General features: G+C 29.1%; 8 protein-coding genes and 4 long non-coding RNA genes across 27 annotated transcripts; 8 read left to right on the top strand and 4 right to left on the bottom strand.

Annotated features, from left to right (window-relative positions):
* The first annotated feature begins 682 nt into the window (after positions 1 to 682).
* Positions 683 to 32,429, top strand: LOC127279896 (uncharacterized). Of its 8 annotated transcripts, none has more exons than XR_007842738.1 (8): positions 21,893 to 22,238; positions 23,850 to 24,109; positions 24,814 to 24,978; positions 26,424 to 26,650; positions 27,012 to 27,177; positions 31,339 to 31,438; positions 31,520 to 31,708; positions 31,826 to 32,427. XR_007842738.1 is itself a non-coding variant. In XM_051302553.1 (7 exons), exons 3-7 carry the CDS (start codon positions 24,828 to 24,830, stop codon positions 31,590 to 31,592), a joined length of 717 nt encoding a protein of 238 aa, XP_051158510.1. In that variant the 5' UTR covers positions 21,894 to 22,238; positions 23,850 to 24,109; positions 24,810 to 24,827; the 3' UTR covers positions 31,593 to 32,429. The 8 variants fall into 8 exon arrangements, 1 of the variants encoding a protein (XP_051158510.1); XR_007842737.1 differs by having other exon boundaries at positions 21,895 to 22,238; positions 24,810 to 24,978; positions 31,826 to 32,426; XR_007842740.1 differs by lacking the exon at positions 21,893 to 22,238 and adding an exon at positions 22,644 to 22,983 and having other exon boundaries at positions 24,810 to 24,978; positions 31,826 to 32,426.
* On the top strand, positions 4,785 to 8,007 carry LOC127279901 (uncharacterized). The gene is made up of 2 exons (XM_051302560.1): positions 4,785 to 5,821; positions 7,393 to 8,007. Exons 1-2 carry the CDS (start codon positions 5,750 to 5,752, stop codon positions 8,005 to 8,007), a joined length of 687 nt encoding a protein of 228 aa, XP_051158517.1. The 5' UTR covers positions 4,785 to 5,749.
* On the top strand, positions 7,001 to 9,168 carry LOC127279903 (uncharacterized). Its single transcript, XM_051302562.1, has 2 exons — positions 7,001 to 8,538; positions 8,622 to 9,168. Exons 1-2 carry the CDS (start codon positions 8,139 to 8,141, stop codon positions 8,846 to 8,848), a joined length of 627 nt encoding a protein of 208 aa, XP_051158519.1. The 5' UTR covers positions 7,001 to 8,138; the 3' UTR covers positions 8,849 to 9,168.
* Positions 10,037 to 13,593, bottom strand: LOC127279907 (uncharacterized). The gene is made up of 3 exons (XM_051302566.1): positions 13,226 to 13,593; positions 12,493 to 12,769; positions 10,037 to 11,243 (listed from the first exon to the last, which is right to left on the bottom strand). The coding sequence occupies exons 1-2, from the start codon at positions 13,529 to 13,531 to the stop codon at positions 12,569 to 12,571; spliced, it is 507 nt and encodes a 168-aa protein (XP_051158523.1). The 5' UTR covers positions 13,532 to 13,593; the 3' UTR covers positions 10,037 to 11,243; positions 12,493 to 12,568.
* A 20,473-nt stretch (positions 32,430 to 52,902) lies between the features above and the next one.
* LOC127279894 (succinate--CoA ligase [ADP-forming] subunit beta, mitochondrial) lies at positions 52,903 to 140,822 on the bottom strand. Of its 2 annotated transcripts, none has more exons than XM_051302550.1 (7): positions 140,586 to 140,822; positions 109,952 to 110,211; positions 88,242 to 88,404; positions 55,449 to 55,713; positions 55,059 to 55,363; positions 54,015 to 54,134; positions 52,903 to 53,724 (listed from the first exon to the last, which is right to left on the bottom strand). In XM_051302550.1, exons 1-7 carry the CDS (start codon positions 140,649 to 140,651, stop codon positions 53,554 to 53,556), a joined length of 1,350 nt encoding a protein of 449 aa, XP_051158507.1. In that variant the 5' UTR covers positions 140,652 to 140,822; the 3' UTR covers positions 52,903 to 53,553. The 2 variants fall into 2 exon arrangements, with proteins under 2 accessions (XP_051158507.1, XP_051158508.1); XM_051302551.1 differs by lacking the exon at positions 140,586 to 140,822 and adding an exon at positions 140,358 to 140,417.
* Positions 73,004 to 76,384, bottom strand: LOC127279895 (uncharacterized). The gene is made up of 2 exons (XM_051302552.1): positions 74,677 to 76,384; positions 73,004 to 74,570 (listed from the first exon to the last, which is right to left on the bottom strand). Exons 1-2 carry the CDS (start codon positions 75,689 to 75,691, stop codon positions 74,266 to 74,268), a joined length of 1,320 nt encoding a protein of 439 aa, XP_051158509.1. The 5' UTR covers positions 75,692 to 76,384; the 3' UTR covers positions 73,004 to 74,265.
* A 5,847-nt stretch (positions 140,823 to 146,669) lies between the features above and the next one.
* LOC127279892 (UTP--glucose-1-phosphate uridylyltransferase) lies at positions 146,670 to 384,591 on the top strand. 5 transcript variants are annotated; one of them, XM_051302548.1, is made up of 10 exons: positions 146,670 to 146,702; positions 225,283 to 225,519; positions 226,446 to 226,628; positions 226,726 to 226,931; positions 238,724 to 238,799; positions 263,766 to 263,912; positions 302,363 to 302,501; positions 329,739 to 329,876; positions 331,949 to 332,115; positions 384,009 to 384,591. In XM_051302548.1, exons 3-10 carry the CDS (start codon positions 226,548 to 226,550, stop codon positions 384,219 to 384,221), a joined length of 1,167 nt encoding a protein of 388 aa, XP_051158505.1. In that variant the 5' UTR covers positions 146,670 to 146,702; positions 225,283 to 225,519; positions 226,446 to 226,547; the 3' UTR covers positions 384,222 to 384,591. The 5 variants fall into 5 exon arrangements, with proteins under 5 accessions (XP_051158505.1, XP_051158500.1, XP_051158502.1 ...); XM_051302543.1 differs by lacking the exon at positions 146,670 to 146,702 and adding an exon at positions 146,709 to 146,860; XM_051302544.1 differs by lacking the exon at positions 146,670 to 146,702 and adding an exon at positions 184,165 to 184,382.
* Positions 166,679 to 184,036, bottom strand: LOC127279920 (uncharacterized). Its single transcript, XR_007842749.1, has 3 exons — positions 183,880 to 184,036; positions 167,593 to 168,046; positions 166,679 to 166,932 (listed from the first exon to the last, which is right to left on the bottom strand). It is a non-coding gene; the product is annotated as an uncharacterized LOC127279920 (long non-coding RNA).
* Positions 233,811 to 235,539, top strand: LOC127279922 (uncharacterized). Its single transcript, XR_007842751.1, has 2 exons — positions 233,811 to 234,902; positions 235,457 to 235,539. It is a non-coding gene; the product is annotated as an uncharacterized LOC127279922 (long non-coding RNA).
* Positions 384,592 to 396,705: 12,114 nt separating the features above from the next.
* On the top strand, positions 396,706 to 431,060 carry LOC127279917 (uncharacterized). Of its 2 annotated transcripts, XR_007842743.1 has the most exons (7): positions 396,706 to 397,359; positions 398,462 to 398,681; positions 399,665 to 400,009; positions 428,922 to 429,123; positions 430,015 to 430,180; positions 430,537 to 430,636; positions 430,736 to 431,060. It is a non-coding gene; the product is annotated as an uncharacterized LOC127279917 (long non-coding RNA). The 2 variants fall into 2 exon arrangements; XR_007842744.1 differs by lacking the exon at positions 399,665 to 400,009 and having other exon boundaries at positions 396,707 to 397,359.
* A 52,953-nt stretch (positions 431,061 to 484,013) lies between these two features.
* On the top strand, positions 484,014 to 499,093 carry LOC127279857 (uncharacterized). 2 transcript variants are annotated; one of them, XR_007842716.1, is made up of 3 exons: positions 484,014 to 484,100; positions 498,750 to 498,845; positions 498,944 to 499,093. It is a non-coding gene; the product is annotated as an uncharacterized LOC127279857 (long non-coding RNA). The 2 variants fall into 2 exon arrangements; XR_007842715.1 differs by having other exon boundaries at positions 498,750 to 498,841.
* Positions 499,094 to 501,738: 2,645 nt separating this feature from the next.
* Positions 501,739 to 504,800, top strand: LOC127279856 (uncharacterized). 2 transcript variants are annotated; one of them, XM_051302486.1, is made up of 3 exons: positions 501,739 to 501,833; positions 503,962 to 504,227; positions 504,655 to 504,800. In XM_051302486.1, the coding sequence occupies exons 1-3, from the start codon at positions 501,759 to 501,761 to the stop codon at positions 504,656 to 504,658; spliced, it is 345 nt and encodes a 114-aa protein (XP_051158443.1). In that variant the 5' UTR covers positions 501,739 to 501,758; the 3' UTR covers positions 504,659 to 504,800. The 2 variants fall into 2 exon arrangements, with proteins under 2 accessions (XP_051158443.1, XP_051158442.1); XM_051302485.1 differs by lacking the exon at positions 504,655 to 504,800 and having other exon boundaries at positions 503,962 to 504,367.
* Positions 504,801 to 563,044: the final 58,244 nt, after the last annotated feature.

The following is a 563,044-nucleotide window of genomic DNA, read 5'->3' on the forward strand; positions in this document are numbered from 1 at the left end:
AAACTGGGTATAGTAGCCAAAGACGGAAATGACCCATGCAATATTATGAGGAAACTAAAATATGATCCCTTATATGCTGGGAGCATTCAAGACATTGGAGTTGACAAATTTTTTTTAATTTATCTTTTACCAGAGCAGATTTTTATTTATAAAGAGTATTGTAGACTTTTTAAAGATTTTGTTACATTATGCATTGACAGTACTGGAAGCCTTGTTCTTCCTTTACAAGTTACAGAGAACATTAAATCGCCCCACATATTTCTTTATGAAATAGTAATTAATTTTTTAAACATTACTTTGTCAGTGGGTCAACTTTTGTCTGCGTCACAAACCACTAATAAGATTCTATATTTTTTAAATGAGTGGTTGACATCAGTCGAAATTAAACCGAAAGAAGTCGTGTGCGATTACTCAAGAGCACTTTTGGGTGCAATATCGAGAGCATTTAATCATATGTCGATACAGGAATATATACAGGATTGTTTCTTTGTATTGCAAAACGAAAATGATAAAACTTTGGTTGATGTGAGCTTCATTAGAATTGATGTAGCACATCTTGTAGCAATTCTTTGTAGACAAAAATATTTTACTTCACGAAATAAAGCAGTAAAAGATTTTTTAATTCGATGCGTAGCGCTAATGATATCTTGTGAAAACTTGGACGAATTTCATGAAATATTATTGTTAACGTTAACAATTGCTATTCATCAATATGGCGGGAATCAAACTCTTGACAATTCTGCTATTTCGCCAGCTGAAGAAGCAAGAGTAAAATTATTAAATTTCATGAGCAATGCAAAGCACAATGCCATCGACGATATTGTTCCTGATGAGGATAGTCCGGAATTTCAATTGTTAATCGAGAAACTTTCATCCAGTGGATTTGATCCCAATAATCAGGATTTATTCCTCAATCAAGAACCACAATCAGCAGAACGCATCAAGAACTGGGTACATAAAATTAAAGATGAAGCTGAAAAGGGTAAAAAAAACAGTACATGACCGGCCTAATCCGTATTATCTTCCTGGGTTTTTTAAACAACTGATTAACTTAAGTGCGGAATTTCCTATTTGGACAGCAGTTATGAAGAAAAACTTTAATTCCAAATATATCAGGGCCTCATCTTGTCATGTCGAAGGAGACTTTAATCAATTAAAAAACAATATTCTCAAACACGTTCGCGGTGCTTTGCGAGTTGATAAATTCTTTAAAATTCATCACGAAGCATTAAAGGCTCAATGTTTACTGGGATCAGCTAAAATTACCGAAGCTCGAATGCTACCACCGAATATTGTTACGAACCCTCGATAAAAACTGCACAAATATGAACAAACTGAACAGGAGCAACAACATCAGCAGTTTTATTCAAATTCATGTGACGATCTTCCTTCTTTTAATGAAAATGATCATCACTCACCAAATATGCAGAGCAGTAAACTTTCTACATTTTCTAATGTAGACCGCACGAACGAAACTCATGAAAAGTCAAATTTAAACGACAAAACTATTGTAAAATCTCCAGTTGAAGAAAGTGTATTTACTGAAATGAATTTGGTAAAAGCTGATTTATATGAAACGAAAAATTGGAGGAATAAAGTAAAAAAAGATGACTTTATCGTTTCTTCCTCTCCGCAAAATGGATTTGAAAATGATTTGAAAAAAGAAGGAAATACAAAGAAACGGCCACTTAAAGTCGAAGACAGGAAATCTTCAAAATATTTTAAACAATTTCCGGAAATTAAATTGCATCACAACATTGCCTCGACAGTGAATACGAAATTTACAAGCTCGTCAAAATATTGGCTACTTATCAATGGTAACCGTTTTTCAAAACCATTAGTAATTGGTTATCAAAAATATATGATCAGAAATACATGTCAATACGATGCATACGTTCAAATTTTATTGACAGGAGCAATAGAAAATCCAGAGTACTTAATGTATATTAAAACTTCGAAGAACAGTACTTGTAAATTTATTGAACAATTGCTTACCTCAGGATCAGACGTAATTAAAAATCCATCCATTTACAAAGAAAGATGTTTAATTTTAAAAGATTTTCCTAGACGTTATAATAAGGAAAATAATAATGACGATATCGAATCACCTAAAATTTTAAAAGTGATTGATGTTTACTCTAATGTAGCGGATATGTGGGAGTATACAATGAAAGGTGAGCCAAGTGCATTTAGGATGAGGAATTGCAAGTGTGGATTTTCCAACATAGAGGAAGTGTCGTACTTTTATTTAAATCCGAAAGAAATTTCTACAAATGGATTTAGAGGACTTCAGGAAGCCGTTACTGATAAATGGGGAAACGCAAATGTGCAAAGTTGTGAATGTGGTCAAAAGCCCTTTGAAACCTTAAAACTTAATGCGCACATATTTATAGACGGAGATGTGAGAACAATTGACGGAAAAGCAACACCTCAGAAATGCAAACCTTCAGATGTTCCTCGCTACATTACATTATACGGCGACAAATTAACGTTAGTATTTAATATTATTATTTTCTATTCTAAGTAGTATATAGTAAATTACTAATTCATATTTAACATAAAATAAATTTTTTAAATAATAATATTCTATAAAATTTTCTCATTACAATTTAGTCGCAATTTTTTTTTAAATTTACATATAATATGTTTTAAGACATTACAAACATAAATAAAAGAAATAAATGCAGAAAATCTTACTAGATTTATATATATATATATATATATATATATTTACTTCCTTAGATTAGCAGGCATCGTACTATACAACGGAACAAATCATTACACTGCTCTTTGCACTAGAAAAACAACAAAATGGGAAATCTATGATGACTTGTCGACAAAGGTCATTTCTGCACATAATCAAGAGATACAACCAGGAGGAATTATTTACCTGAAAGTGAATTAATAAAATATATTATGCTATAAACGTAAGTTACTAAAAAAGTATAATAAATATACCTATAATTATGTAGAAAGAGTTTAATTATGTTACAAAAAGGTATTATAATCATTAAAAAAGACTTTAATGTTTAAGAAATTTTAATATTTGGTTGTATAGTAGAATTTTATAATTTAACTGTGATGAGAATCAGCCGCAGTATTCACAGTCCAAAAAATGTGTTTAGAAACTTATTTGTGATAAAGAAATAAAATGTTATTAAATAATAATGTATACAGGGTATAAGGTAGATACGAATATTGAAACTTCTATTTGATATCTTCAGCGATTTTATACACCTTCAAAAGTAAATAATAAGACAGAAATTTTGTCAAAAAGATTTGTTAATATCGTTGATAAATCTTAAATGCTTACGAGATTTTAATATTATACACGGAGAGAAAAATCTGCCTTTTATAGTATGAAATAGATTGCTGCTATTTTTCTTTAAACTTTTCATACTAATAGAGCAAAGATTTGAGAATTTTTAGGATAGTATTTATCCGTACTAAAAAAGCATAGTATATATGCTTCTATAGTACAAAACATGTAGTTTAATAGCAACAACGCCATGCGAAGATCGCACATAACATCATCCTACTATGTTTGCATAAGTTCTATGCTTTTTCGGGGATAGACTCTTGCAACTGGCGATTAGGCCACGCCCACCTTTACTGAATTGGAACTGCCCTAATCGCCAGTTGCAAGAGTCTATCCCCGAAAAAGCATAGCACTTATGCAAACATAGTAGGATGATGTTATGTGCGATCTTCGCATGGCGCCGTTGGATTAAAAGTATAATAAGTATGTAATAAGAGGCTATATGACAAACTTTATTAGCATAGACAAGTTTCATGCTAAAAAGACATACGATTGTACTATAATTACTCAAATTTCATGTCTATATAGCATAGAAAATTTCTGTGCATTAAATGTAAACCTTTCTATACTATAAAAGGCAGATTTTTCTCTCCGTGTAGGTTCTAATAAAATTTTATGGTTTAATTGTGATGAGCATCATAGACAGTATTCACAATCCAAAAAAGTATGTTTGGAAATTTTTATTGTGATAAAAAAGTAAAAACTAAAACAACAAAAATAAGTGGAATTAATATTGCAAGGGATATAACGTATAATTATACTAATTACGTGCATCGTTATAGTATAGTTTATATTAATCAAAAAATAACGTATATTATTCATATTATTATCATTATTAATAAAAACGAATTCATACAAAATATATTGCATAATTACATTGTTATTGACTATTAATATTAGATATTAAATAAACATTAACATTCCAATAATTGAACCCGGCAATATTATCAATATTGTAATATTTAAAAAAATTAAAAGTATTTTTTTCAACATCTTTTGAAGATTTAATTAGGCATTTACTTTAATTCAGATTTTCAATAAAATTCTGAAATTAAAATCGTCAAAAACTTTCAATGCCTATTTAAAAAAAAATCTCTTAAAAACTTGTTTTTTGACAAATTATTAAATCAAATACATAAAATAATTTTTGAGTCAGAAAAATTTTCAAAATTTAAAATCACGAAATTTTTGAAAATAAGTTGAACTCAAGAATACATTTTTAAAAATTATTTAAAACTATTTTTTGATTTGAATGAGAAATTAAATTTTTAATTAATTATCTACAGTCTGGAAACTTGAATTTTTAACTGTTTGGAATTTTGAATAATTGACTTTTTAATTTGTTCAAATGTAGAAGAATTAATTGAGGGTTTTAAATAAGTAAGACTTACAATAATTAAAATTTGGAATGATTGATTTATTATTAATTAAAATGTGCAATTGAATTTTTAATTAAAAAAAGAAGAAGCATTCAGAAAATATTTTTATTTTTGGACAATATTAAAAAAGTTGCCTGACTTTTTCCTGACATATTCATGACTTCCCTGATCACTGGACACCCAGAAAATGATATATTTAAATTTACGCGCTGAAATTCTCTTTCACCTTTATGTCCTTTGACAGAAGCACACCATAAATAAATATAGTGCAAAAAATTTACAATTACATTATTTATTTTATTTTTTATTCATTTCACGTATTTTTCTCATATTCACATAATATTCGCATTAAATATTATAAAATACTCTTAACTAAATAAGTTTAAAAGCTAAATTATAGATAATAAATTTTAGGGGAGGATGGAAATTGAGCAATCCAGTGTGACGTCACAACGCGTCGGTAAAAGCAATATCTGTACGTAGTTAACACGCGTGGGGCATGTTTACATTGCTTTTAATAGCAACTTGTCAGAATTTGCTATTATAATTAAAAAATTAATATAAAATGCCTGCCACTTGTCTTGTGCTTGACTGCAAAAGTCGTAGTGGAGTTGATTCCGTGAAATTTTTTCGAATTCCAGTGGCTAGGAAATTAAAATCGGAAGATTTGTGTAAATTGGTACATGACCGGCGAGAAAAATGGTTACGTGTTTTGAAACGAGGTGAATTAACTGAAACCCAACTAAAAAATGGACGAATTTGTTCTAAACATTTCATTACAGGTATGTATTAATTAAATTTTATAATTTGAAGAAATATATGTACATATTATACATGTTATTGTATTGTATATATAGTACATATATATTACATAACCTATATATAGCTATGGAATACACGCATCTATGTTTATATATTGAATGACCAGAATTATCAGAAAAATAATTAATATTATACACAATTATATATGTATGTATTATAATAATTCTTTTAAGGTAAACCAGCTGCATTTTATGAAAGTCATGATCCCGATTGGGTGCCGAATCAACACATGGGATACAGTGTAGGTGTTATGTTAAAGAAGCCCTCGGATGTAGAAAGATACGAGAGGACAAAAAGAAGAGTAAATATCCAACAATTTAGATTTATTAAGAGTCTGAAAAAAGTTCATAAAAATTTATTCTTTTTACAATTGCATATCTTATCCATGCTAAACAGGGTTGCCACATGTCAGGGAAGTCAGGAAAATGTCAGAGGAGAAGTTTTTTGTCAGGGAAGATTTTGAAATTGGATGAAATTAAACATGAAAAATATAATTTAAATTTTCAAAAAATTGAACAAAATTTTATAAAGTAAAATACCGATAAAATGAATTTGGAAATGTCTTTTAAGCTTTATAACATTCAGGGTTACCATGGCTCAGGGAAATCAGGGAAACGTCGGGGAATTTTGTCAAAAGTACTGGAAAATATAAAAGTTGTATAAATGCTACAAAAATTACGTTTTTTAAAAATTTTAATTCAAATTTTAAGTTTTAAAAATATTTGTTTAATTTTTTTATAGTTGAAAATCTCTTCAAACTTTTGCATTTGGGTCAGGGAAAAACAAAATAAAATTTTAGTGACAAATCTGATCACTCTAAATTTTAATGAATTAAAAATTCAATTATTCCAAGTTCAAATCAATTAAAAATTCAATTATTTCAAATTTTAATCAGTTAATAATTTAATTACTCCAAATTTTAATCAACTGTAATTTTTCTTGATGAAAACGTTCACTGATAGAAATAATGTAAATTTAATTATTCAAAATTTTAAACATTAAAAGTTGAAGTATTTTTAACTTTTATGAATTTAAAATTAAATGATTACAAATAATTTTTAATAATTGAATTTCATTGGAATTAAACTCAAAATGTTTGTCAATTTAAATTATTGAAGATTTGTTTACATACTTCAGACAATAATTGAATTTTTGAGAATTTTTAAATTCAAAAATTTTTTAAACAATTGAATTTTGGAAAGAGCTACAAAGATTTTATTAAATAATTCAATTTCAAGATATTTGAACTTGAAATTTTTGTAAATTTGAACTGAACAATTTTTACAAATTTTTCACAATAATTGAATTTTAGAAAATTTTTAATTGAAAAATGTTTTAAATAATTGAATTCAGAAAGATTTGCACTTTAGATTGTTAAAAATAATTGAATTTTGAATAATTTATTGTTTATGTTGTTAAAAATAATTGAATTTCCGGAAATTTTAAATTAAAAAGTTAAAAATTTCTATCAAAAATACTAAAAAAAATATTAAAATTTTAAAAATGCACCGATAATTCCATTTTTTTAAAATTTTAATTAAAATTTTTGCGTGTAAAAATTGTTGACTAATTTTTTAAAAAGGACAACCTTTTGAAAATTTTTCATTTGGGTCAGAGAAAAATTCGAAATTCCGTTGGGAAATCAAGGAAAAGTCAAGGAAAAACGAAATGAAATTTTGGTGGTAACCTTGACATTAAATTTTGGTAAAATTTTTTATCTGTACTAAAAATTTTCTGTCAGGAAAAATTTTTTAATGTCAGGGAAAAGTCAGAGAAATTAAAAAATGAATTCTTGTGGCAATCCTGTCTATAAAGTATTGTTATGTATTTTATGTGAATATTTTAACTCGATTAAACTAAACAATTTTTTAGGCTTACCAGAAACTTTCAATTTTAATTGAAAAAAGCATCCCACATGTTGAAGGAGCAGATTCACCGACCGAGGTTTCATTTCCGAATCTAGTGATAGAAACCAATGAAATCGTTTCATTGCCAAAGGAAAACGAAGCAGTTTCTGATGAGCCTCTGCCTAAGATGTTAAATGCAGGCATTCAAACTGATTTAACATCATGTTTGTTGGAACTTAATTTCGATGATATGTGTATATCAGATTCTCTTATTCGTGACCTTAAAAAGAGGCTTAGAAAGTTTGGTTTGCACGAGGAAGCGTTTAAAGAGAATGACACAAGGACTAAGTATTTAACTGGTTTAGAGAATTCGAAAATCCTATTCCTTATCCATGAAACAATTGCTCCTTATCTTCCTATGAATAATACTAAATTGTCCACTTTTCAACAACTAGTTTTAACTTTGATGAAACTTAGGTTAAATTTGGATTTTAAGTACTTGGCTGATAGGTATAGCGGTTTGCGTTTATACATAGTTGTGTATTTGTATATATCAGGGTTACCACGGTGTCGGGGGGGTTTGTTAAAATTCATTATCTGTACTAAAAATTTTCTGTCAGGGAAAAGTCAGGGAAATTGAAAAATGGATTCTTGTGGTAACCCTGTACATATATTGTAATATTAACTAGTCTTTTCTGAGTTTATAGGTTCAACGTGTGCCAAACAACAGCTTCAAATATCTTTCACTGATGTTTAAATGTGCTGTACGATATGTTCCATGGACTGGTGTATTGGCCAAGCAGAGACGAACTACATGCAACAATGCCGACTTGTTTTCAGGAGAGTTTTGGTGATAGTATAGCTATTATAATTGATTGCTTTGAAATTTTTACTGAAACACCTTCTAATTTGTTGACAGCTGCTCAGTGTTGGTCGCATTACAAGCATCACGAAACAGTTAAAGTGCTGATTGGAATCACACCTCAAGGAACCATTTCATTTATATCAGAAGCTTTTGGAGGACGAATAAGCGACAAACAAATAACAAAAGATTCAGGAATATTGGACCATTTGATACCTCAAGATGTTGTTCTGGCTGATCGCGGTTTCTTAATTGAAGACTTGCTGACACCAATGCTAGTTACTTTAAAAATGCCAGCTTTCACGAAAGGTAAAAAATATCTTTCAATTAAAAAATTTATGCAATACAAAAAAATATATCTTATAAAAATAGTGAAACATTAAATTCTTTAGGTAAATCACAGCTTCACCCTTTGGAATTAGAAGAAACTCGGAAAATTGCTCACGTTCGCATCCATGTTGAACGTGTCATCGGAGCTTTGAGACAAAAATTTGGAATCTTACATGATACATTAACCATTGCTATGCTAGCGACAACAGAGGGAAATGTAAGCCAATTAGATAAAATTATTCGTGTTTGCGCTGCGTTGTATAATTTAAATACTTCTATCATATCTTAAGCATGCAATTTAAACTTTTTATTTGTTCGGTGGAAATTTAATTTTGGGTGATTCATCATCTTGAAAATCTAGTAATTCTATAATAGTATTTTTCATGTTTTTATTGTACAATTTCAAAACTAAAAATTTTACTTAATATTCTTAATGATAAACGAAATTTGTTAGATGATAAATCATTTAAAAGTAAATTTAAAAGCGATTAATCAAGGTTTGTACTCAAACGGGGCTTAATGTACAGTGAAACTTGATCTGATTGCATTTAAGACATGATTGGGATTTTTTAATTTCTTTCTAATTTTTGGCTGGTGTGCAATTTATTTTAAAAATATTGTTCTATTTGTAAGTGTTGAAAAATAATTTAAGGTTTCTAAAATTGTTTTATGTTATAATTTTAATTAAATTAAAATTATAACTAATTATAATTATTATAACTAATTATAATTATATAACATTTTTATAAAATGTTATGAAGTTAAAATTCACGAAAATAATTAGTTGTGCTAATTAATTAATTAGTTAATAATTTCCGTTAAATTACCAAATTTTCATTTGTTTTGAAGATGATTTAATTTGTTTAACATTGTTATTACTGATAAATTAATCGCACATTAAAAAGAAATAAAATCTGTTTTACAATCTAATTGTAAGGTTAAAGTTTATTATATTAAAGTAGAACAACTCGTGAAAAAACTGCACAAAAAACACTACAACAAAATTTTTAGACACCCTGAATTTGCTTTTCAAATGATTTCATCTTGTCAAGTTAACAGAATACCTATATCTTTGCACTGCTTTTATTTATCATTTATGTTTTGGTTTATTTAAATATTTTAAATGGTGTAATTTTTCACAATTTGACTAACTCCATATATTAAAAATCGCATGATTTAAAAATTTTATTTTACAAATATCTTAATTATTTCATTGAAATAAAAGTAAGTATAGAAACTCAATTGTAAGTATTCACAGAATTTAGTATGAATGTTCGACATTTTTTTATTTGGTGTTGGCAAAATTTACAGCTTTTTTTATGGTGTGCTAAAATATTTGTAAAAAGAGTGTTATTGGAATAAGTGTTAATGTATTACTGTTCACATTTTCAATATATTTTATAAAATATTTATAAATATTTGTTATATTATTTTAATGTATATCTGACGAACATGAAAAATAAAACAATTGTTTTGTAAATTTGTTATTTTATTTACTTTTATAAAAAGTGTATAATTTTTTTTAAAGATAAAACCCTTATTGCTACAACACATTCAAATTTATTACTCCAAAAAGAGTAGAACTGCATGTCTTACAAAACCAATAAAGTGTAGGGACGGCAGCAAAACTTAAGCATTTCAAATGAAACCATTGAATAGGACAATCGGCATTGGCACATCTTAACATTTCCTGACCATCTTGTTGAGGTTGTTGACAATCGCACCACAATGGTTCGCTATGAGATGCATGATTATTTTGCTGCGTGTAACACCTTCCCAATAATTCAGGCATAATGACCATTTTATGAAAATGAACAGCTCTTTGAACAATATCTTCACAAAAATCGTGATCGATAAAAATTCTTTTAATAAACAAAAATCCCTTACACCATATGACGAAATCGCAGTAATGCAATTTGGAAACGTACATTTGTAATTGGATTTGGTAATAATAGCTATGTGTTTTAATTAACGTATATTCCGAGTCATCATCCTTGCATAAACAGGAACCTTTCATGTCACAAAATTGTTCAACGTCAAAATTACCATCCTTTAATACATATGGACACTTTATTTCCAGACAACCAGAACCACAGCAGTCGCATGACACAAGTCCATCAGGGGTTGCTCCTATCTGTGGATTCTCGAGACAGATTATGAATCCTGTTTTTTCTAATTGAAAATTTTCATGATTTTTTACTGAAAAAGCTTGATATTCACATATAGCAATTTCTTCGTGTTGGATTCCGTATTTGATTTGCTTTGGTTGAAACAAGATCTTTTGCGGATAACAAATTGATTTAATTAATGACACAGATGGTTTGTCGAGTGATGTCCTGCAAACGCCCTTGATGTTGGAGGCCGTTATTCTCCCAGATTTTACTTTATACCACTTATCGTTTTTATTCTGCAGAACAGTCTCTTTTTGGATGTAATCTAGCTCTTATTTGTAACTCCAAAATCGACATCAACATTTTGCAAATCTTCAAGACTGAATTTCTCAAAACTTTCATTGTATAAATTTAGTAAAATTAATGGCGTCTTGTCTTCACGTGTAATCTTTCGAGCAAAAGCAAATGGTCCTATAACACTTAAAAGAGCAGATGTAGGGTTTGCATCTTCGACCTTTTTTAGGAAGTCGTAGAGAGATCCTCCTTGCAATCTTGGAACATCTTTATCAGAGCCTACAATAATTGAATAAGTTAGTGAAAATTGTAACCTTGAAGAACCAGAAAAATTGTCAGGAATTTGCAAAAAATCTCAGATTGTACAACTTTCGATTTTTTCGACTGTTTTTTTTCGAAAATATGATATTTCTGTAATTTGTTGCGAAGTCAATTATTTCAATAATTTTAATAAAGTTCAAAAAGGTTTGTCTTTAAATTCTCCAAAAATAAATAATTTAATATATTAGGTATTTATAATTATTAGTCAAATCAGGTTTGCCAAAAAATCCATTTTTCAGTTTCCCTGACTTTTCTTTGACATTAAAATAATTTTCCCTGGCACAAAATTTTTATCACAGATAACGAATTTTAACAAAAATTGAATGTTAAGGTTGTCAACAAAATTTGATTTTGGTTTTCCCTGACTTTTCCCTAATTTCCAGACAGAATTTTGAATTTTTCCTTGACACAAATGAAAACTTTTCAAGAGGTTCTCCAATATAAAAAATAAGAACAATTTTTAAAGAATAAAATTTTCGCTGCATTTTTAAGAATTTAATATTTTTTAAGTACTTTTGATAAAATTCCTTAACTTTTCAATTTAAAATCTGAAATTTAATTATTTTTAAGAATATAAACAACGAATATTTCAAAATAGAATTATTTTTAACAATCTAAACTGCAAATCATCCAGAATACAATTATTTGAAACATTTTTCAATTAAAAATTCTCTAAAGTTCAATTATTATGAAAAATTCGTAAAAAGTTTTCAGCAGTTCAAATTTACAAAAATTTCAAGTTCAAATATCTTGAAATTAAATTATTTAATATAGTTCAATCAGTAGCTCTTCCAAAATTGAATTCTTTAAAAAAATTTCGAATTTAAAAATTCTCTAAAATTTAATTTCCTGTAGTAATAAGTAAACAAATCTTCAGCTATTCTAATTGACAACAATTCCAATGAAATTAAATTATTAAAAAAAATTGAAGTGTTTCTAAATTTAGAATAATTATATTTACATTATTTCTATTAGTGAATGTTTTCATCAAGAAAATTTAAAATTTCAAAATTTTCCCTGACAAAAAACTTTTTCCCCTGACATTTCCCTGACTTTTCTGACAAAAAAATTTTTCCTGGCATTTCCTTGACTTTCCTAACACGTGGCAATCATACCAAATTAATTATTTTCATAATTTTTTAGCAAATTCAAATTTTCTATTGAATTTTCACCGCTCAATACGTAGTACAATAAATTTATGTTTTACCTTTTTTAATAATATTCTTTCCCCAATTCATGTTTGCTACTTTTGCTGGTTCCACTTTGGTTACTTTCGGTATTTTTCATAAAGCCAATTTACCAGTACAAGATGTTTCATCGGTTAGCAGACCTAATTCTAGAGCAAATAAAATAGCTGCAACATGACTGCAAACCTCTCCCAGTCCAGCCATACAGGTACAATGTGCAGTCGAAATTGTTCCACTAGAAAAAATTTTTATCCATACTTGCAAATTGGAAGCATTCATTCTTTGGGAATGTTTTACCTATAAAAGAAGAAAAAATTAGAAACTCATATATAATCATAATAACTCAGCGGTTGACAGTCGTGAGAAAAATAAAGAATTTCTTTGATAATGGAATTAATTTTAAAAATTTCTGCTGAGCCATAAATAAATATTATAATTTTCTGACACCTAATATTAAAAAGATAATAATTATAAAAATAACAATACTACATAAAATTTCCTGATATAAATTTTAAAAAATTCAATTTTTAGTAATTGCTGCAGCTAATGTAATATTTAATTAGTTTGTCTTTTGCTTAATATTTCACTACCTAAAACAATGGAAATAACTATTAATTTGTAAGTTTATGAATTAAAGAGAAATCATAGATTTCTTTCATTTTTAATTTATAACTTAATACTATATATAAATGTGTCTCAACGCAGTTAATGTATTTACTATTTACTATTACATAAAAATTCGTATATACATACCTCACCACGCACGACATACTTGTCGTTTATTTTTATAAAAAGAATCTTTTGTACAAATCCAGCGACAAGAAATTTAAAAGCTTCCAAGCTTTTAAAAGCTTTTACTTCATCTTCAGTGTAGCAACTACGTGTTGAAAGTAAATATCTATATAAATCAACCACTTCAATTGGCACTAGTTCTTTGAGGTTAGCACTCAAATCACTTTCTTTAATCGCATAAGGATCACAATTGTTAATATCCTTTATTTTTTCTAAATACCGACGCTTCACATCTCCTTGAAGAGTATGAAAATACTTGCTAAACATTTTTACTTTTTGTTTAAATTAATTTATTTCACCGGCATTCACATAATCTCTATGCAACTGAATGTAAACATGCACCACGCGTGTTAACTACGTACAGATATTGCTTTTACCGACGCGTTGTGACGTCACACTGGATTGCTCAATACTGAGTAGCTGCACTAGGCGGGAATTATGACTCCAAGTATTGTGAGACTACAAGGCTTTCAACATGCCTTTCAGAAGGATTAAAATAAGTGCTAATTAAGTCAGGTTAAATAAACACTGGACACTTATGTCGGGAATATATAAATTGGTATATTTTTTCTATTGTTATATATAATATCACAGATAAATAACGATATGTCGAATAGCAGCAACACTCTCTCACGTTCGGGGATTCTCTACCTAGCGTCACTCAAGAGGTACGCGGGAGAAGTCCTTAAGACGGTATCACAAGTTTGCTACTAGTTTACAATATTTACGACGACCTAAAGGCGGACTCCCACACACTCCCCCCCAAGTGACAACGAGATTTCTCGAGGAAGGAACGATTAATCAATATTGAGTTTTTGAATTTATGAATCAAACTTGTCATTGAAAAGTATTTTACAAACTTGTCTTTTTTTTTTACTGTAACCTTGTAGGTTCGCACTTTATTAAACAAGATTATTTTTTTTTTTATTTTATTTATTTGGATTCATGTTCCTACGTAAAATTGCTGGTATGAATTTAGTGCGTTTTTGACTTTGTGCCTCATTATTGGGCTTTTTGACAATATCCGCGAAAGTGTTCCTTTCTCGGACATTTGCAGTACTTTGACTAGATTTTTGAGAATTTTTATTTAAACTTATTTGATTATCTTGGACAAACCTCACGCGTTTCTCGATCCGCTCGTTTGGAATTATCACAGTTTTGTTTACTTTAGTCGAAATTTTAACCTTAATATCGCGATTCGAAGTGCTTGGTTCGTCTGGGTTTTCAAAGTTACCTAAATTTAAATTTATTTGTTCTGGTTGCTGAATCACGTTTCTTTGAGCCGAATTATCCGAATTGTTCGAGTTATTCCCGATATGCGTTGCATATCTTTCGATGTTAAATATTGGGTTTCCGGTAAGCGCTGGACCGATTTTGTTCGATATTTTTACATTGGTTCTTTCGTTGACCGTTTTTTTGTTATCGTTACCGCGTATCATTATCCACTCTTCTTGTGGAATAAAGTGAGCCGGTTTGACATTTTCTATCGAAACGCTTTTGCTTTTCCCGTTTACATCTATTTCATAAACTCTTTCGGAAACTCGTTTGATTATTTTATGCGGACCTGAATACGGGCATTGAAGTGACCTTTTGTTTGGGGGTGCACGCAAGAATACATGAGTGCAGTCTTTCAGTTCTTTATGAACGAAAACTTTTCTCCTGTCGTGGCGCTCCACCGGCACTGCACGCACTTGATGCATATGGCGACGGAACTCAGAAAGGAAATGGTTGGGGTCAGCTGACTCGTTCTCGGGGACAATTAGTTCGCCCGGTATGCGTAAAGTCGTACCGTACACATATTCGGCCGGTGATGCTCCGTTGTCCGTAACGTAAATTCGCATGCCCAGAAGCACTGTTGAAATGACGTGAATCCAGTCGTTTTCCGCGTGGCACATTATTGCGGCTTTCAATGTCCTGTGTGACCTTTCCACAAGACCATTCGATGCGGGGTGATAAGACGTTGTTCGAATTCTGTCGCAGCCAATCACGCGCCTGAGTTCTGAGAATAATCTAGCTTCAAATTGTGTGCCCTGATCGGTTGTCAATGTTTCTGGGCTCCCGAAGCGTGTGATCCAGTTGTCCACAAACGCACGACAAACTGTCTGGGCGCTGATGTTTTTTAGGGGGATTGCCTCGGGCCATCGCGAAAACCTGTCAATAAGAGTGAGACAGTAGCGGTATCCTTCGCAATCGGGCAGTGGTCCTATTATGTCCATGTGTATGTGCTTAAAACGACCTGAGGGGAGTGCAAAATTTGCGGGTTGCATGTGAACGTGTCTCCCCGTTTTGGCACGCTGACACTGTAGACAGCCTCTTGCCCACGATTTGAGATCTTTATTGATAGACGGCCATGTGTATTTCCGCTTGATTAGGCGAGTTGTTGCCCTGGAACTGGGATGAGATGGATTATGGAACAACTGAAACACCTGGAATCTTAAATTTTTTGGGATGATTGGTCGAATATTTTCTTCGGATGTGTCACACCAGATTTCCGCGTTTTCGTCGCCTAAACTTATTTTCCGCAACTTTAGAGATGAACTACCCGATTTGAGGATACGTTTCAAGTCATTATCGTTACGTTGTTCATTCGCGATTTGTTCAAATGTTATTGCAGTGGGCATGTTGATTGTATCTACGCGAGACAACGCGTCTGCGACCACATTCTCTTCACCTGATATATGCTGGATTCTATTTGTGAACTGAGAGATTGTGCTGATCTGATGTTGTTGTCTCTTCGAAATTTTGTCGGCTTTTTGAGTTAACGCGTAGATGTGGGGTTTGTGGTCTGTTACCACAGTAAATTCCCTGAACTGCAATGAATGTTTAAAGTTAATTATCGCTTCGTAAATCGCGGTTAATTCGCGGTCGTACGTGCTGTAACGTTGTTGCGTGGGTGTGAATTTTCTTGAGAAGAATCCCAGCGGTTCCCAGTGATCTTTTGTCTTTTGCTCCAATGCGGCTCCCATTCCGGTGTCCGATGCGTCCGTAACTAGGCGCAATTCGGCATCGCTGCATGGGTAAGCCAATTTGACCACTGAAGCTAAATCATGTTTGATTTTTTCGAATGCGATTTCCGATTCTTCGTTCCACGCGACTTTTCGTTTGTCATTTTTCCGTATGTCGCGAAGATGTTCGTGAAGAGGTGCTTGCCATCTCGCGGCATGTGGTAAACTTCTCCGATAAAAGTTTACCAGTCCGAGCCAACGTCTGAGATCATTGTTCGTAACCGGTTTGGGCCACTTTGTAATCGCTTCGATTTTTTCCGGAGTTGGTTTGGATCCCTCGCTGTTTATCACGAAACCTAGAAACTCAATTTCGGGTTGTCCAAATTGACATTTTGATGGGTTTAAACGTAGACCGAATTTTTTTAAACGACTGAAAACCTCTCTCAAATGTTTTTTGTGTTCTTCCGGATCCTTTGATGCTATCAGGATGTCATCGATGTATGCATAAACATAGTCTAGATCGCCCAAAGCTTGGTATATATATCGCTGAAAAGTTTGTCCGGCATTGCGCAATCCAAAGGTCATTCGGGTGTATTCGAACAGTCCGAAGGGTGTTATAACCGCAGTTTTCGGGATGTCTTCCTCCGCGACTGGAATTTGGTGATAAGCTTTATACATGTCGAGCTTCGTAAAGAGTTTTTTACCATGTAAATTTGCTGTGAAATCTTGTAGATAAGGGACTGGGAATTTGTCCGGTTCCGTTACCGCATTAATGCGTCTGAAATCTCCGCATATCCTCCAGGTTCCATCTTTTTTTAATTTCATTAAAATGGGTGAAGCCCAAGAACCACTGGATGGTCTGCAAATTTTTGCCTCAATCATTTGTTGAAATTGCGTTTTCGCAATATTTAGTTTTTCTGGGTCTAGTCGCCGTGCACGTTGTGCTATTGGATATCCGGTTGTTATTATGTGGTGCACCGTGCTGCAGTTCGATATATTTGTCGAGTCTTGAAGCTTGGTGATTTCCGGAAATTCGTCCAATATTTTTGCGTACTCTGAAGAGCGATCTATGAGGCTGACATTGCGAAAATTTGCATGTTTGAGAGTTGCGTTAATTTGCAAATTTGTACATGAGTCTGTTATTTTTCGGGCGCGTAGATCCACAAGGAGTCCATAATGGGCTAACATGTCTGCACCAATAATGGGGTATGGAACATCCGCTACACAAAATTCCCATGCGAAGTCACGACGTAATCCGAGATTGAGATTCAGGCGTTTAGTACCGTATGTTGGAATGCGAGAGTTGTTTGCCGCGAAAAGAGTTAGTTCCGCCGGGGTGACATTTAAATTTCCGATACGTGGAATAATAGAAATATCGGACCCCGTGTCGATTAAAAACTTTAAACGCAAGTTTTTATCAAAAACGTGAAGAGGCTTCGAGCCTTTTGGGTCACCAATTGCGTCGATTCGGTGAGGCTTGTTTATTTTCCCGAGTCCTGTTTCTTTGCCCAGTTGCATGGTGCTGTGCATTTATTTGGAAGGCATTTGTCCTCAAATTTCCAATGATACCAGCACACGTCCTGCGAGTTATCGTAACGGGGTCGATTTCGATATTTCTCACGACGTGAATTTGATCGCGACCGATTTTATGATTTATTACGTTTTTCTCCTCGGAATTGGTTCCGTCCTCTATTCGTGTTGTTAATTTTTTTATGTAAATTCGCTAATTCTGCGGTGATCGCGTCGATTCTCGTTAAAATCTCGGGGGTGGAATTTTCTATCGCAGCGACACTGGTAGGTTGCTCGTTTTTTCCTTGTCCTTGCATTTCTTCCGTAATTTTATCTGCCATTTTCGCGAGTTTCGCTAAATCCTTTGTAGAACTTAGAGTTAAAATTTGTCGGTGTAACGTTGGTAAATGTTCCATAAATAGGGAACGTAATACTTCCTCGCTGCACTGACCGTTCGCGGTATTACGCATTTGACTAAGAATAAACGAAGGTTTGCCGTTTAGAACTTCCCCTTTTAATAATTGTCGCAGGCGATGTTCGTTACTCGTGCCGAAATTCTCGAGAATACCTTTTTTAATTTGCGAATAAACATTCTCGGGTGGAGGGTCTAGTAAAACTATGCATCGAACACAAGTTAAAATTTCTGAGTCGATCGCGGCCACTAAAACGTCGGCTTTATCCTTTTCTACTTCGACCTTATGTCTATTTAAAAGTCTTTCAACCTGATTAAACCATAAATCTGGATCGTTTTTATTAAATGGGGGTAACCGAATAACCGAATTGCGATTGAATTGTCCTTCATCTTGAGACATAGTGACCAGCGGGGGTAGGTGACTCGTTTGTGACACAGGAGTTAATGTTACTGGTGGGGTGTCACTTCTTTCACTTGATGTCGCGGAGTTAGATACACTTGTTCCACTCCCGTGAATGGTATATTCGTTAAACGTGTCAAGCAAGCTTGGTTGTGAGTTCCCCTCAAGATTGTCCTGCGAGCGCGGTTCTGGGGTTGGTAATTTTTTGGGTGGGGTGCGTACGGTTTTGTTTGATCTGCGTAACGGTTCGGTATTCGAGGGGTCGTATTCGGCAGAAATTTCTTCCGGGCTTTCCCCACTTGTTGATTGAGAGTCGCTCGTTGGATTTGCTGTTGATGGGAATCCTTTAAACTCGTTTCCTTTTTCTTGACCGCGGGTAACTACCATTACTCACGCGACGTAACCGCCGGGGAAACACCACCACAAGATTATTGTTTTCGGGTTATTTTAAGATTATTTTTTAAACTCAGAAATTGATAAAACGTAAAATAGAGAAAATTTTTTCACTTCAATGACCGTACCCGGAATGACACAAGATGCAGCTTTAAATTATTTAAAATTCATTTCTTAAAATAATTGTTTTATTACAGAAGAAAAATATTTTATTGTTATTAAATTGCATAAGCAAGTACTGCAAATGTTATCTCAAAGATATGTGTCATAATCTGATTCATAATATGGGACATACACAGACAAGTATACATACACATACAATACATGACATTTCTGTTTTCGATGCTAACTTATTTATGATTTACGAGATGTTAATTTTGTTTAATTTAAATGATGTTGACAGTTTAATCTCAAATGTTGAATCAATTGTATAAACTCTTGTTTATTTTAGAATTTAATATTTTCCAAAATTTTTTTTTTATTTTTTGTTTGAGTTCATTTTGAAACTGAAGAAAAATTTCTTTTTTATTTCTAAATTCGGTGATTCATATTTAAAATTTGTTGATTCAGCATTCGAGATTTCTTTTTATATATATATGCGTATCGAAATTATAATCAGGGTAAATAATCGAACAATTTTGTCAATAATTTTTTATGGTCGTAGTTCAACTCGATGATTGGCTTCTCCTGAAACAAACGTACAAAACGCAAAAACACGAACTGTCTAAACAGCTGTCAACATCACTGAACTCGCGCGAATTAAAAGTTGTTTGTTAAAAAAAAATATTTTGAAATTTAAATTCGTATACATCAGTAATCTATTTAACGCGATTAAAATTTGAATCTTTCTTTTTCATTTTATCTTTAAGATCAATTTGACACATTGAGAAAATAAAATTTTGAATTTGATAGTTTTATTTTATTACCGCAAAGAAATCAAAGAAATTTTCACGTTAGAAAAATATTATTCCCGTTAAAATGATTTGTTTTTAATTGTCTATTATTTACTTCAAATTTCATGAAGAGACGACACAAACATAATTTTTTACTCAGACTTACATACAATTATTTTCTGGTCGTTGGAGAATTTCTGGACGTTGAGTTGCTTGTTTCTCTCGTCCTTTGCCGGCAACCAGCCAGCTGTGCGGGGGGTGAGATGAATGTTGCGCTCCTGCGCGCTATCAGTTGATCTCTTCGTAGAGCGGTATTTGGTGGGCAACCAGCCCGCTGTACTGAAGATGGGTTGATTGACACGCACCTGCGCGTTGTTGCTGTATCTGTTTCACCTCTCGTTATATTGGGCAACCAGCCCGCTGAGTGGGTGTCGAGTTGAGCTGCGCACTGTCCTCTGCTACCTACTTGGCACTGCGGTGGGGGTTGTTAAAATCCAATATGGCGAGCACTGAATTTTTGCTGCTGAGCTCCGCACACAGATGTTTGGTGGGGGTGTGATGCTGTTTTTGGCGGGATCTGGAATTTTCCGCTTGCTTTCACACACTTTTCCCAACACTTGAATTGCTGATTTTTCCCCTTATTTCCGGCAGGTTCACTGGCTGCTCCTCGACTTCCTACTCGTTGATGACTGAATGGTTTTTGGCAATCTTTTTATTTGAGGTGCAATAGTGAAACACCTCAAATTGTTTCCCAACGGAGAGATATCGAACTTGATGAGATATAACGTGGGACGTACACTAATCGATATGGCGTCGTTTAGTGACCGACGCTTTCCGGCCTTTTTGGTGTAGTGAAAGTTCACGTTTTTACTGAGGAATTTCACTTTTTCACTGTGATACTTTTTATCCCGGTTTTTATTTAGCACTTTTTGCGTAGTTTCGGGGTCACCAGTGTGGAAATACTGAGTAGCTGCACTAGGTGGGAATTATGACTCCAAGTATTGTGAGACTACAAGGCTTCCAACATGCCTTTCAGAAGGATTAAAATAAGTGCTAATTAGGTCAGGTTAAATAAACACTGGACACTTATGTCGGGAATATATAAATTGGTATATTTTTTCTATTGTTATATATAATATCACAGATAAATAACGATATGTCGAATAGCAACAAATAAGTACGTCCGCACTCTCTCACGTTCGGGGATTCTCTACCTAGCGTCACTCAAGAGGTACGCGGGAGAAGTCCTTAAGACGGTATCACAAGTTTGCTACTAGTTTACAATATTTACGACGACCTAAAGGCGGACTCCCCACAGTTGTGAATTTAAATTTAAACTTTCGCGCCATGTGATTAGGTGCGCGCACCTTCTTGCGAACCTCCAAGAAAACTTTTAGAAATTGATTATCTTTTATAATTTAAACCACCAAACGTCCAAAGTGGACTACCAAACACCACCAAACAATACCAAAAGGAATTTTTGAAAAATATACAAATTTGCAGTGTTGCCGTGAAATTAGCACTCCAAACTTGAAATACTTATAACTTTTTTAATTTAGACCACCAAACGTTCAAAGTAGATTACCAAACACCACCAAACGACCACCAAACGATTCCATACAACAAAATCTGTTTTCCTTATACTTGGTGTGCCAACTTCACGTAGCTGTATTAGACGATAAAAGAAACTTTTTGTTTCACAAATGCGCGCGCGTATACTAAATTGCTGTCATTTTATAGTGTTCCTTGTGAAATTTTTTATTGCAAACATGCAAACAAATTTTTTATAACAATTGGTGTAAAATTAACTGCATTTATTACTAAAGTAATTAAAAGAATTGTTTTATAATTTTTTCGAACAAAAGAATAACTCAATTCAAAGACACAAAGAGCATGCGCGGTTACGGGCCGGCCGGCGTCTAGAAAATGTGCACCTCTAACAATCTAGAATTAATCTGCGGCGTGGTTTGAGAAGCAATCAAAAAGTGTTTGTGTAATTCTTGATAAAACTAAAATTTGCTAGAGAAGTATTGGGATCTGACATTCGTACACATGCCATCTGGTGTTGAAAAATGTAACTAGTTTTGGATAACTGTTTGTGTCACTTGCAATTGTAGTTCCGCTGTCATTGTTAATTATTTTATCATTATGAATGAAGCTACATTTTTACCGCGTGAGAAATCTTCCTGCAGAATTAAGTGTTCTCTGAGAGGCTGTGGCAGTACTGTAGCGAAAAATTTAAGCGTAATTTTCCATAAACCGAAACCAAAACAACGAGTAGTGGATGTGAAATATACGTTCGATAATTTTGAAAAAGTCGATCAATTAAAGGCCTGGAAAAATGCTTTAAAAATAAACAGTATAAAGCCTTCTATGAGAGTATGTTCTCTGCCTTTCAAAAGAAGTGATTACATTTTGCCATGTAAGTTTAAGATTTTTAAATTTGGAGGTTATATAATCTTTCATATTACCCGTGCATGTGAACATTTTGAAAGTTAATTTATCACTGTAAAAACGGATAAATAAATTTTTTTTTTCACTTCTTGTTAACAGACTTTTACAATGAAAAATGAAATACATACATTTATAAATTTTCATATAATTACATGAAATATAAAGGAAAATACTATACTTTTCTTGCACATGTATCGCTGGATTTGAGAAAATAATTTGTATAAAAATAAGATTTCTTTTATATTTTTATTCATGTTTGTAAATAGGAATGTAAATAATAATTTTGTATTAAAAAAATTCACTTATACATTTATTAAATTAAGCAATATTTTTTAAACGATTTTTAAACATGCATCCCATGTTATTCCCATGTAAATTCACTAAAAGTGTTACCCAATTTACGCCATATTGCTTTAGGCCCCGCCCCCATGTCAGATCCCAATATTATTTCAATTACTTAGTCATTGCCAGCATTATCTTCATTTCCTATATGTCTTTGGTTATGTTTTAATTTTCTTTGCAAGCACGTGGTCAGTTTCAATTTTAATTTCGAAAAAGTGTTTTTCTGAATTCACTCATTGAATAATTTAAATTATTTATTAATTTCATCAAAAAAATTGCGTGTCGTAGTAGACTATAATTGATATATGTCAAGTGATTTTGTAAATAGTTTTAAATCAAAATATTATGGGTTGTCGAAAAAATCGTGACAAGTAATTCAACAAGTTACATATAACTTTTATAATAAGGATAAATTCTTTTATGCACGAGCTAGTAGTATTACATAGGGTGAAATGTGATTGAATAAAACTTTGAATATGTTATTTATTCTTTTTTCCGTACAAATATAAATTAAGTTTAAAAAAACATAAAATAAATGCCAACAGTCTAATTGTAATTGTAAAGTATTACATTTATTTTACTGTCAATAAATTTTGTTTAATTATTTTTTTTAGATATCATTAAAAATAATATTGATTAAATTATCTTTAACTCATATCGGACAGCTGTTCGACTATGTCTACAAAGTTCTGAAAGTTCAAATGAACAAAAAAATTTTCCCTTTAAATATTTTTCTAAAGTTATTGTTCTCTGAGGAGTAATAAAAAATAAATTCAACATTTAGTAAGTAAATAATTAATTTTATAAGTAGCTAAATAATATTTTGTAACAAAATTAAAACTTAGAAAAAAAGAAAAAAAAATTATTCATTTAAACGTTCAAAACTTTAGGAACTTCTTCGACTAGTTGAACACCCCGATTTTAAATACACTTTCAAATGTAAATGGTATAATTTATGCAATTGATTAATAATTCTGCCTTTTTAAAAATTAAAAAATTAACTAAAAAGTAAAATTTAGGTAAAAAAGATGCATTCAGAGAGTTATGTAACATACACTATTAGTTTATCAATAATGTGCAAACTAGTGTTTGATTAGTCGAACAATCGGATCTGCCCGATCAGGGTTAATTTAAGTTAAAGAACATTAATACTGGTAATATAAAAAAATAATATTAATAATAAGAGTTCTACTTTTTTTTATTTTAAAAGTTGAAAATTTAAAAGAAATACTTTCAGTAAATTCAAAATGGGTTCGCTCGAAAATATGCCAACATATGCTGTCCTACAGTTTGAGGATGGGTTAGAAGTCATTCGAACTCAATGGGGAATTTTTGAGAACAACAAAATAGTGGCCTCTTATTTTCCACCTACACAATCAGCTAGAGAAATCGGGGACTATTTACAAATGGACTTTAATATTGACTGTTTTGATAAATTTTCCTGGTCCAATGAAAATGGTTAACCATGGACTATCATAAAGTTTTATTTTTATGCAAGTAAGTGTTAATTACTGCCTTTAAAATTATCTTATTTAAAAATTGTAATTAAATTTTAATAAAGATTCTTCATTCAAACTTGTTTTGTCATTATCCATTGTTCCAGCAAAATATTGCTTTCTATAAAATATGAAAAAAATATATTTATTTAAATTAAAAGTTGTAATTTGTTAAATATATTTCTTTACTTTTTAATTTTATATTAATTTTAGAAAAAGATAACATGAAGTATTGTGTATATAATCAAATGACATCGATAGTACTTAAAGTTGTTATTTCTTAAATTAAATATTATATTACAATACCTTTTTCGGTATATATAATATATATCATCAGCTTTATAAAAGTATATAAAAATATATGTTTTTTATCTGAAAGAAAAATTATGATTCTATAGTTTTTAAATTTATTTTTAAATTTGCAAATATGTAATATTTGAAGACCTCGACGGAATAAGGATCTATGGAACAGTTGAAAAATTTGACAGATGGAATAAAAAACGTTATTTTTATTAAATTAGTAATATTACTTCTTAGAAATTAACTTTTTTTCATAGCTCCTGTCAAATTTTTTAATTGGTTCATAAATTGTTATTTCGTCGAGGTTTCTATTTAATTAATAAATTGTTGGCTATTACAGCTATATACGGTAATAGGGCGTGTACTAGTACGGATAATACTTACAAATTTCTTGTTTGTAGAAAGCATGATCTATAAGAATGAAGAGGAATCAATGGATCCTAATAATGATGTTTCAATGGATCCTAATAATGATGTTTTACCAGCTGCAGAAACATTATTTGAAGAACAGGCAATCGCAGGAAACAATCCCAGAAGTTCTGCACATGCTTCTAATGAACATGCTTCTACGTATGTTTATGCATAAAAACCTTTGTAACTTTCTTATTTCTGCACCGATTTCAAAATTTTTTTTTCATTTTGAAGCTGAGAAACAGAGCTTTTTAGCCCATATTCGATATTTTTGTTTAAATTAATATTTATATGAGAAAAATTACAAAAATGTTTAGAAGTTGTCATTTTTCTCGCAATTTTTCAACTTTAACTGATGTTTTCATCGTTAATTTTAATTTAAATATTTTTTCACTTCTAGCGCTATTAAAGCGTATTAAATTCTGCATCCAACGAGCCCTATTTGAATAGATTTTGTAAAAAATTAACTGAATTATTGTAGTTTTTCTCTTTACAGGTCTTGTACAAGAAAAAACATTTAATATTAGTATACAAAAAAATGTACATGTTCTTCTACATATTCTTATGCAGGTTCATGTACATGTACTCACACATGAAACCGTTCATGTCCTTGTACAATTTCATTTGAAAAAAACTTTTTTTAAAAAAAATTTGAAATTTTATTAATTTAGAACCATTAAAACTCTTTACTTATGTATGCTAAGAATTATTGCACAGCTGTAAAGTTGTAAGAAAACTACTGCGCAGTCTATAAGGTTTTTCATTTTTATTAAACGAAGACATAAATGAACATGTACAAGAAGATAATTAAAAAAAAATAAAATAATAAAAAATAAAAATTAGTAAAACCTTCATAACTTGGAGTATTTTTATCCAATCGTGATCGTTTACAGTTCATTTGTAAAATTAATATTTGTTGAAAAAACTTATTGTTAGCATGACCAACATGAAATAAAAACTGTCAGAACTTAACAAATACTATACATAAACAATTAAGAAAGAATAAGAAAAGAAAACTATAATGTTCTTGAATCAGCTACTAGACCTGTAAAGAGAAAAACTACAATAATTCAGTTAATTTTTTACAAAATCTATTCAAATAGGGCTCGTTGGATGCAGAATTTAATACGCTTTAATAGCGCTAGAAGTGAAAAAATGTTTAAATTAAAATTAACGATGAAAACATCAGTTAAAGTTGAAAAATTGTGAGAAAAATGACAACTTCTGAACGTTTTTGTAATTTTTCTCATATAAATATTAATTTAAACAAAAATATCGAATATGGGCTAAAAAGCTCTGTTTCTCAGCTTCAAAATGAAAAAAAAAATTTTGAAATCGGTGCAGAAATAAGAAAGTTACAAAGGTTTTTATGCATAAACATACGTAAAAATGGTTTTCTGGCTCTAAAATGAAAATTTAGGGGTGTTTGGAGAATTTTATATACACCATTCTTCTTAGTTTCTTGTGATCTACAACCCCCAATATGTTTTATAAGAAGTATATCAAAAAAAAATAAATTTTTGTAGCACCGTGTTATTTCTGATATGCTTGTCTTTTGCAAAATGATTAACTATTATAATATTCACAAATGATTTTTGTTGTAGATAAAAAGGTCGCTACTATTATTGTGAAAAAACTCAATAAAGTTGAAATGATTCTACAAAATAATAGTAAAAACCCAAATCCTCAGGCTTCTACTTCTCAACTTTCGACATCACAACCAAATTTTGACAATAAGGATGATGATTTGAGGCTATTTCCAGCTCAGAATTACAATGATATTGAAATAATTGAAAACAAATTACGCAACAGTAACTTCTACTCAAAAGTGGTAAGATTTGTTTATTTATTAAAAAATAACACATTTTTCGTCTCATGGTAATTAGAATGCATACTATTTAAAGTAAATTGTTACCCAAAACTTCAACAAATTTCTAATTTGTAATTATATATGTACGTATGATAAAATTTTTAATTCTGCTAACTGTAATTTAATAATATTTAATTTAATTTTTATTATTTCAACAAATAAATATCATCACAAAACAAAATTTATTAAAGAAAAATGCTTTTTCATTTTGGTAAATAAATTTAAATCAAATTAAATGAATTTAAATCAATTTACAATTTAAGATATTTCAATTTTCTGTACATGTTGCATTTTTCAATTTAATTTAATTATTGTACAACAGTTATTTGCACTATGTCATCTGGGAAAGTGCAGAAATCCAAATTTAACAGGAATTGAAATGATGGGTCAACTGTTAACAAATAAATGTGGACAATGTCTTACCCCGACCGGTAGATCAGATAAAAAACCGGCATTCGAAAAACTAAAATTATATAACCTATTATCACGTAAGTAATCTTCAGAAAATAAAATATTAATAAAATAATAAAATAAAATTTATTTATTTAAAAAAAAAATTAAATAAAAAAAATAAAATTTATTTATTTATTTAATAAAAAATAAAATATTAATAAAATTACATATAATAATCGTGAATAAGATTACCGGTAAACTCCGCGAAGTAGCTCCGCGGAATTTCTGCTCTTTTTCCGCGAAATTTCCGCAAATGTTTTTTTTGCATAATAATATATTTATGTTAATATTTAAAATAATATAAAATTAAATTGTGTATATTCTACTTAAAATTACTTTTTAATTTTTAGTTAACAAGTGAGAGAAGACTTTGACACTAATTTTGTTAACAAAAAATTGAAAACTATAAAAATAGGTTCACGGTTATAGCCGGTAAAGATGTATGTATTTTTCTTTTCTACTTAAAAAAGTAATCCCAAAATTGATATCAGATTATTGCATTAAAGAGAGTTAAATATATAATAGATTAAATAGTTTTTTACTTGTATTTATCCTTTTTATAAGACAATAATAAAATTCATTTCATATAAAAATTTTATTAATAAAAAAATAAAAATGCATTTGCCATATGATACTGATTTCTATTTATTTAATAAAATTTATTTCACTCATTATATATTTTAATTTTTAGTAGGGTTAAATTAGGTTACAATTAAAACTTTCAGAAAATAACTTTATAATCTAAATACAGGTTATAAGCTTTTAAAAGGTTTGGAAAAAGAAATGATTTCCCGGTCGTTACCGTTACTTATTGATGGCTTCGTAATATGAAAATTTTATACGACATGTTTAATTTCCCCAAAAAATTGTATTCTTGCTGCTGCCTAGTTCTTGAGTGACATCGATTTGTTATTCTTCTAATGCTTCGTATTTTCATCATGTCTTGAAATGTTAAAATCCTTAAAAAATCCTTACTGATTGTAACCACGAAACTATCCTAAAGGTTATCAATATTTTTTTTCAAAAAATTGACGTGTCTAACAGTAAATCTTATCTCAGTTGTTAACTAAAGTATAAAACGTAATTTAAATAGAATGTATTAAATTAAATATTATATTACTTTAAATAATAACATAAATATATTATTATGCAAAAAAAAAAAATTTGCGGAAATTTCGCGGAAAATCCGCGGACCTGCTCTGCGGAAATTCCGCGGAGCTACTTCGCGGAGTTTACCGGTAATCTTTTCACGTGGGTATCTTTCGTTCATTCTGTCCACACCTGAAGTTAGTATTTGTTATAGGTCTTTTGTTTTTTTTAAATGTGTTGTTTGACATTATTTTGTGTTGGTTAAAATTTTTCAATGTTTTTTTGACATTGTCATTTGTGCGGTCGTATTTTCGTGATTTTAATTATTAAAAATTATAAAATTATTAGATTCGTGCAAATAATAAAATAATAAATTAAATATTAAATACCTAATGAAAAATAAAATTAAAATAAATTATATAATAAAAAATAAAATTAAAAATAAAATAACAAATTTAAAAAATTATAAAAATTCTTTTTAAATCATTCTTTGTAATAAAAATACAAAAAAATAATAATTATTTAATAATATTATTTAGAATTTATCACTCATCAGCATTAAATAATAAACATGATGATATATCGATCACTCCGAGTCAGAATTAAAATGAATAAAAAAAAAACTATTCTTTATGTTTAAACGACACAGTCGTCCTTTTCAGAAACTGAAATTTTTATTATAAATATAAGATACAAAATTAAAAAAATTTTATTTCATAAACAATTATTAAATAAATTTTACCTAAAGATAGTTAACATATTTTTTTTTTTAGAAAATGTAAACTAAGTAATTAAAAAAAATTGAGAAATGATAAAATGTTTAAAGAACGTCATTGAATTGACGTCTAATAATTATTTAAATTTTAAATTCGACGAAATTTAAAAAAAAAATTGTAAAATAAAAATTTATTTAATTAACAATTTTCTATGATAGAAATTCGATTAATTGGATTTTTTTTTAAATAATAATTCAGAAAATTAGAAATTCGTCTGAAGAAAGTCTTCAAATAATCAAATAATTATTATTTGAATCGATTAAATGGTATTTATTTTAAATACAGAAATTATTTGGTTCAAATACAATGTATATAATTCAAATAAAAATTATTTGGCTCAAATAAATATTTATTTGATAATAGTTAAGTAATCGAGTGTTTAAAAAAAAATACTAAAATATTAAATAAAATAAAAATAATAATATTAAAATAATAATAATAAAAATAATAATAATAAATACCTATTTAATTCAAATAAAAATAATTTGGTTCAAATAAATATATATTTTTGTCAAAGTTGTGTTTCCAAATTTCGGAATAAGTTTCTTTAAAATTCCGAATTCAAAAATTCAATTCACGAAGCTGAAGTACACAACGTTTAGAAATGAATTTTTTTTTTTAAAGTTGTATATTGATTGAAAAATTGTATACAAATACAAAAAATTTTATGATGAGAAAAAAGATGCGCCAGGAAATTTCGTACAAGATAGTAATTTGACAAAATTTATTTTTATAAATTTATTTTTAAGGTACCAGGAGCCAATGAATACCTATTAAATATTAATTATAAAAACACAGGCCTTGGATCAACTTAAAGACACAAAAAAAAATCGTTTTAGTCGATTTATATTCCGAAAAAAAGTAGATTTTTTTTATTTTAACAAAAATATTTTACAGATTTTTAAATAAAAAATTTTTTTTTTAAATAATACTTTTCGAAGGGTTAAAGTTGAAATTTTTAGAAATAATTAAATTTCAAAAGATATTGTTAATTTTCAAACAATAATTAAATTTTACAGAACTAAAAATAATTTATCAAACAATTTTTGGAAAGCATTTTTTAAATTTAATTGAATTTTCATTGATTTTGAATTGAAATTTTGGGAAATAATTGAATTTTGATTGAAATTTTCGATAATAATTTAATTTAAGTTCATTTTTAATTGAAAATTTCGATTATTCATTTTGAATAGAAATTTTAAAAAATAATTGAATTTTATTTTATTTTAAATTAAAAACTTGGTAAATAATTGAATTTTAAATTAAAAATTTGAAAATAATTTAATTTTAGTTGTTTGTTAATTGAAAATTTGAAAATAATTAATTTTAGTTGATTGAAAATTTTGATAATAATTAATTTTGACTCGAAATTTTGGAAAATAATTGAATGTTAATTGAAATTTGAGATAATAATTTAATTTAAGTTGATGTTGAATTAAAATTTCGGGTAATAATTAAATTTTATTTGATTTTAAATTGAAAATTTGGAAAATAATTGAATTTTAAAAGATTTTGAATTGAAATTTTGGGAAAAAATTGAATTTTCTTTGATTTTGAATTTGAAATTTTGTATAATAATTGAATTTTATTTAATTTTAAATTGAAAACTTGGTAAATAATTGAATTTTAAATTGAAAATTTGGAAAATAATTCAATTTTATATATAATTTAATAACATATAATAATAATTTTCATTATTATCGTTTAATATGAAATAATATTCTAATAAATTTAAATTATTATTGATAATATTAATCTTTAATTTCTTTATAACAAACAATTAAATACTCAATTTGGCGCGCTTGCGCGCGTTTAATATTGCTAGTAAAATATTAATACTAATGAACAATTTATGAAGGTTAAACTAACTGATTAAAGTATGTCTTGAGTTAATTTGTTCATTGGAAATTTTTAAAGTAAATTTTAATTTTAGAATATTTTTTCTTAAAATCTATCCAACAACATCATGTTATCATTGTTTAAAATATATATGTGTTTTAATTTTATTTTGATTTAATTATTTATAAATTTTTAATTTTATTTTTTTTAATTTTTTTACTATTACATGAAAATACATTTCATGAAGTATTTCGTAAGAAAAAAAGTTTTGCAAATTTTCAAAATAATGTTTAATTTCTATATGTTACATAACTTATTCTCATTTAATACATAAAACTTAAATTTTTTTAATTAATGAAATTGATGTTTTTTTGTATATCGAGTGATTTTAACTTAAACAAAAACAAGTTCAATAAAATTTTTTAAATTAGTAGTGTACCGATTTTTTCCTCTTTACTTAAAAAAATATACTTATTATATTGAATTTTTTAGAGGCTATGCAAAATCTGCATTCAGAAATTACAATGAAAGAGATTAAAACTATTCTGAGAAATTGGATGTATCAGTGCAAAAATCGACAAAACCGATACGAGTAAATATAAGATTTCTAAAAAATTCTTTAAAACTTAATTAAAAATATTGAACTACAATAAATAACATTACAATATTGCAGACAGGACCAGCAAAGGCGCATACAACAAGAAAAAGCCATGATGACGCCATCAATCGAAGACAATGAAGATTAAAAATTGTTTTTATATTAAAAAAAAGTTGTCATAACTCGTAAAACAAGATATTTGCATTTCGATTGCGGATAAAACATATATTTTATTTCTCGTGCATTCGAAAAATGCACGCAAAGGTGAGATTAACCACACATTATGATACCCTTAATTCACAAAAATGACTATGATGTCTAAAAACATTATTATCTAATTACAGTAACTTTTATTAATTTTCACATTATTTCTAATTTCAGGTACCGTTGACGGTGTTACATTGACTTGTAAATGAAGCTTGTCAATTATTATTCATTTTAAATCTTACAAGTTTTCAGAAAAATAATAATCATACACTAAATATATATCTTCTTTCATGTAGTTTCAAGTCCACGTTTCAGAAAAATTACATTTCATTTTTTAGAAACATGTACTTTATTCCTTATCATAAAAGTTTTTTAAAAACATAAAATAATGTTAAATTACTTACTTTGTCATTAAATATATGCAATTTTTTCAAAATTTAGTTTTCTGTGACAAATTTAAGAAAACAACTTGCCACAAATTTGCGAAGAAATTTTTCGGCAAATTTGCAATGAAAACTTGCTACAAATTTGCAGAGAAAACTTTCTGCAAGTTTGCGCTGCAAAATTGCCACCCAACGACATTTTGCTATTTGCCGCAAATTTGCTGCAAACTTGCCGTGAAAACATGCGAATTTTTCACCGCAAATTTTCTGAAAAATGCCGTGCTATCTGGGTGAAGTTCTTATAAGATCTATTCAAAAATTGCGTGTTTTTCATGATATAAAACATTTCTAAAAAATTTCTTTTATACCAATTTGATTCAGAATCTAAAATTTTTGTATTATTAAAGTTGAACGGGTGATCTAAATCATGGGAGTGTCGAACCAGCGCTGTTACATGTGTATCTTTAGCACAATCTCATTTGTGTTCATAAATTCTCTTTTTTAATTTTCTACCAGTCTGACCAATATATACACCATCACAACTACCACATGGTATTTCGTATATGACAAATAATGTTGACATCTTCCGATCCATGAAGGATCCGACACCGCTTCTCGACAAATCTAATGTCATATACGAAATACCATGTGGTAGTTGTGATGGTGTATATATTGGTCAGACTGGTAGAAAATTAAAAAAGAGAATTTATGAACATAAATGAGATTGTGCTAAAGATACACATGTAACAGCGCTGGTTCGCCACTCCCATGATTTAGATCACCCGTTCAACTTTAATAATACAAAAATTTTAGATTCTGAATCAAATTGGTATAAAAGAAATTTTTTAGAAATGTTTTATATCATGAAAAACTCTAATTCCATTAATATTAAAACAGACACGCAATTTTTGAATAGATCTTATAAGAACTTCATTATTAATACTAAAAAACATTAACTTATAACATAGAAATAAAAACAAACCAACGAACTGTGATCTGTACTTTAAGTCTACGTAGACTATGTATAACACTTTAGCTCCCCCCACCATAATCAATGTGTTTATAAGCTCCTTTAGTGACGTCTGCTGTTTGTACGCTTGACACTTTTGTTATTTTTCTCTAATTTGAATGGAAGTATGGAGTTACCTTCGAGCCGTTAGCATCGGCGTAGAAAGTTTAAATAAGAACTACTCCAAGTAGACAATCTAACCTTAATGTTACCATCGTACAATATTTTCCATATCTTTTGTAAGTTTGTAATGCAATATTGCAGAAATAATTTTAAATTCACAAAAATAACAACTAATCCATTGTTAATCATTGATATTTTAGTGTTACTGAAGATGATCAACGTGTTGTGATCGAAAAGCTTATAATTAAGAAGAATATATATTTTATACATTGACTTGACATGAAACTTATAAAATTTACACCTATACCTATAATTTTAAATTTTGCTTTCTTTAAAGGTATTTTTCTTAGCTTCAAAAATCGTTCTTTCAAAATTTCAACATCTTCTGCAGTATCATCTTTCGGCATCATTCCAATAGTTTGATGTTTAGTGTTATTATAATTGGAAATAAGATTAGGTAATATATCATAACATTTATACATTTTTCGTTTTAGAGTTCGATTAAATCGTTCAACAATAGATGCTTTCAAAATACTGAGTAGAAATTGAGTAGAAATTAATTTTATACTTTTTCATTAAGGCTTCAAACTGAGAATTATAGAATTCTTTACCTTTATCAGAATGTAGATTTTTTGGAATACGTCCTTCTATGAATATGGATTTCATAGCGTTAGTGACATCTTTTCCATTTTGACCTTTTAGAGGAACAGCCCAAGCGTATTTGGAAAATATATCTATAACTGTTAGTAAATACTTAAAACCGTTATTTACTTTAGAATACTGCAACATTTCTACTAAATCTGCTTGCCAAGTCTCATCAATATCACGCATGTCGACTCGGCGGCGATGATAATTCCTCCTTGCCTGACTATGAAGTTCAGTCATTATTGTTTTCTTCTTGTCGTTCATTTTCTAGAGTACTCAAACGAGCATCCAATTAACTGATAATTTCAGCGTTTCGATATGATAAATCAGTATTTATTTCTCTTTCCAAGACTTTTAAGTTTTCGTTTATAGAGTCTTTAAGAATTTTTAATAATATATAGTTATTGTCAATTTCTTTTCGCAGTGAAGAGGTTACTTGATATATTAGTCTTAACTCGTTTTCGACTAAACGTTGTGCAAGTTGTAAATTAACTACGTCAGTTTTTTCTTTTGTATCAGCAACATTGAAAATTTATCTACCCTGTAAGTCGAAGTCTGACTAAATGAAACAATAATTTTCAATATATAATTTGCGCTTCATGTAATTCTTCTATGATTGACATAATTTCATTATTGTGACTCAGATTCCCAGCTGCTTGAGATGCCATGAGCAATCGAAGACGGTCAACCAATTCGTTAGGATCATCCCAATAGTCCCAGTCTGGTTGAAAACTTTTTTTTGCAATAATAAAATGTGGTAGTGAAGTGCCAGTTTTCGATCGTCTTTTTGGTGTTTCATTATAAGGAAAAAGTTTTAAAAAAATATTGTCATATTTAAAAGTTTTACTTGTACGTATAGGTTCAGAAGAACTATAATTTTTTCTGTGAGCATTGGAGATGATGAGAATTTGTTTATAATTATTCATATCATCATCGCTAATGTATGACATTTCAGGTTTATTTTTAAATAACAGTTCCAATAAACCGGAGAAATATTAAAACGTTTATCACCAACATTTATAAAGTGATCTTTAAAACTTATTGGCGCATCACCAATCTTAAGAGAACCATTTTTAACCTTATATACTCCGTACAACATATCAAAACATTGCTTTCTATTATGATCTAGCAAGTACCCTACCGGAAGGGTGGTACTGGATTGGTACTGGGAAATTGGAACTGAGATCTCAGTACCAACTCAGTACTAATTTGGTGCATTTTGGTACTGAAATGGAACTGGGAAATTTACCTGCGAAAAGGGTCGAGTTACCGTTAATACCCTCATAAAAGTAAAAAGCGACTAGCTTTTTCAATATGTTTAAACTAAAACTTTATATTTATTTCAATATTATATTTGTTTTTCATGGATTTATATTATTTTCATACACTATTATGCATATGATATTTCCTTTGGCAGCTAAATTCAAAAATGATGTCCATTTTTTTATCAAACTTAAGGTATACGAGATAAATTATAACTTTTTTAAATGTAATTATTTTATGATAAATTTTAGATATTCATAATCTGGAAATATTAACGAATCTGAATATATATTTTTTAAAGTTGAGTTATTAAAATTACAAATTTTTTAAGCAATAAAACTCGGGTTAAAATTTTAATCCTTCAACAAAGGACCTAGGGGTCTATTGTTCAAGGAGGGATTGCAATATAATTTTCAAACTTAACAGAAATTTTCTACAAACTATTATGTTTTTTTTTGCTGTTTTACACGTATATCGTGAGAGACGGTTTGTTGATCTTATATACCTTTAAAACTATTGTTAAAGTACTTTAAAAATGTCTTCTTATGGGTTATCAGGTAGTGGTACTGAAGTGGAACTCAAGCCACGTCCAATTCAGTACCATTCCAGTACCACTCTTTCGGTAGGGTATATATATTTATTAACTACTTTATCATATTCAAAGCCTGGTATAGAATTTCACAGAAAAACTGGTGTAAGCTATATAAACGAGCTACCATGTCAAAAAGCAATCAGTCTTCAATCAGTTCGCAAGAGGCTAACACCTCAGAACATACTTCTCCTAAAACAGCTGGGTCTACGAGTTTATCAAGAAAACAAACGAAGAAAAAAAAACTAATCATTAAAATATTTTTCATTTGCTGTTATTTCTATAAAAGAAATGGAAGATATTCTAAACATTCTTAGACCAGTTAAATTTGATGATTCTCTAGCACACTACGAGATTCATTCTCACCAACCCTACAATTCATCAGCATTTAATAATAGTGATGAAATTCGAATTCCAGTTCAAACCCAGATAACAAAGGTCTCCGGCCCGCCCAGCACGCTGCGGCCGAGACACCGAGTGTAAGCTGTGACGCTGCGATTTAATTAGCACTTGCTGGCGCACTTGTTGTAGATCAAGCGGGCTAGCAATGGGCTAGAGAATTCGCTTACACATTATCTAGACCGTGAGCTCGCTGAGAGCCAGCAAATGGCTAGATTTTATTAATCCCAATTTATTAATTAAATTATATGTACTTACAAATAAAATAAATATATAATAGGAAATAAAGTTAAAATAATAAAATTTCAATGTTCACATAAAAATGCGTTAGTTAAAGAAATGTTTTGTATTTGTTCTAGAATTTTTATTATAAAAGAATTTTTTTCGTTATGAAACACACTATACAAAAATAATTATTGTTTAAAAAATTTTTTGCTTTTAATAATTTTTCAAATTGATTATTTATAAAATGTTAATATAAAATTATATTCCTTATGTCCCATCAACAATTAAAAATTTGTTTTATATTTCACGTACATTTTTAAGTATAAAACACCCAAGAAAAAATCTCACTGAATAAGAAATAGATTATTATTAACAAAAATTATTTATCTCTAAAATTTTATAATTATTATTAATATTAATAAGTACGCAAATTAGAGGTTTAAGGTTAAACGCTATAATTATGCACAATTTTAAAAAATAAAATTAATGATTATTTTATATTCAAATGTTATTGTATATAATTAATAAATTTATATTGCTATTAAATTTCTTTCTTATTCAGTGGAATTTTTTTTCTCAACGGTTTTATACTTAGAAATGTATGTGAAATATAAAACATTTTTTAAATTTTTGATTGGACATAAAAAACAAATTTTTTTAGTAACATTTTATGAATATAATTTCAAAAATTATTAGAAATAAAAAAATGTTAAAACAAATATTATTTTTGTAAAGTACGTTTTAAGACCAAGAAATTTTTTTTTATTTTCAAATTGATCAACTGGGTTTTGAAATTTTTTTTATTTACGACTGCTAAAAAATTTAAATTGTTATAATAACTTTAATAAAAAAAAATTTTTGGTTCAAAAATTTCAGAAATTTATTCTAATCGCAATATAGGATTAAAAAAAGATTTGACGTTGAAAATTAAAGTATTTTTTTAGGTTATATCCATATTTGAGAAATTTTGATTCAAGAAAAATAAAAATTGAAATCATGCTGATGGATCGGCCCATCATAGCATTATAATGTCAGTGATTGTCAGGAACTCCCGAAAACGTCCTACAGATAACTGAAAATAAGTCTGTTTTTAAATGGAATTTTTGAAAATTCATAACTCGAAAGTATGAGCACTCGCACAGAAATAAAAGAAAAAAAGGAAAACGAATGCATGAAAATGTACGTTGCTAATATAAACATAAACATTTTATAAAAATTAAATTGCTAATCGTTCTCAGTTTTTCGAATGTATTGTGCGTTAACCTTAGGAAGCTCGATCAGGTGAAACGCGACCATTGACCAATATAATTGATTGTATCCATTGCTTGCAATGAATGTTTTTGGCCTCGTGGTGGAGTAAAGGTGATAAATATGTGTGTGGATGTGTGTGTGTGTGTGTGTGTGTATGTCACCAATTCCTTGTTATCAAAATATCTCAAACACGTTTTGAGGGATCAGCCTGAAATTTTGTAGGGTTATTGCACTCACCAATATCTAAAATCAGACACAAGGATTTCCAAAAATATCCATGCAATTTCTTTTTATGCCTTTTTTTCGAAAATCGAAAAATAAATTTTTTTGAAAAAAATTTTTTTCTTTTGTGCAATCAATTTTTTTTACTGAAAAACGTATTCCTTGCATTGAAACGAATTGATTAACTTATAAAAAGTCCATATTTTATTTTTAATAAATAATTTTTTTTAATTTTTGAAAAAAATCATTTTTCATATTTTTAAAAATAACTTCTTTCTCGATTAAAATTTTAAGAAATTTTTGTGAAAACGAATCGATTCATGTATATAAAGTATGTATTTTATCAGAATTTATGAAATTATTTGCTACTTTAATTTTTTAAAAAAATCGTTTTTCTTATTTTTTGGAATAACTTTTTCTTTATAAAATTTTTAATATAATGTTGTCAGAATTGTATTTCTTGCATGAAGTAAAAAATTTTCATGAAATGAACATAATTTTCTGCTTTTTTAATTTTTGAAATAAATTATTTTCGTATTTTTCAAAATATTTCTATTGAGATTATTATTTCCATTCATGAATAACGAATTTACGACTGATCAGTGTTTTCTTTGAAAAAGAAATAAATTCTTTTGATTACAGATGATAAATATTATTTTTTTCTCATTTTACCTATTTTCATTTAAAAGAATTATATTTTAATACGTTCGAATAATGTCGACATCAAGGATGTGCAGCCTGCCGGCACGCGGGTGCCTGTCACACGGGGCGAGCCATATGGCTGACAATGGCGCGCACAAAACGTTGCGTTTTGGCCTACACCCCGGTCCTATCAATCGGACCCCGGGCTAAAGCAGGGCTAGGCATTAGCCTTACATTTTGTTATCTGGGAAATCAAGATCAATACATTCTACCCTCAAAAAGTACATTACACGTAACAGGAAGATTAGTAAAAGCTAATAATACTAATGTGACTAACACAATGTTAATTAGTAATAGCATTAGTTTTTTATTCAACGAGATTCGTTATGAATTGAGTGGAGTGGAAATTGATCGCTGTAAAAATGTTGGTCTCACAACCACTATGAAAGCCTATGTTGTATCCTTCGATTACAAATAAATCGAAAAGATCATCTTGGAAGATATACAAATATTTTTGATAGCTGTAATCTCATAAATGTAAAACTTTTCTTAAATTCACAATACTATCCTTATAGTAATTTGAATTTTAATCAAAATCAATTTTCAATTCTCCATGAGATGTATTGTAATTTTCAATCACCATACTATGGTAAAGATCCTGAGCCTTTACTGTCCAGGAATGAATTTAAAGATTATGCACCATTATCTGTCATAGATTATTCCAAGCAAAATGAATTTCTCAAACAAGCTTCTGTGGATGTGAAACTAGAATTTGAATCTAGTGAAAATTTCCCGGGAAATACAGAAGCTTATTGTTTAATTATGCATGATCGAATTATTCAATATACACCCATCAGTAATGTTGTGAAGAAAGTATCGTAAAGGGTGGGGGTAAAAATGAGTAGTGGAGATAATGGTAAAAAAGTGGGGATAAGAGTATAAATAGAGGCTTAAAGTCATTAGAGGCTAAAGTCATTCATCTGTTATAGATACCATGACGTACGTCGTAGATTTTCAGTGCTTCAAAAGACCTTATAACGAGTTTATCATAAAAGAGCTAGCAATCATCCCACTTCAAGAAGATGCTCATCCATTGGTGTTCCTCTTCGAGCCGCTATATACCGAGAAGATACAAGAGTCAAAATCGTTGGACTGCATTTAATTATCATGGTTTTGATTGGAATGCTGGTGACATACCTTATGAAGATTTCCAACCAATTGAATAGCTGCGTGCAATAACTCGCCGAGCGCTTGGCCGATCACTCTAACGCCAGTCAAACGTTCAAAAACGTGAAAAAAATGAAAAATCAAAATTTTCATTTTTGAAAAGTGCAATCTTGTAGGACATAAAATGGCGCATCTTTTTTTCCTTTGAGTTTTTTTTGTAGATCAATAAATTGAGTTAACCCCCACAGCAGCCAACCTTTACTAAAAATTTCGTAAAGATTTCCTTGAAATCTTGGGGATATTTAATTGCAAAGTTTAATAAAAATTGCATAAAGATTTAAATGTCCCACTAAAATAAATATTTAGCGTAAAAGTTGACTAAAAATTTAAATGAAATTTTCAGGAAATGTTCGTCGCGAAAATTGAGTAAAAATTTAAATGAAATTTTTATGAAATGTTTGTCGTAAAAATTGAGTAAAAGTTTCAATGAAATTTTCAGGAAATGTTCGTCGCGAAAATTGAGTAAAGATTTAAATGAAATTTTCAGGAAATGTTGGACGGAAATATCTGTAAAAAATACAAAAATAATATTAATAATAATAATAATAAATAGATAGATAGATCTTTATTATTATTATCAATAAAAAAATTTAATATCTGTGAATAAAAATAAAATAAATAATATACAAACATTGTTGCTCTGCTTTAATGCTTTGTTTCATATTGAATCAAGCACTGCATACTTGATTGAGCAAGAACTTTTGAAAACAAATTTTGGGGTGCTGGGAATTGAACTTACGTTCGCTGCGGGCTATCTAAAGACCCTAACCACTACACTACAGATATCTGGCAGAAAAAAAAATCTTCCACAGGCTCTACAACTTGCTGATAGACAATTAATCCTACTTATCGACCCAAAAGGGCGGGCTCATTTGAAAATGTTTTTCACGGAGATATTTGAATATTCTGAATATTCACATTGCAGGTGAATATAAAAATTAAAAGTGTATCGAAATAATGCTGTAAAACCATGACTGAAGGTCATGTGAAAAGGTTATAATAAAATTAATTATTTTTTTAAATATTATCTATTAATTAAAAATTCACAAATTTGCGAAAATTAATTTAAAAATTTTTTATTTATTAATAAACAATTATATTAGTTTGTTTTTTTGGTGATGACCGTATTAAAAATTAAAATTTCGGAAATGAAAAGGCCTAGATACGGTTTGTAAAGATATATATATCTTCAAGGATTCCAACTAGTTTCGAACATTATAGTTCCTCTTCAGGGGATAAGTAATAGTTTGGGTTTTTTTTATACAAACATTGTCCTTTAGTTGGACAGGTTATAAGAAGATTTCAAGAAGGATAATAAAAAATTTTTTTATTAGAAATCTGAAAAAGGATGAAAAATGAGATTAAGATATTTTAAGGTTATGTTTTAAGGTTGATCAGTTTTAGGAGTAAAGAAAAATTTTCTTACCTCTTGAGAAATAAAATATTAATTTCAAAATTAATTTTTCCTTTTTTGGAAAAAATTTTTTATGAATTATTATCAAATAATTAGTTATATATATAAATTTTGTGGAAGCACATTTTTCGATAGAAATGTGCTTCTCTTGACAGAAAGGTTAATTAAAAAGGTTGGGTTGCGTAGTTGATTGCAGGTAGTGTTGGTAAAGAAGGAATTTACATTATTAAAAATTTTTTAAAAAGTTATTTATAAATGATTATTTTTTTATAAGATTTAATTAAATTATAGTATATTTTACTTAAGTTATCAATGTCTGTTCTATAATTAATACTTTTAATATTATTTTTTATATAGAACATTTCTAAATTCTTTCTTTTCCAATCATTAATTTCAGTGTGCAAAACTTTGGTATTATTAAAATCGAAAAAATGATTTCCGTCAGTGTGTTTTTTATCAAAAGTATGGTTAGTTTAAGCGCTTTTATTTTGATTAAGTCTTATATATCGATCGTGTTCTTTTATTCGTGTTATAAGATGTCTAAATGTTTCTCCGATGTAATAGCTTTCACACTTTGTGCATTTAATTTCATATACGCATCCAATTTTTTGAAACTTTTCTATTGGGTCTTTAAATTTTGGAAAAATTGAGTTTTTTAAATTATTTGAGTTTGTGAAAACTAATTTAAAATTAAATTGTTTGAAAATATAAAATAGAATTTCATCGAAATTTTGAATATATGGCAAAGAGATAATTTTTGGTGAATTTATTTTATCATTATGTTTTCTGATGTTCATATTTTTTGTTAAATTATTATACCTCTGTGAAATCTTCCTATTTAACAGATCGACTGGAAATCCATTAAGTAGTTACGTATTTTTAACAAATTCAAGATTTTCAAGATGAAATTTTTGATCTGACAATTTTATTGCCCTATCAACTAGAGTATATATAGTTCCAATTTTGTAACATAATGGATGATGTGAATGAAAGTTCATATATCTTCCTGTCCATATAGACTTTCGATACCAGTTAGTTAATCTTCTTATAACCTGTCCAACTATATGACAATGTTTGTATAAAAAAAACTCAAACTATTATTTATCCCCTGAAGAGGAACTATAATGTTCGAAACTAGTTGGGATCCTTGAATATATATATATATCTTTACAAACCGTATCTAAGCCTTTTCATTTCCGAAATTTTAATTATATTAGTATTGTTAAAGACAAGAAAAAACGTTTTAAAAATAATTAAGAAAATAATTTCAATATATTAAAATAAGAAATGAAAGTGAACACAAAAATTCTATTTTTTAAACATTTAAAGCAAAATTATTATTCAAAAATTATTTATTATAATTAAAAATGTATTAATTAATGAAAAATTAATTTTTAAATATTTTATTTTTTGTAAAAGATTGTGGCCTTTACAAAATGGTTTTTAATGTTGAAATAAAATTTGTTTAAAATTAATATTTCGATTCGAAATAAAATTGACTAAATAGACAGAAAAAAATGCTTGTAATATATTTATTTGTGACAATTTGTAAAATTTAATTATTTTCAAAATGTTGAATTACAATTCTTTAAAAATTCGTTTTTTTTAAATTTTACTAAAATTAATTAAAAATTAATTATTTTTGAAAATTCAATTATTTTGAAAAGAATTGAATTAAAATATTTTTTAAAATCTAATTTTTTTAAATACCCACTTTAAATAAAAAAATTTTAAATACATACAAAAAAATTATATTAATTAGAAATAGGATAAGTAAATTAAACAATTAATATAAACACATTTATTAGAATTTTGTACATATGATAAAAATAAAAAAAATGGCTGACTTTTTTCATTTTTGATATTTTTTAAAAATATGTATTTAGTGCTAAAAAAAGTAGACAATTATTTCTTAACATTTCGTCTACTTTTTTAACTATAAATATTTTTAAAAAATGTCAAAAATGAAAAGTCAGACATTTTTTTTTATTTTTATCCTATGTACAAAATTCTAGCCAATATCAATAAAGACAAGCTTATTTTTTAATAATCTGGTCGAATTTTATTCTTCTGGTGACCTGAACTTGAGATATCATTTATTTCTGTCAAACAGAATTTTATTATATGTTTTTGTGTTTACTTAAATTTTGTAATAAATGTGTTTATATTAATTGTTTAATTTACTTATCCTATTTCTAATTAATATAATTTTTTTGTATGTATTTAAAATTTTTTTATTTAAAGTGGGTATTTAAAAAAATTAGATTTTAAAAAATATTTTAATTCAATTCTTTTCAAAATAATTGAATTTTCAAAAATAATTAATTTTTAATTAATTTTAGTAAAATTTAAAAAAAACGAATTTTTAAAGAATTGTAATTCAACATTTCGAAAATAATTAAATTTTACAAATTGTCACAAATAAATATATTACAAGCATTTTTTTCTGTCTATTTAGTCAATTTTATTTCGAATCGAAATATTAATTTTAAAAAAATTTTATTTCAACATTAAAAACCATTTTGTAAAGGCCACAATCTTTTACAAAAAATAAAATATTTAAAAATTAATTTTTCATTAATTAATACATTTTTAATTATAATAAATAATTTTTGAATAATAATTTTGCTTTAAATGTTTAAAAAATAGAATTTTTGTGTTCACTTTCATTTCTTATTTTAATATATTGAAATTATTTTCTTAATTATTTTTAAAACGTTTTTTCTTGTCTTTAACAATACTAATATAATTGTTTATTAATAAATAAAAAATTTTTAAATTAATTTTCGCAAATTTGTGAATTTTTAATTAATAGATAATATTTAAAAAAATAATTAATTTTATTATAACCTTTTCACATGACCTTCAGTCATGGTTTTACAGCATTATTTCGATACACTTTTAATTTTTATATTCACCTGCAATGTGAATATTCAGAATATTCAAATATCTCCGTGAAAAACATTTTCAAATGAGCCCGCCCTTTTGGGTCGATAAGTAGGATTAATTGTCTATCAGCAAGTTGTAGAGTCTGTGGAAGATTTTTTTTTCTGCCAGATATCTGTAGTGTAGTGGTTAGGGTCTTTAGCTAGCGCGCAGCGAACGTAAGTTCAATCCCCAGCACCCCAAAATTTGTTTTCAAAAGTTCTTGCTCAATCAAGTATGCAGTGCTTGATTCAATATGAAACAAAGCATTAAAGCAGAGCAACAATGTTTGTATATTATTTATTTTATTTTTATTCACAGATAGTAAATTTTTTTTATTGATAATAATAATAAAGATCTATCTATCTATTTATTATTATTATTAATATTATTTTTGTATTTTTTACAGATATTTCCGTCCAACATTTCCTGAAAATTTCATTTCAATTTTTGCGACGAACATTTCCTGAAAATTTCATTTAAATCTTTACTCAATTTTCGCGACGAACATTTACTGAAAATTTCATTGAAACTTTTACTCAATTTTTGCGACAAACATTTCATAAAAATTTCATTTAAATTTTTACTCAATTTTCGCGACGAACATTTCCTGAAAATTTCATTTAAATTTTTAGTCAACTTTTACGCTAAATATTTATTTTGGTGGGACATTTAAATCTTTATGCAATTTTCATTAAACTTCTTAATTAAATATTCCCAGGATTTCAAGGAAATCTTTACGAAATTTTTAGTAAAGATTGGCTGCTGTGGGGGAATATATGCAAAACACTTAAAAATTTTATTTCACAGATTTCGATCAATTTTTAAACATAAATCATAATATCTTTGACAAATTTCAATGAATCTAATTGAAAATTAATATACATACGTATTTAGGTCCATAGAAGACGACAACATAATCAAAAATATTAAAATCATCAATTGTTTATTTATAATTAATTGTAAATGAAGACTTGTCAATTATAATGTTTACTTACCTTTGTCGACATAAAGTGTGTGGGGAACTTCAGAGTTGAAGAGACTTCCAGTGAGACATTTGTTTATCATAATGTAAGGAAGTTTTTTGTAAAATTGAAAAACAATTTATCAACAACTTCAGAAAATATAGAACGTTTAAGAAAACAAGCGCGACGCGCTAGCGAGTCTCCGCGCGGAGAATTGCACACAAGAGTTGTAGAGGACCGAAAATACAGAAACAGATATTGGTACTACATTCTTAGAAATGTTTTTCAAATAAAATATGTGTTAATTTTATGAAAATGCAAATTAAATTTGAACAACTGATTTTTTAATATTTACTAAATAATCAATAGTTTTAAAATATTTTGGTGCTTGTATGTACTGTTTGTGCAGTTTGCAAATAAGTTTTTTAATAATTAATATTAAGGTATATCTTTATTTTCTGTTTCGCGCATTTTTTCTTAAACGTTCTATATTTTCTAAAGTTGTTGATAAATTGTTTTTAAATTTTACAAAAAACTTCCTTACATTATGATAAACAAATGTCTCACTGGAAGTTTCTTCAACTCTGAAGTTCCCCACACACTTTATGTCGACAAAGGTAAGTAAACATTATAAATGACAAGTCTTCATTTACAATTAATTATAAATAAACAATTGATGATTTTAATATTTTTGATTATGTTGTCATCTTCTATGGACCTAAATACGTATGTATATTAATTTTCAATTAGATTCATTGAAATTTGTCAAAGATATTATGATTTATGTTTAAAAATTTAATGAAATTTGTGAAATAAAATTTTTAAGTGTTTTGCATATATTAACTCAATTTATTGATCTACAAAAAAAATTAAAGGAAAAAAAGATGCGCCATTTTATGTCCTACAAGATTGCACTTTCAAAAATCAAAATTTTGATTTTTCATTTTTTTCACGTTTTTGAACGTTTGACTGGCGTTAGAGCGATCGGCCAAGCGCTCGGCGAGTTATTGCACGCAGCTACTCAATTCTGAAAGAAATATTAATAGGTACCCCAACAGTTTATGTAAAAGGATTAAAGAAACAAAAATGGCTAGAAAGCTATACACAAAATTTATTAAATTTAGATTATTTGAATTGTCCGTCGTTGAAAAAATTAGCCTTAGATCAATATACTCCATGTAGAAATAAATCCAATAATTTCTATTGTTCTCTAAAAAATGTATATAATATTCGAAAATGGTTACTACAACCATCTAATGTACCGACAAATATTCCTTTAGGTCACGATGAAGTTGATAATAATTCAACATTACAAGATTTTTATAACAATTGTGACCACTTTTTATTAAGTCAATAAATGTATATTGTTATTGTAAATAAATGTTTTTTTAAAATAATTAAAATTGTTTATATTTATTTATAAAAAAAACCTAAAAATTGAACAAAATTTTTCATTTACACACGTCTGGACATGTTTAAACTTGTTTAGACATGTATTTGTGACGTCAGAGAATCAAAATTAAAGACGCATGCATACTATGAAAGTGGGCGTGGTTCAATTCAAATGATCATGCGCAATTAGATAGAATAGGGTGGGGGCTTTAAGCAACTGCGCATGCGCGAGTAAAATTTTAGGTATAAATTTAGCGTGCATGAGCAGTTTTTCTCATTCTGTTTCTATTTTCTCAGATATAGTCTAGTCTTTAAAGATGGATCTAAGTAAAATAAATCCTGTTGGTCGTATGGAGGGTTTCCTGCCCACGAAACCGCTTTGAGAGTTGACTCCTGAACATAAGTATCCTATTACAAAAATCTAGTTTGTCAACACAAAATATGGAGAAAAGGTAGTCGTTGAAGTGGATGGAAAATTTAATACTTTCTTATCTTCCCGATTTGTACCTATGTTCGCTGACAACTCCATATGCTTCGATCAAATGCAAAAAGCTATTGATGCTGGACAATTACGCCTCCAGTATATTGGTGGTTCATATAATCATATTGAATTTAAATTAAAACAAGTTTAATTTTGTATAAATTTATGTAAAAAAAATATTTCGATAAAATAATCTAATAATAAATAATCTAATATCTCTGTTATTCTTTTAGGTTAGGTCTAGATTTAAGATTTACTTTAGTTTGTAATTCAAGATTAACTATAAAGTTAAGACTAATTGTAATTTTAGATTTGAGGTTAGGTTACAATTAATTTCAAAAAACATTTTATGATTAGGTTAAGTTGATATTTAAGAATATATATATTTTAAAGAAATAAATAAAAACAACTGATTTTAAACATTTTTTATAAAAAAAATTAATTTAAAAATACAACATCAGCTTTAAATAAAAAACTTGTAACTTATATTATAATGACGTGAGCACCATGTATTAGGTGGTTAGTGAACTATCTTTAATGTTCGGTCAGTTAAACAGTTTCCTACATATACACTGGAAACTCCCAAGAGCGGTCTTCCCGAGAGCGGACGAACTATCAGAGCGGTGTGGTAAAGAGTGAGAAGGGAAGAGATGGGCGGGATCAGAACCAAAAAACATAAAGCAGGAGCGTCTGCTTTGAGTGATGCTTTGAGTGTACCATTACTTTACAAGCAGTTTTATTGGCTTATTAATTCCTAAATTTTGAAAAAAATATTATTTATAAAATGACAACTTTCAATACTTTATTATAAAAACAAAATTCATTAATATTTATAATAATGTGGACAATGTATTCTGCTAAAAGCACTAGTAATTCATTGTACGGCCCTTATATATTTATATAATATATCACATATACATAATGTAATATATAAATAATATATATAAATAATATATAATATAATAATTAATATTACATTAATTATACCTAATAATAATAATCACTATAAGTAAAAAAAGATATTTTTTAAAATATTGTCTGTAAAAAGTACATAGTTATTGTTATATCCCCATAATCTGAAAAATTGTATCTTTTAAATGTTTTCAAGACTAGAAAAAATAAAATGTACTTTTCACAGCCAATATTTCTCTAAAATAATTTTTAGAAGTTATGCTATTTTCATTAAATAATATATTCAATTTCACAAACCGCATGCAACTTCAATTAGTCTTCAAAGAGAAGAAAACGCGCCACAAACTCTACCTCCAGGATAGTGAGGAAACGGGTTTAATAATATATACACTAAAAAAATTTATTTTTTTCAAATAATCACTTACTTGTCTATTATTAAATATATACTTATTTATTTAAACAAAATAATTATTGTTAGAATAAAATAAATTGTATTTGAGCCGATAATCCACGTATTTGAAAGAAATACAATTTAATTCGCTAAAATAATATTTATTATTCAATACAAATAAACACTTTCATTATAATAAACAAGTAATTAATTATTTGAAACAATAAATTTGTTTTTTTAGTGTACTTTAATTATATGTTTAAATGTTAAAAAATAAATTTTTATTATTACTTTTATAAAAAAAGTTAAAAATTTTTCAGTTACTAATAATAATAACAATCGTCTATTTACTACATTATTATAATCTTATGATTTTAAAAAATATCTTTTTTTACTTATACACGGAGAGAAATCTGCTGCGATTTGCGCATGAGCAAGTTCATAGGAATATAGCATGGACACTTCCAAGCAAAAACCATAAGATTCCATCTGAATATCAGGTGAGACTCATACAATAATACCTCGCTCACTTAGGATTTTTGCTTGAAAGCGTCTGTTACTATATTCCTAAGGACATGCTCATGCGTAAATCGCACCAGATTTCTCTCCGTGTAGTGATTATAATTAAGTATAATTAATGAAATATTAATTATCATCACTATTAATTTTATTATTCAGTACTATTTATATATTACATTACGTATATGAGAGATTCTTTTTCAATCGCCCCAGCCCAAAAAATCAATGTTCTGGGATTGGCTTCATACTTTGGTAAATTGTTGTCCTATATGATAGTAACAAATCCCTAAAATATAAACTCATTAAAAAAATATTTGTAGAAAGTAGAGGGGGTTGAAGTTTTGACGTTAAAGGTAACATTGTCATTTTCAAATCCGTATAACTATAACAAAAGTTAATGGATTTTAATTTATCTATAATGAATTTTAATGCATTTTTCACGTACTTTTCAAAAATGTATACAAAATTAAAAAAAAAAAATTTTTACCCCTTTTTTCAAAATCAACCCTTATTTTTCGATTTTCACCATCGGGTATTTTTTTTTTTTTTTTATTTTCATTGGAAAGCTGAGGTTTTTTCCCATGCGCTATGTAAATACGAAAGTGGGACAACAATAATTATGTGCGAAACATAATATTAAATTATGCGGTGCCTCGCGCGGTGCCTACCTAAATCTTCGAAGATGATCTCCACCCTGTTGAAAATTCCTATGTGAGAACACATATGGGATCCCATCCAGGATCTCTTGTGAGTTCTTATGTGGGTTCCCATACAGGTTCACACATAAGATCCTGTATGAAAAGGTTCCTGGGATGAACTTGCGTGAGAGCTCGCGCATGATCTTATGTCTCTGTAAAAGCAATAACACAGGATGAGGTGTTATTGCTTTTACAGAGACATAAGATCATGCGCGAGCTCTCACGCAAGTTCATCCCAGGAACCTTTTCATACAGGATCTTATGTGTGAACCTGTATGGGAACCCACATAAGAACTCACAAGAGATCCTGGATGGGATCCCATATGTGTTCTCACATAGGAATTTTCAACAGGGCAGGTATACCCGTTATCGGCACCGCCTACTTTAATATTCTGTTTCTCACAAAATTATTGTTGTCCCACTTTCATATTTACATAGCTCATGGGAAAAAACCTCAGCTTTCCAATGAAAATAAAAAAAAGAAATAAAAAAATTCCCGAAGGGGTGAAAATCGAAAAATAAGGGTTGATTTTGAAAAAAGGGGTGAAATCTTTTTTTTTTAATTTTGTAAACATTTTTGAAAAGTACGTGAAAAATGCATTAAAATTCATAATAGATAAATTAAAATCCATTATCTTTTGCCATAGTTATACGGATTTGAAAATGACAATGTTACCCTTAACGTCAAAACTTCAACCCCCTCTACTTTCTACAAATATTTTTTTAATGAGTTTATATTTTAGGGATTTGTTACTATCACATAGGACAACAATTTACCAAAGTGTGAAGCCAATCCTAGAACATTGATTTTTTGGGCTGGGGCGATTGAAAAAGAATCTCTCATATGTAATATATTATATTTATAATATAGTATATATATAGTATATTTATTAATTATTCATTAATAAATATCTATAAAAAGATTAATAAAAGTATATTCATATTATAAAGAATTCAAAAGTTCGCGCGTGAAATTAACCGGCTGTCGGTAAAAACAGGCATAATGGCTCAGCTGAAGCGGGCGAATATGAGGAAAACGAAAAATAGGCACACCTACAAGAGTAAGAGCACGGTTTATACTTGTGTGTGGCCGTATGGAGGGAGGCGCAAGGGCGGCATGGTGGGAGTGGAATTGGTGTGCAGCCTGGCATCACTGCTTGTATCACTCTCGTTGCTCATCTAGAACAGATTATATGAATCCACGAGAGCAGTCCGACTCTTAAAGGCAGTACCTCACCACTACCGCAGGCACGGAGCGGCGCGCGCCGCCGTCGGGTGGGGGTACTACTCGCGGATGTCGGGAAATCAAATTCGGTAAGAAATGTTAAAAACACAGACTGAAGTGAGCGCCATCTATTGGATGGCGGGTAAACTAATTCGGTAAAAAAGTTTAAAACCACAAACTGAAGTGAGCGGTGGCTGGTAAACTAATTCGGTAAAAAAGTTTAAAACCAGGCTGAAGTAAGCGCCATCTATTGGGTGGTCGGTAAACTAATTCGGTTAAAAGTTTAAAACCATAGACTGAAGTGAGCGCCATCTATTGGGTGGTCGGTAAACTAACTTCAAAGTTTAGTAAAACAGTTTGAGAATAACTTTATTTTTAATTAAAAGGTAAATCAAAGTCGGTAACACACTCTGAAGTGAGCGCCATCTATTGGGTGGTCGGTAAACTTCAATGTTCGGTCGGTAAAACAGTTTCCTATATTATCGGTCGAGTTGAAATTTTTGTCAGATTCCTACCTTGCCGACTGCTGATAAAGTAAAAATCTGCATTACCGACCGAGCAGTTACCGACTGCAGGTATTAAGCTGATATCAGAACCTGGGCCAAAACCGGCCTTGCTATACTACACATTTGATTATTTTCGTACAATTTTCGAACTAATCCGGACTAATCTGTCCAAATTTAATTCGGAATTTGTGTAAAATTTTAACTAAGGATGCAAAGTAATTATATTTGCACTCTCATACAAAAATTTCGCTGTAGATATTCGAAAATATTCGCTAATTATTTCATAGCATTGTCTTACATGATAAATTAATTGAGGACTAGAATATATATGAAGTTCTGAGCAAATGTCAAGATGTATATGGCTATGTTTGTGTGTATGTCACAAAATATTATGTACAAGTTATCTCAGAAACGTTTGAACGGAATGTCCTGAAATTTTGTATGCCTATTGTAATCATTAATACCTAAAATCTGACACAAGGATTTCCAAATATATTCACAAAATTTTTTTAAACAATTTTGTCACAATATTTTTTTTGTGTAAATTCAATTTTATTTGGTAAAAAAACTTATTTCTTGGATTAAAACGAATCCATCAACCTATATAAAGTTCATATTTTACTCAAATCTATAGATTAAATAATTGTTTTGAATTTTTGAAAAAAATTGTTTTTTGTATTTTTTAAAATTATTTTTTCTTATATGAAAATTTTAATTAATTCTTGTCAAAATTGTATTCCTGGCATGAAAACGAATCGATTGTTGTATATAAAATTTACATTTTACCAATAATTATAAAATTGATCGCTATTTAAGTTGTAATCCTTTTTTTAATCTTGAATATGTATAAGTGTATGAGGAAGCTAAATGATCATGAAATGAACACCTAATTTAGCTACAATTTTGCTGCAGTTTGATTTATTTATTTTTACACGGAGAGAAAAATCATACTATATTCACATGAGCCACTGTTGCTTTTTTCACATAACACTATTTCATGTAAAAATCGTTCATCACGCAAGATATTTTTTCATGAAATCTTGTGTTTATTGCATGAATAAACGTTGTGTGAAATTAGAAAGACATGTATACTAATTCTGATTGATCTGTAAACTATAAACGCTTAAGAAACATGATAAAATTGCCTTCCTTCTCTGTATATAAAATTTGCTTGAAATCCATGCGCTTTTCGGATGGATTTCTTACAACGGAGATAGAAATGCTAGTGCGCATGCGTGACTCCCGTTCACGTGTCTAGTCATATATATATAGTCACGCATGCGCACTATCATTTCTATTTTCGTTGCAAGAAATCCATCCGAAAAGCGCATGGATTTCAAGCAAATTTCGCATTGAGTGGAGGGGAGTATTTACGACATGGACTTGAAGCAAATATAGTACATGTTCCAAACTTTTCTTGCATAGAAATCTACGACCCAATAAACACATGAATTTTGTGTAAAAAAAGCACGTCACAGGTGATGTGAATAATGAGTGACACAACCCATGTGAATATAGTATGATTTTTCTCTCCGTGTATGATTAAAATTAAGAATGATACAATTAAAGGAATAAAAGAGCATAGATTTGTTAAAGTGAATATATTAAAAACTCTGCTTGTAATTAAAATTTTGTACAGTTATTTAGTGCCAGGAAAGATATGAATTTACAAAAATAAATCATAAAGAATGCCCTATTTTTAATCTTAAATAAATTGTTTTCTGTGGGGAAAATTCTTTACTTTGTATTCATAAAATGAACTTACTTTGACAACATAAAATAAAAATTCGCTAAACTATTATTAAGAAAAATGTTTCACTGAAATGAAAACAAATAAAAACGAAGTAAAAATATATAAAATAATTTATGTACGTCTCAATATTTAACATAATGCAACAAATAGAAATTTCGAAGTGCAAATTAATAATTTAGAGAAAACGTTTACTGTTAAAAGTTGAGTCATCAGATTTACATTTGTTGTAGTTGACAGACACTCATTTTAGAGACGAAAAAGAAAGCATAGTTTTGATTTATTGATTTGCTTTACTAAATACGTTTTATGTCTAACAGTAACAAAGGACGCCGAAAATAATTTAATTTTTAATACTGAACTACTTTGTTTATACACTTAAAATAAACAATATATTGATACAAAACGTATTACCAATATAATGTGAATAAAATTCTTATTACTGAAGATCACTTACACAATTAGCTAATAAACAGTTTAATTCAACCTTCATGTATATTGCTGGCATTTTAATATTAAACGAATATTTGTATTTGACGAAGCTTGCTTTAACAAAAAAATTAAGCAAAAATGTATCATACAAACTTTTAGTACGTTCTCAAGTGTAACATAAACACTAGTGCATTTGAATAGTAGTTTTTCTTTTCTAAGTAATTGATACATTTTGTTCGGATTAATTGTCTAATTCAATAGGTTTATTTTAAACGTAGTAAAATGTAAATCACGTTTTACAATTGAATCTAGATTTATGAAATTGAATGTAATTCAAAATTAACGCCTACTTTTGCGGAAGCAGCTATTTTCACGATAGTTGATAATTTCACAGCTACTCTTGCAGCCTCATCAAGGTCATCAACTGGAACAATTTTTAGTCCAGCATTGGCTATGAGAGCTTTAGCTTCATCGACATTAGTTCCCTGTTAAATGGTAAATATTTTTAATGAAATATTTAATAATTCAAAGGTAGCATCACTCTAAAATTTTGAAAAATTTATAACATTGTTCGTTTTTTCAAAACAATACTTTTCGAAACCTAACCTTCTAACTCAACCCATTCTCAATTGACTTGAAATTTGAAAACAATATGGAACTAAATTATCTATTGATATTTTCATTAGCATTTATTATTTAAACAAATTCTAAAAGTATATTCTAGAGTGGTGTTATCCTTTAAACCAGAGCGTAAGATATAAAAATAAAAATATACCTGCAGTCTAACTACAACTGGAATTCTGAGATCAAGTTCTTTGGTCGCTGCAATAATACCTTCAGCAATAACATCACATCTCATGATTCCACCAAAGATATTAACTAAAAGAGCATCAACCTATTGAATTAAGAACAACAAAAGGTTATTAATCTTAATACCAGATTTTTAAAAGTGTTATTTTTTTTAAATGTGATTTTTTTAATAAAGTTTTAGTTTCTGAAGAGGAGGCTGTGCCGTTGAAACGTAAAAAGAGTAGTCTTTTATTCAATTCAAAAGTAAAGCAAGTGCACCAATTGTCAATGATTTAAAACAAGATCTGAAGTGAGAAATTAATTAAAAATTGTGCATCAACTAAAAAATTGACAGCACCAATTCTCGAGTCATTTCCTCAAAAAATGGAGATGTCATAAAATATGATAGCAGATACCGATGATTTGCTTTTAACAAAAATATTTGTATACAATCGAATCAATTTGTATAACACTATAAAAAGTAGTTGGAAATATTCTTAATTTGAGATTTTAAAATTATATTCCGGTCAACCGGAAATATTAAAAAAATTACGAATTGTGTTTTATGTACTGAATTATAATTAAAGCGACTACAGTAGAACCTACATACATCTGACTCGCATAAATCGGATCCCGCCTATAACGGATATTTTTTCCGATCTTTTGGATTTAAATATCCGATATATTTAAATATCCGGAGTCCCATTTTCTTCGGGTATTTTTTCTGGTCCCTTAAAATTCGATGTATGTTTGATTTATTGTAATTATTTTAGTACAGTTGAAAAGAATTTTGATTGAATAAGTATGCAGTTGGAAATATAAAGGTTATTCAGAAATTATTCTTGTTTTTAAATTATTTACAATATACTATATACATATATTAAGAAGAAAATTATAAACCTCAACAATTGGGTACCCTCGGTAATTGGTGCACTTACCTTATAGAGTGGCTGAAAATGCCTTTTTAAACAACTATATTGTACGTCGAAATGTAACGTCATTAAACTATTCTTATTTTTTTAGTTCTTACTCTCGGATCTGATGTGATTATTTTAAACGCTTCTTTAACAGCAGAAGCTGTTGCGCCACCACCAACATCTAAGAAATTTGCAGGTTCTCCTCCATGCAGTTTTATGATGTCCATAGTAGCCATAGCTAGCCCGGCTCCATTAACCATACAACCAATGTTACCATCTAGTGCAATGTAATTCAAATCAAATTTTGCTGCTTCAACTTCTTTAGGGTCCTCTTGAGACCAATCTCGTAAACCGAATAGATTTTTTTGTCTAAATTCAGCATTATCGTCAAATCTACACTTGCAATCCAAAGCAAAATCTGAAATCAGCACAAGAATAAAATGTCATATATAACCATAAATTTATCAATTTTTACATCAATAAATAAAGAATCATTTTATTACATTCTCCATTGATATCTTCTGCGAGAGGATTAACTTCAAGTAAAAGAGCATCTTTTTTAAGAAACATTTCATAAAGGTTCATTATCATCTTAGAAATTGAATCCTTAACATTATCAAGGCCTAATTTAGTAACAATTTTATCTGCTTGTTCTTTTGTAATTCCCTTTTCTATATCAATAGGTTCATACATTATGGCGTCCGGGTTTGTGGCAGCAACTTCCTCGATATTAACTCCTCCTTGACTTGATGCAATTATAACTGGACCCTATTATCATACAGTAAAATTAAAATCTTTTAAGTGAATTGGTAAGCAAAGAATCGAGATTTAATCCGAGCCATGCGAATTCTTGTGAAGTTAATCGAATTTTCACAATTTGCACATCTCTATTTAATTTCAAATTTCGCTTATGAGATATTCCAGTTAAGATTAAAGAATATTTTTAGAATTATAAATATTTTTCTGATTAGTTTTAAAATTATTTATTAAAACAATCAACTTTATTAACGTTCTTTAATTTCTAAATTTATAAAATTTCGCAAATACATTATTTTTTATTAAAAAAAAATGTTTCATCAAGATAAGAATAAAATTCGTCAAATATTCCTCCTGTAATCGACATTTTATGAGAGTTATTGTTAAATAGGGTCAGTTGGGGTAAATCGAAACAGTAGTTATTTCAGTTAAATAAAAAAATTTTTAAATAAATACGGCCTTAAACCTTGAACCTTAGATCACCCACAACAGGTTCTAAGTATTCTCCCATTTTCCGTTTGTCAATTAGCAGCAGTCGAGGGGGAATTTACTCTGGTAGTCAAGTGTACACTTGCCTGTTAATACTCGGTAATACCTGTAATATCTGTAATATTTTGTAATGTCTTGTAATAATAAGTATTATTGTGTAATATCATTTAATACTGTGTAATACTTGTAATATTGTGGTATTATGGTGTAATACCTTAAAAAATTTAAAGAAAATCAAAACAAAAAATGTTAAAAGAAGTAAACATTTTAAACACTAATTCAAATGTAGCGCGGGAGTTGATGCTGAAGTATAACAACTTTGCCATAGGTGGCGGTATCGAATGTTTACAGAATCGAATCAGAAGATGGTTCTTTAGTAATTGGCCGAATTTTAGCTTTTAGCTACCTTACTGGAATAAGTAGAAAAAATCGAGTACAGTAAGATATCTGCTTCTGTAATTATACCGAAACAAAATGCACGAGGCTTAGGTAGTTTGTGTTCGTGGTTTAAGATAGCAAAAAACCAAATATTAAACGTTATAAACATGGATGCTCACGGATATTATAATATAGAAAATTATATTTGTTCAGTTCCTCGTCCAAAAATAAAAACAAATAAGTTATATTTATCGTGTTCTTTAAAAGAAATTTCAAAACATTTGAAATAATAGTTATTTACGTTTTAAAAAAGAGAAATTTATTATTTTTTTTTATAAGTAGGGTAAATGCACTAATTGCGGCGCGATTCGAGTCAAAACACCTTTGATCAATTTAAGACTTATTAAACTCAAAGGTTATGTTATTTAGATGTTAAAAAGTGTTTAACTTTATAAAAATCGATTATTTAAACAAATATGAGAAATTAAAAATAATACCGTAATTTTCTATTGCGGCGCGTTTGTATATCAATTTCGGAGACCAAAATTACGTGTATTTTGAAAATACTTTACCCGACGAAATTAGAGCCAATGGAAACATTAAACAAGGAGGGGGTCCTTTATGTTTATTTCATAAACATGTTGCTTCCTCATTGAGTGAAGCAAAAAATTTTCTTCCTCGTGGAGGAAGCTATATAAATTTCTCCGATCCAATTGATTGATTTAAAAAATTTTGAGTTGAAAACTTTTTCAAATCAATTAAATTTTTTGAAAAATTAAGAAAATTTTAATTCATTTTGGGTGTAACATATACTTTATATATACGAATCGATTCGTTTCAATGCAAGGAATACAATTATTTTATGTATTAACTTGAATTTACAAAAACACAAAATTTTTTAGTTTCAATATAAATTTTCGATTTTTATTAATTCTTAAAATTTAAATCAAATCTATACTTTATATATATCAACCAATTCGTTTCAATGCAGAGAATAAAATTATTTTATATAAGTATAAACATGAATTTAAGAAGCATCCCTACCGAAAGAGTGGTACTGGAATGGTACTGAATTGGACTTGGCTTGAGTTCCACTTCAGTACCACTACCTGATAACCCATAAGAAGACATTTTTAAAGTACTTTAACAATAGTTTTAAAGGTATATAAGATCAACAAACCGTCTCTCACGATATACGTGTAAAACAGCAAAAAAAAAACATAATAGTTTGTAGAAAATTTCTGTTAAGTTTGGAAATTATATTGCAATCCCTCCTTGAACAATAGACATTCAGATTCGTTAATATTTCCAGATTATGAATATCTAAAATTTATCATAAAATAATTACATTTAAAAAAGTTATAATTTATCTCGTATACCTTAAGTTTGATAAAAAAATGGACATCATTTTTGAATTTAGCTGACAAAGGAAATATCATATGCATAATAATGTATGAAAATAATATAAATCCATGAAAAACAAATATAATATTGAAATAAATATAAAGTTTTAGTTTAAACATATTGAAAAAGCTAGTCGCTTTTCACTTTTATGAGGGTATTAACGGTAACTCGACCCTTTTCATAGGTAAATTTCCCAGTTCCATTTCAGTACCAAAATGCACCAAATTAGTACTGAGTTGGTACTGAGATCTCAGTTCCAATTTCCCAGTACCAATCCAGTACCACCCTTCGGGTAGGGATAACATTTTTTAGCTAAAATGTGAATTTCTGATTTTTTAACTTACATTAATTCTATTAATTTCAATTAAATCTATAATTTATATATACCAATCGATTCGCCTTGACGTAAGGAAGACGATTATATTATATTTATTACCTTAAATTTTTCTAATTAAAATTTTTTTGAATTAAAAAAAATTTGGAAAAGACGATTTTTGGGGGTATTTTTAAAAATCCTCTCGTCATTTTTGAGAGATAAATGTGATAAATAAGCAAACTAAATTTTACCCAAATCCATTAAAACCACTTAAAGATATCGTGTTCACAAAAATGATCCACACACACATACATACATCCGGACAATTGATCAGGATCTCATATAACATGTTTCTATATAGAGGAAAATTTGTTTTCACCATTTCTACGCGGAGAGAAAAATCATACTATATTCACAAGAGTCACTGTTGTTTTTTTCACATAACACTATTTCATGTAAAAATCGTTTATCACGCAAGATATTTTTTCATGAAATCTTGTGTTTATTACGTGAATAAACGTTGTGTAAAATTATAAAGACATGTATACTAATTCTGATTGATCTGTAAACCATAAACGCTTAAGAAATATGATAAAATTGCCTTCCTTCTCTCTATATAAAATTTGCTTGAAATCTATGCGCTTTTCGGATGGATTTCTTACAAATGGGACTGGACCCTTCGACCGACACGTGAACGGAAGTTACGCATGCGCACTATCATTTCTATCTCCGTTGCAAGAAATCCATCCGAAAAGCGCATGGATTTCAAGCAAATTTCGCATTGGGTGTTTTCGGCATTCACTCAGAGTTAACTCTAGAGTTAACAGTGGTGCTCAATGATATTATCTTTGAAAATTTATTTACCTAAATAAAATAATTGATTTTCTATTTTCATCACCCTGAGTTTGAAGTTAGTTGTTCTTGTTTGCTTACTTTTTTTTAATTTATACGTATTTTTTGTTTTTCATTTAAAAATGGAACATATTTTTGCTACCCATAAACGTGTTATTTTTTTAAAGTTTATAATTTTCAAATTTTTCATTATTTCCCTAACTTTAATTAATCTGAATTGTTTTAGAAACTAGATTATTTATTTTAATTAAAGTTGTTTTTTATAAATAAAAAGTTAAAATAATTTTTAATAAAAATAAATTATTATGTTTCAATTTACACTTTTCAAAACAAACAATCCGTTCACAAATTTTGTAAAGGTTAGGACTGACCCTTTTTCTTTACTCTCGCAAGAAAACAGAGTTAACTCTGGGTCATCTAATAATAAATTTTTGGGGACTTTTATGAAATCTAAAAACAAAAAATTTTATTTTAACATTACATTACTAGAATAAAAGGCCCGTTTCACATGTTGTTACAATTGCAAACCCTGCGCCAATCAAAATGAATCGTCTATGCCAAATTGCCAATCAACAACGTTCACAACCAACAGACGAACTGAAAATCAAAATTTACATTTGAGCACCACTGCTAACTCTAGAGTTAACTCTGAGTGAATGCCGAAAACACCCATTGAGTGGAGGAGAGTATTTACGACATGGACTTGAAGCAAATATAGTACATGTTCCAAACTTTTCTTGCATAGAAATCTACGACCCTATAAACTTATGAATTTTGTCTAAAAAAAGCACGTCACGGGTGATGTGAATAATGAGTGACACAACCCATGTGAATATAGTATGATTTTTCTCTCCGTGTAAAAATTTTATAAACGAAAGGACTACAAAGCCTCCTCCACGAGGAAGAAAAATGTTTCAATTACGGCAAGGGAAAAAATTTGATCTCAAATAATTTACTTAATAATTGTTTAAATATGCATCTTCATTAGTAATTGTATCAAAAAAAGATTAAAATAATTTTTTTTAATCATTTTGCAACAGTTTATATTAAATATAATAGTAATAATAGTCATTTTTTATGAACGCGCCGTAATTGATGCACTTACCCTAATATGTAAAAATATTTAATTATTTATTTCTCTATTTCTTATTTTAAAGTTTTGCTCTCAAATAATAATTTTATTGAAAGTTCTACGTATGAGAAAGTGCTATTTGACGTGTAATATTTTTTGTAATAAAGGGTAATACTCAGTAATACATGTGTAATACAGTAATATTTTGGTAGTAGTATGTAATACTTGTAAAAAGTGTAATCATAAGGTAATAATGGTAATATGTGTAGTTGTTGTAAAGTGTATACAATTTTTACTAGTGAATTCCCCCTCGGCAGCAGTATAAACAAAGATATTTCCTATTGCATAAAAAATTGAAAATCAAAGATTATTTGACTTGCATAAAAAATTGAAAATCAAAGATTATTTGACTCGCATTTGAAAAAAATAAACTAAAAATTCATATTATTATTTATAATTATCTTTTATTAATACTACAACAAAAATTAACTTTGATTTTTTCATTTTGCAGAATTCAATTAAAAACAGAAATTCAAACAATACACCCAGACAGCACCGTTTTTCGCAGGGAGTTCGCGGGGAGTTCCCCGTGTTAAGTTCGTGTTAAGTATAAGTTCGGAAACTAAGTTGGGGAGCTTCCGGGGGAGTTCAGGCGAGCTCTATATGTCCTCGGTTTTATAAATCGCGGTGCGAAGTTCAGGATAGTTATCCGATTAAGTTTGCCGAAAAATTGTGGATAAAAGTTTAGGAAATATTAAATTTTGAGTTTTACAGAAATTTACTTTGTGAATTTCTTTAAAACTATCTCCGGAAAGTACTCTAAAGATATATAGACAAATTTCCTGTAAAATTAAAATGCAAGTTTTCAGTGAATTTTATAAGGTAAGTTTATTATAAATGTTTTATAATATTTATTAAATAAAAGTAAAATTAAAAAAATTTATTTTTCCCTTATTGCGCTTTATTTTATTTTTCCCCAACATTAACGGCGCAATTTTCGGAAATAAATTTGGAGGAGCTGGGGATTGAACCCGGACGCGCAACACAACAGCCAAGAACCCTAACTACTAACCTAACCAACGACCTGAAGGTGGGTAACTTTCGGGTCTTTATAAGCTGCAAGCCTTGTCGTCATCAGTTGACACGAATGGCGGGAAAATTTAAAAATGTTTTCAACGAAATATTTTTAAATTCTATTATTAAATTAGTGTCATAATTAAAAGGGCATTGAAATAATATTGCAATGTTAATATTAATATTATTTGTGAAACTAGCAGCTATATAAAACGATTTAAGGTAATTCTTTAAAAATGAAATTTATTAAATACTGAATCTCGTTATAAAAAATTCTGGACTTGTCAAATTTTTATTAAATTATTATTCAATTAAAAGTAACATAATTAGAAAAACTTTTTGAACATTTATCAACGTATGTTTATGGCTTTTATCATTAATTAATACATTATTTTTCATGTGCGGTATTAAAGCTTCAAAACTAAGGACAATTTGATCTTTAAACCAATTTATTTAGTGTTGCTAAAAAAAAGTGACTTTTTTTCATTATTTATTGTTGTATTTTCTAAATAAATAATTGTTTTTATTTAAAAAGTAATTATTTTGGACCTTTATATTAATAAATATTATAAAAAAAATGTTTAATTTAATTTGGAAAGGTTACTCCGAAAAGTGCTAAAGAACTCATGGAATGGCATATATATAAATATATATATATATATATATACTAGGGGGGCTCCGCCCCCCTGCGCGCTTCGCGCGCCAACCCCCTGTTTTAATCATTTTTTTTTAAATTTTCCATTGATCTTATTTTTCCAAATGAACCACCTATTTCAAAGAATTATTATTACAAATTCATTGAAATCTGAATAAATATTATTAAAATTAAAACTATTAAATTTTAATTAATAAATTAATTAAATTAATAACAAATAAATAATTAAATAAATTAAAATCGACATTAAGAAATTATTTTTAAAAATAATTTCAATGAAATTATTTTCATTTTTTCATTTTATTGCCTAAAACCCAATAAATTCTTAAAAAGTCTTGAAACGAACATAACCTTTAAATTCAAGTCATTTTTGGCGGGAACTCCACCTCCACTTGCGGCTATATTAAAAGTCTTGAAATTTTCATAACCTCAAAATTTATGTCATTTTTGGCGGGAAATACGGAGACAGATGAAGTAAGGGGGAAGGACTTGCGGGTATATTCAGAGACTTGAAGCGAACATAACCTCAAAATTTAGGACATTTTGGCGGAGGAGGGGAAATGAGAGAAAGGAGGGGGGACTTGCGGCTATATTCAGAGCCTCGAAACGAACATAACCTCAAAATTTAGGTCATTTCTGGCGGGGGAGAGGAGGGGACTTGCGGCTATATTCAGAGACTTGAAGCGAACATAACCTCAAAATTTAGGCCATTTTGGCGGAGGAGGGGAAATGAGAGAAAGGAGGGGGGACTTGCGGCTATATTCAGAGCCTCGAAACGAACATAACCTCAAAATTTAGGTCATTTCTGGCGGGGGAGAGGAGGGGACTTGCGGCTATATTCAGAGACTTGAAGCGAACATAACCTCAAAATTTAGGCCATTTTGGCGGAGGAGGGGAAATGAGAGAAAGGAGGGGGGACTTGCGGCTATATTCAGAGCCTCGAAACGAACATAACCTCAAAATTTAGGTCATTTCTGGCGGGGGAGAGGAGGGGACTTGCGGCTATATTCAGAGACTTGAAGCGAACATAACCTCAAAATTTAGGCCATTTTGGCGGAGGAGGGGAAATGAGAGACAGGAGGGGGGACTTCGGCTATATTCAGAGCCTTGAAACGAACATAACCTCAAAATTTAGGTTATTTCTGGCGGGGGAGAAGAGGGGACTTGCGGCTATATTCAGAGACTTGAAACGAACATAACCTTAAAATTTAGGCCATTTTGGCGGAGGAGGGGAAATGAGAGGAGGGAGGGGGGACTTGCGGCTATATTCAGAGCCTCGAAACGAACATAACCTCAAAATTAGGTCATTTCTGGCGGGGGAGGGGAAAGGAGGGGGGACTCCCCCCTCCTAGGTCAAAATTTGCTGAAACAGCGGCGGCGGCGAAATCTTTTTATAATATAGAAAGATATAGGGTGTCCCAGTCATGGGTGTAAATATTAAAGGTACATATTCTACAGAAAAAATAAGACAAAAAGTCTTCTACAGTTTTTCAAAAGTTTCTATAGTTTTTGCGTAAATTGCAATTGAAAATTTGAAAATTACGCTTGGTGATTGGTCGCGCGAGCTCAGTGGGCCGGTGGGCGGGGAATAGCGCGCCAGAACTTTCCTGATTTTCCAGGCGTCAAGAAGACGGGAGAGTTGCAATTGATAGGAGAGTCAAGTAATGGGGTGGGGATGAAGTAGAAATAGAAGACCGCTTGGGCAGCATCTCGTAATCTAGCCTGCGCTTAGTGGAATTTTAGAAATTTCGTGCAACATGTGACACGTGCAATTTACAAGTGTATATAAACTGAGTTTAAAATTTCACAATAACATTCTACAACACTTCAAATGTATTTTCACTGTTGTGAAACATTTTCAAAAATGTTTATTTTTCATGGGGGGATCGATTCCGAGATTTTTACAACAGATAGAGACATAAAATAAAAAACATTTTCTTCGTTAGATATTGGAAAATGTATTTTTCCCTTTTTTCTGTAACAGAAATTCTGAATAAAAACATGTGTTTTTTCAAGTTTTGGGAAAAATATCTAACGAAGAAAATGTTTTTTATTTTATGTCTCTATCCGTTGTAAAAATCTCGGAATCGATCCCCCCATGAAAAATGAACATTTTTGAAAATGTTGTACATCGTCGCCATCATGGACTACAAGTGAAAAAAATTTTTTTCATATTCTTTAATAAGTTATTTATAACATGTAAACAGAAATTTCTAAATAAATGTCATGGTTTTTTTAGAAATACATCGTAAAAAAGCCTTCTTTTCCCATCTAGAACTGGAATGTGCACTTAATATTTTACACCAAGAAAAAAAATTTCTTTGACAAATTTTTCTTTGATTAAAAAAAATTTATTTGTTTCAAACAAATTATCTTTGATTCAAAAAAAATTATCTTCGTTTTAAAGAAATTTGTTATTTAATTCAAATAAATGTTTCTTTGAGCCTATATCAATGTTAGAATTTCTTCGATTTAATGCACAAATTTCTTTCATTCAGAGAAAAATTTCTTTGAAACTATGAAGCTTTTTTTGTATTAAAGAAAATTTTATATTGAATGAAAGAAAACATGTCAAAGAAACCAATCCAAGAAATCTATTCTCTGGGTGTATGATGATAAATATTAGAGATCGAGAATATCACGATACCTTAAGCATAATTAAAAAATATATATCAACAAATAATACTGAAATGCTTAGCATCTTTAAAGGTACAAGGATGTAAATAGTGATTTTAGCCACTAGTTTAAATCAGAAATTATGGGAAATGTATCCTCTTCTTCAAGAACAGGTACAAAATTTTGCTCTGTTTCATCATTTTCTGCAGAACATTCTATTATAGGTACCAGTAAATCAGGCGTCGGTGAATTAGAACTCACTGAATCCACTTCGTATAATGCCTCATTTTTCCGCTTCGCAATTATTTTTTTTACTTTTTGCTTAGGAATTAGTTTAAACTCATTGTGCATAAATTGGGCGTGGGAAAGCTTTTGATTTTTAGAAGCAAAGTAAAGTCATTCTGACGTTACTAAATGAAAGTTGATAAAGTTCTGCATCCAACGAGCCCTATATGAAGTACTTTATATTAGTGGATTGTTAATAACATTGTCTAACATTGCAATTGTTTATAAAAATTCCTCTAATCCAAAATAGTTCATATATGGCTCGTTGGATGCGGAATTACATCAGCATTCAATTGGTAGTTTTAGAATTGCAATAACTTTATTTATTTGTGAAATAATAATTGAAAATAACAAAAAAGGACATCGCAATATTTTTTGTCGTGAAAATACACAATTTAAGCTTTCAAAACATAAATAAAAAAAAGACCGAACTTAAAAAAAGTCAAAAAATTTTTTGATTTCTGAAAAAGGGTCAAATTTTGAATTATTTGAAATTTTTTTTGCATAATTCGAAAGAGCAGGAAAAAACATTTCGAAAATATACAGGTCAATTTTTTTTTCATCTTTCTGTTTAAAAGTTACAAGTCTTCAAAAATTCACTGTTTAAATTTTAAAAAAAAATTCAACCCCCTCTCTCTCCGACAGTTTTTGAAAAAACCTAACAATACTTCGTGGTTAAAGTACTCACCCCTAAGGCCCGGCGCACATTAGCCGATTTGTGTCGACCGACAAAAAGTCGGCCGATTTTCTGTCGGCGAAGCTGGCAACGCACACTAGACGATTTTTGTCGGCCGACCTGTAGTTAAGCGTGTACATTCAATTACGTATATTAATTTTAATTTATTAAGTAATTAATTAACAAATTAAATAATAGTTATATATGATAACTTACTCTCTAAATCTGAATAAGTCATATTTTACTGATTAGCAGTAGAAATCTACTAATTGCCATAGCCAGAATTGAGCAACTGACAATTAGTAGAAATTTACTGATTCAATAAGTAAAATATCAATTACTGATTGAATCAGTAATATAAATATATGACGGCGGCCACAAAATCTACTGATTTAATAGTTAATTTTAAAGGTTATGTAATATACAAATTACTGATTTACATAAGTTATTTTCTATTGCTTGAATATTCACTAATTATATTAGTAAATTTCAAGATATAACTGAAACTTCAGTTAAAATGAAAAGTACTGACTGAATTAGTAAAATTTCTACTGATTCAGATTTAAAGAGTATCGTGAGTAACAATTTTACTAATAATTAGTTATTTTTAACTAATTCAAATTTAGAGAGTAAATTTTATTTTCAATATTTTTATTTATTAATTAATCACCAAATTAATTGACAGTTATTTAATAATAACTATTATTATTATTATTATCATACATCATATATATATATATATATATATATATATATATATATATATATATAGCTATTAATTAATTCTATTATTACTTATATAACCATAATTTTTAAATTATTTTATTAATAAAATCAACTTGATATAAATTAATATTATTGTTTAAATATAATCCAATTTAAAAAGGATTATTATTAAACTATAATTGTTATAGTTTATAAGTAAATCGCATAAGTACGTTCAGTTAAAGAAAATGAATCCCGGTACAGAGAAAATCTACCTGAAACCTAGATAAACGGCCGACAAATTGTCGGCTAGTGTGCGCTCATACATTGGTTTCCATAAGCGACTGCTTCGCCGACAGTCGGTTGTCGAGTCGATTTCGCCGACAGCACGCCGACACTTTTGTCGTGTCGGTGGAAAATCGTCTAGTGTGCGCTCGCCTATGCTTTTCTTCAGTCGACGGGGGCAATTTTGTCGACCGACTTTTTGTCGGTCGACACAAATCGGCTAGTGTGCGCCGGGCCTAAGGCTAAACTATGTGCAAGTTACAGCCCGATCCGATCAACTTTTTTTCACTAAGTACGCTACAGAAATTTTACCCTATATCAAGATTCGCGGTAGAGAATCGACTCCAAGTAAAAAAAAAATTTTCCGGGAATATATTTTCTTAAAATATTGGCATTTTTCGACCAAAATTGGATATCTCGAAAAGGTCTTTACCGATTTCGTTCAAACCTTTTTTGCCGGGTAAAAAATGTAAAAAAAATAATTTCTGTGGTGAAAATGGGAGGATTCCTAAAGAATTATGAAAATTAGGCTTAAAAAACTGAAAAATTTATGATTTTTAGCCACGCCTGTAGCCTATACAGTTTAAAAGATTTGCATGAAACTTACAAACAATATTAGGTTATAATCTCGATATACATTTCAGGAAATTTCAATGCACTTAAAAATTTTTTCAATTTTTTATGAAAAATTTTTTTTTGCTTGATTCGTAGGTAGACTTGGGTCTCATAATTCATTACCGATTTCCATAAAACTTACCAATAATATCAATTATGTTAAAATCTCGATATGTAATTGTGGATATTTAAAAACACTCAAAAAAATTTTTAATTTTAATTTTTTTATAATAAAAAATCTATTTTTTGTTATTAGACACATTTGGAGTCCATAATTCTTGACCGATTCGCATGAAGCTTACCAATACTATCAGTTCGGTTAAAATCTCGATATATAATTGTGGATATTTGAATAGAGTCAAAAAATTTTGAAATTATGCTTCCTCGTGAAGGAACATTTGTAGTTCTTTCGTTTATAAAATTTTTAAAAATGGTGAAAACAAATTTTCCTCTATATAGAAACATGTTACAAGAGATCCTGCTCAATTGTCCGGATGTATGTATGTGTGTGTGGATCTTTTTTGTGAACACGATATTTTTAAAAGGTTTTATTGGATTTGGGTAAAATTTTGTAGGCTTATTTATAACATTAATCTCTCAAAAATGACAAAAGGATTTTTAAAAATACCCCAAAAAAAATTTTATCGTCTTTTTTCAAAAAATTTTTTTTAACTTTTATGGGGCTGACGAGGTACCCGGGTACCTTCTGCATTTTCAAATTGTTTTTTTTCGTAATTTTTAAAATCGTACCGACCTAAGGTTCTTTGAAATCTTAAATTTATCCATATAAACTGTTTTAATATTATTTATAATGTACCTTTTTTATTTTGTAATTCGGAAATAGTAAAAAAAGTTTCTTCACCCTTAAAAGGCGGACAAGGTACCCGGGTACCTCTGTACATTTTATGCAGATAAATGTAGAAATTTCTTTTAAAAAAATATGAAAAATTACATTAAACAATTTTTATAAATTTTTATAGTAATGCACATAATTTGTTTTATAAAATATGTAATTTAGTTACTATAGTTAAATAATAATATTCATAAAAAATCGTCAGTTTTTAACAAATATTATATATACGGATACTATTCAATGAAAGATCAATGTTATTGTGAATATATACAAAATACTTAGGTAATATGTAATGGACAGTTTTCTAATAATCAACTAAAAATGATAATTTTTTATTAGCAAAAAAAAATCTTATTTAAAGATGAGTCTTAAAATCAGTGCTAGTAGTTGTAATAGAAATTGCATTGCGTAAATTTAGCAAAGTTGCCTTAAAAATGTTGCATCTTAAGGGGGGCGCACACTTTATAGAAAGTCAAAAAGTGTGTAAATTTCAGGAATTTTTTTCTCAAACGCATTGAAATAAATTGATACGAGTTTTTGTGGATGTTTTCTTATATATTTAAACCTTCGAAATATAATTTTTTTATTGAAAAAAAATAAAATTTAATAATAAAATAAACGTCATATACTCGCTGCTGAAATTTTCTCATTGCGTTCAATCTAGGGTCCACAATTCTTATCAAAAACAAAAAAACAAAATTTTTGCTTCAATCGTACATTAGTGCCTTCTGTATGAATAAATTTTTTTTTTAGTCGAATTTAACGTTTTGGTTTAAGAAAAAGTTAAGTTTTTTTTTGACGAAAATTAAAATTTTTTTTTAAAGTCATGTAAAATTTTTAATGTTCACATTCTATCGAAATCTTTTAATTCATATTATAAAAGATAATAGTGTACGATCGAAAAAAAATTTTTGTTTTTGATAAGAATTGTGGACCCTAGATTGGGAAAATGCAATTAAAAAATTTCAGCAGCAAGGAGTTATATATATATATATATATATATATATATATATATATATATGACATTTTTTTTAATATTAAATTATATTTTTTTAATGAAAAAATTTTTACTTTTACATACCTTTTACATAAAGGTTAATTTTAAAAAATTTTAAATAGAAAAATTTAAGGTGATATATAATAAAATCGTCTTCCTTACGTCAAGACGAATCGATTGGTATATAAATAAAGTATAGATTTGATTTAAATTTTAAGAATTAATGGAAATTGAAAAATCAAGAATTCATATTTTAGCTAAAAATTTTGTGTTTATTTAAATTTAAGTTAATACATAAAATAATTGTATTCCTTGCATTGAAACGAATCGATTCGTAACATTTAGAGTATATGTTTTGTATACTATTGTATATCATTTTGTTTTCTTTACTAACTTATTAAAATGTTATACGCGGGACCTGATCCGACTGTTTAAATCTGAAATTCATAAAAATATAGATCCGATAGATACATGCTTCTTAGCTGATTCATCACTGAATCATGACATTAAATGATACTTACAAAAAGTTTTAAAGTCCCAACAAAAACATCTTTGATGCAAAAAGATACGCGAAGCAAAAATTATCTTAACCATCGAAATAATACGTGAAATGAATGTTAGTCAAGTAAATTTCAGGATTCTGTTAAGTTTTAATTAATGTTTTAATATAACTAATTACATTTAAAAATGGGAAATTATACAAATTATAATTTTAAAATATGTGTGCTACGTAGAAAAAAAGAATAGTTCTGATCTAAATATGAAGTAGAGTTAATAATTATCAAAATAATTAATTGAAATCAATTTTTTGGTTAAGAAAAATTTCTATCGTACGCGCAGTTATGAAAACTTGGCGTGAATTATTTTTAAGTATTTAATAATAATATTTATTATCAAACGCGACTCAATTTAAAAAAGGGAAAATTATTCGTTCTTTTTATCGATTTTAAAAGTGCCTTTCCTTCAATCAATCACAGATTATTGTGGGATAAATTGTATAAATTGGGCACTGGTTCTAAGTTTTTAAATATTTTAATAAATTTGTATAATAAAGCCAATATGTTTGTGAAGGGTAGAAGGAGCACTACAAATCCTATAGAAGTTACGAAGGGAGTTTTACAAGGAGAAGTTTTAAGCCCGATTCTGTTTACTTTGTTCATTAGCGATCTCGAGGAATTCATGATTAAAGAAGGAATAAGAGGGGTATCGATCAATCACTTAGTTGAAATACTTTTGTTGGCATATGCAGATGATTTAGTCATCTTTGCAGAGAATCAAGTGCATATGAGAAGAATATTAAAATGTTTATATAAATATTGTCAATTAAATAATTTAGAGGTGAATATTAAAAAAACAAAGATTGTAATTTTTAGGAAGGGAGGATACGGTCATAATAATAAATACAATCCTTTTATGTATGGAAGTGATGAAATAGAAATTGTTAATAATTGTTTGTACCTAGGAATCCCATTTTCTGAATCGGCGGTTTTTGTTGGAGCAATGAACAATGCATATAGTAAAGCTAATATTGCACAGGGTAATGTGGTGGCGCTAATAAATAGATTGAAATTGAGTGATTGGGGATCGATTAAAAAACTCTTTAAAAGCTTGAACACGAGTGTTTTGTTATATGCATCGGAGGTGTGGAGTCTTCGATATTTAGAAGAAATAGAAAGAATTCAAACAAATTTTTTTGAAAAAATCTTGAAGGCTCCACTCAACACTCCTGCGTATGCATGTCGTTTGGAAATGGGATCTTATAAATTGGCCTCTGTTGTATTCAAAAGAATTTTAAATTATATAGAGAAAATTTTAAATATGGAGGAGGATAGATACCCAAAAATATATTTTTTTAAATTAAAAATTTTAGCGGAAAGTAATCCTTCGAGCAAATGGTGGAACTCAAAACTATTTATTATTGAATATTCCCATGAATCAAAAAAGAGTGGTATCACAATTAAGATTAATAAATAGATATCAAACTAGAGTTTTAGTAAATGGGAAAGTTTTTAAATTTGATGAAGTCACAATTTCAAGTCGAAGCCATTAATTGGCCGTTTGATGGAAATTTTTTTCCATAATATTGAAACTTACTGACAAGGAAGGTACTCGAGGCGTGTATCGCCGATTTGCTTAAACTTGATATATGTTGAGACGGAATAATTTGTTATTAAGAGAAAATATAATAAAATAAGAATAAATGATCAAAGTTAGAATGATAAAATTATTCCTCACCCAGCGCGACCGGGTTCAGAGTTGCTGGGGCTCTATTTAACGATATAAAATAAAATAATAATTTTAGTTGCACGCGGACGACAGTTAATTTATTAATTAAAATTAACAAACGACTTAGATCACAGGGAGGGAAGTTGGTGAACCCAAATACAAAATATAAAAATAAAATATTAAGCGACTTCCAGGAATATAAAATTTATTATAAAAGATCAAATAAAATATACATTAATCACTTACTTGAAGATCAATAATGATCAAATATCGACTCTTTTCCTTAATTTCTTTCAATAATACAATAATAATTATGGATAATGTCGATCTCAAGGTTCCATATAATTTTAATATTTAATTGATCCAATAAGGCAATATAATCAGATATACAGTTCACACAAGGAGATATACTCCCAACACACAATAAGACGTACGGACAAAGAGAGAGGAACGGACCCGACGATTTTCGGCAATGCGCCAATATATTGAACTATTGGCGCTTAGATCGATGTAAGGTCACAGGGGCGAGTTATTGACCTTTTTTCCCTAACCCTTATCCTAGATATTTGATCATTTATTTCTCAAAATAATGCCAAGAAATATTTTCCCATCACAATGTTGTAGATGACTAAAAACTAATAGACACGTATTTTTTTTATATGTGCCCATAAGGCGATATAAGAAGTGAAACAACCTCTTGAAGATTTTTCTAGTTAATATAGAGGGGCATATTTTTTTGAAATAAAATTGGTTCAGGGGGTAAACCACCCCCTAAAAAATTTAAAAATTGACATTAAACCATACAAATATTCATTAATTCGCACGAAAAAATATATGTTAACCACAAGATCAAAATAAAACATGTCTTCGAGTTTTTAATAAAAAAATGTTAAGGGGGTAAACTACCACTAAAATACATTTTTCTTTTTTAGGGTTCCGTACTCGGTTCGGAACCCTATTAATATCGGTTTTTTTGAAATCGTGTACCCCCCTCTAGCGGCCACACGAATTTATCTAGAGGGCTGAAATTTGGCACACATATGTATTTTTACGTGTAGATTACAAAAAAATATAGCGAGCATGATTGGAGTTGATTATCATAGCGTTGTCAAGGAAAAACCATGAATTTTTACGAAAAATACCTAAAAATGACTATGTACCCCCCCCCCTAGCAGCCACATCTTTTGACATAAAGAGCTCAAATTTGGTACACTTGCGTATTTTTACGTGAAAATTACAGGAAAAATATAAGGAACTTGATTCGGATCAATTTACATAGCGTTGTCAAGGAAAAATCAAAAATTTCGAAAAAAATAATTTATTCTCCCTAGCGCACATAATATTTAACCCTAACTGTTCATATTTGCTGCAAAACTGTATTTTTGCGTGAAAAATACAGGGAAAAAATGTAAGCGCGATTGGAGTTGATGATCAATTTTTATCAAATTTTTGAAGAAAAATGATAAATTTAATAAAAATTGTATTTTTCCGTAAAAAACGAAAAAAATCGCAGGGTGAAATCGAGGGTTCCGTACTCGAAGCGAACTTATTTGGTATAAAAACAAATGTTTAAAAAATGTGTTGTATGTTAAATAATATATGTGATACAAAAAGAAACAATTTAAAACAAAAAATTTAAGAAAATTGTTCAAAAAGGAACAATTTTGTAAAATTTAAGAAAATTGTTCAAAAAGGAACAATTTTGTAAAATTTAAGAAAATTGTTCCTCTTCGTATCACTTATATTATTTGAAATACAACACATATTTAAATTTTTTTTGTTTTTATACCAAAGGAGGAACAATTTTCTTAAATTTTTTTTTAAAAATTATTTCTTTTTGTAGGGTAACACGGGGCGGGACGGGCATAGTTATTTTTTTTGCGATATAGCATGAAATGTGTTATAGATTACGCAAAAGTTTTATGCGATTTATATTCGGAAACTAATATTCTTTTTAAATTCCGTTAAATTTGTGCCTTTAAATTAAATTACAAATTAATACAAATAAATATATCAAAGAGGAGCCTTTGACCCGTTGAGCCCCAAGCCAAGGGCGGGACGGGTCGCATGCAGGGGCGCGACGGGTCAATACGCAATAAACTCGTTTTTTTTATTAATAAATGACGTTTTTATGTTAATTACATAATTATTTAATGTAAGAAGGCTTTTTGAATATTTAATAGTAAAAAAATGGACATTTGTAGGTATTCTTTCAAAATTTTATTGAAAAATTCGCGACTATGAAACGTGTTATGAAAGATACAAGATTTACATAAAATTAATAATCTTTTTTGAATAAACATTACATTAAATCAACATTTTTATATAAATTAATAATCTTTTTTAAATAAACATTACATTAAATCAACATTTTTATATTACCTTTTACAAGATTATTAATTTAAAACAGGTCGAACTGTTAACTGAGATGATACTGCTGATGTAGCGGTTTGCACTAGATTTTAATTTTGAACAGGTCGAATTGTTAAAGAGGATATTATATTTGGTTTAACGCGTTGTGCTTCTTTTGGGCTGTATACTGGTCGAATTGTAAGTGAAGAAGAGGGTACAATTGATTGAACCCTTGGAGTAAACATTCGTGTTACTGGCTGAACTTGTAGTGGCAATGAAGGTCTGGTCGAAATATTTGGATTTCTTTGATTTAGTGCATTTGACAATATTGGCACTTTTTGTGGAAAAAGCGTACATGCAGGCGTATTTGACATCGAATTTTCATTAATTTGAAATTCAGGACGTGATTGAAAGGGCATTGGCAACATACACTGAACAAATTGCACTGGAACTTGCACATTTACTGTATTTTTGGCTAAAGCGACTGGTTGACTAGCATTCTCATTTTTCTTTGGTTTCTTAGGTTGCTTCTTAGCTTTACTTAATAAAAGAGTTTCTTTATACTCTGGTGAACTTATTATAGTAGTATATCCAGTTCTTTTTGACTTAGGCTTAGCACTTTTCGGATTTGCTGGAATATTTTGATCCACGCTACTTAGAACTCTGATTGGTACTGAATTAATGCTATCAGCGTTCGTGACAGGTAAACTCAATTCAATTGAATTCTGAGAGTCCGATAAAATATTCTGCAAAATATAAAAACATATAATTGTCTTTTAAAAACTTTATTAAAATTTTCTTCACTACTTCCAAAATGAGATCTGAGCTACTAGTTTGAAACGATTCCAACTCATCTTGTGCGAGGCGTACGTTTTGAGACTCATGAACAAGACTGTTACTCTCGTAGGTATCGGCATTTAAGATTTCTCTAGTTTGGTTTTGTGTTTTATCTGGAGTTATTCTAACATCGATTTCGTGATGAGATTGTTGAATTAATTTTCGAAATGATCTGCTGTCTTCTAAAATCATAAGAATATAATTAAAATTACACTGGAATTATAATAAAAAAGATTTTTCTACTTGAAACTTTATAGATGAGAAAATAAGTTTTTTTATATTTCTTACCATCAGGAACATTGATGAATGAACTGCCACTACTTTCAACATCTGTCGTGTCAACTTGAGAAGGTGCAAAATCTGCATCAGTGAATAGATTCCTGTTGAAAGGCCAAATGCCGGTTTTTTCGAAACCATTTTTGGCAGTACCTAATGTTGCAGCTGCTTCAAATGCTTTTCCAAATATTGAAAAAATTTCAAACATCGATACTACTCGGTTTGGATGGATTCTAAGCCATTTTTGCACTTCTTTAGCATAATTAAGACTTAGTGGTTTCATAAAAGAAACATCTAGAGGTTGGAGACGGTGAGTACAATGAGGAGGCAAGCATAAAATTATTACACCATTTTCCTGCGCTAAATCAATGACATTTAGGTTTTTGACATGAGACGCATGCCCATCCAAAATGAGCAAGACTGGGGATTTTTCGGTGCATTTAGTAAATTTTATAAATTCCTTAAACCATCTGGTAAAGATGCCAGAATCGATCCAACCATTATCATTAAACTCCGCCCAAGCACCTTCTGGTTTCCCATTTAAACACTTTTGTTTATCTCGTTTTCGAGGAAAAATTAACATTGGAGGCATGTATTGTCCGTCAGCCGAAAAACACACTTCTGCAGTGACTAATTGGCCTCGTTTAGCAGATTTTCGAGAAGCGACCTGATGTTTTCCTTTTAAAGCCACTATTTTGGACACGCATTTTGGTACAACACTTGTTCCAAATTCATCAACATTGAACATTCTTTTTGCCGTTAATTTGTGTTTTAAAATAATTTCTTCGAGAAGATCATAGAATTTCGTTACATCGGCTTTATTAAACCCTGAAGCTCGTGCAGCTGACGTTGGTTCAGGTTTACGCAAGGATAACTTAGGGTGTCGTTTCATAAAATTCTGAAACCAATCTGGTCCTGCGATTTCTTTGTCAGAATTAAATGGGTGCTTTATTTTGGATTTGACTGACAACTGAAACGCCAGTTTACGAATTTCCTCCGCAGTTAATCCATACATCCTTTCTTCCATGTATAAAATATAATCACATAAATCAGATTCTTGCTTTTCATTGAAAACTATTGAATATCCTAATCCTATAAAAAAAAAGAATTAAAAGCCATAAAACAAGAATAATTAAATTTGTAAATTATGTATAATTTTAAAATTTAACTTAACACGAATCGTTTCAGCGCAAGCTTTACATACGAAAACTGACAAAACATATAATAATGATTAATATATACCTTAATTACCTTTTTTACAGACACTATTAATATTCACTTCTTTTTCACGGCATTTTATAATTCTTTTTCTTAAACTTTCTCGAGGGACAGTGTATTTCTCAGCTGCTTGTCGACAACTAAAATTTTCCTTTAATACTGCTTCGACAGCAGAAATCATATTTTCCTCTGTCCAACTTTGTCGATTAGACTTAGATTTAAAATTTCGCACCATAATTATATTAATATCACAGTGTGTTACATTAATTACATACTAATTTAAGTTCTAAACACTTAACCTACGCTACAGGTAACTCACATGTTTACATGTACATAACCTCAAACTCAACGACATGCCCTCGACCCATCGGGCCCCAGTTTCGTGACCTGTACCGCCCCATATTGCATTTCACAAAGAAAGTGAAAATTTAAACATTTACGTTAAGAATTTAATACAAATATATTAAAAAATTAAAGTAGAGTAAATAACACAGGCACACAAAAAAAAAGTTGTCTGTTTCTTGAACTAGACATATATTTCCTATAGTATTTTGGACCGCTGAAACCGAATCTGAGCTCAGAATTGCTCCATCACCCTCAGTTTTTTTTTAAATCGACCAAAACCACCCTTAAACGGACAAATTCACACTTCGGAGATAAAAAAAAATCAACTAATTTTTTAAAAAAACCGAATTTTACATCTACGAAACTTTGCTCCACTAACTCAAAAACAAAGCCAGCATTGATCCAGCACCCCCTAAATTTTTTTAATTGAAAAAACTACCCCTAATCTAAAGAATCAAATTCAGGAGATAAAACAATAAAATATCTGATTGACAAATTTTATAACCAGAAATTTTTACTCCAGCAATGCAGAAACAAAGCCAGAAATGCTCCCTCACCCCCTAAATTTTTTTTAAATCGAAATACCACCCTTAAATAGTAAAATTCAAATTTAAGAAGTAAAAAAATATTATATTACCGGCTTTTTTTAAATACAGAATCTTACATGTATGTAGTTTTGCTCTACTAACTCAAAAAATAAAGCCAGCATTGATCCATTACCCTCTGAATTTTTTTAAATGGAAAAAACTACCCCTAAAATCTGAAGAATCAAATTCAGGAGGTAAAACAATAAAATAACTGATTAAAAAATTTTATAATTAGGTATTTTTACTCGAGCAAGGCAGAAACAAAGCCAGAAATACTCAAAAAAAGCCAGCATTGATGCATCACACTCTGAATTTTTTTAATAAAAAAAACTACCCTTAATCTGAAGAATCAAACTGAGGAGGTAAAACAATAAAATAACTGATTAAAAAAGTTTATAACCAGGAATTTTTACTCCAGCAATGAGCATTTCTGGCTTTGTTTCCGCATTGGTGGAGTAAAAATACCTGGTTATAAACTTTTTTAATCAGTTATTTTATTGTTTTACCTCCTGAATTTGATTCTTCAGATTAGGGGTAGTTTTTTCCATTTAAAAAAATTCAGAGGGTGATGGATCAATGCTGGCTTTATTTTTTGAGTTAGTAGAGCAAAACTACATACATGTAAGGTTCTGTATTTAAAAAAAGCCGGTAATATAATATTTTTTTACTTCTTAAATTTGAATTTTACTATTTAAGGGTGGTTTTTCGATTTAAAAAAAATTTAGAGGGTGAGGGAGTATTTCTGGCTTTGTTTCTGCCTTGCTGGAGTAAAAATTTCTGGTTATAAAATTTGTCAATCAGTTATTTTATTGTTTTATCTCCTGAATTTTATTCTTCAGATTAGGGGTAGTTTTTTCAATTAAAAAAATTCAGGGGGTGCTGGATCAATGCTGGCTTTGTTTTTCAGTTAGTGGAGCAAAGTTTCGTAGATGTAAAATTCGGTTTTCTTAAAATATAAGTTGATTTATTTTTTATCTCCGAAGTGTGAATTTGTCCGTTTAAGGGTGGTTTTGGTCGATTTAAAAAAAAACTGAGGGTGATGGAGCAATTCTGAGCTCAGATTCGGTTTCAGCGGCCCAAAATACTATAGGAAATATATGTCTAGTTCAAGAAACAGACAACTTTTTTTTTTGTGTGCCTGTGTAATTTAATTCTATGACCAAACGAATCTAATTTTGAATATTTCTTTACGTAATTACTTATCTCTTTCAAAAGTCCTAAATTAACTAAACTACTACTACTAAAATTGAATACTCGTCTATTTTGCATTCGTCGTGTAAAAAAAATAATTTTTGGAAGAAGGTTTTCAGAAGCGTTTCTTTATTCATAATTAAAATTTCTTTCAATAAAAAGAAGTATATTTTCAAAGAAAATCCCGTGACACGTTCGACCCCGTAGACCCGTCCCGCCCCGTGTTACCCTATCACATATATTATTTAACATACAACACATTTTTTAAACATTTATTTTTATACCAAATAAGTTCGCTTCGAGTACGGAACTTTCGATTTCAGTGCGAGTGTAACTCGCACTTGTCCGATTTTTTATACTTTAACAAAGGTACTCTATTGGTAAAATCTTTTTATTAATTGGTGCTAAAAAAATATACAACACAATTTTTTAAAACAGACCGCAATCAACTTTCTCACTGGAAGTTTGTTGCTGCTGAAAATTTGTCGAATTTCCCCGTATTGAGAAAATTGCACTTCACGAATTTCGCAATGTTTCAATAAAAAATTAATAACTTTTTTATTTTTAATCAAAACAACTTTTTTCTTTTTTAGTCACTCGTAGGGTATAACAACACGTATTTTCGTTTTTGTTTCATTGAGAAATTCGTAAAATTGTCTGAGGTGTCGCGAGTTGAAGTCAAAAAAACAATGAAAATTTTATTTTTTTAAAAAACAGTTTTCCTCTTATATTTTGAAAACGGAAAAAGATGGAAAACTTCTTATTAAGAAAAAAAGATGCGCAATCGAATTCTGTATAAGAATATGCTGGAAAAATATTAAAATTCGAAAAATGAATTTTGAGTGTCTAGAGGTCTTCGTTTTCCAGCAGATAAAATTTACGTGCCCTTCTAGAATCTAGCGGCTCAATTGTTTAAAAAATTATTTTAAAAAGTTGTAAATTCAGATGTTCATTACATGAACATTTTGCTTCCTCTTTACGATCAGCAAAAAAATTTGCTTTCTCGTGGAGAAAGCAAAATTTTATTGCCAAAATGTCAATTTTTGATTTTTTAACTTTTATTAATTCTTTAAATTTACTTCAAATGTATACTTTATATATATCGATCGATTCGTCTTGACGTAAGGGATACAATTATTTCATATATAAACTTCAATTTAAAAAATCACAAAATTTTATAGCCTAAATGTGAAATTTTGATTTTTTTACTTTCATTAATTCTTTAAATTTACCTTAAATGTATACTTTATATATATCGATCGATTCGTCTTGACGTAAGGAAAACGATTTTATTATATATAACCTTAAATTTTTCTATTTAAAAATTTTTTCGATTAAAAAAAAATTTTTGGAAAAAAGACGATAAAATTTTTTTTTTTGGATATTTTTCAAAATCCTTTGGTCAGATTTGAGATATTAATATGATAAATGAGCCTACCAAATTTTATCTAAATCCATTAAAACCTGTTAAAGTTATCTTCTAAACAAAAAAGGGATCCACACACACACACACATACACACACACATACATACATCCGGACAATTGATCAGGATCTCATATAACATGTTTCTATAAAGAAAAAAATTTGTTTCCGCCACTTTGAAAAGTTTTATAAATGAAAGGACTACAAAGCTTCCTCCACGAGGAAGCAAAAATTGTAAATACTTAAGGAGAAACTAAACATAATTCTTTACAACTGAGAAAAAATTATTTTAGGGTTAACCATCCTTATTGCAAAACTGACATCTACAAAAGAAATGGCAAAATTAAAATTATTTTTTAAATAAAAATCGAAATAATGTTTAACAGTTATATGTGATTAAATAGTAAAATTAAATTAACAGCTGTTATAATTCAGGCAATATTTCTATATACAGGAATTGTTATTTTTAAAATAAGGGTGAAAAACTATCAAACGTGTTAATGGAAAACCCGTCATTATTTTTTATTTTATATGTTGTGTTTGATAGTGTACGCACTATAAGTATATATTCCGATGTCATACTCCGATATTTATAAATATGTATCAGTGCGATATTTTTCCTGAACTCTAAATTTTTGTTTAACCATTACTCACAACTTCACAAGAAAAACAAATGGTGTTAAAATGACATGCAACAAATTTTACATCAGTTTTTTCTCTGATCTTTGAACTTTGTATAAACTATTCTTTTTCTTGTTATAACTTTAATTTACAATTTTTAAAAATTATTTGTAGTTATTATGTACCCATATTATTAAAAATTACAATGAATAGTTTTGAAAAATTGTAATTACATTATGACATGAAAATTAAATATTTACAATTTTGGTAACTAATTTTTAAAATTTCTTATCCATTATATATTTTAATTAATAACATTTAATCCACTATTATCATTTTTTATACATGATTCGACATTTCAGTTTGTATATTTCTGAATTCCAAAACTAAAAACTATTACCTAAAAAATTATATATATTCTAACTTCAATATTAATTTCATAATTGTAGAAAATTTAAAAAAAAATTTTTGATTTGTTTTTCTAAAATTTCAAAAGTGGATATAACAATTTTAATTGTTTAAAGAATTCACCTTTTTCATTTCTTTCCTTACCAAGAATCAAAAAAGTTGAACATTTATCAGTTAAAATGTGATTAAACGGTTTCAAAAATTTAGTCTAAAATAGTTTAACGTCAATCTACTAATCAATTAAAAGTTTTTGGATCTGTTGAATGCATTGAAAAGTGTCATTTCTTTTATTTAATTATTATTAAAATCAATAAGTTTTATGCATTTTAAGATGCTTTTTGTTATGTAATTATAAAAATGTAATGTTTTTATTAATTTCAATCTATTACAGTTTATTATCAACATTTGTCAATAAAATCAATACAGCCGCGCTTTTTAGCAGGTAGGTGAAAGCACTCATTTTTTCTTTTCTTTAAATTTTTTTTTATTTTTTTATTAAAAGCAAAACTCTTATTTATTAAACGGAAATATTGGTAAAAAAATATTATTTTATCAAAAAAATTAATAATTTAATAAAAAATATTGGTGAAAAAAATGTATTATTTTGTCAAAAAAATTAATATATTAATTCAAAATATTGGTAAAAAAAGTGAAATTTCTTATCAAAAAAAAAGTTGAAAAAAATCATTTTAAACAGAAGTAATGGGGAAAAAAATGTATTATTTTGTCAAAAATATTGATGAAAATTTATTTTTTTTATCAAAAATATTGGTGAAAAGAATAAAAAATTTTTATTAAGAAAAAGTTGAAAAAAATTAATATTAAACGGAATTATTGGTAAAAAAATGTATAAGAGAGATTCTTTTTCAATCGCCCCAGCCCAAAAAGTCAATGTTCTGGGATTGGCTTCATACTTTGGTAAATTGTTGTCCTATATGATAGTAATAAATTCCTAAAATATAAACTCATTAAAAAAATATTTGTAGAAAGTAGAGGGGGTTGAAGTTTTGACGTTAAAGGTAACATTGTCATTTTCAAATCCGTATAACTATAACAAAAGTTAATGGATTTTAATTTATCTATAATGAATTTTAATGCATTTTTCACGTACTTTTCAAAAATGTATACAAAATTTAAAAAAAAAATTTTTTACCCCTTTTTTTCAAAATCAACCCTTATTTTTCGATTTTCACCATCGGGTATTTTTTTTTTTTTTTTTATTTTCATTGGAAAGCCAAGGTTTTTCCCATGAGCTATGTAAATATGAAAATGGGACAACAATAATTTTGTGAGAAACAGAATATTAAAGTAGGCGGTGCCTACCTAAATCCTCGAAGATGATCTTTAGGTATACCAGTTATCGGCACCGCCTACATTAATATTCTGTTTCTCACAAAATTATTGTTGTCCCATTTTCATATTTACATAGCTCATGGGAAAAAACCTCAGCTTTCCAATGAAAATAAAAAAAATAAAAAAAAAAAATTCCCGAAGGGGTGAAAATCGAAAAATAAGGGTTGATTGTGAAAAAAAGGGGTGAAAATTTTTTTTTTTTAATTTTGTATACATTTTTGAAAAGTAAATGAAAAATGCATTAAAATTCATTATAGATAAATTAAAATCCATTAACTTTTGTTATAGTTATACGGATTTGAAAATGACAATGTTACCTTTAACGTCAAAACTTCAACCTCCTCTGCTTTCTACAAATATTTTTTTTATGAGTTTATATATTAGGAATTTATTACTATCATATAGGACAACAATTTACCAAAGTATGAAGCCAATCCTAGAACATTGACTTTTTGGGCTGGGGCGATTGAAAAAGAATCTCTCATAATTTTATCAAAACTATTGGTGAAAATGATTAATTTTTCAATCAAAAATATTTGTGAAAGACATTAATTTTTTCAACAAAAAAAGGTGAAAAATGGTAATTTTTAACTTTAATATCAGTACAAAAATTTATTACTTAAATCAACATATGTACTTGTGAGAAATTTATTTTTTTTTTTAAAAAAGTTTAAAAATTTAATTATTTTTTCAAAAATACGGCTAAAGAAACATTAAGGGGGGTGCCTACTTCATAGAAAGTAAAAAAATGTGTAAATTTCAAAAATTTATTTCTCAAACGCATTTCATAACTGCAACATATTCAGGTTTGACAGGTGTTCTCTTTCTAGTATATTTAAACGTGGTGGTAGTGTACTGATTGCTACGAGTTTTCCCTTACGAGCTTGATCGAATCCGAAGTAAATTCAATTGAACATTTACTAGTAAAATCTCACATAAATTCCGATATTTATATTTTTTGTGCCTTTTATATACCTCCAAATTCTGACATAAATATTTATATTACAGTTAAAAAATTTTTAGAAAATGTTGCATTGTTATATCCACATGCCGTATTATGTATCTTGGGTGATTTCAACATGATTTCAACACACCTTTTATATGTTGGGATTATAACCTAAATCTTAATTTGGCTAATAGTTGTTTGCCGAGTATTTCACTATCTCAAAGGAAAATTGCAGATATTATTTTTGAGTTATTAAACTATTTAAATTTGAGTCAATTAAACACTTTTACTAATAGTTGTAATTTGATCTTAGATCTTATATTTTACAATTCGTTCAACTATACGCTTACTTTGGCGAACGATATAATTGTTTCAATCGATGTATTACATCCTCCCATTTTGTTTACGATTAATACTGATTATGCGCACTTATTTACTGCTTCGAACTCTCGCTTATATAAGTATGACTTTAAAAATGCGAATTATGCTCGATTTATGTCTTTTTTTGGTAATATTGATTAGGGTACTTGTCTAAATAACACTGATGTTAATTTGGCTTTAAATATTTTTTATGAATACGTTTATACAGCATTTGAATTTTTTGTTCCAATTAAAGTAATTTTTCATAATAAATATCCGTCTTGGTTTAGCCAAGACTTAAAGCGTATTACTTGTTTTAAAAAAATTGCGCATAGGAGGTATAAACAAAATAGTAGGGGAGGATGGGGCAAGGATAGTTAGGTAAGATATTTTTGGATCTAGCCGTGAAATTTAAACTGGCATCGGAAAAAGAATAGTATCGTTGGAAAGCCTGTTTATTTAGCTACAATTTTGCTATACATTGTTTTCTTGTAGATTGCAATGCCTTCGAGATAATATTGGAAAAGTAAAAAAAAATTGTTAACTATCCTTGCCCCACTAGTGGGGCAAAGATAGTTGAAAATTTTTTTTACTAAGAATGATACAAAAAATCATGAAATTTGATTTTCCATTGTTTCAAGGTATCGAATTATATTTGTCAAGAAATAACAATAAAAATTATTGTTCTAATTAAATCGAATCATGTTTAATACAACTTAGCAGTTAAGGATGATCATTTTTATCAAAAAAAACATGTTTTTTGTGAATTTCTCGAAAAACAAAAAAATTATTAAATCGCGATCCATAAAAAGCAATTAGCATTTCGTTTGCAATTAAAAAATTGTGTTAGCCAGACATTACCTTGTCATAAGTATTACAACAAGGCACTAACTAGTTTTGCCCCGTGAGCGCTTTTTTCGAATTATCACAAATTTTTAGTACAAAAAAATTTTTTTTTAAAAAAACGAATATGATATTCGTTTTCAGCACAAAATTTTACACCAGAAAACATTTACGCAACCAAATATATTTAATAAATTATATCCGCAAAAATAAGATTGAATAATAAAAATAAGGTGAAAATATTTTAGCAAAACTGAGATGTAACACAAATGGGCACGTAGCTTCTACAAATAGTGTCCCCGCAAGCTCAAATTTTTACTGTCATCTTTTGGTGTTAAGACGAGTGTACATGATAAATGACCCGTTTTTTTGACGAGCCGTTTCTGTATTAGAGCCACTAACTATCCTTGCCCCTTAACTATCCTTGCCCCTTAACTATCCTTGCCCCATCCTCCCCTACTAAATACAATTATAATACTTTCTCAAGCTTAAGGTCAGAGTGTAAAAAATTGTCAAAATTTTGCTACGATTTTTATATTGCGAACATTGAAAAATCATTGCTGATGATATCCCCCCTTCTTTCTTAAAATCTTGTCATGAGTTCTTTATTGAGCCACTTTATGTACTATTTAATATGTCACTAAAGTCGTGAATTTTTCCCTCTGAATGGACAAAAGGTGTTCTTGTTCCAGTTTATAAATCTGGTAACAAAAACGATATATCGAATTACAGACATGGCTTTATGAAGAAACGTTCAAGAATTACAAATCTAACATGTTTAACTAAATTTTTATTTGAAAACGTTGGGAATGGCAAACAAGTTGATGTAATATACACTGATTTCTCTAAGGCATTTAATAAAGTTGATCATTGCATACTACTAGATATACTAGACACATTTGGATTCACTCGCGGGTTTATATTGTGATTCGGTAATTATCTTAAAGATCGTTACTTGTCTGTACGTGTAAATAACGAATACGCATTACCATTTATAGCTACTTCTGGTGTTCCTCAAGGATCTCACCTGGGACCTCTTCTCTTTTTGTTATACATTAATAATGTAGATAAGTCAATGTTACATTACAATTACTCATTATTTGCGGATGATATAAAAATCTATAAAGTTATTATGTGTAATGATGATTGTTCTGATGTACAAAATGATCTTAACAATCTTGTGAGATGGTCTGCCGATATAAGGCTTACTCTTAATGTTAAAAAATGTAGTGTAATATCTTTCTTTAGACATGAAAATCCAATTTTGTATAACTATGCTGTAGGCAGTGAACAATTGATTAGGGTTTTCAACCTGAGTGACTTGGGGGTCACTTTTTCATCTAATTTAAGGTTTGATACCCATATTGCTAATACTGTTAACGCGACACTTAAAGTGTTTGGCTCAATCCGAAGAAATGCGTGTCATTTTAAGAACATAGTGGTCTTAAAGTCATTATTTTTTGCGTTAGCCAGATCAAAATTAAAATTTGCAATAGCAATATGGGTTCTATACCAAGACTACCAATTGTTAAAACTAGAGCGTGTACAAAATAAATTTCTCCGTTTTGCAGCAAGACAAGTTGGTGTATATTACAACATACTAAGTCATGATTATACAGATTTAAGGAAAACACTAATGGTTCCAAAATTCTACTCCAGAATTATTTTTTTGGACCTATTACTATTGTTCAAAATAATTAACGGATTAATCGATTGTCCATCGATATTGTCAAGCATAAATTTTATTGTTCCTTCAAAAGGTTTAAGAAATCAAAAACTGTTCAGAGTTAAATTTAACAAATCTAATAACTATTTAGACAACAGAGTTATTAACAGAATTTGTACTAGGGGTAACAAGTACTATCACGCGTTAGACTTGTTTGGTATATCTTTAGGCAAATTCACAAACGACCTACGAAAATGAATTTTGTATTAGTCTATCTGTCACCTACATGATTTTGTCATTCTGTGATTACATTCATTATATCTCCTTATACTATTAAGTGCTTTTGCACTAAAGGGCATTTTTAACTTTTTTATTTGTAAGCCCGTACATTGTAATTAAATAATTAAAAATAAATAAATAAATATTTTTGATAAAATAATACATTATTTTACCAATAATTCCTTTTAAAATTAATTTTTTCAACTTTTTTTGATAAAAAAATTTCTTTTTTTTCACCAATATTTTTTTTAACAATATTTTTCAAAAAAAATAAATTTTTGTCACCAATATTATTGATAAAAAAATAAATTCTTATCAATTTTTGATTAAATAATAAATTGTTTTTACCAATATTTTTAATTAATATATTAATTTTTTTGACAAAATAATACATTTTTTCACCATTATTTCTGTTTAAAATAATACTTTTCAACTTTTTTTTTTATAAAAAATTTCATTCTTTTCACCAATATTTTTTATTAAAACATTAATTTTTTTGATAAAATAATATTTTTTTACCAATATTTCTGTTTAACAAATAAGAGTTTTGCTTTTAATAAAAAAATAAACAAAGAATTTAAAGAAAAGATAAATGAGTGCTTTCACCTACCTTCTAAAAAGCGCGGCTGTATTCATTTTATCGACAAAGATTGATAATAAACTGTAATAGATTGAAATTAATAAAAACATTAAATTTTTATAATTATGTAACATAAATCATCTTAAAATGCATAAAACTTATTGATTTTAATAATTATATCAATTTCATTATTTTTTATACATTTTAGACAGAATTTCAATCACAATCTCGTGTTCCACGAATGCTACGAATGCTTCGCGAATTTCGTGGAGCATTCGCATCATTCAATCCGCCAGGGTATGTTCAATAATTAATATTAATTAACAAAATTTCATTAATAGCATTTTAATACTGTGTCTAATGTAGTGGACTGCGTTAGAGCGCTGACCGAAGTGAAGCCGAGGTCTTTGCTGATTGAAGTGGGCATCAAAAAAATTTGCAAAAGATAAAAAACATGCAAAAAAAAAGAAAAAGTAATAATCATATGTGAAAAATGTCGTCTTTCTGACAAAGGATCTAACCACCTGTGTACATTTGTCCTATTAACCTCCAAGAAGTATTGTTTATTAAAGTTATACAGTTGACAAAAGGAAAGAAGTTATTTAGTTGAAAAATTAAAAATAGAGAAAAAACACTTCTTTAACTGCATTCTATTTATACATAAATTTGAAAAATAATTTAGTTATAAGGTTATTCATAGCCCATGTCATAACAAAAACCTTGAAATAAGCGTTGCTATGTGGTTGCTAAGCTAGCTGGCCACGAAATGTCCAGATTAATGTACGTGTATTATGTGAAGCATGTTTATCGGTTCCCAACCATTTTACTTTTGCGAGTCGTATATATGAATATTACAGTATGTACATTTAATGTTCTTTTAATTTATATTCCTTCTTTTTAAAAACAATTTAAAGTAATTTTTAAAAACTTTAAATAAACTATTCCTTTATAGTCCGAGAGCTAGCGACCAAATAGACCTTCTCATTTCATATCGGCTAAAAATTGGACTATAGTTTAATAAAAACATGTAAATGATAGAAACGCACCTTTGGCAGCCCGCCCTTGGGGCACGGGGTGGCGATACAGGGGTGAAAAGGTGAAAATTAACGTAACTTTTCCTCATTACATACCGATTAAAACCTATAGAAATCGAAAGTTTACAGCTAAACAAAGGTAAAAATGCACGTCTGTCAGTCTTGGGGTCTATAATCAGATATATGATTTTTCTCGCAGTGTTTATATTTTATGTTTATTTTTGTTGTAATACTGTACTCAATACTTTTCATAAAAAACAAAAAATTTTAATTTTCAACCTAAAAAGCCGATTTTCTAAAAAGCAGCTCGTTGAAATATGTATTATAATTTTTTTGCAAAATACTCAAAAAATTGCCCAGACAAATATTTTGTAAACACGTGTAAGCATCATAATAGCTCAGTGCAATTCCACTAGAAGAACTGCACCGAGCCGTAACTCCAGTCTTTAAAAGTGCTTAGGAAATGTTGAAAACAATTGTAATTCCATTTTTTCATTCAAGTACAAAATTTTCAATTTAAATTTTGTGGAAAATATTGACAATTTTTAATTAAATCTTTGCATAGTGAAAAACATTTCGTTTAAATAAATTTCATGTTGAATGTCAATTGTCAACATTGTAATGTTTGATCAGAAAACATAAAAAAAAAATTTAAGCGTGATCATTTAACTTGAAATGAAATATCTCATATGCAAATGGAAATAAATGCTTGTTCAACTAACACCAAATGCTCTTTCCATCATAACAGCTAAATAGTATTCTTTACGAGGAAACTTTCGTTGCGTAATCATCACAGAGTTGCAAATTCTACCAGCTTCTCCAGTTTGCTTCGTTATTAATAACTTCCCTAACATACTCTTGGCTAGGACTCTGGCTTCTTCTGGTCTGAAGCAAAAATTAAAAATAAAGACATAAAAATTTCAATATAATAATATTATTTAAAATTATAATTTTCAAATCATCAATATTAAAACTATCTAGAAAGATTGTTAAAAAGGTTTAAAAATGTACATTTTTATATATCATGGTGAGTAAGTATATAATTTAAATACATATATCTAAAGTTTGATAAATAAAGAGAATTAAAAAGTGTAAAATTTAAAAATTAGTTGTTACCCAGCAAACATGTTCTATAAATGTTCTATAACAGTGAAGTCACAATTTTACACAACATTTTTGTTACAAGCTGGTTTTGAATTATTGTAATAAAATTCAATTCTATAAGAAAATATAATGTTTAAAAATCAAGTAAATAGATCTTCTTAAACTTCTTTGATTTATTTAAGTAAATTTAAGATTTACACATTTTACTGATCATTTAAATATTAATCATAATTATTTTTACTTTTTTTGAGCCAACATTCACGGTTTGCATACGCTAGGGAAGAATGTAGACATAAATTGTTTTAAATAATTTAAATTGTAAAATAAAATACCATTCCAATGAGCCCAAGAACGTTAAAAAATATTAATTTTTTCCAGAGACATAAAAAATATAGTAAAAACATTGAAAATTTTGTTTTTTCTTAGATATCTAATTGAAAAATTAACATATTCTCTTTATCAAGGTGTCATTTCTTTCAGAATTATATTAGCTTTCAGAAAATAAAAAAGAAAAATTTTTAGTTTTAATATTTTTGAAGATTTAAATCGTTTTATAGTCATCAAAAAAGCAGAAACATTTAAAAAAATTAATTTTTGTCATTGTAAATTTAACTTTGTTTGGTAAAAAACATATTTTTTGCATAAAAACAAATCGATTAACATACATAAAGTTCATAATTTACTGAAATCTATAGATTAAATCATTTTTTTGAGTTTTTGAAAAAAATCGTTTTGTGTATTTTTTGAAATAACTTTTTTGTTTCTAGAAATTTTAATTAATGCTTGTCAAGATTGTATTCCTGGCATAAAAAAAATCGATTGATGTATATGAGGCAAAATTTCTCAACTGTTCCCATCTCAAAAATTAATTTCTCATGATTGAGTTGATACTTGGCTGAAGTATACTCCTGGTGGACCTACATTCAACCACATGTAAAAAAGAAGTTAAAAAAAAGTTAGGTAGGCAGGTTCGAATCCCGCGGAAGCGTATTCCGAATTTTAATAACGACAAAATAAAATCAGCGGCGGTAAACTGCGCCAAGAAATTTTTACCTACTTAATTTAATAAAATTTTTCCGTTTTTATACCAACCTGTAAATTGCGCCGTAGCTTTTTTTGAGAGACTTGCGTTGTCAAAATTAAAAAATTAAAATAAATTCACCTATCATTGAATAAAAAAGCCTTGCGTTAAACAAAAAATATAAAAAAATGTCACTTGGAACAATAAATCAATGTATATATAATTCATCGATTTTATCACATTTAATTAGTATTGTTATTTTCTGCAATCACTGAATATAAGTTGAAGTTAATAAATATCATATTATTTCTATATCTGTATTGCCCTACGTTTATTTTAAAAGGAATTCAGTGGAATAACGATTTGAAAAATAATTCGAACTTTCTTTATATATTTATCCTGAACGCAAGTGACAACCGCGGCGCAATTTACATGTTAGATTATATACTCATCTGATAAAGTTTGGTAAAATTCGGGTCAACCCGGTGCAGTTTACATACGACCGATAAAATTGTGTATGCTATGTGTTAGTGCGTATATAAGATAGTAATAGGTACAGGTAAGGGGAGTTTACGGTGATTTTGAGGTTTTTTTCAAAGATTTTTTTTGTAGTAAAATAAATAGGGTAACTGCACCAGTGGTGGATCATGCACCAGTGGTGGATCAACTGCGAGAAAAATGGTCATTTGTGTTTACACGTTTGTAAGTAAATGAACCGCAAGTGTCGGTAATTGTTAAGAAAGTTATACAGATCAATATTACAATTTAAAAAAAATTTTAAATTCATCGCGAAGAAAGCAGGACAACAATTACTAAAGTGGTGACAGAAAACAAGAGTTTTCCTTAGCATGTAAGTTAAGAGTATATTTTGGAATAGAAAGCTTTGGAGCCATTTTAGGACAATTTTTAATTCTTTTCACAATAGGAGGCATTTCGTTTCATCCCCATAGAGCCCTGAGAACAATATTTACGTCTGTAAGTAGCGCGTGTCCATTGTTTTGGGGTGATCCACGACTGGAACCAAAAAAGTAACAAAATCTAGTGGTGGATCAGTCCTACTTTTCGCCTGTTGACGCATTGTGGACGCTCCACTTAACATGAAGTCGATTAGGTTATTCAATTTGGGTGGGGGAAATTCAAGATGGACGTTTGCCGAAAGACAAACAAACATTAGAAATGTATGGGACGAAATCGAATTTTATTAATATCTCGCTTAAATGATATTTTGTAATATAAGTTTATTAGGATTTTAGTTTCTATTTTTAATAGACTATTTAATAATAATTTTCTTCGAAAATTATTAACATAAAATTAAATTTTGTTTAATTGAAAATTTTATGAATTAAATTTTCTTCTAAAATTTTTAACATAAATTCAAATTTTAGTTTTGTTTAATTAAAAAATTTGTGAATTTAATTTTTTTTTTAAATTTTTAAGGTTAATTTAACTTTTAGTTTTGTTTTATTGAAAATTTTATGAGTTAAATTTTAGTTAACACTAATTCAAATGTTTATTAATTGTTAACACCTGATTTCAAATTGTTAAATTTTTGTTGAATTAAAATACCCAGAATTAATAAATGTTATTTATCATTGAAACTGAAGCTTTAAGAGTTTCTATTTATTTATTCCCAAAAATTCTAATAAAAAGATGATTAATTAACATTTATTCACATTATACCTATAGAAATGAAAGAGGAGGGGATATGGATAGGAAAGTGAATTTGAAAATCTGTCCGTAAAGCCTTATAAAAGTTGCAAAACGTCTCAGTCTCGTAATTTTGAAATGCAATGTTTTTTAGTATGATTTTTTAAGTGATCCACCACTGGAGCAATCTATAACCATGACTGGTGCAAACAGTGATCCAGAATAGGATCATTGACAAATTATCTTTGATGGAGCAATAAAGTAAACGTAGGTGTCAAAATCAAGTCTAACCTTGAAGGAAATGTCTATTGGAACTATCTGGTCCATAATTCTATAAAGAATAACCTCGAATTTGTCTAAAAGCAACCTATACAGAACTTCAAAGTCAAAATAAGAAAGTTAAGAGGCTTAACTGATCCACCACTGGTGCAGTTACCCTATTTATCACTTACAATTTTTCTATAATAAAATACATGTCTGAAAGGTTTGAAAACAATTTTTTTATTTTTTAATAAACTACCGAAAAATATTTATTGAAAAAAACGAATGTCAGACTTTTGAATTTTCGACAAAAATTTTCCAACATAAATAGTCTATAACTTTTTAAAACAATTATGGAATTTAAAAATCCTAGTTCACACGAAAACTACACATTTAAAGAACATACTGTCCAAATTTAAAGTTAATTGGTTGAATAGTTTTAAAATAAAAGTGTGACAAAGTTGAAAATATGCAGTTTCTAAAAAAACGCGTTGAAAGTTTTTTTAACAAGAAATTGAACAAAAATGTGATTCTTACTCAATCGGCGATTTCGGCTCCGTACATAGTTCCTTCTTCGGCTTGTATAAGATCATTTTCGAGTGATCTAATGCCAGTCAAGTAGCAGTGAGTGCCTCTTGGCCATTTACTGCTACCCGACTAGTATAAACGCGTCCCAGATAGCACCGAAGTTTGCAGGAAGTTAACGGCCGTAAGTTCGGAAGTTAACTTCCCAGAAGTTTTAAATGTCCTCAGAGTTTAAGTTAACACTGTTAACTTGCTGGAATTTATAAAGCTAAATTTGCCTCAAGTTTTTTTTATAAGTTTGCATAAATTCTTCAAGAAGTTTTTTCTGATAAATTAAAAAATTAAAAAAAAATATTTTTTTCAATATGTATGTAGGAGAGAGTGACAAACAGTGGGATACTTTTTTTCAGACATATTAATATGTCAATTTTATATATTTTTCAACACTTTTTGGTATTACCATAAAGTTTGAACTCTTTTCTACACAATGCACACATTCTATTAAGATTATATTGCGATTAAACAGAAAAATTTGAAGTTTTTAGAATTTGATACATTTTTCTTGTTTTGAAGGTTTGTGTTCAACAGTGGGACACCTATTATTAAATACCGAATAATTATTTCAAGAATAATATTCTGCTTCATACTTTGTAAATATATATTTTTTGCATTAAATAACGTTAACAAATGTTGCAAAACACTTATAATTTAATAATATTTTACATTTTTATAATAGGATGCAGTGGCGGATTAGGACACTTTGCCGCCCTAGGCAGCTGTCAAAATGACGCCCTTTTTACTTACCTTAAGTTTTTGAATTTACATAACTAATGCGCATATGGATACAAATGGCAGGGTTGCGGAATAAAACCAACTATATTCAAATCTTCTTCAATATTCTAACTATTTGAATTGTGTGAGAGAATCTTCTGATAAAACCTTGAATAATAGAGGAAAATATATTGTAAATAATTTTGAAAATAATGAACTGATACTTTTGAAGGGTATAACGATGAGTGATACACCAGCAAAGTATACGTTTTAAAGCACAATAGGAGCATGCGTGGTAAATTTGGGATGGTTTTCGATGGGTGCCCTGTCACTAGTCACAGACCGAAAAGTTAATCAGATAGCCACCTGCTCAGATCATTTCCCGGTTTCCTTATATTCAGCAGGCTCAATCCAAAATAAAATAAATAATTATGTCTCTAAATTTAAATTTGATATAGAAAAAGCTGCAGTATTTTTTAATAATATGGTATGGAGAGAAAAGATGGACGTTTTTTTGTGGTTTTAAACTTTCTCTGAAATAAAAAATGATTTCGGGTTAAAATTTTGGAGCAATGATTTTGTTTGGTACAAGGAATCTCCCTGTTCTACTCATTTAAAATAACTTAACGCAAAAATAATGTGTTGGATGAGGAATGTTTGAATGCGAAGAAGCGAGTCTTGGATGCTCTAAGGATCTGCAGAGCTGAGAAGTTTTCCTACTCGAATATAAATCAATATTATAAAGAAAAGAGACTATACTTAAAAACATTAAAAATAAAGAGAAACAATTTCAAATCAGCTCGAATAGACGCAATCAATAACAGTAGGAATTCTGCTCAGTATTCGAAGACGATTAACGCGTGCCGCCCGCGTATTTATCCACAACCAATCTTAGATGTCAATGCTTGGTAGGAATTCATTGTTAGTTCTCTTTCGAAAACAAGTATAGATATAGATCCCCCTGCGCAACAGTTTAATATTTTCAAACAATTTAATTTTAAATTAGTTTTCACAAACTCAAATAATTTAAAAAACTCAATTTTTCCGAAATTTAAAGACCCAATAGAAAGGTTTCAAAGAATTGGATGCGTATATGAAATTAAATGCACAAAGTGTGAAAGCTATTACATCGGAGAAACATTAAGACATCTTATAACACGAATAAAAGAACACCATCGATATATAAGACTTAATCAAAATAAAAACGCTTTAACTAACCATACTTTTGATAAAAAACACACTGACGGAAATCATTATTTCGATTTTAATAATACCAAAGTTTTACACACTGAAATTAATGATTGGAAAAGAAAGAATTTAGAAATGTTCTATATAAAAAATAATACTAAAAGTATTAATTATAGAACAGACATTGATAACTTAAGTAAAATATACTATAATTTAATTAAATCTTATAAAAAATAATCATTTATAAATAACTTTTTAAAAAAATTTTTAATAATGTAAATTCCTTCTTTACCAACACAACCTGCAATCAACTACGCAACCCAACCTTTTTAATTAACCTTTCTGTCAAGAGAAGCACATTTCCATCGAAAAATGTGCTTCCACAAAATTTATATATATAACTAATTATTTGATAATAATTTATAAAAAAATTTTTTCCAAAAAAGGAAAAATTAATTTTGAAATTAATATTTTATTTCTCAAGAGGTAAGAAAATTTTCTTACTCCTAAAACTGATCAACCTTAAAACATAACCTTAAAATATCTTAATTTCATTTTTCATCCTTTTTCAGATTTCTAATAAAAATTTTTATTATCCATCTTGAAATCTTCTTATAACCTGTCCAACTAAAGGACAATGTTTGTATAAAAAACTCAAACTATTATTTATCCCCTGAAGAGGAACTATAATGTTCGAAACTAGTTGGGATCTTTGAAAATATATATATATCTTTACAAACCGTATCTAGGCATTTTCATTTCCGAAATTTTAATTATTATTATTATTTACTACTTATAGCATTTATGTTAAACGAGTAAATGTATTGATTGTTTTTTTAATTGTATTGGCGGAACTTCCTGCGCCAAAAATTATAATTTTTATGTAGCAGAAATATTTTAAAAAAACTATTATTAATTAGTTGATCATTCTCACTGTTGGCAACAATTGCCAAAGACTTCAAGCCAAAGACGCGAAAATTAATGAGACGCCTACTTTTTCCTCAATTTTTAAATAACCGAATTTTTAATTAACATAATTTAAAATTACAAAAGTGTTAATAAACCGAATTTAAATATTTCAGAATTTTTAAAAAACCGAATTTTTATAGTTCCAAATTTTCAGTTTACACAATAAAAAAATAATCGAAATACCATTGGTTATAATTTTTATGTTCTCGAATATTAAAATTACAGAAAATGAAAAGAGCAGAAGTTTCACTTGACAGACTTTCTGTTCAACCTAATTGCGATTGGACAAAATTTTAAGAGAACAGAAATATCAGTTAACATAATTTCAATTTTGCAGAATTTTTAGTTAACATAATTTAAAATAAACAGAAATGTCATTTGACATAATTTTTATGTTCTCGAATTTTAACTTTTCCGAAAATAAAAATAACAGAAATTTAACTTGACAGACTTTCTGTTCAACCGAATTGTGATTGGACAGAAATTTAAGAAAACAGAAATATCATTTGTCATAATTTTAATTTTGCCGAATTTTTAATTTACAGAATTGAAAAACAACCGAAACACCATTTGTCAGAATTTTTATGGTCACAAATCTCAGATTAACCGAAAATGAAAACAGCAGAAGTTTCACTTGACATACCAAATCCATTGTGTATTCATTGTTTAAACAATCATCAACAATGGATTTATTCTATCAAATGAAAGTTCTGCTGTTTTTATTTTCGGTTAATTTGAGATTCGAGAACATAAAAATTATGACAAATGACATTTATGTTTATTTTTAATTATGTAAACTAAAAATTCTGCAAAATTGAAATTATGTTAACTGATATTTCCGTTATCTAAAAATTCTGTCCAATCGCAATTAGGTTGAATAGAAAGTCTGTCAAGTTAAATTTCTGTTATTTTTATTTTCGGAAAAGTTAAAATTCGAGAACATAAAAATTATGTCAAATGACATTTCTGTTTATTTTAAATTATGTTAACTAAAAATTCTGCAAAATTGAAATTATGTTAACTGATATTTCTGTTCTCTTAAAATTTTGTCCGATCGCAATTAGGTTGAACAGAAAGTCTGTCAAGTGAAACTTCTGCTCTTTTCATTTTCTGTAATTTTAATATTCGAGAACATAAAAATTATAACCAATGGTATTTCGATTATTTTTTTATTGTGTAAACTGAAAATTTGGAACTATAAAAATTAGGTTTTTTAAAAATTCTGAAATATTTAAATTCGGTTTATTAACACTTTTGTAATTTTAAATTATGTTAATTAAAAATTCGGTTATTTAAAAATTGAGGAAAAAGTAGGCGTCTCAAATTAATATTGGAGAATCTCCTTTAAACTGACACAATGTGTCTGCACCTTGACATATTTGGAAACACTAACTGGTGGTCAATTTCAGAAATATTGTTTCAGTTAATACAAGATTGTACGTTTCTAGTTTTTAATGAAAAGCATCCGTAAATATTTATGATAAACAGATAAAATTATAAATGGAGTAACAGATTTTATGAAAGTGTATTCCACAAACATATTAGTAAGTATAGCATAAATTTATTTCTTCAATTTTTTAATTTAATTTATTTAGTAGAAATATATGTTTCATAATACGTTTTTATTTTAAGTAACTTTTGAACATTTTCAATTAATTCTATTAACTTTAATTGTTTCAATTCGTATTTCCAAAGATTTTTTTTAACAACATTATTACACAGGCACACAAAAAAAAAAGTTGTCTGTTTCTTGAACTAGACATATATTTCCTATAGTATTTTGGGCCGCTGAAACCGAATCTGAGCTCAGAATTGCACCATCACCCTCAGTTTTTTTTAAATCGACCAAAACCACCCTTAAACGGACAAATTCACACTTCGGAGATAAAAAATAAATCAACTTATATTTTAAGAAAATCGAATTTTACATCTACGAAACTTTGCTCCACTAACTCAAAAACAAAGCCAGCATTGATCCAGCACCCCCTGAATTTTTTTAATTGAAAAAACTACCCCTAATCTGAAGAATAAAATTCAGGAGATAAAACAATAAAATAACTGATTGACAAATTTTTTAACCAGAAATTTTTACTCCAGCAATGCGGAAACAAAGCCAGAAATGCTCATTGCTGGAGTAAAAATACCTGGTTATAAACTTTTTTAATCAGTTATTTTATTGTTTTACCTCCTAAGTTTGATTCTTCAGATTAAGGGTAGTTTTTTTTATTAAAAAAATTCAGAGTGTGATGGATCAATGCTGGCTTTTTTTTGAGTATTCATGGCTTTGTTTCTGCCTTGCTGGAGTAAAAATACCTAATTATAAAATTTTTTAATCAGTTATTTTATTGTTTTACCTCCTGAATTTAATTCTTCAGATTTTAGGGGTAGTTTTTTCCATTTAAAAAAATTCAGAGGGTGATGGATCAATGCTGGCTTTATTTTTTGCGTTAGTAGAGCAAAACTACATACATGTAAGGTCCTGTATTTAAAAAAAGCCGGTAATATAATATTTTTTTACTTCTTAAATTTGAATTTTACTATTTAAGGGTGGTATTTCGATTTAAAAAAAATTTAGGGGGTGAGGGAGCATTTCTGGCTTTGTTTCTGCATTGCTGGAGTAAAAATTTCTGGTTATAAAATTTGTCAATCAGATATTTTATTGTTTTATCTCCTGAATTTGATTCTTTAGATTAGGGGTAGTTTTTTCAATTAAAAAAATTTAGGGGGTGCTGGATCAATGCTGGCTTTGTTTTTGAGTTAGTGGAGCAAAGTTTCGTAGATGTAAAATTCGGTTTTTTAAAAAAATAAGTTGATTTATTTTTTATCTCCGAAGTGTGAATTTGTCCGTTTAAGGGTGGTTTTGGTCGATTTAAAAAAAAACTGAGGGTGATGGAGCAATTCTGAGCTCAGATTCGGTTTCAGCGGTCCAAAATACTATAGGAAATATATGTCTAGTTCAAGAAACAGACAACTTTTTTTTTTTGTGTGCCTGTGTTATTATTCATTTTATAGAATGAACTTAAAAATCTGAGAGATCCTAATACGAACTTAGTTGATGTTAACCAACTGGAAAGAATCTTACAAGAAACGTACGATCTGGCAGTGGTATTTGAACCAATTAAATCTAAATGGTATTTAGATAAATTTATAATTAACGAGCTATCAATGGTTTGCGCAGAACCTTTGTCACTTGGTGTTTCCTTAAAGTGGAAAAAAATCAAGAAATACCACATTTAATAGAAGTTAAGGAAAAAACTTTCATTGTTCCGTTTTTAAAAAATCTAAAAAATTTATTGTTAAATAAAGAAATTCGGGACAATATTAATGAAAGGATCTTCATAAATGAAGGTGTTCTTAGAACAGTTTTGGATGGAACCTATTATAGAGAAAACGAAGTTTTTCGACAAATGGAAAATCCTCTAGCCGTGATATTATATTATGATAAAAAAGGGATTGGTAGTCATTTGACGACCCAGAAACTAGGGATGTTTTATTGGACTTTAGCAAACATAGAACCGAAAATTATTCGATCGAGTCAAAATTCAATATTTTTATTGGCAACAGTTAAGGCAAAGTAGATAAAAGAATACGGACTTGAAAAGTTACAGAAGCCATTCATTGATGACATAAAAATATTACGAACGAGAGGTATTTCTATTACAGTTGACGGCGAAGAATTAAATTTCAAAGGTTCATTACTATTCTGTGCTGGGGATACTCCTGCTTCTGCTTTTTTAGGTGGTTTTAAAGAATTAGTGTCATCAATTCGACTTTGCAGAACATGTTTATTATGAAAAGAAGAATGGAAATTAAATTTTGAGGATGACTTCATTCATTTAAATGCAGAATCTCATCGACAGCACCCAAAGCCTAGGTAACCCATAGTCTATAGAAAACAACAGTGAAGATTTAGAGCATATTTTACTTCATGTAAGTATGTTACAAATTGTAAATCTTTGCTTCGCATATGAAATTCATATCAATACGACGTACGTATTAGAGAGAATGATAGAAATATCTGCTTTAAGATTCAAATGTTTCTATTCCGAATGGCTTGTACCGTAGTTTCATTTTATTACGCACTTGCCTCAATATATACGAATGTTTGGTCCTGCTCGTCAGCAGTGGTGCTTCAGACTTGAAAGAGAACACGAATATTTCAAGCAGTTAGTGCCGGTAGTTAGAAATTTTAAAAACATGTCGTTAACTTTGTGCTATTGAAATCAAGCGCGATTTTGTTCGCAACTCGCTACATACGTTGGAAGTAAATCAAAAAAATTTTTATATCAGATCGATGAAATAATTTTCGGTCAAAGAGTTCTATTGAGAAATTTGCCGCATATGGAATTACTTCTCAACTTCGTTCTACAAGATGAAATAGAAACTTTTAATATTTCTCGCTGTCTTCAAGTGAAATTACATGGAACAGAATACAAAGAAGAATCAATTATTTTGTTGGAATGCGACCAAAATTCACTCCCCATATTTGGAGTAATCAAAAAATTTTTGTTATGGGCGACAATATGTTTTTTTTACATTAAATTAGTTACAATACACTACGAGAAAACTTTAAATATTTACAAAATTAATAAACTTTGTGTTATCTCTCAAAATGTAATTAGGCTGAAAGACCAAATATTTCCACATCCGATCCCTCAGTTTGAATTTGAAAAAAACAAATAAGTCATTTTACTTGATCACGAACGTACAGAATTTTACGGATGAGATACTTATATTGTATATTAAGTGAAAAGCATAAATTGTACATATTTTATAAGGAAAATTAATATTGTTTAGAGCAATAACATGTACTTCAACCACTAACATTACTTTAAAAAATATTTTTATTCCTCAAAATTCATAAAATGTTTTCTTGAAATATATTGTAAAACTTTCAATTAGTACCTTGAATGTTATATTAAAATTTAATTTTTCAATTAGTAAGATAAAACTTCCAGAAAGATTAGCAAATTTTTTTTAACTAAGCTCTCTTCAACCAATGAAATTTAAAAACGTGTGTAATTTTTCTATCTTGTTAATATTAAATGTAGATAATTAAGTCGTAAAAACCGTTTTATTGACATTAATGTGTTTATTTAATTTAAAAAAGATGTAAATTTATACCTTCAATTTATTGAAATAACAAATAATAATTAATTATGGTTTTGTATTTTAATCAAAAGAACAGAATGTAAGATTTGTTTATCTAATTGAAAATGGATGTAAATTTATAAATTTAATTTATTAAAATAACAATTAATTATGGTTTTATAATTAAATTAAAAGAACAGAGTGTAAGATAAAAAAAATTCTTATCAGATAAGTTAATTACATATTTTATTTGTTATGTGGATAATAAGCCAATATAAAGAGGTCGCAGGATCAATATAAACAATAATAATTTTAAATTACATAATTTCAATTGACTTTTAGACTTTCACCAATAATGGCAACATTTTAGAAAAGTATGGATTAAATTCGATAACTTTTAATTTTTTGTTTTGACATTTCAGGAATTTTGCCTCATATATGTGTGGAATATGTGTATAAAGCGATTTATTGATCCGAAGAATATTTTATTTTCTACAGCGCGTCTTAAACTCATCGACATTCCGAAGCTGAGTACCGCTTAGGTCGTAAGTCATCTGCTATTTTGAATTTTGAAAATCTGACATCATATTCGTAATCAGCGACCCCAAAAACCCCAGAGTAACAAATTTCAAGCAAATTGAATCGATTTTTTAGAGTAGCCAAATATTACACATAAAACTTTAAAATGTTCCCAAAACTTTAAACGCGTTTTTCTCGAAACAAGATTTTTCAAACTGGTGGGTATCGTAGCGTCAAAACTGTTTGACCAATCAACTTCGGGTTGGCAGCTAATTAAAGGTAACTAAATTCTGCTGGGGTTATACCTTTAAACTGATACAATTGTTAACAATAAAGATTTTTTACAAGAGGTTAAACATGAAAAAATAAGGCAAAAAACGCAGTGTTTTAAGAAAGTGAGTGACATTTTATCATTCGTTTAACTTTTTAACTATTTTATAGGTATAACCTATTCTTTAGGATGTCACCTTTCTAAAAAATTTAAGTTTTTGTTTTAGACTAAAAATTTCGCAGTGTAGAATGCTCACCGTGTTCCCTATTTAAAAAAACATTGTTCACTAGGTGCTCCATAATGCTCGCCATTTTGAAATTTTTTGAAAATGAAATATATGTTTTAAAAGTTTAAGGATGTACCTTTTTTTTAAAAAAAAACCTACATCACTAACTCATAACCGTTACCCGCAAAAAATTGTCAAAATTTGTGTTGTTTTTGGCCTCCGCAATGGGAACATCCCCTTAATATTTTATTCAATTTTTCAATTAAAAATTTTTTTTTTATTTTACATTTGTACAATTAGTATATTGCAGCTGTTTAAAAATTTTCATTGAGCAGATTAGATTTTTAATTAAATTTTAAAAGACATTTTTTTAATAAAAAGGTAAATATTTTATTTTGACAAATTTATTAAAATAAATAATATAGAAAATTAGATATTTTTATATTTTTTGAACAAAATTGGGCCATTTAAAACCAGGTAATGTAAAATTAAAAAACAATTTTTTGAATTTTGCGTAAAAAACACAAAAAGTGGAATTAAAAAAAAGCGCACGGGGGATTTTATTTATATTTATGGAGAATGGTGAGTGAATGACCCTGAACAAGTTTCAATAGGAATTTTCCAAGGGATGCAACTTTAGAGTTAAAATGTTTGCCAGCCAACAGTGTAAGATTAACTTGGACTAACATAGATTAACTTTGGAATAACATAGCTTCTGTGTCTGAGAGAATGTGCCAACCAATATCAATTAAGTGTGCCAAAGAAACTTCGAAGCTTACTTTGGAACAAAAAAGTTTAATAGAAAAGGAAATCGTAAATTTAGAATGTGCAAACACGTACTATCTGTCATGCTACACCAAAGCAATAAATTCAATGATCTTAGGAAAAAAACCAAGTGTACGTTATAACCAAATAAAGAGAGTCTTCAATTTGGAATAAGTCCTCTTCATGCCTGGATTAGATTTCTTGGATGATGCTTGAACTTATCCCACTGACTAAATATAAAGAAATGGCAAATAAGATCGTCGGCAGATAAAGCGTAATACACAAGTCAAAAAGCCTCCAAAGGAGGTGGTAGTGTTACTACTAGCGCTTGTAACACTGCACGTCAAGCATTTAAAGATCCAGATATTCTTGCTGAGTGTCTGGGACATGACAAACAATTAATTCGTAATTTTAAAACTATTTTAATTGCATTTTCTTTCCATTTACCAATCGATCCATTACGTTTTGACGATCTATGCTCTTCAACCGCTGATATATATGTAAAATATAACAGTTGGTTTTATATGCCTTCGACCTTGCAGAAAATTCTGTTTCATGGATCTGAGATTATTAGTACTAGCATATTCCCTGTAGGAATGTTAGGCGAAGAAGAAGCATCAGAAGCACGCAATATGAACATGGAAAAAAATAAAATTTGAAAATTATCAATACAATCCTAGTAATTGAGGACCCCGATTCTATAAGGAGACTTACGCTTGAAGCAGCCACCATGCAACCAGTCAGGTGGTACAAAAATGGAAAAAATTAAAATTTTTTAAAAACGCTATCCTGTAGGAAATGAAAATCCGCACCTTTTTTTCCTTTGAGATTTTTTTATAAAACGAATATTAAAATTAATAGAGGTAAAAAAGTAGAAAATTTTTTTACGATAATTTAATGGACTTTTAAAACATAACTCGTCGTAATTTTGACAAATATTAATGGATTTTTTTGAAATTTGGTGCATTTTATTCAGTTTATACTATTAAAGACGACAATCATAAAAAAATCAAGAAAATTGTTATTATTTAATATTAAATAATAATAAAGTTTTAATTTTGAAAATATGTGTTTTTCAACCTTCTACTGAAAAAGTTATCGAGGGAATTTTCATTCTGGAAAAACTTCTCGCGATAAAGTTTTTCCTTACATATTAAAGAAATTTTTCCAAAAGTTTGGAATTAATTCTATAAAAAATAAAGAAGTTATAAGGAAAATAGTGAAAAACTATTTTTCCTTATACTGCAGCAGTAGCCGTGACACCTCACGGCTTAGTTTCTTCAGGGGCGTTCTTATTATATAATTCGCCCTACACTCGATCATGCTAAATAATTTGGGATACAAATTTTTGATTTTACTAATAATGAAATATTTTTTGTATTCTATTTCTGTTAATAAACAAAAATAAATCCAAAATACATATTAAGAATTATAATTATATTTGAAATCAGTATTTATACATTTTGAATAGGAAAAATAATAATTTTCTGATACAAAATGAAATAATAATTTATTATTTAATTTAAGAATAGTATATTGTGCATCTAGGGAGGAAAATAGTTGAAATCATTTTCCTCCCGAGTTGCACATACTATTTTTTCTAACACACATACCGAAAGTACATAGATTAAAAATAAAGAATGTTAATTTTTCTAAAAACGGTATTTTATTATTAAATATTAGCGAAAAATATAACTTTTATAGTAAGTCGACTACATTAAGATTAAATTATGTTTTTGGTTTAAATTATAACTAATTTAAAAAATTACATTGAATTAAGGCTCAAAATTTCTGAAGTGGGCCACTAATTTTTCGATGGCGAGATTTTTATAAGTCATATCAATAATTTTATAGTATTTTCGAATCAAAATAAGATCCTAAAGTTATATTGCAAAATTTTAATTTTTTTAAGAGTTATTGTTTAAACAATTTTTAAGCAGCCAATTAGTAAAAAAAGCTTTTCTACGGTTCCATTTGATGGATTTTGCTGAAATTTGGTATGAGTAATGTACAATAACCATGCTTTCAAATAAAAAAAATTTGTTTCATTTTGTTCATAATTTGTTGAAAATAGCAACAATTATTATAAACAAATGAAAATTTAATAACCTTCTGCGCCTAATTTCGTATTTTTTCTTGTCAATTATGATTCCCTATTTTATCACGAGTATTTAAAAAAAAAGTCAGTATATTGCATTAGGTCAAAAGTTATTAATATATTTGTGATCGCGGTCCGAGAACTAAGTGGAACGCCGCGCCGGACGAATACGCTGAAACACGTTAGAACACGAGCGCGCTCTTGGACCTTGCTGTTCTTTTGAGTGCATGTGTATAATTTAATTTTTAAATTCATATTTATTTGTAATTTCCCTTACTATTAAAAAATTATATCTGCATAATATTTAATAATTTTTCTATTTGTACAGAATATTTTGTATACGTAAGTATTTTAAATGCCTATTCGTTCACGAGTATTTTAAAGTTTATTGTTTATGAAAATTATAACCTTATATCACAAATATTTTTCACACTCTGCTTCTATTTCTCATGAAAAATAAAAATGCCGTCACCAAATGTATGCTGCAACCCCTTGTTAAAGAAAAATCATAGACGTGTGATGAAAAACCTTAATTTAGTGACTGAAAAATTTGATAAAAAATTTACTAATCTTGTCGGGAAGTATATTTGCACGTCATGTAAATCCGTGATATATAAATATATCACGGATTTACATGACGTGCAAATTTATTAATAATAATAATAATAATAATAATAATAATAATAATAATAATAATAATAATAATAATACAAATTTAAAACCTTAATTTAGTGACTGAAAAATTTGATAAAAAATTTACTAATCTTGTCGGGAAGTATATTTGCACGTCATGTAAATCCGTGATATATTTATATATCAAATTTTTCAGTCACTAAATTAAGGTTTTAAATTTGTATTATTATTATTATTATTATTATTATTATTATTATTATTAATAAATTTGCACGTCATGTAAATCCGTGATATATTTATATATCACGGATTTACATGACGTGCAAATATACTTCCCGACAAGATTAGTAAATTTTTTATCAAATTTTTCAATTTTTCAATTTTTTTTTTTTTTTTTTTTTTTTTTTAAATTAAGGTTTTTCATCACACGTCTATGATTTTTCTTTAACAAGGGGTTGCAGCATACATTTGGTGACGGCATTTTTATTTTTCATGAGAAATAGAAGCAGAGTGTGAAATATATTTGTGATATAAGGTTATAATTTTCATAAACAATAAACTTTAAAATACTCGTGAACGAATAGGCATTTAAAATACTTACGTATACAAAATATTCTGTACAAATAGAAAAATTATTAAATATTATGCAAATATAATTTTTTAATAGTAAGGGAAATTACAAATAAATATGAATTTAAAAATTAAATTATACACATGCACTCAAAAGAACAGCAAGGTCCAAGAGCGCGCTCGTGTTCTAACGTGTTTCAGCGTATTCGTCCGGCGCGGAGTTCCACTTAGTTCTCGGACCGCGATCACAAATATATTAATAACTTTTGACCTAATGCAATATACTGACTTTTTTTTTTTAAATACTCGTGATAAAATAGGGAATCATAATTGACAAGAAAAAATACGAAATTAGGCGCAGAAGGTTATTAAATTTTCATTTGTTTATAATAATTGTTGCTATTTTCAACAAATTATGAACAAAATGAAACAAATTTTTTTTATTTGAAAGCATGGTTATTGTACATTACTCATACCAAATTTCAGCAAAATCCATCAAATGGAACCGTAGAAAAGCTTTTTTTACTAATTGGCTGCTTAAAAATTGTTTAAACAATAACTCTTAAAAAAATTAAAATTTTGCAATATAACTTTAGGATCTTATTTTGATTCGAAAATACTATAAAATTATTGATATGACTTATAAAAATCTCGCCATCGAAAAATTAGTGGCCCACTTCAGAAATTTTGAGCCTTAATTAAAATCTGATTTGATTGATTTTGTTGGCAATAAATTTGTCACAACACTTGACGCCGCATCAGTAACGTCTGGTGGTGTTCCAGAAAACTCTAAATCGCTGTTGTCCATTTTTTTATTTAATCAATTACACAATGAACACGCACACGAAAAAGCCGATAAAAAAATTACTGATCAACAGAATTGACAGAGACAACAAGCGGAGAAAGTGTACACTATTGTTTACGTGATTATCGATTTTAAATTTGATTCGATATATCGAAATATCAACATTCAACTTAAACTCCATATTTCGAATCGATAGTTTGACAGTAAATTCAATAATATACTGTTCTTGTTCTTCTTAATATTCTATAAACAACAGAAATAAAAATTGACGTTACGGGGAGGGAAAGTAATATTCCCTCCCTGCTAGTGACGTCACAGGGAGAAAAAGAACTTTTTCTCACTGTCAGTGACGTCAGCGGGAGGGAAAGTAACTTTCCCTCCCGCTCGCTGGGAACGACATACTTTTCTCCCCCTTTACAGGTAAGAAATGGTGTACTTTCGGTGCGTGTGTTAGAAAAAAATATTTTTTATAACCAATAAATAATTATTTTTTGATGATCGAGTGTAGGGCGAATTATATAATAAGAACGCCCCTGAAGAAACTAAGCCGTGAGGTGTCACGGCTACTGCTGCAGTATAAGGAAAAATAGTTTTTCACTATTTTCCTTATAACTTCTTTATTTTTTATAGAATTAATTCCAAACTTTTGGAAAAATTTCTTTAATATGTAAGGAAAAACTTTATCGCGAGAAGTTTTTCCAGAATGAAAATTCCCTCGATAACTTTTTCAGTAGAAGGTTGAAAAACACATATTTTCAAAATTAAAACTTTATTATTATTTAATATTAAATAATAACAATTTTCTTGATTTTTTTATGATTGTCGTCTTTAATAGTATAAACTGAATAAAATGCACCAAATTTCAAAAAAATCCATTAATATTTGTCAAAATTACGACGAGTTATCTTTTAAAAGTCCATTAAATTATCGTAAAAAAATTTTCTACTTTTCTACCTCTATTAATTTTAATATTCGTTTTATAAAAAAATCTCAAAGGAAAAAAAGGTGCGGATTTTCATTTCCTACAGGATAGCGTTTTTAAAAAATTTTAATTTTGAATTTTACTTTTTTTTCATTTTTGAACCACCTGACTGATCGCAAGGCGGCTGCTTCAAGCGTAAGTCTCCTTATAGAATCGGGGCCCTCAATTGAGGAATGCAAATCCACGATGAATTTTATAAGAAGAGTCTTAAAGTTTTATAATTAGAATTAGAAATTAAGAACGTTAACCAGTAGCGTTAGACTTAATAACAAAAAATTATGAACGTAAACAAATATCCATTAAACTGTTTCGAAAACTTTTGGACTGAATCCCAAACAGTTTTAGAATACTTGATCAAATTTGATCCTGGATTCGCATTGGTAGATTTTTAGGACTCGATACAAAATCCTAGTACTAAAAATTTAAATTTTAATATAGAATCCTAAAAATAAATTATTCGTCTTAAAATATCTAGTGTTCAGTACTATTTCTGAAAATTCGTTTTTTCTCCATGAACTATAAACATTTTAAACAATTTCACTGCAGAAAATTTTCTACTGAAGCTACATTATAAGATCTTTTTTATAGATCTTATACAGATATTATAGATACAGTTATGTCAACTGTCGGTCTTATTTCTCGTTTAAACAAAAAAAAGTTACCTCTTCCTCGTGAGGTTATTGATTCACTCGCAATTCTCGAAAATGAAAACGTTTTGACTGACGATGAACACGAACAAGATGATGCTGATGAAGATACAAGTAACAGTGATGAAACTGGAATATTAACAACTTTTGAGCTGTTACATAGTGTATGGCTTGAAAGCGAGGAGATTGATTAGATTTTGAATAAATGTGTACGTGTAAATATATTATTCTTATAAGTGTTTAAAAATTTTTAAATAAAAATTAGAAAATATAAAAAAAAATTTTTAAATGTTAAAAAATTAAAATTTTAAAAAGTAAAAAAATGAAAAAATGGGGTTCTTGAATACCTATAACCTCCACGCAGTGGATGCCGGAAACTACATGTTAGAATTACATTTATAGGCAAATAATAGGTACACACATATAATTTTTTGAAAACTAATAGTAGATTCGTAATCAACGACCTCAAAACAACCAAATAAAAAATTTTCAAAATTTTCAAGCGATTTTGTTCATTGTTAAATTTTTTCGTACGCCATATTGGATCCGACACTTTGAATTTTGCAAAACAAATGTAAAATTCGTAATCAGTGATCCCAAAAACCCCCGAGTAACAAATTTCAAGCGATTTTGTTCATTATTAAATTTTGTCCGCCATTTTGAATTTTTAAAAACTGACATCGAATTCGTAATCAGCGACCCCGAAAACAGAAAAGTACGTAGTTCTGTTGCAATAAAAAATTGTTTTATAATTTTGGACACTTTTTGTCGATTCTGGCTCACTGTGCAGTGTTCCAATACTGAAACAGCAGTTTTCTGTTGGCAGTGTAACTCATGACAAAATAGCATGGCTTTACGGCTAGAACGGCAGCTTTTTTCTCTCAGTGCACATCATATTTCCTGAATATTTCATTAAAAGATTTAAAATATTTCAGTGCAAGGTTCATGAAATGATGATGAAAACAGGAAAATATCCATCTATTGAGAAATTTTGCCATGCAATTTTGCTGAAATATTACGCTTAATATTCCTGCAATATTACATATGAAGACTCTGCAATATTCAGGAAATATTTTAAAGAAAATTTTGAATCATGAATCAATCGGTATTTTCTTACATATCACCTTCCATAGGTTTCTAAAAAATTAAAAAATACTGCACAGCTGTACATGCTATAGAAATTGAGATCAACCAGTGAGCATCATTTAAGTTGAAAATTTTCAAACTATTGGAATGAAATATTTATCCAATGAACGCTAAAATATTACCTCATATGCGGACATTTTCTTGTTTTCAGCAATATTTTGAGAACTTCGCATTGTGATATCGACAAAAGAAAATTTTTTTATGACGGATTCTTATAGTTTAAGGTCCTAAAAATACTTTAAACGCGTTTTTCTCGAAAAGATGATTTTGGTTGATATGACCGTTTTCTCAGACCCGGTCACATATAGAAGTGTCTAGCATGTCAGGTTAAGAAAAAAATAATTAAAACCCTAAAAAACACGGTTTTTGGAGACTTTACCCCCCACTTTACTCAAAATCCTGACGTGAGACGCAATTTTGGAACTCTGGATCGCGGTCAGCACACAAAAATACATTTTAAACCACTCCTAAAAACGAGAAAATATTAATTTTAAAAAACATACAAATTACCGTGCACATTTCTACTGAAAACCTCAGAGGTGATGAGTTTATGCATTCGCGTTTTGTGATGCTAATATTTTCGACATAAAAGGAAACGTCACGTATCACTTTGATGGTTTCAAAGAACTTCATACACGTAAAAGTTTTTATGAAGGAAATCTCGTAAGAACTTATAAAGGATCTCGACCTAGAATCGTTTGTGTGTTCCTTCACAGAAATTAATGGGGTTACTTATAAGTGATATAATAATTTCTTAAGAAGTTACAAACCTTTATACCCGAAAAATTTTCAAATTTAATAATGGAAATTAATATTTGTATGATCATTTTAAGGAGTGATTTATGTTATAAATATTGTGATAGAATTATTATTATTATTTATGTGATTTATAATTAGAAGATGAAAACAGAAGAACTTGTTATTGAAAGAATTTTTATAATTACGAATTTATATTTACTAGAAATTTTGTTTAATAGAAATTGTATCTAAAAAAATTGTTATTTAACATGATTATTATTTGAAATCGATTTTTATTTAATAGAATTTGAATTTAGCCGAATTTATTTTTTATGAAACTTTCAATTACCCGAATTTTTATGTTACTTGTTACAAGTTCATCCAAACATATCGTGTTAATAATTTGTTACACATAAAATAGATAACAATATAATTTTATGATTTAAAAAACTTACGTTTCGCACATCTTCACGCCACTAACGTTGGTACCTTTGAAATGGCCTTTGCCACGTCCTCCAGCAAGGACCTGAGCTTTTAAAACTATATCTTTAGTTTGTAGGTTGGCAGCAATTTTTGATGCTTCTTCTGGAGATTTGGCCACTCCAAATTTAGGTGTAGGAATTCCAGCTTCATTCAAAAGACTGTAGCTAATATGTTCGTGCACATTCAAATTTCTTTTCTGCTGCTTCGATACATCAGTTGTGCAGGCTAAAATCTAAGAATTAATAATTTAGATAACTAAAATATATCCCTATATTAGAGTACAATGTAGGTTTTGACCTAATTTGGGTACGCTGTAAAACTACCACGTAACGAGTTTTAAGTGAATTCGACGAATTGTTAGAAATTCATTTACCATATTAAATTTGAAATTCTTGAAACTGACTTAAGGATTCCTAAACAGCGTGTTTTTCCTATCGGAATCGCCAAAAAAGAACATCAATTTTATGAACCTTGTATTCCTTTTAGTAAACGAGGTTCAATATTTTGAAATGTATGCGAGGGCCTCATAAAGCAATGGAATTCGAACGATTTTTTTTTAAATCCGTCATATTGGTCCGCCATTTTGAATTTAAAACAACTGACACTGAATTCGAAATCAGAGACCCCGAAAACCCCAGTGTAGACAATTTAAATCGAATTCGAACGATTTTTGAAAAAAAGTCCGCCATATTGGATCCGACATTTTGAGTTTTGAAAAATTGACACCGGATTCGTAATCAGCGAGCCTAAAAACCCCCCGAGTAGCTAGCTTCAAGTCAAGTTTATTTTTTTTGATTAGAAAAATTTATTTTGATAATGGGCAAAAAATACAAAATGGCGATAATTTAAAAAATTTGACCCGATCTTGAAAAACGGCTAACGCTATCGAATTCAGCGTACCCAAATTAAGTTAATACACTATATGCCCAGTTTGTTCATTTTTTGAACTATGTAGCACAGTGTTATCGACTTTCCTCATACAACTGAGGAGTAAGTTAACAAAATCTAATAAATATGTGACGTGATCGGAAGAAAGGGACCTTAGAAGAAAAAAATTATAGGTTACGTTTTGAAATTTTAAAGTGAAAATATACAAAGACGTTCAACTCGAAATTCAAACTAATGATTAATGTAAATATTTTATTATAAAAGAGTAGGTACATAATTGTAATTAATACCTATCTTCTTTATATTAGTTTAATGTTTTTAAATTAAATTAAATTTTAAAAACGAACTAGATAATACTGGAAAAAAGAAATCACGGTTTCGATATACGGATAAAATGAAAGATTTCGCTTTAACGATTTATTTTTATTCTCTAAAAGCTTATAATTTTTTACGAAAAAATTACATTTGCCAGATGCCAAATTTTGCGCCTGGTTTTCTATAATGGATTTTCTATTTATTATGCATCAAAATAAAGGAAAAATATACATATTCTTTTTAAAGTTTGCTTTTGCAGTAGTTATACTAATAAGACTAGATTTTTTAATATTTATAGTTAGAATAATTCGATTACATGTATTAAAAATTTTAAACTAAGCGCGAGAAAAGGAAAAGTATTTTTATATTCACACGGTACCTACAGATGACTCTTGAGTCGCAGATAACGCATATTATTGTGTGCAATTCTGTCAAGGAGGTTAAATCGATTAAAATGTCACCAAGAGAGTGTAAACATGATGCTCATGGAAAATAGACTAGGTACAGGAGACCAATCTCCCATGATGTATTTCACTAAAGTGGTGCCAAGATTTGTCGGTTGTTCTTGAAAAGTACAAGTCCTCATACACGGAGAGAAAAATCAAGCGTTCGTAGTATGGGAGCCCTCTATGTTAATTTTGTATGGACGTTCCTGCTAAAGAGGCGTTGCCTTATACTATCCCTGTTGAAAATTCCGACCTCGTTTACGACGTCCTATTCTAAGTAGTTTGCGACGTAGTAAACGACGTAGAAAACGACATTGGGTGTTTTCGGCATTCACTCAGAGTTAACTCTAGAGTTAACAGTGGTGCTCAATGATATTATCTTTGAAAATTTATTTACCTAAATAAAATAATTGATTTTCTATTTTCATCACCCTGAGTTTGAAGTTAGTTGTCCTTGTTTGCTTACTTTTTTTAATTTATACGTATTTTTTGTTTTTCATTTAAAAATGGAACATATTTTTGCTACCCATAAACGTGTTATTTTTTTAAAGTTTATAGTTTTCAAATTTTTCATTATTTCCCTAACTTTAATTAATCTGAATTGTTTAAGGAACTAGATTATTTATTTTAATTAAAGTTGTTTTTTATAAATAAAAAGTTAAAATAATTTTTAATAAAAATAAATTATTATGTTTCAATTTACACTTTTCAAAACAAACAATCCGTTCACAAATTTTGTCGGCCATTAAAGGTTAGGACTGACCCTTTTTCTTTACTCTCGCAAGAAAACAGAGTTAACTCTGGGTCATCTTGTAATAAATTTTTGGGGACTTTTATGAAATCTAGAAACAAAAAATTTTATTTTAACATTGCATTACTAGAATAAAAGGCCCGTTTCACATGTTGTTACAATTGCAAACCCTGCGCCAATCAAAATGAATCGTCTATGCCAAATTGCCAATCAACAACGTTCACAACCAACAGACGAACTGAAAATCAAAATTTACATTTGAGCACCACTGCTAACTCTAGAGTTAACTCTGAGTGAATGCCGAAAACACCCATAGTAAACGACATAGTAAATGAAAGCGGAATTTGGGATAGCAAATGACTTCGTTTACTACGTCGTTTACGATGTCGTATACGATGTTGCAATAATTATTTTAATATTACTTATTTAGTAATTTAGTAAGTACCCAATGGGAAAAATACCATAGGCGAATTAATGGCAACCATCATTTTATTATTTTTAATAGTTATTATTATTATTTTATTTTTAATAATTACATTAAAATAAAAAAATGGTCATCAAAGTATTAGGGAAATCATTTCTTCCAAAAAAGAATTTGTCTCAAATCCAAAAAATAGGAGAGACATCGGGCAGAAAAAAATTTCGACAAGAAAAAAATTTTCGATCACTGCTTATATACCAATCTAATGGCACCTCAACTGAGAGAAACAGTTATGATGTTCGCCCTCCCTGTGGCATTGAGCGAACTAAAGTCCAGAGCTGAGCCATCAGAACATTTGAAAAATTTGATTTTATTAGATATTTTATTTTATTTTAAATATGACAAATAATTAACTTAATAAATAATTAATGTCATAAATAACTATTAATAACATAATGTCATACTTAATAATTCGTTAATTACTTATTTTTAACGAAAATTTGACAAAAAAAAAATTTGTGGCCAAAAAAAATATTACGATAAAGAATTTTTTTGTTAAATTTTCGTAGTAAAAAATTAATTAACTAATTATTAAGCTAATTATTTGGGGCGGTTCAAGTTCTACACATTTAGATTCTACACCGTATAAATTCTACACGTTAAATTCTACAATGTTGTATTTTACACTAGTTTAATTTTGCACAATTTATTTGTTAAATTCTACAGAGTTAAATTGCACACCGACAAACTCTACACACATTCATATTTAAAAATAAAAATTAATTCGTTAAATTCAACACAGTTAAATTGTACACCGTTAAAAGTCGACACACGTTTATATTTAAAAATAAAAATAATTTTGTTAAATTCTACACAGTAAAATTGAACACCGTTAAACTCTGCACAAATTTGTTTAAAAAAATGATAATTATTACTATAAAATTCTACACAGTTAAATTCTACAAAATAAATTTCTTCGCATCAGTTTATTAGTTGTGTTAAATTCTGCACTGTTAAATTCTACACACGTTTATATAATAAAAAATATTAATTTTGTTAAATTCTACACAGTTAAATTAAACACCGTTAAATTCTGCACAAATTTATTTTAAAAAATTGTTATGTTTCAACAATATCCACGGAACATACAAAAAAATAACCACGAAATGTAAAAATTTAAGATTTTCAATTTGAATCATAAATTTTAATTATAGCAATTCCAGAATATTTGGCTGAATACCAGGCAATTTTGCAATTAAATATATTACATTCAAAACTTTTTATTTATTTGTCCTAAATATAAAATATATTTGTAGCAAATAAAAATTTATTTGTCTCAAATTTAAATATAAAAATTTATTTGAGACAAAGAAAACTTTAGTAGGCTCTGAGACAAATATCCATTTTTATTTAAGTCAAATATATTTGATTTAATTCAAATAAAACATTTCTCTGGGTGTACAAGAATTTAATTGTAATATGTTTTGTAAAAAAGTTTTTTGAAAAAATGGAATAGAATTTAAGTTATGAAGTGAAATATTATAGTACGTAATAAATCGCTGAACTAGTTTTAAAAAGGGAATAAACATTAAAAAATGTAACCTGTAGAAAACTACAATAGTAAAAGAGTAGGAAAAAACTAACTAAAAAATAGTAAAAATATAATTGTTTGTTATAAAATAATCCTATTATTTGTTCTATAAAGATCAATATAAACTATGAATTCTTATTAAAATTTTAAAAAAATGTTTCATTATGAGAACAGGAGAAAAATATGTGAAAAAAACACATGTGATAAAAAAATTGTTTGAAAAAATTGAACTTTTTAAATTTTCAATTTTAATAAGAATTCATAATTTATATTAATCCTTAGAGAACAAATAGTAGCCCACATAGCACGACTTCTTGCTGTGAGGTTACTGTAAGGATATCTGTAGGGTTTGTAAGGTTACCGTGTAAGCCTGCAGTAAACTTGAGGTCATCTTAAAACTTCCGCCTTACAGTAAGCTTACACAGTAAAGCTAAGGTAAGCTTACACAGTAATGTCGTGGTAAGTTTACATGGTAAGGTTGTGGTAAGCTTACACGGTAAGGTAGTTGTAAGCTTCCTTTAAGGCTACTGTAAGGTTGATGTAAGGTTACTGTAAACATAGAATGTTGTTAGTAAATAAAATTTATTAATATTTATGCGCAGTAGTTTTCTATGGCACATACGGCTGCGCAGTAACTTTTATTTGACAGACCCTATTGGGGTTCATAAAGTACTTTACCAAATATATCATTTTTTATACAAAAAAATTTATAATATAATATATATTATAATATAATTATTTTTAATATATTTTCATATTACTTTATATTAACAGTAACCTTACATCAACACTGAGAAAAATAATTTCGTAATAATAAGAAAATAATTTAGTTGAGCTTTTTTAGTTGGCGTTACTAAAATATGGTTGTCACAACAGAATAGAAAGTGGCAATAAATCGGGAAGTTTAGTTGGCTCTACCAAAAAATATATTTGAAGCTTTCATGTTTACGAACTAAATAGTTTGGTTCCCAGTACTAAATAGCTGACATGCTGTATTGCGCACGCGCTCTTCTCGTAAATATGGCGTCGCTTCCCATTCACGGGATGTCAACATTAACCATATGTCGTTCGCGTCGTGAAGTTTCAGTGTTGAAGTTTTTATGTTTTTCAGACATTTTTTAAAAAAAAAAGTTTGTGTAGTGAAAATAAATAAATAAAACTTGTTACAAGAACGAAAGTTTTTTTCCAGCTTTTATACATTGTGAAAATGATTTAATCTCAAATTGTTAGTAGGATTCGTAGAGTAGTGGTCAGCGTTCTCGACTAGCGTTGCGTAGTCTGAGGGTTCGAGCCCCAGCAGTGTTAGGTTTTTTCCGCGATAGAAATTAATTTAAGTAGGCATAGGTAGGTTATATAAAGAGAAAAGGGTGAAACAAAAAAATAAGTTGGTTGAGAAAACAAAAAAAAAATTTTCATTTAACTAAATTTTTTGTTTGCTTAAAAACAATAAGTTAGTTGTGCAAAACAAAAAATTTGGTAGATCGAACAAAATGATTCAACGAAAAAATTTAGTAGCCCGAACCAAACGGATTAGTTGCACATATATCAAATAAAAAATTTGGTAGAGAGAACCAAACTTTGGTAGATGATACTAAACATTTTTCTCAGTGAACCTTACAGTAACCTTAAAGGAAGCTTACAACTACCTTACCGTGTAAGCTTACCACAACCTTACCATGTAAACTTACCATGACCTTACTGTGTAAGCTTACCTTAGCTTTACTGTGTAAGCTTACTGTAAGGCGGAAGTTTTAAGATGACCTCAAGTTTACTGCAGGCTTACACAGTAACCTTACAAACCCTACAGATATCCTTACAGTAACCTCACAGCAAGAAGTCGTGCTATGTGGGAGGATAATTTTGTAACAAACAATTATATTTTTTATTTAGTTTTTTTCCTCCTTTTTCCTGTTGTTGTTTTCTACATGTTACTTCCTTTAATGATTATTACAATTTTTAAGACTAGTTCAACGATTTATTACGTATGTACAATAAAATTTCACTTCTTAAATTAAATTCTATTCCATTTTTTCAAAAATTTATTTACAAAACATATTATATTTAAATTCTTGTATAACTTTAGTTTTTTATAATTTTTTTAAATTCGTATAGGTAGATGAACATCTGAGAAAGGTTTACATTTGGGCCGAAACGTTTGCTATAATTAAGCATTAATTATTTGGATTCTTAAGCCTATTCAACAAAATCCTACTATTTAATTTTTTTACCACATGAGGCACAATCTTTTTTCTTATTCTCATCATGAGAACATTTATTTCGAAAGCTCATATTGAGCAAAAGTCTACTTGATTGGCCAACTATAGATTCTAGGAAAAATTGTTATTTCAATGTAAGTTGTGACTTTGCTTAGAAGTATAGTACACGGAAAAAAATAGTTCGCGAAACTTTCGTAAACTAGTTTTTCACTTTTGGACGGGGCCAAAGTTTGGAAATCTTTCATTAACTTTTTTCAAGATTCCATAAACTTTTTTTTGTGCGCGTGCGCAGACATTGATTGTCATGAAGAGAGTGATGAACGTTTGTGAAATCTTGGAAAAAGTTAATGAAAGATTTTCAAACTTTGGGCCAGTGCAAAAGTGAACAACTAGTTTACGAAAGTTTCACGGACTATTTTTTTCCGTGTAGGGAGACGCGTCAATGACAAACCTACTACTTATAAAGTATCAAGAAGAAGACAAGAAATTGAACGAAGAGTGAAATAGAGCTAATAATATATCCTTAAAGTTTTGATTTACTTGATAAAACCAGATTTACATTTAAAACACAAAAGTGTTGATTTCTCGAAAAAGGGAGCAGCTAGGATTTCAAATTTTCCATATTCTGAACATACAAACGATCTAAAAAAACCCCCTACAACCCGATTTTGGATTCATTTTCATTGCATTTCTTTTTCCTTCAAGACCACCGTAAAATCTACCAGATAACAGTCTGTAAAATTAATTACGTGAGGGGAAAGTTGCGTGGAAGGAATGGCTTGAGAGTTAGATAATCGAGTCGGCAAAAACAAAAATAACTCTCAAGCCATCGCTCCCACGCACATTTCCCCTCACTGGAAAGTATCTCCGTTCCTCGCCTACCCGAACCGCCCCTCATTTTTCGTTCAAAATTTCGCAGTTTTGACATTTTTTTTTACATATTTAGAAGGGGTATTTCGGTCTGGGTTTTTATGGTGACATGTACATGAGGCAAAATTCCTGAAATGTCCGAACAAAAAATTAAAAGTTCTCGAATTTAATCCATACTTTTCTAAAATGTTGTTATTGTTGGTGAAAGTCTAAAAATCAATTATTATTGAATTTAATAAAATAGTTTTTGAATTACAACGTTTTTAATTTTTGACTTTTGAAAAAAAAATTTTTTCAATGTACAATATTTATAAGTAGAATGCATAAAAGTTAACATATATATAATGATTTTTAAAGCTTTTTTGACGGGCTACACGCTGTTAATAAATTTTTTTTTTTAAATAACATTTGACCTTGAAACTCAAGGTCAAAATGTTAATTTACGTTTATCTCAAAATCGGATTTTTTAAAATTATTTTTAACTATCTCAATGGAAAGCTTGACTAATTTCCTACAAAACATGTAATTTTCAGAGTGGGATCTTTTAAAGTTTTTGAGATATTAATTAATTAATTATTAATTATATTATAATAATCTTTGTATTCATTCCTTCATTCATTCACACTTTCTTAGCACTTAAAATTTCTCGTTATTATTAGATTATGTATTGGGATCTGACATGGGGGCGGGGCCTAAAGCAATATGGCGTAAATTGGGTAACACTTTTAGTGAATTTACATGGGAATAACATGGGATGCATGTTTAAAAATCGTTTAAAAAATATTGCTTAATTTAATAAATGTATAAGTGAATTTTTTTAATACAAAATTATTATTTACATTCCTATTTACAAACATGAATAAAAATATAAAAGAAATCTTATTTTTATACAAATTATTTTCTCAAATCCAGCGATACATGTGCAAGAAAAGTATAGTATTTTCCTTTATATTTCATGTAATTATATGAAAATTTATAAATGTATGTATTTCATTTTTCATTGTAAAAGTCTGTTAACAAGAAGTGAAAAAAAAATTTATTTATCCGTTTTTACAGTGATAAATTAACTTTCAAAATGTTCACATGCACGGGTAATATGAAAGATTATATAACCTCCAAATTTAAAAATCTTAAACTTACATGGCAAAATGTAATCACTTCTTTTGAAAGGCAGAGAACATACTCTCATAGAAGGCTTTATACTGTTTATTTTTAAAGCATTTTTCCAGGCCTTTAATTGATCGACTTTTTCAAAATTATCGAACGTATATTTCACATCCACTACTCGTTGTTTTGGTTTCGGTTTATGGAAAATTACGCTTAAATTTTTCGCTACAGTACTGCCACAGCCTCTCAGAGAACACTTAATTCTGCAGGAAGATTTCTCACGCGGTAAAAATGTAGCTTCATTCATAATGATAAAATAATTAACAATGACAGCGGAACTAGAATTGCAAGTGACACAAACAGTTATCCAAAACTAGTTACATTTTTCAACACCAGATGGCATGTGTACGAATGTCAGATCCCAATATATACAATATATCTTTGCTTTGATAATGAGGGTTCTCGAGGGTTTCTACCTGCAATTTGTTTCGTCAAAAACAGCCTGCGGTTGAGGGTTTATTTTCTATTATTGTTTATATAAGATGGTCGATGATCGTTTAATTACTGTCCTGTAAAGGGAAGTGGTGTCCCTCATCTTACCAGCCGCGCCCGAGTTATAACCATGTGCTTATACTGGAGAATTAAAATGAAGTAGAAAATCTTTGGTTTTGAAAGAAAACTTTTGAATAGCACCTTTGGGTTAAATTGGTTTAAAACACATCGTATAGGTTTATTGTACCAAAATTATAAAACTTTTAAATATTAACATTTATATTTGGAACAACATATGCTCATAATCGTGAAATTCTGCGAAATATGTCAAAAGAAAATAAAAAAGGTTTATATTTAAAAACTTGGATGAAAAACTCATTGAGCGTTATAAAATAATATTGTCATTAAGCCTGAGAACGCCACATAGGCCCCCGCTGTAATTGACTTACTTGAGGTCCAAGCTCAGGTCAAGCCTGAAGAGCAGGAGTACACCAGTTCCCTTTACAGGACGCAATCCGTGATCGCCCGTTTTATCCACACAGCCTTGGGTTGAGGGAAATTTGTTTTCTATTATTGTATACGTGAAATAGGTGATGACAGTTTAATTCCCGGGAGTGGAAGTGGTGAACCCATACTTTATTTACCAATGGCTATGCCCGATAACGCCACTCAGGCCTGCCGCAATGTCTGCCTTATGCGAGGTCCTAAAATAGGCCCAGTCCGGTAGAGTATAGGGGTATAACACTTTTGATTTACCGACAATTTTAACATGTGAGTAATACTCATATGATAAATTTATCATATGAACACTACACACTTGATAAAATTGTCAGAGGATCTGTCACACTTCGCTTTTATTTCTTTTTAAAAAATTATATATTTCTTAGTCCAAATCGGCTTTTTTACACTTCGAAACATTTACTCTATTTATTTATAATGCAAACTCAAATAAACAAACGTCAAATCAAATGTTCAACAAAAAAGAATTCACGGTAAGAAAAAAATAATTCACCGTAACGTTCCAATTCAGTTTTTTCGCCAAACCGAATTCAGCTTAAGTTACCACCAATTCTTTTCGCTAACTCCCAATTTTTTTTACTGTGTTGGACAACATTGGCAATAAGGATATTTGGATTTTGAGGATAAAATTGATATTGGAAAAAAATATTAATTATTTGATAATAGTGGAAGCTAGATTTTGGAAAAATTTGTTGGTATTGGATAACATTGGCATTAAAGATATTTGAATTTTGAGGATAAAATTGGTATTGCATAGGGGAATAGTGTCAGGGTTGGACACTTGTCAGGGTTGGACACTTGGCTTTTTTTAAATAAGAACACTAGCGCCACCTGTGTGCGTACATGACGAATCTTCTAGTAGTGTAACCTAACTTTTTGTGGCATTGCATTTTTGGAGAATTAAAGTAGCGTCTCCTGTGACTTCAGTGCAATCGAAGAGACAAAAAAAGTTTTGTTTGACTTGTGAATAAACCTAAAAAATGTGTAAAAAAAAGCAAGAATTCGGCAAGGTAAGCTTATTGAATGTATTGTGGAGTACATAATTTAAGAAGAAAAAAAGTGAAAAATCGAATCGCGACACATGTCTGGTTATGGTTAGCACAATTCGAAAATAATGCTTCTAGTTAGGGTTGGACACCCATCTTAATTATGAATTTGACACAATTTATAAATAAATATACAAATAAATTTTATTTTATTGATATTTCAGTGCAAAATTGTGCCAAAGATATTAGAAAAATAATACTTAAATTGTATAAATTTTGTTCATCATTTAATTGAGTTATTTGGAACAATAAAGCGTTATTTTTTGTAATTTGAGTTCATTCCTTTTTTAAACCCATGAAGCTTTACAATTTGTAAACAATAAGTAAAGATAAACATGAAAAAATAAGAATAAAAAACATTACAAATGTTATTTTACGTTTTTACCAATAATGCGTTTCGATTTTCAAAAAGTGTCCAACCCTGACTGAAAAGTCCAACCCTGACTAGATTTTTTTTTTTAAATGTTTATAACTTTTTTAATTTTGGACCAATTAATTTACGGTCCACAGCAAAAGTGTTCCTCTTTTGTAGATCTTTCCACCCATACACCACAATTGACTGAATTTATCTAAACAAAATATTTATAAACAAAAAACCAAAACTGTGTCCAACCCTGACACTATTCCCCTATATTTTGATAAAAGAAAAAAATATTATATGTTTGATGTTAGTGGAAGCTGGCTTTTTGAAAATTAATTACATAGAAAGCGGGTTAAAAATTGTTTTACGGGTGAAATAATAGTTTGTGAGCTGAATATTGATTTGAATATCAATTGTTAATTTTATAGACAAAGAGATTTAAAGACATTAGAAAACTTTATATTTTTGAAAGTCTTAATGCAGTGTGTTTGAATGTTCTTCCAAGTAGAATATTTAATTAGATTGTTCCCTTTTTAACCAACAGTAGTTTTTGAAGCTCTTGATCAACAACCGATTGATACAGTTAAGTGTGAAGTATATGAATTAGCATTTGCAACATCTGTATTGGTTAACAGTGTAAATTAAAAGATTAATTTATGAAACTGACAATGAAAAGAAAATACCCAAAGAAAAAAAATTGTCATGTAAGATAAAGAAATTATCTACAGAAATTGAGGAGGGATTTACATGTTCATGTAAATTCAGTATGCACAACAGAAAATAATGAGAAATTAATTTCTAGTCTTATTGTTAGTGAAAATTTTGATCCCATGACATATCCAACAATGTTTCCTTATGGTGATCCTGGATGGACTGTTAACCTTAACCATACTCAAGGTACTTGTAATTTTATTCATTTACAATTTTATATGCATCGTCTTTCATAGAGAAGAAAACAGCGGGGATTGCCACATGTGCGTTTAATTATATTTTTACGTACACAAATTTGCGATTCAGAAACTTTAAATAAAATGATATGTGCTGAAATCTTAGACGAAATAAAGAATCCAGAACTTTTTAACATTGTAAAGCGATTTTAAGTTCATGGGCCTTGTGGTAAACAAAATAGGAATTCACCCTGCATGGATACTGAGATGGGTGAATTAAATATATTGCTAACAATTCGATTATCGTAGCATATAATCTTTATTTGAGTACAAAATTTAAAGGTCACATTTACTGTGCAATAATAGGTATTACATTATTATAACACCATAATGTTGAAACAGTAATACAGTAACGATTTCAAAAATAACATTATTAATTTTGTGAGCTTAAAATTCCGATAACTTTTCGTCAAATAAAAATAAATTTTTAATTTTTCATAAAAAACTATAGATACCACGCGCGTTTACGCGCGTTTCTTTTAGCTAGTTAATTAATTAATGTTTATAACAAATCAAATATTTTACAAACGAATAAAGTTACCGTAATTCTGAAGTTAGTAATTGAAAGTTAACGTAATTCCGCATCCAACGAGCCCTATATGAAGTATTTTGGATAAGTAGATTGTTAATAAACAATTAGTTAACATTGCAATTGTTTATTAACAATCTACTTATCCAAAATACTTCATATAGGGCTCGTTGGATGCGGAATTACTTACGTTAACTTTCAATTAATAACTTCAGAATTACGGTAACTTTATTCGTTTGTAAAATATTTGATTTGTTATAAACATTAATTAATTAATTAATTAATTAATATCTCAAAAACTTTAAAAGATCCCACTCTAAAAATTACATGTTTTGTAGGAAATTAGTCAAGCTTTCCATTGAGATAGTTAAAAATAATTTTAAAAAATCCGATTTTGAGATAAACGTAAATTAACATTTTGACCTTGAATTTCAAGGTCAAATGTTATTAAAAAAAAAATTTTATTAACAGCGTGTAGCCCGTCAAAAAAGCTTTAAAAATCATTATATATATATGTTAACTTTTATGCATTCTACTTATAAATATTGTACATTGAAAAAAAATTTTTTTTTTCAAAAGTCAAAAATTGAAAACGTTGTAATTCAAAAACTATTTTATTAAATTCAATAATAATTGATTTTTAGACTTTCACCAACAATAACAACATTTTAGAAAAGTATGGATTAAATTCGAGAACTTTTAATTTTTTGTTCGGACATTTCAGGAATTTTGACTCACATATGGAATACTACCTATTAAAAAAGCTAAACTCATAAAAGACGCTGAAAATTTCCCAATTTTTTACTAATATACAACGAGTCTGCATTAAATAACTTTTCCACTTTTTTAACTGTCTCATATGTGAAAACGCATGGGATGCGTGCAGCCAGACTTGGATTTTTATAGAGAGGGGTGTAGTTGGTAGCACCTATCCTCCAATTATTGGCCTTATAAAAAACCCTTCACCAAAACTGTCGCTTGTTCTTCGTCTATACAGTCTGTTAGTGTGTTGGTAGCAACAAAATGGTGTGTCATTTTACAATGTACTTTCATATGATACAAGGAAAAACATATAAAATAATTAGGCTTGATAAAATAACGTAAATTTTTTTAATTTTTAATAATTTTGTTTACAACAGACGTAAATGAACAACATTTGTCGCCCACGGGGGTCGGAAAGCCGGAAAGTTCCGACCAAAAATGACGAGCAAATCGGCAAACGGGGATGTTTTAGGTAAGTTTGGACATTACAAATCCGTTTGAATTAAAATCCTAAATGATTGTTTAAGGACGTTTATCCACGGAAATGCAGACATCCAGAAAAAAATAATTAATTACCATTTAATTAATTAAAATAATATTATTAATTTACTTTCTGAAAGAAGAAATATCAATTTTCAAGAAAAAAATTTATTTGTTTATACAATTTGCATAGGATAAAAATTTTCAGTCACGTCGCTTCTACAGATTTTTTTAAAAATGATTGTATTTCAATGTAGGGTCAGTTGGGGTAAATGGGGACAAAATCGCTATTTTTCACAAATCACGTAAGTTTCTTCCTTTAAAAGGTAATATTTGCGGGTTTATATTTTTTTAAGTTGTTATTTACGTTCCCAGGATTAATTTTATGCAGCAGAAAAAAATTTAGATAAGCTTTAAACGCATGAAACTGACTGTCCCCATTTACGCCAAAATTTGAAAACTCAGGGTAAATGGGGACAGCTTGTCATTATGAACCAAATTGATAAAAATGAAAATTTCAAATGAATTTCTGTTATAGGAGTCATAAGGAATAAGAAAAAAAAATTTGTATGATTTTTAAATCTGTTTTCTTTGAAATGCGAGACAAAATACTGAAACAGTTTGACTTTGATTTTCAAGTTTTTATGTATTGAGCGATAATAATTGGAATTATCTTGCTGCCAATTGTCAAGATAAAAGCTTGGAAATACTCAAAACCTCTTGCAGGTGATCTGAGGTTAAAAAATTGACGTTGAACTTAATTTTAAAACTGTAAATTAAGCTCCAAAACCTCTTGTCCCCATTTACCCCAACTAACCCTAATATGGCTTATTTTCTTCAGAAAATGATTCTCTACAACTTCACCGTGGGGATTTTCTAACAAGCAAGCCGTTTAGAAAATATGACTATTTGTTAAGATTTAAATTTTTTTCTTCAAAATTGATATTTATTCTTTTAGAAAGTACAATTAATAATATTATTTTAACTATTCAAATGTTAATTAATTATTTTTTTCTAGAGGTCTGCATTTCCGTGGATAAACGTCCTTAAGCGAGATATCATGAAATCAGTCCCAAATGTTGAAATTTAGAGTTTAATTTTTTAGCAAATGCAACTTAACACAAAATATTGGTATAAATATTAGTATATACATACATTTAAATGTAGAAATATGCACACTTAAACATATTTGTGTATATAGGGTGTTCCAAAAGTATGGAAACTTTCAAATATCTCGAAAAGTACGAATTTTTGTAAAAAATGTTCAAGACAAAAGTTGTTCCAAACAAAAAGATGTACATCTTTGAAACAAAAAAATTGGGCCCGGAGCCCAATGTTGGACCCTACAATGAAAAAAGTGGTTTTCTTAAATGAGACCACTAATCTTCAGTATCAAATTCGTAATCCCCATGAAATTCTGCGTTCAAACATGTGGTATAAGTGCCGAAAATATTGGGCCCAATCCAAGATATTGGGTCCAAAATTTATCAAAAGATAAATAAATTTTAGAAAATCGCATCTTGGAGGGATTTTGAGATCATAGGATTAGAAATTGAGTATAGAGCCCGATGTAAGATTCTGCAGCCCAATGTGAGGGCCCAATATTTTTGGCTTTTGTACTACAAGTCTAAACCCAGAATTTCATAACGATTATGAAATGGATAGTGAAAATTAGTGGGTTTTATTTAACCTTTAGAGGGCCGGAATTTTTTAATTGAAAATCACCATGTTATAAATTGAAAATTTGACTACTTATGAAGTCAATATAAGGTAGAAAAAACCTGACACCGGAACTGGCCACTATAGTGGCCACCCCGGCCCTCTAGAGGTTAAACAACTAATTTTTTTTAATGTGGGCCTCACATTGGGCCGCGGAATCTTACATTGGGCTTTGTGTACAATTTGAAAATTAGCTTCGAATTTCTAATCATGTGACACCAAAACCCCTAAAGATGCGATTTTTTAAATTTATTTATTTAACCAAAAATGTTGGGCCTAATCCGAGACATTGGCCCGAATATTTTTGTCATTTTTACTACAAGTCTAAACCTAGATATTCATGGGGATTACGAATTGGATACTGAAAATTAATAGGTTTTATTTAAGACAACTAATTTTTTTTACTGTGGGCCTCACATTGGGCCGCGGAATCTTACATTGGGCTTTGTGTACAATTTGAAAATTAACTTCGAATTTCTAATCATGTGACACCAAAACCCCTAAAGATGCGATTTTTTAAATTTATTTATTTAACCAAAAATGTTGGGCCTAATCCGAGACATTGGCCCGAATATTTTTGTCATTTTTACTACAAGTCTAAACCTAGATATTCATGGGGATTACGAATTGGATACTGAAAATTAATAGGTTTTATTTAAGACAACTAATTTTTTTTACTGTGGGCCTCACATTGGGCCGCGGAATCTTACATTGGGCTCTATGCCCAATTTGAAAATTAGCTTCCAATTTCTAATCCTGTGATCTCAAAATCCCTCCAAGATGCGATTTTTTAAAATTTATTTATCCGTTGATAAATTTTGGAACCAATATCTTAGATTGGGCCCAATATTTTGGGCACTTATAACACATGTCTGAACGCAGAATTTCATGGGGATTAGGAATTTGATACTGAAAATAAGTGGTCTCATTTAAGAAAACCACTTTTTTCTTTGTAGGGCCCAACATTGGGCTCCGGGCCCAATTTTTTTGTTTCAAAGATGTACATCTTTTTGTTTGGAACAACTTTTGTCTTGAACATTTTTTACAAAAATTCGTACTTTTCGAGATATTTGAAAGTTTTCATACTTTTGGAACACCCTGTATATAGCTTTATACTTACGTACATTGATATATTATATTATAAATATCTGGCTCATTTTATTTAAATTGTCATATTCGTGTCCCTTGCCAAATAAAATTATTTGATATAACCTTAGTTGAAATTAATTTATTTATATAGTAAAATGCAATAATTTTCAATAATTTTTCTACTTACAAGGACATAAAAGTGATTTTTATAATATTGGCAAAATGCTCGTTTGTCATGGAGGCAGAAAAAGCCGAAACACTTTCGTAATTGAATTTCTGTCAACAGTGTAACGCCTTTAAAATGGTAAGTTAATACTTTGAATTTTATATCGATATGAAATATAATGTATTTTTGAATTTTCTTTCGAATGAGACCAACTCCGTCGATATAAGTATAACCGTTTTCATTTTATAAGCAAAAAACGAACAAAAAGTCAACAGTGTAATAGTCATAAGTGTAATGCAAATTTGTATATATGGCTTCAGTAAACGTAATAAATCATTGAGACCTACAAAATAAAACTTTTTTCTTTTATTTTGACATTTGTCAAAATTGACATTTTTCTGATGTATTTTTGGGCGCTGAACACGATCCCGGGTCTTAAAATTGCCTACCATGTCAGGATTTTGAAAAAAGTGGGAATAATAACCCCCAAAAAACGTGTTTTTATGTCTTCAATTAAAGCTTAAATCGTGTACTACATGACCCGTACACACAACCCTCCCCCCTAATTTTTTCAATAAAATGAGGTTATACCCCCCCCCAATTTTTTTTGAAAATTTTTTTGGCGAAATAAATAGACATTTATTTGTTTCATGTTTATAATGTTTAAGGACATACATTTTGCATTTTGCCTATATAATTTTTAACCTCTTAGCAGTCCAGTTAAAAATCACTGATAGCTTTTCTACTGCTGATTAACTTCTTCTTAGCATCTATCCTAACGCTTTAATTAGGCTTTTCACTCAACTTCATATAGAGTAAGATTTTCGACTGGGAAGTTGTTAATTTATTAGTAAACATCCTGTTTTAGGATATACACACATAAAAATATTACAATAACAATATCCATAATGTGATAAGTCTTGGAAGAGTACTTACTTTTGAATAAATAATGCATTTTGAAGTTCGAAATTAATATAAAGGAATTTCATCTGTAACGTTTAATGTCAAAGTTTTAATAATTATATCAATGTACGTAAGTTAAAAAGCTCTATATACAGAAATGTGTATAAGTGTATATATTTATACATTTAAATGCATGTACTAATACTAATACTAATATTTATACCAATCTTTTGTGTTAAGATGCATTTTCTACAAAATTAAACTCCAATTTCAACATTTGGGACTGATTTCACGGTATCTCGCTTAAGGTATCACATCGGCACTAATCGGAGTCAAAAGTTTGTAGCTCGCATTACTACTTCCCGCACTATACTTTCGCCCTCAACTCCCTATACTTTCAGCCCATACTGTACCTACTTCTACAAATACACTCGTACACGTATACCCCACACTAGCAGCGATAGGAAGGAGTAGGAGGTTTGACAACGTCGCTATAAGTCTCGCTTTGACTACTGTGGATTTTCTGAAAGTTTGAATTCTCAATCGATCATTTTGCATAATTTGTACAAAATGTCTGTACAATTTCGCAGAAGTAATGGAAAATTTACAAAAAAAAAATTGTAGTAAGGGAGTTAAAATGTGTGGCATCAATGTTAAAAGCAAATAATGCAAACAAATTGAAAGATTGCACTGAAAAAATTGCAAAAGTTGACCAAAATCGCTTTGTCAATCTTAGTGTACTCAGTGAAAATTACTGTATAATTGTTAAGTTTAAGCAATGTTATACACATACGCAACTACATTTCGTGTTATTTGTTGCTTTTTAATATTTGATGATGTGCAAAAAACATCAGCGATTGCATTCCATGTGATAAATAAAAATTTTGTCATAATGTTATAAATTCATTATGTTTTTATTATAATTTCTGAGTTTAAAAAAGGGTGTACTTCCGAAAAGGTCCCCCCTTTAAATTTAATAAAACACGGGTATTCCTACGTATTTTGGTGCATAGATTACGAAAATGATAGTGAAAATTGGCGCAAATTTGATTATCATGGTAAAAACCATAAAAAAACACCATAAAAAAATTGTTTTTTTGCGATTATCTCGTAAAAAACGCAAAATTTCGAAAAAAGTTTTAGACAAAAGTTGTAGATCTCAAAAAAACACACATTTTATGTGGTATACATTTTTTCTCAAAAGTGATTATTTTTCGAGAAAAATCCCAAAAACCAAAAACACCATGATAATGAAAACATATACAACAGTCATGATTAGACATATTATTTGACTCGTATATAGTATCATATTCACCATTACTCAGCATCCAACGAATTCCGCAAAATACTTTCGGCCATATCCACCCCCTCTCGCCAAGGTTTTTTTAAAAAGAAAAGCGAGCAGCACCTTACGCGGCCGAAGGCCGTGTTTACTATTCTGCGTTTACCGCTGCTGTATAGACTCCACCCCACAATTTCCGCAAATTACTTTCGGACCATTTTTCTCGAAAAATAATGACTTTTGTTAAAAAATTCATAAAACATAAAATGTGTGTTTTTTTGAGATCTACAAATAAGCATGATCAAAGCTTCCGTGAGATACAGATACGGAGCTCGCTACGAAGCACACTACGAGGCACGCACGAGTGGGTCGATTCAATCGTGCCTCGTAACAGCAGTTCCACATGTATACGAAATCGCAGAGTCGTTGCGAGCCGCGTAACCCCACTGCGCCATCTACCAAATGATTTCCCCTTCTGACGTCACGGAGGGGAGTGCATTGAGTAGATGGCGCAGTGGGGTTACGCGGATCGCAACGACTCTGCGATTTCGTATACATGTGGAACCGCTGTAACGCGAGTGAGTGCTTAGTGGTGGCGCATAGAAGCTTCCGTAGATGAAGGCCAAAGCAGAATAGATTTTTGAACGGGAACGCAATCGTAAACGGAAACGTAAGAATGAGTGAAAAAAGAATAAAGATATTTGCTATCCTTCTCTTACTCATTCTTACGTTCCGTTTACGATTGCGTTCTTGTTTAAGAATGTATTCTGTTTAGGCCTTTATAGCCCCACATGGGCCCAGGCATCCCCAAGGACTCGGACCTTCTTCTTTTAAAGGCCATGAACAACGCTGGCACTTTAGACATGAGGAACTGTAAGAGCGGATAAGCTTGATTTTAAGCATTAAAAATCGGACCGAAATCGAGTGTTCCGTACTCGAAGCGAACTTATTTGGTATAAAAACAAATGTTTAAAAAATATGTGTTATATGACAGATAATATAAGTGATACAAAAAGGAACAATTTTGAAAAAACTTTAAGAAAATTGTTCCTTCTTTGGTATAAAAACAAATTTTTAAAAAATATGTGTCGTATGTCAAATAATATAAGTGATACGAAGAGAAACAATTTTCTTACATTTGTCGCACTTGTCCGATTTTATTTTCAATTAAAATAAACATTTTCTTTAAAAAAAATGTGAAAAGAATATCGAATTAAAGAAGGAAGAATAGGAGGAAGAGAAAAAAATAAATAGAACAGAGAAACGAATAAAAAACTTATGGGAAAAGTCCACTTTTTTAAAAAAAAATTTCTTTTTCGAAAAAAACTTAATTAAAACAACTTCTTATCATGTTTTTTTAAATTATTTCTATAATATACACACAAATATGCATAAAATTAAATAAATTTTAAGCCCTTTAGATAAAATTTTCTTCGTTTTAGAAAGAAAATTCATGATTTTTTCTATTATTATCCTGACAGCACCAGGACCATCAACTCTAATCGTCCTCGCTATATTTCTCTTGTAATCTACACGTAAAAATATATAAATTTGAATTACTTTAGATAAAATTTTCTTAGTTTTTGGTCGAAAAATACATTTATACACCAAATATGAACTGTCTGGGTTGAATATTGTGTGCGCTAGGGGGATTAAACGCTTTTTTTTGAAATTTTCGATTTTTCCTTGACAACGGTATGTAAATCAATCCCAATCAAGTTCGCCATATTTTTCCTGTAATTTTCACGTAAGAATACATAAGTGTACTAAATTTGAGCTTTCTATGTCAAAAGATGTGGCTGCTAGGGGGGGGGTGGTACATAGTCATTTTTCATAAAAATTCATGTTTTTTCCTTGACAACGCTATGTAGCTTTACTTTTAAATAAGTATACCAAAAATCAGAAAGTTTTATTAATTAGATTAATATAAAAACAACTTTTTGTAAGTTTATACAAAAAAAAGTTTTAACAACAACTTGTATAAAAAAAAAAATTTCGCAAAACTTTTCAAGTTGCATTTTTTATTTATTCTTTTGAATAGAAAAATGTGAATTTAATAAATAAATTTTTACCTCTATGGAAATTTCGGTACACTTCAAAAATTTTTACTCACGTGAGATATACCTATGACCTTCTAAATTCGTTTAAATATATTTTTTCTTGTTCTTTGTAGAAAAACATGAAATACGTATTTTTTTGTTTTTGTATTATTGGCCAAATTTTTTAGTTACGAATTTTCGAAATTTTGGTTTTACGTAAGTAGACCTTTTTTTAATGGCTTATATCTCTGAAAATATTGAATTTGGTAAAATCTTGTCAAATAATAAAAGTTTTGGTTATTCTTCAACTTTTAAGAAAAAGAAAAAATTGTTTTTTTTAATTTTTAATGAAAAAAAATTAATTTTTTATAAACAAATTAATTTTTTTTTAATTTGAACCCTATTAAATTGGTTTTTTATTATTTATTCATACCTGAAAATATACAGAAGATTTTGCAAAAAGACCTAAAATAGGCCGGATGAGTTAAATAAGTTTAAATGAAATTTCAAAAATTTCTTGCAAGCTTCACGCAACCCTACGCTACACAGTGCACAGTGGGACGAAAAACACGGTCTTGGACATATTAACATACAGCCCATTTTCAACCGATTTTGACGTTCTTGGTCTTAGTTTAAAGATGATAAAATTTTTATAAACAATTTTAATGATTTCAGTTCCTAATTACGAAATTAATGACATTGAGCGAAATGTACAATATTATCAGTCAAGGTAAATGACTAATACTTATTTTAATTATTTTTTATACATAGCATTGTTTAAACATCCCTTAATTAACAAATACAGTTTCAGATTCGGTTTTTTTAAGTTTCTTTAAATATGATGTATTTTTATAATATTTAACAAAATCAATCATTAATTATGTTACGGACGGAATTCCGTAAATTTTTAATTTTTTTTTGTTAAATATTATTTATTAAAAATAATATTTGTTAATTAATACTACAAAAATGTTGTGAATTATTCGTCAACAACATACACAACACACACACACATATAAATTTTCTAATATTAAATATTCAATTATTATTTCAAATTAATTTAATAACTATTTATAATTTTATTTTTCATTTATTTTTAATTTTGAAATCAATTGTTATTTCGCAAATGAATTGAGATTATTGAACTTCATATTGCGAAATAACACGAACTAAATTGTGAATCGATTTCGCTAATTGTGGGACTTACAATGTATAGAAGTTGCCACATTATAGTCTGGAAAATTATGAAATATATATAAATCATAAAGGTAAATCAGGTGGTTGAACCGATCACGCCATTAATAAAATGCAAGTTCGCTAAAACTTGCATGGAAACAACGAGGTGTCGATTGCAAAATCAACCCTCCCACTACTTAAAATTACATACAAACAGGGTGTGATCGTTGCCACCGAATTATTCTTCAAAAAGTCTTAATTTGTTTTTCCTGCAGAGTGGATGTGTTCCCCGCAAAAAGGCGGATGATTTTAAAGTTTTACTCCCACTGAGAGTGGTTGAGATTATTGTTTATTCCCCGCAGTAAGGGTTAAAATTGTTGAATTTACCTATTAAATACAAGTAAATATTCCACGATTAGTGAAATCTATTGAGTTATAAAAGTTCGTTAAAAAAGGAAAATTAATTATACAAGTATAAAGAGTCACAAATGCTAAAGTGCAAGATCCCGTTGAAATTTAAAAGTGTTTTGTTTAATATCACAATTATTTATATCTCAAATTAAAAAATTAATTAATTAAAAAAACAATTTTTTCTTTTTCTTAAAAGTTGAAGAATAACCAAAACTTTTATTATTTGACAAGATTTTACCAAATTCAATATTTTCAGAGATATAAGCCATTAAAAAAAGGTCTACTTACGTAAAACCAAAATTTCGAAAATTCGTAACTAAAAAATTTGGCCAATAATACAAAAACAAAAAAATACGTATTTCATGTTTTTCTACAAAGAACAAGAAAAAATATATTTAAACGAATTTAGGCCATAGGAAAATCTCACGTGGAATCGCCCATATGCAGTTTCTTAAATTTAAGTACTTTATGTATATTAAAACTACGAATATTTTTAACAGTGTAAATTTTAAAATATAAATTGTCGCCTTATACACAACAGTCAATCCCTCAAAATTCCTTTTCATTATAATTTTTGGATGTGTTGTGAGTATTTTAATGAAGATTTTAAAATCGTTTCACGTAGTCGATTTAAAAAAATTGATTTGAAACGAAAAAATAGTGTTTTTTTGGTATTATAATGTTATTTTATGCATGAATGTAATGTTCAATGCAAAATAAATTACTTTTATACTCTGAAGTAAACATATTTTATTATCACTTCAGCATATATTTGACATTGTCGTAGAAAGGACCAATTTAATTAATCTTTTTTCTTCATGAAAAGACTTTTAAGGGGAGAGACCGGTAAAATTTCAAATCATCGAAATTAATATTGTTAAGGGGTGTCAATTTTTTTTAAAAAAATTGAATTTTTTCAAAATCCATACGATTGATTGTTCAGAATCATAAAAAAAGTCTATAAAAAAATTAGCAATGGAAAATAATAAAAATTGCGACAGAAGTTTAAATTTTTCATTTATATACCCAATAAACGAAAAAAAATACAAATTTCATGACTTTTGTATGTTTTCCACCATAAAAATCAAATTTGTGGGTATTGTCACTATGATTTTCGTAATCAGCACAAAAATGTACGTAGTATAAAAAAAATCGGATGTATTTTAAGGGGGAGTGACACCTTTCAGGTCTCTTTTCAACCTATTTTTCATAAATTTTTTTAAGTCACAGGTATAAAGTAAATAAAATTTAGTTTCGAGGACTTTATTTGTTAACTTTTTGAGTTTACGAAAATATATTTATACTTAAAAAAAGTTTCAATTTGTTGACTATAGAAGCCGCTAAAGTTGATCTCGTTTCTCTGCAGGGCAAATCGGTGGGCAAGATTCCGGTTAGACCGTTTAATATAAAACAAAAATTTAAATTTTTTCTGAATCTGTGATAGATTTAGTTTTAGAGTAGGTAGGATATTTTAAAAATATTAATTTTTATGGATTTGACAGCTATTTGAAGGAAAAAGTCGATTTTTAGGGCTAAATTTTTTCAAAAACTCTATTGCTAAAAAAAACAAACAAACCAATAAAAAATCCGCTACCTACTCTAAAGCATTAGTAAATGACTATCAAAAAAAAATTTGGCCGAAGTCAATCCGATCAAAACTGTTCAAGCTAGACTGCCCACCGTTTTGAAAAATGTCATTTCGAGAAAAACGCGTTTAAAGTTTTGACATATGAAAACTTATAAAAAAAATGAAATCAACGTTAATCTGCGATGCCTGCACCGTATAATTGGCCTTCTACATTAATATTGGCTTCATCTTCAGCCGATAACGCTATCAAGCACTCGAAGCGCTCTTGGACACCTTCTTCAGACTTCGATTTTTTTCACATAAAATAACTTCAAAAGCGGTGTTGCTGATTTAATTTCTATTCTACACATCATAAAGTATCGTTTAAGAAAACAAAAAAAAATCGATTTTTTTTCGAATCAAAGGTGTCACTCTCCCTTAACCCTCCCCTAGTAGAAATTTGTCCCAGTAATTGTCGTGGCACAGGACAGTTGCGCTAGAAGCTGTCTAGTAACTTAACACTGCAACTGGCTAATTACTCGAATGGAATGTCACGCTTTTTTCGTCTAGTTATTGTCTAGCCCAACTTGATAAATTCTGATCAACGGTCCGTTAGAAAAACTAGACAAATTATTTCTTTTAAATATTCTAAAAATTTGTCTAATGTAAGAATGTAATGTAATGTAAGAAACAAATTATACAATAATAAATTATATAATTACATTAATTTTTTTAAATTATAATCTAAATTATTTGAAGAAAATATAATGTATAGTAAATTGTTAAAAGCATAATATTTGTCAATACTGTTTAATTTTTAATTTTAAAAAAAAATTTTACTTGTGTAAAAGGATCACAAATATTTTCTGGTACACTAAAACATCCACTTTTTGATTGCACTGTAATGACGACTGAAACAAATATTTTTGTATTAGTAATTTATTAAACAATTATTATTATCAACTTTTAAACACGAAGAGAACGCAATTTCAACGAAAAATCTCGGGGGTAACGGGGAGCTAACACGGGTCTGCTGGGCGCGAGGTACGCACGCTACGCAATCTGCTATACTAACGATATCCATCAAACGAAAAATATAACAGATATATTTTAGTTCAGTGCTGTAGCTAGAAATTGCATGCTTTATATAAATATTTTTACTATTATCTGCCAAAATACATATTTTAGAATTTAATTTCTTATAATTTACTGAAAAATAAATTTACATTTGAAATAACAATTTTAATCAGCACAAATTTCATTAAACCATTATTGTATTAAACAACAGATATTTTAAATTTTCTAAAAATTTAAATTTAATTTTTTACAACTTAATTTTAATATTTTATAATTTAAAAATTTTTTTAATTTAGCTATTTATCCACCTATTATTAAAATTATATATTTTATTTAAAAATATTTTAAAAATTTAAGGCATAAAAACATTTTAATTTAAAAAAATAAAAAGAGAAATGAAATATAACCTATCTGTAACAAGGCATATTTTTATTATTGCATTTTGACATTTTTTAAAAATAATTACTATTAAAATTATTATTTATTGTTTTCTAAGTGAAAAACTCAACGAAAACAGTAATTTTTATTGTTTTTTAATATCAAAAGATAGAATTTATAGGTTAGGTTTTCTAAATTACACATTTTTTTCAATATCAATTGAGAATAAACTTTCTTAATAAAAAAATATATGATATATAAATGGAACAATAAATAAAATGCCAATAATAGATAATAGAATAATTTAATTTATAAAAAAGAAAAACATACTAAATATTATAAAACTTCAAATGAAGAGCTCCACGGAATAACGATCTATGGCACAATTGAAAAGCTTGGTTATGAGCTTTCAAAAAATATAAAAATTTTATAAATTAATAGCTGTAAGCGAATTATTGTAACTAATAGAATTAATAATAGTTACCAAAAGTGTAATAAATAACAATTTACATATACATACTTATTACAAATTTCATGAAAATTTACGTTTTTTGAAAGCTCATAACCAAACTTTTCAATTGTGCCAAAGATCGTTATTCCGTGGAGCTCTTCAAATACTAATATATTCAGAAAACATGTGAATATAGATTTTATTTATTTATTATATTAAAATAATAAATTATGTTTATTTATATTTACCTGAATTAATTACAATTTTATTATTTAAGAAAATAATGAAATAATATAATAGTTACATGAACACAGATTTCTAGCACTTTTTTGTCTAGTTATTAGACATGTACTGCAGCGCTGCTGCCACGAAAGAAGACGAAAGTATAATTTCTAGAGACACTAGACAGTGCCATTCAAGCAACTGGACAAAAGTTGAATCTAGCCAATTTCAAGTTCAACTTGAATGTTTTCTAAGACTGTTGGTCAAGTAACTTTACAGTAATTGTCTAGTTTGTCTAGAATCAGCGTCCACGAGAAAAACTGGCCTGTTACTAGAGTATTTCTAGTGCTTCCATGACAAATTTCTACTAGGGACTAGGTACGGGTGGGACTTGGGCGTCCCATAGATTTAACAATTTTTTTTAACAATTTTACTGGAGAAACAAATATCTAATACTTACAGTAGGTTTTAGTAGGTAAAGAAGAGTGTTTCTGTACCATCGAAAATCGTTATTCAATTGTTTAAACATTAAAAATATTATAATTGTCAATAAATTTCAAGATTAAGTGAATTGTTCAAGTATGATGCGATAATTTTTTAAAAGAAAATAAGTGTTAATAGTTTTTATGGTAAAATAATTACATATATATTATATTGATAATATTTCAAATTAAATTTGTGTTCAGTAACTTATGTTTGATTTTATTTTAAATGATTTATATAATATATAAAGTCCTGATGGCATTTTGAAGTCCAATAACAAAAAACAGTGAATTTACCGTTTTTTTCAATTTCAACAATTTTCCTCCAAATCCGAAGCATAAATTAGATAAACTAAAGCCTTGAAAAAATTTTATGATAACTTCTAAACACCCTCGGCATTAGAGGGTTAAAAAAATTCAAAATTTCGATACAAAATTCCGAAAGTATTGAAAAAATCGTTTGCAAACGACCGAACCAGGCATACAATTTTTGTAAAAGAAAGTCGTTTTCTTAAATTTAAAAAAAATTTATTTCTACCTACCATTTTTAAAAAAATTTAATTTTTAAATTGCAAAAAATATATTTTTTCCTGAAAATAAAATAAGTAATCTTTTAACATGTTTTTATGTATATCTAGGACAATAAAAAATTTAAAGTATGATATTAAAAAATATAAATATTTTCCTTCTATAAGCGCACTTTAAACTTGCATTGAAATTTGGCTACCATCATAACTCAAAAAACGATTGATCGATTTTAAAAATTCTTAGAGGTCGACTCTACTTTGCTGAAAGTCACATATTTCTGTCAAAATTGATCGAATCAGTCTGAAATTTTTAGGAAATACTTCCGAAATGGTCTACTTTCAGAAAATGATGAAAACCCAAAATCAGTTTTTTTGAATAATTTCAACTCGCATACCCCCTTAAATATTATTTCAAATGTTTTAATTTTTTAAATTTGTTCTTTCGTAATGTTCTTTTTATAAATTGTTTATACTTTACCGTGATCGCATGGACAATTTTAAAGACTTTTATATTTCAATAATTACACTGTGCAACAACTTTTAGGTCATCGTTTCTTTCCCGAATCGGTCAGTCTTAATTTAAACTTAATATATAGACAAATTAAACCCCACAAAGGATTTCGAAAAGTTAGCTCGATTTTTATTTTTATGGGCTTTGGAAGTTGCAACTACGATTTGTTTAATTTTTTAATTTTTGTGATATTTAGTTTTAAAAATTGGATCAAATTATGATTTTAAAAAATTGTATTGCACATTTTAAGTCTTAAAAAATTAATGAAAAATCAAAATATGTGTATTTATTTGCGTTATGGTTATAAGAAATCTCCTTTTATCGCAATTTTCTGAATCTTATCACAATTTGTTTTTAATTTCATTAAAAGTTTTGTAATGTAATTTTATTCTGATGTATTCTTGTTACAAACAATTTTTTTTCAATGTAAATAAGAAAAATAGAATAAAGCGAACATCAATTAGTATTTTTTTTTAAATTTGTATTACATTGCAAAACTTAGCAGCAAAAACAATGAAATTTGTTGAAAAAATGCCGAAAATTTAATTAAATAATTTTTATGATTACTATAAACCAAATACATTTAATATTTTCAAATTTTCAAACCTAAAATATTTAATACTTTATTGATCTATCCAATAATTAATCGATAAATACTAAAAATATTACAAAAATATTTTTACTAAATTTGTGTATAAAATTATAGTCTTTTATAAGGTGTAATAATTACGGGGCGTTTAAATAATACTTTCGTTTCATATTGATAATTCCATTCTGAGATGTTTATAAAATATAACTAGAAGACATGAAGAAGCCCACTTTATGGAGAATCATTTTAATTTATTTTTTATATTGTTTTAATTACCATTAACCCCTTCGCTGTGAGGAGCAAAATCCTAAATGTGGGTCCAAAATGTTAACAAACTTTTTTACTTGAAACAAATTACTTGGGGATTTTTAAGGTCGCTGATTACGAGTCTAAAATTAGTTTTTCATAATTCCAAGTGGCTGATCCAAATTTACGGACATATTTTCTAAATTTGGTTTCTCTGTTCAATCAAAACAAATAGCTTTCAATGAATTTTAAAAATATATTAGTTTTTAAAATTTACAAAAGTGTAGTATATAATTATGAAACTATTTTATGGAAAAGTGGATTGATGTAAAATATAGGAATAAGAGACGAGCGCTTAGATGACAAAGACACTGTTTCTCGGTCCAATCAAAGCTGAAGTATGTAACGATTATGACAAACGATTTTTAAAGAAATAATTTTTTGCCCAAAAAATTTTTCTTATAGTTTTCATTAATCAACAAATTCTAAAAAAATATTTTTTAGGCAAAAAATTATAGAATTTTTCATTTTAAAAAATTATTTTTTTAAAAAATCGTTTATCATAAACGTTGCGTACTTCAGCTACGTTCCAATCAAAACAAATGATGGTTTATAAGTAGCTCTTCATAATGGATCAGCCATTTTGAATGTTGAAAAACTAACATCAGATTCGAATTCAGTGGCCCCGAAAACATTTTGATATAATTGTGTGAGATATTAGTTTAATAAGATAATGTATGCTGCCTGAGATTTAATGTAATAAAAGTATCCTTCAAAATAGTCTATTTCAAAATTTCACTTTAAATTCGGATTCTACGTCGAAAATACCATAAATAACGTATGTGTCATGTACCCTCACACTCAAGGGGTTAAGTAGTTTTACAATTTATAGTAAGATTATATGCGGTGTTTGACAAACATAAATAAAAAAGTTGTGGAATAATGAAAAATGATTTCAATTACTTCCTATTAATTTTTTGATTTTTTTGTGTAACTTTTATTCAAGCCTTTTTTTAAATCTAAATGCATTGTTCAAGAAAATCTGGTTTCTCAAATTTTTAAATCAAACATGGTCAAAACCTTATCACTTATTTAACATTATGACATTGATTCTTTCTAAAACTTGACGTAGATAGTTACGTAATCCGCGTGAAAAGGTCTTTCTCAAAAGATAAGAATTAATACGCGGTCAGAAAAAATGTTCGTTTTTATCAGACAGTGTAATATGTATTAATATTTATACGCATGTTGTCAACAAAGCAAACTAAAGTTATACTAAACATAAAGTCGAAAGGTCAACTTCCTAAGCTATACTATATTCTTGCTTCAAAAATGCGAAAAGATCAAAAATGTTTATTTTTTTATTTAAAAATCAATATGGCCACATCTATTTTCAAGTCAGTCTGATAAAAATCTGTAATTCTCAAAAAAAAAAAATTAAAAAAATGTAATATGCTTATTGTCTGCCAGTTTAAAGTTATCAGATGAATGAGAAATTCATATTTATAACTGAAAAGATAAAAATAAGTGACTGAGTAATAACAAAGGAATATCAGCTGTTAAACGTCACGATCATCTGTTGATGTTTAAATATTTGTACATTCGTTGTCAAAAATTAATAAAATAAAAACCCTATATTTATATAGGAGTGAATAAGAAGTAGGTTTTTGTATTTTAAATTTGCTTCTTGCTTAAATTAACTGTTCTATAATCACTGTTCACTAAAGCAGTGCAAAAAATTTCAGAGGATCAAAACAACATTCAGGAAAACTTCAATTGTAAATGAGAAAGAAAACAATTACTTTTTCAGAAAATTCTATTAGTATACTATTGTTTCGTATAAGCATCCTTGGCTTCGAATCACTTGACCCTGGTGCTTAATTTAGATGACTACAGAATATGTATAAAAATAACAATAAATCTTCATCAATCTGTTAATTGAAAGTGTTTGATTTTAAATTAATTGATCATTGAACATGAAAAACAGAATTTGTTAAAGGAAATGTGAAACTGCGTAAATTTTGACAAACCTTGGTTCCATTATATCGAGTAATACTCTCTGCTAATGAAATCGTTCGAGACAACATGGTAGCCATATTTTTTTTTTTACTACAAAATAGTGACCAACAATGAATGAAGTTTATCTAACTCTGTATACAAATGTTGTAAATAGGCGAGGTTGACTGTCAAGTGCAAGATGTATTCGTGTCGTGGCCTTGTGTCCCCACCACACAACAAATAAATGAGCTATCTAAAGGTCTGAGCACAAGTGTAACGCTTCTACACACTGAACTATAGGGCCGTTTCGAATTAGGATTTTTATACGGAAGCGTACGGAAGCACCTATTAGGTTGTTCAAGTTGGGTGGGGGGAAAACCAAAATGGCGATAAAATATAATAATAAAATATATATTTTAAGTGGGAATTATCGCAGCAGTAAAAGATTTCAAGTTAGTAAACAAACACCCCTAACCTCAAAATTTATATTTTATCACGAATTCAGAGAATCTATAAATGCAATTGAATCAAATATATAACAAAATTAATTATCAACACACATTTTAATTTTATTATATGTCAACATTTTATTATATGTTTTCCATGTTTAAAGTATGAATAAAATTGATGAAAGTGGAAACTAATTTTCTTCCCCATAAGAATAACATTGTGTCGTCTGTTTGTTATACCCACTGAACTCTATATATCTATGGAATACTGTCTGACATTGATGGTCGCGAACCGAGAGAGAGGTCTGATTCTTGTATCCCTCTCCTTCTCTTGCTAAACTGCGCAGGCGTAGTACAATACGTTCCAAAAGTTTACTGTTAACTGTGTTATGTCATGTTCACGTATACATACTGTTAAATATTTTCCAATGGACCTGTACAGCATTTCAGATATATAGGCCTTTCTCCAATAGGAACCTAAACTTTTGCGTTGCGTGACTGACGCGTTGATTTTAGCATTGGTTGCCAATAGCAACCGACGCAATGCATACGCAACGCAAGAGTTTAGGATCCTATTGGAGAAAGGCCTTATAGAGTTCAGTGGTTGTCCCTCCAGGCCTATGACGTCATATCTTGAACTCAAATTATCTCGATGAACTGACACAGCCTAATGAAATTTTGGAACGTAATTGTATTAGGATTTTAGTTTCTATTTTTAATTACCTATTTAATGCAATAATAAAATTTATTAAAAAAAATAAAATCGTTTTTTATTATTGTATTAAATAGGTAATTAAAAATAGAAACTGAAATTCTAATACACTTAGGTTCCAAAATTTCATTTAAGCGAGACATGTATTAAAAAAATTCAACTTCATCCCGTACATTTCTTATGTTTGTTTGTGCACCGCTTCATTGCCATTTTGGATTTCCCCCACCCAACTTGAACAACCTAATACACTACCCTAATGCATGAAGCAAGAAGATTAGAGACAGGCAGGAGTAACTCTGGTGATGAGGATGTCGTCGAAAGTGAGGGCAATGAAGGAAGATTCTCTCTGCATAAGTAGTTCGTGCGGTAACCAAAAATGGTTTACTGTGCAAGTATATATAAGGACAGAGATATATTTGTATTCTTTTCTATCTCGTTCACGAACGCGCCCCTGGCGGATTGGTTCAAGCGTATTTTGAGCGATTTCGCTTAGAAATGTATTTTTTTTTATCAAAAACAAAACTCTTATTTTTTTAAACGGAAATATTAGTAAAAAAAATTCAATTTTTTCATAAAATATATTAGTGAAAAAAACGAATTTTTTTATCAAAAATGTTGTTAAAAAAAATTAATTTTAAAAGGGAATACACTGGAACGCCGGTTATTAGGACAGCTCGGGTGTGTGTCCGAATAATCTGGAAAAGTCACCTTGACGAAAAAGCATAAACATACAGGCACGTGAGAAGTTTTGTTTTTTGCCTTCGATTGAAATTCATAACCAAAGTTTGACAGTTGAAAAACAATTTTGAGGTTAGGCGCATGAAACGTGAGAAAAGAAAATATTAATTAAGTGAGAAATATTAATTGTTTTTTAGAAATAAATCAAATTTTACTTAGCAAAATTGTCACACAGCTTATTAATTTTAATCATATTCATATAACACCAATAAATAATTGCAAAATAATACATTAAATCAAGGCGGGGAACGGACTCTTTAATAGATGCGCTACTGCGTGCAGAGATAATTCCCTTTTCTCCTCATCCCGTTTTAGTGCCTAAGCATTCTAAATAATCCAGTGTCCTAATAACAGGCGTTCCAGTGTATTAGAGAAAAAAAATGTATTATTTAATCAAAAATATTGATGAAAATTTAAATATTTTTTATCAAAAATATGAGTGACAAAAATATTGGAGAAAAAAATTAATTTTAAACGGAAATAATGGTGAAAAATGTATTATTATATCCAAAAAAATATTATTTTTGATAACACCATTTTTTTCATGAATATTTCCTTTAAAAAATAATGTTTTTTCAGACATATTTTTGAAAACATAATTCATTTTTCCTAACAATATTTTTGATAAATAAATTAATTTCTCACCAATATGTTTGTTTAAATAATACAATTTTTTGTCAAATATTTCCGTTTAAAATTAATATCTGTAACCATTTTTTGGATAAAAAAATTTTTTTGATAAAAAAAATTAATTGTTTCAACAATATTTTTGATAAAATCATTCCTTTTTTAACAATATTTTTTTATAGAAATAACTAATTCTTTCAACCTTTAAAATGCTTTCATTCCTTTACAACTTAATTTTTTTCTGACATTTTTGATAAAACAATTTTTTTTTCATGAATATGTCCTTTAAAAATTAATCTTTCTTTAGCCATATTTTTGAAAATAAATTTGATAAAATAGTATATTATGCATCTAGGGAGGAAAATGGTTGATTTCCGCGAGAGTAGTTTGCAGTTCGAGACGTAGTGTACGGAAGCCTGCACGGCTCACGAGCGTCTCGGACGCAAGTGGCGGTGTTTCGTACCACAAGTGGCACCAAGTCCGTCCAACTTGTGGCAAGTTCGTTAGTTTGTGCCACTTGTGGAAAGTGGATTTTTTGAAGGGTCATTCACAAATATGAAAATTCCGTTGGATCCTGTTGCTATCTATTTCGTCAGTGCTTTTCATTTCAATTTCATGTGAAGAAGAAGAAATGAATTTTATAAGATATTAGTAATATTAGCATATTAGTAAATGTCATCGAACAAACTTTTTATAGTTCACACATAAATACTCCTTCCAAACGTAAATATACATATTAATAAACTAAGGATTCCACTAAGAATTAAGCGGAAGTTTTTTCTTAGTTTTTTTTAATTTTTCTTAGTTTAGAATAAAAATAAGATTTTTTGGTTATGTTGTCATTTTTTAATTTAAAATACATGAAGAGGATTTTATTTTTTAAAATCAAAAGTATATTTTTATGAATATTTAAGATTAATAAAGATGTCAATATCATTTTTTTACACTAAAATGTAATCTTTTACATGTATTTTCAAATAAAAAATAACAACATTTTTTAAAATCAAAAGTATATTTTTATGAATATTTAAGATTAATAAAGATGTCAATATCATTTGTTTACACTGAAATGTAATCTTTTACATGTATTTTCAATTTAAAAATAACAAATTCATTTTTATTCAAAAACATTAAACGGACTTGCTCGGATGAAATTATACTTGAAATGAAAAGCACTGACGAAATAGACGGCAACAGGATCCAACGGAATTGTCATATTTGTGAATGACCCTTCAAAAAACAAGTGGCACGAACTAACGAACTTGCCACAAGTTGGACGGACTTGGTGCCACTTATGGTACGAAACACCGCCACTTGCGTCCGAGACGCTCGTGAGCCGTACAGTACAGGCTTCCGTAGTTACGGAAGCTTCTATGCGCCACCACTAAGCACTCATTCGCTTTACGAGGGACGATTGAAGGTACGGTCACACGACTTTTGGAAAAACCATTCTTGTCTTTCTCTCTCCTAAGACAGAGACATAAGATTGTCTCACTCTGCATTTTCTTACATTTCCCAAAGACGGAAAATGCAGAGTGAGACAAACTTATGCGTCTGTCTTAGGAGAGAGATAGACAAGAATGGTTTTTCCAAAAGTCGTGTGACCGTACCCTGAATCGACCCACTCGTGCGTGCCTCGTAGTGTGCTTCGTAGCGGGCTCCGTATCCGTATCTCACGGAAGCTTTGATGATGCTTATTTGTTTTGATTGCAAACCCAGTATAATTATTTTATTGTTATTACCGTATTTTAATAAATGAAATGACATCAAATGTAACAAAACAGTTTAATAAAAATTAATTTATAAGCATCAATAGATTTTTATAGGTACTGGTTAACATTATCGATAGAATATTATTTATAGTGATTAAATAATAATGAATGCAAAAATGTTTACGTTTATCTATTTGTTTAAATCTTAAAATTTTAATTCGTTTCTACATAAATTACAAGTTAAAAATCAAATAATAATTTCATTTCTTCATGTTTAAATGTTGTTAAATATACATATATTGTTATTATTTATTTAACGTATTAAAAGTCAACTTTATCTTGAAACCTTTTTATCAGTAACATATTTCTCTATTTTTTAATATTTTCTTTGTAAATAATTTATATCAGCAGATATATGTATATAATATGACAGAATAAATATAAAATTTTCAGAAATATTTTTTCTATTTTGTTTTTAACAAAACGATCATACATTAACCTTAAACTAATAAAATTAAGCACATTTAAAATTCAACTGTTTAATAAAATCTATCAAGAATATGAATATTTTTGATTAAGTATATCAGATAATTTTACATTTGATGACATTTCATAGAAGCTTCAGTACGTATCCGACTCAGTTGTGCTTAGGCCTAATGAGCGCACAGTGAGCATAAAAAAGGTTCTCAACTTGTTTATAAAAGTAGCTTAGTTTCAAGGATTGTGATTGGTTAAAACGTTGCAATTAAGAGGTGCACTTAAAATGGGCTACATTTTCTCATGTTTTCGACCAAAACAGGTGTGCTTGTTCTATTGTTTTTTAGGAACTTGTTTTGTTTACAAACTTTGTACTGAGCAAACGACTTTATTCATACGGCTAAGGGAGCGGTCATAGCTCGCCTGCAAGTGCAGTTGCCAATGGCAACCGTGTAAGTCTAAGAGAGACAGAAAATCTTCTTTCTCTCTTACTCTTATACGGTTGCCATTGGCAACTGCACATGAAGGCGAGCTGTGACCGCAACCTAAGGCCGTTCCCGAATTGGGATTTTTGTCGCACTTTTGATAAAGAGTATACTCGGGAAGTATGCAGTGTCCTTGTTTTTCCGTGTGAAAAAAAGGACACTGCATCAAAAGTGCGCTAAAGGTCTGAGCAGAAGAGAAACGTAACCGTAATCGCAAACGGAAGAATGAGTTAGAGAAGGATAGACATATTGTTTATCTTTCTCTAACTCATTATTTCAGTTACGTTTGTGGTTACGATTCCGGTTATGTTTCTATTCTGCGTTGGCCTTAAAAATCCCAATTCGGAAACGGCCCTATATGGCGGACATTTTAAGTTTACCTTAAGCTTACTGTAAGTTTACATTGTAATCTTACAAAGCTTACATGTAAGTCTGCTGTAAACTTGTAATAAAGGCCAAAGCAGAATAGAAACGTAACCGGAATCGTAACCGCAAACATAACTGGAATAATGAGTTAGAGAAGAACAAACAATATATCTATCCTTTTCTAACTCATTCTTCCGGTTGCATTTGCGATTACGATTCCGGTTACGTTTCTATTCTGCTCAGGCCATAAGTTATTGCGCTGTTTGGGAATCTAAAATCTTGGTTCCTTCATCAAGTTCAAATTTGAATTTTCTGACTCTCTCATGGAGCATTTTCACCTTTGGTAAAAAAAATTTTACTTTGATTTTCCGAAATGCAAAGATCTGATTAATTGTCCATTATCAATCAGATTGTGAACAACCAATCAGATTGGTGTATTTCGGAAAATCAAAGTAAAATTTTTTTTACCAAATGTGTAAATGCTCCATTACTCTTGTACGTTACCATGACAACCTGTTGACAGACTGGTAGGCTGTAGAACTGTGGCCGCTCCTTTAATTCGGTGACTTTTTGTCTGCTAGTGGTAAGATCTTTCAGTTAAATCATTTCACATTTCAGATATTTATACTGCATGCGACATTGTGTGACCTTTGTTTACATTGGAGGTCAGTTACATATTTCGTTATTGTTTTGAAATAAAAAGAATAATTTTTTAAAATGCTGGAAGTCAATGACAAAAAGGTAAGTTTTAATAACACTGTCGAAAATTAAATATTGTCAATAAAATTGATGTTTTCATGTTAAGAAGTTAAAAGAAAGTTAATTTTGAAAAATTATAATATTAAATCAAATAATAATAGTTTATTATTGTCAGTATAAAATTAATAAGATATATGTAATAAATTCCATATTCAGACCGACATTTATTTGTCCAGAATTACTTTTTAGAGCGGGATAATTTAAATCGGTATGTTAAAAATTATATTTATACCGATATCTATTTATTATAATATTTTGTTTTTTTTAATAATAATGATTTTAACTTTTGGTCTACACAAAAATCATGAAGATAGTAACCACTCCAAGTCAAGGAAATCAAAAGAAAAAACAATTGTTTTAACGTTTAAGGAAGTTTATCCACGGAAATGCAGACCTCCAGAAAAAAATAATTAACATTTATATAATTAAAATAATATTATTAATTGTACTTTCTGAAATAAAAAATATAAATTTTCAAGAAAAATATTTAAAACAAAAACTTTATTTGTTTATGCAATTCGCATAGGATAAAAATCACATAGCTTCTACAGAATTTTTTAAAAATAATTCGATTTCAATGTAATATGGCCTATTTTCATCAGAAAATGATTCTCTACAACATCACTGTCGGGATTTTCAAACAAGCAAGCCTGTTAAAAAGTATTAATGTTTGTTTAAAAGAATCTAAATTTTTATTTTAAACAAATAGTCATATTTTCCAAACTGCTCGCTTGTTTGAAAATCCCCACGGTGAAGTAGTAGAGAATCATTTTTTGAAGAAAATAAGCCATATTTCATTGAAATTGAATCATTTAAAAAACATCTGTAGAAGCGATGTGACAGTAAATTTTAATCCTATGCAAATTGTATAAACAAATGATTTTTTTTAATTTTTTTCTTAAAAATTGATATTTTTTCTTTCAGAAAGTACAATTAATAATATTATTTTAATTATTCAAATGTTAATTAATTATTTTTTTCTGGAGGTCTGCATTTATTGAAGTAAAAACTATGACTGTTTATAAGAAGCCCATGTACGACTGAAATACATAATAGCTTGCCCCCCGGCGGGGCCCAGGGGCGGAGCAAAAGAACCGGCTCCAAAGGTTTCATTTTTGTAAAATTCTTTCATTTAAAAATAATTTACACTTTTCGTAAGTTTATAATAGCCAAAAATAAGGTACAAATAATATAAAACATTATAAAAAAATAGTATTTATTTTTAGTATACGAAATAATATAAAACATAATAAAACAAGTTGTAAATTCAGATGTTCATTACATGAACATTTTGTTTCCTCTTTACGATCAGCAAAAAAATTTGCTTCTTCGTGGAGAAAGCAAAATTTTATTGCCAAAATGTGAATTTTTGATTTACCTCAAATGTATACTTTATATATGTCGTAGGCAATTAGAAGAATTCGCCATTTAGCTAAATGCCTAGGCGTTTGGCTATTTGCCTGAAGCTGTGTCGGCAAATAGAAGAAAATGGTTAACACATAGAAATTGAATTATATATTATAGTTTACATAGAATACGGAAAAATTTTTTTTTGGGTTTTCTGAAAGAAAAATTTTTAAATGTTAATTATTATTTATTCGTTAAGTTAAATTAAATTTTACTTATTTATTGGAACATGGTTGGCTCTGATGGCAATGAGAATTACATAGAGTACCCGATTTGAAACAAATGCATCGTTTGGTTTTACATTGCGATTGTAACGTAATTTAAGGAAATAAATTTATTTTGTTTTGATCATTTGTTTACAATTTTTACAAATTAAATGTACATATCTGACGTTTGTTTCAGAAATTAATTTTATTTTGTTTCCAGCTCCTGTTTATAATTTCTATGTGTTAAAAAAAATTTTTTCTCCGTATTCTATGTAAACTATAATATATAATTCAATTTCTAAGTGTTAACCATTTTCTTCTATTTGCCGACACAGCCTCAGGCAAATAGCCAAATGACCAGTCACTTAGCTAAATGACTAATCTATTCAGGCAAGTAGACGAATTTAATCATTTTCCAAGTCCATTCGTCTATTTTGTGCCATTTAGCTAAACGCCTAGGCATTTAGCTAAATGGCGAATATAACATGTTTCTATAAAGAAAAAAATTTGTTTCCGCCACTTGGAAAAGTTTTATAAACGAAAGGACTACAAAGCTTCCTCCACGAGGAAGCAGAAAATAGTATTTATTTTTAGTATACGATGCATTACAACATTTTCGTAGTGTTCTTTATTTTTAATTGTAAAAAATTTACATTAGTTTTTCTTTTTACAAAATATATTTAATTCTTAATTTTAATTTTCAAACTTATTATTCTTATTTAAAATTAAGAGTTACAACATTACCCAGTAAAAAAAAATAATTGAGAGTAAGGAAAAATAATTGGGAGTTAGCTTACTTTGTATTCGGTTTGGCGTCTAAACCGTGTAGGGACGTTACGGCCAATTATTTTTTCTTACCCTGAATTCTTTTCACCTGGATTGTTTGAATTGATGTTTGTTGATCAACGTTCGCATTACAAATGAATAGAATGCATGTTCCGAAGTATCAAAATGCCGATTTGGAATAAGAAATGTAAAATTTTATGAAAAAGAAATCAAAATAAGTTTCTTCTATATTTGATGTCATGAAATTATTTAATAGTTTTATTAAACAAATTTAAATTTTTTTTTATATTTTATAAGATAAAAATATACCTTTTCAACCAAATAGGTGACATCCGAGGGGAAATTTACTAGTTAAAAACGTGTACACTTGACTACCAGTAATACATCTTATTTTACCCTTATTACTAAGTATTACACGTTATTACAGAGTATTACACATTATTACAAAGATATTACAGACTTTTTTGCGTTATTACAGTACCGTAATAACACATTATTACACGGTATTACACGATATTACACAAGTATTACAGGAAGAGTGTACACTTGACTACCTGAGTAAATTCCCCCTCGGTGTCATCAGAAGCTTCAACGCAGAATTTACTTATATCTTCGGCAGTAAAATCAATGATTTCTTTGGACAATATCCTTTAGCTTGTTTCTTCATATATGAATTAACCTTTTCCCATTGTTTAATGTTAATATTTTCGTACGCAAGCAAAGTAGCTTTGAGCATTGAAAATCTTGACCAACAGGTTGGTGGTTTGAGTTTGTCTTCCAGCCAGAGTTTCTTGACATAAACTAAAAGAACAGCTTCACACATGTTCTCAGCAGCGATATTTTTTTCTTTTCTCCATTCACAAAATTTCTCATAAACGGCCAGGTATTTTATTTTCGATTTTGTGGGCAACATATCTAGAACGATGTTTTCTGCTTCTTCTATTACGCTTTGTAAATAGTCAAAACTTTGCTCATTGTCTAAAGTTTCGTCTTCAACAAAGTCCATTTTTATTATTTTTAATTTAAACTATCTTATTTAAACAAGACCAGCTTTTATTGCACTCTATTATTAATAATATAAAAACAGATAAAATCAAGTGAAATATCTCTACAAATTTTTGCACAGGAAAACACAAACTAACCTCAACTTAGTTGGCACCAGAGTTGCCAACCTACACTTTTGAGGTTATTGATAGAACTGCACACGTTCATTCAAAATGTTTTTTTAAATAAATAATTTATAATACATAAAATAATGTTATTTAAAAGCAAGTAAACTTAAAAAATAACATTTTATGTAAATATAGCAAACATATATTTTTAAAATAAAATATTAACTTCTAAATATAGTATTTTAAATCAACGCGCGCATTTTGATCCTGAAAGTAGAACCAAATAACAAGCGCTAGATGGCTGGGCAAGTGTTAACAAATATTTGCTAATAGGGTTCTACACTTTGCCAACATCTGTGACTATTTTGCGAATTCCTTTCAGCATTTTACACATTGCTGTGAAATTTTGCGCATCGCCTTTCCACACCGTGTGAGAATAGGCCATTTTGGATAGGTGTGAACGATTCGCAAACGAGGATTTTGCATGTATGTATAAAGAAAAATATATTTTTTTATTTTTGCAAGGGCCATTGTCCTGACACTTAAAATTTCATAAGAGATTCTCCGGCTTGCAACTACATCCCTATTGAAAAACCCTGTGCAAGATCTTGTACAAGAAAATGTACATGTTTAGCTGCTGAATTTGTACCTGTTCTGGTAAGAACATGTACAAGATATTGTACAATTTCGGCCCCAGAATTTGGAACAAGTTCTTGTACGAGAACTTGTACAAGATCTTGTACAAGTAAATATATTTATTATTTGTATACAAGGAAATGTACATTTTCTTGTACATGTTCTTGTACAAGTTCATTAAAAAAAATTATATTTGAAAAATATTTGAGATTTTAATAATTTAGAAATATTAAAACCTCTTACTTAAGCATGCCAAAACTTATTGAGCAGCTGTAAAGTCCTAAGAAAACTACTACGCAGCCTTTAAAGTTTTTAATTTTTACTAAACGAAGACATAAATGAACCTGTACGAGAAAATGTACATGTTCTTGTATACAAATATTAAATATATTTTCTGTACACGATCTTGTGCAAGATCTTGTACAAGTTCTAATACAAGAACTTGTTCCAAATTCTGGTGCGGAAATTGTACAAGATCTTGTACATGTTCTTACTAGAACAGGTAGAAGTTCAGCTGCTAAACATGTACATTTTCTTGTACAAGATCTTGTACAGGGATATTCCATAGGGATCTTTTTGATCCAAAGTCAGTTTTTGATGATCAACTTGTAGGTTTACCTGATATAATATAATTAAATAATTAAAATTATTACTATTATTAAGGCGTACTTGCGTTTGAACAACAAATTTTTTCGATTTTTTTACATTTTTTTAATTTTTATAATGTCAAAAATACGCGTGTAAAATATTATGAAGAAATTCAAATTTTTATAAAAGTTATACACGAATATATACCTGCATGTACGCAAAAACTATAGCAAAAACGATATGAACATAAACTTTAAATTCGTCTTTCTCGAAACAGCTTTTTTAAAACTGGTACCCCCTGTAACAAAAAATCCAAACCAGATTTTGAGAATTTCTTTCTTGTATGTTGTTAAAAAACACATTCTTCAGTGAACTAATTATCAAATTTTTAAAAATTAAAATTTTTTTCACTTTTTATAGCCAAAAACTGTAAAAAACTGATTTTAAAAATTTTTGATTTTAAAAGGACGCCATTTTGTTTTTTTAGATTTTTTATAATTCCATGATATTAGTCCACTGGTTATTCATGTACATAATAATTGAAGGTGCGCATGCAAGAACGGACGAGGCGCTCGGACTGAACCTCCACCACAACGAGATAACAAAAAAATTATCTGAAAAATAAAATGTCTCAAAAGAGAAAAAGAAATATATTAACGTGTAGAGAATTACATAACGCACAAGTTCTTTTAATATTATTTTCCTTAATTTTCAGCAGTTTTTGCAAAAAATATTAAAAACTGCAGAATTGTGATAACCTGAAATCAATAACATTTTGAAACATATATCACGATATCTCCGTTTTTTATAAATAAAATTTTTTGTTCCTTCATACCTAAATAAATTTTGAATTAAGGAAACCGTTTGTTTCAACAAAATTTAAAAAAATTTACTCGTTTATATTATTTTTCAATATAAAATACATCATGTTTGGTTTTGGGTTTTTATTATTTCGTGAAGAAAAAGTATGCAAAAAAGATTTACCTGAAAAACTTCAAGCAGCAAAGTTGTGTTGCTTTTGATATGGAGAAGTTTTTTCTGAAGTTTCAGATCGATCTGTTAAAAACTGTAAAAATTATAAACATTTTTATTCGAGCATTCGTTGCTTCGAAAGTAACCTTTTGAGTAAAAGGCGATAGAATTTCAATTAAATAATGAAGTTAGCTTATAGTCAATCGATTATTATAACCTATTTAATTTGATGTCTATAATATTATGCAAAAGACGAGAATTGTCTTTAAATTATTCATTATTTTATTTGCTTTTCTTCGTTATTTTAATATATTGTTTTTAATTCATGTCAAATAACGAAAACACGGATAGTCAGAAAGGGCGAAAACGGACCAGAAATGAAGATTCGTGGAAAAGAAATAAAAATAAAATTGCTAAAAATCTGGTATATTTTTAATACCGTTTTACTTTTATCTTTATTCTAAAATAATAATAAATCGTTACAAGTAGCCTTGTAAAATTAAATTTTTTTGCGTAACTTGCCTTACTTTAATTTATTTAAATTTATAACATGTAGTTTTTCATATAGTTTGCTTATTTATGTATTAAAATAATTTTTAGGGCCAATCTTATGTTTCCAAATCTGGTGTTGAAGTTCCAGAAAAGAATTTTATTTCCGTAAACGATTCTTGCTGCAAAAAAGAATGCTATCGTACGATTAACGAAAATGACCAGAGAGACTTGCACAATTTTTTTGGAAATCAGGTGACTTTTCTGTGCAAAACATGATCATTGCTTCTGGACTTATGAAAAAAAAGCCAAACTTTTCTGATGAAAATTTTGAACATCAGTCGGAGAAGACTCATTACGATTCATCAGAAAATGATCGCGGAAAAACCTTTAACGGATGAACGGGGAAAACACGATAATCATGTTGTTAGATTAACAAACGATGTGAAAGGTTTAATTTTAAAACACTGCGAAAGCTTACCTCACACTGAATCACACTACACTAATGAGAAAACAAAATTAAAATACTTTGAAAATCCTGAATTAACTTATTAATTAATTAATTTTTCTATTTACAATTGAAAAAGAGAATTTTTAAAAAGGAGAAAGTATGAATGCTGCCACCTACCGTGCAAAGTCGGCGGCTCAACTTCTTTATCGACTATCAATTTGGATGTCACTAGAAAATTCCCTAGCCTGTCAAACTCACTTACGCGAACATTTTACACTTTAAACTTTATTTATTTAATAATAACACGTTAATTTATCACAAATACAGCTCAAATCTATCACTAAATACTTCTATTATTCAATTAAATTACACTTTTCCACAGTTTCCACTCAGTTTCTACACAATTTTCACTCCAACTAAATGTTTAACCAATGTGTAACGAATGTACAACGAATTCAGCCTACATTCCGATTTCGAGATCCGCCAGGGCTTCCAAATAAAAAAAGAATTGACAATTTATCTTCATTTCTTCAAATGTTATTAATTATTTAAATAAATTGTATTAATTATTATTAATTTAACACCCGTTTATTAGAAATAGTTCATTTAGGGCTCGTTGGATGCGGATTTTGATAAGCATTCTAATGGTGTTTTTAAAAGTACTCTAATTTTATTTGTTCGTAAAATATTTCATTTTTTATTAACTTTTGTTAGTTAATTAATTAATATCTCGAAAACAAAAAATAATGCCATCTCAAAAATTTAACCATCGATTTATTATGACTTAATCATAATTCATGATTTTTATCGCGCTTCAAAATGAGGAAGAACATGTTTAAAAGTTATAAACAAATTTCATTTTTTAAACAAATTGTTTAAAAATTAATATTTTTTTAAAAAAATAATTTTTTTCTAAAAGTTTAAGGTCTTTTGCGTAAAAAACATTCTCAACATTTCTCTCTATTTTTAGTAGGGAAAAAGTTATAAGTAAAGCAAAAAAATATTGCTCTAATTTGTTATTGTAAATATCTCGAAAAATATTAAAAATTTCAAATTCAAAATTTGTACACTTATTTAGCACCACTATCACTACAATTTATCGAATTTTGAGAAAAATCCGAGACATGACCCCGTATTCTCATATGAAATGACTCATATGTATCTCTTTATGGAAGGGTTATTTAAAAAAGGTTTCAACACCGTATGCAATTTTCTTTTAGACGCTTTCAACAAAGAAAGAGAACATGACGTGTGCAATAAGATATATTTATTTTCAGGTGCGTGTGGGGGTCAGAATAAAAATTATTTAGTATTAAAGTTTCTTTTACAACTAGCATCCACATGGGAAGTAGAAATTGAGCATATTTATTCCGTTAGAGGCCATTCTTACTGTCGGTGTGACAGTAATTTTGATACATATGCGAAAAAAGAAAAAGAAAGCAGAGTGAATTGAAACGGAAAAAGAATATATTGATTTAATAATAAGTGCAAGGTCTGAAAATTCTTTTATTATTGTGAAAAGCGACGAAATCTTTGTCAAGGATTTTGAAAAAATTGTAGAAAAAAAGGTGGTTCTCCCGAATAATATTATGATTAGTAAAGCGGTGAAAATCGATTATCACTCAAACGGAAATATTGTTATTTACGATAACTACAGAAATGAAAATGGGAAAATGTTTTACATTGACAAAACTGATTTAACTTTAATAGATTTAGATAATGCACAAAAGGCAAAATCAGTTGTAGTTACGAGGGAAAAAATCGATGATATAAAATCATTACTTCATTATCTGTCACCAACAGGACAAACATTTTTTAACGAACTTATAAAAAAGTCTTCGAAAAAAAGGGCAAAGGAAAACTTTTAATGTTTTAAAAGTTCAGATGAAATAAATTTTTACTGAATTCTTTGCAAAAATCTTTTTTTCCACAATCCTTTTGCGAGTTATATTCTGTATTTCTAGTAATTAATTATTATGTAGGTAATAAATTATTATCAAGATTAAAAAACTAGTTTTACTATAAATTTTTTTTTAATATACAGATAATTAAAAATTACATTTTATTTTTCACAATTATTAAATCAATATAGAATTGTTTTTCTACCGGTAAATAACTTATTCAACAAATGGAAATAAAGTTTTTTAAAAAAAAATGCTGCAAATGCAGCTTCAAAATAAATAAATAAATTTGCTACAAAGATAAAAACATTTTTAAATAATATTTTTTAAACAAATATTTTCATTCTTTGTAAAACAACTGGATTTTGCAATATTTTATATATACTTTAATAATTAAAATTGACATAAAACAATTTTTAATATTTTTGTTTCAATAATTATTTTTAACAATTTTTAATCAAAATTATTTGAAAAATAATTTTTACCGCTTATTTTTTTATATTCAATATGTGCATACTTCACTTGGTTTATTGTCCCGCTCGCTCTTATTTTATTTAACAGGTTACTTTCAAAGCAACGAATGCTCGAATAAAAATGTTTATAATTTTTACAGTTTTTAACAGAATGATCTGATACTTCAAAAAAAAAACTTCTCCATATCATAAGGAACGTAACTTTACCGCTTGAAGTTTTTCAGGTAAATTTTTCTTGCATACTTTTTCTTCACGAAATAATAAAAGCCCAAAAACAAACATGATGTATTTTATATTGAAAAATAATATAAACGAGTAAATTTTTTTAAATTTTGTTGAAACAAACGGTTTCCTTAATTCAAAATTTATTTAGGTATGAAGGAACAAAAAATTTTATTTATAAAAAACGGAGATATTGTGATATATGTTTCAAAATGTTATTGATTTCAGGTTATCACAATTCTGCAGTTTTTAATATTTTTTGCAAAAACTGCTGAAAATTAAGGAAAATAATATTAAAAGAACTTGTGCGTTATGTAATTCTCTACACGTTAATATATTTCTTTTTCTCTTTTGAGACATTTTATTTTTCAGATAATTTTTTCGTTATCTCGTTGTGGTGGAGGTTCAGTCCGAGCGCCTCGTCCGTTCTTGCATGCGCACCTTCAATTATATTATTATAATTTAGGATTAATTTTCTTAAAGTTGGTGCAAAAAGTCTGGGGGCATTATGCCAATATGAGTATATTACGAGATAATTGAGTCAGAAAGTCTGATTTTTGTGTAAAAATATATAAATAATATGTATATACAGTGGTTTTTTGCCAAATTGCTATTTTCTTCACTTGTATCATATTTTCAGAGTCTATTGTGATGAGAATGTTTTAATTTTATGGACTGATTTTTCCACCCCCTTAATAAAATTTAATTTTTAATGAAAAATGTCCTTATTTGGCGTTTTTTGATATTTTTTGATATTTAAACTGCTGTAACATTCACAATTTCATTTAATCAAAAAATTTTACATAAAAAAGTTGTTTGCTTTCTCTTCAACTATAACACCGTCCGACAAAATTCAACTTTTTTTTAGACCCACAAAAAAATCCAACATTTTTGGAAACTAGGACCCAAAAAAAATACCCGTATCTGGCCGTTTTGCTAGATCAAGTCGTTTGTGGTTTTTAAGGGTGAAAACAACCCCTAAATGAAAAGTGACAAGATATCTTTTAAAAATTATATAAATTTTATAAACTTGGTATCTGGGGGTTTTCTGGGTCGCTGATGACGAATCTGATGTTAAATTGTCAAAATTCAAAATGGCGGATATAAAATAAAAAATTAATAACTTTTTAAAAATTTGATCGCCATATTCGATCCGCCATTTTGAATTTTGAAAATCTGACATCAGATTAATAATCAGTGACCCCGAAAACCCCCAGATACCAAGGTTTATAAAATATTAATAATTTTTAAAAGATATCTTGTCACTTTTCATTTAGGGGATGTTTTCACCCCTAAAAGCCACAAACGACTTGATCTAGCAAAACGGCCAGATACGGGTATTTTTTTGGATCCTAGTTTCCGAAAATGTTAAATTTTTTTGTGGGTCAAAAATTGTGTGGACAAATATATGTAATGATATGTAGTGAAAAAAAATGAAATTTAAAAATTTTGAAAATCCTGCAGTTTTTGCATTTTCTGATGAAAATTGCTGGCTAACGAACTTGACACTAACCTTGTGTGTTGAAAATTGCAAGTCGATTCGCTTCGATTTACAAAAGTTATTGTGTCAACATTTTGTGTCTAGGGACAGACATACATACATTAATCGTGTGATTTTGTTTCAATGTATGGCGTCATTGCGGGCCGTTTATATAACAGAGTTTTAAATGTAACTATAAAAAGATTTTTTTCTCTTTTTTAAAATTTTATTTATATATAAAATAAAGTTTATAAAAAAATTTATAAATTCATAAAAATTTTATTTTTTGATTAAGTTAAAAATTTAAAAAACCCATACGATATGTTTAGAATTATAAAAATTTTTTTTAATATTTTATAATTTTTCATATTTTTTCGAAACTTAAAACATCATTATATACAAAATATACATACTTAAATTTTTGAAAATATTTAATTACCAATTAAATTATACTAATAATATTCTTAATATATTAATAATAATAATTTAATAATAATATTTTTTTATCTACTTAATATGAGAAAAATCTTGAGCACGATATTTGACTGTAAAGTAATCGCTCAACGCTATGAAGCTAATGTTTCACGTTGGACTTTAGTACATCTAGTCAATCACGAAAGTTAAGCAACGTTGATCGCGGTTAGTACTTGGATGGGTCACCACTAAGGAATACCGAATTTTTCAGGCTTAAAAAAAAATTTGTGTGTGTGGGATCGTTTATCCTTTTAGAACGTTCCGCCAAGCCACTATATAGAGAAAGAAAAATTGAACTATTTGTTACGAAAAGGTAGGAGTAGACAAGAAAAGAAGACTAAGAATTCTGTTACAAGTTATTGTTTATTGAAATAAAATCTAAAAGAAGTACAAAAGGAAATTGAGAATAGGAATGATACAAGAAGTTGGTAGCGCTCTCGCGCTTGTGAGTCCACCAAGCTGGGTTGGCGCAGGTACCTTGGTTACGGACTGGACAGTTGAATAACAAGAATTCCAATTAATTACTCGTATAATTAATTAGAATTCTCACTCAAATTGGCTTCCACAGGACTCCGCCGATTTGAAGAATTCAGAAAATATTTTTCGTTCGCCCAAGTTTACTTTAAAAAAAAATCGAACCTGGATTCGACGCGCGGACGGGCTAAGTCGCGGCGTTTCCTAACTCAAGGAACTCTTCTGCCAGGTCAAAGACAGGAAAAGTGTTACTTAATGAGCAAGGAAAGTTGTACTGCGTTAATTGAAATTTTGCGACATGCCTCTGGTTCTTACCTCGGGGTCTAGGTAGGATAATTTAGGATTTAGGGAGTAATAAAGAATAGAAGTAGAAAAAATGCACGAGGCCCACTGGACATTGCATATTTGATGACGTGTTTAAATCTTACGCTAGTGTTCGGCACACACTTTGAGAATAGTGCATTGTATATACAGCAGTGAGTCAAATTTTCAAACTCACGTGTGTTTGTTTTGAAATTCCGTAGTCCATAGGCCTGTAGTTTCAGAGGAAAGAATTAAGGATCTCAATGGGGAAAATCGAGGCAGCGAGTAAAGGAATGCGATGTGTTGGTGTAGCACTGTTAGGTACAAGCGCTTATATGTATGCCCGTAGAGCGAGAAACTCATGGTTGTACCTGTACTCATAGGCACGAGAGTCCATGTATGTGTGTGTAACCAACACATCGTTGTACCTACAGCGCGAGATATTTTATTTCATTCTTTCTTCCTCTTTTTTCCTTTAATTCTTATTAATTATTATTATTTGTGAAAATTTTCACTAAAACAATTTAATTTTTTCTTTTCATAACAATATTTATCTTTTAAATTCGGAAAAATAACATAGGTTCAAAATTTGTTATATTCAAAACTCTGCCACAATGGTTGCTCATGCATTTCGTACATTGGTTTTTTAAAAGTTTAGATTTTGAACATTGCCGCAATGTTTCTCGTTGCGTCTGTGACATTTTCAATGCTACCAATCGCTACATTCGTTAATATTTTATTGGGAACATTGCCGCAAAGTCCGATCGACAGAAGCCGCACAGTGAGGCAAAACGAAAACGGGACTTCTTTTCCTCTTTCACCTTAATTATATTTAAAATATGCATGTTACCAAATGAAAAATTTTAAATAAAAACAATTAATCACAAAATTATCATTAAACATTAAAATATTATTGTTCTCAATTATTGTTTAAAATAATAAGTAAAAAATAATAAGTCTATAGTTTTGAAATCATCAATTAACACATTTCGAAAAAATTGAATGTTTTTTAAAGAGTTGAGTTGGTAATAAAATCTTGTTCAACTGTTATGAATGAAAAAAGGTACTGATTCATCCCATGTGACCTTTAATTGACATATTTCTTGCATAATTAATTTTGCATAAAAAATTATATGACCAAGCAGACCTAAAGGGTCAAACAATTTTGCAATTTCAGAGAGAATGGATCTTTTACTTATATTATTAATTATTGGTACTGTTTAAACTCTATAAATAAATGCATCTTCTTTGGCTTTCCAATACATACCAAGAGTTTTTACATCAGACTCATCGTTTAAATTAAATTCATTATCAATATTTTTCTTATCTATCCCTTCTAGTACAATCTTTGCATTGGAAGCCCATTGTCGCATGTTAAGTTGTGCTCGTTTTAGTAAGTGCGTCACTTATTTATAGATTTCTAATGCTTCTTGAGAAGTGGATGCACCAGTGATCAAATTATTAACGTATAAATCTCCTTTTATGACTTTTGATGCTAAAGGAAAATTTTTACCTTCATCCTCTACTAATTGATGTAAACATCGAATGGCTAAAAAAGCAGCAGAAGCGAAACCGAAAGTAACTGTATTTAATTGGTATTCTTTTATTTTATCATTTTCTTGCCATAATATTTTTTGAAATTTTTGATCTTCTTCTCGAATTAAAAATTGTCTATACATTTTTTCTATATCACCTAATAGAACATATTTATAAATACTACAGCAAGTTAATAAACAAAAGACTTGTATAACTTCTTTATATTTTGTTTTCAATTCTGAGTCGTTATTAAATCTTTTTTGTAATGATACAGGACTTTTTAAAGCCAGTGTTCTAGATTTCCCAATTAATTTTGTTTTATTTTTAAAGGGTAAAGCTACAATATATTGACCAATATCATTACGAGTTACATGTTTTTTAAAGTATATTTCACATTCTTCTTCTGGAGAAAAATGTGTAGAATTCGAAATTTCTTCAATAAACCAAAAATTTTCTATCAATGTTTTTAATTCAGATAGCATACACTACCGACGGAAATTGTCGGTACGACTAACGTGCGAGGAGTGGAAATTCGATGCTGATTTTAAAGCAAGATATTTTAAGTTAGAAAAAAGTTAGAGATTTCTAACTTAGATGGTTGGAAAGCTGATAAAATTCTGCTTCTGAATGTATATCAAGAAAATTATTTTCTTTTTTTTTGTATTTATAACGCCGAAAAGATTTCCAGACAAAATTATGCAATTTTCGTACTGTCGTACTAATGTTTTTGACTTCCGGCATAATCTAGAATAATGTATGGAAAAATTTGACAATTTTACAACATAATCTTTAAGATCTTAGCTTTAATTTCCATTTTTGAAACTTAACAAATGTTTTGTGGTTCCTGAAATGTGTTAAAAAAGATCCGAGAATGTTTTTGCTTCCTCGTGGAGGAAGCTATGTAGTCCTTTCGTTTATAAACTTTTTAAAAATGGTGAAAACAAATTTTCCTCTATATAGAAACATGTTATATGAGATCCTGATCAATTGTCCGGATGTATGTATGTGTGTGTGTATGTGTGTGTGTGTGTGTGTGTGTGTGTGTGTATGTGTGTGTGGATCGTTTTTGTGAACACGATATCTTTAACAGGTTTTAATGGATTTGGATAAAATTTGGTAGGCTTATTTAACACATTAATCTCTCAAAAATGACGAGAGGATTTTTAAAAATACCCAAAAAAAAAAATTTTATCGTCTTTTTTCTAAAAAATTTTTTTTAATTGAAAAAATTTTTAAATCGAAAAATTTAAGGTAATATATAATATAATCGTCTTCTTTATGTCAAGATGAATCGATTGATATATATAAAGTATAGATTTGATTGAAATTTAAAGAATTAAAGAAAGTTAAAAAATCAAAAATTCTCATTTTAGCTAAAAAATGATGTGTTTATTTAAATTCATGTTTATATATGAAATAATTTTATTCCCTGCATTGAAACGAATTGGTTGCTATATATAAAGTATAGATTTGATTTAAAATTTGAGAATTAATAAAAATTGAAAAATCGAAAATTCATATTTTAGCTAAAAAATTTTGTGTTTTTTTTTAATTCAAGTTGATGAATAAAATAATTGTATTCCTTGCATTAAAACGAATCGATTCGTATATATAAAGTTTATGTTACACTCAAAATTAATTAAAATTTTCTTTATTTTTCAAAAAATTTAATTAATTTAAAACATTTTTAATTCGAAAGTTTTTAAATCAATCAATTGAATTGGACAAATTCATTGATTCCTTCACGAGGAAGCGAATTTTTTGCTTCACACAATGAGGAAGCATAATGTTTATGAAATAAACATAAAGGACCCCCTACTTGTTCTATAACTCGTCGATCATCACTTTTTGCCGCCTCGCTGCTTGCATGTAGAAAAACATGCTCGCGAGGGGTTTTTCATTCAATAAAATAACGCAAAATTCTGTTTTACCAAAACTTTTAACGTTTTGGTGCAAAAGAAGAAAACGTTAGTGAACGCATTGCATCGCAAAGTTACGTGAGTTTCAACTGGATTCATCAATACAAAGCATTTTGGCGATGAAATGTGTGATTTCGCTAAAGTCTGTAGAAGTCTGTAGGATTTCGTTTGATTTTGCTTGCGAACGCAAGATTTAGTGTTTCTGATCGAGGCCCGTTCGCGTTGCGCATGCGCTGTACTGCGCGATACATGTACGAGTCGTGTTTACTTGTGTCAAGAAGACCAGAAATAATTAATAGTATTTTTAAACATAATTGTGCTTATTAATGTATTTTAAGAAATAATTTTTATATATTTATTTATTTCTTAATTATTATTAAACTAATTTTTTAAATAGTTTTATTCGGCTATAATATAAATTAATAATATAAATTTTTGCCTTACGAAATTATATAATTTATTTTATTTTTGTTATACATATAGACATAAAAGTTCGTAAATATAATTAAAACAACAGCATTCACTATTATGTATATATGTGACGCTCCACGAGAGAAGGGACCTAACGTGCTTTTGACTTAAGGTCCGCTTTTACCGTGCAATGACACAGTGAATGAACCTTAAGTCAAAGGCACGTTAGGTCCCTTCTCTCGTGGAGCGTCACATATATGTATATATTTAATATATTATATATTATATATAATTGTATATTATATATTATTATTAATAATATATATTTAATAGGTACATATATTTAATATATACATATTTTGCCTGTAGCATTCACGCATATTCGTGTTTTTCTTCTCCTTCTTCTTACGCGCATTCTGTTAAATTCTGTTAGATTTCGTCAAATTCCGTCTAAGTCTGTCATAGTCTGTCACAGAATGCGTACACAAAGAGCGGGCTCTGACAGAACGCTCAAAAGTGCAAAGAAAGGTAAATTTCTGAATACAAATCTAATTCAGCGTTTTACAACGTACTGATTTGACGGAATTCGCATTACATTGCAGATATCGCATACATTTATAATAATTTGTGAAGTAATGTTTAAATGATTCTTACGGAATCTTAAGTGAAAAACCCCTCGCATGCTCGAACATTTTTTAACCTGTTTCAGGAACTACAAAATATTTTTTAAGTTTCAAAAAAGCAAATTAAAGTTAAGAACTTTAAGATTATGTTGTAAAATTGTCAAATTTTTCCATACATTATTCTAGATTATGCCAAAGTCAGAAACAGTAGTACGACAGTACGAAAATTGCATAATTTTGTCTTGAAATCTTTTCGTTGTTATAAATACAAAAAAAGAAAAAAATTTTCTAGATATACATTCAGAAGCAGAATTTTATCAGCTTTCCAACCATCTAAGTTAGAAATTTCTAACTTTTTTCTAACTTAAAATATCTTTCTTTAAAATCAGCACCGACACAGGAAAAAAATGTCTTATTCCGAGCATAGTGTAATTTTTTATTTTGATTAGAAAGTAGCGGATAACTAATATTAATCACAAATAATGTTCTAAAAATAAGCCGTTGAGGTCTTAGTGAAAAACGAGATATTAATATGACAAATATTCAGTTCTATTAGATTCAAAACAAGCCTTTGTGGTCTTGGACTCAATACAAAATTTTATTCGCTATAAATGAGACGTTAAAAGTCTTCAATCAAGCCCATGAGGTCTAGACACTAGTGAGTTGTAACTAGACGTACAACGAAAGTGTCAGAGTGTAAAGTGTCATGGACGCCTTTCCAAAAATGTGACGCGTCTATAGTTAATCGGAACTAAAAGAATTAATTCAAAAGACTTACATATTCATTCCTGTATAAAAAATTTAAAAACTATGTTTATAAAACATTTTCATATCATGAATTGTTGTTTGTGTCCTATAAATTCAGCTTCAATTGTTACGAGTGTGAAAATAATGTTATATATACAACATAATTTTATTACAATTTTCTCACAAATATAAAAATATATAAATTATATACAAAAATAAATTGGTCTCTTTATGTATTATATATAAAGTATGATTTATATCAATAAAATGTTGTTTGATGTTTCAAAACTTATGTAAAATTTCAATAATATGGTGTTGACAGGTTTCATAAAAGTTTAGGTTATGTTAGCTAATTTTTATACCGCGCAGTGGTTTGATTTAAGCCCAGTTTCGAGCTTGTGGCTACTTTCTATTTCGAAAGGCAGCTTATTGTTAGCCTCTACAGTAGGCTTAAAGTAAGACTTATTCTACTCTATTGAAAAAAACACGTATAATAATACGTATAAATATACGTAGAATTATACGTATAATACTTGTTTCAAATTCGTATGTCTTATTATACGTATAATAATACGTATTATTATACGTATAATTATACGTGTTTTTTTCACTAGGATATGAGCGAGTTAGAAACTATATCCGTCTAGTTTGTGTCCCATATTGAAACTAGCTTCTTTTCGGGTTTGAAACAAAACTTATTTTTTCCTGTGGAATTTCCACTCCTCGCACGTTAGTCGTACCGACAATTTCCGACGGTAGTGTACATTTAGGATTTATTAATGTTTGAGACTTTGTTGAGAGATCTAGACCTCCACCAATTATCCATCCTAATCGAGTTTTTTGTAAGAATAAATAATTTCCATTTTTTGATAAATTTATAGATCCAATAGAAAAAAGAGAAAAGGTAGTTCCAGATCCAATTAGCATGTCAATTTGACCAGGTATGTGAAAACTGGGGTCTGCTAATAAGATATTTTTAGGAATTTTGAGTTGTTCACGTGATATAGTTTCATTTGGAACTAAATCTGTTATATTAGGAACAATAAGACAGTTAATGGTACGTTTATGTTCATTGTAAATGGATTTGAAAGTTACAGAAACCATACTATTTACGGTGGTTGTGAGATTATTTAAAGCACCTACTGAAAATGAACATTTAGTTTGAGAAAGTTGTAATTTTTTGAAAAGATTAGTAGTTATAAAATTTGCAGTAGCGCAAGTATCGAGTAAAATTCTAGCTTTAATCTGGTTTTTTTAAATCGAACACATTAACTAATGCACTTGTCATTTATTGAAAAGATGTAGTTAATATTAATCTTTAGCCTTGTGATTTCTTAAACAATTGATACATAAACCAGCATCTTTAACTGTTTTAAATCGTTCATTTACTTTTAGTGATAAAAATTTACCTCATTTAAACAAAAAATGAGATTCAGAACAAAGTGGACAATTTTTTGTAGTTGATGTGATAAGAGCTTGTCTTTTAAATTCTGTTTTGCGTTTTATATGATCTTTGCAATAAGTGCCAAGCGCGATCGTAATTATCCTCAGTAATAGAAAAAACTTGGATTTTACGCAAAGCTTCATCTTTTAAAACTGATTTTAAATATTGTAATTTTTCAATATTGCTAAGATCATCGCGTTTATTTATCATAGAATCAAAAGTATCTTTAAATGACAATCATTCTTTAGTCTTCCCACTGAATGTAGGAAGAATAGGTTGAGTTAATTTAATTTTTCGACGTGTTGTTGACGCGACCGATTCATTGAAATTTTCATTATTTAATGAAGCATGGTGTTTGGAATGTACACCACTATTAACTGACTGTAAAACGAAAGCAAAACTATTTTGAGCAATTGCGAGTGTTTGGTAACATAAATCTTGAATAATTTTCTTTTATGAACTGTGATCTGTTTCCAAATCAATTAATTGAATTTCATCGGTTAAATCGTCAATGTTAGTAAACAATTAAAAAACTGTACTATAACGCAATTGTAATTCAGTGATTTGAGTAGGGTTGTTTTAATCATATTGAGTAATAAAATCACGAAAAGCAGTTATATGTTTTTTTAAAGTTGCTCTTTTTTGTAAAAGTACACTTAATCGATCAAATTCTTCCATTTTGTCGAAAGTGATTGATCGTTATAGATTGTATAAATTAGACGTAAATGATCACACAATATATTTTCCTTGAATTGAATGAATCAAGAAATTATATGCATAGTACTCATTAGACACTTATTTAAAAAGACGAAATCAAATGAATATATTATAATTTAGCTGTTTTGGATCAAAGTAGACGTATTAATTAATATATAATCACTAGGTGTTTTCAATGCATTACCTAGATACATATGTTGTAGAAAGAGGTGTTTTTAACGCATTGCCTCATGTAAATTGTTTAAAATTATCTGAATTTGTTATTTGTAATGTTTTTTCAGATCAATTATGAAAACTAGTGATATAAATTTTATGAATTATTTAATCAAACGTGTTAGTTGATTTTTATGGAAAATACTTGGTATTTTGATTGCTAAACCAACTGATTTTAATTGTATCACTAAAAGGATTGTAAATAAATTTTTGAAATTATAATGCACTAACACATAATTTATTATTTAATGAGGTAAATCAAAAATGTAGATGTATTTATTGACATAAAATAAATGAGTACATTTTTTAATAAAGGCTAAGAGCATACTGATATTTTTTCAAGTGTAGATTAAGAGATCCCTTTGTTCGACACAGTTTTTTAGAGAGTAGGGATAAAATAAACAAAATCGCCAAAGTCAGATCTTTGGTGGGATATTTCGTCGAATGCACGTGTACATTGAAATATGAAACTTAAAAATAATACATAAATTTTGAAGAAAGAAGAACATATGTGACGCTCTACGAGAAAAGGGACCTAACGTGGTTTAGACTTTAGGTTCGCTTTTACCGTGACATGACACAGTGAATGAACCTTAAGTCAAAAGCACGTTAGGTCCCTTTTCTCGTCTTAAATTCAATATTTAGGCAAAGTTTTAGACTCATAATTAACATTAATAAAAAGGCATATAAATTTGAAATTAATATAAAAATGAAAAATTATTATATTTAAAAGTAATTCCAAACAACTGTCAATAAATTAAAAATAAAAAGGAAGAAATAAGAAAATGACCTATCTTGCGTTCAACGGCTGTTAAATAAGACTTAAAAAATAAACAAGTTTAAACAACATATATATAAATTGTTTTACATATAATAAACAACAACATGTAATAAACAACATTAAACTTTAGAAGGTCAATATATAAATTAGAATTGTCATTACTAAAATAAATACAACTCTAAATTCAAATTGTAAATAACAATAAATTCATATTCAATTATATTAATTATATATTATATTAAGAAAAATTTTGTTATAAAGAGACAAAAGAACTAAAGTAAAATAAAAATCAATTTCTCGAAATAAATTAAATTCAAACGAAAACATCACAATTTTTAATGTATCATACCTGGACAGTCACGCTGTTCCTTATCTGCAGCTAGAGTGACTTCTGGCAGACTTTTCCATAAAATTCCGCTTTCATCGGCATTAAATACACAGTTTAAACTGTAGTCTTCTGTTTCAATTAAATTTTGAAAGAAAAATCTAATGCACCTTCTTCATTTGCAGATAGCTTTTCCCCTTGTATCGACAGTTGCCGAATGCCATACCGATTTTTAAAAGACTTAAACCATCCAGTACTGGCTTTGAATTTTTCAGAGCCGTTTAATCGTTTATTTAATATTAATGCTATTTCGCAAATCAGTAGACCACTGACCGGTTAACCAATCTCACGTTTTTCAGTAAACCACATGAGCACTGTTTTTTCTAAAGCGCCATTATGCGTCTTATGACTTTTCTTTTCTTTAATACTTTTTCATTTCAACCGCCATCACAGATTTCTAGTGACTGCCCACACAGCACTGAAAGTTTAGTAAACATTTATTAAAGCTTTAACTGCAATGTTCGGAATGTTTAATTGCAAACTTGAGTAAAGGTTGCATAAATAGTAAAATGTCCGCAATAAATAAATGTTTATCAGAAAAGTTGAGTAAACATTTTAATTAAATATTCGATAAATGTTTATCAGGAAAGCTGAGTAAACATTTAAATTAAATATTCCTTAAATGTTCATCAGGAAAGTTGAATAAACATTGAAATTAAATGTTTGTTAAATTTTTAGCAAGTAAGTTGACTAAATAATTAAATTAAACATTCGTTTAAGTTTTATCGCAAAAGTGGACTGAAAATTTAATTTAAATATTCAGTCAATTTTTGCGACGAACATTTCCTGAAAATTTAAATTACATTTTCAGAAAATAAAAATAAATAATATTTAAGAAGTATTAATAATAATAATAATAATAATAATAATAATAAATCATTATTATTATTATTGTTGTTGTATTAATTTATATTAATAGTTATTAATTATTATTATTATTAATTATTAGTTATTAATTATCGGAGGACAATAAAAAAAATTTATTTTTTGGGAATAAAAATAAAATAAATAAGTTACAACATCGTTGCTCTGCTTTGATGCTTTGTTTCACATTGAATCAAGTATTGCATGCTTGATAAACAACAATTTTTGAAAACAAATTGGGGTGTGCTGGGGATTGAACCTACGTTCGCCGCGCGCTAGCTAAAGACCCTAACCACTACACTACAGATATCTGGCTGAAAAAAAAAATCTTCCACACACTCTACAACTTACTGATAGACAAGTGATCCTACTTATCGACTCAAAGGGGCGGGCTAATTTAAAAAGGTTTTCACGGAGATATTTCAATATTCCAAATATTTACATTGTAGATGAATATAAAATTTGAAAGTGTATCGAAATAATACTGCAAAATATTTTTATATAACTGAAGGTCATATGAAAGGGTTATAAAATTAATTAATTTTTTAAATATTATTTACTAATTAAAAATTTACAAATTGGTGGAAATTAATTTCAAAATTTTTTATTTATTAATAAACAATTCTATTAGTTTTTTATAACCAAAAAAGGCTTTTTAAAAATAATTAAGGAAATAATTTCAATATATTAAAATAAAAAATGAAAGTGAACATAAAAATTCTATTTTCTAAACATTTAAATCAAAATTATTATTCTCAATTTATTTATTTATTATAATTGAAAATTTATTAATTAATTAAAAATTAATTTTTAAATTTTTTTCGTTTTGAAAAGATTTAATTAATTTTTTTCTCCACTTTAAAAATTAATTAAATCTTTTGCAAAACGAAAAAAATTTAAAAATTAATTTTTAATTAATTAATAAATTTTTCAATTATAATAAATAAATAAATTGAAAATAATAATTTTGATTTAAATGTTTAGAAAATATAATTTTTATGTTCTCTTTCATTTTTTATTTTAATAGGTATTGTAATGATAGCTATTTTTGTGCTCGCGGATTAAACTCGTCGAAGCCAAGATTCTTTGCATTTACAGAAAATTTATATTTAAGAGACCATTATTCGTGTGAATTTGGAAGGTGTGAAGGTATAGTCAATAAAAAGTTCATTAATTAAACAATAACAGTATATTTTACTAATAATTTTGTTTGATTACTTAATATGACTTTTGGAACATTTCTGATGTTTCTTTTGACATCATTCGTCGAACCGACATTAAACGAAAAATAAAGAAAATTACATCATTCGTCGAACCGACATTTAACGAAAATAAAGTAATTAACATTATTCGTCCTTAAATGCTTGATTTTATAGATATTGTCATTGTCATTTTTTTGTAAAAAAGCGTTATACTTCCAGAAGTTAACTTAAATTTCTTTAAAATTTTTAATTTTCTAAATTTGACTTAACAACTGGTATCTTTCAAAAGTTATTTTTCATATCAGATTCGTGTTGAGCGCTCTCAAAACCGTAAAAATTTGTTTGAAATAATAAAATATTTACTTGTACAAAACTCATATTTTCTTATCAGGGTCCTTCACGAAATCAAAACAAAATTCAAAAACACTTTTGTTTTGATTCTGATCACGATGTCGGAATTAGAACTAAAGTTTGTTTAGTTTTAATTCTGAAAGTAGAATCAAAAGTCAACTCTTTTCAGTTTTGATTCCGAAATCAGAATCAAAAGTCAAAAGCTATATTCAGATTTTATTCTGGTACCTGAATCAAAAGTGTAGTTCATTTAAGTTTTGATTCGGAAATCTGAATCAAAACTTAAGTCTGTTCGGTTTTGATTGCGAAATCAGAATCAAAAGTTATCTTAGTTTCGATTTGGTTTAGTGAACCAAACGAATGCAAAATATACTTCTGATTTTGTTTTTTAAACAAAACAAAAGTTTGTCAGATTACTTCCGGTTCTCTAACTGAATTAAGCCATATATGTCTTAAGATATTACGTCTTAAATCTTACGTTTCAAGTCTCAAGTTTAAAGTCACAAGTTTAAAGTCACATAGCGACGGATATTATCGGAATAAAAAGTCAACATTATATTTTCGATTCGATTTATCAAACCGAATCAAAAGTACATTTTACTTTCGTTTCGTTTACCAAACTGTACCAACATTATATTTTAATTTCGTTTCGTTCAACAAACCGAATTAAAAGTCTTTTCGACTTTCGTTTCGTTTACTAAACCGCATCGTTACAAATATCGAAACGAAATCAAAATTTGACTTTCGTAATGGCCTAAATATTCATACTACCTTGAAAATATATGAAATTATAGTCATTTATTCACCTCCCAATCCCTTACCAGAGATTAACACTTGGAAAGAAATTTTAACTCCATCTAATTAAGCAAATATTAGAATAGTCTGCGAGGACTTCAATGCTCATTCCCCTTCTTGGGGATCTGATTACGCTAATCAAAAGGGAAACATCCTCTCTCAGGGAATGGAAGACTGCGATGTAGTTTCAGTAAATGATAAATTACCTACATATGTACCCAGGATAGGGGAAGTGTCAAATAACCTTGATCTCATTTTGGTCCCATTGTCTATGATCAATATGTTTAACATCTCTATAAGCGAAGATTCGTATGGATCTGACCATATTCCAGTTATTTGTGACTTTTCTGTTAGGCCTCAGGAGGTTAGCTCCAATTCGACCCGTTTTAACCTTCAGAAAGTTGACTGGTTTTTATTTCATGAACAAATTATAAAAGCGCTAGATGATGTTTAAACTTTTGAATTTGCTTTTAATGTTTTAGTTGTGATATTGAAATTTAGAAATAGCTAAAAGACTGTGTAATTTTCAAGATGAATGGTTGGAAGTGGACCGATATCCTGAATTTTACTGGCTACGAAAAGAAAAGTCTAATAATTTCAAAGCTTCATGTATTTTATGTAATGGTCTTATTGATATTAGTAATATGGGGATAAGTGCTTTACGATCCCATTCAAAAGGAAAAAAACATCTTTTAAAAAAAAAAGGAAGAAATAGTAGCCAAAACTTATTTATTCCTGTTCAAGTTCAGTCAACCCTGTTGAAAATTCCGACCTCGTTTACGACGTCGTATTCTAAGTAGTTTGTGACGTAGTAAACGACGTAGAAAACGACATAGTAAACGACGTCGTAAATGAAAGCGGAATTTGGGATAGTAAATGACGTCGTTTACTACGTCGTTTACGATGTCGTTTACGATGTCGTTTGCGATGTTGCAAAAATTATTTTAATATTATTTATTTAGTAATTTAGTAAGTCCAATATCCAATATTAAAAATTTGAATAATAATTTAAAAAATCAATAATTTAAAAAAAAATTTATTTTTATTATTTTTTAATAGTTATTATTATTATTATTTTATTTTTAATATTTAAATTAAAATAAAAAAATGGTCATCAAAATATTAGTGAAACCATTTCTTCCAAAAAAGAATTTGTCTCAAATCCAATAAATAGGTAGGAGAGACATCGGGCAGAAAAAAATTTCGACAAGAAAAAAATTTTCGATCACTGCTTATATACCAATCTAATGGCACCTCAACTGCGAGAAACAGTTATGATGTTCGCCCTCCCTGTGGCGTTGAGCGAACTTAAGTCCAGAGCTGAGCCATCAGCGCAGCGCGGAAACATTTGAAAAATTTGATTTTATTAGATATTTTATTTTATTTTAAATATGACAAATAATTAACTTAATAAATAACTAATGTCATGAATAATTATTAATAACATAATGTCATACTTAATAATTCGTTAATTAATTATTTTTAACGAAAATTTGACAAAAAAAAATTGTTGGCCAAAAAAAATTTTACCATTAAAAAATAATTTTTTTGTTAAATTTTTGTAGTAAAAAAAATTTTTTCAAGACAATTATTTGTGATCTAAAAAAAAAAAAAACACGATGAGAATATAATTAACAAAAAAAATTACTCGTAGCACAGAAAAAATTTCACCATGAGAAAATAATTTTTTAAAAATTTTATTTGTAAAAAATTTATTGGTAGCTCAAAAAAAATATCACGATGAGAAAATAATTTTTTGTCAAATTTTCTCTGTAAATAAATTAATTAACTAAATAACGTACCGTAAAACAGGGTTATTTCGCTCATTGCGGGTAAATTCGCTCACCCACTTTTATGCTTTATTTCAGCATTAAAATAAAGTTTAATACCTTTATTACCAGGTTAAAATGTTAAATTTGTTAATAGAAATACTAAATTTTAGTTTAAATCAAATTTAAAGCAAAAAAATGGGTGAGCGACTTTACCCGCATTGAGCGAAATAACCCTGTTTTACGGTAATTATTAGTTACTTCATTTTTTTACTACGAAAATGTAACAAAAAAATATTTGCAGCACAAAAATAATATTAAGATGAGAAATTTAATCAGTTTTAAATTTTCTCTGTAAAAAAATCTTTTGTGGCCTAAAAAAATTATCACGATAAGGAAATAACTTTTTTGTCATATTTTCTCTCCAAAACAATTAATTCACTAAATACCGTAATAAATCGTTTATTATTTTTACTACGAAAATTTACCAAAAATTTATTCGTAGCACAAAAGAATATCACAATAAGAAAATAATAATTTTTTTTCAAATTTTCTTTGAAAAAAAAATTCGTGTTTTTAAAAAAAATTACGATGAAAAATAATTTTGTTGTAAAAATTTCTCTGTAAAAAAATTTAACAAAAAAATTATACGTAGCACAAAAAAATATTACGATGAGAAATTTACTTATTTTTAAATTTTCTCAGTAAGAAAATTATTTGTGGCCCAAATAAAATATCAAGATGAAAAAATAATTTTTTTTGTCAAAATTTCTCTGTAAAAAAAAATTAATTAAATAGTGAGCTTAATAATTAGTTAATTAATTTTTTTACTACGAAAATTTAACCTGGTAATAAAGGTATTGAACTTTATTTTAAAGCTGAAATAAAGCATAAAAGTGGGTGAGCGAATTTACCCGCAATGAGCGAAATAACCCTGTTTTACGGTACGTTATTTAGTTAATTAATTTATTTACAGAGAAAATTTGACAAAAAATTATTTTCTCATCGTGATATTTTTTTTGAGCTACCAATAAATTTTTTACAAATAAAATTTTGAAAAAATTATTTTCTCATGGTGAAATTTTTTCTGTGCTACGAGTAATTTTTTTTGTTAATTATATTCTCATCGTGATATTTTTTTAGATCACAAATAATTGTCTTGAAAAAATTTTTTTTACTACAAAAATTTAACAAAAAAATTATTTTTTAAGGGGAAACACCACTCTAGAATTTTCAAAAAAACGATTTATTTTTTTTTTTGTTAAAATGTACTTTAGCATTGTAGAAACAATAGGCAGGTGATCCTATGACGAAAAAAAATTTATTAACCCTTTGAGTGTCACTAATGCATCATATAGGCACTGAACAACGCCTTTGAAAAAATCCATATTTTCAAAAAAAAAAAAAAAAATTTCAAAATCTGACTACAGATTTGTAATCAGTGACCCCAAAAACTATAGAATTCGTCATGAAAAGCTTTAAATTTGTTGTACTCCGGAAATTATGAATTTTAGAACGTAAAGGTTTGCTGGCCCATTGTGTGTTAGTTCTACTTTAAACGCGTTTTTCTAGAAACCACTTTTTTCAAACTGGGAGGACGGATTACTCGAACACCGTTGCATGGATTGATCTGAAATTTTAACAGTAACTACACAATAACCTTCTTTATGGAACTACGTAGCCGTTTTTTGATTTAATGTAAACTTTTTTTTTTATAAACAATTTACTGCTTGTTTTTTGGCAAAAAATCGATTTTTTTTTTCAAAGTGCTACCATTTGTACAAATTTTGATTTAAAAAAAAACCCCTACGTAGTTCCATAGTCAATAGGGTAGAGATTCAGAAAATTCTTGGATTTTTGTTCTAGGTCTTACACCTTCCTAGAAAATCGTCCTCCCGTGTAGGTGTTTTAAAAATTCAAGATTTTTGAGCCGGACTCTATCGCCGCCATTTTATATTAAAATAATAATATTAAATTTATTTTTTATACTTGAATATGTGTTAAATAAACCTATCTGAAGAAAAATCCTATTCCTTTTATCCTACTGCAAATATAAATCGTCAAAGTTAGGCTATTTTTCTTACCGCTAGAGTGGTGTTACCCCTTAATGGTAAAATTTTTTTTGGCCAACAATTTTTTTTTAGTCAAATTTTCGTTAAAAATAATTAATTAACGAATTATTAAGTATGACATTATGTTATTAATAATTCTTCATGACATTAGTTATTTATTAAGTTAATTATTTGTCATATTTAAAATAAAATAAAATATCTAATAAAATCAAATTTTTCAAATGTTTCCGCGCTGCGCTGATGGCTCAGCTCTGGACTTAAGTTCGCTCAACGCCACAGGGAGGGCGAACATCACAACTGTTTCTCGCAGTTGAGGTGCCATTAGATTGGTATATAAGCAGTGATCGAAAATTTTTTTCTTGTCGAAATTTTTTTCTGCCCGATGTCTCTCCTACCTATTTATTGGATTTGAGACAAATTCTTTTTTGGAAGAAATGGTTTCACTAATATTTTGATGACCATTTTTTAATTTAATTTAAATATTAAAAATAAAATAATAATAATAATTATTAAAAAATAATAAAAATAAATTTTTTTTAAATTATTGATTTTTTAAATTATTATTCAAATTTTTAATATTGGATATTGGACTTACTAAATTACTAAATAAATAATATTAAAATAATTTTTGCAACATCGTAAACGACGTAGTAAACGACGTCATTTACTATCCCAAATTCCGCTTTCATTTACGACGTCGTTTACTATGTCGTTTTCTACGTCGTTTACTACGTCGTTTACTACGTCACAAACTACTTAGAATACGACGTCGTAAACGAGGTCGGAATTTTCAACAGGGAAGTACTGTGAATAAAGAAAACAATATCAATGATTCTGTGATAGCTGACAGTAGTAATACTACTATGATTTTAAATGGAAATGAAAAAGAGACAAGAATTTATAACTTTTTCAGATTTGTTACCTATGAGAAAGTTGTACGTGCTGAAATAATGTGGGCACTTAGTCAAATTGATGGAAAAGGATCAACTCGAGGTTTTGCTTTTCTATCTGCACTAGAAGCTAATAGTTTACCACTACCTAATTTGCTTCAGGTTTTTATGGATGGACCTAATGTCAATTTGAAATTTTTAACAGATCTGAAAACCCATTTAAAGGAATCAGTTAATGATAGTCGTCTTTTGGATACAGGTATTTGTTCCCTGCACGTTGTAAATGGAGGATACAAAAAGGGTCATTCAGTAACTGCCTGGCGTATAAACAGCTTTTTATATGCTATTTACAATTTATTCAAAAACTTTCCTTCACGCCGCGCTGATTACTTACTTTACACTTCATCTCACATTTTCCAGCTTAAATTTTGTGCTCATAGATGGCTTGAAAATTCAAAAGTGCTGGAAAGAGCTAAGATAATATTACCTTACTTACAAACTTACGTAGTTGCTGTCAAAAAAAAACCTCCAGAATCAGAAAACTATAGGAAAGTTGCAGAATGCTTGAAAGATAAGCTTTTATGTGCTAAATTAGGCTTTATGGTTTCTGTATCCATTTAGTTGGAACCATTTTTAACATCATTCCAGAGTAACGCACCGTTATTGCTATTTTTGTATGAGGATGCTTTAATAGCTCAACGCTCAAAGAAAGATGAAATTTTCAAAGCTGGAGGCATTAAAAATATTAATATTTCTAAACAAATGATATTGTCATTTAAAAATGCATCATCTAAGCGTCGGGAAGCCTTGGAACAAAAGAAGACAGAAGATGCCAAATCCAAAAGTGAAAAAAGGAAAGCTACTCAAGAAGTTAAATTCTTGGAAGCGAAAAAGAAAAGACTTTTACAAATTGCGAAAGAAGAGACTGAACTTCTTGATAAAGAAGTCTTAAAATTAAACAAAATTATTAAATAATTAAAATAGATTCTTAAATATTTATGTTATACATTCAACTCCTCATACATTTTATCTAAACTGTTTTTTTATGTAGAAAAGTTGATTTGAGTAATTATTTTAAAAAAAGTTAAGAACATGTTTCTAATATGACAAAGGTTCTATATTTGAAAATTTTTATGTTAAAAATTTATTTAACGTAAATTAAAATGTTAACTTATTAATTCAAAATAAATTAAAAACTAATTTATAATTCTTTACAATTTTTTAAGCTTCTTATTATATATTAACCATTTCTAGTAATTATGCATATTTCTTGCTCCAACCTAGTATTATTTAAAAGTTATAGCACTAATTAGTCGTTCAGGTTTTTGAACTACAGAATAAACTTTCTGCAATTTAAAAAGATAAAACTATTTATTTGTGGAAATATATAGGGTGTCCCAGTCATGGATGTACATATTAAAGGTACATATTCTTCTGAAAAAAATAAGACAAAAAGTCTTCTACAGTTTTTCAAAATTTTTTATAGTTTTTGCGTAAATTGCAATTGAAAATTTAAAAATTACTCGTGGTGATTGGCCGCGCGATCTCAGTGGGCCGGTGGGCGGGGCATAGCGCGCCGGAACTTTCCTGATTTTCCAAGCGTGGGCATGTAGAGTTTACCCGATTACTTGAAATAATCCTCTGAAAAATACATACGTTATGTATTTTTCAAAAGAATATTTTAACTACTCTTTTTTTTACTTTGAAAAATACATAATGTATGAATTTTCCAAAGGATTTTTTTAACTAATCGCGTAAACTCTACATGCCCACGCCTGGAAAATTAGAATAGTTCCGGCGCGCTATGCCCCGCCCACCGGCCCACTGAGATCGTGCGGCCAATCACCACGCGTAATTTTTAAATTTTCAATTGCAATTTACGCAAAAACTATAAAAAAATTTTGAAAAACTGTAGAAGACTTTTTGTCTTATTTTTTTCTGAAGAATATGTACCTTTAATATGTACACCAATGACTGGGACACCCTGTATATTCAAATCTTTTGACTATTATTCTTATTAATTTTTAAGTAATGAAAAGACAAAAAAAAGTAGCATGTTATAAAAAATTTTTGTCCTCGAATAGTCCTGGAATTGTCCAGAAATTTTGAATGAGATTCTCAGTAGACACCCTGGAAATTGGCTATTTTGATAAATTTTTAAAATATTGATAATTTGGGTTCCTTTAAGGGCCAAAAAAAATACTAAGTATTTTTAAAAAATTCAAAATATTGCACATTTAAATTTTTTGTAATTTTTTTTTTGATTTATTATAACTTCCGTAATTTTTAACCAATCAGGATGAATTTTTTTTAAAATACTCGTGTTTAGAAACTCTTTCACGAAAAAAATTTTGAAAAAAAATTGAAATATTTTAATTTTTATTTTAAAAAAATTTTAATTGTTTAAATAATTCAAAAAGCATATCTTTGATTTTTTTCAAAAAATTCATGAACATTCTCTACAATGTCCTGAAAAATTTAAGACCTTGAAAAATATGGTATGTCTTATAGTTTCCGAGAAAAAAATTATTGAGTTTTTGTAGCGCGTGAAGTCATTGTAAACTATATAATTATAAGAGGCATTTCATATGAGAATACAAGGTCGTGTCTCGGATTTTTTTCAAAATTTGGTAAATTGTAGTGATAGTGGTGCTAAATAAGTGTACAAATTTTGAAATTGAAATTTTTAATATTTTACGAGATATTTACAATAACAAATTAGAGCAATATTTTTTTGCTTTACTTATAACTATTTCCCTACTAAAAATAGAGAGAAATGTTAAGAATGTTTTTTACGCAAAAGACCTTAAACTTATAGAACAAAATTATTTAAAAAAAAAAAAATTAATTTTTAAACAATTTGTTTAAAGAATGAAATTTGAATATAACTTTTAAACATGTTCTCCCTCATTTTGAAGCGCGATAAAAATCATGAATATTGTTTAAGTCTTATTAAATCAATGGTTAAATTTTTGAGATAGCATTATGTATTGTTTTCGAGATATTAATTAATTAACTAACAAAAGTTAATAAAAAATGAAATATTTTACGAACAAATAAAATTAGAATAATTTTAAAAATACCATTCAAATGCTGATCGAAATCCGCATCCAACAAGCCCTATATGAACTATTTTGGATAAACGGGTGTTAAATTAATAATTAATAATAAAAATTATTTAAATAATTAATAACATTTAAAGAAATGAAGATAAAGTGTGAATTCTTTTTTTTTGGTAGATCCTCTAATTCAGCGTCAAAAAAAAAGAATATTAAGTATTACTTAGAATCAAAAATTAATAATAATATGAAACCGCTGCCAAGTTGAAGTATGTATTTTTGTGTTCATTTCATGAACACTTTGCTTCCTCATGGAGATATTTTGCGATCAGTTTACGATTTTTTATTTATATTTATTTATATAATAATAAGTAAAAAATTAAACTAAAAATTAAAATAAAATAATGTGTGTATAACTTTATATTTAAAAATGATTGGTATTTAGCCAATTTCATTGAAAATGATATTAAAATTTTTTCTACTAGGGTAACGGCACCAGTGAAGGAACTGACACCAGTGAAAGAACAAATTTCATGTTTTGCATTCTAATTAGTGTAATAAGCAATTTGGTATTATAAATTATATATTTTTATGTTCCTTATTTAATTTACGTCTTTAGTATCTAAGATACCTAGAGAGTTAACACGTAAATTTTATAAAAAAAATTTTTTAAAAATGTTGTGTTGCAAATTTATCTTCAACAATAAGAACTCTTCTCTGACACGTTATTTCTTTTTTCACATTTAACTAATTTAAACTGCCTTAAATCGTCGGTCTTCTTGAAACTAAATTTATCTTGTGTATTAGAAATACTTCTTTTCATTTAAAAGCTAATAAAATATTAATTTGCCATAAGAAAAGCAAATTCCGTCATTGGGGGTTTTTTTTTTATTTACTAGTGAATGAACAGAAATGTTTTTTCACTGGTTCCAATGCAATCTAATGAAGGAACACCTTCAACGAATAGTCTGAAGTCAAACAAAAAAATGACAAAATCAAATAGGTTAACACTGTTAGGTTACAATAATATTGTCAAAATAAATTGCAAGTAGATGATTGATTGTAGGTTATAAATGCATTTTCAATTAAAAATAAGATTCTGCAAACTTAGTTAAAAAATATTCATAATTATCATTAATTTACCTTTATTTTAGTATATTACAAACATTTTATTACTTTATCTTTGTTTTAATATATTTTTTAAATATATTTTAAATATATATTTCACATCGTTCTTTCACTGGATGCAGAAAATTCTTTCATTAGACAATTTGTTCTTTCACTGGTGAAATAGGTATGTTTTACTTATTAATTAAAATTTTAATTAACATCTTATATTTATGAAAATTAAATGTGACCTTCGCATTCTACACTTAATTAGCTATCGAAAAAAAATTGGTAAAAAAATTTTTAATAACTGCATTCAAAAATAATAAATGATAAAAGTATGCATTTCCTTAAATGTTCTTTCACTGGTGCCGTTACCCTACTGTTTTTTTAAATTTTTTTAGGTGTATGAAATATAATAAAAAAAAGTTAAATAGTTTTTTAACTGGAAGTATTTCAATGACATTGTTTTGCAAGATGCACCACGTGGAGGTAACCAATCGTGCACCCAGAAAGAATTTTAATTTTCATTAACTAATGCATTTCATTATTTTTTTTAAGTTTGAAATGATTTTTGATTAAATTTCTGTACATCAAATAATTTTTCTTTGGCCCTATACCAATGCACCAATTTTTCCAATATCTGATGTCCGAATATAGAAAAAATTGTCCGACTACTAAAGCTTTCCTGATTTTTCATTAAAATGCTTATATTTTATTAAATACTGACGCATTTGCAATAAATTTATATGATTTTTTAATCATGAATAACTCCTTTAGTTGATAATGTACTTGAAAAAACTCTAGTTATTTGTCATTTCAAGAAAAAAAGCATAATATGAGATCGTATCCTTAAGTGTCCGACTACTAGCGCATTCACCCTATATTAGGAATAATAAAAGTTTTGGGTATGTTTTGCATAAAAATTAAAAAAAGTTTATCACCAAGAAAAAGCTTTCTAATCTAATTATAATGATTTTACAGATACATAAAGATTTTTGAACAAAAAATGCAAACAGGTTTTTATCAATATTATTTATTTTTAAAATCTCAATAACTTTGGATAAAGTAATCGTAAAATGTTCGTTAATGGGTCAAAAGATGCGTCTTGAAAATCTCTACAAAATGAAACTAAAAAAACTGCAGGTGTCGTAACATTTTTTTAAAGTTATGAGCAAAAAACTTCCTCATGGAGGAAGTATTGTTTTCGCGAAATTTTTCGAACTCATTTTTTTGACATATCTTTATGTTTTTTGACCTCAGGAATCCAAAAATGACATTTTTAGAAAATGTCATTCCGTATGTGTGTGTGTGTGTATATATACATTACATTTTCATAAATATCTCAAATTCTATAAGAGCTTTAGGGCTGAATTTTTTTTTAAATTGTAGATCTCACTTGGGGACATAAATTGAGAAAACTTTGGGACAAATTAATACATATTAACTATATTTTTTTTGACTTTTAAAATTTTTGAAAAATCGTTTTTTGCCCATAACTTGAAACACATGTTTTGAAAGTTGGGATGTTTTTACTTAATTTTGTAGAGTTTTTTAAGATGCATTTTTTGAGCTATTGACGAACAATCTGCTATCATTTTATCCAAAGTTATTGACATTTTAAAAATCATAAAAAATCGTTTTTTGCTTATAACTTTAAAAAAATGTTATGACACCTACAGTTTTCTTAGTCTCATTTTGTAGAGATTTTCAAGACGCATCTTTTGACCTATTAACGAACGGTTTACGATTTTTTATGATTTTTAAAATGTTAATAATTTGAATTGTTAAAAATGTTATTTACACTTTTTTTTGGCGCAGAATTAGATGATCTTCCAAATAAAAAAAGAATTGACAATTTATCTTCATTTCCGTTTATCCAAAATAGTTCATATAGTGCTTGTTGGATGCGGATTTCGATAAGCATTGGAATGGTATTTTTAAAATTTTTCTAATTTTATTTGTTCGTAAAATATTTCATTTTTTATTAACTTTTGTTAGTTAATTAATTAATATCTCGAAAACAAAAAATAAAGCTATCTCAAAAATTTAACCATTAATTTATTATGACTTAAACAATATTCATGATTTTTTCGCGCTTCAAAATGAAGGAGAACATGTTTAAAAGTTATAAACAAATTTCATTTTTTAAACAAATTGTTTCAAAATTAATATTTTTTTTAAAAAATAATTTTTTTTTAAGGTTTAAGGTCTTTTGCGTAAAAAACATTCTCAACATTTCTCTCTACTTTTAGTAGGGAAAAAGTTATAAATAAAGCAAAATAATATTGCTCTATTTTGTTATTGTAAATATCACGAAAAATATTAAAAATTTCTAATTCAAAATTTGTACACTTATTTAGCATCACTATCACTACAATTTACCGAATTTTGAAAAAAATTCGAGACATGACCCTGTATTCTCATATGAAATGCCTCTTATAATTATATATAGTTTACAATGACTTCACGCGCTACAAAAACTAAATAATTTTTGTCTCGGAAACTATAAGACATACCATATTTTTCAAGGTCTTAAATTTTTCAGGACATGGTAGAGAATGATCATGAATTTTTTGAAAAATATCGAAGATATGCTTTTCGAATTATTTAAACAATTAAAATTTTTCATTTTTTTCAAAATTTTTTTCATGAAAGAGCTTCTAAATTCGAGTATTTTAAAAAAATGTCATCCCGATTGGTTAAAAATTACGGAAGTTATAATAATTAAAAAAAAAATTACAAAAAATTTAAATTAGCAATATTTTGAAAAATATTTTGAATTTTTTAAAAATGCTTAGCATTTCTTTTTTTGTCCCTTAAAAGAACCCAAATTATCAATATTATAAAAATTTATCCAAATAGTCTAAATCGGTGCGATCACTTGACGTGGAGTCGCTCTAATACCTAACAATACTTCGTGGTTGAGGTACTCACCCTTATGTGACCGGGTTTGAGAAAACGGTGTTATCGACCAAAAAATCAAACCTAACAATACTTCGTGGTTGAGGTAATCACCCTTATGTGACCGGGTTTGAGAAAACGGTGTTATCGACCAAAAAATCGAATCTTTTTATGACGGTTTCTTACAGTTTAAGTTCCTAAAAATACAATGCAACTAGTCCCAAATGTTAAAAAAAATTTGCATTTGAGCCGCTGGAAAGTAAAATAACTCATGAATTTCTGACTGCCATTAAATTAGCATGGCGGTCAAAATTTTATGTGTGGTTTTACTTTCCAAAGGCTTATTTGTTTAAAAAAAATTTTTTTTAAAATTTTTAATGAAAATTTAAGTAATTCTAAAATAAAAAACAGTCTTGGTATTTTTTCTTAAAATAAAAAATTAAAAACTTATAATTTTTTCAAAATTAACGAAAAATTTGACATAAATCCTCGAAGTCGATCTCCAAGTATACCCGTCATCGGCGACCTTGTTTTTAAAAGTTAAGGATATTTTTTCAAACCTCAAATATGAATGCCAAAACCATTAACAAAAATTTCGAGCAAAATTTCCGGAGATGATCCTTAAGTATACCCATCATCGGCAACCTGATTCTGTAGGTAAGAAATAACCATGAATTAATGTGCGGATGTCACTTCTGAAGGTGCATAAAAAATTTCAGACTCCTAGGACATTAGTAAGTCGTTTAAATTAAATTTTTAAATTTCATATTTTAACTTTTGCAAATAAAATTGTTTATAACAATAACACTGATAATCAAACAATTATTTAACCATAAAAATCATTTGCAGCATAAAAAATACATGAGGAACACTTATATAGGTTCTTTCTTCTTTAAAATATAAAATGTTTCAAGAAATCTGTTTTAATTGGTAGTTTAACTTTAAACGTGCTTTTCTCGAAAAGTTGATTTTGGTCAATAGCACCGTTTCCTCAAACCCGGTCACATATAGGTTTAAACTTTATTTGGAAGGTAGAGCCCACTCTGAGAAATTTTTTTTCTCACTTGGATTGCTACAGAAAATTCACCCCTTAAATATTATTTTATGATAAAAATAAATTAAAACTCTTCAATTTTATATCGTGCAACACTAATTTAGTATTTTATAAATAAGTATTTGTTTAAATAATAATAATTAAATTGTTAAAAATAAAAGAAACAAAGTAATAAAATATTCACCTTAAACAAAATGAAACATAAATGTCATAAAAAAATAAATAAAAATTGTGTTTTAAATGTTTTAAAATCTAGTCAATATTTAAATTTTAATATATTTTTTAAAACGACTACAAAAGAATATGGAGACTTTTAATCTATCTATGAGATAGTGGAAGTGTTGCGTAAGAAATGCATTTATCATGAATATAATGTAAGCTTTTAACTAATAGGATAAATAAAGAGGGAAAATGATGTCATATAGATGAGTAATCATAATGAATCCACGACTTATATTTAAGTGTGTAACTGAAAATATTCCGTAATCTGAGGACAGAAATCATATAGCTCTGTTCAGTGACGTCTGCACTAAAGTATTAGGCTCTTACTTTAAAATACTTTTAAGTTGTTTTATTGAATTTTCTATAGACACAAGTGATATATATTTTAATCGTTCTTTAAAATTGCGAGTGCGCTGTAAAAATTTATCAACAATTTCATTAAAAAACATGGATTACTTTCTAGAAGTAAGATTTTTGTCATTAAAGTAGTTAAAGTAATACATATTTATGTTTTTTTTATTAAGGGGAGGGACCGCTGAAATGTCAACCTTTCGAAATTAAGGCTGTTTAAGGTTGTCAATTTCTTTCTGTTAAAATTGAATATTTAAAACTGCAATGTACAATGGGAAATTGAAAAACAATTAATTCATTAATAATTTTTTAAATAAAACTTGAAATTTTCAAAAAGTAAAAATTTAAACTTCAGTCGCAATTTCTATTATTTTTCATTGATGATTTTTTCGTACATTTTTTTCATTACTCTGAACAATCAATTTTATGGATTTTCAAAAATTTTAATGTTTAAAAAAAAATTCTAAAATAGTCAAAATTTTTTTTTTTAATTTTGATAATTCACAATAATTTTATATTACAAATAATGCCAGAAAAAAATTGACCCCCCATAACAACATTAATTTTGATAAGTTGAAAGAACCCCGCACTTTTTGTATATAAATTGGCTTTTAGTCAATTTTTCTACAACTTTGTAGTTTTGTAGTTTAAGGCCTCGGGGATAAAAAATGTTAATGACAAAATTCAAAATAATGGCCAGTTTTTTAGCTACAGTAACTCAAAGTTGAAAAATAATAACATAAAAAATAATGTTTTGTGAACATTCTGTTCTTAAAAATCAATCAAAAACTGACTATTATTCTGAATTTTGTCATTAACAATTTTTTGTTTACAAGGCCTTAAACTACAAAACTGCAAAGTTGCAGAAAAATTGACTGAAAGCCAATTTCTGTACAAAAAATACGGGGTCCTATAACCAGTCCCTCCACTTAAACTTTATGTTGAAACAATTTTATACATAAGTTATCTTATTAAAATGCTTTTAAGTGCCATTAATATTTAAAAGACGTTTTTGGAAGACATTATGTCAAACAATCTAGAAACATTTTGACTATTTAAAAACAATTCAAAATTTAATTCTTTTAAAAATATGTAATAATAAATTATTAATAAAGATTTAAATAAGTTGTTATTTGAAGGGTCAATTAGTGAAATAATTTTTTCAAATTACTATCTTGTACGAAATTTCCTGGCGCATCTTTTTTCTCATCATAAATTTTTTGTATTCGTATACAATTTTTGAATCAATATACAACTTTAAGGGGTTAAACCACTCTAGAGCGTCAAAAAAAGGCCTAACTTTAGAAATTTTTTTCAAGAAAAGTTTAAATGTACTGAAAAATATGTTTACATATCTTTATTAGGTACACTTTAAAGAGAAAAAAATATACTTCATTAATTATTTTTTTTAAAAATATCAAATTTACAGGTACGTGATAGGAACCCTTTCTGAGAGGAATCACGTCGCGGCCGGAAAGGTTTTAGCTCCAATTTTCATCCTACAACAAAAAACAAATTTCTTTCTATTTTTACATCTTAAAAGCTAGAGAAAGACGTAGGGGATTTTTTTTCAATTGATTTTTGCAAAAATGGCGAACATTTTAAGGAAAAACCGAGTTTTTTACTTAAAAAATTGACACTAAATTGTTTATAACAAAAAAAATATGCAACATAAAAAAAATCCGTACGTCTTTCTCTAGATAATGTTATTGAGAAGCTACAGTTTAATTTTTAAGTAAATCGGTTGAGATTTGTAAAAGTTATGTTTCCGGCCAGCACAAAAAATGTAGTTTTGAGAAAAACGAGTTTAAAGTTTTACTTACGACTTTTTGGATATACCTTCAATCTGCAATGCCTGCGCCGTATAATTGACCTTCCAAATTAAAAAGTGTTTCGACTTATAATTGATATTGTTTCTTATTCTATACACCCTTAGGCACCTTTTAAAGCAAAAAAAATTTTTTTGATTTTTTTGAAAATTCTAGAGTGGTTTAACCCCTTAAAAAAAATTTCGTTGGTAAACGTTGTGTACTTCAGCTTCGTGAATTGAATTTTCGAATTTTAAAGAAACTTATTCCGAAATTTGGAAACACAATTATACAACTTTGGCAAAAATGAAAAAAAGAATTGTCAAAATTTGACACGTCATAAGATTACTTTTCAAAAAAACACGTGAAATCAGAAAAGGCCAACTTCAAGTTAGGACAGAAGGACAGACCAAGCATTTTATTATTATATAATTATTATTATTTATTTATAACAAAAATGTTACGGTGACTTGACAGACTTGTGACATTTAAAATTGTTTAAAAAACTAATTTGTTTAAACAAATTGTTATAATCAAATAAAAAAATTAATGAATTTAAAAAAAAAATTTGATTAAACAAATTATTTTTTAAACAATTTTTAACGTCAAGTGCCATTGTTTGGACCGCAGTCCTGTTTACGAATTTGATATTACAAATATTTCCATGTGTCTAAGCATGGGCTTTAATGGATTAATTCCAAGATATTAGTTCACTGGGTATTCATGTATCCAAAACAAAAATTTTGGTTTTTTGATTTTGGACTGTCAGGAGCGGCTCTACAGGTGGTACCCTGTTGTTACAATTCTTATTACAAGTTCACTTCCTGATCTTGTACATGTTTAAATCGATGTACAAAAACATCATTTTGTTCAAGAAAATGTACATGACTTTAAAACGTTTTTTCAAAAATGTGAGTTTTAAAAAAAATTGTTAAATCGCCATTCTTAAATTTAAAACAAAAATTGAAATCAGTGCCCTCTATAACCCCACAGTAATAATATTTAATGAAAACAATATAATTTTCAAACTATGTCAATCCGCCAATTTGAATTTTTGTGGAAATGAAAAATTCGAAATCAGCGCCCTCTATAACTTCATAGTTACGAGAGTCAATGAAAATAATTAAATTTTCAAAATTTGACAAGCCGCCATTTTTAAATTTGGAGTACAAAAAAATCGAAATCAGCGTCCTCTATAACCCCATAGTAATGATATTCAATGAAAATATTGGAATTTTCAAAATTTGACAAGCCGTCATTTTTAATTTTGCTTCTATCGGTCGGTACACCTCTTCAAATTGCAATTTGCTGTCGGTATATACTGTTCCAATACACATTACTTTAGAACTATTTATCATTTAATTTTAATAATTATTCAATGAAAATTTCACTTTTCATAATATAATTACATTTTTCCACTATTTTTTATTACATTTTACTTATTATTTCTCTGTATTTCCCTATTGAAAATTCCTACAAAGTTTTCCACGTGTGATCCTTTAAAACGAATCTATAAGGAAGCTTCAAGACTACATACGACATTACTTTTCGAATTTGGTTCAGGCAATGTTACAGGAAACTATATACTTTTCTATATAGTTTCCTACATAGGATCCTATAAAAGATGTCACAGAAAATGAAAATTAAAAAAAATTTGAATTTTTTTATTTATGACATTGTTGTGTTGCTCGTTTTTCGACTTCTAGTATTTTTGAGAAAAATTTGAAAATAAATTTGGAGGAACTGGGGATTGAACCCGGGTTCGACGCGCGCTAGCTAAAAAGACCCTATACACTAACCTAACCACCGACTGCCGAGAAAAAAAATTCGCCTCATACTCTACAAATCTAAAGTTTCTACTTACAGAGTATGCGAAAGATTGAGTATGCGCCGCAGAAGCGCATCTATTAAAGAGTCCGTTCCCCGTCTTGATTTAATGTCGTCTGCACGTCAACTAGCAGAAATCGCAATTGTTTATACTCGTAAATTATTAAAATTAAATAAGTTAAACTTTCATTTACAATTGGATTCCTTTGGAACATTAAAGAAAACACAGGTAAGATCATTTTAGCATTTAAGTTATTGAATTTTAGATTGTCGCGTGAAATTTATTCAATTATTATTTAATAATTTTTTTAGTTGTAAAATTATAAAAAATTGTTCTGAAAGAGATTTATTCCTCTCATTTTCCTTGACATTTTAAAAAAAGTAGACTTCAATTCGATTATTAGAACGAAAGATATAGCAATTTCAAAATTTTTGTTATTATTGCAAATCTCGTAAACTAACAAATATTTTAAGCTGCAATTTACGTTAAAGATTAGTCTTACTATATATAACAAAATTCCAAAGTTTCATTGCAATCGGTTAACCTACTCAGAAAAAGTCAAAATCTCACCTGGAATCCCACTATATATTATATATTATACATTATAAAGTTAAAATTGATTTCATTGTATACCCCTTAGGGGTCTTTACAATTTGCTCACAACTTTTATTTTAACTCTTTGAACTCAACAAACTCTTAAAATTGCGGCTGTAGACCGACTTTTATTAGAAGCACTCGCATTTGCCTGGACTTTTGGCCAGGGGAGAGGAAAACTACAGAAAACCTCTCCCGAGCACAGCCGGTTTATTGAGAGTCGAGTTGTGAATGTATATTTGGATAATAATTATCACAAATGTACAAACACATCCTCGGCGTCAAACCTTCCGCTTGATATATCTCGCTCACAGTGAAAACACCAGGGCTATAGCGAGCACCGAGGCGGTCACCCATCCAAGTACTAATCGTACTCAGCAGTGCTTAACCTTAGTGATCGCAAGCCAAGGCGCTTCACCGTCCGATCTATATCATCGGTTTATATTATACATTATATATTATATTCAAAGATTTCTTAGGAATTGGAAATTTTATATAATCTAAATAAATAACAAAAAAATAATTCACGTATAATAAAAATTGTTTATCAACACGTTGACAGTCTATTATATGTTAAATAAGATTTCCGAGAAAATTAATTAAAATAAAATAGATATAGACTAAATATACAGGGTGTATCATAACCGGGCACTATCAAGAAAATATATAAATCATAAAATATTCTTTAACTTTTTACTCAATTATTATTCCCTAACAGCATCCGGATATTCAAGATATCCTATGGACGTCCTAAGGATATCCAAATTTCCGGATATCTCTAGGACGTCCACAGGATATCTTGAATATCCGAATGCTGTTAGGGTTATAAATCACATACATTGTACAAAATAATTAATATTCAACAGATTTAATCAAAATATTCATATTAATAATGAATAACATTTTGAAAAATTATTTGGCATATTGGATCCGCCATTTTGAATTTTGAAAACTGATATCGGATTCTTAATTAGCGACCCAAAAAACCCTTAATATTACAATGATCTGTATACTTTGTTCAGTAGAAAAATATATAACTGAAAGGGTTAATATTATTATAATTCATTTATGATGTGAATACTTATTTATTGAAATTTATAGAGTATTTTTATTTAATCTTAGTAATGAAGTAAACTATAGAATTAGATAAACATTTATTTCTCCGAATTTATGAGATTGTAATGTTTATATAATGTTGAATAGAGTATTTAGAAACAAAACAAAATCCGAATCTATTTAGTAACGTGTCAGGACACGTAAATGTATTACTATATATTTCTGTTTTTGAGCTTGAAACGAAATAAGATTTATATTTATTTTTGTTTCGTTCCTCGGCACGAAATATAATTACCTCTTATTTTTGTTCCGTTCCTCGGCACGAAATATAATTACCTCTTACTTTGTGTCGTGCCGGGACACAAAACAAATTCCTTATGTAATTTATTTTCATGCCTCTGGCACGGAACGAAACAAAATTATAATTCATTTTGGTTCCGTTTCCGGACAAATTCCTGCTTTTTCGTCAAGGTGACCTTTCCGGATTATTCGGACACACACCCGAGCTGTCCGAATAACCGGCGTTCCAGTGTAAATGTCGGTTACCTAAGATTTTACATCGTATGGCAGAATTGTAGAACGGTTTAAAAGTTCAATGAAAAAAAAAACAACGAAAGAATTTATGTTTATTTACAAAATAAGTTATATAATTCCAAACATTTTTTAATTCAAATTCAATCAAAAAGACCTGGAAAATCTTACCTCCTTGCTTATAGTCGTATATCCTGTGCTTCCAACTAAATCATTAAAAAATTGCTGTACTCAAATAAAAATAAAAACAAAGTCGAAAATCAACAGGCAAATTCATTTATGGAAGAATAACCCTAGATATTCTGTTTACCTTTTTCATATTTAATGAATATTCTACACTAATAAAAAAATTTATTTGATTCAAATATTTCAAATTATTTGAAAAATATTTAATTGGTTCAAATATTTTTTATTTGGATCCAAAAAATATGTATTCGACCTAAATAACTTGAATTATTTGAATCACACTTATTTGAACCCAATAAATCGTATTTGGTTACAGTAAATAATTTATTGAATTTAATAAATAAATTTAATTGATAGGGGAGAGGGCCCCAAGATGGACATAGTTTTGATTTTGTGCTCTAGAATCCAAACGTTTTATGGTATTTAAAAATGGTGTATACCTTATGAAAGTACAATAAATAAGGTATCCTTTGGCCCCGGACAGCCCCGAAACTTCCCTGAACCTTGACTGAACCTCGCTTGACGAGGTTCGGGAACTTTAGTCGCGAGGTCCAAACGAGGTTGAGTTGATGTTTAAATGTCCGCGACAGAGTTTGGCTGAATATTGGATTTGAATTTCTGTTAAATATTAAAATTAATGATTCTTGCCATATTGTGAGGGGATATTTAAGGAAATTAAAAATTCAAGATTTGTTAAATGTAATCGTTAAATATTCTTGAATTTTAGAAAGAGCATAAATACGGAAAAATAAAAAGAAAGCAAATGAATTTAAAAACCCAATGGGAAAAATTAATAATTAAATTAAAATAAAAAAATGGTCATCAAAGTATTAGTGAAACCATTTGTTCCAAAAAAGAATTTGTCTCAAATCCAATAATTAGGAGAGACATCGGAAAGAAAAAAAAATTTCGACAAGAAAAAAATTTTCGATCACTGCTTATATACCAATCTAATGGCACCTCAACTGCGAGAAACAGTTATGATGTTCGCCCTCCCTGTGGCGTTGAGCGAACTAAAGTCCAGAGATGAGCTATTACCATTAAAACAAGTAAGGGGTCCTTTATGTTTATTTCATAAACATTATGCTTCCTCATTGTGTGAAGCAAAAAATTCGCTTCCTCGTGAAGGAAGCAATGAATTTGTCCAATTCAATTGATTGATTTAAAAACTTTCGAATTAAAAATGTTTTAAATTAATTAAATTTTTTGAAAAATAAAGAAAATTTTAATTAATTTTGAGTGTAACATAAACTTTATATATACGAATCGATTCGTTTTAATGCAAGGAATACAATTATTTTATTCATCAACTTGATTTTTAAAAAAACACAAAATTTTTTAGCTAAAATATGAATTTTCGATTTTTCAATTTTTATTAATTCTCAAATTTTAAATCAAATCTATACTTTATATATACCAACCAATTCGTTTCAATGCAGGGAATAAAATTATTTCATATATAAACATGAATTTAAATAAACACATCATTTTGCTTCCTCGTGGAGGAAGCTATGTAGTCCTTTCGTTTATAAAATTTTTAAAAATGGTGAAAACAAATTTTCCTCTATATAGAAACATGTTATATGAGATCCTGATCAATTGTCTGGATGTATGTATGTGTGTGTGTGTGTGTGTGTGTGTATGTGTGTGTGGATAGTTTTTGTGAACACGATATCTTTAACAGGTTTTAATGGATTTGGGTAAAATTTGGTAGGCTTATTTAACACATTAATCTCTCAAAAATGACGAGAGGATTTTTAAAAATACCCAGCAAACACTGTTATATATCTGTTCTAGAACTGTTACAAATTTCTTGAGAACATGTTCTGTAACTGGTTAAGAACGTGTGAGTCACTGGTTACGCAAAACGTCGTACTCAGCAGGTATGTTCAGATATGTAACAAATCTAGAACGCGGTTACAAAGTCATTTGTAACAGTTCTAGAACTGTGTTGTAACAACTATGAAAAGTGGTATGTAACCAGTAAGGAACAGAGTTCTGTATTTGTTACATAACTAAGTTACGTAACAGGGATAAAAAAAATATTATATAATTATGTGTTACGTAAACGTATTACAGTGTAGGAACAAAAATCTATATTTGTGACATAACATTGTTTCAGTATGAATATGTATCATAGTTCTTTAAATGAGAAGAAGAGTAACACAGAAAATTAAAAGATTTTAAAATAAGCTGCAACGCTTCTTATTTTAATCCATTTTTACTTATTTTAATACCAAAATGGATTAAAATAAGAAAAATTTGATTAAAATAAGAAGCGTTGCAGCTTATTTTAATACCTTTTAGTTTTCTGTGAATGTAACAACGATCTAGTGTTGTTATACATGTTGTCCCGAAATTTCCAAGACATTTGGGTATTTTGTAACGATCTTATTTTTGAGAAAAAGAAACTTAAATGAAAGATTGTTCAGAATAACAAAATCAAATTGCACATTTTAACATATTTTGCTATTCTGAACAAATTTTTAAATTTTTTTGTCAAAAAGGCTATTATTACGAGATATCCAGACATCCCTAAAATTTTAGGACACCCTGTACTATTGTGGTGCATAATAAAGTTGTTATTAAGTTATATAATTTATATTTAACACATTCTTATGTAGTAGAAAATGTCTTCCAGAACTTAACAGCAACAGAATTTCAGAACAGCTACATAACATTGTTCTGGCACAGTTCTAAAACTACCTTGGAACGTCAGTTACAGATCATTTGTGACTGTCGTGTTATAGACATGTTACATAACAATGTTATAGAACTGTGACGTTATCATAATATAGAACAGTTCTGTCACTCTTTTGTAACAATGTTCTAGAATTCAATGACAATGAGGTTATCTAACAGATTCGTAACCAACTTGTAACAACTGTTCTGTAAAACTGTGACATCACTGTTATAGAACATTTATAGAACGTGTTTGCTGGGTTTTCTCTGTAAATAAATTCATTAACTAAATAACGTAATTATTAGTTACTTCATTTTTTTACTATGAAAATGTAACAAAAAAATATTTGTCGCACAAAAATAATATCAAGATGAGAAATTTAATCATTTTTAAATTTTCTCTGTAAAAAAATATTTTGTGGCCTAAAAAAATTATCACGATAACAAAATAACTTTTTTGTCAAATTTTCTCTCCAAAAAAATTAATTAACTAAATACCGTAATAATTGATTTTTTTTACTACGAAAATTTACCAATTTATTCGTAGCACAAAACAATATCGCAATAAGAAAAAAATTTTTTTTTCCAAATTTTCTTTGAAAAAAAATTATTCGTGTCTTAAAAAAAATCACGATGAAAAATAATTTTGTTGTAAAAATTTCTCTGTAAAAAAATTTAACAAAAAAATTATACGTAGCACAAAAAAAATATTACGCTGAGAAATTTACTTATTTTTAAATTTTCTCAGTAAAAAAATTATTTGTGGCCCAAAAAATATCACGATGAGAAAATAATTTTTTTTTTCAAAATTTCTCTGTAAAAAAAATTAGTTAAATAATTAGCTTAATAATTAGTTAATTAATTTTTTTACTACGAATATTTAACAAAAAAATTATTTCTTAATGGTAATATTTTTTTTGACAAAAAAATTTTTTTTTGTCAAATTTTCGTTAAAAATAATTAATTAGCGAATTATTAAGTATGACATTATGTTATTAATAATTATTTATGACATTAATTATTTATTAAGTTAATTATTTGTCATATTTAAAATAAAATAAAAAAACCTAAAAAAATAAAATTTTTCAAATGTTCCCGCGCTGCGCTGATGGCTCAGCTCTGGACTTTAGTTCGCCCAACGCCACAGGGAGGGCGAACATCATAACTGTTTCTCGCAGTTGCGGTGCCATTAGATTGGTATATAAGCAGTGATCGATAATTTTTTTCTTGTCGAAATTTTTTTCTGCCCGATGTCTCTTCTAATTATTGGATTTGAGACAAATTCTTTTTTGTAACAAATGGTTTCACTAATACTTTGATGACCATTTTTTTATTTTAATTTAATTATTAATTTTTCCCATTGGGTTTTTAAATTAATTTGCTTTCTTTTTATTTTTCCGTATTTATGCTCTTTCTAAAATTCAAGAATATTTAACGATTACATTTAACAAATCTTGAATTTTTAATTTCCTTAAATATCCCCTCACAATATGCCAAGAATCATTAATTTTAATATTTAACAGAAATTCAAATCCAATATTCAGCCAAACTCTGTCGCGGACATTTAAACATCAACTCAACCTCGTTTGGACCTCGGGACTAAAGTTCCCGAACCTCGTCAAGTGAGGTTCAGTCAAGGTTCAGAGAAGTTTCGGTGCTGTCCGGGGCCATAAAGAAAAAATTTTTATTTGCAAACAAACATTTTTTAAAGAATTTTCAAATTTTTTAAATTGTTGTAAATTTCGAATTGAAAAAAAGTGTCCCCAAGATGAACACCTTCATAAAATGCAATAAAAAACAGGTAAAATAAAAATAAAATATCGAGTAAGGATTTTTAAACCAATTTTCTGTTTCTTTATTATATTTTTTAAAAGTTCTAACATTTTTTAAATATTAAAAATATTAAGAAAATTAATTTTCACGAGAATAATTTATTTAAATTAATTTATTTAATTTATAATTTGTTTTATAATTAATTAAAAGAAATTAACAATAAATCCAGTTCTAATCTGAATTGTCTGAGTCACAATTCGGACATTCGTACCAGGATCGCAGATTTTGGAGCACTTTAAGTGCACTTTTCTCTGACAGTTATGGCACGCAATCATATTCTCTATTGATAACACAAATTCGAAGTAGAAAAAGAAAAAATTTCAATTATGAAGCTTAGAGCATTATTAAAAAACCGTAACATTGAAAATAAATAAAATTAAGAAATTAAAGTGTGATGTCCATCGTAGGGCCACCAGACTGTCCATCTTAGGACCAATGACCCCATTTTTTTGGCACAAATAAAAATTATTTACAAACACAGTTTCAACCGAATCATTTTAGAATACTATTATACGATAAATAAATGAGGTTATTACGATATGCACCTATTCAAAATCAAAAATCTTTCTTATTATATTAAGTTCTAAAACGACCGACACCGACCGACACCAAAAACAACTTTTTCGTTTTCTTTTTGGAATTATTTACAGTTTTCCTTCAAAATTTGAAATCACATGCCTTACATACATGTCTATTCAAAAAAAATGCCTAATTTTTTTTGCGCGATTTTTTGCAAAAAAAATTTTTTGCAATTTTTTGCAATTTTTTATTTTTTTACGATAATAACACAGAAAATACGTCACTTTTTTAAATCTCAGCTAAAAAAAAATTTTTTTCACAAAGTTATGGCGATATTCAATTTCCCTCATATCTTTCTTATTATATTAAGTTCTAAAACGACCGACACCGACCGACACCAAAAACAACTTTTTCGTTTTCTTTTTGAAATTATTTACAGTTTTCCTTCAAAATTTGAAATCACATGCCTTACATACATGTCTATTCAAAAAAAAATGCCTAATTTTTTTTTGCGCGATTTTTTGCAAAAAAAATTTTTTGCAATTTTTTGCAATTTTTTATTTTTTTACGATAATAACACAGAAAATACGTCACTATTTTAAATCTCAGCTAAAAAAAAATTTTTTTCACAAAGTTATGGCGATATTCAATTTCCCTCATATCTTTCTTATTATATTAAGTTCTAAAACGACCGACACCGACCGACACCAAAAACAACTTTTTCGTTTTCTTTTTGAAATTATTTACAGTTTTCCTTCAAAATTTGAAATCACATGCCTTACATACATGTCTATTCAAAAAAAAATGCCTAATTTTTTTTTGCGCGATTTTTTGCAAAAAAAATTTTTTGCAATTTTTTGCAATTTTTTATTTTTTTACGATAATAACACAGAAAATACGTCACTATTTTAAATCTCAGCTAAAAAAAATTTTTTTTCACAAAGTTATGGCGATATTCAATTTCCCTCATATCTTTCTTATTATATTAAGTTCTAAAACGACCGACACCGACCGACACCAAAAACAACTTTTTCGTTTTCTTTTTGAAATTATTTACAGTTTTCCTTCAAAATTTGAAATCACATGCCTTACATACATGTCTATTCAAAAAAAAATGCCTAATTTTTTTTTGCGCGATTTTTTGCAAAAAAAATTTTTTGCAATTTTTTGCAATTTTTTATTTTTTTACGATAATAACACAGAAAATACGTCACTATTTTAAATCTCAGCTAAAAAAAATTTTTTTTCACAAAGTTATGGCGATATTCAATTTCCCTCATATCTTTCTTATTATATTAAGTTCTAAAACGACCGACACCGACCGACACCAAAAACAACTTTTTCGTTTTCTTTTTGAAATTATTTACAGTTTTCCTTCAAAATTTGAAATCACATGCCTTACATACATGTCTATTCAAAAAAAAATGCCTAATTTTTTTTTGCGCGATTTTTTGCAAAAAAAATTTTTTGCAATTTTTTGCAATTTTTTATTTTTTTACGATAATAACACAGAAAATACGTCACTATTTTAAATCTCAGCTAAAAAAAAATTTTTTTCACAAAGTTATGGCGATATTCAATTTCCCTCATATCTTTCTTATTATATTAAGTTCTAAAACGACCGACACCGACCGACACCAAAAACAACTTTTTCGTTTTCTTTTTGAAATTATTTACAGTTTTCCTTCAAAATTTGAAATCACATGCCTTACATACATGTCTATTCAAAAAAAAATGCCTAATTTTTTTTTGCGCGATTTTTTGCAAAAAAAATTTTTTGCAATTTTTTGCAATTTTTTATTTTTTTACGATAATAACACAGAAAATACGTCACTATTTTAAATCTCAGCTAAAAAAAATTTTTTTTCACAAAGTTATGGCGATATTCAATTTCCCTCATATCTTTCTTATTATATTAAGTTCTAAAACGACCGACACCGACCGACACCAAAAACAACTTTTTCGTTTTCTTTTTGAAATTATTTACAGTTTTCCTTCAAAATTTGAAATCACATGCCTTACATACATGTCTATTCAAAAAAAAATGCCTAATTTTTTTTTGCGCGATTTTTTGCAAAAAAAATTTTTTGCAATTTTTTGCAATTTTTTATTTTTTTACGATAATAACACAGAAAATACGTCACTATTTTAAATCTCAGCTAAAAAAAATTTTTTTTCACAAAGTTATGGCGATATTCAATTTCCCTCATATCTTTCTTATTATATTAAGTTCTAAAACGACCGACACCGACCGACACCAAAAACAACTTTTTCGTTTTCTTTTTGAAATTATTTACAGTTTTCCTTCAAAATTTGAAATCACATGCCTTACATACATGTCTATTCAAAAAAAAATGCCTAATTTTTTTTTGCGCGATTTTTTGCAAAAAAAATTTTTTGCAATTTTTTGCAATTTTTTATTTTTTTACGATAATAACACAGAAAATACGTCACTATTTTAAATCTCAGCTAAAAAAAATTTTTTTTCACAAAGTTATGGCGATATTCAATTTCCCTCATATCTTTCTTATTATATTAAGTTCTAAAACGACCGACACCGACCGACACCAAAAACAACTTTTTCGTTTTCTTTTTGAAATTATTTACAGTTTTCCTTCAAAATTTGAAATCACATGCCTTACATACATGTCTATTCAAAAAAAAATGCCTAATTTTTTTTTGCGCGATTTTTTGCAAAAAAAATTTTTTGCAATTTTTTGCAATTTTTTATTTTTTTACGATAATAACACAGAAAATACGTCACTATTTTAAATCTCAGCTAAAAAAAATTTTTTTTCACAAAGTTATGGCGATATTCAATTTCCCTCATATCTTTCTTATTATATTAAGTTCTAAAACGACCGACACCGACCGACACCAAAAACAACTTTTTCGTTTTCTTTTTGAAATTATTTACAGTTTTCCTTCAAAATTTGAAATCACATGCCTTACATACATGTCTATTCAAAAAAAAATGCCTAATTTTTTTTTGCGCGATTTTTTGCAAAAAAAATTTTTTGCAATTTTTTGCAATTTTTTATTTTTTTACGATAATAACACAGAAAATACGTCACTATTTTAAATCTCAGCTAAAAAAAAATTTTTTTCACAAAGTTATGGCGATATTTAATTTCCCTCATATCTTTCTTATTATATTAAGTTCTAAAACGACCGACACCGACCGACACCAAAAACAACTTTTTCGTTTTCTTTTTGAAATTATTTACAGTTTTCCTTCAAAATTTGAAATCACATGCCTTACATACATGTCTATTCAAAAAAAATGCCTAATTTTTTTTTGCGCGATTTTTTGTAAAAAAAATTTTTTGCAATTTTTTGCAATTTTTTATTTTTTTACGATAATAACACAGAAAATACGTCACTTTTTTAAATCTCAGCTAAAAAAAAATTTTTTTCACAAAGTTATGGCGATATTCAATTTCCCTCATATCTTTCTTATTATATTAAGTTCTAAAACGACCGACACCGACCGACACCAAAAACAACTTTTTCGTTTTCTTTTTGAAATTATTTACAGTTTTCCTTCAAAATTTGAAATCACATGCCTTACATACATGTCTATTCAAAAAAAAATGCCTAATTTTTTTTTGCGCAATTTTTTGCAAAAAAAATTTTTTCCAATTTTTTGCAATTTTTTATTTTTTTACGATAATAACACAGAAAATACGTCACTATTTTAAATCTCAGCTAAAAAAAAATTTTTTTCACAAAGTTATGGCGATATTCAATTTCCCTCATATCTTTCTTATTATATTAAGTTCTAAAACGACCGACACCGACCGACACCAAAAACAACTTTTTCGTTTTCTTTTTGAAATTATTTACAGTTTTCCTTCAAAATTTGAAATCACATGCCTTACATACATGTCTATTCAAAAAAAAATGCCTAATTTTTTTTTGCGCGATTTTTTGCAAAAAAAATTTTTTGCAATTTTTTGCAATTTTTTATTTTTTTACGATAATAACACAGAAAATACGTCACTATTTTAAATCTCAGCTAAAAAAAATTTTTTTTCACAAAGTTATGGCGATATTCAATTTCCCTCATATCTTTCTTATTATATTAAGTTCTAAAACGACCGACACCGACCGACACCAAAAACAAAATTTTCGTTTTCTTTTTGAAATTATTTACAGTTTTCCTTCAAAATTTGAAATCACATGCCTTACATACATGTCTATTCAAAAAAAAATGCCTAATTTTTTTTTGCGCGATTTTTTGCAAAAAAAATTTTTTGCAATTTTTTGCAATTTTTTATTTTTTTACGATAATAACACAGAAAATACGTCACTATTTTAAATCTCAGCTAAAAAAAATTTTTTTTCACAAAGTTATGGCGATATTCAATTTCCCTCATATCTTTCTTATTATATTAAGTTCTAAAACGACCGACACCGACCGACACCAAAAACAACTTTTTCGTTTTCTTTTTGAAATTATTTACAGTTTTCCTTCAAAATTTGAAATCACATGCCTTACATACATGTCTATTCAAAAAAAAATGCCTAATTTTTTTTTGCGCGATTTTTTGCAAAAAAAATTTTTTGCAATTTTTTGCAATTTTTTATTTTTTTACGATAATAACACAGAAAATACGTCACTATTTTAAATCTCAGCTAAAAAAAAATTTTTTTCACAAAGTTATGGCGATATTCAATTTCCCTCATATCTTTCTTATTATATTAAGTTCTAAAACGACCGACACCGACCGACACCAAAAACAACTTTTTCGTTTTCTTTTTGAAATTATTTACAGTTTTCCTTCAAAATTTGAAATCACATGCCTTACATACATGTCTATTCAAAAAAAAATGCCTAATTTTTTTTTGCGCGATTTTTTGCAAAAAAAATTTTTTGCAATTTTTTGCAATTTTTTATTTTTTTACGATAATAACACAGAAAATACGTCACTATTTTAAATCTCAGCTAAAAAAAAATTTTTTTCACAAAGTTGTGGCGATATTCAATTTCCCTCATATCTTTCTTATTATATTAAGTTCTAAAACGACCGACACCGACCGACACCAAAAACAACTTTTTCGTTTTCTTTTTGAAATTATTTACAGTTTTCCTTCAAAATTTGAAATCACATGCCTTACATACATGTCTATTCAAAAAAAAATGCCTAATTTTTTTTTGCGCGATTTTTTGCAATTTTTTGCAATTTTTTATTTTTTTACGATAATAACACAGAAAATACGTCACTATTTTAAATCTCAGCTAAAAAAAAATTTTTTTCACAAAGTTATGGCGATATTCAATTTCCCTCATATCTTTCTTATTATATTAAGTTCTAAAACGACCGACACCGACCGACACCAAAAACAACTTTTTCGTTTTCTTTTTGAAATTATTTACAGTTTTCCTTCAAAATTTGAAATCACATGCCTTACATACATGTCTATTCAAAAAAAAATGCCTAATTTTTTTTGCGCGATTTTTTGCAAAAAAAATTGTTTGCAATTTTTTGCAATTTTTATTTTTTTTCGATAATAACACAGAAAATACGTCACTATTTTAAATCTCAGCTAAAAAAAAATTTTTTTCACAAAGTTATGGCGATATTCAATTTCCCTCATATCTTTCTTATTATATTAAGTTCTAAAACGACCGACACCGACCGACACCAAAAACAACTTTTTCGTTTTCTTTTTGAAATTATTTACAGTTTTCCTTCAAAATTTGAAATCACATGCCTTACATACATGTCTATTCAAAAAAAAATGCCTAATTTTTTTTTGCGCGATTTTTTGCAAAAAAAATTTTTTGCAATTTTTTGCAATTTTTTATTTTTTTACGATAATAACACAGAAAATACGTCACTATTTTAAATCTCAGCTAAAAAAAATTTTTTTTCACAAAGTTATGGCGATATTCAATTTCCCTCATATCTTTCTTATTATATTAAGTTCTAAAACGACCGACACCGACCGACACCAAAAACAACTTTTTCGTTTTCTTTTTGAAATTATTTACAGTTTTCCTTCAAAATTTGAAATCACATGCCTTACATACATGTCTATTCAAAAAAAAATGCCTAATTTTTTTTGCGCGATTTTTTGCAAAAAAAATTGTTTGCAATTTTTTGCAATTTTTATTTTTTTTCGATAATAACACAGAAAATACGTCACTATTTTAAATCTCAGCTAAATAAAAATTTTTTTCACAAAGTTATGGCGATATTCAATTTCCCTCATATCTTTCTTATTATATTAAGTTCTAAAACGACCGACACCGACCGACACCAAAAACAACTTTTTCGTTTTCTTTTTGAAATTATTTACAGTTTTCCTTCAAAATTTGAAATCACATGCCTTACATACATGTCTATTCAAAAAAAAATGCCTAATTTTTTTTTGCGCGATTTGTTGCAAAAAAAATTTTTTGCAATTTTTTGCAATTTTTTATTTTTTTACGATAATAACACAGAAAATACGTCACTATTTTAAATCTCAGCTAAAAAAAAATTTTTTTCACAAAGTTATGGCGATATTCAATTTCCCTCATATCTTTCTTATTATATTAAGTTCTAAAACGACCGACACCGACCGACACCAAAAACAACTTTTTCGTTTTCTTTTTGAAATTATTTACAGTTTTCCTTCAAAATTTGAAATCACATGCCTTACATACATGTCTATTCAAAAAAAAATGCCTAATTTTTTTTTGCGCGATTTTTTGCAAAAAAAATTTTTTGCAATTTTTGGCAATTTTTTATTTTTTTACGATAATAACACAGAAAATACGTCACTATTTTAAATCTCAGCTAAAAAAAAATTTTTTTCACAAAGTTATGGCGATATTCAATTTCCCTCATATCTTTCTTATTATATTAAGTTCTAAAACGACCGACACCGACCGACACCAAAAACAACTTTTTCGTTTTCTTTTTGAAATTATTTACAGTTTTCCTTCAAAATTTGAAATCACATGCCTTACATACATGTCTATTCAAAAAAAAATGCCTAAATTTTTTTTGCGCGATTTTTTGCAAAAAAAATTTTTTGCAATTTTTTGCAATTTTTTATTTTTTTACGATAATAACACAGAAAATACGTCACTATTTTAAATCTCAGCTAAAAAAAATTTTTTTTCACAAAGTTATGGCGATATTCAATTTCCCTCATATCTTTCTTATTATATTAAGTTCTAAAACGACCGACACCGACCGACACCAAAAACAACTTTTTCGTTTTCTTTTTGAAATTATTTACAGTTTTCCTTCAAAATTTGAAATCACATGCCTTACATACATGTCTATTCAAAAAAAAATGCCTAATTTTTTTTTGCGCGATTTTTTGCAAAAAAAATTTTTTGCAATTTTTTGCAATTTTTTATTTTTTTACGATAATAACACAGAAAATACGTCACTATTTTAAATCTCAGCTAAAAAAAAATTTTTTTCACAAAGTTATGGCGATATTTAATTTCCCTCATATCTTTCTTATTATATTAAGTTCTAAAACGACCGACACCGACCGACACCAAAAACAACTTTTTCGTTTTCTTTTTGAAATTATTTACAGTTTTCCTTCAAAATTTGAAATCACATGCCTTACATACATGTCTATTCAAAAAAAATGCCTAATTTTTTTTTGCGCGATTTTTTGCAAAAAAAATTTTTTGCAATTTTTTGCAATTTTTTATTTTTTTACGATAATAACACAGAAAATACGTCACTTTTTTAAATCTCAGCTAAAAAAAAATTTTTTTCACAAAGTTATGGCGATATTCAATTTCCCTCATATCTTTCTTATTATATTAAGTTCTAAAACGACCGACACCGACCGACACCAAAAACAACTTTTTCGTTTTCTTTTTGAAATTATTTACAGTTTTCCTTCAAAATTTGAAATCACATGCCTTACATACATGTCTATTCAAAAAAAAATGCCTAATTTTTTTTGCGCGATTTTTTGCAAAAAAAATTTTTTCCAATTTTTTGCAATTTTTTATTTTTTTACGATAATAACACAGAAAATACGTCACTATTTTAAATCTCAGCTAAAAAAAAATTTTTTTCACAAAGTTATGGCGATATTCAATTTCCCTCATATCTTTCTTATTATATTAAGTTCTAAAACGACCGACACCGACCGACACCAAAAACAACTTTTTCGTTTTCTTTTTGAAATTATTTACAGTTTTCCTTCAAAATTTGAAATCACATGCCTTACATACATGTCTATTCAAAAAAAAATGCCTAATTTTTTTTTGCGCGATTTTTTGCAAAAAAAATTTTTTGCAATTTTTTGCAATTTTTTATTTTTTTACGATAATAACACAGAAAATACGTCACTATTTTAAATCTCAGCTAAAAAAAATTTTTTTTCACAAAGTTATGGCGATATTCAATTTCCCTCATATCTTTCTTATTATATTAAGTTCTAAAACGACCGACACCGACCGACACCAAAAACAAAATTTTCGTTTTCTTTTTGAAATTATTTACAGTTTTCCTTCAAAATTTGAAATCACATGCCTTACATACATGTCTATTCAAAAAAAAATGCCTAATTTTTTTTTGCGCGATTTTTTGCAAAAAAAATTTTTTGCAATTTTTTGCAATTTTTTATTTTTTTACGATAATAACACAGAAAATACGTCACTATTTTAAATCTCAGCTAAAAAAAATTTTTTTTCACAAAGTTATGGCGATATTCAATTTCCCTCATATCTTTCTTATTATATTAAGTTCTAAAACGACCGACACCGACCGACACCAAAAACAACTTTTTCGTTTTCTTTTTGAAATTATTTACAGTTTTCCTTCAAAATTTGAAATCACATGCCTTACATACATGTCTATTCAAAAAAAAATGCCTAATTTTTTTTTGCGCGATTTTTTGCAATTTTTTGCAATTTTTTATTTTTTTACGATAATAACACAGAAAATACGTCACTATTTTAAATCTCAGCTAAAAAAAAATTTTTTTCACAAAGTTATGGCGATATTCAATTTCCCTCATATCTTTCTTATTATATTAAGTTCTAAAACGACCGACACCGACCGACACCAAAAACAACTTTTTCGTTTTCTTTTTGAAATTATTTACAGTTTTCCTTCAAAATTTGAAATCACATGCCTTACATACATGTCTATTCAAAAAAAAATGCCTAATTTTTTTTGCGCGATTTTTTGCAAAAAAAATTGTTTGCAATTTTTTGCAATTTTTATTTTTTTTCGATAATAACACAGAAAATACGTCACTATTTTAAATCTCAGCTAAAAAAAAATTTTTTTCACAAAGTTATGGCGATATTCAATTTCCCTCATATCTTTCTTATTATATTAAGTTCTAAAACGACCGACACCGACCGACACCAAAAACAACTTTTTCGTTTTCTTTTTGAAATTATTTACAGTTTTCCTTCAAAATTTGAAATCACATGCCTTACATACATGTCTATTCAAAAAAAAATGCCTAATTTTTTTTTGCGCGATTTTTTGCAAAAAAAATTTTTTGCAATTTTTTGCAATTTTTTATTTTTTTACGATAATAACACAGAAAATACGTCACTATTTTAAATCTCAGCTAAAAAAAATTTTTTTTCACAAAGTTATGGCGATATTCAATTTCCCTCATATCTTTCTTATTATATTAAGTTCTAAAACGACCGACACCGACCGACACCAAAAACAACTTTTTCGTTTTCTTTTTGAAATTATTTACAGTTTTCCTTCAAAATTTGAAATCACATGCCTTACATACATGTCTATTCAAAAAAAAATGCCTAATTTTTTTTGCGCGATTTTTTGCAAAAAAAATTGTTTGCAATTTTTTGCAATTTTTATTTTTTTTCGATAATAACACAGAAAATACGTCACTATTTTAAATCTCAGCTAAATAAAAATTTTTTTCACAAAGTTATGGCGATATTCAATTTCCCTCATATCTTTCTTATTATATTAAGTTCTAAAACGACCGACACCGACCGACACCAAAAACAACTTTTTCGTTTTCTTTTTGAAATTATTTACAGTTTTCCTTCAAAATTTGAAATCACATGCCTTACATACATGTCTATTCAAAAAAAAATGCCTAATTTTTTTTTGCGCGATTTGTTGCAAAAAAAATTTTTTGCAATTTTTTGCAATTTTTTATTTTTTTACGATAATAACACAGAAAATACGTCACTATTTTAAATCTCAGCTAAAAAAAAATTTTTTTCACAAAGTTATGGCGATATTCAATTTCCCTCATATCTTTCTTATTATATTAAGTTCTAAAACGACCGACACCGACCGACACCAAAAACAACTTTTTCGTTTTCTTTTTGAAATTATTTACAGTTTTCCTTCAAAATTTGAAATCACATGCCTTACATACATGTCTATTCAAAAAAAAATGCCTAATTTTTTTTTGCGCGATTTTTTGCAAAAAAAATTTTTTGCAATTTTTGGCAATTTTTTATTTTTTTACGATAATAACACAGAAAATACGTCACTATTTTAAATCTCAGCTAAAAAAAAATTTTTTTCACAAAGTTATGGCGATATTCAATTTCCCTCATATCTTTCTTATTATATTAAGTTCTAAAACGACCGACACCGACCGACACCAAAAACAACTTTTTCGTTTTCTTTTTGAAATTATTTACAGTTTTCCTTCAAAATTTGAAATCACATGCCTTACATACATGTCTATTCAAAAAAAAATGCCTAATTTTTTTTGCGCGATTTTTTGCAAAAAAAATTTTTTGCAATTTTTTGCAATTTTTTATTTTTTTACGATAATAACACAGAAAATACGTCACTATTTTAAATCTCAGCTAAAAAAAATTTTTTTTCACAAAGTTATGGCGATATTCAATTTCCCTCATATCTTTCTTATTATATTAAGTTCTAAAACGACCGACACCGACCGACACCAAAAACAACTTTTTCGTTTTCTTTTTGAAATTATTTACAGTTTTCCTTCAAAATTTGAAATCACATGCCTTACATACATGTCTATTCAAAAAAAAATGCCTAATTTTTTTTTGCGCGATTTTTTGCAAAAAAAATTTTTTGCAATTTTTTGCAATTTTTTATTTTTTTACGATAATAACACAGAAAATACGTCACTATTTTAAATCTCAGCTAAAAAAAAATTTTTTTCACAAAGTTATGGCGATATTTAATTTCCCTCATATCTTTCTTATTATATTAAGTTCTAAAACGACCGACACCGACCGACACCAAAAACAACTTTTTCGTTTTCTTTTTGAAATTATTTACAGTTTTCCTTCAAAATTTGAAATCACATGCCTTACATACATGTCTATTCAAAAAAAATGCCTAATTTTTTTTTGCGCGATTTTTTGCAAAAAAAATTTTTTGCAATTTTTTGCAATTTTTTATTTTTTTACGATAATAACACAGAAAATACGTCACTTTTTTAAATCTCAGCTAAAAAAAAATTTTTTTCACAAAGTTATGGCGATATTCAATTTCCCTCATATCTTTCTTATTATATTAAGTTCTAAAACGACCGACACCGACCGACACCAAAAACAACTTTTTCGTTTTCTTTTTGAAATTATTTACAGTTTTCCTTCAAAATTTGAAATCACATGCCTTACATACATGTCTATTCAAAAAAAAATGCCTAATTTTTTTTTGCGCAATTTTTTGCAAAAAAAATTTTTTCCAATTTTTTATTTTTTTACGATAATAACACATAAAATACGTCACTATTTTAAATCTTAGCTAAAAAAAAATTTTTTTCACAAAGTTATGGCGATATTCAATTTCCCTCATATCCTTCTTATTATATTAAGTTCTAAAACGACCGACACCGACCGACACCACAAACAAATTTTTCGTTTTCTTTTTGAAGTTATTTACAGTTTTCCTTCAAAATTTGAAATCACATGCCTTACATACATGTCTATTCAAAAAAAAATGCCTAATTTTTTTTTTTTTTTAAGTTATTTGCATGAATTTTGCAAAAATTTCTATTATGAAACTTGTATTTAATATTACATCATTTTCTGTCTTTTTTGTCTTCGGATTGAAAAGGTAGAAAATAAATACTATTTATGAAATTCATTTAAATATTGTGGTTTTATTATTAAAAAAAAACAATAAATGTATGAACAGTAATTAATGAAGTAAAAGTACTAATTATTAATTTCATTTAGAAACTGTCTTTTTATTAGTATAAAAAATTTACATAATGGTATTATGAAAAGTAATTAATTAACTAAAAGTAACCTGCCTAGAAAAATTAATATTTAAGTGTTTTTTACGACATTGATTTTAGGCGCAGCTGCGATTTTCCAGCGCAGCCATTTTATATGTATATTTGTTTGTAAAGCGCAGCCGATGTTTCTGAGCGCAACCATTTATTTTTTATTAAAATTTTTAAAAGGTGCAGCCGCTCTTGTTCAGCGTAGCTTTGTATTTTTTTAACTTTTGAAAGGCGCAGCCGATAATTTCTAGCGCAGCCTTTTAATTTTAAAATCTGTATTATCATTAAATTGTTTAGAATAATTTTTAGTGCACTTGTTTGTATTTATGTTCAAACAAGGAGAAGTTAAGTTCTGTTTTCCACATGGTCCATGAATCATAAATTGCTTTACTAAATTAAATAAACGTGGATTAGTTATTTCATCAGGTATTTCTGCTGAAATAAAGTTGTCGACATCATATGTTGTTCTTATTTTGTCATCTATATGTAAATATAGTAATAAGTAAATATGCGGTAATCCTCTCTTCTGAAATTCTATTACATATGTGTAAGCAATACAAGTACCAAATATTTCTTTCACAGTAATTTTATGAAGCTATTCTTTTACTTTCTGTTTAAATACTCTTGCAACTATATCTGGCCTCTTTATTACATCTTCATTTTTTTAATATTATCAGTAATTTCTTTCCATTTAGGATTACATGTCATAGTTATAAACAAATCAGGTTTACCATATTTTTGAACTAAACAAATTGCATCACTAAAAGTTTGTTGTAATGCTCTAGATCTTCCAACAAAACTAGATGGCAATATAAACATTTTACGAATTTGAACAATTTTCTTCTCTTCTTTTCTCTTATGTAAATAATCCATTAATCCAGAGTATAATTCAGTTCTCAAGATATGTTGTTGTTTCTTTATAAAATATAATCTTGCACCTTCAATTTTTACAAAAGCATCGACAATAAATTGTTGGCTTAATTTACCTAAATTAAGAAATGGACTAAACTCATCTCTAACACTAATTTTAAATGAGTAAAACTGTAAAGCTGTTATATTGTTTCTTTGATCTTTTGATAATAATTTCGGCATCCAACCACTACCTCCTGCAGGATATATTAAAGGATATGTCATTGGATCTACATATCTACTTATTGCAGGGATGCTAATTGGTTTATCAAATTTAGAATATACACAAAAATCGCGTTTTATTGGAGGTTCATCATTTTCATCAACAAATACAACAGCAACTTCATTTGTAACAGGAGAGTTATATCGGTTTTTATCTAAATTAATATCTCTTTTCATAATCATTTTAATTTCTCGAGGTAGATTATTATTATTAGTAACAAATTCTTGTTCTTCTTTTTCTACTTCGTACATCATTTTGTACGCTTTAGCATAAGGGTTAATTTTTCTGATCAACTTATCTAAATTAGATAAAATATCATTTCTGCAGTTATTATTAATATCTTTACGACTTTGTGTAGCTAATTCATTGTCAATTATATACAGTTGACCATACTTTCTGAATTCATTTTCTTTGGGATGTAATGAATATGTGTTATGGTAAATTTGACCACACATTTTAAAGACTTGAGGACCTTTATTTTGTAGAGAAGCATATGTTGCACAAAGGTTGCGAACGCTATTGTATTGTTGTAGCTTCTTATACATTTTTTATAATGATTACTAATTGCAGTTTGACCACAAACTATTTCCTTTAATTCTACCGGGGGTAATGGATATTCAGTTAACAAAACTTTGCCTTTATGACAACATGTACTAAACTTTTTATCCTCTGGCATTTCTGAAAGAAAATGCTTAGCTGGACAAAATTAACAAATAACATCCAAATTACTATATTATTTGCTAACTTCAAACATTTTAAATTAATATTATTATTGGCTTCTAATTTTCTTTTTCTACAATTTTCTCGATATTCTTTACATTTTTCAATATTTTGTAATTTTATTTCTTCATTCTTAATTTTTTTTTCATTTTTCGATATCTTTTACATTTCTCCTTATTTTTTAATTGAATTTTTTAAATAACTTTTTCCTATATAAACATTTTAATTGATTTTTGTCAGAATATAATTGCTGGCATTATTTTTCACAAAAAATGAAAATTTTTAATTTTTTAAAACTAATAGTATAAGTTCTGTTAATCAAGATGAAGAAGCTAAATATTTTCATTAAATGAACCACTTTATTAATGTGTTGAAATCATGGAATTGTGTTATAAATTGTTATTTAAATAATCAGGAAGATTAAAAAAAATTTAATTTAATATAACCGTGGAATATTTCATCCATATCACTGGAATATTCCCTCAATATTGCTTGGATATATATTTTTTTTTTGGTTTTCTTAGAAAATCATTGGAATATTCCACGGTGATATTCAAGGGATGTTGAGGGGATACACCGTGCTGCTTGGGTTCCTTTATTATATAATATTAAAAAATGGAAATGGAAAATGAAAAAATGTTAATAATTTCATGCATGACTGTAATTATGGCGTCGCAAATGACTTTGACACAAATAAGACTTCTTATGATTTAAGAATTTAATTATTATTTAACAATAATAATTTAAAATTTGATATATGTTTATTTTTTTCGATATAATGAATCAATAAATCTTGTTTTTTGAATTGATGTTTCATGTTTATATTCATTACATTGTATTATAATTTTTCATTAACAGCAACACCATAAAATTTTTTTAAAAATATTTATAAAATTTGAATTTTAAATTATAAATTCTTGACAATTTTTCTAAAAAACAAAGAATAAAGCATCTCATGTCACTCCCAATTTTACACAAATGCACTCAATCAATGCACACTTCCGAAGATATAACCCTTTTAGATTTTTAAATCATTGATTACGGAGATAGCTAAAACGATTTAACATGCGTTTTGGCTTTGATAAATACGAAGATCAGTTCGATTATATATTTAATAAAATAATCAATTAATAGTACTAATTAATTATATTGAATTAAAAATATATTTTTAGATTTACAAATTTGAATACTATATAATATTAAAAAGTAGGGTATTCGTTAGGAAAAGTGGTAAGGCCCTTACCAGTTTTCCTTACATAGCATTTAGTAGCAATTGAAAAAAAGAGAAACAATTTACAATCAATATTGTAGAATAAAATCAGAATTTAAGTCAACAGACATATAAAATTTGTTTTATTACATTAAATTAAATTTTTTTTAAAAAGTAATTTGAAAATTAAAAAAATTGAATTATTATAATTTATAATGAAATAATAATTTAAAACAAAAAATAAATATACATATGAATAAACTACAATACGTAAAGAAAAAAAAGTAAAACTTCAACCGAGCGAGCGTTAGCGAGCGAGGAATATATCGCTAGTATAGATAATTTTACCGACTGAAATAAAAACTGTTACAAAACTTTTCACAACGAAAACTCCACGTGATATGTGTTACAGGAAGAAAAATAATTCTTTCCGATCCGTGTTTATATAAAAAGCTTCAACTAAACAAACTAAATCAGTAAAAAAAATACGAGGCGATATAATATACTTATACGAAAATTTTATATCAAATGTCCATCTTAGGGCCCTCTCCCCTAAAAATAATAAGTTATTTGAAATTATTCATTTCTTTATTTCACTCAAATATTTCGTTTTTTATGCAAATAAAAAGTATTTGATACAATAACTTTATTTAATCGATTCAAGTCAACTGAATTATTTAATACTAATACACTATTTAATGAAGACAAATTAAAAAATATTTTAATCAATTAAATATATATTTGAAACGAAAATAACGCCCAGCGTGGGTAACCCAGACTGTATAGACATACTTCAATACAAATTTATAAATAATATATATTTTTTACAATTTTTGCTAATTACAATTTATTATATTTTATAATTAGTAATTAATATTATTTAAATTAATATATTGCTGTTAATTTGAATGGAAGTATTCTTTGTTTTTTTAAAATAGATTTTTGAAATTTAGTTTTTCAATCGAAGAAAAAAATTTGTTACGAATTTATCAACTTATTATATTTATTTATTTATTATATATAAATGAATACATTATTATATTATTAATATTATATTTGTATTGCATTTATAAATATATAAGTTATTAATTTAATTAAAATAAAAGTTTTTAAATTCGTGACAAAGTTTTTTTATTCTATTAATAAAAAAATTTTAAATATGAAATAATATATTTTTTACTTTTATTAATAATAGAAGCGAGGTTTGCGAGCGTTAGGTCATGGGTGCGGGGCGTAGTACGAGCGAGATTTTTCAAATTAGATTATGTCTTATTTCGACAGGTGTATTTAATTAATCTTAAGTGATGAAACAAAAATAGTAAAAGAACTTCGGATTACATTAATTAAATTATAAAAAATAATAATAATTTTTTTGAAATTACTAATGGGTCAATCCATTATATTTCGAATGAAGTCGTCGCTGACTAATTTTTAAAAATTATAATACTTTGCAGGAATGATTTTGAAGTTATCAAGATCACGAAATGAAAAGAATTTTATTAAAATTTTAATTATTTATTGCAAAATATGAATTTAAAGTTTATGAGGTGCTGAAAACTGTCAATTTTTTAGCCATTAGAAAATATGAAAAAAAACAGAATTTACCATAAAAATAAAAAAAAATTGTTGTAATTTACTAAGAATGAATAAATTTATCATTATCAATTGATATAATTATTTAAATATGTGAAATAATATATAAAATATGATTTTCAAGTTCGCCTGTCAAATAACCTAAATTTGCAAATTTCATCTATAAAATGTGAGAAAGAGAAGTCATTAAATTGAAAAAAACCTTACCAAATATAAAGTACCTGTGACTAACTTTTAGTTTTTCTTAGCACTTTTTTCCTTTTTTCTTCATAAATGTGAAATAAAAAGCAATAAAAATTGGCACTTTGCTTATTTTCACTATTTTCAAATGTAAATAACTTTCTTGGAGAAAACTGAAAAATTACAAAACTTGGGCAATATCTAATTGATCACTAACTACACACACTGGAAAAAAATTCGCTTTGGTCCCGAAGATACTTTTTGAGATAATTATGTTTAAATTTTTCACAATTTTTATCAGGTTAATGCATGTGATTTTTATAAAATTGAAGTTAGTTCAAAATGTTTAACCAATAAAACCTAACTTCGTCCTTAAAAAACTACATGTATTAACCTGATAAAAATTGTGAAAAGATTAAACTTAATTATCTCAAAAAGTATCTTCGGGACCAAAGCGAATTTTTTTCCAGTGTGTGTATTTAGTGATCAATTAGATATTGCCCAAGTTTTGTAATTTTTCAGTTTTCTCCAAGAAAGTTATTTACATTTGAAAATAGTGAAAATAAGCAAAGTGCCAATTTTTATTGCTTTTTATTTCACATTTATGAAGAAAAAAGGAAAAAAGTGCTAAGAAAAACTAAAAGTTAGTCACAGGTACTTTATATTTGGTAAGGTTTTTTTCAATTTAATGACTTCTCTTTCTCACATTTTATAGATGAAATTTGCAAATTTAGGTTATTTGACAGGCGAACTTGAAAATCATATTTTATATATTATTTCACATATTTAAATAATTATATCAATTGATAATGATAAATTTATTCATTCTTAGTAAATTACAACAATTTTTTTTTATTTTTATGGTAAATTCTGTTTTTTTTCATATTTTCTAATGGCTAAAAAATTGACAGTTTTCAGCACCTCATAAACTTTAAATTCATATTTTGCAATAAATAATTAAAATTTTAATAAAATTCTTTTCATTTCGTGATCTTGATAACTTCAAAATCATTCCTGCAAAGTATTATAATTTTTAAAAATTAGTCAGCGACGACTTCATTCGAAATATAATGGATTGACCCTAATAAGCCTCAACATAGCGTCGCTTCGCACCTGGGTGTATTTGAATGAAATTATACGTTTGCTTGAGTTAAATAATTTATTTATTCAATTCAAATTTTGATTAATTTGAATTTAAAAATTCTTACATTTTATGCAAATAAATTATGTATTTGGATCAAATAAAATAATAATTGCCGCAATAAAAGAGGTTTTAGTTTTAATTAAAACAATTACTTATGATAAACAACCGAATATTTGATTCAAGAAAATTTTTAGTTTTTTCAAAAAAATTTTTATTTATGCAAATTTATTAGGATCAAAAAACATGCAGTATTGAACGAATAAATTTTCATAATTGATTCAAATAATTATTTATTAGCTTTGAATATTCCACTTATTTGATACGATAAAATAAAATACTTATGTCTAGTAAATATTTATTTGAATGGAATAATTTACATAATTGATTGAAATAATTATTTATTATCTTGAAATATTCCATTTATTTGATTTGAATACTTTGTATTTGATACAAGTTATTACTTCTTTGGCACGATAAAATAAAATACTTAGGTTTAGTAAATGTGTATTTGGTTCAAATACATATTTATTGGATAATAGACAAGTAAATGATTTATTTGGGTTAAATACTTTTTATTTGATACAAAAAAATTTTTTTCAGTATACAATGGGATGTAAATGGCTTTAGAATCGTGATCAAGTATTCCGAAAACCCACTTTTAATCAAATCCACTGAATTATAAATTTTTTTTCAAAAATCTTCACCATATTGGGTCCGCCATTTTGAATTTTTAAAAACTGACATCATACTCGTGATCAGCGACTTATAAAACCCCCTAGTAATGATTTTCCATTAAAATCCGATGAATTTTAAAAAGAATTTTCAAATATGTTTACCATATTGGATCCGCTATTTAAAATTTTTTAAAACTCACATGAACTTCATAATCATCGATCCCGAAAACAGTTCTGTTGCAATTAAAAATTGCTTTATAATTTTGACCACTTTTTATTTATTTATTTCAAAAATAGACGGGCTTACAAAAGAAAAGAAAATGCCCTTTCGTACTAAGTACTAAGAATTTAAAGAAATTGTTAAGAAATTAACAAAATTCAATTTAAAGTAAAACTAAAACTAATCGCTAGGTGGTATTATTGTTGTTAAAATCAAATATTAAGTTTCGCAGTGCTGTACAGAATACATTTGCTTCATCACAAATTCTGTTATAAATTATGTTACTTCCATAGTTAGTATTGTGTCGTTCAATTTTAAATAACTGCCGTTTTCTGAGACCTATCTCGGGAGATTGAAGGTATTTTAAATAAATTCATGAGATCAGAGTAATCGTGGTTTTGTTAGTTTCGTACAATACCGCACTGTCTTGCCAAAAAACGCAGAAAAACATTTTGTACACGCTCAAAACGCAACATATCATTTTCTGTATAGGGTTTCCACACGAAAGAATTGCAAATCAAAATGGACCTCGCAAGAGAATAGTACAATGTTTTTAGGGTCGATATATCGAAAAAACACTTACCGTTTCTTGTGACAAAGCCGAGGGTCCTGAGAGCCTTATTTATAGTTAATGAAATATGTTCATCAAATGAGAAAGTAGGGGAGGATGGGGCAAGGATAGTTAGGTAAGACCTTTTCAAATCTAGCGGCCAAACCTAAATATATATCAGCAATCGAATAGTATCTTCAGAAAACCTGGTTATTTGGCTATAATTTTGCTATACATTATTTTGCTGTAGAGTGCAATCCCTACGAGATACGAATGAAAAAGTAAAAAAAAAATTTCAACTATCCTTGCCCCAGTACCGGGGCAAGGATAGTTAAAAGAATCCAAATGCTAAAATTGTCATAGAAAATCAGTAAATTTTCGGTTTCTTTATTTTATTGGATTTAGACTATTCAATATTGATATATCAAGTATTAACAACATGTTTTGAACATTTTCTAAATATCAATTATTGCCTTAAAATTCGTCTGAACTAAAATCTGAGGTTTAACCAATTTTCTTCAGATGATCACCAATTTCTTGGTCAATAAGCTTCTTTTTTCGTATTTAATTACATACCATTATGTATATCAACATATAAAGAACAATTAAACATTTTTTTATAATTTGCAGTCGCATTAGCAGGATTTTATCGAGCCGTAATAGCCCTAACTATCCTTGCCCCATGAGCCCATATTTCAGTTTTTTCTAAATTTTAAGGAACGACGTTAATTAATTTGAAAATAAATACGATATTCGTATTCAGCAGGAAATTTCACTCCGGAAAACACTTACGAAAATAAATATTCGGAAGCACTAATATAGAAAACAGTATGATAAACACTACGTTGACATTTTAGCAAAACAGACTTTTTACAAAAATAAACTCCTGACTTCGCAAATGGTGGCAGATTGACTTCCAATTTTTACTATCATCTATTGGTGTTAAGACGCAAATATACCATGAATGACGCGAATTTTGAGCAAGCCGTCTAAACATAACAGCAACTAACTATCCTTACCCCTTAACTATCCTTGCCCCATCCTCCCCAATTTGTAAACATTATACCCAGGTCACGAACCGAGGTTCCTCTCAATAACTTATCGTCTCCAATTTTATAATCAAATAAAATTGGATTCTTTTTTTTGAAAAAGTAATTGTCAAACACTTGTTAATATTAAAAAAAAGAAAATTTGCCTGTGACCAATCATGTAAGCGTTTAAGGTCAGATTGTATGTTTTCAAAATCAGTTTCGTTACATATAGATTTGTAAATTTTAAGATCATCAGCGAATAAGCTAAATGAACAATGCTGAAAAATAAAAGAAACATCATTGATATAAAGTATGAATAGTAGAGGACCAAGGTTCGAACCTTGGGGAACACCAGAGGTAGGTATGAAAATATTTGAATATGCATAACCAACTCGTACCGACGATGGTCGATCTGACAAATAACTATTTATCCATCTCGTAATTATTGTAGAGAATCCCAAGGCCCTAAGCTTTGCCACAAGAATACCATGGTTTATCTTGTCGAAATTCTTCGAAAAATCAGTATATAGCATCTACTTGATATTTACTTTCTAAAGCATTAATTACGTAACTTGTAAATATACATAAGTTTCTGATAACGGATCTTTTTCTCATGAATCCATGTTGCTGTTGTGTAATTAAATTTACTGAATATGCATACATTATATCAAAAACCAAACTTTCGAAAATCTTAGGAATTGCACTTAAGATTGTTATAGGTCTATAATTACGAATGTCATTCTTACAATCATCCTTGTAAATTGGTACAACGATACCTTTCTTCCATTCAGATGGAAAGATACCACATGATAATGACTTGCTAAATAATAAAAACAATGGATGCACAAATGACATTCTACAAGATTTAAGTAAAGAGGGAGGTATATCATCTTGACCTGCGTCCTTAGATATATCTAGTAATTTTAATTTAACAAGAACATCCTCCTCACGTAGAACAATATCTTTTAAATACATGTTATCGAACTGTGGAAAATCTGGAACGTATGTATCTGAGTTAAAATTCGTATAAACTGAAGAAAAAAAAGAGGTAAATGCATCAGAGATGTCCTTATTATTATTAACAGTTTTTTTTATCTAAAAACATTTCGTTTGGAATTCTCGATTCATGTCGTAAATTATTAACATAACTCCAAAAATGCTTAGGGTTCGATTTCAGTTTGTGTTCCATACAAAACATATAATTACTATAACAAGATTTAGAAGTTTTTTTACATAGGTATCGCAAATAGGCAAAATAACGATAATCAATCGGACTATTAGTACGTTTATAATTCATGTGTGCTAATTTTTTAAGATATGTCAAACGTTTAAGTTCAGCACAGAACCATGGCGGATAATTTGATCTACGAATCATTCTCATAGGGACAAAAAAATCAAAAGCAGTATAAACATGAGAATAAAAAATATTAATTGCCTCATCTATGTGAGTCGATTCGAACAAATTCTCCCAATTGACATTATCCAAGTAAGTGCATATAGCAACTAAATTAGCTTTACTAAAATAATATTTAAGTTGATATTCAGATTGATTTATAGCCGAAGAAGGTATAGTAGTAGTATGAATATGTAATAATAAAGGAGGATGATAGGTGTCAACATTTAGTATATTATCAATGGCCAAAGATAGATCAAAATTTAATGAGTTTGTAAACACTAAATCCAGTAAAGAACCATGACTATTAAAAAAATTATTGACTTGATTTCCATAACTGGTACCTGAGGAACCAAGGCTGTGCACAGTATTCCATGATACATAGGGCAAGTTGAAATCTCCAAGGATGTAAATAACAGCAGATGGGAATTGATCCTGAATATCTTCAAGAACTCGACACATAGTAACATAATCATCAATTTTATTATTTGGAGGGATATAAAAAGAACCAATAATGTAAATAGTAGACATAAGCAGTATCTTAACAAAGAGATATTCAATTGAGAGTATTTTATTAGTTATTAAAGCGGCATTAAGAGGTATATGAGATGCGATGAGTACTCCACCACCACGCGAGTTGACACTTGAGTGAACACTCCTATCACATCGGTAAACATTATAATTAAAAAAACCGAGTTCTGATGAATTGAAACTATTATTTAACCATGTCTCTGTGAAGATTATAATACCATAAGATGGTAATAATACTGATTGTCGTAGCGAATTCAACTTCGTTCTAAGTCCTCTAACATTCTGATAATAAATAGATACTTTTAGTAAGATGTAAAAGTTGTTGATCAGGAACTCATATTTAGTAATAGATGTTATAGTTTTTTTATTCGTCTGATCCATACAATTTATTTTATCGATTTACAGCGACAATTCCGCTAAGCTTTCGCTCTGACACGCAGAGCCTCCTCAGAGCACAATACTGCGAAGTCAAAACATAATATAGATAATAATAAAAATAAAACAAAATAAATATAAATTATTTAATAATAACTAATTTCGCAGAATTAAATGAATATTGTGAAAACTAACCTCAAAACAACACACATGTCAATTTTTCAAACATTAAATAAACAAACATTTAACATGAAATTATAAAAACAAACATATAAAATCAAACATAAAATAAACATGGAAACGTAAAACGTCAAATAAAATGTCAAAAAACTATTGTCAGAGGATCAAAACTATCCTCAAAAAATTATCTTGGCGTCACATGTTTAGTATGGTTATAAAATTGTGAGGGAATTTTATGTCGATAACACAGAAATCTACAATATTTTTACAAAGATCGTCGATAGCGCCAATTCTACGATAATTTGAATTTGAATTTTAAAACATGAAAAAGAAACAGAGAATAAGAAGCCAAAGAAATCAAATCTTGTTTGTGTTTAAAATTAAATTTCTGTAAACGTCATTAAGAGAATTGGTATCGGTTCTTTTATTAACAGAATTATTATCACTTTTTACTATGTGAAACATTTCCTTGAAAATTCTACGGTTAAAAAATCTTTCAGTTTCAAGAATTTTAACATTTTCAAAATGAAAAAGGTGATCATTTTCATGGGAATGTTTAACATGTGATGACTTTATACGGTCGAGATTACAATCACGTTTGTGTTCTTTCATTCTGTCCTTCAAGTATCTCTCAGTCTGACCAATATACACACAGCCACATTCACAAGGAACGCTATAAACGACGTGTGATCTAAAATCAAACGGAGCGGAATCTTTGTTCTTTTTGAAACAATTGTATGGATCTTTATCATAAGTAAAAACTACTCTGATACCAAAATTATTATATGTGTTTTTAAAAAAATAAGAAAGATCACTATTGAAAGGTAGAACCACCATATTACTACCATTAAATTTCTTCACTTCTTGTTCGTCACCTGTTTGTACCAAAAAAGTTTGACGTCTTAATTTAATATATTTATTAATAAAACTGTCTGGAAAGTCATTCTTTCTCAGAATATTAGAAACTATTCTTAAATTCTCTTCGTGAAATCTATTTTCAGACAATTTAATTGCTCTGTCTACAAGGCCGGAAATAATTGAAATTTTATCTTTTATACAAATTTTTGAATTAAAGTTTACATAGCGTTCAGAAAAAGTTGGTTTTCTATACCAATTCGTAACAATTTTATTATTCTCTCGTCTGAGGAAAGAGAATTGTTCAATATAGTATGAGGTATACTTTTATCAGTTACACACACAAATGGATTCACAGAAAACACACTGCTTTGATCAGAACACTCGTGTGGGGATGCGTCCGAGAATGAGGGAGAGTCACATGATGTAGGATGTAGTGGGAAAGTAGAAGGCGGAGAATCGACACTTGCTAAGTTATCACTAAGGCAGCGGTTGACTTCTGGAGGAGGGGATTTTTCTTTTTCATAATCACTGGATACCCGTTCCTGTACCCCAGTTTTAGATCTTCCTCCCCACCTTGAAGGCGTGCTGTGAGTTCGTTCTTTTTCTCCGCGATCTCTTCTACCTGCATCTTCGTTTTGTCTACGTTTAACCACATGTTTTTGAGAAGGTGCGCATGGGTGAGATCGCCTTTGGCCGCTACAAACATTTGGCGGATGACTCGTGCCTTCTCCTCCGTCGCACAAATTATCTTTACAGGGCGAGGCTTCAGCTGCGACACCTGCGCAATTATACCCAGCCTGAATGTATTAATGTCTTCTAAATTATTAATAGACACAAATCTTTTAAAGAGATCAATTATTGAATTGCGCAGAATATTCTTGTTAGATTCGTTGTTGTTAGGTAGGACAGTACTTGACTCATGCTCCGGGAAGCCAAACAGCACAAGGTTCTTCTTTCTCCGTTCACGGTTTCCAACTTCCACCAAACATTGACGAGCAATAATATTTTTTGATTCAGCATTGATTAAGTTTTGAATCTTACCTTCGACATTAGACACACGTTTGCTCAGATCTTGAATTTCAAGTTCATTGCTAAGGACACGATTCCCTAAATGGTCTAATTTAGAATCGACTTTGTCGAACCTTGACTCGAACGAAACTTTAAGCTCGGCAATTGCCTTGAGCACAGCGGAATCAGACTCAGTGGCAGACGAAGATGATAGAGAACGAGGTGAGGGCCTGCAGCATTTAACATATGAGCCGTCAGCATTGTAACCCGTTTGTAAACCACAGCTGGGGTGATAAGGTTTTTTACATTTGGAACAAAAAACAGGGTCAATAACATTTCTTGCACACTTGAAACACTTTGCTTGCGACATCTTATACAGTTATTTGGTGGTTAGAAACACCAGCGTAGACACAAAAAGATCATTAACAAAGTTAATGAGTAAAAATCACAGAAATGTTAATGTTCTCAATAGAACATTTCTTCTTGCACTCAAAGAAAATTATTATTAATAAAACATGTTAAGAAAACACAGGAAAATAAGCAAAATAATCGCGAGCGAAAGAAAAACACGTGTTAACTCAAAGGCCACCTAGCGGCGAATCCGCTAAATGTTGAAAATAGACGTCTGTTATTTATTAGATGTTAAACTTACGTAACTCTAAATCCAAAAAGCCTTTTTATTTGTATTAAAAATTTACTTTTAGAAGTGAAATTACTTCGAGAGAAATATGGTGTCCTAATACACTTAGGGCACTTCCCGGCTGAAAAAACTTGTACAACAAAATGTACAAGTTCTTGTACATGTTCATTAATGAACTTGTAAATTTTCTTGTACATGTTCGAGTAATATTCTTGAACAAATTGAGCATCTGGAATTGAGACATGTTCTTGTACCAAAACTTGTACAAGATCCTGGACAAGAAAATGTACATATTCTTGTACATATTATTTTGTGCAGGTTTCATGTACATTTTCTTGTACCAGATGTGGAACATGTTCTTGCATATGTTCATTTATGTTTTTTAAATTAAAAATTAAAAACTTTAAAGGCTGCACAGTAGTTTTCTTTAGCCTTTACAGCTGCGCAATAATTTTTAGCATGCATAAGTGAACGTGAAGAGTCTTAATAATTATAACTTATTGAAATTTCAAATTTTTTTCAAAATATTTTTAAACAAATTTTCTTGTACAAGAACATGTACATTTTCTTGTTCAAGCATATTTTCTTGTCCAGGATCTTGTACAAGTTCTGATACAAGAACATGTCTTAATTCCGGATGCTGAACTTGTTCAAGAACATTACTTGAACATGTACAAGAAAATTTACAAGTTCATTAATGAACATGTACAAGAACTTGTACATTTTCTTGTACAAGTTTTTTCAGCCAGGTTCTCTGTAGAACTGAACGATATAAAAATCCTGTTTTTATTGATGCTATAACTTTATGGAACTCTCTTCCTTATTCTATAACTAATGCAGAAAGAATTGGTATTTTTAGGTCCAAACTTTTCAAATATTTGTTAGCTCTTGATAATTAAAATGTATTATTTTTTTATTTTAATTTTGTTCATTTTAATCCTACTATTTAAATGTTAATTCCTGATTCTGCATATCTGTAAAAAAATAAATTTTATTCTATTTCATACCATTCTGCAGTTGTTAGACTTTTGTTTTCTAGAGAGTAGTAGAGTCTGTTTTTGTTTGAATGTTTTATGATTTCTGCTATTGTAATCATAAAAAATTATTATATTTTTTATCTTTATTATTGTTATTTAACTTTAGATTTAAATTAATTTATGAATTTTTATACAAACATTAGTGTATATTATGAATTGTATTGTACATAAATGATTGTCCTCATGATTTCCTGGGACAAAATAAAGACATAATAATAATCCAAATTGACATTATAATATTGTCACAAATTTATTAAATATATGATATCAATTAGCAATTACACAGTGCAACAGCATTTATTTTTATTTATTTATCCCAGGTTCCAAAATTGTGTATCACGTCAGGATTTGGAAAAAATGGGGGTAAATACACAAAGAACATGTTAAGCAACTTTGGAACTTAGAATCGTGTTCAGCACACAAAAATACATTGGAAATCACTTGTAGACTTGTGTTACTGACCCTGGAAACCCCGGAGAGACATAAGTTTCAACGAAACTTATTTGTTTGAGATTTACACTTTCTTTTTAATGAGGAGTGGGTGGAGGAAATAATTCAATTATGTACAAAATTCACTTAATTTTCACACTTTATTTTAAAACACAAATGTAGTATATAATGAACAAAAATGGCGTGACCACGCTGTGGTCAAGCACAAAAGTATAATTATTTTAAGAGTTGCCTATAAGTTATTTTAATAAAATTGATAACACCTAAAAGAATAAAAATGACTTGGTAATGAGATGCACCGTGATAAATGTTTGAGTTTATTGTTTTTGAGGTTAATACTATCTTACTGCATGTGACCAGACAACAGGCCTATAGTACCAGTTATGTGTGTGTATTAAGAAAGACCCCAATTACCCTCGAATAGAAAAGGATAGAAAACCTGAGAAAAGAGCCATTGGTGGTTCCGACGTTTTTCTTTTTTTCACGTCTCCTGCTTTTTCGTATAGTTTTAGCAAATTACGGAATATTGGTTCTTGTTTTTCGTATAAATTTAGTAAATAACAAAGTGCTAGACTGTTTACTTCCTATACTGTTTTTTCCTATAGTTTTTTCAATATTCGAAAATTGTAGATTTGAATTAAGAAATAATAATAATTTCAGTTTTCGTAAAATGTTTTCAGTTAAAGGTATTCGTAAAACTATACTAACTTTTATTATCAAACTAGAATGTTTCGCAATTGAAAAACAAAAATATCAAAATTTCTATTCAGATTTATTACATATTCTAACAAGATTTTTTTCCGTGTAATAGTCCCTAGCACATTACGTGGGACGTATCACTGCAAAATGCCGGTGAGAACGACTTTTGCGGTTGATTGCTATGAGAATACTAATTGTGCATACACGCAGCGCGTTGGTTGTGTGTTGCGCGCGTAGTGATTTTGTGAGTGTATTTGTGTGTTGCCGTGTAAAGTGAGGAAAGTGAGAATGTGTTGGTGCGAGTTTCCCGCTAATCAGCTGTTGAACCGACACCTGATTTTGGTGTTAAGATTAAGGGGGGGGGGTATAGTTAATTCGGTGAAAATAATGCATACTTTTAAGAATTTTTTTTGGCGATACAAAGAAAGTTAATATATTTATTAAATTTTTATATAATAATACAACATTTGAACAGTATTTCACCAAATTTTCATTACAAAATATTGCGAATTGAGCGAGTAAGAGCAAATCTCCTCAGGCGCTTGCAAAAAAAGTTATTTTACGGTGTACACTCTAACTCGCAACAGAATCATCTAAAACAAAAAAACCAAGATGCATTAGTCAAAGGAGATGTTTCTCGAGGTAACGCTGGGAGGATTTTTTTTTCATTTTTCGATTTTTCGTAACACATAAAAGCCAAAAAACCGATTTTTTCTATAAAAAATCGACGAATTTGTTATTGTAAAATGAGTAATTTTTTAAAAAACAAAAAAAGCTCCCAGGGTTACCTCGAGAAACATCTCCTTTGACTAATGCATCTTGGTTTTTTTGTTTTAGATGATTCTGTTGCGAGTTAGAGTGTACACCGTAAAATAACTTTTTTTGCAAGCGCCTGAGGAGATTTGCTCTTACTCGCTCAATTCGCAATATTTTGCAATGAAAATTTGGTGAAATACTGTTCAAATGTTGTACTATTATATAAAAATTTAATAAATATATTAACTTTCTTTGTATCGCCAAAAAAAATTCTTAAAAGTGTGCATTATTTTCACCGAATTAACTATACCCCCCCCTTAACATGGCATTGCGTAAGAATCTTTTCTATAAATGGGATCCCAGAAATAAAAAAAATGAAATTCTGTTGCACAGTGTTATTTGCACTAAATTATAAAAACTTTATCATACAATTTAATAGAAATTTAAAGCGGGAAAAACGGTCCCGCAAACTCGTTTACGTCGTACAGTAGCCACGACGCGAATCCTTTTCCTTCGATTGATTGCGAGAAAGGTTCGCTGCAGCTCTTCTCTCCGCTCTCTTTTGGAGTCGCAGATATCTCTTGATTACAATTGTTAATTCAATAATAGAGTTTTTTGTGGATCTGCCATTTCTAATAAATTGTCTGTGTTTCCTTTTATAGAAATATTAAATTTCAATAATTTTATTATTAAAAATATAGGTAATCAAAAAATAAAATATATTATTATATTATAATTGAGCCGTAGTGTACAATAACATGTACGCTTGGACTGTCTGTTCCAACCGCAATATCTACTCCGAGTTGCATAGAGGGGGATAGAATCTAGTCTCCTTAAGGCCTTTCTCCAATAGGATCCTAAACTCTTGCGTTGCGTATGCATTGCGTCGGTTGCTATTGGCAACCAATGCTAAAATCAACGCGTCAGTCACGCAACGCAAAAGTTTAGGTTCCTATTGGAGAAAGGCCTTTATTGGCCCAGTCTCGTTTTCATCGCGCAACTAAAAGTAGATATTACGGTTGGGATCCACAGTCCGAGCGTGGTGTTGTTATTGCACGTTGCGGCTCAATTACATAATTATAATTTATTAATTAAATATTTATTAATTTTGGCCGTCAATATTGGATTAATATTAGACAGCCCAGTCTTGGAAAGGATGTGGATATTCCAAGGGTTATCCAATATTGGTCCAATGCAATGTCAGTCATGAGCCTTGACGATTTCGCACTGGGTATCTTGTCCTAAGCAATATTACTTGCCGATGCCTGTTCTAATTGGAAATGTGTTAAAATTTCTTTAAACAATTTCTTGTGTTAGAACCAAATTGCGAATATTTCGTGAATGTAACATATTTTTTTAAATAAAAAATTTTATTTTAAGTTTGTTATTTTATTATAGCTAAGGGGTCATCAAAGAAGTCCTTCTGACAATCAAGAGTTTAGAGAAAGAACTAAAAAAGATGCCTTTAATCATTTAGAAAACGAACTTGATAGATTGCAAGCAACAGCTCCTGAACCCCTAAGAGAAGCTTTTGGACAGGAGTTTAGAGGTTTTAAAAATTTGTTCAAAAGGTTTCTGAAAGAAGAAGGACCCTCTTTAGAGTGGGATCGTATACAAAAATTACCCGACAATGCAGTACGTATTTTATTATCTTCTTTTTAAGGGAAAAGTATCGTGAGATAAGTATATTTATTTTATTTCTGTGTATGTTTTGTAACCAATTATACTCGAAATTTTTCCAAATACTTAATATTTGTAAAAAAAATTAAATCTTTTCCAACGCTAAGATGTAGACTTTAATCGTGTTTACAGTTTTTAAGTATGTTCTGTTCATATATATGAAATGTAGAATGAAATGTTATTTAAATCTATGGTGCGGTAGGTATAATCGATACTACAATTAGGTAAAAATATTGAAAATTAAATATTTATAGTACAGTTGAAATGTTAATTTAAAATTTTTTTTCAATTTGGAACTTTCTAAAAATCACTAATGGATATAAAAATTATTCTAGTTCAAACATTAAAAAAATATTGTATCATATATTAGAATTTATCACTTGGTAAAATATTGAGACAAATATATGGTGTGAATTTAATGTGTTCTGAACATGTTATAAAATTCACCCTGTAATAAAAGAATAATTATTAGCAGCCCCATTCAGTATTTGAAGTACTGTGGTTATAATGCGAAATTCGAGAAATGAAACATTTGAGAAAATGGAGAATGAAAAAATATTTATGTTCAAATATGCGAGATTTTTAAATAGAGAAAAAAGGAAATAACATCAAAGTGAGCAATAATAATTATTGTAAGTGGTGAAATTTGCAAGTTAACAAAATATCTGACGTGTTAAACAAAAATCGGGATATTTAATGAATGCGTAATTTTTCGAATTCTGCATTGCAACTTTAGTACTTCAAATATGAAATGATGCCATTGATCGTTTTTTTGCAAGGAATTTATCAAATAAAATAATTGTTTATAGACCTATTACACGAGACGACCTTTTAAACGAATAATTTTCATTTGTCAGTAAATTGTTTCATAATTATTTTAGATTTATGATTATTGTGATTTATCTGAGCCAAGTGTAGCAGAAATCAAAGAACTGTTGAATAAATTAGTAGTCGTAAAATTAAATGGCGGTCTTGGCACAAGCATGGGATGTCATGGTCCAAAATCAGTAATAACTGTTCGTAACAATTTTACATTTTTGGATCTTACAGTTCAACAAATTGAAGTAAGCTATTCTATATCTCTATGTTAACACTATTAGCATTTTTATTAATAATAATAATAATTGGAATAATTATAATTAATATTACATTATAATTTAGAATCTAAATAAGACTTATGGTGTAAACGTGCCCCTCATTTTAATGAACTCTTTTAATACGGATCATGATACACAAAGAATAATCAGAAAGTACAAGAATTTGGATGTTGAGATACATGTATTTAAACAGAGTTGCTATCCACGAATATCTAAAGATTCACTTCTTCCACTTGCTCAAAATTGTAATGTTGATCAAGACTTGGAAGCGTAAGTATTTTTTATTTAATTTAAATTGTAACGCTAATTTAGATCTTAGAAATATTAGTTAAAATAATAATATCCCACAATCCCGTGTTTAAATTACATACTGTGATTTCTCTACACAATACTCTCCGGCATACGAGCCTCTCTCATGGGGAGATTCCGCTGAAACGATCGAGAAACACGACGACGACCTGATTTGAACTACCTGTTACCTTTTGTATTGTACTCACGAAACACACTCTTGTTGAGATAATCCGCTGGACGACGATGTGGCTGCGACTTAACCCAATGAATAAAGATACAATAAACGCACGATTATTAACAATACTATTTATTTAACAACTATATCACTACACGTATCAAAATATCAATAGTCCTTTATAACACTGTTCGTTAACACACGTTCGTCTTACACGGCAGCTCGGATTGATCTCTCGATTGATTATTGCGCGCCCTCTTCCTTCCTGCTGGCCCTTGGTCGGTGAGAATCCGGAAATATCTGGAACTTCCTAATCCTTCATTGGACAACGAACCACCTATACTAAGGAGAAACTGCTGACACGCACAATCACACACATATGCGAATAGATCTCCCTGCTTGACATATTCGACGCTGATACTAATATATAGAATTCTCGACCATATAATAAATATTGGGGATTTATATCTAAATAACGATATACTTCGTTATAAAATGTAATAGGATAAAGTATCTACTTAATAGCATGTAGTCGATTTTAAGTATTCAAAGTGTTTTATTAAATTAACATTTAAAGAAAGTGACATTTCGAAGTTAAAAAAAGTGAACACTTGTTTGTTAGGTTAATAATTTCTAAAAGTCATAAGCACATCTGATTCAAATATTCTTAAATTGCACAAAAACATGGAGCAATTTTGCATGGTCAATTTGCTGCAAACTTGTGGCAAATATTGAAAACTTGCTGCAAACATGCTAAGTAAGATTTATGAAAAGTTTCAAAAAAATCTCATGGAAAATTTTCAGATTTTTTAAAAAACAACACTCAGAAGACAGGGATATTTAGGATGTCTCTGGGCACGGTGGACTTTAAGGGGTTATATACCTTTTCATGGGTCAAAAAATCGATTTTTTTTCATTGCATATATCAAAAGCACATACTCTCGAGAATGATTACCCAAAATTTCATCAAAATCGGATTATTAGAACCAAAGCTATAGCTATATAATAGCTAGAGTGTGAACGAAGGAATTTAAATTTAAATCAAAATTTATTTTTTTTGGTCGAAAAACCAAATTTTAAATCCCTAAAATCACGATTTTGGGGAAAAATCAACGCCATTTCAAGTAAAAATTTTTTTCTCAAAACCCTTCGTTCACGCACGCGGTAATATAATATACTAACGATATTTCCATTGTTTTTTAATTTTAGTTAAACTCTGTCTGACATTTGGCAATCACCGTAAGCAATTATAAATAAAGGTGTTTTAGTGCAAAGACTACAGTTTCCACAATTATTAATATTTTTTAATAAAAATGTATATATACAAGTACATCGAAATATGTACTATTCGATAAAATAAACTTCGTATTAAAAACATTTTAAACAGCTAACAAATTTTTTGAAAATTCCTCTTTTTGACGCGCATAAAGATATGTAACGCCTTAACACACTTTAACTTAAAGATGCTTTCACTTTGAAATTTCTTCCCTATCTTTAATCTGGACACTTTTCTCCGTAATTTGCAAAAACTTCAAAATATTTCATCCAGCCGTTTTTGTAAATTGATTTTTAGGTTAAAAATTTAATTTTTCGTTTTTTATGAGCACGAAGTAAGAATAAGGAGTCTTCACTTTAAAGGAAAAATGTCCCCAATTCTGGTAACATCATTCCGGAAAATTAGAATAGTCAGAGGTGGCGTTCATAACAAAAAAAAACCTTAAACTATTGATTTCCCTAATAAAAGTCGTCTGCTATTTTTGAAAAGTGTATTATAAAATCACATAATTCCATATTTTTGAAAAATTAAGTAATTGAATAAATAGTAAATATTAAATATGAGATATTATTTGTATCTAAAAAGTCATTTACAAATTAATTAATTTTATTAATTTTAATAAAGTTCTTTAAAAATCCACAAACTTTAAACTTCTTTTTAATACACATTCTTTAACAATCAATTATTGTTTTTACAGTAAATTATTGAATTTTACTTAAATATGATTAAAAACATTTTTATTACATTTACTTTTACAAAGAATTTTAATAATTTTTAAAATAATTGAATTTCGAAAAAGTCATATTCACCTCCAATCCACGCACAGAGTGAAGACTCCTTATTCTTACTCGTGTTTATGAGAAACATTGTGTAATATCACAGTAAAAATTTGCGTAAAACCTAACCCTGTTGAAAATTCCGACCTCGTTTACGACGTCGTATTCTAAGTAGTTTGTGACGTAGTAAACGACGTAGTAAACGACGTAGAAAACGACATAGTAAACGACGTCGTAAATGAAAGCGGAATTTGGGATAGTAAATGACGTCGTTTACTACGTCGTTTACGATGTCGTTTACTACGTCGTTTACGGTGTCGTTTACTACGTCGTTTACGATGTCGTTTACGATGTTGCAAAAATTATTTTAATATTATTTATTTAGTAATTTAGTAAGTCCAATATCCAATATTAAAAATTTGAATAATAATTTAAAAAATCAATAATTTAAAAAAAAATTTATTTTTATTATTTTTTAATAGTTATTATTATTATTATTTTATTTTTAATATTTAAATTAAAATAAAAAAATGGTCATCAAAATATTAGTGAAACCATTTCTTCCAAAAAATAATTTGTCTCAAATCCAATAAATATAGGTAGGAGAGACATCGGGCAGAAAAAAATTTCGACAAGAAAAAAATTTTCAATCACTGCTTATATACCAATCTAATGGCACCTCAACTGCGAGAAACAGTTATGATGTTCGCCCTCCCTGTGGCGTTGAGCGAACTTAAGTCCAGAGCTGAGCCATCAGCGCAGCGCGGAAACATTTGAAAAATTTGATTTTATTAGATATTTTATTTTATTTTAAATATGACAAATAATTAACTTAATAAATAACTAATGTTATGAATAATTATTAATAACATAATGTCATACTTAATAATTCGTTAATTAATTATTTTTAACGAAAATTTGACAAAAAAAAATTGTTGGCCAAAAAAAATATTACCATTAAAAAATAATTTTTTGTTAAATTTTTGTAGTAAAAAAAATTTTTTCAAGACAATTATTTGTGACCTAAAAAAATATCACGATGAGAATATAATTAACAAAAAAAATTACTCGTAGCACAGAAAAAATTTCACCATGAGAAAATAATTTTTTTTAAATTTTATTTGTAAAAAATTTATTGGTAGCTCAAAAAAAATATCACGGTGAGAAAATAATTTTTTGTCAAATTTTCTCTGTAAATAAATTAATTAACTAAATAACGTACCGTAAAACAGGGTTATTTCGCTCATTGCGGGTAAATTCGCTCACCCACTTTTATGCTTTATTTCAGCTTTAAAATAAAGTTTAATACCTTTATTACCAGGTTAAATTTTCGTAGTAAAAAAATTAATTAACTAATTATTAAGCTCACTATTTAATTAATTTTTTTTACAGAGAAATTTTGACAAAAAAAATTATTTTTTCATCTTGATATTTTATTTGGGCCACAAATAATTTTCTTACTGAGAAAATTTAAAAATAAGTAAATTTCTCATCGTAATATTTTTTTGTGCTACGTATAATTTTTTTGTTAAATTTTTTTACAGAGAAATTTTTACAACAAAATTATTTTTCATCGTAATTTTTTTTAAAAACACGAATTTTTTTTTCAAAGAAAATTTGAAAAAAATTATTATTTTCTTATTGTGATATTCTTTTGTGCTACGAATAAATTTTTGGTAAATTTTCGTAGTAAAAATAATAAACGATTTATTACGGTATTTAGTGAATTAATTGTTTTGGAGAGAAAATATGACAAAAAAGTTATTTCCTTATCGTGATAATTTTTTTAGGCCACAAAAGATTTTTTTACAGAGAAAATTTAAAACTGATTAAATTTCTCATCTTAATATTATTTTTGTGCTACAAATATTTTTTTGTTACATTTTCGTAGTAAAAAAATGAAGTAACTAATAATTACCGTAAAACAGGGTTATTTCGCTCAATGCGGGTAAAGTCGCTCACCCATTTTTTTGCTTTAAATTTGATTTAAACTAAAATTTAGTATTTCTATTAACAAATTTAACATTTTAACCTGGTAATAAAGGTATTAAACTTTATTTTAATGCTGAAATAAAGCATAAAAGTGGGTGAGCGAATTTACCCGCAATGAGCGAAATAACCCTGTTTTACGGTACGTTATTTAGTTAATTAATTTATTTACAGAGAAAATTTGACAAAAAATTATTTTCTCATCGTGATATTTTTTTTGAGCTACCAATAAATTTTTTACAAATAAAATTTAAAAAAAATTATTTTCTCATGGTGAAATTTTTTCTGTGCTACGAGTAATTTTTTTTGTTAATTATATTCTCATCGTGATATTTTTTTAGGTCACAAATAATTGTCTTGAAAAAATTTTTTTTACTACAAAAATTTAACAAAAAAATTATTTTTTAATGGTAATATTTTTTTTGGCCAACAATTTTTTTTTTGTCAAATTTTCGTTAAAAATAATTAATTAACGAATTATTAAGTATGACATTATGTTATTAATAATTATTCATGACATTAGTTATTTATTAAGTTAATTATTTGTCATATTTAAAATAAAATAAAATATCTAATAAAATCAAATTTTTCAAATGTTTCCGCGCTGCGCTGATGGCTCAGCTCTGGACTTAAGTTCGCTCAACGCCACAGGGAGGGCGAACATCATAACTGTTTCTCGCAGTTGAGGTGCCATTAGATTGGTATATAAGCAGTGATTGAAAATTTTTTTCTTGTCGAAATTTTTTTCTGCCCGATGTCTCTCCTACCTATTTATTGGAATTGAGACAAATTCTTTTTTGGAAGAAATGGTTTCACTAATATTTTGATGACCATTTTTTTATTTTAATTTAAATATTAAAAATAAAATAATAATAATAATAACTATTAAAAAATAATAAAAATAAATTTTTTTTTAAATTATTGATTTTTTAAATTATTATTCAAATTTTTAATATTGGATATTGGACTTACTAAATTACTAAATAAATAATATTAAAATAATTTTTGCAACATCGTAAACGACATCGTAAACGACGTAGTAAACGACGTCATTTACTATCCCAAATTCCGCTTTCATTTACGACGTCGTTTACTATGTCGTTTTCTACGTCGTTTACTACGTCACAAACTACTTAGAATACGACGTCGTAAACGAGGTCGGAATTTTCAACAGGGAAGTTTACACGGAAAAAATTAGTTCGTGAATCATTAAGAGATTAGTCTGTCACTTTGAGACGGGACACTGTTTCCGTAAAATTTTAGTTAACTTTCTTCAACAACTTAAAAACATCGTTGAAATATTGAAAACGAATTATAAAATTTTTTATAATTCAGTATGTAACCAGTTATTTTTGATTTAATGTTAAACTATTAGGAATAGATGTTTGAAAGGTACTTAATATTCATTAAATGTCATTTCAACTTTTAAATATTTTTAACTGAATTCTTACGATTCATTTGTGAAAAGTCTGTGAAACCTTAGTTGACTTTATGGCAAACGGGCTGCGCAGTGATGCGTTGTGCACTTTCTCCACAGTTTTGCTACAGCATATATGTTTTAGCTACCTATATACTACATAGACTGTATACGTAAAATGTGAATATGAAATTCAACAAATAATTAGCAGTCAATTTCTACTTAAAAATTTACCTCGGTAAAAATGTATTTTTTTTTATTTTTTCTGACTAATTGAGAAGTGATGTTCAGTGCAAAATCTTTCCTCGAAAGTGGTAAAAAATTTCATTATGCACTATATAGGGGAGAGTGACAAACAATGGGACAGTTTAAACAGTAGAACACTTTAATTTTCTGAAAAACTACTTAAAGAAACTCGACCAAAATTTAAATGTAAACCATGTTTATGACAACACTATCTCCAAAATTTTTAGCCACATTGATTCATTATTTCCAAAGAAAATTGAAAAAAACTGTTTCTGACGTTCCAGAGTAAATTTTTTCTTAAAATACAATGCTGATTTTTATATAGATAGGACAGTTTAAAAAAAAGTGTAATTGTTACTTCGTTTACTCATGTTTTTAAGTATAATATCCAATAATTTAAAATATTTTAAAATTTCACAAACAATTTTTATTTAAATAGTTTCTTGCGATTGCTCAATTAAAACAGAGGGACATTAAACATTGGGACAGGCAAAAATTTAAGTTTATGAAACGTGGATTGTGGCAACACTGATTATAAGTTGTGTCAGCTATACGCATGCGCATTTATACTTACATAGCGACTAAAAATGTGATTTTTTATGCTAAAAAACAATAAAAAATTCAAAATTTATAATTAATAATTATTACAATTATTGTTCGACAACATTTAAAAAGTAACACTTGGTAAGAGAACGACTATTCAAATTTTTCTTTAAATTGTTTTTAGGTTATGACCAAATTATGACGCATGATCAGCAGTACTGTAAACGTGAAAAAAATAATAGCAATTTTTATATGAAACTTGACATCGTATTATAAAAATGTAAAATATTATTAAATTATGAGCGTTTTGCAACATTTGTTATTTAATGCAAAATATATATATATATATATATATATATATATATATATACCTATTATAATAGGTGGGACACCTATTATTAAGTACCAAATAATTATTTCAATAATAATATTCTGTTTCAAACTTTGTAAATATATATATATATATACTTAATAATAGGTGTCCCACTGTTTAACACAAACCTTCAAAACAAGAAAAATGTATCAAGTTTGAAAAACATGAAATTTTTTTATTTAATCACAATATAATCTTAATAGAATGTGTGCATTGTGTAGAAAAGAGTTCAAACTTTATGGTAATACCAAAAAGTCTTCAAAAATATATAAAATTGACATATTAATATGTCTTTGAAAAAAAAGTGTCCCACTGTTTGTCACTCTCCCCTATAGGTGATTAAATTTAAAATTGCATTTTTGCGGACTACAAATGTTGACTTGGCAATGTTGGAATTGGTGGTTGAATAATTTTTTTTTGGTTAGCTAGCATGTCCAGCTCAAAATTCCTGTACAGGATCCTTAAAGGATCCCTACAGTTTCCTACATAGGATCCTTAAAGGTTCCCTGAGGGATCGTGTTAAGAATCCTACGCAGGATCCCACGGGTCGGTATCATATTGACACAAATTTTTTTTGAGAAAATTGTTATTTTGTACAACTGGAAATATTGTTATTTTGTACAACTTGACGAATAAAAATTGTTATTTTGAACAAATTTGAATAACGATATTGTTATATTGTACAAATTAAAAAAATTTTAATTTATTTGTTAGGGTACGGTCCTTCTATCTCATGCATACACTGTGCATGTATGCAGAAACATTTGGCCGGTCACACTTCAACAAAATCTAGTGAATGTTTAGTAACTTTCTAGTTACAATCGAAATTTTTGGAAAATTACTAGAAAGTTACTAAAAATTCACTAGATTTCGTTGAAGTGTGACCGGCCAAATGTTTCTGCATGCAGTCATATGTATTTTTTAGTCCTCTTTCAGAACCTACCGCTGATTGCGAATTTGAAGTCAGATTTTCAAAATTCAAAATGGCAGACATTTTGAAAATCAAACGCAATCGGCTTGACACTTGTTACTCGGGGGTTTTTGGGGTCGCTGATTCTGAATTTGAAGTCAGATTTTCAAAATTCAAAATGGAGAAAAAAAATATATTACGACCGCCAAAAGGACTGAAATTTAAAAAAGACTTCAAAAGAAAGTGTAAACATAAAGATTTTCCTACAGAAAAGAAGTCACAATTTCTTTATAAATTTATTTATAAATATTGTTAAACATTAGGTGGTGATAAAATTTTACCAAAAATATTAATTTTATACTACTAAAATTTAGTGTATTACTGAATGCATGCAAATAATAAATATTCATTATTGTTTTCAGCATTAGAAATACAATTAATTCTATCAAATTTTTTTGTACTTTTCTGAATAATATAAACTAAACATAGAAACACTGAAAGCTTAAACACTAAAAAATTGTTTAATTGGCTTTTAATAAAACAGTATTACTAATTGTAAGATAAATTGTGCTAACTCGTTAAATTTTATTGATTGTATAGTAACTTTTTACGAATCTAGTCGATTGTTTAATAATGTTAAATTCTCACATTCAGTCATTGTGAAAAGTAAATTGACTTAATTTTACTGTATAATTTGTAAATTTTAATACTATTTATAAGTGAATTGTGCATTTTTAAATAATTTTTATATATATAGAATGTTTTATTTAATAAATTAATTAAATATAATATTCCGTAGGGACACGATTACCCGGACTAATGGATGCCGGCATGTATCCGGATAATTGAAAAGAATAGGAAATAAACAAATTTTCAATGCTACATTTTGTTTTTCAATAAATCTAGTTTAAAATATGACAATTGTCATAATTCTTAAAATATACACGGAAAAGTTTTTGGTAGTTCTTCGCTATCAACAATGGTGGCGCCTTGTTCCTAGTCATGAAACGTAGAGACAGCAGAATTTTGGGTCTACTGCTTGCCCCTGTAGGAGCTCTGAATTCCCATAGGCGTAAAAGATATTCTTCTGTGGGTTGCCAGCGCTCTCACAGTTGATAAATTAACATACTGGTACGTCAGCTCTCCCAAAAACTTATCCGTGTAATTGAATAATTATTGTTTTAAGGATTAAGATAAGGAAGGAAAAAAATTTAAAGGCGTGCTATGTAACAAAGTTTTTATTTTTAAACATGTCCATATTTTTAATAAGTAGTTCAGTCTTAATTAGGGATTAATACTAATTCGAAGCAACAATAAAAAGAATCTTCAAAAATCAAAACAAGAACACATTATAATTGTATTGTATTGTATTATATTGTTCCTGATTGAACTTTAAATTTAAATATTATATCTTTGATTTAAAGTGACCTCTGTACATAAAGTACACAAATTATTAAATTATTATGAATTCAATAATTATATTCTATTTTTATTTGTTGAAATTCAATAACATTATAACGAATGCTTATTTTCAGTCGCAAGCCAGCTTGTGCAAAAATATGAACGTGGTACATATTCTTTTTTTGCATAGTTAAATTCCAGTATTTTGAATCTATTTATTTAAATACACTCTATTCACCACAATAGTATATAAAGCAACGAATACTTCTTTGCTATACCTAGATATAAATTAAAATGTTCAATGTACATAAATTCCTTAAATTGCATATTATTAAAATTAACAAGAAAATTAACAAAATTTAAATTCAAACATACATATGTATCTAAAAATTTAGTTCTTCACAGGTATTAAATAAATCATGCTATCAATTTCTGAGAACTCTCAATATCTGGTTAAAACTGCACAATCTAAAGAGTACACTGTTTCTGATTTTTTTCGAGTTGTTCTTCTCTAGATCCGTAGATTTCTGCGTAAACGGGAGTACCTCGTGTAGAATCTATGCACTACGGTCTTAGTTGATTGGAAGCTATATTTTATATTTTAAGCTGTGTATTCCATGTAATCGAATTAACATTTGATTATCAATACTAATCTGTTATAAAATGAAATACTACATTTAGTGTATGTTGTTACTGAATTGAGTTCAAAAATCATAATACCAGGTGAATATTCCTTAATTTGAAATTTATTACTATTGAATCCAGTTATAGTCACAAATAAAAAAATGCACAGCTCAAAATTTACGCTATAATCAACTCTGGGTGCAAACAAAATTGAATTTGTTGATTGACCCTCACTCCCATAAAAAATAAAAAAAAAATTCTTTTTACATTATTGAACAATAAATAATTGAATAACTAACAATTAAAAAAATCTATAAACAAAAAAATTCAACAAAAATAGTATATTAAGTAACAAGGGAAGAAAAACAGCCTTTTGTTTATGGCGCCCTCGACATTAACTAATACCACAAAAATCACTGTAAACAAATGAGGCTGTCTTGGTCTCCGGGTTTCAGTGTAGACAAACTAATAAAAAAAGATGTTTTTGTTTTAGTATGTGCAGCATTCGACTACTGATCTGTACAGTTTGCTTAACACGTGTTTTTTGGGAAGTAATAAATAAAAAAGTGTATTGATCAGTAGTTCGTTTGCAAGCTACCTCCTTTGTAACTACAACAGTTGCAATGGAGGTAGTTTTCTCACGAAGAGAGTATATGCAGCATTCGATTACTGATCTTTACACTTAGCTTAACACGTGTTTTTTGGGAAGTATTGTGAATTGAAAATTGAAATTGAAGTTGAAAATTATTTCCTTTTGAAAACTCTAATACTTTAAACTGGACTAAACCTTTTTCTTAATAATCTTTGTATTTTAAATTCATGAAAATCGTTTTAAATTACGAAATTGTCAGTTATGTCTATTTTTTAGGCTAGTGCTTGATAAAATATCAAACTAATAATAAAAAATCTATATTATGACAGTTTGTCATCAGAATTTTCAAAAGGGATGGTCCTCCCTTTTAATTATATATTAATTATTAATGAATTTTTAATTTCATATTCAAATGTGTGAATATGAAAAATATATTTATTTTGACATTTTATATAAGGGTTTTGAAATTTATTAATTAAATATATTTAGTCTTTTATTAGAAATATAATATTTGTCTTTTTTAGGGTTCCGTACCCGAAGGGGGAACCCTATTAATGAGACTAGTGAAGCAAGGCATGTACCCCCCCCCCTCCCTAGCGGCCACACGAATTTATCTAGAGGGCTGAAATTTGGTATTAATATGTATTTTGGCGTGTAGATTACAGGAAAAATATAGCGAGCACGATTGGATTTGATGATCATATTGTTTTTAAGGAAAACTCATATTTTTAGCAAAAATCATGGATTTTTCGAATAAAAAAAGGAGATAATTTTATCTTAAGGGATCCAAATTTATACTTTTTTACGTGTAGATTACAGAAAAAATATAGCGAGAACGATTAGAGTTGATTATCATAGCGTTTTCAAGGAAAAACTGATAATTTTCGATAAAAATCATGAATTTTCCTCAAATACCGAAGAAAATTTTATTTAAAGAGTTTCAAATTTATACACTTTTACGTATTTTTGCATGTAGATTACAAAAATATATAGCGAGAACGATTAGAGTTGATTATCATAGCGTTTTCAAGGAAAAACTGATAATTTTCGATAAAAATCATGATTTTTCCCCAAAAAATGAAGAAAATTTTATCTAAAGAGTTTCAAATTTATACACTTTTACGTATTTTTGCGTGCAGATTATAGTAAAAATTTAATAAACATGATAGGCAATTATTTTAATTGAGTTTTTTCAAAACATACAATTTTTTTAAAAAGTGGACTTTTTTCTTAAGTTTTACAATTTTTTACCCAGAAAGATAAAATTTTCTTCCTTTTTTTCGGGCCAAATTCTTGATTTTTTTTCAACTCCAATTATTGACGTTGAACTTAATTTAAAAACTCTAAATTAACTCAGTTAATTTAATTAAGCTTCAACACCACTTGTCCCCATTTACCCCAACTGACCCTATATTATAACGTTTTAATTATATTGGACATTTTTTGCAGTTGGTATCCACCTGGTCATGGCGATTTTTATGATAGCATTAAAAATACAGGATTATTAGATAAGTTTATTCAACAGGTAAGAATGTATTCTTTTAATTGGATTTAATGTTGTTGTTTACTTTAATTTCCTCTATTTTTATTTCCTTCTGAAAATCCTTCTTATTATATTAAGTTCAAGACCGACCGAAACCACCACAAAATTTTCGTTGTCTTAAATTTTTTTTACAATTCTTTAAAAAAAATTTTTTTTCAAATTTTTCAAATTTTTTTTTATTAATTAATTAATTAATAAGATTAAATAGATACTTTTATTAATTAATTTTAATTTAATTATAATTATTACCTATAATAAAATAATACCTAATAATAAAAAATAGATTTTTTTCTAAATTATAATACATTTTTTATAAAGAGATGTTAAAAAAAGCCTCTTCATTATTTCAAGAATAAATATTTTATAATAGTTTTTTTAATGTACTATTGTAAACTTGATAAGGGTAGTAGTAACTTCCGAAACGTCGTTTTTTATAAAATAATAAAAAATTTGTTGTTGAATTGAACTAAAATCTTTATTATAAATAAATGTATCCTAAAAAAACGTCAGAAATGTTGGTTAATTCTAACTGAAATGGATATTATTATCTTCAATTATCGTGAAATAAGACTGTTTTACATTATATTATTTAGAATGATAAATTTATTGTAAAAAAGACTACTTGAGGCTCCCAATTCAAGAACCGGACGGACGCTTGGACGCATGCGCTAATACCAGTCGGGTAGCAGCGAGCGGCCCACATTATAATTCATATATACATTTATATGATATTCCAGAAAATGAAAACTAATTCAGATCAATTCAAATGAATATGATCGGGCTGTAACTTGCACATAGTTTAGCCCTAGGGGTTAGTATTTTAACCACGAAGTATTGTTAGGTTTTTTTAAAAACTTTAGGAGAGGGAGGGGGTTGAATTTTTTTGAAAAATTTAAACAGTGAATTTTTGAAGACTTTATAACTTTTAAACTGAAATATGAAAAAAAATTGACCAATATGTTTTCGAAAGGTTTTTTCCTGCTCTTTCGGATGGTGCAAACATTTTTTCAAAAAATTCAAAATTTGACCCTTTTTTTGAAAATCAAAAAATTTTTTGACTTTTTTTTAAGTTCAGTCTTTTTAAAATTTTTTTTTAAAGTTAAAAATGTGTGTTTCACCACAAAAAATATTGAGATGTCCTTTTTTGTTATTTTCAAGATATTAATTATTAAATTAATTAATGTTAATAAAACAAGGAGGGGGTCCTTTATGTTTATTTCATTAACATTTTGCTTCCTCTTGTGTGAAGCAAAAAATTTGCTTTCTCGTGAAGGAAGCAATGAATTTATGCAATTCAATTGATGGATTTAAAACATTTCGAATTGAAAACTTTTAAATTAATTACATTTTTTGAAAAATTAAAAATTAAGAAAATTTTAATTAATTTTGGGTGTAACATATACTTTATATATACGAATCGATTCGTTTCAATGCAAGGAATACAATTATTTTATGTATTAACTTGAATTTAACCTTCATGGGACTGAGGAAAAATTAAAAATACTTTCTATGGGCGGACGAGGCACCCGGGTACCTATGTTTAATTTATTGAAGATTTTGTATTAAAATAAGCAGTTCAATTAACTTTAAGTATGGTGGACGTTTCAATGAAAGAAATAATCACATAATATAAATACACTGTAAAAGTAATAATTTTTTCATAAAAAAAAATAAAATTTAATATTAAAGACAATGTCATATATATAACTCCTTGCTGCTGAAATTTTTCCATTGCATTTTCCCAATCTAGGGTCCACAATTCTTATCAAAAACAAAATTTTTTCTTCGATCGTACATTATTATCTTTTATAATATGAATTAAAAGATTTCGATAGAATGTGAAAATTAAAAACTAAATTAAACACTAATGTACGATTGAAGAAAAAATTTTGTTTTTTTGTTTTTGATAAGAATTGTGGACCCTAGATTGGACGCAATGGGAAAATTTCAGCAGCGAGTATATGACGTTTATTTTATTATTAAATTTTTTTTCAATAAAAAAATTATATTTCGAAAATTTAAATATATAAGAAAACATCCACAAAAACTCGTATCAATTTATTTCAATGCGTTTGAGAAAAAAATTCCTGAAATTTACACATTTTTTGACTTTCTATAAAGTAGGCGCCCCCCTTAAGGCAGCTTTGCTGAATTTACGCAATGCAATTTCCATTACAACTACTAGCGCTGATTTTAAGACTCATTTTAAAATAAGATTTTCTTTTTGCTAATAAAAAATTATCATTATTAGTTGATTATTAAAAAACTGTCCGTTACGTATTAAGTATTTTGTATATATTCACAATTTCATTGATCTTTTATTTAATAGTATCCGTGTATATAATATTTGCTAGATTGCAAAACAAGTACATATTTAGGCAGATTATTTATGAAATCAAATATAAAAATGTAAAAAATTTATTTTTTATTATTTAAAATTCATTTTGACGGTAATTTTAAAGTTAAAAACTGACGATTTTTTTATGAATATTATTATTTAATTGTAGTAACTAAATTACATATTTTATAAAAAAAATTACGTGCATTACTATAAAAATTAAAAAAAATTGTTGAATGTAATTTTTTATAATTTTTTAATAGAAATTTCTACATTTTTTTTAAGGGTGAAGAAACTTTGTTTATTATTTCCCAATAAATAAATATAAAAGGTACATTATAAATAATATTCAAACACTTTATATGGATAAATTTGAGATGTCAAAAAACCTTAGGTCGGTACGATTTTAAAAATTACGAAAAAAACAAATTTGAAAATGCAAAAGATACCCGGGTACCTCGTCAGTCCCATAAAGGGGGAAATTTTTTAGTTAAAATATGAATTTTTGAATTTTTAACATTCATTAATTCTATAAATTTAAATCAAATCTATACTTTATATATAGCAATCGATTCGTCTTGATGTAAGGAAGGCGATTTTATTATGTATCACCTTAAATTTTTCTATTTAAAAATTTTTTTAATTAAAAAAAAATTTTAGAAAAAAGACGATAAAGATTTTTTTTTGGAGGTATTATTAAAAATCCTCTCGTCATTTTTTAGAGATTAATGTGATAAATATGCCTACCAAATGTTACCCAAATCCGGACAATTGATCAGGATCTCATATAACATCCCAGTGGGCAAAAAACCATGCCCGTTCTAAAAACCTTTTAAGAACGTTTTTAGAGCGTTTCATGTCTGTCAAATAATGTTCTGGAACATTATTTGAACATCCATGTTCCTAAAATGTTCCAGAACATTATTTGGCGGACATGAAACATGGTTTTTTCCCTACTGGGGTGTTACTATATAGAAGAAAATTTGTTTTCACCATTTTTAAAAATTTTATAAACGAAAGAACTACAAAGCTTTTTCCACGAGAAAGCAAAATGATATATTTCACTCTCTAAATATGAATTTTTTAGAAAAAATTATTTTTTAAAAAAATATTAATTTTTAAACAATTTGTTAAAAAAATAAAATTTGTTTATAACTTTTAAACATGTTCTCCCTCATTTTAAAGCGTGAAAAATATCATGAATAATGATTAACATTGATTTAACAAATCGATGGTTAAATTTCTGAGATGGCATTATTTTTTGTTTTCGACATAATAATTAATTAAGTAATAAAAGTTAATAAAAAATTTAATATTTTACGAACAAATAAAATTAGAGTTATTTTAAAAACACCATTCCAATGCCTATCGAAATCCACATCTAAAGAGCCCTATATGAACTATTTCGGATAAACGGGTGTTAAATTAATACACAGTTTTCTTGAAAGTATCAAATTGAGATCAAAAATAAACGATTTATATTCAGTTATTTTCGTAATAGTGTAATTGCAGAGACATATTTCACTATTTAATTTGAAAATGAAAATAACAGAAAATCAAAGACAATGTGCAATTCGATAATTAAATAGTGACAGCTTATAAACATAACCTAAAATGCATGAAAAAAAATTTGTCGATAAAATCAATATAGCCGAGCTTTCTAGAAGGTAGAAATTAAATTCTTTTATTTGACAATATGTAGTCTCATCCCCTTAATAAAAAATGGAGTTTTTTTGCCAATAAAAATTAGGATTTTACCCCCTCCTCTTTAAAGAAAGAAAAATGCATTTATAAAGGAAATTTTCATGAAAAAAATTTTTTTTAATCAAACATATTGGTGAAATAAATTAATTTTTTAATCAAAAATATTGGTGACAAAAATTTAATTTTTTTATCAAAGAAAAGGTAAAAAATATTATTTTTGAACGGAAACATTGGTGAAAAAATTAATTTTTTCATTAAAAATATTGCAAAAAATAATGAATTATTTTTTCAAAATATTGTTGAATATAATTAATATCTTATTTAAACCAATATTATTGATTAGAATATTACCTTTTTTGATAACATAATACATCTTTTTGACCAATATTTCAAGTAAGAATTTTGCTTTTTATAAAAAAGATTCAGACAATATTTAAAGAAAGGAAAAGATGAGTGCTGCCACCTACCTTCTAAAAAGCTCGGCTATATTGATTATATCGACAAATTTTTTTTCATGCATTTTAGGTTATGTTTATAAGCTGTCACTATTTAATTATCGAATTGCACATTGTCTTTGATTTTCTGTTATTTTCATTTTCAAATTAAATAGTGAAATAGTCTCCGCAATAAAATAACTGAAAATAAATAGTTTCCCACATAGCACGACTTCTTGCTGTGAGGTTTCTGTAAGGATATCTGTAGGGTTTGTAAGGTTACCGTGTAAGCCTACAGTAAACTTGAGGTCATCTTAAAACTTCCGTCATTACAGTAAGCTTACACAGTAAAGCTAAGGTAAGCTTAAACAGTAAGGTCGTGGTAAGTTTACATGGTAAGGTTGTGGTAAGCTTACACGGTAAGGTTATTGTAAGCTTCCCGTAAGGTTGTTGTAAGGTTACTGTAAACATTGAGTAATAAGAAAATATATTAAAAATAATTATATTATAATATATATTATATTATAATTTTTTCATAAAAAATTATATATTTGGTAAAGTACTTCATGAACCCCAATAGGGTTTGTTAAATAAAATTTACTGCGCAGCCGTATGTGCCATAGAATACTACTGTGCATAAATATTAATACAATTGATTTATTAATAACATTCTATGTTTACAGTAACCTTACAGCAACCTTACAGTTACCTTACGGGAAGCTTACAATGACCTTACCGTGTAAGCTTACCACAACCTTACCATGTAAACTTACCACGACCTTACTGTGTAAGCTTACCTTAGCTTTACTATGTAAACTTACTGTAATGACGGAAGTTTTAAGATGACCTCAAGTTTACTGTACGCTTACACGGTAACCTTACAAACCCTACAGATATCCTTACAGTAACTTCACAGCAAGAAGTCGTGCTATGTGGGTTATTTTTCAGTGGATTCATTTCGGCCATGATTAATATAAGTTGATTAAATTTTTTGCATCAAAAAATTAGACCGCTTCGTGTATCATTTCCAAAAAAGATTTACAAAACGCTCTCATTTAGATACAACATATGTGTATCAGAACGTTGCAATAGAAAATGATACAACCAACTTTACTGTGAATAAAAATTATCGAAATAATTGACAACATTTGAAGAAATGAAGATGAACCGTCAATTCTTTTTTTGTTTGAAATATCATCTAATTCAATGTCAATGAAAGAAAATATTAAGTATTACTAAGAATCAAAAAATAAATAATAAAATGTTATTTAAAGAAAGACTGGAAAATACCGTGCCGAGTAGGTAGGGAACCTCCGTCAAGTTGTGCCGTGGGGTGCTGAAACAGCGATTTTCAATAATCATCTGTTAATAATTTAGATTGTTAAAAATGCTATTTTCACTAATCTTATTTGACACAAAATTAAATGATCTTTCAAACAAAAAAAAATTGACAGTTTATCTTCATTCCTTCAAATAGTATTAATTATTTAAATAACTAGCAACTTTGTCGTCCGCAAGCAGCCGACTACGTTGCTAGTGTGCAATAACCATATTTTTTTTCAAAAAAATTTAATATTAAAAATGTTAAAATAAATTTCTTTATATTGGATCTACCACCCAAGTAGCACGGAATATTGCTTGAATGTCAAGCTGATATCAACCGGGAATATTTTTGTGACATTCAGGCGATATCATAATGTCCTCTTCACGGGGACATTCCTCGGTGATGTATCTATGTGACGGTCTATTATTAGTTATACGAATTATTTTCTTTTCACTAGTGTCATTTAGAGAATGTTTAATTTTTAAATCTTGTGTTAATAGAACTCTGTTAATATTATTACTGGGAATATAATTACTAAAAATATAATTTTTATGTTCCTGAGTTCCATTTATGAAAAGACGGTTCTAATCATTCTCTATTATCGAATTCCTATTGTGAGACGTTCTTACTGTCGGAAAATGATTTAAGCGATTATTTTCAAACGTTGACTTAAAATGGTTTCTCATTTTGTTATTATCAGTTTCATAATTTACACGGTTTGGCATTACGTTAAATAATATAGATGTTGCTAATGCTATTGCATATACTCCACACTCAACACTACCAAAAGGTTGTTGATCAACAGCTTCAAAAACTACTGTTGGTTTAAAAGGGAACAATCTAATTAAATATTTTATTTGATGCACATTTAAACACCCCTCATTACGGCTATCAAAAATATAAAGCCTTACTCTATCGTAATAGACACAAATTCATTGACCATAATTGTTATTACCGCTAAAAAGTATTTGATTGTGTTTATCACCTTCTCTAATTGGGACAGTAAAATCAAGCATTTGTACATAAAAAGCACTTTGCATATTGAAAAAAGAATTGGAATCTTTTCTTAATAAATCTTCAAATTTGTACATATGCATGTAATTTAACAATTTATTTATATTTTCAATAATTTTTAAATCTTTATCACTTAAAATAACATACTCTTTTATGTTGGCCATAGTATACTTCGTTTAATTTTATTTTTGATTCATGAAAATCTAAATATCTTTAACCCTTTTGCTCACTCTCTCTAATATAACAAATTTTGCCTTTTATTGAATATAACCAATTTTGTCTTTAATTCAATACAACCAATTTTACCTTTTATTAAATATAACCAATTTTTCCTTTAATTCAATACAACTAATTTTACCTTTTACTAAATATAACCAATTTTTCCTTTAATTCAATATAACCAATTTTTACTTTAATCCAATATAACCAATTTTGCCTTTTATCCAATAAAACTACCAAATATGCAAAAGAATGAGAGAACTATGAGTAACTATGAATCAGTAACTACTGATCAGCCAATAAGTGCAAAAAGGACACTCTTATATGAGTAATTAGTAGTTCATTATAAATAACATATATACGTATTTATACCTGTATTAAAACCCCGGAACAAATACCACAAAAAAACCAACCATTGGACAATAGAGCCTTTGTTAATGAAGATTAATTCTGAGGGGCTAGGTAATAATTTAAAAATTTTTTTATTAAAATTTTCGAGGGCTCTAATACAGGTAGGGGAAAGTGATAAAAAGTGGGACAGTTTAAACAGTAGGACACTTTAATTTTTTGAAAAACTACTTAATGAAACTCGACCAAAATTTAAATGTAAACCATTTTTATGACAACACACTATCTCCAAAAATTTTAGCCAAATTGATTCATTATTTACAAAGAAAATTGAAAAAAACTGTTTTTGACATTACGGAATAAATTTTTTCTTGAACTACAATGCTGATTTTTATATAGATAGGACTGTTGTTAAAAAAAGTGTAATTGTTACTTCGTTTACTTATATTTTTAAGTATAATATCCAATAATTTAAAATATTTAAAAATTTTACAAGCAATTTTTATTTAAATAATTTCTTGCGATTGCTAAATTTTTAAATTGTTTACAGTGGGACATTAAACACTGGGACAGGCAAAAATTTAAGTTTATGAAACGTGGATTTTGGCAACACTAATTATAAGGTGTGTCAGATATACGCATGCGTATTTATACTTACACAGGGACTAAAAATGTGATTTTTTATGCTAAAAAACATTAAAAAATTCAAAATTTATAATTATTACAATTATTGTTCGGCAACATTTGAAAAATAACACTTGATAAGAGAACGACTATTTAAATTTTCCTCCAAATTGTTTTTAGGTTATGACCAAATTATGACGTACTGTAAAGCAGTACTGTAAACGTAAAAAAAATAATAGCAATTTTTCATATAAAACTTGACATTGTATTATAAAAATGTAAAATATTATTAAATTATAAGTGTTTTGCAACATTTGTTAACGTTATTTGATGCAAAATATATGGTGTTTTTTATGGTTTTTACCATGATAATCAAATTTGCGCCAATTTTCGCTATCATTTTCGTAATCAGCGCACCAAAAATAAATCTTCAAATTTATACATATGCATGTCATTTAACAATTCATTTCTATTTTCAATAATTTTTAAATCCTTATTACTTAAAACAACATACCCTTTTATGTTAGCCATTGTAGAATTCATCGAATTTTATTTTATCTAATTTTTTTTATTCAAAATTTCAAATTCCAATATCCAAAATCAAAATATTATCCAATTTTCAAAATCCAAACATCTTTAATACTAAACTTATCTAATATCCAAAATACACAAATCTTTAGTACCAATGCAAAAAAATTCAAAATATATTTCCAAAATTCAATATCCAAAATCAAAAATTCAATATCCAATATCAAAAATCCAAAATTCAATATTCAATATCCAATACCCAAAATTCAATGTCCAAAATTCAATATCGAAAATCCAAAATTCTTCAATGTTAATATTATTTTAAAAAAATCAAAATATCTTCAATACTAAAGTTATTTAATATCCACAATGCATAAATCTTTAGTACAAATGCTATAAAATCCAAAATATAATTGACATCAATGAAAAAAATAAAAAAAAAATGCACTGAAAAATTTTTTTTTTAATAGTTTAGAAAATCAAACAGGCAAATATAATGTACGAAAGTTTTTAATTACTCTTTGACAACTTTTAGAGAAATGATTTACCTGACAGGTCAGTTTAAATTTCATCTCTCTTTCTCTTTCTCTCTTTCTCCCTCTTTAAACAAAACAGATTGCAGGTCAAGCGAACCCTCATTTGCAAAATAAAGATATATTTTTCTCTCTCCATAACTTGTTCTTCTCTCTGTCACCGAAAACCCAGCAGGAGTCCGGACGGAATGAGTGAATGAATGAATGAATGAATACCAAGATTATTATAGTTAACTAGCAACTTTGTCGTCCGCAAGCGGCCGAATAGTTAATTTTTATTATGTTTTTATTAATTTTAAAATATTGCTCAAATTTGTTATTGTAAATATCTCGAAAAATATTAAAAATTTCAAACTCAAAATTTGTACACTTATTTAGCACCACTATCACTATAATTTACCGAATTTTGAGAAAAAACCGAGACATGACCCTGTATTCTCATATGAAATGCCTCCTATACAAATAAGTATCGACCCTAGATCAAAACACTTTTATTGGGTGGCTGTGTTATTAATGTTAATAAAAAATGATATATATTATAAACAAATAAAGTTATCGTAGTTCTGACGTTACTAAATGAAAGTTGACATAATTCTGCATCCAACAAGCACTATATGAAGTATTTTGAAGTAGTGGATTGTTAATAAACAATTGGCAAACCACGGTGGGCCAGAAGGAAGTTTAAGTAAAAATGTAATGTTTCCTCAAAATTCCTTTTCGTTATAATTTGTAGATGTGTTGGGAGTATTTTAATGTATACTTTTAAATCTTTTTACGTAGCCGATTTAAAAAGAAATTGATTTTGAATGAAAAAATAGTTTTTTTTGTATTATCATGTTATTTTATGCATTATTGTAATGACAAATGCGAAAAATTAATATAATCTATATAAGTCTTCTTTTAACTAAAGGGAAGCAATAAGAAGTTTGTGCAAGTTGCTAGTTGTATCAAAGTTTCTTTCTAAGGGGAGAGACCGCTGAAATTTCACCCTTTCGAAATCAAGGCGGTTCAAGGTTGTCAATTTTTTTCTGACAATATTGAGTATTTAAGGGGTTTCCTAAATTTTTTTGGTCAAAAAAATCGAATTTTTTTTTCTTCATTTTTTGATAGGAAAGTATGTTAAGAATGTGTGGTTAAATCATTAGATCGTAATTCGCTCAAAATCTTAAGTTATTTAACAAAATACATATATATATATATATATATATATGCGTCTACAGATCGTATAATTAACCCTTTCGTGTCCACGATAAACCGAGCGAATGGATTTGCTTGAAATTCGTTACTCGGGGTGTTATTGGGGTCTCTGATTACGAATTTAATGTCAGATTTTAAAGATTCAAAATGGCGGATCCAATATGGCTGACAAGTTTTTTAAAAAGTGTTTAGATTGGCTCGAAATGTCCTACTCGGGGGTTTATGGGGTCGCTGATTACGAATCCGGTGTCCATTTTTCAAATTTCAAAATGGCGGATCCAATATGGCGGACGAGTTTTTAAAAAATGCTTGGATTTGCTTGAAATTTACTACTTGGGGGTTTTTGAGGTCGATGATTACAAATCTGAAGTCATATTTTAAAAATTCAAAATGGCGGATCCAAGATGACGGACAAATTTAAAAAATGCTTGGATTGAATATGATGACAGAATTCGAAAATTCAAATATAAAAAAGGTTTTTTGGTTTGCTGATAATAAACCCGACATGGTCATGGACCCAGTACGGACAATTCATCATATTCATATCATTTCATCATTTTCGAGCAAATCCGATTAGTTTTAAAATTTTTCGTCCGCCATATTGGATCCGCCATTTTGAATTTTTAAATTCTGACATCATATTCGTAATCAGTGACCCCAAAAACCCCCGAGTACCAAGTTTCGAGTAAATGCAATTGATTTTTAACTTTCATGTCCGCCATATTGGATCCGCCATTTTGAATTTTTAAAATCTGACATCATATTCGTAATCAGCGACCCCAAAAACCCCTGAGTAAGAATTTTCAAGCTGATTTAGTTACTTCTGCTTGACTAATTATAACCTTTTGATATCAAAACTTTAAACGCTTTTTTCTCAAAACACTATATTTAAAAATGGTAACCAGTAGAACTCAAAAACCGTTTGACCGATTTCAAAAATTCAAGTTGCATTCGATTCAGTGGAAGTTTTTGCAGGCCCTAAACCTCTAATATATTTAAAATATTCAATAATCAGGTTTTTGTGAGTGATTGATTGTCAAAAAATGGTGTTTTTTCAGTTTTTTGGGTTCCAAAGCTTGCCATTTTTTTAATTTTTGATTTTTTTTAATATCTCGAGGTTTAGGACCTGTATTAGGTCTTAAACTTTAAAATCACGTTTGATTTTTTTATTTTAGATGATTCTGCGATGAGCTACAGTGGTTACCGTAAAGGACTTTGATTTTGACCAGTGTACATAGCGACCTCTGTAGAAGGAGCATAATAATATTTTTTAAGATCGCAATTTTTTTTTAAATAGTTCTTGACGTATATAGTAACATGTAAAAACTTTTGATCAATTATATTTTAAAACTTATGAGTACACGATCTTTTAAAAACCTTCTATTTTAGGGCAAAAAAATTTAGGAAACCCCTTAAAACTGTAATATAATATGGGAAACTGAAAAACAATTAATTCATTAATAATTTTTTAATTGAATCTTGAAGTATCTATAGACGAAAAATTTAAACTTCTGTCGCAATTATTATTTTTCATTGCTCATTTTTTTATAGACTTTTTTCATGATTCTGAACAATCAATCGTATGGATTTTGAAAAAATTTAATTCTTTCAAAAAAATGGACACCCCTTAACAATATATGTCCTGACGCGGTGAAAGGGACCTTATGGTCCAATTGCAAATTGTACTTTAAATGTTCATAATAAAAAATGAATTGAACAAAATAATTTCTAATTTTTGGAAATCAAATTATTTGAGTTGCTCTTTCATTTCCAAAAACTAGAAATTATTTTGTTCAATTCGTTTTTTATTATGAACATTCAAAAGTACAATTTGCTATTATACCATAAGGTCCCTTTCACCGCGTCAGGACACATATTAATTTCTATGAGTTGAAATTTTACCGGTTTCTCCCCTTAAAAGACTTTTCATAAAGAAAATAGTTAATTAAATTGATCCTTTCTACGAGAATATCAAATATATCCTGAAGTGATATAAAAGATGTTTACTTCAGAATGTAAACGTAATTCTTTCGTGTTTTGACCGTACTCGCGTACAATTCTCAAGCATTTTTTAGTAAGGTTACACCTCACACTGAGAAGTTTTACCATATATCAAATAGATCTATTACTTCTCTGTTTTGGATTGAGATTAAATTCAATAATACTGAATTCGCCTTGATGCATCTTCTTTCTGGAATTTTATATTTATCAATCTGTTGAAAAATTTAAATCTGTAGTCATACATTAAATTGCAAAATTGGATTCTTCATAGTACAAGATTAATTTAACAATACTGAATTCGACTTGGATGCATCTTTTTTGTGGAATTGTATATTTACCAATCTGTGAAAAATTTAAAATACAGCCATACATTAAATTTCAAAATTGGATTCTTCATAGTACAAGGTCACATTTTATTTTCAAGACTGTTTGGATTTAGCAGGTACTGCCGTTCCATTACATTACATATTAACCTTACTTTTCTACACACAGTACCCCTCTTCCCTGTGGGTTGTATTTACGCTTGACTTTTGGATGTTTATAAATAAAATTAACGTTTGTCATGAATCTCGATATTGAAACTAAATAAATTAAATTCGTCTTTTCTTTGCTACGACCACATTTATTAAACATAAACTGTTTATACAGTATTTATCTTCAAATAATACTTTCTCTCTTATTAAAATAAAACTAAATACTTGAAGTCTATAAATACAATTATTGAATTTCACACATATATACTGTGTCACTATACTTCTCTATACTATATTTTATTTTTCAAAACACAACCTTTTACAGTAAAATTTTTATTCTTTTCACTTACCCATAGAAGAAGAAAATTTTATTTTTTGTTTGCCCGAATTAATTCTTCTTTATTTTTTTTTCTATTTTTTAATTTTTGTTTTTTTTATTCTTATTTATTTATTTTTATTTCATATGGTTGCTTTGTATTATTACAATATTAGTCTTAAATAATTCGATTTATTAAGCCTGCTTAGTATTTGAGGCCGTCATAAGGCCTTTATCCCCACATTATTAGTCAGCCGTGAAGCGCTGTCTCATGATGTTGATTTTGTTTGTCCCCTCTCGCTATAAGTGAGAAACTGGAGGAGGAGAAGGCACGATCTAGAATAATTTCTATTCGTAGAAAAATAAAGGATTTCAACGAAGTTTTTCTGGCGTCACAATTACGGATTCTATCCTTATTGCTAGAGTCATATTTAAACTCACGCTTAGCGTAACACCACCTAAGCGATGTTTCAAATGCAAACCTTTTAGACATTTTGCAACTCAGTGCAGAGCTTCTGAATCATGGCATCTCTCGACCTGGTTATCATGTGGTCTGGGAGGAGCCTTCGACTCCTACTGCTCACAATCAAGCAGCTGCTGAGGACACGATGGCAGAAAATGCCGGAAAGCAGACCTAATTTATTTTCTCTATATTTTGATAACATCGATCCATATAATCCTCGCTTCAGTTTATTTTATTTTTTTCCTCGATGCAACTCCTAGGTTGTAGACTGACTTGTCGCTTTTTTATTTTATTATTTATTTTTTGTTGTTTTAGGAGTTGAGGTTTTTTTCGATTATTGGAAGTGAGAAATAAAACACCAAATCACTTGTTTGGCAACGTTTCGGTGTCTTGGTTTGACACCATCATCAGGCCACTGATGTTTGTTGTTTTATTTATTTGTTTATTTTGTTCTATCTTGATTTTTCTGTTTTTTTCTTTTTATTTCTTTTTATTTCTTTTGACAGCTTAGCTTCGTGGTTGCTTTTATATTTGCTTTATTGATCCAATTTTGGATTTGTTCTCTTTTATTTGTTTTACTTTGGTTCTGTTTAGTGCCACCTATATAGTTTCAGTCATGCAGGAACACAGACCAGTACATAAAATATTTTCGTTAATTCTTTGGAATGACAGAAGCATCCAATCGAAAAGACCAGAATTGGAGGCTCTTTTATGGACCCATGACCCTGATTCACTAGATGGCGCAGTGGGGTTACGCGGCTCGCAACGACTCTGCGATTTCGTATCCATGTGGAACCGCTGTCATTTCAGAATCTCTTATATGTCACATTCAGTGATTCCTCTACGATATCAGAGGACGTTTTGCTGGCTCTTAGTCGCTTGTTTTTTCTAGTTCCAGGAGGTGCTTCGACGACATCCATTTGTTGGTAGGGGACTCAGTCATCACTTGTAATCTTACTTTGAAACATCTCAGTGTCCTTTTGGACATGAAACTTTCGTGGCTTCCTCACATTAAGATGATTGCAGATAAGGCAACCAGGGCAATCAACATTTTAAAACTAATCTTCAGAGCCACTTGGGGATCTTCTCCTAATCTGACATTGCTGGTCTATTGCAATCTTATTCGTGCCATCCTTGACTGGGGTCCCCCTTTGTTTGCTGACTCGGTTAAAACCACCCTCAAGATTCTTGATAGAGAGAGCCTCCTTTGTCATTCCGCAGGGTTCATCTCTCCAACTCTTTCATTCTCCGGAATCTTAGATGGAGGGAGAACCCTGATCTACTCGATTTGAATCATTTGCTTCGTAGAGTGCAGACTGCTAGGACTGCTCGGAATTTAGAAAGAATGTCGCTACTGAATGCATATGCTCGTACGCACCCCATCGCACAGTGGGCCAGATTGCAAAAAACCTGGTCAAAACCCCTAGATGTGTTTAAACCTGCCTGAAATTTATTACTTGGGGGTTTTTTGGGTCGCTGATTACGAATCTGAACTTAGTTTTTCAAATTCAATTCAATTATTTTTGTAGACCAATTATATACATAAGTGTTTATTTCATGTTTTGAAATTTGTGGCCTTAGGTCTTTATTAAGAGAATTACGTTATTTTCAATATGTCAAAAATTTTGTTAAATTATTTATTTTCAAAATTTTTTTGTCTATGCATTTCACCATGAACATGGATCTTCAGGACTAGAATTACAAAAACAATTTTTTATGTCATTATAATCAAACACAAAGTCTCATCTATAATTTTAGTACGTACCGCATATAATTTTGAATAAGTTATATTTAGAATAAGAACGAAGTTTTTAGAATAAAAATCTGTAAAAACAATTATGTTATTATTTTTTAGGTTAAAATAGTAATTGCAATTTTACTATCTGAAGATCAGACTTACCATAGTAATATATTTAATATGTTTTAAAAGATTTTTTGTTTACAATTTAATATAAATTATTATTTAAGTTATGGGTTTGTTATGGTTTAAAATTTAAATTTAAAAACATGGGAGCACATGGTTGTGCTACCCATGACAGTTAAACTAACCTAAAATATGAGAGGGAAAAATATTTTTGAAAGCCGGAATATGAGATACAAAAACGTAATACTTGTAGTCTACTAACAGGAGTAAAGAAGTTACTTATTAGTCATTTGAATTTATATTTGAATTGATTATATCGTGATATAAAATAGAAAGGTTTTCAGTGTCTGATCTAAAGTTCATGGAATTACTATTTTTTACAATGTGAAACATTTCAGTGATATTTCTTTTTCTATAGTTTTTTTCTGTGTCTAATATAAAAATGTCTTTAGAGTTAAAATTCGCTTTGTGGTTAAGTTCAGTGGTATGTTTACAAAGAGCTGTGTTTTCCTTATTATTTTTTTCTGCAATTTTATGTTGGTAGATTCTATTTTTTAAGTGTTGTTTTGTTTGTCCTATATAGACTTTGTTGCAATTTTTACAATGTATTTTATATATTACATCAGTTTTCTCAAAATTTGGGATCTTATCTTTGAGGGAAGGATAAATAATATTGCAAAGTTTGTTTTTTGTGGTGAATATAACAATTGTATCATTAGATGCTGTTTCTATGTTCTCTAATATAAATCCTGAGACCGTTTTTAAAATAATCGAGAAAAGATGGAGTTTAATAAGAGATCTCACTAAATTAACATTTCCACAATTTGATTCAGCTATTAGGTTATGTATGAACAATGCTTACCTTCAATTTGACTATAAAATATATAAACAAAAATTTGGAACCCCAATGGGCTCACCAATTTCTTCTGCAGTTGCTGACCTTGTAATGATAGATATTGAAGAAAAAATTATAAATAATAAATTGTACGACATATTATTTTATTTCCGATATGTTGATGATACTATTGTTTGCGTGAAAAAAAGCCATGTTAACCAATTATTAGATGATTTCAATGAAAAAGGAGAATCATTACAATTTACTTTAGAAAAATGTGTAAATAAAAAAATACCTTTCTTAGATATCCAACTGATTTTTGAAAATGATTTTTTGGAAACAGATTGGTTTCAATAACCTTTTGCCTCTGATAGAATCTTGAATTTTTATTCTAATCATAATTTAATTCAAAAGAAGAGTATTATATTCTCTCTAGTTGACAAAGCCATTACACTTTCTGAACCACAATTTCATAATAAAAATATAAATTTAGTTTTTGAAATTTTAAAGGATAATAATTATCCATTTGATTTCATCAAAGAAAATGTTGACAATAGACTAAAATTTATTCATCTTAAAAATAATAATGATTCTAATACCAATATTAATACAACAAAAAACAACCTCAATTTTAGTAAAACATTAGTAGTACCATATATTCCTGAAATATCTAAATTAATTCACACTATTTGTAAAAAATTTGATATTACTGTTATATTCACCACAAAAAACAAACTTTGCAATATTATTTATCCTTCCCTCAAAGATAAGATCCCAAATTTTGAGAAAACTGATGTAATATATAAAATACATTGTAAAAATTGCAACAAAGTCTATATAGGACAAACAAAACAACACTTAAAAAATAGAATCTACCAACATAAAATTGCAGAAAAAAATAATAAGGAAAACACAGCTCTTTGTAAACATACCACTGAACTTAACCACAAAGCGAATTTTAACTCTAAAGACATTTTTATATTAGACACAGAAAAAAACTATAGAAAAAGAAATATCACTGAAATGTTTCACATTGTAAAAAATAGTAATTCCATGAACTTTAGATCAGACACTGAAAACCTTTCTATTTTATATCACGATATAATCAATTCAAATATAAATTCAAATGACTAATAAGTAACTTCTTTACTCCTGTTAGTAGACTACAAGTATTACGTTTTTGTATCTCATATTCCGGCTTTCAAAAATATTTTTCCCTCTCATATTTTAGGTTAGTTTAACTGTCATGGGTAGCACAACCATGTGCTCCCATGTTTTTAAATTTAAATTTTAAACCATAACAAACCCATAACTTAAATAATAATTTATATTAAATTGTAAACAAAAAATCTTTTAAAACATATTAAATATATTACTATGGTAAGTCTGATCTTCAGATAGTAAAATTGCAATTACTATTTTAACCTAAAAAATAATAACATAATTGTTTTTACAGATTTTTATTCTAAAAACTTCGTTCTTATTCTAAATATAACTTATTCAAAATTATATGCGGTACGTACTAAAATTATAGATGAGACTTTGTGTTTGATTATAATGACATAAAAAATTGTTTTTGTAATTCTAGTCCTGAAGATCCATGTTCATGGTGAAATGCATAGACAAAAAAATTTTGAAAATAAATAATTTAACAAAATTTTTGACATATTGAAAATAACGTAATTCTCTTAATAAAGACCTAAGGCCACAAATTTCAAAACATGAAATAAACACTTATGTATTTAGTTTTTCAAAATTCAAAATGGCGGATCCAATATGGCGGACGACTTTCTTAAAAATTGATCTAATTGGTCTAAAACTTGTTACTCGGGGGTTTTTTGGGTCGCTGATTACGAATCTGAACTTAGTTTTTCATAATTCAAAATGGCGGATCCAATATGGCGGACGAATTTCTTAAAATTTCATCTAATTGGTCTAAAACTTGTTACTCGGGGGTTTTTTGGGTCGCTGATTACGAATCTGAACTTAGTTTTTCTAAATTCAAAATGGCGGATCCAATATGGCGGACGACTTTCTTAAAAATTGATCTAATTGGACTGAAACTTTTTACTCGGGGGTATTTTGGGTCGCTAATTACGACCTCGAATTACGATATCAGTTTTATAAAATTAAAAACGTCAAATTTATTAAACAATTTCAAGTTTATTATATAAAATAATTAAATTACAATTTTTTTAATCAAAAGCAAAGTCATCCTCCGCATCTGTCGACTCGTCAGTGGAGGAAATTTCATAATCATTTAAGCCATACAATTTACTTTCATTTTCTGCTCCTATTAACATTTGAGTTACTTCCCCAGAAAGTTGTTTTTTGCTCTTAGGATGATTTTTTCCTTTACTCGAAATAAAGGGATCAGAAGTTACAAGAAGCCGATTAAAAACATCCTTCATTGTTGACGTTCTTGAAGATTTTCTAGCAAAATTTTCTCTGTAATTTCTGATGTCTTTATTTCGAGCTTCTTACGCATCTTCAGACATTTGGCCAATTGGAAGCGGAGACCAATCAATAATTGTGGGCCCATGAATTAATATTTTGTGAACTGCTGTCGACATACAGTACCACGGATACAGCGATACACAAATTTCTGCTGTTTCAAACGAGTACTGTTGAAAGGTGTTCACATTAACCGCGAAACCACTTGACAGTACTTGCAAAATAACATAAACCCGTTTCATTAAACTTGCATCGACTCCTAAAATTCTAGCAGAAACATCATAATTTTTAAAGAAACGTCTAGCCGTATTTCCGTCATTGGAGTTGCCTGACCCTACTTTCGGTTTATCAATAATTAACGCAAGCTGAGTTTTGAAAGCTTCTTGAATTACCCGCTTTCGTTCCTCGATAAGATGTTTATCATCTTTACGTGCCTGCCATTTTTTAATTCGCATTTTGTAACCCAAATGTAAAAAAAATTCCATAAACCGGATCCACGCATGCAAGGTAGACAGGCCATAACCAGTAGCAGATTCATCAATTTCTTTTGTTTTCATTAACTCGATATTGTTAAATTGCGAAGATGTTGCCTTGCATAAATAACAGCGCATTGCTGATGTTGTATTTGTTACGGAATTTAATACTTTCATGTCAACCATCGTAAAATACATTTCAAATTTAATTTTAATTTCCTGTCCATTCATTACTATATTAAAAGGTTGTAAAGAAACAATTTGATTGTCAATATTCTGCTTTTCACTTACTGTTGATTCTACGGTTTCTTTTGTAAATTGAATATGTATAGGCCTACAAAAGCGCGTTGACGAAGGTTTTGGATTTTTCAAATAATAACAGATTTTTTAAATCTTCGTCGAAACCTACAATTTGTAAAGGTACTAACGATGTTAAAAACATATTCGAATCTGAACTGTCATCACTCGTAAATTTTTGCTTATACTCACTTTGGCCTGAGCTACCATCGCAACCCCACTTACAAATTAACCTCAGATTTTTAACTACTTCAAAATCCAATGAATTTATTACATCAGTTTGTACCATTAAAATTCGCTCACACGTGTGATTTAATAAAGATTGCAATTTTACTTCAGCTGAAATTTCTGTAACTGTGATATCTTGTGGATAACATCGAGCTTTCGCTTCTACAACTTTTCTATACGACGGATAAGCATTAAAGTTTTTACGACGCAACGAACTCTTAATATCCAAATAACTCTGTTTCGTGAGTTTTGCTCCAACAATGTCGACAAGTGCTTCTTCGCCAGTCTTTTCAACTGGGGCAGGTGTTAAAGAAGATTTGAACGCTGATCTATATTTTGATGCTCTTGTCGGTGATGTTGTTATAACATCTTTTATAACAGCAGCAGCATCTACAGCTCCAGATGATCTGAGACTCATTTGGGTAGCATAAGCCAACTGTTCCGTACTAAAATCATTGCGCATTTTAGTTGTTTTTCGACGTTTAGTTCGATCACTAGAATCCTCAAAACTAGTGGATGGTCGGCCGCTTTTATTTGGTTGAGTTGCATCAGTCTGAATGACACGAGTAAACTGAAAATGTATTTAAAAGGTTATTTAAAATTTTTCAAATTTAAATGAAGTTAAATTTAATTATTAATTTAATTTTTTTAAACTTAAATTTAATATATTGTAATTTATTTTATTTTCATTTAAAATTTAATTTAATGTTTTGAACCAAGAAAATGTAAATTATTTAAAATCATATAAGTATTTACTTACCAAAATACTAACTGTGTTATTTAACCAATCATAATTTTTGTTCAAAAAAAATTTAATGACAAAATGTGAATCTGACCACCGAGATTTTATTTTTGATAGTAATTTTTTCAAATCCGCTACTTCATCCTTATGAATCATTAAACTGTCGTCGTCAGAATTTTCATTTGCATACTTTTCAATTATGTTAATCTGAGTGTCTAAATCATTATTTAATTTTCCTTTAAGTAAATCAAAAATTTCTCTTCTCGTGTAAGTCACTGTTAGTGACAGTATATTAGTATATAAGGACACAGGGTATATAGCAGGTTCCTAAACAGCTGGGGTGCTCTTCTATTCTATTGTACGCACACAACCATTTTCGTGCTACAGGACGTTGCGCACTTTTTCAGATAATATCTCTTAAAATTGGTAAAAGTTGGTGGATTTTTTTGTATATTTTGTTTTCTAATGTCATTATCTAATTACTTCAATTGATAGTTCCATGGGATCTCTTGGATAAACAACTTTTTCAATACTTCTTTGAAATTTTCCAGAAAAGATAAGCTTATTTCATGCAATATTTTTAAATACAATAATAGAAATATTAAAGTTCATTAATGTACATTAATATACATACCTTCAGAAGTATTTTCCATTTTGTCTAATTAAAATACGTGCACTTTTGATGAAAATGTTATTCCATTAAGAATACTAACCTGTACACTGTACACTTAAACGGCGCGACTGTCATTCGACAGGGTAACTTTCAACTATTGCATCTATTCTAAATGGGCCCTATGCTTCTTTATGTTTTACTATAGTGTGTAGAAATGTGTTTTCTAGTGGATTCAATAGCTAAAACATTTAAATTAAAAAAATTTTTTTGGGGTTTTGGCCAGGTTTTTTTCAATCTGGCCCACTGTGCATCGTCAAAGTTTGCTTTAAGACGGAGATTCCCGCATACTTCGAATGGAGGAGGGAAATTCTTTCTGTTGCCCCACGCTCGGCCACTACTTCGGGTTGCGAAATGCAAAATCATGTCTCTCCTGAGGTCTGCTTCAGAGACTTGATTGCCAGGACGTACCCTGATTTTAGATTAATATATGCTGACGCTTCCCTTTTTTCTGATTCTGGGCTGGCCTCTGATGCCTTTTATGACGAATAGACTGAGTTCTCGTATGGAATTCCTCTTCAACCATTTACATCCATCTTCGTTGCTGAGGCTCTTTTGCCATTTACAAGGTTATCCTCCATTCCAGGTCTCTGAACCTCCCTCGTACACTTATTATTACTGATTCTCTGGCGGTGATTACTCGTCTCAACAACTGCCTCCTCCGTAAGGACAACCAGTAAATCATATATAGGATCCTGGACCTGATCTATTCCCACCCTTCTGACCTTACTTCTGCTTCTTTCATATATAAGGCTTCTAATGCATTTACCAATAGAGTTTATTTTGAAACAGCTTTGAGTGATTTCAGAAGAAGTGTCTTCGTCCCTGATTACTCTGCGAAGATGGCTCATTCATGACCCTTCTAGGATCGTGTTCTAACGGGTATATGGATACTTATAGATATAGATAGATATAGATACTATATAGATATCGCTTAAGACCAGTAGACCTTGGTTTGAGGGTCTTTCCCTTCCTAGGGCTTGGATCAACGTAGTTACCAGACTCAGAACTGGTCATACTTATACCGCAGATCACTTTGAACGCATCCATTGGAATACCAGGATGTCGTGTGCTTGCGGGGTTGATCGGAGAACTTATAACCATGTGTTGGACGAGTGTCCTTCCTTGGCACCGGTCAGGGATAAATTCTTTGCATTCCTTAGAAGTAAGTTTCCCGATGAGGACCCGAAAGCAGTCTCTCTTAATGAGTTGATCTTTGCTCCCAACGAGGAGACAGTCAGAGAGATTAGTGGATTTATTTGCTATGACCATCAATTCATCTGATTTTCGGATCTGATCCTGTTCTGTCTTTTTGTTTTTTTCTTTTGTTATCTATTTTTTTAAGACTTCTTGTTTTTATTTTTTTGTGACTTTTACTTATTGGTATCATTTTTTTATCCACTTTTATTGTTTTTTGCTCCAAAAGTCGAGTTTATTGCGACCGGACCCAGTGTGTCGCCTTTTCCCAATCAGTGGTGCCTGGCCAGTCTGCAATTCACTCTGGAGTTAGGATTGCGATCGCTTTGCCTATATTTGACCAACCTGTGCGAGAACAGACTTTATACATAATCTTATACTACTAATCTTTGACTTCGTCTATATTATTTTGTTGTTCTGACAGTTGGGCAAGCCTTAAGTCATTTAAGAAGAAGAAGCATTGAACATTACATTAATGCATCAAATAACATTATAATACAAAAAAAACTATTTTTTCATTCCAAATCAATTTTTTTGAAATCGGCTAAGTGAAACGATTTGAAAATCTTCATAAAAATTCTCCCAACACATCCAAAAAATTATAATGAAAAGGAATTTTGACGGAACATTACATTTTTATTTAAACTTCCTTCTGGCGAACTGCGAAACATTGAAATTGTTTATAAAAAATCCTCTAATGCAAAATAGTTCATATAGGGCTCGTTGGATGCGGAATTACGTTAGCTTTCCATTGGTACCTTCAGAATTGCAATAATTTTATTTATTTGTGAAATATTTCATTTTTTATTAACATTAATTAATTTAAAAATTAATATCTCTGAAATAACAAAAAAGGACATCTCAATGTTTTTTGTGCTAAAAATGCACATTTTTAACTTTCAAAAAAAAAATTAAAAAATACCAAACTTAAAAAAAGTTAACAAAATTTTAATTTCCAAAAAAAGGGTTAAATTTAGAATTTTTTGAAAATTTTTTTACATCGTTCGAAAGAGCAGGAAAAAATCTTTCAAAAACATATAAGTCAAATTTTTTTTGATCTCTTTGTTTAAAAGTTATAAGTCTTCAAAAATTCCTTGTTTAAATTTTTTTAAAAAAAGCAACCACCTCCCTTTCCCACAGTTTTTGAAAAAACCTAACAATACTTCGTGGTTAAAGTACTCACCCCTATGTGCAAGTTACAGCCCGATTCGATCAACTATTCTTTTTCACTTGGTACACGAAGAGAAGAATCTAGCTTTTATAGCATGATACGGCATACGTTTAACGCATGAATCTTTTCCATGCTATTATAGTAGATAAATTCTAGTAATATTGCTAAACATGCTTTCCTTTTTTGTTATTTTCGAGATATTAATTATTTAATTAATTAATTTAGTCAAGATGTCATGTTTATCAATCTAATTAAATTTTTATTTTATAACAAACTCAAAAAATGTAAATTTAATTTCAGTATTTAAAATTTTTGACATATATGTTTTCCAAATGTTTTTTTGTGCTTTTTCGTTTGGTGAAAAAACATTTCAAAAAATTCAAAAATTGACCCTTTTTTGACGTTTTTTTTAAGTTTGGTCCTTTTTATTTTTTTATTTATTTTTTTTAAAGTTAAAAATGTGCATTTTTACCTCAAAAAATATTGCTTTTTGTTATTTTCGAGATATTAGTTAATTAATTAATTGATGTTGATAAAAAATATATTATATATTTTATAAACCAATGAAGGTATCGTAATTCTGACGTTACTAAATGAAAGTTGACAAAATTCCGCATCCAACGAGCCCTATATGAAGTACTTTGGGTTCGTGGATTGTTAATAAACAATTAGCTAACATGGCAATTGTTTATAAAAAATTCTCTAATCCTAAATAGTCTATATAGGGCTAGTTGGATGCGGAATTACATCAGCTTTCAATTGCTACCTTTAGGATTGCAATAACTTTATTTATTTGTAAAATATTTCATTTTTTATTAACATTAATTCATTAATTAATATCTCGAAAATAACAAAAAAGAACATCTCAATATTTTTTGTGGTGAAAATACACATTTTTAGCTTTTAAAAAAAATAAATAAAAAAAATAAAAAGGACCGAACTTAAAAAAAAAATTCGAAAAAAAGTTTAATTTTCAAAAAAAGGGTAAAAATTTGAATTTTTTAAAAATTTTGTTGCACCATTTGAAAGAGCAGTAAAAAACCTTTCGAAAACATATAGGACAAGTTTTTTTTCTTTTTTCTGTTTAAAAGTTACAAGTGTTCAAAAATTTACTGTTTAAATTTTTCAAAAAAATTCAACCCCCTCCCTCTCCGACAGTTTTTAAGAAAACCTAACAATACTTCGTGGTTAAATTACGCATCCCTAGGGCTAAACTATGTGCAAGTTAGAGCCCGATCCGATCAACTTTTTTTTTCACTTAGTTCGCTACAGGAATTTTACCCCATAGGGAAAAGCTGCTTTTTCGTAATATTTCAATAATTTCGTTAAATCTTAAATTTTTTTCTTTAATACATACAAGGAAAATGCGATTTCGAGGGCATAGTGTCATAAGTCCAAAATAGGATCCTCACCCAAGGAGGTCTTGTTTTACGTATTTGCCACATAATATACTATTTCTTTACTATATCATTCTATACTAATACAACGATTTTTATTACAGGGCCGGGATTATTGTTTCATTTCCAATATTGATAATCTAGGTGCTACTGTTGACTTAAATATCTTGAATTTCTTTATAAAAAAAGATAAAACTGACAATGTCGAATTCCTTATGGAAGTTACGGACAAAACACGAGCTGACGTAAAGGTAATACAGTCACTGCAATTTTGAATTAAAAGGTTACATATCTTTACTCGTTTAATAAACAAAAAATGTTAATAGTTATGCATATTGTAGCTGTTGCCCCCAAACATAGTCTATTTTATTCAATATACGCATTTTAATATTTTATTTATTACCGATGGTTTGGACAGTGAATCGCCTGGGCTTGGAACCGTCAAGGTTAAGCAACCTTACCTCGGTTCTAGCTATTATTGGCCTGATGTTTTCGCTGTTGTCCAGATATCAACACGGAGAAACCTTTGGGTCGTCTGCTCGCCCAGAGTAGTAACATTTTTGTTTCCCACTATGTCTGACGTTCGTCCTCCCGCTCCGAGCGCGGAACGTTCTCGTTTTTAATGGGCTGACGTCCCAAAAGTTAGGAAGACACTGCATGGGAGAACAGTGTTCCCAGAAACGGGCTTGCGTGACAAAGCTGGGTCTCTCGGACCCAGACAATTTGCTTTTTCATCTACTTGTATGTAAAAAAATATTTTTTCAAAATCGTTATCAAATTGAATAAGCTGATGCCATAACGTACATTTCAAAAAAGAAAGAGAATTTTTTATGTAAAACTCTTTCTAATACATTATTTTATAGCTCTTATGTACGTAGTTGCCTGAGTTGGGTCCCTCGGACCCAGACAACTTTTTTTCATGTATTTCAATTAAAGAAAATATTATTATAAAATTGTTATCCATTAAGAGATGGTAAACATATATTATATCTCTTTAACAATATGTAAGCATTTTTTATGTTCAACTGGGTGTAATACATTATATTGTAATTGTGCTGGTATTCGTGGTATTTTCAGGGTTTGTTTAGATAAAAAAATGAACTTTTACATTACGTCATAAATTATCGAAATTTATTATTTACATTTGTCATAAATTATCGAAATTTATTATTTACATTACGTCATAAATTATCGAAATTTATTATTTACATTACGCCATAAATTATCGAAAGGACCCCGCACCAAATACATGGAAAAAAAATTCTCGGTCAAATTTTTTGTAACTTTGCAATTTTGTAGTTTTTGACCTCCTGAACAAAAAATGTTAATGGCAAAATCCAAAAAAATGGATAGATTTTTTGTAAAATGAGATTAAAGTTGAAAATTCGCAATATGATCCAGATGTATACAGTAACAATGAGTAAAACCCAAACAATTGAATTGACTAGCTTGAAACCGGTTACTCGGGGGTATTTGGGGTCGCTGATTACGAATAATCTGTCAGTTTTTAAAAACACAAAATGGCGGATCCAATATGGAGGACGGTTTTTTTTAAATACAACGAAATCACTTGAAAATGGTTACTCGGAGGTTTATTGGGTCGCTGATAACGAATCCACTGTCAGTTTCTGAAAATATAAAATGGTGGAGCCAATATGGAGGACGAATTTTTAAAAAAACAACGAAATCACTTGAAACTGGTTACTCGGGGGTTTTGAAGGTCGACGATTACGAATTCGCTGTCAGTTTTTAAGAACACAAAATGGCGGATCCAATATGGAGGACGGTTTTTTTTTAATTACAACGAAATCACTTGAAAATGGTTACTCGGAGGTTTATTGGGTCGCTGATAACGAATCCATTGTCAGTTTCTGAAAATATAAAATGGTGGAGCCAATATGGAGGACGAATTTTTAAAAAAACAACGAAATCACTTGAAAATGGTTACTCGGAGGTTTATTGGGTCGCTGATAACGAATCCATTGTCAGTTTCTGAAAATATAAAATGGTGGAGCCAATATGGAGGACGAATTTTTAAAAAAACAACGAAATCACTTGAAACTGGTTACTCGGGGGTTTTGAAGGTCGACGATTACGAATTCGCTGTCAGTTTTTAAGAACACAAAATGGCGGATCCAATATGGAGGACGGTTTTTTTTTAATTACAACGAAATCACTTGAAAATGGTTACTCGGAGGTTTATTGGGTCGCTGATAACGAATCCATTGTCAGTTTCTGAAAATATAAAATGGTGGAGCCAATATGGAGGACGAATTTTTAAAAAAACAACGAAATCACTTGAAAATGGTTACTCGGAGGTTTATTGGGTCGCTGATAACGAATCCATTGTCAGTTTCTGAAAATATAAAATGGTGGAGCCAATATGGAGGACGAATTTTTAAAAAAACAACGAAATCACTTAAAACTGGTTACTCGGGGGTTTTGAAGGTCGACGATTACGAATTCGCTGTCAGTTTTTAAGAACACAAAATGGCGGATCCTATATGGAAGACGGTTTTTTTTAAATACAACGAAATCACTTGAAAATGGTTACTCGGAGGTTTATTGGGTCGCTGATGACGAAACCACTGTCAGTTTCTGAAAATATAAAATGGTGGGGCCAATATGGAGGACGACTTTTGTAAAGAAACAACGAAATCACTTGAAACTGGTTACTCGGGTTTTTTTTGGGTCGACGATTACAAATCCACTGTCAGTTTTTGAAAATATAAAATGGTGGATTTAATATGGAGGACGTTAGAATGAAGAGCAACAAGAACGACACCGAAAAGTTATAACCCTTTTGAAAATCTTCCTTTTAATAATAATTTTTTGTTTTTGCTTAAGGCGCAAGAGTTGTTTATGGTTCAAGGCTTGCTGAAGGCTCAAACCTTATTTGAAGCTTAAAGCATGTTTAAGGCTCAAAGCTTGCTTAAGCCTTAAGGCTTCCTTAAGGCTCAAATCTTACTTGAAGCTCAAAGCATGGATTAAGGTACGCTTAAGGCTCAAGGCTTGCTTAAGGTTAAAGGCTTGTTGCAGGCACACGACTTGCTTATAGCTCCAGGCTTGCTTGCGGCTCAAAGTTTACTTGAAGCTTAAAGCATGTTTAGGGTTCAAGGTATGTTTAAGGCTCAAAGCTTGCTTAAGGCTCAAGACTTGCTTTTGTCTGAAGACTCGCTTAACATTCAGAGCTTGCTTAAGGTTCAAGGTTTGCTTATGGATCAACGCTTGTTCAAAACTCAAAACTTGTTTAAGACTCAAGATTTACATAAGGCTCAAAGCTTACTTGAAGCTCAAAGCTTACTTGAAGCTCAAAGCTTACTTGAAGCTCAAAACATATCTATTGCTCATGGCTTGCTTAATGCTCAAGTCTTATTTAAGGCTCAAGACTCGCTTAAGACTCAAGGCTTGTTTAAGGCTTAAGGCTTAAGGCGTACTTAAGACTCAAAGCTTACTTGAAGCTCAAAGCATTATTATGGCTCAAGGCTTGCTTAAGGCTCGAGACTTACTTAAGGTTCAACGTTTGTTTAAGGCTCAAGAGTTATTTAAAGCTCAAGGCTTACTTAAGGTTCAAATCTTACTTAAAGCTCAAAGCATGTTTATTGCTCACGGCTTGCTTAATGTTCAAGGCTTGTTTATGGCTCAAGACTCGCTTATGGCTCAAGACTTTTTTAAGCCTCAAGTCTTGCTTAAGGCTCAAAGCTTACTTGATGCTCAAAGCATTATTATGGCTCCAGGCTTGCTTAAGGCTCCAGGCTTAGTTAAGGTTCAAGGCTTGTTTAAGGCTCAAGAGTTATTTAAAACTCAAGGCTTACTTAAGGCTCAAATCTTACTTAAAGCTCAAAGCATGTCTATTGCTCACGGCTTGCTTAATGCTCAAGGCTTATTTAAGGCTCAAAGCTTTCTTAAGGCTCAAAGCTCGCTTAAGGCTGCAGGCTTGAAACTTGATTATGACTGAAGGGTTGCTTAAGGCTTTTAGAGCTTTTAGCTTCAAGTAATGCTTGAGCATTTAGCAAACTTTGAGCTTTTAGAAAGGCTTTGGCTTTAGTTAAGCCTTAAGCTTTAATAAATCTTTGGACCCTAAATAAGCATTGAGCTTCAAGCAAGCCTAAAGCTGTCCTTGAGCCTTAAGCAAGCGTTGAGCCTTAAGCAAGCCTTGAACCTTAGACAAGCCTTGAGCCACAAGCAAGCCCTGAGACTTGAGTGTGCCGTGAGCTACATACAAGTCTCGAGCAATAAGCAAGCCGTGAGCCTTTAGCGGGTCTTGAGCCTTTAACATGCTTTGAGCTTCAGTTGAGCTTTCAGACTTAAGGAAGCCATGAGCCTTAAGCCAGCCTTGAGCTTTACAAAAGCCTTGATCTCTACTAGGCATCTAATTTACTTCACTGAAATTCATTACGAACATACTTCTCTTGTTTAAAGGTGTTAAAATGTGGAGCAACAAAAATAACACCCTCTGGTTTACTGAATGCAAGTTTACTATTCGTTAAATGGAAAGATAGATTGACTTCTGTTAATGGAAGGAGGTGGGATCTTATTATTATTGCAAAAAATCCATTCTCTCATTTGTGGTTGTGACAACGTTTTACCGCTTACAATGAATGAATAATGTGAAATAGCTAATGTTAGATGTAAACCATTTCAAAGACCTTCTTTAGTCGTAACAGACTTAACAAGATTTTCTTTACTTGTGATTAATTTGTAACTAATAAATTGATTGAAATGGAAGACAATTCTTGCTATTTTTGACTAATGTCAAAAATATTTTGATTCAAACTGCAAACCATAGTTCTTTAGTAGGTAAAGGTGATGCAAATATCCATGGACTTACTCTTGACTGTAGAATTGAAGCTTTTCACTCTTACATGATTCACGTACAGTAAAGTTCAATGAAGCCTTCCCTTTACATCCACTGTTAGATCATGTCGCACTCATATGTTTCATATGAGTGAGACACGATCTAACAGTCGATGTAAAGGGAAGGCTTTATTGAACTTTACTGTACTAGCGAATGTTAAATCTCGCGAAAACCATTTGGATTTTAAATCGAAGCTTCATCTTACAGCTTTTGTTGGCTGATTTACGATTCATTAACAAGACTTACAGAATTATTATGCGAATGTTTCAACCACTGTTTAAGAGAGTACTCAATGTTGCTATAAATTGAATAAGTTTTGGGGATATTTGCACCTGGTCAGATAATGAAGAACAGTTCGAAGAGTTACATCCAAATAGAAAATAATTAAGTTTAGCAATCTCGACTGTCAGACAGTCATTAATGCTGCGATTTGTTTCGCAAAATATTGGTTTCGATGCAATAACGTTGGACGAATAGTTGGACGAATATATTGAAAAACATGTCATCGAATTCTAAAATACCTTGTAGAATCCAGAGCCAAAGAATCCAAAAGTAATGACCATCACTGATCGTATCTATGAGTGTAGAAAAAAGTATCAACTTGGGCACTTGAAGACCAACCTTTTCTGATCATAAAGGGTGTTATCCAGTTAAGCTTGCATTGAAAGTTTGAATGGGATAAAGAAAGAATGAGAGAATAGTTTTCAGAAGTTTGAATAATGATAGTAAATCGTGGTTGTAGAGATGTAACTGAAATATTAACAAGACGGGGTATTGAGTGGCTTATACCAGTATAATGAGATCAAGGAAAGACCCAACTTTCGACTGCAGAAGCAAACGAGTCTTGTTTCATTACAAAAATTCGATGAATTGTTAAGAGCATTAATGGACACATGAAACCCATTTTTAAATTCTTCTCCCAAGAAATAAGTATCACTTATTTGCGTTATCTACCGCGAATTCATATGAGCAAAGCAATTGCAGAGTTGTCGAGGCACATGCTAGGAAAATCAAGAGAACCCAACTTTGTGGAAAGTCACTTGTAGATGAAATAGTCTATAGAAGAAATGTACAACGATGGATCTTTCTAGGTGCTGCACAAATCCCACGTTTTCCAAGATTGTCACTTGAAAAATTGCGAACCTTAATCTTCGGAGATCTATTCCACACAATGCAGACGTAGATCCACTTGAAGGGAGTGTATAGGTAGACCAGGTGTACGTACATTAGGAACATGTGCACATATCGCAAATGTCCTATGGTATATGGGGTACGCAAGTAACCAACTTAATATAAGGTACCCTTCAAAAGAGTTATTAAACGTCATACTTGATCCACCATATTAGATTTGACATTTTCGATTCTTCAAAAATGACATTGAATTCGTAATCAGCGACCCCAAAAACCCCCCCGACTATTTACAACTATTTACATATAAATAGAATTAAACGATATTAAAATAACGTGGAACAATATATACATGTGTAATAAAAGAAAAGTACGTACATTGAAACGAGACTACGTAGAACAGAATTTGCAACTATTTGCAAATGTTGAGAAAATGTCACATGCGCGATTGTCAAAGGTAATGGAATTAAGAATGAGATCATTTCAGATCTTTCTATTTTAAAAGCATAAAGCTTGATCACTCTTCTTATTCATCTTCTTCCATATGGTTAGGATTTATTGGTAATGGCCTATTAGCTGCATCGAGTATCACGTTCAATAATGCAGTTGAAGGATACCTTATATTTCGTTCATACCTCGCGTACCCCATGTACCATAGGACACTTGCGATATGTGCACAAGTTTCTAATGTATGTGCACCTGATCTACATGTACAATAATATCCTTCAATTGAATTTACTCCTGCATTGCGTGGCACAGGCATTTGATATTTTATCCACAATTGATGCCGTTGTGCATTACGGAATCGTGAATAAATCCTGATTCTGATTAATCCAGGCATTACTTGATTATTTCGTGGTACTTCTAATTGAAATACTTCTTCGTTTTCCCTTTGGAGTTTATCTTGTATGTAAGCTGGTGACAAGTTTATTTGATATTCTCCAAAGGTTAGGTTTCGCAAGTCCTCAAGCGTCAGTCTTGGAAAATCGGGGATTTGTGCAGCATCGAGAAGAATCCATCGTTGTGCATTCCTTCTCTGCAGCTGTTCCAACTCCACGTAAGCTTGAACAACGTTGGCTTCCCTTGATTTCGCTAGCATCTGCCTTGCCAAATCTGCATTTGCATCACGCATATGAATTCGCGGATAGTACCGATTAAGTATTGCTCCACAAATAAGGGAAAAATCATGCAGATTACGCAAATGAGTAATACTTATCCTATGTGAGAGGAATTTAAAAATGGTTTTCATGTGTCCTCTACAATCCATCTGGTTTTTGTAATAAGACGAGACTCGTTTGCTTCTTCCGTTGAAAGTTGTCTCTCTCCTTGGTCTAAATATGCTGGCATGTGCCAGACAATACCCAATCTTGTGAGCAGTCCAGTTACATCTCGATAACCGCGATCTACAATCATTATTGAACCTTCTGAAAACCATTCTCTCATTCTTTCTTCATCTCTTTCAAACTCATTTCTCAACATTGAAGCATCATTGTTTCTGCTGTCTGCAAAGTAAGGACCTTGAATTGTTAAAATATAACCATCAGGAGCTACAATCATTCCAGGCTTTACTAGATGACACCCTTTATGAACAGAAAATGTTTGTCTTAAAGTGCGAAAGTTTTCACTTTTTTCTGAATACTCATAGGTACCATCAGCTATGGCTATTACTTTTGGAGTGTTTGGCTTTCGATTGTATAAGGTATTCGACAATTCGGTCACATGTCTTTCAATATATTCGTCCGGTGTCAGTGCCTCGAAACCAATATTTAGCGGAACAAATCTCAGCATTAATGACTTTCTGACAGTCGCGATAGCTAAACTTACTGATTGTCTACTTGGATACTTAAACATTAACTTTAAAAAATTGTCAGGAAGGCCTTGACGCATTTTGCATAAGAATGCTAAGAGATCCTTTCTTTGAACATATCTGTAGCCAGCTTCACGAGGTACAGGGACGCAGAAATTATATAACTCTTCGAACTGTTCTTTTGAAATAGGTGAAATTGCTTTAAAATCATCATCTGACCAAGAGTAAATATCTTCAAAACTTATTCGATTTATAGCAACATTGCGTAGACCCTCAAAAATGGTTGAAACTCTCGTCCATTAATTCTATAAGGTCTATTAATAAATCGCAAACCAGCCAACAACGGCTGCAAGAGAAATCCCCGATTGTCCAAATGGTGTTCGCAAGATTTAACATTGCCTGGTATGTAAATGTCCCGAGAAAGAAAAACATTTATTCTACAATCAAGAGTAAGTCCATGAATATTATTAACGCCATTACATATTAAACAACTGCGGTTTGCATTTTGTGTCAAAACATTAAGTCGAAGACAGAAAGGATTTTCTTCTAATTCGACTATTTCAGTAGTCACAGATTGATTACAAGTGAAACATAATCTTGTTAAATCTGTCACGACCAAAGCTGGTCTTTCAAATGCTTCACGTCTAATGATAGCTATTTCACGTTTATTATTATTTTCATCTTCGTCGATTCGAGCCATTTGTCTTGGGGCAAATTCTCTGTTACAAATGTAACAAGGCAATCTATTTCTAAATGCCATTTTTAAACGATTTTCTTTTTATATTATTTTAATGCTACGATAGCAATGTCAGTTGAAATAAAAAAGTAACCCTGAAAAGAAAGGAACAAAAGAACTACTACAAACAAAAATAGTAAGAAAGTGCTGAATAGGAATGTCCATTTTTAAAATTGAACACAAAGAAACGCACAAAGAGATCAATCTCTTGATTCAAATACTGGAAAAGTAATTAATTGAAATATCTTTACTATTTTCCTATCAACCATCGAATTATTCTAACACCAAAACAGTAAATGTCAAATGAAATAAGAAACATTGAAAACAAAAGAAATACTAGCACTTCTTCTGTTTTCAAAATTGAGATATAAATACTAGTATTTCTTTTGTTTTCAATGTTTTTTATTTCATTTGACATTGCTCCTATATTTTCAGGGTTATTTTTTATTTCAACTGTCATTGCTATAATAGCATTAAAATAATAAAAAAAGGAAACCATACAAAAATGGCATTTAGAAATATATTGCCATGTTAGATTTATAACAGAGAATTTGCCTCAAGACAAATAACTCGAATCGAAAGATATGAAAATAATAATAAACGTGAAAGAGCTATCGTTAGACGTGAAGCATTTGAAAGACCAGCTTAATCATGACAGATCTAACAAGGTTATGTTTTAATTGTAATCAATCTGTAACTAATGAAATAGTCGAATTACAAGAAAATCTTTCCTCTCCTCGACTTAATGTTTTGACATAAAACTGCAAACCACAGTTGTTTAATATGTAAAGGCGTTAACGATATTAATGGACTTGTTCTTTATTGTAGTATAAATGTTTTTCTTTCTCGGGATATTTTCATACCAGGTAATGTTAAATAAGGCGAATACCATTTGGACAATCGGGGATTTCTCTTGCAGCCGTTGCTAGCTGGTTTGAGATTTATTAATAGACCTTACAGAATTAATGGGCGAGAGTTTCAACCACTTTTTAAGAGGGTACACAGAAATGACCCTATAAATCGAAAAAGTTTTGAAGATATTTACTCTTGGTCAGATGATGATTTTAAAGCAATTTCACCTATTTCAAAAGAACAGTTCATAGAGTTACATAATTTCTGCGTCCATGTACCTCGTGAAGCTCGATACAGATATGTTGAAAGCAAAGAACTCTCATATGCAAAATGCGCACTTCCTGGCAGTTTTTTAAAATTGATGTTTAAATATCAAAGTAGACAATAAGTAAGTTTAGCTATCGCGCCTGTCAGACCGAGATTAATGTTACCATTTATTCAGAAAATATTGGTTACAAAGCACTGACACCAGACGACTATATTAAAAGACAAGTGTAATAGTAAAGAAGTAATAGTTTATCACAACCGCCAATGAGAAAATAGAGATTTGATATAGGATACGTAATCAGCGACACCATAAACCCCCAGAAACAAGTTTCAAGTTAATTCAATGCTTTTTAAAAAAGTCGTCCTCCATATTGAGTCCACCATTTTATATTTTCAAAAACTGACGGTGTATTTGTAATCGTCGACCCAAAAAACACGAGTTTCCAGTTTCAAGTGATTTCGTTCTATTTTTAAAAAATTCGTCCTTCCTATCGGGTCCACAATTTAATATTTTCAAAAACTGACAGCAGATTCGGAATCAGCGACCCCAAAAACCCCCGAGTCCCCAGTTTCAATTGATTTTGTTGGATTTTAAAAAAAGTCATCCTCCATATTGGATCCGCCATTTTGTGATTTTAAAAACTAACAGCGGATTCGTAATCAGCGACCCCAAAAACCCCCGAGTAACCAGTTTCATGCTAGTCAATTCAATTATATGGGTTTTACTCATTTTTACTGTATACATCTGGATCATATTGCGAATTTTCAACTTTAATCTCATTTTACAAAAAATCTGTCCATTTTTTTGGATTTTGTCATTAACATTTTTTGTTCAGGAGGTCAAAAACTACAAAATTGCAAAGTTACAAAAAATTTGACCGAGAATTTTTTTTCCATGTATGGAATGGTGCTTGGTGCTTATAAACTAAAAGAAATTATATTACAAAATATCTACAATTACACAAGTTATATCGGACGGAACGTGTAAAAATATCGTGTTGAATAATAATCGAGGGGGTGTTATGATGAACTAAAAAAAATATCCTTCGTGTTTTCGTTTGTTCGAGCGTGTGACTGTCAAAAAAAAGATGCAGTTTGCTCAAGCCATTTTGGGCAAAGCTGAATATATCGAGCTTTGCCCAAGCGTTGGCGGGCAAACTTCGGAGTGTCCAAGGCGCTTTGGGCAAAGCTGAAATTAATGTTTTAATATTCAGCTTTGCCCGAGTGCTGGCCAGCAAACTGCGGAGTGCCCAAACCGCTTTGGGCAATGTACCAAATAAGAAAATATAAAATTAAATAAAAACAAAGCATTTCTAAAATTCCAAAAATAATACCTTACATTTTTTATTAATTACATGCCATTCTTCTATTCAAAACATTTAGACAAATGGCAGATTAATATTAATAATACTAATAATAATAATAAATATTATTATTATTATAATTTTTTTTAGTTTCATTTTTATTATTATGTAATATTATATAGTAAAATGTTTATTGTTTCACATTACATATTTTTTATTATAATCACAACTTTGTACTCAAGAAACCAACTTTCTCCTTGTGAGGAAAAGTTTATAAATATTGAAGAAGTCCCAAATAAAACTGTTTCAGTGCGTCATGTTAATGGGGAAGAATCTATGTTTGGGCTTCAGGGATTTGTTAAATGTAATTGCACAAAAAATGTGTTACTAATACTTGCAAATGTAAAATATTAATTAATATTCGACATTCTTTTGAATTAACGACAGTCTTGTAGTTAAACTGTACAAGCAGTTGACAAGTTTTTAATAAAAGATGTAAGGTATTATTTTTGGAATTTTAGAAATGCTTTGTTTTTATCTAAATTTATATTTTCTTATTTGGTACATTGCCCAAAGCGGTTTGGGCACTCCGCAGTTTTCCCGCCAGCTCTCGGGCAAAGCTGAATATTAAAACATTAATTTCAGCTTTGCCCAAAGCGCCTTGGGCACTCCGCAGTTTGCCCGCCAACGCTTGGGCAAAGCTCGATATATTCAGCTTTGCCCAAAATGGCTTGGGCAAACTGCGGAGTGACCGGGCATTCCGCAGTTTGCCCGCACTCCGGACTTTGACCACAACATATATTTAAAGTGTCCACCTTCTGACGAAAAGGTAATTTCCAATTCGTCACATTTCATGTGACGATTGGGATATCCCCTGGGGGCGTGGCTTAGAATATTATCCTACGTTCAGTAGTACCATTTTTCACCACTACGTCTGAAAGTTACTCGGATTGGTTTAAACTGGACAAAAATTGACAAACATCCTACTTTCAAGGGTCAAAAATGTTTTCAACAGAGAGCGCTTCACAGTAACGGACATCCCAATTATTTAAAAATACAGTTTTACAGTGAATTAATTTTTAATTCACTAAATTAATACTTAAATTCACTCACTTTTGTGTATATGTCGTAAGCAATTAAAAGAATTCGCCATTTTGCTAAATGCCTAGGCGTTTGGCTAAATGGTACAAAATAGACGAATGGACTTGGAAAATGATTAAATTCGTCTACTTGCCTGAATAGATTAGTCATTTAGCTAAGTGACTAGTCATTTGGCTATTTGCCTGAAGCTGTGTCGGCTAATAGAAGAAAATGGTTAACACATAGAAATTGAATTATATATTATAGTTTACATAGAATACGGAAAAAAAAATTTTCGGGTTTTCTGAAAGAAAAATTTTTAAATGTTAATTATTATTTATTCGTTAAGTTAAATTAAATTTTACTTGTTTATTGGAACATGGTTGGCTCTGATGGCAACGAGAATTACATAGAGTACCCGATTTGAAACAAATGCATCGTTTGGTTTTACATTGCGATTGTAACGTAATTTAAGGAAATAAATTTTTTTTTTTTTGATCATTTGTTTACAATTTTTACAAATTAAATGTACATATCTGACGTTTGTTTCAGAAATTAATTTTATTTTGTTTCCAGCTCCTGTTTATAATTTCTATGTGTTAAAAAAAAATTTTTCTCCGTATTCTATGTAAACTATAATATATAATTCAATTTCTAAGTGTTAACTATTTTCTTCTATTTGCTGACACAGCTTTAGGCAAATAGCCAAATGACTAGTCACTTCCCAAGAAGCACGTACTATAACCTCAATATCAAGGTAATATTACATGTAAGATTCGTAATATAACGTTGTAATATTACAGTAATCTTACAGTGATCTTAAAATGTCCGCTTCAAGGTAATATTACCGGTAATGTTACTGTAATATTACGCGCTAATATTAAGGTAATATTACAGTAATATTGCAGTAATATTATACCGTAATATTAAGGTAATATTACAAGAGAATATTACAGTAATATTATGGGAACATTTCTTTACGAAAAAAATCTACCCATCCAGGGAATCGAACCCCGAACTCAAAGCACACGAGTCCAGAGATTTACCAACAAGCCAAATTGACTTATAATATATTTACGTTTTTTATGCTTTATGAATAACTCAAATCAGTCTGTAATATTACTGTAATATTACTGTAATATTACCGTTAATATTACAGTAATATTCCCGGTACTATTACCTTGAGGCGGACATTTTAAGATCACTGTAAGATTACTGTAATATTACAGCGTTATATTACGAATCTTACGTGTAATATTACCTTGATATTGAGGATATATTACGTGCTTCTTGGGTTAGCTAAATGACTGATCTATTCAGGCAAGTAGACGAATTTAATCATTTTCCAAGTCCATTCGTCTATTTTGTGCCATTTAGCTAAACGCCTAGGCATTTAGCTAAATGGCGAAATCTTCTAATTGCCTACGACATATATAAAGTGAACTTGGTAGTAAATATTGGTAATTGTATTGGTAAAATGTTATAAATAACTTATTGAAAAATATGAAAAAATTTTTTTTCACTTGTAGTCCAAGATGGCGGCGATGTACAACATTTTCAAAAATGTTCATTTTTTATGGGGGGATCGATTACGAGATTTCTACAACAGATAGAGACATAAAATAAAAAGAAATTTCTTCATTAGATATTTTTATATGGATGGAACCTCAAAAACGTGGAATTTTCGTCCCCTTCATTTTTTTAGGGTACGTTTTTCCCAAAACTTGAAAAAACACATGTTTTTATTCAGAATTTCTGTTATAGAAAAAAGGGAAAAAGAAATTTTCCAGTTTTTGAGGTTCCATCCATAAAGAAATATCAAACTAAGAAAATTTTTTCCATTTTATGTCTTTATCTGTTGTAGAAATCTTAGAATCGATCCCCCCATGAAAAAATAAACTTTTTTTGAAAATGAAAAAAAAATTAGAAAAAAATAAATAGAACAGAGAAACGAATAAAAAACTTATGGGAAAAATCCACTTTTTTCAAAAAAATTTTCTTTTTTGAAAAAAACTTAATTAAAATAACTTCTTATCATGTTCGTTAAATTATTTATATAATCTACACATGTTAATGGAAATAACCGGGATGCAATAAATGAAACAAACTGTTTACGAGCAGAACTAAAAGATTTATTATAAGGACACTGAGTAATTATTAGAGACAAGAATGTAACACAGTAAATAGCTCGTAAAGACTGACTGGAAAAAAGGAAGGAAGTAACTAAAGCCCTCTGGGGGTGAATATTAGAAATTGGATTGTTCAAATTTCCCCAACACTTCCCCTCAAAACAATTTCTACATTTTAAATAATATCTGAAAGTCCCATGAGTTGCACACACTTGACATGTTTTGGTTTTGGTAGGCTCTTGGTTAAAACATCGGCCAGCATAGATTCAGATGACAGGTGCTGCAAACAAATTTCACCGGACTTAACTGTTTCTCGTATGAAATGATGACGTATGTGTATATGCTTTGACCTAGCATAGTACACAGGATTAACAGCTAATTTTTCCGCACTATTGTTGTCTGTGAAGAATTTGATTGATTTAACACCACTCAGTCCAAGCTCTGAAGTGAAACGTTTCAGGTATATGGCCTCCTTCGCCTCGCTACTGTTGGTTGTTTCTTTGAATCCCATGAAAGAATTCCATCGTTCATTATAAACACATATCCTGTGAAAGACCTTCCATCATCCACAGATCCTCCCCAATCCGCATCCACATAACCGCATAAGAGTCCTTCCCCTTCTTGTAAAATATTCCAAGATTCTGAGTTCCTTTTAGGTAACGAAGAACTCTTTTTGCGGCACTCCAATGATGTTTATTGAAGCAGTCAACGTATTGTCCTAACACACTGGCAGTGTGAGCCAAATCTGGTCGTGTCACCACAGATAAATAAAGTAGGCAACCTACCAATTCACGATATGGAGGTTATTCTCCATCTGAGTTGTTCCAGGGTTCTCCTTTGACCAGCTTCGTTCCAACGTCAAGAGGATTTGACAGGGAATTGCAATCTTGCATTCCGAATCTTTGAAGAATTTCGGCGATATACGTTTTCTGATTAATTATCAAGCCATTTTCTTTTCGGATAAAGTCCATTCCTAAACACCTTTCTAGATCACCAATATGTTTCACTTCGAACGATGACGAAAGTTCTGATTCGAATTTAGAAATTTGTTTCAAATTTTTGGACATCACGAAAACATCGTCGACGTAAACCACAACAATAAACGATTCTTTTTTCGGTATTTTTCACGTATACGCACGGATCATCATTTGTCGGTTTGAGTCCTAACTTTAAAAGTTCTTTGTTTAAACGCGTGTGCCAGGCTCGGCCAGCCTGTTTCAAACCGTAAATTGCCTTATTGCAAAGAATAAAACGACTGCCGATCGTATTTGCATCCTTCGGTCTATCGACCAATTCCCACGTGTTGTTTTTGAGAATTGAATTGACTTCACTCGACATGGCTATCATCCACTCGTCTGAATCTTGATCGCGTAATGCCTTGGTAACTGGAATCTCTAACAGGAAAGAAGACTCATCTTCGTTGTCATTTGCATTGTGCACGTTTCCGAATTCCAATCTGGGTCTTCCTGGTTTACCAGTTCTCACAGCACGTCGTCTTCCACGCCGCACTAGAGTATCTTGAATTTGTTGTTTTTCTTCAGGTACAATGGAATATATTTCGCGAAATCCAAGAAAATCTTCATCAGATTCTTCAGAAATGTTAAGTGGTTCACGTAAATCTTGATTAATACTTTCTCTAGCGCAAAGATTAATGTCTATCGTATTTTTACCTCTAGATACTTCGTTGTTGTTGTCAGAGATTTGTTTCAAATCGTGTAAACTGTCACCTTTTTCATAAGACACTTCGCCATGATCGTCCGTTAATGAGCTCTTCTCAAAGAATTTTACGTCTCTTGAAATTACAATCATTTTCTCATCGCATAGCCAAACTCTGTACGCTTTTGATTCTGAGCTATACCCAATAAAGATTCCTTTTGTGGCTCGAGGTTCAAGTTTACTTCTTCCAGGTGTTCTATCCATGATAAAGACTTCGCATCCAAATCGCTTAAAATTGGACACATCTGGCTTTTCTCCATGCCAGAGCTCGTACGGAGTCACTCCATTCAGTTTACTCGACGGTGAACGATTGCGAATAAAATTGGCAGTATAAACTGCTTCTGCCCAAAAAATCGGTGGCAAATTAGATTGGATTAAAAGGCATCTCGCGGTTTTCATTAACGTTTTATTTCGCCGTTCATAAACGCCATTCTGTTCTGGATTATACGGGGCGGTCAGTTCTCGCGAAATTCCGTGTCGTTGGAGTAATTCGTTGAAACTTTTATTTTCATACTCCTTGCCGTTGTCTGACCTTAAACACTTTATTTTCTTCCCCTGCTGCGTTTCGACATAAGGAATAAATTTTTCGAATTCAACTAAAGCTTGATTTTTCTGTTTAAGAAATTTAACCACGCACCACCGAGAAAAGTCATCGATAAACGTTACAAAATATCGATTACCTGCGTGTGAATTTATCCGCATCGGACCACAAACATCCGAGTGTATCAATTCACCAACATTCGTTTTTTTTCCGACGCTTTTGGAAACGGAGGACGACACATTTTTCCTTGCGGACACACATGACACTCAAAATCTGATCCCGATCCTTTAATTTGAATTCCTTTAATAGTTCCCGATCTGACTGTCTCTTGAAGCGTGATTTGCTTTTCTTCGAGCATCAAATTCCTCTTCAATTTTATTTCTCAATGTCTCTAGAGATGGCAAAGCATCACGTGAGGAAATTACGGAACGAAAATTTTCATAACTTTCAGGTAAACTACGCAGAAGCATAACCGCGAGTAATTCTTTGTTAATTTCAACGTCCAGTTCTGATAATCTATCTACAGTGTCGAAAAAGGATCTCGAATATTCCTGAACGTCGTCGTCTTTTTCCATTTTTAAAGACATCAGCTGATTTAGTAATGCTGCTTTGGATTGGTAAATCCCTTCAAGTTTCGTCCAAATTTCTCTTGTGGTGGTGCAATTCTTTATTTGCAAAATCTCAGAAGGACTCATTGCCAAAACAATATCCGATTGAGCCTTCAAATCTGCCTCCACCCATCTTTCCGCTGCTTGCTGTGATGCTGCGTCTCCTTCCGTAATCTCAGGTTTTACTGTCCCATCAGCATAACCCCATGCGCTATTCTTGGTTAGAATCGCTCGCATTTGAATTCTCCATATCTCGTAGTTTTCTTTGTTTAACACTTCAAACTTTACACCAGACGCGTTCATCTTTCGACCACGTTTTTACAAACCACGCTAACCTGAAAAATAGCGTTCACAAAGGTTCAACCCCACGTTTCATTTCACATTTCCCCTGTGCCCATAACCTGTTAATGGAAATAACCGGGATGCAGTAAATGAAACAAACTGGTTACGAGCAGAACTAAAAGATTTATTATAAGGACACTGAGTGATTATTAGAGACAAGAATGTAACACAGTAAATAGCTCGTAAAGACTGACTGAAAAAAAGGAAGGAAGTAACAAAAGCCCTCTGGGGGTGAATATTAGAAATTGGATTGTTCAAATTTTCCCAACAACACATAAAATTGCGTGAAAATGAATAAATTTTAAGTCATTTAGATAAAATTTTCTTCGTTTTTGAAAGAAATTTCATGATTTTTTCTATTATTATCAATTCTTTCCTGACAGCACCAGGACCATCAACTCCAATCGTCCTCGCTATATTTTTTTGTAATCTACATGTAAAAATACGTAAAAATATATAAATTTGAATTCCTTTATATAAAATTTTCTTCGTTTTTAGTGAAAAAATACATTTTTTAACTAAAATTGGCATTTTTTCTTGAAAAATTTGATAAAAAGTTAATCATCAACTCCAATCGTGCTCGGGTTTTTTCCTATATTTTTCACGTAACAATACATTTGTATAGTAAATATAAACTGTCCGGCTTGAGTGTTGTGTGCGGTAGGGGGATGAAACGCTTTTTTTCAAAATTTTTTATTTTTCCTTGACAACGGTATGTAAATCAATTCCAATCAAGTTCGTTAAATTTTTCCTATAATTTTCACGTAAATATACATAAGTGTACCAAATTTGAGCTCTATATGTCAAAAGATGTGGCTGCTAGGGGGGGGGTACATAGGCATTTTTCTGAAGAAATTCATGGTTTTTCCTTGACAACGCTATGTTAATGAATTCCAATCAAGTTCACTATATTTTTCGTGTAATTTACACGCAAAAATACATATGTGTACTAAATTTCAGCCCTCCAGATAAATTGGTGTGTTTGCCAGGGGGGGGGGGGTACACGATTTCAAACAAACTGTTATTAATAGGGTTTCGAACCGAGTACGGAACCCTAAAAAGACGAGGAAACCCGTAACACGACCAACTTTCGTTTCTGATAAATATTCCTTACTACGTCGATTGAGGGCAGAAACACGCTAATTCAGGCGATTGTTGAGAAACATGCCAATCTAAAAAATATTAAGGAAACCTGCCATTCCAGTGAAGATTTCAAAAACATGCCATCTCAGATGTCAAATTTTTGTTGATTGTTTTAGGTTGGTAACACTTTCTTGAGAATGTTATATTATAGTTAACAAAATTTTATTCTTGAAATCAATATTAAAAATTAAGAAAAGTATAATTATTAATAATAAAATTATTAATGGTTCTACCGACTTAACCATCAATATTCAACAAAATATTAATTATTTTGAACAATCAACAAAAATTCTACATCTGAGATGGCATGTTTTTGAAATCTCCACTGGAATGGCAGGTTTCCCTAATATTTTTTAGATTGTCATGTTTCTCAACATTCGCCTGAATTGGCGTGTTTCTGCCCTCAATCGACGACTAAACAACAGAAAAAATCATACTTTTTTCCTCCTTCAGAGGTGAAAACAAAGTAGAAAACCCACCAGAAAGCCCGTGACACGACCAACTTTTGTTTCTGACAAATATTCCTTCAAGAAAACCAAATAAAAAAATCCTACTTTCTTCCTTTTTTCGAATTAAGTAAAATACATGTAAAATACATAGCTAAAACTTTAACTAAAAATATTAATATTACTACCCTTAAAAATTAGAATTTTCAAATTTTATTCTGTGTTTTAATAAATATTTTTCAATCAAATCTTTCAATAAATATTAACCCTCTTAATAAAATTAAAATTAACCTAACTTCATAAGAAATTGAGTGAAAGACTGCTCGAATATTTCCTAAGATTGAATATATTCAATTTGAAGATCATCCCCATAATATTATTATATACACTCCCAACTTCAAAAAACATAATATTAATAATATACTAAAATTATTATTATTATTATAATTATAAAAGTATTAAAGTGATAGGTAAACTAATTTTTACATTTATTATAAAATTTTAAATTAAAACTTTGGGTATTATATTATTTTGCTTCATTATACACAAAGTAACATTTATGTACAACAAAATATTTATTTGACAATTAGTTTTATAAGTTAAAAAGTGAAAAAATGCTTAAATTTCATTTAAAACTCTTAAAAAAGTTTTTATTTTTGCGGCGTGTAAAATATCACTTCAGCTACTATGGAATTATCTAACAGACATATTTTCTCAAAAAATTTTTTTTATCCCATTAGCGTGCCACCACTTTTTAAAAAAATTCAATTCAACGTCTTCTTATGAAAATATCTATTACGGCGTTGGATAAAAATTAAAGTTCAATGCATTTCTAAAAAAATGATGAAAAAACAAAAATTTTAAGACCTTCTTCTATGATTTGCCTCTAATTGTATTCCCGTGGCAACAATTTCAAGATGATAATGAAAATCGTGATTTCATTTAAATTTATACATTTTTGAAAGGCACAACTGCATTTTTCCTTTAAATAGGTCAATCTATGGAGTGATCAAAACATTCTCACACATATATTTAAACACAAAAACGCAGCTTAAGGATTTTGAGTGAAATAAATTTTATTAAGTTAAGAATATGCTGAAAACACTTTTTTGGAGTCTTTACCCCCTCTTTTCTCAAAATGCTGACGTGCTAGGCAAACCTGGGTGCCAGAATCGTTTTCAGAGGACGAAAATACTTTGGATACCACTCCGATATCAAAAATAAAAAAAGTCTAATTTTTCAAGTTTATATGTAATTTATTAACATTAAAGAGTTTAAAGAGTTAAACATTGACGACGTAAGCTAAAAAGGAATCACGCATATGAATTTGTAGTGCTAAAATATACTTAAACATATATACAAAGAGACATCAATGTGCCTGCAAATTGAAAAAAGAAATTTTTTTTTCTAGAAAGTTAAAAATTTCATGGATTTGCCTACATCTTTTAGAAAATCCAAAAGTATTAAATTAATTAAACAATTGTAGAAAATTAAGTTTTTAATTCGAGATAATTATACATTTATATACAGCAGAACTACTTGTAAAATTAAGAGGGGGAAGCAACTTTGTAGATACATTTAATTATTGCAATTCATTTCAATAAAAGTTATAAAATTAAAAAAAATATCATTTTCCTGATATTTTTAACAAGTTTTACAATAACAACAGTATATTGTTTCAACAAATTGTAAATGATCTAGAATTACAATTAATAATATTTGTTTAAGTTGTAAATAAAAAATCATGTTCAAAAAACTATAAAAAATATTAATAAATATTTTCTAAAGATTTTTCTCCTTATTTACATTTTTTGAGGGGTTTTTTGGGGCTCTTTAAAAAATAGTTAGGGGCTTTCCATAAACTACGTGGTCCCCTTTTTGCAACTTTTTGACCACTTCCACCCTCTACGTGGCCAAGAGTGGTTTTACACTGAACCCCCCTGCCCTCTTTTGTGACACGTGGCTTAAACGTTTAATTTTATTTTATCGCGTCGAGGCACTGTACATATACATATACATATTGTAAGGGAAGAGTGCCGGTTGTGGGCACCCCTACGTAATTTTTGACAGCAAATAGATATTGCTGATCTGAATATGGTCAAACTTGTATGTTGACAGTACAGTTTTAGTATTCATACCGAAGCGATACGCGCATTTTTTTAGAAACAGTGAGCATAATGAAAATATCTTGAAAAAAATGAAGAAAAAAGTGATTTTCTACTTTTTTTCCAAGTGTGTTAAATAGGTGTAAATTATTAAAAAAGGTGAATGCAATTTTTTTTGTTCACTGTTTACATTATATTTTGTGGTTTAATTTTGAATTTTACCAAAAAATCAAAACTACATAAATTGTTGGTCTTTCTAAAAAAAGGTACATGTTCCGGTTGTGGGCACCCTTTTTTCAATTAATGCAAATATTTAATTAATCTTTTAACAACAGTCGAAGTTTCTAAAAAAATAATTATATTTAACAAAATTGACGTTATATGGATTTTCGGGGTCGCTCATTACGATTTTGATGTCAAATTGAACGTTGGTAGCTGTTAATTAAACTAACAACTTTTCTAAAAAGTAATTATTTTTGACGAATATGGCAATAACAGGGTTTTTGTGTCGCTGATTACGAATATGATGTCAAATTTACAATTATTTGTCATTATTATTGTAATTTATATTTCATGTTCTAATGTTGGAATATTTTTGTAAGTTAGAAAAATATGATGTAATTTTTATATTTTTCAATAATATTGATGCATTATTCATATTATAATATTTTTATAATTTTTTATTTGAATATTCCCAAAATATTCCAATGGAATATTCCCACAATATTCCAAAGAAATATTCCTGAAGTAATCCTATAAAATATCCAAATATTCCTGCAACATTTCAAAAGAATATTTCAAAAAGTGGTTATTTTTATGCTCCTGGAATGTAAATAGAATATTATTTTAAAATACTCCCAATATCCTAATGAAATATTCCAGTAATGTGATTGGAATATCCCGTGTTATTCAGCAATTATCATTTTTATTTCAATTATGATGGTTTTCCATTATTTTTTTAATTTTTTTGCGGATTCTCTTAGGGTGCCCACAACCGGGTACTACTTTTTTCACTAAAAGTGATCACTTCACTAAATTCTTAATAAAATCTTTCCAATTGAAGGAATCAATTTAGTTTTTTTACAGTTACCTAAGGCCTCTAGATTGACACTGATACACACAAGTCTTATAATATGCATTTGGTTAAAAGTTATGAGCCATAAACAAAAGGGTGCCCGCAACCGGAACTATTCCCTTACTTTAGTGAAAAAGAAGATTACTAAAAATTAGACTTCATAAAGCTTAAAAGACTGTTTTTTGAATTTTATATTTATATCATATCAATGCGTATGAGCGCGATTAGTCCGCGTAAATTCGAAAAGAGATGTAAAATCTCAAGGCCACGTGTCCCGAAGTGAAACCCCTCCCCCCTCTCGTGGTCAAGAGTAGCATTTTATTGACACCCCCCTCCCCTAAATGGACCACGTGGTTTATGGAAGACCCCTTATAAAATTTTTTAAAAATATTATTTCCTAAAAACTATTTTGAAACTTTAGAAACGAATATCATATTTGTAATCAATATAATGTTTAGGGATTGTTGTCTGAAGTTTAAGCTTTAGTTTCAACCCACATAAAAGGTTCTATGGCCATTTGTTTCATTGCTAGAGGTACGCGCTCAAACTTTTCCAAAATTAATTTTTGCGACTCAAAAATGTAATACAAATGACTTTGAAATCATGGTGCCAGAAAGGTGCTTTTGGAAAATTGTAGTAAAAATACTAAACTTCAATTAAAGCTTAAGTGGAAGGTTCTACGACCTTTTGTTTCAGTGGTAGAGGTACTTAAAGTTTCACAAAAAGTTTTACATTTTAAACCCATTTTTCTCAAAACCTAAAGCTGATAGAAACTTTTCGTTTAGGGATTTGTGTTCGCAGAAAAATCAGTGTTGACCTGTGTAATTTGAACAAAATTCCACCACTTAAATATTTAGAAATGAAGAATTTTCTGAGTGAAGAAAATGATAAAAAGATAATTCGAGCAATTAAAGAGAAGAAAAGAAAAAGGAAGGCAAGGCGTGAAGTTACATATGAGCAGAAAATAATTAGACAGGAGAATGATAGATTGAGAAAACGTAATCGTAATGAAACAGAAATACAAAAGAAAGAGCACAAAAAAATTTGACATGCAAAAAAAAAAGAAATTATCTATGGAAACTGAAGATGAAATGAAAGTGTGTCAAGAAAATAATTTGTCATGTAAGAAGAGAAAATTTTCTACGGAAACGGAGGATGAAAAGAATTTGGCATGTAAAATCGATAATCGGAATAAAAAAAGTGTAGGAGTTGCAATAATGTCTTTTGAAGATTTCAATGAGAATAAAGTTCCACAGAATTATTTAGGTTTGATGAATGTAGAATGTAAGTTTTGTAATGCGTAACATTTTCTGTGTGAAAGACCGTCAGATGGATTATTTTGTAGTTGCTGTTATAAGAGAAAAGTAAAGTTAAGCGGTAGATCCAATATGAAGAAAATTTTTTTTAAATTTCTAATATTAAATTTTTTTGAAAAAAAAGAATTGAATAAAAGATATGGTTAATGCACACAAGCAATCGTAGTCGGCCGCTTGCGGACGACAAAGTTGTTAGTTAACATTATAAAATAATATTACTACAGCTAGATTACTTATTTCATAACAAATCCAGTGGTACCCTTATGAAAAGAGTAGATATGCAAATGATATGAGAGAAGGAAAATCTTACCTGTTTGTCTATAGAGAGAATGAGAAGGAAAAGCGTTACCAAAGTAAACAAGTTGTGAATTCAGATGTTCATTACATGAACATTTTGCTTCCTCTTTACGATCAGCAAAAAAATTTGCTTCCTCGTGGAGAAAGCATTAACATTGAAATAAACATACAAAAATAATATAATAATAATAATATAAACATTTGAGTACCTATAGATTTGAGTTAAATTTAAAAAATCAGTGGAAGTTAAAACATCAAAAATTCACATTTTAGCTGAAATTTCTGAAAATTAAAGAAAAATAATACATAATTTATAATTATTTACAATTATATCGGTTTGTTTTAATGCAAGGAACACAATTATTTTATATTTAAACTTGAATTTAAATAAATACAAAATTTTTCAGCTAAAATGGGAATTTTTTTTAACTTTCATTAATTTATTAAATTTACCTCAAATGTATACTTTATATATACCAATCGATTCGTTTTCATGCAAGGAATACAATTATTTAATATATAAACTTCAGTTTAAAAAATCACAAAATTTTATTGACAAAATGTGAATTTTTGATTTTTTAACTTTCATTAATTCATTAAATTTAAATTGAAACTATACTTTATATATACCAATCGATTTGTCTTGACGTAAGGAATACGATTTTATTATATATAACCTTAAATTTTTCTATTTAAAAATTTTTTCGATTAAAAAAAAATTTTGGAAAAAAGATGATAAAAATTTTTTTTCTAGCTATTTTTTAAAATCCTTTGGTTAGATTTGAGATATTAATGTGATAAATGAGCCTACCAAATTTTATCTAAATCCATTAAAACCTGTTATTGTTATTGTTTAAACAAAAAAGGGATCTACACACACACACATACATCCGGACAATTGATCAGGATCTCATATAACATGTTTCTATATAGAAAAAAATTTGTTTCCGCCACTTTGAAAATTTTTACAAACGAAAGAACTACAAAGCTTCCTCAACGAGGAAGCAAAAGGATAAACTTATTGAAAAAAATTATAGATAGAGTGAAATCGAAAAGCGTAAACGATAGCTAGAGCTAGAAAAAGGAATTGCTTACCTGTTTGTCTAAAGAGAGAGCGAGAATAAAATCGTTACCGAATCAAAAAGGATAAACTTATTGTAATAGTTTATAGAAAAAAGGAAATTTATTGAAAAGGAAATTCTTATATTCATAGATCTTCATCAGGGCGACAGTATTGATCCCTTATAACAATAGGGACTGTATTAATAAGGGTCTGTTTTGGAGAAAATTTGACTTTTCGAATAATAAATACTAGTACACAATTGGCGCTTTATGCGCGCCCGGTTCTTTTGCTCACCAAGATAGCACGTAAGCTTGCAGCAACCTTGCGCCAAGCTTCAAATGTCCCATCTGACCGAAAGCTTGCATGGTAAGGTTACTAAAAGATGGCAGTGTAAGGTTAATGCAAGATTGCACAATAAGATTATAGCAACATAGCTCAGCAAGCTTGCACGGTAACCTTGTAGCAAGGTTGACAAATAACTTTGCTTTGAACCTAAAAAATGTTTCGCCTACACGGAGAGAAATCTGCTGCGATTTGCGCATGAGCAAGTCCATAGGAATATAGCATGGACACTTCCAAGCAAAAACTATAAGATTCCATCTGAATATCAGGTGAGACTCATACAATAATACCTCGCTCACTTAGGATTTTTGCTTGAAAGCGTCTGTTACTATATTCCTAAGGACATGCTCATGCGTAAATCGCACCAGATTTCTCTCCGTGTAATTTCCGACTTTGTCAGCAAAATACTTTCGGCCATATCCGACCATCCATATCCATATTTATCCATCCTTATTTAACATTTGTCCTTCAGTAACTACAATACTTAAATCTTTATCACTGTGATTGACAATTCCTTCTTTGTTTGTCATGATTTTACCTTGTCCTAAGTAGCACGTAATATTACAGTGATATTACCCGGTAACATTACTGTCAGATTAAAGTAATATTAAAATGTCCGCCCCATGGTAATATTGCCCGTTAATATTACAGTAATATTATCCGCTAATATTACAGTAATATTACAAAAAATTTGAAGAAACACTTAAAAATATTTGACTGATTAATTCTTATCTTTTTGTGTTTTATCATAAAAAAACTTTGAAATTTTTATGTATTTCGAATAAACATGTAATATGACAGTAATATTAACCGGCAATATTACCATGAGATGGATATTTTAATATTTCTGTAATATTACGTGCTACTTGGGGTTTGATAAAATTAGAGACTATTTACAATCTCTTCTCTTATCTTTTATCCACTTCTAGTTTTAGCTTTTATTCAATATTTCCAATTTTGCTTTTTATCCAACATAACCTCTTTTTCCTTCTATCCAATATAACAAATGTTGCCTTTTATCCAATATAATCCAATTTCTAATTTTCCACTTTTTCCAATACAACCAATTTCAAATTTTGCTTATTATTCAATATAACCAATTTTACGTTTTATCCAATATGATCAAACCAATTTCTAATTTTCCACTTTTTCCAATACAACTAATTTCCAATTTTGCTTTTTATCCAACATAAACAAATTTAACCTTCTATCAAAAATAACCAATCTTGCCTTTTATCCAATATAATCAAACCAATTTCTAATTTTACTCATTTTCTAATATAACCAATTTCCAATATATTTTTCAATATAAATATCAGTCAATTCGATTTTTTTCAATAGTAATTTGTTAAAGTAATTAAATTACAAAATAAGGTAAAGAAACAGATTAAAACTATTATTTTATTTTAAACTTATAAATTCCAAAGTCACACGTAATATTACAGTAATATTCTAGGCGATATACATTATTTTCAGTAGCATTCCATAGAACTAATTATGGTAATAATTGCTCGGCTTAGCAGAGAGGCTAATATGATCTCTAATGAGATAGATTTTTTTGAAACTAATGCCACAAGGTTTACATCAACATTACGAAATATTATATTTAATTCGAAGTAAAACACTATTAATAATGTGTCAACCTAGATTTAGTCAAATGAAGTATTGTAATTTTTAGATTTAGGAATACTTTTGTACAAAAGGGCATGTCCCGTTATATTTCTAAATAAATAAATAAATAAATATTAAAATGTCCGCCACATGGTAATATTACACCGGTTAATATAACTGTAACATTACAGTAATATTACTATAATGTTACTATAATATTGGAGTTATATAACTTTAATATTACTGTAATATTACACGTTTATTTGAAATACATAAACATTTAAAAATTTTTTATGATAAAACACAAAAACTCACTCTATCTATAAACTGTTGCAATAAGTTTATACCTTTTACTTCGGTAACACTTTTCTTTCTCGCTCTCTCTATAGCCAAAATGCTTTTCTATTTCACTCTATCTATAAACTGTTAAAATAAGTGGGTGAAATTCCGAAAGCGTCCCCCCTCCGATTTTAATGAATCTAGATATACTAACTACTATTCATAAAATTACTGTCCCAAAACATTTTTTAAAAAACTGTGAAAAAACAAAAGTTGTAATTAAAAATTGTTTGATAGTCCTGACCCAATGTATTATGTTATGAAAAGTTTAAACGCATTTTCCCCAAAAACACATTTTTCAAACTAATGCACGGTTTTTCTCGAAATCTTACGAACCGTTTTTAAAAAAGCAAAGATCATTTGATTCCTTATTTAAAAAAGTAGAGTGTAAATCTTTAAAATTTTATATTTCTGCCCTCGGATTTTAACATGGTAGTAAATTGTCCCAAAAACACGGCGTTTTTGAGAATTTTTGAGAAAAAAGTATGTTTATAAAAAATAACATTCTAAAAAAATCGTTTTTTAGGTTCATTGTGTAGAATAAACCTTTTCGAAGAGATTCCCGTTTGAATTTATGGGTCAGACCATTATATTTCAACCAAAGTCGTTGCGGCCTAATTTTAAAAAAAATTGATACTTGCAGTACTGATTCTTTATGATATGCAGAGAACGAAATAAAAAGAATTATTACAAAAATTTCTTTATTTTTCTCAAAATATGAGTTTAAAGTGGAAAATGGTCCGGAAAACTGTCACTTTTTTAGCAATTATAAAATATAGTAAAATATATATATTATAAAAAAGGTTAAAAGAATTATTGTTTCTTGTTTAGAATGAATTGATTTATTATTTTCTAATGATTAAATTAGTGAAAAAATTAAAATAATGGATAAAATATGTCTTTAAAGTTAGTCTGTCAAATAACCTAATTTTTCGATTTTTATCAGATAATTACAATTAAGTGGAATTATTAAATTAAATTTGAACTTACCTTATATGAAGTAAATGGATAGGACATTCAAATTTTCTTGGCACTTTCTATATTTTCATACTAAATATAAAAGAAATATTGAGTTGAAAGTTCGCAATTTCTGCATTTTTGCGAACTTTGCAACTGAATATCTTCTAACTGTTAGTATTAAAATAAATTAATAAATAAAATTTATTAGTTCTACATAAATAAAAATGTGCATTCAATGTTATTGAATATTATTTCTATTATTATTATTATTATTATTACAACATATTGTAAAAGAATTATAAAAATTATGAAAATAATTAACGAAAATAAACATTTAAGTAAGTTATATCAATTTCAAAATCTAAACATTGAACGCGATCGCTGAGAGTAGACCAACTTCAAGTTAGAAGCAAGTACAGTTTTAACCTGAAAATAATGTGCAATTTTTAATCGCCTATATCTCCTAAAATAGTTTCGGGACCAAAACGGAATTTATGGTGCGCGTAGATTTCGATCCGATTTAGCTGCTGTGCAAGTGCCAATTTTTTTTATTTTTCTTTAACGGAGATATTCAGTTGCAAAGTTCGCAAAAATGCAGAAATTGCGAACTTTCAACTCAATATTTCTTTTATATTTAGTATGAAAATATAGAAAGTGCCAAGAAAATTTGAATGTCCTATCCATTTACTTCATATAAGGTAAGTTCAAATTTAATTTAATAATTCCACTTAATTGTAATTATCTGATAAAAATCGAAAAATTAGGTTATTTGACAGACTAACTTTAAAGACATATTTTATCCATTATTTTAATTTTTTCACTAATTTAATCATTAGAAAATAATAAATCAATTCATTCTAAACAAGAAACAATAATTCTTTTAACCTTTTTTATAATATATATATTTTACTATATTTTATAATTGCTAAAAAAGTGACAGTTTTCCGGACCATTTTCCACTTTAAACTCATATTTTGAGAAAAATAAAGAAATTTTTGTAATAATTCTTTTTATTTCGTTCTCTGCATATCATAAAGAATCAGTACTGCAAGTATCAATTTTTTTTAAAATTAGGCCGCAACGACTTTGGTCGAAATATAATGGTCTGACCCTTATATATTACTGGTTGTCCAGAATCAAAATGCACCAAAAAAAGGTACCTTTTGGAAGACGTTACCTTTAGCTACGAAATTGAACTAAATAAACTCAAACATTTTTTAAAAATTTTCTCTACGTACTGTGCAACAATATCCAAAAAAGATTTTTGCACTTTCTACTTTTCTTACAATAAAAGTTTTAAAACGTGTCTAAATGAGAATTGTAAATAAGAAAGTCCCGTTAAAGAGGTTGCTAATTGTACGATATTTGAGAACATTTTAAATAATGCTGCAGAATAATTTTTAGTATGCATAAGTGAAGAGTCTTATTGAATATTTAACATGTTAAAATTTCAAATTTTTTTCAAAATTTTTTTTTACAAATGTAATTGTAAAAATTGAATTGAAATTAAACTTTCTAGAAAACATTATTGAACAAGTTGAAATGAAAATTTAAATGCAAAAAAATTTAATAAGAGAAAAAAGATGCGCCACTAAATTTCCTATAAGATAGTATTTAGAAAAATTTTTTTTATTAAAGTTAATTTTAAAAAAACGCATAAAAATTTTTGAAATTAGAATTGCCGAAATTTTTGTTGTGTTGAATTAAAAATTATAGAATTTATATTTGGCAGAATTTTAAAAAAGTGGATTTTATAATGAGCCCATTTTAAAATCGAAGAATTTGTATTTAGAGCGACTCCACGTCAAGTGATCGCACTGATTTAGGCTATTTTGATAAATTTTTATAATATTGATAATTTAAGTTCCTTTAAGGGACAAAAAAAGAAATCCTAAGTATTTTTAAAAAATTCAAAATATTTTTCAAAATATTGCACATTTAAATTTTTTGATTTATTATAACTTCCGTAATTTTTAACCAATCGGGATGAATTTTTTTTAAATATTCGTATTTAGAAGCTCTTTCATGAAAAAAATTTTGAAAAAAAATTGAAAAATTTCAATTTTCATTAAAAAAACAATTTTAATTGTTTAAATAATTCGAAAAGCATATCTTCGATTTTTTTCAAAAACTTCATGAACATTCTCTACTATGTCCTGAAAAATTTAAGGCCTTGAAAAAGATGGTATGACTTATAGTTTCCGAGAAAAAAAAATTTAGTTTTTGTAGCGCGTGAAGTCATTGTAAACTATATAATTATATGAGGCATTTCATATGAGTATACAGGGTCATATCTAGGAATTTTTTTCAAAATTCGGTAAATTGTAGTGATACGCGGAGAAACTTTGAGTTTTTTCTTAGTCTGACTACTAGAATTTGGCATTTGATCGAAAATTAAATTTCACGAAAAAACATATCGTTGAATGTCAATTCAAGCAGACACCCATCCAAGTACTAACCGCGTCCAACGTTGCTTAACTTCCGTGATCTGATGAGAACTTGTTCCTTCGCCTTGGTGTTTCCGCTGTCTTGTCTTGATTAATAACTTTGTCGTATAAGTATTGTATCGCACCTAACCTCACTTTCAGTGACACGAAGTAACACAAATACACTTCAACTTTACAAAAAAAGAAAAAACAAAAATAGTGTTCATTTGAAACCGATTCTCAATAATTAAAAGAATTATAAGCTTGGATAAGAGATGTACATGACATGATATATTTTTTTGGGGGGGTTTCATAGACAAGCTCACATGTGCTCAGGAGAGTACTGTATGTTTTAAGCGCCCCTAACTTCATAAAAACAGTATTTTCGATGTATAATCTAACTGGATTGTGAAATTTTAAACACAGAAAAAGAAAAATAACCTAAAGTAAAGCCTCACTAATATTACACAGGTTTACAAATTTCAAATTTTTTTTTGTCACCCGAACAAAACATTTTTTGTTCGATTAATATGTGTTCTTTGAGTATGAAAATCATATTACACATTTTTTTCCCTCGTGCAATTTTTTTGTAACAGCAAATTATGCATTTTCGAGGTGTGACGTCACTTAATGTCACCGGTAGAGAAAGCAGTTAATCCAAATGTAAAAGATAAATCACCATTTGAAAGATAATTAAATTACCTCTCAAACCATTGGTCAACCAATAAAATCCATACAAAATTGTAAGAGTTACAGTCGATCAAAGTTCAAATTTCAAGCAAATTTTAATGATTTTTAGACATTCGTCTAAATTTCGCTAATTCTTTCAAAGTCAAACAATCAAAAAAAGGCAAGTTTTAAATTTTTTATTAATAGTATACTTAATTACGAAACTTTTAAGCCTTTATAGACCTCGATCGGATAAAAAATGACAATTCTACACTAGATTTATTGAACAAAGTACTTTTCACTTTTAGTATTTTTTCAAGTGATTTCGATCTATATCAGTTTTGTATAAAACTATGTTAAGCGAAGCTCACCAAAATGAGCACTCGTGTGTTTTCGGGTCGCTGATTACGAATCCGAGGTCAGTTTTTGAAAATTCAAAATGGCGGATCCAATATGGCAGACAAAATTTTAATAATTAGAGCTAAGTACTCCAAAATGAGTACTCGGAGTTTTTCGGGGTCGCTGATTACGAATTCGAGATCAGTTTTTCAAAATTCATAATGGCGGATCCCGTATATTATAATTTTATTTACATTATCACGTAGTGACAATATCTAGTCCAATTATATGAAATATAATACTATTGGAAATAAAATCAAACCAGACTATATATTGTTACTACGCGATAATGTAAATAAAATTATAATATACGGGATCCGCCATTTTGAATTTTCAAAAACTGACCTCGAATTTGTAATCAGCGACCCTGAAAACCCCCGAGTACTCATTTTGATCGAAATCACTTGAAAATATACTAAAAGTGAAAAAGTACTTTGTTCAATAAATCTAGTGTAGAATTGTCATTTTTTATCCGATCGAGGTCTATAAAGGCTTTAAAGTTTCGTAATTAAATATACTATTAAAAAAAATTTTAAACTTGCCTTTTTTTGATTGTTTGACTTTGAAAAAATTAGCAAAATTTAGAAGAATATCTAAAAATCATTAAAATTTGCTTGAAATTTGAACTTTGATCGACTGTAACTCTTACAATTTTGTATGGATTTTATTGGTTGACCAATGGTTTGAGAGGTAATTTAATTATCTTTCAAATATTGATTTATTTTTTACAGTTGGATTAACTGCTTTCTCTACCGGTGACTTTAAGTGACGTCACACCTCGAAAATGCATAATTTGCTCTTACAAAAAAATTGCACGAGGGAAAAAAATTTTAAATATGATTTTCTTACTCAAAAAACACATATTAATCGTACAAAAAATGTTTTGTTCGAGTGACAATTTCACTGTAAACCTGTGTTATTTATGATTCAATTAAAAGTTAATTAATAATTCAATTCAATTATTTTTGTAGACCAATTATATACATAAGTGTTTATTTCATGTTTTGAAATTTGTGGCCTTAGGTCTTTATTAAGAGAATTACGTTATTTTCAATATGTCAAAAATTTTGTTAAATTATTTATTTTCAAAATTTTTTGTCTATGCATTTCACCATGAACATGGATCTTCAGGACTAGAATTACAAAAACAATTTTTTTATGTCATTATAATCAAACACAAAGTCTCATCTATAATTTTAGTACGTACCGCATATAATTTTGAATAAGTTATATTTAGAATAAGAACGAAGTTTTTAGAATAAAAATCTGTAAAAACAATTATGTTATTATTTTTTAGGTTAAAATAGTAATTGCAATTTTAATATCTAAAGATCAGACTTACCATAGTAATATTTTTAATATGTTTTAAAATATTTTTTGTTTACAATTTAATATAAGTCATTATTTAAGTTATGGGTTTGTTATGGTTTAAAATTTAAATTTAAAAACATGGGGGCACATGGTTGTGCTACCCATGACAGTTAAACTAACCTAAAATATGAGAGGGAAAAAATATTTTTGAAAGCTGGAATATGAGATACAAAAACGTAATACTTGTAGTCTACTAACAGGAGTAAAGAAGTTACTTATTAGTCATTTGAATTTATATTTAAATTGATTATATCATGATATAAAATAGAAAGGTTTTCAGTGTCTGATCTAAAGTTCATGGAATTACTATTTTTTACAATGTGAAACATTTCAGTGATATTTCTTTTTCTATAGTTTTTTTCTGTGTCTAATATAAAAATGTCTTTAGAGTTAAAATTCGCTTTATGGTTAAGTTCAGTGGTATGTTTACAAAGAGCTGTGTTTTCCTTATTATTAATTATTAACACCTTTTGTAAAACAATGGATAAAAAGTATCCTACTTCTTGAAAAATACAAAAATCAACGACGTTTCTTGTATAAATGTAAAGATAAAAATATTTTTCCACAAGAAGTTATAAACAGAACTAAAACTTTCTTTGTCTTTCAAAATGATAAAATCAATAATAAATTTAGTAGAATTTTAACTTATTTTAGAATAAAAATTTTAACAATTTTAATTTCAAATAAGAATTTAGAAATTAAATTTTTAAATGATCATATATCTTATTTAGAAGTAAAAATTATTAATATTACCTCTCCATTTTTTCTAAAACATTTAAAAATTAACAACTACCTTCAAACTAAAAATTATGGAAAAAAACTTATAATAAAATCTAAAAACAATTTAAAATACTTAGAAAGAGAACAAATTACTCTACCGTCGTTATATAATAAAAAATTCGTTTCTAACCTTTCAACTAAAACTATACCTAATGATGTATTTGAGATCTTATCTTTGGGAGGAAATTTTGCAATGAAAATAAACAAATCAAACTTCCCTGTAAAAGATTTTATAGTAGGAATAGAGAGTAAAAATTTAAAAATTTCTAAACATGAGCTTAACTCACTTCGTTCAAATCTAACATATACCATAAAAAAACACCTATCATCTTCGTTATTTTGGAACCCAAATTTAAAAATTCTTGAAATAAAAATCGAAAAAACAAAAAGATTTATAAAAAATAATCAAGATTTAATATTCAGTAAATCTGATAAAGGAAATAAAACTGTAATAATTGAAAAAAATGTTTACAACCAAAAACTAAATGAAATGTTAAATGATAATGACGTTTATAAAATTATTAATAATCCGACTAAGAATATTCAACTCGAATTAAATAAACTTATAGATAATTTATGGTTTGATTCTAAAATAGATGATAATACACGTAATAATTTAAAATGCCTTCATGGATTACCACCACGTATTTATGGTTTGATTAAAATCCATAAAAAAGATTTCCCACTCAGACCAGTGACTTCATTTATTGGCTCTCCATTATACAACCTTTCAACATTTTTAGCCTCAATTTTATGTAACATAACCTCAAAATCAAAACATATTTTAAAAAATAGCACAACATTAGTAAATCAATTAAAACATTTTAAAATACCAAACACACACACAATTGTATCATTAGATGCTGTTTCTATGTTCTCTAATATAAATCCTGAGACCGTTTTTAAAATAATCGAGAAAAGATGGAGTTTAATAAGGGATTTCACTAAATTAACCTTTTCACAATTTGATTCAGCTATTAGGTTATGTATGAACAATGCTTACCTTCAATTTGACTATAAAATATATAAACAAAAATTTGGAACCCCAATGGGCTCACCAATTTCTTCTGCAGTTGCTGACCTTGTAATGATAGATATTGAAGAAAAAATTATAAATAATAAATTGTATGACATATTATTTTATTTCCGATATTTATATCATGATATAATCAATTTAAATATAAATTCAAATGACTAATAAGTAACTTCTTTACTCCTGTTAGTAGACTACAAGTATTACGTTTTTGTATCTCATATTCCAGCTTTCAAAAATATTTTTTCCCTCTCATATTTTAGGTTAGTTTAACTGTCATGGGTAGCACAACCATGTGCCCCCATGTTTTTAAATTTAAATTTTAAACCATAACAAACCCATAACTTAAATAATGACTTATATTAAATTGTAAACAAAAAATATTTTAAAACATATTAAAAATATTACTATGGTAAGTCTGATCTTTAGATATTAAAATTGCAATTACTATTTTAACCTAAAAAATAATAACATAATTGTTTTTACAGATTTTTATTCTAAAAACTTCGTTCTTATTCTAAATATAACTTATTCAAAATTATATGCGGTACGTACTAAAATTATAGATGAGACTTTGTGTTTGATTATAATGACATAAAAAAATTGTTTTTGTAATTCTAGTCCTGAAGATCCATGTTCATGGTGAAATGCATAGACAAAAAATTTTGAAAATAAATAATTTAACAAAATTTTTGACATATTGAAAATAACGTAATTCTCTTAATAAAGACCTAAGGCCACAAATTTCAAAACATGAAATAAACACTTATGTATGTTAATTAATAATTGTTGCGATTAAGTCGGGGCTTCATCTAACCCTTTTTAGTTACGACACTGTCCACGTCGAATTTTTCTTAACTTGACTTCTAAATATTGAAAAAAAGAAGTCATATATTGTTAAAGAGACTTCTATTAAATAAGAAATTACGTCTTTTTCCCGTTTTTTCCCCACTTTAGTAGTCAATTTACTAAAAATACATATGAGTTTAACAAAAAGTGATACACAAAGTTTCTCCGTGTAGTGGTGCTAAATAAGTGTACAAATTTTGAATTTGAAATTTTTAATATTTTTCGAGATATTTACAATAACAAATTAGAACAATATTTTTTTGCTTTACTTATAACTTTTTCCCTACTAAAAATAGAGAGAAATGTTAAGAATGTTTTTTACTCAAAAGACCTTCAACTTTTAGAAATAAAATTATTTTTTTAAAAAAATATTAATTTTTAAACAATTTGTTTAAAAAATAAAATTTGTTTATAACTTTTAAACATGTTCTCCCTCATTTTAAAGCGCGATAAAAATCATAAATTTTGTTTAAGTCATAATAAATCGATTGTTAAATTTTTGAGATAGCATTATTTTTTGTTTTCTAGATATTAACCTCTAGAGGGCCGGGGTGGCCACTATAGTGGCCAGTTCCGGTGTCAGGTTTTTTCTACCTTATATTGACTTCATAAGTAGTCAAATTTTCAGTTTATAACATGGTGATTTTCAATTAAAAAATGCCGGCCCTCTAAAGGTTAATTAATTAACTAACAAAAGTTAATAAAAAATGAAATATTTTACAAACAAATAAAATTAGAACAATTTTAAAAATATCATTCCATTGCTTATCGAAATCTGCATCCAACAAGCCCTATATGAACTATTTTGGATAAACGGGTATTAAATTAATAATTAATAATAAAAATTATTTAAATAATTATTAACATTTGAAGAAATGAAGATAAATTGTCAATTCTTTTTTATTTGGAAGATCATCTAATTCTGCGCCAAAAAAACAGTGTAAATAACATTTTTAACAATCAAAATTATCAACAGACCGACGCCTCCCGTTCATATAATGCTTATTGAAACTGCAATGCAATATAAGTCTTATTCAATTTTTTGTGCAATATAAGTCTTATTCAAATTTTTGTGCCATATAAGTCTTATTCAAATTTTCGTGCCATATAAGTCTTATTGAAAGTTCAGTGCTATATAATTCTTATTCAGTACAATTATTGTATTGCACGGAAACTTGAATAAGAATTATATAGCACTGAACTTTCAATAAGACTTATATGGCACAAAAATTTGAATAAAACTTATATGGCACAAAAATTTGAATAAGACTTATATTGCACAAAAAATTGAATAAGACTTATATTGCATTGCAGTTTCAATAAGTTCTATATGAACGGGAGGCGTCGAGATGATTATTGAAAATCGTTGTTTTAGCACCCCACGGCACAACTCGGTAGTGATTGCCTACCTACTTGGCATGGTATTTTTTAGTCTTTCTCTAAATATCATTTTATTATTAATTTTCGATTCTTAGTAATACTTAATATTCTTTTTTTGACGCAGAATTAGAGGATCTTCCAAAAACTATAAGACATACCATCTTTTTCAAGGCCTTAAATTTTTCAGGACATAGTAGAGAATGTTCATGAATTTTTTGAAAAAAATCGAAGATATGCTTTTCGAATTATTTAAACAATTAAAATTGTTTTTTTAATAAAAATTAAAATTTTTCAATTTTTTTTCAAAATTTTTTTCATGAAAGAGCTTCTAAATACGAGTATTTAAAAAAAATTTATGCCGATTGGTTAAAAATTACGGAAGTTATAATAAATCAAAAAAAAAAATTACAAAAAATTTAAATGTGCCATATTTTGAAAAATATTTTGTATTTTTAAAAAATACTTATGATTTTTTTTTGTATTTTTTTAACTAAATTTTTAATTAACAGAATTACTATATAACAAAATAATTTCTTAACAAAATTTTTATGTAATAAAATTTCTATTTGATTTAATTTTTATTTAGTAGAATTGTCATTTAACAGAAATTATACTTACAATTAGCTAAATTTTGAAGTGAGAGAATTTCTATTTCATCGATACCTCATTTAACCGAATTTTCAAAACGTCGAATTTCTGTGTGATCGAACTTTCACATACCCGATCATACATTCGCATTCTCATAAATAAAAATTCTTTTTTATGAAAATTTTTCTAGATATAAATTCTGTTAAATGGAAAATGTATTATTTAAAAATTCGATGTATTAGAAAATCTGCTTTATCAAAGTTTAGTTAAGGTATATCTCCGGCTCCAGTGGTGCTCAGTTCCTTGCGACTACATAGTTTATACTAATCAACAGCTCACTTCACTGTCGTGATTTCTCTCTCTTTCTCAAGCGAGTAATATACTTAACTCTCTTTAAAAATCAATAAATAACCTAACTTTTCTACTTGAAAACGTTGTAATTCAAAAATTAGCATGAATACCTCTACTAAAACTTTTTTTATCTTATTCTATTAATTCCATTCTACAATATACTCGTTTTTAAAAAAAATCTATCGATAACTTTTAAAATAATTCAATAAAATGTATGAGTTTTGCATGTTCAGATTAGGAATCCTATGTTAACTGGTGCAACTTTGAACCCAGATTTCTCAGTTTTTAGCATGGCAAGGGGTACTGGGTTTTTTTTACCAATTATAAAGTACATAAAAAGGAACATTTTCCCAGAGTTTAAAAAAATTCTAGCGAAAATCGATTTGCCGGAGAAATACTATAAAATTAACATTTTTCAACAGAATTTTTTCGATATTAAAATTGGGCTCATTATAAAATTTACGTACATTCGACACCACAAAAATTCCGGCATGTTTAATTTGGGGAACTTTCATGCGTCCCTTTTTGAGGTATCAGAGGCTAACGAATCCTGCCGTAGAAATTATATGTGTGGTTCTACTGACAGGCCACTAATGTGTGCTCTATGCCCTGGCTTATTGGAATACTGAAAGGTAACCCAGTTTTCCAGAAAAGTTGAATTGGTACATTTTCATCAATCTTGCCCTTACTTAATACTCACTGTAAATAGATCAGATTTTTTTAAATTGAAACTTATTATAAAATTGGAATTATTATTATATTATTATAAAAACTAATGTTTATATTTTAGGGAGGAACTCTTATTTTGTATGAAAATAAATTGCGACTCTTGGAAATCGCTCAAGTTCCTAAAGATCACGTTGACGAATTTAAATCAATAAAAAAATTTAAATATTTTAACACAAATAATTTGTGGGTCAAACTTACTGGTATGTAATAATTTTATTAAATTTTAGTTTTTTAATATTTGTGTATATCATTTTACAAAAGAACTACACGGTAGAGTTAACATGGAGAACACATCAAACTAAAAATTTGCACCAAATGTTTGATTATAGAAATGCTAATAGAGTTTACCCCCACAGCAGCCAATCTTAACTAAAAATTTCGTAAAGATTTCCTTGAAATCTTGGGGATATTTAATTGTAAAGTTTAATAAAAATTGCATAAAGATTTAAATGTCCCACTAAAATAAATAAATGTTAAAATAATTGTTGACTAAAAATTTAAATGAAATTTTCAGGAAATGTTCGTCGCGAATATTAAGTAAAAATTTAAATGAAATTTTGAGGAAATGTTTGGCGTAAAAGTTGACTAAAAATTTAAATTAAATATTTATTAAAAATTTATACCGAAAGTTGAGTGAAAATGTAATTTAAATATTCAGTTAATTTTTGTAACGAACATTTCCTAAAAATTTAAAATAAATTTTCAGAAAAGGTTGGACGAAAATATTTGTAAAAAATACAAAAACAATATTTAAAAAGTATTAATATTATTATTAATATTAATAATAATAATAGATAGATAGATATATAGATAGATAGATAGATAGATAAATAGATAGATATTATTATTATTATTATCAATAAAAAAAATTTACTATCTGGGATTAAAAATAAAATAAATAATATACAAACATTGTTGCTCTGCTTTGATTCACATTGAATCAAGCACTGCATGCTTGTTGAGCAAGAACTTTTGAAAACAAATTCGTCACAAAAATTAACTGAATATTTAAATTACATTTTCACTCAACTTTCGGTATAAATTTTTAATAAATATTTAATTTAAATTTTTAGTCAACTTTTACGCCAAACATTTCCTGAAAATTTCATTTAAATTTTTACTTAATTTTCGCGACGAATATTTCCTGAAAATTTCATTAAAATTTTTAGTCAACTTTTACGCCAAACATTTATTTTAGTGGGACATTTAAATCTTTATGCAATTTTTATTAAACTTTGCAATTAAATATCCCCAAGATTTCAAGGAAATCTTTACGAAATTTTTAGTAAAGATTGGCTGCTGTGGGGGTAAAATTATATATTAATTTATTTTTGTTTACATCTTTTATAATTAATTATGATTAAGGGATTACATGGGTCAAAAAGGCCAAAAAATGTTATTTAAACAATAAAATATGATGAAGTATTTATTGGGATTTGTAGAAAAAGTGTTCATGAGTAATTGAAGACCTTATTTGTATCTATTTAATACGAAAAAAGTGAAATAAAAGATAAAATATGGAGCAATGTTATATTAGGGTACACGGAAAAAAATCAATGGTTGCCACAGCCATATCTTTGGTTGTCTCAACCATATTATATTGAAAAATACGTCCCAACCATACCTCCGGTTGCTCCAGCCATATTAAATAGCTAGCTTTAAATTGTTAGCACAACTAGAATATATGGCTGTGGGAACCATATATTTGGAAAACATTCAAATGCTAATATGGATGTGACAACCATTTTTAATTGATGCTTCGACCATTATTTAGTGTACCATATTAATATTGTTGAAGCAACCATTTTATATGGTTACAATTTATGTTTATTTTATTTGTTTAATATTATCAATAAGGTTATTTTTGATTAATTTAAAACATTGAGTCCCATAAAAACGTATTTATTTTTTTGAAATAATCGCCAAATACAAATTCGTTAACAAAATAAACAATCGTATCGCACCTTTTATTATAGTATTATATAATTATAGTGCGTGCCTAAGTGTCGCAAACATTGAAGAATTTTTTTTTCGAAGCCTATTTTTTTTAAGGAAATCAATGCACTCAGCTTCCATTTTTTAACTTAAAAAACACACCCAGCAAACACGAATACGTAATGGTTATATATTTGTTATATAACAAGATGTAACACGTTCTGTCACAAGCTTGTAGCATGTTACAAGCATGTTACAAGCAGGTTATGATAAATGTCAGCTCTGATCTCTGTAACAGATATGTAACAAATACATAACACTGTTACTAGTGATTTATAACAGATATGTAACAATTATATAAATTAATTACAAATTTTTTAAATCCAGTAACAACATCTTATATAACACATATGTAACAAATATAGAACTTTGTTACAAAAAAATACAGTTAAAATTAATATAATAAATTAAGAGAGTGTCATATTTTGTCTTAATTTGATGTTGATAATGTTAATAAAATAAAAAAAATTAGTAATCCTAACACATTCTCGAAATTTTTTAATCGGTTGTCTCCCGAGATTCGAGCTTTCGACCATCACTAATGTACTTACACTGCAGAGCTCAACCGTACTGGGAACTGCGCCTAGACGCGCTCGACCAAGGGAGACTATAAAGGTTTCTTAAGAAATGTTCCTTGTAACAAACACATGAAATAGATAGGTTTATTATTTTGTAAGACCATCAAACAATTTTTTAGTTGTTTATTATTTATTACAATGAGTATATTAGCATATCGTTTCTAAAATATTAATAATTTTTAACAATATAAATAATTTTTATTTGTTAATTCTTAAATATGTTAATTAAAATAAATGTAAAAACTGTTAAATCTTTTAATTATTGTATTTTAGAATTTATTACCTTTTAATTTTTAATTTGAAAGGAAATAAATCTTTGCTTTAGTCAAGAGGACAGTACAAATAAATTTCAATTTTCTCCAAAAAAGTAATTAAGTAACAATGTTGAAACAGTAAAATTTTTTTAATTAACTAATATAATTTATATTACTCATAATAGTGATTTATATTATTATATATAAGAATAGTGTGATGTAAAAAAAAATTGGTAAGTCTCAACAAATTGCAAGTCTTATAGTAATTTTCTACGCAAAAAATTTAAAAATTAATTAAATATAAAACAAAGCAAATATTAAATTTCTAATATATATAAATTATAAAAATGTACGAAATTCAAAACATTTAAAAGTTCCCAAATTAATTTTAACCTACCAAAAATGACTAAATTTTGCAATTCGACTAATTTTAATTACTATATACATTTAAGCAAACTGTATATTAATTCTTTGTTGAAAATCAAATAATTTATGTTTCGGTCAAGTTTCAATATCCAATATTATTGAAATTCAATGTTATATAATATTCAAATATTAAAACAATTGATGTTGGCATAAAAATTGACAAAATTACTTTGCATGGCATTATTAATGGAAAAAAATAAAATAGGAATCTTACAACAAAAAGGATCAAACATTTAATGACATTTGTGACTGAAGTGTTACAGAACATTTGTAGATTTGACATAATGTTATAATTCTATAACAGATAATAATTTATTAATTATTAATTAATAAATTAATTATAATTAATAATTTCTACACGAAAAGAAAAATCTAGCTTTCATAGCATGAAAATGATTCCTACCATTAAAGCATGAATTTTTCTTACAAAGAAAGCAAGAATTCATGCGTTCTTAGTATGTTTGAGAAACACGTCTTCGTAGTATGCATTTAATACTTTAAATGAATGAGCGCCACGCATAAATTGTATGAAACCAAAACCTACTACTATTGCAGGAGTCTCATGCTTTTTCGGTATTAGAGTCCTGCAACTGGCGATCACCAAGTTTGAGTCAAGTTAAAGTGTGCGTGTCTTAATCGCCAGTTGCAGGACTCTAATACTGAAAAAGCATGAGACTCCTGCAATAGTAGTAGGTTTCAGTTTCATACGATTTGCGCGTGGCGCTTATGCATTTAAAGTATTAAATACATACTACGAAAGCATGTTTCTCAAACCTTTTAAGCATGAACACCAATCCTACTAATAACGTATGAATTCTTACTAATATTACTAGAATTTCTCTACTATAATAGCATGGAAAAGATTCATGCGTTAAACGTATGCCTTATCACGTTATACAAGCGAGATTTTTCTCTCCGTGTAGAATAAGACAAGCATTCTGTTCTAGAAATGTTATGTAATAGTCTTTCAGCATAGTTCTAGAGCAGAAGCGGAACAAAATTTCTAGAACATTTGTGACATCTATGTTTTAGAACTCTTATAGAACATTTGTTATAGAATAATTTAAGAACAAATTTCCGGATATATTCTATAACAAAAAGAGAATATTATTCTAGAAAGGTGACATAATATTGTTATATCAAAATTCTAGAACAAAAAAAGTACAAAATTTCTAGAACATTTGTGACTTAAATGTTCTATAACACTTATGGAACTTATATCTAAGAAGAGTTCTGGAACAAAAAAATAGAACAGTTATGTAACATATTAGGAACATTGTTCTAGAACACTGTTACCATTTTGTTCTATAACTGCTACATGTTATTGATGGCACAATTGTTCTAGAACAATGTTCTTTAATTTTAATAGAACAATTATAGAACGTGTTTGCTGGGCATTAACCGGGATCAATATAATTCTTAAATGATTATAGAAAATGTTTAGGACTGCGGACATATACACGTTTCGCGACACTTGGAATTAATGTGAGTAATATAGACGTAATATATTGCATCACCGCGCAGACAAGATGCGCAGGCGTCTATAGGGGCCTTAGCAATTCAAAAATGGATAGGATAACAAAATTGTTAAAATCCAAACAAATATTGTTACCTCAACTAAAGCTATGGTTGATATATCCATATCATAGGTACAAATATTATATGATTGCCACAACCATTCTTTTTTGTCAATGTATCCATACTGAAAGCTGCTTCAGCTATATATATGGATGCCTCAACAATATTATGACCAACAATATTTTTATGTTTGGGACAACGATACCTTTTCTTTCCGTGTATTCAGTCAAATTTTTATATAATTCAATGAAAAATGTTTTATATATTATTTTTTAATAATAGAAAAACAATGAAAAATTATTAATGTATTATTTTAAAGCATTTAAAAGGGTAATAAATAGTGAAAATTAATGTTTTTAATGTGTACTTTTTGTGTGTATTAGACAACGTTTATCGACAGCAAGTTACGGGTTACACCGGTGAACGCTAGATGGCAACACAGTAAACAATTAATTAGAATTTGACAAGAAAAATATTTAACCCACTGAAAGTCGATGATGCATCTAGACACAAATAAAAACAAGTTAAATAATATTTAAAATATTTAACCCACTGAAAGTCGATGATGCATCTAGACACAAATAAAAACAATTTCAGATGTTCATTACATGAACATTTTGCTTCCTCTTTACGATCAGCAAAAAAATTTGCTTCCTCGTGGAGAAAGCAAAATTTTATTGCCAAAATGTGAATTTTTGATTTTTTAACTTTCATTAATTCTTTAAATTTATCTCAAATGTATACTTTACATATATCGATCGATTCGTCTTGACGTAAGGAATACGATTTTTTTATATATAACCTTAAATTTTTCTATTTAAAAATTTTTTCGATTAAAAAAAAATTTTTGGAAAAAAGACGATAAGATTTTTTTTTGGGGTATTTTTTAAAATCCTTTGGTCAGATTTGAGATATTAATATGATAAATGAGCCTACCAAATTTTGTCTAAATCCATTAAAACCTGTTAAAGTTATCTTCTAAACAAAAAAGGGATCCACACACACACACACATACATACATCCGGACAATTGATCAGAATCTCATATAACATGTTTCTATAAAGAAAAAAATTTGTTTCCGCCACTTTGAAAAGTTTTATAAATGAAAGGACTACATAGCTTCCTCCACGAGGAAGCAAAATGTCAAAGACTTATTGAATATTCATAAAAAATGTTACTAAGGGGTTTTCGGGGTCGCTAATTAAAAATTTGATATCAGATTTCCAAAATTAAAAATACGAAATAAAATATAACGAATAGAAAAAAAATTAAAACATAATCAAATTCTCCATCAGCTTCTTACTCGGGGTTTTGGGGTTCGCTGATTACGAATATAATAACAGATTTTGAAAATTCATAATTGCGAATCCAATATGACGAAACAAAAAATTAAACTTAAAACAAATTCTCTGGAAGTACGTTACTCGGGGGTTTTTTGGGTCGCTGATAACGAATATAATAACAGATTTTCAAAAATCAAAATGACGGATCAAAACAATTAAACAATAATTGAATTCTCTCAAAGCTCATTACTCGTGGGTTTTTGGGGTCGTTGATTACGAATCTGATATTAGATTTTCAAAATTCAAAATGGTGGATCCAATATGGCGGATAAAAACAATTAAACATTAATCGAATTCTCTCAAAGATAGTTACTTAGGGGTTTTTGGGGTCGCTGATTACGAATCTGATATTAGATTCTCAACATTCAAAATGGCGGATCAAAAAAATTGTATATTAATCGAATTCTCTGAAAGCTCGTTACTCGGGTAGTTTTTTCGGTCACTGATTATAAATCTGATATTTGATTTTCAAAATTCAAAATGTCGAATCACAAAAATTAAACACTAATCGAATTCTTTGAAAGCTCGTTACTCTGGGTGTATTGTCGGTCACTGATTACGAATATAATAACAGATTTTGAAAATTCAAAATGTCGGATCAAAATAATTTTTAATTTGCATTTTTTAAACTTAAAAAATGTTTTTTGGTTTTTGAAATATGTTAAAAAAGGTCCGAGCATGTTTTCCTACAACTCAGCCGTCAATCGTCACTTTTCGCCGCCTCGCTGCTGGGTTGTAGAAAAACATTCTCGAACATTTAACATTTAACATATTTCAGGAACTACAAAACATTTTTTACTTTTTTAAATTTTAACAGAATCTTTAAGTTTTGAGCATTAATTTGCTTTTTTGAAACTTAAAAAATGTTTTGTAGTTTCTAAAATATGTTAAAAAATTTTCGAGAATGTTTTTTTACAACTCAGCAGCAAGGCAGCGAAAAGTGATGATTTACGGCTGAGTTGTAGGAAAACATGCTCGGACCTTTTTTAACATATTTCAAAAACCACAAAACATTTTTTAAGTTTAAAAAATGCAAATTAAAGCTAAGAGCCTAAAGATTATGTTGTAAAATTGTCAAATTTTTCCATCCATTATTCCACATTATGCCGGGAGTCAAAAAACATTAGTGGGAAATTAGAAAATTTGCCTAATTTTTTCTTAAAAGCTTTTCTGTGTATAAATCCCAAAAAAAGTAAAAAAATTTCTTGATATACATTGAGAAGCAGAATTTTATCAGCTTTCCAACCATCTAAGTTATAAGTCTCTATCTTTTTCCTAACTTAAAATATCTTGCTTTAAAGTCAGCACCAAATTTCTACTCCTTCTACGTTAGCCGTACCGACAATTTCCGACGATAGTGTAGTTTAAATTTAAGTTTTGTTGTTTATTCAATAGCCTTTCGTTCACTGTTTATTAATAACATGTATTTTAAATGTTTAGTCATCATAACGAAATGAAAATAAGCAAAAAAGCCTAAATACTCAAAACCACCTTTAAGCTTTTATTTAATTTGCTAAATATAAAAAATTAATACAATTTTCTTGATCCGCCATTTTGAATTTTGAGAATCTAATATCAGATTCGTAAACACGGATCCAAAAAAAGCCCGAGTAACGAGATTCCAGAGAATTCGATTAATGTTTAATTTTTTAATCCGCCATTTTGAATTTTGAAAATCTAATATCATATATGTAATCAGTGACGGCGAAATAACACCCCGACTAACGAGCTTTCAAAGAATTGGTTTAGTATTTAACTTTCTTGATCCGCCATTTTGAATTTTGAGAATCTAATATCAGATTCGTAATCAGTGACCGAAAAAACAACCCGAGTAACAAGTTTTCACACAATTCGATTAATGTTTAATTTTTTAATCCGCCATTTTGAATTTTGAAAATCTAATATCAGATTCGTAATTAGTGACTGAAAAAACACTCCGAGGAACGAGCTTTCAGAGAATTCGATTAATGTTCAATTTTTTTGATTCGACATTTTGATTTTTGGAAATCTGATATCAAATTTGTAATTAGCGACCCCGAAAACCCCATAGTAACATTTATTATTAATATTCAATAAGTCTTTAGCATTTTTTTTATTTGTGTCTAGATGCATCATCGACTTTCAGTGGGTTAAATAATATTCTTGTCAAATTCTTATTAATTGTTTACTATTCTGCCATCTAGCGTTCACCGGTGTAACCAGTAACTTGCTCTTGATAAACGTTGTCTAATACACACAAAAAGTACACAATAAAAACATTAATTTTTACTATTTATTACCCTTTCAAATGCTTTAAAATAATAAATTAATACTTTTTCACTGTTTTTCTATTATGAAAAAATCATTTTATATAACATTTTTCATTGAATTATATAAAAATTTGACAGAATACCCTAATGTAACAGTGCTTCATATTTTATCTTTTATTTCACTTATTTCGTATGAAATAGATACAAATAAGGTCTTAAATTACTCATGAATACTTTTTCTACAAATCCTAATAAATACTTTATCATATTTTATGGTTTAAATAACATTTTTAGTGACCGTTGTGTTCCCAACGGTGTTTCAACGCTATTCCGTTTAAAACGCGTTGTGCCCATCCGCTAGGGTGTACTGTTATTGTTTTATTACTTTACTAGTCACCAATACCAATATATGTCCAAGTTTGCCTTTATTCCAATATAATTAAACCAATTTCCAATTTTGCTTTAATTCCAATATAACCAAACCAATTTCCAATTTTGCTTTTATTCCAAAATGACCAAATCAATTTCCAAATTTGCCTTTAATCCAATATAACCAAACCAATTTGCAATTCTACCTTTATTCCAATATATTACATTTGAAATAATTTCATTCCTTTAATGAAATATGTTAATTAAGATAATCCAAGAAATAAATTTATGCTATATATTTTTGCCATTTTTATTTTCTCCTTCAAAGTTATAAAACAGTAATATTGTTTACTATTAAAAACATCCGTAAAAACATTTATTGAACTGATTCACATTTGGAGACTAATCTTTTCAACCCAATCAAGTCAAATCTTTTGGCATAGTTAGGAGAGGATATTTTCGAATATTTAAAAAATTCCATACTGATCGTACCCTTTAATGTAATGTTGTATATTAAAAACCATAAATACATAAAGATATATTACACTAAACTGAATTAAAATTATTCAAAAATTTCACTATATACATAATTTTTTATATATTTATTACTTCTATTATCTCCTAAATATATTTTTACATAATCAAATGATTTAACTCTTGATAATGCAACATACATCTGACCGTGATTGAAGACATCTCTTCTTAAATCAATGGATAATCTGTTGAATGTTTGCCCTTGAGATTTATTGATAGTCATTGCGAAAGCCAATTTTATAGGAAATTGTCTTCTTTTAAAAGTAAATGGATATAAATTTTCACAATATAGAGTTACTCTATGTAAAAAAACAATATTTCCACTCTTATCTCTAGTCAATATTTGACATTTAATAACATTATGTGATAAATCTAACATAATTAACCTTGTTCCATTACATAAACCTTCATTAATACTAAGGTTTCTAATAAGCATTACAACTGAATTAATTCTCAAATGTAATTCATGTGGTGGTAAAGCAGTCGGAGAGAGAGTATTTAAATATTCTGGTAACAAGACTTCCGCAAAACTTCCATTATCACAATTTTCAGTAGAATCAATACTTTTATACATTGTTTCCCCATTACTGTCTAAGAGACGCACCACTCTCTTATTAATATCATCAACGTCAACGTTTCTAGGTGCTAAAATTGCACACACTGCCAACTCTCTAAATTTATTCTGTTGTATTAAATGACCATACATTTCTTCAGCAATATCTACATTTCCATGTTGAATAATATGTTCTGGTAATTTAACATTATCATCTACATCATTTAATTCACCATTGCCCACTTTGAGTAGAAAATCTACAAATTCCGTCTCCTGTGGTAAGGCTCTCATATTTTCTGTTAAAGTGTATTTTTTGAAATGTTTCCATAGTTTACTGTTCTTTATGGATAAATTTACGATTTCTGATCTAGTGCCTCGTTCTTTAATTGGCAAAGTTTGTCTAAAATCTCCTCCTAGAATTACAATTTTACCACCAAAAGCAACATTTGATTTCATTCTATCTCTTAATAGATAATCCATAATTTCTAAGGCATATTTTAGAGCCATTGGTGCTTCATCCCAAATAAAAACATCTATATTTTTTAAAAAGAGTCCCTCTTTTGACTGAACTTTAATGTTTGAAGTTGAATCACTATACAGTGGAACAGGTAATCCTAAAACTTTATGAACAGTTTTCCCGTTAGGAAGCAAAGTGGCAGCTATACCCGTAAATGCCATGTTACAAACATTCACTCCTTTGCTTCTTAATAAATGCCATAGTGTAATGTATAAAAAAGTTTTTCCAGATCCTCCACAACCATTGACATATAAGCATTTAGAACCATTTAAAGAAGAATTTTTTATGACTTGAAGTATATAGTCAACTACAACTTTCTGTTTTACATTTAATGTATCATAATTTTGTTCTCCTATCTTAATATGTTCTAACATATTTATATCGTCAACTTGTATAGAACGATTTTCATCTTCTATGTCTAATAATCCTTGAAAGTCAGTTAAATTGTATCCTTCATTAAGTAACAGTGATTTTATATTTCTATAAGCCATATTTTCAGCCTCAATATTGTTAATTTTTGAAAAATCTTCTGACAGATGCCTCTTAAATTGTTCCCAAAGTTTATCCGGGTGAACAGGATGACAATGAATTAAAATTCTTACAAATAATTGGCGAAGTGAATGAGGCATCATCCATAAAGTAGCTTCTTCTATTGTTCTAATCCACTCAGTATCATCTTCCACAAGTCCTAATGCCAAACAAGCAGATGTAAAAGATTCAAGCACGATTCCATTAACTGTTCTTAAACTTTCAAAAGAAGTTGCTCCTTTTACTGTAAGCAACAATAATCTCAGGTGAAATAATTCCATTTGAGAGAGATTAACTGAATACATTCTTCCCAATACTTTTTCCTTACGAATTCTTTGTTTCCATTCAACAGATTTTGTTATCCACGTATAATGTTCTGGAATTTCTGAATATTAATACTGATGAGCATTACTATCACGTTGGTTAAGTTTAAAGTAATCCAGTAATTTTGTATTTTTCTTCAAATCAAAAGAAACAACGTTACTATCTTTTCCTTCTCGAATAATAACATTCTGTTCATTTGGTAAATGTATGGGTAAACGATTAATACTATGACTCTTTTTTCCTAAAGATTTACTTAGAATTCTCCAAACTGCCTCAACAGGACCAACATATCTATTTTCTTCATAATGATTTATTTCATTGTGATTCACAGTTACCTCACCATTCACATTTGTGATAACAATGGATGCAGCATCATGCCCCTTGAAAATATATTTATATAAATATTTAACAGATTTGATACTCGAAACTATTTCCACATTTATATGACAATTAAATATTTCTGATAGCTTAGGACAATACGGAACAACATTAGAATTATCAACAACAAATCCATTTGGTCGTTCATACGTTCTATTATTATTTCTTCGACGACAGTGAACATAGCAATTTTCTTCAATTGTAGTTTCATTTTGGTATGGTTTTGGAAAATTTTTTGAACATTTTCCATCAATCAAACACCAATCTCCACAAGGTCCGTGAATGTTATTTTGCATTATTATTTTATGTAAGGTAGGATTAATATTTTCATCAGGAATTTCTGCAGAAATATAACGATCAATACTTTCAACTGTCAATATTTTAGAATTTTCTTTCAATATAACTAACAAATGAATGTGTGGCAATCCTCGCTTTTGAAATTCAATAACATAGACATAAGACTTTACCTCTCCAAATAATTTATTATCAACAATAACTTTTAGCAGATGTTTCACTTTTAATGCAAAAACCCTAGTTACTATATCAGGTCTATCAGCAGCAGTTTGGTGGGGTAATAGATTTTCCTTTATCTCTTTCCAATTAGGATTACATGTCATTGTAATAAATAAATCCGGTTTACCATGACGAGCAACAATAGCCATGGAATCTTGATATTGTTGCATCATATTGCGAGGAGATCCTATAAAAGTAGAAGGCAATATAAGCATTTTTCCAACGTGTACATCATTTTCTAACTCACGATTATGTAAATAATCAATCAGTCCTTTATATGTTTCACTTCTCAATTGAGCTTGATTATTTGCACAAAATCTTAATCTATCTTTTTCTATTTTTACATAATTATCAACTACCCATTGTTGAAACAACCGCCCGCCATATAAGAATTGATTAAATTCCTTATCTCTTATTGCGATTTTGTATTTCACATAGGCAGACCTAGAAATAGTAAGGTTTCTTCTTCTATAATCACTATCACTACGAATCATATTAATATTATAACCTTTATTTCCAAGTGGGTAAAATATAGGATAAATCCAAGGTTCAACATTGGGATCCAAATTACTTACTATTTTTAATTCCTTTGTAGATTTATTATAAACCGTTACATAGGATTCTGGTATTTCTCCTTCTGAGTTTGTATTAAAAATTGCAGCAACTTCATTAAAACTTTGAAAATTGTATCTTTTTTTATCTAAACCTTTCTTCAACGTAAATAATAATTGTAATTCAGGAATATCTTCATTTCTTTTTCTTGCTAATTTAGCTTCCATTTTAATTACTTCTGACATCATCATAAAAGATTTGGTGTATACATTAGAATTTCGCATAATATTTTCTATAGTTTTTAAGACTTCTTCATCTTTTTTTCTTCAGACTTTTTTTTCTGTAACAAATTGCTTCTTCAGGATCATAAATAAATAATTGACCAAAACATGGATCTTCACCTTTATCCGGATATAAAGCGCTATTAATTTGATAGTAAATTTGACCTTGAATTTTGTAACAGAATGGTCCCCTTCTCCTGCCATTAAAGTTAATTACATTAGCATTCAAAGATGCAAAAGAAAATGAATTATTATACAATCTTATATTTTTTTTAAAATGGCCAGATTTCTTATGAATACCTTCTAGCAAAAGCCTTAATTCATTGGGATATTCTACTGAACCTATCACAACACTACCATGACCACAGCAATTATTAAAACTACCTTTTTTAGTGGCAACTTTTTCGTCTTTAAAATGTTTAGCTTGACAATGTGTGCAGTAAAAATTCATCGAACCTAGATAATTTTCAACATTGTTTGATTTAAATGGCATATTATCATTTAAATCTGCATTTGATATTGATGGAGTAGAAAGAATCAAATTAGAATTTAAATCATTTACTTTCTGTAACTCATTTGGCCGAATATTTAATTTAGATTTTAATTGTGTTATTTGACAATTTTTTATTTCTCTTTCTTTATTAATTTTCTTTAAGTTTACATGAGAAGAATTTGTATCATACTGAAGTTGTTTTTTTTTCATATTCGGCATGGAGTTTAGTTTTTGTTGAAGAGTCTCCTTCATCTAAATAATTTGATGTATCTTTTTTACGTTTTAAGTTTTGCCTCTCACGATAACTTTTTTGAATCTCAGCTCTACTTTTTTTAACTGTTGTTGATGCAATATTTTCTTCTTTTTTGGATATGGCATGAAGTTTTTCTTTTGTCGAACAGTCTCCTTCATATAAACAATTAAAATTATCAATTTTACGTTTTAATTTTTGCCTCTCACGATAATTTTTTTGAATTTCAGCTCTACTTTTTTTAGTGTTGTTGATGCAATATTTGCTTCATTTATCTTTTTCATATTTATCGGGCAAGATTCTCCACACTGTAGTTATTTATCTTTTTCTGTTAAAAGACAATTCCAGTCATATTCAACTCTGCAAGATCTACTATTAAGAACTTGAACAGATGGAAAATTCCTTAAATGATTGTTTTTGAACATTAACATTAAATGATTTCTCATATTACAATAATAGTAATTGACAGAATGGGGCATAATATTAAAATATAGCGATGTTGCGAATGCTATTGCATATATTCCACAAGCAAGACTATTTTCTGGTTGTTGATCAACAATTGTGAAAATTACTGGTGGTTTAAAAGGATATAATCTAATTAAAAATTTTTTCTGATCTTCATTTAAACATTTTTTGTTAAGACTATCAAAAATGTAAAGGCTTTTTCCATCATAGTAAGTACAAATCCAATGACCACATTTATGAGAACCACTAAAAAGTATTTGAATGTGCTGCTTATTTATCTCGATTGGATATATCATATCAAGTGCTTGTAAAAATAAAGTATTTTGCATATTATAAAATAAATTTGATTCTCTTCCCAATAACTTTTGAAATTCATACATATGATCATTATTTAACATTTGTCCTTCAGTAATTACAATACTTAAATCATTATCACTCAAATTAACAATTTCTCCTTTGTTTGTCATTACTTTTTTTATTTATAAAATTTACAGATATAACGAAATTGAAATTTAGAAGATCAATTTCCAATTTTGTCTTTATTCCGATATGACCAAATCAATTTCCAATTTTTCCTTTAATCCAATATAAACCAACCAATTTCCAATTTTGCCTTTATTAAAAAATGACCAAATCAATTTCCAATTTTGCCTTTAATCCAATATAACCAAACCAATTTCCAATTTTATCTTTTTTCCAGTATAACCAAACCAATTTCCAATTTTGCCTTTTTTCCAATATAACGAAACCAATTTCCAATTTTGCCTTTATTCCAATATAACAAAATCAATTTCCAATTTTGCCTTTAATCCAATATAACTAAACCAATTTCCAATTTTGCCTTTTTTCCAGTATAACCAAACCAATTTCTAATTTTTCCTTTATTCCAATATAACCAAACCAATTTCCAATTTTTTCTTTATTCGAATATAACCAAACCAATTTCCAATTTTTCCTTTATTCGAATATAACCAATCTAATTTCCAATTTTGCCTTTATTCCAATATAACCAAACCAATTTTACCTTTTTCCAATATAACCAAACCAATTTTGTCTTTTTTCCAATATAACCAAACAAATTTCTAATTTTGCCTTTTATTCAATCAATACAACAATATTTATTTTTAACAACATTACTTACTGCGTATGCTCACGAAGTTCACTTTATATTCACTAAATTCACTTTATGTCTTATATATTCACTATGTTCACACTAAATTCACTTTATATTCACTCACAATCAGTGAGTGAATTTTTTTTTATTAGCTTAAATATTTTTCAAGTATTCAAGTAACTGTTGTACTTGACAAACCGAAATTATTCTACAACTAGCAACTTTGTCGTCCGCAAGCGGCCGACTACGTTGCTAGTGTGCATTAACCATATTTTTTATTCATTTTTTTTTCAAAAAAATTTAATATTAGAAATGTAAAAAAAAATTCTTTATATTGGATCTACCACCCAAGTAGCAAGGAATATTGCTCGAATGTCAAGCTGATATCAAGCGGCAATATTTTTGTGACATTCAGGCGAAATCATAATGTCCTCTTCACGGGGACATTCCTCGGTGATGTATCTATATGATCTATGTGACGGCCTTTCACACAAAAAATGTAACGCATTACAAAACTTACATTCTACATTTATTAAACCTAAATAATTCTGTGGAACTTTACTTTCATTGAAATCTTTAAAAGACATTATTGCAACTCCTGCAGTTTTTTTATTCCAATTATCGTTTTTACATGCCAAATTCTTTTCTTGACGCACTTTCTTTTCATCTTCCGTTTCCGTAGAAAATTTTTTCTTCTTAAATGACAAATTATTTTCTTGACGCACTTTCTTTTCATCTTGAGTTTCCATTGATATATTGCTTTTCCTACATGCCAAATTTTTATCCTTGCGTATTTTCTTTTCATCTTCAGTTTTTATAGATAATTTCTTTTTTTTTGCATGTCAAATTTTTTTTTGCGCTCTTTCTTTTTTATATCTGTTTTATTACGATTACGTTTTCTCAATCTCTCATTCTCCTGTCTTATTATTTTCTGCTCATATGTAACTTCGCGCCTAGCCTTCCTTTTTCTTCCCTTCTCTTTAATTGCTCGAATTATCTTTTTATCATTTTCTTTACTCAGAAAATTCTTCATTTTTAAATATTCATGTGGTGAAATTTTGTTCACATTATTATCAGTTGTACGAATTATTTTCTTTTCACTAGTGTCATTTAGAGAATGTTTAATTTTTAAATATTGTGTTAATAGAACTCTGTTAATATTATTACTGTGCAAAGTATTAAAAACAGAACAAGAGTTTAAAATATAATTTTTATGTTCCTAAGTTCAATTTATGAAAAGACGGTTCTAATTATATTCTCTATTATCGAATTCCTATTGTGAGACGTTCTTACTGCCAGAAAATGATTTAAGCGATTATTTTCAAACATTGACTTAAAATGGTTTCTCATTTTGTTATTATCAGTTTCACAATTTACACGGTTTGGCATTACGTTAAATAATACAGATGTTGCAAATGCTATTGCATATACTCCACACTAAACACTACCAAAAAGTTGTTGATTAACAGCTTCAAAAACTACTGTTGGTTTAAAAGGGAACAATCTAATTAAACATTTTATTTGATGCACAATTTTCTGGGGCTCTAATACAGGTAGGGGAGAGTGATAAACAGTGGGACAGTTTAAACAGTAGGTCACTTTAATTTTCTGAAAAACTACTAAAGAAACTCGACCAAAATTTAAATGTAAACCATGTTTATGACAACAAACTATATATACGCATGCGCATTTATACTTACACAGCGACTAAAAATGTGATTTTTTATGCTAAAAAACATTAAAAAATTCAAAATTTATAATTAATACAATTATTGTTCGGCAACATTTGAAAAATAACACTTCATAAGAGAACGACTATTCAATTTTTCCTCCAAATTGTTTTTATGTTATGACGAAATTATGACGTATGATCAGCAGTACTGTAAACGTAAAAAAAAATAATAACAATTTTTTATATGAAACTTGACATCGTATTATAAAAATGTAAAATATTATTAAAATATAAGTGTTTTGCAACATTTGTTAACGTTATTTAATGCAAAACATATATATTTATAAAGTATAAAGCAGAATATTTTTATTGAAACAAATATTCATTATTTAATAATAGGTGTCCCACTGTTTAACACAAACCTTGAAAACAAGAAAAATGTATCAAGTTCCAAAAACTTGAAATTTTTCTATTTAATAACAATATAATTTAAATAGAATATATGCATTATGTGGAAAAGAGTTCAAACTTTATGGTAATTCCAAAAAGTGGACAAAAATATATAAAATTGAAAAAAAGTGATCTTATGCCATTTTGAATTGTCTAGATAGAGAAACGCAATGTTAAACGAAGGAAGTACTTATGTTATGTTCCTTGGTGTAAGAAAGAAAGGTATGCATTACCTATTCAGTTTTAGACTTTCTTTATAGTTTTTTCACGTGATAAAGGGACAAAGAAATTATTACCTGGGTCCTCAGAGTTATTAATTAATCCTCTTTAAAAGATTGCAGGTCAAGCGAACCCTCATTTGCAAAATAAAGATATATCTTTCTCTCTCCATAACTTGTTCTTTTCTCTGTCACCGAAAACCCAGCAGGGGTCCGGACGGAATGAATGAATGAATGAATGAATGAATACCAAGATTATTATAGTTAATATGAAGATTTTAAAATTATCATTTCGTTTAGAGGGTATATATATATATATATGAACAATAGAACCTTTATTTTTGAGTCTTAACTCTGAGGACCCAGGTAATATTTTCTTTCTCCCTTTATTGCATGGAAATTATTAGAACTACTATCGTGGTGAAAGTAAAGTTTTACTGTATCTCTCTATTATAAGCAAATAACATAAATTGCTCTCTCTTCAGGTAACGCTTTTGCTTCTCTCTCTTTCCACTTAAATATAGCATAAAATTATCTCCCTTCAGGTAACGCTATTGCTCTCTTCTTCTTTTCAAAACAAATATCAATAAACTGTCTCCCTTTACCTAATTTGCATATTTACTCGTTTCATATAAGGATTCATAACAGATTTTAGCCCTATCTTGATACCTGTAGCCAGAAAGAAATAGAAAACCTTGTTATTGTGAAAGAGAAACAGAGACAGAGTTTTTATTTATTTTTCTTTTATTATAATAAAATTATTACTTTATTCATAACAGCTTTAAGCCTCCTCTTAATACCTGTAGCTAGAGAGAAATAGAAAACCTTATTGTGAAAAAAAGAGAGAGAGTTTTTATTTACTTCTTTATTATATAAAATTTGTAGCTCTTCCCTCTAAGAGTTTAGATCTCCAGTGGAGATATTTCTCACCCTCCTGCTGTGTTAGACATTGTTTATAATTGTATTGTACTATTACTCTTTCCCCTCTTAATAAAAAGTTAATAATAAACTTTAATTTATGTTGAACAAACCATCCTCAAATAGCACATATTGACACAATATTGCATTATTATTACATGACAATATTACGAGTATTGCACCTTAATATTGCTACAACATTGATTATGTTCGTCTTGCAGGAATATTGGATGACAATATGGAGGCAATGTTGTTGTCAAAAATTATTATATGTCTTGATTTTTACTATATGAATAATATTATGACAGATATTGTTTCGCATAATATTAAAATAGTTATTTCTATGCGAATATTATAGGTAATAGTGTCGCAATATTAAGCCTGAAAGCGGATATAAAGTACAGTGTTGACAGCAATATTGCACTGTCAATATTCCACATGACGGACGCAATCAATATTGCGACTGAAGGCAGATATAAACAGTGTTGCCAGAAATATTGACTGGCCATATTTCACATATGACGGACGTACTCAATGTTGAAGCAGTATTGCCTTAATATTGCGGTCAAATTTTCCTAATATTGAGATGTGATTTAGATGTAATTTTGATGCAATATTGTGGCCAGATTCATAAGAAATACAAACGTTTCGTTTCTAAGATATTATTGAGATTGTTCTCGCACTAAAGTCCTAGTCAAAATTTTGTAAAATGTAAAATACTAAAAGTGCAACTTATTAAATAACTTTCAATCAATGAGGTACAACACAAATAAAGTCAGAGTTTTTTATTACCTTAATTACTATTTATTTTTATCACTTAGCAAGATAATTTGAATGTTGTGTTTTATTTTTTATATACATGTAATAACAATATAATCTCCGTCCATATAATACAATTAATAATACGATACATTAATACAATTAACAAAATAAAATCATTCGTCACTTCTCAGTATATATTACTCGCTCGAGAGCTTGTTGGAAACTAAACAATTTCAAATTTAAATTAGCGTCGGAGAAGACGCTACCTGTCATTTTAATATTGCTACACAACAGAGATATCTATAAGAAATTCACAAGAGATTCCTTAGACATTTGAAGAATATCCTTGGGATATGCATTAAATTTTTATAGTATACTAACAAGATATCCAATAAATATTAACAAGGTTGGATATTTGATATCTGCGGAATATTCACGAGATATTAAAAATTTCGACTTCAATTTTTAAAAAATAAAATTATAAGACTTACATGGTAAATGATACAGAGAACATCTCGATTATGACAGTATACATGGGACATTCTCCATAGAATTTCTTTATGATTTTCCACATAGCCCAATATATCAATAATTGCACTAGAGTTATTGTATAATTATTTATATGGATTGTAAGGTTACATCGTACGCATAATATAGTAAATTTAAGGTGGACTTAAAACTTCCGAGCTGATAGTAAGGTTACATGTTAAGGTTGGGACGCATGAATAAGCTCTAAAAAAGTTTATTTTAAATTATGATTTGATAGAATCTTATTCTATAGAACATTAATTTTGCAGAATATTCATTGGTTCGAATATTAATGTTTTAGAAAATATAAATGGTCGAAAATCAATTTGACAGAATTTTTATTTAGAGGAAAATTAATTTGTCTTGTAAAATATTAATTTTGCAGAATTTTAATTTAAAAGAATCTTAATTTTGTAGACAAAAGATTAAAAAGAATATTAATTTGCTCGAATATTAATGTCTAGAAAATTAAAATGGTTGAATAGCAATTGCACAAAAATAATTCGGCGGAAACATGCTAGCTTACAATAACCTTTAAAATGTATTTTATTATAAACTTTACATTAATACCAGGGATGAAATTTTAAGTCCACCTAAGTTTACAACAGGCTTAAGATGTGACCTTACAATCCATGCAAATAATTATACGATAACCTTACAGCAATTTCCTTGAAAATAAGTTACGATCATTTGTTTTTCATATATTTTCAAAAATGCATAATATAAAACTTTGCATCCAATATAAAAACTGTAAATATCTTTTTAACAGCAAGATTACTTCGATTTTGAGAAATATTATTTTTTACACTTCATTTCAATTTTATTGTATTTATTTTATGCTTCACTACATATTTGAAATTTGATTGAAAAATCAAACAAATTTAATACATTACATTATTATATAACTTCAATAACTATTTTATTATTATATATTAACCAAAATTTAAATACGTATCCTCTCATTTTTTTTTAAATTTAAAAATAATTTATTCCACTCAAACTAAATTTTTGTTGACATTTTTTAATCAAAATAAAACATGGAATTTGCATTATGAATGGAGCCGCTGGATCGTAAAACGGCACGTTATTTTGTCAGATAGGGAATTCTTCTGGGCACTTGAAATTCGAGTTTATAATTTAAATTTTGTTGAATCATATTCTTGTAGAGAATTTTATTGCTCATCTTTTTTTCTCATTAAAAAAATTTCCATCTTTTACCTTTTTCGAAATAGTAAAGAATAACTCTCTTTTGAAAACTTCAAGTTTCAATAGATACTTATTTCAATTCAACTTGCGATATTTTAGATAATTTTGAATATTTTTGAATAAAACAAAAACGAAAATACCTGTTATATCATACGAGCAATTAAGAAAGTAATTATTTTATAAATAAAAAATTTTTATTTTTTTTCTGTGACATCCCAGTGTGCATAGTTACAGAACAGTTCTGTAACTGTTCTATAACAAAAAAGAACAAGTTATAGAACTGGTGAGGAACAGATCAGTTGAAATGTCGTCCCCGTGGAGGCACAAAACAGTAACAGGATAATGTTCTAGATCATTGTTCTAGAACAAATATGTAACAATTTGATAACACATAAATTATTAAAAATTTTAATTCTATAACAATTCTGTAACCGATCTATAACAATATTCTAGAAGAATTACAAAAATTTTTTTGTAAGTTTAATAAAAATAAAATTGTAATTTGTGGTTTATTTGAGTAAAATTTCCCTGATTTAAAGAACTTTAAAAAAGTAAGTATGACACAAATATCATTGGAATATTCTTGTAATATAGAATGGAGATCAAAGTGTCCGCTTCATGATTATATCTCAGTGATATTGTGAGAATATTCCAGTGATATTGGTGAAATATTCCCGTGATATTGAAGGAATATTTCACAGAAATGATTTTTTTAAATATTTTTATAGATTGAAAAAAATGATAATGATGAAAATAAAATAGTTTATAAATATTTTTTTCAATTTTCATAATAATAAAGAAAACCAATTTCCATGGAACATTTCCTTAGTATTAGAGAAATATTCCCTCAATATATCTAGAACACAGTTCCAGAACTGTTCTATAAGAAAATTGTAACACTTGTTCTACAACAGTTACATAACGTGCACACTGGGATTGCAAAAATTATGAATTGCAATCATCTGGAGTTTCGTTTAACGGGTGAATTTTGAGCAATAAAAAATTTTGAGTGAGAAATATGTTCAGTAGGGTCCAAAAAAAATTTCTAACATGTTGTAGTGCATTTAAACAATTATAAATAAAACGTCGAAGCAAAAGTTGAACACGGCTGAACTCTGCGCGCGCAATTGTTGCTATAATAATCTAATCTAAACGAGCTTACACCCAAGTCTCCTAGTACGAGTGTGGGCACTTAAATCGCAAGACCCATTGCACCTAACCCCGGCAATCTCTAACTCAGTCTCCCTCCCTAGAGTCCTGTCCTATTCCAAAAGTCCAGTAACTCTTCTACCGAGAGGTTGCAAATCCAATCTGGGTCTATGAAGGCACGACCCCAGCATTGATGTCTCACTGCAGCATAAACTGCGCACTGACATAAAATTTGAGTTGAAGATTTCTCTTCTGCATCACACATTCTACACCTAGATGAGACGTTTCTACCTATTTTGTGCTAATGATAGTTTAGGAGGCCATGTCCTGTGAGCAGCTTAAACATTGCTCTCACTCTGATCGTGTTGAGTTTCAGAAGGGACTCGGCGAAGCTCCTGTTGAGTTTTAATAACAGAACCTTGGCCTGTATACCTACAGTAGTATCTGTCCACTCTGTTATGACATCCCTTAGACCATCTTTCCATGGACCCTTTCACCGCGCCTAGCATAATGCTTATCGCCGGTTCCGGGTCTACCATAGTCATCTCAGACCCTCTACAGGCTAAGATATCCGCTTCTTCATTTCCTCTTATTCCCGAGTGTCGTGGTACCCAGATTAATGAGAGCTTATTTTTCAAACCTAGCTCGTCCAATACCTTCCGGCATTCCCAAACTAGTTTTGTTTCTATAGTCGGATTACTTAAGGCGTTTAAAGCCGCCTGACTATCGACACATATATTAATTCTTTTGCAGCGCAGATCTCCGCCTGCCAAACCGTGGTGTAATTACCTAAAAATATGTCACTTTAGTGACATTGGACTTACAGTATACACCCGAACCTATGCCGTTTTCCATCTTGGATTTATCCGTATACCATACTTCACCTCTAAGTGGACAGCTTTTTTCCCAATCCTTTCTGAAAGGAATAATAGTCTTAAAGCGAGCTTTGAATTTCACTCTATTGACCATTCTGTCTTGTCCCATACTGATTTCTTTTTTCTTTTCTTTCTTTTCTTCTCCCTTTCCCCTCTTCAATATAGTTTTCCTCTAGCTTTCCATTTCCCCTGTGCTTGAAGTCTGCTTATAGTGATAGCAGCTTTCTTGACCGTTAAAATGTGTAGAGGTTCTTTTACCAGCAAAAAACCCACCCCAAAAATTGGCGTGGTTCCAAGGCTCTATTATGAAGCATACCTTTCATCCACCAAATCAATGGATCTGGTATGCCATATCTTCTAGCAGCATTGCACATTGTTTGACTACAAGTGTTAGGGAAAGCACTCTCTAAATCTAGGAAAGGGATCACCGCATAACCCCCTGAGTCTAATTCTTCCTCTATTCTGTTTATCGCAAAATGAAGAGCTGTTTCTACAGTATAGCTTGCTCTATAGACATGCTCTCCTGGATGTAGGGGTTGATTTATCAGACATTCCTGTCTGATAAATGTGTCAATTAGTTTCTTTAACGTCTTAAGGCTGAAGGAGGTTAAACTAATCGGTCGGAAGTCTTTGGCTACCGTATAACCAGCTCGCTCGGCCTTCGGAATAAACACCATCCTAGTCACTTTCCATGCCTCAGGGTAGACGAACATATTGCAATCCTTTCTGCAAGAGAACTGGATATATGCCGTCCCCCGTGGTGCCTTAAAAAGCTTAAACGAGCCTAAGGCCCAATCAATTCTTTTCAGAGTCACGATGTCAGATGCTAGTTTCCAATGTTCTTGTCCAAGTCGAGATTTACCTGGATTCCAATCACCATTGTTCTGCTCTGATTCTCTGAAGTCTGGGAAGTTAACTTCCACAAAATGACTCAGTCACTTACAATTAGCTTTGTCACGGGCGAAACGTCCGTTAGGTAGCTTTATTGTAGATAGCTTATCTGTAGCACCCCTAGCCAGAATTTTATGAAGTCTTGATGCTTCTTATACCTTCTCAATACCTTCGCAAAAACTTCTCCAGCCGTATGCACCTTTCTGATGACAGTACTCCACTAGTCTTATTACTTCACTGGTGGTGAAGGTTCATTTTCTGATCCCGGAAAGTAACCTGAGGCGAGAACCAACTCTTTTTACTTCCATTTTTATCTCGATACATGACTTTTATAATTGCCACATCTCGACTAGTTAACTCTAAAAGAAGAAACGCATTTACTCGCTTATAGGTAAGAATGTAACACACGCCCTGGGTGCCAATTTCTGTGGTGAACATACTAATTCCCCACAGTTTTTCAGTACTCTAATCTTACCCTTGTAAACCCAAGGTTTTTGAATAAATGCAATAGCTGTGTGCATAAAAAAAAAAATTTTTTTTAATAAATTAAAACTAACAGCTTATTGCTGTCAAGCCCTTTGCTAGAATCACCGTTGCGCTTTTACAGTGATGCAAGTTAATCTGCGAACACTGAATACCGTGGCCCGACAAATTAGGACTGATCTGCAGCATCCTCTGTCGCTTCCCCTCCCGTGCCTTGTCCACAACTCACCGGATCCGTTCTGTCCAGCCTGCAGCCGTAGAAACTACGTCTGAGTCTTTCATCTCGCCTCCTGAATACAACCTCCAACGGGTTACATCCACCCCAGGATTCTGTTTTCTGAGGTTTACCAGGATTGCAGCTTGATCCACCTTGGGACCTGGTACCCAAGCTACCGCCCTAACTGTCTTCATGAGGTTAAAAGGAATTATCACTTTAAGTGCCAGACCTTCAATTGTCTGTGTGATATTTGGGACGTGGACATTCAACCACTCCCGAGAATCAGAGTCAAGACACTCAATTAAGATCGTCGTGTCCTCCCAGTCGTGGTCCTCGTGATCTCGTTAAACATGACTACCCTGAAAACATCAACTTCCCCAGCTGATCCAGAGACAGTCCTACCTCCGGGTAGCCGTCCGCAATAATCGCTCCAGATAGAGACGATCTGGACACTTGGGAGAATGAGATGGTTGCTACGGGGGTCACTGCGTCTTTTTCTTCTCCTGCTGTGAAGAAGCGTCTGAGTCCTGTCGGCGCGGACGCTTTTTCGTGCCCTAACTGGCAGACCCAGCTTTATCATTGTCAGGCATAGAAGTTGAAAAAAATTAGGAAAGGACCCTTATTAGTTCTGCTCCCTAAGCCTCCTTCTTGCGCTGCCACTAAGCTTTTTACCTTTAACGGATAAGCTCGCCATTAGGTCTTCGACCACAGGAACAGTGGTTCCCTGCGACGTTTCCCAACTATTTGGTATTAAAACCCCAGAATTCAATGGTTCCCTTTCAGGTCCCATATCGTCCTGACGCGATATTACCGAGGCTGAAGGTGCCCTTTCTTCCTGCGGCAATATATAACCCTGAACTCTACGAAGAGTTCTGTATTGTCAGTTGAAACACTTTTGTTCTTATTTTCGTCTGTTGTTTCCATTTAGATCCCACGAGTACAGGGGTACAAAAGGTCCGTTCTCACAGAGCTCCTTGTACAAGTACAAGACTAGATACTACTGAGATTTCGTTTGGTGTCTCAGAGTCTCCGTTTGCGATAACTTCATCACGATCCCGCAGAGCGACAGAGCATCCAGAAGTCAACCTATCCCGATACAGTCGCCCCTGAGATTTACGAGTGCTAACCTGTTCCAGTCTGAAAGCCGATCCACGTCCGCGCCAGCCCTCCACACGAGCAAAATGAATTTGGTGACCCTGGTATTATTCATCCATCGACACGGCGTAAACATCTTGGATTAGAGGGGCTAAAAGCTGATGCCCTGTCGGAAGGGTGGTACTGGATTGTTTCTGGAAAATTGGAACTGAGGGCTCAGTACTAATTTGGTGCATTTTGGTACTGAAATGGAACTGGGAAATTTATCTGCGAAAAGGATCGAGTTACCGTTAATACCCTCATAAAAGTGAAAAGCGACTAGCTTTTTCAATATGTTTAAACTAATACTTTATATTTATTTCAATATTATATTTGTTTTTCCTGGATTCATATTATTTTCATACATTATTATGCATATGATATGTCCTTTGGCATATATCTCAATATATATTTTTTAAAGTTGAGTTATTAAAATTATAAATTTTTTAAGCAATAAAACTCGGGTTAAAATTTTAATCCTTCAACAAAGGACCTAGGGGTCTATTGTTCAAGGAGGGATTGCAATATAATTTCCAAACTTAAAAGAAATTTTCTACAAACTATTATGTTTTTTTTGCTGTTTTACACGTATATCGTGAGAGACGGTTTGTTGATCTTATAATATACCTTTAAAACTATTGTTAAAGTACTTTAAAAATGTCTTCTTATGGGTTATCAGGTAGTGGTACTGAAGTGGAATTCAAGCAAAGTCCAATTCAGTACCATTCCAGTACCACTCTTTCGGTAGGGTGCCTCCTTACTCCAGATTCCTCTTCCCTCAAGAAACTGGAGAGACCGTTTCTTAATAAAAGTCACGCGAGCACTTAACTCCTCCGCTTCCACTGGTGGTCATTTCTTCCCACCAAGGGTCGCCTTCTCACTATTCAATTCCCTCTAATTTCTGGACGGTCCCTCCTTGACGGGGGACTTCCCTTTTGAACGAAATCAATTAACGAGCCCTTCTACGATCCAACGGTTCATACTACTTTTTCCTACAATTTTTTGTTTATTTTCTGTTGAAATGTTAAATAAATAATATTGTAAATGAATAAAATAACATGTTTACATTTATGATGTTTAAAATTACGATCATAAAACAGAAGAAAAAAAGCGCGTTTGTTTTAGCTAGTAAATATTAAAAATTAAGCCAATGGCATAGGTTCTATGAGACCCCTTACAAAATAAGTGATTTTGCTGTAGCCATGATATCTAATGACTGCTTTATCAAAAATCCAAATATTTTCTATTAGTAGGTGAGTCAGTTTTTCAAAATTAAAAATGACGGATCCAATATGGCGGACTAAGTAATTAAAAATTAATTGCACTAGGTGCCAGTCGAAACAAAAAGTGTCTTCGAAAATTCTCTCTCTTTCATCGAGTTTTACTCAAATTATCTTCAAACTTTGGGAAATTATTGTTGACATGTTATGCTATGAAATATTTTTCTTTTAATTTCTATTTTTTTTTCTTTTTGACCCATGTAACTCCTTAAATAAAAAATAAATGCTACAGAAAATTAAATAAAAACTATTTTATTACGTTTTAAATCATTAAAATTTAATGAATGAATTTATTTTTCAACACAAATTTGACTATGTAATTTTATTCGTTATTTTTCTAATTTTATATTCTTGTTTCAGCAATTGATAGAGTTTTAAATTCTACTGACATGAACTTGGAAATAATTGTCAATGAGAAGACTTCTGATACTGGCTTAAATTTTATTCAATTAGAAACGGCTGTAGGGGCAGCTATGAAATCATTTGGAGGAAGTCTTGGTATGATTATCGTTTAAAAATAGTATACGAGTGAACTATACTCTCTATCCATGCAGAGTTTCATCTCGGTCGTGCAATTTTTTTCTTTCGAGGGCGTTGAAATACTTAAAAATGGCGATTCACTAATTTTGTGCATAAAAAAATAGGCAATGAAATTTTTTTTTAAGAAATAGGTGCAAAAAATCAGTTTTGTCAAATTGCCGCCTTCCATGACATTGTAATGAAAGTATTTTTTAATTCATAAAATTCTCCGCGAAGAATTAAAATTCAAATACATTCTATATTATATATATATGGGACGTTCCACGTCAACAAGGACAGGCTTCTGCCCTAAAATGGTTTTGACGGATTTCAATGTTCTAGGGCTTAAACAATTCGTAAATTCCTATACTTTCGAATGTCGAGTGGCGTTTTTGAAAATTTTAAATGGCGACTTCAATATGGCGCATAAATGGCAGTAAGTTCGCAAATTTAAAAATAAATTCGTGAATTAAACGTCCGAAAGAATTCTATTTAATCTAAAACACCTCATACAACAATTTTCGGGGTCGCTGAATGCAAATTTGATGTTAGTTTCCAAAATTCAAAATGGCATATTCAAAATGGCGGTCAAAATTTATAAAAATCGATCAAGATAGCTTGAAACTTTTTCTCGGGGGTTTTTTGGGTGGCTAATTATAAATTTGAAGTTATTTTTAAAAAATAAGCAAAATTAAAATAAATTCCAAAATGTCGGACAAAATTTTTTAAAAACGATCTTGTCCCAATTCCCGACATCGGTTCCGATATAATCTCATATATGAGAGATTCTTTTTCAATCGCCCCAGCCCAAAAAGTCAATGTTCTGGGATTGGCTTCATACTTTGGTAAATTGTTGTCCTATATGATAGTAATAAATCTCTTAAATATAAACGCATTAAAAAAATATTTGTAGAAAGTAGAGGGGGTTGAAGTTTTGACGTTAAGGGTAACATTGTCATTTTCAAATCCGTATAACTATGACAAAAGTTAATGGATTTTAATTTATCTATAATGAATTTTATTGCATTTTTCACGTACTTTTCAAAAATGTAGACGAAATTTAAAAAAAAAATTTGGCCCCTTTTTTCAAAATCAACCCTTGTTTTTCGATTTTAACCCCTTCGGGTATTTTTTTTTTTTTTTTTTTTTTTCGTTGGAAAGCTGAGGTTTTTTCCCATGAGCTATGTAAATATGAAAATGGGACAACAATAATTTTGTGAGAAACAGAATATTAAAGTAGGCGGTGCCGATAAGGGGTATACCTGGAGATCATCTTTGAGGATTTAGGTAGGCACCGCCTAATTTAATATTATGTTTCTCACAAAATTATTGTTGTCCCACTTTCGTATTTACATAGCTCATGGGAAAAAACCTCAGCTTTTCAATGAAATTTAAAAAAAAAATAAAAAAAATACCCGAAGGGGTTAAAATCGAAAAACAAGGGTTGATTTTGAAAAAAGGGGTCAAAATTTTTTTTTAAATTTCGTCTACATTTTTGAAAAGTACGTGAAAAATGCATTAAAATTCATTATAGATAAATTAAAATCCATTAACTTTTGTCATAGTTATACGGATTTGAAAATGACAATGTTACCCTTAATGTCAAAACTTCAACCCCCTCTACTTTCTACAAATAGTTTTTTAATGCGTTTATATTTAAGAGATTTATTACTATCATATAGGACAACAATTTACCAAAGTATGAAGCCAATCCCAGAACATTGACTTTTTGGGCTGGGGCGATTGAAAATGAATCTCTCATATAGGAACCGATATCAGTTCCTATATATTTTCCTATATCAGTTCCTATATAGATTCCGTTCTGGGAATTGTTGATAGGGTAGCTGACCCCAATTGTTATTATATGGATAGCAATTATTGTTAGCTAATACAACTAATAATTAGTTTTCATAGCTAACATGTTTTTGTGTCAGCTCAATATTAGCTGCCTAAGCTAAAAATTAGCGATTCCAGTGCGATTTGCAAAATATTAATGTGAAAAATATATCTTTAAATTTCAATAATGAAATATATGATGAACATTTTTTCAGGTATTCGTGTTCCACGGAGTAGATTCTTGCCAGTGAAGAAAACTTCTGATTTGTTATTAGTTATGAGTAACTTATATGCTTTAAACAATGGTTCCTTAGTAATGAGCCCTAAACGAATGTTTCCTACTACGCCGTTTATTAAATTGGGTGATAATCACTTTTCTAAGGTTAGTTGTCGAATAATTAAATACTTTTTTAACTTTCAGCTATTGTACTTATTTTATGCACGTGTTACAGACAGATAACAATATATTTTTAAAATAGTTTACTTAGACTTAAAAATTCTCTTCTTTGCGGTATTTTCACAAAGCAATTTCAGAATAGTCTAACAAATAAAGTTAGTAGAAAAATTGTATCAAATTTTTCAGAAGTGTTATAGGGTTTTAGAATTAAAAGTCGAAAATGTGGACAAAGATTTCAAACTCTGTTTATAATTATGGAATCGTATATCTGTTTCGAAATTAAGGTGACTACCACACGTAGAAAATTTACTTGATAAGTTTTACAAAGAAAGCTAATTGTAAGGAAAAGTTGGACATAGTGGCATTTCGATAAATTTTTACGAATAGCTCAAAAAGCAGAATCTCTTAAAAATCTAGTACCTTAAGGGGGGTTATACCTAGTCAGGAAATTTAAAAAATCGATTTTTTGCAGCTTCTTAAAGTATATGTATTTGACTGTTATGAAAAAATTTTTTATTAAGATTCGAGGAATATTTTTGAAGTTACAGCAATAATTAGCAAGGAGGCGCTGTAGAGTAGGTGAAGCATCGGTAACTCCTATAGAAATCTGATTTTTTTGTCCTGTATATTATATTTTACTTAACAATTTTCGTATAACTGAGTATATATTCAAGAGGCATTCGTTCCCTTGCCTTCCAATATCACATATTTATTATATCACACATTTATTACATACTCAATGTAAACTGTTTGTGAAACTAATTTAAACTCGTTTTTCTCAAAACTACGTTTTATAGTCGGTGACCACAATAACTGAAAAACCGCTGAACCGATTTGGTATAAATTTTAACACAAGCTCAACAACTACATTTTTTTTTGTTGATCGAAGGTTTTTTTTAAGTAAAATTAAAATTATTAATTTAATCAACAATTTAAAACGATTTTTTTTCATGAAAATGAAATTTTTTTTAAGAAGTGCAATTTTGTGAAAAAGTGATATTTTTTTAATTCTTTCGATCAACGACTACATTTTCTCATAAACTAACAGAATCTATTTTATTTTTTGAATTCAGATGACTCTCCCAGAAGTTATGCTGGTCACCGCGAGACTCATTTTTTTTGTCTTTCAAAAAAAAATCCCAAAAAACTGCATTTTTCCGACCGCCCGACCAGGTATAACCCCTTAAGAGTAGGCCCTAGTAAGGCAGAACCACCTATATCGAAACTAAAATTTTGTAAAATTTTTTACAGTATTCACTTGAAAACAAGAAAATAAAATGCTTTGTTCTTCAGGATAATTGATTATTGTCAAGAAATACACCTGCTAAAACTTTCTTTGAATTAAAATAATGAAAAAAAATTAACTACGATAAATTAAATATGAGCATATTTTTTTACGAAAATTTTTAAGAAATTTCCTCGGAAATAACAAACAAGAATGCAAATATCATTTAGAGAATAAATAAACACTAAAAAAATATACCAGCTAAGATTAAACAATCGCGAAAATAACAAATACTTTTTTTAACATAACACATCAACACTATTTTATTGATTTTTACAGCCATTTGGTAGGTAATATATGTCATAAGACGTTTCGCGATTCTGCCAATTGGAGGAGATTGGCGCTGTTGCTGATAAATACAAATATATTTCTTGCCAATTAGCTGTCAAAATAAATAAAATAGTGTCGCTAAATAATGTTAAAGAAAGTTTTTGTTCTTATTTTCGTGATTGGTGAATCTTAGCTGGTGCATTTTTTAGTCGCGGAGTAAATCAAAAAAATTGTCTTAAGAAACAAAAATTTTCTCTCGAAGTCTAATTTATATGTGGGCAAATCCACGGAACCGTACGATTTAATGACACAAATATGAAAATTTTTAAAGTACTAGCACGCATTTTATTTATGGATCCATATGTTAGAAATATATTCAGGAACTATAATTTTTTTGAGTGAACCATTTTTCTTTAATACTGAAAGAATTATAATTAAAAAACTTTTCGAAAATTTGATTTGTCAAAAATTCATATTTCACAATGAAAAACAAATGAAGACTACTAAAGTTTTCAATAATTTACCTATTTTCATGTCGATTCTTTTAACCATGAAAATTTCAAAAAATTGTGAATTTTTTACATTTTTTTATTGTTGCTGAAAGCACAAAATGAAAAAATCTCTGTAACTTCCAGTTATTGAAAAATGTGAGTAACACTTTTTGAATTGTTGCCATTTGGATTTAATTAGGGCACATGTTTTTTTCGGATTGTAATATATTTTTCATCATCAAAAGTTTCATTTATCATGAGTTTTAGATGATTTCCTCTTACGCTGAAAAAATATGCTCATGAAAGTCGAAAAAAGTTACCACAGTAACAAGTCGAACTTGATCTTTTAAGCTCTTAAATGATTTTTTATTTCACAAGAGCAGTATGAAAATTATGATTTTATTAGCTTTTTCTGTGAAGTATTTTGAATAAGTAGATTGTTTATAAAAAATTGGAATGTTAACTAATTGTTTATTAACAATCTACTTATCCAAAATAGTTCATATAGGGCTTGTTAAATGCGGAATTATCTTAACCTTCAATTGGAAAGTTCAGATTTACAATAACTTTATTTGTTTGTAAGATATTTCATTTTTTATTGTTATTTAACTAGAATTAAACCAAAATAATTCATATAGGGATTTTGGATGCTTCTTGTTAGGAAAAAATAAAATATTTTACAAACAAATAAAGTTATGGTAATTCTTAACTTACCAATTGAAAGTTCAGGTAATTCCGCATCTAACGAACCCTATATGAAGTATTTTGGATAAGTAGATTTTGCAAATTTCAGCCCGATCCGAAAACATTCAATTTTAAAGTTGGATCACTTCAGGAATTTTGCCTCATATATTTTTTTCATACATTTTGATTTAATTAATTTTTCTTTGTTTCTAATTATTATTATAATTTTTTAGGTAAAGCACTTATTATATATTATATTATTAATATTTTATAGTCATAGCGTAAAATTTGAATTTAAATATTTTTCGCGCTGTGATCTAACCTTAACTGAGTTCGCCCGCGCGCAACGCAACTCAAGTTAGCTCACCTCTCTTTACGGTTACCGGCATCCGGCGAAAAACGTGGTTCAGGCACGTTCTCTCGGACCTTGCGACGTCTCAATTGTTTCGAAAAGATTGTGTGAAAGTTGAAATATAAAGAAAACGAACAAGATTATATCAAATTATTTTTACACATTGGTTATTCTTCAATCATTAAATTACACAGCCACACAAAAAAAGTGTCTTGATCTAGGATAGAGACATGTATACTCCTATGTATTTTGATGCGCTGAATCCTAATTCACCATCAGAATTTGGCCAATGGGTCCTCGTTTCGCACTAACCTCAAAAAATACCTTAAAATATATCTAAGCTTCTAAATGAACAAATTATACCATACATAGCGCAAAAAATTAGGTAAGCTCATAAAAGTTACTACTTTGGTCTTTTTTTGGTTGCTGATTACGGACCCGATGTCAAGTTTCAAAAATTCAAAATGGCGGCCAAAATCCTAAAATTGGACCTAAGTTGCCCCCAGAGCACCGAAACTTTCCTAAAGATTTATTTGAAATGTTTGGAATATTTTAAATAAATCTTTAGGAAAGTTTCAGTGCTGTGGAGGTAGTAAAATTTGTTACTCGGGGGTTTTTGGAGTTACATCCCAGTAACAAAAATTTTAAAAATATATTTCATTTATATAGACATATAATAAGTAGTAAAAATAATTGTAAACAAATCTTAATTCTTCATCTTTTCATCATTGATAATCTAAAATTATAATTATTTCTAATATTATATTAAAGCATTGACTCATATATATCATTACATGTTTCTATATCTATATCTATATATACGCATATCTCTGCCTGCATACTATGACTCGACGCGAGCGGACGAATGTATATAGATATAGTGCGTACAGGCATGGATATTTGAATATAGATATAGCGCGTAGATTCATCACCGAAGGTGACCTCCCGCTACAGAAGGGCTATGCTGAGGAATCGCGTGTGGTTGTTGATCAAGAGCGAAAACTATCTATACTAGTTTTCTCCCTAATTCTTCAAAATTAATTATTTCTTTTTGCAATATTATTCAAAATTCAATTACCTATTTTTATTACAATAAAAACCTCATATTTTCAATATTTTAAGCTTACAAAATGCTATTATTCAAACGTATGAATAATGCTCAATATAAAAAGTTTCTTAATATGATTTCCACGCAATTCTTTATCTAATTTTTAGAAATTTTTTTTGCAGCTGTATAAAGTATAAGATTCTATGCAATGTTCTATTTCTCACTTGTATCAAATAGCATAGGCTGACCTTTAACTTGAATATCGAAAGCCTGATGGTGGGCAATAACTAGAAATCACACCTATACCATTTGACGCTACTGCGCACAATGCTCTCTAGCAACGAATATACTTATGACTCATGTATGCGTTTAGCGAGGCGCATGGACAGTTTTCTAGCGTTGTACTATTGATAGATGCTTGTAGACGATGCAATAGCGATACTTGCGCTATGCGATACAGTATGCAGGTGTCCATCTAATTGTAAGTTCTGAGAATTGTCTCAATTCTATGAAAAGTCTAAGAGTCAAGCTTGAAGATGGGGTGCTATTTGAAACTAGATGTAAAGAATTATATAATATAATAAAAATTTACACACATTTTTTTTTAATTTTAGCTTTTTAATTACCTGCTGTTTTCGTATGCAAAGTTGCTTTCATAGTCCCTGTATGAGTATTTTGACTCGGATTTTCTATGTATACTTCTTGTGTACATTCTGATTTATTTTCAGAAGTATTTAAGACTGAAAAAGACATAAATAACAAAAATTCTTTGCAACTTAATGGTTAACAAAATTTTTAAATTAATTTTTAATTTTTTTAAAATTCTTTGAAATATAATATTTGTTTTTAAAAAATTCAGAAAAGAGAATCATATCATGTAAAGAAAACTCACATAAAAGTTGAACGGAAATAAAATTCAATTATTAAAATTTTTATATTATTTTTTAAGTAATAATTTTATTTAAAAAATAAAAACAGAAAAATTTAAATTTTGTTTAAAATTTAAAAAAAAACTTGATATTTAATTTCCATTTTTCCTTTGGATCAAAATTCCCTGACTGAAGATTTTTTTAAAATTCCCTGATTTTCAGTTTTTCCCAGACTTGCGACCACCCTGAATTTTTAGATTATCATATTATTATTATTATTATTGTTACGTCTCAAATAGAGAAATAACTAAAGAAATAATATTTTATTTTATTTGTGGCCGCACGGTGATTCAGTGAATTCCTGTTTCATTTACAGAGCAGAAGGCTCTGAGCTAAGGGTACAGGAAAGAAAGAGAATAGTGATTTTTAATGACAAGGTTACAAATTTATTTAGACAAACATTTAGAGTTATAAAATTGATCTTTGAGAGAGAGTATCCTGAAGCAACCATTCTTGAAATAAGGGGAAGTCAGCATTCCACTGCAACAAGGAATGTAAAGGTTACTACAAATTTTTATAAGGAATTAGGAAGGATTTAGATAAAAAGTATTACAACTTACCTTGAAAATTTAGATGTAAGATGTATGAAAAAGGACCACTGCTGTGTCCTAATTATGATAGGAACTTCTGGTACCAGATATAGTTTGAGAGCTCACAGGAAGGTTGACGGGCCTTGGTGATGACCACAGGTCCGGAGTTCAGTTGATTGAATCAGCTCTTCTTGACGTAGAAACTTTTAACACTTGACACAGAGATTCTTCTAAGTCGAACTTGAGTATGAAATCGAGCAGAGTAACAACGCTTGTACTAGATTTCGTATGTGAACTGGTACCAAATATGAAGTAGAAGTAACGTGTATGTTGAAAAGTTCTGAACTGAACTCTCCGTAAAAATGTAGTCCTTTTATACTGAATTTTCGTAAGAGAATAGATATAATTGTGCTATATATTTTTCACCCTTATTTTGGAAGCCGAAGTTGAGTCCTTCTATACTGAATATTCGTAAGAGAATAGTGCTATATATTTTTCACCCTTATTTTGGAAGCCGAAGTTGAGTCCTTCTCTCTCAGTTGAACGTTAAAGAAGAGGGTTGTACCGTTCTAATACAGAATAGAAAGAGTACCACTACGGTTATTCGCAGCTGTAGAAGAGCGTCTGTGCTCTTCTAATGTGGTGATACCACAGGTGTTCGTTACATGGGGAAAATTAAAAGATTTCTCGCTTTTACTTCTATGTTTTAGAAATACAGTACATAGACGTAGGAAGATACAAAACGCAAGGGTCATTTATACATAAAAGAAAGATGTTCAGTCGCGCGACAATGGGGCGGGAGTTTTCATAAGAGAAAGGCATTTAAATGCGTAACAAAAACACGGGTGTTTGTCGCAGAGACATACAATTCAGTATTGATTAAAAGAATTCTTATAATTATGAATGTAGAAGTTACGGTGACGTGACATTATTATTATTATTATACCATTATAATTATTTTTTATTATTATTTTAATTATTTTTTTTTATTATTTTAGATTATCTTTCAGTATAAACTAATGATATTTAAATTTTTATTACATATAAAATATTCAATAAAAATTATTTTTGGTAATTGAATAAGAAAAACTTACTTGCATTTCCATGAAATGAAACTTGGTATTCCGGCCCAATCTCTGGTGCAGGTGAATAATTTTTTAGCAAATTATTAATTTCTTTTTTCACTGAAGGAGTATAAGGAGGCGGAGCAAATTTTGTAACATAAATATTTTTTTTTCTTTTATACTTCATCCACGATGCCAATACAATATCGATTGGTTTTTTCCCTTCAGGTTCTTCATATCCTGGAAAGGAAACCAATTGGTATGCACATCCATCGTCTTCTTCTTCGGACATTGACATTGATCTTTGTGGAGGTTTACTATTAAAAATTAAAATTTTAAATAGTACAATTTATAATATTATAAAATTCAAAGAAATTATTTTTTTAAACAAAAAATAGCCTTATTTTTAATCATGCTTAAAAATTTAAAAATTAATTGTAAAAAAAACCTAACCTTGAAACTGAACCTGTAACATGCACAAGTAAAAATCTAGAAGTAGCATTATTTAGCAAAATATTTAAAATTGCTGAATTAATCAAGGTGCACATAATCTGACTTACTACCGTAATGTTATTAAATAACTATAATCTGTAATTTATCTTACCTTATTTGATATATCCGATTAAAAGCAAACACTCACAGGGACATCGGTTTAAATAAATTAATCGAAGAAACAAAACATGCTGAAATGATGAAACATTAAAGCCTCTACGCATGTGACGTGCTACAGGATAAATCCATCTCTACTATTGGTCCTCAGCAAGTAATTGAAAAACAAGAAATGGAAAAACCAATGAGAAGCTTCATTTATTAAATGGTGTAGAGGGGAAGAATTTCGTCAACGCGTCACCGTGACCGTGACGCAAGCGATATTTTAGGTTATGATGATTGTTTTTGTAATTTTAATTTAATTCTATGTGAGAATTTGCGATAACATTAAAAACTGAAACTTATGTTGATATAAGAGTATGATTTTGTGAAATTGTGTATGCAGTATTGTTTCCCATAAATTTTGGATTATGAGTTTATTAAAATGTAAGTACTTCATTATATTACTGTTTCCCAGTAGTTAATTAATTAATAAAAATAATAACATTTAGGTCTGTTAAAATATAAACGTAAACATTTCATATTGTCTACTTTGTAAAAATAATTTGTGTTCAATCACATGTCAAAACTAATTTGACATTAATCCACAATGCAAATTTATAACGCATTGTACATTGTTAATTTAATTTTGGCAAGTAATTAAACACAACATTTTTTTATAGTGTATATGACAGTTTGCGATGAATGCACATAATCTCAAACCTCTAAAAAGAAAAATTTTATTTTTGAGAAATTTCTTCTAGTAACAACTCAAGTTCAATTTATAACCTACAAGGTACATGGTGGCTACCACTGAAATAAATTTTGTGTTTTATTAAATTATTAAATTAATTTTATTATTAATATTATTCTAATAATTATTTTTATTCATTATAATAATATGAAGAAGAGCAGTGATGTGCAAAAGTTTTGATATTATTTAAATTAACCATTATAAAACACTTTGAAATGGTTAAGAAAAAAGTGAGGTTAGGAGTGACAAACTGACAATTTCAAAGTGTTTTATAATGTACCGCTGTAACGACTGCATCATTTTCCTTGCCTTCTTTTATTTTAATAAAACCAAAAAAAAAATTTTTTGAACATACTTAGGCTTTTTTATCAGTAAGTAAATATAACTTTTTAAATTATAGAATTCAAATAATGGATGAAAATCGATAAAATAATCAACGCAGATTAGGAAGAGCCCGAACAAAAAAGTTCAGAGAATTGTCTCGTGCTAGAAACTACGTTCCTCCCCGTGATTCTAGTTCATCAAGTGATCTATCAAATGGTATATTTTATAAAAATTCTTTACTTCAAAAACAATGTATATCTTATTATCTTGAAAGTAAATCTTATATGGAGGAAAAAATTCATTACTTACAAAGATCATTCAAAATGGTATTAATTAATTTTTGTTTTACACTTATGGATATTTTTTATTTTATTTAGAAGAACAGCGGATTAAAAATCTTGTTCCAAATGAGGTATTGCATCCTGACGACCTTAACGACCAGAATCAACATTTTTTTGAAGGAAATAGAGAAGACGAAGCTGCTCCTGTTTCAGCGAATGAGACTTTAGACGAATATGCTGGTGTTCAAGTTGAGGAAGACGTAACAGATGAAAATGAAACCGAAGACGATGCTGCTGATGAAACTGAAGACGAAGAAGATGAACAATTTTCAGAAAATGAGGTCACATCAAATAGTTCTGACAGTGAAGAATCAGAAATTGAAAATGAACATATCGTCGAGATTGAAAAACTGCGCCAATGGGCAGTTAGAAATAAAATTTGTCAAGCTCCATTAGATGAATTGCTGGATATTTGCAGACAACGTTGGTTGCCAGATTTGCCAAAATCTGCAAAAACTTTTTTGAAAACATCAGATGCCGAATATACAATTTTGCCCATGGAAGGTTTGGATAGAAAAGAAGTTGAATTTGTATATTTAGGTATTAAAAAAGGATTACACAAATGCATTGATGTAAATGTTCATATAGAAAACCTAATTGAACTAAACTTCAATGTGGATGGTTTACCTATTAGCAAATCCAATGATCTTCAACTTTGGCCAACACTTTGTCAAGTTCATCATGAAGATATCAGTTATCAGCTTTTCGCAGTCTCCATTTTTTGTGGAACGTCAAAGCCCATAAGTAATGATATTTATTTCGCAGAATTTGTTGCAGAAATAAATAATCTGCTTGAAAATGGAATCGAGATTGATGGAAAGCAATATCGCATTTCCATCAAGTGTTTCATTTCCGACACACCAGCGAGGGCATTCTGCAAAAATGTAATGGGCCATAATGCCATATTTGGATGCAAACGATGCACTGTTAAAGGTAAAAAACGAGGTTACAGTCAACCCGTCTTCTTATCAACTAATAAGGCAGAAAGAACAGATGTTTCATTTAGAAATCAAAGTCAATTTGAACATCATAAAGGACGCACTCTGCTCAGTGACATCAGACCACCGATAAATATGATCTTTTCTTTTGTGCTGTATTTCATGCACTTATGTTTTTTAGGAGTCATGAAAAAATTATTGTTCTTTTGGCTTGAAGGAAATTTAAATTTTAAATTAAGACCTAGATTAAGGGATAATTTATCAGACCGTATGGATCTTCTTAAAAATGAAGTACCATGTGAATTTTCAAGGAAACCGCGAAGTACAAAAAAATACAAAAAATGGAAGGCTACCGAATTTCGTTTTTTCTTACTTTATTCCGGACCAATTGTATTAAAAAATATTTTATCAAAACGTTTATATAAACATTTTTTATTGTTCCACTGCGCGTGCCAAATTTTAAGTACGGATAATATTTGTGTTCGTTTAAACGGTTTTGCGAAAACCTTTTTGATACAGTTTGTGAAAGGATCTAAAAGTTTTTACGGAAAATCTTCCCTAACAATGAATTTGCATAACCTGCTGCATTTAGCTGATGACGTCAGAATAATGGTTTGTAATCTTACAAAAATTTCATCTTTTCCTTTTGAGAATTTTCTTGGAAAACTAAAAGTTAAATTAAGAAGTTCGCTGAAGCCATTAGCACAAATATGTAGAAGGCTTCATGAAGAAACAAATGTCATTGACCAAAAGGAAATATTCCTCCTACAATAGAAGTTTTGAAAACAAAACGGAATGTCATTCTGAAAATTAAATTTAAGGAATACACTTTAACTTCCAAAGAGCCTGACAACATTGTTTTATTAAAGAATAGAAAAGTCTTGAAAATAGAAAAATTATTAGAAATGGGAATGAAATAGAAATACAAGGATTTTACTATAAACAGAAGAAACCCATTTATGTGTATCCTTTCAAATCTACTGCTCTAAATATGTGTGAAATTCATCAAGACTCTTTAAATGATTTACAAAAATTTCCTTTATCATTCATTGATAAAAAGGGTATCGGCAACAATAAAAGATGAGGAAAATAAGCGTTTCTATCTCTTACCACTCATTCATTAGATACACGGGAAAAAAATTTACGACGAGAATTAGCGATTTTAGAAATATAATTAACATGAAAAACGACAACATTACTCTTTACATAATTTTAATTATATTTGTTAGTTTAGGGTTAAGTTGTTTTTCAAGTAAAATTTAATATCGTGTTTTCAGTGATATTGCCAATATCACTCGTTCATTTTTTACGAAATGTTTAACTGCTATGTGTAGTAATTTAAAAATGTAAACGCAAAAATTTTCAAAAAAATAGATTTAATAAAAATCAAAATCGTTTCTCGAATGTGCATTGCAATTATTTGACCCGAATATCCCATTAATCGAATTTTTTTCTGAATAATAATAAATTTCCATGAATTTTTAAAGGATTTAACGAAAATCGGTAACATTTTTTTACAGTCAGTTTAAAGAAACTAATTAAATGTAATTTTATTAGTTCAAATCATATATATCCAACCAAATAGTCTTACTATGAATTCAAAAATTAACCATAATTTTAAATAGATAAAATTACAATATGTATTCCAAAAAATGCCAATATATATAAAATAATTAAATAATACTAATTTATATTACATAGCTATATATAGTTTACGAATTTATAAAATTAATTAATACATATGCTAAAGTAATAATAATTATAATTTTATATGTATTTCATGTATATATTTTAAATAATAATTTATTAATTATTCTAACATATTATATTTATAATATAATATATTCTAAATATTGAAATTCTGTACAGTTTCTATACAATTTCTATACAGTTAACTACAAGCAAAAAGGTTATGTTAATTCTGTTTAAACTAGGACTTTTCTAGATAGTTTTGTCACAATTCAACTAGACTAGACTAGACTAGCAATGTTAACTAATTGTTTATTAACAATCTACTTATCCAAAAAACTTCATATAGGGCTCGTTGGATGCGGAATTACGTTAACTTTCAATTGCTAACTTCAGAATTACGGTAACTTTATTTGTTTGTAAAATATTTAATTGTTATAAATATTATTTAACTAATTAATATCTCGAAAACAAAAAGAAAACGTCATTCTAGTTTCTTTTGGTATTGAAAGTGTATATCTTAAGCTTCATTTTGAGGGTAAAAAAAAGAAAAAAATGTCCCTTTGAAAAAAAAACTCAAAAATATTTTTGATTTTCAAAAAAGGGGTAAATTTTGAATTTAAAAAAAAAAATTTCACCATTCGAAAGAGCACAAAAGAACCTTTCGAAAACATATTGGTCAAAATTTTTTTCATCCATTTATATAGAAGTTACAATTTTTTAAAAATTCTTTTGAACATTTTTCTAAATTGATTCTTGTTTTATTTCGTGCATAAATAAGCAAATGGAAACAAATTATGACATTTACCTTATTGACCTTCTCCGAACACGAATTTTGTATCTTTTTTCAACAGATCGTGTAAGAGTTTTGCTAACATCGAGAAACTGGTCAGAAATATTCGAAAATACGCACACATTCCTAAAAAACACTGGAATTCACGAACTTGACTCGGCGCCGGAAAATCAATAATGGGGTTAATACCGCGATCATTTGGATGGACACCCTGAGTCGAATCCTTGTATCCTAAATACTCCATCTCGGTTTGTAAGAAATTACACTTATCAAGGTGTAAATTGAGTTTGTTTTCAACCATCAATGTAAAAATTAATTTAAAAATTTTCAAGTGACGCTTAACCGTTACCGTTGCGATATAGTATATGGTCCAAATAAATCATTACTTCGACTGACACGATCAGATCGTCAAATATTTTATTTACAAATTTTCAAAACGACGCTGGAATAGTCTTAACCCTCCTACGGTTAGACTCGAGATATCTCAGGGTAAATGATCTGTGTGGCAAAACGTCTAACCACGAGATGTCTCGGAGTAACTAAATACTTTATATCTTGTAAACAAAACAACTAATTTACATAACCTAAAATGCAAATTGAAGTTGATGATCAGAAATATGAAATCTTTTCAGAAATATATGCTAGCAATAATAAAAAAAATTTTAAACACTGTTACACAACTTTTAATGTTAGTTAAAAAAGAGTTTTTTAATAAGACAATAATATGCATTTAATCAGGAATTTTATGAAGTCAGCTTACAAAACTCGTTACTTGGGTTTTTCGGGGTCGCTGATTTCGAATCTGATGTCAGTTTTCAAAAATTAAAAATGACACATCCAATGTAAGCAGGAAAAATTTCAGAACTCGATTAGTAATTATAATTATATTGTGACCCAATAAATTGGAAATAATAAAATAAAATAAAGGGAAAGCAAATAATTTAATAAAATTTAATTTATGTGAGGGTCTGAATTCGAAAATTCAACTTGACTAACTTATTAGTCAACCTGCAACTACTTTTATAGTCAAATACAATAGAGGCAGTTAAATTATCACTACTCAAAAATCGATTCAATTATCAATGTTCAAGACAAAATTAAATAAAGTTGAGCGCCAGTTATTTTTTTTTGCTTCTTTATTTAAAATAAAAAAAGTAATTTCTCTTTAATCAACCATTTAAATTCTTATTTGAGAGTCTATTACAAGCAAAGAGTGGTAGGAAGTATATTTTCACTGAGACAAGGAAGGTTTAATGAACAATAATCAATTTTATTCAATATATGGTACAGAAACTTACCACTAACTCGCATCGAAATATCGCTGGAAATCACACAAAATTCCAAGATTGTCTTCAAACAATATACACCGGATATTAAAGATTGCTTACAATTCCTCCATGTAGTATCAGTTCTCTCTCTGCATATTACACGCACGCAATTCACTCCAACTCGATTCAAAAATTAAAAAAAGGGAAAAATTGTCCATTCTTCACACACTATACATTACGATCTCTCGCAAACATGTGCTTAACGGAAAAGCCGGCGTCTGTATCCTGGTAACGCTAACGCGTGCACATACTATTTCTCTTCGGCCGAACACGAGCTCGATTACTCTTTCCGTCACTCGTATGAGGCAGCGAACTACTTCTCGGAAAATTACTACGCTACAAGAAATAGTCCGCTCAAACTAAAAACTTTTATGAAAATAATAGTTAACACAACAAACAAAATAAAGAGTATCATAGAAAATTCATAACTAATTAATCAAATTATAATTATAGAGTCTTCATGAAGACAGTATTTCGAGTATAAAATAAAATACAATAATAACGTTAATTAATTATTATTATGAACACGTAGTCTCAGGTATGTATCTAGAGAAAAGAAAAACTTGTTAGGAACAAAATAATAATAATTACGTGTTTTTGTGGCAATTCACATTGTCACAATTGTCCCTTCCTTATTCGTTATTACCTGTAGTAACGCAATAACACTAATCATACTAATTAAAGATAACTTAATCAAATAATCATTATTATAATACAAAAAAAAGAACACCTCTTCTGTCCATTACACTCATATCACTTATTGTCTGTTTATTGCTTACTTCCACTGGCCGATTTTCGACGCTCTTCGTAGAACTCTTTCATGGTCTGCTCAATAAATCTATCCGTATCGTCCATCATTGGTGGAGCTGGTGGTTATGCCAAAGGTGGTGAATTTTTGTGTACAATCAATGGTGGTATTATTGTTGGTGTTTACAAAGAGGAGCCCTGAGAATATTAGGACACCTCAACGCTCAAGTAGTAATCTCATCCCTGAAAACAAATTTTTTATAAAGATATAAAGGTTTTTTAGTATTTAAAATGACATGTGTTAAACATCCAATAAACCACTGCCGTCTTTTACGAACACTCAGCCATTCAAGTTTTCGACGATATGGCGTTACATGTGCATCATTAAATCATTGTAGACAGCACAGCAGTAATCGAAATGAGGAAAGATTAAGGACGTTACAATCTTTATTTTTATTTCTGTAGTGAGGGCATTTCTATTTGTTTTAAATTGCGATAAACTAGCATAATTGTTTTTACAAATTTTACCAACTTGCTTGTCCCAAGAAAGAGTTGGTCTATAGATAACACCTAAGTTTCTAACAGAATCAACAAAAGGAATAGTAATGTTATCAATCTCAATCGGGGGGTAATTACATTCATTGACATTAGTTATGTACCAAGTAGATCCAAATATCATAGAATAGGTCTTATTAAGATTTATTTTAAGAATATTGGTCTCAGCCCAATTTAATACAGACTGAACGTCTTCCTTTAGTAATGATAAATTATGTTTTAAGTCTTTCAGGCTAGAATGCATAAAAATCTGCAAATCATCCACAAAGTACATATGCTTACAATATTTGAGGACATTACTTAATTCATTTATGAATAATAAAAATAAAAGTGGTCCTAGCCCTGATCCCTAAGGAACTCCAGTTCCAATATCAGCCCACTCAGAAATTTCTCCGTTAGCTCCAACAACAGCCTGCATCCTACCTGAGAGATATGAAGCAAACCATTTTAAAACAGAGCACGATAAACCAATAGATTTAAGTTTCGTTAGCAAAATGGTATGAGGAACCATATCAAAAGCTTTACTAAAATCAATGAAAACAATTATAGTTACTTTCCGCTCATCAATTGCTTTACATATATTCTTATTTACTTTTATTAAAAGAGTTTGAGTACTGAAGCCCTTTCTATAGCCAGACTGATAAGGAGTCAGGATATTATTAAATTCAATAAACTCAATAAACTGAAAATAATCAATTTTTTCAAGGACCTTTGACAAGCAACTAAGTAAAGCTATCGGACGGTAATCCGCAGGCTGTTGCGGCACACTTACTTTAGCAACCGGCTTGATAAGAACTCTGTTCCATTCATCAGGAAAGGTAGATGTTTGCAAAGATAAATTAAAAAGACCAAGCACGTAAGGAAACAACACCGGCATGGCTTTCATGACAGCACTTATGGATAAACCATCAAATCCCTGTGCCTCTGTTTTAATACTTCTTAGAGCTTTCATTAACATAGATGGACATATATCCTTAAAGAAAAAAAGAGTGTCATCAAACTCATCATCACAAAAAAGGTTTGAAAGAAACAAAGGCTTAATTTTAAAAGACGAATTTCCACAAACAGATATAAAGTAATCATTAATTAAATTAACATCAAAATTAAGTGGAGAATCATCCATTTTTCTCTTTGCAAGGCCAATGCGTCTAAGCTCACTCCAAAGTCTACCCGAATCAGTAATTAATCTCAGCCTACCGGCATTGTACTCATCACGCGCTTTTCTAATTGAAAATTTAACAATATTTCTAAGTGTTTTAATCTTATTTCGCAATGAATCAGTACCAACTCTCTTCCAAGCTCTAAAAGCAGAATCTCTTTGCCGTATCATATCTCGAATGTCATCATTCATCCAAGGACATACATTCCGTCGCATTACACAGGTACGTAGTGGAGCATGTTCACCAAGAGCCTTAATGATAGCATTACAAATAAAAGACTGCTTAAAATCAATAGAATGAGAAAGATAAAGATTTTACCAGTTTACAGAATTAAGAGTTGACAAGAAAGAAGCATCATCAATCCCAGAAATGTTTCGTAAAGTTTTAGCAGAACATGTTGTTTGTTTAAATGTCCATTTATAAGATATTAAAATAAGCTCATGTCCCGCTACAAAAGGTACATGGGATTGAGATACAGCAATCAATTTATCTTTATCATCTACCACACACAAATCAATCCAAGATTCAGAATTAGTCGTATGATGAGTTGATTCATAAGGCACAATAAATAAATTAAATGACTCAAAAAAATCTCTGATATAATTTGACTCAATTGATATACCATTAAGATTATAGTTAAAATCACCACATATTACAACATTATCATACAGATTAAAAAATTTTTTAAAATGATACTCAAAATTATCCAGACTTTCTCCACCAGGTCTACGGTAAACAACAGCAAAAAGTAAATGATGATGACTAGAAATCTCAATTATAATAAATTCTGGTTTATTATCAAAAAGTTCAAAGGATGAAAATAAAATTCTCAAATGAAGGTGACTCTTAACATATATTGCAACACCTCCTCCCCCTTTACCATATCTGTCCCTTCTGACTAAATTAAAATTATTAATATCAACCATGTCATTACTAATTTTATCAGTTAACCATGTTTCACTTAATGCCACTACATCATACGTATGCATTGAAAGATGACTACGCAGAAGATCAATATTTGCCCTAAGTGAATTAATATTAATATGACACATTTCTAAAAATGAGGAAGATATACAACCAGAACCGGCAGAAACAGCCCATGTACATTCACAGATGTAGATGGCTGCATACATAACAATGGGCGTCATTCCTTTAACATTTCCAGATCATTTAAAGAGTTGATCCTGATTATTTCATCCTTATCCTGACGTCTCACGAATATAGTTCCCTCGTTATGCCACACGTACTTATAATTTAACAACTTAGCTTTGCTTCTTGTTTGTTTGAGAAGAGAGTAAAAATTAGACGGGAGATATGCATTAATGTACACTCGTGATTTCTGCGAATTTGGACTTCTTTCAGAAGAGAAGAGAGATTTCTTAGACTTCATAGAAGAAATAAATTCAACTTTAAATCTACTCGAAGAAAAACAAACTAAAATGCTTCTATGTCTCTTCATGGAATCCACCGAACTGGAAGCAATAGAGCCACTAGATTGGATTCTGTTGCTTGACACAATGTCAGATGTATCAATGCTGACCTTCAATACAGAAGCTATCGCACAGATAAGCTGATTAAGATTTTCTCCATCAATTTCCGGCAAACCAGCAACAACCATCAAATTTTCACACTGCCTAATTTCAGCTCTAGTTAAGCGCTGGTCCATCCTTCTTTGTTCATCACTAATGGAGTTTATCTGCCCGTGAAGAACAACACTATCTTCTGAAATCTGGGAAACTTTAATATCCAAATCATGAGTGCGTTGAGAAATGTTATTCAACTTCTCAGTATTTTCACTCATCATTTGCCGAAGACTAGGAAGACACTCCACCTTTGATTTAATGTCAGCCAATTCAGAATTTAAAACACTTTGTTCAGAACGCATTTATTTTACTGCATTGGTGCAGGTTACAATAGCTGACATTAATTGATCAAACTGAGGGGTTGAAATATCATGAGTTTCCATTTTGCAAGCTTCCCCCATTTCCACATTAATAGGTGAGTTTGAACTTGACAGACCAGTTTGAACAGTTTCTTTGAGATTAATTTTAACAGGAGGTTCATTACAGATAATAAGTTCATTATTATTTTATTATACACTTTATGACTGTAGCAAGTTGAGTTTGTATGAAAATATTTATCACACCTTTTACAATATGCAGCCATATTAATAATGTCCTTTTTACAGTATCTACACTCCTGAGGCATTTTTAAACAAGAAACAGTGAACCAATAAATATAAGAGATCAGTCAATGAATAAAGTACTAACACTCCCTGTCCGTATGCAACCAAAAACACACATAAGGCCCCTTAACTATAGGCAACCAAAAAGCGTACAAGTCTCTGATTAAATACACTCATGATATGCAGATAAGTAGGCAATGTAGGGAATGTCAGATAAGCTGTAACTTTCAGCAAGAGATCAACACTCATTTCCAAAAGATGGAACTCTGTCCAAAATTGTCTATGACGTCACAAAAAGAGCTTTATATAATAAAATAACACAAAAAGATGTCAAAATAATATAATAAAAAGATAAATAAAGCACAGCATATAAATCACAATGTTAAAAAAGAAATAAGACACCAATTTACAGATTAAAGAAAACAATCTTATTGCCTCAGATCACTCTAAATAAAACCAGATGTCACTTTAAGAAAGCAATCACAATAAACATTATTATTAATAAAAGAAGCAATAAATAAATAAAATAAGTCCAGAAATCACTACACAATTATAGAGTGTAATCAAAACATTTTTTTGGATGTTGTTGGTGATCTTGTCTTCTTTAAAATCCCGTTTGAAATTTGAAAAAAGCTTAAAAATTAACGAAACTACAGATGATTTTCCAAAAAAATTTAAGGTTAATTTTCTCAAAAACCCATAAAGGTTTATGAATATAAAAACATATCGAGTAGGAGTAACTAAATTTTTTAATATTGTACATAATTATTTGATTAAAAACATGTCATGTTCTATTTATCAAATTGCATTCACACAAAACTAAAATTGTGGTTATAAAACGACTCACTTCAGTTAAATTCACTTGTTCACAAACGTTCACACCAATAATTTCAAATCTCGAAAAAAAATTCTCCTGGTTGCTATAATGGTTTAGCCCGATTGAAGCTTATAGCAATTGTTGTCCTTACTGGTACGAATTTATGGTAAAAATTTGGGAGAAAAAAAGTGTTTTGATTTACTTCATAATAATTTCATGTTATTTTCTGAGTAATTTGAACCTAAGATGAAGAAAATCGGTAGAGGGATATACGAATAAAGTTGATTTTTGTGTATTATTAACTTTTTAAAGTACTTTTTTACTTTGAAACTGTTAATTAAATATATTAATCAATTCGTTTTCTAATTATGAATCAGTTCTTTCTGAAGTTGTCAAGTATTGAAAGTGTCAGAAATAAGACTCAATGTTTCTTAATAACATTGTTTAATTTTATTACTGCTCGCTCAAAAATGTCAAAAGCCAGAAGTCATGAAGAAAATCGTTACTGTGTATGCTTTTTTGTTTCGGATAATCGTTAATAATGATTTCAATTAAAGGTGCAAAAAAATTGTTTTTCATGACTAAATCATTTGTTGCACCTCCAAAGTAGCACGTAATATTACAGGAATATTAAAATGACCTTCTGATGGTAATATTACCGGTTAATATTACTGTAATATTACACAGTACGGATTTACTTCATTCTAGGTTTTGATATTTTTGAGCTATCAGTAATGAATCTATGGGTAATTCTCCGCGTAGCGTATAATTTAGTTGTTGATATTATTCAAAATATATTTTTTACAATTTAACAAAAATTAACATATTATAATGTAATTCCCACTAAATAACACACAAGTTTTATTAAAAAATTTTTCTCCATGACACATAATTAATACTGATTTTTTAAACACTATATAAGCGATTTTTAGTCTATTTCCTATTCACGGTATTTATATTGGCTAAATAATTGATACAACTACATTTTATTTAACAGAAAATAAGTATTAATAATTTGTGAATTTATAATAAAATATGTGAAGGCTTTCCCATGAAGATTCTGTGATTCCCCATGTAAAATTGGAGCTTTAAAAATGTAAAAACAAAAAATCAATTATAAAATTAGTTTCTACCATAATAAATCTACTTGGTAAAGTTAATTATTGCTTCTGCAATAGTATAACTAAGTTTTGTTTTGATTTTTATGAAATAATTCAGTCTCATTAAAAAGCTGCCTCATGACGCATAAAACTGGGAACAAGAATTAACATCGAAAAAAAGATTTAAAAAATTATATTTTTTAACAACCAAATAATGTGGAATTAATATCTGAAGGGACCCGAGATGAGCCAGTACTTTTGGGTTAAAGTTAGTTCAAGCCCACTGTGCAAATGAATGTAATGCAAACTATTAATTTACATTTAAAACACAAAAATGTCAATTTCTCGAAAAAGGGAGCAGCTAGGATTTCTTTATCGTATGGAGATCGTGCCAAATACCTTGCCAATAATATTCTCTGGCCACTCGATGGTAGGTCTTTTCTACTCCCAGATTTCCTGCTGAAACTTCGGAATGTGAATTTCTAAGTAATTCTCCACGATGTACAAGCTTCCAACCATCTTCGTTTCCAACAATTGGCATTAAAAGTGGATCACTTCTAAAACGATACAGCATTTCATTTTCGACCTTCTAACCTGGAAAACGCAGGGGAAACTTTTTTACTGATTCACGACGCTTGATATACCACGAATCTTTAATACTCTCAAATGCAGCTAACTCATGTTCTTCTGATTTATGAATTCGGGAAAGTGCATCAGGAACTTGATGTTGAGTACCCTTTTTATAGATGACTTCGAAGTCCCACTGTTGAAGTTCCAAAGCCCAACGAGCAAGACGGCCAGTCGGATCTTTTAAGTTATTAAACCATCGTAATGCCCTATGATCCGTGACGGCTATGAATTTAGACTGTTCGAGATAAGGTCCAAATTTTTCTTTCGCACTCCAAATTAACACCTTAACTGCTGATGACGACAATTTTGTGCGTAAATCTTCGTCACCGCAGTTAAGGGGTTAATGATAAACATTCCTTTTCAGTAGTGCTGTAATTCTTTTCTGCTTCGGTCAGCACTCTGCTCACATGACCAATTGGATGTACATCTCATCTGTTAAGGTCAATAATGCACCTATGGCTACATTACTGGCATCACAATTTACTGAAAAGGGTTTGCTGAAGTCTGGACACGCTAACACCGGTGCATGGGTCAAGGCAGTCCTGAGTTGTTCAAATGAATTTTGTTGTTCCTCTGTTCACTGCCATGACTGGTTCTTTTTGAGGAGTTTGAGCAACGGTATTTTCAACTCACTGTCCTTCTCAATAAATTTGGAGTACCAACCGACCATTCCAAAAAATCTTAATTGTTTGACGTTTTTGGGCGCTGAGTATTCCAATACTTGTGCAATCTTCTCAGGATCAGTTCTGAGACCGTTATGATCAAGAACATAACCCAAGTATGATACGCTGGAACATCCAAACTCACACTTATCGGGATTTACTTCTAGACCGGCATTCGCTAATTTTTTAAGTACTAGTTCTAACTAGTGAAGATGTTCCTCAAATTCTTCACTAATAACGATAATGTCGTCTAAATAACCGAAAATATGGGGCTAATATTCTAGGCCAAACATTGAACCTATAAAACGCAGGAAAGTCTTAGGCGCGTTAGTAAGACCAAAAGGCATACGCTAAAATTGATACAATCCAAGACCAGGAATAGAAAATGCGGTATATTTTTTACTTTTCGGGGTAATTTCTTCGATAAGCCGTAGTAAAATTGCAGGGGCCATTCTTCTCGGGCGGTGTTAGATTGGTGTTGTATCCGTAACCAATATGTAATGTTCCGTAAGAGATGTCATTCCATGTCCTTCGAACGGTGGTAAGATCAATTCGTCAACCAATGATTGTACCCTTTTTGGCTGGTAATATGTCATTACCGTAGCAGGGTTAAGACCAAAAGGCATTTTCCAAAACTCAAAGTGACCAAGCGGCGTAATGAATGCAGTATAAGGTATTGATTTTACAGAAACAGTAAGGTGATGGAAACAATCCTTTAGGTCATGTAATGTAAAGATGTGTTTTCCGCGCAAATTATCAATCAGATCTTCGATTAAAGGGACAGGATATTTTAGGCACTCTATTATTTTATTCAAAAATCTGTAGTCTACACACAATAGAATTTTCCAATTTTTCTTTTTCAATAATATAATTGAGGATGCGAGTCTCGCATCGCTCTCTCGAATTATTTTTCTAGCTTTAAGGTTATTTATAGGATCACCTGCAATTTGACTTTTTCATCGAAAGAAAGTCTTCTTGGACAAAACGCTATTGTTTTATCATGAAGCCCTTAAACCCAAGTTAAATTTATTTAAAACATGATCTTTACCCAAAATTACAGACATATGCATTGTATCATCTGGTACTACAAAAATATGAACAATTCTTTTAAAGTTATTCAACTTTACCTTGTTGTTGTAAATCCTACCCGTCTCAATGAACTGTAGTTGATACCGCTGTACTCCTGATATGAATCGAGATTGCATGATTTTACGCTTTCATCTAGTACTTAATGTTGCTTTTTAAAACTGATGGGCCTTCCAGCATCTAGAAGTGTGTCCACTAGATAATCTACTAACTCATCTTCGACGATAGGTACCGAATTTGCGAGGATTAGTTTTTCGTGAAAATAATCACTGAAAGTTTCTGCGCTTTTCCATTAACGCCCTTCAAACTTTTTTCTCAACGTCATGCGGTTTTGGCAATGATCGAATATGAATTCTAACTGTAACAATAGACCGTCCACTGACATACTAATGAATTAAGGTTTGGAATGGAACCATTAAAGTGCTTTTTCTTTTAACCTTGATCCCAACAATCATCTTCCAGTTTCGTCATTCAACCTGCATGTGGTTCTTAGTAATTGGAATTGATCTCGACATCTTCTTAAATCTGTACCTACACCATCGAAATCACTAAGAAGGTCCTTGAGAGGACTTAGATTCACATGTAGTGCTGATTTTTGAACACTTTGAACCGGAGAAGGAGTTTGTGCGTTACCTAATAACTCAAGCTCGCGCCTTGTCAGTCTAGTTCGCGTAGTGTCAACTCATGCTCCCGTTTAATAAGATCCAATTCTATGTCACGTGGATCATGAGTATCCCTTTCAACTTCTTCTTCATCGTGATGATGAGGCGCAGGATTATTCTGCACCAGTTCTGCTTGCTGCATCCATTCATCACTAGGATCAGATTCTTGTAATATTTTTATAATTTTTTTAATTCCAGTTGTTGACAACCCTTGATTTCTACATACGGACTTGAGAGTAGCCACAGTAAACGTCCAAGGATCTATGGGTACACTGGTAGCGTAGTCTCTCTCAAATTTAATTTGAGTCAATTTAATTGTCAATTTAACTCAAAAAAATTTTAAACTTTCACGAAATTCAATCCAAAAGTGTCACAGCACTCAACCGCACCTTCACTTAAAGAGCACTTTCTTCACAACCGTTCAGAAGGGTTTTAGATTTTAAAATCACTCGTCTACATGTCAATAATTATAATAAGCGTTACACAAAATTGTGAATCTTCAACAGTTCTCTTAAATGAAGCGGAACTAAGTTTTATTTATTTATTATTTTTGAAACATTTCAAGTTCGCGTATTACAAAATTCTCTATGACATCAAATGTAAAAAACTCGTTTACCACATCGAAATGAGTTCTACGGCGAATAAAGATAAAAATTTCACTTTTTAAGCAACTTCCAAAGTTTTAGTAGGCAATTTAGAATTATAATACCACTTCTGATATTGTAAATGAAACAAAGGATAAATATAATTAATATCTTTATTATAACGTTAGGTGTTTATTATATTGAAGCTTGCCATTGACTGACTTATCGGCCAGTGTCAAATAATACAATCAAAAAAACACACACATACGAATCAATACATATAGACATACTTACTTTCTTAAAGTATAAAGTATCGATTTTCAAAAAGTCTTCGCCATTTTGAATTTTGATAATCTGTTCTTTTTTCATAAAATTCGGGTTACTAGACGTACTCTTTTAGCGGGAAATGTACACTTTTTAGGGGTTGCGGGTTTTTGCGGACGGCTATTTTAAAATGACCGGATTTTTTACTCATCACTTATTCACTATTATATACACGTTTTATTTCACATTTATAAACCTACAGTAAGAGTAAAGTCAAGTAAAATTATGTATTTTTGAAATATTTGTGTGTTAATCTCCGATAAAAATATTGTTTCATTTAGTTCAATATTTTTACTATTTTTCAATATTTAAACATACTTTTCACATTTTTTGAATATCGCAACCCATCACTGCGTGGATTTTAAAGGCATTTGCACACCTTGACTGTATTTTTTCTTATTAATATTCAGTGAAGTAATTCAACTTCACCCACAAAGGGATATAGTTCCGAAAGCGTCCCCCGACGATTTGAACTAAACTTGGTATGACAAAAGTTATAGGTCTCAAAAAAACACACAATTTATATCGTATACGATTGTTTTAATAGACTATAACTCCGAAACTTTTGGTGAAATATTTTTACAATGTTGAGCAAAAACATTACATTTTAGTAGATCTTTTGAACCATATGCAAGAAATCTCAAAAATCGGCTTATAACAATGAAGTTATAGAGAAAAGTCAAAACTATGTCCAACCCTGACTACACTCCCCTACATTATTCTAGATTATGCCGGAAGTCAAAAACATTAGTACGACAGTACGAAAATTGCATAATTTTTGCTTGAAATCTTTTCTGTGTAATAAATACATAAAAAAGCAAAAAATTTTCTTGATATACATTCAGAAGCAGAATTTTATCAGCTTGCCAACCATCTAAGTTAGGAGTCTCTAACTTTTTTCTAACTTAAAATATCTAGCTTTAAAGTCAGAGCCGAATTTCCACTCCTCGAACGTTAATCGTACCGACAATTTCCGACGGTAGTGTACAAAAATTGATATTTTATTAAAAACAGAAATAACCAAATATTTAGGTACCAAAATTGGTAGGTTAACCTGCATACTCTTAAGAAGGTTTCAATTAATTGTGATTTATGTTACTAAATAAGAAATATAATATATTTAATATACATAAATTGATAATATGTCGACGTCCGCATGAAAAGTGACCACTTTGGCACTATTGGTCTTATCTATATAGGCAAATTCCTGACTAAATTTGGAAAATTTTTAGCGGTCTTAGACCTTTCTAAGTGAAAAATTTGAAAAGTTATAAGGATTCGAAGTTAAAAGTACCAAAACACTAGTTTCGAGAAAAACGAGTTTAAAGTTTGCGTTTACCATTAGTTTCCATGTTAATAAAAAATTAAAAATAAATTCTTTACGCGTTTATAATTGCAAAAAAATTATGAGAAATGCACGAATCAACGCGGGACACTCTACAGATTGTTTTCAGTAGTAGGGCTGTGCCAGTTCTAAAACACAGGTAATGCAGGTATGTACCTTACCGACATATGGTTACTCTCCTTTACCCTTGGCGGATGTTACCGACCGTTGTCGCGAGATGGCGCTGTTGCTCGCGGGAATTTTTGAAACTTTTAACCTGTTTGGTCACCTCCCTTACCACCCACTTTCCACCCTCATGGTCACCCACCACCCCCCTTATTTGCATGTCTTTTTAAAATTTAACCCTTTTGGTCGCCTACCCACCCCCATAATTTGCATATATGTCTTGTCTATGTATAAACATATACGGTCCCAAAAATTCAAAAATCATAATTAGAACCTCGAGGAACAAAGGGTTCGCGAGATACCGCGCGGGACTGTGGGTGGTTGGGAGTGAGTGGCTGTGGGTGGTGAACAGTGGATGACTCAAAAGTGAAAGGTGCGCGGCAGTTGAGCGCTTACGGTTACCGGGCCCGTTGGTAGTCCATGCGTCAAGTCGGGATATAGTACAGTGGTGGGATTTGTGAATGGTGGGGACTACATGTACCTTAGGCGATTCCCGTGTCCAGGAAAGTCATTCTGTTACAGCTTACAGTATCAGCAGCAGCAGACCTACAGCACTCGCAGCAGTAGAATTAAAATAGAAAATCCCACCCACATTCCTCCCACTTGGTCACCTTCTACCACCCACTCACGTCATTTTAAGCTTGCCTCCCACTTTCCACCCACTAATTTGCATGCCGATTATATTTTTCATGGTATGTAACTATTTTACCATATACTAATGTTGTTTTTTAGAAGAAGGCGGCACTTTTTAAAACTTCTTTTTTCCATGGTAAGTCCCTATTTTTTAATGGTAACTCTACTTTATCATAGATCGATGTTACCGACTGTTGTCGCAATGTGGTGCTGTTTCTCGCAGGAATTTTTAAATTTTTAACCCCTTTGCATAAGATCGGTGTTACTGACTGTTGTCGCAAGATGGCGCTGTTACTCGCGGGAATTTTTAAACCTCTTTGCATAGGCATTTTTTGAAAATTCTATCCACTTTCCTCCCACACTTGGTCACCTACTACCACCCACTCATTTGCTTATTCTTTTTTTTAGCTACCCCCCCACTTTTCACCCTCTTGACATCCATAGTGAGGTTTAGAGTATATGTTGAGCTGCATGCGCTCCCCCCTCTCTCTCTCTCTCTTTTCATCAACTTGCGTGCGCATTATTATAATAGAGTAGGGATACGTAGTATACGGTGAGTTGCGTGCGCAGTTTTTTTTTAAAGTAGGAGTGAAAAGAAGTGGGAGAAAAAAGAAAAGTGGGGTTGATAGGATATAATGCAGAACACAAGCCCGGAGATAGCATAACTGTTACAGATATACTGAAGCAACAACATCCACAGCTGCCACAGCATTAGCATCACTACTCCATTTTCTATAAGGTATGTATTCTACTTTAACTCCTTTTTTTAACCCACTCCCCTCCCAGCTTAATTTTGATTTTTATGTTAAAATTTTCAATTTACTTCTGCTTACAGATATAAAAAGAAATCATGGGTTTATAAAAACTCAACGCTATTGGTCACATGGAAAGTTTCCTGCCAACAAAACCGCTTGCTGAGTTGACTCAAATGCTTTATATACTGTAACCAAAATAAAGAGGGTGCAGACAAAATTCGGAGGTAGGATTGTAGCAGAACTAGATACTACATTCAACACTTTCCTTCCAGCAAGGTTCGCGAAGCTGTTCGAAGCTGAACCTGCATCATTCACAATGATTGAAAATGCCGTGCAATCTCAAGAATTACAGTTAAAATATATCGGCGGCAAGTTTAATGTAATCGAATTTGAATATAAGTAATATTAAAAAATTATTATAATATAAAATAAAAAAATAATTGTAATATAAAATTGTAAATATCCATAATGTGAGAAAAATAAATGTATTAATTTACATAAAAAATGGTTCCTTTTCTTATTTTACCTTTATTATTAGTCTTAATACTAAGGGTATAGGTTCAAGCAATAAATAGGCGTTTTTTTATTTTTTAAAAACTAATAAATTAATTTATTCAGATAAAATATTTAAAATTTATTATACATAAGATTCAGATTTTTCATAAAAAGATTTTAAAGTAGTATAAGTACAATCCACTTCATCGAAGCCATCTGATAAATTTCTTAATTCATTCGACACATTCAGAAACCAATTTCAAAGAATCATAACAATGTTTACAGCACAATGATTAGTTTGAGTAATATGATGCGTACATGTAGTTAACAATGATTCAGTTTGGAATGAATAGCTTTTTTTTGTGCTGGGAACTCGCTCGCCGGATGGAGTCTGGGTTCCTGGATTTCATTTTCAATTAGTTGATCTTTAGTTAATTATTTGGCGAGCACGCCATCTAGTATTAGAAAATGAAATCGAATGAAGAGTTGCTGTGCTTTTGAGGAGAGGTGTAGTCAATAAATAGAATGGTGAATAAACCTTCGAAAGAATTATATATTGTCATAATAAAAAGAACAATGTGAAAATACAAAAAAAAGGAAAACAAATATAAAACTAAATTAAATTTAAAAGTAACAAAATTATTAATGTAATGAATATAAACCAAAATGAGATACAAAAAAAATGTGAATAACAAAATAGCGTAGATAACAAAGTAATTAATAGTGAAGAGAAAATAAAAAAGAAACAAACTATTATTGAAAATAAAAATCGCAATGTCGGTTTCGACTACAGCCGTGACTTCGGCGGCTCGCCAACGATCGTCGCAAGGTTTCCGCATTCCTGTCTGAAAAATAGATGTTATAAAATTTCTAAGCTAGCCAACGCCGGCTGTCGAGGGTAACTACGCGGAGCCTATCTAGAGTTAACCCCAAGTCCTTATGCATCGAACGCGACTAGTGCGTGCACTCTGAGGGGGGTGGTCGGACTGGTAACCGAGTGACCACCCCAATGCCGGTACGCTGCCGACATTCTTGCTCGTTTTATAAGGGTCGCGCAGCAGAAGCTCAATAGCGACTTCTCGGCCAGGAAGTACCCTGAGGAGAGAAATCTGTGCCGTCGCTTGGCCTCAGGTGACAGAGACGTGCCTCTAGTCATCTGGGGGGGCAGAGCCAGGAAATACCTGCCACCTTGACCAACCATGGAAGTACCCATAAGAAGGTCTCGGGTCAGGGGAGGATTTTCTCCAGGTCTCTTCGCAGAAGTTCCTACAAAAGGGTCCCAGAGATGGACGGAATACGAAGGCGTTCACCTGGCACGGAAGTGCCCATAGTCAGGTGTACGAAGACCTTCTTCATCGAGCTCGTTCTCCAAGAAGCGCCTTGAGAGAGCGGTCTCGATGTATTTGAGGAGCGAGCTCGTAACCTTCTGCGCGAGAGGTGCCTCGAAGCAGTCGAGAGACGAACTGAAGAATTCAAATCGTGCAGGCAAGGCATATACTTCCCGCCAGCAGTGAACGAGAGTGGTGGTGCGCGGGTAGGAGAGCGGTTGGCGCGAATAGCGAGCGCGTTCATAGCTCTCCGTCTCCCTACCATTGCATTGGTACTGCTTGCTTTTCCGCTGCACTTGCATGCTATCGTTACAAGTTTTAATATTTTTAATCGCTGGACAGTCTATATCTTCTAAATTTTGTACATTTAACAAATATTTTTCTAACCACTGCTTTTTTTTCAACACCTTTCGTGTAGATAGTTTTTGCACCTCGTAATGTTTCTTGTATAATAGTACGCAGTTCATCATAAGATACATCTCCAGACATCCAGTGGATTCCATGATAATTGTTTGTTAGCCAGAGATTTTCACTTTTATAACGTTCAGGTAGTAAATTCCAAGCACATGGGGGTTTAAAGAGGTAAATTCGAGGTTGAGCATCAGCTTCAAGAGGAAGTATAGCCAACTCTTTGAAAATGAAATCGTTGCAGGGTTTCTTGAAGCCTTGAACGTCTACGATGAATTCCATCCTGGAATAGAAATAAATTTCTATCCCAGGAACGTGAGTTATATACCTCTCAGTTCAACCCCCCACTACTTTCATTTTACCCCCTCCACTGCTTTACATCTTCTTAACTATACCGCTGATTGGTTTATACTGTACAATGCGATCATGTATGATGAGGCAATAAGCAGTTGTTTCAGCTGGTATATTATTTCTAGCTTCAATTTAAAAGTGTCAAGCTTCAATATGGGTTCAGAATCTCTTCCAGAGTAGGAAGATTGAAAATTAGCATACATATCATAAAGTATAGAATATTGATTTTGATTTAAATTTAAATTTCCATAAGGATATGATTGTGAATTTAAAAAGAGTTTTACATTTGTAATGTCGCAGTGATCAAAATAACTGGCAGACTTTTTACGTTTATCTTTTCTTCCTGTTTGGAATCCAACAATTACATATCGAGGCTTCTTTAATTGTGTTGACGATTTTATTTGCCACATGACTCTTGTACTTGACGGAATTAAAGGATATTCAAACATTTCCCACGATCGAAAACTCATTGAAATTAGTGGATCTTTCTCCATAAATTTCAATAATTTGATTTTATTATTATCAGATAATAAAACATATGGCACTAAACATTCCACTTTATTAATTTGCACTTTGAACTGTTCATCTGCACCTTCGCCCATTTGAATAATAGAATTTAAATCACTACGTGCTCTTATTAAAATCAGTTCATGTTTAGCATTCATAACAATTTTTTTATAATCTTCAGCAAAACCAAAAATCATACCAAGTTTTATTGATACATCAAAATATCCATCTTGTAATGAAATTCTTGTATTCAATTCCACATTCAAAACTCCTGCATTTTCAGCGCGGTTAAGTTGAGGTGGTGTTAAGGAAACCAAGCTTTTCATAGTAGTTGTATGTCCAACGTACTTGCAACGGTCAATCTCAATACCATTCAATTCATAACGAATTTCATCAAACAAATAGGCTATCGCATTGTTGGTGAAATGAATATTTTGAGTGGCATCAGTTCCATCAGCATTAATCAACCTTCCAAAAATATGTAATACACTATTGCTTGGTAAAATAGATAAATCTTGATTTTGTACAATAATGCGAATTTCATCACTATTGTTAAACGATGAGGATGCATATGGTTGATGACTGTGAATCTCATAATTAGCTATGGATTCATCAAAATTCACTGATGCTGGAATGCTGAGAATCTCCTCCATTTTTCTTATAACAGCGACACAAAATAAACAAGAAAAAATTTTCTCCTCTTCTCTTCTTTCTCTTTCTTAGTTTTGATTTCTGACTCGTAGACTTAGCTGCTTCAGGAATTGTCGACTCTGAGGTGTTAACGCCTTGCGAGCTGTATTCAAACTGATCTTCGATGGACATGGTGTTTGAGTTTTATAACTACTTCCAACTTTTCGATTATAAACAATACCCATTATATTGATTTAATGTGTAAACGGATTGTTATTGTCTCTCCTCTAAAATTAACCAAAATACCGTTCTGATCTACTATACGTAGCTGAATGTTATGTATTGTTTTTACGGCGACTGGAAGGTAAATGATGTGTACTGGAACTTCTACAATCTTATATCCTGGTGGAACAGTAGGGAAAAATTCATACATGTGTGAACTTTTTCACCATTTATATACGCTCCAGTGGTAATACTACATTCAATGCGTAGAGCGTTCAATATGTTCACAGGTAAATCGGAAAAATGTTTTAAATTCGGCATTAGTTTGCGAGCAGTGAATCCCAATAAACTGCCAATAGAATCTTCCGGAGTAAAGTCAATCGAAAGATTTGATTTAATATTGCATCCTAATGTACTATTGTTGAAATCTATTGTTAAATAAACTTCATCTGGTACACAGAAAATTAAAAGGCATTAAAATAAGCTGCAACGCTTCTAATTTTAATGCCTTTTAATTTTCTGTGTATTTGACGTATCAAATATGCTTCTATATCTTTAATTTCATAACTACCTGTAGGTATAGTAATCTCAAAATCATCTATGTAAAATTTGTTGGAACTTTCATTAATGTTAGGAATTGAGTTATATGTAAATAGATCAACAAGCCCAAGTGTATAATTTTTATTAGGTGAAAGTTCAATAGGTGGGAAGTATGAAGCCTCCAGAACTGAAGACTTTCCCGTTAACGTTAAGGTAAAAGAGTCATTCATGTTGGACATCTACTTTTATACTGAAGGTTATAATTGTTTACATATTCTTATATAGATTAAAACTGTTCTTAACGTTAAGTTGCTTACATAAGAATTTAAGACATAAATGACCACATATAAATGTATCAAAATTTTGATATCTCTCATGATTATATTTTATATAGCTACCAACACCTAGATAAACAATGAGATCCAATGGTGGTGAAAGATTTCCAAAACTATCAAAATATTCAGTTTCATTGTTTATCTTTTTATATGCTACCCAATGTGTTCCAGGACCTTCTTTATTATCAAGATTAATTATGGTACGAAATTACGAAATTTAGGTATTTTCATAAGTTTAGCATATTTAAGTAAATCATAGTCGGTTAATGCGCGGTGAGGTAGCTTCAATATTAGTTTTTTTTTAACACTTTTTGTATATTTCAATCTATTTCCTTGATGTGGTTTAATATAAAGACCAAGTCCTTTACGATAGGGTTTCAAATATATACCATTTCCTATAGCAATGGCCTCCATTGTTTCATTATGTCGATGAGCTTCTAAAAGTTGTTTTTTAGCAGCATTAGCATCATTTACTGTTTTTACAATACCACTGACTCCACCACTAAGTGCTCCTAATGCACTAAGCCCGGCAAAAATTGGTATTAGCGGTAAAATACCGCCAACTTTTGAAGGTACAGAAAGAATTCGGGGTAATGAAATTTTACAATTACTACCAAGATTTTTAACTGCATTTTGTGCACCAATCATTGCTGTTTTAATAGTGTCCGTTGCGTTATGATTATTTTTCATATTATTTTTAGCAGCATGAATAATCTTCCCTAATGTCATGCGTTTATTTTTCTTGGAAATTGTATTCTTCTTCTTCTTCGACTTCTTCTTCTTCTTTTTCTTCACAATCTTTTTCTTAATATTGTTATTAATTTTTAAACCCATCCCAAATTTAGATTTAGCTTTCATTATATTAGTTACAGCTAATGCAGCTGCTTTTTCACTAATTTTAGCGTCCTTGGAAATTACTCGTTCCCACGCCTTTTCAGCTAGTATTTTGTCTGCAGTATTTCTTGCAGCCACGTCTTTATCTTTTGAATAGGCTATATCATGCTCCTTACAAGCCGTATCCAAAGGATTTATACCAGGATCCCCTCGTGCAAGACGTTTTGCCAACTTTGTTCCAGATCCACAATATTGATAACCAGGAATGTGACACTCGAATGGTAATTTGTTAATTAAAGTATTGAGAAATCCTTGACCACTGCAAGAATTTTTCTTCAGTTTATCGTGAGTAGTCATTCTTCACTCTACAATGATCTATAACCAACTGAATGAGGGCGACTATATAAGTGGGGTATTTATAGTTTTTTTCGTTAGTCAATTCCAAGATGCAGTTCAAGGTACAAGCTGTACAACTCCCGATTGCAAATATGGATAACCTCATTGAAACTAAAGATAATGGGGTTAAACGACATGGAAGTTTATTTTCAAATAGTATTCGAGCAGCTTTTTGTGGACCTTCAAATTGTGGAAAAACGAATGCACTTCTTTCTCTGATTATACATCCGAATGGTTTAGGATTTGAAAATATATATTTATATTCAAAATCATTACAGCAGCCGAAATATAAATTTTTGGAACAAGTACTTTGTAAAGTAGATGGCATGTATGGGGCGACATGTTAACGTCGATAGTTTTTATCTTTGTCAAACATATGCTCATATTCCAAAACATCTTGTTAGAGATAATATTAATTTGCTTGTGCTATTCAGACAAGATGAAAGGAATCTCAAGCATGTTTACAATGATCATCTTAATACAGATATGACGTTTACACAGTTTCGAGATTTATGTTCAGTATGTTGGAGCTCTGACAGATATGGATTTGTAGTTATTGATAAAGACAGAAATATAAATGATGGAAGATATAGGAAGGGATTTGATTGCTTTATTCAGTTATAAATAAAGCATTTCAAGAGAATTGCATTAGTTCAGTTTGAGACTTTCATAAATAAACATGTTTTGAAAGGAGCGAGAGACACTACATCAAATACCTGCAGCAAGTGATGCTATACGTCGAAAGCATCGTATTCTTAAAAGTGGCAGAGAGTCAGCTGAAAATATATTGAAAGAAACCTTTCAACCATTAGTTACACCATTGGAAAAATTAGTGAATATAACTAAAAATCCTATAAAGATTGAAAATTTTCAAAACCATGTAAAGAAAGAAGAAGAAGATGACTTTGAATCATCTTTTAAGGCTGCCATTAGTAAAGATACACCTTTCAACAAATCTATTTATAATTATGATGTAATGTTTTATGATCCTATTTATGAAGAAGAAGAAGACATGCAAAATTTATCAAAAGAAAATGTAATTGATAGATTGTCAAATCAAGAGAATCATAATGTTATTACTAATGAGCAAAATAATAATATACTTAATGATGACTTTCATGAGCAAGGCATGTACGATATTAAAGATGAAAGTAATGTGGTTAATACTGTGGAAGAAGATTCTGATAAATTAACAAAGAAATTTCTGCAAATGTTGGACAAAAATAGAAAACAATATATAGATACGGTTTATGGAGTACATAAACTTCCCGACGGTACATATATGATTGGTGATACGCAAATTGATTTTGAAGGTTCTTACATTAATCTAGTTGGGAAGAAAAAATATTCTAAAACGGATGGATTATTAGAACTCATATTCCGTCAAAAACCTGATCAGAAGTTAACAAATGCTAATGATTTCGTAGACTATAAAGAAATCCTGCGTAGTACGAATACATATAGAAAGAACTATAGCCCAAATAAACCTATTCGTAGTAATAAGACTTTCAAATATACTAATGTTATTGCAAAACTTTTGCTGCAATCTGGAGATTCTTATTTGAAGAGAAAAACTCAATTACCACAATTTATGACGGTGAGAAAAGAATCATATCCAGACTATGTCTATTGGGATGATCCAAATGAGATTGTTGATCGTCTACGCTTACTTGTCGCATCACAACAGGCTGGCAATTCAAGTCATAACAATGAAATTATGTCAATAATTGAAGAATTACGGGAAGCTCAAATTATATATTAAGAGTGAACTTGTAAAATTAAGATCATTATTATATTGAATATTGTTCTATTAAGATCACTTTTGTTGTTAAAAATCCTTCAACATGAATGATCAAAAGTTAACAGTTGTGACAGAGTTACATAGGCAAGCTCGGAGAAATTATCCACGTCGAAAAGTAGAAATGCGTGGAATTGATGAAACTTGGCAAGCAGATTTAGTTGAAATGATACCTTATTCTAAAGTTAATAAAGGCTTCAAATATATGCTTACAGTTATAGGTATATTTTCTAAGTATGCATGGGCTATTCCTGTAAAAAGTAAGAGTGGAAAAGATGTTTCTGAAGCTATGGAATCTTTACTTGTGAATGGACGTGTTCCTAAAAAATTGCATACTGATAAAGGGAAAGAATTTTATAATTCTATATTTGAGAGTTTAATGAAATCATATAAAATTAAACTGTATTCAACTTATAGTAACTGGACAACTGAAATATTCACCATCACTCAAGTTAAAGTTAACTTTTAGAAAAGTTAAAGTTAACTTTTGAAAAAGTTAAGGTTAACTTTTGAAAAAGTTAAATAAAAGTTAAACTGACTTTGAAGTAATGTTAACCTAAAATGTAATAATGTATTGTATTTATATTGAAGTTATTTTTAAATAAAATATGTATAAAATGTAAACTATTTAGTGAATTTCTTTATTTCCTAATTGTTAAACTATATTAAGGTTCTATTAAATAAAGGTAGACAAAGTTTCAGAGTATATAGAAAAATTTTTTCATTTATTTAAAAATCAATGTGTATAACAACATTTATAAAATATTGATCAATATAATAAATAACATCAATAAATATTCATAAATATAGGTAAAATTACATTTCTCTTTTCTATTTACAATATAATACTTATATTCTATTACAATAAATACTTAAATTCTATTTTATAATTCTATCATTTCTACATCATTTTCTATGACTTTATCTCTTTCAATAATATAATGACCCCTTGCAAGAGTGTCAGTGTTGTGTTTCAATAAAAATCTTTTGTTATCATAGGGACTTAGGGCTATTTTTTCTGTTTTAAAGTAAGGACCTTGTGGAGTTTGGAGCGAATGGAATATTGAGTTCGAGATTGGATTTTAATATTTTTTAAACAATAAATGTAATCATTAAAAGTTATATGTTACTTAACTACATTAGACTTTACACCTTTTGCCTTTTTTAAGGAATCTTGATTATCTACACGTAAACTATACATTTTACTACGCAAACCAACAAATTCAGTGACAATCCTCCCATTGCATTCGTCTTTCATAAGACCTAACACTTTGTTGTTGGCTTGCGGAATGCCATATATATTATTCATGGGATAATCAGAAGTATCAAATTTGAAAATGTCTGCTTTCATATCAGAATAGACATCCTCACATTTGATATTATAAATAAGGCTGTCAGTGTCAGTATAAAGCAGTTTACAGTTGTTTCTATACTTTTTCCTCAAATAATCATAATGAAAATCATACATCAGAGATTTTGATATGTCTAACACGCTAAGACCTATATAAATTGGTTTATTCATGTACACCTCAGTCTTCCTAAGTTCCACAGCTATCAAATTTTCACTAAAGATAGCTCTCGTGTGGAAGTTTGGTTTAGCAATTAAAGCTTCTGCCCCGTACCTACCCTCCCACTTTGTCACGAGTTTTACGTTTACATGATTACGTACATTCTCTATTGTCTTACCATACACCGCATTATTTATTAATTTAAACAAGTTTTTCTCGAATTCATTACTAGCCTTTGTTCGTTGACTAGTATTGAAATCGACATAATCTTTAAGCCAAGTTGACTGTTTAAATTGTTAAATGCGGTGGATGTGAACCAATTTAAGCCCATTGGCTAATGCTTGTTTAAGTGCACGATAATGGAAAATGTATTTTCGTTTAGGTTGGAGAGTAGTTAGAAGCTTTTCTTGCTTTGACCCTGGTGGTTTCAAGTGTTCAGGACAAAATGGGAAATCATTATGCATATTATGTAGTTCTGTAGGATAATCTAAATCAACTTCCAAAATATAACCTATAGTTGCATCATCTGCAACGTTAAAATTAAAGCTATTGTCAAATTTTAAAACCCACTTGAAATCACCATAGGGAAGAGACTGTACCATGGCCCAACCATACAGATTATTAGCGTCTAAATATACAATGTAAGAAGTCTCCTCATTGACATTGTGCTCTTTCATATATTGATTATTTGCTTTGGCATAACGATTTATACATTGACTTATGCCCCCTCTTATACCACGTTCAATAAACATTATCATATCAATGTCAGTGAGCAGTTCTAGTTTTACATTTGTATATTTTAACATTGCATCCCAAGTAAAACCCGGTGTCGTGTAATAGTGTGCAGAATCTAACCCGTATGCTTTTAAGCATTGTTTACGGAAATTTTCAAATACATCAGCAAGCAGCAAGATGTCAGTTTTCATATATAAATAAACATAATCACTAAGACTTTTACAATTAAATTCTGACCATACTTGCTGGGCATGTAAATATTTTTGATCTGATGTATTTGAATCATTCAATGTACTATAAAAACGTTCTTTTTGGGGTAACTGAGTTTCTTCGAGTTTTTCCTTAGAGTCGAGATACTCGTAAGGAAAAACTCCTTTTCGGGTTAACAAATGAACTTTATCATCACTATAGGTTGAAAAGTTTGATTTTACAATTTTATATTCATTCAAATAAGATGCTAATTTGTCTAAAGATGATGCCATAAATCTAAATGAATCAATGAATCTAATTCGCGAACCTTGCTGGGAGGAAAGTGTTGAATGTAGTATCTAGTTCTGCTACAATCCTACCTCCGAATTTTGTCTGCACCCTCTTTATTTTGGTTACAGTATATAAAGCATTTGAAGTCAACTCAGCAAGCGGTTTTGTTGGCAGGAAACTTTCCATGTGACCAATAGCGTTGAGTTTTTGTAAATCCATGATTTCTTTTTATATCTGTAAGCAGAAGTAAATGGAAAATTTTAATATAAAAATCAAAATTAAGCTGGGAGGGGAGTGGGTTAAAAAAAGGAGTTAAATTAGAATATATAACTTATAGAATATGGAACATACATTACAGATATGTTGATCATATTTTCAAAATTATGGTAAATAGTCTTAAAAAATTATTAAGTACTGCGTACTCTTAGATAGTACCGAGAAGAATATAATAATAATTTTAAAAAATACTTATTCATAAAAAATCTAGTTCAGAATTATTTTATTATATTAAACGGGCTTTAATTATACGTTCAATATGCTTGACAATGGTTTATGGTTTACATGAGGAAACTCATTAATCACTTAATTTCATGAATAAAAAAATTGCAATGACACTCGCTTTCTAACCTTTAATATAAAAATGAAATAATATAAAAGTTCTACAAACATTATGATTATAAACTACGTCAGAATTTAATTCGCAGTACTTGATAGAACTTTTTCAAGCAGTAAATAGATGTTGATATTTCTAATAAACTGAGATATGCTGAGATATTTGATGGTGCGTACTCTTAGGCAATGTGTACTCTTAGGCTACCTTACTCTATATTATATATTAGTTTTCATGATGTTTTAGGTTTTTTGAATTTTTCTTTGAAACCAATCACTTGTAGTAAAAAATGGAAAGGAAATAAAATGTGTGCTTTTAAGAGACCTACAACTTTTGGCTACATTTTTTTGTTTTGCGATTTTTACGAGTTAATCGCAAAAATAATGATTTTGTGGTGTTTTTTATGGTTTTTACTATGATAATCAAATTTGCACCAAATTACACTATCATTTTCGTAATCAGCGCATCAAAATATGTTAGTATACTTACAAGTCCCAAAATTCTACATGATTTAGATTTCTCTATCATTTTTGATGTTTTTTTAAATGGTTTTTTGGATTTTTCTCTGAAACCAAACATTTTTAGTAAAGAATGTATACGACATAAATTGTTTGTTTTTTTGAAACCTACAACATTTGTCTCAAACATTTTTCGAAATTTTGTTTTTAGGAGTTAATCGCAAAAACCATGATTTTATGGTGTTTTTTAAAGGGTTTTTACCATGATAATCAAATTTGTGCCATTTTTCACTATAATTTTCGTATAGAAAGCGAAAAATCGGACATAACATGCTTCCTGATATCTTTCCCACTGCTATTTAACTGATTCTTAGCATATATATATAGTATGTCCTACTTTTTTACTCTTCTTATATAATCGTGTGTCCTCTTTTGTCCTCTTTTTACAAAATAATTTATTATTTTTTATAAACATCGTCTGGTAACCCTACAAAACAAGTTGTAAATTCAGATGTTCATTACATGAACATTTTGCTTCCTCTTTACGATCAGCAAAAACATTTTATATTTAAACTTGAATTAAAATAAATATAAAATTTTTCAGCTAAAATGTGTATTTTCTATTTTTTAACTTTCATTAATTTATTAAATTTAGCTCAAATGTAAATTGTAATTTAAGGAGTTAGGAAAGATTTAGATAAAAAGTATTACAACTTACCTTGAAAATTTACATGTAAGAAGTATGAAGAAGGACCACTGCTGTGTCCTAATTATGATATGAACGTCTGGTACCAGATATACTTTAAGAGCTCACAGGGAGGTTGACAGGCCTTGGTGATGACCACAGGTCCGGAGTTCAGTTGACAGTAATGAAATCCAAATAGTTAAATTCTTCCAAAAAAGGAAGAAAAGATGATTTCCAAATATCATGGGAAGTCAAATCATTGAATACTTGAATGAGCTCTTCTTGACGTTGAAACTTTTAACACTTGACACAAAGATTCTTCTAAGTCGAACTTGAGTATGAAATCGAGCAGAATAACAATGCTTGTACTAGATTTCGTATGTGATGAAGACGTGCAGATACCAAAATATGAACTGAACTAGCGGTTTCGGTGGAAATTTCTGGACTGGTCTCTCCGTAAAAATGTAGTCCTTTTATACCAAATTTACGTAAGAGAAACTATAAAATTTTATTGTCTCATGTTGCTTTTTCACCCTAATATTAGAAGCTAGCCCTATCTCTCTCTCTCTTAGTTAAACGTAAAAAAGGGTTTGTCTGATTATATTACAGAAGTAGAAAGAGAGCGCCTTTGTTTCAAATCGCAGCTGTAGGAAAGGGACACCCGTTTCTGCCCTTTTAAGGAAATACTGAGTTTCTCGCTTCTAATTGTATATTTTTAGAAATACAATATATGAACGTAGAAGGATACAAAAGGCAAGGGTTCTTTTATTTATAAAAGAAAAGATGTTTAGTCGCAGGGAAACGCAAATCGGTATTAATTAAAAAAAGGATTCTTATAACATAAATGTAAAAGTTACAGTGACGTGACACTACAAAGAAAAGGCCTGCAGCAGTAACACAACGCAAACAAGCAGTGTGAAACCCCCAAAAAATTATTAAGGACTATCATCCGAGACAGAATAAACTTACTTTATTTATACATTATATTTGGATTTGGAGAAAGAAAATCGTTAATTTTTATGAACTTCTTAAAGTTTTTTTCGATTTTTGTATAATAAAATACACAAATTTTAAACTTTGAAAATTGACGTTTCGAACTGTTCTGTATCAAACGGATAATTACAAATAATCTAAGGTTTTATTTTTACATACTTTGTGTCATCGAAAAGCGAAAAATCTTTGATGATGCGTACTGTTAGACAACCTTATCCTTTTATAGACTAGACTAGACTGGCTCCCTCCCGATCTTATTACTTTAATTTGAGCAAATTTAGAAAAAGGAAACCCGTATAGTAACTAATCAGATATTTTATCATTTATCACATTACACGCGTTATGCGTTACGGTTATGACCTTTTTATAATTGCCTAATTGGAATTTAACGATTATCACGAAAAAGCGTTATGCGTTTGACAGAATGCGTCTCTTAAAAGGTTTTACCTTTTTATAATAGGAAGATAAGATATAGAATTAATCAGAAAAGTTGAAAAAGTAAGTAATGAGACTAGGGTAAATGTATCAATTACTGCCGATGCCCCAATTACTGCAATTTCTAGAAAATTAGTAAAACTTACTAATTGAGAACATAAAACTGTTTCAAAATGTTTTTTAAAAATTATTCCAAATGATATTTGATATTATATCCACTAAAGATGCATATTTCGACTATTATCAAATTAGTTATTTAAGTTTTAATTGAACCTATCACAGTAATTAGGGCATGCGTATATTCTTCTTATGCTGCTATAACTGTAGTCTATCCAGTTAACCTAACCTCTAACCCGTGTGGAAATTTATAGTGGAAATGTATTGGAAACTGTAAAGTTGAGCTAGATTTAATCGACCAACTTGAGAAGAAAACTGGACAGAATCAAGTAGTGTATGTGACAGGGATAGCTAATTTTTTTCCAGGCCGGTTGTCTAATCCTTTTCTAGTAAAATAAAAATTTCTAGCCAGTTTTATTTTATTAAAATATACAGTTTCTATCTATACTAGGGTCGACTTAACTTCAAATAACTAGTAACACCTACACAAAAAAAATTAAACATGGAATTAATTATACAATTAATACATTATTTATAATTAGAGACCTTATATTTACCTCTCTATTATTATTTAACGCAATCGCTTACTTAAATTTTGGAAAATATTTAACGCTCGCTGGGATCGAACCCCCTAACTTAATGCTCCGCAGGCTAACACGCTAACCATTACAAAACCTTAATATGGAAAAATAAATACAAAATTGATTTGATAAGTTACGACTAAGGAAAATGAAGACTTGAGGATCAGAACAATAAAGAAACAATAATTATATATAAATTATAATTTATTTTTAATGTTAAATAATTTAATTAACAAATATATGTCACACATGTTAATTTTGAATGTCAGTCGGGATAAACTTTATTACTCGACTGAGAAACTGCTACAGAGTTTCTTTTGCCCTATCGCATGACATTGATACCAAGATAACCACAGAACGTTCAGCAGCTTGTGAAAGCGCTAGACTATGAGTTGGTTAATTATTGAGTACCATTTTTCTTTTAATCATTAAAATTTAGACATACCTTAACTAAGAAGATTAAAAGAAATTTATTTTTAATAAAATTAATTAGTAATGCGGAAACGTTCCTAATAAAAAGAACACATATATGTGACGATTGGCTACTCTGCAAGTATTACAAATGCATGATCAGCATTGAGTCAAAATTCTATAGTTCTACACTGGGAAACCTTTTGCACCGTAGCCGACTTTTGTCAGGCAGCTGCGGAACATTCTGTTGGTAAGCTACGAGACTATAAGTTTGGGCAGCTGCGGTATATTTTTGGGCGCGTGACTGCCAAAAAGTTATACAGTTACAAACCAAAGGTGGCGTCCCTACTATTTTGGTGAACTATTCACCAACATTTTGGACAGTCACGCTTCTAAAATTGTACCGCCGCACAGCAAAACCATAGTGGCGCTGCTGTCACTTACCTTGTTTCGCTGCAGTCCAAAAGGTCTCTCAGTGTATACATATATTCAAAAGATAGATCTGTTAGCATATATGTATGAAGCAAGGAATCTCATTTAATAAAGTTGTGAATTGTCGAACCAAATTTTGAAGATTATTGCACGGTGAAAGAGAGTCTTATTTTGAGACGCAACATTTTAAGACTACCCTTGCTGATCTAAGCTATGGATTTACATGCAATTTAAATTAATATTATTATGGCTAATGCTGTTGAATTTAAAATTAATCTTAAAGTGGAACTTGCCTTTACTGTGTGGTTGACAATGGCGAATAATAATAATAAAACAAAGGAAAAAAATTTTTTTTAATTAAACAAATTACTCTCGCTGTGGGTAGAGTTTGCGTTGGATGGGTAAAACAACACACACACTAATGGACTCCCCCTCTGCGTACACTAGTACGTACAGGAATCCCTCGCATTGCGGGCATACATGCAGGCGTGATAAGTAACAAATTATATCGACACGTCACATGCATCTACTCGCTGCGTCTCCCCAATCCTCTCCTCTCCTTTTCCCCTGAACTACAGGTTATGGGCTACGGCGATTCAAAACAAACGCACGTGCGTTTGGAGCCTCTACTCGCTGCCAGATATGTTATGCACAATTCCCAAGATATGCGCTGTGAAATGTAAAATTTCAGCACAAACAATTTAAACGTTGTTGGAAATTGCAGTTAACAATAAATAAGGAAGGGATGCAGGTTGCAAGCATATTAAAGATTTTTATTTCTCTCTTCCTTTCAAAATAAAATTACAATTATAAGTCAAAATTAAACAATTTAACTATAATTTATAATTTTGATTAAAATAATAATTACCGAAAAGCATCAAGTTGTATATTTGTTCTCACGAAGACCAGCGTGAGATTTTAACACGTCAGCAAAAGTACAACGTCCAATGGGCCTCGTGTGTATTTCCCTACTTCTATTCCCATTACCCCCGAAAACCCTGAATTATGCCACCTCGATTCGAAAGCAAGGACTAGAGGCAGGTTGAAAATTTTCAATTAGCGCAGTACAACTTTCCTAGCTCATTAAGCAACACTTTCCTGGTTCTGACCTGGCGGAAGAGTTCCTTGAGTTTGTAAAAGCCGCGACTTAGCCCGTCCACGGTAAAATTATTAAAAATTCTGCAAATCGGCGGAGGCTGGTGGAGGCCAATTTGTGTAAAAATTTCAATTAATTATATGACCAGTTAATTGGAGTTTTTGTTGCTATTAAACTGGCCAGTTCGTGCCCGAGGTGCCTACGCCATCCAACTTGGTGGACCCCCAATCGCGACAGTGCCACCAGTTTTGCCTGTTTTTCGCCCGCTGCACGAAATTGTAAAACCTGCGTGTAAATTTCGGACAGCGGTAGTATTAGCTATATACGTAAGTTTCATGTATCGTTCCATACTGTTATTCTTTCATTTTATTTATACTATTAAAAACAAGAACTCTCTACTGGGTATTTTCTTTAATAAACAATGTATTTTATAAAGGGTAAGAATGCATTATTAATTTTTTGATTTGATTTTCCTTTTCTTTATTCTTTAAAAGAATTCTGGAAAAAAAATTAATTAAATTGTATATTGTTGTGGCTTGGCGGAACGTTTAAAAGGATAAACGATACCATAAAATAAACAGGGTTAAGGTTTTCTTTTATCACATATTCTCGGTTAACTTTAAATTCTGGTAGCTTGGTGCCTCCCCTAACCTCAAAATTGATAAATTTCCAATTAATTAATTTTTAGGTTTGTAACAATATATAAGTCAATATTTTAATTTTTTATTTTTACCATTTGGTAAAAAAAACTTTTTCTGTTTAAAATAAGATTATTTTTTTCATTTTTAAATTAATTTGTTTAAATTAAAATTGAAATTAATAATTCTTATTAATTTAATTAATTAAACTTAAATTATATAACATAAAAATAACAATAATTAAATAAATATATTTTTATTGATATATTTATTTAATTTGTTATTATGAATATATGTTATCATAAATGAAATGTTATTTATGCTTACTTGTTTTACTTGTCAATATTAGCCCAATCAAATAAAAACTTCAAATCAATTAAATTTATTATTTAAAATATAATTCTTATATAATATAATAATAGCCAGAAACATATATGCACGTCAAAGATTGTCAAAGACTGAATTCGTCTGCTAGTTAGTTACTGTAGCGAATTCAGTGACACCTGTTTGACGGACATATTAATTTTTAATGACGGTATCCTAGACAGCATCTTGCTAAATTCTAGACAGCCTACTGTACGAACTTGTACAAAATTTTCAAGTAAGCATTCTAGACAATAACTAGCTAAATTCTAGAAAGGCTACATATCTAAAGAAATAAAGGAAAAACTGCACAATAATTTTAAGGGGACATTGCAATTATTTGAGAATAAATTTCCACGACAAACACTGTTTAGCTGTAGGCTAACACAGAAATCAACTCTTTTAGCGCTGCTAAAAAGTTAAAAAAGTTAATATTTTTAATAACATATTTGTTCTTTCAAGTTCAAAGTATCGTTTCTATTTCAATAGATACTAATAGTGATGTAACAAAAAGAATTAAATAATTATTTTATTTACACTTTTACTATTTTATCATTAAAATCGGTCTTGGATTGTACATCACAGTAGTTGAGACATTTACTCTATATTTGGCGTATTGGAACGTCTACGTATGGGTGTTAGAACAAGAAAAAAAAAGTTCCTTATAATAAATATAGTTTCTTATAAAAACCTCGGTTTGACAAGAACAGTCAGAAAAAATATTTTCATTTAAAAGCCAAACTAAACATGGTGCACAGTGGGCCAGGATCAACAAAAAGTAACCAAAAGTCAAAATGTTTGTAGAACGTTGAAATAAATTTTTTTCAAATCTTGATACCTTAAAGTATCTACTGAAGAAATATTAAGAGTTTTATTAGACTACTATACATGTCAAAAACCAAAGTTTTGAAGGAGTTGAGACAGGCATAACCTCAACCTAAAGTTCCACAGCATCTCTGACCGGCTCCTCGCGGTCCAGAGAGACCCGGCACGGAGAATTGTGTCAGCCTTCAGAACGGTGTCTACTTGCGCTGTTTTGGTACTCGCTGGATTACCGCCAATGGATTTATTGGCGATGGAAAGGAAGGAGATCTTCCATCTTAACAAAGATCTGGAGGGTACTTCAGAGCATAGCGATAGACTCAAAGCGATAATTCGCAGAGAGTCCAGAAGTAGACTCGTTGAGAAATGGCAGGAGAAATGGGATGGGGAGTCTAAAGGTAGGTGGACCTACCGCCTGATTCCCCTCCTCGCCACATGGTTACATAGGAAACACGGTGAAGTTGGCTACTACCTTACATAAGCGTTGTCAGGTCGTGGTTGTTTTGGACAGTATTTTTATCGATTTAAAATAGAATCAGACGTGAGATGTGTGTATTGCAACGGTTCGATATTTTTGGTATCAATTTTTAAAAATTCATCCTACTATCCGTAGCATTCAATCAGATGCTTCTTAAATTACTTAAATATAAAAATAAAGTCGATACTTAAGCATAAAACTATAAAAAAAATATTTTTTGGTGTGCTGCATAACCGAATCTGGGACAATTTTGCAAATGACCTTTCAATTTTTTTCGATTCAATTATTTTAAAAAAATTCCTTTTACATCATAAAGTATAGGACGAAAGTTGAGTTTCTACATTGACAAACAAGTTAAAAAATCAGTTTGTTACAAAACGGGAAAAATCATTGCAGCGTTTTCCTGACATAGAGCTCACAAAAGATTAAATATTATTTGGCGGACCGGTATTTGCTCAAAAACATCCTTATAACGTGACCAAAAGTTGACATAAGTTTCATATCAATAGATAAAGAAACATGTACAAAATGATAAGTGCTGCACAACCGGGGCTGTTGCATTGCAGGGGACTTTCCCCTACTTTTTGATTTTTTATAACGCACAGTGGGCCAGAATCGACATAAAGTGGACAAAATTATAAAAATGAAATTTTTGATTGCAACTTTCCTTTTTTCGGGGTCGCTGATCACGATTATGGTGTTACCTCTTTTTAACACCGAACTAATGTCACATATTTAACTAATAGAAACTTTTCACCTTAGAATTATACACGACTTAGACATTTTTTTAAGATTGTACTTATAATGTCCTTAATAATCAAAGATAATGATAAACAGTCATAGGGACTCCACCAATGATATAACATAATGACTCACCCCAGGACCACCACACCTCTTAATCAGACACAGCTTAAACTCAATCGAAGTACCTATAAAAGATCTCCTCATGTTACGGACGGAATTCCGTAAATTTTTAATTTTTTTTGTTAAATATTACACAGCCCCACAAAAAAAAAGTGTCACGTACTTTTGACCGGAATACCCTAACCCTATGTATTTTGACGCGCTGAACACGAATCCGAAGTCCGTTTTGCTCCATCACGTCAGGATTTTTTTCTAACCTCAAAAAACATGTCGGATTTTGAGAAGTAGGCGATTTTTTTAAAAATTGATGTATTAACTTCAAACTTGGTATCTGGGGTTTTTTGTGTCGCTGATTACGAATCTGAAGTTAGATTTTCAAAATCCAAAATGGCGGATCCAATATGGCGGACGAATTTTGAAAAAATTTTAAGATTTACTTCAAACTTGGTATCTAGGGGTTTTTTGGGTCGCTGATTACGAATCTGATGTCAGATTTCCGCAATTCGATATGTCTGATTCAATATTAAGGAATTATTTTTAAAAAATTGTCAGATTATTATGAAATTTGGTATCTACAGGTTTTCTAAGTTGCTGACAAGTAACACTAGGGAAGTGCCATACGCCGATTTTAAGAAACTTGGCAGTTTTGCAGTTTTTTGAAAACATTTTGACACGTATGTTTTGTTTTTCCCCAAAAGCTGATTTATGGGGGGGAACTACCCCTTGAATTTTTGTTTGGTAGAGGGACATTATTTTACGAAATTTTTTTAAAATTAATGTGCAATAGTGTATCTTGGAATTTTTGGGTCGCTGATTACGTATCTGATGTCAGTTTTCAAAAATTGATAATGGCGTATCTAATATGGCTGATAGAAGTCCATGTTGGATATGCCATTTTGAATTTTTGAAAAATTATAATATTTACGTAAAAAAATTCAAGGTGTAGTTCCCCCCCATAAATCAGCTTTTGGGGAAAAACAAAACATACGTGTCAAATTGTTTTCAAAAAACTACAAAACTGCCAAGTTTCTTAAAATCGGCGTATGGCACTTCCCTAGTGTTACTTGTCAGCAACTTAGAAAACCTGTAGATACCAAATTTCATAATAATCTGACAATTTTTTAAAAATAATTCCTTAATATTGAATCAGACATATCGAATTTCGGAAATCTGACATCAGATTCGTAATCAGCGACCCAAAAAACCCCTAGATACCAAGTTGAAGTTAATACATCAATTTTTAAAAAAATCGCCTACTTCTCAAAATCCGACATGTTTTTTGAGGTTAGAAAAAAATCCTGACGTGATGGAGCAAAACGGACTTCGGATTCGTGTTCAGCGCGTCAAAATACATAGGGTTAGGGTATTCCTGTCAAAAGTACATGACACTTTTTTTTGTGGGGCTGTGTTATTCATTAAAAATAATATTTGTTATTAAAATATTGTAAACATTCTTCTCAATTATTCTCAAACATCAAATGTAACACACACACATACATATATAAATTTTTCTAATCTTAAATATTCAATTATTAATTCAAATTTATTTAACAATTATTAATAATTTTATTTTATATTTATTTTAATTCTGAAATCAATGGTTATTTCGCAAATGAATTGAAATTATTGAACTTCATGTTGCGAAATAACACGGACAAAAATATGATCAAGTTTGCCAATTGTGGGATTTACAATGTATAAAAGTTTCCACATTAGTTTGTAAAATTAGGAAATATAAGAAATCATAAAAGTAATTTAGGTGGTTGAACCGATCACGCCACTAGTAAAATGCAAGTTAGCTAAAACTTGCATGGAAACAACGAGGTGTTGATTGCAAAATCAACCCTCCCACTACTTAAAATTACATACCAACAGGGTGTGATCGTTGCCACCGAATTATTGTTCGAGGAGTCTTAATTTGTTTTTCCCGCAGAGCGGATGTGTTTCCCGCAAAGAGGCGGATGAATATAAAGTTTAACTCCCACTAAGAGTAGTAGAGAGTATCATTTGTTCCCCGCAGTAAGTGTTGAAATTCGTCGAGTTTGTTTATAAAAATACATGTGAATTTTCCACAATCTGTGAAATTGATTATCATATAAAAGTTCATAAAAAAAGGGAATTGAATCATTCAGTATAAAGTGTCATAAATGGTTAAAGTGTAGATTCAGCTAAAAATCTTAAGTCTTTTATTAAATTCACAATTGTTTATATTTCAAATTATCTTTAGAGAAAATTCAGACTTAATGAACCCAATACTCTGAATTTTAAAACGGATTTTTGAAATATTGAAATAATTCATCATAAAATAATCGTTGCAAATTTATTGGAAATAAAAAGATATAAATAATTAAAAGGAAGTAAAAGCAACTTCCGCATGATTGAAGTCGTATGACAAATACGAGTGTTGAACTCCACCGAGCTCAAAAGTAATTTGATACTTTTCTGTATCATTTTAATTATTATTATTCTGGTGAGTTACTCTGAATATTTATTCTCTATTTCGAAAATAAAGAATCTCATAAAGAAACATTCACATCACACACACACATTTTCTTTTTACACATACAATTTATTATTTGTTGTCTCAATTTTATGAAGAACCAACTATTTTCGTTTTATTATTGAATATTTCCTTCATTTGATCATTTTGCTTTTTTTTGATTGAAATAAACCATTCTTTGTGAGACATGAATTTGTTCAAGTAGCTTAACGTAAATGGCTTTTTTAATTGTAAACAATTTTTTTTATCAAAGATCAATTTGGGAACTAGATGTACACTGTTTGGGGTTGAGTGAATAAATGTAATCTTGTTTTGTGTTAATTCAAGTTTTGATTTATTTAATCACCTTTTGATGTTTTTGTCTCATTTCTCTTTTTAATCATTTTCACTAAAATACCGTCTACCCGGGTGTATTGAATAAATAATATTCTAAGTGACAGTCCACTACCTCAATCTATCTTTGTTAGCGAAGAGCAATTTACGCTTTCCAAATAACCGGAATTGTTAAATAATAAAAATTAGTATTCTTTCTAAATATTTATTATTTCTCGTTAAATTATCTATTTTTATTTTTTTGTTAATTAACATCCGTCTTTAACACCTCTCTTTGGGGGAGTATCCAACCTATAAATGATATTAGAAAATAAATGTAAAAATATTAGAATGCCGCACAGAAAAGCTTTATCTTAAAAAATTTTGTCTTAAGGACGTTTATCCACGGAAATGCAGACCTTCAAAAAAAATTAATTAACATTTAAATAATTAAAATAACATTATTAATTGTACTTTCTGGAAGAAGAAATATCAATTTTCAAAAAAAATGTAACACTTAAAAAATTTACTTGTTTATACATTTTGCACAGGATAAAAATTTTCTGTCACATCACTTCTACAGAATTTTTTAAAAATGATTGAATTTCTATGTAATATAGCTTATTTTTTTTAGAAAATGATTCTCTACAACTTCACCATGGGGATTTTTAAACAAGCAAGCCGTTTGAAAAATATGACTATTTGTTTAAAATAAAAATTTAGATTTTTTTAAACAAATAGTCATATTTTATAAACGGCTTGCTTGTTTGGAAATCCCCAAGGTGAAGTTCTAGAGAATCATTTTCTAAAGAAAATAAGCCATATTACATTGAAATCCAATCATTTTTAAAAAATTCTGTAGAAGCGATGTGACTGAAAATTTTTATCCTGTGCAAATTGTATAAACAATTAAGTTTTTTAAGTCTTAAATTTTTTTCTTGAAAATTGATATTTCTTCTCTCAGAAAGTACACTTAATAATATTAATTTGATTATTTAAATGTTAATTAATTATTTTTTTCTGGACGTCTGCATTTCCGTGGATAATCGTCCTTAAATAATCGACAATTAGTGCACTTACACTATTAGTTTTTTAAGGGAGGGATCCTACTTTAGGAAGTCTGAATAGAGCGCTTTTTTGATAATTTTTTTAAAAAGGAAAAAAGAACTTAGACCTCATGGTTTTTTGGAATGTTTTTGTACATATTTGAAGTATTTGTAAACAAAATTTTGACAAAAAATATTTAACAGTAGACAAGTTAAAATTAATTGATGACGTTTGTGCACATCTTGACTTTAAAAATGGTGGGAACTGCAATGATTGTTTAAATCATAAAATCATTGAAAATTTTTAAAGTTTACATATGTAATTTCCATGTGAACTAAAAACAATCCAAAGAAATAGTGAAATTTGAATATTTTGTGAGACAGAAACAAAAAAATACTTTTTTTGAAAAAAAATAATGACTTTAAGCGGTATCGAAATTCAATTTTTTTATCAAATGGGAATTAAATTAAAATGTGAAATATGTACATGTAATACATGTATTTATTCAAGTTTTTCACATAGATTTGCATTCATTTTAATAAAAGCATCATCTATTCTTTCCCCTAAAGTTTTACGTGGAAAAATTTTAAAATTTCCTGGTAATCCAAGTAACACTAGGTCTTTAAAAGATAATTTTTCTCTTCTCTTACATAATCCATATTTTTTTTATCCAATATTTTTTTTGAGTAACTAGCATTGAATCGGAAGTCCAGTTTTCCAAAAGAGTTTGCTTCTTATTTGACTGTGATGAAGAATCTGAGAATTGTTCTTCGAATTTTCTCTTTTTGTTCTTTCGCTGTAGCTGCTTCTAATTCTTTAACGCATCCATGTTTAACCTATTCAAGTATTTATTTATAAAAATTCTAAAAATATTATCATTATTGGAAAATTAGTTTTTATAATCATGGATTTTGTTTGCCATTTTAAGAATTAATTTACAAATCAATTAATAAGGTACAATTTCGACACAGGGTTGCTAAAAATTATTTTTATAAACTCTTAAATAAAAGTCTATATAAAACTTATGAATACAAATAAATTAATTAATTAAAATTTTATTTTAAAAAATCTTGTACACTGTTTAAATTATGCAGGTATATCCCCTATATTGCAACAGTAAACCAAACGAATACGATGGAACACGAGCACATGAAAAACAGAATGTAAACACTCGGTACAATGCGCAGCATGCGAGCGCATAGACCATGTTCTTTTGCTTTCACTTTGCGCGCTTTTTTTGAAATACGAAATTATTAAGTTTTTAAAACAATAAAAAAGTGCAAAGAAAGTAACGAAATAACTTAAAATTAAAAGTTACTATTAAAATAGTAACTAAGTTACGTTACAAGTTACTTTTAAAAAAAGTAACTTAGTTACGTTATAAGTTTCAAGTAAAGTATCTTTTTCAGTAACTTAGTTACTAATAACTAGTTACTACCCAACACTGTCTGGTACATATTCTAAGATGTATTATTTAAAGAATCACACAAAAAAATCTTTTTGATTTTTTTGACAGTGTAAAGTAGGATCCCCCCTTAAAGACTTTGTTCGAAATGAAAATGTGTGGAATATTAATTATTTCTTGTTATAAAATATTACGTAATTTAAAAAATTGTTGCTATTAACTAATTTCGTAAAAAATTTGTTACAGGTTCATCAGTTTTTAACTAGATTTGCGACAGTTCCTGATATTCTTGAATTGGATCATTTAACTGTATCTGGTGATGTAACATTTGGCAAAGGCGTTTCTTTAAGAGGAACTGTAATCATTATAGCGAATCATGGGGATCGTATTGATCTTCCATCTGGTACTATATTAGAAAACAAAATTGTTTCTGGCAATCTTCGTATTTTAGATCATTAAATTTCAATGGGTATTCTTTAAGTACTAAGGATAAAAATAAAGATCCTTCAAAGTAAATATAATAAATTGTACCAATAATTACCAAAATCATGTAAAATATAACTTCAAGTTCCTGATTTGAAATAAGGTCAAAATATTCCATTCTTAAGTAAATTGTTTATGAGCATACGGAGCAGCATGAATTCGTCGGTTTATTCTAGTCCATCATATAATTACATGCAAAGAGTTTCTCAAATCAAAATATAATTTAAAGTTAAACTAAACTGGTTTTCTTGGCTATAATAACATGTTCAGGTGCAATAACTGCCTCTACACACGATGTAAAATATGTTAATTTGTTTGATATATTATATAAAGAGACAATTATCAATTTAAGTGTATATTATTTATTAATCACAATTGGATCACAATGGATGAAGTACTGTAATACCAAAATTTTTTTCGTATTCGAATTCATTATATTTATTTTTGTTTTTCTACCTCAGGAATAGAAAAATCGCATTTTTAAAAAATTTCGTTCCGTGCGTGTATATATATATATACACAAAGGGGGCTTCGCCCCCTGCACGCTTCGCGCGCCAACCCCTATTTAAATTTACTAAAAATATTAAATATAATTTTAAATAAATTTATAGGGGAGAGGGCCCCAGGATGGACATTTGATATAAAATTTTCGTATAAGTATATATCGCCTCGTGATTTTGTTTACTGTAAAATTATCTATATTTTTGATTTCGAATAAGTGCATAGCGTACACTGTAAAAAATTTTTCGGAAATTTTTCCGAATAAAAATTGGGAAAAATCTCCGACATATTCCGGAAATTTTTCCTACTATTGAGTAGGAATTTTTTCCGAACTTGTTCGAAATTCTACAATTTACTTAAAAATTAAAGTAATAAATTCATAAAATATAATATTTTGCAATAACATGGTGTAAGAAGCACCAATTAAATAAAAAAAAATATTTTTATGATAATTTTGCAATTATATCTTCAGATCTAGAGGAACCGATTTGGTTAGGACTTGAACTCTCGAATCTTATAGTTTGTGTGTGTATCTGTGTATACAGCCTACAACCATTGGGAACTGCCGCGTTAACGCGCTCGACCAAGGGAGGCTATAAAAAAATTTTGTGTTTGTACACTGAAAAACTCTAAGGCGTAGGGAGTTTCTAATAGTGCAAGTGACCTTAAAGAATTTATTGTTTTATTTTAAATAATTGTCGAGCAAATTTTTTTAAATATAAACATATAATTTCCTAAATTGATAGTATATTTATAAATATTTATAACGGTCGGAAAAAATGTAAAATTATATACATTTATATGAACCATTATTTATAAATTAAATTTATTAACAAATACTATTTTAATTAATTAATTTATTTATAACTGCATATGATTACAATTAAATTATAAAATCTAAGTAAATTTAATTTTATTTCAAAAACATAATATTTTCCCTATTTAATAATATAGCAATTTCCATTTTTTAAATAAAAAAATTACTTATCCTCCCAATTTCGGAAATATTTCGTACTAATATTGGTAGAGTATCCATTGTTTGTGGAAATTTTTCCGAAGTTTCAGGAATAAATTCCAATTTTCATTGGAAATACTATTTTTCCTCACATTTTCGGAAATATTTCCTAGTAATAGTGGTAAAATATCTATTATTTTCGGAAATTTTTCCGATATTTGAGGAATAATTTCCGCTTTTTGCGGAAAAACTATTTTTCCTGATCTTTTTGGAAATATTTCCTTTTAAATATTCGGAAAAAATGTTTTTCCTCCTGATTTCGGAAAAATTTCCTCTTATTTTATCGGAAATAATTCCCAAATTTTTTACAGTGTAATAACCTAATTTATTTATCGTATAATAGTATTCTAAAATGATTCGGTTGACACTGTGTTTGTAAATAATTTTTATTTGCGCCAAAAAAATGGGGTCATTGGTCCTAAGATGGACATCACACCTTAATTTCTAAATTTTATTTATTTTCAATGTTACAGTTTCTTAATAATGCTCTAAGCCTCATAATTGAAATTTTTTCTTTTTCTACTTCGAAATTGTGTTGTTATCAATAGAGAATTGAAATCTGTCATAGAGAAGTGCACTTAAAGTGCGCCAAAATCTGCGGACCCTGGTTCGAATGTCCGAATTGTGACTCAGACAATTCAGCTTAGAGCTGGATTTATTGTTAATTTCTTTTAATTAATTATAAAATAACTAATCTCTTATTAAATAAATTATAAATTAAATAAATTGTATTGGATAAATTAAATAAATTAATTTAATTAAATTATTCTCGTTAAAATTAATTTTCTTACAATATGATTTAATTTTAAACATTTAAAAAATGTTAGAACTTTTAGACAATATAATAAAGAAACGGAAAATTGGTTTAAAAATCCTTACTTGATATTTTATTTTTATTTTACCCGTTTTTTAATGCATTTTATGAAGGTGTCCATCTTAGGGCCACTGTTTTCAAATTGAAATAAATGATTAATTTTAGTCAAATTCTTTAAAAAAAAGTTTATTATTTTATTTTAAAAAATTTGTTTCTAAGATGCACCACGGATGACGTCTTTCTAACCTATGTCCCTAATTTTGAGGTTCTGTCAGTTTATTTTTCTATGACATCGACCAAATTTTGAGGTTATTTTCGTCTCCACGCCAATGACCTTTGACGTACATTTGAAGATATGTTCTCCTTTAACCTATGTGTTTGATATTTTAAGGGGGATGGTCATCTCTTGACTTCTGATACTAATTTTGAGGTTATGCCTGTCTCAACTCCTTCAAAACTTTGGTTTTTGACATGTCCTTGATTTTTGAGGCTATGTTCGTTTTAATCTATAATTTTGTCGTTTGACCTTGAGTATTGATGTTAACTTAATTTTTAATCTATGTTTTTGATATAGACAGTACAATCTCTGAAATTTTCGAGACAAATTCTGAACGGTACGCGAGTTTGAATGCTTCGCAAGATGAATGGTAGGCGAGTAAATTTTCACCTAGCGTTCATTTAAGACAAATTCTGAACGGTACGCGAGTTTGAATGCTTCGTAAGTTGAATGGTTGGACTCATACATATATGAAGCAAAATTCCTGAAGTGATGCAACTTTAAAATTGAAGGTTTTCGGATTGGGCTGAAATTTGCAAACTTTAGTACTATGGGTGTAGTAACTTTAGTACTTCACCTATAAATTATTATTATTATGTTTCATGCAAAACTGTAGAGCGGGGAGGGGGTTCAAGTTCCTAGTCAAATGTGAACAGTGGATTTTTTAAAAAATCGTAACTTCTATACAAATAGATGACAAAAATTTTGACCTATATGTTTTCGAAAGGTTTTTTTATGATCTTTCGAAAGGTGAACAAATTTTTTTAAAGCATTCAAAATTTACCCTTCTTATTGAAAATCAAAAATATTTTTTATTTTTTTTTCAAAAGGACAATTTTTTTTTCTTTTTTTTACACTCAAAATGAAGTGTTAGATATGTCGTAGGCCGATAGACATTTCAGGCCGTTAGCCAAAATCCTGGCTTATATTCTAATGGCCGGCTAGTAGACAATAGCATAGGCCATTAGCCGAATAACTTGCTGGATGGCTACTAGCCTGACAATTTTTAGGCCATTAAAAGAAACAATTTATACAATTCTGCCGTGCGAAATAAAAACTTAGTTAAGTCAAATTTTGTTTGAACGGAGAAAATGACGAAAAACTGTTTGTATTTAAAAATCTAATGTAATATAAATAATTCTTTAATGTAACTTCACTTCCTAGGTAATTTGATAGAGTTCTTTTTAATTCTGAAGTCAAAAGTTAATTATTTAAACAAATTATATTAAATAATGGGCTTACGTTTCATTTTTTAAAAGCAAAGCTTGGTTAACTCGAGTTATGTAGTGCTTTTCGAAAAAGTAGGCGAGCGCTAGCCTTCGTTCAGAAGTAAGAACTTAGTTAACTCAAGCTAAATGCATGGGATTCCGAATTCACCCGACGAAAATCCGAACTTTAACGAAGTTGACTTACGCTTCCTCCCATCGAAATGCAGTGTCCGGCTCATGCCTCTTTTCGAAAGAGAAAAAAAAAGAGTCAAGTTAACTAATTTTTTATTTCGTATCTTATGCTCGATCTCAACGCTTCCTACGATTTTTGGACTACTCAACTCGAGTTAACTGAGTTTTTATCAAGTATTTTTTCATTTTCTGGGTTTTTGTAGATTTTTAATAACTATTTTTTGCAATAAATAATTTAAAAAAATTTTTTAATAACTTAATCAGACGCAGTTTTTTCTTACGAATCCATTGATACCAAAAACTCATTTTTGTCAAAGATATGACTTAACTAAGTTTTTACATCGTACGGCAGAATTGTGGGTTCACTAGGATCACTTCTTCTTAGAATTACGCGCATTTCACTTCCGATTTTAAACAGTTCATACAATTTCGAATAGTGATAATGATGACTTTTTTTGTTTTTTTTCTTCACATTCTATAAGAGATGTAATATCGTTTAACTCGTGCATTTTATTCCACACTGACCTATTACTTGCTGCATTTTTGTCATAAAAGCTGAACAATTTAGCTTCAAATTCGCCACGATTTACAATATTTTCGGTCATATTGTGACTGAATTAAACAAAAGTTATTTGAAAATTAAAACTTATTTTCAAAATTATTCTCTTTGGTAAATGTAAGAACAATACCTACCTCGTTTCCTCATTAGGCAATTACTAATATTTATATTAATTAACGTGTGTTGAATTATAATGTAAACAGAGTTTCTTCTAACGGCCTGAAGAATGTCAGTCTAGTAGCCCATTAGCGCAGTATTCTACTGGCCGGCCATTAGAATAAAAGCCAGGCTTCTGGCTAACGGCCTGAAATGTCTATCGGCCTACGACAGATATATACTTTCAATACCAAAAAAAACAAGAATGACGTTTTTTTTGTTTTCGAGATATTAATTAGTTAATTAATGTTTATAACAAATAAAATATTTTACAAACAAATAAAGTTACCGTAACTCTGAAGTTAGCAATTGAAAGTTAACGTAATTCCGCATTCAACGAGCCCTATATGAAGTATTTTGGATAAGTATATTGTTAATAAACAATTAGTTAACATTGCAATTGTTTATTAACAATCTACGTATCCAAAATACTTCATATATGGCTCGTTGGATGCAGAATTACGTTAATTTTCAATTGGTTGCTTCAGAATTACGGTAACTTTATTTGTTTGTAAAATATTTTATTGGTTATAAACATTAATTAACTAATTAATATCTCGAAAACAAAAAAAACGTCATTCTGTTTTTTTTTGGTATGGACAGTGTATACCTTAAGCTTCATTTTGAGGGTAAATTAAAGAAAAATAAGTGTCCTATTAAAGAAAACTCAAAAATATTTTTGATTTTCAAAAAAATGGGTAAATTTTGAATTTAAAAAAAAAATTCCACCATTTGAAAGAGCACAAAAAAACCTTTCGAAAACGTATTGGTCAACATTTTTTTTCCATTTATAAAGAAGTTACAATTTTTTAAAATATCTAAAATGGCGGACTTGTACTTCCATCCACAGCAGTCGTGAAGAAAAACAATTCTATTTGTTGCTAAATAAATGTGAAATTGATAACAAAAAATACTTTAGTATATCAGAAAACATGCTATTTGATGCGTGTTCTATATAGCCTTAAATGGTATTTGAAAAAATTCAAAAATATCAAAATGGTGGATCCAAAATGGCGGACATTTTTCAAAATTAATTGAATTTACCTCAAGCTTGTTACTCGGGGGTTTTCAAGGTTGCTAATTACGAATATAATATCCGTTTTTAAAAATTCAAAAAGGCGAATCCAATATGGCGGACGAGAAAATAAAAAATTCATCGGATTCGCTTTTAAATCATTAGCCGGGGGTTTTCGGGGTCGCTGATCACGAATCTGAAGTCAGTTTTTAAAAATTTTAAATGGCAGATCCAATGTGGCAGAAATTTCTTCAAAAAATAATTTTTTTTATAATTTTGTTATTTGTTAACAATTTTGTATTTTTGTTACATCCCCATAAAATATTAAAAACTCTAATAGTTTTTTTGTACATTTTATGTTTCTGTAATTGCGCCTGACTATATATAACTACTATTTTATTTATGTAACTAGATAATCTTTCTAATATATGAATTAAGAAATAATAATTAGTATTGAATATATACACTTTTATATTTGCATATGTATAAGTGTATATGTGTGAGCACTTGATTGAACATATGAGTATGTATGTATACACATCTGAATCAATGTAGTCAATTATGTGTGCTTGTGTATGTATATATAACTTCCTTTAACAAAATTATTAATGATAAAAATCGACCGAGATCTAAAAAATATCAAACGTGGATAGATAAACGGCAGTTGGTTTATTTTCTACATAAATGGATAACTTACTGACTGTAAGAATTGTCTTATATATGATATCATGTACGAGTGTACATCATTTAAAAAGACTAATCAAATAATAAGGGTACTGTTATATTATTCAACATTATTATTGAAAAAACTTAATTCTATAGCATAGTTATACCATTGAATTAAATTATTATAGTTGTATGTGTTGCATGGGTATATGTATATGCATGTGTAGAAATTGAATGTGTATACATATCTTATACAGATTGATCTATAACCAATAATCGATTTCACTATCAGACTTAAATGATCAAGACATAATAATCGATAAAATCGATAATTAATTGTAAGGTCCATTTAGTTAAGACTTATGAAAAAAAACAAGCAAAGTATGTAATATGATACTTTGTACGTGTTTTATACAAATCGGCAAGAGTAAGTGCTTTCTACAAATTAGCAAAAGTGCGTGTCTATAATCCGTCTCATCCATAATCGAACGACTTTTTACTACTATATAAACCAAAGAAATCACTACTGCGAAGGTCAGAAGTTCCGAATAGATTTATATCGTGTATATCGTAGAGCGGCCCTTTAATTTTTCAACAAAGTATTACCGTATTCTTTCCGTGTTCAGTGGAAGTCAATTTTTTTTCACTTAGAAACAAGTTTCTTTCCTTCTAAAGGTGCAAGAAAAGCAATATTGACACTTAGAATCTTTAATATAATTAAATTAATTGTCGAATTTAATGATTATTATCACATTAAAGTTATAATACATAGTAACTTTGAGTTGTTTTTCTCGCACACATAGAAACAAGTTTCTTCCCTTTTCAAGGTGTAAGTGACGCTAAATCAACGTAAATTTCAGTGTATAAACTTTAAAGATAATCATTAAAAAACACAAAGTTGTTTAGTTACATAAGTGTAATATAACGAACTATTTAGTTTCATTTAGTTGAAACAAAATCGATTGAAATCAATTTATATAACAACTAGCTACACTTAATTGATATTCTACAGATAATTAAACCATGATAATCAAATTTGAGCCAATTTTCACTATCATTTTCGTAATCAGGGCGCCAAAATACGTTAGTATATTTACAACTACCAAATTATAGTTACTATTTTTCCATCATTTTGTGGCGTTTTTGATCGTTCTTTGGATTTTTCTCGAAAAATAATTACTTTTGGTAAAAAATGCATAAAACATAAAATGTGTGTTTTTTGAGATCTACAACTTTTGTCTAAAACTTTTTTCGAAATTTTGCGTTTTTTACAAGATAATCGCAAAAAACCATGATTTTATGGTGTTTTTTATGGTTTTTACCATGATAATCAAATTTGCGTCAATTTTCACTATCATTTTCGTAATCAGCGCACCAAAATACGTATACCAAGTTTTATTAAAATCGGAGGTACCCCTACTTCGGAAGTATATCCGACTCTTGCAACGGGCGATTAAGCCACACCCCCTTCTTGTCAAATGCTGATTCTTTTAGTTTTTTAACAATTTTTTTTAAATTACACAATAAAGTTTTTGCTCTATATATATTTCTGTTTTTAAACATTGAAAAGTAATCAAATAGAAAATCTGTTTTAGCCAGTACTGGCTCAATGTCGACATAGTAGTGGTTTGTCAGTACTTGTACAGTACTGATAAGATGCAAATAGCAGTACTGGTTCAGTACATACTGCCCACTCTTGTCAGCCAATACTGATCCAGTACTGCGGCATTCCTGAACTCTGGTATTATACTGCAATTTTTGGTTGGGGCTCATTTTGCGATTTGAAAGCTTTTCTACAATTCTGTTTGTTGAATTTTATTGAAAATATTTTGTTCAAAAGTTAATAAACAAAAATAATTTTTATTTTTCACGTTTTTAAACCATTATTATTTATTTCGAAAAAAAATATTGAACAAAAATCTCACGAAGAAAGCTCCATATATACATATAGCAAAAACTTTATTGTGTAATTTAAAAGAAAATTGTTGAAAAACTTAAAGAATCAGCACTTGACAAGAAGGGGGCATGGCTTAATCGCCCGTTGCAAAAGTCTAATACCGAAAAACCATGAGACTAATACAATCGTAGTAGCATGATGTTCCATGCTTTTGCCGCGTGGCGCTCTTGCTTCTATAGTATAAAGGCCTTACTACGAGAGTATATTTGGCATGCGTGTTTAGTATAGAATGCTTCCATACGAAAAACGCTTGAATTAATGCTTAAACCGTAGGGAAATTCCATGACAAAATAGTAGGAGTCATTTCCATACTTTAAAAGTATGTTTTTTCTCTCTGTGTACTTTTTCCTTCATTTATTGGGCAACTAAACATAAACGAAGCAGCATTTAAAGAAAATTAAACATTCAATAACTTAAATAAATAACTTTTTTTTTCATACTGAATATAATAGATACAGATATCCAAGTGTTGAATTAATATCAGCTTCATTTAAATTAAATAGAGGAAAATTTATTATTGATCATACTTTGACCATAAACTTAATCGAAGAAACAGAATTATCATCAATTGTCTATATTAATACTAATGGAATACATTTCGCCCGTCGAAATACAGTCGTATCTAGAGGCAGTGTAAGAATAAATTTTCATGATTTCTCATTAAATATTGGAGTTTTAAATGTTGAGAGCGATTCTGAAATTATAGGTATTTTAGGCGCGCCATTTTTAGATATAATATTCAACACTGATTACTTTAATAACACAAGCCTGCAAAAAAAGAAAATTTCTGTTGTCAGAGATCGAGAAGTCATTTCCCGTAGTTTTTTAAGTCCTGAATCCAAATCTGGCAACGAAAACCTCCTATCACGTCAGGATTTTGAGAAAAATGGAGATAAATATTCCAAAAATCACGTTTTTGGCAGCTTTTGACCTTTCTACCGGGTAAATCCGACGTGCTAGATACTTGTCGTAGGAGTCAAATTAAAGCTTAAACCTTGTACTTTACGACGATATAGCGGTATTGACAACAACAAATTAAATTAGCTGTCAAAAATGGTTTTTTTAAAGTTGGTAATCATGAAAATTGACTCACACTGTTCGTAAATATAACTATTTTAAGAAATACTTGGATTCGTTTGGAATTTGTCACTCGGGGGTTTTCAGGGTCACAGGTTACGGATATGATGTCAGATTTTCAAAATGTCGGATCCAATATGTCGGATTGAATCAATTTTTAAAAAACTCGTACGCCATATTGGAAACGCCATTTTGAATCTTGAAAATCTGAAATCATATCCATAATCCGCAACCTCGGAAACCCCCGAGTGACAAATTCCAAACGAATCCAAGTATTTCTTAAAACAGTTATATTTACGAACAGTGTGAGTCAATTTTTATGATTGCCAATTTAAAAAAACCATTTTTCACATCTAATTTCAATTCTTGTTGTCAATATCGCTATATCGTCGTAAATACAGGGTTAAAGCTTTAATTTGACTCAATGACAAGTCTCCAGCACGTCGGATGTACGCGGTAGAAATTTTCAAAAACTGACGAAAACGTGATTTTTGGGACATTTACCCCCACATTTCTCAAAATCTTGACGTGATGGGAGGTTTTCGTTGCCAGATGCGGATTTAGCGCATCAAAAACTACAGGAAATGACTTCTCGATCTCTGACTACAGAAATTTTATTTTTTTGCAGGCTTGTGTAATTGGGCATTAGATTATGAAATTTTACATTTAGAACGCGAACGTACTGCGCAACAGATTTTCCAAACTTGTCTTTCCTTTATCACACCTAGGCGCTTTTCTAGAAAATAAAATTCGGTAATGTCCGATCCAATCCCTCAAATAATATTGAATGTAATACCGAAATATACCCAAAAATTCATATTTCCTCAAGTGATATAAAAAATTCACGAGGTTTATTCATAATTAATCCTTGTATTAACATTAATTTAATAAGAGATCAAATTTCTCCAAGTTTAATTAAAAATAAGAAAGAAAAATTTACTTCAGGTCCTACATTAATCAATACGTCTGGAACGGTTAAAATAAAAATTGCTGGAAAACAAGTAAAGTTTAGTACTTTTATTAATACCAGTCAGCCAGAATTGACAGATATATTTGGATCATCCTCCCTTAATACAGAATCTAAAGAGTTTCATTTATAAGTAAAAATCATTAGTGTAAAAAGTGTTAAAAACATTAAATAAAATATATATAGGAAAGTTCTCTGAGATAATATTATTTATTTAAACTACTGACTGATATCGCTCGCGGTAGACCGACAGTAGTTCGAGCAAAGTCAAGTCAGCCCATCAACCTAAAGGCTAGAGCGAGTCTTTACTTATTAATTTAATTAAAGAAAGTAGCTTAAACTCCTTTTTAGGTATGACCATTTAATAAAATATTCAATTAGGGATAGTACTATAAATACAACAGGAGAAGTATCATTAACAGAACCCTTACCGATTCTATGATAACCTCAATGGCCGAGTGTTTTGCGTTACAACAGGGAATGATGAATAAACCCTTTATGATGGTAAAAATATACCCGTGAGAGATTTTATAGAAGATATTGTAAATGGATCGTCTAGCATCCCTAAAGGATGTGAAGACCAATATTTAAAATCCCTTCTTTTTAGATTAAAGGGTGCTGCTAGAGACAGTATCTGTTAACCAATTAATAAATCATTTAAAAACAAGATTTGCCCCCCGTAAATCATATACTTGGTATTTACAAGAGATATCTACGGTGCGTATGACTCGAAACGAAAACGTTAGCGAATTTTACGAGAAAATATCCTTACTAATCACAGGAGCTACTGCTGCATTACAAGATAAATACGAAGCAAGGAGCGCCAAAAGTATGATGTAATCATTAGCACATTGTGCCTTAGAATCTTTCATTAAAGGAATTCCGGATGCCATGTCAAGTACAGTAGAGGCTAGAAACCCAATTACTTTAGAAGAAGCCTAGAAATTCGCATTAGATTTTGAAGGCTGACATGAATACTATAAACCAAATTATAATGCTTATCATTACTCACGTAATGAACATAACCTTACAATATTTTACCATTTTATCACATGAGAAGGAAAAAATCATAAAATGGAATTAAATTTAAAAATATATGAAAAATAAGGAAAACGTGCGTTGACATATTTATTATATTTTTAATTAAATACGATTTTTAAAAATAATTTAACTTAAGATTACATTATTCTTATTAACAGATTATTTTACTATATTATTTATAATGTTTGTAGAGCCTTTAATGTTTTTTTTCTTCTAATAAGAAATCTGTATATCAAGGAAAAAATTATTATTTACATGGAAAAATGGGGAATTCAGGAAATTGGATTACAAAAATATTATGGCAACCCATGCAGAAGTTAACTTTTTAAAGAATTACCAATAAAATTAAAAGTAATAAAAATTAATCTCGTTTAACGCTAATAATTTTTTTGCCTTTTTTCATAACCTAAAATCATATTCCATTATGAAATTTTTGAAAAAATTCAGATATTTTAAAATCCATAAGCTTGATTTTTTAGTATCTTGAAAAAACTATTAAAAAATGTCAATGTAAAACCTAGTAAAATTTCTTAGAGAAGTTAAATTTTTACTGTTTTCCAAATTTTTAATTTTATTTAAAGAAATTATTAACAAATTACTACTTTGCAAATTTTTTTATATTATATTATAATTTTAAATATCTAATATTTTTCAGGATTTTTGCTAATTTCCAACGCTTATAACTCCGCAGAGAATGTATAAAGATCCAATTTTTGTTTAAATATTCAAGTTTGATCATATTTTCCATCGTATCAAATAATGTCGATTGAAGGTTTAATAAAATTTTTAAATAAAGGTTATAAATAAAATAATTTCCTATATAAAATGTATGGATATTAAAAATCATTCTAACTATATTTATTAGACTTTTTTAAAAATTTATATTAGATAAAATGTTATAAATAAAATAATTTCCTATATAAAATGTATGAATATTAAATATCATTCTAACTATATTTATTAGACTTTTTTAAAAATTTATATTAGATAAAATGTAAAATGTAAATTTTGGTGCAAGCTTGCCGTGCAAGTTTTGCAAGTTTGCAGAACAAGCTTGCCACATGCTTAAAATGTACAACTTATGGCAAGCTGGCACCAAGATTGAGTGCTATCTGGGTGTTTAATTACAATTTTTTTGTAGAAAAATGTTTCACTACTTTTTTATTGTCGTGATAATGCACCACTGGCTCAATTTGCTAAAATTAGTAGCGACGGCTCTGGAACAAGAGAGAAGAGGTAATCGACGGTGGCACGTTAAGCCACACAAACATTTTCTGCTAACGTAAAAGTATATATTCCCTTACGATTCAAAAATGTCAATTGTTGTATTTACAAGACAGTTTGATTTTCTTATCAAACCTTTTTCGCGTGGGTAAGAGTACAACATACCAAATTGTACATGAAGTTTGTCCACTAATATGGGAAGTTTTAGCACCAACATATTTATCTTGGAAATTTGCTGAAGAGCTTACTATTGTCGCACAGGTCTTCCAAACTAGGTGGAATTTCCCTAATTGCTTAGGAGCGCTGGACGGTAAAGAGATTAGAATTATATCTCCTCCGCGCTCAGGCAGCATGTTCTACAACTACAAAAAGTTTTTAAGTTTTAAAGTCCTGGCGATGTGTGATGCCTTTTACCGTTTTACGTGGGCAAACGTAGGCGATTTTGGTAAAATATTTTTTAAAATAAACTACTGCCTTCGAGTATAAAAGCTTAAAACGTAAAAAATAAACAGAACAAACATTTTACATATATTTTTCCTGAAAGCTGATGGAAATTATGAAAAGAATGACACCGAGTTGAAGATGTTTTGTTAAGTTTTCTGTGAGATATACAAAAAAAATCGAAGGGTTTCACAAACCGACAATAAATTTTTTTAATAAATTCACAATTAAAGAAGTTAAAGGAGGGGTCAGGATCGATTTTTTTCTTTCCAGCTAAAAACTGTTCTACTTACAATTAGGTTCGCCATATTTTTCCTGCAATTTACACGTAAAAATACTTATTGTACTGAACTTTAGATTACGAGATTCACAATTGTAAAATTTGTGGGGGAAGGTTTATGTGTCGCAATTTTTTCGCTAAAAAATCATTTCTTTTCTGTCTACCTCGTATAACTGTTGTCTCCATTCGGGTTCCTGACATTTTTTCCTGTAATCTATGAATAAAAATACGTATGAGTACTAAAGAGGGATCTTCTTCTAGGACGGACGCATGAGTTTCTCCGTAAAAAAAATTTTTGAAATGTCGTTTTTGCATGCTTTCCTCATTTTTTCAATTTCTAGGAAACTAATGAACGTTTTTGGACTTATTTTAATCGTTATTTAATGCAAAATTTCAATAGTCTTTAACTTAACCATGATATTTATTTTTCCAAAAAAATTTTTAATTTCTATTTAATCTACAGTTTTTGTACTGTCATTTTGGATACTAATTTTTTAAATGTTTTTGTTCCATCTTTAAATTTTTTTTGAAAAATTAATATCAAAATACCAGTAGGTAATTCAAAGTCTGCTTTAAATAGTGATTTTAATTATTCCGAGAACTTTAAGAAACAATAATTACTTTCAGAGAAATTGAAAAATTAAAAGAAGCATGCAAAATCGACATTTGCTTTATATATATATATATATATATATACATATATATGTCATATAATAATTAACGAAACATCTTTGATGTAGTTTCATTCTTCTCATAATTTCATCAGCTTTAGGGGAAAAAATACGGAAAATTTCTGCAGTAGTTATATATTTTTCACATTTCTTAGGTACTAGCAGCGATTTGTCAAGCTTTCGGGAAACTCAATTATATCATGCGTTGGAACATAATGAAGTCGACCTTCCTCAAGACAGTGATCTACTACGTTCAAACATCAGAATGTCATACTTTTTCATTGGTGGTGCCATTTTCGAAATTAAAAGGTATTTCATGATTCCTTACAACAGGAACGTCCGTCTTACTGCTGAAGAAAGGACTTTCAATAAAAGGTAATTTATTTATTTTCATTAATCTGCGTCATTTGTAATTTTTCACTTTTCTTTTGTATTTTTGCTCATAGAAACGTAAATTACGTTCCTGCTGAAAATTAATTTCAAAAGTAATTTTTCGCAGCAATCCGAAATACTTGATCTGATTTCGAATCATTATCAGGGTGTCCTACGACCAGGAAAAAGTTAGAGAATGTTTTTAGTAAGGGATAATTCCGGAAAAGTTATGAATTTGAATCAGGAATCAAAATTTTTTTTTTTTATAAAAGAAATTCATGAAATTGAAAATTTTATAATTCCACATTTAAAATTTTATTTTTCTAAAACATTAACACGGTGTCTAGCGAATCGGTAATTTAAAATTCCCGGGTATTTTCTGGTTATTTTATGAAATTATAAATAATTTTTTCGATAATTTAAATAAAAAATATATATATATATTCTTACATAGTTTTTCTATTTTAAACAATATAAGGTTTTAAATAATTATTTCAGTATTTACGTGATTAAACATTTTTTATAATATCATAATGATTAATAAAATTATATAAAACGATGTTAAAACAACATATAAAAATTATCATTTTTAATTTTGCTGAATTTTTTTAACTTTATATAATGCACGAAAAGAAGCTTTATAATTTTTTTTTCAAATTTCTTTGTCAAGCCTTTTACGGAATATGGAATTTACAATATTTAATGTTTAAAATTTTTTTTTCTAATTGCTCGTAATTTCTACAAAATTGGAAATATTTTAGTATTACTTATTTACAATAATTTTCAGTTTTCGGATTAACTATTCAAAAATTTGATACAAATAATAGTCCAAAAATTATTTATAACAAGTCTTTTTGAAAAAAATTGTTTGTATACTTTTATTTTTGGAAAATAATTTTTAAATAAATTTTTAAATAAATAAATAGCATAACTACTTCCTTTTACGTAAATTTTAAGCCTATTACCATCGTTGGTTTTCGTTGCAGATTGTCCAGGGCTAGAAATTGGAACGAAGAAGCCTTCGGAATTTGGGGTAGCAAATTTGAAATTTTGAATAATCACCTAGATTTCTCGTTGAAGCATTCGATAATGTATTATTCAAGCATAATTATGCTTACACAATTTTGTGCTCACCCATGAATTGCTGAATCCTACTGAGAATTATCACTACAATGTTCCCGTTCGAATCGCTGAAGGCAACGGTGCAATTCGTGCATGTCGAAACCTGAACATTCGGAATAATTATATTGCTCCTTAAGATGTGTATGGTCAGCGAGATACATTAGCAGCTTATTTCTTTACTCCTGAAGGTGTACTTCGTTATCTTTGAGGTATTATTGCTTTTATTATTTAATTGTAGACGTCCGCATGAAAAGTGACCACTTTGTCGGTTTCATTTTAGGAGATAATCGCTATTTTCTAAAAATGTTTCAAATTTTCGATTTTTTTTATTGATGGAAAACAATCTGTAGAGTGTCCCGCGTTGATTCATGCGTTTCTCACTATTTTTTCGCAATTATAAACACATAAAAAAATTATTTTTTAATTTTTTATTAGCATGGGAGCTAATATTTTTAATATTTTTTAAGAATTTTTAAATATTGTTATTAAAATTGAATATTCTATAATAATCTATAACAATCTATAAGTTACAAAAATATTCGCAAATAAATTTTTGGTAATTTCTTTGCGTTAAATTTTTAAAAAACTAATGAAAAAACTGAAAATTATTATATAAAAATAATAAATTTTGATAAATTGGTATCTCGCAAACGGGATGGATATAAAAATTTAAAAATATGATTGAGCTTGATTTTTCGTGCAATACAAAAATGTAAAAAAGAGCCTAATTTAAAATGTCAATTTTGATAATTTGGTGGTTTTGCATGGTCTCATAGAATTTTGATCGTTGTGATTTACTAAAAAAAATGTTCAATTACGTAACTAATGTTATTTATAAAAATGAATTATGTTTTTAAAGCCTTTTTGTATCATTTGAAAAAACTATACTATGTACAATTACAGTATTTTTAATTTAGATTATCCGGAAAAATTATTTTAAAACACAGAAAAACTGAGAAAACCCCGGGAATTTTAAATTGATGAATCGGTAGGCACCATGATGTTTCAATTTAATACTTTCATTAAATTAATTTATGAAATAAAAATTTAAAAATCGATTTTCTATTACTTTGTTTTTCAGAATACGACGGACGCTTGTCACTATATTTTAAACATTACAATTCTTTAGTATCTCATTAACTTATATATCCTTCCATTTAAAATTTTTAGTATTTACAATGTAAAATATATAATTGTATAAATGTAAAATTTATAAAGAAGAGAAAAATGTTTATGATTTTTATCTAAACCGACGATTGTAATGTTTGTGTACATAAACAAATCCACTGTAATTATTGAAAAAAGAAAACGAAGTATATGCGATAAATTTTATCAAAAAATCATACAGGAAAATAAAATTATTAAAAAATAAGGAATTTAAATAAAAAATATAAATAATGTAAGACTGTAAATAGTAATTTAAAATTTTTTAATTTTAAAAATAGTAAATATTAATGAATCAAAAATTTCGTGAAAAAAATGAATTGATCTTGTTATGGTTCCGAGGGGTTTTTCACTTAAGATTCCGTAAGAATCATTTAAACATTACTTCACAAATTATTACAAATGTATGCGATATCTGCAATGTAATGCGAATTCCGTCAAATCAGTACGTTGTAAAACGCTGAATTAGATTTGTATTCAGAAATTTACCTTTCTTTGCACTTTTGAGCGTTCTGTAAGAGCCCGCTCTTTGTGTACGCATTCTGTGACAGACTATGACAGACTTGGACGGAATCTGATGAAATCTAACAGAATTTAACAGAATGGACGTAAGAAGAAGGAGAAGAAAAACACGAATATGCGTTAATGCTACAGGCAAAATATGAATAATATATTAAATATATGTATTAAATATATATTATTAATAATAATATACAATATATAATTATATATAATATATAATAATATAATATATATAATATATTAAATATGTATATATATATATACATAATAGTGAATGCTGTTGTTTTAATTACACAGGCACACAAAAAAAAGTTGTCTGTTTCTTGAACTAGACATATATTTTCTATAGTATTTTGGACCGCTGAAACCGAATCTGAGCTCAGAATTGCTCCATCACCCTCAGTTTTTTTTAAATCGACCAAAACCACCCTTAAACGGACAAATTCAGACTTCGGAGATAAAAAATAAATCAACTTATTTTTTAAAAAAACCGAATTTTACATCTACGAAACTTTGCTCCACTAACTCAAAAACAAAGCCAGCATTGATCCAGCACCCCCTAAATTTTTTTAATTCAAAAAACTACCCCTAATCTAAAGAATCAAATTCAGGAGATAAAACAATAAAATATCTGATTGACAAATTTTATAACCAAAAATTTTTACTCCAGCAATGCAGAAACAAAGCCAGAAATGCTCCCTCACCCCCTAAATTTTTTTTAAATCGAAATACCACCCTTAAATAGTAAAATTCAAATTTAAGAAGTAAAAAAATATTATATTACCGGCTTTTTTTTAAATACAGGACCTTACATGTATGTAGTTTTGCTCTACTAACGCAAAAAATAAAGCCAGCATTGATCCATCACCCTCTGAATTTTTTTAAATGGAAAAAATTACCCCTAATCTGAAGAATCAAATTCAGGAGGTAAAACAATAAAATAAGTGATTAAAAAATTTTATAACCAGGTATTTTTACTCCAGCAAGGCAGAAACAAAGCCAGAAATACTCCCTCACCCTCTAAATTTTTTTTAAATCGCAAAACCACCCTTAAAAAGTAAAATTCAAATTTAAGAAGTAAAAAAATATTTTATTACCGGCTTTTTTAAATACAGAACCTAACATGCATGTAGTTTTGCTCTACTAACTCAAAAAATAAAGCCAGCATTGATCCATTACCCTCTGAATTTTTTTAAATGGAAAAAACTACCCCTAAAATCTGAAGAATCAAATTCAGGAGGTAAAACAATAAAATAACTGATTAAAAAATTTTATAATTAGGTATTTTTACTCCAGCAAGGCAGAAACAAAGCCAGAAATACTCAAAAAATAAAGCCAGCATTGATCCATTACCCTCTGAATTTTTTTAAATGGAAAAAACTACCCCTAAAATCTGAAGAATCAAATTCAGGAGGTAAAACAATAAAATAACTGATTAAAAAAGTTTATAACCAGGAATTTTTACTCCAGCAATGAGCATTTCTGGCTTTGTTTCCGCATTGGTGGAGTAAAAATACCTGGTTATAAACTTTTTTAATCAGTTATTTTATTGTTTTACCTCCTGAATTTGATTCTTCAGATTAGGGGTAGTTTTTTCCATTTAAAAAAATTCAGAGGGTGATGGATCAATGCTGGCTTTATTTTTTGCGTTAGTAGAGCAAAACTACATACATGTAAGGTTCTGTATTTAAAAAAAGCCGGTAATATAATATTTTTTTACTTCTTAAATTTGAATTTTACTATTTAAGGGTGGTTTTTCGATTTAAAAAAAATTTAGAGGGTGAGGGAGTATTTCTGGCTTTGTTTCTGCCTTGCTGGAGTATAAATTTCTGGTTATAAAATTTGTCAATCAGTTATTTTATTGTTTTATCTCCTGAATTTTATTCTTCAGATTAGGGGTAGTTTTTTCAATTAAAAAAATTCAGGGGGTGCTGGATCAATGCTGGCTTTGTTTTTGAGTTAGTGGAGCAAAGTTTCGTAGATGTAAAATTCGGTTTTCTTAAAATATAAGTTGATTTATTTTTTATCTCCGAAGTGTGAATTTGTCCGTTTAAGGGTGGTTTTGGTCGATTTAAAAAAAACTGAGGGTGATTGAGCAATTCTGAGCTCAGATTCGGTTTCAGCGGCCCAAAATACTATAGGAAATATATGTCTAGTTCAAGAAACAGACAACTTTTTTTTTTGTGTGCCTGCACGGAAAGAATTTTAAGACGTCTGCTGTGCGGACGCTTCGAGAACTACGTGGCATGGGATGTCCTTTCACTATGCACATGTGGTGTGCATTTTCGAGACATCAAACGTTCTGGTTTCGGCGCAACTGTTAGTTCGGGCCTATGCTCACGTGGTGTCTTTCTACTCGGTGCATGATAGACGCATGGTTTCAAATCATGGTATATTGTGTTATAGAGACTAACCTAATCTACAGTTTTTCTTGTCGCGGCATGTAATAACTCTTATGTTATTACAATATATATTTTACTTTGAATTTATCTGTACCTAATATACGAATTTAATCAACAATGAATTTAAAAATAAAAGTAAATACATTTAAATGTATTAAAAAAAGCGAATACAAATTTATCAAAATATTTTTAATTTTCTTATATTATTAATATCATCCGTAGCAATGTTTATTTTAATAAGAATTTGATTCTTAATTACTTAAAGTAAGGTACTTTTAATGGAAACAAATCACTTTTGACACTTCTAAATAGCATCTATAGTTAACATAACCTAAAAAACGCGTGACACACGCAAACGCACGATCCTCATGCGAACGAAACTTCTCTTGTCTTGACTTATGCACATGAGACGTGCATTTTTTCGAGACAAGTGATATCCCCCACTTTCATACATCTGTTCGCGCGATTCCTGTATATCAGGTGACTGGGACTAGAAGTACAAGTCATGCGCGGTAAGCGACATAGCAGACGTCTCGAAATTCTTTCCGTGTGTGTTATTATATAATTGTAAGAATTGTAGTACTATAACTAATTTAAATTAATGTTAATTATCTCTAACCTTTTAACATTACATCAGTTTAAAATATTAATTTCCTTAAGTAGAATAACCTAATATTTATTAAATTTTTATATAGTTTCGGTCAAATTAAAAACAAATTATTAGTAAGTTTACAATGCAAAATTTCTTAAAAATAACAATAATATATTTCGGGATAAATTTGGGTAGGTCACTATAGCATTTTTTGACAAATTTAACATGAAGATTTTCAGTAATTTTATAAGGGTAGTTTTCGGTTAATTTACAATGAAAGTTTTTAGCCAATTTACATGACAAATTTTCGGCAAGTTTTTATTTTAAACTTTTGGCAAGTTTTCATTATAAACTTGCAGCACTGAGGACATTTCTATACACTTCGCAAGTTTGCAGAAAACTTGCAATGCAAACTTCGTAAGTTTGCCCTGCAAACTTGCTGAAAAATGTCGTGCTATGTGGACAGGAACTTATGTTTCACTTTAGTAGTTCCGGCAACGATTTTCATTTCGAAACTGGTTTTTATTTCATACTGTGTTCCGTTTGCCAGGGCCACCATTATGTCTTCTAGATTTGAGACTCCTCCTAGATTGACCAGGCGATTAGCTGTGTTGTTGTCGATGAATGAGCACATTGCTCCAGAATCTACTAGGGCTTGAATCACCAGGTCTCCACAATTACAATTGATGAATATGCAGGAATCTTTAGGGCAAAAGGTCGAACTTACTCCGATGGTTCGACCCTTTTTGCGTTTTTTGGTTTGTTGCACTTGCATTCTCGAGTGAAAATGCCTTCCTTCCCACAGTAGGAACAAAATTTCTTCGGTCTGCTCCTGCAAAGTGGGCGGCGATGACCCGATTTTCCACAACGCCAACAGTAAGTCTTAGGGTCATAGGGATTGGACACTTCAGCGACTTGAGGAGGGTTTTTGTGGGGCTTTTCTTCTTTTGTAACTGCTTTCAAAATTTCCGATATTTCTTCGACTCTGAGAATGAAAGAGCCTACCGAATCCAAATCTTGTCTGCGAATATGCAATCTGTATATTGGTTGCATTTTCCAATACAATGTGTCTAACTCTCGAAGGAGATCGTAGCCTCCATGTCTTCGCATCATAGTTCGGAGTTCCGTCGAGAAATCGCGGATGGGTTCGGATTTACCCTGAATTCTGCTTGCTATCTGGAATTCTAAATTCCTAAATTCACTAGGTGAAAGGTAGAATCGTCGTAGGGCTGTGGTAAGGTCTTCTAGTGTCGTTGACGTACGGATTTCGTTCCTATACCAGAATAAAGCACTACCTTTTAATAATTCGGGGAATCCTCGTAGCAATTGTTGATCCGAAAAACCGTAAGCCGCCTTAAGTTCTTTAACGCGTTCGAGAAAGGAGTAGGGGTCTTTACCGTCGAAAATACATCCCCATTTTCTCATAGCCTCCTTGCTTTGGGTATCACTGGGTTCTGGCGTTTGCAATGGGAAGTTACATGGTGGGATTGGATTTAAAGGTGGATCGGTTACCCTGGGGACCTGCATGTTCTGAGAACTCGTCGAAGCTATGTCTAATAGATTTTTTGGTTCTTCTAGGGTTCCAGGATTTCTGGTCTAGATTTTACGAAGGCTACCAACCTTTGGCGGAGCTCCATAAGAGATCCCTTAGAGTCTATTTGGTAGCTTTCTAGTTGGGCAACTAGGTCGCTCTTAGATAAATTATAAATCCAACGAATTCCCATATTGGATGACCGAGAGAAAAAAAATTCTTGGATAAGTGAAGAGAAATTTACTGAACTATGATTTGCACAATAATGTGCTAGGGGCTGATCGAATGTTTTTTTTATACTAGGTAATCGCTCCCTACTCCTACCAGAAGATGGAAGTGGAGGAGTATTAGGGCGTCTAGCCTACCCGAAAAAGAGAAAATTTTACTGTCTTGCCCTTAGGCAGTAGTATCGGGCCCAAATATGGCCCGACACCACAGATGTAACATAACTTCAACTGGGGGTTTTTGCAATCTACCCGACGATGTCCTCGTTGTCCGCAGCGCCAACAATTCTTTTTACGATCATAGGGGTGAGTTAAGCTACTAATTATGCTAACCAGGATGCCGAGGTCAATCGGGCGACGATTAAAGAAGCAGGTCTCTAAAAAATCTTTTTGCTCATCTTTTGATAGTTTTAATATACTATCCTTTTGGGTAGCTTTGTCCTCACCGACAATCATGTCGGGGAATACATGTTTAAGAAGGTGTGTAGGGATCCGCAATCTCTTTTGTGTTTCCTCAACCCGGCAGAGGACTTCGTAAGCGGTGGTGAAAAGAAAACCGAATTTCAGCCTCTTTCCTTTCTGAAATCACAAATTACCCCTAGATAAATCTCAATTAATTCCGATTACTATTCTTTTTTTCTTCCCTTTTTTCTCTCTTTTTCCGTGAGCATTCTAGTTTTTAATTTATGATACTCACCACGGAAAAGAGAGAGAAAAAAAATTCAGGTCCCTGTTCGGGCGCCATGTAATGATCTGATTTTTTTATGTGCCAAAAGATTCACTCGCCGGATGGAGTCCGGGTACATAATTTTACTTAGTTCTAGATTTTATTTATAGGTGGCGTGAAGCGTCATCTATAATACTAATTTAAATTAGTAGGAATAGGCTTGGCTGGCTGCAAGAGAACTGACTAGAAAATATCTATATATGGGGCGGTCCGCGCCATTCCAACATATCATCGACTTGGACATTTTTGATTTCGCTCAAATTTTTTTACTTTTTTTTACTCATTGAAAAAGAGCTTCCTGATTTTTTTCAAATTTTTTTATAAAGCCGTTTTCGAGATATAAATTTTTCAAAATTTTTGAAAAAAAAAAATTTTTTTTTTTGAAAACTCATAACTTTTTGATAAATGCACCAATTTTAATTCTTTTTTTCTTCAAATTGTGTGTTTTTAAATGAACTTTTCAAAACTTTCATGTAAAAAATTAAAAAAAAATTATTAACCTTATTTTTTGTAATTTTAAGATAAAAATCTTATTTTTAAAAGTGTTTGACCGGACTAGGCTTAAAATTTGTGTTATAAGAAGTAGTTTTTTTGAAATTTTTTTGAAAAAAATCAAAATATACAAACACTTTTAAAAATAAGATTTGTATCTTAAAATTACAAAAAATAAGGTTAATAATTTTTTTTAAATTTTTTGCATGAAAGTTTTGAAAAGTTCATTTAAAAACACACAATTTGAAAAAAAAGAATTAAAATTGGTGCATTTATCAAAAAGTTATGAGCTTTCAAAAAAAAAATTTTTTTTTTCAAAAATTTTGAAAAATTTATATCTTGAAAACGGCTTTATAAAAAAATTTGAAAAAAATCAGGAAGCTCTTTTTCAATGAGTAAAAAAAGGTAAAAAAATTTGAGCGAAATCAAAAATGTCCAAGTCGATGATATGTTGGAATGGCGTGGACAGCCCCACATGATGTACTATGAAATTTGAATTTTATTCTACGCGAATAATTTTTATGAATCAAAAAGAAATACTTTCTTTACATCCAAATACTGCTAAAGTCGAAAAAGACGAGTTTTCTTAAACATAAGTCAAAAAGAGCAAAATGTACCTATTATTATTATTAATTATTATTATTTTAGATCACGAGGTAAAACATTTAAAAAGAAATTTATTCTTTAAATAAATTTAAGTTGAAAAATTATATATATTCTTGTAATTCTTTCATTCACAAACGGAAATTCAGCAAATTAAAATATTTTTTTGGTCTTTCTCACCTTCTTCTAATTTTCCTAATCCTTTTATGACAATAACATCTGCAGTTGGAAGTGTGGAACGACTTGTATCAGCTTTTGTTTCCAAATGAATTAATTGTAAAATAATTAAACTTTTCATACTTGGCCATCTGATTTTTAACAAATCTTTTTTGTCTGGATGACGAATATCGAACTCCAGCTCGAACTATGAAAAAAAACAAATTCCAGAAATTGTATTGTTGTGAGAAGAGCTTTAGTTCGTGTGAAAATAGGTCTATTCAAAAAATGCGACAAATGTTTTAATCTAAATTCACAAAAAAAATAGGATATTTATTATTTAACCAAGTTACAAAATTATATTGAGAAAAAATGGGAAATTCCTAAAAATGTCCTTTTAATTGTCTTTGAATAAGATTCAGGCGGCAGCCATGCCGGTCTGAACACGTTTTTTTTGGTGAGAAACTTCCTTGATTTTAAATTGAATTTAACCTTATATTTGAAATAAAACCACGTTGAGAAATACACCTTATTATTGAAAACGATATTATGAAACAAAAACGTTAGATAATTGCAATTATTAGCACTTAGATAGATTTTATTAAAACTAATGCGTCGCGAAACGAACCACCTGTCGAAAAATCCTTTTAGTACTGAAGGTACGGTCACACGACTTTTGGAAAAACCATTCATGTCTTTCTCTCTCCTAAGACAGAGGCATAAGATTGTCTCACTCTGCATTTTCTTACATTTCCCAAAGACGGAAAATGCAGAGTGAGACAAACTTATGCGTCTGTAATAGGAGAGAGAAAGACAAGAATGGTTTTTCCAAAAGTCGTGTGACCGTACCCTGAAAAGGAACAAGATCGATGCGCGGAACAACGAATCGAAGGTTGCATCGCCGAGAGGTGCTGCCGCGCGCGGTCACTATCGTCACTCTGATTTTACGCGCACATAATTGAATTTCAATTCATCAAGAATTGAACATGTATTAATTAACGAATCAATTCACCGACTATATAACAGATTTCAAGAAATTAAATAAACGTACCAACTGCTTTGCATCTTCTGTTTTTAAAACAGGATACTTATTTAAATAATTCGTAATTGAAATTTCGCCGGAATTCAATTGAATATTTCTAAAATTGGATGTTATTTTCCAAACATTAATCACGGTAACCAGATTTATAGAATTGCTTACATTGTTTAATGCAATTTGTATGGCAAGCTGATCTGTAAAATTAAGGGGGGAACTCGTGTAAAACATTTTCTTTGCTTTAAAAATTAGTTTAGTATCTGTAGAATACGATCGTACATTAATTATCTATAATTAGATTATGAATGTCTATAGTAATCATGAGTTTAACACTTCAGATGCAACCATATGCGGTTAACTATGAGCACGAGATGCCTCTATTCTTTTGGTTTCTTGTCAATATAATTTTATTAATTGTCATTAGCAAGCACCATAAACAAGTGATAGTAAATCTTTGTTTTAGTGGAATAATTATTTTCGAATACATAACGTCTTCAAGGCAATAGTTAAAACACTACTTTAATGTATCGAAAACTTAATACGCGTTTTTCTCAAAACGTTTTTTAACGCGCCCCGTGCAATGTAACTCAGCCAATTTTTAACCGATTATAATCCAACATACCACAAATCTTCTTTATCTTACTGGCTATTGCATGATGAGCTTCTTTTTTAAAAAAAATTTTTAACAATTGTTTTTGAACATTGTTTATAAAAAAGTGATTTTTTTTCAAAATAGTCCCAAATTTTCAAAAAAAAATTTTTTTTAGTTTTCTCTTCATCATGCAAAGCGTATTTGCATATTTTAACGGTAAAAATTTTGATTTTTAATTTTAGTTAAGATTTGTGACCTGGAGGCTGCACGGAGCAAAATCAAAGATGCAACTTCAAACCCCTCTAACGCCATTATTTTGTAATATTTTTTAATAAAAAAAATTTTTTTATAAAGCTTTTATTGTGTACTTTAAGGTATGATTTACTTTAATTCAATAAACTTTATCAGTTTTGTTAAAAAAATTCCTGAAAAACGTGCATTTACACGAGTTTCCCCCCTTAAACTTTATTACCTCAGTTATTTAAAATAAACAACTAATACCACATTTCAATATTATAAATAATTCTTTACCTCCACAAGATGCTGCAACTTGAGGCTTCTTTTCCACAAAATGAGATGGATGTTTTAATACTCTAATCTTTTTTAGAACCTCAATAATGTAATTATAATGGGACCACAATGTGCCTCCAGTTTAAACCACAGTGCCGTTTTCATTTCTATAAGGGCTGTAATAGGTGATACTAAAAAATATTTTAGAGGAAATAGGAGACTGAATAAATTTGATTATTTCCATAGTAAAAATGATTCAGAAAAATATTTTTAAGAAATTTTATTTCGAATACATTTTAAAATTGAAATAAAACAAATTTTCTAGATTTCAATTCAGTAGGAAAGTTTTTAAAAACTTATTTAGTTAGGGTAGATGTATGCAGATTGAGACAGTCAGATATTATTTTCTATATAACTAATAACACCAAATTGCCCATTAGCATCTTCTTATTTCGTTAGTAGCAAACTGTAACTCGTGTTATATTTGTTCAAACCAGAGCATAACAAAAATGTTTAAGATAGAAGTATTTTAAATCATTTTCGTGCAGTGAATGAAGTGTATATTTATAGTGATAGAAATAAGTGAATATAATATTTACATATCAGTTTTTGTTCTATTTTAACATTTCAATGGAATTTCCAACATATCTTAACACCAATAAAAAAATGTCATGTCATCAAAATATAACACTGATGTATGCAGGTTGAGACACGTTCGGACATGCATGTTTAGACCGAGGGGTTTTTCACTCAATAAAATAACGCAAAATTCTGTTTTACCAAAACTTTTAACGTTTTGGTGCAAAAGAAGAAAACGTTAGTGAACGCATTGCATCGCAAAGCTACGTGAGTTTCAACTGGATTCATCAATACAAAGCATTTTGGCGATAAAACGTGTGATTTCGCTAAAGTCTGTAGGATTTCGTTTGATTTTGCTTGCGAACGCAAGATTTAGTGTTTCTGACCGAGGCACGTTCGCGTTGCGCATGCGCTGTACTGCGCGAGACATGTACGAGTCGTGTTTACTTATGTCAAGAAGACCAGAAATCTTGTGTAATCTGTCAGAATTTCAATTTTTTCCGAAATTAATTAAGTTTTGATTTATAAGATAACGTTTGTCTCCCTCTGTTTTTTTACCAACGCTTTCAAGTGAAATTGTTTTGTCAATTTGTACACTATTATATATTTGATAATATATTCACTGGAGAAAAATGAAATTACAGTTGAGGAATTTTTATTATTAAATTATTTTCAAAAATATAAATATAAAATACATATAAATAAATACATATAAAAATATGTCAATATGAGAAAATTGCGAGTTTTTTTAATTTACCAAACAATAAAATATTAAAAAATAAATTATTCTTATTAAAATATTTTTATTTATTTGTACACATTCCTTTTCATGAAAACTTTGCGCCGACAAAAAAGGTAATAAAGGATTTGAGTAGAATATAATTCTACAGATTTTGTCGGATTTTCTGCATACATTCTAGGAAATATATTCTAAAAAAAAGTGAAATAAATTATATACAAGTACATTATAGTCTATTTAAAAATATTCTAAAACGTAATTAGAGAAATTTTTTTAATTTTATTTTTTAAAAATTATTTTAAACATAATTAAAATTTTTAATTAATTAAAATTAAAACTAAAAAATTATTTTAAGTATAAATGTTTTAAATTCATTAATAATTTAATTTTGTTCAGTTTAATTATTTCTATAATTAATGGTATTTGAAAACATAATTGTGCTTATTAATGTATTTTAAGAAATAATTTTTATATATTTATTTATTTCTTAATTATTATTAAACTAATTTTTTAAATAGTTTTATTCGGCTATAATATAAATTAATAATATAAATTTTTGCCTTATGAAATTATATAAGTTATTTTATTTTTGTTATATATATAGACATAAAAGTTCGTAAATATAACACAGGCACAAAAAAAAAAGTTGTCTGTTCCTTGAACTAGACATATATTTCCTATAGTATTTTGGACCGCTGAAACCGAATCTGAGCTCAGAATTGCTCCATTACCCTCAGTTTTTTTAAATCGACCAAAACCACCCTTAAACGGACAAATTCACACTTCGGAGATAAAAAATAAATCAACTTATTTTTTAAGGGGTAACACCACTCTAGAATTTTCAAAAAAACGATTTATTTTTTTTTTGTTAAAATGTACTTTAGCATTGTAGAAACAATAGGCAGGTGATCCTATGACGAAAAAAAATTTATTAACCCTTTGAGTGTCACTAATGCATCATATAGGCACTGAACAACGCCTTTGAAAAAATCCATATTTTCAAAAAAAAAAAAAATTTCAAAATCTGACTACAGATTTGTAATCAGTGACCCCAAAAACTATAGAATTCGTCATGAAAAGCTTTAAATTTGTTGTACTCCGGAAATTATGAATTTTAGAACATTGTAAAGGTTTGCTGGCCCATTGTGTGTTAGTTCTACTTTAAACGCGTTTTTCTAGAAACCACTTTTTTCAAACTGGGAGGACGGATTACTCGAACACCGTTGCATGGATTGATCTGAAATTTTAACAGTAACTACACAATAACCTTCTTTATGGAACTACGTAGCCGTTTTTTGATTTAATGTAAACTTTTTTTTTTATAAACAATTTACTGCTTGTTTTTTGGCAAAAAATCGATTTTTTTTTTCAAAGTGCTACCATTTGTACAAATTTTGATTTAAAAAAAAACCCCTACGTAGTTCCATAGTCAATAGGGTAGAGATTCAGAAAATTCTTGGATTTTTGTTCTAGGTCTTACACCTTCCTAGAAAATCGTCCTCCCGTGTAGGTGTTTTAAAAATTCAAGATTTTTGAGCCGGACTCTATCGCCGCCATTTTATATTAAAATAATAATATTAAATTTATTTTTTATACTTGAATATGTATTAAATAAACCTATCTGAAGAAAAATCCTATTCCTTTTATCCTACTGCAAATATAAATCGTCAAAGTTAGGCTATTTTTCTTACCGCTAGAGTGGTGTTACCCCTTAAAAAAACCGAATTTTACATCTACGAAACATTGCTCCACTAACTCAAAAATAAAGCCAGCATTGATCCAGCACCCCCTAAATTTTTTTAATTGAAAAAACTACCCCTAATCTAAAGAATCAAATTCAGGAGATAAAACAATAAAATATCTGATTGACAAATTTTATAACCAGAAATTTTTACTTCAGCAAGGCAGAAACAAAGCCAGAAATACTCCCTCACCCTCTAAATTTTTTTTAAATCGCAAAACCACCCTTAAATAGTAAAATTCAAATTTAAGAAGTAAAAAAATATTATATTATCGGCTTTTTTAAATACAGAACCTAACATGTATGTAGTTTTGCTCTACTAACTCAAAAAATAAAGCCAGCATTGATCCATTACCCTCTGAATTTTTTTAAATGGAAAAAACTACCCCTAAAATCTGAAGAATTAAATTCAGGAGGTAAAACAATAAAATAACTGATTAAAAAAGTTTATAACCAGGTATTTTTATTCCAGCAATGAGCATTTCTGGCTTTGTTTCCGCATTGCTGGAGTAAAAATACCTGGTTATAAACTTTTTTATCAGTTATTTTATTGTTTTACCTCCTGAATTTGATTCTTCAGATTAGGGGTAGTTTTTTCCATTTAAAAAAATTCAGAGGGTAATGGATCAATGCTGGCTTTATTTTTTGAGTTAGTAGAGCAAAACTACATACATATAAGGTTCTGTATTTAAAAAAAGCCGGTAATATAATATTTTTTTACTTCTTAAATTTGAATTTTACTATTTAAGGGTGGTTTTTCGATTTAAAAAAAATTTAGAGGGTGAGGGAGTATTTCTGGCTTTGTTTCTGCCTTGCTGGAGTAAAAATTTCTGGTTATAAAATTTGTCAATCAGTTATTTTATTGTTTGATCTCCTGAATTTTATTCTTCACATTAGGGGTAGTTTTTTCAATTAAAAAATTCAGGGGGTGATGGATCAATGCTTGCTTTATTTTTTGAGTTAGTAGAGCAAAACTACATACATGTAAGATTCTGTATTTAAAAAAAGCCGGTAATATAATATTTTTTTACTTCTTAAATTTGAATTTTACTATTTAAGGGTGGTTTTTCGATTTAAAAAAAATTTAGAGGGTGAGGGAGTATTTCTGGCTTTGTTTCTGCCTTGCTGGAGTAAAAATTTCTGGTTATAAAATTTGTCAATCAGTTATTTTATTGTTTTATCTCCTGAATTTTATTCTTCACATTAGGGGTAGTTTTTTCAATTAAAAAATTCAGGGGGTGCTGGATCAATGCTGGCTTTGTTTTTGAGTTAGTGGAGCAAAGTTTCGTAGATGTAAAATTCGGTTTTCTTAAAATATAAGTTGATTTATTTTTTATCTCCGAAGTGTGAATTTGTCCGTTTAAGGGTGGTTTTGGTCGATTTAAAAAAAACTGAGGGTGATGGAGCAATTCTGAGCTCAGATTCGGTTTCAGCGGCCCAAAATACTATAGGAAATATATGTCTAGTTCAAGAAACAGACAACTTTTTTTTTTGTGTGCCTGTGTAATAGAGATTCGGATTTATTAATTGTTGTACCTGGAGCCAATTTATTCTCGTTAATCAGGTTAATATCTAAATAAGGTTTAACTATAAGAAGTCCTCTATTTTCTTTTAAATTTTGGGAAGATATGTGGATATTTGGGTAAATAACTAAATTAAATGAAATTTCGTTGTTATATCTATTCATTAAGAATTCTATTTAGTACTGGAATTCTTTGGAAAGAGAAGTTTCGGATAAAAGTGATAATACAGCGTCTGATTCGGCCTTGGATAGAGATTTCACGTCTCCAAATTGCTCTTTCATAAATGACTGCTACTCTATTAAAATAATTTATTTCGTATATTTGATCCAGAAATGGCGCAACAAGAATTCCAATAATCTCGGTTTCACTTTGATAATTGATAGCCACAAATCTGAGAGAGAAATCTCTAAATTCTATTAATGCACTACCACTTGTGCAAATTGCACCTTGTCTTGCTGTTATTATGTTGTTTTTATCGATAGATACAAACGATGATATTGCTGATTCTTTCACCAAATTTATTGTTAATGTGTGATCAATAAGAAAATTACCTTTATGTGATTTGAAATAACCTGAGATTAGTCCAATGTAAGGATAATTATGTTGATTATATTCAAGAATTGAGAAGTAATTATTCATTTGTGATTACTAATCGAATTTTTAATGATAAACTGTCCACCAAACTATGGCGAAAAACATTAAATATACAAGGAATGTAATAAAATAAACAAAGTACATTAAGATTTTGATCATAAACTTTTTTTTTATTTTAAATATTGTTTACGGATATTAACTGTTCTGTTTGGTGTAATAGTAAATCGAAGAATGTAGAAAAATCTTGTTGATTTTGAAGAATTGTTATATTAAGATAATCGGTTTTATCAAATCGCCTTTTTGCGTTTGTTCCTCCTCTCTTGCTGGGTTTTCTATCAATTTTTGCTTTATCTGGCATAATCTAATCTGACTGAAAATAACATTGTTATTTTAGAAAATTGACATTACAAATAAATCAAAAGATTGAGACTTCTTTTCAATTGTTTGTGTAAATCAAGGGCTTAGACAGAATTCGCCGAGCGGCGTAAAACGTCGAGTACAAAGTCAAAATCCGCCGGAAGGCGTAAAATTAACCCTGCTAAGACCTCAAAATTCCAAACAATGATATTATCAAAATTTATTCATATGAAAACCTCGCCGGACGGCGTAGATCTCCAATTTTTAAAGCTATACTTCGCCGGACGGCGAAAAAATAGGTTACTCAATAATATTTTGAATGATTTTATGAATTTATTAAACAGTCGGTTTTAAACATCCTAATTCTCAACTTCGCCGGATGGCGTAAAATGAAAATATAACAAATTCTATAATTCGCCGGACGGCGTAAGAACAAAACTGCTAGAGAATTTAAAATGACCGTTTACAATTGTTTATATTGAAGTATATGAATAAACATTTAATGATATATGATGTGTTCATAAGGGTGATATAATTGATTTTGAATAAATTTGAACCCTTAAAAATTTTGAAATTCAATAAAGTTGCCGAATTTTCTGAGAATTTTCATAAAATTGTTTTTGCAACAAAAGTGACAATCCCACCGCTACCACCAAATCAGTTGTTACGTTCCGGACTAGGCGTGGTTTTTAAATAAAATGAATTTTATTTACTTGAAGGTAATAAGCTGGAACATGTTTTACATTTTGCTTACATATATCTTATTATTAGCTTTTCAACTCTCTGAACTTCTATGGTGAAAACGAATGTCATATCTTTTTTGAAATCGATTTCGTTTCCACGCTCTATCCTATCAATATATACATAAATAAATACATTAAAATAAGACATACACTACCGTCCGAAATTGTCCGAACTCTGCTTTTTCAACAACTATAAAACTGTTCAAATCTTCAAAAATATTAAAACTAAAATTTTTTCCTCTTTATTTTATTAAAGCTAATAAAATTCTGAAAGAAATGACACCTTGACAAAGAGAATATGTTAATTTTTCAATTAGATATCTAAGAAAAACCCACTTTTCAATGTTTTTACTATTTTTTTTATTTCTCTGGCAAAAATTAATATTTTTAAACGTTCTTAGGCTCATTGAAATCGTATTTTGTTATGCAATTCAAATTATATAAAACAATTCATGTACACATTCTTCGCTAGCGTATGCAAACCCTGAAAGTTGGCTCATAAAATGTCAAAAAATTGTGATTAATATTTATATGACAAAAAATGATCAGTAAAATGTATAAATCTTAAATTTACTTACATAAATCAGAGAAGTTTAGAATGATATATTTACTTGATTTTTAAACATTATATTTTATTGTAGAATTAAATTTAAATTTTTTGACATTTTATGAGCCAACTTTCACGGTTTGCATACGCTAGGGAAGAATGTGTATATGAATTGTTTTATATAATTTGAATTGCATAACAAAATACGATTTCAATGAGCCTAAGAACGTTTAAAAATATTAATTTTTGCCAGAGAAATAAAAAAAATAGTAAAAACATTGAAAAGTGGGTTTTTCTTAGATATCTAATTGAAAAATTAACATATTCTCTTTGTCAAGGTGTCATTTCTTTCAGAATTTTATTAGCTTTAATAAAATAAAGAGGAAAAAATTTTAGTTTTAATATTTTTGAAGATTTGAACAGTTTTATAGTTGTTGAAAAAGCAGAGTTCGCACAATTTCGGACGGTAGTGTATAGTTTAAATATAGTAAAATTATCATAGAATTATATAAAATGTCTTATTTTAATGATAATTTTATGGAAAATTAGGGAAAATTGTTACCGGGATGTAACAGTGTATGTCCTTTTATCTCTTGAAATAAAAGTTTTTCTTTTTCAATATAAGCATTCAATTCGTTTTCTTGATCTTTACTAAGCGATGTTAATCCTGAAGGGCCGATTTCACAAATGTCAACCTTAAATGACGCATTTAATAGCCGTATATCTTGGTTATTAATGAGAAGTGAAAAGTTGAATTTCTGCAGCAGGTCCATACCAATCAGCATAGGTTGAGATAAGTCTGGTAAAACCACTTACATAGCACGACATTTTTCAGCAAGTTTGCAGCAAGTTTGCACGGCAAACTTACTAAGTTTGCATTGCCAGTTTTCTGCAAACTTGCAAAGTGTATAGAAATGTCCTCAGTGCTGCAAGTTTGTAATGAAAACTTGCCGAAAGTTTGCAATGAAAACTTGCCAAAAGTTTGCAATAAAATCTTGCCGAAAGTTTGCAATCGACACTTGCCAAAAGTTTACAATGAAAACTTGCCGAAAATTTGTCATATAAGTTTTCTAAAAACTTTCTTTGTAAATTAACCGAATGCTTACCTGATACAATTACTGGAAACTTTCATGTTAAATTTGTTAAAAAATGTTAGGTGACCTTGCCGAAATTCCTCTGGAAAAATTGTATGTAAATTTCTATATGTAGTTCTATATGCTCATAAAATGTCAAAAAATTTAAATTTAATATATATGTCTGCAATTTCTATATAAGAAAAATTTAAAAAAATTAATTTTCATTAATTTAAATTGGTTTTACTATTACAATTATTGTAATTATATAGTACAGAAACATATAAAAATGAAACGGAGAAATAAAATAAAATTATTAATTTAGGATAATATTTATTTTTTATTTATAAATACATAGATGACGATGATAAATATGTCAATATCCGATAATTAAAATTTGGTGAAAAATATGTTTTAAATTCACTTTGATTATTAAGAAAAATAACTTATATTCATACAAATTCATCTATTATTTGATTTAACTTTTAACGAAATATATACATAAAATATATGTTCAAGTTTTAAAAAAGTGAATTTATTTTTTTAAAATGATTAGGAAATTATCTTATACTTCTTCAATAGAGAAGGATCATCAAGAATATTTTAAAGGAAGCATGATTATTCCTCTTTTGGAAGGTATTCTCCACATTTTGGATAATATGTTCTTGAATGAAATTGTACAGTAACCATCTCTTGAAAAATTTCCAATATGAATATTAATATATCGAGAATCTGGATTGTCGTATAATTTGTCAATAGAGACAATATTTTAATAACTAATAGAATGTCATCGTCACATTCTACAATATTTAGTACTTGGCCAAATCTTCCGTCTTTTAAAATGACAAAACTGTTTTTAGATTCACGACAATTAATTTTAAATGATTTGCATTCCAATCTCTTAAACTGGTGTTTTATATTAGTGCAATCTTTTGTTACTGGTCCTGTACTATGAACACCCTTTATTTCAATTTTTTTAATTATTTCCGAGTTGTTTTGTGCAGCTTCACGTTCAGAATATCTTTTAGCAATCTGTTGAAGAGGTTTCTGCCCCTTTCTTATCATCCTCTTTATTGTGGACATATAGTTTTCAAATATGAATGAACTGTATTTATCAAGGCGTCCGTACTTTTTTACGTCAGGGCAGATATGCAATAAATTATGAACGTTATGAGAAACGTACTTTTTGCCGTATATTTTTTCAAATCCGTTCACAAATTCTATGAACATATCGTGACATGCATCAATATTCGTCGAATTTTTGAAGAAGAAGCTCATCAACTAAAACTGAAATTGCAGTATGTAAAAGTATGAAATTATCAAATATTTCAGAAGAAACAATACCTTGTAGAGCAACAGGCCCCGCGTACAATAGAAATGTACGGAATTCTGTTGCCTTCCAAAAACGGTATAATAATATTGATCTAGGTTTTCTTGAAGATTCAGTTGGTATATTGTGACGAACAGTACGCATTCTTTTATCTATTCTTCCAACATCTACTGCACTTAATCGAATTTTCAATGGACCAGTAATCCACAATTTAAGAAGTTTTTTCAACACACCTAATAAAACTAAATGCATATAGTCTAACGGAACATTTGAAATACAACCAAAATTTGGAATGGATTGTAAAATTGTTTCCCTCCCGGTATCAAACTCTTCATAATCACCTCTTGCAAAGCCTTCATCAGTTTTAACTGCAAAAGGTTTAGTTCCGGGAAAGCATACTGTGCTTGTTTTTCCGTTGGTTCTTATTTTTCTTTCCATTTTTGCGTTTTGTTGTTCGTTTAATGTATTCACCAGTTATAACACATTTTGAGCAAGTATCATAGCCAGTGTGTCCCTTGAGATTGAAAGCGAAAGACTTGGCTGGAGTATCACAAATAATTGCTGCACATGAAATACGTACATTCGATTCTTCAAAGCCATTGTTGCATAAATAAGACAACTCGTCGACAAATTGTTTTAAAAACTCATTTGCATCATCCGGTTTCTTTTTTCCATAAAAGGCTCCAACAGGATATACTACATCACCGTTAAGTTCGGAACAAAGAATCAACCAGAGGCTTTCAGTTCCACACTTGGAAATTGGTAAACCATCAATATTAATCATTAATTCTACTTTTTTGATTGATTGACCTTGTTTATTAAACTCCCGAATAATTCCTTTTACTGCTCTGTCTAAACCAAAGTGGTCATACTCGCCATCATTCATTTTGGAAATTTTAACTTGTTTTACTGTTCTCAACAAAGTTCTTGCATCTACTGGCAACGGAAAGTTAATAAAAGGTTGCAAGAGTAATAATAAAGCAGAAAGTGCCATAAGACTAATGTGAAAAAACAAAGCCCAATCCCGTAATTTCCTTAGAAAAATGTTTCGTGGGTTAGAACTGTCTTGATTATCAGTATCATCATCGTCAGTATCATTCAAATCATCATTTTCATCAAGTACATGAACAATTGTTTCTTCAACTCTAAATATTTCATCACTATCATTATTTTCCTCACCGAAAGAATCGTCTAATGAAGTGCTCTGAATACTGGCATCAGAATGTAAATATTCTACTTCTTCAGTATCCCAATATTGCAAATCAGAGTCAGAACAATCTATACTGTAAAGAAATTAATCAATAATAAGTATTAAGTAATAGTAATAAATTAATCAATAATTTTTTATAGGGGAGATCCCCAGGATGGACAAAGTTTTTATTTTGTGCTCTAGAATACAAATGTCTTAGGATATTTAAAAATGGTGCATACCGTATGAAAGTACAATAAATAAGGTATTCTCTGGCCACAAAGAAAAAATTTTTATTTGCAAACAAACATTTTTTAATGTAATGTAAACAAATCGTAAACAAATGTAAACGTGGCGATATACACTTATACGAAAATTTTATATCAAATGTCCATCTTGGGGCCCTCTCCCCTACATAAAAAAACTTTTCAAAAAATTTAAAATTTGCCTCATTTTTAAAATAAAATTTTTTTTGACTTTTTCTAAGATTGGTTTTTTTAAAGAAATATTAAGATGTCCTTTTTATTTACTTTCAATATTTTAATTAATTAATTAACTAATGAATGTTAATAAAAACTGAAATATTTTACAAATAAATAAAGTTATTGTAATTCTAAAGTTACTGATTGAAAACTGACGTAATTCCGAATTCAAAGAGCCTAATATGAACTACGTTGGATTAGAGGATATTTCATAAACAATTGCAATGTTAGCTAAATGTTTCTTAACAATTCACGAATTAAAAATATTTCATATACGGCTCGTTAGATGCGGCATTATGTCAACTTTCAATTCTTAGCTTCAGAAATACGATAATTCTGCTTATAAAATACATAATTTTTTATTAACCATAATTAAATAATTAATAAATATCTCGAAAGCAAAGAAAAAAGAAAATTTAATATATTTTGTGTTGAAAGTATACATTTAAAACTCTCTTAAAACAATTTGAAAAAGAAATAAAAGGCCGATTGAAAAAAAACAAACAGAATTTTTAATTTTAAAAACAGGATAAAATTTTGATATTTTTGACATTTTTTTGCCAATTAAGAGCTAAAAAAATCTTTGAAAGGGAGCGTTCACAAATGATGTCACGCACTTTTTAAAGATTTTTAACCCCTACTCCCCCCCCTTCACGCTCTTTTACTATATTTTCTTATATAAAAAATACATTGTGTCACGTTTAGCAAAGATCTCCTTCTCCCTCCTCAGTGCGTGACATCATTTGGAAAAGCTCCCAAAACATATATGTCAAATATTTTTCAACTACTTATATAATAATTACAATTTTTAGTTAATACTTCAATTATTAAAAAATGATACTTGTTATAAACAAATAAAGTTATTGTATTTCTGACATTACCAAATAAAAGTTAACAAGTTAACCGCATTCAACGAACCTTATAGGAAGTACTTTGAATTCGTAAAGTCTTAATTAACAATTGGCTAACATTGCAATTGTTTATCAAATATTCTCTAAAAAAATAGTTCATATTAGGCTCGTTGGATTCAGAATTAAGTCAGCTTTTAATTTATAGCTTCAGAATTACAATAATTTTGTTTGTTTATAAAAATATATCATTTTTTTATTAACCATAATTAAATAATTAATAAATATGTCGAAAGTTGAGAAAAAATAAATTTTAATATTTTTTGTGTTGAAACTATACATTTAAAACTCTCTTATCCCTTTAAGGTACGAATTAATAATCGCAAAACCATCCTTTAGTCATATATAATTTTTACATTTTTAAGGTCGCTGATTACGAATCCGTTGCCGGTTTTTCAAAATTTAATATGGGGGAATAATTTTAAAAAATGGCTCGAAAATCGTTACTTGGGGTTTTTGGGATCGCTGATTACAAATCTGATGTTACTTTTTCAAAAATTAAACTAGCGGAACCAGTACAGCAAATAAATTTTTTTAAATTTGACAGTTTTGCCTGAAACTTGTTATTCAGGGGTTTTCAGTGTCGCTGATTAAGAATCTGATATTAGTAAATTGAATAGATTTTTAATTTTTCTGTCCGCCATATTGGATCTAACATTTTCAATTTTGAAAAACACCTAATTCGTAATTAGTGACAAAAAACCCCCGAGTTAGAAGTTTTAACCGAACTGCATTTGATTTTCAAAAAGTCGTCCGCCATATTGGATCCGCCATTTTGAATTTTTAAAAACTGGCACCAAATTCGTTATGAGAGACCCGGAAAACCCGAAAATAACATGTTTTAAGTAAATTTTTTAAATTATTAAAAATTTGTCGATCAAATATTAATTTCTTATAATTTTTTTAACGCACACATTTTCAATAAAAGTTATTGTAATTTTTATGAAACTATAATTAAAACTTGTTTAGTTCGAAGTTGAAAAATTTCTGTTTCAAAAGTGACATTTCTTCTTTATCGACATATAATAATATGTCATAATCAAAGTTTAATTCAGTTTTTGAAATTCTTTTCAATCATTTTCAATTCTTTGTTTCTTTAACTTCAATAGTTTTTTTTTTGTAAAACTTTTAAATTTATGTGGCAGATTATTTACATTTATAGATATGCAGTGAGAAAATCTCCGTTTGATTCTTATTTTTGTCACTTTTTAATTTTCATAAATGTAATTAAATGGAAAAGAAATTTTGAAAAAGATATTTCTGAATTACTTGTAGAAGTAACAAACGTCTGCGTTGTCTCCTCATCAAAATTATCATGGACGTTTTTTAATTGTCCGCTTTCAATTCTAAAAAAATTTAATGTGTCAAATTTGGAACATTCTTCTTTTTAATTATTTAATATTGTGTACGATAATTGCTCATTTGTCTAGACATTGGAAATTGGTTTATCAAATCATCATAATATATTGCTCCAATATTAAGAAAATATCCTCTTTTTAAAAAATTATTAACTTCAAGCAGTTTTCTAAAACAAAATTTCTAAGAAACTTTTCAAAAACAATATTATTAATAATTCAAAATTTTTAATATAACTTAATTTACTGATAGACGCAACTTTATGTTATTTTTAGTCTAATTAATTAATATTAATTATAAAATTGTTTATAGGACATTTAAAAAAATAATACTATAAATAAATGGCTCACATGATAGAAAGGAAAAAGTAAAAAATTTATAAAATACATACATTTCAAAATTCTTGTTGACCCTTTTAATAGTGTCTGGTGTTGAAACATGGGCTGATGATTTTTCAATATCACTTTCAGAATCGGTACCACTAAACTGCGAACTTCCAGTTTTATTGATCTACTACTTCATTATTAATAATTCGTCTGAAATGACGTGTTGAGTAACCACATAATCGTGGTCTCCTTTTTCGTCTTGGATGAAACATGACTTTCGTTTCAGCTCGCGTTTTTCACGTTGCTGAATCTTATTTACCTTCCTCCTCTTAGCAGTAGGTTCTTGTTTGAATTTTCAGCAACTACAAAAATTATTAATGTAGAATATCTGTAATGAAAAGAGTTTAATTTATATGTTAATTAATAAGTACTTTAATAAAGAAAGGAGGGAACTGTAATGACGAGCGTCATTTTCTAAAGCAATTTTTAGAGATAATGCAATCAAGATATTAAGATCAATCTTTTTAAATTTTTTATATTCTATCATAAATCAAGTTTTGTAACCATTTTTTAATTATTTCAATATAATTTTATCACATCAATAGAAAATATTATTTTACATAAATTAAAATAATAAATTCTAATTGAAAATTAACATTTAATTTTTTATTTTTCTCCAAATTAAAAAAATTTTATAAAAATAATTTATTTAATAATTCATTTATAACCCTAGAATGAAAAACTTGAGTGGTTATGCACCCGACGCAAAATGCAAAAAATTTCTATTTTTTATAGATAGTTTTTACAATTGCTTTCACATTTCTTATCACTTTATTAAAAAATTTACAGTATACCATCGTCTTCCTTACTGAAAAACAAAAAAAATTAACTATACTAAACTCGTAAAAAGCGCAACAATTCGAAAAATGTTGTATACAAAAGTTGTAGGTCTCAAAAGAACACACATTTTATGTCGTATACATTTTCACCCAAACTGATTAGTTTTTGAGAAAAGTTCAAAAAACTTCGAATACCATTGACAAAAGAAGTTGTCCGCGTTACGTTTTTACTCGCGTAGAGTTTTGTTCGCTTGTATTTTAAAAAAATCTTGGCGAGAGGGGTAGGTTATGGGGGAAATTGATCTGCGACAAAAAAAGTTATGCAGCATACGGCCGCGTTGCGTTTTTCCTCGCGTATAGCTTTGCTCGTTTGCATTTTGATACATGTCACTGATGGGGTAACGAGAATTCATGAAGAATGCAAAAAACTTTGCTATATCTTCATGAATTTCTTGTCCTTAGCCGAGTCATTGGTAACTCGTTTTCTACATTTTTTCCAAATATCGGCGCGCCCCTTTTCACTCCACGCTTTCCACTCTTTTTCCATTCGCTCTCTCCTCTTTCGCCTTACGGCCCATCTCTATTCATCCTTGCACCTCCCACTCTTAACGCGACAGGCCCTTTGCTTTCCTCGCGCCACTTCTTTTAACCTTCTGTTCGCCGGATACTTTTCCGAGCCGAATTTTCAATTATTTATTTAAATAAAAGGTTATGTTCGAAGTTAGATGTGGTTTTTATATCTTGTAGATCATTTATAGCATAATTTATTATAAATAATTATTGTATCATAATAAATTATTATTAACTAATTATTAATTATAATTGTTATTGCAATAATTATTATTATTAATATTATATATTATATATTATTATATTTATTATTATTATTAATTATTATTTGTTAATTGTTAATAGTGGATATTATTGTTATAGTGATTTATAATTTATAATGTTGTATATATATATGTGTGTGTGTTTAATACGGATAATATTACATTGTTAACTTATAGTAAATATGTAATATGTTACACATACATATCCGTATTTGCAACATATTATATTAATAAACTATATTTTAATATAATAATATTATTATCATATATCCCACTTATTAAGTAAGATATTAATTTTATTAATTGTTAATTAGATATATTAATTAGGTTAATTAGGAATGGTTAAGCAGGGATATGAGAGAATCTTGAAGATAGAGCAAGTCTCGCAAAAAGACGCGCAACTTGACCCTTGGCTCAAGCGAAACGCGTGAACCGTACGCGCATTCAGATTGCGTCGAGAGTAAGAAACGCGAACGCTGATTTTTGCCCTCTCTCACTTGGAGTTGGCTTTCCTCCCCTGCCTAGCCTGACCTACCGCTAACACTACTCAATAGTTAGAAAAATTCTGAGTTGTTGGACTTAGAAAAATTTCTAGTCATCGAACTTAGAAATTTTTCCGAATCTCCGACTTAGAATATTTCTTCGATATTGGTACTTAGAAATTTTCGCCCTTGTGGGACTTAAACTTTTTCGACACACTGTACTTTTAAAATAAACGATCACTCATACATTGACTCGTTTCAATCAACGCTACCCCCCCCCTCCGACTCTAACGTTTTACACTTTCAGACGCAAAACATTCTACGTATCGAGTTGGTTTCCTCTCGATACTAGAGCCTTTCTAAACTCATTGTTGAGCTGGCTTTCCTCTCAACAATCCAAAATCGAGCTGGTTTCCTCTCGAATTGGCTTACGACCGAGCTGGTTTCCTCTCGGAACTACTACACACACACGGTATCGAGTTGGTTTCCTCTCGATACCTATCTACACATACTATATTGAGCTGGTTTCCTCTCAATATCAGTATATTACACACAATACCGAGCTGGTTTTCCTCTCGGCTACACTACACATACACAGTGTCGAGTTGGTTTTCCTCTCACACATCACTACTATATCGAGTTGGTTTTCCGCTCAATAGTAGTATATTGTGCGACATAGTACCGAGCTGGTTTTCCTCTCGGATACATTACACACACACGGTATCAAGTTTGTTTCCTCTCGATACCTAGCTACACATACTATATTAAGCTGGTTTCCTCTCAATATCAGTATATTACACATAATACCGAGCTGGTTTCCTCTCGGAACTACTACATACACCGGATCGAGTTGGTTTCCTCTCGATATTGGAGTACAAACTACTTTCTCTTTTTTAAAAAATTAAACAATCAAACAATCGCTCTTCTTTTCTTTACCCAACTTTAATGAATTTAAAGTTACTTTGCCACTATTTCGCTGTACCTTTGAATACTGCCCATTGGTTATGAAGCAAAATAGATTTGGCCGTTGCCCAGTTACTCCCTCTACAGTGACCGGTGTCAATTTTAAAGAAACCTTGGCGAGAGGGGTCGGATACGGCCGAAAGTATTCTGCAGACAAAGTCGGGTGGGATCCAAATTTCTCTCTAGTTATGATGTGCACTGTTTTTCCATCATTTTTGATTGGTTTTTTTCTTTTTTCTCGCAGAATAATCACTTTTGGTAAAAAAATTGTATATTCTTTTGAGACCTACAACTTTTGTCTAAAACATTTTTAGAAATTTTGCGTTTTTTACGATTAATTGCAAAAAACCGTAATTTTATTGTTTTCACCATGATAATCAATTATGCGCCAATTTTCACTATAATTTTCGTAATCTGCGCATCAAAATACGAGTCATAATACTTCTCGCACAGATTCATCTGAGTCTTCTCACACGGAAGGTAATAGCTATTTCCTAAGTAGTAAAAGTAACTAAATTAAAAATTATAGTAACATTAAAATGTCCGCTTCAAAGAGAGGGACCGGTGAAATTTCAACTCATCGAAATTAATGTTGTCAAGGGGTGTCAATTTTTTCATACCTTTATTTGGGATATAAAATTATTGTAAATTTTCAAAATAAAAAAAATATTTTTGTCTATTTTAGAAGACAAATCATGAAAGAAGTTTACAAAAAAATTACCGATGAAAAATAATTAAAATTGCAGAAGTTGAATTTAAAGAATAATTGATAAAATTTAAACCAAACATAATTGGTTTGATTTAGGGGTAACAATTTTTTTAAAATTATTTTAAAACCTGAAATCATACTTCACTACGAAAAATTAAAAGCAGCAATTTTTAAAAATGTTACAATGTTTTTTATTTATTAGAAATTTTATTTTTTGAAAAAATTGAATTTTTTAAAATTCAAATAATGAAATTAAAAAAAATAAAAATAATAAAAATTGAGATATTAGTTTAAAATTTCCGATTTTTAAAAATTTTAAGTTCTATTTAATAAATTATTAATGAATTAATTATTTTTCGATTTCACATAGTATATTACAGTTTTAAATATTCAATATTAACAAAAAATAGACAACCTTAAACAGCCTTAATTTCAAAAGGTTGAAATTTCAGCTTTTCCTCCCCTTAAGGTAAAATTACTTATAATATTGAGATAATACGGAGTTAAAACTTGAAACTACTAATCGAAAGGGTTAACCAACGAACCAATCTGACATATTGAAATTTTAGGTTATTCACAAGTTATAAAAATATACAGATTTTTAAAGATTTTATATTTCTGAAAAATTTTAAACTACCAATATTTAAGTTGGTTTATTGGATAAAACGTTAAATTTGTGGAAGTTAGTTTCAGAGTACGATTCCATCTAACTTGCGGTTTCTTTTTAAAGAAAAACAAAAAATAATGCGGTTCGATTTTATGTATAAATGAATTATTTTTGTATCAGAAAATTTAAAATGGGGACTTTTTTTACAAATTGATTGATTGATCCAATACGTCAGATGATTATTTAAAAAATCATTGCATTTTTTTAAAAAATGGGTTTCTAAGGATTTTTGAAGTCGATGATTACAAATCTAAAGTCAGATTCTTAAAATTTTGAAAAATTATAAATGGTTGAAATACATTATTTTAAGAATAAAAAACCCCTTTTTCACCACGATTTCCCCAACTTAGGGCTATTATGGTACAAATTTTCAGTTAACATAACTGAGATAATTATTTTTTCTAAAGATAAACAATTTTTTCTGATAAAATTTTGTGAAAATATTTAAAAGGGTGTCAACAATATACCTTAAAACATTTTTTTATAAAAATTGGAATTTTGTTTAATCATAGAACCCAGAATTCCGATTTTTTAACATATTAGCCCCGGATGACGGTATTTATTAATAAAACATATTTTACATTCTTCAGGTCCAAAAATTGATCAACAAACAATAAAAAAATAAATGCTATGTATGTAATGATGAAATCGATTGCTGAAAAATCAGAAAGCAGTCCTGTAATTCAAAATTTTTTTGACGATGAAGAGCTAAGAATATTTCCAGTTACAAATAAAGAGCAACTTACGGATGCTGAAGAAAAAATGAAATCAAGACGTTTTCGTGATAAAGTTGTAAGTTATTAATAGTTATTAATATAAAAAGTATATTTAATTGTACCAAAATCAATAAAAATGTGATAATCGACTTTTTTATCTAAAGGTCTAATTAATCCATTTAGCTCTTAATGTCTACTCTATAAAATAATTATAATAAAAAATTTTTATTTTTTTTTAAATTAAAAATTGCGCCTCCACAATGGGCGCCATAATACTTAAAAAAATGAAAAGTAACAAAAAATGAAATATTTTTCTATCATTATTGACTAAACTTAAGGTAAAATTAACATTGATAACGAAATATTGTTAGCGAATAATATTTATCAATGTGTTAAATAATTCTTTAAATAGTGTTAAATGGAAATTGCTATTTGAAAATCATTAATTTCTGGAAAAAGTCCGTTTTTCTGTCGCCGTTCTTACTGTAGTTGGAATAGATTTTAAATGTCGAATTGATACCCAATATTATTTAACAATATTATTAACAATTTGTATAAACAAATTACAAATTATCAACAATTAAAAAAAAGCTGATATTTTGACACAGAATCTTTTATAATAGTGTCAATAAATCTTGAAGTTCAAATTATTTCTCTAATATTATTTTTTAAATCTTTTAATCAATACTCATAAACAATTTTATAAATAAATTGTTATTTCTAAGTCATTAATGGATGAAAAAAATTAATTTTTTGGTTTCTTCGCAATGTTAGATATTTTGTTTTTTTCGATAAGACTTAAAACATAAGACTTAAGGCATAAGATCTACGGACGGACCCACGAGTCTCGCTATAAGGGTTGTAGCCTGCGTGCCAAGAAACCTAAAAACGGATATTCAGGGCTAAATGAGTTAAATGTTTAAGGCAAATATTATTATATACTTCATTAATTAAAGTTCTTTTTTAGATTAATGCTCTTTGTTCAATTGGAAGAAGCCATTCCCTTAAAATCACAATAAAAAACAAGCTAGATGAACTTCTTACGTATGAGTTAGGGAAAAATTATACATTTTTGGGTAGACTAAGAAAGAAGCCAGCTTTCAAGCCTCTGAAAATAAACCTCCTTGTATTCAGTAAGTGTAAAACTATTATTATAATACTAATAATTTACTAATAAAAGTAATAATTTAGTAATAATTTACTATAGATTACCAGTAATACTAATAATAATAATTCTATAATGAATTTTATAATTATTATTACACAATTTGTATATCTAAAAAATTAGTGAAATATTGTTGCAACGTTGATTATATTTTCTATGAAATAATATTGAAAAAAATGTTTATTATTAAATTTTCATATAAGTATATTTAATTAAAAATTACAATTAAGTAAAGATAAATTAAAATGTAATATTCATCTGTTTAAAAACCATTGTTTAGAATATTAATCTATAAATTTTTATCCTTATTTATTGTTATTTTAGAGGCAGTCAGAGAAATAATACCTAATGTAGGTAGAGAGGAGGTGTATGTTGGAATTAAAAGCTGGTTACACCAATGATGCAACAGACATCATCGTTTATTGTGAGTTATATATACTTCATTTTAGATAGAAAAAATAATTATTAATTTCTAAATGTATTAACTTCCCTGAATAAGTGTTAAATTATTTTTATTTTCTAGGGAAAAAAAGAAAACGAAGTGACATTAGAAGAGGAAATTGAAAGTATCCATTCGGAAGAAGAATAATTTATTAATAATTAATTTACTTCAAGAAGAAGAAAGAAATAAAAATAGTTTTCTTTTTTTCAAAAATCAAAAATTTATTTTATTGTTATATCGTCATCTCGTTTTGTTAATTATTAAAAAAAATATTATTTTAAATTAATAATTTTATTTTATCCCTTTGTTCCATTATTCATTACACAGGCACACAAAAAAAAAGTTGTCTGTTTCTTGAACTAGACATATATTTCCTATAGTATTTTGGACCGCTGAAACCGAATCTGAGCTCAGAATTGCTCCATCATTTCGGAGATAAAAAATAAATCAACTTATTTTTTAAAAAAACCGAATTTTACATCTACGAAACTTTGCTCCACTAACTCAAAAACAAAGCCAGCATTGATCCAGCACCCCCTAAATTTTTTTAATTGAAAAAACTACCCCTAATCTAAAGAATCAAATTCAGGAGATAAAACAGTAAAATATCTGATTGACAAATTTTATAACCAGAAATTTTTACTCCAGCAATGCAGAAACAAAGCCAGAAATGCTCCCTCACCCCCTAAATTTTTTTTAAATCGAAATACCACCCTCAAATAGTAAAATTCAAATTTAAGAAGTAAAAAAATATTATATTACCGGCTTTTTTAAATACAGAACCTAACATGTATGTAGTTTTGCTCTACTAACTCAAAAAATAAAGCCAGCATTGATCCATTACCCTCTGAATTTTTTTAAATGGAAACAACTACCCCTAAAATCTGAAGAATAAAATTCAGGAGGTAAAACAATAAAATAAGTGATTAAAAAATTTTATAACCAGGTATTTTTACTCCATCAAGGCAGAAACAAAGCCAGAAATACTCCCTCACCCTCTAAATTTTTTTTAAATCGCAAAACCACCCTTAAATAGTAAAATTCAAATTTAAGAAGTAAAAAAATATTATATTACCGGATTTTTTAAATACAGAACCTAACATGTATGTAGTTTTGCTCTACTAACTCAAAAAATAAAGCCAGCATTGATACATTACCCTCTGAATTTTTTTAAATGGAAAAAACTACCCCTAAAATCTGAAGATTCAAATTCAGGAGGTAAAACAATAAAATAACTGATTAAAAAATTTTATAATTAGGTATTTTTACTCCAGCAAGGCAGAAACAAAGCCAGAAATACTCAAAAAAAAGCCAGCATTGATCCATCACACTCTGAATTTTTTTAATAAAAAAAACTACCCTTAATCTGAAGAATCAAACTTAGGAGGTAAAACAATAAAATAACTGATTAAAAAAGTTTATAACCAGGTATTTTTACTCCAGCAATGAGCAGTTCTGGCTTTGTTTCCGCATTGCTGGAGTAAAAATACCTGGTTATAAACTTTTTTAATCAGTTATTTTATTGTTTTACCTCCTGAATTTGATTCTTCAGATTAGGGGTAGTTTTTTCCATTTAAAAAAAATTCAGAGGGTGATGGATCAATGCTGGCTTTATTTTTTGAGTTAGTAGAGCAAAACTACATACATGTTAGGTTCTGTATTTAAAAAAGCCGGTAATATAATATTTTTTTACTTCTTAAATTTGAATTTTACTATTTAAGGGTGGTTTTGCGATTTAAAAAAATTTTAGAGGGTGAGGGAGTATTTCTGGTTTTGTTTCTGCCTTGCTGCAGTAAAAATACCTGGTTATAAAATTTTTTAATCAGTTATTTTATTGTTTTACCTCCTGAATTTGATTCTTCAGATTAGGGGTAATTTTTTCCATTTAAAAAAATTCAGAGGGTGATGGATCAATGCTGGCTTTATTTTTTGAGTTAGTAGAGCAAAACTACATACATGTTAGGTTCTGTATTTAAAAAAGCCGGTAATATAATATTTTTTTACTTCTTAAATTTGAATTTTACTATTTAAGGGTGGTTTTGCGATTTAAAAAAAATTTAGAGGGTGAGGGAGTATTTCTGGCTTTGTTTCTGCCTTGATGGAGTAAAAATACCTGGTTATAAAATTTTTTAATCAGTTATTTTATTGTTTTACCTCCTGAATTTGATTCTTCAGATTAGGGGTAATTTTTTCCATTTAAATAAATTCAGAGGGTGATGGATCAATGCTGGCTTTATTTTTTGCGTTAGTAGAGCAAAACTACATACATGTTAGGTTCTGTATTTAAAAAAGCCGGTAATATTATATTTTTTTACTTCTTAAATTTGAATTTTACTATTTAAGGGTGATTTTTCGATTTAAAAAAAATTTAGAGGGTAAGGGAGTATTTCTGGCTTTGTTTCTGCCTTGCTGGAGTAAAAATTTCTGGTTATAAAATTTGTCAATCAGTTATTTTATTGTTTTATCTCCTGAATTTGATTCTTCAGATTAGGGGTAGTTTTTTCCATTTAAAAAAATTCAGAGGGTGATGGATCAATGCTGGCTTCATTTTTTGAGTTAGTAGAGCAAAACTACATACATGTAAGATTCTGTATTTAAAAAAAGCCGGTAATATAATATTTTTTTACTTCTTAAATTTGAATTTTACTATTTAAGGGTGGTTTTTCGATTTAAAAAAAATTTAGAGGGTGAGGGAGTATTTCTGGCTTTGTTTCTGCCTTGCTGGAGTATAATTTTCTGGTTATAAAATTTGTCAATCAGTTATTTTATTGTTTTATCTCCTGAATTTTATTCTTCAGATTAGGGGTAGTTTTTTCAATTAAAAAAATTCAGGGGGTGCTGGATCAATGCTGGCTTTGTTTTTGAGTTAGTGGAGCAAAGTTTCGTAGATGTAAAATTCGGTTTTCTTAAAATATAAGTTGATTTATTTTTTATCTCCGAAGTGTGAATTTGTCCGTTTAAGGGTGGTTTTGGTCGATTTAAAAAAAACTGAGGGTGATGGAGCAATTCTGAGCTCAGATTCGGTTTTAGCGGCCCAAAATACTATAGGAAATATATGTCTAGTTCAAGAAACAGACAACTTTTTTTTTTTGTGTGCCTGTGTAATTGAACGCAGTAAACGGTGGACCATTTTACAAAATTTGGTCAGCTGGAGGTACTTTAATCATTCAGTAAGTTAATTTTAATTTAAATGTTTATAAATAAATTAATTTATAAAAATAATAAATTGAAGTTTTTATAAATTGGAATTGCTAAATGTTTTTAGAAATTCCAGACAATAGTTGAATTTTAGATAATTTTTCAATTTAAAAATATTTTTAGTTATTAAATTTTATAAGAGCTAAATTAAAATTTTCTCTTTTTATTTTTCATTAAATTTTTTAATAATAATTATTTTTTAGTTGTAATTTGTTTACAGAGGTCTATTAATTTGAATATATTCTACTGTTGGATTACTTTATTGAATTTTTAAACGAAATTTTTAAATGAACATTATTTCCTTAGTTTAAGGGCCTGTTTTTAATTCAATTTTGTTGTACTTTGTTTTATTTTTTATTATAGGTTGAAGCTTTGCCAGATTTGACAACTGCAAATTCTTCTATTTGGTTCTTCACCCCAGATAAAAGGAAATTTATTTTAAAAAATACTTAAAAGAATAATAATTTGATTATTATTCTTATTTAATTTATAAATAAACAATTTAATAAATATATAACATGATAATATTAAAATAAAAAATTCCTCAGTGTGTCTTTCGAATGATGTAAAATTTTTTTTTTGAAATTAAAAATTTTATAAATTTTTTTACCAAAAAAAAATATTTTTATCTTTTTAAACTTTATTTGTTTAATCTTTTATGCCTAAAATATTTATGAAAAAAAGCAGTTTACAAAGTACAAATATTTCTACAACACGAAATAAAGTTTCAAACATTTTATACATTTATTGTCACATTTATTCATTTAATTTCTAAACGTCCTTTCAAAAGCGGATATGGGCAAATCCACAGAACTGGCCGATTTTTACTTATCAAGATGAAAATTTTCCAAATAGCAAGCACACCTTTTATTTATGGTTTACTTTCTTTAAAATATATTCAAGAACAATTATCTTCTTGCGTGATTCATTTTATTTTAATGCCGTTTGAGTTAAAAGCCAAAAACGAAAATATTATTTTTCTTCTGGAAATTATAATTAAAAATGGCATTTCTTTGTTTTTTTTTATATATTATTTGAAATATGTGCAAAACATTTTGAATAATAAAATATGATAAAATACAAATAATTAATTTTTTAATTATCAAAAATAAATTATTTATATTTTATCATATTTTATTATATATTTTATTTATTAGCATTTAATTTTTTATTTCTGTAAATTAAATTGTTTACTTACTAATTTTGATATTAACTATTTTAACCAACAAACTGACATTATAGACATCGATTTTGATATAACTTTGAAAATAAAACAAATGAAAGGATAATTCATTTTTCACGATTAACTAGTTAAATTTCGATAAATTTTTTTTTATTTTTAATTTTTAGACGTTATAAATTGAAAATATAATTTGGCGTTTGCATACAAGAATTATAATAATGCCTTTATATAATCACACATGTTTTCAACTCATCATATTTTATCCTGTAGTTGTGCTACTGAAAAAAGGCTAAGTTGAAAATGGTTCACGCTTAAACATAGAGTGATAATTATTGGAATATTTTCTTTAATTCTGATTGCACTCTATTCTATGATACATACATTTGTTCGTCTGTTCACAAGCAATAAGCTCCAATTTGAAAAATTCAAATCGAATAATCGCCGCAAAAGATGTTTACAAAAATGTATAGACATTTCATTATTATAAAATAATGAGTAACGCTACTTTCAACGACTATCATTTCTTTTTATTTAAGAGTGCATATTTTTTATTACTTTCAAAACATTCTTCAATAAGTAAACTATAATTCACCACAGTTTGGAATTGTTCGGATCTATGCCGAACAAGTTATACCTGTAAGAATTAAAATTTATACCTGGAGTAACACCGTAAATTTCATTTTTTAAGTTACTTAATTCGATTTTATTTTTTATAAAAGACTAGCAGGTTCACATTTATTCAATTTTTTTATTTCAATAGGTCCTCAGAGATATTACAAAATGGTTGAAGTATGAAAATAATTAATATAATACTTCTAAAATATAAAAATATGTGAGTAACATGAAATCGGCCGGTTCTGTGGATTTGCCCATATGTTCATAAATTGCATTTCCTATTATTTAGTATAAAAATATCTTGTGCAAATGGTTCAATTAAAAAAGTTAAAGATAAAATAAAAAAATGAAATTAAAAAATTTAAATATGGCTATTTTTTAATTATTATTTAAATAATTATTTTTTAATTGAAGAAAAAATTATTTTTATGGCCTACGGCGAGAATTTTCTGTAGCATCAAGTTTGCAGCTAGCTTACTATTCGACCTTACATCAATCTTACAGCAAGCTTATGATGCAAACTTGCCGAGCAAACTTGCGGCAATGTTACCGTGCAACATTGCTGCAAGCTTGTGGTGCAACCTTGACATAAGCTTGTAGCAAGCTTACTGTGACTAAATAGTGACAGTTCCTAATTTAATGAAATGTTTTATCGTATATGACAGTAAAATTTCTTTTACGGCTGGTTTATGATAATATATATGTTTCTGTATTATAGTTTAAAAAATTTCCTTAGAGTTCTCGTATTAACGTGTGCCAAACAATAGCTCTGCAACATCAATTGAATTTAAATTATCGTTTCTTGAGTAAAAAAGTCTATCCAGTTAAATACTAATTAATTCGATTTCTAATCATGCATAAATTCTTTCAGAAGTTGGCGACTATTCAATTTAGAAGTGTCAAAATTAAAATTCAATGTTTGTTAATATTGTATAAGGGTGATTCTCCACGAAGCGTACGAAGCATGTCCTTTGTGTTTTTAAGAAATAAATTGTACAAATTGTAATGAATCCAACGTCAAAAAGTAACTTTAATATATTACATAAAATATTATTTTTTTAAATCAAATTAAAAAGCCAACCTGCAATGGAGAATCCTGTTCCTAGTGTCATTTACGAGACAAAAATAAATATGTTTAGCAATATCCTTATCCTTATCCTTATCCTTATCCTTATATTATATTAAAAAGATTGTTCGTAGGTCGTCGTCGTCGTTGCCCTTACCGATATCTTCGATATATATAAAGATATATATGGGTCATTCCACGTGAAAAGGCAAATGGATTTGTCCACTCGTGGTTTAAAGCAATCGCAAAGTCTTAGGACTTAAAATTTATCATTTTTTATGTAGAATCGAATACCGAGTGGCTGATTTTAAAATTTTCAAAATGGCGGCCACCACAGGCTGGAATGTGACGTAAAAAAAGCTTTTTTTTAATTTAAATTGGAAAAACTTTTACTCGGGGGTTTTCGGGGTCGCTGATTACAAATCTGATGTCAGAATTGAAAAATTCAAAATGGCGGATCCAATATGGCGGCCGAAATATAAAAAAATGAGTCAATTCGCTTGAAACGTGTTACTCGGGGGTTTTCGGGGTCGCTGATTACGAATCTGAAATCCATTTTTGAAAATTTAAAATGGCGGATCCAAAATGGCGTACGAAAAAATTAAAAATCACTTGAATTGAAATGAAATTCGTTACTCGGGGGTTTTCGGGGTCGCTGATTACGAATCTGAAGTCAGAATTAAAAAAATTCAAAATGGCGGACCTAATAGGGCGTAAGATTAATAAAAAAACCATTAGAAATGTTTAAAACTTGTTATTCTGGAGTTTTTTAAGTTGTAGATCACGAATTTGTCAGCAGAGATTAAAGAAGAAAAATATTAATAAAAAAAATCGCTGAATACGAATCAAAGGTCAGAATTCAAAATGGCGGATCCAATATGGCAGAAGATTTTTTTTAAATCGATTAAATAAACTGAATATTGCTACTCAATGGTTTTTGGGGTCGCTGAATATGAATCAAAGGTCAGAAATAAAAAATTCAAAATGGTGTATCCAATATGGCGGAAACTTTTTTCAAAAAATGACTAAAAAAATGAATATTCTTTCTCGTAGGTTGGGGATCGCCAAATTCGAATTTTAACGGACTTTCTTAAAAATATGGTATTCTGATGCGGTCGGGTATATACGCTGGTTATTAAAAATTTATAATAAAAATTCACAATGGTAAAATCTTAAAGAGCATTAAGCCCTCTTTAATTTCTGACCTAGAAAAAAAAATTTCGAGAGTATTAAATTCTTTAAATCGTGACTTCTTGATCATGCTTTTTTAGGTAGGATTGATTATTCAAGATATTAAATCAATTTTATGAGGCTATGTTGCAAAAGGCTTGTAGCAAAATCCTTCTTCAGTATTTCGAAAAAAATTGAAAATGGTCAAGATTTCTATTGTCAGCAGAATTTTGTACAAAACTTTGCATTTCTTACCACTGTGCGCCTGCGCGATTCTCACGTGATAGCTTGAGCCAATCAGCCCCCTAATCGACGCCATCATGCAGTTGCCCCCTCCACACGGAGCTACAGAGGACGGACAGAACATCAAACTATTTACTATTACTATCTCACTACGACTACGGTTGTGCAGTTATCACCATACTAGAAAATACTTTTTCTCAACGTTAATAAATACAGTCTAGATCCGATATACTTACAGTAGAATCTACTTAATTCCTTTTCATTCATTTATTTTTCCTTATATCTTTATTTCATTTTCGTCTTCTCTTTTAATAAATTTTTTTCTACATTCTAAAGAATTTTAAAAACTTTTGCAGAGTCTAAAATTTTTAAATTAATTTCAATCAGTCCTTTTTAGGACTTTTATTTTGATAAATAGCATTAAAACCAATTTTAATCAGTCCTTTTCAGGACTTTACTTTTGCCAAATAACATTAAAACTAATTTCAATCAGTCCTTTTCAGGACTTTTCCTTTGATAAATATAGTATTAAGCCAAAGTCCTTAGCCATTTTTTGAAAAAATCTTCCGCCATATAGGATCCGATATTTTAAAATGATTTAATTCCGACCTTTGATTCGTATTCAGCGCTTTTTTTAATTAATATTTTTCTTCTTTAATCTCCGCTGACAAATTCGTGATCTACAACTTAAAAATCTCCAGAGTAACAAGTTTTAAACATTTCTAATGGTTTTTTTTATTAATCTTACGCCCTATTAGGTCCGCCATTTTGAATTTTTTTAATTCTGACTTCAGATTCGTAATCAGCGACCCCGAAAACCCCCGAGTAACGAATTTCATTTCAATTCAAGTGATTTTTAATTTTTTCGTACGCCATTTTGGATCCGCCATTTTAAATTTTCAAAAATGGATTTCAGATTCGTAATCAACGACCCCGAAAACCCCCGAGTAACACGTTTCAAGCGAATTGACTCATTTTTTTATATTTCGGCCGCCATATTGGATCCGCCATTTTGAATTTTTCAATTATGACATCAGATTTGTAATCAGCGACCCCGAAAACCCCCGAGTAACACCATTCAACTGAATTCAGTTGAATTTATTGAATTTTCAAAAATTAATCCGCCATCTTGATTCCGCCATTTTGGATTTTTTAGTTCTGACCATATGTTTGTGTTCTGTCAACTCACAAATATGAAAAGTAGTTGTTTTGAATAATTTTGGTCTTAAAATGTAAAAGTTTTTCCAATTTAAATTAAAAAAAAGCTTTTTTTACGTCACATTCCAGCATGTGGTGGCCGCCATTTTGAAAATTTTAAAATCAGCCACTCGGTATTCGATTCTACATAAAAAATGCTAAATTTTAAGTCCTAAGACTTTGCGATTGCTTTAAACCACGAGTGGACAAATCCATTTGCCTTTTCACGTGGAATGACCCATATATATATATATATACAAAAGTAAAGCACATACACGTGTATTGTATCACACATGCACAAAGCACAAACACATGTATACTCACACATATACACAAGACTCATACACATATATACTCACACATATACACAAAATATATTCACATACATACACATGTGTACTCACACATGTACACAAAGTAAATACACATGTATACTGACACATATACACATCATACATACACATGTAGACTCACACATATACACAAAGTACATACACATGTATACTCACACATATACACAAAGTGCATACACATATATACTCACACATACATACAAAGTACATACACATGTATACTCACACATATACACAAAGTAGATACACATGTATACTCACACATATACACAAGACACATACACATGTATACTCGCATATATACACAAAGTAGATACACATGTATACTCGCACATATACACAAAGTTGATACACATGTATACTCACACATACATACAAAGTACATACATATGTATACTCACACATATACACAAAGTAGATACACATGTATACTCACACATATACACAAAGTAGATACACATGTATACTCACACATATACACAAGACACATACACATGTATACTCGCATATATACACAAAGTAGATACACATGTATACTCACACATATGAGAGATTCTTTTTCAATCGCCCCAGCCCAAAAAGTCAATGTTCTGGGATTGGCTTCATACTTTGGTAAATTGTTGTCCTATATGATAGTAATAAATCCCTAAAATATAAACTAATTAAAAAAATATTTGTAGAAAGTAGAGGGGGTTGAAGTTTTGACGTTAAGGGTAACATTGTCATTTTCAAATCCGTTTAACTATGACAAAAGTTAATGGATTTTAATTTATCTATAATGAATTTTATTGCATTTTTCACGTACTTTTCAAAAATGTATACGAAATTTAAAAAAAAAAATTTTAACCCCTTTTTTCAAAATCAACCCTTATTTTTCGATTTTCACCCCTTCAGGTATTTTTTTTTTTTTTTTTATGTTCATTGGAAAGCTGAGGTTTTTTCCAATGAGCTATGTAAATATGAAAATGGGACAACAATAATTTTGTGAGTAACAGAATATTAAAGTAGGCGGTGCCGATAAGGGGTGTACCTGGAGATCATCTTTGAGGATTTAGATAGGCACCGCCTACTTTAATATTCTGTTTCTCACAAAATTATTGTTGTCCCATTTTCATATTTACATAGCTCATCGGAAAAAACCTCAGCTTTCCAATGAAAATAAAAAAAAAAATACCCGAAGGGGTGAAAATCGAAAAATAAGGGTTGATTTTGAAAAAAAAGGGGTTAAAATTTTTTTTTTTTAAATTTCGTATACATTTTTGAAAAGTACGTGAAAAATGCAATAAAATTCATTATAGATAAATTAAAATCCATTAACTTTTGTCATAGTTAAACGGATTTGAAAATGACAATGTTACCCTTAACGTCAAAACTTCAACCCCCTCTACTTTCTACAAATATTTTTTTAATTAGTTGATATTTTAGGGACTTATTACTATCATATAGGACAACAATTTACCAAAGTATGAAGCCAATCCCAGAACATTGACTTTTTGGGCTGGGGCGATTAAAAAGAATCTCTCATATACACAAGACACATACACATGTATACTCGCATATATACACAAAGTAGATACACATGTATACTCGCACATATACACAAAGTAGATACACATTTATACTCACACATACATACAAAGTACATACATATGTATACTCACACATATACACAAAGTAGATACACATGTATACTCACACATATACACATATACACAAGACACATACACATACACTCATACATATACACAAAATATACACAACATACATACACATGTATACTCACACACATACACAAAGTACATACACATATATACTCACACATACATACAAAGTACATACATATGTATACTCACACATATACACAAAGTAGATACACATGAATACTCACACATATACACAAAGTACATACACATGTATACTCACAGATATAAACAAAGTGCATACACATATATACTCACACATACATACAAAGTACATACACATGTATACTCACACATATACACAAGACACATACACATGTATACTCGCATATATACACAAAGTAGATACACATGTATACTTGCACATATACACATAGTTGATTCACATGTATACTCACACATATACACATATACACAACATACAGTACATACACATATACACAACGTAAATACACATGTATACAAAGTACTTACAGACAAACCACATACACATCTATACACTCATATACACACAAAACACATGTACATGTATACTCATACACATACACAAAGTACATACGCATGTACACTCACACATATACACGATACACATACACATATATAATCACACATATACACATAAATATTTTTAACTATTCGAAAAAGACATCCACAATTTGTTGTTCTTAATTTCTCTTAATTTAAGGTGAACTGAAGTAAGGAGAGGTAGAGAAAAAATTAAACACGGTTGTTGAAAATGTAGAATTTTTTTATTCATAAATCTTCTTGGCGACGATCCTGTTACTTATAACGAAGATAAAGTAAGTAACTAAATTATTTTAGTGTCCTTTTTTTACACATTCACATGTGTCATATCTAGTGAGTCAATGCATATAAAAATGTTAAAATTAAACAGCTGTAATTAAATAACTTAATTAATTTTCTCAAGGAGCAGCCGTTATGTTCAGCGCTTCTATGAAATATTACCAAAACATTCTATAAACCTTTGAAAGGTTATATTCCAGTTGAAAAAGTTATATAGAATTTCTCTAGAACCATTCTATAGAGTTATTCTATATAAATTATAGTGAATATTCTATAGAATTTCACTTGAACGATTCTATACAATTTCTACATGTATTGTACTAAATTTTAGTGAACATTGAAATATATAAATCATAATATTTTAAATACTTTTTGTGTTAAACTTGTCATTGAATTATTAAATTATTTTACAAAATATTTATTTTTTTAATTAAAGTTTACTAAAAATTATTAGAATTCATATAAAAATTCTATAGCATCGTTGTAGTGAAATTCTAAAGAATATTCACTAGAGTTTATATAGAATAACTCTATAGAATGAGTCTACTAAAATTCTATAGAACTTTTTCAGCTTGGATTGTGTATTATGTCTATAATAAATGTTTTCAATTTAAGAAGCAGCCGTTATTGTCAGCGCATTTTATAAAAATTGAGTTGTTTTATTATTTCGTATTGCCGTTATTTTCAGCGCTTCCTTATAAAATATTGTTAAATTTTTGTTAATTATATTGAGAATATTAAAATTAAATTTAAATATGATATTGTAAATAGAAGTATTAGATTTTATATGCTTCTGCATATATTTTGTTTGAAGGAGCATCCGTTATTTCCAGCGCATCCTTTCAAATTGTCAAAAATGTTATTCATAACTGAAATTTTTTACAAAGGACTATATATTAGTTTTATAAAACTTCTGTGTATACTATGTTTTTTGTATATATCTTTCCCTCATCCTTACTTTTATTTTTATTTGTGATTCTTATGTAAGAATCTTTATTTAACATTATTTTTAAATTTTTTTTAGATGTTGCTCTGGATAGAGCAACATATAATTGCCCATGACTGAAAATTGGTGTTGGTAAATGTACACCTACTTTTTTAAATGATTGACCTTGTGATTTGTTTATAGTCAATGCAAACCCTAGCCTAACTGGAAATTGTTTTCTAGTCATATTAAATGGTATTTCCTCATTAGAAGGAGATAAAACAATTCGTGGTAAGATTACAATTTTACCTTTCATATTTCCAGTTATTATTTTTCCTGTAATAGAAAAATCATTCATCTCCATTATTTTTAATCTTGTTCCATTACATAAACCTCCTTCTATATTTATGTTTCTTAAAAGTATTACTATTGCTCCGATTTTTAATACTAATTTATAAGGTGGAAGTCCATTTGGAGTTAATGAGTTTAAAAATTCAATTGGTATTACTGTGTTACATCCCGTAACAAAAATCTTTTCTTAAAAGTATAAAGAACACGTATATACATAAAATAATCTAAATTATTAAGTATTAGTAGAAGGAGGGTGTATATAAGAAAATTCATTGTTCTCACCCATTCCTTCTGTTAATATTTGCAAGCAATCATGTTTACTACGAGTTGTTTTGGAAGCATTTTAGTTTAATATAAAGGATTCTTTGTTGAATTCTTTTCTCACGATGAGTCTTATGCAGTTGCATAGGCTAATATCTACCGATGTGTTTACATCAAATCAAGTCGCATGTACATTTAATAATACTCTTAGTAGTAAGAGACCTAAATGTTTAGTCTTCTTTCAGCTATACTATGCCACTTGATATGATTTTCACACCATTACTATTAGAAAAATGTAGCATCCGCAACTGAAGTCCATATATGACTCATATACTGCATCGCGAGGCGCAAGCACATAAGCTTATGCTACGTGACCACAGGGTAGCTTTCGCCTCGCGTTACAATACAATACCCCTATAGAAAAGACTGTAGATGCATATGCCGACAAGCGACCTATATCTATTAGATCCAAGAAATTGTCTTCGTGATTCTAAAATTATAATTCAATCAGGACGTGATCTCTGCTCATTTTCTCCCACTGAAGGATGATTTTGCTAGTATAAAAACCCTGCAATTAGCATGGGGCGTTGTCAGTTCTCCGGTTCTAAGATCGCACTTCACGTCAAATAATACGTCAACCATTTGCTCTTTTCGATAATTGTAAAATCTTTCAAGTCTAACAGTGCAAGTAAACTCGTGTTCAAAAGAATAAGTTCTCTTGGTCGCCCGGCTTGCGAGTATATTCTCAAAAAGTCTGCAAAATCATATCAAAATACGTATAGAGACATTTGTGCAGAGATTAACGTTCTGTCGAGAGACCCTTCGGTAATGCACTTAATTTAAACTTGCAAATTTCTAAAACTAAGTAAACTCGTGTTCTTAAAGAATAAGTTCTCTTATAAATTGAATTGTGAGACATTATTGAAATTCGCATCTAACCGTCGAATTAGTGTATCTTTTGAAAATAAGTAAGATTTCGGAAGTTATGAACTAAAAGAACAGTGAGTGTTAAAACAACAATTTTGTATAACAGTTGAACGAACGCCGCTGCGTAAAATTCTCAAGTGTTAACCACTTGACTCATCTTGTTTTTCGGGCCTCATAAGAGGTAGTTGTAAGTACCAATTATCTATTTGTTAACTTCTACATTTTCATTTAAATTTTAACACCTGTATTCACATCAAAACTGTACTTTTTCATATCATTTGCTTTTCAAATAATTTATTAAAATAAATCAAAAGATTACTATAATTTCGTTTTATTTCATTTTATTCAAAATATAATCATAAAACTCATAAATCCTATAAATAATGGATAAAGTTTAACCAATTGTTAAATAAATTAATAAAGACGACCCCCATAGGATCGATAGATAACAACGATCTCACATAAAAATAAATTGTCAGAACTTACCAATCTGACTGTAATCAGCCTACCTTGCCTCCCTTATAATTTATAATTATATTCTAAATATACATATTAATTAACCTCGCCTTTCGCTCGGGATGTAACAACTGTATCTATATCATTTTCGTCTGCAGATGAATCTATACTTAAGTATTCTCTTGATTTACTTTTTATTTTTTGAAGAATATTGTTATTTAATTCGAATACATCATTATTTCTTGGGGCCAAAATAACTTTTTCATGAATGTTATCATCTTCTACATCTATTGTATTGCCATATATTTCTTCAATAATATTATTAGAGAGTAATTCCTTTGGAATATTTATTACATTATTTTCTTTTTCAAATGAATTTGAAAATTTGCCATTTCCTATATTTAGAAGCCATTTTTTAAATTTTTGGTCATTATTTAAAACACGTAAATTTTCTTTTAAAGATAAACATTGGAATTCGGACCATAATTCACTTTTTTTAACACAATTAATTGGTAAAGTTTCCCTAAAATCTCCTGCAGTTATAATAGTTTTATTTCCAAAAACTTTGTCTACTTTTGTGATATCTCTAAATAATCTATCGACAGCCTCAAATGCATGTTTTGAAGTCATTGTTATTTCATCCCAGATAATTATTTCACATGATTTTATTTTATTTCCATGAGTAGAATTTGTATTTATATTGCAAGTGGTTTGTTCTGATATTATTAATGGTAATTTAAATGTCGTATGAACTGTTTTGCCTCCTTCTAATAAATTTGCAGCTATTCCTGTCCATGCTACTGGAAGTACAGATATTTTTTTAATATTGAGAAATTCTATTAATGTATTAAGGAAATAACTTCTCCCAGTACCACCTGGTCCATCAATAAAATAACATTTTTTTTGTCTTATTATTAACGGCGTTGATAATAATATTAAAAATTTCTCTCTGAGTTTTTGTCAATGTATTCAATTTTGAAACATTGTTATTATTCGATATTGTTTTGTTTGCAGAATGACTTTCTACATTCGTTAACTTATTTTCATCAGAATATGACAGTTCAATATGAGGCAAATTAAAGTCAGTTAAGGTTAAACCATTGTTAATCAGAATGCTATTAATTATTATTATCTATATATTATTTTTTGTTTATATTATAACTTAATTATGCTCAATGTTAATATTTTTACACAATTCTGAATTAATTCTCTCAATGTTAATTTCTTATTTTCGATATGAATATTCAATCTTTTCACACAATCCTTTTAAGAAAGGAAAAATTTGTATTATATATTTAATATGATTTATTTAACATTACTTTAATTCTCATTTATTTTTTAAATTGCTAAATTAATTGAAATTAAATGAAAATTACGAACTCCAATGACATTTAAAAGAGCGACTGCAGCTCCATCTTCTAAATATATGTGAGTTTTTAAGGTACTACATTTCATTTGGAAATGTGAGTTCACCCTTCTATTCACTTTTACATTGTCAGCCCTGTTGAAAATTCCTATGTGAGAACACATATGGGATCCCATCCAGGATCTCTTGTGAGTTCTTATGTGGGTTCCCGTACAGGTTCACACATAAGATCCTGTATGAAAAGGTTCCTGGGATGAACTTGCGTGAGATCAAGCGCACGATCTTATGTCTCTGTAAAAGCAATAACACAGGATCCCATGAGGTTTCCTGTGTAGGTTCCTATATGAACAACACGATAAATAGGAACACACATGGGATCTTATCCGAGATCTTGTATGAGTTCTTACATAGGTTCTCACATATAAGAAGATTAATAGCAGCTTAATAAGATTTTATAGAATGCTTTTATATATATGCTATTAATCTTCTTATATGTGAGAACCTATGTAAGAACTCATACAAGATCTCGGATAAGATCCCATGTGTGTTCCTATTTATCGTGTTGTTCATATAGGAACCTACACAGGAAACCTCATGGGATCCTGTGTTATTGCTTTTACAGAGACATAAGATCGTGCGCTTGATCTCACGCAAGTTCATCCCAGGAACCTTTTCATACAGGATCTTATGTGTGAACCTGTATGGGAACCCACATAAGAACTCACAAGAGATCCTGGATGGGATCCCATATGTGTTCTCACATAGGAATTTTCAACAGGGAGTGCTTATTTCTCATTTCGATATATTCGACTTTTCTATGTATGTTTGAATTGTATTCCTTATTATTATAACTTATTTGTCTTGATTTGTTTATATATTTATTTATACCGATTTAATTGAATTATGAATTAATAATTATTATTGTAAAAATTATAAAATAATAATATTATATAATATATTATATAATAATTTTTATTATTATTGTTTGAAAATAATGTATAGGTATTAAATAAATTTATATACATGAAATTTATTCCTGAAATTATTATAGAATAATAATCTTTGTATTCATTCCTTCATTCATTCACATTTTCTTAGTACTTGAATTTTCTCATTATTATTAGATTATATATACATATATATCTTTACTTTGATAATTAGGGTTCTCGAAGGTTTCTACCTGAAATTTGATTTGTCAAAACAGCTTTCGGTTGAGGGTTCGTAAGATGGTCGATGACCTTTTAAATACTGTCATGAAAGGTGAAGTTGTGTCCCCCACTTTACCAGCCCGGTTCGAACAATCACCATGAGGTTATATAGTAGTTTTTAGTTTTTTATGCGCTGAAAACGAATCTGACCTTCAAAATACTTCATCACGTCAGGATTTTTAGTAAATAAAGCCTAAAATGTAAAAAATGGCCATTTTAGCCATTTTTGATAATTTTTTTTGGGATAGAAATTTTTTTTCAATTTTCGACGAAAAAGTCGCATAGTACCTTAGTATCTTTAGACAGTTCTTGGGAAAAAATTTTCTAAAAAATCTTGTTTCTATCTTATTGGCTTGAAATTTGTTACTCGGGGGTTTTTGGGGTCGCTGATTACGAATCTGAAGTCGGATTTTAAAAATTCAAAATGTCGGATCAAATATGGCGGACAAATTTTACAAAAAATGATCTAATTTGCTTGAAACTCGTTACTCGGGGGATTTCGGGGTCGCTGATTACGAATGTAAAATCGGATTTTAAAAAATCAAAATGGCGGATCCAATATGGCCTGCCTTAACTGGTTCAAAAACCTCAGAGAAACGAATTTTTATTAAAATTCTTTCAAAAATGTAGGCCATTTTGGATCGCACATTTTGAATAATTAAAACTGTCAATAGATTTTGTATAAGTGACCACAAAAACCCTTGAGTTACAATTTTCAAGGTATTCCGACGATTTCTAATAAAATATGTCTGCCATATTGGATCCGCCATTTTGAGTTTTGAAAATTTGACTTCATATTCGCAAGCAGCGACCCCCAAAACCCCCGAGTAACAAATTTCAAGCGAATACAATGAATTTTTAATTTTTTCTGCCATATTGGATCCGCCATTTTGAATTTTAAAAATCCGATTTCACATTCGTAATCAGCGACCCCGAAATCCCCCGAGTAACGAGTTTCAAGCAAATTAGATCATTTTTTGTAAAATTCGTCCGCCATTTTCAATTTTTAAAATCCGACTTCAGACTCGTAATCAGCGACCCCAAAAACCCCCGAGTAACAAATTTCAAGCCAATAAGATAGAAACAAGATTTTTAGAAAATATTTTTCCCAAGAACTGTCTAAAGATTCATTGGGTATAGAACAATTCCATGGGATGTGATCACAAGAATTTTTGACAATTTTTAAAAATGTTCAAAACTTTTTGAGATATCTCTAATTAAAATTAGCCCAATGTTGGGCCATACAATGGAAAAAGTGGTTTTCTCAAATAAGACCATTAATTTTCAGTATCAAATTCGTAATCCTTATGAAATTCTGCGTTGAGACATATTGTATAAGTGCCCAAAATATTGGTCCCAATGTCTGAGATTGGGTCCAACATTTTTTTACAAACACATAAATAAATTTTTAAAAATCTTATCTTTGGGGTTTTTGGGGTCACAGGATTAGAAATTCGAAGCTAATTTTGTAATTGGGCACAGAGCCCAATGTGAGGCCCACAGTAAAGAAATTAGTTTTCTTAAATAAAACCCACTAATTTCCAGTATTCATTTCGTAATCGTTATGAAATTCTGGGTTAAGACTTGTAGTACAAATGCCAAAAATATTGGGCCAAATGTCTGGGATTGGGCCCAATATTTTTGGAATTTCATAACGATTACGAAATGGATGGAAACTAATTATTTTGCAGTAGGTCTCACATTGGGCCCCCAAAGATAAGATTTTTTAAAATTTATTTATTTGTTTGTCAAAAAATGTTGGGCCCAATCTCAGACATTGGGACCAATATTTTGGGCACTTATACAACATGTCTGAACGCAGAATTTCATAGGGATTACGAACTTGATACTGAAAATTAATGGTCTTATTTAAGAAAACCACTTTTTTCATTGTATGGCCCAACATTGGCCCTATTTTTTGGTCTCAAATATGTAGATCTTTTTGTTTGGAACAACTTTTGTCTTAAACGTTTTTTACGAAAATTCGTACTTTTCGAAATATCTGAAAGTTTCCATACTATATAAAGGACGTGAAAACTAAGATGCGCGCGTCCCGTCGCGCTGCACGTGATATTTAATTTTTTTCTCGCAAAGTTCTTGCTGTCCCATTATGAAAATTAGAGAAGTTATTCTTAACATCATAGACATTAAGCAGAAAAAAAATTTTTTAATTCGAAGAGGTAGTATTTTTAAAAAATGAATTCAAAATGTTTTTTTTACTTTTTTCCGGGCAAAAAAATTTTTTTTTTTCATGAACTATTTTTTTCTTAAAATAGCATCTTTTTGTGAGCAATTTAAAAAAAATTGATCTCATTTGGATAACAGGAAAAAAAGTTGCATGGTTTTTTTAAAAAAATGACATAAATTTTTAATTAGAGATATCTCAAAAAATTTTGAAAAATTGTTTGTGGGCTTTCATTCTATGCAAATAAAGGAACATATTCACAAGGTTTCAATAAAATTGCTTCAATCATCAAAAATTCTTGTGATCACATCCCATGGAATTGCTCTATAACGTCTATTGGCGTAACTGAAACTGTAATTTTCAAAATGTCATAATTTTTTTTAAAAAATCGTACAATAATTTTAAAAAATAGTTTTTAAAGCTAAAGAGTTGTACTATGCGACTTTTTCGTCGAAAATTGAAAAACAAATTTCGATCCCAAAAAAAATTATCAAAAATGGCTAAAATGGCCAATTTTTTACATTTTAGGCTACATTTACTAAAAATCCTGACGTGATGGGGCATTTTGAAGGTCAGATTCGTTTTTAGCACATAAAAAACTACAAGAAACAAGTACACCCATTCTAGAAACTGAAAAAAGTTAAATTTTGCAGGCCTGTGATACTATTGGAGCAATATATGCTCGTAATCGTGAACTTCTGAGAAAAACGAATATATCAAAATAAATTAAACAATGTTTATATTTAAAAATTTTATAATTTTTTTGAAAAACTCATTATGCGTCATAAAATAATATTGTCATCAAGCCCGAGAACGCCACACAGGCCCACCGCTGTAATTGACTTACACGAGGTCTGAGCCCGGGACAGGCCGACAGAGTGAAGGTATACCACTTCCCTTTACAGGACCCAATCCGTGATCGCTCGATTCGTCCAAACAGCCTTGGGTTGAGGGAAAATTTTTTTATTATTGTATATTTGATATAGATGATAACCGTTTAATTCTCGTGAGTGGAAGTGGTGTATCCATATTGAACTTACTAACACCTATCCCCGAGAACGCCACTCAGGCCTACCGTAATAACTGCCTCACGCGAGAACTTAACATAGGCCCGGGTTAGAAGAATGGGGGTATAACACTTCTCCTCAATGGAGTGAAACGGCTACTGCTGATGTATGATAAACATAGAGCAACCGTCTACCGTTGCAACAACATTGTAGTAGTGTCGCTAAAAAAAAGCTTCTAATAGTCTCAGGTAACTTAACTTGATTATTATATAGTTTATATTATTTTTCTGCAATTTGTCGATCAATAACTTACTGCATGTGTTGAATTTTCTTATATGATATTTGTCTTTTTTATTTTTGTATTGGGCCCAAAAAATAAATTCCTATTTTTGTATAGTATGAAAAAATATATGGGCAAATCCACAGAACCGGCCGATTTTTACTTATCAAGATGAAAATTTTCCAAATAGCAAGCACACCTTTTATTTATGGTTTACTTTCTTTAAAATATATTCAAGAACAATTATCTTCTTGCGTGATTCATTTTATTTTAATGCCGTTTGAGTTAAAAGCCAAAAACGAAAATATTATTTTTCTTCTGGAAATTATAATTATAAATGGCATTTCTTTGTTTTTTTTTATATATTATTTGAAATATGTGCAAAACATTTTGAATAATAAAATATGATAAAATACAAATAATTAATTTTTTAATTATCAAAAATAAATTATTTATATTTTATCATATTTTATTATATATTTTATTTATTAGCATTTAATTTTTTATTTCTGTAAATTAAATTGTTTACTTACTAATTTTGATATTAACTATTTTAACCAACAAACTGACATTATTGACATCGATTTTGATATAACTTTGAAAATAAAACAAATGAAAGGATAATTCATTTTTCACGATTAACTAGTTAAATTTCGATAAATTTTTTTTTATTTTTAATTTTTAGACGTTATAAATTGAAAATATAATTTGGCGTTTGCATACAAGAATTATAATAATGTCTTTATATAATCACACATGTTTTCAACTCATCATATTTTATCCTGTAGTTGTGCTACTGAAAAAAGGCTAAGTTGAAAATGGTTCACGCTTAAACATAGAGTGATAATTATTGGAATATTTTCTTTAATTCTGATTGCACTCTATTCTATGATACATACATTTGTTCGTCTGTTCACAAGCAATAAGCTCCAATTTGAAAAATTCAAATCGAATAATCGCCGCAAAAGATATTTACAAAAATGTATAGACATTTCATTATTATAAAATAATGAGTAACGCTACTTTCAACGACTATCATTTCTTTTTATTTAAGAGCACATATTTTTTATTACTTTCAAAACATTCTTCAATAAGTAAACTATAATTCACCACAGTTTGGAATTGTTCGGATCTATGCCGAACAAGTTATACCTATAAGAATTAAAATTTATACCTGGAGTAACACCGTAAATTTCATTTTTTAAGTTACTTAATTCGATTTTATTTTTTATAAAAGACTAGAAGGTTCACATTTATTCAATTTTCTTATTTCAATAGGTTCTCAGAGATATTACAAAATGGTTGAAGTATGAAAATAATTAATATAATACTTCTAAAATAGAAAAATATGTGAGTAACATGAAATCGGCCGGTTCTGTGGATTTGCCCATATATGTATTTTGAGGATAAAACATTGATTATTAAATAATTTTTTAATGCATAAAATATGGATATTCAGGGTGTCCAGCGGTTCCTGAAAAAAGAATTCAAGGACTTTTCAAGGTTTTCAAGGCCCAAAATAATTTTTTTCAAGGTGCACTTTTAACATAATAACTTTGAAAATGTTTTACTATTTATGACTCTCTAAATTTTAATTAGTAAAGTGTCATGTAACAATTCAAATTAGTCAAAATTGTACTAATTTTTAATTATTCTGTAATGAAACTTTGGTACAAAAAATAAAAACTACCAACGACATATTACACATGACACTAATACCTGCATATCGACAACCGATTCCTATAAAAAATCGATTCTTTGAAATCGATTCTAGAAATCGATTCTATGATTCAGAGAATCGAGAAGAATGTTTTTTTTCAAAAAGTTTATTATGTTTCGCGCTTTTTTCTAGTCATGGTTAGACCAAATGTATTTGAGACTAGAAAATTAAGCTATTATTTTAGAAAATATAAAAAATTCAAGGTTTTGCTATAAAATTCAAGTACTTTTCAAGGTTTTCAAGGAATTCAAGGTCGCTGGACACCCTGATATTGAATAATATTGGTATAGAAGATATTTGTTTCTTTTGGTTGTCTTAAATGTTTCATATAAAAAATACTTCAATCCATTTAGTTTTTTGGTATTGGATAACATTGGCATTGAAGATATTACGATTTTGAGAATAAAGAAAGATATTGGATAACATTGGTATTGAATATATTTTGATAATGCAACAAAAATATTGATTGTTTGACAATAGTGGAAGCTGTCTTTTGGAAAATTTTTTTGGTATTGGATAATTTTAGCATTAAAGATATTTGGATTTTAAGGATAAAAAATTATATTGGAAAACATTAGTATCGAATATATTTTGATATTAGAAAAAAATATTGATTATTTGAAAATAGTGGAAGTTGGTTTTTGGAAAAATTTTTTGGTATTGGATAAGATTGGTATTAAAGATATTTGGATTTTGAGGATAATAAATTATGATATTGGATAACATTGGTATTGAATATATTTCGATATTGAAAAAAAAATTCACTGTTTGATAATAGTGGATGCTAGCTTTTGGAAAAGTATTTAAATAGAAAGAAAGAGGGTTGAATATTGTTTTAAGGGTTGAAGTTGTTTTATGGGTTAAATAATAGTTTGTAAGTTGAATATTGATTTGAATATTAATAAAAAGAGCAGAGGAAAATAAGTTAAATAATAATAATCATTATCGAAAATGATGTAATGTGGAAAAAGATTAAACAACGCTAATCACGTTCATAAAAGACTATCATTGTTGCATTAGTTAGCTGAATTATAGTTAATGAAATGTTTTATAGGTGAAACACATATAAGTAAATTTTTTTAAAGCAAGAAACTAAAATAAACGATTAGTTTTGAAAATTGGCTTTATCGGCAGTTTAAAAGTTGAAGAAGGATACCATGTCGAACATAAAAGAGTATTTTATTTTATTTAAGTAATAAAGATTTTAAAAATATTGAAAATGTAAATGAAATGTTAAATGATATGCATATGTATAAATTTCAAGAATTATTAAAAAATGATTCAAATTCTTTTTTCATTATGCAAAGTACTTTGTATTTACAAATGCTTGATTTAATTGTTCCAATTGGAGAAAGAGATAAACATATTAAAATAGTTTTTAGCGGTAATAACAATTCTGGTCATTGGATTTGTGATTACTACGATGGAGTAAGACTTTATTTTTTGATAGCCTTAATGCAGGGTGTTTGAATATTCATCAAATAATAAAATATTTAATTAGATTTTTCCCTTTTAAACCAACAGAATTTTTTGTAGGTGTTGATCAACAGCCGATTGGTACAGTTAAGTGTGAGGTATATGAAATAGCATTTGCAACATCTGTATTGGTTAACAGTATAAATTGAAAGATTAATTTATAAAACTGATAATAATATAATGAGCAAGCATTTGATATCATTTTTTGAAAACAATTAATTCAATCATTTTCCGGCAGTTAGAATGTCAAATATTAGGATTTCGATTTGTAGAGAATCATTGGAATTGTCTTTTCATAAATCGAGCTAAAGAACTTCAAAATGATGAACTAAAACTTTCATATTTATTAAAGACTTTTCCCAGTAAAAATTACAACATAATTCTGTCTACTGAAACTGGAAATGAAAAGAAAATACTCAAAGAAAAAAAATTTGTCATGGAAGATAAAGAAATTATCTACAGAATTTGAAGAGGGATTTACATGTTGATGTAAATTCAGTATGCACAACAGAAAATAATAAGAAAATAATATCTAGTCTTATTGTTAAGGAAAATTTTGATACCATGACATATCCTACAATGTTTCCTTATGGTGATCCTAGATGGACTGTTAATCTTACCCTACTGAAAATCCTTGTATAAGATCTTGTACAATTTCCTGTACAGGATCAGCAACTGAACTTGTACAAGTTCTGACCAGTTCATGTGTGAGATATTGTACAAGATCTGGTGCAAGATCTTGTACAAGAAAGATACTTGTACAAGAAAATGTACATGATCTTGTACAATTTCATGTATAAGTACTTGTACATGAACACGTTCATGTTCTTGCACATGTATAGTTGTAAAAATTTTTTTAAAATAAAATTTGAGATTTTGATAATTTTTAACTACTAAGATTCGTAACTCATGCATGCTAAAAACTATTGCGCAGCTATAAAGGTTAAAGTAAACTATTGCGCAGCCTTTGAAGTTTTTAATTTTTAGTAGAGAAAAAAAATTAACATGTGCAAGAACATGGACGTGTTCACGTACAAGTACTTATACATGAAATTGTACAAGATCATGTACATTTTCTTGTACAAGTATCTTTCTTGTACAAGATCTTGCACCAGATCTTGTACAAGATCTCACACATGAACTGGTCAGAACTTGTACAAGTTCAGTTGCTGATAATGTACAGGAAATTTTACAAGATCTTTTACAGGGATTTTCAGTAGGGTAAGCATACTCAAGGTACTTGTAATTTTATTCATTTAAAATTTTATATGTATCGTCTTTCATAGAGAAGAAAAGAATGTGAAAAGAATTTGACATGTAAAAACAATAATCGGAATAAAAAAATTGCAGGAGTTGCAAAAATGTCTTTTGAAGATTTCGATGAAAGTAAAGTTCCACAGAATTATTTAGCTTTAATAAATGTAGAATGTAAGTTTTGTAATGCGTTATATTTTTTGTGTAAAAGACCGTCACATAGATACATTCTTGAGGAATGTCCCCGTGAAGAGGACATTATGATATCGCCTGAATGTCACAAAAATATTCCCGGTTGATATCAGCTTGACATTCAAGCAATATTCCGTGCTACTTGGGTGGTAGATCCAATATAAAGAAATTTTTTTTTACATTTCTAATATTAAATTTTTTTGAAAAAAAATGAATAAAAAATATGGTTAATGCACACTAGCAACGTAGTCGGCCGCTTGCGGACGACAAAGATGCTAGTTTATATTATAATAGATTTATGTTATATTTATGTTTGAATCGTATTCCTTATTATTAATTATTTAATTATATATTATATAATAATTATTATAACTTATTTGTCTTTATTTGTTTATATATTTATTTATACCAATTTAATTGAATTATGAATTCATAATTATTATTATCTTATTATCCATTGATAATTATTTATTATTTATTTAAATAATTCTTCATTTTCTTTGACGGCTTATTATTATATTTTTTAAATATTTATCGCCTATATATATTTTTTTAGATTATGAATTATAATATTATTATATATAATATATATATATATATATATATATATAACATATAACAATAAATAATATTATAAAAATATACGCATACATTCACATACACACACACATAGACATAACACTATAAATAATAATAATAAACATAAATAATAAAAACATAATGATGTTATGTATAACATACACACACATTTACACTATCATATATTATATTAAAAGATACATTTAATATAAGTACAAAACATAAGTTAATAATTGTTTTGCAGAAGCAATAATTAACTTCCCCAAGTAGATTTATTATGGTAGAAACTAATTTCATAATTGACTTTTGGTTTTTACACCTTTAAAGCTCCAATTTTACATGGGGAATCACAGAATCTTCATGGAAAAGTCTTTAAATATTTTATAATAAATCAACTAAGTATTAATATTTTCTGTTAAATAAAGTATACTTATATTAATTATTTAGCCAGTATAAATGCCGTGAATGCGAAACAGACTGAAAATCGCTTATATATTGTTTAAATAACACAGGCCTACATGGTATTTTTTTGATATATCAGAGTGGTTTCCAATGTATTTCTGTGTGCTGAACACGATCCCGGGTTCCAAAATTGCGTATCACGTCAGGATTTTGAGTAATGTGGGGGTAAAGTCTCCAAAAACCGTCTGTTTGAGGGTTTTCAGTATTTTTTTCTCCTTAACCTGACGTGATAGACACTCCTATATAGGCTTAAATTAAAGCTTATATCTTACACTTTAAGACTCAAATGCGCAAGATAAAAAAAATTAGGTTCAAATAACAAAAAAATATTATAGGGGTCATTACCTCCACTTTTTCAAAATTTGAAAAAAAATTGTTTATGCGCATATGGAACTTAAAATGTACGTTTTTAAATTTAATTTAAGCCTATATAGAAGTCTCTATCACGTCCGGTTAAGGAGAAAAAAAATACTGAAAACCCTCAAACATACACTTTTGGGGGTCTTTACCCCCCCCCCCCCGTCAAAAATATCCCCGTAGAAATCCTCGAGGATTTTCTCGTGTCAAATTTGGACGGAATTCCTCAAGGATTTCCACGCGGATTTTGTACTCTAATTTTTTTGTCCGTATTTCAAAAATTCATAAGGAATCCACAAGGATTTTATACTTTAATTTTTTCGTTTCTTTTTTAATAATTCTCACGGAATTTACGAGGATTTTGTAGTTTATTTTTTTCGTTTCTTTTTTAATAATTCCCACGGAATCCACGAGGATTTTGTACTTTATTTTTTTCGTCTGTTATTAAAAATCTTCACATATTCCACCAGGATTTTGTACTTCAATTTTTTATCTGTATTTCAAAAATCCGCAAGGAATCCACGATGATTTTATACTTTAATTTTTTCGTTTCTTTTTTAATAATTCTCACGGAATCCACGAGGATTTTGTACTTTATTTTTTTCGTCTGTTATTAAAAATCTTCACATATTCCACGAGGATTTTGTACTTTAATTTTTTGTCTGAATTTCAAAAATCCGCAAGGAATTCCTCGAGGATTTTGTACTTTATTTTTTTCGTCTGTTATTAAAAATCTTCACAGATTTCACGAGGATTTTGTATTCTAATTTTTTTGTCTGTATTTCAAAAATCCTAACAGAATCCACGAGGATTTTGTACTCTAATTTTTTTGTCTGTATTTCAAAAATCCGCAAGGAATTCCTCGAGGATTTTGAACTTTGAATTAATTTCCCTGCACCTATAAATTCACGATGATTTTTATCTTAAAAATGTCTTATCTGTGTTTCACTGTCGTCAAAAAAATCCATAATGATTTTAACTTAAAGTTAAATATTTTTATTTCCTGATCGTTGAAAATATCCACGAGGACTTTTCAGTAAATATTTTTTGTCGGCATTTAATTGCAAATTTCCTCGAGGTTTTCGAACTTTGAAATTCAATTTTTTCTCTTTGTACAAATTCTCGTGGATTCCTTGCGGATTTTTGAAACAAAGACAAAAAAATTATAGTACAAAATCGACGTGAAATCTGTGAAGATTTTTAATAACAGACGAAAAAATAAAGTACAAAATCCTCGTGGATTCCTTGCGGATTTTTAAAATACAGACAAAAAAATTAGAGTACAAAATCCTCGTGGAAATCCTCAAGGAATTCCGTCCAAATTTGACACGAGGAAATCCTCGAGGATTTCCACGGGGATATTTTTGATGGGACAATTTTTTTCAAAATTTTTTTTTGTCTTGCCTATATTGGTCTTAAAGTGTAAGATATAAGCTTTAATTTAGGCCTATATAGAAGTGTCTAACACATCGGGTTTAGGAGAAAAAAAAGAAAACACTCAAAAACACTGTTTTCGGAGACTTTACCCCCACATTACTCAAAATCCTGACGTGATAAGCAATTTTGGAACCCGGGAGCGTGTTTAACACACAAATACATTGGAATCCACCCCGACAACTAAAAAAAAAGGATTATTTTGCAGACCTGTGTAATCAGTATTAGTTGTGCGTCATGGGGATACTTTTTCCATTAAAACGTGTGTGTTATTTAGTGGGATATATATTATATATTAATTTTTATTAAATTGTAAAAATATATTTTGAATAAAAGCAATAACTAAATTATACGCTACGCAGAGAGTTACCCATAAATTCATTACTTCTCGCTCAAAAATATCAAAAGCTAGAAGTCATGAAAAAAATCAGTACTGTGTTTGCCTTTTTTAATTTGGAACATGACTTCTAGCTTTTGACATTTTTGAGCGAGCAGTAATAAAATTAAACAATGTTATTAACAATCATTGAGTATTATTTCTGATACTTTTAAATTTAATACTTGACAACTTCAGAAAGAATTGATTTATGATTAGAAATCAAATTGATTAACATTCAACTGTTTCAAAGTAAAAAAAGTACGGTAAAAAGTTTTAAAAAATCGACTTTATTCGTAAATCCCTCTACCGATTTTTTTAATTTTAGGTTCAAAATACTCAGAAAATAATGTGGAATTAATATCTGAAGAGATATTAACTTTTGGGTTAAAGTTAGTTCAAGCCCACCGTGATACGAGACGGACATTTTTACTTAACTAAAAATTGGTTTTAATGTAGAAATTATATTTATATAAACTAGAATATTTATACGTTTTGTTATTAATTGAACAAACTTAAAGTTTGCTGTTATTTTAGTTATGTAAAAATCATGATAAATGTGCCTGTAAATCCAAAATGTATGTCTATGTTTTATTGAAAATTTAAATTTTTTATTAGAACTAAATTGTTAAGGAAAACGTAGAAAATATATTATTGCAAAACTAGAAAGCTTTAAAACTTATAATGATTTGAAACATATACAGTTTTCAAACGTTAAGAAGATGCGAAATGGGAATCATAATAACTAAACATTAAATTAAAAGTAAACAAATTAAAAGTCTGATTTTCTTTTAATTTTATAAAAAATTAATACAAATGTGCGTTAAAAACTAAAATATTAAAACTAAGTTTTAATAAACATTTATAAGAGCGTAAAAAATATATGATAAAATTACAAGTTGCCAAATGCAAAATGTGATTCAAATTAAAATTAAACTTATTTATATCTTTTTTAATAAATTAATATGGCTTGTTTACTTCTTATTTCACACAAAGTTTTACTGGTGTAATATTGACATAAAATAATTTTAATTAATATGAGTTGTTAAAGAATTTGTTATTTTAAAACAGATTAATATCATTTTTTTAATTAGAAGATTTTCCCAGATAATGACAAAAAGAAAATAAAAAAATATAAGGATATTTTTAAATTAAATTATTTCAATTAAATTAATTGAAATTAATTAATTAAAATTTATAAAAAGTTTACTTGAAACTTGAAAATAATTTCTAATGCAACAATATAAAATAAAAATAATTTTAATTAATATTTACAATTAAAAACGCTTTATTTGATTATTATTTTTTTGAAATTATTATTATTATTATATTAAACATAATATTTAAAAAGAAGAATTCTGAATTTTTTTTTCTCGTTAAAAAGAAAGAATAATAATAATAATATAGATAATATATTTTTTATATATAATATTGAATTAACGATAGACTGTAAAGGCAGGCAAATTTAAATTGTAATAACATAAAATTTATAACTCTGTATTAAATAGAATTACGACGTCTCTCCGTATATAGATATTAGTAACAACGTTACATAATTGTTATGTTTGAGTAAAATTAAACAAAAAATTAATGTAAAACTTCTTTAAATTACTACTTCGATATAAAAGGACTCATCTCTTTTTATAAGCTCATGTAAACAAAAAAAACAAAAATGGTATTTAATCACGATCACAATGTAATTAATACCCAGCAAACACTGTTATATATCTGTTCTAGAACTGTTACAAATTTCTTAAGAACATGTTCTGTAACTGGTTAAGAACGTGTGAGTCACTGGTTACGCAAAACGTCGTACTCAGCAGGTATGTTCAGATATGTAACAAATCTAGAACGCGGTTACAAAGTCATTTGTAACAGTTCTAGAACTGTGTTGTAACAACTATGAAAAGAGGAATGTAACCAGTAAGGAACAGAGTTCTGTATTTGTTACGTAACTAAATTACGTAACAAGGATAAAAAAATATTATATATGTGTTACGTAAACGTATCACAGTGTAGGAACAAAAATCTATATTTGTGACATAACATTGTTTCAGTATGAATATGTATCATAGTTCTTTAAATGAGAAGAACAGTAACACAGAAAATTGAAAGGTATTAAAATAAGCTGCAACGCTTCTTATTTTAATCCATTTTTACTTATTTTAATACCAAAATGGATTAAAATAAGAAACATTTGATTAAAATAAGAAGTGTTGCAGCTTATTTTAATACCTTTTAGTTTTCTGTGAATGTAACAACGATCTAGTGTTGTTATACATGTTGTCCCGAAATTTCCAAGACATTTGGGTATTTTGTAACGATCTTATTTTTGAGAAAAAGAAACTTAAATGAAAGATTGTTCAGAATAACAAAATCAAATTGCATATTTTAACATATTTTGCTATTCTGAACAAATTTTTAAATTTTTTGTCAAAAAGGCTATTATTACGCGATATCCAGACATCCCTAAAATTTTAGGACACCCTGTACTATTGTGGTGCATAATAAAGTTGTTATTAGGTTATATAATTTATATTTAACACATTCTTATGTCATTAAAAAATTAAATGTAAATGTTTATATCGAGTTAATTTGATTTGACATACTGCTTTTTTCTTACAAATGTATGCACAAATGCTTTATGCTTGTTAATATAATAGAATTTTATTACTATTGTTACTCACAAAGTTAATATTCAAATAACTATATATCAAATACACAAAACATGTCTTATTATGAAATTAATAATTTTTTTTATTACAAATTTACATCAGGGCGAAATATATATGTGACACGGACAGTTAAAAGGGACTTACGATCCGAAAAAAAGATTTCGAGAAAAACGACTTTGAAGTTTAGCAAGTTGGTTTTGATGCTTGTGAACGTTTTAATGAATTAAAACTTGTTACTCGGAGGTTTTGGGGGTCGCTGATGACGATTATGATGTTATTTTTTGAAAATTCAAAATGGCGGATTCAATATGGCGGATGACTTTTTTAAAAATTGATCAGATTCGCTTGAAATTCGTCACTCGGGGATTTTCGGGGTCGCTGATTACGAATATGGTGTTAGTTTTTAAAAATTTAAAATGGCGGATCCAATATGGGGGAAGACTTTTTTAAAAATTGATCTGATTCGCTTGAAATTCGTTACTCGGGGGTTTTTGGGGTCAGTGATTACGAATATGATGTTAGTTTTTAAAAATTCAAAATGGCGGATCCAATATGGCGGATGACTTTTTTAAAAATTGATCGGATTTGCTTGAAAATCGTTACTCAGGGGTTTTTGGGGTCGCTGATTACAAATATGATGTTAGTTTTTAAAAATTTTAAATGGCGGATCCAATATGGAGGACAACATTTAAAATTTGTTCGAATTTGTGTAAAAGTCAAAAATTTCGTTGGATCTGCCATTTTGAATTTTTAAAAACTAACATCGGATTCGTAATCAGCGACCCCAAAAACCCCCGAGTAACGAATTTCAAGCGAATCAGATCAATTTTTAAAAACGTCATCCGCCATATTGGATCCGCCATTTTGAACTTTTAAAAACTAACATCGTATTCGTAATCAGCGAGCCCAAAAACCCCCGAGTAACGAATTTCAAGCGAATCCGATCAATTTTTAAAAAAGCCATCCGCCATACTGAATCCGCCATTTTGAATTTTCAAAAACTAACAGCGGATTCGTAATCAGCGACCCCGAAAACCTCTGAGTAACGAGTTTCAAGCGAATTTGACTAATTTTCGAAAAGTTTGTCAAATTTGATTTTGTTGTACTTTTTTTTGTCAAGGTACCTAACTTTGAAGTGAAATTGTTAAAAAACTAATGCAGCTAGAAAGCTGCGGTTTAATGCGTTGGAAAGAGCGGCTTATTTACTATAAGAATCAATAAAAAAATGAAAATCGATTTTTTCGGACCGTAGGTCTCTTTTAACTGTCTGTGTCACATATATTTACAAGTATAAAATATGCATCACACATTCAACATCAAATTAATTATTTACGTGCAGAAGTGGAATAACAATGAAGCTATTATTTTGATTAATTTTGAGTCACTTTCTTTTAATGGCATTAACATGAATTATTTGGTTCGGAGAAAGTGTTTCAGAATTTTCAATGTAAATTAATAGAAAAAGAAAAAACCTAAGATAAGCAACTACTATCTTGGATATAAAACCACATATACGGCACTGTCAAATTTAAACTGTTCAAATTTAACTTTATATTTAAGACAAAGGACAGCTACATAACATTGTTCCGACACAGTTCTAGAACTACGTTGGAACATCACTTGCAGATTATTTGTGACTAACGTGTTACAGAAATGTTACGTAACATAGTTACAGAATTGTTCCATTTTGTAATAACAAATGTTTTCTAGAACTTAACTGCAACAAAATTTCAGAACAGATACATAACATTGTTCTGGCACAGTTCTAGAACTACGTTAGAACGTCAGTTACAGGTCACTTGTGACTATTGTGTTATAGAACTGTGACGTAACATAGTTACAGAATTGTTCCATTTTGTAATAACAAATGTTTTCTAGAACTTAACTGCAACAAAATTTCAGAACAGATACATAACATTCTTCTAGCACAGTTCTAGAACTACCTTGGAACGTCAGTTACAGATCATTTGTGACTTTCGTGTTATAGACATGTTACATAACATTGTTATAGAACTGTGACGTTATCATAATATAGAACAGTTCTGTCACTCTTTTGTAACAACTGTTCTGTAAAACTGTGACATCACTGTTATAGAACATTTATAGAACGTGTTTGCTGGGTAGATCTAACAATATACTTACTTTCGTTTAAATAATTTATGTAAAACATACAAAAAAAATCTACACAAAACTGTCGACCATGTTGTTGCACTTCGTTTCACCACCATGCTCGATTTGGCGGGAGGTGTCACGTCACCGTAACATTTTTTTATAAATAAATATTATTTAATATAAATATTAAAATATTTGTAATTGTTTTTAAAATTCAATCATTTTCATTTTAATTGTTTTGTAGATTTAATTATTACAGAATATAATTATTTTTAAGCTATTTCATCACAAAAGGTCAACGTATTAAAATAAAAATTTATTTTTGCTTTCTAAATTTTAAATTAATTAAAAATGATAAAAATATCTGAATTTACTTAAATTTTAATTATTTAATAATCAATAACATGATTCGATAAAATTAAATCTTTCTTATGATTTTCTGAAACAGTAGAAGAAATGTTTTTTTTGTAATATATATTATTTTACGACTTTCACATTTAAAATTTATTAAACAAATTATTTTTTTAATATAAACAAACTTTTTCTAGTTATTCTAAATTTAAATATAAAAAATAACACTAATACGTTTTCAAGTTTTTATTCAACAGTAAAAATCTATCAGTTTAAAACAATAAAACAATACTCACATGTGTGAAATAAATCCTGAAAATTATCCGAAACATAAACGATATTCTCTTTTAATTAATTAAACACTGCACTTTTTGTTTTTTAATTTAAAAAATTTTTCTTAACATTTTGACAGATTGTAAACAAACTGACATAACCACTCTTTTACTTAAATAATTATTTTGACACTTTCACGTAAATAATTTAAAAGAAATTTCCACTCATTAATTATTTTTTCTTTTTTAACACTATTACCACTTTTTTACTTATTGACACTGTTTTTATTATTTTTTTATTTAAAAACAACCACGTCATGTGGCTCAGAATTTTCAAAGTCCCTTTTGCTGCGACTTTGGCTGTGTTGTTTTTCTACAAAGCCAATTTGACTACACGCGTAGTAGTCATTTTCATTCGCGAATTTTTAAAAATGCCCCTTTTTAACATCTATTTCAATAATTTATATGCACATATGATTGTCAAAATTAGGAACTATTTCCCCTTAATCAACTCTATGACTATTATGGAACTGTTCTTACTGTATAGGTATATATTTATAAAAGCACACATTGTACTCGCGAAGAGTACGCTGCATGAGCGCGTGACTTTTACATTGTACCTCGTTTTTAGATATGTTACCGAAGATTCTAACCAAAATAATAGTTTCCATAGCATTTCTACATATATCTACTACAAGAATATGCAGTTTTTAGAAAATCGATTTTCTTGAAAAAATATGTGGTACTAACCACTAAATACTATTACTATATTAATATCTGAGAAATAATTTTTTAAACCATCTATTTAAATTTTAAATGCATTTATAAAATGTTATTTGTAAGTGCATCAGACAAACATCTCCTTGCATCCCTTTAGATACGGGATAGATACCTAGTATAGGTATAAAAGTAGTTAGTAGTTAGTATAGAAATAAACAAGTTGTAAATTCAGATGTTCATTACATGAACATTTTGCTTCTTCTTTACGATCAGCAAAAATATTTGCTTCCTCGTGGAGAAAGCATTAACATTGAAATAAACATACAAAAATAATATAATAATAATAATATAAACATTTGAGTACCTATAGATTTGAGTTAAATTTAAAAAATCAATGGAAGTTAAAACATCATAAATTCACATTTTAGCTGAAACTTCTGAAAATTAAAGAAAAATAATATATAATTTATAATTATTTACAATTATATCGGTTTGTTTTAATGCAAGGAACACAATTATTTTATATTTAAACTTGAATTTAAATAAATACAAAATTTTTCAGCTAAAATGGGAATTTTTTTTAACTTTCATTAATTTATTAAATTTACCTCAAATGTATACTGTATATATACTAATCGATTCGTTTTCATGCAAGGAATACAATTATCTCATATATAAAATTCAATTGCTAAAATGTAAATTTTTGATTTTTTAACTTTCATTAATTCTTTAAAAAATTGAAACTATACTTTATATATACCAATCGATTTTGTCTTTACGTAAGGAATGCGATTTGATTATATATAACCTTAAATTTTTCTATTTAAAAATTTTTTCGATTAAAAAAAATTTTGTAAAAAAGACGATAAAAATTTTTTTTTGGGTATTTTTTAAAATCCTTTGGTCAGATTTGAGATATTAATATGATAAATGAGCCTACCAAATTTTATCTAAATCCATTAAAACCTGTTAAAGTTATAGTCTAAACAAAAAAGGGACCCATACACACACATACATACATCCGGACAATTGATCAGGATCTCATATAACATGTTTCTATATAGAAAAAAATTTGTTTCCGCCACTTTGAAAATTTTTATAAACGAAAGGATTACAAAGCTTCCTGCACGAGGAAGCAAAATAATCTAATCGATGTAAAACACTGCATTGTGTAATCATTTGAAAGTTCCATCCTGGTCTATCCTCGAGTAAAAAAGAAGATAACTTTAGCGTAGAGTCCATTGGTGTTTCTGTCGTCTTTTGTCACAACTGAACTGACTTCTAATTTTTTGTATAAGTTTATCAATTTTCGAAAATTTTATTTCAGTTTCTAGAATATATTTACTTTAAAGGACATTGATGAAAATATACCAATTTTCAATGTTAAATATATTTTATATAGAAATACTATATTTATCGCTGATAAAGATTTTTGAAAATTACGAAATTGAAGAATTCGACTTTATCAGCAAAGTGACATCTATTAGATGTCATTAAAACTCCTTGGTTCAGAGTTAGGTGTTTCGTGTGATAATTATATCGATATGATTTGTCGACAAATAATTATCAATTTTGAATTAATTTTGATCTGAAAAAATAAGCTGCGTGCTCGAGTACACTGTGCATCTGTGAGGACTCGAACCTCCTTAGTTGCTGCCTAACGCGGGACTTCTGTCGACTAATGCACCATGCCAACACAGCCTGAACGACCAAGCCTCTTATATTCTCAGATCAAGCCCATAACTAGTCAAGAGCTATAGTTAATGTTAAATATATTTTATATAGAAATACTATATTTATCGATGATTAAGATTTTTGAAAATTACGAAATTGAAGAATTCGACTTTATCAGCAAAGTGACATCTATTAGATGTCATTAAAACTCCTCAACCTCGAATGTTTCGCGTATGAAAAAGAGAATACTAAAATACCCCATCAGATTTAGCAAATAGTGCTACAAACTTTCTTTCCGTGTAGGGCTCGTTGGATGCGGATTTTGATATGCATTAGAATAGTGTTTTTAAAATTACACTAATTTTATTTGTTTGTAAAATATTTTATTTTTTATTAATTTTCTTAATTAATTAATATCTTGAAAAGGAAAATAAAGTATTCGCCAAATTTGGCACATGTCTTTGGCTCATGTTAAGGAATGTTCATGAATTTTTTCAGCTAAAACGGAGCCCGATAAGTTAAAAAATTAAAAATAAATTTTATTTTTTAAGTAAATAAATTTAAAAGAATTAATTTTTCAAAACTAATTTTTTTTCTTAAACTTAATTATTTTCTGAGCAAAAAACGTTTAAGAGATTTTTTTCTACGACTAAAAGTGAAAAAGTTATGAGTTATTGAAAAAAAGTTGCACTAATTTTTTAATGAAAATATCTCGAAAAATAATTAATTTTTTTTTCAAAATTGTTTTTAGTCCATTAATCCCATAATCTCTACCCAAAAACGTAGTATAGAAGGAATCGGAGGATAGACTCCTCAATCTCACATGGAATTGCTCATATGTAAACATGAACGAATTTTACACTGCTATCATCCATGTTTCATTAATCCCTTTATTGTAAATAAGTTAAAAAATATTCACGCCAAGTTTTTGCAATTATGAACCTACGATACAAATTTTTTCTCAGGCATAACATTTATTTCCTTGAGTTAGACAGATATATATTTTTTTACTTTTATTGTTTTATGTATTACACACATATTTGAAAAAATGTCAAACGTATTATTTAGGGTCAGTTGGGGTAAATGAGGACAAAATCGCTATTTTTCACAAATTACGTAAGTTTCTTCCTTTAAAAGGTAATATTTGCGGGTTTATTTTTTTAAGTTGTTATTTACGTTCCCAGAATTAATTTTATGCAGCAGAAAAAAATTTAGATAAGCTTTAAACGCATGAAACTGACTGTCCCCATTTACCCCAAAATTTATAAAATTTCATAAAATTCGGGGTAAATGGGGACAGCATAGTTTCTAAGAAAGTTTTAAGAAAAAAGTTTCCTTAAGTATATTACTGTATTAAGGGATGAAAAAACTTGAAAAAAATTGTAGTAGATATATAATTGTTGAAACAATTGAAATTTTGTTATTTTTTTTATTTCAGTATTTTGTCTCGCATTTGAAAAATCAAAAAACAGACTTAAAAATTATACTAAATTTTTTTCTTATAACTTATGACTCCCACAACAGAAATTCACTTGAATTTTTGATTTTTGTTAATTTAGTTAATAATGACAAGCTGTCCCCATTTACCCCAAAAATTTGAAAACTCAGGGTAAATGGGGACAGCTTGTCATTATTAACCAAATTGACAAAAATCAAAAATTAAAGTAAATTTCTTTTATAGGAGTCATAAGGAATAAGAAAAAAATTTGGTATGATTTTTTAGTCTGTTTTCTTTGAAATGCTCGACAAAATATTGAAACAGTTTGACTTTGATTTTCAAGTTTTTATGCATTGAGCGATAACTTTTTTTAACCTGCTGCCAATTGTCAAGATAAAAGCTTGGCAACACTCAAAACCTCTTGCAGGTGATCTGTGGTTAAAATATTGACGTTGAACTTAATTTTGAAACTGTAAATTAAGCTCCAAAACCTCTTGTCCCCATTTACCCCAACTGAACGTATTTGTAAATTTAATTAATTGCATTAAAGAATTATTTTTTTACGTATTCATATTCTTCACTTGGTAGGCTTTCATTTTACATATTGTTTGAACATATTTTTTAGAGATAATTTTTACTTGGCGGAAGTTTTTGCATTTCAGATGTTTTCGTTGAGATATAAATTTTCCTTCCGTATACATCAGAAAATTTTCTAAATACTTCCATAAAATTTTTTGAGAATATTTATTATTGTAAATGATAGTGTACAAAGATTAAAATTCAAATCAATTTAAATCATTCACGTATTATTATTGAAAATACGAATAGCAATGATTAATTTTTGGTGTACTATATATGTACATATTGTCTCTAATTGAGCGAAAGCTAACAATATATTCGACGTAGCTTATTAATTTTATGTACCAGAACGTTGACAGATTGCATCGTTAAACGGTAGACAAGCAGATGATCTGTCCAATTAGTCAAACATAGAGGTTCTTTCAAAGGCTAACTGTATGTAGTCTTTTACAGTGCGCTGATCAAAAGCTTTGCGCATATCTGCGTACTCATGAACCTCTCTTTTATCCTTGAAGCACAAAGATTAAAGACCTGCACCTGTTATGTAGAGCAATGAATCATCACAGACTTTATAATTTACTTGATTTTACTATCTAGGGTGCCGTAGAATTGTAAAAAGTTCAATTTCATTAACGTTTTTAAAGTTATTAAATTGATATAATGAATTTCATTCACAATATGATAATTATGTGTTAGGTACATTATTTTAACAATTGTCACTTACTAAGTAATATTCGTTAAAATAATTTTAATTATACTAAATATTCAATCCCAACAAAAACATTTTAGATGCAAAATCTTTCGCCAAGTAAAAATTATCTTTTAAAAAGCTGTTCAAACAATATGTGAAATGGAAGTCTGCCAAGTAAAATATATGACTACGTAAAAAAAATTCTTTAATGTAATTTATTAAATTTACAAATCACGGTGCTCTAGAAGCGAAGATAGGTTTCACAAAAATTCCGATAAAAACGGTTTGTGTAGCATGTTTTGTACATATTTATAGGTTAAAAATTCATTTGAAATAAAGTTCTACCTGTTCCCGTTTTATAAAAATCCATGAAAAACGTTTTTTATTTTATAAAGAACTAGCTTTCGAACCCGCCTTCGGCGGGTTCCGCAATCTTGTGGTGCGCCACCGAAAGTATTTTGTATCAACTTCTATATATTCGAATTTTTAAAAAATTTGAAATCAATAAAAAATTTCAAACATAAATATACCTACTCAAAAACTTATATTATTTCTTGAAATATTTTATTTTAAATAAATAATTTTTACATTGCTCAAGTTTAAAATTGCATAGCTTTCGGGCACCAACAAATTTTCATATTATCATTGTCAAACTATTAGTTCCGAATCTCAAAAAAATTAAAAAAAAATTTTATTGCATGAATTTAAACTAAATCTTTAATGATAATATATAGTTATTATTTTTTCCTAAAACTCACAATAAATTCCACTAATATTATCTGACATTTTTTCCAGTATTTTGAGATATTAATTACAAAATGCCTAAAATCCCATTCCAATTACAAAAAATATTGGTAGAATTTATTGTGTTACATATGTAGATTTTTACTTGTATCTTTTTTAACGTTTTTTATAAAAATAACAAAATAATTATTATTGTAACACTTCATGGTACACAATATTTTTAGTCCTTCCTATGAAATTTTAAATGACAATCTAAAAAATATTAATTTCACAAGTTTGTGAAATTTTAAATTTAAATTAAAAATTTTTTTAAATCTTTGGATCTATCAGTAATTACGTCAAAATTGTGTTAAAATGCGACACAATGGCATTAATAATAGGTATATAAAATTTAGTAACAATCTATCAAAAAATGAAAAATTTCAAAATTTTTGATTTTTAGTATTTTTCAAAAAAGTAACGTTTCTCCCGTTTTATTGAATATTTTTGAGTTCTGTAAATTTAGAATTTTAAGTTTGACCAACACCTAAAATTCTGCCAAGTTTCAGGTAAATCGACAGAACCGTTTGCGCCTGATGCGCGGTCAAAATTTTTGTCATTTTCGGATTTTTTAGTGTATAAGAAGAAAAAATATAGAATATTGTCCAAAAATTCCAAATCGATTGGAGTAATATTATAAGAGATATAGCCTTCGAAAGTTTTCTCCGCGCGGTACGTCAGCCTAGCGCGTCGCAGGTAAACTGTACACGCTCCTTAGTTATTGTTTTTGATGTCGGGTATCATGATTTCTCGAAAAGTTATGATCCGATTTTGTTCATATTTGGCATACTTCTTCAAAATAACATTACCTCGTGCTTAAACGAAGGATTTTTTTCAATCCTTACCAATTTCACATGACAAAAAGTGGTGAAAATTTGACCCAAAAATAGCATTTTTTCGCAAAAACTTCGCCAAAATTTCAAATTTTTCTTTTATTCATTCGTTCAAGCACGAACTTTTGAGCTATAGTAACAGAAAAAATTTAGTTTTTTAATTTTAGATGATTTTGTCATGACTTATGCTGACAACCGCAAACCTACTTTTTTTGGAATGCGGTAGGATTTTACACTCCTTATTTTTTTTTAATATTAAAATTTTTCTGTATTTTTAGATTTTTTTTAAAATAAATGTTAAGAAAAGAAAAAAATCTGATCAACTTTAATTTTGTAGTCCGCCATATTGGATTTTGAAAAACTTACATCAGATTCGAATTTAGCGACCTTTAAAACTCCCAAATAACGAGTTTCAAGCGAATCCTATCAATTGTTATTTTTGTCGTTTGCCGTATTGGATCCGCTATTTTGAATAATTAACATAATATTCGAATTCAGTGGTCCCAAAAACCCTTGAGTAACTAGTATCAAGCGAATCCGATCAATTTTTAATTTTCCTGTCCGCCATATTGTATCCGACATTTTTAATTTTAAAAAACTGATATCAGATTCGAATTCAGCGGCCCCGAAAACCCCCGAATAACAAGTTTTAAGCGAATTTTTAAAATCTGACTTCATATTCGTAATCAGCGATCCCGAAAACATTTGGATATAATTGTGTGAGATATTAGTTTGATAAGATAATGTATGCTGCCTGAGATTTCATGTAATAAAAGTATCCTTCAAAATAGTCTACTTTAGCAGCCATATTGGATTTTGGTTTTTGAATTTTCAAAATTTTGACTTGAAATTCGGATTCAGCGTCGAAAATACGATAAATAACGCATGTTTGATGTAAATCTACTTGTTGTTGTACCTTTTATCAATTTTTTTGTATGTACGTCTATAGACGTACCTCACACAGGAAGCCCACTTTAGAATGTACGTCTATAGACATAACCTCACACACAAGGGGGTTAAAATAAAGTCTTTTACTCTATATTGAGGTTCTTCACCTTGTATTTCCTAATATTATCGAAATTTATTTAACAATACTAAAATGAGGACAGTAATTTGTTTCTTATTTTATTTATAAATTAATTTGAAAAACTGTTTTCGAGTTAAATGTTTGTTTTTATGTGTGTATTTGTGTGATTTATAATTCTATTTGTCGTTTATTATAAGTAGTAAGACGATTTAGATAATTATGTGATTTAAATCTCACAATAATTAATTGAATTTAAGTTTTTTTTGTTTAAAATTGAAAATTTTTAGAAGTTACAAAATTCGTTCGTAAAATAAAAAAATCCAATTTTAAAATTTTTTTTAAAAAATACATTTTAGAAAGCTGACATTGCTGGATAAAATCTCATCTTTTAAATAGAAATACAAAAATTAAATCACCAAATATGAAAAAACGTCCAAAAATTAAAAATACTTATCTCAAAAAAGTCTTGAAAATAAACGGTTAATCACTGAAAAATGACATAATAACCAAAAATTAAACATTGCCCGGGGAGGGCAATGACTGTTATTTGCTATTAATTGCAAGACAGTAGTTTTTCTCTCTAATTTTCGGTAAATCGAGTCAAATTACGTTAAAACAAATTTTTTTACTTATTATTAAACTTATTTTCATGCATATAATTAAAAAATAATAATGATATGTATAATTTTTTCGTTAAAAAGTCAAAGAAAGTATCACCATTAACCTTGCAAATTTACAACTAAATTGACAAAATTTCAAAGAGCTAAGGATACTGTTCTCGAAAAGCGCTATTATTTTCATAATAGTGAGTCGAAGAATAAAAATCTTTTTACACTATTAGCAGAATATTCTGTAGAATTTATATAAATAAATAAAACAAAATATTATATGTAAATTTCGTTATTATTTCTGTTTGTAATGTAATGGTGGCAATCACTGTGAGGGGGGCAACAACTGTACCGCTTACCCCTATAAAACGATTTAAGGTAATTCTTTAAAAATGAAATTTATTAAATACTGAATCTCGTTATAAAAAATTCTGGACTTGTCAAATTTTTATTAAATTATTATTCAATTAAAAGTAACATAATTAGAAAAACTTTTTGAACATTTATCAACGTATGTTTATGGCTTTTATCATTAATTAATTAATTAATTAATTAAATTTACCGAGATGTAAGGAGGACATTTAAATCGTCAATTTGTAATTTGATAAATTAATTTAAAAATTAAAGTGTCTACATTTTATAATAAATATTTATAATTATTTGTTAATAATAATATTAATTATTTATAATAATTGTAAATAAATTTCTTGCATTCTTTAAATCAAAATTTTTTATACAACGCAATGTTTTTTCATATTTTTTATAATAAAGAAACTTATTATTAATTTTTATATCTAAAAATTAATTAAAAATCGTAATTAGCTACGATTATTTCATTTATATTTTTAACTATTTAATATTATTTAAGTATTAATATTTAATATATTATTATTTAATAAATATTTACCTATTGAACAATGTTGTGAATTGACTAGGGAAAAACAGGAAAAAGCTTTATTGCTGGATTTTAAGACGGTTACGTGAAAAACTTGTCTTTTTAAAAATTCGATAAAGACATAATTTTTATTTAAGACTTTTAGAAAATTGTAAAAACAATTGTATTTCCAAAACAGTTCACAGTTATTTGAAAAAACAATTATCCCACAAAACCAGATTTTAATACTTTTTTTTAAATCTAATAAAAGTGACTGGATGAGTTAAATCCTTCTATAATTAAATTGATGTTGGTACAATAAAAAAATCCTTCCTTTTTTATTTAAATTTTGAATCAATTTTTGTAAAGACATAAATTTTTTTTAAATTAATATATATAATATGCGACTTGTTACAGTGTGTTTTGTGTTTTAATACAGATATGTTTTTTTATTACAATAAAAAAGTGCTTAAAATTATTTAATTATTGAAGTGTTTTTCTGTTTAATAAATGTGGCTTGATAAGGTCGGCATACCTTCGGCAACGAAACGTCGTATTTTTAGTGTCACACTTTAAACATTGTTCCATTTTTAATTTCCCTTAATATATTATGAACATAACAAAATCGCTTAGTTGAAATCCATGAATGTTTTAGCTATTTTGGCAACCTAAACATTAATCACTATAATAATAATACTTTTTTAACCAATTACGATTTAAACTAAAAACATAAAATCAAATTAAATGTTTTAAATCGCATTTTAGCACGTGATTTAATTTGAAAAGACCCATTAACTTAAATAATGGTTTAAATCGTGATTTACATCATGGCTTACATCGACTTAATTTACATCATTATCATTGCAGTCTTGTTCATTTACCATGAAATAATTTTGTAGCAACGTGCTCAGAAATAAAATTTTAGTAAAATTGATTCTAATTGATCAAGTATATTACTTTCTAAAATGAGTAATGCGAACTTTGTAAATTAATGTACATAATGCAATAAGTACATAATTAATTTAAACTAAAAAATTACTATAATTATGATTTAAACTAAAACAACCCAATCAAATTAAATAATAGTTTAAATCGCATTTTAAAACGTGATTTAATCTAAAAAAGACCCGCATTAAATTAAATAATAGTTTAAATCGTGATTTACACCATGGCTTACATCGACTTGATTTACATCATTATCATTGCAGTCTTGTTCATTTACCATGGAATAATTTTCTAGCAACTTGATTAGACAATAATTACTTTAGACCTTCCTTAATTCAATTACACATTAAGAGGCTCGCTTAAAAAATTAATTTAATTAAAATAAATATTTTCTCTTCGAATGTTTGAAGAAACTCCATCCTTAAGTTTCGAGTTTTACGTTCAAAGAAACTTATATCCTGCCAAACACATCTGAAAATAGTATTTTATTAATGTTTGTAATGTTTTTATTAATGGAGAAAATTTGTTTTCATGCGAATATAAATTTTTCAATTCCTTTTTAAAATGATTCAAAATACAGTACAATACAATAATGTTCAGGTAACAAACATTTTAAAAGTTTAAACGACTTTTTCGACTCCTTCCAATCTGTTTTAAAAAATTTAACGTTTATATTATTCCCAAAATTTTTTCAATAAAATAAGACTTTTTAGAATTCAAATCTTTAATTTTGATAACTTTAAGGTTAAGTTAAAAAATGAATTTAAAATAAAAATTATATTTATTGTACAATATTTACAAAGTAAAAAGGATATATATTGCTACTTCCTTTACTACAAAGAAATTTAAACAATACAATTTTGTAAATTATTGAAATTCTAATTATAAAATGTTATAATAAACAAATGTTTAATAATGGAAATTCTTTGTAATTAGGTTCAAAAAAATTTCGAATTCATAATTACAAAAATATTGTATTCAAATTAAAGTAAATTTTGAATAATAGGACTATTGGGAAATAATAGTGTGAATTATTACGAGTTATGTTATTACATAGTATAGTAACAAAACAAATAAACAAAATCAAAAAATATTATTAACAAATAATTTCAATTATTAAAGTATAAGATGTGGTTTCCCGTTATTCACCATTTTCTTATTTATTCTACCATTTCAAATTTGTTTGTGAAAAACTGAATCACGTCAAGATTTTCTAAATATAGAAAAAGCGAAGAAAAAACCATAAAATATGGTTTACTTACTTAATGCAGGAGCGGAATCATCACTAAACCTCGCCTGGTTGGAACTCTCCAAATCTTGCTCAGTACATTATTTACAGAAGTTGATAAAAGTGCCTCATTACCCAGTTTTCCGATGTGAATGTTGAGTAAACGAGAATCCGGCTCATTGTAAAGACTTCCAGTTGATTTAATTGGTTTCACAATTAAACGTATGTCACTTTCATCACGTTTTACAATATTTAAAACTTGTCCAAACATTCCATCTTTTAATAGAACAAATCTGTCTTTATCAACATCGCAGTTAATGGTAAACGACCCGTTTTTAAAAAATTTATACTGCTGTATAGTAGTTTGACAATCCATCAACATAGGCCCAGTATTATGTGGCTGCTTGAAAATAATTTCGTCTTTTTGTTTTGAATTCTTTTGAGCAGCTTCCTTTTCAGAGTAACGACGAGCAATTTGCTCAAGCGGTTTTTCTCCTTTTCTGATCATTCTTTTAATAGTTGTCATATAATTTTCGAATTTAAAAGCACTGAACAGATCCAATCGCCCGTATATTTTCGCATCAGCACACAAATGTAACAAGTTATGGACATTTTGTGAAACAAATTTGACACCGTAAATTCTTTGAAAATTAATTATAAATTGCTCAAACATTTCATGAGCGCAATTTATGTTATTTGCCGAGTCCATGTGGTATTAGCTTACTAACAGGGTGACGGCACTATGAAGAAGTATAAAATTGGAGTACCATTCATCAGGCAGAATTTTTTGCAGTACTAATGGACCAGCGTAGAGTAAGAAAGTTTGAAATTCCACTGCTTTCCAGTGACAAAAATGCGTTAACGAACGAGGCTTTCTTCCAAATTCGCAAGGAATGCTGTATCGCAAGGTGTTCAATTTTTTTGAAAGTTTATCGACTTTTGACGGAGCTAATCTTGTCTTCAAAGGTCCCATTTGTACATAGGTCAATCAACTCTTTGACGAATTCATCAACGAATTGATTCGCATCCTTAGGTTTTTCCTCGCCAAAATAAGCACCTACAGGATAAACTTCTTGAGTATTCGATTCAGAGCATAAGATCAACCACAAACCTTCTTTCGAAGACTTGTAAATAAGCAAACCGTCGACATTTATTACTAATTTCAGTTCTTCAAAGTTTTTACCACTTTTTTTATAATGTCTAAGAATAGACTCCACTGCCCGCTTGAGTCCAAAATGATAATACTCTCCATTATCCATTTCAGATATTTTAACTTTTCTCAATGTTCCCAACAGTGTTCGAGCATCCAAAGGTAAGTGAAATGTTACTAATGGCTGTAAAAGCAACAACAATGCACTTAGAGCAATTAACGTAATATGGAATTTAAGAGCCCACTGGCGAAGCTTTTTTTTAAAAAGGTTTCCAGGCGTCGAATCATCCAAATATTCGTCTTGAATATCTTCATTGTCCTCATCATCTTCATCTTCCTCAGTACTACTTTGGTACGATTCACTATCTGAGGAGCTTTCGCTGCTCACATCAGAGTAAAGGAATTCTTCATTCACAGATTGGTTTTCATTGAAGGTATCACAATTTTCTTCAGCAATAGAAGATGGGTCTTTACTGTAAATAGAAAGATAGAAAAACCTTCTTTTAATGTAATGAAAGAAATGTAATGTAATTTCAAATTACACTACCGTCATTATTCTACCAAAAGCTTTTTTGGATTGGAACAATTGTTTTAAAATTCTACATTAAAAATAAAGAAACCCGTGTTTTTTATTTTATAATTGGAAATTATGAAAGTCATGATTTTTAATAATTTTAAATCTTTATATGCAGATTACTTTTAAAATGCGTTTGTCTCTGTTATACTAGAAAATAATAAATAATTCGTATTAATTTTGAAAAAATCTTTGGCATGCGGGTTCGTTGGATAAAAAAATTTTCTTTTTGATTCAGACGTTTCGGCAGCAAATGTGTGCCTTCATCAGTGATTTTTTATTGTATCTGTAAATTTTTTCAAAATTAATACGAATTATAACAAGGGTTCATGTAAGTAACAACAAAATGATACAATAAATAATATTATATATGAAAATTATTCTTTTTTTCCTGAATTTTTAAAATATGTAATAAAAAAAATAATGGTAAATAAAAGAAAACGTGAAAAAAAGAACTTGGAACGAAAAAGTGACTTTTCTCAATTTATTTTCGATTTTTTTCTTTTATTATAATCTCTGATAAATAAATACATTTTTCTCCTTTATGCGAAAGTGGTGCTCTTTACTGTTAAAAATACTATTTACAATTTTCTAGTTCCACTTCTGAAGTTTTTTTCTTAATATTAATTTTTTTGTTCTTCAAAATTATAAATCATATAAACCAATCCATTTATAGTTAAAAAATTGTAAATAGTGTTTCAATCTTTACCATTTGTTCTTTACACATCACTTTCACATAAACAAAAAAAGTTTTTTTATTTATCAATGATTATATTAAAAAAGAAAATTAAAAATTGATTACTTTGCTTTTGAGAAAATTCTCTTTTTAGATGCAATTTCAATTTTTTTCATGTTTTCGTTTAATTGACTTTTTTTTTTATTACATGTTTGAAATATTTCGGAGAAACGAATAATTTTCATGTATAATATTATTTATTAGTTTCTAATATATAAGAGAGAAAAACGTGTTTTAAATGTCCTCTGCATCTAAAAACGTTAAATTTAAAAAAAACCATAATTTCCATAATTTTTGGGCAAATAAGAAAATAAAAAACACGTGTTTCTTAATTTTTGTGTAGAATTCGAAAAAAAATTACAAACCAAAAAAATATTGGAGTGAATATTTCACGAAAAATGACCCATATAATGTACTAAATTTACTTCTTTAGATTCCTATTTATATTTCCGACCTTTTTGCGTGTGGTTCTTCTTTCCCTAGTTATTTCAACTTTTTGTTTCTCAGCTTAAAATTCTTACATTAAATCTAAGATGCATTCTTATAATCAAACTTTTACATATAATTTTTATAAGTTAATAGGATATTTTTTCAATCTAAAGTAAGGAAGTAGTAAAAATTCAACCAGTTGTCGTTGTTTAGAAGTAACAATTTATTTTCATAATTAATATTATGGTAAACAAATAATTAAAATAAATCAATTAATAAAAATAAATAATAATTAAAATAAATAAATAATTTAAAAAAATTATTTACTTATTAATTTTGTAAATAGGGGAGGATGGGGCAAGGATAGTTAGGTAAGACCTTTTCAAATCTAGCGGCCAAACCTAAATATATATCAGCAATCGAATAGTATCTTCAGAAAACCTGGTTATTTGGCTATAATTTTGCTATACATTATTTTGCTGTAGAGTGCAATCCCTACGAGATACGAATGAAAAAGTAAAAAAAAAATTTCAACTATCCTTGCCCCAGTACCGGGGCAAGGATAGTTAAAAGAATCCAAATGCTAAAATTGTCATAGAAAATCAGTAAATTTTCGGTTTCTTTATTTTATTGGATTTAGACTATTCAATATTGATATATCAAGTATTAACAACATGTTTTGAACATTTTCTAAATATCAATTATTGCATTAAAATTCGTCTGAACTAAAATCTGAGGTTTAACCAATTTTCTTCAGATGATCACCAATTTCTTGGTCAATAAGCTTCTTTTTTCGTATTTAATTACATACCATTATGTATATCAACATATAAAGAACAATTAAACATTTTTTTATAATTTGCAGTCGCATTAGCAGGATTTTATCGAGCCGTAATAGCCCTAACTATCCTTGCCCCATGAGCCCATATTTCAGTTTTTTCTAAATTTTAAGGAACGACGTTAATTAATTTGAAAATAAATACGATATTCGTGTTCAGCAGGAAATTTCACTCCGGAAAACACTTACGAAAATAAATATTCGGAAGCACTAATATAGAAAACAGTATGATAAACACTACGTTGACATTTTAGCAAAACAGACTTTTTACAAAAATAAACTCCTGACTTCGCAAATGGTGGCAGATTGACTTCCAATTTTTACTATCATCTATTGGTGTTAAGACGCAAATATACCATGAATGACGCGAATTTTGAGCAAGCCGTCTAAACATAACAGCAACTAACTATCCTTACCCCTTAACTATCCTTGCCCCATCCTCCCCTAACATTTGAAATAATAGAAAAATGAAATTTTAAACTTTTCTCATAATTTATATAAATTTTGACAGCAAATACTTTTGTACGTTTTTATAATAATTCTACAAAATAATATATTTAGATTTTGAAGATTTTCAATTTAAAAAAATATAAGTTTTATGAAATAAAATAAATCTTTTAATTGTTAACAATTAATTATTTCAGTTTTTGATAACAGAATATTTTTTTTAATTCTTATAAAGTATCAAATGAATTGTCATCTCTAAACAAAATAAACTATCAACGATTTTTTACTGGACATTCACTTAAAATTTAGTTTCTTTCACAACTTTTATGATTTTTTGTCAAAAATTCCTTCAGATAATTTTTCATAATTTTTAACTCTATGTAAGATACAAATGATGCCTAAGTTTTGTATAAGTTTTTAAAATGTTCAATTATTTAAATAACAATAAATATAAGTAGATAAGATTTAAATTAAAGTGATTTTAGGTTTAGATTTTAGGTTCTACTTTAGTTAAAATATTTTCTACGATAAAAGTAAATTATAAATAATAAAATTTAAGAATAAAGATATTTGTTTTAACATCAGAAGAACTACACGCGCGATATTTTGAGTTCTAGTTTCTACAATAATTATCTTATGTACGTTCGATTTAATTTTGTTTTTTTTTTACTTTTTCCTGACATATGGCAAGCAAACCAAAATATTCATAGTGTTCTTAAAAATTTCATAATTTCCCAATACTATTGATAAAATTATCTCAGTTTTCCATAATCTGCGTCGTAATCCGCCTATTTTACTTCCTCAAATTTCAGAAGGAAAATATTAATCTACTTATTAACTGACACTGCATTTAACGGAGCAGTGTTTCAATTATATTTTACAGAAAAAAATTTGTTTATTACAATAACCTGCAAGAAGGAAGTTCATCCTCAAGTACTTCTTCACAGACACCGCCATGCTCTGTACTTGTACTTTTATCACTGGAAGTAGAATCTGAAGTAGAATCTTCAATATCCATTGCCATATACTGTGCATCAACAGCAGACGGTCGTTTTTCTTGAGAACTGAAAGCATTAAAATATGTAAAATACAAAGTTTTCCAAATAATATTCATTTCAGTTATATTGATATTTTCGAAAATATAACACTGTGCGTACGTTTATGTTATTTATAATGACACAAGTAAACATTTATGTATTTCAATTTTATAAAATGTTATTTTAACATGTAAATAAAAATGTATGTATGTATGTACAATCATCAAAAAGAACGTAACGCAACATAACCTATGAAATGAAAAACCATTGAAGTAAATAAACATTTAAGAAATGTTAATGTCATTATAAGAGCATAATATAAACATTTGAGATAAAAAAAATTATTTACTTACCTATCAAGGGTTTCATTGTGAGTTTCGGATACAGATTCATCGTTATCAATTTTTTTCAGCAAATTGCGACATTCTTCTTCTGTTAATTTTTTTGACAATACGTCTTAAGTGACGCTTGGACTAATTACAGTGGCGTTCTGTTTTGTATTGTCTAGAATTATCCATGATTTATTTAAAGCACAAAGAAAACGAAACTTGTTCATTTTTTACTTTAACCACCAATTATAGAAAACACCTACGATAACCAAACCTGAGTAGACTATAGCTAAAACCACGCGGCTGCGGTATGCGCAGGCTTCAAAAACCCCTCTTGAACGGGCCTTTTTTGTTAGATATTGGTTAGATAAACGTTGGTCCGTTATTCCGCGAATTTAGAAATTTTGTACACTTTACAAGTATAAATTAATTGAATGTTTAAAAATAATTAAAATGTTTATTTATTTATTTTATTTATTCGTATAATTTGTCAAAAATTCAAGTAAAAAAATTATTAAAATTTGTTGTGACAGAATTCTGCACTGCCGTATATACGCGCGATAAGAAAGAAGTCATCAACAGCATATAGTTTAAATACAGATGATTTTTATAAAAACTGCTTTTAAAAAAATTACTTTTATTTACATAAAATATAGTGTAGGGATAAAATCTGTGGTTGAAAGGCATAACAGCATAACTGACATTTTTATCAAATTTGAGATAACACCAGATTCTAGTACATTTAGTAATGCTTTCCAAAGATTCATAGTTGAAAAATCATTTATGTAACTATTTAAGTAGAAAATGATGAAAAACCTAATCGCATAACTGCACTTTTGGCAATAGGCGATAGGTATAAGCGCATAACTGCATTCAGAATAAAAAAACAATTGACGTAACCTACAAAATTAAAGTAATATTTTAAAATAAAAATATTATTTATTTATTTATTATTTATTTTTAGGGTTCCGTACCCGAAGGGGGAACCCTATTAATGAGACTAGTGAAGCAAGGCATGTACCCCCCCCCCTAGCGGCCACACGAATTTATCTAGATGGCTGAAATTTGGTATACATATGTATTTTGGCGTGTAGATTACAGGAAAAATATAGCGAATCTCATAGGAATTAATTATCATAGCGTTGTCAAGGAAAAACCATGAATTTTTACGAAAAATCCCTAAAAATGACTATGTACCCCCCCCTGGTTGCCACATCTTTTTACATAGAGAGCTCAAATTTGGTACACTTATGTATTTTTACGTGAAAATTACAGGAAAAATATAGCGAACATGATTCGGATTAATTTACATAGCGTTGTCAAGGAAAAATCAAAAATTTTGAAAAAAAGCGATTAATCCTCCTAGCGCACACAATATTTGACGAAGGCAGTTCATATTTGGTATATTTACGTATTTTTGCGTGTAGATTACAGGAAAAATATAGCGAGCACAATTGGAGTTGATGTTCATATTGTTTTTAAGGAAAACTCATATTTTTAGAAAAAATCATGGATTTTTCGAATAAAAAAAGAAGAAAATTTTATCCTAAGGGATCCAAATATATACTTTTTTACGTATTTTTACTTGTAGATTACAAAAAAAATACAGCGAGAACGATTGGAGTTAATTATCATAGTGTTTTCAAGGAAAAACTGATAATTTTCGATAAAAATCATGATTTTTCCTCAAAAAACGAAGAATATTTTATCTAAAGAGTTTCAAATTTATACACTTTTACGTATTTTTGCGTGTAGATTACAAAAAAATATAGCGAGAACTCCAATTTTGCTTGCTATATTTTTTTGTAGTGTTTTGCCATTCTTTATAATTTGCCATTTTTGCCATTTTCTTTTTTTTAACATTTGCTATTTTTTTTATCTTTTGACATTTTTTATTTGTTGATATTTTTTTATTAATTGGTGAAATCTAAAAAAATCATAAAATTGAAAATGTTAAATGATAAAAAAATTAAAAAATTTTTAAAAACTTATGATATGTATTTCCATGCTCACATTACAAGAAAAATTAAGCAAAATTGGAATTTTTCCATCGGCCTTCACACTTTAAACCCCTCAAATTTTAGGATTAGGGGTACGGAACCCTCGGTTTTTATGCGAGTGTAACTCGCACTTGTCCGATTTTTTTATCTTATAATAAGGAATGTCAGAAAATATAAAATTTTTTATTAGTTTGACTAATTTTTCGATTTTCTCTTTTCATTAATTCTTTTGAATCACAGGTATCTTCATTCTTCTCGATATCTTCACAAAAAATATTAAATTAAAATCATCTCCTTCAGATATATTTGTTTCAGACTCAGATTCGTACGTCGCTATTAAATTAATTTTGACAATTTATTATGACATGAAAAATACCAAACACATCCGTTGATTTTCTGATTTGACAGAGCTAAATGAATATTAAAACTCATTTTTCTCAAAATCGTGACAAATGCAGTTGTGCTGTTATGCTTTTCAACCACAGAAATATCTTTGTATATATCTTATAAACTAAGTTTTTATTAATAAGGTTAATTTTTAATGTTAGTTTTCAATAATTATCTATACATAAGGGCTTTTTTCTTAACACGGCAATGTCTGTGGCGTAACACTTCCCCTACACACATGAACCACTGACTTTTCTGCTAGTCGCGTCGCCTTCCTCTTTCTTTTTCATTTCGCGCTTACGAGAAATTGCGGCTGCCATATTTCATCCAAAAAAGGGACTATTCAGTGAACATTAACAGTGAGGTAAGTCAGATTTTTTGTTAATTTTTCTATAAATACTATTTTTCAGAATTTGTCATATGTGTTTAACTTTTAAATTTTTGATATGTCTGTAATATATATAATGAACATCAAATCAAGATTTTCTTTTGATTCGGACACGTGGTTTAATAATTTAATAAGTCTCAACTTTCTTTGTTTGTGCCATAAAGTAATTATATTCTCTGCTCATTATTTTGATATTTCTGTGTTGAATCGTTGGGAGGTTATTTAGTATGGTTAGTAAACTTTCAATTTATTCTTTTCCAGCGCATAAGCGACTAATCTTTCTAGAGTTTTTTTTAAATTAAAAAGTATGACTTATTGTAATTATTCTATTAAAATGTGGCTTTTGTTATACAATGCTGAACTAATATTGGTTTTTAGTACTGCAAAATTTGAGTGATCGATTTTTAGATTTGTGTATTAGTGTAGTATACTATTTTATAAGACAAAAAGATTAATTTTTTTATTTAAACTTATTTTTAAATTTGCAATTGTTATTGGCTGAAATTTTTTTCACATAATAATTTTATTATGATTTTCATAATTTTCATCGTTGCATATGACGTAGTATTTTCTTTAATGGATTGAACTTTTATGCATAAAAGTAAGTACAAAATTATAAACAATTAATAATAAACCCGGTTTGCGAATTGGCCTGAAAACCGGAAAGTGACCAAAATTTTAACATTGACTGTAGAAACCGAAAATTAAAATGAGAATATGCAAACCGGACCTTTTTTTAACAAGACGATTATTAAATTTTACAACATTTATTACAAAAATCGAGTATTGAAATAAGTACTACTTTTTATTTAAAAAAACAAGCAGGGTGCCAACCACGGAGAAAGTGTCAATGACTGGGGCATTTATACACTATTTGGTAATATATTAACGTTTAATAAAATAATTTTTGTATTACAAAAACATCATACAAAATAATTTCTCAAAGTTCAAGGAGATTTTACCATTAAATAAGACATTTTTATTTTTTAATATCTTCGAATTGATTGCTACATATTTAAAATTATTTTCACATTCTTAATAATTTAAATTCATTATATTTTCTAATGAATTATATAAACTACAAATTTTCTTTTTACAGTTTAATTATATTTTTTATAAAGAATAATATAGTAATATAACCTGAAATTATAATTAATCAAAAATTGAAAGTTAAATAAAAGTTAAATTGAAAGTTCTCAAAGGGCAATCGTAGGGTTCTTGTTATTCTTCTCACTATTAACCATTAAAACTAATTTTTGAGAAAAACAAGCGTCACCAAAAACGCCAGGACCTAACCAGAATTCAGCATTTTTCCTTATCAGAAACTTTCCAAATTTTAGTTTTCGATAAGGAAACTTAGGGAAACTTCTCCACGGGACAAGAAGGGGGTCCTTTATGTTTATTTCATAAACATTTTGCTTCCCTGTGGAGGAAGCTATGAATTTCTTTAAATCAATTGATTGATTTAAAACATTTCGAGTTAAAAACTGATTTAAATTAATTAAATTTTTTGAAAAATTAAGAAAATTTTAATTCATTTTGGGTGTAACATATACTTTATATATATGTACGAATCGATTCGTTTCAATGCAAGGAATACAATTATTTTATGCATTAACTTGAATTTAAAAAAACAAATTTTTTTAGCTCTAAAACATGAATTTTTGATTTTTCAATTTTCATTAATTCTTAAAATTTAAATCAAATCTATACTTTATATATAACAATCGATTTGTTTTAATGCAGGGAATAAAATTATTTCATATATAAACTTGAATTTTAATAAACACAACATTTTTTAGATAAAATGTAAATTTTTGATTTTTTAACTTTCATTAATTCTTTAAATTTCAATCAAATCTATACTTTATATATACCAATCGATTCGTCTTGATGTAAGGAAGACGATTACACTGGAACGCAGGTTATTAGGACAGCTGGGGTGTATGTCCGAATAATCTGGAAAGGTCACCTTGACGAAAAAGCATAAACTTACAGGGCCGTAAGAAGTTTTTTTTGCCTTCGATTGAAATACATAACCAAAGTTTGACAGTTGAACAACAATTTTGAGGTTAGGCGCATGAGACATGAGAAAAGAAAATATTAATTAAGTGAGAAATATTAATTGTTTTTTAGAAATAAAACGAATTTTACTTAGCAAAATTGTCACAGAGATTATTAATTTTTATCATATTCATATAACACCAATAAATAATTGCAAAATAATACACTAAATCAAGGCGGGGAACGGAATCTTTAATAAATGCGCTACTGCGTGCAGAGATATCTTTTCTCCTCACCCCGTTTTAGCGCCTAAGCTTTCCGAATAATCCAGTCTCCTAATAACCGGCATTCCAGTGTATATTATATATTACCTTAAATTTTTCTATTTAAAAATTTTTTTGGAAAAAAGACGATAATTTTTTTTGGGGTATTTTTTAAAATCCTCTCGTCATTTTTGAGAGATTAATGTGATAAATAAGCCTACCAAATTTTATCCAAAACCATTAAAACCTGTTAAAGATATCGTGTTCACAAAAACGATCCACACACACACACATACATCCGGACAATTGATCAGGATCTTATATAGGGTAAGTCCAGGGGAGTTGGCCATGCGGGAGAGATGGCCAATTCAAATAATTTATAGAATTTGCTGCTAGATATCGCTTATTAAAGATTAATTCGCTTTGTTTTATAGTAAAACACAATTAAAAGAAAAAACTTCACGAAAAATATTGAAAAAGTAAGTAAAAAATTGATTTGCTATTTTGACTAGTTCTGAAAAAAAGTGATGAGTTTATGTTTCTCACTGGTGTTATGTTATTTTATAGAATAATTTTGAATTTCATTTTTTTTTGTAAAGTACATGACCCAAGCTTTGTCATAACTTTATATTTATTCAAAAAATTTATTTATTTAAATTTTAGTTGTGTCAATTTGTCTCCTGACATTAGGAGAGATGGCCATGTTTTTTCGAGGTGAGATGACCGTACTGTTTAAGTTCTTGGCACCCTTGAGATTCGTGTGTTCGCTAAATAAACATTAATTCTGTAGCAAATTACATTTTTCATGACATATATTGCAACAAGACACTCCAACAAAGATTTTCAAATTTAAATATGGTGAAATAAAATAATCACTATTGTGTAATTAAATCATTTATTTATATTTACATTTATAAACAATCATAAAACAGGTGTACAAAATAAGACGTTAATATATATATATATATATCGGAGTGGTTTTCAATGTATTTATGCCTGCTGAACACGATCCCGGGTTTCAAAATTGCGTATCACGTCAGGATTTTAAGTAAAGTGGGGGTAAAGTCTCCAAAAACTGTATTTTTGAGTATTTACAGTATTTTTTTCTCCTGAACCTGACGTGCTAGAGACTTCTATATAGGGTAATGACCTCAAAAATCTTTTTAAGTGACTTGAACCTAATTTTTTTTTAAATTCAATTTTTTTTATCTTGCGCATATGTGTCTTAAAGTGTAAGATATAAGCTTTAATTTAAGCCTATATAGAAGTTTCTATCACGTCAGATTAAGGAGAAAAAAATATTGAAAATCTTTACCCCCACTTTACTCAAAATCCTGACGTGATACGCAATTTCGGAACCCGGAATCGTGTTTAGGACATAAAAATACATTGGAAACCACTCTGATATCTCAAAAAACTACTTTGTAACCTTGTTGTGTTGGTGAGACAGACAGACTTTAATCCCTTTAAATTAAGAATTTTAATAAAGCGAAAGCTAAAGATTGATTTTAAACTTTAAAGTATTGGGCATCTCACCCGTACGCCTATGGCCATCTGCCCCGTAGATTCTGGGAGAGATGGCCAAACGCGTTTTTTAAAAAATATTAATTTTAAGTTTGTTTGCATTTAAAAAATGTCTCATTTCTATTATTATTTGTAAGTTAAATGTTCAATGTTTAAGTAGCAGTAAAAGTTAATACGTAAATCACTTTCTTTCTATTTTTACAGACCTTTAAAAAAACTATGGCCAACTCCCCCGCACTTACCCTAACATGTTTCTATATAGAGGAAAATTTGTTTCCACCATGTTTAAAAATTTTATAAACGAAAGGACTACAAAGATTCCTCCACGAGGAAGCAAAAGGTCACGTCGTTTTTATTTTATACAACAAAACAGGCCAAAAATTGAGTTCTTTTTTAGAAATACAAATTCAAAGTCGCGTAAAATTTTTAATTTTCAATATTTTAAAATAATCCTAGTTCACCTTGTAGCTACAGTGACACACATTAAAATGTTTTTTTGCTTTTTGATCATTCAGTTGGCCGGAATCGTAGCGACCAAAGCAGTACTTTTTTTACATAAAGTATAGGAGTGTGGGGCTGGTTGCACCACATTTTTAAAAACTGTAATAACTTTTATAATATCATTCATTTCATACGTTATATACGATAAATTAAAAAAGCTATTACTCTTTTATGACTCAAGAGTATATACGTCACGTTATATAATGATCTATTCATGAAATTAGCATTTTAAAAAATCACTATTGGTGCAAGATGCCCCACAGATAAGGCGTCTTGCACCACCTGTGGGGTATCTTCCAAAAACTAGCAAAATTTAAATAAAAATTTTACTTCATATAACTATCATAGAAACTTTTGTTTTCAAGTGTATTTACCGTTATAATTACTTTCATTAAAATCAAAAAAACATATCGAAAGAACAGCAAACATTTTTTGAAAAATAGGCAGGACCAAAATTAGCACTTTTATTTGGAGGCTGATTTCAATTCTCAGTCGAAAAATCAAGAAAAATAATGCGCGTTAATGAACTTGCGTAAGGTTAGGTGTTCTTTGTAACTAACGTTATCTGTGATCAACACTCATAAATTCTTAGAAATGTAAAAAATATCTCGTATGGTGCATCTTGCTCCGTGGTGCAAACAGCCCCACTCTCCCCTACTTCCCCGCGCTGTATCACGGAAAGTTTTTATTATTTTGACTTCAAAAAATTTGTAAATGTACTTCAATACTTACTAAATATATAGTAAAAAAATTAAAAGCTTTAAGTTTTTTGATAAATTAATTAGGTAGGTGTGTGGAACGCTGCAAATTGCTCTAATACCGATGTACATTATATCCACTCACTTTGTAATTCATATAAAAATCAATTTTTGGTTTATGTATTAATTACAACTTGGTCAATTTTTTATTGAATCGAAAGGGTATAATTTGTAATGTTTAAATCTTAGTGTTCGACCTCGGTGGATGGTAACTTTTTCCACCATTTTGAAGAAAAGGGTAAAATTTTTTTTTGCAAATATTTTGCAAAATATTGCTCAAACGAAAATATTTATAACGAAAAATTTTGTTAAGAAAAAAATTCTCTACAACATTTGTAGGGAAAATTGTTTGTTTAAATTAATATTTTTTGTTGTATTTCAAAATGTTGTTAAGTAGGTGGGGGGGGGGGGGTGGAAATTAAGCTTTTGTTATTTTTGAGAATATAATGCAATTTTAATAAAATATTTTCTACTAAAAGTTAAAGCGGCAAGAAAAATAAGCATTACGCGTATAGTATTAGTTCCCCTTATGTTTGTGGCCGCAGGATAATATTCCGTCCTTAGGTCCATGGTTGTCAAAGAAAATTTGAAGAAAACAAGCGTGCTTTTTTTCGTATCCTGAAATTAGGATATTTCTAGGACGTTCGTAGGATATCCTAAATATCCGGATGCTGATAGGCAAGTGAAGCCTATACCTAGAGATATGTTATATTCGATCCAAATATAATGTGCATATTTGAATTTAATAAAAATATTTTGGTATTAAAGTTATTACTTATTAACTAATTATTTGTTTTAAATAAAAATTTTGTTTGGTGCAAATAAAATTTTATTTATTGCAAGTCAAATTTTTATTTGAACAAAATAAAAGTTATTTTATCGATTATAAGTAATTTATATTTTAAAACATGGAAAAGAAAACGTATAATTTTTAATAAGAAAAGTTGAAGAAAAATCAATTTCATTAAATTGATATTCATATGCACTTAACAGAGCATTTAGTAAATCTCTATCATGCTTCAATTTAATTTTACAATTTATTTATAGCAATGATTCTTCAATCATGTTATATCTATTATGTGTCTACTGCAAAATTTCCCATGGGATATATACATTTGGGATTTCCGCCACTATTAGCGATCACAAATAGGCTATTAGGAGTCTATTAATGTTGCGGTGCTTTCAAGGTACACCCATAGAAATGAAATACGAATCATCGTACATACAGCTAGCGATCCATCAAGTGAATCACTATCAAAGTCTAGGGTTTCTGAAGACCCCTGAGACCTGTAATAAGAGATTAAATATTTTAAAAATTAATTTCAATTTTTTTAACATTATTTATAAAAAGTTGTACATCATTTTAATTTTTCACAGAAATGAGCTTTATAATTATAAAAGGTTTTTACTTTAATTTTTTGACAACTTTTGAATTTTTAAACACTTGCAGTCAAAGTATAAGGATTTGAGAAATAATTATATATAAAAATTTATTCTTAAAGGTATTTTAAAATGTTAGTCAGTAAAGCTAAAAGTTAGCTGAAAATTCGTAAATTCGTCATATAATCAAGTGGCCTTTCGAAGAAATGGCATGGAATGTTGAACACGAAAACTGTCAAAATAATGAATGATGCATTTAGATAGTAAAATTTGAATACAATTTTTTTCTAAAAATGTAACCAATATTCAATAAAATATATTGAGGAGCTGCTTCTAATAAGTCGCTCTCCGCTCGGCTACTTGTTCAGAAGCCAGTCACACGGCCCAAAAAGTAAAGGAAATTAAAATTTTTGAAAATTATTACCTTATACAAAATAAAAAAACGCTATTTTTCCTGACTTTTTTGTACGACAAATATTACATATCCAGGAAGTTAGCACCGCAAACTATTTTTTTAAAACAAAAGTTGTGCTGACTAGTGCTATCCGATCTTAACAAAAGTTTATATACAAAAAGTTTATTAAGATATTTACATTTTCCATAGAAAACCATATTTTTTGAAATTCAAAATTTTTAAAAATAGGAATTTTTAAAAATCAAAAGTTGTGCTGACTTGTGCTAGCTGAGCTTAACAAAAGTCCCTAAAAATTATTTTCTCAAAAATTTAATTTTTTTGAAAATATTCAAGATTTTTTGACCCCGCATATTTTTTTGCCTCTAATTTTTTCAATAATAAGTCAGGCTTTGCCAAACGGATCGGGTAAAATTAAAAAAAATTTTTTTAATGAAACAATGTTTTTTCTTATCCTTATATGATAAAAATAATTTCATAAAATTTTTAAAGCAAAAAAAATTTTGTTAAAGTTATTACCGATAATGATAACTATAAACAATTAGTTTTCAAGAACTCGAGTGACACAGTTAAGTGTGCAAAAATTTTTATAGAAAACTAAGATGGTACAACAAATAACACTGGTCGATAAAAAATAACTTTTTTTATGTTTTAAAGATTGGACAAGGCTATTCTTATAGAATTTTCATCGCTGAACACGAATCTGATCTTTAAAAGTTCCCATCCGACATTTTGAAACGTGATGAAAAAAGGCCAAAAACAGCGTTTTTTGAGACTTTTAGTCCATTTTTCTCAAAATCTGGACGTGATGGGAGCTTTTGGAGGTCAGATTCGTGTTCAGCGATGAAAATTCTATAAGAATAGCCTAGTCCGATCTTTAAACCATTTTTTCGTGTCGACCAGTGTAATATTTAAAGAAGGATCGGGCTAGAATATTACCCGATTCTCCAGTAACGATCAAATAAATTCACGAATACTATCGAGTGAGGAAAAAAACTAAATTTACAATTTTTAAAGTAAATTCACTTTGTAACCTTAACGAATTAATGAATAGTTTATTTATAACAACGCCAAGTTACACCATAGAAGAAACTTGAACCATTTGCAAAAGTCACAAAACTGATAAATTCATTGAGGCACACATAGATTTAATGGCTTTGAAGGAATTAGGAATACCGAATTTGAGCAAAACTCTACGGTTAGACGCTAACAATAAAAAGAAAATATACTGTCAAAGATAAATTGGAAAAATAGACCTATGGATCACATCTATTGATTTCTACAGACATTGGGATGATTAAAGAGGTGATCATATCTGAAATTTCCAAAATCATGTCAACTGATTCATCTTAACATAACTTCTATAAAACTTATTCCATTACATTTTTATTATATGGTTTTTGAAAGGGCTTCTTCTCTAATTTATTAATATGAAATCTAAATTTTTTAATTTTTTCTTTTAAAACGTTCTTTTTTAAATTTTAAGAAAAAACGGTTTAAAAGAAAATTTTTTTTTTTAATTTAGATTTCATATTCACAGTCTTTTCACAACTTTTCATTTTTCGAATTTCCCTTTTTTTAAATAGTAGGGGCAAAAAACTATTCAAGATCAAAAACTTTTAATTATATTCCAAAAAATTAAGTAGCATAACTCAGCACAATTTTTCATTTTTCGAATTTCTCATTTGCGAGGTCAAAAAATCTTGATTATTTTCGAATCAATTAAATTTTGAGCAAATAATTTTTAGGGACTTTTGTTAAGCTTGAGTAGCACAACTCAGGAAAAGTTTACATTTTTCGGATTTCTCATTAGAGTCAAACGGATCGGGTAAAATTAAAAAATTTTTTTTCAATGAAACAATTTTTTTCTTATTCTTATATGATAAAAAAATGTCATAAAATTTTTAAAGCAAAAAAATTTTTTTTGTTAAAGTTATTACCAATTGAAATTTTTAACAGTGTTAAATAAAAATATTTTTTTCTCGGGTTCTTTTTAACCGATTTTAAAAAAACAGTCTTCTTCACACTATATGTAAAATTAAAAAAATACTATCGTATTCTCCATTCATTTTTAAGTAAGAAACCACTGACATTGAATACCGTGGATGTCCCAGTTACCGTCCACCTAAGACCTAGTTTCCGTCCAGTTTAATTTTCAAAATAACATTTATAAAAAAATTATTTTCTTTTATTTGTTTACTTAAACTAATAAGTCGATTGTGTGCCAAAAGGAATAAATTATTGTTAAAAAATAATTTAAATTACTATACGAGATATTTGTAAAATGGACGGAAACTGGGACATGGACGGTAACTGGTACATCCACGGTATTCATAAATTAATAAAAAGAATAAAATACAAAAAAGATAATGAGGGTCAGTTGGGGTAAATGGGGACAAAATCGCTATTTTTCACAAATCACGTAAGTTTCTTTTTTTAAAAGGTAATATTTGCGGGTTTATATTTTTTAAGTTGTTATTTACGTTCCCAGGATTTATTTTATGTAGCAGAAAAAAATTTAGATAAGCTTTAAATGCATGAAACTGACTGTCCCCATTTACCCCAAAATTTAGAAAATTTCATAAAATGTGGGGTAAATGGAGACTCATAGTTTCTAAGAAAGTTTTAAGAAAAAAGATTCCTAAAGTATATTACTGTATTAAGGGATGAAAAAACTTGAAAAAAATTTGTGGTAGATATATAATAATAATTGAACCAATTTCATTTTTTTAATTTTGTTTATTTTTTTTATTTCAGTTATTTGTCTCGCATTTGAAAAAAAACAGAATTAAAAATCATACCAAATTTTTTTCTTATTCCTTATGACTCCCATAACATAAATTCACTTGAATTTTTAATTTTTGTTAATTTGGTTAATAATGACAAGCTGTCTCCATTTACCCTGAGTTTTCAAATTTTTGGCGTAAATGGGGACAGCTTGCCATTATTAACCAAATTGATAAAAATCAAAAATTCCAGTGAATTTCTGTTATAGGAGTCATAAGGAATAAGAAAAATATTTGGTATGATTTTTAAGTCTGTTTTCTTTGAAATGCGAAACAAAATACTGAAACAGTTTGATTTTGATTTTCAAGTTTTTATGCATTGAGCGATAACTTTTTTTATCTTACTGACAATTGTCAAGATATTGAACTTAATTTTAAAACTGTAAATTAAACTCAAAAACCTCTTGTCCCCATTTACCCCAACTGACCCTAATTGTTTATAATTTCATATAACTTTATTCAATTTCTGTTTATTATTCAAAAATCTTGCAGAATTTAAAGAAAGCCCTGCCAAGTTGAAGTATGAACTTTTTGTAATCATAAAATGAAAACTTTGCTTCCCCATGGAGATTTTTTGTGATCAATTTATGGTAACTTATTTGGTATAATAATTTTAAGGTGTTAAGGCAGGTCAAAGTCGAAGCAATTTTTATATAGAACTTAAGGGATTAGTATCACATCTTTTTTCAAGAAAATCGATTTTCTAAAAACTGCATTTTCTTGCAGTAGATATATGTAGAAATTCTATGGAAACTATTATTTTTGTTAGAACTTCGGTAAAATATCGAAAAACGGGGTACAATGTATGCTTTATAAATATATATATCTATATAAATATAAATATATATCATATTACACATATATATATGTATATAAAAGCATATATACATTTATATAATGTTTCCTGTCGTGTAAGGGGGTATTTTCTTTTTAAAGGACATGTTTTAGTAATTTCGATTTTTCTTAAAACAACTTTTTTTGACCTGGCGGACATCATGAAAGAAAAACTATTGCACCGATTAAGCTCAAATTTTTATGGCTTATTCTACACATATATCGCTATCGTCGGAACTAGAATCATAATTTTTCATTAATAATTAACCATTTTTTTAAACAATTTAAGTTGAAAAAACAATGTTAAAAATTAAAAAAGTCCGCCATTTTGTTTTTTTATCGAAAATATAGTTGATTGTAGTTCCGACGATAGCGACGATCTTACTTTTTAATAAATAATAGTTTTTTATAAATTTAATAATTAATAAATAGTTTGAAAATGGGAAAATTGTCTAATTTTGTGTGGAAACCTTTCCGGTGTTATAATCGCTCCAAAAACTAAAAAAAATTTCTTGATATATGGCAAGGCGCAGAATTTCATCAGCTTTCCAACCATCTAAGTTTCAAGTCTCTAAGTTTCTTCTAACTCAAAATATCAAGTTCTAAAGTCGGCATCAAATTTCGACACAGCGCACGTCGGTCGTACCGACAATTTCCGACGGTACTGTATATGTAGGCCATTTTTGGAAAGACAAGGATAAATTAATTTTATTATAAATAATAATTAAAATTGTTTATTACTAATTAAACAATAAATTGTTGTTTATTTACTTTTTTAAAAAAAAACATACAAAAATGCAGTTTTTTCCTAATTTTGCTATTTGCAAATTTCAAAGTTGTGAAAAATACTTGTTTAAAAATTGAATTATTCTTCAATTTTTTAAATAAATAATTATTTAATACTTCTTATGTTTTTTTCAAAAAACACCTGAAAAAAACAGTTTTTTCCTAATTTTGAAATTTACCAATTTAAAAATTGTGAAACGTAATATTTAAAAATAGAATTAGTTTTCAATTTTTAAAATCAATAATTATCCTTTTTTATTAAAAAAACGTATAAATTGCATTTTTCAAAAAGCACTTTTAAAAAGCAGTTTTTGGAGAATTTTTCAAATTACTTATCTCAATGTTGTAAAAAATAATGGCTAAAAAGCAGATTATTCTTCAATTTTTTAAATAAATAATTATTGTTTTCCATATAATTTTTTCAAAAAGTACATATAAAAATGCAATTTTTTGACAATTTTTAGGGTTCCGTACTCGGTTCGGAACCCTATTAATATCGGTTTTTTTGAAATCGTGTACCCCCCCCCCCCTAGCGGCCACATAAATTTATCTGGAGGGCTGAAAATTAGTACACATATGTATTTTCGCGTGTAGATTACAGGAAAATTATAGCGAACTTGATTGGAATTGATTAACATAGCGTTGTCAAGGAAAAACCATGAATTTTTACGAAAAATGCCTAAAAATGACTATGTACCCCCCCCTAGCGGCCACATCTTTTGACATAAAGAGCTCAAATTTGACACACTTACGTATTTTTACGTGAAAATTACAGGAAAATTATAGCGAACTTGATTCGGATTAATTTACATAGCGTTGTCAAGGAAAAATCAAAAATTTCGAAAAAAATGATTTATTCTCCCTAGCGCACACAATATTCAATCCAGACTGTTCATACTTGCTGTAAAACTCAATTTTTGCGTGAAAAATACAGGGAAAAAATGTAAGCGCGATTGGAGTTGATGATCAATTTTTATCAAATTTTTGAAGAAAAATGATAAATTTCAGAAAAAAATGTATTTTTCCGCAAAAAACGAAAAAAGTTTTTCTACAGTGATTCAAATTTATATATTTTGACGTATTTTTACGTGTAGATTACAAAAAAAATATAGCGAGGATGATTGGAGTTGATTTTTCTGGAATTAATAAACAAATTTTATTTTTTAGATAACTTTCGATTTTTCCTTGACAAGCAGCTACTAGCCTTATATCAATATCTTAAGTTTTATCTCTTTTTGACTTAGAAAGATAAAATTTAATATTCAATATATTTTTAAAATGTAAATACAATAAAAATATTGCGAGTTGAAATAAAATTATGTTTCTTATATTTTTTTAGTAAAATATTTTTTAAAAAATAAAATCGGACAAGTGCGAGTTACACTCGCACTGAAATCGAGGGTTCCGTACTCGAAGCGAACTTATTTGGTATAAAAACAAATGTTTAAAAAATATGTGTTGTATGACAACTAATATAAGTGATACGAAGAGGAACAATTTTCTTGAATTTTACAAAATTGTTCCTTTTTGTATCACTTATAATAGTTGTCATACAACACATATTTTTTAAACATTTGTTTTTATACCAAATAAGTTCGCTTCGAGTACGGAACCCTCGATTTCAGTGCGAGTGTAACTCGCACTTGTCCGATTTTTTAATTTGCTATTCTCAATATTGTAAAAAAAGGAGATTAAATTTCAAATTGTATTTCAATTTTTTAAATAATTAATTGTTGTTTTTTATCTTTTTTTCAAAGAAGAACATATAAAATAGCATGTTTTTTAGAATTTTTTAAATTACTCATCTCAATGTTGTACAAAAGGTTGAAAATCCAATTATTTTCAATTTTTTAAATAAATAATTATTGTTTTTTTATGTACTTTTTTCAAAAAGCACATATAAAAAGGCAATTTTTTGAGAATTTTTTAAATTACTCATCTCAATGTTGTAAAAAAGGTTGAAAATTTAATCATTTTGCAATTTTAAAACAAAAAAATAATTATTTAGTTGAAAAATTGAAAAATAAATTGGTTTTTATTATAATTTAATTTTCCAATTTTTATCCTGGTATTTCCAAAAATGGCAAAATTTTGAATTTTCCGCACATAACAGACAGAGTCTATGTTATTCTGAACATTTTCCAAAAGGTTTTTTTAAAAAATATTCAAAATTGTGCTTTTCATATACCTGAGAAGTTTGCGTGTCATGCACCATGATTTGTGACGTCACGAAGGTTCAAATGCTCTTAAGCCAGATCTTTTTCATGATCATATTCATTTACAACTTGCAGCACATATTAGTGTAATGTTGCGCTATTTTCTGCTTTGATTTTTTAAAGTTATGTCAGTGAGAGATTTTAATGAAGCTTTAATGGAACATGACTATGGATATGACGAAACCAGATCTTCAAAAATATTGGAATAGCACTTACGATCAGGTGGAAATCTTCATCAAACTGGTGCTCAGATGTGGATTTTAGCTTGGGCTTTGCCATTCAATGTAGGTCCTAAAATTGATATCTTTTCAGAACACTGGACAAATTTCTGGAATTTACTCCACATTTCCAACATTTTAATGTCTCAAGAGATATCAGATGGTTTGACTGAAAATTTATTTTTTCTCATCGATCAATATCTTTCTAATTCTTTGGAATTGTACGAAGAAGAGCATTTGGTCCCACGACAGCAATATTTAGTTCATACCCCCAATAAAATGAATAAATATGGTCACTTTTATCAATTTATCACGTTTCGTCCGGAAGACAAACATCAGATTTTCAAAGAAATGATGAGAAAATTAAAATGTTTCAAAAATCCTGCTCTTACGTCTGAAACACAACATGAGTTGCAACAAGTTCAAGTTTGATCAAACCCAATGAACAAGGTTCAGTTAAAATTAAATCGAAATTAAATGTGAATTATCACAATTTATTTCCCAAAAATCTGAACGTTGTGCATACAGTGCCGTGGATTACGATTCATGGTGTAACCTACAAATCAAAAAAATGTTACGTTTTGCTAAATTGTAATAATGATGCTCCTAATTTTGGAGTCCTTGAAGAGATCGTACTTATTGATAATAATCCGACATTCATTTGCAGACTGGTTTCGACGTTAGAAAAAGAAATGCATTTAAATTCATTCGGAAGTGTTGGAAATATTTATTAAAAAAGATTTTCAGAAATTTCATTTTATAAAGACGAAGACAAATATAATCATCAATTTCTATTACGCTCAATATTTCCATTCCAGATTAAAAAAATAATCAGATTAAGTCATGAATATCGATTTAAATAATTACAAGCGAGGCGCTTGTACAGCAGTTGGTTGTGTCAATTTTCATATTTATTCACAAATGAAACAAATTTTGCTTTCAGAAACTGAACAGGAAAAAACTTATTTACCAGATGTTGTTGGAAGTGATGAAATTTCAAGTACACAAGAACTTATCCTAGAAGGCATTAATGCAGTGAGTAGGTTATATTGTTTTAATAACTTTTATATTTTAACTAAATTATTAATTTTAAAAATTAAACTGAACTAAACTGAATAATTTCTATAAAATTTTCAGATAATATATGAAGTGAACAACGAAGGACGATTAGTTCCCCTTGTTGGAAGAAAAGAAGTTGACTACACAGAAGCTCAAATATCAAATCCCCAAAAAAATCTATTTCAATCAGAGCAATTATTTTCCCATCCACAGACTCAACCACAATGTTTACGGTCTCACACCAACAGATTGGACGAAATAATTTCACGTTTATCTCGAGTAAGCTATTTAATTTATGTACTACATTGTTAAAGTAGGGCTCGGATCGACTTTTAAGCTAAAAAAAATCTCCCGAGTCACATAAGTTTACAAAAAAGGCACAAACACTTTCTATTTGAAAGAATTTCTTTAATTTTTTGAAATTGTATCGGTAAACTTTAACTGCTCTCTTTTTAAGGAAAAAAATTTAGTTTCATATCGTTTCGCAGATAATATTAAATATAAAATTTTTTATGTCTATCCTAATGAAGTTACAAAGAAGTAGGTAAAACTGAGCTCTGGACAATTTGTAGAAATCAGTTTTTCTTCTCCATTTAAAATATAAATAAAAAAATACTCGAAAAATCTGGAAAAAAGTCATTTAATCCGAGCTCTATTGAAACCAAAATTAATTATTTTTATTTTAGACAGATTTGTACCACTTTTGTGTTCCTTCACGCCTTCCCGAAGGCACTGAAAACAAATTAACGAAGAAGGCCAGTCTGATAATAAAGAATATTATTATCATTCATTTTGAATATCATTCATAATGAATGATTTAGTAAGTAAAATGATCTTCAACAATATATTTCACAAAACCATCATAATTTATGATTAATAATAATATCAATTCTAAAAGTTTTGAATTTCGAGAATTTTATTTTTAAATCAAATTTTAATTTTGGAATCCATTTTTTGAAGTTGACTTATGAATAAAAAATTTCAATTTTTTATCAAAGTTTGTTTTTACTTATTTATTTACGAACATTTTTTTAAACTTAATTGTTTTGCCATACGAAGAGTTTACATAAAAAATTTAGGAAATTGACAAATTAATCAGGATCGATTAAAATTTTGACTTAATTATAAAATGTTTTATTACATAATTATTTCTTTATGTTGTACACTACCGTCCGAAATTGTGCGAACGCTTACACCGCGAGTCATTGAAAAACATACTCGCGTGAAAATAAAGATAACTCTGAGAGAAATTAACGTAGAGACTTTTCCCTTATAGCGTTGGAAAGCTTATTAAATTTTGAAAAAAATGATACCTATTTGAATGAGATTGCTTAAATAGGTTTAAATATATCATGTTACAAAGTTGAAAAAATAATTGTTTTTTTTGCTTATTTCCTACCTTGACTTTAACCTCTTGCATGGTCCAGGAAAATTGACGAAAAAAATTGTCCTTTAACATAATTATTCCTTGAAATCTAAGCTTTCCATTGATTCCAAGAACAATAAAAAATGTTGACGGGTTTGCCAGTAATTGAAAAAAAAGGACGAGCGTGCACGAAAAAAAATTCGACCGTCAATCGCTCGATTTTCCCGTCTCGCTGCCTCTTTCGTTCGTGCGCCAGGGCCGAAACATAGGATTTTGATTAGGCGCTTTCCGGGCACCATTAATTTCATTATTTTTGCCTTTTTGTGAACATAAATTATTTGTATAACGCGAAAGATATCATAATTGTGTTATAAGTTAATTATACAGTTATTAAAATTAAATAAATGTAATAAAAATTATACATTTTATTATTAAAAAATTCAATTTGACCAACAAGGTTTTTGATTCTTAATAATAAATTGATTAAGGATTATAAATATATTTTAATTTTTACAAAACTTTAATTGTATAATTATTTTATTTATGATTGATTAAAAAATTAATATCTCTATGTATGTGAAATATTTTAATAATGAAATATATAAGTTTTATTACATTTATTTAATTTTAATAACTGTATAATTAACTTATAACACAATTATGATATCTTTCGCGTTATACAAATAATTTATGTTCACAAAAAGGCAAAAATAATGAAATTAATGGTGCCCGGAAAACGCCTAATCAAAATCCTATGTTTCGGCCCTGGCGCACGAACGAAAGAGGCAGCGAGACGGGAAAATCGAGCGATTGACGGTCGAATTTTTTTTCGTGCACGCTCGTCCTTTTTTTTCAATTACTGGCAAACCCGTCAACATTTTTTATTGTTCTTGGAATCAATGGAAAGCTTAGATTTCAAAGAATAATTGTGTTAAAGGACAATTTTTTTCGTCGATTTTCCTGGACCATGCAAGAGGTTAAAGTCAAGGTAGGAAATAAGCAAAAAATTACAATTATTTTTTCAACTTTGTAACATGATATATTTAAACCTATTTAAGCAATCTCATTTAAATAGGTATCATTTTTTTCGAAATTTAATAAGCTTTCCAACGCTATAAGGGAAAAGTCTCTACGTTAATTTCTCTCAGAGTTATCTTTATTTTCACGCGAGTATGTTTTTCAATGACTCGCGGTGTAAGCGTTCGCACAATTTCGGACGGTAGTGTAGATGTTCTGGGAATTTATACAGCAAGAACAACTACAGTGTACTCGAGATGACCTAAAAATGAGGTGTTTGAACGCTTTGCTGTTAATGTATGATTATTTTTCACTAATCGATTCAAAAGTTTCTAATTATTCAATTCGGTTTGGTTTTCTCTTTAATCAAACTAACAAGTTTCAAGTCAAGATTTTTAATTGGTTAGTTTGTATCAAATATTTTTTAGACTCGGTTTTTGCACACCTCTAGAACAAATGTTATAGGAATTATGCAAATTTTATGTTTTTTCAGAACAAGCCATTTTGGAAATGTTATCAAGTATGACAAGTGCAGCATTCTTTGGAGCCAGGAAGCCCCAAGAAAAAAGAGATCGAAATAGTTTGGTACTCGAAATTTTTTCAATAAGTAGTAAAAAAACATTTTTTTTGCAATTTTCCATAATATGTACTTATTATTTTATTAAACTTAGGGTCATTTGGGGAAAATGTAAACAAGGGGTAAATGTAAACAGCAGATATTGCAGCTTAATTTACAGATTTAAAATTAAGTTCGACCCCAATATTTTAACCTCAGCTCACCTGCAACAGGTTCTGAGTATTGCCAATTTTTTTTTTCGACAATTGTCAAAGCCATACTCCAATTTGTCGCTTAATGCATGAAAGATTGAAAATCAAAGTTTTACTGTTTCAGTATTTTGTCTCGCATTTGAATAAAAATGAACTAAAAATTCAAACTAAAAATTTCTAATTATTCCTTATGAATCCCTTAACAAAAGCTGAATTTGATTTTTTAATTTCGTCAATTCAGTTAATAGATAATTAAGTCTTTACATTTACCCCGAGACCTGCATAGTATAGACCTGCATAGTATTGCATAGTGCATTTACGTGTTTAAAATATTGGAAAGCGATTCTTCACGATTGGTGAATAAAACTCAGGTACGTAGGAATCCTAGAATAAGAGTGAGTGATTGATTGATTGATGGATTGATTGATGGATTGATTGGTTGATTGATTGGACGATTGATTTATGGATTGGTTGATTGAGTAATTGGTGGATTGAATGGTGGATTGGATTGATTGGTTGATTGGATAATTGATTTATAGATTGGTTGATTGAGTGGTTGATTGGTGGATTGCTTGATTGATTGACTGATTGATTGATTGGTGGATTGATTGGATGATTGAGTGATTGATTGGTGGATAGATTGGTTGCTTGGATGATTGATTTAGAGATTGGTTGATTGAGTGATTGATTGGTGGATTGATTGGATGATTGATTTATGGATTGGTTGATTGATTGATCTAGCATTCTCATCAGTAATTATGATCACAATTGTCATATAAAATATTGAACTGATTTTGTAATGGATAAGATTAACATTGTTAAACTAATATTAATACTAATTCTAATATACGTTTTTCTATATCTTGGAATTTAAATACTTAGATTACTTTCTCCCTAGACCTTTTAAAAAAATTATTATTGAAATTTTAGAAAGTTTATAAATTTATGTTTTATAAAGAGGAAATATTACGCACTATATTAATTGTGTTGATATTCATATTTTCAAAATGTCAGTGGGTAGAGAAATTTAGTCCAATTTGATCAATTTTTAAAAACCTCTTTCGCGATATTGAATCCGCTATTTCGAAAATTTTAAATCTGACTTCAGATTCGTATTCAGCGACCTCGAAAACCTCCGAGTAGCGAGATTTAAGCAAATTTTATCAATTTTTAAAAATATTTTTAGGTTCATCCGCCATATTGGATCCGCCATTTTAAAAATTTTAAATTTGTCTTCAAATTCGTATTCAGTGACCTCAAAAACCCCCGAGTAGCGAGATTCAAGCAAATTTGATCAATTTTTAACAATATTTTTATGTTTGTCCGCCATTTTGGATCCGCCATTTTGAAATTTAAAAATTCGATTTTAGAATATTATTCAGCAACCTTAAAAACTTATTTTCACCAAGTTGAATGAAAATCTATTAAAATTTATTGAAGTTATTCAAGTTTTTACATTACTAGTTTTGTTATGGTAATGATTGCTTATTTTATATGTTGCATATCAATCAATTGGTTCAATTATTTTACATCTACCAAGAATTTTTTTTCAGTTTTTACATCCCTTTACACAGTAGTATACTTGGGATAACTTTTTTCTTAAACCTCTTTAAACTACAGGGGTGTTTACATTTACCCCGAATTTTGGGAAAATTTCAAAATCTCGGGGTAAATGTAAACAGTCAGTTTTAAGCGATTCAAGTTGATCAATATTTTTTTGTACCTCATAAAATGTTTCTAGGGAAGTGAAGTAACAAGTTCATGCAGTAGAAAGCCGGAAGTATTGCTTTTTAAAATAAAAAACTTATGTTATAGTCGAAACTAAGCAAATCCGTTTACATTTACCCCAAATGACCCTAATTTAATTTGGTTTATAGAAATAAATAAATATTAATAAAATTTTAAGTAAAAGAAATAAACTTATAATCGTACATAATCATTCTAGGAAAAAACATTGCTCAACACTACTTTACCTGTGGCTGCAGATCCACCACGACTGATAGCGATAGGAGATCCACGAAAAGGTGGCCTCAAAACGCATATATATGTAGATCAAAAAGCAATGTACACAGGACCTGTCGTAGAGGCATTAACACAAATTGTGGCACTCTACTATGTGTTTCATATTGCTCCATCGACGGACTTAAGAGCAGCGTTTTCGTTCATTTTTGGGATCTTGATGCAAGAAGCAGCTCAAAAGGAGTACAAACGGTACAAATCTATCATTAAAGCCTTGGAAACAATTCAGAGACCATTAGACTAGGCGAAACCTTAGATTTGAGACTAAAGACTCATCGACTTCAGAGATTTGATAAAAAGTAATCTTTGGATAAACAACTAATCATAATGTTGACACGAATTTTGTTATTTTATTGTTTTAAATTATTAATAATATTATTCCATTTTCTGATAAAAAACTTGTTTCTTTTAGAAAAAAAATTCAAATTCAATTGTTATTTCAAATGAAATTATGTATTTTTGACTACATGTGTATAACTTGTTAAAACGGAATGTTGAGAATTTTCAATAAATATAAAAATTGTTCTGTTTAACCGATTGATGTCCGACTCTAGTTTCTATTCTAGAAAGTCATGTAAATAAAGATAATAAACTCTAATTAATAATATTTAATTTATAGTTGAAGACGGACTTGAATTGCACAATAGAAAAATTGAGAGACAAGCTATTTAAAACAAAGGACACTATTCAGCCAATGATTTTCGTCGTTGGACCATTAATCAAAATTCAAAAGGCTGTCGTAGTTGTAGATGAACAGCACTACGCATTCGATTTACAAATTAACGAAAAAACTGAAAAATCAGGTTGAAAAGCTCTGGACTTAGCTTTTAAAGTATTTTTCGTGCTTCAGTGTCATTATCCGAAAACCTCATCGTCACTGTGGCATTTTATTCAAAGCAGTGGATACGATTTATCACTTGCAGGTGATAAATCAAATACATCAGTAAAAATACAAATAGGATTGGTGAAGCATGCATTAAGTCTACCAAAACAAGATTAAGTTTTTCGTTCTTTCGTTTTAAAATTATTTTCTTAAAATGTTCGCCTTTACATGTTCAACGTATAAATTCTCATTTGATAACAATAATAAGTTAATAAGACATGTTAATTTAACACATTCTCAGTTAACACGGTTCACGTGTTCAGAAAAGTTTTGTCAAAAATCATTTTCTTTAGTTGAATCGTTTTTAAAACACAGGCGAATGAAACGCTTTATCTAATAACGATATATCTCATTTTGAAGCATCTTCACTCGTAAAAGATGTTATTACGGTTTCAGAAAGCGACGAAATATTTTATGATCTTTCTTTGGAATCCGAAAGCGAATCATCTTCAGATGAAGAATTTATTTTAAATAATTCGAATTACAAGGATGTTTCTAATATAGTTCAAGAAGTTTCACGAGTAAAATAACAAAGTTTTGAATCGGAAGTACAGTTTGCTAGTAAATACTTCCAGTGTTCAGATATATCGAGAAAAAGAGTTTCAGAGCTTATGTCAGATAATAAGTAAGTAAGTAAGTAAATAAGTTAATCGAGTAAGTAAGTTAATCGAATGTACTATTAACAATGTTGAACATGAAGTCTGCAATCGTTTGGAAAGTTTAGGTGTCAATGAAAAATGTGTTGCCGAAGTCAAAGATGTTTTTACACACCCAGTAAAAAATAAAAGATACAAGAAAAGTGGATTCCGGTTACAAGCTCAATAGCTGGTAAACGAATCCGTGAGAATCTCGGATACAAGCACTTTTCCGTATCCGAAATGCTCATAAGCTTGTAAACGCACTGAAACGAACGACTTTTGTAGGGCTTTTAATCAAGAAAAACAAGTAAATGAATGCAGAAACGTTGGGAAATTAAATTAGAAGCAAAAATAAATAATTATTTATTAAAGAAACGTACACTTAAACAAAAAACAATTATTGTTACTAATTCTAACTTCTGCATTAAAAACATTGTGAAAGCAGTGTTTTGTTGGTGATTTTACCTTGTTATTCGGAAAATATGGTTTTCTATCTTACCGACATTGGATATTAATTTAACGCTGTTTTTTCGATTTTCTAATTTCAAAAGCAATTCAAAATAATCAAAATGTTATTAAACATAATTAAGTGCTTATTTTTAATTTCCTTTACCACTTTTTATTAAATAATTTTGGATTTCTATTGAAATTGAAAATTCGACAAAACCTGCGTTAAATTAATATCCAATGTCGGTAAGATAGAAAACCATATTTTCCCAATAACAAGGTAAAATTACCAAGAAAACACTGTTTTCCCAATGTTTTTAACGCAGGGGTTAGAATTAGTAAGAATAATTGTTTTATGTTTAAATGTATGTTTCTTTAATAAAGAATCATTTATTTTTGCTACTACCCAGATAACAAAATGATATGAATATGCGTCGCATATTGCTTGCATTTATGACGCTTCTTTTCGCACACGTGCCTTCACTGGTGCAGACAGATGCGTCCTCAATTGAGATGCATTACGCTCGCATGCCATGAAGTTGCACACATGAGGGTGAAATGCGAGTCTCGTTTATTTTTTGCAATACATACAGTGAAAAATATAATATCAATAAATATGAAACTGTAGCTTAATTTAAAAATATTTTATTAAAACTTTTATTTTAAAAACATGTATTTTTGGTTTAGTAATACAATCGCTTAAAAGAAAAAATTGAAAACTTAGGTAACTAATAAAATCCTAATAAAGACTTAATAATACTAATATTCTTTAAAGTTTTAGTTGTAATAATTAAATTTTTCAAAATATAAATCTTTGTCTAAAGCTCGTCATCTCCAAATGACGAGTCATTCTCTGAATTACCCTCTGAATTATCGTCCGATTCGCTTCTTTGGGTATCTTCTAACTCACTGATCATCCTTTTCAACTCTTCATTATTGAGATCATCACCATTTTCTTCGATGTCTTTTTTCTTCAAGTTGCAAAACCTTTGTTTCGTTGATCGCAGAACCTCCAACATTTCTGATTTATAATTTAATTTGTCATCTGGACCACTAAAATGCTTGCATTTTCTGGCTGCCTCTAAAAAGAAAAGAAAATTTTAATCATTTAATATATTTAAATTTGTTTATTGTTATTCGCGTAAAAAATACTTACGATACAGAGTATTTGATACCCTTGTGTCACCGAACTTTTGATACTTCTTTCCACCCAGGCATGAAAATTTGCAAACTAGTTCGTCAGTCATAGTCTCTTTTAAAACGCAGTTTAAAAATTGTCTTAGTTTTGACCCTCCCAAACAAACCAAATGATTAAACTAAAAAAAATTTGTCTGATAAGGAAAAAAGTTCTTTCTGAGCCCAGGCGATTATATAAATGGAGATAAATTACATATATTTATTAGTTTTGGACTTCAAAAACAACCTCTTTCACTTTGGTCGTATTTAAAATGCAACAAATTTGCGATGAAAGTTACACATCTTTTATTATTATTAAAACTTCGATGATTTCATTCTATATGTAAATTTCATTACTAAAGTTGCACTTTCAATAAAAAATGCTTAAACAAAATATGTCGAGGTTGGAAAAAATGAACTCTGGTTATTTTTAGGCGACCAAATTGAAAGAGGTTGTTATTGAGGTCCAAAGCCAGAGTGGTTTGATTAGCTGTCAGATATCGATATTAATATGTATATTAATTTAATATATAGATAAATGAAAAAATATGTAGTTAATGAAAATAAGCATATATTGCTCAGATAAATGTATTTTGTGTAAATGAAAGAGTAAGGAATGCTTTCGACTGTGTTTATATTTTATAAACCAAAAGTTACCAAGATTTGGCGTTTTTCAATATTGTCCTCTGCATTCAATTCTTCAAATTCTTTAATGGTTTTCAACGGGAACCCAAGCAGAGGTTGAAAAAGTCTTTCAGAAAATACATTGCCACCCATTTCCTTATTTTGTGAAAGTTCTGTTAAAATTCGACCTTGATTTGCAATTATTATTTCATTTTGTTGTTCCAAAATTCTGAAATTTAATTAGACATATAAAAATAATAATAATAATTTGACACGTTCCTAGATAAGTATATTTTTATATCTCTATAACCTATGTAACTTTAAATCTGAGAATAAAAAAGAAATATGGAATTATAATTTCTGTTCCGTTTTAATTGAAAAAATTAAATGTTATATACTAAGGAAGATATTATTTTTTATATATTTTGTTTTTAACATAAGTTAAAAATTTTAAATGAAATTATATAATTAAGTATTTTAAAATTATTTTCTACTTGACTTACTCTAATTTCTGCAGATTCAAGTCTAATTTCTGGTGCAAACTATTAATTTCCAAAGATTGGCAAAGATCAAAGACTTCGTCGAAATTATTATGGTTATCTAAAGATGGTTCTTTAGAACAATTTGATTGAAGTTGAATTTCACTGACGAAAACAGATGAATTTACTTCTTTCGTTGCAGAATTCTTGAAATTAGTTTCAGATTCTTCCACCGTCTTTTCTACAAATGCAGCAGGATTAACAACGGACTTCTCCTTGTCTATGTTACTGGAATAAAGTAAATGAAATATTTAATTTAAAACAGACTAATTGTTTAAAGTTGTATATAACATTTTGTTTTAATTTCGTTCTAATTTGTTTTTTAAATATATAAATTAAAAAATATTTTTCTTACGAATTTTCATTCAGAGTATGATTAGAAGAGACTGAAATCCGAGAACTGCAAGCTGTAATAACCGACGTCGACTTTGAATTCTCATTCTGTGTTTCTAGTAATTTATGATTTACAGTATCGACCTTTCTTTTTTCTTCAATTTCTTTAAGGCGTGTCTTCAAAATTTGCAACTGATTTTTAATATTTCCAGAAGACTTAATCTTTTTTAATTGCGGACGATCATCCTCGGAAGACGTTGGCAAATGCCGTTTTGGAGTTTTAATTTGTCTTCCTTTGCTTGTTACTTTTACTTCTTTTGTGGATTTTTTGCGAGAATTTTTCATGATGAACTTAAAAAAACGATAATTTATATTGTTAATAATTCCAAATTGCAATAAGTTTATTATAGTAATAGATACATTTTGGACCTCCAGTGGGCACGGACACATAAGCTGACTTAAAGACGTCTTTAGGACATTTTCTTTAAGGGAAGATATTTTGATATGAAATAACCCTTGTTTTTTACTTTTCACAAAAATATTTGATTTCTAAGATTGGAAATATTTATCTTTAAAATCAAGTGATGAGTTTTTGTTATAAAACTAGATTTTGATCCACAAAAATCTTAATTACTTTCTTTAAAGTACTTAAAAAAGGTAATCTTCAAAAATTTTAATTTTCGAATTCATATTCTTTTTAATAAAAAATTCTATCCATGTAAATGTTAAGCACCTGCATTTACTCTCTTTGAGACGGTAACATTTTAGAATTTAAGGAAAACTTTGTTAAGTCAATACTTAGTTTTTTATTATTCTCAATAAACCGTCACTTCCAAAAATTCATTTTTATATTTATCTGATCTCTAGTTCGTGGAAATTTGTGTTAAATTTTTTGTTTTATTCTGATAAAATATGTTTCTAATGTAAGATTATTGAAATAAAAAATTAATTTCACTTTAATTCATTACTTACTCGCTTAAGGGCGATTAATACCTTTTAGATAATTTCAATAATGAATGTCTACATTGCCGGTCACTTCCAATGGTGATAACAATGAAGCACAAATATATTGGTTTTCTAATACAATTTCTTGCCGTCCTTCTATATTACTCCATTTTGGCATTAGATATACTTTGTCTTTTACATCTGTAAATGGTACTACTTTAAGTTCAGGCATTAAGTTTGTGCATTCATACACATCAACATAATCTGACGTCAGACCAACGTCGTAGATTGCACGTTTAGATCCAAATTCTTGAAGAATTAATGCAACATTTCCTTCAATTAATACTATGTTCTTTATTATGCAAATTTTCGTGTTTTTCAGTTTGCAACAGCTGTCACGCAACGCAATAGCAAATGTGAATCCCTCAAATTTCAGATTTCTAAATTGCTTGCAAAGGTGGATAGGAATATTTCCAGGGACAGGTCCATCTACGTGTTTTTGTGATAAACGAAGGCCAGTTTCGCTGTTTAAAGGTTCTGGAGTGAAACCTTCTTTTTCAGAAATTCTTTTGTACACTTGTTGAAGTTTCATTCCTGGTTTTCTAATATACTTTCGTAATTCAGGCATATTATTTTCAAAACAAAATGCGCTAAATGATTCTAATGGACCAAGCGTTGCAACGTCTTGTACAATATGTGTCAGGCCATGAATATTGTATGAGAGAAATTGCTCACCATAAAGATGTGCACAGGAATCTACGAAAGTTTCTAAAGATTCTTGACAGAATGGATATATATCGCGTGGAGTATCCTTCAGAATAAGTAGACGCATTACGCTATGTAATGTCATGAAATGAAGATAATGGTCCTCTGAAAAAATATCTTTTAGAATAGCGGCTGAAGTATACAGCAAAAATTGTCGACACTCAGTTGCTTTAAACTTTCCAAACTTACTGAACGCCTGTGGACGACGATTGAACTCTGAAGGACAATAAGATTGAAGCATTACCATTCTACCGTAAAGAATGTCTAATTTTCTTCCATTCAATTTCAATCTAAAGTTGCCATGGATATGTGCAGACATCACTTTTTTACAAGCTCCCACCCAGACAAGATGCATAGGTTCGAAAGGAACTTGAGTAACCAAACCCAGTAAGCGAGATAGAGGACTTCCTCCCTTATGGTGATCATCATCTAACAAATTTTTGTACTCATCATCATTTCTAAGTTCGTGTCCAACGCCTTCGAAAACTGTAGTTCTTTCAAACCCCACTTCTGTACAACGATGTCCTTCTACTTTGCACTTAGAACAAGCAGAAGACGAATTATGACTGTAATGATTTAGCACTAAAGCCATTGCCGGTGCATCAGTTGGTTTTTCTTTACCTTTATAAATTCCTACAATAAGAGGCTTACATTTAGAAATATTGATTATTCTGAACTGATGTGGCCAAAACTGACATTCTCCCTTGTCCACTTTTGCTCCATCAGTACTCAAATCAATTACCACCGTTTCTGGTAATTTATCTGGAGGCAAACTTTCTAATTTTTTAACGAGAGTCTTTCTGAAACCAATATGTAGGTATTCCCCTCCTTCAATTTCTGTAATTCGTGAAGTATCAATAACTGTTGGAGTATTCAATACAGTCCTTGAGTCCTTAGGTAAAGAAATTAAATTAAAAGAAAATTTCCGTAAAGTTTTTAAAATTATGTTCCCCTGCTTATGATTTATATTCGCATTTAAAAATGCATTCTTCAATGCCGCCCGTTGTAAATCACTAATATTTTGTGGAACATAAATATTTGCGTCTTCATCTTCTGAACTACTTGGTTCGATGACATTTGCTTCTTCATCCGTATTCATAGAAATATTACTATCATCATTACTATCATATATACTTTCATCATCTTCTGCTGAAGAACTTTCAGAAACTTCATTATCTGATGACTGTTCCTGATATGGATTTGGTAAATTTTCTCGTGGAACATTTTCCAATATTGCTTCTTCGACTTCATATTCATCTGAAGTAGATTCCTGTTCATCTATTCTATTATTGCGAATTGTAGATAAACGTCTCCTTTTTTGTCTTGAACTTAAGTCAGAAAACCTTTTAAATTTTTCAGACATTTACTTGATTTATGATTTTTTTCCAGAGCAGGAAAATCACTGTTAATAATAAATTTCAAAATATATGTATTTATATGAACGCTATAGATGTTTCAATTTACATCCACAAAAATCATAGGATTAAATAAACTTTTATAAGTAGTTATTTTAAAAAATATTATTAATTACAGCAATTAACTTTCTTAATTACAATAAATTATTTTTTAGAGTTTTGTTAAGTAATATATATATATAAAATATATTACATTTGAAAAATAATCTCTTGATAATTGGAGGTTTAAGAAATTAAATACAATGTGTTTACCTTGAAATTAAATCCAAATTATAAAGACAACAATTTTATTTTAATTTTGTATTTTTTACAATTTAACTGTACTATTTTCTTTTAAGTATTGTTATGTAAAGTAAAAATATTATTACCTACTTAATAAATGTTGAATTTCTGTTATATTATATACCTAACAGCATCTGAATATTTGGGATATCCTGAAATTAGGATATCCATAGAATGTTTCAGAGAAAACCATTTATATCTTAAGGATATCCTAGAGATATCCTAATTTCCGGATACGGCTAGGATGTCCATAGGATATCCTTCAATATCCATTGCTGTTAAAGATTCTCATAACATGAGAAAGTATTAATTTTCTCCTTAAGAATTGAGTACTACTGCCCGTGATTCTTTAAAAATTCAACTTCATTCACAATTTTTATTATTTTACCTTGACAATTTTTGGAAAACTTGTCTCATTATTATTGACAATTATTTATAATAGATTTAAAAATTTTTTATTTGTTATTGAAATAAAAGTTTTAAAATGGTTAAAAACATATTTTTCCATTTAAATAATATAGAATAACTTAAGATCGTAAATAGTGAAAAATATTGTCATATTTCAAGAACGTAAATTTTAAAGGTTTTTAATTTCAATAGACCCCCTCCTTAAACTATATTAAATTTCAATACGAAATAACATAAATTTTTTAAAACGTCTAAAATTGAAACCATTAAGTAAGAAAATAAAAATATATACAACTTAAAATAACTTAATTCCTGACAACGTAAATTATATTTTATTAAGGGGATTGTTGTACAATTGTTTATATTGTCTTAGAATAATTTAAATTATTCTTGAAATTTGCAATTTTTTATATTCAGAAATATTATAAGTGATGCGATAATTCGTTTTAATTTTGAGAGATCGTTTTTTTTTAATGCAAAAAATAAGTTTCCTAAAATGATGAATTGCTATTAAATAAAAATAAATGTTTCACTATCAAAGAAAATAATTAACATAAATATACGATGAATATACAATAAAACACTTGAGTACAAAGCGAAATAAAATTTTTCAAATAATACTTATTTTAGCTATTAAGTTATATTTTGAATTCAATGCTGCATTCAATACTGGAGAAAAATTCTTGACAAAAGTAAGAATTTAACTGATTATAACCTCTCTAAAGTTTTAATAAATTTAGTTGCGGAAACGAAAAGTTTTTATCATTATAGAAGTATATGTATTCGAAGGTATACAATGTACAAGTGGATAAAAATTATAGGTTAAGTTGAATTATTTAGATAAAAGATTACTTACCACCACATGTAGATGTAAACTATCAACAAAACATAGAAACCACTAAAAAACTCAAGGTTAATCTCCTTCACTGCTAAAGAATGACTTAAAATTCAATATTTAAAACTCTAAATATAAAATCAAACGACTGAACGGCAGTGCTCATAGATAAAGTCAGAAAACGTTAAAGCAAAAGAGACTTGAACACAAATCACGGTGGCACAAACAAGTTGACGAGGAGTCCACAGCAGACGCAGCGAGACAGATCGAAATGAATGAAGGGGATCCATATTGGCTGTACACATGTGCATCACTGTGACCGCGAATACTCAAAAATTCAAACATTATATTTTCCTGCATTTGGGATGAATGAGCTTGAAAAAATCGAAATTAATTCTACTAGAGTTAAAAAATATTCAATTAATTTAAATAATTATTTAATTAATAATATTTATAACTTTCGGGGTTGCAAATAAATATGAATTTCCGAGATTTAAAAAATAAAAAGTTCAAAACTTTAAAGAATTTGAATATTTTAACGTTAATTTTTTGAAAAGTTTAAACTTAAAAGTCTTTTAATAACATTGCATTAGAAGGATTCTTATCACAATAATATTTTTTTTTCATACAATATTGTATGAAACAAAAAATTTAAGTATAGAAAATTTTTAATTAATTCAAGGTATGCAATTTATATTTTTTTGTCATCTGCATATGCGAGAGTAACTTGGCAAGTAGGAGTAAATTAAGTCCACATTTTAAATTTAGTCAAACATATTTCTTTTTTTCTTCATAAAAAAAACGTATGGAAATTTTTTTATAGGATGGACAAATTTTCGAGTTAAGAATTTTCAAAACTTTGGTTTTTTAAAAATAGACTTATTTTCAATGACACACTCTAAAATTATTGAATTTAGAATAGTATCAAAGAAAGAGAAGTGTAGTTTTTTCTCGATCTTTGAACAATGTAATTAAAAAACATATTTATTGCTATTACAATTATAATAATAATAATATTTAAATCTCTAAATGTAATATCGCCCAGTTTTAATATTTTACAAAATAAAATTAATAATATTTAATAATATTTTACAAAAATTATATAGATTTATATACAATATAAATAAAAACGTAAATAATTAATATCTGTGTATAATTATAAAATAAATATACAACAAAATTGATAATTATATGTTTTTAAACAAAAAATTATTTTTGTAATCTTTTAATACAATGTTATTCACAAAATTGAGTTTCTGAAACAATCAAACTTATGAAACTTGAAAATCGTTTTAAATGACAAATTTCCAATCTTAATTGAAGAACATTTTTATAATGTTAAATTTAAAAAATTATAAGGTTTTAAAAATTGTTCCTACATCAAAAATTCTGAAAAAGTTACACTTGAAAATAACTGATTTGTAGTTAGATAATATTTGAAATAAGATCATTTTAAACATTTCAATAAATTTACTTAAAAATATTTCTAAAAGTTAATTTGAAAGATGGCTTTTATAAATTATTGATAAATAATAAATATTTTGTTTAGTATATCATGATCGCACACGTGACAGTGCAATGCGACTCATTTAGCACACACGGCATGACTCGCACGTCATGTGCATAATGTGCTACACGCTAGCATAAGTGATAGCGAAATGCGTCTCATTAAGCACGCACGACGTGACTCGCACGTTATGTGCCCAGTGTGCGACGCATGATTGTTATCTGGGTAATTTCATTTCCCATCGTTTCTGGATCCATTTAATTGCTTTTTCTTGATTAAAATCTTTACAAAAGTCGTCCGTTTCAGTGCGATTACAAGCTTTGCATCATTTCGGATACCGAAAACTGCTCGTATCCGAGATTCTCACGGATTCGTTTACCAGCTATTGATCTTGTAACCGGAATCCGATGTTCTTGCATCTTTTATTTTTTACTGGGCAGTTTTCAGAACCTTTTGAAAAAATGAAGACTGAAAAACAATGTTTTGTAAAATTTAAAAAGTATGACACATTTATTGTTCCAGAAAGTTACAAAATTGGCGAACGTAAAGAATATAAGTCCACTTTCTGGACCTATCAGTAAAAATGTTTCTGTTTTAGCTCAATTTATTCCAATAAGACATGTCTTGACATTTTTTTTGAAATGCCAGGTGTATTACAAAACAATTAAATATATAAATTCATTAAATACTCTAGAGGAAATAATATCTAATATAGTGCAAAGCCCTTTCTGGAAAAATAAATTGCATCTACATCCTGGAAAATTTGTATTGCCTCTAATTATGTATTTCAACGATTACGAAACCAATAATCCGTTAGGCAGCTGAAAAGGTATATCTAAATGTGGTGCAGTGTATTTAGGTTTGCCATTTTTGCCACCTGAATTTCAATCTAAAATCGAAAACATTTTATTATTTATCTTATTTAACTCTTTAGATGGCACTTTATTTAAAAATAAAGTAATTTTTGAGAAAGCAATTGAGGAATTAAAATTTCTACGAACAGATAGCATATTAATAAACATTGATGGTAGTCAAATAAGAATATACTTTAATTTGGCAATAATAATTGGAGACAATCTTGGTTTAAATTCAATTTTAGATTTCATGGAGGGTTTGAACGCGAAAAAATTTGGTCAGATGTGCTTTATTGATATCAGTGAAATAAATTCAATTTTTAAAGAATCCGATTGCAGACTTCAAAACGTTTCAAATTATAACAGTTCATTAAAAGAAAATGATAAAAAAAACTGGAATCATGTGTTTAATGAAATCCCAGGTTTTCATGTAACAGAAAATCCAGCAGTAGACCTACAACACGATTTCGTAGAGGGAATTTGTCGGTATGATGTGGCCCATATTTTACACTATTTTATCTATATTAAAAAATATTTTACATTAGATCACTTAAATGAAATCATAAGTGCTTATAATTATGGCTCAAATGAAAATATTAATAAACCACTTGAAATTACTCAATTGCAGTTAAAAAATAAATGTATCATAATGTCATCTGCTGAAATGCTAAATCTTATTAGAAACTTGAATTTAATGATCGGTATTTTTGTTGATGCAGATGATGAATGTTGGAATTTATTATGTTACTGGTAAAGTCAAATCTGTTCTGATATTCAATTTAATGGATGTTACGAATTTTATTCATTCAATCCCTCAGCGTTCGAATTTTTTAGTCACAAAATATATTAAGTACATGGGTTTTAAATTGAAACAAAACAGTAATTGTAAGCTTTTCTGAACTGGGACCAATCTTCAATTTGATTCATTTAATTATTTTGAATGAGAATAACGATTTTATGTTTGTTACGAAATCCATGTCAGATTGTTTTTATAACGATCATTTTCAAGCATATAACATTTACGATATTTCTTCCTATCATTGGGAAATCATAAAAATGGTCGATTTAGATAAAGCTGTTATTTCACATATAAGTAAACTCAGCGATGGCTTCGACTACTATTCCAAAAATTGGATGTAATTTGCGTTGCAATAATTAAATGTGACGGTCAAATAAAACACTTATTTATTTTATTAATAAAAAGATGTATCCGTAGATATCAAATATTTATTTAAAAGAATTGTTAACTTTACAGTGAAGTCAGTAGATCAATGAAAAGTTCCTACTCGGATGAAGGCGAGGAAACAACTGTCAATTGTCTCTGGACCATTCCTTGGGGTAACCGATGCGATGGTCCAAGGAATGTTGTCGTTAAAAATAGGGGGCGGAAAAGAGAAACTAAAACTAGTTTAGAAAATGCGTTACACTCCCCAGGTTAGAATGAGCTTAGTCCTCTGGGGTCGTACTCTAACTCTTTTCGGTAATACTATTTTATCGTCGTCAATGTTTCACAGTAGTAGAAATACAAAACAATTTTATACATAAGTTTTTAGGTATCATTTGTCTAAGCCAGTCAAAAATCCAATTTTATATAAACTGTAAATACTAATTACTCCTAAAGATATGTAACCTAAATAGGTTAGTATATCAGTACTTGTTTCTATCCAAGTTTTCGTACGTCTATTCGATTTAATAGATTGTAAGGAGGTTTCCATCACATTTAGGCTTTGTCGTAACTCCTTAAAATTTTCGTGACGTAACGACTCTTGGATCAAAGGTAACTGGTTACTTAATAAACTAATGTCGTCGGCATTTAACTTATAAGTCACATTTTTTCTAAAGAAAACATCGCTAGTTCTTACCTTAGATTTTCTCAATTTTAAAATAGACTTAGGTGTTTGGATGGTGCAGTCATTATCGCTAAAAAGTAAACTTGCGGAATTAAGTTTAATAGTCTGTGTGTGAGTTCCACACCATACACTCAGTTCAAAAGGCGTCTCCGGAACCAATATGTATTGGTTTGGGTCTTTCAACGAAATAAAAACTAACTCCAGAATTCTAAAAGCAGAGAATTGATATATTTGATCCGTAACATGTTTATTTTGACGACGAATTATACTAGTCTCGCATGAATTAGTCTCACTAATAAGATAAGTCGGTTGATTTCGTTTACAAATACGTAGATCGTCGATTTCTTTACATAGTTTTATAGTTTCAATATCCGAAGGAACGTACATATTTTTCTCTAAATTTGTTAAGACAACCTCGTGAGAAGGGATGGGTGCTATGAAACTATTTCCATGGGGAATAGGAATTGGAATTAGGTGAAATGTTTGTAAATCATCATATTCTAGAACAGGAACTTTTACTATGTAGACTAAATTTTTGTTGAAAATTCCGATTGTTATTTCTGGTATATCTACGATATGTTGGTAATTTTCTCCAATTAATTTTATAGGATATTTATGGTTACTGGATTCTTCGATGTGTCGCAATTCTTGTATTAATATTGCGGGTGTTAAAATTTGAGGGTGCACAATACTATGCTTTCCGTCATTTATAGCATCGATCATTAAGTTTAGATCTTCGCTATATTCTGCTATTGTAATCTTAACTCAAAATTAGTGGTATCAATTTTTAGGATCAATTTCCAGGTTTCGTGGTATACTTTAGTTACACCCAAGTTTTCTGCAAATATTGTAGTTTCATCGAGGTCCTTGAGGTGTACATCCGCTCGGACGCAAAATAAGATTGTAGCCCATAATATAACCTTCATGTTCCCTGAAATTATTGATAATAAGGTTTTAATTTATTTGAGTGAATTAAATGCCTTTCGTTGTTAAATAGTATTTCAAAATTGTTATTGTTTTTAACACTAATAATGGTAGCGGGTCCTTTCCAATCGGCGCATAACTTATCCATTTTAACATTTTCAACCAAAACTAAATCACCTATTTCAAATATTTTTTGTGGTAAGACAATCCTAGCATCCTAGGACCGGAAGAGGTCCAAATATATCCATAGCAATTTTATCGTTTGGGTTAGTTGGTGTGTCCGGAATAATTGCTTCTGCTTTGTGTTTAATACGTTGTAATTTCTGAATTTGACACGTGTGACATTTTTTTATGAAATCAATTATTTCTGCTTCCATATTAGTCCAAGTTCCAAGTTCTCTTGCACGTGAGATAGATTTATTTTCACCGAAGTGTTGGGCCATTATTGAACCATGGCATTCTTTAAGAATTTGTTCGCGTTCTTCTTGCGTAAGTTCTGTGGTTGCATTGAAGCAAGTGTGTACCTTTAGACCTTGATATTTATAACACAAAAATGAAATAAGTATTTTTAATTTAATTTTTCAGTTACCGTAAAAGTTGGGTCGTCGAAATGAAGGCGAAGAATGGTGTATTTTTTTCAATTGTACATTTCGCTTGTTGATGTAAGGCTGGCAGCCATTTCTTTTCATTGTATTCGGGTAATTTTATGACGTTTTCCCTTAAGTTCACGCGATTCTTAGATATTCTTCTCCAAAGCTTCCCTGGTGCGTTTGGTTTTTCAATTTCGCGAGACTCGGTGCGCTTTTCAAACTATTTATAGTATTCTTTAAATAATTGTTCTGTTTCTATTGTGACGGGAAAATCGTTCTTGACGTTATTTCGAATATTTTGAAATAAACAATTATGTTGATCGATTATCTTAAAATAAGGGTAAGGAGTCTGAGGCCAATAATTCGCCCCTGCGACCTTAGATCGATCTAAGCGCCAATATTTGACAAATTGGACGCATTGTCGAAAATCGCCGGTACATGCACTCTTTGTTCGACCGTTCTGAATGTAGTGCGTTTGATAATTCTGTGGTTGAAAGGCATAACAACATAACTGACATTTTTATCAAATTTGAGATAACACCAGATTCTAGTACATTTAGTAATGCTTTCTAAAGATTCATAGTTGAAAAATCATTTATGTAACTATTTAAGTAGAAAATGATGAAAAACCTAATCGCATAACTGCACTTTTGGCAATAGGCGATAGGCATAAGCACATAACTGCATTCAGAATAAAAAAACAATTGACGTAATCTACAAAATTAAAGTAATATTTTAAAATAAAAATATTATTTATTTATTTATTATTTATTTTTATCTTATAATAAGGAATTTCAGAAAAAATAAAATTTTTTATTAGTTTGACTAATTTTTCGATTTTCTCTTTTCATTAATTCTTTTGAATCACAGGTATCTTCATTCTTCTCGATATCTTCACAAAAAATATTAAATTTGAGAAATTACGGAAATGTAAACATAAAACCTAACCAATTTTATAACCTATTTTTAAAAAATATTCGTTTGATTTTTTTCATAGATACAATAAACATAAATAATAATTTTATTCTTTTGCCTTGATTATAATCATCTCCTTCAGATATATTTGTTTCAGACTCAGATTCGTACGTCGCTATTAAATTTATTTTGACAATTTATTATGACATGAAAAATAGAGTAAAGTTGGTTACATATTTAAACTTGAACAGCATAAACACATAACTGCAAAAAAACTTTCAATTTGACTAAGAATATATTAAATTTCATATGAATTCGTGCGTTTTATTAAATGTAATAAACGTATTTTAAAAATACATTAAATAATAAGACTAAATGCCGAATACCAAACACATCCGTTGATTTTCTGATTTGACAGAGCTAAATAAATATTAAAACTCATTTTTCTCAAAATCGTGACAAATGCAGTTGTGCTGTTATGCTTTTCAACCACAGAATTGTAGTGTGTTGCAAAGGAATAAATTCGACAAATTTTCTAATATCGTCAAATGGTATGTTGCGACTGAAACCGACGAAGAGTCGATATTCGATCAACTCAAGTAAGTGTTTGATGTCTGATTTTTATTTTTAAAAATAAACAAATTTCCTGGAAGTCGCTTGATTTTATTTTTTTAATTTTTTGTGAGGGTTCCCCAACGGTTCCTGCTTTCTTTCGCTAATATAATTATTTGTTAATCTTATTTAAATTAACTGGCGTCCGCGTGCTTAAATTTTATTATTTTATTTTTCATAAAAGAGCCCAGCAACTTTGAACCCGGTCGCACAGGTGAGAATAAAATTTTACTTTTTACTTATTTGAACTTGAAACGTATTAAACTCTTTAATTTTGACTGATCAAAAATTATATTCGTTTCATTTGGCGCCCAACGTGGGGCAACGTTGGATTTTGTGTGCGAAATTTTTTTTTTGTGTGAATTATTTTAAAGAAGTTTTTTTTTCTGCCTATAAATGCAATAAAATTTTGCCATGTTAAAATTTTAACAGTCTTTAAATAGTGATTTTGCTTGAAAATTAAATTGAAGTTGTTTACATTCTTTTGTGCGAGTGACCTTGATCGCTCTATTGGGAATCAGTTGTTTGAAAATTTTTATCGCGTATAATTGTCCTCGTTTTAATAAATTCTGATGCCTGCGTGAGCCAATTTTACTTGAGGAATAATAAAGTTTTTTTGTTTGTTTTAAATTTAAAGTTGATCTTAAAGTAGTTTTGTCGATATAATATTTTGTTTCTGTTGACATTAAAATTATGGAAATTTTTTTTTTCCCTTTTGTTTTGTAAAATTTTCTGTGCTCGACTTTGAGGTATAAACTCGACGGTAGAGATTACGAGTGACATTTGATTTCTTTGTCGGACATAGAGGGAAAACAGGGAAGGAGATCAGCTGATTTACAGAACAGCTGTAGAATTGTTATGACATAAGGGGAGAGAGAGAGGCATTTGGAGAATTAATGCATAATAAATAGCTGTAATAATTAAGATCAACCTTCGACTAATAAAGTACGGAAGTTTATTTTTCTGGCTTTTCATTTTTTTTATTTATTATTAAATATATAATCAGAAATTTTTTTTTGACTATCAGCAATGCCGTCAATGTTCGATTCTCCTCCGAAGCGACAGACAAATGAGAATCAATTGTCGAAGGGTGCTCCCAATATAAATAGTGATTTAAACTCGACTACACGCATCGCGGGTGAACATTCGACGGGTCGAGACGATCAAAACCCTCCTTTAGGTGACCCAACGGACACTAACGTGTTGAATTCGGGGGATAATTTTGACCCAACGAAAGAAACGCATAGATCGTTATCACGTAGTAGTAATGAAAGCTTCCACGGGTTTCCTATGTCCTCCGCAATCGGAAGGGGTAGAGGAAGAAAGGGATCGACACCTTTAAATATAACATCCGTAAGGCAAAGAAGAATCAACTGCTTAGAGGAGGAAGTGCTGACTTTGGCCGAGAAATGCGATAGGGTACTTAACCTGAAAACTCCTCGGGATAATTTTCGGTCCGAAGGGGGAGGGGCGCGATCGATAAACGAACCAAATTCTTCTGACGAAGAACTAACGGAACTAGATACGCGTAGAAAAGATCAACCTCCAATTGTCCCTGAAGCTTTTCTCGATCAAAACCAAACTAAACTAACGGAAGAAAGTTGCGATAAATTAGTTTCGGTTCCACAGAGGAATCAGACCGGAGAAGAAATAAGACACGTTCATTTTAATAATACTCCGGGCCCTTCGAATGAGAACATACGATCCTCATGCGGTAAAATAAATAATAGATGAAATATTCCTCCGCGTTTGATCAAAATAGTAATCGGTAAACCATTAGCAGACGGGACCCTGATCAATGAAGAGATCTTTGTAACTGAGGAAAGATATCGTCAAATGACCGAATCCTCTCGACAGGATACCGCGCAGGTTAATAACAACATGAGTCATTATTATAACCGAGACTCAAATTTATCGCGCGACATTGATCATAGTCCGGATCGCGATCTCTCGGGATATAGCGCTCGTAGAACCGGTTCATTGTTTTCATGGAACGATAGCGACTTTAGTGAGGACGATCAACAAGAAAGGAATCGCTTTCCGCCAGTTGATCGAAATAGGTTAATGGGTCCTCAATCGTTCGCAACGCAATTTAGACAAAATTACTCGACTAATGCGGGAAATGTCAACGCTATTCAAATAGGACGTATTGTTAGCTCGTGGAAAATCTCTTTCCCTAAAACAGAGAGAGATCCAGAACAATTTTTATTAATTCTTAAAGATTACTTGAGCACGAGTGGGATAGATCGAAATTGTTCGAAATTGTTTGTTTGTCAACAATATTTGAGGGGTCGTATAGGTCTTGGTACCTGGTTAATAAAAAGAATTGGCGTTCATGGAAGGACTTCGCTCGAGTATTTAGGTTTGAGTGGGGAGTGAAAAAGGATGATGCCGACCTCCTTCTTGAGGTTCGTGACTTAAAAATTAAGAAAGGAGAGACTTTGGCTGAATTTACTTGTAGGACGCGTCTCCTTTTTGAAAGAATGCAATACCCTCCGAGTTTTAGGGAACAATTGAAACAGATTTTATCTAAATTCAACCCCCGTTTAACATTCGAAATTTTGAATTTACCTCTAAAAAATTATCAAGAATTTTTGCATTATGTCAATGAACATGACTATATTTTTAGTCGTTCGATGGACATGCAGAAATCGAGGACTAAATCAAGGACAGATCTCTGTGCCGTTCAAGATCAAAACGATTCTGATGACGAACAAGAGACTCAAGCTACTGAATCACACTCTGAAAGTGATGAAGAAGTTAGTCTTAATGCTGTTCACGGCAGAGAATCTGATCGTCCTAGAAATGGTACTAAATCACGAAATAACCAGTCGTCTAATCGTCAGAGATTAGAACAAAATTTTAAGAATTTCGATAGATCAAACAATTCCACTAAGTCGTTTCCGACCGAAAGATCTTCAAGCGACAATATGACAAAGCGGGATTCTCCAAACAATAGGCCTTTTGATAAGAGCAAATTATTTTGCCAGAATTGTGGTCAATCTGGTCACACAGTTGCTTATTGTAAATCAGAACCAAAGCTTGTTTGTTGCCTTTGTCGTAAAATCGGTCATACAAATATTAATTGTACAGAAAACCAAAGAAACGAGAAGGGCCCTCAGTAATTGAACCTCTGGTTATTGAAATTACGGGTCCATAAGAGGAAAAGCAAAAGTTTAACCTTTCGTCGAACATAGGCCAAACAAAAGATTTGGATAGGACTGGTTGTTTTTCGACAGAAATAGGGCAAATTGAAAGCCTCAGTAGGAATTCTTCTCGATCTGATTTTTCGGGTCAAGATATAGTAAGGTTAGATTTATTTAACAACGATTCAACTGACTGACCCACGCTGTGTATCGTCTTGCTCAGAGAAGGATATATAATCCATGCGATTCTCTTACAGAACAAAAAAGACTGTTAGAGTACCAATCGAGATCTCTATTTTTTGAGAAACGATTTCTGGTATAATCGATAGTGGTAGCGAGAGATCGTTTTTGAGCGAAACGGCATACAAAAACGGCGTTAAAAATTATCAAATTCAGGAATTGTCCCCGGACTCTTTGTCCAAAAAGGGAGTAAGATTAGGCGATCGATCACTTGTAAAATCAAGAGGCGGAACTTCTTTTGTGATTGATATAGGTGATGTCTTCGGGTTACAATGGTTTAGCGTTCTACCTAGGTTATCGAGTGATTTGATTCTTGGAATGGACTTTTGGTTGAATTTCAAAATCAAACTCGATCCTTTTGCTAAGGTTTGGACACTAGCAGGTAGCAAACATACCTATTCATTATCGCAACGATGTTCAGGTTTTAATCTTCTCCAGAGTCTTTCAACTGGTGAATCACAAAAGTTGAAGAATTTTCTTGACGAAGAATTTCTAAAATTTGACAAAGAAAGTACAGGTTTGACTGATTTGGTCGAACATGTAATAGAATTAGAAGACAGTAGTCCACATCGTCAAAAACCCTATCGTCGAAGTGAGATCGTTAGAAAATATCTAGAGCAGGAAGTTGATCGTTTGTTGGAAAAGGGATATATAAGGTGGAGCAATAGCGATTGGGCCTTCTCTCCGGTAGTCGCACCAAAAGCAAATGGCGGATTAAGATTTTGTATCAATTATAAACCCCTTAATCGAAAAACCAAGAAACCGGCCTATCCTTTACACAATATGAGGTCAATTCTTTCGCAATTACATCAGGCAAGGTTGCCATATGGTCTCACAGGAGTATTTACCTATCTTGATGATTGGATAATTGTTAGTGAGAATTTTGATAGCCATTTAGAAATTTTGTCTCTTGTATTTGAGGTTTTTTGCGAGGCTAAGCTGTTGATCAATAGAGAGAAAAGTAGCTTCGCTTGTAAAGAGGTCAAATTTCTTGGTTATATTGTTGACGAATTGGAAATGAGACCCAATCCTGAAAAAATAAAGCCAATCTTTGATTTTCCTGTCTCAACAGATAGGACTAAGTTGCGTCAATGTAACGGACTGGTAAATTGGTATCATCGTCATCTTAAAAATATTGCTAGGATGCAAGGTCCGTTGAATAAGCTTACTAGTGTAAAAGTGCCATGGAAATGGACAGAAACCGAACAAAAATCTTTTGACAAAGTAAAGAGAGCTCTCATCAATGCTCCTCGTCTTTACGTTCCCATACCGGGACAACCGTTCATTCTTTATACTGACGCTAGTGATTTTGGGTTGGGCGCTATTCTTGTCCAGAAAGATCTGAAGAGTGCAAATGAAATTTTGATCGAAGTTTTGAGCCGTCCGTTACGAGGTGCGGAACTTCATTATACGACCACGGAAAAAGAGTGTCTAGCAGTTGTTTGGGCTATTGAGAAGCTTAGGTGTTATTTGGAAGGCATGCCATTTACCGTAATCACCGATCACCAGGCTTTGCAATGGTTGCATGGACTCAAAAATCCAGTAGGACGCCTAGCTAGATGGGCAATCTATTTATATCAGCATGATATGACTGTCGAGCATCGTAGAGGTACGTTAAATGAGGCGCCGGATGCCCTTTCGCGTATGTTTGACATAGATGTAGATCCGTTTGGTTAGGAAAAAGTTGTTAAAGATACCGTACAGGGTCGTATTTGATTAGCTTCTATTTGTGATCAAAATTGGTACGAGACCAAATTCGATTTGGTTAAGAAGCACCCTGATCGTTTCGGGGATTGGAAGATCGAGGATAATAAATTGTTTTATTTTCGACCAGATTTCGAAAAAGCGTTGATCGATGACGAGAACCCTTGGAAGAAGGTAGTCAAGCCCTCGGAAGTATTGACAATTCTTAATGAGAATCATGATTTACCCCAAGCAGGTCATCTTGGTAAAAATAAAACTCTTGACAGAATCTATCAAAGTTATTATTGGCCAGGCATAACCTAAGTTGGTAAAATTGTCGGCAAATATTCGGTCACTAATTTAAAGATACCTCGTCGAAGTTTACGATTTATTTATTTATTTACAAAGTTCCTAGGGCTAATTAGCCCTTCAAGGAACAGCTACGTGTTATACAATATAAGGTATAAATCTGAATATAATAGTGAAATCATGACAATATATATAATAAAAAATTTAACAAGAGAAAAGAAAGAAGAAAAAAAATAATAAAGAATATGATATAGGGTTTATATGCCAAGAAAATTAAAAAAATTAAAAATAATGAACAAAAAAGATTATAAAACAAAAAAATAATAATAATAATTACCAGTAGGTAATTTCAAATACTTTTGTTTCTCTTTCAAATAAGAAATTGAAAAACAGTTTCTTAAAGATCTCTTGCTTAGATATCTCTCTAATTGAATCAGGAAGTTTATTCCACAATCTCGCTCCTCTGATAATAAATGATCGTTGCATTTTACAAGTCCTGTGTTTAGGTATCTTTAAAATAGATTTTCTTTCTCGAAGCCTGCTATGGATTTCTTCGTTAGGGCTATTAAACTCAAAAAAATTAAACAAGTATACAGGAATCCAACTATTAAAAACATTATAATGATGGTTACCAATAAAAAATTGTCTTCTTGTAGCAACGTTTAGGAGTCCTGATTTAACTCTATGGTGAGTTATATATTCATACTTAGGTAAATCATAGACAAAACGAATGCAAGCATTTAATGCTCGTTCTAGTTTATTATTTAAGTCTTCTGTTATGTCATCATATACAGTACAACAATAGTCAAAAAAAGGAAGTACAAGTGACTTAATCAATAATAGTCGGGTTGAAGTTGGAATAGAGTCCCTATTTCTATTTAGCTGTTGTAGAACAATAAATGTTTTACGGGATATATTATACACATGCTCTCTCCATGACAGAGTCCGGTCTAAGGTTAATCCAAGATCTTTAACTACCTCTTTATAAGGAATAGGAATTCCTTCTGCTGTAAGGGCAGGAAGAGCCAAAAGGGTATTAGGAGTAGAATTACTCGAAGCTCTAATTATCATAGCCTGAGTCTTACCGTAATTGAGAGCAAGCCCGTTACATTTCGCCCACTCAACAACATAATCAATGTCAGTTTGTACAATTTTAAGTAAATCATTAAGTGACGACAACGGTCCAGATAGATATAGTTTAAAATCATCCACATATTTATGGTATTTACAAAATTTAAGCTGTTCACCAAGGTCCTTCACAAACATATTGAACAGTATTGACGAAAGCGATGCCCCTTGAGGAACACCACACTTTAATATGTCCCAAACAGAGTGGCCACCATTGCCGTCATCAACTCTTTGAAATCGAGAATGCAGATAATACTCAAACCATGTACAGGTCGATTTAGACGTTTTAAAGGATGGAAGCTTGCGCATCAGTAAACTATGATTTACAGATGGGAAAGCTTTAGCAAAATCAAAAAAAACAACTATTGTAATATTCCTTAAATCGATTGCAAGTTTAATGTCAGTTGTAAATTTTAAAGCCGCTGTACAGGTACTGTGTTTCGAACAAAAACCGGATTGTAGAGGTTCAAGAAGATTATTAGCAGATAGAAAAGAGGTCATTTGTTTACAAACAATTTGTTCTAAGGGTTTCGACAATGCACAAACAATTGATATAGGTCTTAAATCACCAGGACTTTTCGGATTACTTATTTTTGGAATGGGTCGAATAGAACTCATTTTCCACATATCTGGAAACTTTCCTGTTTGAAGAGAGAAATTGTATATATGCAGTAAAACTGGGAAAATTATTGGAAGGGCTATTTTGATCATCTTGATAGAAATGTTGTCCGGACCTGTTGCATTTGTTTTTATTCTTGATAAACATTCGATCAATTCGCTTGGAGATATGTCGAGAAAAAAAATTAGTGTCATCAAAGTTATCACAATTGACAGTTAAAGGTACAGAGGCGCCCGGAGGAAGGGGCAGAGGAGTAACCGAAAAAACATCAAGTATTTCATTTATCTGAAAATTATTATATGATAGTTTTTTTTAAATGGTATGAGATTAAGTTTTTTTAAAATCTGCCATATATCCTCATTCTTACTCCTATTTTTTATCCTATTATAATTGAAGAGCTCCACGGAATAACGATCTATGGCACAATTGAAAAGTTTGGTTATGAGCTTTCAAAAAACGTAAATTTTCATGAAATTTGTAATAAGTATGTATATGTAAATTGTTATTTATTACACTTTTAGTAACTATTATTAATTCTATTAGTTACAATAATTCGCTTACAGCTATTAATTTATAAAATTTTTATATTTTTTGAAAGCTCATAACCAAGCTTTTCAATTGTGCCATAGATCGTTATTCCGTGGAGCTCTTCAATTATATTTATTATAAGAATCTCTAATCTTTGTTTTAACGATATTGCGTACCTTCTTAAAATTAATCTGATCAATATTATTTTTCGTTCTTCTGGCTCTTGTACGTAATCTGTTTCTTTCCCTGATAAGTAATCTTAATTCGTTTGTCATCCATGTTGAATATTTTTTTTACATTTGCTTGGGAATAAAGGTGCATATTTATCAAAAGCAGATATTAAGTAGTTAGTCAGTTTGTGTACTTTTACATTCAAGTCATTTACGGTGTATACACATATCCAGTCATAAGTTGATAAGTGTGACAAAAAATCATTTTGAGGAATTTTATTTAAATTTCTAATTAAATTAGATTGCTTATTAAATTGATTTAGATCTCTATCAAATTCAAGCGTAATATTTATAAGGTCATGATTAGATAAAAACGATACTGGATGTTGATCAAACGCAAGTACCTTATCTAAATCATTTACAATGATTAGATCAATTTTAGTACTGGAGTTGTTTACGTGGTGAGTCGAGTCATAGGGCACTACAGAAAGACCTGCCATGTAAATTAATGATGTTAGATAATTAGTTATGGGAGAAGAGATATTTAAATTGCAATTCAAGTCGCCCATGATTACAACATTATTAAAATTTTGAATAATAGAAAAAATTTGGTTTTCAAGATCGTTTCCGAAGGATGCACCCGGCGGCTTGTATGCAATCCCAATTAGAGCATTATTAAAACTAGTTAGAATTTTAATAAACAAAAATTCCGCAGCCGGATATAGGCCCTCACAGCTCTCAATCACGAATGAACACTGCAATGTATCACGAACGTATCTACAGACTCCTCCACCTCTACACTTTACTCTGTCATTTCGAAACAGCACATAATTGTTTAATTTATATAAATTAGAAGGGTGAGTAGAATTAAACCAGGTCTCCGAAACGGCGATAATATCATATGAGGATGTATTAAAGAAATGATTAAATTCAATAAAGTGAGCTGGTAGTGATTGAGCGTTAACATGACAGATGTTTAAAGCCTCCATTGTAATATTATATTTAACATATGAGCTTCCATGTAGTTCAGGTAAAAACAGGCTTCAAGAGTACTCATCTTTACCAATAAAATCCGTATTTCAAGAAACTGAAAAATCCAACTTAATATTAAGTTTATAATGTTAACTTGGCATATAAAATGACTATATAATATATGAATAAAAAAAAGAATAATAATATAACTTGTAAGAAACATAATGATTAATTGATATAAATTTTAAGCATGCAGTAACACAGTACTCAGAGCTGCAAATTTGTAAGAAGAAAAAAATAAAAAATAAAAATGCCGCAAGTATCATTTATTATAATAATTCGACGAACATAATATTCAAGATTATTCTGATGAAAGAAAAGTAAATGTATACATTATAACGTAGAAATAAATTTCAATATATAACTTTGTTAATACTAATAATGAAAAAAAAATGGAAATAAATTTCGTTATAAAAATTAGTTTGAATCAATTCTGAAAGAAAAAAGAAAAAACAAATCTTGAAAAGAAATAAAATTTTGTGATAATAAGAGTTACAAATGAAGTAATGTCACCGATAAGATGTAAAAATATTCCTTGTTAATGACAAATCATCAAAGTTTGTTAAAGGCCTCCAAGTTGTAAAGATGGACTCGTGGTGTTCCCTCTTCTTTCTTGGCAAAGATTTTTCCTCCTGCTAGCCATAAGTATTTTAATTTTCCTTCCCTACGAAGGTTTAGCGCCGCCGAGTAGATTAATTGATTTACACGAGTGAGAGTTTCTCTAATGTATATCATTGAATTGTTTTTTTCCGCAAGGCCCAATGTAGAGACCGTAAGGTTTGTGCATTTTTACGCTTGTCAATTATTTCGTCTCAAATTTTTTGATTACTTAAATTCACTACGACAATAGGAGGTAATTTTGAGTTTGAGGTGAGGGTTGATTTTTTAATTTTGTAGACATTGACCAGGTCACGATTATTGTATTCAACATTTAAGTGTGTAGTTATCAATTGAAAAATATCTACAAGATTTTCATTTTCGGATAAAGGTAATCCATGAATTTCAAGGGAAGAGGAGAGCAAAGCCTGTTGGTTTCGGTTAATAGCCTCCTCTAGAGAGATGACTTTTTCTTTAAGTTTTATATTTTCACTTTTTACTCGTACAATATCGTCCTCTTGTTTCCCTGATTTAAATTCTAATTGATTAATTCTTGACGCATTTTCCGAAATACTGTTTTTCATTTCAATAACAGAGGTATTAAGCGAATCATTAAATTTTAATTGTTTCTGTTCAAATTTATCAAAAAATTTGGTCAATGTTTTTGTAGATTTATCAAGTGCTGATTCTTGCCCCTGTAAGATGGCTTCTTGAATAGCTTTGGTGACAGTAGGCGATAGTTCTGTGGGTGAGTCGTTTCTCGGATCAATTGTCTGACTGTTGTTACCTTCAGACAATGATGATGTTGACGTTTTTCGCCGTAGGGTGTCACCGACGCTGGATTTTGGTCGACATTTATTACAAATAAAAGCACTTGAGCCCTTTTTTATTGCTTCAAATGATTGTTTGGATATATTCACGTTTATGCAACCAAGATGAGCTAACCCATTACACTTAACACACGTAACTATATCACTCGATTTGCGAGGGATAGATTCCTCACAAACGTAACATACACCCATGGTTAGCACTTGTTGCAGCACAAGTTTTTTAATAATTATCCCAATTTTGATAAACCTTTGAATTTAATGATGAATCAATTTTGCGGAATTGTCACTGTCACTGTAATGCAACCCTGAGTACTGTTCACTAAATTAATAAATTACTATTAACCGATAAAAACCATATATAATACGGAGCAAAATAAAACGTGGTTGTCGGTACTGTAGTTCGATATCAATTCCTGCGGATCATCTTATTGCTGTTGAGGTCCTGAACGAGATCTATCCCAATTGATTTGCTTAGTCAAGGGTGAGAGATTGAGATGGCAGCTAGATCTGACATCAATCAAAATTGATGATTTGATGGACGATCTGAAAAGGAAAATGACCGATTATCAGACGTATACTGAGTCTGATGATTTGAAATTCGACGACAATGTTTCTTCTAAGGCGTCATCTTTGTCAAATTATTGTGACGACGATCTTGCTCGATCTTTGGAGTCGGCTTCTGTTATGGCCACTGACAACCGACGATTTGGTGCTGTTTCCTTGGAGGCTCAACAATTGATTCATGAAATTAGGAGCCGAGAACCGAGCCAGATTGAATGCGTGAATACCAGAAGGATAAAACCGTTTGAAATAAGAGCTGAAAATAAAAAAATAAATCGAATCCCAGATGTTCAGCCTGTTTTGATCGAGGATGATGGTAAGTGTCAACCGGAGGCGATGACAGACGTGCCTAGATCCGTTGTTGCTCCTTCTGCAAAAGTGGAGCCACTTCCATATACCATAAACGACATACCGACTTTCGACGAAGTTCTACGTGAACTGGGTGTTCCAGAGTTAATTGATCAGGAAAATCGAGGTCAACCCTTGTATATGGCTGACTGCCATTCTTCAGAAAAACTACTGAAGAAACTGATCACAAAAAGGCCCGAGATTCTTGTGAAGAAGATGGAGGACAAAAAGATTGATCGTGGGATACAAACTTTCGTCACTGTTGTGGCAAAGCAGAGGGTTACTGGCTGTGTGAACTGCAGATCGCAAGAACATCATTTCACCGACTGTGGGTTGCCCCTTAGACCAGGATTTTGCCAAGTTTGCGGTGCTGATGGCTTCGAGACTGTGGACTGCATATATCCACATGGAATTGAACACGAAATGACGCTCAACCGATGCACTGGCTGTGCAAATGATGTTAGTCTCTACTGTCCAGAGTTCCCAGATTGTAATATTCGTTACAAGGGACTCGTCGATTGGCTAAGAATGAACTACGTAACAATGCCGACATGGGAGATCCCGAGGGATCATCGCTATATGATCAACGAAGCCGAAGAAGAAACCCTTCGACGTAGAGTGAAGGCAAACTTCAGTAGGCCGTCGGATCACGCTAATCGAGTGAGAAATTTCTTGATTAGAGAAAATGCTCTTTTGGCCATTGGCGAATCGAAAAATGCAGTCGTTCCGGGTTGCAGGGATCTTTCTGAGAAGAAACGAAGTTTGGCGGTTCAGGCTTTGACTGCGCCTCTCGATAATCTCGCCCTTGACAAGGTAATGAAGTTGCGTCCAGAGTTGTCAGACGGAGAGGAGTATCGTGTCATCGTGCCGTCGAAATATAAGAAGTCGTCAAGATGAAGTGACTATTATTTCGTCAAATAATTATAATAGACGTATCTTAGAGTTCGACAATTTGTGCTTCGACTCATTAATATTTTTTTTTTGACAATGTTTTGACTCATTGTTTTGATATTTTCTTTTATAAGTTTATACTCAATTGTAATTTTCATTTTTTTGACTTACTATTTTCATTACGAATTATTATATATAAAACTACATTTGACAATAATTATCTATAATTTTTGTTTTGCTCATTTTATAATATTGGGATATTTGAATTATAACATCGATGATTGTAAAATTGAGATGCACTAAATAAAAGAAGTTACTAATTATTGATCGTATTTCAAGAAACTTCCAGGAAGAGAATTATGGAAATATTTATTTTAACATGTTAATAATTTTAATCATTTTCAGACATTAATCACTTGTTTATTTTGTTAATTATGTTTATTATTTTGTTGCATGGAACACTAATTAAATTTTTACAGATTCAAAATGTTCCGGATTGGAATTCTCTTTTTCGGACTAACGTCAAGTTTGAAGGGGGAGAATGTGACGGGAAAATCATTCTTGACGTTATTTCGAATATTTTGAAATAAAGAATTATGTTGATCGATTATCTTAAAATAAGGGTAAGGAGTCTGAGGTCAATAATTTGCCCCTGCGACCATAGATCCATCTAAGCGCCAATATTTGACTAATTGGACGCTTTGTCGCACTCTTTGTTCGACCGTTCTGAATGTAGTGCGTTTGATAATTGTAGTGTGTTGCAAAGGAATAAATTCGACAAATTTTGTAATATCGTCAAATTGTATGTTGCGACTGAAACCGACGAAGAGTCGATATTCGATCAACTCAAGTAAGTGTTTGATGTCTGATTTTTATTTTTAAAAATAAACAAATTTCCTGGAAGTCGCTTGATTTTATTTTTTTAATTTTTTGTGAGGGTTCCCCAACGGTTCCTGCTTTCTTTTGCTCATATAATTATTTGTTAATTTTATTTAAATTAACTGGCGTCCGCGAGCTTAAATTTTATTATTTTATTTTTCTTAAAAGAAGCCAGCAACTTTGAACCCGGTCGCGCTGGTGAGAATATAATTTTACTTTTTATTTATTTGAACTTGAAACGTATTAAACTCTTTAATTTTGACTGATCAAAAATTATATTCGTCTCACTATATTTGTTTCTTCTTGATGTTCAATAGTGACGGTTTGATTCTCGTCGATATCGAAATTAAATAGTAATGGTTCAAATGGGCTAGTAACTTCTGGTCGCGTTTGAATATTTTATTGAGGCACTGGCGTATGTAAAACACGGTCCGTATTCTCATTTAACTCTTCTATCTCAGGTACTTCAAGTTCCTAATCGAAATTAGAGCTATGTGGCATAATCTCGGATTTTTCCTCATCAATTACAAAAATTCGCGATAGGACGTCTGTAGCTGTATTTTCTGACCCTTTTTTGTATTCAATCTCATATTCGTGTTCTTCCATTCGAAGTCGCCAATGCATTAATCTTGAAGATGGATCTTTGATATTAAAGAGCCATGTAAGGGCTTGATGATCGGTTAATATTTTGAATTTTCTACTGTGTAGATACTGTCTAAGACGTTTAACTGCCCAAACAATAGATAGTAGTTCTTTCTCAGAAGTGGTGTAATTAAGTTCATTCTTATTTAGGACTATTGATATATAACAACATGGATGGCCATCTTGTGAAAGAATTACACCTATACCAACATTGGACGCGTCAGTGGTTAGGACAAATTCTTTTTCAAAATCCGGGTAACGTAAAACGGGAGCTTTACATAAACTCATTTTGAGTTTATAAAATGCCTCTTGACATTTGGCAGTCCAAATAAAAGGATTAGAGATTTTTGTAAGCTCTGTTAATGATTTTGCAATTGTAATGTGACGGGTGAAATAAAACACTTATTTATTTTATTAATAAAAAGATGTATCCGTAGATATCAGATATTTATTTAAAAGAATTGTTAACTTTACAGTGAAGTCCGTAGATCAATGAAAAGTTCCTACACGGATGTGGGCGAGGAAACAACTGTAAATTTTCACTGGACCATTCGTTGGGGTAACCGATGATCCAAGGAATGTTGTCTTTGAAAATAGGGGGCGGAAAAGAAAATCTAAAACTAGTGTAAACAATGCGTTACATAGATTGATTTAAAAAAAAAAATTTATATTAGTTTGCATCTTAAAAGGTAATAATCTGATGATTATTTCTGTGGTTGAAAAGCATAACAGCACAACTGCATTTGTCACGATTTTGAGAAAAATGAGTTTTAATATTTATTTAGCTCTGTCAAATCAGAAAATCAACGGATGTGTTTGTTATTCGGCATTTAGTCTCATTATTTAATGTATTTTTAAAATACGTTTATCACATTTAATAAAACGCACGAATTCATATGAAATTTAATATATTCTTAGTCAAATTGAAAGTTTTTTTGTAGTTATGTGTTTATGCTGTTCAAGTTTAAATATGTAACCAACTTCACTCTAATTTTCATGTCATAATAAATTGTCAAAATGAATTTAATAGCGACGTACGAATCTGAGTCTGAAACAAATATATCTGAAGGAGATGATTATAATCAAGGCAAAAGAATAAAATTATTATTTATGTTTATTGTATCTATGAAAAAAATCAAACGAATATTTTTTAAAAATAGGTTATAAAATTGGTTAGGTTTTATGTTTACATTTCCGTAATTTCTCAAATTTAATATTTTTTGTGAAGATATCGAGAAGAATGAAGATACCTGTGCTTCAAAAGAATTAATGAAAAGAGAAAATCGAAAAATTAGTCAACCTAATAAAAAATTTTATTTTTTCTGAAATTCCTTATTATAAGATAAAAGTAAATAATAAATAATATTTTTATTTTAAAATATTACTTTAATTTTGTAGATTACGTCAATTGTTTTTTTATTCTGAATGCAGTTATGCGCTTATGCCTATCGCCTATTGCCAAAAGTGAAGTTATGCGATTAGGTTTTTCATCATTTTCTACTTAAATAGTTACATAAATGATTTTTCAACTATGAATCTTTGGAAAGCATTACTAAATGTACTAGAATCTGGTGTTATCTCAAATTTGATAAAAATGTCAGTTATGCTGTTATGCCTTTCAACCACAGATTTATTTTTATTACCTAGAAATTGTTGTATGTTACTAAAATAGTTCAGTTCGTGTAATTTATTAAAAATGTTACATGATATTTATGTATAAATCACCAAATTTTTAATATTTAGTCAGTTCAACTGAAAAACAAGTTTAATAAAAGGAAATAGATAATTTTGAAATCTAACTATTGTATCTCTCTAATTTTATAATGATTTTAAATTATTTTTATAAAATTTATGCATTCTGTATATGAAATATTTTTTAAGGTATTAAAAATTACCAATAAGTCAAGAAAATAGCACAAAAATTTTAATGTATATCACACTATTATATTACATGTTACATTTGTATTAAATAATAATAATTTTTTTCATATATGTCTACTTTTTTAACTTACTATCCATTAACACGTAATGTTCAATTTAAATTAGAAAACAATATAAATACCCCGGCTGAAAAAACTTGTACAAGAAAATGTACAAGTTCTTGTATATGTTCATCAATAAACTTGTACATTTTCTTATACACGTTCAAGTAATGTTCTTGAACAAGTTCAGCATCCGGAATTGAGACATGTCCTTGTACCAGGGTTGCTATTCTGCAATTTCACTTCACTTTCACTTCACTTTCACTTCACTTTATTTTCACTTCACTTTCACTTTACTTTCACTTCACTTCACTTCACTTCACTTCACTTCACTTTAAACCAAATTTTTCAAATTAAAGTTTTCATACAATGAAGATATTAAATTTATTTAAATTACATTTCTTTCGTATACAATTTTGAATATAAATATAAGAGGTTGAAAATTATAATTTTAAATATGTAAGAAATATTTTTTAAAAAATTGTTTCCATTTTAACAGATTTTTTGAAAAGAAAGGCTTTGCCAGATGACGATATGACTAAATACCAACGATGCAAAATAAATTATTAAATGACCATCTTCATCTTCAATAAGAGGTTTTTGAACATGTGAAAAGCACTAATAACTGTACCATCGAAATTTTAACTAAAATCTCTAAAGTTCTCTTTGAATGGACGAAAAAAGAAAACTAATTTGAAAAATAATTTCATACTATTAGTACTTGCGTCTATATTGTTGTATTACCTTTGTACAATTTTCATTCAGTAACACTTGACAAATAAAACGAGTTAAATTAGAAATCACGTAATTTTTCAAACTATATTATATTTTATTATATTATTCTCAAAAATCTATTTTTATAACATTTTGAATTGTAAATATTTTCTTTAGAAAATGAGTTATTAGAAGTAAGCAAATTAAAAAATTGCAAATAATATTCCAAGATGTTTTAAAAGCATTACAATTAATAAGGGTTTTTTTAATTTTTATTTTTAAGGGAGGATTCGAGGGATTCTTCACCTTTGACTTAATATAAAATTAAGAATGAATCTCTAACTATTGTTTGTGATCATTGTGAGTGATTCAACAAAAAATTAGAACATTAGTTGCACTTGAGTTTCACATAAAACTGAATGTAAAGCAAATATTAATTTAAAAAAATGTATACTGAAATTGGAGAAAAGTAAAAATGAAAAGAATATGTGAATCTGAAATAGAGTGAAAGTTGGGTGGAAGTAAACTGTGGTAAAGTGAATTGAAGTGAAGTGAAAGTGAAGTGAAATTACAGAATAGCACCCCTGAACTTGTACAAGATCCTGGACAAGAAAATATACTTGTACAAGAAAATGTACGTGTTCTAGTACATACTTTTTTGTGCAGGTTTCATGTTCATTTTCTTGTACCAGATGTTGAACATGTTCTTGTACAAAAACATAAACGTGTTCATGTAAAAGTACTTTTACATGAAACTTGCACAAAAAATATGTACAAGAACATGTACAAGTTCATAGATGAACATATACAAGAACTTGAACATTTTCTTGTACAAGTTTTTTCAGCCGGGAATAACAAGTAATTAAAAATGTAAAAGTGATAAAGGAAGTATAAATAATTTAGAAAATTTTCTTACATAAATATAGAAGTAAAAATTTCTTAATATTGCTTTTTTTAATCTAATTCCACAATTTAGTAATTTCTTATTTTTTCCAAATAATAACGTAAGCAGAATTATTAAAAAAATACTTATTTTATCATTATTTTGAAAAAAAATCTGTTTGATTGAAATATTTTAAAGTAATTAATTTTAAATGTAGCGCCATTTTCGTCTCAATAGATGGCATCTTCTTTCTCGCGAGTGGTAAAGAAAGCTTCGGATTAATATATAAGGAAAATTCTAAAACACAGAATTATATATATGTAATGCGTTTTTATGTATAAACTTCGTATGCGAATAATATATTATAGGTTAGATATAAATTGTAAAAACCCGTCCGATGTATGTGTATAATATGTGTGTCTCAAGTTGTATTATATATATAAGCCAAATTAATGTTTCATTGTGAGTGTGTGCTTACTTCTGTTGATGAATATGGAAATTTCAACTAATACGTATATATTTTTTCTCCCTTTTCTATTTCTAACTGGCAGTAAAATTACAAATGACTGTAGTAATTTTGCGTCGACAGTTTTTCAAATTTACTATAGTTATTTGGAAATATTGCACTCATCATTAACAGATAATAAGAAACTTTTATAAGTTTTTCTTATTAGAAGCAGTATTTGGCTACAAGTGATGGCCTAACTGTTTTACTAGAGGATTTAGTAAATTTTTCAAAGAAATTTTGAGATAAATGTAATATTTTTAGATTTTATCCCAAAAAACTCAGTAATCTGTTGCAGATTTGTATATTACTACTGAAAATAGTAAATAATACAAAAAGCCACTTCTTTCCGATGCTTGCAAAGCAAAAATAGTAAAATATACCGTGATATTTTACAAAAAGTACTACTATGGGTTTCTCCGTGTGCATGAATTCTTTCTGAACTTGGCGACTATTCAATTTAGAAGTGTCAAAATTAAAATTCAATGTTCGTTAATAATCTTTTATAAGAGTGATTCTCCACGAAGCGTCCAATTCCATGTCCCTTGTGTTTTTTAAGAAATAAATGATACATATTGTAATGAATCCAAGTTTGCAGAATTCAGAAAAACTTGGTTGTTAAAAAATATTATTTTTTTATCTTTTTTTCTATGTTAATTCTTGTCCCCAGTTTTGTGCATTATGAGAAAGCTTTTTAATGAAACTGAATTATTTTATAAAAATCAAAACAAAACTTACACTGAAAAAAGAGTCTGGTTAAAATAACCAGAATAAAAAGTTATATATACCCTTACTACTTTTTCTGGTTAAAAGTACTAGAAAATTTGGTTAAAAAATTCTGGTTAAAATTCTGGTTAATTTAACCAGAATTTCAAGTTAATCTTACTAGAATTTTTCTAGTTAAAAATTTCTGGTAAAAAAATTTCTGGTTGATCTTACCAGAAATTCTAGTTAATCCGAGAATTAATTAAATTTATTATTATTATATTATATTATAAAATATTATAAAATATGTATAAAAAAATTTGTATTATGTACATATAAATGCAATCAAATAATAACACCTTTACACTGAAATTCTCTTAATAATGTTTATTTAAATATGATTATTCAGAACTAAAATTCTGATAAAACGTGTCGAGCACGTTTTCAACATAACCTTCAAACTATTTTCCACACGAACGGGTTTGCCCTTCGTCAACAATTTTTTCACTTATATTATAAAATTAATTAACCTACCTTTAAACAGATCTTTAATTCTCCCAAACCCCAATTTTCCAGAGCTTGGTTAACTTTTTCATCCATTCTTGCGATCCGCACGATAAACTATTCGAAAAAGAACATCAGACGCTATGCAGTGTCCGCGAACGCGCGTTTTTAACCAGAATTATTTTAACCAGAATAATTTAACCATACTTATTTAACTAGAACTGTTTAGTCTTTTTAACTATATTTTCTTGTTAAAATAACTAGAAATTTTTTAACCAGACGCATCTAGTAACTTTAACCAGAACTTTTTTTTCAGTGTAGTTATACTTCTGCAGAAGCAATTATTGACTCCCCCAAGTAGATTTATTATGGTAGAAACTAATTTCATAATTGATTTTTTGGTTTTACACCTTTAAGGTCTAATTTTACATGGGAATCACAGAATCTTCATGCGAAAGCCTTCACATATTACACTGTGCAACAGCCAAAAAACACTTTTTATCAGACCTACTAGAGGTTGTAGGTAACAAAAAACTAAGAAGAATGGTATATTAAAAATTTTCCTAACCATTGGGCGGCTACCCGTTATCATTCCGCAAGTTGGCATAACTTTAACACGTAAAGTTGTGCCAACTTTGGACTAACATAAAATTCGCACCTAGGGAGTACGGATTTTCTTCATGACTTCTAGCTTTTAATATTTTTAAGCGAGCAGTAATGAATTTATAGGTAATCCTCCGCGTAGCGTATAATTTATTTATTGCTTTTATAAAAATATATACTTTTAAAATTTAACAAAAATTAACATATAATATAAATCCCACTGAATAAGATACGCGTTTTAATGAATAGAGCTACCCCATGACGTACAATTAATACTAATTTTTAATACAATATATAAGAATTTAACAAAAAATATTGATAATTAGTGAATTTATTATATAACACTGTGTTATAAAAAAAATTGAAAAACACTTTTTATCGGACCTACTAGAGGTTGTAGATAACAAAAAACTAAGAAGAATGGTATATTAAAATTTTTTCCTAACACCCCCAAATTTTAATTTTAGAGCCAAAAAACCGTTTTCACGTATATTTATGACTAAAACACTGGTAAATTTTTTATTTTTGCACCGATTTAAAAGCTTTTTTTGCATTTTGAAGCTAAAAAGCAAGGCTTTTCAACCCACATAGAGTTTTTTTTGTTAAAAGTAATATTTACAAGAGAAAAGTTCCAAGAAAGTGTGGAAATTATCAGTTTTTCCTCAATTTTAAAATTTTAACTGATATTTACCGCATTAATTATGTTTTAAACATTTTTTTTTCATCATGTAATATTCAAGCATACTAAATTGTATGTCAAACGAGCCCTATTTGAATAGTTTTCTTTAAAAATTGACTGATTTATTGCAGTTTTTCTATTTGCAAGATCAGTAGCAAATTTAAGTATTTGTCAGTTTACCTTAATTTTTTATTCTTAATTGTTCTTAATTTTGAAACAAATTATCTTAATTTTTGAAACAAAAAGTCTTTCAGTGTGGTCTTCTTTTCCGTAAACCTTGGGCAAGTAGTGATGAACAAGGTGAAAGATTTCATCAAGAAATATATAAACAATAAGAAACGATTCTAAGGGGAAAGCACGGTGAATATAATCTCCGAATATTGCTGGACGCTCAAATGTCACGAAGACGATTCGAAGATGAAAATAAAAAGACTGAATAGACATTTCTAATTTCAAAATAATTTGAATTTTCGGATTTTTTTTTAATTTAGTAATTAATATTAAGAATTTCAGTTGAATTTTATTTATCAATAAAAACATTCTTGACAAAAAGTATATTTGTAAAATATGTTGCAATTTCATTTTTGAGGCTAGCTACGTTTTCCTTATATGGAAAATAAAATTAATATTTACAGAAAAACTTATCCTTAAAAAGACCAAGATACAAAAAAATGGTCAAAACTTTAGAAGCACTTTACATAAAACAATTAAGAATAAAAAATTAAGGAAAACTGACAAATACTTAAATTTGCTACTGATCTTGCAAATAGAAAAACTGCAATAAATCAGTCAATTTTTAAAGAAAACTATTCAAATAGGGCTCGTTTGACATACAATTTAGTATGCTTGAATATTACATGATGAAAAAAAAATGTTTAAAACATAATTAATGCGGTAAATATCAGTTAAAATTGTAAAATTGAGGAAAAACTGATAATTTCCACACTTTCTTGGAACTTTTCTCTTGTAAATATTACTTTTAACAAAAAAAACTCTATGTGGGTTGAAAAGCCTTGCTTTTTAGCTTCAAAATGCAAAAAAAGCTTTTAAATCGGTGCAAAAATAAAAAATTTACCAGTGTTTTAGTCATAAATATACGTGAAAACGGTTTTTTGGCTCTAAAATTAAAATTTGGGGGTGTTAGGAAAAAATTTTAATATACCATTCTTCTTAGTTTTTTGTTATCTACAACCTCTAGTAGGTCCGATAAAAAGTGTTTTTCAATTTTTTTTTATAACACAGTGTTATATAATAAATTCACTAATTATCAATATTTTTTGTTAAATTCTTATATATTGTATTAAAAATTAGTATTAATTGTACGTCATGGGGTAGCTCTATTCATTAAAACGCGTATCTTATTCAGTGGGATTTATATTATATGTTAATGTTCTAACAGATTGATAAATTATTTTTCTTGTCATCCAATTCAACAAAACACAAATATTATTTTTAATTTATTAGATAGAGTTATACTGTTATCTCATGAATCTTTTCATGGTGACAATGTTAATAAGGTTACACAGATTCTTCTTCAGAACGATTATCTTTTGGAATTTATTAACAAAAATCTAAAAAGAACATCATATAAGTTTAAATCTACAACATCTAAAAATAAACAAATTAACAATAAATCATGGATTTATAATAGTATACCAAAAGTTTCCATCCCTTTTAATAACAATTATATGCAACTTTCAAACATCTTGAAAGATTATAATTTATTGTCAATTCCAAAGGTTAACAAAAACCTAAGTTCTGTTGTTAAATTAGGCAAAGACCATACAAAAAAATGGAACCAAACTGGCATTGTTTATAAATTTAATTGCAATAATTGCCCTGCTACTTACATCGGCGAATCAAAACGCAGTTTGGAAAAGCGAATTAAAGAACACAAAAATAATAAAAACATTGAGTCTGTTATAAATGAACATCGATCTACTCATAATCATTCTTTCAATTTTGATGATGTAAAAATTTTATATTTAGAACATAATTATAAAAAAAAGATTGATTTCTAAAATGTTACACATTAAAGATAATAATAATACAATTAATAAAAAGGAAGACATTCAATTTCTCAGCAATACTTATTTCCCTCTATTAAGGAAATTGAAAGAATGATTTTGTTTCTTTTTTTTGTCTCTTTTGTTTTGTTTCGAGTTCATTGACTCCACGTGTAGTATATATAGTGTGAATTGTCACCTTCTTATTTCAGTTTTTAATTTCTCGCCTTCAAAATTTGTTTTTATTTTTGTCAATCAATTTGACGTGTTACTAATGTAACTAATTAAATTTAATTTAAATAGGTAATTATTTATTTATATAAAAATAAAAATTTTATAATTTTAATGTTTTTTTAATAAAAAGTTGATGTAGTTTGTGAGTTATTAATTTGTTTTAATTTTGTTTAATAAAGTGGCCTGATGATTATGTCAAACCAAAGCACCGAAACATTGCCAAAAAAGTGATTTGGTGTTTCATTTCTCACTTCCAATAATCGAAAAAAACTCAATTTCTAATTCTAAAAAAATATTTTGAATAAAAGCAATAAATAAATTATATGCTACGCGGAGAATTACCCATAAATTTATTACTGCTCGCTCAAAAATATTAAAAGCTAGAAGTCATGAAGAAAATCCGTACTGCCCAGGTGCGAATTTTAGCTTGGCCCAAAGTTGGGCCAACTAGCGGAATGATAACAGGCAGCCGTCCAATGGTTAGGGAAATTTTTAATATACCACTCTTCTTAGTTTTTTGTTACCTACAACCTCCAGTAGGTCCGATAAAAAGTGTTTTTTGGCTGTCGCACAATGTAATATCTGAAGGCTTTCCCATGAAGATTCTGTGATTCCCCATGTAAAATTGGAGCTTTAAAGGTGTAAAAGCAAAAATTCAATTATGAAATTGAAATTAGTTTCTACCATAATAAATCTATTTGGGGGAGTCACTTATTGCATCTGCAAAAGTATACCTGAGTTTTGTTTTGATTTTTATGAAATAATTCAGTTTCATTTAAAAGCATCCTCATGTCGCACAAAAATGGGCACAAGAATTAACATCGAAAAAAAGATAAAAAATAATATTTCTTAACAACCAAGTTTTTCTGAATTCTGCAAACTTGGATTCATTACAATATGTACCATTTATTTCTTAAAAAACACAACATAGTAAAAACCCGGGCTCAAAATGATCCAACCAGCAGGATCATTTTGATCTGCAGCAAAAATGAGTCAAGTAGGTGACGTTACGTTCTATGTCTTTTAGCATTGGTTCATTTTTGCTGCGGTTAAAATGATCCCAGGTTTTTACTGTAAAGGGAAGTAGTAGGGCTGTACCAGTTCTAAAACTTATGTAATGTAGATATCTACTTTACCGACATATGGTAACTCTACTTTACCCTTGGTGGATATTACCGACCGTTGTCGCGAGATGGCGCTGTTGCTTGCGGGAATTTTTGAATTTTAACCCGTTCGGCCACTTCCCTTACCACCCACTTTGTGAGTGATTCAAGGATTAAAAATGGGAGTAAAGTCCTCCCGATTAGACGAATTAATCCCTCAGAATAGGGGTTAGAGAAGAATTGAGCTGAAAAGCTAAGTTAAAAATAATATCTTATGTACATATATATTTTTTTAAACACATTTTTTTATTTATTTACTTTTTAAATTTTTATTTTAAATATTTAATTTATAAAATTAATATATTCAATATTCAATTTTTATAACATTATTATTTTATTTATAGGATCCGATAATTTATACTAAGAAGGTTGATAAGAAAAATTTAAAACGGACAAGATGGGGTCCATTGCTGGAGAATCCAGCATCATCATCAAGGCGACCAGTTCCGCCACCACCGAAGAGGTCACGCACTACCGTGACTGCAGTAGCTGCTGCCGCGTCATATACAGCAATACTGTTGGGCAGGAAAAATATGCTTCTGCCATGGGTTGTAAAGAAAAATCCTACATCAGCAATAATCAATCATGTTGATTCATCATCATCATCAACAATATCGAGGCGACAAGTTCCGCCCCCACCAATGAGGTCACGCCATGTTGCGGCTGCAGTGGCTGCGGCAGCATCATCGGCAGCCATACCGTTGGGGAGGCGAAACATAATGCTGCCATGGGTTCATAAAAAACCGGAACCCAAAATAAATTCAGGGAAATAATAATTTTTTAATTTTAAATATAATTTTTTAAATAATAATAATAAGTTTTTCCTCTTTTTTATATTGTAAAATATAAAAAAAGGAGAAATTATAAAATTCTTTCCCTTTATCAGTATGCAATTTTTTAGGAACACGTCCATTCACAAGTATAGATTCCATAGCTTCAGAAACATCTTTTCCACTCTTACTTTTTACAGGAATAGCCCATGCATACTTAGAAAATATATCTATAACTGTAAGCATATATTTTAAACCTTTATTAACTTTAGAATAAGGTATGATTTCAACTAAATCTGCTTGCCAAGTTTCATCAATTCTACACATTTCTACTTTTCGACGTGGATAATTTCTCCTAGCTTGCCTATGTAACTCTGTCACAACTGTTAACTTTTGATCATTCATGTTGAAGGATTTTTAACAAAAAAAAGTGATCTTAATAGAACAATATTCAATATAATAATGATCTTAATTTTACAAGTTCATTCTTAATATATAATTTGAGCTTCCCGTAATTCTTCAATTATTGACATAATTTCATTGTTATGACTTGAATTGCAAGCCTGTTGTGATGCGACAAGTAAGCATAGACGATCAACAATCTCGTTTGGATCATCCCAATAGACATAGTCTGGATATGATTCTTTCTTTACCATCATAAATTGTGGTAATTGAGATTTTCTCTTCAAATAAGAATCTCCAGATATGAGCAAAAGTTTTGCAATAATATTAGTATATTTGAAAGTCTTATTATTACGAATAGGTTTATTTGGGCTATGGTTCTTTCTATATGCATTCGTCCTACGCAGGATTTCTTTATAGTTTACGAAATCATTAGCATTTGTTAACTTCTGATCAGGTTTTTGACGGAATATGAGTTCCAATAGTCCATCCGTTTTAGAATATTTTTTCTTCCCAACTAGGTTAATGTAAGAACCTTCAAAATCAATTTGCGTATCACCAATCCTATATGTACCGTTGGGAAGTTTACGTACTCCATAAACCGTATCTATATATTACTTCCTATTTTTGTCCAACATTTGTAGAAATTTCTTTGTTAATTTATCAGAATCTTCTTCCACAGTATTAACCACATTACTTTCATCTTTAATATCGTACATTCCTTGCTCATGAAAGTCATCATTAAGGATATTATTATTTTGCTCATTAGTAATAATATTATGATTCTCTTGATTAGGCAATCTATCAATTATATTTTCTTTTATTAAATTTTGCATGTCTTCTTCTTCTTCTTCTTCTTCTTCTTCTTCATAAATAGGATCATAAAACGTTACATCATCATTATAAATAGGTGTGTTGAAAGGTGTATCTTTACTAATGGCAGTTTTAAAAGATGATTCAAAGTCTTCTTCTTCTTCTTTCTTTACATGGTTTTGAAAATCTTTAATCTTTATAGGATTTTTAGTTATATTCGAAACATGTTTATTTATGAAAGTCTCAAACTGAACATAAAACGTTACATCATCATTATAAATAGGTGTGTTGAAAGGTGTATCTTTACTAATGGCAGTCTTAAAAGATGATTCAAAGTTTTCTTCTTCTTCTTTCTTTAAATGGTTTTGAAAATTTTCAATCTTTATAGGATTTTTAGTTATATTCGAACCATGTTTATTTATGAAAGTCTCAAACTGAAATGCTTATTTATAACTGAATTGTGGTAATTTATATTTATAAACGAATAAAGCAATCAAATCCCTTCCTATATCTTCCATCATTCATATTTCTATCTTTATCAATAACTACAAATCCATACCTGTCAGAGTTCCAACATATTGAACATAAATCTCGAAACTGTGTAAAAGTCATATTTGTATTCACATGATCATTATAAACATTCTTGAGATTCCTTTCATCTTGTCTGAATAGCACAAGCAAATTAATATTATCTCTAACAAGATGTTTTAGAATATGAGCATATGTTTGACAAAGATAAAAATACTATTTGAAAACAAACTTCCATTTCGTTTAACCTCATTATCCTTAGTTTCAATGAGGTTATCCATGTTTGTAATCAGGAGTTGTACAGCTTGTACCTTGAACTGCATCTTAGAATTGACTAATGAAAAAACTATGAATACCCCACTTATATAGTTGCCCTCAATCAGTTTGTTATAGACCATTGTCGAGTGAGGAATGATTACTCACGATAAAGTGATGAAAAATTCTTGCAGTGGTCAAGGATTTCTCAATACTTTAATTAACAAACTACCATTCGAGTGTCACATTCCTGGTTATCAATATTGTGGACCTGGAACAAAGTTGGCAAAACGTCTTGCACGAGGGGATACTAGTATAAATCCCTTGGATACGGCTTGTAAGGAGCATGATATAGCCTATTCAAAAGAAAAAGACGTGACTGCAAGTAATACTGCAGACAAAAAACTAGCTCAAAAGGCGTGGGAACGAGTAATTTCCAAGGTCGCTAAAATTAGTGAAAAAGCAGCTGCATTAGCTGTAACCAATATAATGAAAGCTAAATCTAAATTTGGGATGGGTTTAAAAATTAATAATAATATTAAGAAAAAGATTGTGAAGAAGAAGAAGAAGAAGTCGAAGAAGAAGAAGAATACAATTTTACCGCTAATACCAATTTTTTCCGGGATTACTGCATTAGGAGCACTTAGTGGTAAAGTCAGGGGTATTGTAACAGCAGTAAATGATGCTAATGCTGCTAAAAAACAACTTTCAGAAGCTCATCGACATAATGAAATAATGGAGGCCATTGCTAAAGAAAAGGGTATATATTTGAAACCCTATCGTAAAGGACTTGGTCTTTATATTAAACCACATCAAGGAAATGGATTGAAATATACAAAAAGCGTTCAAAAAAACTAATATTAAAGCAACCTCAACGCGCACTAACCGACTATGATTTACTTAAATATGCTAAACTTATGAAAATACCTAATTTTCGTGGAGTTTTCATGAGAAATAAATTACCTATTACAGGATCTTATAAATGTGAATCAGCCATAATTAATCTTGATAATAAAGAAGGTCCTGGAACACATTGGGTAGCATATAAAAAGATAAACAATGAAACTGAATATTTTGATAGTTTTGGAAATCTTTCACCACCATTGGGTCTCATTGTTTATCTAGGTGTTGGTAGCTATATAAAATATAATCATGAGAGATATCAAAATTTTGATACATTTATATGTGGTCATTTATGTCTTAAATTCTTATGTAAGCAACTTAACGTTAAGAACAGTTTTAATCTATATAAGAATATGTAAACAATTATAACCTTCAGTATAAAAGTAGATGTCCAACATGAATGACTCTTCTACTTTAACGTTAACGGGAAAGTCTTCAGTTCTGGAGGCTTTTGATGATTTTGAGATTACTATACCTACAGGTAGTTATTTCTCCATCGTATGGGTATTTTTGTTTTTGTTTATTCGATTTTTGACGATTGTGAGAATGACTGACTGATAATTGTTTTCATCGTTTTTATTTGGTAACTTGTATTTTGTTTTATTAATTTATTGATTTTATTTATTGTATTCATATTATTTTTATTTTTATTTATTTTCTAATTTTTTCTATATATTAATTAATTTTATTTATTGATTTATATTTTGTTAATTGTTCTTGTATAATTTTGTATGTATGTATTTTTATTTATTTATTAAATATTCTGACTGCCTTTTGTATTTTTGTTTTTTGATAATCTTCGTCTCTTATTAATTTAATTTCCTTGTATTTTTGTTTGTTGTTTTTAATTTTTAATAATTTTTATAATTTTGTATTGCTAGACTCCATGAAGAGGAAATCGGTGTGATTTCGAAACGTTGGAGAAAACTTAATTATAATCCATTTGTCCGAATGTTATCGTTTTTAATTACCCCTTTAGATGAAGTTTATTTAGCAATAGATTTCAACAATAGTACATTAGGATGCAATATTAAATCAAATCTTTCGATTGACTTTACTGCGGAAGATTCTATTGGCAGTTTATTGGGATTCACTGCTCGCAAACTAATGCCGAATTTAAAACATTTTTCCGATTTACCTGTGAAAATATTGAACGCTCTACGCATTGAATGTAGTATTACCACTGGAGCGTATATAAATGGTGAAAAAGTTCACACATGTATGAATTTTTCCCTACTGTTCCACCAGGATATAAGATTGTAGAAGTTCCAGTACACATCATTTACATCATCAGAACGGTATTTTGGTTAATTTTAGAGGAGAGACAATAACAATCCGTTTACACATTAAATCAATGTAATGGGAATTGTTTATAATCGAAAAGTTGAAAGTAGTTATAAAACTTAAACACCATGTCTACTGAAGATCAGTTTGAATACAGCTCGCAAGATGTTAACACCTCAGAGTCGACAATTCCTGAAGCAGCTTGGTCTACGAGTCAGAAATTAAAACTAAGGAAGAGGAGAAAATTTTTTCTTGTTTATTTTGTATAGCTGTTATAAGAAAAATGGAGGAGATTCTCAGCATTCCAGCATCAGTGAATTTTGATGAATCCATAGCTAATTATGAGATTCACAGTCATCAACCATCTGCATCCTCATCGTTTAACAATAGTGATGAAATTCGCATTATTGTACAAAATCAAGATTTATCTATTTTACCAAGCAATAGTGTATTACATATTTTTGGCAGGTTGATTAATGCTGATGGAACTGATGCCACACAAAATATTCATTTCACCAACAATTCGATAGCCTATTTGTTTGATGAAATTCGTTACTAATTGAATGGTATTGAGATTGACCGTTGCAAGTATTATGGTCATACAACTACTATGAAAAGCTTTGCTTCTTTAACACCACCTCAACTTAATCGCACTGAAAATGCTGGAGTTTTGAATCTGGAATTAAATTCAAGAATGTCATTACAAGATGGATATTTTGATGTATCAATACCACTTGGTATGATTTTTGGTTTTGCTGAAGATTATAAAAAAATTGTTATGAACGCTAAACATGAACTGATTTTAATAAGAGCACGTAGTGATATAATTTCTATTATTCAAATGGGCGAAGTTGCAGATGAACAGTTCAAAATACAAATTAATAAAGTGGAATGGTTAGTACCATATGTTTTACCGTCTGATAATAATAAAATCAAATTATTGATATGTAATTGTTGGATTCCAAACAGAAAGAAAAGATAAACGTAAAAAGTCTGCCTGTTATTTCGATCACTGCGACATTACAAATGTAAAACTCTTTTTGAATTCACAATCATATCCTTATGGAAATTTAAATTTTAATCAAAATCAATATTCTATACTTTATGATATGTATGCGAATTTTCAATCTTCTTACTGTGGAAGAGATTCTGAACCCATATTGAAGCTTGAAACTTTTAAATCATTAGCTCCTCTAATTGTTGTTGATTGTTCAAAACAAAATGAGTTTCTCAAGCAAACTTCAGTTGATGTACGTTTGGAAATTGAATCTAGAAATAATATACCTGCTGAAACAACTGCTTATTGCCTTATCATACATGATCGTATTGTACAGTCCATCAGTCAATGTCAATGTCAGTGTACAAACCAATCAGCGGTATAGTTAAGAAGATGTAAACCAGTGGAGGGGGTAAAATGAAAGTAGTGGGGGGTTGAACTGAGAGGTATATATAACTCACGTTCTTAGGATAGAAATTTATTTCTATTCCAGGATGGAGTTCATCGTAGACGTTCAAGGCTTCAAGAAACCCTGCAACGATTTCATTTTCAAAAAGTTGGCTATACTTCCTCTTGAAGCTGATGCTCAACCTCGAGGTTACCTCTTTGAACGTCCTTGTGCTTGGAATTCACTACCTGAACGTTATAAAAGTGAAAATCTCTGGCTAACAAACAATTATCATAGAATCCACTGGATGTCTGGAGAAGTATCTTACGATGAACTGCGTACTACTATACAAGAAACATTACGAAGTGCAAAAACTATCTACACGAAAGGTGTTGAAAAAAGCAGTGGTTAGAAAAATATTTGTTAAATGTACAAAATTTAGAAGATATAGACTGTCCAGCGATTAAAAATATTAAAACTGAATCATTCTTAACTACATGGACGCATCATATTACACAAACTAACCATTGTGCTGTAAACATTGTTATGATTCTTCGAAATTCGTATCTGAATGTATCGAATGAATTGAGAAATTTTTCAGATGGCGTCGATGAAGTGGATTGTACTTATATTACTTTAAAATCTTTTTATGAAAATTCTGAAACTTATGTAAAATAAATTTTAAATACTTTATCTGAATAAATTAATTTATTAGTTTTTAAAAAATAAATAAACGCCTATTTATTACTTGAACCTATACCCTTAGTATTAAGACTAATAATGAAGCTAAAATAAGAAAAGAAACAAATTTTGATGTAAATTTATAAATTTATTTTTCTCACATTTTGAATATTTACAATTTTATATTACAATTATTTTTTTTATTTTATAGTCTAATAATTTTTTTTAATATTACTTATATTCAAATTCGATTACATTAAACTTTCCGCCGATATATTCTAATTGTAATTTTTGACTTTGCGCGGCTTCTTCCATCATTGTGAATGATGTAGGTTCAGCTTCGAACAGCTTTGCGAACCTTGCTGGGAGGGAAGTGTTGAATGTAGTATCTAGTTCTGCTACAATCCTACCTCTGAATTTTGTCTGCACCCTCTTTATTTTGGTTACAGTATATAAAGCATTTGGAGTCAATTCAGCAAGCGGTTTTGTTAGCAGGAAACTTTCCATGTGACCAATAGCGTTGAGTTTTTGTAAATCTATGATTTCTTTTTATATCTGTAAGCAGAAGTAAATGGAAAATTTTAATATAAAAATCAAAATTAAGCTAGGAGGGGAGTGGGTTAAAAAAAAGGAGTTAAAGTAGAATATATACCTTATAGAAGATGGAGTAGTGATGCTAAGGCTGTGGCTGTTGTTGCTTCAGTATATCTGTAACATCAACCCCACTCTTCTTTTCTCCCACTTAAAAAAATAAACTGCGCACGCAACTCACCATATACTCTGTATCTCTACTCTATTATAATAATGCGCACACAAGTTGATGTAAAGAGAGAGAGAGAGAGAGAGGGGGGGGGAAGGCGCAAGCAGCTCATCATATATTCTAAACCCCACTCTGGTTGTCAAGAGGATGGAAAGTTGGAGGGTAGCCAAAAAGAAATAAGCAAATGATTGGGTGGTAGCGGGTCGGTAACAGCGATCTATGGTAAAGTAGAGTTACCATTGCTAAATAGGGACGTACCATGAAAAAAGGAAGTTTTAAAAAGTGGCGCCTTCGTTTTAAAAACAACATTAGTATATGGTAAAATAGTTACATACCATGAAAAATAAAATCGGCATGCAAGTTAGTGGGTGGAAAGTGGGAGGGAAGCTTAAAAAGAGATGAGTGGGTGGTAGAGGGTGACCAAGTGGGAGGAATGTGGATGAGATTTTCTATTTTAATTCTACTACTGCGAGTGCTGAAGGTCTTATGCTGTTGATTCTGGCAGCTGGAACAGTATAACTTTCCTTGCCACGGGAATCGCCTGAGGTACATGTAGTCCCCACCATTCACAACATCCCACCACTGAACTCCATCCCCACTTGACACATGGTCTACCAACGGGCCCGGTGACCGTACGAGCTCATCTGCCGCGCACCTTTCACTTTTGAGTTATCCACTGTGCACCACCCACAGCCACCTACTCCCAACCACCCACAGTCCCGCGCGGTATCTCGCAAACCCTTTGTTCCTCGAAGTTCTAATTTAGTCCAGTCAGTGGGGCGTGAAAAAGACCAAATAAAAACAATAATTCGGAAGTCAAAAATTCTTTTTGCAATCGATGGGGGGTATTTTATTGAGTATAAAACCAAGTTTTCGAATTTGGGGGGTGGTAAATTTGTCCGCTATCTTGAAAAAAGAGAAATTTTTTAAATTGCAAATATTACAAAAACTGAACTGAACTGAATTGTCTCGCGACAACAATCGGTAACATCCATCAAGGGTAAAGTAGAGTTACCATATGTCGGTAAGGTAGATTCCTACATTACCTGTGTTTTAGAACTGGTACAGCTCTACTACTAAGGGACATGGAATTGTACGCTTCGTGGAGAATCACTCTTATACAAGATTATTAAGGAACATTGAATTTTAATTTTGACACTTCTAAATTGAATAGTCGCCGACTTCAGAAAGAATTTATGCATGATTAAAAATCGAATTGAATATTATTCAACTGTTTCAAAGTAAAAAAAAGTACTATAAAAAGTTAAAATTACACAAAAATCGATTTTATTCGTAAATTCCTCTACCGATTTTTTTCATCTTAGGTTCAAATTACTCAGAAAATAATAAGGAATTAAAATCTGAAGAGAGCCGAGATGGGCCAGTACATTTGGGTTAAAGTTAGTCCAAGCCCACTGTGAATCGCCAGCTTCAAAATTTCCAAAGCATATTGAAAGGAATAAGAAATTTAAAAAGTGATGTAGATGTGGTTATTTCTATAAATTGACTATATATGTCAGGCCATTTGGAGCGCATTTAGAGGAATAGAAAATGTGGAGAATAAATCAGGCATTTTTATGTTTTACAATTGACTGTGACAGGTTGTTAAGAAGAATATGTATAATTTAGAGTATAAATTTTGGCCACGTCAATTAAAAAGAATAGATTTTTGTACTTTTTTTTGCTTCATCGAAGAATGGAATAAAAACGTAAGTTCATCCATTCAAAAGAATTGGAACTGTGAATTCTTTTCAATTATTCGCTTCTTACGTGCACGGAAAAAAATAATTCAGTATAGGTATTTTACAAAACTGTGACGGAGTAGCGGATACAGCTCTTTACGAATATTTCTGGAGTTTATCCTGAATATTTCGTGACATTTTACAACACTCAGTTTCGTAAAGAGCTATATCCGCTACTCCGTGATAGTTCTGTAAAATTTACTGAATTAATTTTTTCCGTGTGGATAATTCCAAATTATTTTTTTGGTTTTTGTAATTACAAAGAATTATTTGATTAAACATTTTGATTATTCGAGTAAAAACCTGAATACATAATTTTTAACTTCATACTTTCCGTTGTTTCAAAAAGTACCAGTAATATGATTTTTAGTTTTGAATTTTATCAGGGAAACAATTGTACCAGCTTAAATCTGTCAAATTCGTACAATTTTTTTGACTCACCCAGTAGCTAGAAAATTTTTTAAAGTGAATGTAGTTTTAAATCACTAAGTAGCGATATCTCAATGACATTAATGACAAATAATAGGTTAACAACTATGTTTAAAATTCATCGTTTGGAGCTGATCAGGTGATGCGTTTCATTTTGTCATTTTCCTGATTTTTGAACTTGCGTTTCGCTCCATTTGGCCGATTCCAGAATGGAGACGCAAACGCAGACTCATCCCAATGGTAATTTGAATGGGGATGCGTCTGCGTCTCCATTCTGGAATCGGCCTTAGCATTGGGATGCGTTTGCGTCTGCCCCATTCTGGAACGAGCTCAAACAAACGCTGAACAAACTTACACGTCTGCGCAGCCAATGTAGCATCAGCATTAGGTCAAAGTGTTGATTTCCCGCCCATTATGATTTTCAAAATTAATTCATCTACTATGATAAGTTGTTAATAGTCCAAAAGTTTAAAAAAGATAGCTGCAATCAACCACAGATATCATATAGAATAAAATTTTGTAAGTTTAGGAAATAAACAGTTAGGTATATGTATATTAGTTATTAATTACGCTTCTTTTTCATCTTGTACAACAAATTAATTTTCATTGATGTTACATATTAAGACCAAAATTAATTATTTTTTGAAATTATATTTTTATTAGGATTATTTATTTTTCGTAGGAATTTTTTTCTTGATACAATATAAGGAAACAAAAACCTATCTTACATGTAATATTTACATTCGCATACGAACATATTACAAATGAATTTGTTTTGCGCACAGTTTATTTTTTATAGATATTTTTAATAATCATTTATTTTTTAACTAATATATTTAGTCTTTGAAAATAACAGTAATATACATTAAGATAGTAATCAAGAAATAGTTTCTTGATGTTAATTTGCAAATCTTAATATATATTCTTGTTTTACGAAATTAATATCACTATAGATGACGATTTTTAACCTTTTTTGGAATATTATGATGGTAACTGTATATAAAAAGAATAATGAAATGTTAACGAAAATTTTTTAGCCCGATTCATTACAAAATTAAACTATAAAAAAGCTACAAGTAGTTATATTTAAAAAATTTTCCAGAAGACTTTCAATATATAACACTCGTTACGATTAAGAACATAGTCTTTGCAATAGTAATAACATTTTTACTATAAACATAGATAATGATGAGAACGACGAAGAAACTAAATGATATTAAATAACACAATGTATTGTCACAATATTACCTAAATATTGCACAACACTATTAAGAAAATTGAATATGTCCGATTTAAGGCAATTTTTTCAGTTATGTTTAAATATATTAGTGCTTGGAAAATTTGAGGCAATATCGTCCATAATATTCACAATATTGAGGCAATATTGATACAACATTCATTATTTCCGCCTTTAGGAAATATTGCTAGGTTTTGTTAGCTAAACATTCTTAGGAAATTTTCATAATTTCATAATAAATAAACGTGGCCACAATGTTACCTAAATATTGACATGCAATATTGACACGATATTGTCACCATATGTTGTTGCAACAAGGCAAAAATATTCAATATTGCATAACAATATTCATAATGTTGATATGCAAAATTTTAGCAATGTGTTGTGTAATTTGGGTAAAAATATGTATATAATATATATTTTTATAGATTTATTCTTGGAAAACGAACAAATTATTTCTCATTCAACTCTAAAAGTCTAATAAAAACTATAAATTTAGTAAAAAAGAAAGTTTAATATAGCCTTATTGACTACACTTTATTTGATTAATATACTGAAAATATGTTCACCTCTCTATTTATATACGGGGTAAAATTCCTGTAGCCCCTGGCGGATTGTGAAAACCGAGTTGTAACCGAATTGGGTTACGATTCGGTTACGATTCGGTTACGTTTCGGTTCATTGTGAAATATTATCGTTAATTGACGAAATATGTAGTAAATAACTATTAGGAATGGTTAATATACATTTAGAGAGCTTATTTATGCAATAATAATAATAAATTAAAATATAATTAATTAATAATAAGTGTTTTAAGTGTACAGTGCATACAGTTGTTGAATTACCATATATATGTATATTACCATTAACGGCAGCTGTGATACGCGCGTTAAACCCTAGATGGCGTTAAGGATCACTTTTTCGAATGAATTACTAAAATTAAGCCCTTGAGTGTCAAATGTGTAAATGAATATATAAGTTTTAAAAAAATAGATCAATTTATTAAAACAAATTTTTTGATTTGTACAAATATAAAAAATAAATTTTTATAACGAACAAAAATTTTTTTAATGAGAAAAAGTTTTTTTCAAAATTAATCTTTTTTATTTTATTGATGAAAAAAAATTTTATTAAGAAAAAAATGTTTATTTTTGTTATTTGTTTAATTATTATTATTATTATTGTAATTATTATTTAAAATTATTTTTGTTATTTGTTTAATTATTATTATTTTTATTTTCATCAATAAAATGAGAAAGATTAATTTTGAAAAAAACTTTTTTCCAAAAAAATTTTTTATTCTTAAAATAATTTTTTTCCTCAATGAAATGAGAAACATTAATTTTGACATAAAAAAACTTTTTTTCCCTAAAAAAATTTTTTTTCTCAATAAAATGAGAAAGATTAATTTTGACACAAAAAATACTTTTTCTTATTAAAAAAATTTTTGTTCGTTATAAAAATTTATTTTTTATATTTGAATACCCGGATCAAATAACTCGACCGACGCTCGGACGAACGCTCTATTACCAGTCAAGTAGCAGTGACAGCCTGTGGGCGGCTCACTGCTACCCGACTACCATTAGAGCGTGCGTCCGAGCGTCGGTCGAGTTATTTGATCCGGGTATTCATTTGTACAAATCAAAAAATTTGTTATAATAAATTGATCTATTTTTTTAAAACTTATATATTCACTTACACATTTAACACTCAAGGGCTTAATTTTAGAAATTCATTCGAAAAAGTGATCCTTAACGCCATCTAGGGTTTAACGCGCGTATCACAGCTGCCGTTAATGGTAATATACATATATATGGTAATTCAACAACTGTATGCACTGTACACTTAAAACACTTATTATTAATTAATTATATTTTAATTTATTATTATTATTGCATAAATAAGCTCTCTAAATGTATATTAACCGTTCCTAATAGTTATTTACTACATATTTCGTCGATTAACGATAATATTTCACAATGAACCGAAACGTAACCGAATCGTAACCGAATCGTAACCCAATTCGGTTACAACTCGGTTTTCACAATCCGCCAGGGGCGTACTAACCCACACAGCACATGATATTTCTGAAATATTTCATTGAAATTTTGAAATATTCCAATGCGAAGTCCTTGAAATATTACTGAAATTAGGGAAATGTCCGCCTATAAGAAATATTGCCGTGTAATTTTCCTGAAATGTTTCATTAAAATATTATAGAAAATTTCCAACTTAAATGATATGCGCACTGGTCGATCTCAGTTTCTATGGCCTGTACAGCTGCGCAGTAGTTTTTAATTTTCGAGGATCCTAAGGTGTTGAACATGTTAGAAAATAACGATTGATTTCATATTTTAAAAAAGTTTCTAACTTTCTTTGAAATGTTTCCTGAATATTTCAGAGTCTTCATGTGTAATATTACAGGAGTATTAAAGTGTAATATTTCAGCAAAATTGCACTGCAATATTTCTTATAGGCGAACATTTTCCTGTTTTCCTCAACATTTCATGAACCTTGCATTGAAATATTTCAAATATTTCAATGAAATATTCATGAAATGTTTAGGAAATATAATGTGCTGTGTGGGAAGTGAAAAAAAAGTTAATCGAATCGGGCTGTAACTTGCACATAGTTTAGCCCTACACGGAGAGAAAAATATTCCATACTTTTATAGTATGGAAATGACTCCTACACGGAGAGAAAAATCTGCCTTTTATAGTATAGAAAGGTTTACATTTAATGCACAGAAATTTTCTATGCTATATAGACATGAAATTTGAGTAATTATAGTACAATCGTATGTCTTTTTAGCATGAAACTTGTCTATGCTAATAAAGTTTGTCATATAGCCTCTTATTACATACTTATTATACTTTTAATCCAACGGCGCCATGCGAAGATCGCACATAACATCATCCTACTATGTTTGCATAAGTTCTATGCTTTTTCGGGGATAGACTCTTGCAACTGGCGATTAGGGCAGTTCCAATTCAGTAAAGGTGGGCGTGGCCTAATCGCCAGTTGCAAGAGTCTATCCCCGAAAAAGCATAGAACTTATGCAAACATAGTAGGATGATGTTATGTGCGATCTTCGCATGGCGTTGTTGCTATTAAACTACATGTTTTGTACTATAGAAGCATATATACTATGCTTTTTTAGTACGGACAAATACTATCCTAAAAATTCTCAAATCTTTGCTCTATTAGTATGAAAAGTTTAAAGAAAAATAGCAGCAATCTATTTCATACTATAAAAGGCAGATTTTTCTCTCCGTGTACGTAGCAAGGACTTCATACTATAGAAGCAACAGCGCCACGCGGCAAAATCATGGAACATCATGCTACTACGATTGCATTAGTCTCATGCTTTTTCGGTATTAGACTTTTGCAACGGGCGATTAAGCCACCCTTCTTGTCAAATACAGATTCTTTTAGTTTTTCAAAAATTTTCTTTTAAATTACACAATAAAGTTTTTGCTCTATATATGGGGCTTTCTTCGTCAGATTTATATTTAAAATTTTTATTCGAAATAAATAATAATGGTTTAAAAAATGTAAAAAATAAAAATTTTATTTGTTTATTAACTTTTGAACAAAATATTTTTAATAAAATTCAACAAACAGAATTGTAGAAAATCTTTCAAAGAGCAAAATGAGCCCCAACAAAAAATTGCAGTATAATACCAGAGTTCACAAATGGAGCAGTATTGGTTCAAAATTGGCTGCCAAGAATGGACAGTCTGTACTGAACCAGTACTAGTATTTACATCGTATCAGTACTGTACCAATACTGGCAAACCAGTACTGCGCCGACATTGAGTCAGTACTGGCTAAAACAGATTTTCTATTTGATTACTTTTTAATGTTTAAAAAAAGGATTAATTGAAATTTGATTATAAAGTTTAGATTTTCATCGACTTTTGAAAAGTCATTTTTCTCATTTGACGTACTGATCGATTTTTTTCAAATTTTTTTTTTTTTTTTTTTAATATAAATCTGGCGAAGGAAGCCCCACATATAGAGCAAAAACTTTATTGTGTAATTTAAAAGAAAATTGTTGAAAAAATAAAAGAATCAGCATTTGACAAGAAGAGGGCGTGGCTTAATCGCCCGTTGCAAGAGTCTAATACCGGAAATGCATGAGACTAATGCAATCGTAGTAGCATGAAGTAGTATAAGGAGCACTCACTCTATAGGCCGTTTTTGAAAATTCTTCCCCAGCCTTTCCAGATATAATAGAAGCATTTACATATCCCTGATACTAACAACCCTAGCGGAAAAGCGAGGAATTACAGGTCACGTGGTACATTGTTATATAAGTGTTTGTGTATAACTGTCAGTTGGCGTTTTTTTTTTGAAATGTGTTTGATGCGAGTTAATTTTGTATAATTATACATAAAAAAGTGAAAAATGAGGCTGCTAAATTGATCAATGAATCAGCATTAACACAGGCAACTTTACTTGATACAAATTATTTTGTATATATTTGAATGTTAACAAAATACTTGCTGAACTTGTCATTATATTTTGTTTGTTTACATGTAAATATAACCTAAAAATAAAAAAAAATTAAGAAATTTCGTTTGAAATATATACGGCTACAATGAAAAAAAAAAAAATTTATATTTTTATTATTTTTTTTATTTTTATATAACTTACAACAAATTATTGCAATTCCTTTATTATTTCATTTTGAAACATAATTGAAAACAAATATTTTAAAAATTTAAATTATATATTCGTATATAAATAAGCAAAAACTAACCAATTTTCAAATATATTTTCAAAAAATTTATGTTTTATTTAAAATTTTTGTGTGTAACTTTCTTCTTTCTTTACACTTTTTCTAAAATTATTATATTTCACTTTACACTGCTTACTATATGAGAACAGCTGTCACTAGGCGCAGCCATATTTTGAAAACTTCTAAGTACACCGCTTTTCCGCTAGAGGCGTCATAATCGGAGATATGTAATTTCGGATTTATTCTCATGCAGGGGACCTATATGCTTAACAAGCAGTGAGTGCTCTTATACTACTTTATGCGTAGTAGTATGATGTTCCATGCGTTAGCCGCGTGGCGCTCTTGCTTTTATAGTATGAAGCCCTTACTACGAGAGTATGTTTAACCACGAAGTATTGTTAGGTTTTTTCAAAAACTATCGGAGAGGGAGGAGGTTAAATTTTTTTGAAAAATTTAAACAGTGAATTTTTGATGACTTGTAACTTTTAAACAGAAAGATGAAAAAAATTTGACCTATATGTTTTCGAAAGGTTTTTTCCTGCTCTTTCGAATGGTGCAAAAAAAATTTCAAAAATTCAAATTTTGACACTTTTATTTGAAAATCAAAAATTTTTTTGACTTTTTTTTAAGTTTGGTCTTTTTTTACATATTTTTTTTTTTGAAAGTTAAAAATGTGTATTTTCACCACAAAAAATATTGAGATGTCCTTTTTTGTTATTTTCGAGATATTAATTAATTAATGTTAATAAAAAATGAAATATTTCACAAATAAATAAAGTTATTGCAATCCTGAATCTATTAATTGAAAGCTGACGTAATTCCGCATCCAACGAGCCCTATATGAACTATTTTGGCTTAGAGGATTTTTTATACACAATTGCAATGTTGGCCAATTGTTTATTAACAATTTACTAATCCAAAGTACTTTATATTGGGCTCGTTGGATGCGGCATTATGTCAACTTTCCTTTAGTAACGTCAGAATTACTAATGTTACTAATATATCATATTATACGTATAAAAGTAAATTACGATTTAATTTTGTAGTTTCGTATTAAAAAAAGTCATTATATTGTGTAAAATAACAGCTGCGTAAAGTAAATTACTTTACGCACGCTTATGAAAAGAGGAACTTTACATATACTTTTCGATGCGTAAACTTCAACTTTAGAGGTTAGTGTTGTAAAAAATATTTTTTTACAAATAGAAACAAAATTATAAATTATAAATAATTAAAAATATAATTTTTCCATTTAATATTCATTTTTAATTATTTTTTAATTTATCATTTTTTCAACATGTAAAAAATGTAATATATGCGTCGAAAAGACATTTTTAATTTATATACCATAAATAAACAATAAAAAGTCGTTTCAGGTCAAAACAGTAGAATATATTTTTTATTTACATATTTTTAAACAATGTAGTGTAGATTGGGGCGTGGTTGCAAGTTGAGGTTATCTTAAAAACGAATTTGTTAAATCGCTGGTCAATGGTAAGGTCACTAACTGACTAGATAGCACTAGGTTCGGCTGTTCTATCAAATTTATTGTTACTACGATTTTATTTCTGAAAAGCGTGTTTTTCTAACCCTAATTGCCTTTTTTTGTCAATGCTACAAGAAAAAATTAAATTGCAACAAATAAACCAGGTGAGTATATTCCGACGTGGAATTCATCGCTGAAGACAAATCGTCTGGTTAAATCGCTGGTCAATGGTAAGGTCACTAACTGACTAGATAGCACTAGGTTCGGCTGTTCTATCAAATTTATTGTTACTACGATTTTATTTCTGAAAAGCGTGTTTTTCTAACCCTAATTGCCTTTTTTTGTCAATGCTACAAGAAAAAATTAAATTGCAACAAATAAACCAGGTGAGTATATTCCGACGTGGAATTCATCGCTGAAGACAAATATCGTTCAATTTTGGCAATTTATTAAGTTTTCAAGAAAATATTTTCGTTTTTTTAAGAAGTGTATTGGAGGGGCGTAGTGGCGAGTTAAGAATATTGGAAAATTCATTTTTATGTTGCATTTTCAGCTTCATGATGCGAAAATATACGAAATAGAGTAAAGCCGAATGAACAAGCGACTCAAGAAGTAGTTGCAGTTGTTCACGTGAGAAAAGTAAAATAAGTTTTATTTTCATTTCATTTTAAGTGTAACTATTTTTGTAATTTAATTATTACTAATTTAAGTTTTTTTTAATAAATAAATTAAAAATTCTATGCATTTTTTATAGTTTTATTACTGAAAAACATAAACTCGTCACCTCGCCCAACATTTTTGAAAATCATGATTTTCACAACTTTTGTTTCGGAAGCTATAATTTAAACTAACGAATAAAGCTTTCAAATAAGAGGTTGTTTATTAAAATTGATTGATTTTTGCGATCGCTACAGACTTCCGAATCTGCCCCACTCTACTCTACTATTTAAATAGTTATATAAAATTGGAACATTTTTAAAGTTCATTAATCATAATATTATGGAATAAATTTTTATTATTTGAATGTTATTATTAATTAAAAGTAAAAGTTGGAAAAAATGAAATACCAAAATAAGAATATTCCGTTAAAAAATTAATTTTACATTTATTTATTTCCAATTTATGAATATTCATTTGAAAGAAGACTTTTTTTGAGAATATTCTGATTAAAAGATAACTTTTAATCATTCATCTTTAAATGAAATTCTGCTTTTGGATTTAAGATTTTTTTTCTAAAATGCAAATTATTCCTCTTTAAATGTAACAATTTCTTGATAGAAAAAAGATTTTTTAACTTATCTTTTGCTTTTACGCGAACCTTCAATCTGTTTATAAAGTGACATTTGAAAAAAATGGTAGTGATTTCACATGAAAATATTCTCCGCAGGTATTTTTTCACAAAATACTTGATAGATTAAGCTAAAATTTTGTGGAGAACTCAAAAATAGTATAAAGAATTGCTGTTAT

This window comes from Leptopilina boulardi, unplaced genomic scaffold (genome assembly GCF_019393585.1).
Source record: "Leptopilina boulardi isolate dan_hultmark-lab unplaced genomic scaffold, ZJU_Lbou_2.1 LbouV2_224, whole genome shotgun sequence".
Taxonomy (NCBI): domain Eukaryota; kingdom Metazoa; phylum Arthropoda; class Insecta; order Hymenoptera; family Figitidae; genus Leptopilina; species Leptopilina boulardi.

Excerpts from the sequence above, each read along its gene's own strand:
- LOC127279901 (XM_051302560.1), top strand. The coding sequence starts at position 5,750 with ATGGGATACAGTGTAGGTGTTATGTTAAAGAAGCCCTCGGATGTAGAA. Across the intron at positions 5,822-7,392 it reads ACGAGAGGACAAAAAGAAGA|GCTTACCAGAAACTTTCAAT; the intron begins GTAAATATCCAA and ends ACAATTTTTTAG.
- LOC127279896 (XM_051302553.1), top strand. The coding sequence starts at position 24,828 with ATGAAGAGGAATCAATGGATCCTAATAATGATGTTTCAATGGATCCTA. Across the intron at positions 27,178-31,338 it reads ATTATATAACCTATTATCAC|AGGCTATGCAAAATCTGCAT; the intron begins GTAAGTAATCTT and ends TGAATTTTTTAG. Across the intron at positions 31,439-31,519 it reads AATCGACAAAACCGATACGA|ACAGGACCAGCAAAGGCGCA; the intron begins GTAAATATAAGA and ends ACAATATTGCAG.
- LOC127279894 (XM_051302550.1), bottom strand. The coding sequence starts at position 140,651 with ATGGCTACCATGTTGTCTCGAACGATTTCATTAGCAGAGAGTATTACT. Across the intron at positions 88,405-109,951 it reads GGCGTGAAGATGTGCGAAAC|ACCAGAAGAAGCCAGAGTCC; the intron begins GTAAGTTTTTTA and ends TTTTTGCTTCAG. Across the intron at positions 55,714-88,241 it reads TGATGGAAAGAGCATTTGGT|GGTCCAGTTATAATTGCATC; the intron begins GTTAGTTGAACA and ends GTATGATAATAG.
- LOC127279903 (XM_051302562.1), top strand. The coding sequence starts at position 8,139 with ATGTTCCATGGACTGGTGTATTGGCCAAGCAGAGACGAACTACATGCA. Across the intron at positions 8,539-8,621 it reads AATGCCAGCTTTCACGAAAG|GTAAATCACAGCTTCACCCT; the intron begins GTAAAAAATATC and ends TAAATTCTTTAG.
- LOC127279907 (XM_051302566.1), bottom strand. The coding sequence starts at position 13,531 with ATGTTTAGCAAGTATTTTCATACTCTTCAAGGAGATGTGAAGCGTCGG. Across the intron at positions 12,770-13,225 it reads AGTATGTCGTGCGTGGTGAG|GTAAAACATTCCCAAAGAAT; the intron begins GTATGTATATAC and ends CTTCTTTTATAG.
- LOC127279892 (XM_051302543.1), top strand. The coding sequence starts at position 146,837 with ATGCTGGAAGTCAATGACAAAAAG. Across the intron at positions 146,861-225,282 it reads TGGAAGTCAATGACAAAAAG|CTAAGGGGTCATCAAAGAAG; the intron begins GTAAGTTTTAAT and ends ATTTTATTATAG. Across the intron at positions 332,116-384,008 it reads GTGATAATCACTTTTCTAAG|GTTCATCAGTTTTTAACTAG; the intron begins GTTAGTTGTCGA and ends AATTTGTTACAG.
- LOC127279856 (XM_051302485.1), top strand. The coding sequence starts at position 501,759 with ATGTTATCAAGTATGACAAGTGCAGCATTCTTTGGAGCCAGGAAGCCC. Across the intron at positions 501,834-503,961 it reads AAAGAGATCGAAATAGTTTG|GAAAAAACATTGCTCAACAC; the intron begins GTACTCGAAATT and ends TAATCATTCTAG.
- LOC127279895 (XM_051302552.1), bottom strand. The coding sequence starts at position 75,691 with ATGGAAGAAAGGATGTATGGATTAACTGCGGAGGAAATTCGTAAACTG. Across the intron at positions 74,571-74,676 it reads ATTCATCAATGTTCCTGATG|AAGACAGCAGATCATTTCGA; the intron begins GTAAGAAATATA and ends TTATGATTTTAG.